At 40.4% G+C, this 487,587-nt stretch overlaps 3 protein-coding genes and 1 long non-coding RNA gene across 17 annotated transcripts; 2 read left to right on the top strand and 2 right to left on the bottom strand.

The window, feature by feature from the left end:
* Nucleotides 1-286: 286 nt before the first annotated feature.
* ITGB6 (integrin subunit beta 6) lies at nucleotides 287-151,067 on the bottom strand. 8 transcript variants are annotated; one of them, XM_027559615.1, is made up of 18 exons: nucleotides 150,797-151,066; nucleotides 94,698-94,749; nucleotides 94,289-94,535; nucleotides 94,106-94,181; nucleotides 93,270-93,349; nucleotides 90,531-90,735; nucleotides 89,524-89,770; nucleotides 78,723-78,888; nucleotides 76,579-76,740; nucleotides 72,511-72,606; nucleotides 42,276-42,365; nucleotides 34,651-34,785; nucleotides 33,787-34,204; nucleotides 25,376-25,598; nucleotides 22,132-22,229; nucleotides 14,716-14,835; nucleotides 9,371-9,537; nucleotides 287-2,448 (listed from the first exon to the last, which is right to left on the bottom strand). In XM_027559615.1, exons 3-18 carry the CDS (start codon nucleotides 94,331-94,333, stop codon nucleotides 2,350-2,352), a joined length of 2,427 nt encoding a protein of 808 aa, XP_027415416.1. In that variant the 5' UTR covers nucleotides 94,334-94,535; nucleotides 94,698-94,749; nucleotides 150,797-151,066; the 3' UTR covers nucleotides 287-2,349. The 8 variants fall into 8 exon arrangements, with proteins under 8 accessions (XP_027415416.1, XP_027415412.1, XP_027415427.1 ...); XM_027559611.1 differs by having other exon boundaries at nucleotides 94,289-94,518; XM_027559626.1 differs by having other exon boundaries at nucleotides 94,361-94,518.
* A 20,530-nt stretch (nucleotides 151,068-171,597) lies between these two features.
* On the bottom strand, nucleotides 171,598-391,817 carry RBMS1 (RNA binding motif single stranded interacting protein 1). Of its 7 annotated transcripts, none has more exons than XM_027559581.1 (15): nucleotides 391,210-391,817; nucleotides 269,069-269,244; nucleotides 215,476-215,534; nucleotides 210,478-210,569; nucleotides 201,090-201,247; nucleotides 199,105-199,184; nucleotides 187,978-188,093; nucleotides 186,850-186,899; nucleotides 186,630-186,723; nucleotides 184,146-184,193; nucleotides 183,217-183,267; nucleotides 177,461-177,571; nucleotides 176,445-176,525; nucleotides 175,050-175,134; nucleotides 171,598-174,215 (listed from the first exon to the last, which is right to left on the bottom strand). In XM_027559581.1, exons 1-14 carry the CDS (start codon nucleotides 391,282-391,284, stop codon nucleotides 175,057-175,059), a joined length of 1,269 nt encoding a protein of 422 aa, XP_027415382.1. In that variant the 5' UTR covers nucleotides 391,285-391,817; the 3' UTR covers nucleotides 171,598-174,215; nucleotides 175,050-175,056. The 7 variants fall into 7 exon arrangements, with proteins under 7 accessions (XP_027415382.1, XP_027415359.1, XP_027415338.1 ...); XM_027559558.1 differs by having other exon boundaries at nucleotides 187,987-188,093; nucleotides 391,210-391,724; XM_027559537.1 differs by having other exon boundaries at nucleotides 269,069-269,241; nucleotides 391,210-391,707.
* On the top strand, nucleotides 219,435-219,893 carry LOC113903457 (dynein light chain 1, cytoplasmic-like). Its single transcript, XM_027559594.1, has one exon. The coding sequence runs from the start codon at nucleotides 219,450-219,452 to the stop codon at nucleotides 219,825-219,827; it is 378 nt and encodes a 125-aa protein (XP_027415395.1). The 5' UTR covers nucleotides 219,435-219,449; the 3' UTR covers nucleotides 219,828-219,893.
* Nucleotides 323,615-329,688, top strand: LOC113903464. The gene is made up of 3 exons (XR_003514122.1): nucleotides 323,615-324,447; nucleotides 326,109-326,206; nucleotides 328,515-329,688. It is a non-coding gene; the product is annotated as an uncharacterized LOC113903464 (long non-coding RNA).
* Nucleotides 391,818-487,587: the final 95,770 nt, after the last annotated feature.

The following is a 487,587-nucleotide window of genomic DNA, read 5'->3' as shown; positions in this document are numbered from 1 at the left end:
GCGAGAATCACAATTCAGCACAAACACTTACCCTAAAGAACTTGATTTTACACAATATGGGGTAATGTCCAGACCTGCTTAAAAACCTCATGATGTCAGTATTGTAAACTTGCAGCAAATTACAGCTGACAACCTGCTGTCTCCTGCCTTCAGTGGCTGCCTTTTTCTACTCTTCTCCTTGGCTGAGACCAAGGACTGCAAAGCAGTCAGAACAGGTCACCCAGGGATACAGAAATCCAAAAAGAGGGTTTTTTTGCCAGGTAAATAAAAGGAATCATCATTCATCTAAGGTTCATTGTTTAAATTATGATGTTTATTTATGTCAATGCAAAATACAATAAAGCAACTTACAAAAAACAACCACTGTATCTTCATGTAACATAACTCTTCAGTGAACAGAAGTACTACTGTTAATGTTTTGACCTTTTCAAGGTCCAGCCTTGGATCAAAACAGGATGCAGAGAAATAGCAGATTTTTTTCTACCTTCCCCAATATACACACAAAGGAAATTTATATATCCTAAAATCCCATTCTAGTAGTAATACAAAAATATCACACGTAGAGATGAATACCGCCATTGTGTCATTGGAATTGCAACTTCCTTATTGCTTGAGATTTCCCACCAACCCTGGGCTTCAGTCAGGAACACATGGGTACATCAGCCCTTCAGGTTTCCCAAATGATTGTTTAGTAATTCTTTTAGTATAACTGCATACTCCCCAAGTGTCTAATTTACCTGAGTTATTTAGAAACCTGAAAAAAATAAGTCTCTAAGGGATCAAATTGTGTACCAAACTCTCTGACAGAATTGAAGAGACTTATCATGGGTTATTCTGTGCCAGTTCAGTGGATAAACACGAAGCCTCCATTACCTAATGAACTACCCACCTAGTAAAAGGCTTCACATTACAATTTTCTCAAAGGTAATAAACATTGCACGAAAGTACAAGACCTCATCTATATTCCAGTAGTTTAAGTGCTATTTGTCTAGCCACTACATTTTCAAACAAATGGCAATTATCACTTAACTAACAAAATCTTTCTATCATTTCACTGATAAGAGTCAGTCTCACACTGCGGAAAGAAGCAGCAGCTTGGAGCTAGAAGATCTCAATTCCAGACCAGTTCCACCTACTCTCTGAGGCTTAGTTTCCTTCCGAGGATCAATGAGATGAAAGTGCTGTGTGAAGCAATATTAACTATAAGGAATAATATTCTACGGAGTTCATCTCTTCAATTAACCTGTGGATCCCTAATTACCCACATGTATTTTGCAAGTAAAATCCAACTTTTTCAAGTAGCATATTCACCATATGCAACTGAAATATGCAAGCCGGGTTATGCAAATGGAAAAAGAATACAGATTTAAGTAAGCCTATTACTCACAGGAGACTTGTGTATTCATGATGCGTTTGGTTTAAAACCATTAAAAATTTTATTCTGTTTAATGCATGGTCCTTTTGTGTTATTGGAGCTCAATTTGAATAAGCTATCTCACTATTTAAAATTTTTGACAAGAAATTAAAACTTTCATATGAAATTTACAGGTTTTACATGACTGTGAAACTGAGTTAAATGGGTTGAGAAATACAGAAGGAGTAATAGTCTGAAAACGCAGGGTCAATCGGGAAACTGAATGTAGAAGTTTATTTTTCAGGTCATTAAACATAACCTAATGATAGGCCTGTTATTTTTGTGTTTTACTGGTGACTTCCTAATCTATAAATTACTTTTTCTTCATCTGTAAAACAAAAAAAAATTGACTTTTAGGGACATTCAAATCTGTAGAAATTATTAATACTTCATTTACATTCTTACATGAGGAGCATCTTTAGGAGAATTACATCCTATAGCTTAAGTAAAAGTCAGTATCTCATTTTTTTCATTGGTTAAGAAAAAAACCTTCCTTTAGGAAAGGGCAGATTTACTAAAAGTTTAGAATTCGTTGGCAAATTTGACTATATAATGTGGCATATGGACTTTGTGACTTTGCTGAGACAGACTTCAGGTAGCTGTATTTCTGTAACAAATGAGATTCTAATTTCAAACATTTTTCAAATGCAAATCAGGCCTTCATGAATCATTTTGATGATTTTTTGAGGCATTAATGTAACAGAGTTAGTATTTTTGAAATGATCCCCAAAGTCACCTCTTTGCTAAGGATATCTCTCTTCTTGAGTATTTCGAAACTGTCAACATTGTCTCTAACCTTCACACAGAAAATGACTGATCTCCAAATGACCTATTATTATCTTAAACCAAACTTAAAACAACAAAGAGAGAAAAATTAAATAGTGCAATAACATTTCATATCAGTGAAACAAAATTTGTCTGTGCATAAAGTAGTTCTATCCATCCGTGGAAAGATCAACCTTTTGTTTTTCCTTGTGTTTATAGGTTACATTTTTAAAGGTACTGGTGGAGCCTCTGTACAGTGGATTGGTTCCCTAAAAAAGAAAAAAAAAAGGTCCAAATGAAAGTATGTATATTTTGTTACTACACAGTTTTAATATATCTAAATAATTTCAGTGTACATTACAGATTGGAAAAAGAAAGTTAGGCTTAATCTTGGAAGATATGTGAATAATTTTGATTAATTTGATATTTCATACTTTTAGCATTTAACAATATATACTTTATTGTTTTTTATTATGAAAAAATAATTTTGTATCCTAAGAATCTTACCCTTTTTGGAAATGCAGTAAATCATGGATTTTTGGAAATGCACATGGAACAAAAAATGGCTGCTTTGTTCGCTGCTGTTTCACCAGAGCTGAAAACAGTTCAACTAGCCCACAGCAGGCACTCAGAATTGATCAAATGAACAGAATGAACCAACAGGTGACCCAAAATAAAATGGGAAAGATGAAGACGGGAAAAGTGAACTGGTAGAAGCATACAAAGATGAATGACAAACACACTGTGTGAAGTCAGAGAAGGAGAAATATCCTATGATGTCCCTTATGTGCTGAATCTAAGAAGAAATGATACAAATGAACTTATTTACAAAACAGAAACAGACTCACAGACTTAGAGAACCAATTTATGGTTACTGGGGGGAGGGTTGGGGTAAGGGATAGTCCGGAGTTAGGGATGGGCACACATACACTGCTATACTTAAAATGGATAACCAACAAGGACCTACTGTATAGCACAGGGAACTCTGTTCAAGGTCATGTAACAGCCTGAATGGGAAGGGGCTTGAGGGAGAATGGATCTATGTATATGCATGGCTGAGTTCCTTTGCTGTGCACCTAAAGCTATCCCAACATTGTTAATCTCCTACAATCCAATACAAAATAAAACGGTAAAAAGAAAGAAAAGTATCCACCTTTAAGAAATGCATTGAGATGGTGAGAAGCATCAAACTAGGGCACAAATAATCTTGCTAAAATGAGACCAAAATTCAGAAGGAGTTACAACTAGCTTCTTGGGACAGCAAACACCTGCTAGTAGATAGTAAAAAGAATTGGGTGGCTTTCCCTTGCTAGAGAATAACAGTGTGGAAAGGAGAGAGTCACAAGAGATGGGTATGTGGGATGCCAGGCTTATGACAGAGTACTGGTCCCCAGGAGGATTGGGCAAAACAGCGTTGCCCCCAGGGCAGTAGAATGGTTGTGTGCAAAGCCTGGATAATTCAATTGCTCTGTCTGGATTGTAGATGTGTTCCCAGGTGCCATCACTGGGACCAGACAGCCCAAAGCTCTCTAGGTGTTTGAATAAATGCTCAACCTGAGCCTCCAATTTCTCTCCTTCAGTTTCATTGTTCCATGCAGGCACGAGATGTCTGGATAAGGAACATTTCCTTCCCTCCCATTCCCCAAGGTTGGGCATGCAGATTTTGGCTTCAGAGAGCCTGGGTTCTAACCCAGCTCTACCATGTAACCTTACTTAAGCATTTCTGAACCTTGGCATTCTCATCCGTAAGAGGGATTACCAAAGTGCCCACCTCGTCCATGAGGACCGTACTTCAGCAGGTACCTGGCACATAGTAAGTGCTCAAAAAACGCTGCTTCTTCTCATCAGTTCAATTCAGTCACTCAGTCATGTCTGACTCTTTGTGACCCCATGGACTGCAGCACACCAGGTTTCCCTGTCCATCACCAACTCCCAGAGTTTGCTCAAACTCATGTTCATTAAGTCGCTGATGCCATCCAACTATCCTCTGTCGTCCCCTTCTCCTCTTGCCTTCAGTCTTTCCCAGCACCAAGGTCTTTTCCAATGAGTCAGTTCTTCCCATCAGGTGGCCAAAGTATTGGAGCTTCAGCTTCAGCATCAGACCTACTTACATATAACTTCTTTGCATTTGGAATTTCCTTTTTTGAAGGTCCTGGATAGGGTGCTAAAGATATGCCCCACTTCTGGGCTTTGGGATTTGGCACAGTATTTCCAAGCCCATTTTTGAGTACGTATGGAGTCTGGGTGCCACCTCTGACCCTCCAAATTATCATACTTTGATCTCCTTATCCCCTGAATTGCAGAGATGGTAGCATTTTATAGGCACAGATTTGAGAAAACAAAACAAAACAAAGTAATTGTATTTGCTTTCTCAGTACATTTCTCTCAGCTCTCAGAAGAACTGAATACAATTGAAAAGCATTCTCTGGCCTCTCCCTCTTGTTTCCCTTGGATGCACTGCAGTATCTTCGTAGTGAAGAGGAGTCACACCTGCACTTGTTTCTGTGTTGCCCAGAGCCAGGGGCCTACCTCTGATTGAGCAACATGTTACGTTTGTCCATGTGCCTCTGCAGAGAGATGCTATCTCAGTGATGAGGGCAAATACAGAAGAGGCTCCCTGGTGGTGGGTGACGAGTGAAGGCCAAGTCACTATATTGCTTCTACTCCTGAGGTCAGCTTGGATAATCATGAGGACTCTCCAGTCCTTAGTCCTACTGCAATAAGAACTCGAGATTTGGAGGGTGTATGGCTGATGGATGTCTTAGATGCAAGCAGAGTCTTGTTCACAAACAAAATTCATGTGTGGAATTCTATTAAATTTAAGAGATTAATTTAATTGCAAACTAGTAAGTCCAGTCCATTCTAAAGGAGATCAGTCCTGGGTGTTCTTTGGAAGGACTGATGCTAAAGCTGAAACTCCAGTACTTTGGCCACCTCATGCGAAGAGTTGACTCATTGGAAAAGACTCTGATGCTGGGAGGAATTGGGGGCAGGAGGAGAAGGGGATGACAGAGGATGAGATGGCTGGATGGCATCACCAACTCGAGGGACATGAGTCTGAGTGAACTCTGGGAGTTGGTGATGGACAGGGAGGCCTAGCGTGCTGCGATTCATGGGGTCGCAAAGAGTCGGACACGACTGAGCGACTGAACTGAATTGAACTGAAGTTTAAGTTGGGTACAGAAGAATAAGGGACTCGACTGAAGAGGAAAGATGGGAAAAAATGAGATGTGAAGGCTGGGAGTAATGGGTGTGGCACTGACCTGGAGGAATTGAGGGACTTAGGAAACCAGACACTGAGTAAGAGGAAACAAGCTGTGAGTAGGGCCACGGGCAGAGCTTTGTAAGACTAGGAGCTCTTTTGTGGATCCCATCCCAGATCAGGTCAGGCATCCCACATCTCACACTAAACACAGCTGATATGCACAACAAAGGAGGTGACTTGGGTTGCAATTGACTGGATACACAATGCTATTTGGCAGATATTTTGTTGAATGTTTCATTTTGATTGTGCAGTTTTCTTTCTGTGTTTTCAAGCAACTTTGTTTATTAAAGCTTACAATATTTGGCAGGCGGGGGGCTGGTTCTTACAAAGGTAGTCATAGGGTCTGGGCATGCTAACAGAGGTGGTGGATGAAGCAGATGCCAACATAGTAGGAAGGTAAGGTAGAAGCTTAAAGCTAGGGTAAAAGCAAGTACATCTAATGCAGGCCAGTAGAGTTTTTCCTGGCCTCAGCTGGTGATCAGAACTCAGAAGAATGAGCTCAAATGAAATGCTGCTGGCAGGAGAAAGTGGGGTGATGTCCAGCACTGCCTCCCTTAGTGCCATGCCAGCGGCAGCCTCTCTGCCTAGGATTTCCAGCTGAGACACACGCTTGTGTCTGGCTCCATTTCGGGTGGATCTGCCCTCCTGCACTGTTTAAACAAGGTCAGGTTTCCTCCAACCGTCTGTTGTCACTAGGCTGACTCTCCCAGGAGTTCTGGGTGGTGCTAATTTAGGCTGTGGATTTTACAAATGCAATGGCACATTTTTTGAGCTTGAAAAAGTGGTAATAAGAAAGCTCTCTGTCATGACCCACAGCTGCCCTAATGACTGCCTAACTGCCAAATGTAGCCCTGATTTGCTTGGCACAGTGCAAAATCAATCCATGACTGTAACGAATGTCAGACTGAACGTTTTTTGCCTTTAGTTAATGACTTGTCATCCTAGGAAAAAATGTCTAATCAAAAATGGATTTAAATATCTTCCCTTTGTGTTTTCATAAAGACTATGGAATGGGGGGGGTGGTATTTCTAAAAGTGTAATAAGAGGTAACCTTTCTTTATAGTTGATGAATGAAATGTTTCCGGAGGCAAGAACAAAGCTCTTTCTTATCCAGAGCTCTATCATCTTTACAGTCTAATGGGGGCCTAGGGGTCGGAAGATCCCACTGTTGTCCCTGGAGATCCCCTGGGTTTGAAGACCAAATTCAGTTCTTCAAGAGGAAAAAGGTTTTAGATAAAAACAAAATCAAATCAAAAAACCCCAAAATGGATGCACTGAGCAGCATTCTTTTTTTTTTCCAATAGGACATATTAGTGAAATTTGAATTGAATAATTTGAATTAAATCTCTTTTGCATCCAAGTGAATAATTATGACCCAGTTATTATCTAGTCAAGAACATCAAACATTTGTTATTCAAAGAAACTCAATTTAACAGGGAATAATATTTTTCATTTATGCTTTTATCTGTTTAATGCATATTTTAATTCTACTTTCGGTGAAGAGACAACAAAAATTCAGCATTTGAATTTCAGTCATGTTCTACATCCTGAGGGAAAACAATTCATGTTTTGGGGGAAATTAACTGTTAATTAAAATGTTATTTTAAAGATATTAATCATTTGTCAGGATTCATGCCTTTGTAGGGGAACATGAAAAAGTGCTGGTTAGTAGATACACATCATATAATTGCCCGAGTGCTTGTTTTCAGAACACCTGCCTATTATTTCTAGGAGGGTCAAGGCTTGCTTGGAAGAAAAGGCTGCAATTAGGATTTCAGCTCCATCATAAAGCAACAATTTGGGAAATCTCTTATCCTTTCTGAGCCTCAATTTTCTTACATTCAAAAATGGGAGACTCAAGACTACTGCTTAGGGCTCGTGGTCTTTCAACTAACTTCTGCTATTGCATTTTGTACTAACTTAATCACATTCTTGTTTGCTTCTTTTCCAAAAATTTTTCCAATTTAGTTTATTATGGAATACTGAATCAAGTTCCCTGTGCTATATGCAGTAGGTCCTTTTTGGTTACCTGTTTTGCAATAGTAGTGTGTATGAACCTATGTTTACCCGGGAAATGGGCTGGGTGGGTAAGGGATGGATTGGGGGTTTGAGATTGACATGAACACACTAATCACATTGTTTAACCTGGTTGCCTTCTGACCCCTTCCAGCCATTTTCTTGACAGTTGGTGAGAGTTAAAAACCCACTCCAGTGTTCTTGCCTGGAGAATCCCAGGGATGATGGAACCTGGTAGGCTGCCGTCTATGGGGTCGCACAGAGTCGGACACGACTGAAGTGACTTGGCAGCAGCAGCAGAGAGTTAAAAGCAACATTTATGGCCAGGGAGACAGGTGAAGGTAATTGCTCCAATACTTTGGCTTCATAGTACTGGGTTCTAAGTCACCAAACTTGTCAGGTTACATTTTTACCTCATTAGAGATAGAAACATTGTATCTTCATGCAAATCCTCACTTTACATTACTAAGGACTTTGTTTAATTAGGAAAAGTCCACACATACACAAAAGAAGAGGAAAGTCATATCGTGAACCTCTGTAGACCCATCACCCAGATTCAGGAGTTATCAAGATTTTGCCACAGTTACTTCAACTATTCCTCTCTCTCTCTTTTGGCTGAATTATTTAAGGGGAAACCCAGTTTTCACTTCCTTTTTACTGTAAACCTTAATTATTTTCTATCAAAGCCTCATGCCATTATCCTACCTAACTGAATTAACCATAATTTCTTGCTATCAGTCTAATGCCCAGGTCTATACTTTTTTCCAGTTGTCAAAAAATATATATTAGTTAGAGTGCTCAAATCAAGATCTAAACAAGATCCATACATTGCATTTGGTTGTTGTATCTAAAGGTATTTTTAATGGGAAGATAAAGTAGATAAAAATTTTCATGGTCTATTGCCCTGCACCATATATTATATTTATTTCAAAATAACTGCATAAGATATAACATCCCTTATTAAGATAAATGTACCTAAAACAGAAAATTCCATTTGCTTTAGGTACGGAAGATATCATTATAGAACTAGAGAAAAAAGTGTTAACATCAATTATTTGGGGAGATGAACCCAAAGGAGCATTGCATTTGCCTGTATTTTCTCCAGTCATATCATGGTTTTAAGAATCAGCAATGTAAGATAATTGCTATCAGATAGCTGGACACACCATTAGAGAGAGAGAGATGAAATTAAAACCATGAAATTGTTTCTATGGGCCTCTAGAAATGTAATTATCTCTCCTGTGGAAAAGAAACACAGAAAATTGGAGTCCTGTTTTGTGTTTGCCCACTGTGAAGAGAAGACACATAAATTATATCTATTGAGTACATATATTTAAAAGTCAATAGTTTGGAGGTTTTTTGTTTTTTTTTTCAGGTAGCTGTTTAAAATGGATGCTATTCAGAAAAGCTAACTGGATGGTATTTTGAAAGTCTTTTTGTCTTACTTTTTTAACCTATTATGAGTAATGAGTATTTCCATGGAAATTGGCATGAACTGTCATACTACTCCTGAACATTATTCCATTAGCTCTAACAGCCGATTTATGGAAATGTTTAGATGTAGCATGTATGCTTGTCAAATGGGGCCTGCAGGAACCTTCTGGTGGTAAAGAATAAAATGTGTTGCCTTGATGTTCCGAAGTAGCTCACAGTATAAGGAGTTTCATGAGACTCTTCAGAGTAGGGGAAGTCTTCATTGCAATGAGAGACAAATGAATGCTATGAGGACTGAGATCCAGATAATGGACAGAGGTCCCTTTGTCCCCAAAGCAGAACAGAAACCAGCTGTTGGGGACTTGGTGAGAGGAGCAGAGAAAGAATGTGACAGTTTAACTCTTAGTGCAGAAGAAATCCAACACCCCTTCTTCTCCTCAGGACAAGGAGCAGCCAGCCCCCAGGTGTGCGCATACCGTTTGCCACTTGGCCTTTGACCTTTCTGCTTCAAACTTGGCAACTTCTTTCCTATCATGAAAAGACACCAGGAGCTTCCAAATGCACAGCAGGACGACTCCAATAAGAAGAATAGCCAGCGAAACCCCCAACATGATCATGGGAATATTTGGAGGTTTTGGACAGTCTGTGGAAACAAAGAAAATTGTATTAAGGAGATTGTTCAATTAACGTTCTGATGTAGAGAAAACATGTCTCATTAAATTTTCAAACCATAATTTTTCTCCAGTAGAGGAAAAATAATAATCTCTTTTGTTTTGCTGAATTTTAAAAAACGAGTTACTTGTTGAAGGATAGCCCTAGTTCTTCAAAGAAAACAGAAGATAAAGTAAGAACTTGATTATTCAAAGCAAATGGATATATACTTGAACAACTGACTCAAAAAGAATTAAAATTCAAAAGAGTGACAATTAATACACATGGAGTATTTAATGGATCAGTGAAAAGACTGTAGTTTACTAAAAATGACCTTTTCTGAATATAAGACAAACTAGAAACGGAATGTGTACACACATATACACTTTTTCCTGGATTTTCTTGAATCGTATAGGAGATTACACTCAAAATTAAATACAACCTACCCACTTGAAGTATACTACTTGTTCTTCCTTTTAAAATATATAGACAGAAAATAATCATGATTTTCAGTTTTATTTTCACTCTAATGCAGTGCCCTGGTGTCTTGGAAAATTCCTGAATTGGGTTCAGGAGAGGTGGGTTCCATTCCTATCTGATGGACAGTAGCTGTCTGAAATCCATTAAGTCTCTCTATCTCTCTGAGCCCCAGTGCCCTCGTCTGTAAAACCAAGGTGTGGGGCTTCAGTGTTCCCTTAACTTCCTGATAAGATTAAGCCCAGGTGCTCATGCTTATTAAACCCACCTCTGAAATTCCTAGACCCATCCCCTGAGATTCTGATTCAGTTGGTTTGGATGCAGCCACAGACTCTTTATTATTAAAATATCCCAAGTGATTCTTATCTCCAGGGAAGTTTGAGAAATCAGGTGTTCTGTATAGTCCTTTCTACTTGAACATTCTAGGAAATGTTATTTTGACTCTATTGATGATATTAATACAATTTTGTAATTATACAGTACCTTCTCTCATTGACAGCAGAATGACTAATAATACTTGCAATATGCCTGGGAGATGATACATTTCTTAATGAAGCATTATAATTAAGCTCTCCCTTTGCTATCATGGGAAAAAAATCCCCCATAAAAATTATCATTAAATATCTGCCTCCCTCTGCAAGAAGTGAGGCAAATTCATGGTATCTCGGGAGGAAATGAACCATGCTTAGTTTATCCTAACTCTTATTGCTTTTAGATATTTAATAAGGAGAGTTATACACACAGGGCGAGTCATGCTGCTTTCAAGGTAAGATCTATAGCTGATCTGAATTTGAGCAGGACTAATGACCCTCTAACAGCATGACGCCTGGCTTTACACAGTTTTGTTCTTTAGCCAAAAAGCCATGTAAGGTGATTAGGCAGAAATAAGTAGAGGAGTTAATGAAATAGCTACTACAGTATGAAGATCTAAAGACGGTTTCTAGAATAGCAAATGAACCATGGCCGCTTCTAATAGGTTAGCAACACTCCTGAAAAGAAAGTGGCAGGCCTGTGTCCATGAGCATATATACTGGCTACATCTTTGACTATGAAATGTCTGGGGTGGGGCATAGAACGTTCTTGCTCGAAGCAAAATGAAGCTCGCTGAGACCCTGCAGCTAGAACATGAATTAGGAGGGCTCTCTGGTAGGCAATAAATATAGGAGGAACGGGCATGGCCTGGTGGAGATAATCATTTTAAGAATTTAGAGTCACTGGAAATTAAACATTTCTCAAGCAAGGATTTTGGCCCAGCCTCCAGAGCAGGTATTACACAGAAGAAATCTCTACGTTCTATACTCTCTTTAGTATCTCTTGAGATGCTCATGCTGAAGACATGTTGTAGGCAGGAGGAAAGGTTTTCTCTATCACTGTGCACCATCCAGCTTGTCTGTTGAGTCCAGGTCAGTGCGGCACCTAATTCTAAGGTGCTGAATTTCTAATGCTGCCAATCTGGTAGCCCAGTCACGTATGGCTATAGCTCAATAGTCACTAGAAATGTGATTTTTCAGAATTAGGCTTTGTGTTAAGTGTGAAATACACAGTGATTTTGGAAACTCGATAAGAAAAAAAAGTACAATATCTCATTACCAATTTTATATTGACTGTACATTGACATAAGATTTTGGGTGTAATGGATTAAATAAAACATACTATTAAAATTAATTTATTGTATACTTTTTATGGGAGGCAGGAGGATGGCTCCAAGAGGGAGGGGATATAGATAAAATTATGGCTGATTCATGTTGTTGTATGGCAGAAAGCAACACAACACTGTAAAGCAACTATCCTCTAGTTAAAAATTACACAAAGGTTAACTAGAAAATTTAACAATACAATGTGTTTGCATATTTCTATGGGAGAGTGCTCTCTAACAGAATCTGGGGATTCAGATTTCATTTTATGCTCACTCAGCCAGTGGGAGGCAGTAGAGCACAGTAGTTAAGAGCTCGGGCGCCCGGCCAGACTGCCAGAGATCCCAACCAGCACTAGGATTTAATTGCTGCAGGACCTAGCAGATTATTAACATCTCAATTTCCTTACCCAAAAGATGGACATAATAGCAATACCTGCTTTATATGGTTGTTGAGAATGTTAAATCAATACATGTAAAACATATAGAATAACACCTGGCAGGTATTAATAAGGGCTCGATATTAATGACAGCTGCCGTTATTGTTAGTCGCAGTAATAGTAGTAGTGTTACAACAAAGGCACCCTTCTCCCTCTCTATCCTCAAGACCTCAAGGCTTGGAATCTCCAAGGTGAAACCTGTGGGTGTCAGATCCACACTCATATCCATGCCAGGAAGCCTCCCCAGCTGCCATTCATTGCCGTTCTCATGGATGCGGCTCTTGTCTGCTGAAAGTTTCTCTGGAAAATAGATGAGTGAAGATCTCCCTACATTCACACACACACTGATGGTGACTCTTCACTTGGCTATCTTTTCCTATTTGGCTGGAGAACCCTGGGACTCCTTAACCTTCACATCCTCCTCTCTCATTTTGCCTCTTTTCTCTGGGTGCCTCCAGCTGGCTCTCTGGTCTTATAGCTGTGAGAGGGGCTCTCTGGTCTTAAAGCTCTCTGGGGCTCTCTGGTCTTAAAGCTGTGAGAGGGGACAACAGACTCCAGGGCCCCCAGAAGCTCTGATCTATCTGGGAACATTTACCAGGAAAGGAGCATCCTTCAAGCTGTCAGGAGACTCCTGTTAAACCTTAGGGAGGTCATTTCCCCCTCACTTTTTCCTGCTACAAAAGCAGAGGGGGAATAAAAAGCCTTAATAAAAAGACATCAGGGCAGCTGAGGGCTTCTCTGAAAGATGGCATGTTGATGTGCCACTCCTATTGTGTGGACAAAAGAAAAAAATCCAACAGTTCAGTAATGAGGAAGCATTTAGCAACCAAAGGCAAGTTTCACAAAAGAAAAGAAAGAAATCAACTAGATACAAAACCTATTAAAGACAGAATCTATTCTGGAAAGTTTCATTTTTGTTTGAAACTTGCTTTTCCAATGGAGTTAACAGTATAAGGAGCGGCTTTGACTTCAGGAGAACTAGTTAAAGCCATTACCATGGTCACAGAGAGCAGGGGTGGAGGTAAAGAATTTGCCTTTAGAAAACAGATAACGAGGAGGCAGGTGTTTGTACTATAAAGTATTTCTTCTTGGTACAGCAGGAATCACCTTAAATTTCCTTAACTAATGGCCTCTACAGTGCCCTTTATGTACGCATTTCAGACGAGATCGGGTGTGTTCAGGGTGGTATGGCTGTAGACAATATGTATGCATTTCAAAGAAGCTGATTCACGGGAGCTATTCAAGAGCAAGTCTCCAGGAGTGCTCTGCCCATCTGAGCGGCAAGGTCACCATCAGACACTTGTATCTTGCATTGTGCTGACCTCTACCTCTCCCTGACCCTTAGCACTGCAATGTGGTACTTTTCTAATCTTGTTTTCTTGGTAAGTTCATAGTGTTTTGAACTTCTTGATAATGGTGTCATTGCTTTTCACACTCTTAAGTGATGGCAATTTGGTACTGTTGGGTTCACATTCAGGACTTAACGCTTTGTCAGCCCATTGATAGACCAGCACACACAACAAAACACCTCGGCCTTCTAGCCTGCCTTGCTGCTATTTTCTGGGCCAGAAGTTGGGCTCCAGGCTTTTGGGGGAAAGCGGAGGAGGCTGATGACAAGAGCCAGAGAGGTCTGAGTTCATGCAGCTGTCGTTTCTACTGCAAAGGTTTCGGGGCACATCATTAACTGAAGACAGAAAAGGTGAGGCACCTGTGCGCAGACAGACAGGCAGGCAGTCAAACAGGCCTGTGAGGGTTAGAGTCACCCGGAAGAGGTCTAGAAGCCAGCTGTATAGAGTCACCTGGAGAAGTGTTAAAATGCAGAGTCCTGGGCCATATCTGGCCTGCTGACTCAGGACACAGGCAGTCTAACAAGCTCCCCAGGTGAAACTCACTAAAACTTAAGAATGTCTCAATAAATGTGCTTTTCTCACTATTTTCTTCTCTCCTGGCTATAAGCTTCTCTCTCTCCCCTTCACTGAAAATGAAGCTGACTCCATGAATTGGTACGGAGGAAAACTCAGAAGAAGCAATAGACTCTGACTTCCTTTAGAGATTACTTCCTTCCTTCTTTGTCTTGCCTTTTCTGACTCAGCTGTCATTTAACGACCCATTGGGTAAGTTATTAACTAGAAATGTTTTACATGCATTTTTTCCACTGAATCCTTGACTCAACCCTTAGAAGAAAGTACTGTTGTTTTTCCCATTTTACAGATGAGGAAATAGAAACATGCAGAGCAAGTATCTTCCAAATCGTCAATGAAGTGGTGGAGCAGGATCTGAGCCCAGGGTTTGCCTGATTCAAAGCTTGTTCTCTTAGACTGTTGTATTCCTCTTCCCTGTTAGTCTTTCCTAAAACCATACCTTTCACTGACATTTAATTGGTCCACCTTTCTACAATTCATCAGCCACCTTTTTGGATTGGAACACTCTTCTTTTGTATTTGGTCTTAATAAGAGACATTGGAACATACCAAACCTTTCAATAGGTATCTTTCAGTCATTGGGAAATCAAAAATTTGGAAATGTCTTTCCTGGCAAGCTACCCAGAGTATCGTTCTGGTTGTTTTCTCCTTTCCCATGTAGTATCTCTTATCACTGACAAGGGAAGGCAAGCCACCCACCTTTCTCATTGATGCTGTGAATGACGGTTTTCCCTTCATTATCTGTAGTAAGTAGGAATGTAATAAGGCATTCATTTTCTCCTTGCAGAGAACAGGAAACAGAGCTATCCTTTGAGAAATCTGTAGATAAAGAAGTCATTCATTAGGTTAAATGAGTTTCCAAAAGATGTTTTTTTTTTAAAGCAAAGTAGTATTGAGTTTTATTATGCAAAATAGGAATTTCCAACATTGCAGAATAGGAATAGAAAAGACAGGATTTTCCTCTACCCACCGAGGGTTTTATTTCTACTCCTGTTCCAGAAGAACAGTTCCAGGTGTGGTCAATCAGGACTGACCATCAAATGCACCCATCAGTCTGATAGGTGCACAATTTCAATGGAGTGCAGTGCTTCAAGGCAGGTACTGTATTGGGAATAGAATGGCTCAGATGATGGCAGTGAGGAAGCCATATGGTTTCTTTGGCTCAGAGTACTGGGAAGAAGCCTAGATTACATTTCAGAGAGAGACTACACAGTTCAGACATAGTGGTATTTCTAAAGGGGCCTTTTCCACAATGTCCTCGTCAGATCGCTGGCCATGTATGCTCACGACAGTAAATGTGAATCAGTACGACTTAACAGAGATTGAAGTGCTATATAGCATGGGGACCAACAGGATAGAGGTAAATCCCAGAATAAAAGGAGACGAGGGTGCCCTGATGGCACTAGTGGTAAAGAACTTGCCTGCCAGTGCAGGAGACTTCAGAAATGTGGGTTTGATCCCTGGTTGGGTTGGGAAGATCCCCTGGAGAAGGATACGGCAACCTACTCCAGTATTCTTGCCTGGAGAATCCCATTGAGAGAGGAGCCTAGCTAGCTACAGTCCATACAGTTGCAAAGAATTGGACACGACTGAAACAATTTAACACAAATACACACACGACGGCCATTGGCCTACCACTCATATAGCCCTTTTCTCAATTAAAAAGATTTCAATTTTCCTCAAATCTTTTTCAAATAAAAGAAAAATTGAGGTTATTCAAGAACCAGAGAATGAATGTCATGACAGAAATTGATAATACAGTAAAATGGTCAATAATGTTAATACTATGTATCAGACATTTTAGTGGTCTGGCACCTATGCCAAAATTATGTAAGGTTTTTCTAATTAAAAAAAAAAAAAACTTACTTAAAGTTCTCCTCTAAGTTAGAGACTTTTTAATGATACTGTTACATCTGTTACATTTTTTTTTTTTTTTTGTAAACCTGTAAATAGAATGACTGCTCTTATCTTTAAATTTTAAGACATATGATCCAAGTGAAAGTCGCTCAGTTGTGTCCAACTCTTTGCAACCCCATAGACTGTACAGTTCATGGAATTCTCGGGGCCAGAGTACTGGAGTGGGTAGCCTTTCTCTTCTCCAGGGGATGTTCCCAACCCAGGTCTACCACATTGCAGGCAGATTCTTTACCAAGTGAGCCACAAGGGAAGCCCAAGAATACTGGAGTGGGTAGCCTATCCCTTCTCCAGTGGATCTTCCCTACCCAGGAATCTAAGGGTCTCCTGCATTGCAGGCAAATTATTTACCAATTGAGCTATCAGGGGAGTCCATATGATCCAAAGCAAGTGTCTTACGATGCAATGGGTCAGAATCTAAAACTGGGATTGTCTCTGATAATCTTGGATGTAGTCTTGTTAGATCTGTAACTTTTCTCATTAGCTTCAACATAAAAATTTTTTCAATAAAACAGAATCTAGCTATGTTCCTCTGACTCTAATGAAGAAAAATTAAACAATAATCTGTTTTTGGTTTCACAATGCCATAGCCATAGAAAGACAGAAATGTGTTTTTTTGCCTTTAATTTATAAAATTAAATACCTCATGCCAAAGTCTTATAAGAAGCATGCCTGTATTATCCATAACAACTGAGACTAGTAAAACATTTGAAAGTGAAAGTTGCTCAGTCACGTCCAACTCTTTGCAACTCCAATGGACTATATAGTCCATGGAATACTCCAGGCCAGAATACTGGAGTGGGTAGCCTTTCCCTTCCTCAGGGTATTTTCCCAACCCAGGGGTCGAACCCAAGTTTCCCACATTACAGGTGGATTCTTTACCAGCTGAGTCACAAGGGAAGCCCAAGAATACTGGAGTGGGTAGCCTATCCCTTCTCCAGAGGATCTTCCCCATCCAGAGGGATCTCCTGCATTGCAGGTGAATTCTTTACCAGCTGAGCTATCAGGGGAGTCTATATGATCCAAAGTGAGTATCTTATGACACAGTGGGTCAGAATCTAAAGCTGGGATTGTCTCTGATAATCTTGGATGTAGTCTTGTTAGATCTGTAACTTTTCTCATTAGCTTCAGCATAAAATTTTTTTCAATAAAACAGAATCTAGCTATGTTCCTCTGATTCTAATGAAGAAAAATTAAACAATAATCTGTTTTTGGTTTCACAATGCCATAGCCATAGAAAGACAGAATTTTTTTTTGCCTTTAATTTATAAAATTAAACACCTCATGCCAAAGTCTTATAAGAAGCATGCCTGTATTATCCATAACAACTGAGACTAGTAAAACATTTGAAAGTGAAAGTTGCTCAGTCATGTCCAACTCTTTGCAACCCCAATGGACTATACAGTTCATGGAATTCTCCAGGCCAGAATACTGGAGTGGGTAGCCTATCCCTTCTCCGGTGGATCTTCCTCACCCAGAAATCAAACCGGGATCTCCTGCATTCCAGGCAGATTCTTTATCAACTGAGCTATCAGGGAAGCCTTTAGCATTATTAATAAGATTTCAGAGGATAAATTTAAGTGAACAAACTGTTTCTGAATCCATTTGTTGCTGTTGTTTAGTCACTAAGTTGTGTCTGTTTTGCAACCCCATGGACTGTAGCCTTCCAGGCTCCTCTGTCCATGGAATTTTCCAGGCAAGAATACTGGAGTGGGTGGCTATTTCCTTCTCTAGGGGATCTTCTCCACCTAGAGGTCAAACCTGCATATCCTGCATTGGCAGGTGGATTCTTTACCACTGAGCCACCTGGGAAGCCCCTTCGAATCCATTACAAGCATCTTATTTACATAGGAATATTAAGAAATCTAATTACAAATTATTCTCATCTGGTCAATCCCAACTGTTTACCATCATCTAAATCACCTGGGAGGTTTCCCAGGCAGTACTAGTGGTAAAGAACCCACCTGCCAAGGCAGGAGACATAGGAGACACAGGTTCAATCCCTGGATCCAGAAGATCTTTTGGAGGAGGGCATGGCAATCCACTCCAGTATTTTTGCCTGGATAATCAGACATGACTCAAGTGACTTGGCACGCCCACATGGAAATCACCTAGGAGTTTTGAAATGATGGATTCTAGGGACTCACCCTGGCTATTCTGATTTGAGAAGTCCGTGGACAGGAGCTTGCATATATGTGAATTGTTAATAGTATCTTTAAAGAGGTGATTCTGATGAAGAGGTTTGGGCACCTCCAGGCAACACTTGATTAGTGAAATCTGTGTTATTTCATGTGTTTGACAGCAACAACACTACATATATAATTCATATTTGGGTCATTTTCAGATGACCTCCACCATTCTCCTACCAAACCGTTCCAGTTAGCTAGGACTCACGGAATCTTATGGAATATGCTTTTTCTTGTTGGAGTGTTTTTTTCCTTCCCTTCCTGCTTTGCCATGACAGTGCACACCCGCCCTGCTCTTCTAAAACTTACTTAATGGAACATTTTATTCTCAGGTAGAAAATATGTGGACAGCTTATAATACTGCTTTCAGTAATATTAATCCTGCTTTTTTATTTCCTCTTAAATAGCTACACCAAAGCACAGGGAGGCTTAATTTACTTGGCCAGGATTTTTAAAGTTTTAATGGAACTGCTAACATGACCTTTGAGTCATGACTCCCTTCTTGCTTTAATTACTTCACCACTCCTTTTCATGACTGTTATGACTCTAGATTTCGCCTGTTTTGTAGTGTTTGGGTATTAAAATGGCATTATTGAATGAAAGGTCCAGCTTGGGCTGGAGATTTGCATAATTAGCTGCTAAGGTTTTCTTTTGTTGTTCATTAGAAATGGGCCTTTCTGTTTTACCCTCTTGTATCAGTGCTAGCAGCACTGGTTTAGAATAATAGAATGAAAATAAGATCTCAGGCAGTCCATGAAATCATACATAGAAAAGGGAGAAATGTGAGAATGGAGGTGAAGAGGCCGGGGTCTGGGAAGGTCTAGGAAGGATGCGGAAAATACAAACTGTCTGTACCATTGACTCAAGATAACCATGTACTTGAGACCTTCCCTTTGGGGGATAGACAGTACTTCTCAGAGAAAACAGTTTCCCAGGAAAGAAAAAAAAAGGGCTCTGGGGTCAAATAAGTTTGGGAGTCCCTCCTTACTCTAATTTTCCCTTTTGCCTCACCTGAAGCTTCACAACGCACATTTAGTTTAATGTACATGAAGTTCTCGGTCTTACAAAGCAAACAAAAGGCTTAACTTCCCGTTTGCAAAATTCATATGACTACTGGTGCTTTTGTCCGTGTGACATTTCCAGAACTAGGGTTCCATGGAACATACTTTGAGTAACAATGCTCTGAGTACATGAATGTTGGGGTAAATTCAAGACTTCTATTTCAGTAAAAAGGAATATAAAAGTTAAGCCACATGGCCTTAGAAATGCTCACACAAGTCATCATAGCACATACGAGGAGTAATTTATTTAGATTATGAAGTTTATGCTTACTTTACTCTTCATGTCCTTGTGAAGGAAAGGATGAGCTGGTAAAAGGTCCCATGGAAGAGCAAATATGCAGTGATAATTTCAAGATGATGTGATCAATAACATGACTGGGTGAGTAATTTGAAACAGGACTTATTTAAAAGGCCCATTAGAAGATACATACGCTTGTGGCACTCGTGGTAAAAGACTCTACCTGCCAATGCAGGAGACACAAGAGACATAGTTTCAATCCCCGGATCAGGAAGATCCTTTGGAGTAGAAAATGGCAACCCACTCCAGTACTCTTGCCTGGAAAATCCCATGGACAGAGGAACCTGGCGGGCTACAGTCCATGGGGCCGCAGAGTTGGATAGGACTTAGCGACTTAATAACAACAAGAACAACACCACCCCTTAGAAGAGTGACTTTTAAATTCTCAGGCTGACAAAGATATTTTTTCTTTCAAATTCATCACAATTACTGCTTTAAATGGTATTATTAAACCAATCACTTTGATTTCTGAATTAGAAATAGTTGTATTCCCCTATTTTGAAGATAATTTAGTCAATTACACCATAAGAATAATGAAACAATTTATAGGCTACTTGAGAATATAATCTTCCTCTCAAATCCAAGCATTTAGGATCATCTATACTCAGAAAGGCATTTCCCTGTTGGCTCAGATGGTAAAGAATTTGCCTATGATGTGGGAGACCCAGGTTTGATCTCTGGGTCACGAAGATTCCCTGGAGAAGGAAATGGCAACCCACTCCAGTATCCTTGCCTGGAAAATCCCATGGACAGAGGAGTTTGGCAGGCTACCATCCATGGGGTCTCAAAGAGTCAGACATGGTTGAGCAACTAACACTAACTCTACTCAGAAAACTGTATGTGTACATTCCCTATTTGTGATTTACGTGTTTCCAAGGTTGATTTCTTCCCCCCTCAGCACATTAGATGTCCCATGCTGTTAGTTAATTTGGTTCCAGTCATTTTCAGGGCATTTTCTGAAATTTTTAGTCATTTCTTGGAAACACATGGTAAGTATACCAACTATTTGCTGTGAAATGAAGCCAGAAGGATATGCTGAGATTGTGGACTTGTTACTAATGCGGACAGGCCACAAACGCCATCTTACTCGGTGCTTTTACCACATCGCATCTTCGGTATTAGTGTAAGGTACATACCATCTTGTCCAATTTATGGCTATTTGGCATATTTATCTTAAGGTACCAGAAACGTACAGGCAAGGGGTTTCATGAGCACTAGTCCCACCGCTCCATATAGGGTTATTTAACTGTGCACAGTCAGAAACCTCAGTTTTAAAACAAATGTTGGTAATTTTCAATAGAAATATCACTAACATATCACTTTGGAAATGGATTAATTTCTGTATTCTAGTTTCATTATTCAATGTGCATATGCTAGATTGTCATAAATTATCATCATGGTTATTTCACTCCACCCAAAATACACTGGAGTTGCACCTCTGAGGTGTGCAGAGCAAGGTTCCTACCTGAGCAGCCGTTCCTACTTCATGGCGGGTTTGTGATGATGGAAAAACAAATCCCCCCAGATAGTCCCTTTAGGAGGGGCAGTCATCAGTTTCGTTTTAAAGATCACAAATTATTTTTTAAATGCTTTCTCAGCTAAAATACAACCTATTTACATATCTGAGATAACCTTTTGCCATTAGAAGGAATCTGATTTTAAGTAAGTCTTCAAAAATGGCAGACAGAAGCAAGAGCAGAGTTTACTTAGCAGTTAAAGGTAACAAGGCTTCCCAGGTGGCACAGTGGTAAAGAATCTGCCTGCCAATGCAGGAGATGCAAGAGATGCAGGTTCAGTTCCTGGGTCGGGAAGTTCCCCGGGAGGAGGAAATGGCAACCCACTCTGGTATTCTCACCTAGGAAATCCCATGGCCAGAGGAGCCTGATGGGCTGCAGTCCATAGGGTCATAAAGAGTGGGACATAACTGAGGTACTAAGCAAGCACCTCCTGAAGGTAACAGGCCTTTGTTGGAGTTTGGGACTGAGGGCACAGGGGATTAATGATGACCATGTGAGGGGGCAGGGTGGGAGGGAGGTCCGTGACATGGGGGGGATATATGTTTACACATGGCTGATTCATTTCATTGTACAGCAGAAAATAACACAATATTGTAGAGCAACTGTACTTCAATTAGAAAAAAAAAGATGACGATGTAATATCCATGTTTGGAAAGTTGGGAGTAAAAACATTGAGGGAAAGGGAGGAAAAATGGCCACTAACTAGAAACTGCTGGATGCCTGAGTGCTGCTGTCAAGAAACCCACTACACCTCACTTCTTCCTATCGTGAAATAAGGCAGGCAGACGACAGAGGATGATTTCAAGTTAGGGGGCTAATATTTTGCTCTTTCTTCAATTTTCCTCTTTTCTAATTCAAAAAAAATTACAGCATTCTGGAATTCTCTCCAGCTGCATGAGTTTAGCAGAGATGAATCTGCCAACAGAGCTAAGTCAAACAGAAAAGCCAGGACTTTAAATTACTTGTATCCCAAAGCATCAAGTCTTTAGCCTTCTGGAACGCATTTACTCTTAAAAATGAATGCGAGTGAACTAACCCCCCAGTACAAATGAGCTTGAGCTACTGAAAAGCCCTCCACAGAGTTTCTGCCTCTCTAAAACTGTGCAAAGGAAAGGAAAGCAATTTAAGACAAGTAGAACCTTCTTCTTCATTGATGGTCGCACCAGCTAGTTTGCATTTGTCAACACATTCTTCTTGGGCCTGGCCATCTGCAGACAGGTAGCATTCAATGCAGCTCCTGTGAACATTATTCAATACAGTTAATCAGTTTTGTGATGGTGTAAAAATGGATATGCAATTGGGATATTGCTTTGATGCTGTTACTGTAATTCCAGCTATAGATATGTCTCAGAGAGGACATTGTGTTTTGTTACTTTCAAAAAGATGGTTGGGTGATATCCAAGAGGAAACTGCTTTAGTCTGAATTCCTCTCAGTAATCAGTGCTCCCTACTCCAGTGTTCTTGCCTGGAGAATCCCAGGGATGGCGGAGGCTGGTGGGCTGCCATCTATGGGGTTGCACAGAGTCGGACATGACTGAAGCGACTTAGCAGCAGCAGCAGCAGCAAGCCAGCCTTGATAATAGCTACTATCCTCATTATCTTTAATGATTGCTTTTGACTGGTTAGATTAAAAAAAAAATGTCCCCAACAAAAAAAATCCCAATTATTTTGGTATTTAATTTAGCTATATTTTCATTAGACATTTTCCTGGGAAGGGTTTATGCTGCTAAAATAAGATTAGAGACTAGATAAAGTGTGAATTTCTTAACAGAAATGGTCTGTATTTTAAGAAGAATTCCAAAAATTCTCATATGTCATGAATGACTATTTCAAAGATTCACTTTTCTGTAACTCTTTTGAATGAGTTCAAACCTTGATAAGAGTATTTTCAAAAGCTGAGGATTACAGCCTGGATCCTCATTAATGCAGATTTTTAAATAAAGGATTGCTACTTATTTAAAAGTGTGTTTCCAAGAACATAACCCAGGAATTAAGCTACTCTAGTGATGGCTATACAGCACAAGTAAAACTTAGATTCTGAATTAATCTTGTGCTGAAAATCACTTTACAAACAGATAGTGTTTGGGGTAATCCAAAGCTGCAAAAGTTTTCTTACTATGGGCATTCACCATAATGCCTCTCTTTTACTCTGGCTCAGGAAAGGTATGCTCTTCTAAGCACTGGAAACACTCCCCATTCCCACTCACGCCTTATCACATCTTAGCTGAAACTGCACTTCCTTAGGCAAGCTTTCCTAGCCCTTATCAGTTCTCTTGCAGTGGAAGCCTCTGAATTCCTCTGCTGGAGGGTCTTAGGAGCAGTACTCTCTGTGGAGTGGGGATAGGAATCTTATCTGGAAGTTGCCTTTGCACAGCAAGCACACTGCACTTATCAAGGTTATATATTTACTTGGGGTGGTTTTGTAGGGGGCTGCTGAAGATTGTGGAAGCCTTAAAACCTCTATCTCTTTGTGTACCCCATTGATGGCTGCCCAAGCTAGCCTGGTAGCTTTATCTCCTGCCAGAGAATTCTATTGTTCCCTCTTTATCCCCTATTATAACTGTCAGCCCAGATAGCATTATAATTACTTTTTAAATGTTCTGTCTTTGCTAGTAGATGCTTAGCACCTGTGACAGCAGGAACTATAGCTGTTTCACTATCACTATATGTCTATGACTTAACATGATTTTGGCCTGTAAGTAGGTATTTAACACCTATTTGATAAATAAGTGCATGAAAGAATAAATAGAAGAATGGATTCACCTCAAAACTAACAAATACCAAGTGGGTCACTCTACTCAGTTCCTCAAATTCAACCTACTTTGACCATTAATTTCATACCTTATAAACCAAATCTAAGATTGAAACATGTCTGATGAAACAAACAAACAAATTTCTGGTTACCAAAGGGGAAAGGGGAGAGGGTGGGGATAAATGGGGAAGTTGAAATTAACATGCACATAGCACTATATATAAAATAAACAAGAATTTACTCTATAGCACATGGAACTATATTCAATATCTTATAATAATCTATAATGGAAGAGACTCTGAAGCTGAACACCTAAAACTAACACAATATTGTAAATCAACTATAGTTAAATAAAATTTTTTTCAAAAGAGATTAAATCAGGTTTACAGAGAAGATAAAATAGAAAAATAATGGAAGAAATACTTTCAAATAACATTTAATATTAAATTGTATTCAAGTAAGCCCAACTTTGGGCTCCCCAGGTAGTGTGCTAGTGGTAAAGAACCCGCCTGCAAATGCAGGTTAGACGTGAGAGACACAGGTTCGATCCCTTGTTTGGGAAGATCCCCTGGAGGAGGGCATGGCAACCCACTCCAGTATTCTTGCCTGGAAAATCCCATGGACAGAGGAGTCTGGCAGGCTGAAGTCCTTAGGGCCTCACAAAGTCGGACACAATCGAAGCAACTTAGCACATACACACACAAGCCTAACTTTGTGCCCAGGCTTCTCTTGGCATCTATTCAGGCACAGTGACAGGGAAATTTTGACACTTGAATAGTGAGTAAACACTGAGTGAATATTGGTAATATTGATTTTCTTTGTTCACATTGGATATGCACATGTCCCCATTGTGGGTACCAAAGTTAATGAAAATATGAACTGCTGAAGGACGTTTGCCGTATAATACATTAAACCTGCAATGTCATAACACAGCCAGTTTGGAGATTTGCTTTTCTTGACCTCAATTTTTCATTAAGAAGTTAGCTGCCAAGCTAAGAAGAATTTTTTTTTTACTGGAAAAAAAAATGATTGCTTTTTGTTGTTGTTTGATGATAAAAAGAAAGTGTAATTCACAATAGCTCTGTAGAATGGCAACCAAAGAAAGTTGCTAAAGAGCATGAGTGGTAAGAAAGAGGGGAGGAATTGAGAGCCAAGATCATCTTTCTGTTTCTTTGCCTTTTTGAGTCTGTAGATAGGAATGAATCAGTAAGATCAGGCTATAAACTCGATAAGAAGCTCCTCTGTTTCCCTGTAAAAAGTACTGAAAGTGAGTGTCAGTCCCCGCCCCCCCCACCACCACCGCCCAGGGCACTCCTGATGTGTGGCTGGTATTGTAAGGGAGAGGCTGTCTGATGTTATCAGTGTGGGACCTCAGCTTAGCTTCCTCCATAGGCTCTCATAGAAATGTGACTTTGTGATCCTGGATAATCAGCATTGGGAGGTAATGGAGAGGCTGATGTTCCAGGCTGATGATCACAGGGGCCCTTTGGGTTTGTGTGTTTTGATGGATGCTTGGGGACCAAAGCCAGCAAGAACAGTCTGAGGTCTGAGTTTATAAAATGTCGTTATAACTTTGATCATCATGAAACCTAGGGACAAAGAGACATTTTTGTAGATGGTAGATACATTACCGTTTAGAGTTGCAGGGATCGCCGCAGGTGGGACAACGTTCACAGGTGGGTCCCGAGGCTCCAGGATTCGTGCAAATGCACTTGCCGCACACACAGTCCCCTCGGCCGCTGCAGAGGATCCCGTCTTCGGAGACACAGGGGTCTGTGCTGGTGGTGCAGTTACAGTACTCTCCTGTCCAGCCGCTCCTGCACACGCACTCGCCACAGTCACAGTCGCCATTATCTGCAAAACAAATTTCCGGGTTTCTTAGGGCTAAAACCACTTCTGGATTTTGTGGACCATCTCTTTTCTTTGCCTTTAAACACCATCAAAAAGACTGAAGGAAAAAAAGGGAAAAAAGTGAGTGCTGTGCAGGGGTGGGAAGGAGCGTAGATAGGATAGTGTAAATAGTGTAGTAGTGTGTTTTGCTAATGGTGTGTATTTATTGACTTGGTCTCTTAACTGAAGATCAACTAGGTTGCCTGATGTTATATCAAATAGAATTTATGGGCTGGCTTCCCAGGTGGCACAGTGGTAAAGAATCTGCCTGCCAATGCAAGAGACTCAGGAGATGAGGATTCAATCCCTGGGTTGGGAAGATCTCCTGGAGAAGAAAACTGCAATCCACTCTAGTATTCTTGCCTGGAGAATCCTATGGACAGAGGAGCCTGGCGGGCTATAGTCCATTGGGTCACAAAGAGTCCAACACAACTGAGCACATATGCATGAAATGAGATAATCTAGAAGCCTATAGTTAGCTACTTGATGTGTGTGTGTGTGCGATTATGTGTATGTATATATACCGTTCGTCCTTCATCAACCCATGGGTTGGGGCACCGCCCCCTACTTTACATCTCCCCTTAGTCCAAAGTCTGAGAATAACTTTTAACTTCCCCCAAACTTAATTACTAACAGCTTCTTGTTGACTGGAAACCTTACTGATAACATAAACAGTTGATCAACACATATTTTGTTTGTTACACAGGGCTTCCCTGGTAGCTCAGCTGGTAGAGAATCCGCCTGCAATACAGGAGACTCTGGTTTGATACTTGGATTGGGAAGATACCCTGGAGAAGGGATCAGCTACCCACTCCAGTATTCTTGGGCTTCCTTAGTAGCTCAGATGGTAAAGAAGACATACAGATGGCTAACAAACACATGAAAAGATGCTCAACATCACTCATTATCAGAGAAATGCAAATCAAAACCACTAAGAGGTACCATTTCACACCAGTCAGAATGGCTGCAATCCAAAAGTCTACAAATAATAAATGCTGGAGAGGGTGTGGAGAAAAGGGAACCCTCTTACACTGTTGGTGGGAATGCAAACTAGTACAGCCACTATGGAGAACAGTGTGGAGATTCCTTAAAAAACTGGAAATAGAACTGCCTTATGATCCAGCAATCCCACTGCTGGGCATACACACTGAGGAAACCAGAATTGAAAGAGACACGTGTACCCCAATGTTCATCGCAGCACTGTTTATAATAGCCAGGACATGGAAGCAACCTAGATGTCCATCAGCAGATGAATGGATAAGAAAGCTGTGGTACATATACACAATGGAGTATTACTCAGCCATTAAAAAGAATACATTTGAATCAGTTCTAATGAGGTGGATGAAACTGGAGCCTATTATACAGAGTGAAGTAAGCCAGAAGGACAAACACCAATACAGTATACTAACACATATATATGGAATTTAGAAAGATGGTAACGATAACCCTGTATACGAGACAGCAAAAGAGACACTGATGTATAGAACAGTCTTATGGACTCTGTGGGAGAGGGAGAGGGTGGGAAGATTTGGGAGAATGGCATTGAAACATGTAAAATATCATGTATGAAATGAGATGCCAGTCCAGGTTCAATGCACGATACTGGATGCTTGGGGCTGGTGCGCTGGGACGACCCAGAGGGATGGTATGGGGAGGGAGGAGGGAGGAGGGTTCAGGATGGGGAACACATGTATACCTGTGGTGGATTCATTTTGATATTTGGCAAAACTAATATAATTATGTAAAGTTTAAAAATAAAATAAAATTAATTTAAAAAAATTAAAAAAAAAAAAAAAAGAATCTTCATGCAATGCAGGAGACTTGGGTTCTATCCCTGGGTTGGGAAGATCCCCTGGAGGAGGGCATGGCAACCCACTCCAGTATTCTTGCCTGGAGAATCCCCATGGACCGAGGAGCCTGGCAGGCTACAGTCCATGGGGTTGCAAAGAGTTGGACACCCCTGAGCGACTAACTGTATTTATCGATACTGTAAGTTTACTAGATGAATCATCTGGCAGTACCTACATCAAAATCATCTTATAACACTACAGATATTAGGCAAATTATTAACACTAGATATCAAAAATGAAAAGATAATGTGAAAAAGAAATTATGTTTATTTACAGATATAGCTATGCATTGATAATGAATAAACAATGATATGATTACTTTATGGCAGCCCAGTGTGATTAGTATCATTGCTTCAGAGTAGCCTAGCCTATACACCAATGAATGAATTGTTAAAATATTAATGGCTATAGTATTATGGACATATTCATATTACAAACATGATTCCCTTTTCTTAAAACCCACTTACCTTTAATAGTAGGCTGATTTGCAGTTTCTCCAATTATGAGAGAGGCATACTAGACAGTAATATAATGCTTTGAAAGCAAAGTTATCAAACAGTAAGAAAAATAACACATTATTAATTTTACATTAAATATCACTTACTTTATGCCTGTGTAAGAATAGAGCAATATCTATATACATTTTATGCATTCACAACATATGTAAATTTTCTTTTTTGGTATCTCTGTCTGGCTACATCTGGAGACTTCTCTGATGGCTCAGAGGGTAAAGTGTCTGTCTGCAATGCAGGAGACCCAGGTTCGATCCCTGGGTTGGGAAGACCCCCTGGAAAAGGAAATGGCAACCCACTCCAGTACTATTGCCTGGAAAATCCCACGGATGGAGGAGCCTAGTAAGCTACAGTCCATGGGGTCACAAAGAGGCTACATAGTTCATCTGTGAATATTTTCAAATTGTTGCAAATCTCTAAAAATATGTCCAATATATTTATTGAAAAAATCTGCATATAAGTGGACTCACGCACTTCAAACCTGTGTTGTTCAAGGATCAACTGTGTGCATGTGTTTATATATTATTTTTCTCCCAGCAATAGAGATAAGAAGCTATGAGTCCTGAGAAGTGTCTGTGAGCTTGGAGAGGAAACGGGATGAAATTCAAGGCATGAGATGCCCAGGGAAGAGGGCGAGGGAGAGAGAGGATAGAATTCTTCAGATGACCAGACTGGGCTACTAGCTGGATGGGGCATCTTTTTACTGCCCTTGAATGGAAGTAACTCTTATGGTGCCTTATCCCCAATGCCTGGCATAGAAAGTTTTTAATTTTTAAGTGAATAGATTGTTCTGAAGGAGAGGGGGAAGAGAAGCTTAGGATAGGGAAGACAATAAGTTCATTTTTGGTTCTGTGGAGTTTAAAAGACCTGTGGGTGGTTGGATACGTATATACAGCCCTGAAGTTTGGGTTTTGTAATCCACCAGGGATAAGTGGCAATTGAAGCTGATGGGAATGAGATTATCTGGGGCAAGCAGATAGAGTGAGTAAGTCCCTGAAGAGTATCAACATTTATAATGTAACCAGAGATCCTCATAGAAGAGCCAGAGAGGTAAGAGGGGCTCCTGAAGAGCTGGCCAGAGGAGTGTATGAACTACTGCTGCTGCTGTTAAGTCACGTCAGTCGTGTCCGACTCTGTGCGACGACCCCATAGATGGCAGCCCACCAAGGCTCCTCCGTCCCTGGGATTCTTCAGGCAAGAATACTGGAGTAGGTTGCCATTTCCTTCTCCAGTGCATGAAAGTGAAAAGTGAAAGTGAAGTCGCTCAGTCGTGTCCGACTCTTCTCAACCCCATGGACTGTAGCCTACCAGGCTCCTCCATCCATGGGATTTCCCAGGCAAGAGTACTGGAGCATGAACTACTACAAAATGGTAAATAAAGTGTTTCAGATAATGGGCCTGTGTGTTCTTGCATAGTATTTTTTGGTTGCGTATCATGCCCAAGATCCTAAACTGGCATTTGATGATCCAAACAAGCAACTCTTACTTGCAAATTCTGTAACATACTTTTCTTCAGAAAAAGAAGTGTGCCCCAGGTATTGCCTCTCAAGTTTTGCTCCTTGGCAACATTCCAAAGACACATGGGCGTGGTGGTGGCGCATGAGTACATAGCGTGTGAGTGCACGGACATCGACGCTGATAGCACAGGTCTGGATCCTGGCTCTGGTACTTCTGGGCTGGGCAAAGTTGGGGAAGTTACTCAACCCCTCTGTGCCTCAGTTTCCTCATTGGTAAGGAGGGATTATTAATAGCACTACTTGATAGGACTGTTATGAAGATCACCTAAGATAATACATAACAGTGTTCAGAACAGTGCCTGGCCCATAAATAAGCAGGGTGCTCTGTGCTGTGCTGTGCTAAGTTGCTTCAGTGGTGTCCGACTCTCTGTGACCCACTGGACTGCAGCCTGGCAGGCTCCTCTGTCCACGGGATTCTCCAGGCAAGAATACTGGAGTGGGTTGCCATGCCCTCCTTCAGGGGATCCTCCCAACCCAGGGATCAAACCCACATCTCTCATGTTTGCTGCACTGGCAGTTGGGTTCTTTACCACTAGTGCCACCTGGGAAACACGAGCAGTGTATAAACGTAAGTTATTATGATTCCTAAATACTATCCAGTACGAAGAATTTGATAGCAAAATTATCCAGCAGTATTAAAACTCCTGTAATTATACTGAAAACCAAACAGATGTGAAAAAAATCCCAAGTGAGGCAGGTTTCCATTTTTTGGAGATCCTGCCATATTCATTGCAAAAAGAAGGATTCTGATTTTTCTCTTGTAAACTGTGGCCCAGTAGGTGGTTACTTTTCTGTCTTCATGACTTGGCCTTAAGAGACATGGAGTAAGTAATCCCAGAACAAATGATAAACCACAAAGATTTTGAAGCTAGATTCTGACTGCTCCTGGTATGTGTGTGTGTGTGTGTGTGTACATATGTAGGGAGAGAGACAAAACATGACATACACTTTTCTAATGAAAGATGAGTTGAAGTTTATCTGGATCCATGACATTAATACTGCATTTCATAACCTATTTAATTCATAATTGAACTAATTAATTTAAAGCTAAGAATAGTTAGTTGATTTAGGCCAAAACCATTCATTTCCTTTTTATATGTAAACTGTCATCTAAACTTCAATGGCTTTTTGTTTATTCCTTATCAAAGGGGGAAACTTACTTTCATGATAGGGAGAGATTTCTATATTACAGTTTATTCTGAAAAATACATATAGTGTATAAATATTGTCAAATGAAATGAGCATTTTGAAAGGCTTTGAGAATGCCCAAGTATATCACTCCATATAAAAATTACTTGGCGGAAATTTTAGAAAACCCTTCTAAGAGCTCCTTGCAGAATTTAGAAACTCTCCTTTCTTTGGGACTTCAGAACCATTAACTGAGTCACAAAAGTTGTTAACTGATATCCACAAACAACTACTTATCTAAGGTACCTGTTTATACAACAATAGCTTTATAATGACTTCATGTAGAAACAAGATGATAATCAAAGATCAAGGAAAAATTATTAGGCTCTTTTGATACAGATAGATCTTTCTGGAATGTCATTGACTGATAACTAAGAGCACAATGGTAGGAAGTTTTTTCTATAATGCTGTTTGTACAATTTCTTAGAATCAAAATTTTAAAGACTAATGGAATTTGGGCAAGGGAAAAAAACAGTGGAGTCCTATATCTTACAGATGGATGGAAGAAGGTGCACGGGAAGAACATCATGATAATAGCCCTTTGGAAAAGCAACATGTTGCAGAGTCTACTTGAGAAGTGGGGGCTTCCCAGCTGGCTCTAGTGGTAAAGAACCCAGCTGCTAATGCAGAAGACTAAGAGATGTAGATCCAATCCCTGGGTTGGGAAGATCCCCTAGAGGAGGAAATGGCAATTCAGTCCAACATTCTTATCTGAAGAATCCCATGGGCAGAGGAGCCTGCTGGGCTACAGTCCATGGGATTGCAAAGAGTCAGACATGACTGAAGCAACTTAGCACGCACATGCACACATGAGAAGCGAGGCTGTAGTATAGTCAGGCTGCTTTGGAAACAACAGCATCAAGAGCATGTGTGTTCACAGGCCAGGGTCAGTTTTACCCCCACACTAAGCACAATGCCAGGCACGCAGTACGTATTCCGTTACTCTTTCTTGAATTTAGAGCTAAGAATAGTTAGGTGATTAAGGCCAAAACTATTCATTTACTTTTGTACCTTTTTGTACTTGATTGTACTTTTAAAAGAGAAAGTTACAGAGTGACATCATTTGAGATGTTACTAAACACAAAATTGCTTTTGAGAAACAGTCATGGTTGAGGATGGGGGAGTACTCCAATAGATGAAGGAAAAGGGCATTGGTAAAGTTTTCTGAGTCCAAGTGCAGAAATAATTGTATTTTCTATATAGAATTTCTGTAGTGATCACTGTATCTGATACAAAAAGAGGCAGTATTGTCCGACTGTCTGAACTACAAATGGACAGATCAAATTGACTCTTTGAATTTATATCTGTCTGCACGCATGACATAAAATGAAATGAAAGACCATCAAACACTGGGACGAACTGTGTTGTTGAACACAATCCAGGATTTCTACAGCCTTAGATCTCTTTGACTTCAGATTTAAAGGGTAAAATATAGGTGGGGTCAGTATTGCTGTTATACTGTATTTGATTACATTTCATATTTTTTTTTAAAGGCAATTTCAAACCTCTTGAGCACATATTTTATTAACGATTTCTATTAGAACTGCAATCTAAGGTTCTGCTGAATAGATTCTCTGAGATGTGGTGATGGTCTCTGGCTTCAGGCTGTGTTCTGTCTGTATCTCGTGAAAAGAGGGCCAGTGTGGGTTTGGAAACACACCCATTAGATAAGGAAAAACACCTTTGAATGAAAGGGGCAAGAAATGTGTCTCAGTCTGGACAGACCCTAAACTTTTCACTCTCCAAGGGGAAAGAAAGAAGGCAGCCTCAGAGGAATCTGTTGCAGTAGCAGAAGCCAAGAAATGAAACGGAGGTGCACTTCTAAGGGTATCAGATGGTTTTCAAACAGCTTGGGATTCTCTGAGGCTTCTTTTCTCGGGCCTTTTCTTCTGAAAATCAGTCTCTTTTATATGTTCCTGACACTGTGGTTGAAAAACATAACTTGCTAGGTTTTCTCTAAAGGTAATGGCTTTCTGTTTTGAAAAGCTATCTGCTCACACACTGTGGAAAAAAAAAAAAAAAAGATGTGAGGGCTTAAATTCAGCAGTCAGTTACTGTTTAAATTGTAACACAAATCTGTATCATTTAAAAGTATATGAACACATTTGTAATTCTTGTCTTACTAGACTGTACTTAACTATATATGTGTGTATCTCTCAATGATTTTATCATAGTCATTTAATAGGTAATATATTCTTAAACTGCAGTGATTTCACATCTAGAAGGGATACTAGAATGTAAATTTTTCTGCTATTTATAGTTTTTCTCAATCTCAAAAAATTCAAGCAATTTTTCATTTTTACCCTTTCCATAGCCTTCTTCACATATGTCCTTATTCATCTTATTATGCATGCCTGCGTGCCAAGCTGCTTCAGTCGTGCCCAACTCTTTGCAACCCTATGGACTGTAGCCCACCAGGCTTCTCTGTTCATGGGATTCTCTAGGCAAGAATACTGGAGTGGATTGCCATGCATTCCTCCAGGGGCTCTTCCTAACCCAGGGATTGAACCTGTGTCTCTTATGTCTCCTGCACTGGCGGGCAGGCTCTTTACCACTAGCACCGCCTGGGAAGCCCCAATGAGCTTATTATACCCCGTGTCTAACCTAGTACATCACGTAACACATGTGTGGTGTGAACAAAGGTCCTGAAAGACCACTTAGTACTTTTGTGTCCCTTGTCCTTGGCTGTGTGTCCCTTAAGCAGCTTGGCTTCTTATCTTCCCAAAGTACTAGGCATTTAAGAGTTGGGTCACATACAAGGAGCCTGAACTAGAATGGCCTGGAAGATAATGGAATTTGATTACATGCAGTTTTGTGGCATCTGAGTAATAACCAAAAAGAACCAATCTTTTATCCCCAGGGAAATAATAATAGAGATGTAAGTTCAGAGATCTCACCCCTAGGGAATGTCAGAGCCAGACAAAAATAAGTGAAGATCAGTCTAAAGGTGAACACATTCAGTTGATCAGCAAACATTCATTGAGCACCTATTATGTCCAGGCGGCTGTGGCAGGGACCAAGGATGCAAAGCTCCTCCTTGACACCTGCACAGCCTCCCAGGAAGGTGCATTTGGACATAGCCTACCTCCGCAGAGCAGCCCCTTGTGTCTCACGCAGGAGAAGTTGTCACACTGGCAGTAAGGCCCGTAAATGTTTCCGTAGGGGGACAAGTGGCAGACACACTGCCCGCAGTAGCAGTCGCCTCTCCCACTGCACGAGGGGCGCCCTGGGGCCTCTTTGCAGGACTCGGTGCTCAGCGTGTCCTCCCCGCACTCGCAGTGGTGACCCATGTGGCCAGGGTGGCAGGCACACACCCCGCACTGGAAGGAACCATTGCCGTTGTTGCACTTGGAGCTGTTCACCTCCACTTCTTTCTGGCAGTCACAGCTGCATTCCGGGCTGACGAGGATTTCCAAAGCGTCCCCCAGCCCCACGGGCTTTAGGATAATGTGCCTGCTCCTTCTCTCACAGTTTGGTAAACTCACAGTCACGTTGAATGAAGCCTGGAAAAGGAAATACTAATTATCTTCTTCTAATCACCAAAATGATCTTCCCTCGTGGCTCAGTGGCAAAGAATCTGCCTGCTAATGCAAGAGATGTGGGCTCAATCCCTGGGTCAGGAAGATCCCCTGGAGAATGAAATGGCAACCCACTCCAGTATTCTTGCCAGGCAACCCCATGGACAGAGGAACCTGGTGGGCTACAGTCCACGGGGTCACAAAAGAGTCACATATGACTTAGTGACTAAACGGCAAGAGCAACAAGCCATCAAAATGCACTGGAGTATACAGAGCCCATGGAGATCAGCTTTCCCGAAAGCATTTATTAGGAAATCTTTGAAAATCGCTTTTGAAATTCTTGAAAGGAAAAGTCCAGCTTTAGTGCACTAAGGTAACTTCTGACAGATCATCTGAATGACTCTTCAGATGATCTATTGATCTCTACTTACTGTGTCTCCCACCTTCATGTGAGAGCATTTCTTTTGGTGTGGAACGGGGATCCCGGTGTTACAGATGGCTGTAAATGAGAGGTTTAGTCCTTCCGTGTCTCCTAACACTTCCAGCTCCACCTCAGACCGCAGTTCCTTTAGATGAGACATAAAGAGTTGAACAAGATCACAACCAAAAAATAGAGCCCGAAGAGAAGAATCTGTGATCATGTTCATTAAACAACAAATGAATAAAATTAAATTTGGTCTAAAAGAAATTTACCAGATCACCAATCAAGCAAGAAAGCAAGTAATACACACACACAAGCATATTTTATCAAATCTAAGATGCCATCTATTACAAGATTCACCATTATTTTATGACTAATAAACTATGACAAAATACTTCGAGATTGTTCAGCACTACATATGAATTAAACCTGTCAGTTCATCATTGATTTAAAAATTATTTTATTCATCTTGAGGGTTTGGCAAATTTCTCTAGTCCTGTATTGCAAGGACTGGATTATAGTCCAGTCCTATGAATTATAGTCCAAACATGGCATATAAAAGGCAAATCTTTTGCTTATATCTCAGTAGCAAAATATAACAATAGCTTCCTTTACTTGTCTCCTAAGTATCATCATTTTTTAGGTCCCATAAAGCAGCTGGTTTTTACTCTGAAAGAAATACAGATCATTCCTCCAACAATGAATACTTGCTTTGCTGATATCAGTATTTGCTCCCCTGTTATTCTGTTTTGGTACATTTCCGCATAGATAATACCTTTTCAATATCAAATCATAGTGAACACTTGGAAGGTATTTTAAAACTGTGATTGTCCTCAACACTTATAGTACCAACAGGGCACATAATGAATTGAAGTGACAACAACACATTCAATTACTGCCAAGTTATACACGTGCAGGCAGTGAACACTACATCGTGACTTTCATTCTACTGAAAGCATCGGTAAGATATGACTAATCAAAATGCATCCTAGTGTTAGAGATGCTAAAATGTGAGAGAAAATGTGCCTTGAAACCAATACGAATTTATAGAGTCCCTTTTGTACATTTAGTATAGAGCCAGGTCTGGGGGAATGAGTATAAGATAGGATTTCTGCCATCAAGATGATCATCTTGCTGAAAAAAATAAGATGCAATCAAGTGAAGCAGTTAGCATACAGTGTCAGTCAGTGTACCATTAAATTAGGACAAAAAAAAAAAGTGTAATACATAAGGGTTTGGAAGACTTCAGAAAAGAGTGTAGTCAGTGAAGGCTGAAGTATTAGAAGACTGGACCTTAATGGCTGTTGGATTTAGATTGCTGGAGGGGATGACAATGGTATTTCAGATGAGGGGGCCAGAAAAGAGAAAACTCTGTGCCAGGAGTGGTTCAGAATGGAGACAAGAGGGGCTCAGCCCAAGCCTGCACCCCAACTGTCTGGGGAGATACCCGACCACAGAAAGCCCTGTAGTTTGGAGAGATGAGTTAAGACCTGTGGGAAGCATTTCCTGAAGCTTTTAAACAGGGGCCTGATTTACTGAAAATACCACTGCAGGGAGGCTGTCTGGAAGGTGTGTGCAGGACAGGCTAGAAGAGAGGATAGGAAAATTTGAGTCAAGGAAGCTGGCATGTGGCTGCATTCACCCCTGCCTGAGGCATGATGAGGAATGGGATTGTTGATACAAAGGTAAAGGAGAGGACTAGATAAAAGTTAAAGGATTCCTCTTTCTTTTGTAAAATAGAAGTCTGTATTTGGGGGACAAAACTAAATTATTTTTTAAAAACAGAATAAAAACAAATTGTAAAATATTATGAATTAAGTCATACCTCCTCTAAAAGGATGAGTTCCTATGCACATTCCATTGATAGAATTTTAAAGGCATATTCAGATTCAAACTTTCCTGAGGTATAATTTGTCAACTGCATGTTAAGAGGACCCCGCCTTCCTTGTAATTCTAAGTTGCTTACTGTAAATTCTAAGTCACTCCTCTTCCCTGCTTTGTTATTTGTTCCACATGATCACTCCTTCCACTGACTGACACAGGCTGACTTTTTTAGAATGTAGTCTTTGTCAGAGATTAAAGTGTCATTTCTCAGCCCTAAAGATTATTCACATCATGTCTTAAGATTTCAAATTCTGCCAATTTAGCATTAAAATGAACCCTGCAAATCTGTTTTATCTTAGCTAGTTACATTTCCAATTTATTCACTCAGAAAATACTAATTGAGTGGCCACTATGTACTGGACACTGTTCTGTAAAACCTCTAAAACAGCTGATCCCTTGTCTGAGTTTATACTCCAGTGTGGGAGGACAGAAAGGAAACCACACAATATATGAGAAAATTATGTAGCACCGGAAGGTAATAAATGCTACAGGAAAAAGTTAGGGTGGGATAATGAAGATTAAGAGAGTGTGGGCAGGGGGCATAGGCTATGATCTTTTAAAAGTGGTCAGGGTGGGATTTGTTAAGAAGGTGATGTTTCAAGAAAGTGAGAGAAAATTAGCCATGTATATTTATGTGAGAAAATGTGTTTCAGGAAGAGGGTGCAGCCAATGTGAAGGCACAAAGACAGGATGATGTCTGGAAGCAGAACAGCAAGGAGGGCAGTTACTGTACTAGAGCAGAGAGTTAGAGGTAACAGAGGTGAGTTCAGAGGTAATGGGTGGAGGGGACCAGACCTGGTAGGGTACTCATGGAATGTTATAAAGACTTCAACTTTTACTCTACGTAAATGAGAAAACAATTGGTGTTACCTATAGAAGGGTGATGATAACCTTCCTGCCAGTGCAGGAGATGTAAGAGAGGCGAGTTTGATCCCTGAGGCAGAAAGATCCCCTGGAGAAGGATGTGGCAACCCACTCCAGTGTTCTTGCCTGGAGAATTCCATGGACAGAGGAGCCTGGTGAGCTATGGTCCATGGGGTCACAAAGAGTCAGACACACAACTGAAGCAACTTGGCACGCATGCAGGCATGCACAGAGAAAAGTGATAGGAGTTAATATTTTTAATGAAAATTCTAGCTGTTTTGTTGAAAGCAGGATGCAGGAAAACAGAAGTGGAAACAGGACATAGCATTTAGGAAATTTTGCAATAATTCAGGTGAATGAGGAGGATGGCTCCAACCAGGATGACAGAGATTGGACCAAATTCTAAATAAATCTGAGGGTAGAGTCCACAAGATTTCCTGATGGATTAAATGTAAAGTGTAAGAGAAAGAGAGGAGTCAGGATCATTTCAAGAATTTTGTCTCTAGCAATGTGAAGAATGGAATTACCATTAGTTGAGGAGGAGAAAACTATTGGTGAAGTGTGTTTGGGAAAGTCCAGCTTATTCTGCTGAATAACCTGGACTAACATATCAACTGACGCCTGACTCTGTGTGACCCCATAGACGGCAGCCCACCAGGCTCCCCCATCCCTGGAATTCTCCAGGCAAGAACACTGGAGTGGGTTGCCATTGCCTCCTCCAATGCATGAAAGTGAAAAGTGAAAGTGAAGTCACTCAGTCGTGTCCGACTCTTAGTGACCCCGTGGACTACAGCCCACAGGTTCCTCGGTCCATGGGACTCTCCAGGCAAGAATACTGGAGTTGGGTGCCATTGCCTTCTCCGAACTGACTCCTAGATATCTCCATTTGGATATTTAATAGAAACATATCCTGGTTTCCAGGCAGCACGGAGGGCCTGCTTGAGGACCGTGATCATGAATTTAAAGTGAGACCAGGTGGCGTGATTGTATGTTTTTCCCACTTCCATTCAGCTGTGCAGAGTGACTGGATTTCACCAGGACTATAGTTGGCCAAAAACCTCAAAGGAGCAATAAGGTTCAGGGAAGTTGAGAGTATATCTAAGGAGTGGCCAGAATGATTGAATTTAAACTGGAGAACCAGGTGAGAGAAGACATCGGGGGATGAGGAACTGTACAGAGGAGATATGGTCAATTAATCAGAGACCCTAGTGGAGCTGGAAAATACATTAGGGGAATTAGCAAGAATAAGGTGAAAAGATTAGAAATGGTGAGTGGACAATTGATTGCACACAATTGATATTCAGTTCAGTTCAGTCGCTCAATCATGTCTGACTCTTTGCAACCCCATGAATCGCAGCACGCCAGGCCTCCCTGTCCATCACCAACTCCTGGAGTTCACTCAAACTCACGTCCATTGAGTCAGTGATGCCATCCAGCCATCTCATCCTCTGTCGTCCCCTTTTCCTCCTGCCCCCAATCCTTCCCAGCATCAGAGTCTTTTCCAATGAGTCAACTCTTCGCATGAGGTAGCCAAAGTACTGGAGTTTCAGCTTTAGCATCATTCCTGCCAAAGAAATCCCAGGGCTGATCTCCTGTAGAATGGACTGGTTGGATCTCCTTGCAGTCCAAGGTACTCTCAAGAGTCTTCTCCAACACCACAGTTCAAAAGCATCAATTCTTCGGCGCTCAGCTTTCTTCACAGTCCAACTCTCACATCCATACATGACCACTGGAAAAACCATAGCCTTGACTAGATAGACGTTTGTTGGCAAAGTAATATCTCTGCTTTTGAACATGCTATCTAGGTTGATCATAACTTTCCTTCCAAGGAGTGTCTTTCAATTTCATGGCTGCAGTCACCATCTGCAGTGATTTTGGAGCCCCCCAAAAATAAAGTCTGACACTGTTTCCACTGTTTCCCCATCTATTTCCCATGAAGTGATGGGACCAGATGCTATGATCTTCGTTTTCTGAATGTTGAGCTTTAAGCCAACTTTTTCACTCTCCACTTTCACTTTCATCAAGAGGCTTTTTAGTTTCTCTTCACTTTCTGCCATAAGGGTGGTGTCATCTGCATATCTGAGGTTATTGATATTTCTCCCAGCAATCTTGATTCCAGCTTGTGCTTCTTCCAGCCCAGTGTTTCTCATGATGTACTCTGCATAGAAGTTAAATAAGCAGGGTGACAATATACAGCCTTGACATACTCCTTTTCCTATTTGGAACCAGTCTGTTGTTCCATGTCCAGTTCTAGGTGTTTATTGGCAAAGGTAAGGTTTAAGGTATGACGAGAGAGTGCAGATTTGAAGAAGTAATTAAGTGGGAAGGGAACAAGGTCATTTCAGAATCAGAGTTCAAGAAACGGGGAGCCCAGGATATGAGAAGGACCATATATATATGGGCTGAGATCATCAAAAGATAAGATAGGAGTAGCACTGGAGATAGAGGCACAGTGGACTAAGTGAGAAATGAGGGATATGCCCTGAAAGTCTGTAGATTACAGCAGTTAGGTAGTGAGTAACATAATCTAGCCAAAATGAAGGAAATCTCAGCATTGATATAATACATCCTATTGCAGATTTCACCAGGAATATTTTAATATGAATTTGCCAAAGTAAGGACATAAATATATGTCTTTAGGTTTCATCTTTTCATTCACTCATTTATTCAGCATCTACTATGAGCTAGACAAAACAAAACAAGTCACTTCTCTTCCAGAACTTAAATGCCAACTGGGGAGCTTACCCCTGGGAGTATTAATATTTCAACAGTTTTATTATGTGATTAGAGAATGAAAGAGAGTAATAAATGATGGCCAGATGAATACACATCTGGTATTTAAGGTGTTGTTTTTTTGTTTTTTTTTTTTAATGTCCGTGTAAAATACTGAGCTGAAGTTTGTAGTCACTAATTATAAACACAAATTGTTTGCCCCTGCCCCACTACAAGTCAGAAGTGTTTTGTGTTTTCTCTCAGTATGGTCTCTTTCCTTCTCTCTCTTTTTCTAGGCTGGGAAGAAATCCAGTCCATGGGTCCCCATGTTTTAAAGTCCTTTTCATTTCAGTTCGGTTCAGTTGCTCAGTCATGTCCTTTTTGGATACGTTTAAAAATTACACAATAGAAAAACAAGTTGGACTAGTGCCAAGATTTGCTGCATGCCTCATAGTGACTCATCGAGTTTCAACCATAACTCCAGACAGAGCAAGAGTGTTTGATTTAAGAATAATAGACACTTCATAATTTTGAGACACTAAAATAAAGACACAAGATTCACTGCAAATGTTTGATGTCTTGATTTCAACTACTCTAAGTTATGTGACTGGGGACATAAAGTGAGACATAAACTCTGCAGAGCAAGCAGGGGCCCGGACAGGGCTGGTCAGACGGGAGGGGAAATATTTTTGACAATTCACTGTTTTATAATTTGCTTACCTCCTGTGAAGATGCTAGTAGCCAGCATTTTTGAGAGTCCTGAATTAAAGAAAATTGAGCATTTTCTAACACAGTGAAGATTTGCCACATGATTTTATTTGAGTCTACACATTAAAACTTTACTGCTTGAGAGGGAGGAAGGTTTTTATAGTATTTTGTTGACAAGCTTTCCTGTCTGGAAGAATTTCAAGCATGAACTAACCTGGTGATTAATTTTTAATGTGAGCTAAGAAAACTGAAGTTTCTGAGGATATGAATTAAAAATACCCTCATCTCATAACTTTAATGAACCATCTGTGTTTTATTCTTTGAGAACATGTCTTTGAGAAAAAATATCTTGCTTTTCCCTGTTAGAGTCTCAAAATTGGTGGGGTGAAGTAAAAAAAAACTGGGGTGGGGAGTTTCTTAAAATATGTTGCTCTTCCTCCCCTTAAAGTTATCCTAAGACATTTGTGAAAGGAATCTAGACACACCTATTTTAAAAAAACCTTCCAGATGATTCTGAAATGTCAGGAACACTGGTTCTGTATATGTTAAGTATTGTTATACAGTGCATATGTATCACTTATTTGTAATTTTGAAACATCAAACATTAGCATTTTATTCATTTGTTATTATGCAACTGACATTTGGAGCAAATACGAGAGCTTTACTGCTTTATAAAATGTTATTTTTTTCATTCCTGTCCTAATGTAGAACTTAATCTTTGTGTGTGTATGTGTGTTTCTTTGTAAGGAAAAGCAAAAGAGGGGCTGATAGTGATATTTAGGAACCAAAATAAAAAGAGTTGGCAACAGGCCACCCACTGTTGATTGGGTTATGAAATGGAGACAAAGAGAGAAAACATAGCAACCCTGTAGGTATGGATCTTGTTTTAAGGGAAGAATTCTGTCCTCAGGCACTAATTTACAAAGACAAGGCAAAAAAAAAGAAAAAAAGGTAAAAATGTATTTATGATATAACACTAATGGAAAATTTCCCTGACTCCTCAAAGCAGGGAATCTACAAAGTGGTGTTCCTGATGTGCTTCGCTGTTTTCCCTTGAGTTATGATGCAGTCTCATTAAGCCTGTGGAGTTAGTTCTCATAGCTGTTATTCATTGGCAATCTAAACAATTTTTTTTTTTAGGCAGAGAAGAGGAAAGCTTAATTGTGTGACTCAAGAAGACTTTTCAGTAGAATTAAAATTCTGTAGGTGACAATGCTGCTGTTGGTTATTACTATAAAAACAACCTTAACTTTATGATCAGGTTTATGAGTTTTCTACCTTCTGCCCCACCTTCTGGGAAAAATATCTGCAAATAAAGTGAACAAAATTTACATTTTGGCTGCATTAAGGCAGAGAGATTTTCTACCAACTATCTCTACCAACAAAGGAGAGTGCATTTAACCGCCTAAAACATAGTTTTTAAACATCAAATAAATGCAAAAAGACCCCAACAGTAAAATTTCATACTTCATAAGCTGAGATGATCAGCTGGAGAATGTTTCCAGAGTCCTTCTGAAGTACCCCTACTGTAGCTCCAGGAATAAGTTTTGCATAATTCTGTAAACAAACAACAAACAAAAAAATAAGTCAGTCTTTGCTCACTGTAACTGAGAAGCGTTAAGTGTGGGGTTCAACCTATGGTTGAGATCACCTCTATTTAACCGGCCGGGAGAAACAGGTTCCTGATAATAAACGGCGTTTGTCCTGAAACTCTAGCTGTGCCTCGTGCTGCTTCCTGAGCTCAAGCAGGAAATGAAATGGCCAGAGTTGCTGCCGGGAAATCTAATGTCTGTGGTGGCCTTAGTCTAGGGCTGTAATTGACATCATAACAGGAGTTAAGTCTCAAATAGAAATAGCATGTATATAACATTTTTGATTTGGGGAACATCCTTTTTCTAAAAAGTTCTGAGCTCGCTACCAGGAACTGTCTTCTTCTTCTTTTTTTGTTTTTCTGTAGCATTGCAGAAACTAAGGTTTGGGTCACTTGAGTCCCTCCCTGCGATCAGGTCACCCCTCAGGTCAATCAGTCCAGAGGTCTTAATTGTCAGTCATTGTCAGTTGCTTGGTAGAGCAAAGGAGTGAATTGTTTGAATGCTTGCTGTTAACTCCTCCTTTCCTAGCAGTAATGAGTACTCTCTTAGGGGTGTCAGCACCGTACTGGAGTTGGTTGGACTCGCTTCTCACTCGTCAGGATGGCGTGAATCAGCACTTAGCTCTAAACCATCTGCATTCTCCATGTACATTGCTTCCCCTGAGATGTCGTTTCCATCAGAGGAGAATTCACTGTATTAGTTCATCCCTTCAGGTATCAAACATGGCTAAGGAATGAAGCATTGCAGAGAAGGCAATTTTCTAGACTGCTGAAAATTATCCCTTCCTTAAGTTTATGCTTTAAAACTATTTTCAAATAAAAATTTTCTTAAAATATATAGGACAGACTTCTGTCTTCTTAAATCAAGACATTCAAGCATACCTTGACATTTTTCTTGACTAACTAGTCATACTTATAATATTAACTATAATTCTATAATCATCAAAGACTTCTAAAATTTAGAGATAGATCACACCCTTACCAAATGGACCCCACTCTCTATGCTTTTGTTTCTTTTATTTGTTTTTAAATAGTTTCTGTCTTCTTGTTAAGCTGTAAGGTATCACTCGCCTACCAAGTCATTCATACATTTACTATTGCATTCAGCAATATCTATTAAGTAGACTTAATATGCTGTGCTACATCAAGAAGAAACAATCACTCATTTTGTCAGCTGTTCTCTTCTATAGTATTTGTGTGCTGTGAAATTAAATGACTGAATTTATTATAATTGTAGGGAAAAAAGAGAAATAAGCTTTGAGTGAAGAATTTAGGGCATTTCCCAAGGTTCAAACATAGTAACACCCTACCTCTTTTAAGTAGTTTAAAAAATGCACCAAACTAAATTAGAACTGGGGCTTCCCCAGTGGCTCAGCAGTAAAGAATCTGGTGCAATGCAGAAGAAACAGAAGACATGGGTTTGATTCCTGGATTAAGAAGATCCCCTGGAGGAGGGCATGGCAACCCATACCAGTATTCTTGCCTGGAAAATCCCACGGATGGAGAAGCCTGGTGGGCTATATAGTCCATAGGGTCGCAAACAGTCAGACACAACTGAAGTAACTGAACACAAATTACATTAATTTTTATTATTAATTATAATCATGATGCTAAATAAATCAATCAAGACAAAAGGAATCAAAGAGAGGAACAAATGAAGCCTAGCTGATGTTGGAACACCAAGGAGTGGTGGGAGGTCCCTCACTAGAGGTGGGCACCCAGGTTAAACCAAACCTTCTACTCCTTGTATACGGGAAAATGTGCTTTGGTTTTAATTTGTGGGTTTTGTTATGTCCTACTTATTTCACTGTTTGTGATTGTGTTTAAGTTTGAAGTGGATGGAAATCTGAACTCTTCAAAGAGTATCAGTGGTCCATCTGCTTTTATCTGCATTTTATTATTGAAGGGGCTGTGGGTAATCATCCAGGTAACATCCCTTGAGTTACTTTGGGTCTCCCATCACTGCTTGTTGAATGGGGCCGTCTTTGGTTTCCCCAAGTCAGGTAGAACTTGTCAAATATGAGGAAGGCACCGGTTCATCGACTTACCTTTTCAAATAAACACATGTCAAAAGGGCCATGAAGCATGAGAACTGTGGTTAGCAGCAAATACCTAAATGGGAACTTGGATTTCACTCAAGTGGAGCTGGAATGTGTGTAAATTTGACTGGTCCAAGAAGGGAAGGTGGAGGGAATCTTTAGAGCTTGACAAAAAAAGGTTTAGAGCCATTTGACAAAGAATTCCAAGGCCTTTAGCTCCCATGAAGCTGTTATCCTTGAAAAATGTCCTGGGATCCCCAAGGCCAATATATAATGAATATTTTCTAGAAGGACTAGTTCAAGTGGCCTCCAGATTTGGAGTTAATTCTTGGTTAACAAAGCCAAATCCATCCACTTCCTAAAGCATAATTATGATCCTGCCTGTGTATGACATTTGACTTTCGGCCGTTAGGACAAGTGGTTTAATGTTAACAGCATTTGCTGATTGCCACTAGAGCGAGGGTGCAAAGGAGTTGGCAGCTAGTAGTACCCAGGGATGACACTGATCATTGTGGAGAGGAAGACTATTAATTAATTTCTGGATGCTGATTCCCTGCAAAAGCAGTACAAACAACTAACTAAGGACTTGGGCAATTTGGCTTCCTGATCTAACACTGTAAAAAAAATTACACTTTAAATCTTGTAGTATTCTGATTACTGTAAATATCATGTGTCAAATGCCTCTCTTTTACTAAAACTCTAAAGTGCTATTATAAATTGTCCTGATTAAACATGTTTAATGTTAGAAAAAGGGTGACTTTGCATGCCTGGATGTGAAAAATTATAGCAGTGTGATTGGGAAAGAGAACTCTTGGATATTAGAAATGGTGAACTCTGAAAACACAAGGTTGTATGAGCTGATTAGATATGCAGACTTCTCTGCTTGGGCTTGAATTTCCTGGGCTTGTGATCCCTGTTATCTGTCCATGGATTTTCCTAATTATGGATTTTCTCCCCTTCCTCACCACCATGCCACCCACGAGTTCCTGAGGTTGCTTTTCTCACTCGTGTTTGCAAGGTTGGCTTTTTCTGCTCACTTTCATTTTCTTGACTTCCTTCATCAAGCCCTATTTTTTTCTTTTTGGCTCACTTTGCCCCCATTTCAGAAAAAGTTTATTTGTCCAACAATTTCCATTTGGTCCCTGGAAATCTCCTGTCTGTCAAGGGTAGAGGATAAGACAAGGACAAAGGGTGATTTAGCCAGCAGGCATCAAAGCCTTCAGAGGACCGTGCCTGAGTTCACATCTGCACGTATCGGGATCCTCTCAGAGAGTTTCTCTAAGTTCAGGGCCTCTGGGTGTCTGACTGCCAGAACTGGCCATCAGGTGTGGTCTCGTGGTTGCCTGAGGGCAGAGGAACCACAGATCCACACACCTGCCACCCCAGGTCACCATGGATAGGCCATTGAGTTGTTATTCTCCTCAGAGACTTGGGCTGAGGACCTTGGCTGCCCCTTGGCTGCTTTTGATGCTCTCTTGCTGTCCTCTCCTTGGGAGAGACAGCTCCCGAAGGGACTGCCGCTACTGCTTTGAAGGCACTTCTTGTTGGGTTAACGCTCATCTTCAGGTTCAGAGCCTGGCTCTCTTCTGTGATATGGTTTATTATTAGCTATATCCTTGCTGGACATCATGATTGGGTTTTTGCCTTTGGTGATGACTCTCCTAGACACTTATATCCTTCTCTTGTGACATTTCTGTTATTGTGTCATGGGTTCCTCACCACCTCAGACTCATCAGGCACGATTTTGTACAGAGCTGACTCATTGGAAAAGACTCTGGTGCTGGGAGGGATTGGGGGCAGGAGGAAAAGGGGACGACAGAGGATGAGATCGCTGGATGGCATCACCGACTCAATGGACGTGAGTTTGAGTGAACTCCGGGAGATGGTGATGGACAGGGAGGCCTGGGGTGCTGCGATTCATGGGGTCGCAAAGAGTCAGACACGACTGAGTGACTGAACTGAACTGAACACTGTAATATTCCTTAGTGGAGGAAGGGGGCTTCCCCACTGGTGCTAGTGAACCCTCCACCAATGTAGGAGGCAGAAGAGATGCAGGTTTGATCCCTGGGTCAGGAAGATCCCCTGGAGGAAGTCATGGCAACCCACTCCAGTATTCTTGCCTGGAGAATCTCATGGACAGAGGAGTCTGGCAGGCTACAGTCCATGGGGTCGCAAAGAGTCAGACACAGCTGAAGTGACTTAGCATGCTTGTAGCAGAGGATGAGAAGCCAGAAGTCAACTTGCCATCTATCTGCTAGTAGCATTTTAAAAAAGAATTTGTAAAACCAAATATTTAGAGCAACCTGCTGCTTCTCTTCAGGCTTGCTTAACTCTTTCTGTGGAGCCTCATTAATACGGAGGGATTTTACACTCAGCCCTGTTTATTTTCAACATTATATGATTAACCAATGCCACTGCTCTTATTCTTTAACTATACCTACTAAATGTTTTCCTGCTAAAATATATTTATTATAAGGTTGGCTTGTAAGATTAAGAATCTATGAGCTTATATATACTGTTTACAAATATTTTCTCTAGTCTTTCACAGTATTTTTTTTTTTTTTTTTTTGGTCATTATCTCAAAATCTCTTTCATTAGTGGCTCCTGTTTGTGCATTTTCTCTCTCCTTCTCTCACAACTTTAGTAGCAGTATAACACATATACACAATGTACAAGGAATAAGTATATAGTTCACTGAATAGTTAAAAAGTGAACAAGCAAGTGTAACTACCAAGATCAAGAAATAGAACACAATCAGCCCCTAGAATCCTCCCTTGTAGTAACTACCTCCCAGTCATTGTGAAAAAAAAAAAAAGAATGCAAAAGTTTTAGTCGATTTTTGCGACCCTATGGACTGTGGCCCACCAGGCTCCTCTCTCCATGGGATTTTCCAGGCAAGAATACTGGAGTAGGTTGCCAATCCTTTCTCTAAGGGATCTTCCTGATCCAGGGATCAAACCCACATCTCTTGCATTGCAGGCAGCTTCTTTGCCATCTGAGCCACCAGGCCATTACTCCTCCTCTAAAAGCCTACCCACTGTTTTGACTTTTCTCACTAGAGATAGAAGTCAGGGGAGATAACTTCATGCCCTACACCAAAGCATGACCTATAAAGGAAAAGATAAATAAATTAAAGAATTTCTGCTCTGAAAAGATGCCTTTAAGGGAATGAGAAGAAACCACTGAGTGGGAGAAAGTATCTATAACACATGAATCTGATTCGGTACCAGAATGTCCAAACAACTCCTATACACCAGCAAGGAGAAGACTTCTTTTAGTTTAAACAAACAAAAAACAACAACAACAACAAATATATATATAAACAATATAATATATATGTGTGTAAGAGGCAAAAGAATATGTGAAAAATGTTCAGCATCATTAATCATTAGATAAATATAAATGGAAGCCACAATGAGATGCCAGGGTACATGCACTACAATGGCTACAATTGAAAAAACTGACGGTGCCCGCAAGTACTTCCCACAGGAGCCTAAATTGGTACCATCACTTTGGAAAACTGGCAGTAGTTACTATGGCTGAACTTGACCTAGCAGTTCTGCTCTTAGGTACATCCACACAGCAGAAACAAACCCACAGTATATGGGTGTTCTGAGATGAGAAAATGCATGGAGGCAAACATTCTGTTGTCAAGACGATGCTTCTCGGTGGTAATCAATGCATGCATGCTAATTCACTTCAGTCTCATCCGACTCTTTGTGACCCTATGAACCATAGCCTGTCAGGCTCCTCTGTCCATGGGATTTCTCACACAAGAACACTGGAGTGGGTTGCCATGCTCCCCTCCAAGTGATCTTCCTGACCCAGGGATCGAATTTGGTATCTTTCATGTCTCCTGCATTGGCAGGCAGGTTCTATACCACTAGCGCCACCTGGGAAGCAAGATGTCACCTAAATTGGAGAAAATGCCAGTAATTCTGAAGTAGTCTCAGATCTTTCAGGTGTTGGCCACAGGGAATAATTAGCTCCTACCAGGATTCCTTCTACCTGGGGAGTGGGCCTAAGGGAGGAGTACACTGGGCAAACTCCTCGGCGTTCATAGAACAGCCTGACTTGCTTGTTAGCCTCACACCATTCACAGGAGTTGGTGTCAGGACGGAGTCCTCCTGAGCTGCAGTTACCAATTCAGGGGGCCTCGTGAAAGGATGGAGAGGTCCTAGCTAGCTTCCTGACATCTCCAAGCACCTCCTGCCTTTTGGCGCCTGCATCCTCAGAAACACAAGACTCCTGGAGAACCTGTTGTTTTGAGGACTCTGGATGGGCCTCGGGGAAGTTGCAGGAGTGCTGAGGAGGGGATCCTATCGTTCTTTGTCTTCTCAGTTCCACGTGGCTCACTGGTCTGGAGTGATGAGCGTACAATGCTAAGGGAGATAAAGGCACCAGAATTTGCCTGATCCACTGAACTACTATGATCTGAGAGAGAATAAGTGACATTGACGTTCCTACCTGACAGTCATCTATTTAGATTTCCACAGAAGCTCTATTACTGTACTTAGGTACCATTATTATCTTAATAATATCCATTATTATACCAAGATAGTGAGGCCCAGAGAGTTGAGTTAACTTGGCCAAGGTCAACCAGCCAGGAAGTAGTCAAGTTAGACCCACCTGTCATGCTCTGCCCTGGAGTTAGCTCTCTTGACCAGACCACTGACAGTATGTGCCTTGAAATGGTTCTCCTGCTGTAGTGACATCATTGGTGAGCCAGAGAGAAGTTAATGAATAAGTCTAAATTAACTGGATGCATTCGCTTCCTAGGGCTGCTGTCACTAAGTAGCACAAACTTGGTGGCTTACAACAAAAAAAATTGTTTCACAGTTCTAGAGGCCAGATGTCTGAGAGTAAGTGTCTCATGCTCCCCCTGTAACCGGTTGGGGAGAATCTTATCCTTGCCTCTTTCTAGCTCCTGGTGGTTATTGATAGTTCATGGCTTTCCTTGACTTGTAGATTGTTACTCCACATCTGCCTCCATTGTCTCTTGGTGCTTGCTCTTCTGCGTCTTTCTAAGACCACCAGTCTTACTGGATCCATCCTGCTCAGGTATAGCCTCATCTTGGAAAACTCAGCAGTGGCCACAGGACTGGAAAAGGTCAGTTTTCATTCCAATCCCAAAGAAAGGCAATCCCAAAGAATGCTCATACTACTGCCCAATTGCACTCATCTCACATGCTAGTAAAGTAATGCTCAAAATTCTCCAAGCCAGGCTTCAGCAATATATGAACCATGAACTTCCAGATGTTCAAGCTGGATTTAGAAAATGCGGAGGAACCAGAGATCAAATTGCCAACATCCGCTGGATCATGGAAAAAGCAAGAGAGTTCCAGAAAAACATCTATTTCTGCTTTATTGACTATGCAAAAGCCTTTGACTGTGTGGATCACAATAAACTATGGAAAATTCTGAAAGAGATGGGAATACCAGACCACCTGACCTGCCTCTTGAGAAATCTGTATGCAGATCAGGAAGCAAGAATTAGAACTGGACATGGAACAACAGACTGGTTCCAAATAGGAAAAGGAGTAGGTCAAGGCTGTATATTGTCACCCTGCTTATTTAACTTCTATGCAGAGTACATCATGAGAAACACTGGGCTGGAAGAAGCACAAGCTGGAATCAAGATTGCCGGGAGAAATATCAATAACCTCAGATATGCAGATGACACCACCCTTATGGCAGAAAGTGAAGAGGAACTCAAAAGCCTCTTGATGAAAGTGAAAGTGGAGAGTGAAAAAGTTGGCTTAAAGCTCAATATTCAGAAAACGAAGATCATGGCATCTGGTCCCATCACTTCATGGGAAATAGATGGGGAAACGGTGGAAACAGTGTCAGACTTTATTTTTGGGGGGCTCCAAAATCACTGCAGATGGTGACTGCAGCCATGAAATTAAAAGACGCTTACTCCTTGGAAGGAAAGTTATGACCAACCTAGATAGCATATTCAAAAGCAGAGACATTACTTTGCCAACAAAGGTCCATCTAGTCAAGGCTATGGTTTCTCCAGTGGTCATGTATGGATGTGAGAGTTGGACTGTGAAGAAAGCTGAGCACCGAAGAATTGATGCATTTGAACTGTGGTGTTGGAGAAGACTCTTGAGAGTCCCTTGGACTTGCAAGGAGATCCAACCAGTCCACTCTAAAGGAGATCAATCCTGGGTGTTCACTGGAAGGACTGATGCTAAAGCTGAAACTCCAATACTTTGGCCACCTCATGCGAAGACTTGACTCATTGGAAAAGACTCTGATGCTGGGAAGGATTGGGGGCAGGAAGAGAAGGGGATGACAGAGGATGAGATGGCTGGATGGCATCACCAACTCGATGGCAGATGAGTTTGAGTGAACTCCAGGAGTTGGTGATAGACAGGGAGGCCTGGTGTGCTGTGATTCATGGGGTCGCAAAGAGTCGGATACGACTGAGCGACTGAACTGAACTGAATTACACCCGCAAGGCCCTATTTCCAAACAAGGTCACATTGAGGTACTAGATATTAGGACTTTAACATATTTTGGGGGTTGGAGGTAGGGCATAATTCAACCTATAACATTCTGCTAGGGCTCTTTTGATTTCTTTAACCTTTAAAGATTTTAAGCCTTCATTTTAGTTGGAGAAGTGAGTACCTTGCCTGGTCACGGAACTAATACATGGTAGAAACAGATCTTGACTTCAAAGCCAGTGCTCGCTTGGCTCCCCTTGCTCACTGTGCAAATGCCAACAGCCATCAAGGGGCAGTCTCATTAGAAAGTTAAGACAATAATGGCTGGTACTTATATATGAAGGGGCTTAGAGATTATAGAATACTCTCCTACTCAAAGTAGAAAGAAAGGAAGAGAAAGGGTTGTGGCTATAATCGCTTTCAAATTGAAGGCTACATCTTGAAAGAAATGTAGGAAGTCATGAAACCATAGAGGCAAAAAACATGTTTTTTCCCTGTAGACTGTATTGTGCTATTTATCTGGTCAAAGGAAAACAGCTCTTTGTGGATAGAGGCTTGCTTTTGTCAGGTAGTGTGCTTCTTCCAGAGCCAGGGGCCAGCTGGTTTGACTGAAATAAGGCCTTCTGGAGGTAATCAGAAGGATTTCTTCCCAAGAGGTCTTGCATTCTTGTGAGATTTTATTCTTCTGTTCATTACGGTAAACGCAGGGCTCCCAGTATTATGCAAAAGTTTACCCCGAGGCCCGACTGTGTTACTAGGACACCCAAGATTCCAAAAAGAATATGTAATTGTTTCTGGCACAAGGTAGCGTGAATGTCTATCTCTGAGTTGCGCAATACCTGTTTTGCCTTCAGGCTTTTAATTGTCAGCTTTCCACAATCTGGCGGGCAGGGATAGGGGTGTGCTAATTAGATCAGGTGCTTGATCTTGAAGTCTGCACCAGCAATGAGTAGGTAGTCGGCTTCGGAACTTTTGAGCGCTCCCACTCTTTCTCCCTGTCTGCCCAGGAATGTAATTATCTTGTCAGCCGAGAAGCTGCAGTGCACAGCTGAACGAGTGCTAGGCAGCAGTCACAGGGCGATAAGGGGAGACGAATGGGCCCACCGTGCATGACTGTTCTGAGACAAACACATGCACAGAGAGCCACTGGAGAACGAGGCAGGGAGAACAAAGGGGTCACACTGAGTGTTTGTTCTTCAGGACACTTCAGACCTTCTCTTAATAAGATTAGCCTGCTTTTTGGAGGGATTGCGATGCAAGTCTCAGAGCTTTGGAAAGCTTCTTTTAAAGCTGGAAGACATGTTGAGCTCAGTAGCTAGCAGCCTATGTGCTTTGCAGACCAAAAAGCAGGTAATAGAACTTGAAGGATGACTGGTAGGAACACAATGAAGGGACCAAAAAATAGAAAACAGGTATCTGGGTAGATGAGGACTGCTAAAGACCCAATGGCCCTCTCTCCTCAAAGAGGGGGCTTTGGGTAGACCAGTAGCATCGGAAGCTTCTGACAGATGCAAAATCTCATTGTTTTTTTTTTTTTTAACATTTTGGCAAACTCCATACTCTTTTCCATAGTGGCTGCACCAGTTTACATTCTCCCCAATGGTGCACAGGGGTTCCCTTTTCTCCATCTCCTCACCAATACTTATTTCTTGTCTTTTTAATGATAGCTATTTCTAACAGGTGTGAGGTAATACCTTATTATTGTTTAGATTTGCATTTTCCTGATAATTTGCATTTCCTGATGTTGAGTATCTTATCATGTGCCTATTGGCTATGTCTTCTTTGGAAATATATCTATTCAAGCCCCCTGTCCATTTTAAAATCTGATTTAAAAAAAAAGTATTGAATTGTATGAGTTTTTAAAATATATTTCAGATATTAGCCCTTTCTCAGGAATATGGTTCGCAAACACTTTTCTTCAGTCCTTTGGTTGCCTGGTCATTTTGCAATGGTTTCCATTGCTATGTAGACGCCTTTTAGTTGGATGTAGTCCCACTCGCTCACTTTTGCTTTTGTCGCCTTTGCTTTTGAAGTCAGGTCCAAATGATTACTTCCAAGACTAATGTCAAGAGTAGCTTACTACCTACGTTTTCTTTTAGGAGTTTTACAGTTTTGGTCTTCACATTCAAATCTTTCATCCGTCTTCAGTTCATTTTTGTGTATAGTAGAAGATAGTGGTCTACTTTAATTCTTTCATATGTGGACATCCTGTTTTCCCAGAACCATTTATTGAAGAGATTGTCCTTTTCCCATTGTATACGCTTGCCTCCTTCATCATAGATTGATTGACCACACATTCACGGAGTTATTTCTACCATATGATCTAGCAATTCCACTTATGGATATTTATCCAAAGAAAATAAAAACATTAATTTTAAAAGATACATGCACCTCATGTTCACTGCAGCATTATTACAATAGTTAAGATATGGAAGTAGCCTAAGTGCCCATCAATGGATGAATGGATAAAGAAGATGTTGTATACATATACAATGGAATATTACTCAGCAATTAAAAAAAAGAATCTTGCCATTTGTTACATGAATGGACCTTGAAGGCATTATGCTAAGTTAAACAAGTCAGAAAAAGACAAATACCATATGATTTCATTTACAAATATGGAACCTTAAACAAACACATAAATCAAATCAAAACAAACAAAAAAGCCAGAGTCATAGATTCAGAGACAGACTGCTGGTTGCCAGAGGAAGAGGGAGGGGGTATGGGTGAAATAGATGAAGGAGTCAAAAGTTAAAAACATTGAGTTATAAAATAAATAAGTCATGGGATGTAAGATACTGTGGTAACTATTGTTAATAATACTGTATTGCATATTTGGGGTTTCCTGATGGCTCAGATGGTAAAGAATCCTGCTGCACTGTGGGAAACCTGGGTTAGATCCCTGGGTTGGGACTATTTCCCTGGAGAAGGGAACGGCTACCCACTTGAGTATTTTGGCCTGGAGAATTCCATGGAGTGTATAGTTAATGGGGTTGCAAAGAGTCAGACATGACTGAATGACTTTCATTTCACATTGCATATGTGAAAGTTGCTAAAAAAGGTATGACCAACCTAGATAGCATATTAAAAAGCAGAGACATTACTTTGCCAACAAAGGTCCGTCTAGTCAAGGTATGATTTTTCCAGTGGTCATGTACGGATGTGACAGTGGACTGTGAAGAAAGCTGAGTACTGAAGAATTGATGCTTTTGAACTGTGGTGTTGGAGAAGACTCTTGAGAGTCCCTTGGACTGCAAGGAGATCCAACCAGTCCATTCTAAAGGAAATCAGTCCTGGGTGTTCATTGGAAGGACTGATGCTAAAGCTGAAACTCCAATACTTTGGCCACCTCATGCGAAGAGTTGACTCATTGGAAAAGACTCTGATGCTGGGAGGGATTGGGGGCAGGAGGAGAAGGGGATGACAGAGGATGAGATGGCTGGATGGCATCACCAACTCAATGGCACATGAGTTTGAGTAAACTCCGGGGGTTGGTGATGGACAGGGAGGCCTGGCATGCTGTGATTCATGGGGTTGCAAAGAGTCGGACACGACTGAGGGACCGAACTAAACTGAAGAAAATAAATCTTAAAAGTTCCTGTCATGGGAATGGAGTTTGGAGAATAGATATGTGTATATGTATGGCTGAGTCCATTTGTGTTCACCTAAAACTATCACAACATTGTTAATTGGCTATCAGTTCAGTTCAGTCACTCAGTCATGTCCAACTCTTTGCGACCCCATGGACTGCAGCACGCCAGGCCTCCCTGTCCATCTCCAACTCCCAGAGTTTACTCAAACTCACATCTATTGAGTTGGTGATGTCATTCAACCATCTCATCCTCTGTCGTCCCCTTGTCCTCGTGCCCTCAATCTTTCCCAGCATCAGGGTCTTTTCAAATAAGTCAGTTCTTCACATCTGGTAGCCAAAGTATTGGAGCTTCAGCCTCAACATCAGTCCTTCCATTGAATATTCAGGACTGATTTCCTTTAGGGTGGACTGGTTGGATCTCCATGCAGTCCAAGGGACTCTCAAGAGTCTTCTCCAACACCACAGTTCAAAAGCATCAGTTCTTCAATGCTCAGCTTTCTTTATAGTCCAACTCTCACATCCATACATGACTACTAGAAAAACCTTGACTTTGACTAGATGGACCTTTGTTGGCAAAGTAATGTCTCTGCTTTTGAATATGCTATCTAGGTTGGTCATAACTTTCCTTCCAAGGAGTAAGCGTCTTTTAATTTCATGGCTGCAATCACCATCTGCAGTGATTTTGGAGCCCCTCAAAAATAAAATCAGCCACTGTTTCCACTGTTTCCCCATCTATTTGCCATGAAGTGATGGGCCCAGATGCCATGATCTTAGTTTTCTGAATGTTGAGTTTTAAGCCAACTTTTTCACTCTCCTCTTTAACTTTCATCAAGAGGCTCTTTAGTGCTTCTTCACTTTCTGCCATAAGGGTGGTGTCATCTGCCTATCTGAGGTTATTGATATTTCTCCCAGAAATCTTGATTCTAGCTTATGCTTCTTCCAGCCCAGTGTTTCTCATGATGTACTCTGCATAGAAGTTAAATAAGCAGGGTGACAATATACAGCCTTGATGTACTCCTTTTTCCTATTTGGAACCAGTCTGTTATTCAATGTCGAGTTCTAACTGTTACTTTCTGATCTGCATACAGGTTTCTCAAGAGGCAGGTCAGGTGATCTGGTATTCCTATCTCTTTCAGAATTTTCCACAGTTTGTGATCCACACAATCAAAGGCTTTGGCATAGTCAATTAAGCAGAAGTAGATGTTTTCCTGGAACTCTCTTGCTTTTTAGATGATCCAATGGATGTTGGCAATTTGATCCCTGGTTCCTCTGCCTTTTCTAAATCCAGCTTGAACATCTGAAGTTCACAGTTCACGTATTGTTGAAGCCTGGCTTGGAGAATTTTGAGCATTACTTTACTAGCATGTGAGATGAGTGCAATTGTTCGGTAGTTTGAGCATTCTTTGGCCTTGCCTTTCTTTGGGATTGGAATGAAAACTGACCTTTTCTAGTCCTGTGGCCACTGCTGAGTTTTCCAAATTTGCTGACATATTAACTGCAGTACTTTCACAGCATCATCTTTTAGGATTTGAAATAGCTCAACTGGAATTCCATCACCTCCACTAGCTTTGTTTGTAGTGATGCTTCCTAAGGCCCACTTAACTTCACATTCCAGGATGTCTGGCTCTAGGTCAGTGATCACACCAGTGTGATTATCTGGATCGTGAAGATCTTTTTTGTATAATTCTTCTGTGTATTCTTGCCACTTCTTCTAAATATCTTCTGCTTATATTAAGTCCATACCATTTCTGTCCTTTATTGAGACCATCCTTGCATGAAATGTTCCCTTGGTATCTCTAATTTCCTTGAAGAGATCTCTAGTCTTTCACATTCTATTGTTTTCCTCTATTTCTTTGCACTGATCAGTGAGGAAGGCTTTCTTATCTCTCCTTGCTATTCTTTGGAACTCTGCATTCAGATGCTTATTTTTCCTTTTCTCCTTTGCTTTTCACTTCTCTTCTTTTCATGGCTATTTGTAAGGCCTCCTCAGACAGCCATTTTGCTTTTTTGCATTTCTTTTTCTTGGGGATGGTCTTGATCCCTGTCTCCTGTACAATGTCATGAACGTTTGTTCATAGTTCATCAGTCACTCTCTCTATCAGATCTAACCCCTTGAATCTATTTCTGACTTCCACTGTATAATCGTAAGGGATTTGATTTAGGTCATACCTGAATGGTCTAGTGGTTTTCCCTACTTTCTTCAATTTAAGTCTGAATTTGGCAATAAGGATTTCATGATCTGAGCCACAGTCAGCTCCCGGTCTTGTTTTTGCTGACTGTATAGAGCTTCTCCACCTTTTGCTGCAAAGAATATAATCAATCTAATTTCAGTGTTGACCATCTGGTGATGTCCATGTGTAGAGTCTTCTCTTGTGTTGTTGGAAGAGAGAGTTTGCTATGATCAATGTGTTCTCTTGGCAAAACTCTATTAGCCATTGCCCTGCTTCATTCTGTACTCCAAGGCCAAATTTTCCTGTTACGCTAGGTGTTTCTTGACTTCCTACTTTTGCATTCCAGTCCCCTACAATAAAAATGACATCTATTTTGGTTAGTTCTAGAAGGTCTTGTAGGTCTTCATAGAACCGTTCAACTTCAGCTTCTTCAGCATTACTGGTTGGGGCATAGACTTGGATTACTGTGATATTGAATGGTTTGCCTTGGAAATGAACAGAGATCTGTCATTTTTGACAGAACTGGCTATACCCCAATACAAAATAAAAAGTTTAAAAAACAAAAAAATTTCCATCATAAGAAAAAAACCTGATAACTATGTATGGTGACAAGCATTAACTACACTTATTGTGGTGAACCGTGTGGGCAGTGTACACAAATACTGAATTATGTCACACATCAGAAACTAATATAATGTTATATGTAAGTTACATGCCAATTTTTTTTAAAGGAAACAAAAGAATGCAAAATCTTAGGTCCCAGTCCAGACTTCCTAAATAAAATTCTATATTTTAACAGACTCTCTAGGTGACTAGGGATACCAAGGGAGACTTTAAAAAATATTGATGCTTGGGTCTCCCAAGATACTGATTTAATTGGATCACAGTGTGGCCCAGACCTTGGGTTTTTGAGAAAGTTTTTAGGTGATTCTATTAAGAGCTATGTGGTCCACTGGAGAAGGGAATGGCAAACCACTTCCGTATTCTTGCCTTGAGAACCCCATGAAGAGTATGAAAAGGCAAAATGATAGGATACTGAAAGAGAAACTCCCCAGGTCAGTAGGTGCTCAATATGCTACTGGAGATCAGTGGAGAAATAACTCCAGAAAGAATGAAGGGACAGAGCCAAAGCAAAAAGTATACCCAGCTGTGGATGTGACTGGTGATAGAAGCAAGGTCCGATGCTGTAAAGAGCAATATTGCATAGGAACCTGGAATGTCAGGTCCATGAATCAAGGCAAATTGGAAGTGGCCAAACAAGAGACGGCAAGAGTGAATGTCGACATTCTAGGAATCAGCGAACTGAAATGGACTGGAATGGGTGAATTTAACTCAGATGACCATTATATCTACTACTGCGGGCAGGAATCCCTCAGAAGAAATGGAGTGGCCATCATGGTCAACAAAAGAGTCCAAAATGCAGTACTTGGATGCAATCTCAAAAACGACAGAAGGATCTCTGTTCGTTTCCAAGGCAAACCATTCAATATCACAGTAATCCAAATCTATGCCCCAAGAAGTAACGCTGAAGAAGCTGAAGTTGAACAGTTCTATGAAGACCTACAAGACCTTTTAGAACTAACACCCAAAAAAGATGTCCTTTTCATTATAGGGGACTGGAATGCAAAAGTAGGAAGTCAAGAAACACCTGGGGTAACAGGAAAATTTGGCCTTGGAATATGGAATGAAGTAGGGCAAAGACTAATAGAGTTTTGCCAAGAAAATGCACTGGTCATAACAAACACCCTCTTCCAACAACACAAGAGAAGACTCTATACATGGACATCACCATATGGTCAACACCGAAATCAGATTGATTATATTCTTTTCAGCCAAAGATGGAGAAGCTCTATACAGTCAGCAAAAACAAGACCAGGAGCTGACTGTGGCTCAGATCATGAACTCCTCATTGCCAAATTCAGACTTAAATTGAAGAAAGTAGGGAAAACCACTAGACCATTCAGGTATGACCTAAATCAAATCCCTTATGATTATACAGTGGAAGTGAGAAATAGATTTAAGGGCCTAGATCTGATAGACAGAGTGCCTGATGAACTATGGAATGAGGTTCGTGACATTGTACAGGAGACAGGGATCAAGACCATCCCCATGGAAAAGAAATGCAAAAAAGCAAAATGGCTGTCTGGGGAGGCCTTACAAATAGCTGTGAAAAGAACAGAAGCAAAAAGCAAAGGAGAAAAGGAAAGATATAAACATCTGAATGCAGAGTTCCAAAGAATAGCAAGAAGAAATAAGAAAGCCTTCTTCAGCGATCAATGCAAAGAAATAGAGGAAAACACAGAATGGGAAAAACCAGGGATCTCTTCAAGAAAATCAGAGGAAAAAAAAAAAAAGAAAGAAAATCAGAGATACCAAAGGAACATTTCATGCAAAGATGGGCTTGATAAAGGACAGAAATGGTATGGACCTAACAGAAGCAGAAAATATTAAGAAGAGATGGCAAGAATACACAGAAGAACTGTACAAAATAGATCTTCATGACCCAGATAATCATGATGGTGTGATCACTGACCTAGAGCCAGACATCCTGGAATGTGAAGTCAAGTGGGCCTTAGAAAGCATCACTACGAACAAAGCTAGTGGAGGTGATGGAATTCCAGTTGAGCTATTCCAAATCCTGAAAGATGATGCTGTGAAAGTCCTGCACTCAATATGCCAGCAAATTTGGAAAACTCAGCAGTGGCCACAGGACTGGAAAAGGTCAGTTTTCATTCTAATCCCAAAGAAAGGCAATGCCAAAGAATGCTCAAACTATCACACAATTGCACTCATCTCACACGCTGGTAAGGTAATGCTCAAAATTCTCCAAGCCAGGCTTCAGCAATATGTGAACCGTGAACTTCCTGATGTTCAAGCTGGTTTAAGAAAAGGCAGAGGAACCAGAGATCAAATTGCCAATATCTGCTGGATCATGGAAAAAGCAAGAGAGTTCCAGAAAAACATCTATTTCTGCTTAATTGACTATGCCAAAGCCTTTGACTGTGTGGATCACAATAAACTGTGGAAAATTCTGAGAGATGGGAATACCAGACCACCTGACCTGCCTCTTGAGAAATCTGTATGCAGGTCAGGAAGCAACAGTTAGAACTGGACATGGAACAACAGACTGGTTCCAAATAGGAAAAGGAGTATGTTAAGGCTGTATATTGTCACCCTGCTTATTTAACTTATATGCAGTGTACATCATGAGAAACTCTGGACTGGAGGAAACACAAGCTAGAATCAAGATTGCCGGGAGAAATATCAATAACCTCAGATATGCAGATGACACCACCCTTATGGCAGAAAGTGAAGAGGAACTAAAAAGCCTCTTGATGAAAGTGCAAGTGGAGAGTGAAAAAGTTGGCTTAAAGCTCAACATTCAGAAATCGAAGATCATGGTATCTGGTCCCATCACTTCATGGGAAGTAGATGGGGAAACAGTGGAAACAGTGTCAGACTTTATTTTTGGGGGGCTCCAAAATCACTGCAGATGGTAACTGCAGCCATGAAATTAAAAGACGCTTACTCCTTGGAAGGAAAGTTATGACCAACCTAGATAGCATATTCAAAAGCAGAGACATTACTTTGCCAACAAAGGTTCGTCTAGTCAAGGCTATGGTTTTTCCTGTGGTCATGTATGGATGTGCGAGTTGGACTGTGAAGAAGGCTGAATGCCAAAGAATTGATGCTTTTGAACGGTGGTGTTGGAGAAGACTCTTGAAAGTCCCTTGGACTGCAAGGAGATCCAACCAGTCCATTCTGAAGGAGATCAGCCCTGGGATTTCTTTGGAAGGAATGATGCTAAAGCTGAAACTCCAGTACTTTGGCCACCTCATGCGAAGAGTTGACTCATTGGAAAAGACTCTGATGCTGGGAGGGATTGGGGGCAAGAGGACAAGGGGATGACAAAGGATGAGATGGCTGGATGGCATCACTGACTCGATGGACGTGAGTCTGAGTGAACTCCGGGAGTTGGTGATGGACAGGGAGGCGTGGCGTGCTGCGATTCATGGGGTGGCAAAGAGTCGGACACGACTGAGCGACTGATCTGATCTGATCTGATCTGATTGAGAGCTAAAGTTTAAGAATGCCTGGTATAGAATGGCCTGTCAACATCATTCTTATTGTCAGGAGGAGGTTCCCAGGAAAAGCTTTGGCAATTTGGAAAATAATGATGCCATGATTTTAAAACTGTACACACATAATCCATATGGGATCCTCAATCTATCATATACCTGTGACATCTGTTTTCTGCTCAACAACAAAAGTGGTGTTTTTGAATGCCTCCTACCCATGGAATAACACTGTGCTTACTTTCCTTGGCTTTCAAGACTGAGGAGTTTGATTTTAGCCTACCTTTCCCACTCCATCCCCTTCTACCCCAGCTAACATCAGGTTGTGAGCTTGTATACACAATCCTTCAGGTTGCTGCTTTATTTATAATCATTTCTTGAAAGGGATATTCCCTGAAGATCCTATAGAAGTAAGGTTCCACACTCTCCTCTTCCATTATTCCCCAATGCTGTACATGATTCTCCATTTTTCTTTTAGTAATTCTTCCAAAAATTTTAGTATGTGGCCCAGATATTGCATGGAACATACTAAAACATAAAAAATTATTTGTTGTTTATTTGAAATTCAAATTTGATTGGACATCCTGTATTTTTATGTGTGAAATTTGGCAACCCTAGAGAAAAAGTATGCCAACCCCTGAATTAGTAAGTAAAATGCATCCAAACTGTTCAAGCTCAACAAAATTTTCTGTTTTAAAAATTTTCTGTTTACATTTTGAAGATTCAAGTCTGTAAGGGCAACAAAATACTGAACTGTGTTGTAACAAATAGTGGCCACTTTGTAGCATAGTTTGGCCTCTTTCGGATAATTAGCCATAGTGTTAAAATATATAATCCTATCAAACTTTTCTTATGCCTGGGAGCTATCAGTTTAATTTGTCCCTTGTGCCTTAAAGTCCTCTATAATTGTGTAAAAGGCTGTATCATGAGAGTATACATGGGTGCAATTAAAATCTGCATGCTGATGCAAGCCAGGGTGAGCTTCCTTTCAGCATAACTATAGTTTGGGCCAGCCCCACAGACACAGGGGCTTCTCCAGTGGCTCAGCAATAAAGAATCCACCTGCAATGCAGGAGATGCAGAAGACATGGGTTTGATCCCTGGGTCGGGAAAACCCCCTGAAGGAGGGCATGGCAACTCACTCCAGTATTCTTGCCTGGAAAATTCCATGGACAGAGGAGCCTGGCGGTCTACAGTCCATAGAGTCACAAAGAGTTGGACACATCTGAAGCAACTGAGCACATGAACACAGACAGGGTGGCCACCTGCAGCTATAGAAAAGGTACAGGAGATAGACAGGTAACTGAGTCCCTGCATGCTGTGGGCCTTCCTAGAAATGGAAGGGTAGTCACACGGCCAAGGGTAGGCACTTGGCAGTCTGGAGATGGGCCTATGAAGAAACTGAGTTCGTTCACAGATGTCCTCATTGATAGGGCACTTTCAGGGATAAGAAAACAGGTACTAGAAATAATTTGATGTTCCTATTAAAGATGTTGCATGAATGTTCAATGAAGTAACCAAGTATCATTTAAGTTCAAAGTAGAAGAGGAGGGCAGAGGATGAGATAGTTAGATAGCATCACAGACTCAATAGACATGAGTTTGAGCAAACTCTGGGAAATGGTGAAGGAAAGGAAAGCCTGGCATGCTGTAGTCCATGAGGTCACAAAGAGTCAGACATGACTTAGCGACTGAACAACAACAATAATCATTTGAATGTGTAAAAACATAATCTGTAGGTAAAAGTGTAGTAACTGTAGATCTTCTGGAGCTGCTAGCGGTGGGGAGCAAGTTTGTTTTTATTTGAAAACATACACCCTTTACATCTGGCAGTCACTGATTCAGAATCTTGTAGAATTACCTTGATTTCATCTGTTATTCTTATTAATAAAAGCAGTTGATATATAACTAAGTGCAATTTAATTTTTATGCCTTTATAAGACTGTAAATATATAAATGCATTCTAAAAATTTGAACATAATATATATATGTATATGTAATATATACAGTCTTATACCAATTATGTTAAAGCATGTAAATGTATGTAAAGACAAAAGAGAGGACTTATTCTAAAATGTCAAGAATGGTTAGCTGTGTCCGAGTGGTGAGTTTATGGGTGATCTTTAGTTTCTTCATTGTGCTTTTCTCTATCCCCTTCTTTTGGGGGCCAGAGTGAGGCACTCCGCCCATGGCAAAGGTCATGAGGAAGGAGGCTCGACATACACAAAGGCGGGATCGAGCCTCAGGAGTCCCCCTGGAAATCCTCGAGCATCTACCCCCATAACCAGAGCCTGCCTACTTTACTACTTTGTGCTCCCACCTACACCTCTGACTTTATGGGGGGCTGTCCCCCACCACCTCTTTCGGAGAAGGAGTTAACCTAGAGCTCCAGTTAATAAAAACTCCTGGGCGTGATAAGAGTGTTTTAACCTACAAACTCCTCTGAAGGTTCTCTAGCCTGCCTGACAGGCTTGTCCGGCCACATGTGATTGCTCACAGCCTCCCAACCGTGAGAGGCATGAGATGCTTTAAACCTTCTAAAAACAGGTTCTTTAGAGAAGTTAGAAAATTATTAGTATAAGTATAGTGGGCTGATTAGAAATTGTATTGGTGAAGGGTTTTTCATTTGTTGAGCCAATGTTTGTTGCTAAGACTCCACATCCCCTGCCCTTACACACATTAATGAATATATAGAAGAAATAAGTATTAACTTTTGATATAAACCACATTAGACCTTAGGCTAAGTAAATTCTTTCCTTAACTAAAACCCACTACATCCTCACCCTATAGGAATGTAACTTTATTTGGGTGGCGTCTGTTTTAAGAATAATCACCCTTGGAGAAAAAAGTGTTCTGGTTGACTGACCACTGTCACAAGGAGAGGGTCATAAATTGTCAGCAGGCCCCCCTGGCCAGAAGATGATGTAACGCCCCTAAGACCTCTGTATACATTTGTATGAAGCACCTGACTTTGATAAAAGTCAGGACTGCTGACCCTGTGTGACTTTTGCATAACATCTCAGTGTGTAAAAACAGAACCTGGAAAATAAAGAATTGGGATCAGTTCCTCGAAATACTGGTCTCCCCATGTCTCTCTCTCTCTCAAACTCTGGCTGAGTCTCCATTTGGAGTGCGGAACCCGCCATGCTTACTAATTATGCCTGGGCTTCTAAGATCCGACCGGGAAGGCCTCAGTGTCTCCTCTCCTTCGGGAGAATGGAAGGACGCCTGCGGCCTACGTAAGTGGTGCAAACTTCTTGTCTTGAAGTTTTATTGGTCTCCCGCATAAACCAAGCTACTCAGCCTCTTTTCTCCACTGAATTTTCCTACTGAGCTATCCTCATTCTATTACTCTTTACATCTCTAATTAATGTCTATTTGAAGCTATTGTATCCTGATCCTCGCCGAAGCCATCTCCCCTTTGAATACCCTGGATCAGCCAGAGCTGGACCCCGGCACCCTTCTTTAAAAAAATAACATACTAATTTTATCATCAAAAAAATTAGTAATTTAATGCGTATTCTTTTTCTTTTTTCTGTTTCTTTTCCCCCTACACTCCCACATTGTTAGGCCTTCCCTGGTGGCTTAGATAGTAAAGAATCTGCCTGCAATGCAGGAGACCCAAGTTCTATCCTTGGATTAGGAAGATCCCCTGGGGAAGGCAATAGCAACCCACTCCAGTATTCTTGCCTAGAGAATCCCATGGACATAGGAGCCTGGTGGGCTATAATCCATGGGGTCACAAAGAGTCAGACATGACTGAGCAACTAACAGTTCTACTTCCCATGTTGTTGGCAAGAGAGTAGCTGATAAACCACTTGGAAAACAACTTGGATACACCAGGAGGGCTGAGGATGCCCCTCCCCTGTAACCCAGAGGCTTCACTTTCACAGGTTCATCCTCAACAGAGAACATGCCCGCAAGGGTGTCTGTGGCTTCAACAAGTGTAACACTGTAAGCTGCAGGACTAGAAACGATCTGAAGCCCTCAGTTGCAAATGAACATATTGCAGTAAATACACATAGTAGAATATGTAAAGCCATAGAACAGAGTAAACAAGAGCTTCTAGTGTCTCCACGAATAAGCCTCAAAACATAACATTGAGCATCACAATGTAAATGTACTTAATGCCATAGAACTATATACTCAATCCGTAAAAAGGTAATTTTTATGTTGTGTATATTTTACCATAATTAAAAAAAAAACCCAAAACATAACACTGAATCAAAAGGCAAACTGTAGAAATAATATATACAGGATGAAATTTAACTTGTGAGCCCAAACTATGTAATTAGTTATGGGTAGACATATGTTTTTCATAGTACTCAAAATTTTAAAATAAACATGGGAATGATAAAGTTCAGGATACTGGTGACTTCTATGGAAGGAAAGAGGGAGGTGGCGTCAGAGTTAGTAATTACACAGCAGGCAACTGGGTCTGGAATGTTTTGTGTGTGTGCGCTCAGGGGCCCAGTCTTGTCTGATTCTTTGCAACCCCATGGACTATAGCCCACTGCTATATCCCAAGGACAGAGGATTTCCCAGGCAAGAATACTGGAGTGGGTTGCTGTTTCCTCCTTTGGGGGATCTTCCTGACCCAGGGATCGAACCTGCATCTCCTGTGTCTCCTACGTTGGCAGGCAGATTCTTTACCACTGTGTAACCTGGGAAGCCCTCTGGAGTGTTTTATTTCTGTAAGATATCTGAAGCAAATAGAGTGGCAAAATGTCAAGACTGAAGAAGGCTGGCCAGTAGGTATGTGGGTGTTCCTTGTGCTACTCTGTATTTCCATGTACTTGAAGGGTATCGTCATAACAGACGTACAACCTGCGTCAGACCACGCGTCTGCTTTCCCCATCAGGCCAGGACCTTGATAGTGGTCACCTTAGAGACTAGGTGTTTTTGGTGGGGTGGCCAATGGCATAAACTCTAGCTGTGGTATCCATTCTTACTGCTCAGAGCTTAAATAACACACAAGGCAGAATCCAAATGTGTCTCTCTTTTCAAGCCCACACGTTTGCAGATTGCTCTGTTTGTCTAAGTTAACAGCAACGGTAAGTAAAATCCAGTGTTCCCTGGCCTGGAAGGTCTCTGCCGTTTGCAGGAAATGCTCTGCCATCTCCTTGTGCTCTGTGCTCTTACAGTTCAGTGACTTTCAAAGTCGTTTACTGTGTGGAACAGCTGCTCCTCTCCTGGCCTGATAGCTAGGAATGGGTGTGCTCTTTCGCTGCAAAAACCCAGGTTCAATTGTGACTTACCTCAGTGGTTGGGGCTGACTCAGATTCTCTGGGTTCAAATCCTGGCTCTCACATGCAGCTTGCTTTTGAATTATTTTGGGTGCTATAGCAATAAAAAGAGATTTCCTAGGTAGCTCAGCTGGTAAAGAATCCGCCTGCAATTCAGGAGACCCCGGTTTGATTCCTGGGTCAAGAAGTTCCCCTGTAGAAGGGATAGGCTACCCACTCTAGTATTCTTGGGTTTCCCTGGTGGCTCAGGCAGTAAAGAATCCACCTGCAATTTGGGAGACCTGGGTTTGATCCCTGGGTTGGGAAGATACCCTGGAGGAGGGATGGCTACCCACTTCTGTATTCTTGCTTGGAGAAACCCCACGGACAGAGGAGCCTGGTGGGCTACAGTCCACGGGGTTGCAAAGAGTCAGATGTGACTGAGTGACAAGGCACAGCACACAGAACATAGCAGTAAAAAGGAGATTAAATAATACAGTGAGTTAAAGTACTTAACCACAGCAGCCACCTAATAAGCCCTCAGCAAACCTTCTCATTTATTCTCATGGTCATAGTTACTGATCCTCTCTGGCCCTCAGTTCCAATGGTACCCTTAGCATCAAAGGTAGTTTTATGATTGCCAATCAATTTGCTGTCCCTCCTAACAAAAATGGTGACTAGGAAAGAGTTAAAAACACTGACTGATGTGAAATTCTGCCCCCTCAGAAAAACTATCCCTTGGGGGTCTCTAAAATGTTGTGTTCTTTAGGTAAATAATTGGCTTATGAGTTTGTTAATGCTCTATGGGGCTTTTTGAGGCAGGCATTGTGTCTTTTTCTTTCTAGTCATCAACCCTGGCTGGGCTCCTGGATGTTTGATGAATGAATGAATGACTATGGTCAATAGCATGTCAGCCCTCTTAATGTTAGACATTCTGGGTATTGTGTACTTTTGATATATTTAGATCTTGTATTGACGAAATCCCTTATTTCTATATGGATGGGCCTAAGAGGGCATCTCATTAAAACCTTGGTTTTCAATCTGTATCTTTTTTTCTGTGTTTTTTTTTTTTTTTTCTTTTCTGGATTATGAGTCTGTGAGTTCTTCAGAAGAAAATTACTCTATGTAATCTAGGGGGTAACTACTGATGATTTTTCATGTTTCTGTCTTATTAATTAATCTGGAAAATACTTCTATCCAATTTACCCTGATAATCCAAGGACATGAGTTTTTATTTCCAAATATTCCCTCTCTGAGGGGGTGTTAATTAATGAGGAAAGTGTGGGCAACTGGCTCTCCTTTGTCTTTATTCCCAGGTACCTTCAAACAAGGGCTAGTGGTGCTAGTGATGAAGAACCCAACTGCTAATGCAGGAGACCTGGGTTAGATCTCTGGGTTGGGAAGATCCCCTAGAGAAGCACATGGTAACCCACTCCAGTATTCTTGCCTGGAGAATCCCATGGACAGAGGAGCCGGGAAGGCTATAGTCCACAGGGTCATAAAGAGTCAGGCACAACTGAAGCGACTGAGCATGCACGCCCGCATCGTTGAACAAAGAGAAATCAAGATCCTTTTCTATTACCCTTGAATTAAGAGCAATTTATCAACTCATAATTCAGAAAGTTATCTTTTTAATTCCTAGATGATTATATTTTTACTAAAAGCATAAAGTTGGAATATCCCATTACAGGATGGGGTTGATAGATAAAGAACAATGTTTTAGACCAGTCACTGAAATTAGCCATGTTACAATTAGCTGTACTTGATCCGTGTGTAAATCATTGGAATTTGTGGTGATCCCCCCACCTGCAGGTACAGAGTCATTGACTGCCAAAGCTGGAGGTCATCTGGTCCAGTGTTTTTATTTAATTAAAAACTGAGGCTAGTGATATAGGGATTCGTTGGAGTAAATTTGTTTTGATCTTTTTCAGCAGAGGATGTTATAAAACCAAACAATGATAGAACAGGCTGCTGCTTCTGCTGCGGCCGCTAAGTCACTTCAGTCGTGTCCGACTCTGTGCGACCCCATAGACGGCAGCCACCAGGCTCTCCCATCCCTGGGATTCTCCAGGCAAGAACACTGGAGTGGGTTGCCATTTCCTTCTCCAGTGCATGAAAGTGAAAAGTAAAAGTGAAGTCGCTCAGTCGTGTCCGAGGCTAACAAATGGCAAAGGGTCAATTTTTGTTTTATCTCCCTCCCTAATTTCTCTGCCTCCTTTAAAGTCCCTTACTGTGGTGAAACACTCAAAAGATGAGGAAAAAGAAGAAAGAAAGAGTGAAATTAAAACTGGGTTTTTGGTTCCTGAAAAACTGAAGCTTGCCAGTCCAGGTTCGATGCACGATACTGGATGCTTGGGGCTAGTGCACTGGGACGACCCAGAGGGATGGTATGGGGAGGGAGGAGGGAGGAGGGTTCAGGATGGGGAACACATGTATACCTGTGGCAGATTCATTTTGATATTTGGCAAAACTAATACAATTATGTAAAGTTTAAAAATTAAATTAAATTAAAAAAAAACCAGAAGCCATACTTCTGAAATATCAGGCTCATAGCATACTGCAGCACCTTTCATCTTGTTTTAAGATTAATGACTATCAAGCGGTTAATCATTCAGGGGGTTTCCTTTCACAGACTAGTAAGAAAGCTGGGGGGATGGGGTGGGGCTTCCCAGGTGGTACTAATGGTAAAGAACCCACCCGCCAATGCAAGAGATTTAAGACACTCGAGTTCAATTCCTGGGTCAGAAAGATCCCCTGGAGAAGAAAATGGCAACCCACTCCACTGTTCTTGCCTGGAGAATCTCATGGACAGAGCAGCCTGGTGGGCTACAGTCCATGGAATCACAAAGAGTCAGACACAACTGAAGTGACTTAGCACACATGCAAGAAGGCTCTGGAGCTTATTCTACAAGGTGGTCCCAAGACTGACAGCAGAGTGTTCCTTCCCCTCTCTGGTACCACCTGGATCCAAAGTGGAAGGATGGAGAAAGAATAGCCAGAGCCACAGATCACCATAGTGATGGGTCAGGCACTCCTACCTGCTCTTGTACATGGGTTCCCTTGACCTTGACAGACATTTGTCACACAAAACGTCACATTCCTATTTAGAAATTTTGACCCTATTTGAGATAAGATGAAGTGCTTGCATTGCAGTTTTTTTTTTTTTGGAAAAAAATTCATTCAACAAATATTTACTGAGAATCTACTTTGTATTGAGAAATTGGCCTAAACAGAAAGATGGGTAAGATCCACTCTGCTCTTTACAGAGTTAATTATAGATGGCTTTTTTACCTGCAGAGGGAAGGGCCTCTTGGTGGTAAAACAACCTGTTTGGGTCCCTGTCCTCCTGCTTTAGACACATCATGTGTGTTTAGTCATTCAGTCGTGTCCAGCTGTTTGCCACCCCATGGTGGCAGGCTCCTCCGTCCATGGGATTCTCTATGCGAGAATACTGCAGTGGGTTGCCATTTCCTCCTCCAGGGAATCTTCCTGACCCAGGGATCAAACCCACATCTCCTGCATTGCAGGTGGATTGCTTACTGCTGAGCCACTGGGGAGACCCTTTAAACACATCACTCTGTCCTAATAACCACAAGGACGTCAATTAGTGGTCTCAGATATTAGTGGGTAAACTGAAAGCTTCTTTTACCAATACATCTTGTTTACTTTCTAAGTGCTTTTTCAACATTACATCATAAATACCAGGTCATATGGTTATATATAATAACAATTAGCACTATAAAACTCATCTTCTCCAGCCAGAGGTAGATGTTTTGAAAGACAATGAGTCTTGCAAATAATTCCACGTGATTAATAACAGGATTTGACAATGTGGTCAAAAATGCTAATTTAATTGCTTTTCTCTCAATATCTCATTAGGAAGGAAAGACTAGTCAAATTAGGTAGTTGGAGTTTAGTAGCCTGATGCTAAATTGATGTAAATTAACAGTAAATATTTGAAAACAACAGAGGTGATAAAAAAAATTTTTTTTAAAGCTTGAGTAATTGAATCCTGATTCAAAATGGTATTTAGCAGTAGAATGTAATATACTACCTACTGCTCAGTCTGTTATCTATCATTATCTTTTGAACCCTGTAATTGGACAAAGAGGAAACTATTCATAATAATAAGTTTGTTCTAAATCATCTGTTTGCTGGAGTCTGGGTGCACACTGCAGTCATACTGATTTGAAGACAAAACTGCTTACTTTACCTTCCCACTGTTTGCTCATCACTGTTCCCACAAAGTGCAGTGGTACTACACACCTGGGCAGTCCAAAGCACCTTACGCAAATCATCGAAAAAACAGCCATTTTTTCCCCTGCGTTCCATGAATAGGCAACACAAATCTTTATTTTCTGCAAGACGGGTGCCACTGAACCTGACCCAGCCCCTTCCTGGGGTGTATGTGCACACAACTATGCTGAACACAACAAGGGCAAACAGATTGCCTCCCAGAATTTTCATTAGATCCAACCACTTAGCTCTTTTATTTATCCTATCTCTGGTTTAATTTTTCCGTGATTCACAGCTATCCAAACATCAGGTCATGCAGGGCTCCTGCACACATAGGGCTCCTTCTAAGAGATTTAAATGGAAAGGCAACCCAAGTCATTATTAGTCTATTTTCAGTATTCATTATCAATAAAACAAGAGATCAGCATTTTCATGCTGTGTGAAGCCTTCAGGGAAGTGCAGGGTTGCTGTCATTATCTTTAGATCAGGCTGCAGCCTACTACCTGAAGAGGAAATGATGAGTCCATCAAAATAAAAACAAAATAATGAAAGGGTTAGAGTCACAGAATGGGCTGCTGACTGTCCCCTGCATGGCTCCCTGAAAATGTCCCTCTGAATTTAGTGGAGCCTAGATGGTAAAAACCACAGATCACAATGGAACATAAATTCACCTCGTAATGAGATTAGTAGGCGGGCAAAATAAACGTCCTGCTGTTATATTAGAGGCAGGCTCTAATCTGGTGTTTTCTTTGGAAATGATCATTTCCTTTGCAACTGGGGAATGGTGGATGCAACCTGTTTAAATCCAACAGATTCTGTTTTGCCACCGTTATTTTTCATCTTGCTGTGTCTTTTTAATGGCAATCTTGAGGAGGCATTTAAATGAGTTCTGAGTCTTAAAGACTATTACCAAAGTGAGTTATGGGGGTCTGTGCTCATGATTATCAATTGTGTTTCCCAGATCCCCCTTTTAAGAACATAGTGCAACTCCCCCTCCTCTTTCTAAACAGAAGCTCAACTTTGGGAAAAGTGTGGTGACCCCCAGAGTCCTCCCACTCTAGCTTTAGGAATCAAAGGTAGAATAGACTCACTATTGTATTTGGAGTTTAAAAAAAAAACAAACTTTTACCGCAACTTTACTACTTAAAACCACTGGAAACAAGTATCGCATACTAAAAAGCCTTAAGAAAATGCCCAGATCAGGTGAACCCACATAGTCTTTGAGTAGAACAAAGCCCTCGAGTATGTAGCTTGATTGCAAGGGACTTCCTTGGTTTTCAGCAGAAGGCAGTCTCACCTGGTGTACAAAGCCCTCCTCTCATTAAAAATGCAAGATAGGATCTCCTCGTGGATCCTTTCTACAGAACCTGGTGGAAGTTGGCTGCATCGTCCTTAGCAGTGAGTGGCATTTAATCAAAGCCTCTGTGAAATAATCTCAGCATTTCCTGAGCTCTGTGAAGTTATCAAGCAAGTTCAGAGGTCCTTTCAAAGGAATGGGAGATCAGACTTTGAATTTAGGAGTATTTGAAGCTTCTGCATAGAAGGTACAAGCAATGTAACGGACACCTATTTTCTCTACTTGTTCTAGGACTCAGACTAAAGATGTTCCTACTTCTCTGTCAAACTGTGCATTAGGAATAAATCATTTGCTAATACCCCAATGCATAGCATTTTGGCATATCGTTTTTCTAAGCCTGGAAAGAGACCACAGAAAACATTTGCATTTTCTAGTATGTGTTTTAGTGAAACAATTCCTTTTCTGCCATTGGTGTTTCCATTCAAAAATTTGAACTGCAAATCCAGATACTTTAAAGGAGAAATTATTTTGGGGCCCAGTTTAACAAGCTTTTTCTTTCGACTTTTCATGTCTCAATAGTTTAACTTATATCTCTCCATTTGTGTATTTTCTATACATTGAATTTGCAAATGTCAGAGAGTTTAAGTCAATTCTCCTCCCATTCTCATAATTTTCCCTGCCTTCTGTTAACTCTTTCCTCATCAGATGAAAAGTTCAAGGAAAGATAGGTTGATTTTCCATTAGATAGGTAATTCTATTTAACTAGGCTAATTCGTACTGTCTTCCAACTTTTCATTTCCTTAACTCTCTCTTCCTCTTCCCATCGTATCTGTCCCCCACTCCTTGCTGTACCTCTGGGTTTATAATTTAAATTGCAAACAGTATCTGAATCCACTTTGCCAGTGTCCAGTATATCTGGTATGTGTTAATAATTATCTAATGGTCTCCCATGTATTAAACTCAGAGTTAAAGTTTCATGTCAAATAATCTCCCTGAAGGAATTTCCCAAATTATGTTTGCTTACCTCATACAAGTGAACTTGTTCTTGGGTTACAGCAAAGATCAGTAACACGTTATTTTGCACCAGTTTATCAATGAGTTGTCCAATTGTTGGATATTCCTAAAATTTAACACATAGATTTTAAGTATCTTCTTAACAAAAGTATATGAAATAAAGGGATATTTCTTTCAGAAGTATCTTACTGAGTTTGGCATTTCAGTTCTCACAGGCATTTTTGTGTTTATCATGCCAAGTAAACAAGTACACAATTAGCATTACTTTCTTAATTGGCTTAGTAATTGTTTCCCAGATCTTGTAAGTCCATTTAATTCCTTAGAGTCAGTGCCTGTCAATGTGGAGTATTATGCTCTGTCACTTCCAAGGAGATCACTAAATTTATTTAAAGACTTTAGTGTGTCATCTTTTCAAGGGTAGAGATGCATGTCTTCTCTAAGTGCCACTTGCCAGCAGGCTCACATTGTTGGGGAGGTTAGAACTGAGGGAGGAGCTGTTAGACTATGATGAATGTGACCAGCGTGACTCCTGCGGCTCTGACTGGAATTGGATGGGGCGGGATGAGGGTTGAGCAAGGGCGAGCCTGCGGAGGAAGGACGCACTGCAATTCCTAAACCCCTCTGACTTGAGATGTTCCTGTGCACTTCTGTGGTTTGTTCTTTTTGATGTCACAGACTGGTTTTATGGGATGCTGCAATTATTTTTACAGGACAATTGAAAGCACATTGTACTCAGTTTACTTCTATTTCGTTGAGGCATTCATTCCTGAGTGATATGAGCGGTTTAAAAAATAAAGTCATTCATTATCATATTGGCAGATGACCTTTACTTTCCAAGACTAGAAAACATGAAGCCCATTTGCCTGGCCTGACTCCAAATGTAGATAATATACAAAAGGGAAACTCACATTAGAGAGTGGTCTGCAAACAAGTCAACTAAGAATACTGTGTCGGTTATGACTGTAGACAGCTCAAGTACAGGAACACTGACAAATAGGCCTTCTTATACGTGAATGTGCTTGCTGCATATATTCTCAGCACTTCAGGAATATTTTTCTAATGTGTTTTTCATTCAAGTTGAGAGAAAAGTATAATTTTGCCTAAGATACTCAGGTCAATTACCTAACTGCAGATCTGGCTGTGTAATGCATACTTTCTATCCCATTTGGATTTTTTTTATTACAGGATATCAGTAGAATCCAGATAGTATAAAGCTTCCTGAGTCTGACATTCTCAGCCTCCTCTGAGTTTCAATTGCCCAAACATTAAGTATCCTTCACCCTTAAGCCTGAATTCTTCTGGTGCTGGTTTCTCCTTATCTCCATATATTCTTCCACCATCCAACCACTGTGCCTGTGTAGCCAGGATGGCACCATGTAGCCCTCCATAGGCAGGTGAATATGATTTTCTATTTGGTCCAGATATGCTGGTTTAACTCCCACAAATACATTGTAAGTTCCTCAAGGCCTGGGATCATGTCTTGTTATTTTGAGGCCCCAGGAGGCTGGCCCAGCGTTGAGTGCATAGGAGGTGCTCCAAGGCCCTGGGGACTATGTTACAGGCAAGGAACTAGCCCACGGCTCTGTGCATTGTAGCAGCTTACTCAGCAAGAATGACTTGAACAAGTATTAGAGGAGAAGGTCATATCAGGTAACAGTCACTATTTGCTTCTGTGATCCTGTGTTTTCTGAGATGTCTATTATGGGGCATTTGAATATTTGCAAGAAAAAAGTAACAAGAAAAATACCCATTTCTCAGTTTCTTCCCCCTCTTTGGCCAAAATACAAAAATGTGGCTACCCTCACTGACCTTATAATATGGAAGGACAACCTATATGATTAAAACATATATAAATTTGACGAATGCTACTGATCAAAATTTGGGCTTCCCTGGTGACTCAGATGGTAAAGAAACTGCCTCAAATGTGGGAGACCTGGGTTCAATCCCTGAGTTGGGAAGTCCCCTGGAGGGAGGGCATAGCAACCCACCCAGTATTCTTGCTTGGAGAATCCCCATGGACAGAGGAGCCTGGTGGGCTACAGTCCATGCTGTCGAAAAGAGTTGGACACGACTGAGACTAAGCACATTGATCAAAAGTTAGGTAGAAACATCCATGTTGAAGTTTAGAGATTTAGGTCAAGAAACGGTAGCAGGTAATTTATGAACCATTCAGTTAAGTTCAGTTCAATCTCTCAGTCATGTCCGACTCTTTGCGACCCCATGAACCGCAGCACACCAGGCCTCCCTGTCCATCACCAACTCCCGGAATTTACACAAACTCATGTCCATTGAGTCGGTGATGCCATCCCACCGTCTCATCCTCTGTCGTCCCCTTCTCCTCCTGCCCTCAATCTTTCCCAGCATCAGGGTCTTTTCCAATGAGTCAGCTCTTCGCATCAGGTGGCCAAAGTACTGGAGTTTCAGCTTCAACATCAGTCCTTCCAATGAACACCCAGAACTGATCTCCTTTAGGATGGACTGGTTGGATCTCCTTGCAGTCCAAGGGACTCTCAAGAGTCTTCTCCAACACCACAGTTCAAAAGCATCAATTCTTCAGTGCTCAGCTTTCTTTATAGTCCAACTCTCACATCCATACATGACTACTGGAAAAACCATAGCCTTGACTAGATAGACCTTTGTTGGCAAAGTAATGTCTCTGCTTTTAAATATGCTCTAGGTTGGTCATAACTTTCCTTCCAAGGAGTAAGCATCTTTTAATTTCATGGCTGAAGTCATGAAATTAATTTCATCCACAGTGATTTTGGAGCCCAAAAAAATAAAGTCAGCCACTGTTTCCACTGTTTCCCCTTTTATTTGCCATGAAGTGATGGGACTGGATGCCATGATCTTCGTTTTCTGAATATTGAGCTTTAAGCCAAATGAACCATCAGATTTTAAAAAACTAATTGCTGATACTATAGTAAGCATTTCTATATGCTATCTCACTAAAAGTTTTTTAGAAAATGGTTTTTCCAACCTGATATTAAAATTCTGCATTCTCTTTCCTTTTTCTTTCTATGTCCTACATACACCTCTGTAGCACTGTCATTTTAAGTAGTCACTTAAATTCTCTGTACCATTTCATACCAAGTATTAAATGGGGATAGTATGACCTTTTCCAGGTTACTACTCCATAATTCAATTGTATTTTAGCATGTTCCAAGCACTGTGCTGTCAGGAAATAGGGATAGTAAACCAGTTTTGGCACTGAGGATGCATGCTAAAGGCAGATACCAGCAAACACATTTCCATCTAGTGATGGCCAAGAAGCCCTCTGTGTACAAGACCTTGGGAGAGATAATTGCTTTGGTGCCCAGCAGAAGTCAAACAAGGACCTCCCCCTTCCCCAGAGAAGTCATGATGGAGCTGGGTTTTAACAGATCAGTAAGAGTTTCTCAGCAGCCTTGGGGGAAAGGGCATTTCAGACAGAGGGAATAACATGTGCAGCAGCATGGCAGCCTCATGGTCTGTTCAAGGGAAGCAATTAGACACACAGGGTTCTGGTGAGGATCAAATCAGATCATATACATCAAAAGAGCTCTGAAATTTTTACCTTGTTTTGCAAAAGTCAAGTTTTTTTTTTAATGTCACCAGCATTTTTTTTAATTATAAAAATAAGCCAAATTTAATAAGTACTGGTCAAGCAGCACCTGATTAGTGATCTCCCAAGGGGCCCAGGGTCCATGAAAACATGGAATTATTGAGGGAACATGACTCTGGGACCATCACTCCTAGGGTTAGGCTGAGTCTTCCTTTCTAGGGCTGTGGTTCAAATAGAATGAACTGACTGTATTGCATTTTGCTGCCCTCTGGCTCTTTGAAAAATTAGGGAGGTTCTGGGATCATTTGTAGTATAGCAAATCTGAACTTATCACATATCCCCACTGCCCTCCTGTGCTCCTATGGGAACCTCTAAAGGCGAGGAGGATTGAGAAAGGCCGATCTGTTAACCTCAAATCAGAAAAGGCACACTTCTTCTACTAAGTGTGGGTTATTCTGCTGTGTGTTACAGCAATTGCTGCTTCATTTGCCTACTTGTAGCCCTGAAAACAGTGTATGTAGAGTGTAGGTTACATACCAAGATTGTTGACATGGAGTATTCATTCTTGCTGTCCAAGTGACAGAGCCCATCGTTAGGAATGACGATGCCTGCCAGTTTGCTGTCCATTCCAAAATGAGAGTCCGCGTCACTCACAAAGACCAGGAGATGGAGGGAATCATTCCGCCAGCCAATTTTTTCCTACAATGATAAAGAAGCATTTGGCTTGTATGGAAAAGAGGCAGGCATTTATTGAGAGTGAATCACTTATGCTTGGACACATTCAGATTATCAAAAAATATATTGCTAGTCAGTCTATTTTAGACTTTTTCATCTATTGTGAGTTGGTAATATTAATGTATTAAAAATGAAATTATGTGACATTTGTTTTATCCTGGATTACATTTTCAGATGATTTATGCTTCAGAAAAAAATGGTTTCACTACAATCAGTATCCAGTTGATCTTGATTTTTACAAAGTTAATTATTTTACTGTCCAGCTTTTAATTTACCAGAAAAATGAGAGAAGGGAGTGAGGGAGGTTGTAGATTATCCAAAATCCAAGCTGAAGCAAAACTAGTTAAGAATGCAATACAGAATGGACTTGAAGTAAGCCTATTTTACTAAGATTTCACCCAACCTGTAGGCACATTTCTCTGAAAAAGAAATATTTCTCTTTCTGAGTAAAAAAGACATATTTCTCTTTTTACTGTTACCATCCAAAAATTATCAGCATAATACAAGGATAAGAATTGCTTATCAAAGTACGACTGCAGAGTACTGCTAACTGCTAATTAAGATGGTCTGTTGTCTGTTTCTTCATATAGCTCTCCCCTTTAATTAAGATTTGTCCAGGAACTAGTCAGCTTCTCTGGTGTCTCAGCAGTAAAGAATCAGCCTGCAATGCAGGAGATGCAGGTTCGATCCCTGGGTCAGGAAGATCCCCCGGAGGAGAAAGTGGCACCCCACTCCAGTGTTCTTGCCTGGAGAATCTCATGGACAGAGGAGCCTGGTGGGCTACAGTCCATGGGGGTCACAAGAGTCAGACACGACTTAGTAACTAAACTACAGCACCACCATTATGCCAGAAACTAGTAGGACAAACTTCATTGCAGTTATCCCCTCGTACCTTATCTTTTTCCTTCCTTCCCTAATTCCTTGGCCCTCCTATGTTCTGGGACCCTCAGTCCTATCTGTTTCCTGATATTTTCCATGAAAGTCATCTGAAAACAGGAGAACTGTTTCCATGGATATGTGTCTGATTGTCAAGGAGGAGAGGTATTCTAGCATTATTGTAGAGACACTGTGGCTTTTGATGTTTATTTTGTTGGTTCAAACCAATAGCTAGCTCATCATATGTAGAAGTTTATTCTGAATCAGAGCTGCTGCTGCCAAGTCGCTTCAGTCACGTCCAACTCTGAGACCCCATAGATGGCAGCCCACCAGGCTCCGCCATCCCTGGGCTTCTCCAGGCAAGAATACTGGAGTGGGTTGCCATTTCCTTCTCCAATGCATGAAAGTGAAAAGTGAAAGTGAAGTCGCTCAGTCATGTCTGACTCTTCGAGACCCCATGGACTGCAGCCCACCAGACTCCTCCATCCATGGGATTCTCCAAGCAAGAGTCTGGAGTGGGGTGCCATTGCCCTCTCTGTGAATCAGAGAATTTTTACTTTTTTCATTAATTGCTACATTTGATTTTTTTTTCACCATGGTTAGTTCAAAAACTAATGAATACAACCTACATCTTTGTAATTTTTCTGGCTGCACCACACAGCACGTGGGATCTTAGTTCCACAACCAGGGATCGAACACACACCCCCTGCAGTGGGAACACAGTCTTAACTAGAATGCTAGGGAAATTCCTGATCTTGATCTTTGAGAATTATAATATTTAATATATAAATTATATAATATAAATATATAATACATATATAAGTATATTAAAATTCTTTTAACCAATTTTTCCCAACAGTATTACAATTTTATTAGATGATTTGAACATGAGGCATAAAAATTATCCTCATTTCAACAAGATGGAATAAATGGTGTGTTTTAAGAAAAGTATCTCTTGTAGAAATATGATGACTAAAGGAAAGATAAAGTTAGCTAAGCTTTTCAATGATTTGTTCACAAGAGATGAAATTTGGGTTAACAGAATGAAACACTGCTCAACCTCAGCATACCTTACACACAGCAGCTTGCATAATTGCATCAAATCCACCTTCTGGGGTGTCAATATTAGCAGAAATTTTCTGATTCTTCACAATTTCGTTGAATCTTTCAGCATCATTTGTCAACGGCAAAATGTGCTTGAATCCAAATGTAGGCAAACAAAAGTATGGAATACTACTGCAAAAGGAAGATGTAAAATATTCTTGAAGAAACGTGATACAACACACAATGAATGGGTGTAATAGCCTAACAGCATTTCCTTCCATGAAGATGCATTTCATAAAGTGCCTGACTCTGTAACTTGGCTCTGAGTCTCACTGTTAAGGTTGTTTTATCATCTCCTACCCACCCCTTCCAAATGGGTCACATTAGCTAACACAAAAAGCTTGTTGTGTGTCTTGCATTGGTTCAGAAAAAACAGATAATCAGGTGATCAGATGCTCCTTGTATGTAGTCACTTCCTTCTATTGTCTCTCAACCAAAGCCCACCATTAAGTTTACATGATGACAACAATTCTTTTGTATTCTGATAGCTTAAATTGTCATCAAGGATGTCATCCTGTAGCAAGACTAAGAGAGGAATCTGTCTTCTTCTTATGCTCAGTCCTGCCTGCCCAGGGCCTGAAAATCAGACTGAGTCTCTCGATTCTAGAGCCCAACTTTGTTGTGATAGAACAGACCATGTGGGCCAACCTGGGGTAAAGCCACTACTAAAGACAGTTAACATTTGGGGAAAATGCCATGTTTGGATGAGATCTGCCCTAAAGACATCACAGTAGAACAGAAATTGCTGACCCAGTAACATTTTATTCTGAAAGCCAGCTAGTAGTTGTACATGAGATTTTGAGCAAGTACTCAATGCTTCTGAGTTTTGGGTTTTCTTTTGTGAAGTGGAGCTAATAATGTACAGCAGTTTCTCAAAGTGTGGTCCTTGGACTTAGCAGCATGAGCGTCACATGGGAACTTGCTATAAATGCAAAATCTGGGGTGTGACTACAGACCTGCTAAGTCAGAACTGGTAGGAGTGGGTTGAGAGACCTGTGTTGAACCAAGTCTTCCTGATGCATTCCAAAGTTTGAGAAACACTGGTGGAGAAGCACAGAGACAAAAAGAAGTAGCCACCAATGAGGTTGCGGGGTGCTGCATGGAAAGAGCTGGTTGACTTACACAAGCAGCTTGGCAAGTTCAAGAGTCTGCCTTGTCAGCATACAAAGAGCTGATGCAGCTTTCAGGATTTGGCTCTTTTTCACCAAATGCATCTGTCTGAGGTATATAGTCAATTCTCATTATTCACAGATTCCATATCTTTGAAAATTCATATTGCTAAAATGTATTTGTGACCCCCAAATCAATCCTTTGGGAACTTCTTCAGTCATTCATGTACATGAATGAGTGTACAAAGAAACGGAGTCCCTTGACCTGCATGTTTCCAGGGGAGGTCAAATAAGACTCTGACTTCTTGCTTCATCACCCACACTGTAGAGAAATATTCTTTTCAGGGTCTATTTGGTGACATGTGTGTTTGCATTTTTGTGCTTTTGGATGGTTTTGTTGTTTAGAGTTGTCCCCCAATGCAGTGCTGAAATGTTCTCTGGTATTGCCAAGTGCAGGAAGACTGTGATGTGTCTTATGGGGAAAATACGTGTGTGAGCTTTGTTCTGACATGAGTTACAGTGCTCTTGGTTGTGATTTCAATGCTAACAAATCAACAACATATATTAAATAAGACATCTTTAAACATGAACATGCAGAAAACAAAAGTTATTGCTCAGTGGTGAAAAAGTGACCAGAGATTCACAGGAACCTAACCCTGTGTTTCCCCTAGGAGCAATACTCAGCATCTTCTAATGCAGGGTGTGAGCAGACTTTATAGAACAAGACTTCCGTAAATGTTGAGAATCAACTAGATATACAAGTCAAAACGATTATGGATTTATTTACACTGAGAAATGGAGCTCTGCCAGAACCAGAACGCTGGTGTCTGCAAGGATAATCACTTACTTTCTGTCAGTAGACTTTCACAAAAAGCAAGCCATAATCTGATGTATTCTCAGGCTTCAGTACAAGGGGAGTTTGAGTTCCTTAGCATCGAATGGTACAGTCTGAGATATCCCATTTCCTTAATGAGGTATTTTTTAAATTTTCTAATGATTTTAAGAACTCTATCTCTCAAAAATATGAAACTTTTTTCTTGGTAGTTTTAAAATTCAGTTTACAATGTTCTTGGATATATATCTTAAAACTTTTTATGTAGTCAAGTTTTTCCCACCTTCAAATATGAAATGTATTTTAAAATGTGAAATGAAGAATTTTTAAAAAGTTAACCTACAAAATGACAATAATTTAGCATTTTTCTTAATTGCCTCTGTAATATTTAAAGTAGCTATAGAGTAGAAGAAAATGCATAGATTTAGAATAAAAAGACTGGATAGTTATCTATCCTTGTGTCCTCATCTATAAAATGAGGGTACTAATAATAGCTACTTCTAAAATTGCTGTGAAAATTACATAAAAAGTATATAACTGTGTTTTGAGGTTTACATTGTCCCTGGAGTCCAACTAGTCTTGAAAGTTTTCGAAAGTGTTAGTTGCTCAGTTCTGTCCTACTCTTTGTGACCCTATGGACTGTAGCCTTCCAGGGTCCTCTGTCCGTGGAATTCTCCAGGCAAGAATACAATAGTGGGTAGCCATTCCCTTCTCCAGGGGATCTTTCCAACCCAGGGATCCAACCCTGGTCTCCTACATTACAAACAGATTCTTTACCGTTTGAGCCACCAGGGAAGCTAGTCTTGGAAATTGTTTAGTATTTTATAGGGGGCTGTTGGTTCATACTGTATCAAAATGGCATTAAAGCCTATTCTGGAGCCAGAGAACTAGAATTCCTATTGTCTGGTCAGAAATTTGTATCTTTGTTGGTTAGAATTATTTGCTATGTAGTTCTTACTAGAACTCTAATCTTTTAGAAAGGAGAATACATTTTTTATTAATTCAATAAACATATTCATGTGCTGGGAGATGAATGTAGCTTAAGCAAAATATAATGTCAGAGCTGGGTCACGTCAAGAAATTTTGAGTGAAAACTGCCCATTTTGGTCAGAGTTCTTCCTATAAAGAATGCTTATATTTAGTTGTTATTTTCTTAGATAGCAATTGAAGGAATTACTTATTGCTGATTATAAAGATATATAACAAAAGGTTAACACCATCGTTTTTAGTGGAATTAGAAATGATTTCCATTTTTTCTTTATGTCTGTATTTTCACATGGTCTTATTACCTTTGAAATTTAAAATTATATACTCATTTTTTTGTGTGTACATATAGGAAATCTAAACATTCATGGTTGAGTTTTCTTCTTTGCAAAACTACTATGAATTTCTCATGGTTCAAGTCTTCAAAAACAAAACGAACACCAAATTGAATGTGAAATGATGTTTAAAAAAATCCCTCAAAATATTTGATGGAGAAAATTTTCTTTGTCTTGTTAAATATTTTTAAGTGTATATTACAATTCATTGCTGCTGCTAAGTCGCGTCAGTCGTGTCCAACTCTGTGTGACCCCATAGACAGCAGCCCACCAGGCTCCCCCGTCCCTGGGATTCTCCAGGCAAGAACACTGGAGTGGGTTGCCATTTCCTTCTCCAAGGCATGAAAGTGAAAAGTGAAAGTGAAGTCACTCAGTCGCGTCCAACTCGTAACGACCCAATGGACTGCAGCCTACCAGGCTCCTCCATCCATGGGATTTTCCAGGCAAGAGTACTGGAGTGGCTTGCTATCATTACAAATATAGAAAATATGATTTGTATTGCTGTGTCTTAGACAATAGCATAAGGGAAACGTCTTTCAAAAATGTAAATCATTCAGGCTTCCTACATGGTGAAATTTTAGTGACCTTCCATCTAATGAAGGTAGAGAAAGCAAGCTACTTCAAGAAGCACTAGAGATTAGATTAAAGGTTTTAAAAGTGTGGTGTGCAGACCCACAGAGGTCCCTGAGACAATTTAAGAGTTTTTCAGGTCACACGTTCTTCATAATAATAAGAGATAATATTTGTCTTTTTCACTGTTGACATTTTCACTGATGATGCAAAGTAAGAGTAAGTAAAACTGCTGGTGCATTAGCACATGTCAAGGCAATTGCTCCAAACTGCCTAGTTCCTTATATTTTTTACCATCAAACATGCATCATAATTAAAAAAAAAAAGTGCTACTTTCACTTGATTGCCCTTTTTTTGGTTTGTTTTCTTTTCTTTTCTTTTTTTAAATATAAATTTATTTATTTTAATTGGAGGCTAATTACTTTACAATATTGTATTGGTTTTGCCATACATCAGCATGAATCCGCCACGGGTGTACACGTGTTCCCCATCCTGAAGCCCCCTCCCAACTCCCTCCCCATACCATCCCTCTGGGTCATCCCAGTGCACCAGCCCTGAGCATCCTGTATCATGCATCGAACCTGGACTGGCAATTCATTTCACATATGATAGTATATATGTCTCAATGCCATTCTCCCAAATCATCCCACCCTCTCCCTCTCCCACAGAGTCCAAAAGACTATTCTATACATCTGTGTCTCTTTTGCTGTCTCGCATACAGGGTTATCATTACCATCTTTCTAAATTCCATATATATGCTTTAGTATACTGTATTGGTGTTTTTCTTTCTGGCTTCCTTCACTCTGTATAATAGGCTCCAGTTTCACCCACCTCATTAGAACTGATTCAAATGTATTCTTTTTAATGGCTGAGTAATACTCCATTGTGCATATGTACCACAACTTTCTTATCCATTCGTCTACTGATGGACATCTAGGTTGCTTCCATGTCCTGGCTATTATAAACAGTGCTGTGATGAACATTGGGGTACCCATGTCTCTTTCAATTCTGGTTTCCTCAGTGTGTATGCCCAGCAGTGGGATTGCTGGGTCATATGGCAGTTCTTGGAGAAGGAAATGGCAACCCACTACAGTATTCTTGCCTGGAGAATCCCAGGGACAGAGGAGCCTGGTGGGCTGCTGTCTGTGGGGTCGCACAGGGTCGGACACAACTGAAGTGACTTAACATGGCAGTTCTATTTCCAGTTTTTTAAGGAATCTCCACACTGTTCTCCATAGTGGCTGTACTAGTTTGCATTCCCACCAACAGTGTAAGAGGGTTCTGTTTTCTCCACACCCTCTCCAGCATCTATTGCTTGTAGACTTTTGGATAGCAGCCATTCTGACTGGCGTGAAATGGTGCCTCATTGTGGTTTTGATTTGCATTTCTCTGATAATGAGTGATGTTGAGCATCTTTTCATACTTTATTGCCCTTGGTGAAGCTGTGTGTGTTAGTCACTTGGTTGTGTCCAACTCTTTATGACCCCATGGACTGCAGCCCACCAGGCTCCTCTTTCCATGGGATTTTCCAGGCAAGAATACTGGAGTGGGTTGCAGTAATTTTAAGCCTATGCCCTTGGATACATGTTTTTTGAAAATTATTCCTGTGTGACCACATAGGAAACGTGCATACAGTGTTCCTGCTGTACACTGAAGTACATGCGTACAGTGGAAAAGCACTTTCATAGTTGTTTCAACTGTTGTTTATGGAACAACCATTTTACCTGAAAAAATGCTTGACAGCCAAACTATCATCTTGATTAAAATGAAGAAAGTAAGTCTGTTACTTTCAGGAAAACAACTATCAGGATTTGTTGCCAATGATGAAATTTGACATAACTAGAAAGTTAGAATTTCACAGAACTTTCATCGGCCATCCATTAACAGCTTCTAAGTACTTCAAGACTTATCTGATGGGATTAATGATAATATTAAAAAATATAATTTTTTAGATATTCTATCATGAAATTTTAAGATCTACATAACTCACTGAAACTTCATTTTCCAAATGACCAAAGCATTATATTACAAAACCACATGCACACACACACCAATAAAAGAGCCATTCAGGCTCTTCCCTAGTGGTCCAGTGGTTAAAGAATCTGCCTGCCACAGCAGGGGACACAGGTTCAAGCCCTGGTCCAGGAAGATCCCATATACTACAGTGCAAATAAGCCTGTGCACCACAGCTACTTGAGTCTTCACACTAGATAGATCCTGTGCTCTACAACAAAGCAAGCCACAGCAACAAATAGCCCACACACCTCAGCTAGAGAGTAACCCCTGCTCTCTGCAACTAGAGAAAGCCTGCGTGCAGCAGCAAAGACCCAACAGAGCCAAAAAAATAATAATAATAATAAATTTTTAAAAGCCAAAGTTCAAAACAGATCAATGATTTTTAGTGTAACAAAATAGGAAGTTCACTGATATGTTTTTCAGATTCCACACTGAAACGTAATTTATCTCTTGTCCAGTTTGAATGTAATATCAAGGAAGAAAGTCTACAGTCATTGGAAAAATCTATTAACTGCTTTCCCCCTTTTCAACTATATATCTAATGAGGTTTGACTTCCTTCATGGAATTCAACCAAAATAAAATATTGCCAGAGATTAAATGAAGAAGCAGATGTGAAAATTCAGTTGGTTTCTTTTAAATTAGATATTTTAAGAGATTTGTAAAAATTAAAATAGTGCCACTTTTCTTGTTAACTGTTGTTCTATTTTGGAAAATGTAGTTATTTCTTCTAAAGGTGTGTTATTATAGTAACATGCAGTGTGTTTTTCATTGTAATTATCAAATAAATTGATTACTAATTATTTTTATATTTTCTTAGTTTCACACTCTAAGACACTGAATATTGATATTTTGAGGATCTTAATTTTTAGGAGTATAAGAAGTCCTGAGATCTAAAAGTTTTAGGAACATTAGATTAAAATAACTAGAGAAAATTAGCATTAATGAGAGGAAGGAAATTAAAACTGGTTTGAATGTCTATTACGTTCCAGCCTACTCAGTTCTCAGGATAGCCCAGGAAGTGAATATTATTATCCCCATTTATAAATGAAGAGACTGGCATTCCAAGGTTATGATTTAAGCCCAGGTCTGGAAAACTCCATGTTTTTCCCTTTTTCTTCTGTTAGTCTTCTTACTAAAGAACATTTTATTTCTTAATTATAGGGTTTAGATTGATCAAAGGATTGACTTTTGTGTTTGGTGTTTGAATTCTTGGTGTGTAAATGTGTGGGGAGTAGAATCTGGACAGAGAAACTTGGAGAATTAAGGACATGATTAAAAAAGAAAAAATTTAATGTTGCAGCAAAAAAATTTCATTATTTATAACTTTAGCTAGTGGTAAATTTTGCCAACAAGAATAAGAGAAACACCTCTAGAAAATAGGAAAACATTGACCTTTCAAGTGCTCAAATATGTGGTCCTCATTAAGGTTCCTATTCACTGTAATTTGTATAGGGCTCTGGCCTCCTAGTAGTCATGTATGGATGTGGGAGTTGGATCATGAAGAAGGCTGAGTGCTGAAGAATTGATGCTTTTGAACTGTGGTGTTGGAGAATACTCTTGAGAGTCCCTTGGACTGAAAGATCAAACCAGTCAATCCTAGAGGAAATCAACCCTGAATATTCATTGGAAGGACTGATGCTGAAGCTGAAACTTCAATACTTTGGCTACCTGATGGAAAGAACTGACTCATTAGAAAAGACCCTGATGCTGGGAAAGATTGAAGGCAGGAGGAGAAGGGGACGACAGAGGATGAGATGGTTGGATGGCATCACCAGCTCAATGGACATGAGTTTGAGCAAGCTCCGGGAGATGGTAAAGAACAGGGAAGCCTGGCATGCTGCAGCCCATGGGGTTGCAAAGAATCGTACACAACTGAGTGACTGAACAACAACAACTAGGCCTTCCTTTACCCCACTCTACTGTTATTGATAGTAGCTACCACCCAGTGAGAGCTTCATGGTCAAGCTCAGTATCAAACATTTCCTTTCATTATCTTACACTCTCCTTACAACCCCCTTTGTGTCATCAGTATTGTCATTCCAAACTAAAGTTTGGAGAAATGAAGTGGTCCCTCTAAGGTGACATTATGAGTGAGTAGATGAGTAGGTACATGGTTACATGAGTATATTTATGGATCAATGGTTTAGAACAGAATGTCCAGAATTAGACACACATACAGTTAATTGCTTTCTAAGAAAAGCATCAAGATATTTCAACGGGGAAAGGAGAAACTTGCTTAACAAATAGTGCTGCAACAATTGGATAGTTGCATGTAAATGAAAGATAAACCTAGACTTTTTCTCATTCCAAACAGAAACACTAATTTGAGATCATAGACCTAAATGCAAGTGCTTCAACCACGAAGCTTCTAGAAGAAAACAGGAATCTTGGAGACATTAGGATAAACAAAGATGTCTTAGGACAAAAAAAATACACTAATCATACAATTAAAAATTGGGCTTCATCAAAATAAAAAAAACCATACAATTTAGCAATTCAAATTCTAGATATCTATCCAAGAGAAATAAAAACATACATCCACACAGAGACTTATATGCAAGTGGTCATAGCAATATTTCTTCATGATGGCCAGAAATTGGGAAACAACCCAAATGTCCATCAATGGACAGATAAAGTATAATAAATTTGTACAAGGGACTATTACTTAGGACAAAAGGGAAGAAACTGCTGATAAACATGAAATCAGGGATGAATCTCAAATACATGATATTGAGCCAAAGAAGCTAGATACAAAAGGTGTATAGCATATTTTCCATTCATGTGAAATCCAAGAGTAGGCAAAACCAATTTAACTTACAGAAATCAGAAAACGGTTGCCTCTGGGAAAGCAGAACTGACTGTGAAGGGGCATAAGGAAACTTTCTGAGGTGACGGAACTGGTGTATGTCATGTTTTAAGTGGTGATCACATCAGTATATTCAACTGTCAAAACTCATGAAATTGAACATTTCTGCTGTCTGTATTTTAGTACATGTCAATTATACCTTGAGAAGTGGGGGACTGGGGACAAATATTATCTCTGATATTTGCAACCGAATGCAATTCCTAGGAGGTGCAATCAGTGATGAATTCTTTTCAAGGTCAAAACACTTCTGGCCATCAGATTCTAGTTTGGAACCACATTGAAATGTCTTAAAATGATACTGCAAAAACTGTTTTAAAGAGATTAATGTGTTGGTGTAAACTAGTGTGAAAAGTCAATATACGTTTGGAAAGCCATTTCTTCTATACTAGATTCAGAGTAGTAAAAGGCTTGGTTTTGGACCAACCCAGATCTTGGTGTATCACTGATTAGTCATGCTGCCACAGGTAAATTACTAACTTCTCACAGCCTTTGTTACTTCCTCTCAGTATAGAGATGATGAAACCTGCTTTGACCTGAAGTTATTATGAAGACTGAATGAGGTCATGTATATAAAACCTTCAGCATAGGGTCTGGCACAGAGCAAATGGAAGTTCTTTTTCAAAAGAAGGATATCAAATACTTTTATTTTGACCATGTCATTGACATGTAGAGGTAAGCTATCAAAAAGCAACTTACCTTTGACCATCACCCAGATAATACATGGTTTTAGTAACTGATTAGAGCATATTATAATGGATCCATTGCCTCATTTCTTACTGAATTTGACAACAGTAAAGGCTACAAAGGCATCTTCCAAGCAATAAGAAAAAGTCACATTTCCCAAAGTACATTAGAAATCACTCCAAAAGCTGTTATTTTGGCAGCAGTCATTGTAATGGAGACAGATACTCTGAGAAAATGTGACTTACTGTCAAGAGCCTCAAAGAGTGGTGGTCACTGAGGATAGAAAGCCTCTGAGGGGCTGAGGATGGGCTCAGGCCAGTGGAACCTACAGTAAAAGATTCTGTCCCTGTGTCTGCAGAATACAAATACAAATTTGTCACAGCCTGCCTTCCAAAGTGGAGAAGGCAATGGCACCCCACTCCAGTACTCTTGCCTGGAAAATCCCATGGATGGAGGAGCCTGGTAAGCTGCAGTCCATGGGGTCTCAAAGAGTCAGATAGGACTGAGCAACTTCACTTTCACTTTCCACTTTCATGCGTTGGAGAAGGAAATGGCAACCCACTCCAGCGTTCTTGCCTGGAGAATCCCAGGGACGGGGGACCCTGGTGGGCTGCCGTCTATGGGGTCGCACAGAGTCGGACACGACTGAAGCGACTTAGCAGCAGCAACAGCAGCCTTCCGAAGGGAGGCAAATATGGCAAATGCTGTGAAGACCCAAGCTAGAACTGGATACAGTAAATCCTGTACATATAAACCTTCAAGTTGTGAACTTTCGAACATGCAAACATGCCCTGTATGCCCGCTTTCTACTGTACTACTGTACTTTTCAAGGTACTTTACTATAAGATTAAAAATGCTTATTTTGTGTGTTTGTTAGTTTTTTATGTGTTATTTGTGTGAAAAGTTGTATATACCTATTACAGTGCAGTACCACATAGCTGATTGTTAGTTGGGTACCTAGACTAACTTTGTTGGATCTACAAAGTGAACTTACGAATGCGCTCTCAAAACAGAACTCGTTTGTTTGTAGGGGACTTATGTATTACAGTGATGTCTGCTTGAGAATGGAAACATGTATATGTATGGTTGAGTCCCTCTGCTTTCCACCTGAAACTGTCACAGCATTGTTAACTGGCTTTACTCCAGTACAAAATAAATGAACTTTTAAGTAAACATAATAGTTTACTTTAAGAAAAAAAGGATGACATCCCTTTAGTTCTGAGTAACCTAGGCAACTGAGAGCTGCTGACATCCAATCAGATGGGAGGGAACTGCCAGGGAATCAGCAAGCTCCTGCCAAGCTCAGCTCAGAGCAAGGCTATCTCTACAGGAAGTCAGTGTTTGAAGATCCCAGAAAATCATTTACTTACCTGCAAGGGTTAGCGATTTCTTCTGGTGTTGTTTTCATAAAAGGGGAGATGGGTTTCTCCACAAAAGAACCGAAGCCCAGTCTAAAGTTGCTGGTTAATTTAGACATCTCCTTGGAGAGCAGGGAGCCCAGCTCTTTGATGGTGTTGAGGTCGTCGTCCATGGAGGCCGAGAGGTCCATGAGGTAATACAAATCCACAGGGTAATCCTCAGTCTGGCGAACTTGAACTTGCAGGGTCTGTTCAAGGCCTGTAACACCCTCGCAAGAAAAGATGATCCATAAAAACCCATGGAGACTTAGTTGTGACTAGACAGTCACCAGCTATTTCATTTCAATAAGAACTTACCAAAGATACTTGCAATTCATACACTATGTGGCAAAGTATATAAAGGAACCAACCCATGAAATCTTTCACCCATGAATTTAGAGCAACCGAAGGAGGTGAAAGTTGGGATATTTTATATCTCCTTGGGAGAACTAGCATCCATTTAGATGGAAGATAAGCTGATTTTTTTTGTATGCGGGTTTAGAAAAGAAGAAAATAAAGAGGCGATTAAAGCTACATTACAACCCTTGAAGAAATGTGAGGTAAGCCTTAACAACATTTGAGTAATTCAAACGGTTACTATTAGATAAGGCTTTTTTTGGTAACACATTTGGAGTACAAAGTGACCAATGTGAATAAAGAAAAGTGTTAGCCTAGCAATTTTCTATTTCCTTAAGAATGGGAAATCTGAGTCATAATAAACAATGACATGTAATATGGTTCAAGGCGTATTAATGGAATAGCTGTATTATTATATGTGGCATTCCTGGAGGAGGGCATGGTGACCCACTCCAATATTCTTGCCTGGAGAATCCCCATGAACAGAGGAGCCTGGCGGGCTGCAGTCCATGGGGCCACAAGGAGCTGGACATGACTGAGTGACTAAGCACATATATATGGCAGCACATGTATGACATTAGATTTATTTACGTAAGCCAATGACTGTGTGAATCATAACATACCTGGTCTCAGTTTAAGAGCCAAGCTTTGAGGTGAAATCTGAACGATGTCGGAGCTATTTTTCTGTCTGCCTATGCTGAGAGGCTTATTTGTAAGTATCTCAACTTGGGAGACAGGGTTTTCGATGAAGGTTAGTTGACATCCTTTAGCTAAAAGATTTGCTGGGGTATCACATCTTTCCCCAACTCCAGATAGGTGCGTAAAATTCTAAAAGAGAAAAAACAATAAAGAGAGAAAGACAACAATAAAGAATAAAAAGAAGACATTTTTTATAAGATTATTTTTTGCTTGTTTGCTAGTTAGGTATCTTGCCTTGATGTATTATATCCCCACATGCCTGACATTGAATGTAGGTCTAAAGTATAGCAAAATAACCATAGAATTCTGCCAGTAAAATTCTGAGTAAGAGTGGAGTTTCCTTTTAATTGTATTCAAGTGAATTCACTTGATTTATTTTTTCCTTTTTTCCCTTTTCTTTCATTTTTCTTTTTAATGCTCACTTTTTAAAAGCTTCTCCTGTGCTGTGACCAGATCTTTGAAATAACTGGGTCACAGAGCTGACATCATCATGTGAATTATCATTGAGGATAACCTGCAGGTATATGTGATCCTGGGACTGTCCAAATTCTCAGTGTGTCTATCGCTAAATCCAGTGACAAAGAGGCTTTTCCGTGGCTTCCCAAAGGTCAAAGGTTGTGATATTGCCCTATCTACTCTCTGTCCTGGTTTAATTTGTGGATGTATTACTCTTATATTACAGTATTACTTCACCAAAGTTGACCTCTTGGGGACGTTATTCTAGTTTAAGATCTTTTAGAAATTTCTCCAACACTGGCATGTGGAGAAGCAAAATGAAAGAGAAATGGTGTAAGAGACTGCTTTCCTGCTTAGGACTCAGGAGTTTGCCAATTCCCCTCTGATCCACTTGAGTTTCCAGAGGCAGGGAGATGGGTGTTCCCAGGCAGAGATGCAGCCATCCAACCCTGGAACACTCAGAACAGAAAGATACAGTCAAGAGATAACACCTATCTTACCCACCAGCCAAGGCTGCTCTTGAGTTGGTGAGGCTCTAGGCAAGGTTGAACTTCAGGCCTGTTGTCTCTCAGGCTTGGAGAGAAACAAACCAAGTTCATACTGTTTTCCTTCATTCACTGGAATTCTAAACCATTCCTGCTGTTTCACCAACTAAGAAAGCTACATTTCTCCCAAAGTTGACTTTTGAGAATATAATTTGTTATCTTTCAGCCAGGCCTGTGTATATTTGAGGCCCTGGTGAGGGGTAACAAATTCTGTAATTTCCCATGATTTATCCAAAGCACAAGGTGGCTTAACAAGCCCTCAGAATCCTTCTTAACACTGTGTCACTGATAGAACCTATAATCACTATGTTTGCCACAAGATCAGAGGTGGCGCTAACCCTGGAACCATTTTTCTGTCTGCTCTAAGCAGAAGCCTAATTTACTTTTGGCTCCAATTGTCTCTGTTGATAATAATACTTCTACTATTAGTTATATCAGTGAGTGATCTCTCAGAATAATCTGGCCTTTTGACTAGATTTGACTACAGAGTATTAGCCACAAGAAAACCTATCAGGTGTAACTTAAGAGGCTCTCTTCAATGGGTGCAAAAAAAATTTTTTTTATATGAAAATTTTAGAGGTGGGCACTTTGTTAGACTGATCTGTTGTTTTATGTCTCTGGCATGAACCTAACATTGTCTTCTTCAGGGAGTCAATGACAAAAAATGTGGGCTTTTCCCTCTTTGTATATTCCCAAAGCTGCTTTGATATATGAGCCCAAAGTCACTGCCCTTCTGCTTGACCCTCTCGGTAGGGGTCAGGGACTGAGTTGGGTTTGTGCTCTGCTCTGTGAGCCCTCCCTCCATGGACACAGGTAACTGAAATGTGGGGTTTTAGCAGCCACAGCCTGGTTTTGAATTGGGCAACCAGGTTCTTTCCCCTTGAACATGCTAGTCAGTTCTTGCTGAATTTGGCAAGAATCTGACAGGTTGATTTGTGTTGAGATTCTCTTTATGAGATTTAGTAAAGAACTGTTTTCAATCCAGAAAGAGCTAATACAGGTCTTTCTTACCAGGAATCATTTACAGATTCCTCTGTAGTGTTGCCGGAAGCCATGATTCAGGATGGCTTGTTATACATCCCCAATTCCCCTGCTACCTTCACATAGTGTTCAGTCTGATCAGATAGGGATGTCTGCTTCAGGTTCTGTCATCATTGTGGTACAGAGTCACCCAGCGGATGTAATTTTTAAAAGAACTGGATAATGTTTGAACAGTAAAGTTGACCCCGAGCCTTCTCTTGGATCCTGTTAGTGATTCAGAAAGGATGCTGGTCCCCAGATGGAATAGAACTATGATACTGAAATTAAACGTATGTTTAACTTGAGAAAAGATCACCTCCATGAGCTCTGGTTGCCCAGAGCCTCAACATTTTACATGTGAGCAGGAAGAAATGGCCTTAAAATAAGAGGAGGCATCAGGTCAAAGAAAGAATCTTGAGCTCACATATTTCAAAATAATTTGACATTCACTCTTTCTCAAATTGCTTTGGAATGTAATCACACGAAGAACACTTGGCATCACTAATGTTTACGTTCTCCCTTCCTGATTTGTGTCACTCCTATAACACCACGGAAAGTGGAACACTGTGAGAACAGTCACAGACGGAATTACCGTAAATGTAAGTGCACTTTTTACAAACACGCTGAGGTCGTTGGTTTTACCTCCTGAGAACACCAGGCACACTGAGGTCCAATGAGTAAGCAGTCCTCACAGGTCTCTGCACCCCCCACAGCACAGCCACCTGTGTTCAAACCCAGCAAGACACAAGGGATTCAGCACACTCTCAGCCACTCCACTCGTGAGACCTACAGCTCTTAAAGCACTTGAACAAAACAGTATCAGAGTTCATTTTTCAGGCTTCAAAGATCAGTCCTCAAAATGTTAGCAAGCCACAGTGAAGTTCGTATTTTACATCTATGGCATTGAAAATATGCATGTCTTAGCAGCCAAAAATAATCAGTCTCTCTCTTGTTTTTTTTTCTTAAAATGTGAAAGTATCTCAGAGTTCACAAATACAGGATCATCATACTTATCACCCTCATTCAGCATCACCCCCCTTCAATTTTTCAAAATTATTCACAGCCACTAAAGAATGTTTCTCTTTCAAATGTACTATAGCTTTATTTTAAAAGATAGATCCCTTTTCTATCTCAAGGTTATCACTCTCAAGTGGAAGGCCTTGTTGTACAATAAGATAGCTAGAAAAGTTACCAAAATGGTTGTCACAAGGGTACTAAGAAATCCTCTTGTGCATAGTGCTGTTTAATTCTCTCATTAAGGTGCCCGTGCAACCTTTGCATTTATTTACCTAAAGCCCGGAGCATTCGCTGTGGGAACAGTCCTGCGTCTGCCTGTAATTTGTTAAAGTGTTCGTTCAATGGCAAAGAGCAATTGAACAGCTCAAGTAAAAAATGACTTCAGATCTAGTTTCTGAGCTGCATGACAGGTTTGTCAAGCGTACCACAAAAGCAATATATCGGAGAAACTAAAGTCTTACCTTGTACGTGATCATTCCTTCCTAGACATAGAAAGAACAGGCAAAGCAGTTCAATCCCCATCCGTTTCAGTTCTCGCTGTGCAGACAGATTAAAAAATGAATTACTTCAACATTACAAGACCAAAGCTGAACACTGTTAAAAGTCTTTCTTTCTTGAAGTGTAAAGTTGTAAATACTACTTACGCTGCTTTGAAAAGAAACTTGAGATGTAAATAAAAAAGTTTTCATTAAGACTGAAATGAAAACAGAAGCTACCTGGACAGGTAAAGAAGAAAAGCTGTGTTTAAGAGCAACTCCAACATGATTTACTTCCTTGTTCTCCTTATAAGGAAGGCAGGTGTACAATCACCAAGAAGGTGGGGAAATTCATTCAGCAGAAATTTTTGTGTAGGTTCTATTAGTCTCTCTGCATCCTAGAGGAAGTTGATACCTTTAGTAAAATAATGACTGGTGAAATGTCAAAAGAATAATTGAAATATGATCTAAAGTTGTTTCTAAAATAGTTATAATTAACAGTAAAGGTGATAAATAAAAGCATGAATATGTCAGTTATGTATCAGGAGGGTTTAAAAAATGAGCTAAAGGCAAATACCTGAGATTTTTATGTTCCATTGTTAAGTCCTTTCAGAGAATTGAGATGAACTCTGAAAAATAAAAATCACTATTTTACAATTTATAATAGAAGGCAGGCTAGGGAAAGCAAAATATTGTGTTCCATTGTTTTTAAAATTGGCTGAAAGATATTTTTCCCCATAAATATCAAATTCCTATTTAAATCCATTATTAGAAAAAAATAATAATTAAAATTAAATTAGAACAAAATTAGTCTCAAACAGCCATGGAAACAGAAAACAGTGGTGCCTGAGCTTTTGAACCCCTCCCTTCCAGACGGTGACCAAGTTCTCTTTCGTGTGTACTGTCCCTGCTTCCAACTTACTGCTTGGCACACAGAAGATGTTTATTTGTTGAACAAAAGAGAGATTTAAAATATATATATTATATCACTAATTTCATGAGTCTGATTATGAATGTTTCCACATGCATTCAAGATAGTGTTAGGGGTGTATAGATATTGCAAACAAATATTCATTTTGTAACTCTCCAAACTGCTTAACCTTAGACAGGCTTCTTTGTGGCCAGAGTTATGTCCCGGGAGACTATCTTTTAAAAGTGTATTTCTAGGCAAGTGTGTGAAAGCTGTGTGAAGAGAGGAAAACTAATTATAGACTGCTCAGGTTCTTCTCAGAAGGCTTTGTTCAATTTTGAACTCTGTTACACACAGGAATCTGGAGAGAACATGGCAAGAAGCCTGTAGAAATAAGCCAGGCTCCTCTGTCTGCCACTATCTCCCAGAGTTTGCTCAAATTCATGTCCATTGAGTGGGTGATGCTGTCTAACCATCTCATCCTCTGCTGCCCCCTTCTTCTTTTGCTCATCAGGGTCTTTTCCAGTGAGTTGGCTCTTGGCATCAGGTACCAAAGTATTGGAGCTTCAGCTTCAGAATCAGTCCTTCCAATGACTATTTGGGGTTGATTTCCTTTAGGATTGACTGGTTTGATCTCTTTGCTGTCCCAGGGACTCTCAAGAATCTTCTCCAGCACCACAATTTGAAACCATCAAATCTTCGGCCCTCAGCCTGCTCTGTGGTCCAACTCTCACATTTGTACATGACTACTGGAAAAACTATAACTTTGATGATATGGATCTTTGTTGGCAAAGTGATGTCTCTGCTTTTTAATCCCCCTATCTCTGGATAATACTTGTATCCTATATTAGTCATCATTCATTGGTTTGTTTATTTATCCATTTATTCAACAAATATTTTTTGAGCATCTGCTTTGTGCTAAACATCGTTCTGAAAGCAGAAGATATGTCAGTGAGCAAAGCCAAGCTCTTGGCCTGTAAGGTGTATATTCCAGGCTGGGGAACAGTGTGGGGAGACAGACTCTTAAAATCAGGCTGTCCTAAGGGGCTATGAAAAATGATAATAAATCTGGGTAGGAGGAAAGAGGAGTAGGAAGGGTGTGTTATTTTACTCTCCTCTGTGCAGACTTCCACCCTGCCCCTAAAGTCCTAATTGCACAGCTTTATTTACTATCTGTCCTCAGTCGCAGCCTCTCTGATCTTCAGTCCTCCCCACCTCCAAGCCTCTGCACAGCCAGTTGTGCTGCCAGGAGGCACGGGCCTCCTCCTCATTCCTCTCATTTGGCTGATTCAGCTCACTGTCCACGTCTCCCACAGACATCAGTGCCCATAGGGAGACGTTTTGAGTCTCACCAGGCCTCCCTTCCTGGGACCTTCCCCAGGATGGCCCTTTCCAATCTGCTTGTAATTGCTGAAATCCTTGCATCTCTCCCCCAATAGACTGTGAAGCTCTTTAAGGCATTGATCTATTCAACAAGTATTTATTGAATTCTTCACTATGCATCAGGCAGTGACTGTGTCTCAGTGATCTTTATATTCCCAGCAAGTAGCATAAAGCCAGATACTTTGTAAATAGTCAATATTTATCAATAAGCGGATAATTTTTAGCTTTTCATTATATAGTATTTTACCTGTGACAAAGCTGGTACTCCACGAATAGTGAGTAAATAAATGAACAAATAGTTTTAGAAGACACAGCACGCCGTTAGAAGTGGGGAAAGACGTTCCCTGCTTGGGCTGTGAAAGGGCTTAAAATACAGGGTGGAGAAAAGGGGCAACATTTAAGAGAAAATATAAAAAACAATGCTACAAGAAAACCTCCATCCACTCTGGATGATTCATCATAGGGAAAATATTCTTGCTTCCTAAAGATCTGGTGCCTGGAAAAGTACCTGACCATGGCTGTGGGGATGGAAGGAGTTCTAGCTGCTCCCTAAACTTGCTTCCCTGGTGGCTCAGCAGTAAAGAATCGGCCTGCCAATGCAGGAGACAGGGGTTTGAACCCTGGATAAGAAAGATCCCCTGCAGAAGGAAATGGCAACTCACTCCAGTATTCTTGCCTAGAAAATTCTGTGGGCAGGGGAGCCTGGAGGGCTACAGTCCATGGGGTCACAAAGAGTCGGACACAACGTAGCAACTAAACAACAACAAAAACTGGTCAGCTCCGAATAAAGTCTCCCAAATGAAGACCGTCCCCTTAGACAAGGCAACCAGATGAATTACCCCTGTTTCTGTATCCATAGAACTTAAACTGGGAAATACAGACTAAAAAAATCAGGGCTTCGATAATGGAAGCTGAAACCGGCAGAGAGAGGACATCAGGTTGCAGGAAAAGATGCTTCAGGAGCGTTGGGAGGAATCGGCAGCTCTGAGGAGACAGATGAGTGAGGCAGATGAGAACTCTAATGAGTCAACAAGAGGACAGGTTGCGAATGTCACTAGTGAAAACAGCTGAGGAGGGGGCCTGAGTCATGTGAATGGAAAACACCAGCGTTAGACCCCCACACTCACTTTGTCAAGGGGAAGGAACATGGCCTAGGCCATGATCCCAAATGCCCTTTCAGATTGGACCTTTCTCAGGCACAGCCCTTCCTGAGTTTCCCCAGGATCTTATCTCTTTTAGCACAATGTGCATCCCTTCAGTAAATTCCCATTGCTTAGAGGTGGTTGAGGTGTCTCCATATCCCTTAAGATCCAGAGATCCTAAGTCACACCATCCAGACTTTTAGACACGCCGCTTGGCCCATAGGATAGAAGCCTACTATCCCAAGTGCTCAGACTCCCAGCCTAGGACTCTGGGGGTCTGACCCTCTTCAAGAGATCTGAGCCCAGGTGTGGGTAGAGTCGCAGAGCATCACACAGCCCAAGGAAGCAATGACCCCTGCACCCCACTCCTTTACTGGCCTTTGCTTCTGAGACTGTCTTCAGTGGAATCCTGACCTCAGGAAGTCACGTGAGCTCATCTGACTCACTCTGTTTGGCTTGGATCTTGCCTGGACCCAGCCCCTCATTCACATCAGACAATAACAATCTGGGGCCGGCTAGACCAGCCCTGGGGCACCTCAAAACACTCCTGGGGGAATAAACACTGAGTAAACCTGGCTGGGAGCCAAATTGAACTCTAGGGACCTAGTAATGACTGCCAGCTCTTGGGATGGGATGGCCTCTCTATGTCACCAGCTGTATTTCAAGGACAAGAGACAGATCTCCCTCCGGTAGTCCTTCTATGAAACTGTTTCATAGTGAACAGCTGAAAGAAGACAGTGGAAGTGGAGACTTTGCTCTTGGGTCTGGCGCTGGTGTAACTGTGTGTGTGATGCACTGCCTGGTGGGCAGAAGGTTGTGACTGACCTGCAGGTGTGTGTAACCTGGGGAGCACAGAATCTGGAAGTGCTGGCGCTCAGTCACTCAGTCATGTCCCACTCTTTGTGACCCCATGGACTGTAACCTGCCAGACTCCTCTGTCCTTGGGATTCTCCAGGCAAGCATACTGGAGTAGGTTGCCATGCTCTCCTCCAGGGGATTTTTCCAATCAGGGATCAAACCTGCGTCTCCTGCACTGGTGGGTGGGTTCTCTACCACTGAGCCACCAGGGAAGCCTGAATTTGGAAGTGGACACCTTCGTTTCAAATTTCAAGAGCTTCAGAAACATTATTTTAAAGGAGGATGTGTAGCAGCTTCCTGTCACCTTTGTGTGCAATGCCCAAAACATGCTAAGTGCTAGAGAAAATTTTGTGACCTAGGTCTTACCTCATAGTCCAGAGTTTCCTTTTTCAATTTGGTAAATGTACATAACATAAAATTTACCATTATACCTGTTTTCAAGTGTGTCATTCATTGGCATCAAGTATATTTACACTGCCATGCAACCTTTACAACTATCCATCTCCAGAAAATTTTCACCATTCCAAACCAAAGCTCTGTACCCATTAAGCAATAATTCAAATTTGCCCCCTCCAGCCCCTAGAGGCTACCATTCCTCTATGAATTTGAGTGTTCTAGGTACCTTGTATAAATGGAATCATACAATACAGCCTTTTGTGTCTGGCTTATTTCACTTAGCAAAGTGTTTTCCAGGTTCATCTACATTATAGTGTGTATCCAAATTCCACTTCTTTGTAAGTCTAAACAATATTCCACTGTGTGCATAGACCACATTTTATGTATCCATTCATCTGTCCCTGGACATTTGGGGTGTTTCCACCTTTTGGCTATCATGGATAATGCTGTTATGAATATTGGTGTAAACAAGTATCTGAATCTCGTCCTACTGTATGTCCTTGGGGACAGCACTTATCTCTCAGGATTTTAGTTTCCAGACTGTGAGATAGTGACAATATCCACTTTTCAAGATTATGGCAAATATTTAATTATATTATTCTGGGATGAATCTAGATTTTGTGGGGCCTGAGGATTATATAATATAGGGGGTACTTTTTAGGAAAAGGAATGTAAATGAGAAATAAATTGGAAGTGAATGTGTATTAATTTAAAAATGAGAAAGAGAGAGAAACATGACGACAAATTACTGAAGCCTTAAAGATTCCAAGCCCTTTCTTCTTGAAATTATATTAGACAATCAACTGGAAATGTTTACCTAGAAATGCTTCCTGATGGTCATCTGGTTTCCCATTCCCCTGGAGTCACCTGCAGCTCTCAGCCGTTCCACCTGGGTGAGCCAGGGGCCGGGCCTGAGGCTTCATCTGTTTATGGTAAATCCCCATCTGACTTCTTTCAGGATTTGTGTTTATTGTAGACAGCTTTATTGGGCACTTCCTATGTGTCACGTACTGTTCAATATTTTATTAGTATTGTCCTATTTCATTCTCACACTTCCCCTTTGAAGTAGGAACTAGTTTATCTCCATTTACCAGATGAGGAAACTGAGGCAGGAGTAGCTATGTAACTTGCCCACTGTTTCAACTCACTCAGGCAGCAAGCCCTGGAGACAGATTTCTTCCCCCAGCCTGAACTCTGCATCACCATGCAAACTGGCTCCTAGTAGATATGAGATGTTCAGAGAATCCTAAAGCAGCTGTTAGCAAGAAATGAAATTCTCCAGGGGACCTTTCAAAAGGTCTGTTTCTCCATCTCTAGACCCCTTGTTCCAGCTCTAGCTCTCTTTCCAGGTATCTCCTTTCTGGTTTGTTTGTTGTTCATCCTGTGGATCATTTGCCACCAAAAATGAGACAGAAAGGTTGTCCTGGATTATACAACCTTTTCTTTATTCCTCCTTAGACTTAAATCCCATACGATCACTTAAAAGCAAAGGAAAGAAAACACATTGCCCTTCAAGGGAAGGTGACAGAGCTGAGCCTGGCACCTGTCCAGGAGAGGGAGGTCACTGGCATTTCCTGTGGGCTGGAGATGACTCAGGATTAATTAACTCCTGGGGCTCTGTCACAGCCGCCCTGAACCTTACCCAGGAGCTCAGGAGTCAGTCCCCTGCTAGTAACAGGAAGACAGTTCTCACTTGGCAAGTCTGATGCCAGTCTTGTATGTTAGACCTGCTTGAGAAAAGCACTTTCCTTGGGTTAGGGAAATTATTTGAAGTCATAAAAGAACTGAGCTCCTTCTGTTTCCTACTTGTAGAATAAATCCAAAGGTGGGATTTTCCATGAAATATCAGTGAATATGAATTTAATCTAATTTGACTCTCATAATGACTCTTATCTTTAAATTAATTTTTTTGATGTGGACCATTTTTTAAAAGTCTTTACATTTGAATTTGTTATAATTTTGTTTCTGTTCTTTTTTTTTTGCCCTGAGACATGTGGGATCTTAGCTCGCTGACCAGGGATGGAACCCACACCCCCTGCATTGAAAGGCAAAGCCTTGACCAGTGGACCACCATGAAATTTCCTCAGAACAACTCTCTCTTCATGCCCCTATTTCCCATCTGTGAAGCAGATGGTAAGCAGGGCAAGAAGTCCACGTGAACAGACAGAAACATTGACTGCAGAGTAATTCACTCATTCGTGTCTTGCAAAACTGCTGAGCATTCTTTTTTTCTTTTTAAACGATAACTCAAGCAGTCTAACCCTAGGTTAGGATTCCTTGGTTTCAAACAATTTTTTTCGTTTTCCCTGATGAGCTCCATCTCTTACTTCTGAGGCTGCAGTGGGCTGGGCATTACTAGTAAAAATAAACTCTGAGTCATTCACTCGCTTATTCAAGGAAGTATCTACTGAGATCCTATGTGCCAGGTACTGTTTTAGAAACACTGTGTTGATTAAAACTAACAAAGTTTCTGCCTCATGGAGCTTGTGTTAATGTGGGAGAGAAAGGCAATAAATACCCAAACAAATAAAGACGTGAGATGGTGATAAATGGTAAGAGGTCAGAGAGTGAGCAGGGTGGGGTGGCCAGGGAAGCCTCTGATCAGGTGACATTAGTCCAGCCCCCTCCCCTGCCGGCAGGAGTGTCTGGGGACAGGCAAGTCAAGACGACTGATGACACTGGAGTGGAGCGTAGGGCAGGGGACGGGAGCACGGGGAGGTACTGGGGGACGCCAGAGAAGCAGGGGGACTGTGGAGAGCTGTCAGGAGAGCCCTGAGAGCCACAGTCAGAACTCTGGGTTTACATTCTGAGTGTGAAGGGAGTTTTTAATGGAGTTCTAGTGGATTATGATGTAGCTTATGTTTTAAAAGCGTCACTCTGAGCAGACTATAAAGGCAGCAAGGAGGAAGCAGGGAGACCAAACAGAGGCCATTTCTGCTTTGGAGGCAAAATGTGAAAGTTTGGGTGAGGAAGATTCTGAGAAGTGGCTGCATTCTGGATATACTTCTAGAGGAAGACAGGGGTTACAAATGGATTGCTTGTAGCAAAGGAGAGAGATCAAGGGCTCCATGATGACTCCAAGAGTAGTGGAGACACCTATGTGGTAACTCCACCATCACCACCAACACGTTTCTCCAGGACGTATTATCTAGCACGCACCCATGGTGAGAGTCACAGCTCTAGGTGACTCTAACCTGGGAAGTCAAAACTGTGCAAAAGGTGCTCTGTGGCTGAGTAGGAAAGGCCAGAACTATGCAGGCGATACTCTGTGGCGAGACCGTCTACGTGCCTGTGCTGTCAGCATTCCTTCGGCACAGTGAAAGTACGATGAGCTGGCATCTTCTGTTTTGGAATTCACCATGACTAGCTTTGGGGGAGCAAACAAAACCCTGCAATATCCCCATGGTTCTGCAGCCGTCTCTAGCAACATGAGGAGACTACTGGGGTCAGCTTCAGTAGCAAAGGACTTCCCTGGTGGCTCAGATGGTAAAGCATCTGCCTACAATGCGGGAGACCCGGGTTCAGTCCCTGAGTCGGGAAGATCTCCTGGAGAAGGAAATGGCAACTCACTCCAGTCTCCTGGAGAAGGAAATGGCAACTCACTCCAGTATCCTTGCCTGGAAAATCCCATGGACGGAAGAGCCTGGTAGGCTACAGTCCATTGGGTCGCGAAGAGTTGGGCACGACTGCGCGACTTCACTTTCATTTCACTTTCAGTAGCAAAAGAGCCTGCTCCAACAGATATTTAAAAAACATATTCTTTATTAGGCCACTATAGGAAGACAGGTGAGATGAACATATTAAAAAAAAAATCTTTCAAAGTACGATTTCAGACTCCTTTTCGTCTTAAAGATGCAATTTATGCAGCTACAACATCAAAGAAGGTGATTATTCTTTAAACAGCTGGGGGAAATGGTGACCAATGATTATGTTTGACAAATATACTTAAGGAGGTCCATGGAGGATTTATTTCAACTGCCACTTTAGGAACCTCCCTGCTGGTCGCTGATGCCCACTCATTGAACCAGGTCAGTATGTTGACACATGCTGCCAGCACCCCTTGGATCATAGAAAAAGCAAGGGAATTCCAGAAAAACATCTACGTCTGTTTCATTGACTACCCTAAGCCTTTGACTGTATGGATCAGAACAAACTGTGGAAAATCCTTAATGAGATGGGAATACCAGACCACCTTACTTATCTCCTGAAAAACCTGTATGCACGTCAAGAAGCTACAGTTAGAAATGGACATGGAACAATGGACTGGTTCAAAATTAGGAAAGGAGTTTGTCAAGGCTGTTTATTGTTACCCTGCTTATTTAAATTCTATGCAGAGTACATCATGCAAAATGCTGGACTGGATGAAGCACAAGCTGGAATCCAGATTCCCAGGAAAAATATCAACAACCTCAGATATACAGACAATACCACCCTAATGGCAAAAAGCAAAGAGGAACTAAAGAGCCTCTTGATGAAGGTGAAAGAGGAGAGTGAAAAAGTTGGCTTAAAGTGCAACATTAAAAAAAAAAAAAAAAAAACACAGCAAATGGCATCATTCAAATGGCATCCAGTCCTACCACTTCATGGCAAATAGATGGGGGAAAATGTGGAAACAGTGGCAGAGTTTATTTTCTTGGGCTCCAAAATCACTGAAGATGGTGACTGTAGCCATGCAATTAAAAGACACTTGCACCTTGAAAGGAAACCTATGACAAACCTAAAGAGTATAGTAAAAAGCAGAGACTTTGCTTTGCTGACAAAGGTCCACATAGTCAAAGCTACGGTTTTTCCAGTAGTCATGTATGGATGTGAGAGTTGGACCATAAAGAAAACTGAGCACTGAAGACCTGATGCTTTGGAACTGTGGTGGAGAAGACTCTTGAGAGTCCATTGGACTGCAAGGAGATCAAACCAGTCAATCCTCAAGGAAATAAACCCTGAATATTTATTGGAAGGACTGATGCTGAAGTTGAAGCTCCAATATTTTGACCACCTGATGCCAAGAGCCTACTCATTGGAAAAGACCCTGACGCTGGGAAAGACTGAGGGCAGCAGGAGAAGGGGACAGGAGAGGATGAGATGGTTGGATGGTGTTACTGACTCGATGGACATGAATTTGAGCAAACTGCAGGAGATAGTAAAGGGCAGGGAAGTCTGGCATGCTGCAGTCCATGGAGTCACAAAGAGTCGGACAGGACTTAATAATTGAACAACAACAACAACATTTACACAAAGTCAAATAGGGAAAAGGACTGAGTGTGATGCAAACAACCTAATCATTGAAAAGACTAAACAATAAATCATTCTAAAAAGCTGTTCAAAATTAACTGGGTGATGTCTCAAGGATTAGAAGAGGAGAAAGAAGAAAAGCCTTTAAAAGCAAACTCTGCTGGTATCTAATTGAAAGTACGTTGGATTTTTAAACAGAAGTGGTGAATCTATATATTATTGGGCCTAATTACTTTCAGACAAAAAGTGGCTTCACTGAGCTGTCAGGTGTGAGAGGTGTGCTTGGTAGCCTCCTGTTTGTCTTGCAACTTGTCTCAGTATCACTCTGGGTGATGCTGCGCTTGCAGAGGCCCCTTCCCAAATCCAGGTAGCTGATGGCAAAGTGACAGGATGTCAGGCCATGCCTGGTACAGTGAGACACTCAAGCAGAGTTTCAACATTTGTTAATAATTTTCTTCATATCAAGTTCAAAATTTTGAAGTTCCAGCCCAAACATATATAGTGAAAAATTTTTGATAGAAGAAAATTGCTGTTAGTAGCAAATATTTTGGGAGGTTTTAAGGGGCAAATATTCCTTACACATGTATGAAACTATGATATCTTGAACATCCATAACTGTGCTGTGCTTAGTCACCCAGTCATGTCTGACTCTCTGTGACTGCTGTGACTGTAGCCCGCCAGATTCCTCTGTCCACAGAGATTCTCTAGGCAAGAATACTGGAGTGGGTTGGCATGCCCTGCTCCAGGTGATCTTTCCAACCCAGGGATTGAACCCAGCTCTCCACTGCAGACGGATTCTTTACTGTCTGAGCCACCAGGGAAGCCTGGACATCAATAGAGTCGTGCCCAATATCATGGAAAATGCAGTTGTCAGCCTTGGTCTCAGTCCAGACCTTAGTGGATTATTGGCCAGTTGTCGCATGGTGTAATCTATTGGAATGGTTTGGAGACTAAACTTTAGGCAATCAAGGGTGAGGAAAACAGGACCAAAATGTTAACTGACAGAATGTTTTGTTTTTATGTATGTCTCCAGAAATAGAACACTGAATAAAGTATGGACAATGTATGTGTGTGTGCTCATTTGTGTCTGACTCATTGAGACCCACGGACTGTAGCCTGCCAGGCTCCTCTGTCCATGGAATTTTCCAGGCAAGAATACTGGAGTGGGTTGCCATTTCCTCCTCCAGTGGGTCTTCCCAGTCCAGGGATCGAATCCACATCTCTTGCATCTCCTGCATTAGCAGATGGATTCTTTACCACTAGCGCCACATGGGAAGCCTTAGAGTATGGACTTTAGATAATAATCATGTATCAATATTATTTCACAAACTGTATTCTGAAGAAAGCTGTCAATCTGTGCCCTGAAAATAAAATGTTCCTAGAGTTCAGTTAATATAGACTATTAAATCTCCCCTATTAGAAATTGCCAATACACGCTACACTATTAAACACCCTAAGAAGCCCCACAGTTAAGAAAATTGCTTACCTTTAAGAATTAAACAAAAAATGTTTGCTTAGAAAAAGCCTTTTTCACCCCCCTCCATGTACTTATTAACATTTCCATCTAATAAGTTTCAGAGGTTCTTGAAGAGAGTACAGATGTAATGAAAGTTTTATGATATTTTACCTCTCCTGCTGTCAAGGAGACCCAGAGGCAAATTTAAAAATGGTTGCCAGATTTCTGAAGAAAACTCTGATGTGAATTCATTTTTTTCCTGCTGCACTTTGAATGCATTATCTAATTCAAAGACTTTTCAAGATGGATTTTCTTGAAGATAATTCTCTTTGCTGAGGGAAGTCTAGAGGTCAGGTCCATTTAGATGATGGTTCAGATAAAGTACTTGGAACAATAAGGACTCATTCCTACACGGAGACCTAGGCCCTGACCTTGGTTACTTAAAATGGCCAAATGTTACAGTCAAGCTAGGCTAGTTTTCCTTGTGAAATGGATTCCAAGCACTGCTGTATGTTGCTGTCTTCTGATGATTCTTGAAACCATATCCTTCAGATTGAGACATGAACCCACAGTCTTTTAACTGAGATCACACGCCTGGTTTCAGGACTTCATGATGCTCAGATTCTTGATGTCTAATTGCAGAAAGAATTAAATGAGAGCAAAGTGATACAAAAGAAGTGGATTTATTGAGAGGGAAACACACTCCACAGGCAGAGTGTGAGCCATCTCAGAAGGTGAAAGAGTGGCCTCGGACTATGGCATGGTTAATTTTAATGGGCTGGGTAATTTCATGGACTAATGTGGGGGAGGATTATTCAAACTATTTGAGGGAAGGGGTGGAGATTTCAAAGCATTGGGCCGCTACCCACGTTTTGCTCTTTGATGGTCAGTCTTGGAGTGGTCACAGAGCCTGTGGGAGTGCCATTTAGCTCACTGATGTGTTCCAATGAGCATATACTGAGAGGTTCAAGGTCTAGTGGAAGTCAGCTCATCCACCAGCTCAGACCCATATGGTTCTAATCAGTTTATGCCGTGAGCTTGGGTTAGGCCATTCTTTCAAAGGTTGTCCCCTGCCCCCTTCCTCCTGTTTCACTCTCACCTGCGCACAGAACTCCCACTGCTGCTTGAGTCTGCCCTGTGCCTGTTTCTTTTTGGTCCAACAGCTCATCTTCAAGCTCTCTGTCTTTCAATCAACCCAACTTGTTTGTAGAAGAGTACTTTCTTTAAGACAACAGCATTCTCTTTTAGGTGGGAAGCATCTCTTTAGGTAGACCCATGGTTTTTCCAGTATTCATGTACAGATGTGAGAGTTGGACCAAAAGGAAGGTGGAGTGCCAAAGAATCGATGCTTTTGAATTGTAGTGTTGAAGGCTTTTGAGAATCCCTTGGACAGCAAGGAGATCAAACCAGTCAATCGTAAAGGAAATCAACCCTGAAACTCATTGGAAGGGCTGATGCTGAAACTGAAGCTCCAATACTTTGGCCACCTGGGGTGAAGAGCTGATTCATTGGAAAGGACCCTGAAGCTGGGAAAGATTGAGGGCAAGAAGAGAAGGAGTTGAAGAGGATGAGATGGTTGGATGCCATCACTGACTCAGTGGACATGAGTTTGAGCAAGCTCTGGGTGACAGTGAAGGGCAGGGAAGCCTGGAGTGCTGCAGTCCGTGGGCTCGCAAACAGTCGGACGCAACCTAGCAACTGAACGACAGATCTCTTTAATTGATAAAATGCAACAGTTTATTATAAATTTGTTTCTGTTTCTGCTTTCTCAAGCCCGTAGGATAGGCTCAAAGAGGGGACAATCCATTGCATCTGGATCTCTGCTCTTGACAGCATCACCCTCCTGAAAATCCTCGCTTCTTACAATGGTTAGCTTTATGTCCTTGTTTAACAGTAAAAGTGTTATTCTTTCACTGAGATGGGAACCTAAGTGAATATATAAGAAACACTTAATTTGTCTGCCTTGTGGGTTGTCAAAAATAGTAGCCATTGTAACTCATTCTGCTTGATTTTCCAAAAAAGAAGATGAAATACAGTGTAGGTGTTTTTAAAACATTGAATCTAGTAGCAGAGTTTGGAAAACCTTACACTAAATATAATAGCATCATCTTACTTAAAAAAAATTATTTAGCTTATTTCATGGAAAGCTTCAAATACTATTGATAATTCCTTGATCTTGATACTAGCCGTAAAATAATAATTGCTCTCACAATGTGGCTCTTATAATGTGCCAGGCACTGTTTCAAATTTTTATCACACTGTGAGATGAGATACTAAAATTTTCCTTGTTTAAAAATATTTAATTTAATATTTTAGAACAGTTTTAGATTAGTACAGAGAGTTCCCATATGTCTCGCACTTAGCCTTGCCTAAGTTTCTCTATTAGTAACATCTTACATTAGTATAGCACATTTCTTACAGTTAATAAACCAATATTGATACATTATTATTATCCGAAGTCTAGACTTTATCCAAATGTCCTTAGCTTTTACTTAATGTCCTTTTTTGATTCAAAAATTCCATCCCGGCATAAACAACAGGGACCTACTGTATTTACTGTATGGCACCAGGAACTGTATTCAGTATCTTGTAATAATCTGTAATGGAAAAGATTCTGAAAAAAAAAAGAATCCCATCCAGGAAACCACAATACATCTGTGGTCACGTCTCCTCAGGCTCCTCTTGAGTTCTGTCCATCACACAAAAGGAAAAAATGTGGCCCAGAGAGAGGCTGAAAAACCTGCCCACAGTCTCATAGTTACTAAGCGGAAAATTGGGCCTCAAATCCAGGCAGTCTGATTCCAGGCATTGGTTAACCTTTGTCTGTTGTTACCCTAGTAGTAGTATTTCAACCTGAATTTCTTAAGTCATTTGTCAGTTCAGGCAGCAGAGAGATGAGCAAAGCTGACCCAAATGACCCGTCAGGGATTAGCCATAGTCAGGTGGACATTTTCAGTAACAGAACCACAGCTCCCCTGATTCTCAGTGCCTTGAGTGGATAGACCTCGGAGGAAGCCAGGTGGCTGAAAACAACTGAAATGGATGCTCTCACAGTTCAAAAGGCCAGCAGTCCAAAGTCAAGGTGTTGGCAGGGTTAGTTTACTCTAGAGGCTCTGACGGAGGAGAACCTATTCCATGCCCCTCTCCTCGCCGCTGGTGGCTGCTGGCAACCCTGGGCATTCCTTGGCTTATAGACTCTGCACTCCAATGCCTTGTCTCCACATGGCCTTCTCCTCTGTGTGTTCTCCTTCTCTGTCTGGGTCTTTTCTCCTTTGATGAAGACACTTGTCATCAGATTTAGATCCCACCCAAATAATCCAAGACAATCTCATCTCAAGATCCTTCACTTAATTACATCTGCAAAGACCTTTTCTGAATAAGGTCACATTCAGATTCTGGGTGCACATGTCTGTTGATGGGACCACCATTCAACCCACTATAGAAGTTCGTAATACACACCAGGTTGTTGTGAGGATGAAATTAGACAAAATTACATTAGGTATACCTGACTAGCTTAGACATGTTTTAAAAAATGACTGCCATTTTTATTATTACTCTTTTGTACAATATGAGGCCCCCAGTACAGAAGTGTTAACTTGGGTAATAAATTCATATATCAATGTCTAGTTTATATGACTATTATTATCCTTATTAATTGCTTCATACTATGGGCTTCTTAATGGGATTCTCTGGTGGCTCACTGGTAAAGAATCCACTTCTTGATGCAGAAGACTCAGATTCAATCCCTGGGTGGGGAAGACCCCCTGGAGAAGGAAATGGCAACCCACTCCAGTATTCTTGCATAGAGAATTCCATGGACAGAGGAGCCTGGTGGGCTACAGTCTGTGAGATCGCAAAAGGGTTGGATATGACTGAACGACTTAACAGCAACAACATCAACAACAATGGTCTTAGTTGGTAGCACATAGTCCTGCCAGGAACATCACAGGGTTGAATTCAGCCTTTCTTATTCCTTTTCTAGGTGTTAAGGGCTGAAGGGAATCCTCAGTCAACACTTTCAGCTATGACACTTGTCAGAAATGCAAAAGGACTTCAACCATATAAATGATCTCCTCTTCGAGAGAGTTATGAGCCAGGCACCGGATGAATGAACTTCCTATCTGTTGCCCAGGCTGATAGACATGCAGCAGAAAAAGCAGCTGGGCAGCCTCAGCTGTTTCTCTGATCTTTGGTTGCCCTCTGTGGTCACTGGATGCAGCAACCCCACTTTCTGATCTTGGCCTTTATCTCTTTGGGGACAGAGTTAAGACTCAGTGCTGAGCTTTCAACCCCCGCCCTACTCCACCCCCGTCTCATTGCATTGCCCCCTCCCCTGCCATCCCCTACGGCACTGTCTCCTGCGGTCACTTCCTGGCAGCCACAGGATTCCAAGAGCTGGCTTCACTGAATTCCTTCTGCATTTGTCAGACAGACATAGAGTCTCAGAATGTTACGGCAGCAGGAAAGGCCTTTAGAGAGCCAAGTCTAACTCACGGCATTGTCTCTCCAACACTTTCTTCAGTCAATCAGTGCATTTGCACTGACATCTACCCTGAGTAAGGCATGATGCTAGGGGTTAGTTACAGAGCAGCTTCCCAGAGTGACAGTGGATCACCTCTACATTCCTGAGTAGGTATCTAAACAATCTCCCATGAGCACTGATAGCTTATGTTTCATGTACTTAGCCGCTCAGTCATGTCCGACTCTCTGCAACCCCATGAACTGTAGCCTGCCAGGCTCCTCTGTCCATGGAGTTCTCCAGGCAAGAATACTGGAGTGGGTAGCCATTCCCTTCTCCAGGGGATCTTCCCAACCCAGGGATTGAACCTGGTCTCCTACATGGCAGATTGTTTACCATCTGAGCTACTTATGTTTTACGCTTTATCAACAGCACCTGTGGGCAGGGAAGGCAGTCCATGCCTTGGAAGGGGAAATAAATTGTATATTCATTTGCACTATCCAAGACTGAAATTAGACATTTCCTTTCATTATAAATGTAGGCAACAAACCAGGACTAACAGTACCTGTAATTCTCACCAAGAGGAATTATACATACACTTTATAGATTTTGCCAAGACCTCAAAATGTTGTCAACACTGACAACTGTGTCCAAATCATAGTAGTCATTAGACCTGCCACTGGGCCTTGACAAAGTGTTAATAAAGAGGTCTGTGCATGTGTGCTCAGTAGCTCAGTCATGTCCAACTCTTCTGTGACCCTATGGACTGTAGCCCACCAGGCTCCTCTGTCTGTGGGATTTCCCAGGCAAGAATACTGGAGTGGGTTGCCCCTTCCTCTCCAGGGGATCTTCCCGACCTAGGGATCAAACCTGCGCCTCCTGCATTGGCAGACAGGTTCTGTACCTCTGAGCCACCAGGGAAGCCCTTACTTCACTCTACATTGTCTTTAAGTAATCTCATTTCCAGTCCTTTTTCCTCCCTTCATATATTATACAACTACCTGAAACACTACATTTATAAGTCAAATATCTTGCTTTCAAAGCCTTCCATAACTTTGCTCCAATCTATTCTTAGAACTTATTGTCCGTGACTCTCCTATGAAAATGATGGTTTCTGCCAAATAGGTTTTCCCCTATTTCTGAGCAAGCCATTTCTACTGATTTCTGCTTAATCCCTTATCCTTTTGTAAATGCCTACACTCATCCACCATATCTGCTTAGATCACATGTATCCTGTACACCCATAATTGCCAAGCTCAAGTGCAATTTCTTTCTTAGTACCTTGGCCACAATGCCTGCTTGACATGAATTTCCATAGTCCTGAATATATTACTCATTTGGGATTTGTTAACCTTAACTATATTGAGATTGTGCAATTTATTTTTTAAGTAAATTGTGTTTCTTTTTTTTTTTTTTTTTTGAAGTGAGAACTGGACAATATGAAGATACTAGAGGGCAGGGAGACCCCAAAAGATCTGTGGGAATACTTTATTTTTATTTTTTAATGTTTTCTTATTGTGTTAAAAGTCACATAATATAAAGCGTGCTGTTTTAACATATTTTAACTGTACAGTTCAGTGGCAATAAGTACATTTACCTTGTTATGCAATGCTCATCTTTATCGACGTCCCAAATTTTTCACCTCCCTAAACTGAAACTCTATCTCTATTAAACGCTAAGTCCCTGTTCTCTCTCCCCAGCACCCACCCACCCCAGTCACTGGCATCTACCAATGTACTTTCTGTCTCTATGAACTTGACTCTTCTCGGTGTCTCTCTCTCTCTCTCTCTCTCTAAGTGGAGTCAAGCAGTGTTTATCCGCACCTACTATATATTGGAATGCATTGCAGAAATGCATTATAGAAACGTAGAAAACGAATGTATGGACGACAGAGGGTGGGTGGGATAAAATGGGAGATTGGGATTGACATATAAGCACTACTATGTGTAAAACAGATAACTAATGAGAACCTACTAAATAGCACAGGGGAAAAAAGAGAAAGAACTACATCTTTGTAGGACATATATTAAGTTAACCTTAAAAAATTCATCCCCTCGGAATAATTCAGGTGTGAAGTGACCGGATCCTTGACTAAGATGGTGGTAGCTTTAAATATATATATGATTATTTATTGATTTTTGGCTGTGCTGGATCGTTGCTGCTTTGAGTACTTCTCTCCAGTTGCGGTGTGCTAGCTTCTCACTGTGGTGGCTTCTCTTGGTGCAGAGCGTAGGCTCTGCGGCCTGTGGGCTTCCGTAGTTGTATAACGAGGGCTCAGTACCTGGGGCTCCGGGGCTCTAAGGAACAGGTTCAACAGTTGTGACCCACAGGCTTTGTTGCTCTGCAGCATGTGCGATCTCCCTGCACCAGGGGTCAAACCCATGTCTACTGCACTGGCGGCAGATCCTTTACCACTGAGCCACCAGGGAAGCCCCAGACTTTTTTAAATAAAAATATCCATTTTATGCATTCATGACCACTGATTCAAGCTTGGCCATGTGCTTTGCAGTGCAACTTATTTAATGAGTGCCATACATCTCTTTGTACTGAACTCAGGAGAAGCCATGTGGCTTTCTTTGGCTAATAAAATATGAGTGGAAGTGATGAATGTTACTTCCAAGCAGAAGCTTTAAGAGCTCAGTATGAGGTCCCACTCGCCTCGCTTTTCCCTGTGCCATGAAACTAGGAACATTCCTCATAGGACCTGCTCCATCGGCCTAGACTGCTGCTGTTACCGCAGCTTATTTTAGCCTCAGCTGAGGATGTAGGAAACAGAGAAGGCTCCATTAAAGAGAACACAGGGAGAAGGGAGTTTTGAGTTTAATGAGGGAGAAGAGAGCAGCCCCTCACAAGCTCTGGGCATTAGGATGTCAGCTCAGCCATGACAAGGAGCTTACTAAAATTGTCCTGCTCTGCCATTCTGAATTAGGGCACCCAGAGGGAGATTCTTCAGGTGTCAGTCCTCACCTGACTCCCTTCCCACTCCTTACTTTTCTAATTTGACCCTGATATGGGGAGGGCAGCGCTAGATCCAATGGAAAACAGCATTTCTGGGGCTCCTACACTGGATTACTGAGTGTGTCGTATGTCAACGCAGGAATCTGGCCTTCCATCTGCAGGCAATGGGACTCTAATGAGGTAATAGCAGTGCAGTAGGAGGGACTACTGGACCCACGCCATGACTGAGGTGGACCTGAGGCGGGAGAAGAGCATTAATGAATCTGGGCAAGAGGCTTAGGAAATATGATGTTGTTCAGAACTGTGAGTGAAGAGGGATGGACATTTTAGAGATCTAAAGATTGAAGTGTAATTTTCAGACTTCCTACTATTTGATATCACTTGTGTCCTTATACTTCACCTGAAATCAGTGAGCCTTTTAAAAAGGAATCCAAAATTACCTCCACTCTCACAATCAACCTCTCACAAGCGTCTGCCTTATCTTCTATCTAATCGCCAAGCCCACTTATCCATCATCACCACAATAATGATAATAGTAGTGATTTAGCATCTACTATGCCTGGTCTTGTGCCAAACATCTTGTGTACATACAGTAGACCTCCTTATCCACAGCGGATATGTTTCAAGACTGCCAGCGGGTGCCTGCAACCACGGACAGTACTGAACCCTATATATACACCTTTTTTTCGTAGACATATGTACCTGTGATACAGTTTAATTTATAAATTAGACACAGTAAGAAATAACAACAATAACTAATAATAATATAGAACAATTATAACAACATATTGTAGTAAAATTGTGTGAATATGGTCTCTCTCTCTCTCAAAATATCTTGTACAAATATAATGCCTTTTCTGACTTGCACTGCAGCCATAACTTTTACAGTTTAAAGTGAGACAATTAAACAAGCATAGTGTTTTTCTTCTTCTTCACAACTTCATGGATAGAAGATTCCTTTTTCATAGATCTTAGCTACCTTGGCCTATGACTGTTTTTATCTCCTTGTTAAGTTGGGAGCTTTCACCTTTTCATTTAAAGGAAACATTTTACAGTTTCTCTCTGGTTTATGTGAATTGCCAGCATCACTACTTCTGAGTTTTGGGGGCCATTAGTAAGTAAAATAAGGGTTACTTGAACACAAGCACTGGGATACCTCAAGAGCTGATCTGGTCTGATAACCAAGGTGACTATGAGAAGACTACCGGCTGGGATGCCTTGGACAAAGGGGTGATTCGCATCCAGATGGGATAGAGTGGAACAGAGTGAGATTCGATCACACTCCTCAGAACAGCACACAATTTAAAACTTAGGAATTGCTTAATTCTGAAATTTTCATTTAATAATTTGTACTGAGGTTGGCAGCAAGTAACTAAAGCTGTGGAAAACAAAACTGAGAATAAGGGGAGATGACTGTACATATTTTAAAATTTAATCCTAACTGTGAATGGGCCATTTGGTAGAATGTCTCTGAGTTCCAGCCTTAGCCCTCTAGACCCTGCTCTGCAGTGCTGAATCCAGGACTCTGCAAACCACAGTTCTGCTTTGCCAGCTGCTTCATGTTAGGCTCTGTCAACAGGGGCCGTGGAGGGAGGCGGCAAGGCAGAGGGAGGGAGAAGGGACCTGCCGGTTCTTGTCCGATTCCTGTTCCAGAGTCTCCCCAGCCGCCCTGACGGTGGAGTTCACTGGAGTCATGGCAGTCTGATCCAGTTTGCTGTTTTTTCCAACACTCACAGAGCCAGCCTCCTCATGCTCACTTAGAGACCCCAGTGCCAACCCGGCAACACCCCTCCTCAGATCTCTGAGTCTTGCCCCTGTGAGAATCCTCCTTAAATTTCTAAATTAATAATTCCAGATCCCGCCCCTTTTTTTCCCAATCCTAAGAGTAGTAGCCACTTCCTGCAGTTGCTTCCTCAGTGACACTGGAGTATCTTTTTACCCTTTCAGATGTCTAGGTAGAAATTTTGTACACAGTCAACAATTTCTTATAGTGAATTCCTTCTGTTGAAATAACTGGTGTAGTTTCTGTCTCCTACTGGGACCCCTTCTGGTACAGTGAGGTGAACAGTCTTCTTTGCATTTCATGAATAAGGTAACTGAGGCTTGGCCAAGAGCCATTAAGGAACTTCCCCAATGTCAAACTGATAATAATTGAATTCATGTAAGGATTCAGACCCCCCTTTTAGCTCCAGAGCCCAGGTCACAACGTGTCCCATCTCTGCTTCATTTTGGGCCTCACTCTCTCACTCACTTTTTGAGCACTTCTCTCCTTTGCATCCCTGTGTGCCATTACTAGGCAGGCTGCTCTTTCCTTACTGCCCGGCCACTCTGGGTACAGGGTGGCAGGCCCGGGGAGTGGGTGGTGCAGCCCAGTCTGGGACCAGAGAGATGGTCCGTCCGGCTGCTGCTGGTGCCCACACCTGCCATGTCGGGGGTTCAGGACCTGGCGTCCCAGGAAGCACTCGGCCACCCTGCCTGAGAGTTCTCTCTGCTCCATGTGAAGAGACGTGGAGCACCAGGGTGTGCTGTCAGGACAGCCGGGAGCCCTGAGGGGAGAGGGGTGGGCACCTAGTGGGGGCGAGCAAGCAGTGGGATCTGCTAGGGGCTCCCCAGTGTTTGGCCTGTGTGTTTGAGAAGGAAGCTGCGACTTTAAATCTCGGTCCTCCATGAACTAAGCCAGCCCAGGCTGATGTGGTTTGGCTTAGTTCCATAGCTGGAATGCCCTTCTTCAAACCAAATGAGCAGAACAATGAGGATAGTCCATCCTCCCAGCTTCCAGCTTCCAGGCCTGGGGTCTGATATAGAGGCCTGTGCTGTGGGTGAGGCTGGGCCCAGCGGGATGGGGAAGGAGGAGAGCCTCGGTCCCGTGGCTCCCTCCCAGAGCCTGGAGGAGAGGGAAGACACCAGTCTTAGCACCTGGCCGAACCCGGCCTACCCTGCACCTGGAGCCTCCACCTTCTACTCCGTGTGTCTGGCCAGGTTAACATCTGGAAGGTAGCTGGAGGTGGTCTGGGAGGCAGGCAGGACTCTCACGCCCCTTGCAATGTCCTTGCTCCCATTTCACAGATGGAGAGAGGGAGGCTGGGAGGATCAGTCGTCTGCAGATGACCGAGAAGTGGGGAAGGGCCAGGTCGTTGCCTGTGCTCCTGGTGTCAATGGACACGACTAATCGCAGACTCCAAAGGTTGCCTACAGCGTTTCAGGCACTGGAGGAAGGTGCCTGCTTAATTCAGATAACCTGAATAGTGGGGCAGTGGGGAAGCACGTTTCAGTGGTTGGCACTGTAGATTTGTCTGTTTAATATGATAATTTTCTAAGAGATAGACATAGTATCTTGAGGAAGGGTTATCTTGTTTTCTAACTTGAATAAAGGCACCACGTGGGTATTACTCGTCTCCTCAGATCACCCCCGTCTTGACACACATGTCCGTCTCTCGATTTCTGTTTGCATCTATTGGTGGCTATAAACAGCAGAGGCACAGACCTCTTTTCTTCCCTCTTGGGGAGGGAAATTGGAGAAGAAGCTACTGGAGGTGGGAAAGGGTTCATTCCTTACCCTCATCCTGATTGGAGGACTCTGAACTCTGGTCCTGGGGCAGATGGCCCAAGTAGATAAAGCCTGCTCAGGAAGCCTTAGGAGGTGAGGTGTGGTCAGTGAACGGCCTCAGGTCCAGTGACAGCAGCTGGGAGAGACCCACTCCTCTTTGCCTGGTGCCTAGGACTCTCCTGGCCCCTGAGGTCTGCAGGCCTCAGGACTGGTAGTGGCTCTACCCTTGACAGGAACCCTGCCCACCCCAGGACAGCTGGTGGCAGAAAGGTTCCCTATAGCTTGTGAGCGAGGAACAATGACAGGGGGAGAGAGGTGCTCTCTTTGTGGCCATACTACACACCTCACAGATTTAGAAGTCACTCCCTGTGGCCATAACCGGGAGACATTTGGGCCAGGCTGAGATGCTGTTTTTCATTCATCAAATATTCAAGGAGTGTTGGGGAAGTTTCCTTGGTTATTTTATCCAGCATGGTCAGGGTAGTCCTCTCTAAGAAAGTGACATTGTATCTTAGTATTTGTTTGTTTATTTTTTTTAATTTTTTGCTGCACACACAGCATGTGGGATCTTAGTTCCCTGACCGGGGATCAAATCTGCACCCCCTTCATTGGAAGCACAGAATCTTAACCACTGGATCACCAGAGAAGTCCTGACATTGTATAGACTTAAATGACTCTAGAGGAGGAGTGTATGGGGGGAAGGGGCATTTCAGGGGGAGAGAACAGGTTCGAAGTTCTTGAGACTGCAGCATGTATGTTGCCTGTGTGCCAGGGCCATAGGGTGGTCTGAGGCCATGGGTTTGGGGAGACTGATGGAGGTGAAGGCAAGGAGCTAGCAAGGAGCTGACCTTGAAGGTTCTAGAGCGCACTTGAGTTTTCCTCTCAATGAGCTGGAAAGCATTAGAGGGTTTTGAGCAGAAGAGTGATGTGTGGTTTGATGTACGCAGATGAGGCTTTTAGATCAGCAGCCCCTTGAGGTTTGCTTACAGAGACTGTTGATGGAAGTATTTGGGGTCTGAATCCAAGCAGAGTGAGCCATGCTTTTCATCACCAATGGCTTCTGCCTCTCCACTGCTGAAAAGCTCGTTAGGCTGCAAGAACCTTCTCCTTCTAGCCTGGTAGTAGATGTGACAGCACCTTCCATGCCTGCCAAGTCCTTTCTGACCTCCCAGGAATTTATTTCACTGCAATCATCCTTCCCACTTATTGGAACGCCCACCTGTCCGCCTTCTCTAAGGGCCGCAAATGCCTCTGGGCTAAGGATCTTATCTCAGTTTATTGCAAGACCCTTTAGGATGCCAGAGATCTAGTCCCATTAAAGCCTGCACATTTAAAACAAGTCCAAATACTGAGGCTTGGGAGATTGCCTGCCTGGTAATACAAATCTATAAATCCCAGTTCCTGCTGCTTCCAGGCTGACTGTAAATACCCTGAAAATTCAGCTTTGGTGGAAATGTTTTGACCATTCTGCTTCTGGCTCAATGGGTTGTAATAAATAAAAATGAAAAGTGGTGGGGGAAACACTGGATTACATTTATTTAAATCTTAACATGGCTCAGCTTGGGGAGAGGGTGGCTAAGGGCGGCAGGCTTGTTCCTGTCGTGACAGACTTGCTCTTCTCGTTTTAAACCCAGGCCCTCAGGGTCTGGACAGCCACCTCCAGCCTCTATAATGATTCACCTTCAGCTCTGAAGGCAATGGAGACCGATGAGTCACCGTTATTTCAGAAAGAACAGTTGATAGAAAGAACCTCTGTTTTCCTCTCTGACTAGGACAATTATACATTCCCGACCCGTGGGAGGCACCAGCATTCACAAGGGCTACCCAGCCTGCAAAGAAGCAGGATATCAGAGGCTGGGGGTATTCTAGGAAACCTGGATGTTTGGCTGAACTATGTCATATGAATTTGAAGTCAGGGTCCGGGGGCAGCCTGAATTCTCTAAAACAGGGGGCTACCCTATAGGACTGATGTATTTCCTAAAGCAAACCTTGCCCTTCTGGTAACAGCAGCTGTAGTGATGCAACAGTAATGGTGTGTGTGTGCTCAGTTGTTCAGCCATGTCCGACTCTTTGCATACCCCAGACTGTAGCCCACCAGGCTCCTCTGCCCATGGAATTCTCCAGGCAAGAATATTGGAACCTGTTGCCATTTTCTCCTCCAGGAGATCTTCCCGACCCAGGGACTGAACCTGTGTCTCTTGCATCTCCTGCATTGGCAGGAGGATTCTTGACCACTGTGCCACCTGGGAAGCCCACAGGAATGGTTGCAGTGCACCAAGCCTTCACCCAACAGTCCCAGGGAGATCCATTTGTGAAGTCAACTCTGACGTAGGCAGAGCACTGATAGTTCCCAGAGCTGGTGGCAACGCTGCCTGGGTTCCATGTGGGGCCGTGTGACCAGCTGGTCTATTGAGCACCCCCAGGGGGGTCCAGCTAAGGAGGGTAAATGAGATGTAGCTGTGAGCTCCTTACTCTGCCGCAGCAGACATCTGCCAACTCTATGACGTGGTCACCCTCTTTGGTCACAGTGACCAGCCCTCCCCTCTACCCCATCCTGACCCAGGGCTTTCTTTTCTGACCATTCAAGTGTCCCTGGGCTACCCAATCACAGTAACAGCCCATTGCTTTTAGGTTAGCTTTTCAAAAAAGGAATCATTTTATTTATTTGTTTATTTTTGGCTGTGCTGGGTCTTCATTCTACGCGGGCTTTTCATTAGCTGTGGTGATCAGAGGCTTCTCTCTAGTTACGGAATGGGCTTCTCATTGTGGTGGCTTCTCTCGTTGCAGACAGAGCATGCCTCTAGGGCACGAGGGCTTTGGTAGTTGCTGCGTGTGGGCTCAGTTATTGCAGCTCGCAGGCTCTAGAGCACAGGCTCAGTCATTGTGGTGCATGGGTTTAGCTGCTCCATGGCATGTGGGGTTTTCCCTGACCAGGAATCAAATCCTGCATTGGCAGGCGGATTCTTTACCACTGAGCCACCAGGGAAGCCCTTAGCCTAGCTTTTAAGTCTCCATTCTGGCCATTGATGGTCTTAGTGGCATTGGCAAGGCTCACCACTGCGGCTGTAGACAGTGTTGACTTCTGGCCTCTGTTAACACACAAACACGCAGATGCGCACACTCCCCACTGACCATATCCACAATGCACGCTCAGAGGTTCCCCATCCATGGTGTGAAACCATAATGTGGGAATCTTTTCTAGAGTGGGGGCGTCTAGATCACCACAAAAGGTAGAGTTCTTGCCCTAACTTCTTGTTTTGCTTACAGTTCAGCTCTGTTTAAGTAGCACTGTTTCCTTTTTCCCAGGGTGTTGATGGGAAAGGACCTAGTTCTGTCTGTGTCATTAGGAACTCGCCTCCTGCATTGGACACTCCAGGGCTTTACCTTCCATCCATTCTTATTGGCATTTGCTGCTTTCAGGTGACAGATGCTCAGATAACTAACAAGGACCTACTGTATAGCACAGGGAATTCTGCTCCACATTCCATAATCAACTAAAAGGAAAAAGAATAAACTAAAAGAAAAAACTGAATCACTTTGCTGCGTACCTGAAACTAACACGTTGCTCATCTATACGTCAATATGAAATTAAAATTTAAATAAATAAAAAGGCACAAGTTCCCGTCTCTGCCCCCAAAGAAGAAAACTGAGTTTCTTTGTTAGTGAGGTGGAAGACAGTCACCTTAGTAGATAACTTCACAGATCCAACCCAAACGGAACTCTTGGACCATCTGGGGCACTTCCTGTGGGAGTCACCCTGCCAGGGTAGGGCAGGAAACTCTTTCCCATACTTTGTAAACTTAGGCAGAATGTGGCCCTAGGGCAGAAGTGATTACAATTAGCTCCTGTTAATTAATTATGCTATTTAGGTGCCGAAGCAGAGCCACCCACGGAGGGCCGGGTGCCACAGCAGGACTGTTGTTCAGCCCATCCTTGCTTCTGGCTCCCCCTTGGCCCTGGTACTTAATTGCCTCCCATCTGAGTAGATCTGAACCTGTTTACTAAGCATCCCTGGCAGGGATGTAACCAAATGTCCTTAGGCCTCATCAACCTGTGGGGGCCAATTAAATCGCATTTTCACTCCAATTTTGCTAGCTGAATGCTCCGCCTCCAGAACACCAGCCCTCCGTGTCTTCCCTTTCTCAAAATCTCTGCTTGTTTGGAGAGAGTCCGCAGGATGTATCAAGTATGCTTAAAAGCAGGTTTCAGCTTGTGGATGGTCCCAGCTCGTTGGTCACCGGAAACTGCCACTCTGCTGCTGCCCTGTGTGCCAAGCCCTCTGCCAGGGGTCCAAGTCTCCCTTCGGCCTCACCCATCCCAGTGGCTGAGTTGCTGGGGCAGGGAGGGCTCCTTGAGCTTTGGGGCCGAGGCTGTGCAAGACCTTATCGGTGTCTTGGGGATGTTTAGTGGACTTGGGACTCTGGTGCTGCTCAGAGCAGAGCGCCAGTGATATTGCCCATGGAGATGCTCCTGGGGTGCTGCCCTCCCCCAGCTGGTCTTTCAGCACCTCAAGGATGCAGCTTGGCCTCTGCCCCACCTGCAAAGCATCCCCGGGTCTGTGTCTCCTGTGAGCCCTCCTCAAGCAATGCCACACTCCTTGCAGAGGTAGGGAAAACAGCCTCACCTCGTCCCATGTGGGTTTTCATATTTTGAGTCCCAGAGCTGCTTTGAGCATCCAAATTGCCTGGCTTTCCTGATGGTTCAGATGGAAAAGGATCCACCTGCAATGCAGACCTGGGTTCCATCCCTGGCTCCGGAAGAACCCCTGGAGAAGGGCATGGCAAACCACTCTAGTATTCTTACCTAGGAAATCCCATGGCCAGAGGAGCCTAGCAGACATCCAAATCTCTTCTGCAAACAGCTCCCAAGCTTCTGGCTCTGGCCTGCCCCTCCCCTGGGGATCAAACCCTGCTAAACCTCCTTCCTTCCCTCCTCTCGCCTCATATTCTCTCCCCCTTCCTCCCACTTCTCCCTCAGCATCCATCCCTCATTCATTAAAATCTTATCTGCTCCCTAAGCTAAAAAAAAACAAGATGATACAGCTCAACCATGCAAATAAAAGCTTGGAGACTGTGTGGGTCCTGGTCTACCTGCCTGACCTCCACTTAGGCTCAGCCAGCCCTGAGGGGCCTCTAACAAGCCAAGCACTGGCGTCTACCATGCCTATGCCTTTTTCCGGGATTAGAAAGCAGCTTATAGCTCCTTGGCACCAAGGTCCTGTGATTCCTTTTCATTAATTTCCTCACAGTTTCCCACAAGGATCGAATGAGATAATGTGGAGAAGTGAAGTGAAAAGTCACTCAGTCGTGTCCGACTCTTTGCGACCCCATGGCCTATACAGTCCATGGAATTCTCCAGGCCAGAACACTAGAGTGGGTAGCCTATCCCTTCTCCAGAGGATCTTCCCAACCCAGGGATCGAACCGGGGTCTCCTGCATTGCAGGCAGAATCTTTACCAACTGAGCTATCAGGGAAGCCAGGCAGTGGAAAAAGTTATCCATAAATTGCAACTGGCCACGTCAGTGTAATTTAAGGTTACAACCTTGCCTGCTGGAGATGCTCAATAGATCCCAGTATGGAGCAGCTACTGGGGCCATGACACTAGCTATTTTTCTAGTCATTCATTCAAAAAAAAAAAAATGTATTTTAAGCACCTGCTCTGTGACAGGCTCTTTTCTAGACACTGGATATCTAAAGGTAAGTAAGAGAAAATATCCTAATGGGGAAAGATAAATAAATAGTAAATAACAGTAAATAAACAATTAACAGTAAACAAATTTAAGATAATAAATAAGAAAATATCCGACTGTGATAAGTGGCCTGCAGAGCACTGCTTTAGGATGAAACGGTGGAGGGTGACTAGGCGTCTCTGTTGGACCAGACCTCCATGAGGAGGCGACAGCAAACTGAGATGAACCATCTGTGTGGAGGTCAATGGAAGGAGGATTCCAGGCAGAGCAGCAGCAAAGGCAAGTGGTGCAGGCGAGCTCACTGGGCTCTGGTTATGGAAAGAATCTAGGGAGTGGACAGTACTGCCAGAAGAGGCTGGTCCTGTGGGCACTAGAGGATCCAGATGGCAGACGGCTCTCAAGGCAGGAGAGACATTCGTATTTTGCTTTAAGCAAAATGGGAACAATTACAGTTCGAAACAGGGGAGCCACATAATCTGATTATTCTAAAGGGATCACGTAGGCTGCTGGGGGAGGAAGTATTTTAGGGGAGCAAGAGGGATCTGATGTGAAGGATAGACAGGATCAGACAGTGATCCAGTGACTGACCCAGAGTCAGAGAGCAGTCACCTTGGGGTCTTTGGAGGCAGAGCTGACGGGACTGGCTGATGGTCTGGATGGAGAGAGGGAGGAAAAGAGGAATACAAGAAGGATCCCTAGACGGACCAGGAAAGCCCCTCACCAGGATGGAATGTGGAGAGATAGGACTAGGGTGGTTGTCAAAGGGTCTGGAGGGTGGCTGGTGCTATTAGAGGACAGAGGGGAACCAGCAAACCCCACCCTCTCTCTCCCACTTTCTCTGACATGCAAAGGTTCTGAAGAAACATGAAGAGAACCTGCTAGAAGAAATCACTTGGTGTTTTGTTTTGTTTTGAAAGCAAACCAAAGCCCCAATTCCACTGGCTAGAAAGTCAAATAACTTTAACACAGGCCAAGGCTGGTAGAGTGCATTCAAGGAGCCAGTGGCTTTGTTTACCTGTTGAAATATCCATGGTGGCAAGAGGGAGAGTTCAGGAACTGGGCTGGACTTAGGGACTGCTGATAAGTCTTAGCATTGGAATTTAATTTGTGTTACTCAAAAGGTAAACCCGAGTGCCTGTTCTCATGAAGGCTGCCAACTCGGTCTATTCTCCAAGGACCTGAAAACCCAGACCCAAAAGGAACTTTCAGCTTTACTCGGCGTGTATTTGCTGACTTCACAACACAGCTCAATGAAAATGTGAAAAGTCCCATAAAAGGGTAAATGAAATAAGGACCTCCTGTATCTCAAGGAACTGACAGATCCCTGAATTTTATCATTGTACTTATTTTTCAATTAAAGACAGAAGTCTTCCTTACAGGCTCTTATTGACAAATAAGAACACTGATGTCACTAAAGCCTCTGATAAAATCCCTTTTCCCAGAACCGGAAGAATCCAGTTATCTAGCTAGTCAGGGGAACTTTGTTTCTTTCCCAAGCTCTGAGACTTTCTCCTGATTCTGTCTTAGTCACACACAGTTACTCATTACCTGGAAAGGCATTAAGAGTTTATCCACGGCCACTGTACATTCTGTGCTGCTTTGTAAAACCAGGGAAAATGCAGACGGTTGAGTCATAGTTTTCAATTAGTTTTTCCACTTCACCTAGAGCAAAGTTTTTCTGTGTCCATACCAATTTTATTGCTTTCCATGTTACTCTGAGCATACACTTCACTAGATAATTCAGATTTCCTGGAGGATATTACTAACACATACTGTAAGTGGGGAGTAGCATTATCAAAGTACTTAAATAGATGTAAAAAATAGAAATACGGCAAGGTTTAGTAACTCACATTCCAGAGATGGGCAGAGGGGGAAGGAGAATGAAACAATTAAGAACCTTGAAATCACGGCAGAGCTTTGCAACCACTGGAAGAACTCATTATTATACGTGGTTTTCAAACCTAAAATTTAGGTAATTCAATAGATCTTACATATCTTTTTATAAACCCAGCACCATTATACAGAATAAGTATATTCAGGGGGTCAGTAAATAAAATATTTCAGGTGCTGCTGAAGTGTAAAACACCATAAATACGAGGGGCCTGTCTTCAAAGAATCTTTATTGCATTGGGTAAAAACATACACACCAACTAGTTCAATGAGAAAGCACAGTGGAGCATGAGATGGGCTAAAATGAGAGGTGCTGATGATCTGTGCTTGGAAGCGAAAGACACAGAAACGATGCAGCCAGAAATCATCAGGTTGCTGACCTCAGCTGAGTGCGCCTTGAAGGACAAACCTGATCTGGATAGGAGAGACCAAAGGACGAGGCACGCCAGGCAGTGGGAGCAGTGTATCCAGGGGGACTGCACTGGGAGGGATTAGCGCGTGGGAGCAGGAGTGGGAGGGCCCACCTGTGAGGAGGTTTGGTGGGGACACAATGAAAAAAAAAGGAAACCAACACCAGTCATGTCCTTTGCTGTGATGAAACCAGTATCATTTTGGAGGTAATAATGCCTCAGTTCACACTGAGTCTGTGCAATTGTGGAGGAAGTGCATCCCAAGTGATCTTTCTTATCAATGTTTGCATGAGTCAGGCTGGAGCTGGAAATGTTGATGATGAATCATTTCATTATAGAAGTGGTAAGTCACCTCCCCGGAAGTAGGAAGGATTGGGATGAATGGATATTGTTGAAGTTACTTGAGCAAAGAAGGGGCAGAATCATCAGAAGGAGATGAATTTACTTGCTGGGCCTGTGCATTCATTTCCTCCAGTGAAGAGGTTCCACCTCAAAGGGTTAGCTCTTCACTTAAACATAATCTCAATAATCAGGAGAGTCCTTTGGCTCAGAGAATTCAATGGACTTAGAAACCAGAATGACGACTCCAGAGATTGTCCAGTTCTAAATTACCAGGGATATTAATTTGCTATGTGTGTCATCTGAATATAAAGTCCCAGTTTCTTCACCTTTAAAACACTTACCAAAGTTCTCAGAAAGTGATAGGAAGATTCATTCTCTCTCTCACCACTCACTCTTTAACTAGACTAAAGCCATGAGTAGTGCACTGGGACGACTCAGAGGGATGGTGTGGAGAGGGAGGAGGGAGGAGGGTTCAGGATGGGGAGCACGTGTATACCTGTGGCGGATTCATTTTGATATTTGGCAAAACTAATACAATTATGTAAAGTTAAAAAAAAAAAAAAAGCCATGAGTATAATCCAGCATATTTTCAAAGTCATGGTTGGTTCTGCCACTCACTGCATGTGTGACTTTGCACAGGCACTTAATTTCTATAAACTTCAGTTTCTTCCTTTTAAACTATGCATAACAATATCATTTGATAAAGGTATTATAAAGATTAAGATGTTGTGCAAAGTATTAGCACAGAGGCTAGCATTCAATAAAATTCAGGTATTTTTCTTATTAAACCTATACACTTTAGTGAAGCATTTTGTGAATTTTTATATAACCTTTTAAGGTAAATACAATTATTACCAACTTTAAAGATGAGAAAACCGAAGCTAAAAAATACTAAGTCTGGGGACATGCAATGGTAGGAGATGTTAGGGTAGATGTTAGGTAGGAGTACCAGTTATGACACCACTTCAATGATATTTGCCCTGGGGTCTGGACTGTAGCCTGCCAGGCTTCTCTGTCCATGGGATTCTCCAGGCAAGAATATTGGAGTGGGTTGTCATTTCCTTCTTCAAGGGATCTTCCCAACCCAGGAATCAAACCCAGGTCTCCTGCATTGCAGGCAGATTCTTTACCAACTGAGCTACAAGGGAAGCCCCCAAATGATATTTGTCCTGGGTCTAGCTACCATTTTTTAGTGAAACAAACAGACCAAAGGAAAGCAAACTGTGTTAGTATTTTTTAAACTGCATAGTGAGCCCTGAATAAATGAGGTTCCTTTTTGAATCGCATTTGGTAGCTAGCAAGAGCGCTGGGCAGCACTGGAAAGGGGGTTCCCTGCTGCAGGGATGTCCCTATGGTGGCCACTCCCACACGTGGCTATAGAGCACTTGGAATGTGGCTAGACTGAACGGAGCAGTGATGCAAGTATACAATATGCACTGGACTTCACAGACTCAGTGTGAAAAATACGTAAAATATCTCATTAATAATTTTAATTGAAGTATAGCTAATTTACAATGTTGCATTTGTTTCAAGTATACAGAAAAGTGATTCAGTTATACGTATATATACACACACATATATATTCTTTTCAAGATTCTTTCCCATATAGGTTATTATAAGATATTGAGTATAGCTCCCTGTGCTATACAGTAAGTTCTTCTCATTAATAATTTTAAAATTGATTACATGATGCAATGGAAATACTTTGGGTATATTCAGTAAAATGTTTCACCTATTTCTTCTTATGTGGCTACTAGAAACTTTTCAGTTCAGTTGAATATCTGTCTTGCATTTGTGGCTTGCATGATACTTCTGTTGTACAGAGCTGCTCTACCTAATGCTCTGCCCTTTCCAGGATTTGCCTCTGACAAAAGATCTTGATGAGCTGAAACACTCTCCCAGGTGTGTAAGTGAGTCTTCGAGCTTTTGCTCAAAGATGCCATACCTATACTGGCTGGCTCGTGTCGCAGTGATGTGCTCTCATAAGTTGTAGCACTTATTCTGCAAGGGCAGGCACTGACCATTTACCCAGAGTGAACTGAAATCCCCAAACAACCCAGTGGAGAAAAATAATCACTATGCTGAATAATCCTGTTATGTATGAGCAAGTATACATTCTAAACACCTGAGTCAGGCCCCAGGAGGGAGAAAGACTCCTTAATCTGCAGTTGACAAAGAAAGATTTCCACCTAGGGCATATTTTACATGCTTGTGCCCTCTTCCCAGTTCTGAAGTGGGAATGGCCCAACCCGATTAGTAGAAAAAATTCAGGTGTGCAATTTAGCATTCATTCAACACAGTATTTATTCTTCCTGGTCTCTCCTTTTGCAAATACATTTTATGGCATTAAGACTTAAACTGCTTGTTTGTGTTATTGATAATGGTTCCAAAACAAAGATCAGATCCTGAGTAATTTCAACCCTTCTTGCTTAAACCTGGGACTTTGCTGCTGCTGCTGCTTCTAAGTCACGTCAGTCGTGTCCAATGCTGTGCAACCCCATAGATGTCAGCCCACCAGGCTTCCCCGTCCCTGGGATTTTCCAGGCAAGAACACTGGGATAGGTTGCCATTTCCTTCTCCAATGCATGAAAGTGAAGTCGCTCAGTCGTGTCTGACTCGTAGTGACCCTGTGGACTGCAGCCTACCAGGCTCCTCCGCCCATGGGATTTTCCAGGCAAGAGTACTGGAGTGGGTTGCTATTGCCTTCTCTGGGGACTTTCCTGGGTGAGGTGAAAAGACAGAGACTTTCCACATTTCCCAGCTTATCCTAACATTGCAGACATGGCCAGAGTTAACTTTTTGATAATTTATAGTGCCATGACTTGTAGGGTTTTTAAGTCTTAAGAGAAATTTCATTTCTACTGGGCTATTTGTTCCTGTTAACAGTCTAATGAGATCAGAAGCACAAATTTACAGTCCACCTTTTAAAGATGAGGAAACGGAGTCCTAGGAAACTGACTCCTAGGAAACTGACTCAATGACTCACCAAGATAAGGACAGGACTAGCTGTCTCCTGGTTCCCACGTAAGTTTCTTTCTATGAGAGCAGAAGCAGTAAGGACCTAAGACATCTTTAGCTTTCCTACCCGAGAAGAGCCATCACAATTAAATACGTTATTATATTGCTTTGGACATTCTGCAGGCAAAATGTAGACCTTCATACTCATATTGATTCTATCCCCTGATCTAAGGCATGAAAATTATTTGTAATGTTGATTAATTAATGTAAAAATTGGTATCAATTTTTCATTGTTTTGAAGTGGATCATTTTTAAAGTCTTTTATTGGATTTGTTACAATACTGCTTCTGGTTTTTTAACTTTTTTGGTGTTTTATTGGCCACGACGCACCTGGGGTTTTATCTCACCAACAGGGATCAAACCTGCACTCTCTGTACTGGAAGGCAAAGTCTTAGCCACTGGACCACCAGGAGAGTCCCCTATAATATTAATTTAAAAAGCAAATCAAAGAAGCAAACAACAACAACAAAAGACTGCCAACGTATTGAATTTGCTACAGTTCTTGAAGAACATGGGACAATTTTGTTTTCTCTCTTTCTCTCTAGGAATTCAGATGAAAGTCCACATCTTTCCAAACAGGTGGTCGTGATAGGCTTTCTTCCTGTGGCCCTTTTTCTATTTCAGGGGGGAAAAAAGGAGGTGATTTTTCAAGGTCATATGCTCAATAAAGTGGGGGGAGAGGCATCAGCCATTAGAGAAGACAGGGTAGATAAAGATGTACCCAACCAGCAGAAGGGAAGGGGAAAGAGAAGACCGAGGACAAGTCGAGAGAAGGGACGAATAGGGTGAGCAGGGGCACTGGCTCAGGATGAGACATTAAATGTGAGGTCACCAAATTACAACCCTGAGTTCAGCTTCCCTTGAGGAAGCCAAAGGCTTTTGTTTTGTTTTTTTTCAACATCTTCAAATGCTTTTCTTAAGTGTGGCCACCTAATATACGTAACAACACACTTTCTAACTCCATTTATAGTTTGTTCTGTTATCCAACAATATTCTTTTCTACAGTTTTTCATCTTGAATTTATGGTTTGTCAAATGCATTATTCTTTTTAAAAAAATTATTTCTTTTTGGCTGCACAGGCCCAGTTACCCCGCAGCCTGTGGGATCCTAGTTCCCCAACCAGGGATTGAACACGAGTCCCCTGCATTGGCAGGCAGATTTTTAACCATTGGACCACCACAGAAGTCCAGCATTATTCTTTAATGTGCTTTGTAGCCCAGCCCAGCCTGAGAAACTCTTTCCATGTTCCCCAGGGAACAGAAGACAGTGTATTCCAAGTTCCATCAGCTGAATTTAAAATGAGTCTTAAGAACACAACCTGTTTGTCAGTTGGAAGCTGTAAGTTCAGTGATTCTGTGGGAGTGAATTGCAGACTTAGGTTATGCATTTTAGAACTGCTTTAAGAAACTGCATTTTTAACCAAATTCACTCATCACTGCACCCCAGTGCCTAGCATGGTACTGCTACTGCTAAGTCATTTCAGTCGTGTCCGACTCTGTGCAACCCCATAGATGGAAGCCCACCAGGCTCCCCCATCTCTGGGATTCTCCAGGCAAGAACACTGGAGTGGGTTGCCATTTAGTACGGTACTGGCCACTGGGAATTTCTGGGGAAGTATTTTTCAAAAGAAGTCTCACATCCTTATGTGGACTAACGTATCCCACCCCTTGTTTAGCATAGATTTCATATTTTTAGCAAATCAGGGAATAAAATAATCATTTTCAGATCACCACATGACTTAAAATGAATGTGCTTTGCTGCTTTAAATAAATATATATTTACACACATATACATGTACACATATTTATATGTAACAAATCCTTTGTACTAAATTACTTAACTGGCCCTAGACCCTGTGACAGTTACTCATACAAGGAAAATATCCTTTGTCCACTCCATAAGTCTCTATGAAACCTCTATTACGCCAAACACCACTGCTGGCCTTGGGGACATGAAATAGGCAGAAGCCTCTGCTCTCATAAAGCTTATATCTAAATAAGAGGAAACAGACAATAACTGATATTGAGAAATTGAAATATAGAGTTCATTAGATAGTAAAAAGTGCAGAGAATAAAACAAAGCAGGAAGGGAGCTGGGAACTGTCAAGGAGGCAGAGTGGACATGAAAGCCCTCATTGAGAGGAGATGTTTGAGTGAAACCCGGAGGCAGTGAAGGCTCAGCCATGCAGATACCTGATGTGGAGCATCCAAGGCAGAAAGAATAGGTACATTTGTCTTATGTGGGGAAAGGGAAGAAGAGTTCATTCCAAACATCTGATAGCATCCTGCCATCAGGTAGAAATTACTCAGAAGTTTTTCTCATCTTATGCAGATCACTTATCCAGAAAAAAACCATCCCTGCTGAATCCTAAAGATGGTCATCTGGGGACTTCCCTGGTGGTCCAGTGGTTAAGAATCTGCCTTCCAATGCAGGAGATGCAGGTTCGATCCCTGGTTGGGGAACTGTTAATGAGATCCCACATACCGTGGAGCGAGTAAGCGGTGTGAGCTAGAGCCTGTATGCCACAGCAATGAGCCTGAGTGCCACCACGAAGACCTGCCACAGCCAACTAAATAAATCAACATTAAAGAAAGATGGCCACCTCTTTGGCAGGTGCGAAAGAGAGGTCTCTCTTGGCACATCTCTGAAATATACTGATTTCTTTCTGGCGCACAGCATACGCAGCTCCTTAGCCTAGAGGGGTAAGCGGAATAGACCAGATTTGCTTCTTCAACTCTGCTCCATTTCCACTCCCCTTTCCCCAGCCTAAGCTCCCAGCCTCTCTCCTCTGAGTTATATGCCTGGTCCAGCCACCTCACTGATGTTGAATCCTGAGGGTCCTTCAGGGTCCCTGAGGAAGGCAAGGGAAGCAACACCCCGAGACAAAGCAGGCTGTAGCTCAGAACAAGTAGAATATAAAAGTAAGGGGGAACAAGAAGGCTATGTTAGCTACCATTTCATTCTTTCTCCTAATCCTGAAGTATATACTGTACCTCACACACACTGTCCTTGACAGGAATGCCCCGCGTGCCCAGGAGGGCAGCACTCACTAATGGGGCCAGCAGGCAGGAAGACAGGGCTCTATGGGAAAAGCAGAGGATGAAGAGCTTCAGGGGCTTGGCAGGGGAACATGCTCCAGGCAGGGGCTGGAGAAAGGCCTCCAAGAGGATGTTCTTTGAGTTGAGTCTTTAAAAATGCTTATTATGTTAGATGGAAATGATTAGAGGGGTGTTTTGGGTATAAGAGGTCCCTTGAGCAAAAAGGAAACAATGTTGGTTAGAGCTGGGGACAGATGAACCGCAAACTTGGTTAAGGTGTATGGGGACAGGGCAGGGACAACCATGAGTCCAGACAAGACTGTGGAGAGCCAAGAAGGCCATGCCTACGTGCGTCATTCTTTCATTCAACGAATCTTTATTGAGCACTGACTATGCACTAGGCATCATGCTAAGTGCTTAGGGATAGGGCAGGGACAGAACAAAGCTCCTGCTCTCATAAAGCTTATAATCCTGGCATAGAGAAAAGCAGTAAACAAATAAATGTATGTCACACTATCAGGTAGCAGTAGGTGCTATAAAGCAAAGTAAAGCAGGGCTGGGAAATAGAGACTGAACGGGGTGCTATTTTAGATGGGGGGGCCAGGGGTGACTACAAAGAGATAACACTTGAACAGAGACCTGACTCAGTTCCTGAATAAATTGAAGCGGTCAGCCAAGCAAACGAGCAGAGAAATTATGTTCCCAGCAGAGGGGACAGTCAGCGTGGAGGTCTGGGGTGGTATGTACGTGGAGGCAAGGGAAGGGCTGGGGCTGTGGACTCCCACGTCCACTTCAGCCAGAGTGTCCCTTGACTTCAGACTGTAGTATGACATCTCTGGGTCAGATTGCTTCTTGCCCCTCAAATTGGAAAACCACTGACCTGACACAACAACTCACATGGTATTGCTCAGTTACCCTTTTGCTCCAAGACCTTCAATACCCCGACTGCCAGCAAAATAAGCCCCCAGATCCCATTACACCTCAGATAAAATGCAGGGTTCTTGCAGAGACCTATCTGGCCTCAGAGACGTCTTTCCCTCCTGTCCCCTCCCACAGCCCAGTCCAGGACTCTCCATGTACATACCACCTCAGACCTCCACGCTGACTGTCCCCTCTGCTGGGAACATAATTTCTCTGCTCGTTTGCTTGGCTGACCGCTTCATTTTACTCAGGAACTGAGTCAGGTCTCTCTGTTCAAGTGTTATCTCTTTTTAGTCACCCCTGGCCCCCCCATCTAAAATAGCACCGCGTTCAGTCTCTATTTCCCAGCCCTGCTTTACTTTGCTTTATAGCACCTACTGCTACCTGATAGTGTGACATACATTTATTTGTTTACTGCTTTTCTCTATGCCAGGATTATAAGCTTTATGAGAGCAGGAGCTTTGTTCTGTCCCTGCCCTATCCCTAAGCACTTAGCATGATGCCTAGTGCATAGTCAGTGCTCAATAAAGATTCGTTGAATGAAAGAATGACGCACGTAGGCATGGCCTTCTTGGCTCTCCACAGTCTTGTCTGGACTCATGGTTGTCCCTGCCCTGTCCCCATACACCTTAACCAAGTTTGTGGTTCATCTGTCCCCAGCTCTAACCAACATTGTTTCCTTTTTGCTCAAGGGACCTCTTATACCCAAAACACCCCTCTAATCATTTCCATCTAACATAATAAGCATTTTTAAAGACTCAACTCAAAGAACATCCTCTTGGAGGCCTTTCTCCAGCCCCTGCCTGGAGCATGTTCCCCTGCCAAGCCTCTGAAGCTCTTCATCCTCTGCTTTTCCCATAGAGCCCTGTCTTCCTGCCTGCTGGCCCCATTAGTGAGTGCTGCCCTCCTGGGCACGCGGGGCATTCCTGTCAAGGACAGTGTGTGTGAGGTATAGTATATACTTCAGGATTAGGAGAAAGAATGAAGTGGTAGCTAACATAGCCTTCTTGTTCCCCCTTACTTTTATATTCTACTTGTTCTGAGCTACAGGCTGCTTTGTCTCGGGGGTGTCGCTAACTCCCAGCAATGTAACTTTCATCCTTCCCAGGCTAGTCCTGCTGTGTTCCTGCCAGCCTGGCTGTTCTTGACTCTTCAACTCTCTGCTATTCTTGCCAGCACTGTTCATATGCTCCTCTCTGCAATTCTGATAGCCAGAGAGGCTTAGTGACTTATTTTTTACCTGATTCTAGGCCAGCACTTCCCAGACCTGGGAGGGACTATAGGGGGAAAATGCTTCTGCCTGCAGTGTGTTCAGCATGTTAAATGTCCTGTGAAATCCTGCAGTAAAAATACCTGTTTAGCATCATTAAGTCAAAGAATCACATATTTCTTTGCTGAACCTTTCTTTCCCCACAAAGCACCTATTAATACTCTGAAAAATTAAATCCTGCAGTGCAGCATTTTATGATGTGACCCTGGATGCGTGCAAGAATATTTGTGAAATAAATTAAGGAATGAACTGCGATGGCATGGCAACTCGCCCACATGCAGAAATGGAATAATCAACAGTAGCATAATAACAGGGCTTCCCAGGTGGCGCTAGGGAAGAACACACTGGCCAGTGCAGGACATGTAAGAGACACGGGTTCGATCCATGTGTTAGGAAGATCTCCTGGAGGAGGAAATGGCAACCCACTCCAGTATTCTTGCCTGGGAAATCCCATGGATGGAGGGCTACAGTCCATGGGGTTGCAAAGAGTCAGACACAACTGAAGCGAGTTAGCATAGGCATAGCATAATAGCATAGCATAATAACCATCAACATTTGTGTGTATACTCCTTCCATACCTGGCACTGCTCTAGGATTCACTTAATCCTCAGAAAAAGTCCTATGAGAAAAGCTTTCTTATCAACAGCCCCATTTCACAGGTAGGGGAACACACAGGTGAAGAGATCTATTGAATCCACACAGCCATGAAGCGGCAGACGAGGGCTTCGAGCCCAGGGTCCTGTTCCCAGGGTCACAAGGGCCTCTCTGTTGCTCACCTTTACATGAAACGTTTCTAAGAGTGAAATCAGCTCATTTTGCACTCACTGTGCACCAAGCACTTCATGTGCTTCATCTCATTAAAAGTTCTCAAGAAACTTTATGAAGCAGGAATTGATTGACATCTCAAATCATCTCCAATCGCCCAGTTAGGGAGCCATTCATTTCCCTGTTGCCTTCCCGTTTGTGAGGATGTTCAAAAATGGTACCAGGACCCGTGAGCGCTGTCCCGGCCACTTGTGGAGGCTTCCATATGGCTTACTCCTTTGCACTGATTCCTTCAGAAGCCTGGAGGGGCAAGGCCCCTCCTGGGAATGAGTTGTAAGCAGAGAAAACAGCCTTGTGTATTTGGAGAGACAAGGCGGCAGCATTTTGCCAAGGGTACACACACGCATCCAGGTAGCTTTCCTTTCCCTTTTCCTTTTTCTCACAAGCCTGTCAGGCCAGGAATAGAAGACAGAAAGTGTCTGTCAGACAGTATGAGGAAGAAGCATGGTAGCCAGAGCCTCAGCAGGAAAGAGGAAAGGATTTGGTGCCTGACCAGCCTGCAGGACCCCAGAAAGGGACCCCTTAACCTGGAGTCAAGTCTTCCTCAAGCTGCGCTAGGCCTCCTCCTCCAGCGCAAACAAGCAAAGTGGGCAACGTACCAGAATGTGGGATCAGAAGCAGTGAGCACCCTGTTTCTCTCTCAAAATGATAGTTAATGGTGACAGAGTCCAGGCTGATCAAGCCAAGGCTGAGTGGAGGGTATCTCTGGGCCTGTGTGCCCTCAGCACTGAGGCCACTGGAGGCCAGAGGAGTCTGAGTGGCCTGTCTATAGCCAGAGCCATGTCAGGAGTGTGACTCACCCACCACTTGCATCCCTGGGATGAAGCCAGGAGAGAGAGTGGAGTGGGGACACCCAGTCTGCCCCTCACCCTTCTAGGCTTCACTCTGGACTGATGTGGTGCCATCAAAATTAGCAGCATCCTTTTCAGCTAAGGAAGTATTAAATTTCTTGAGAGTCTTAGATGAATAACTATGCTGGGAAGATAGAAGAAGCACTTGCAAACAAGAGTCAGATGATTGTGGGAACCTAGAAAATTCTCCCACAAGTTGCCAGGCAGGTAGCTCTGCCAGCTTCAGGAAAAGCCAGGAGGATTAAGTTTTCTTCAGGGAGAGATCTGGGTTCGCAGAGGCCTCTCTGGTAAATTGGGCAAGACCGCAAGGCAGCAGCTCCCTGAGATAAAGGAAACCACAACAGCTTGAGGCTGGAGCTCCCAAGAGGAAGCCCAGATAGTCCCAGGGCCACGAGAAAGGTTGTGTCTTGCAGAACTCCAAGGACGACCTTTCAGTCCTCTTCATCGTGCAGTGCTTAGTCGCTCAGTTGTGTCTGACCCTTTGCGACCCCATGGACTGTAGCCCACCAGCTTCCTCTGTCCATGGGGATTCTCCAGGCAAGAATAGTGGAGTGGGTTGCCATGCTCTCCTCTAGGGGATCTTTCCAACCCAGGGATCGAACCCAGGTCTACGGCATTGCAGGCAAATTCTTTACCGCCTGAGCCACCAGGGGCACCCATAGCTTCATCGTAGAGATGTATATCGATGAAGACCATTTTATGGCAGACAGCAGTCAAGTGTCTTGAGGAAGGTGACATTTTTTTCTCATCTATAAACAATGCTATGCGGACTTACCAGTACTGCCTGAACCCTGAACTGCTCACAGGGGCAGGGACTCCTAATCTGAGGTTTGCCTTCACTTCTTGCTACTACCCTCTAGGAAGAGAAGGAAAATGTGCCATTTTCTCTCTGCAGAGAAAGCCCTGGGGCTGGCAGGGTGTATACCTGGTCAGGGCAGGACCTGGCTTCACAAAATGCTATCATAGACCTTCTCTTTGGAACTTCTGGCTGGTGATCACACTGCCTTCTCCTACATCTTCCCACTGAGATTTACAAACATCAGCATTTTCTCGTCAAGTTCATTGAAATGGTGCCACTCTTGGAGAAACTGCAAAGAGCCAAGGCTCTTCCTGCTCCGTGCCCTGCCCCCACCACCTAGCTGCTTCTCTGGGCCAAAGGTGTGATGACAGAGCCTGAAGCCAGCCCTTCTGGAAGCTTCTGGGCTGATGAGAGTTCCTCAGGGCTCCTGGAGAGGAAGTGAGGTCATGGTGAGGTCATCCTATCCATACCAGGAAAGGAAATTGTTGGCAATTGGTGTCTGCGAGAAGGAAAGTTTTTCCAGCCTCAAGATTGTATGTGACAAGAAAATCCACCCTGAACATCTCTCCATCTCCCAAGCTTGTTGTCTTTTCTTTTTTTCCTTTTTGGCCCTGGGTGCCTGGGAAAACGCGTTTTGTTCCTTCTTGGCTTTGTGCCAGTCCAGGCTGGCCTTGCCCCAGGCCATGGCGGTGGCAGGTGATTCACTGTCTGAGTCTAGTTCCTGCAGATTCTAGACTGGCTGTGTTTCTTTAGGAAACCGGGCCTTGCCTTAAAGGAAGCCATTCTTTGAGATTTAGGGCTAGGACTGAGCACAACCCCTGGTGTGTGGCAGGCACTCAAAAACTATTTGTTGAATGACCCAAATTAAAAAGCAGACAAATAAATAAGTAGATAGAAGAATCAGTAGATAGATAAATGGTGTATTTTACATAAATTTTTGTATATTATGCATATCAGTCAGGGTTCTCTGGAGAAACAGCAGAAGATTTTATTTATTTATATAAAGGTATTCATTTTAAGGAATTGACTCACACAGCTGTTGTTGTTCGGTCGCTCAGTTGTGTCCAACTCTTTGTGACCCCATAGACTGCAGCATAGCAGGCTTCTCTGTCCTTTACTAGCTACTGGAGTTTGCTCAAACTCATGTCCATTGAGTTAATGATGTCATTCAACCATCTCATCCTTTCTTGCCCTCTTCTCCTCCTGCCCTCAGTCCTTTCTGGCATCAGGGTCTTTTCCAATGAGTCAGCTCTTCCCGTCAAGTGGTCAATGTATTGGAGCTTCAGCTTCAGCATCATCCTTCCAATGAATAGTCAGGGTTGATTTCCTTTAAGATTGGTTTGATCTCCTTGCAGTCCAAGGGTCTCTCAAGAGTCTTCTCCAGCACCACACAGTTGTGGAGGCTGTCAAATCCACATGCATCGGGCAGGCTGGCAGCCTGGAAACTCAGGCAGAGCTGGATGCTTGAGTCAGTTTTTCTTCTCCAGAAAATCTCAGTTTTACTCTTAAGACTGGCTGGTCAGGCCTATCCACACTATTGGAAGTAATTTCTTTTATTTAAAATCAACTGGTTGTTTTCCAAATACATGGGGTTTTTTAAGTATCTTTGATATTAATTTCTCATTTTGAAACTAATTTCTCATTTAAATGCTTTCTTCTCTGCAATAGCTCTTTGTCTTTCCTCAGTTTTCTAACTTTATTGAGACTTTCAATGGCTAAGTCAAAGATCTCTCTTAGTAAATGTCATACTGCACTTGAAAATATGTGGGTTATTTTCAAATATCTTTTGATATTGATTTCTAACGTAATTACACAGTGGTAAGAGAACAGACTCTGTATGATTTCAATTTCTTTAGGTCATGACAATTTTGTACCTCGTTTTATGTCCTTGGATATGTTCCAGTAGTCAAGGCTATGGTTTTCCAGAGGTCATGGCTATGGTTTTCCAGCGGTCATGTATGGATGTGAGAGTTGGACTGTGAAGAAAGCTGAATGCCAAAGAATTGATGCTTTTGAACTGTGGTGTTGGAGAAGACTCTTGAGAGTCCCTTGGACTGCAAGAAGATCCAACCAGTCCATCCTAAAGGAGACCAGTCCTAGGTGTTCATTGGAAGGACTGATGTTAAACCTGAAACTCCAGTACTGTGGCCACCTGATGCGAAGAGTTGACTCATTGGAAAAGACCCTGATGCTGGGAGGGATTGGGGGCAGGAGGAGAAGGGGACAAGAGAGGATGAGATGGCTGGATGGCATCACCGATTCGATGGACGTGAGTCTGAGTGAACTCCGAGAGTTGGTGATGGACAGGGAGGCCTGGCGTGCTGCGATTCATGGGGTGGCAAAGAGTCGGACACAACTGAGTGACTGAACTGAACTGAACTGATGTTCCAGTGTCTCCTAGTTTATAGTTTATGAGAACTTGAATAGAATTTGTATCCTGCTGTTGTGTGAAAGTTGTATATATCTTAATTATGTTGAATTGGTTCACAGTGCTTTTCAGGTCTACTATATCCTTCTACTTCTCTGTATATTCATTCCATTAATTTTTGAGAGCTTGATATTGAAACACCAACTAAAAATCTTATCTACTTAAAAATAATTGTAATATATAGCAGAACTATATGTAACTTTTTTCTGTATTTTCCAAGTCTCCCGTAAATGTGTTATCATGTGTGTGTTAGTAGCTCAGTCACGTCCAACTCTTTGCAATCCCATAGACTGTAGCCCACCATGAGTACTTTCATAATTGAAAAAATAAAAAAGAAAGAGAATAAAAAAGTCAACTGGTTGTAAAGGATAATCCCACCTACCAAATATCTTCATAGAAATACTTTGATTAGTGTCTAATTAAACCACTGGGTACTGTAGTGTAGCAAGTTGATCTACAAAACTATCCTGTGTCAAGTTATGTACATTGAAACAAACAACCACAGCCACCACCAAAAAACCTGCCAACAAACAAACAAATACTGTATAATAAAAGCCCAGTAAAACAGGGTTGGCCTGAAACCTGTATCCCATGTCCAGCTAGGAGGTGGCAGCACCAAGATGCTTAAAACACAGTCATTGCCCTAAGGAGGTAACTCTCTAGTGGGGGAGCCAGTCGAGTAGCCAAATAATTACAATGGAGTGTAATAAATGCTGTAATCAAGATGTGGACAAAACTTGCTACTGCTATTTAAAGTTGGGTAACCTCTAAGTGTTCAGAATAACCTTGGTAACCTGAGAGAGGGTCTGATGTCAGCCAGGCTAATATTATAACCTTAACTGTTCTGCAGAGAGAGTTTCAAATACCTTAAATAAATGGACTGTGAAACAGCCAAAGGATCTTAATGCCAGTAAATGTCAAACCACCCAAGGCAAACTGGGTATTTGGGGAAAGGCCTGCCAGACAGCCACTCTCATCTTGCCACTCATGGCACTTCCTGAATGCCAATCAGACACTCAAGGCTCTGTGCAGTTTGAGATCTGAAGTCCTCTGGATAAACCTCCCCAAGAAATTGATGCCTGAAAGGGCAGATTAGAGATGAGGCTCTGCCTTCTGCCTTACTGAGGGAACAGGAGGCCCTGGGCTAACTTTAGCTGCATTTCTATTTCTGGAACAGCAGTACTGCGTCCTATTTCCCCTCCCCCCAGGGCATGGCAACCCACTCCAGTATTCTTACCTGGAGAATCCCATGGACAGAGGAGCCTGGAGGGCTACAGTCCATAGGGTTGCAAAGAGTCAGACACAACTGAAGCGACTTAGCATTCATGCACACACTTCTACATAGCTTGAATTTCATATGAAGGATGTATATTACTTTTGTAAATAAAAAATTAAGAACAAATCAAGTTGTTTTTTAAAAAGAGAACTCAACTCTGGAACAACAATGGTAACAACAGCAACAACCCAAGTGCACCAACTGACCTTGATGCAAATTGCTCTCAACCCACCCCTCCAACATGTCCTTTGTAGGGACCGGTTGAAGGTAACTTCGATCTTATGTTTCTGGATGTGGATTTAAAAGTACTACCTCTCCAGGATAATCCATTTAGAACAGCCTCCTGTGGTCCCTGTGTCAGGAAGTCACATGACCCCATCTAAACCTGAGGAGTGGAGGATGGTAGTGGCCAACAGAGGGTTTATTTACCCACCCAGATTGAGGTTAGGACTGACACGCAGTTTAATTATCATGCAGAGCTGCAGCTGGAGGCGGCTGGAATGAGTTGGCATCTGCTTTTGCAGAGCACAATTTCTGCAAATAATTAACCACCAGAACTCTTGATTCTCTCTAATTAATGAAGAGGAAGCCTAGAATCTTCAAAGTCCACGAATGTCATGCTGCCATTGTGTCAGGATTGATCTCCTTTGTTCTAAACCGAAGAGCATGCCTCTCCTGCCTCTCCTAATTCTTTATAAATTGAATTTTTCTATTACTAGTTGTGACAGCTAAGTAACATGACTTCAGAAATTCACCCGCAGTTCATGCCGGTATTAGAAGCCTGAATAATAATAATTTTTTAAAAAGAGCTATAATGGAACAAGCTTTCTGTCTCTGACCCAGAATTAATCATTGTGAAGAGACACCTCCTGAAAAGAGGGTCGTTAATTAGCTCTAATGGATCTCGCTAGGTGGAGTTGGAATTATTGAGAAGTTGGCAAACAGAAGGGGAAGAGAAGATTCCTCCCTTTCTTTGTCCATCTCCACGTGATGCTGGGATGGAAGAGGCCAAGACTATGCTTCCTGGGGGTGGGCACTCATGATGGAGGATGTGGGAAAGTTCTGTTCAGTAGGGGATGCTGTTGTGTGTCAGTATGGAAATCCACCAACTTGGAACATCTTTGAGGAAAACAAGTAAAAGTGTACAAGGCCCTATCCCTGTGGCCTTAACTAAGCATTTAATGAAGACACCATGCAGCAGCCAGAGTGGGATCTTATCAAAACCCAAGGCAGGCGGTGTTATACCCCTGCTCCAAAAAGCTTGTATATGAGCCTATAGAGTTCCACTTGGGCTTCCCTGGTGGCTGCAATGGTAAAGAGTCCATCTGCCAATGCGGGAGACCCAGATTCGATCCCTGGGTTGGGAAAATCCCTTGGAGAAGGAAATACTTCTCCAAGGCAACCCACCCCCCCCCACCCCCCCCAGTATTCTTGCCCGGGAAATCCCATGAACAGAGGAGCCCAGCAGGCTAGTCCATGAGATCACAAAGAGCTGGACACGAGTGACTAACACACATAGAGCTCCACTTATCTGTCCATTGTTTCCTCTGTGACCTCGTTTCCTCTATTTTATTTCACACCCACTCCGTTCCAGACATAGCAGCTTCTTTAATGTTCCACCAACATTCTAGCTCCTACCTCAGGATCTTTGCACTGGCTGCTCTGTGTAGAGTCCTGTTTTCCAGATAATCCACTTGGCTACATTCTTCTTTTCCTTTAGGTCTCTGTTAAAAGTTTACCCTCTTATTAATGTCAACATTGACTGCCCCATGTGGAATAGGATCCCAACCGTCCCCATTCCTCTTATCCTACTATATTTTTTCCTCACCTCCTAACATACTATATCATTTCCTTATTTATTGTGTTGTTACATGTTTGCCTCCTCTCCAGCATTTATTATTTGTAGACTTTTTGCTAACGGCCATTCTGATCAATGTGAGGTAATACCTCACTGTAGTTTTGATTTGCATTTCTCTAGTCAAGGCTATGGTTTTTCCAGTGGTCATGTATGGATGCGAGAGTTGGACTGTGAAGAAGGCTGATCGCCAAAGAATTGATGCTTTTGAACTGTGGTGTTGGAGAAGACTCTTGAGAGTCCCTTGGACTGCAAAGAGATCCAACCAGTCCATTCTGAAGGAGATCAGCCCTGGGATTTCCTTGGAAGGAATGATGCTAAAGCTGAAACTCCAGTACTTTGGCCACCTCATGCAAAGAGTTGACTCATTGGAAAAGACCCTGATGCTGGGAGGGATTGGGGGCAGGAGGAGAAGAGGACGACAGAGGATGAGATGGCTGGATGGCATCACTGACTCAATGGACATGAGTCTCAGTGAACTCAGGGAGTTGGTGATGGACAGGGAGGCCTGGCGTGCTGCGATTTATGGGGTCTCGAAGAGTCGGACATGACTGAGCGACTGAACTGAACTGAACTGAACTGAATCATTAGCAATGTTGAGAATCTTTTCACCTGCCTATTGGCCACCTGTATGTCTACAAATAATAAATGCTAGAGAGGGTGAAGAGAAAAAACTTACAATCCTACACTGTTGGTGGGAATGTCAGTTGGTGCAGCCAATATGGGAAACAATATGGCAGTTACTTAAGAAAGTGAAAATAGAGCTACCAGCTCTATTTTCATCCAGCAATCCCACTCCCGGGCATATATCCAGAAAAAATAAAAATTCTAATTTGAAAAGACACATGCACCTTAATATTCATACCAACACTATTTATAATAGCCAAGACATGGAAACAACCTAAATGTCCATCAGAAGATGAATGTATAAAGAAGACATGGTATAAATATACAGTGGAATATTTGTTGTTTTTTAGTCATTAAGTCATGTCCAACTCTTTGGGACCCCATGACCACCAGGCTCCACTGTCCATGAGATTTCCCAGGCAAGAATAGTGGAGTGGGTTGCCATTTCCTTCTCCAGGGGATCTTCCCGACATAGGGATTGAACCCATATCTCCTGTGTCTCCTGCACTGGCAGGCAGATTCTTTACTACTGAGCCACCTGGGAAGCCCCCACAATGGAATATTACTCATCCATAAAAAAGAATAAAATAATGCCATTTCCAGCAATGTGGATGGACCTAGAGATTATCACACTAAATGAAGTTAGACAGAGAAAGACATCTATCCTATGATATCAGTTATATGTGGAATCTGACTTAGAAAACAAACTTATGATTACCAAAAGGGAAAGGTAGGGGGTGACGGATTAATTTAGGGTAAGCTCTAATACTTTGGCCACCTGATACAAAGAGCTGACTCACTGGAAAAGACCCTGATACTAGGAAAGGAGGAGAAGGGGATGACAGAGGATGAAATGGTTAGATGGCATCACTGACTCAACGGACATGAGTTTGAGCAAGTTCTAGAAGATGATGAAGGACAGGGAAGCCTGGCATGCTGCAGTCCATGGGGTTGCAAAGAGTTGGACACAAATGAGCAACTGAACAACAACAATGGGATTGAGAGATGGACATTACTGTATATAAAGTAGATAAACAATAAGAATTTATAGCACAAGGAACTATATTCAATATCTTGTAATATCTTGTATATTTTGTAATAATAAAAGAATCTGAAAAGGAATATATGTATGTATACATACACATATATGGGCTTCCCAGTGGCTCAGTGGTAAAGAATCCTCCTGCCAATGCAGAAGACACAGGTTTGGTCCCTGGATTGGCAAGATGCCCTGGAGAAGGAAATGGCAACCCACTCCAGTATTCTTGCCTGGGAAATTTCATGGACAGAGGAGCCTGGCAGGCCACAGTCCATGGGGTTGCAAAGACCCAGACATGACTTAGTGACTAAAGAACAACAATATACATATGTATATATATGTGTGTGTGTGTGTGTGTGTGTGTGTGTGTGTATAAATATATATATGTACATATCACTTCGCTATATACCTGAAACTAATACAATATTGTAAACAACTACAATTTTTTAAAAAATGCCTTCTATACCTCTCACTAGAATATAAGCTCCACAAGAACAGGGATTCTTGTCTGTTTGTTCTCCAGTGTATTCCTAGCACCTGGAAGTATGTGGAGTTCAATAAATATTTGCAGAGTGAATGAACCCATCATCCCACTTTGGAGCATTTGCTGGTATGTGTGAAGGCTGCATGTGCTCATTCAAAGTGATTGCTCAAGCAGCTTATAAAGACCAGGGTATGAGAAGTTCCTTTTTCCTTCTTCAGTGTCTGAATGAAGTGCTATTGTTTGCTTCCTTTGGCTGCCAAATGTTAATAATTAAAACAGTGGGCTCAGAGTTAAGTATTACTTGAGGTGTTCTTACTTTCTCAGTGGTTTCTATAAAAAGCTAGAGAGGGTCTGACCAAGAATGATGCTTTTCTGGGAGGGGGCTGTGTTTTGTCTCCAGGGGTCTCAGTTTTCCTTTTATCTCCACAGAGAGTGGGGGTCTTTAGAGATCCAGTGCAGCAGGGGAGATATGTGTTTTGTGTAATTCAGTAGTGACCCGACTGAGGGGGAGCACTCATAGGCACCCAGGGAAGAGGCAAATCTGCTGAGGATACAGGGCCCCGGCCAGAACAAGAGGTTTAGGCAGAGAGTTGCAATGGAGCCCAAATCTATGGATTGTAGCTCTTTGTATGGATTGTGTCCAAGTCCCCTCCTCACTCATGCTCCCCAACCATGGGGCCGTCATAGATATCCCTGCATTAAACTCTTTCCAGTAAGGAATGCCTGCTGAGTCCTGTGTGTGTCTGTGACTTGCCAGGCGGGGTAGGTAAACCTGGCAGGAGTTGTAGTCTACATGGATGAGGGTCCCCGGAATTGGATAAATCTGATCTTTTATGCTCTACTTAATTTGTGTCTCATATCAATCCTTCCTTAGCTCAGAGGGACTGACTTCAGAGAGAAACATGTCTGCATTCAGTTAACAAACCAGCTGCTGCCAGGCTGAGTTCTGGGTCATGAAATATAGACTCCAGTCTTGATTCTGCAGCTGCTATTGGAGCAATTTGAGCCATTCATCTCCCTGCACTACAGTTTCTAACTCCACTTTCTTAATACTTAAAAAAAAAAAAAGAATCTAGGCTTGCTGGTGGCTCAGTGGCAAAGAATCTACCTGCCAATGCAGGAGATGTGGGTTCAATTCTTAGTTCGGGAAGATCCCACATGTGGAGCAACTAAGCCCGTGTACCCCAACTACTGCGCCTGTGCTCTAGAACCTGGGAGCTACAACCACGGAAGCCCCAGTGTCCTAGATCCCACAGCAAGAGAAGCCACTGCCGTGAGAAGCCCGTGCACTGCAACTAGAGAGAGGCCCCACTCGCTGCAACTGCAGAAAAGCCCACGCAGCAGGGAAGGCCCAGCACGACCAAAAGTGTAAATAAAATTATTTTTTAAAAAATACTTTCTCAATTCTCAGAGTCATTCCTTGAATATTTTTTAAAAAATGCTTTCTCAATTCTCAGAGTCATTCCTTGAATAACTCTGTCTCTTAATTTTAGATATAAAGAAGGAAAGGCCCAGAGAGGTCAAGGTACTTGCCTATAATCACACTGTATTCATAAGTAAGACCAAAAAACTTAAAAATCAAATTACCATACAATTCAGCAATCCCATTTCTGGACATTTATCCAAAGGAAAAGAAAACTGCACATAAAAAAGATATTTGCACGTCCGTGTTCACTTGAGCATTATCCACAATAGCTAGTATGTGGAAACAACCCAAGTGTCTATCAATAGATAAACAGACAAAGAAGATGTGTTCCATGTAAACACTATAATATTATTCAGCCATGAGAAAGGAAGAACCCCTGCCACTGGCCACACCATGGATGGACCTTGAGGGTATTATGCTAAGTGAAATAAGCTAGACAGAAAGACAAGTTCTGCAAGGTATCTCTTATCTATGGAATCGTAAACAAAACAAACAAAACAAAACAAAAACAACTCATAGAAACAGAGAGTAGAAATGTGTCTGCCAGGGGACTTTGGGTGGAGGAGGAGGAAAATAGCTAGAGTCTGGAGAGAGAGGGCCAGGACCTGAAGTCTCCCTACAAATTCAGTTTCTGTTCATAATGCCCTTCAGATCACAAAAACACCCACCCTGTTGTCCTCTTGGAGCTGTGAATAAAACTTGTTCTTATGACTAAAAAGGGACTGCAGCAATGCAAAATGGATTATTATTAAAGTGGCCTCCCAAATTTAGAGGATGGCTCAGAGGTCAGAACTGAGAACCTGAACTAAGTCACGTGGGGGTAAAAGCATGAATTGTTGTGTTTTATTAGATATTCTATATTCAGATTCCAAGCCCGACATTTAGAGCATCCCTTCAAAGCCAAGTTTGGCACAGTGCTCTGATTCTAAATAGCAAAACTGACCTTCCCTCTTAGACTCGTATTCTAAATTATTCTGAAGATTCCTCTCCCTAGACTGCTCACAACAACCAACCTGAAGCAGCCTCCAGGACACTCTGGCTGATTTACAACTGCAATCTTGCTAAAAGGAATGGGAAAAAGCCAAGATGAGTTTCTGTTAGACAGAATTACTGGTATGAAATACTAACATCGCTACAACGTGGCGTAGAACTGACTGGCTGACTGCATGGCTGCCCTCCCTTCCTTATTTCACTGAAATAGGTCATTTGTTATAAAAGGGAAGGAGCCTTGTTCCTCGTTCCCCCCACCCGCAAAGGATGATGGGAGAAGACTGCTTTCAGCGCTCCTCAGTGTGTGCCTGCATGTGGCTCCCCAAAGCCAGCACTGGGCCAGCAAGCCTATTCTTACTAAGTGCCCACGTCAGTGGCCTGTCTTTGACGAGCCTGCTATGTGCAGAGTCCTGCTGTTTCCTGCCTTCAGTGAAAGAATAAAGACTGGGCAGGCCGCAGGCAGTGAGCTCCAGCTGTCCCCTGCTTAAAATACAACGATGAGATAGGAATTGGCCATCAGGGTTTAACAAAAAATTCTCTAAATGAGGAAGGGGGGGACCTTTCCTTCACATTTATTTTTTGTGTAGAAACTTGACCCATCCTGTCAATTAGTCGATCAAATATTTGCTGGCAGCACTCACAAGTCCCCATCTTTTACAAAGGGCGGGGTGCAACAAGAAGTAAAACCCTACAAGCCAAAGACTTAGCTTGGAAGAGTGGAAAATTCAAATGAAAACAGATCCAGGTGGGCAACATGAAAGAATGAATGAACGAAGCTGCATAGTAATAGCATCTTAAGATAAAAATATATGACTATTTTCCTTGTGTATTTAATACACAAAAATATTCTCTCCTCCACAAAGTCAGAGCCTTGTTGGTCTGTCTTCAATTTTCACATTTTTGATTGAGACAGGGGTATCTTTCTCAACCATTCTGTAAGACAGTGGTAGTGGTTTAGTCCCTAAGTCATGTCTGACTCTTGTGACCCCGTAGACTGTAGCCTGCCAGGCTCCTCTGACCATGGGATTTCCCAGGCAAAAATACTGGAGTGGGTTGCCATTTCCTTCCCCAGGCCATCTTCCCAACTCAGGGATTGAACCCATGTCACCTACATTGCAGGCATATTCCTTACCACTGAGCCACCAGGAAGGCCCTCTAAGATGACTATAGGGTAAATGCCAATTTGCATGCTAAAAGGCAGTGTCAGGACTGTGTTCAGTTGGAGCTTGTGGGTTATTACACGGGAGCAGCTGCTTACTAAGGGCTTTGTTGCCTTATTGCTGAGTGAAAATGGGAGCCCAGGATATATCTTTAAATTCTTCTCAAGTGTTGTTCTTCCCTATGCCTGTCATGGAGTATGTTGCCATTTCTCTCCCCTGGATTTCTTTAGACTTGTCTTGTCCTTTCATTTCCCTCAAGCAGATGGGAGTCTCCCCAGTGAAGACTGAGCATTTTCCCTGTCTGCTCACAGGGATGGTCTGAGTTCTCTGCACTAGAGAAACTGCTAGATAATATTAATAAATGTTTGTTGTTTTAAGCCCCTCACTTTGGTATGATTTGCTGTGTGGCAAGAGATAATCAATACATATTGATTCTGTGATTGGATATCACTGTTAACCAGCTTCACTTTGTTCACACAAGGAGTAAGCATGTGCTTTCTATGTATAGCAAAACCTCCAATTGACACAAAATATAGGTATGACAGAGGCCTTGGTGGTACTTCTAGAAGCCTCCTTATGATCAGCATTGGTTTTGTACACAGCATCCTTAGATATGGTCCTTTAACCAATTCATAACCCACTTCCCTGTAAGAGAAAGGCTTGGCAAGAAGACTTGAATGATGCCATGATGAACTGCAAGACTTCCACAAGCCCAGAGGGATGGCAGGTAGGAGCATATTCAATGCAGACAGACAGAGTCCTGTATAAAGGTCAGATTCAAGGGACAATGGAGAGATGGTTGGACTGTGGGCTTTGTGGAGGGAATGATTATGTTTGTCTTGTTCACTGTCTCCACCCCTGGTCTGGCAAATAATGTCTGGGAACACAAAAATCAATAATGTAAGTTTCCTACATTAAAAGCCTCATAGTCTAACTGGAGAGCCCAAAGTGTGTGTGTGTGTGTGTGTGTGTGTGTGTAGTGATACAAGAAGAAAGAGTAAACAATGGCCTGCAGAGAATCAAGGGACTAACTACATATGTTTGTGTGTGTGAGCTGTGCAAGGATTGAAGAGCGTCAGGGGAAGCTCCATCCAAAAGGTGATGGTCAAACTGAATCGTAATGGGAGAAAACTAGAAATTCACTAGGTAGATAAGATCACTAGGCAGCTCTGGAGACATGAAATAGCATGGTGTGCTTAGGGGAGAGTAAGTAATTAATTTGGTCAAAGCATAGATTATATTTATGTGATGAAAGCAAAGATGGAAAGACAGCATAAAGGGAATGATAAGGGATGAGCTGGAAAAGTAGGCAAGACTCTCTGGATCTTGAAGGATGCTGGTGTAGAGGGGTCAAAATTTATCTCATAGGTGATGGAGAAACATGGAAGGATTTTAAACAGAAGAGGTATACATTCTGATTTATAATTTTGAAAGATAGCTTATGGAGAATATTGGTGATTGGAGGCAGGAAGGTTGACTGGGAGGCTACTGCAGAAGTCTAAGCAAACGTGAGTAAACTGTGATGACAGGAAGCATGGAAGGGGAGAGGATCAACAACAGATCTTTGGGAATATGAATGGACTAGGCCTGCAAGTGATGGGAGGTGGTGGATGACTATAGACATGAAAGAGGCGAAATTAGTCTGAAGTTTCTCACTCAGGCACTTGGTTGAAATAATTTTATATGTAGTAGAGCTATATATGTTTCCCCCATGGCTCAGTGGTAAAGAATCTGCCTGCAGTGCAAGAGACATGGGAGACGTTTGATCCCTGGGTCAGGAAGATTCCCCTGGAGGAGGAAATGGCAACTCGCTCCAGTATCCTTCATGGTAAATAAATTCCGTGCACAGAGCAGCCCAGTAGGCTACAGTCCATGGGGTCATAAAGACACACAACTGAGGGACTGGGCACAGCACAGCAGCAGAGCTGTATGTGTGATGAGCTTTGTGCTGTGTAAGCAAAAGATCAGTGTTAATAGTACGATTAGATGTATCTATCAAGCTGCTACACAGGACTCAAAAGAGGGTGTGAAGAAGAGAAGAGATCAGATAACGGTGGAGAATAGTTAAGTATGAAGCTGGATGCTGGTGGCATGAAGGACAGTCCAGGGTCTTCTAGTGGGAAGGCCAACCAAAAATAGCTCTCTGGGCTGTTCTGGCTGAACTGGCGGGCCACATGCTCTGGCGAGCTGTGGGTGCCATCCCTGTGAAGAGGGTGGATCCCCAGATGACCCTGGCCTATAGTTAGCTCACACAATCAGCTGTGGCTGGCTTCCAAAGTAGCAGCGACAGCAGCTGACAGGTTTGGAAATATATTTTCTTCTCTGTCAAGAAAAAGTGCTCATAAGGAATACATTTCCCAAATGGCTACTCTTTCTGGTTTGACCTAAGGGGTTCTATGGCGGAAAATACGCCCATGGTTTCTGTAAAGCCATTTAAAAAATTAATCACTTCTCTCTTGAGTCAAAAATACCCTGAACCTCTTGAGTAACTTAGGAGAATTCATTGTAAGTTCTATCCCTGGAAAATAGGTCAAAGAAATGCTTGCTGGCATGCTTTAGTTCTTACTGAACACCTCCCTGCTCTGCATAGCCCAATAAACGTAAATTAGAATATAAGAATTCTAAGGAAAGGAATCTAAGCTTAATAGAGTAGAAGTCAATGTCCTCTTTTGGGATCTGAAGTTGGATTACAAGAATCTAGCTTTGAGACTCTCAGCTGAAAAAGTTTTGGCAATCACTTAAAGTTCATGTCAAAACATCTGGTGGTAAGTTTGCTTTAGTGTATGCTAACTGGGGATAATATTTCAAGACTGCAATAATGTTTTTTGTTTGTAAATTGAGCTTTAGTTTCTGTACTTCATCCAGGAAACACTAGAGGGTGTACATCAGATAGAGGAAAACGGCTGCCCTGAGAATGAACAGGAATGAAGAGGAGAGATGGCTTGGGAAGGAAGGTATTTCTACACTTCACTGAGGCACAGAATTTTACTTCGGTAGACACTAATCTTTATGCTATCAAAAAGCGACTTGATGTTTGAAACCCAGACTCGAGAACTTTAATGATGATCTGCTGAGCCTGTTCAGAATCCAAACTGTAAGGAACCACCATTACTCTCTGACCAGAATGTATATTCTGTTCATTTTGGACATCTTGAAAGCCAATATGATACAGCTCTATCTGTGAGTCTTTAATTTTAGAGGAAACGCTATTTGGATTTTCACAGATACTGGATTTTTTTTACAGCACTGATACTCATATCCCCAAGTGCTTGAAGTGAATAGTAACGATACAAAAGTGAATAGTAATGACACCAGGCATTTTCAGGCACTTGTGGGAATAAAACGTGCTCTTTGAAGATATGCTAGATTGGAGGCTTTCCCCTCTTCATTTCATCCATAGTTTTCATGAATTAACTCTACATGTAAACACCATTCTACAATGCTGAAACACCAGAGTTAACCGGCCACCACAACGCAGTGCACGTGTCAGTAAGAACTGCTATTTCTCTTGCTTAAATGTCCAGTTCCATAGTTGCTTTGTACCTCTTGCAGATGCCAGAAGAGCTAGTGAGGGCTAGAGTCAAATCACCTATTTTAAAAACAATGTTAACAACTAATTACTCTAATCGGAAACAAATATCTTAAGCTTCTGAAGAAACAAATCAACTGAATGTTATAATATTTTAATGAATGATGAACTGATAATTCTATGAAATCTCGTCCTTAAACCATAGCAGACTCCTGAAGCACAACTGTTGAAAAGCGTGTGTGAATTCCAATATAAGAAACTTCACAATAAAGCATGCTAAGTTAAGAAGGACCTGCCCTTTAACAAACCATGGGGTCAGCCTTACCTGGACGTTAATATCAGGAGAATAGAAATAACATTATGAACTTTCGAAGGCAGCGTCTGCTCGAAACGATCAAGTACACTGACAGGGACAGTTTAGCTCCGGAATTTGGGGTTGGCTTTTGTTAGTCATGCATTATCCTACTTACCTCTGAGGACAGACCTTTAAATTTCAGAAAGTGTTGAGATGCATTACTGTACCCGTAATCAAAAGTCTTTGGCAGAAATATCATTTATCCTTGTGGTAATGAACAGATTTATAACATTCTGGTGTCACCATTCCTGAAAAAGCACTTTGGTTTGAATGCTTCTTCCACAAACATAGTGAATCGTTCACGAAGGCACATGGGTGTAGAACGCTATGGAGAGATATTGCTGGTGAGTGACAGAACGTCTGGTTGATTTACAGGAAACCCCAAGTGCGCGTATGAATAGGTTAGGTTTAGATTGACGAGCAAATGTGTAACCAGACTTCTGGCTGACAAATGGCAGAGCTATGCCAGCACATTAGCCTCTCTGGAGAGAGACCAAAAGTAAGGCAGGAGGATCAAGTTCATTCCATAAAGGATATTCAAACCTCATGGATGGCAGCGTGGCTGAGATATTAAGCACATATAGATTTTAATGCCCCAAAATAGAACCGGGCAAATTTAGAGTTGAACTGGCATCCAAGCTGAAGACCAAACTCCTATCAAATTTCCCTGTATTGACTCACAGACATAGAGACCAGACTTGTGGTTGCTAAGGGGGTAGGCAGATGGAGGAGGAGAGGATTGGAAGTTTGGGGTTAGCAGATACAATCTATTATATATGGAATAGATAAACAATAAGGTTCTACTATATAGCACAGGGAGCTATATTCAATATCCTGTAATAAACCATAATGGAAAATGGAAAAGAATATATAAACCACTTTTCTGTACACCAGAAGATAACACAGCATTGTAAATCCACTATGCTTCAATAAAAAATAAACTAAAAATTTTTTCTATATTGTGTATATTTATATTTACACTCCTTCAGAAAGATGGTGGTATTTTTCAAGATGAGTCATATTTTATTGGCAGGCTTAGTTTAAAGTGGCTAGCCTCTAGAAATGGCTGGTTTGGGTAAACTAGAAAATAGAAACTGATGAATTAGTATCACAAATGGTGCCAAGCACTAAATGGTTTAGATTGGATTTGATTTATTCTGATTGGGCACAAAAGAGTTCAGACATAGCCATACAGCTCTTGTGAAGAAGTATGAAGCATCTGGACCACATTCTTCCTCCATAGCTGAGCTGACTATGCAGGGCTTTGGGTCTGCTTTCAAGAATAGCAGTAAGATTGTAGGGGCAGATCCTGTTCATTGAGTCCCTGTGGCCTGTCCAGCACTTGAGGTCATTATATCATTTAATTCTTCCCACCCCACTGTGGGGCCGGGTTTATGATCTGGCTTTATAGATGAGCCTGACATTCAGAGAGATGACTTGCCCAGGGTCACACACTAGCCAGTGACAGTTCAGATTTAGACTCTGGTCTGACTCCAAAGCACTTGCCATCATGCTACACCACTTCCTGAATGTCTGAAGAACAGTTCTGGTGACGGTCCGGCAGATCACAAGCCCTGTCATATCTGTGTAGAAGCCAGATACAATGGACATGAACTTGAGAAAACTCCGGGAGGTGGTGAGGGACAGGAAAGCCTGGTGTGCTGTAGTCCATGCGGTTGCGAAGAGTTAGACATGACTTGGCAACTGAAGAACAACAGAGCTGCAGAGAGCCAGGGGACTTGGAGCTGAATTCTTGACTCCATCATTTCCTGGCTGTGTGATCTCAAAAAAATTTCTAACCTCTCTAAACTGTCTCCTGTGTGTATCTTGTGGGTGGTGGAATATCAGGACTCTTCATTTCTAACCCTCTGTGATCCCATGAGCCTTCAAGGGGCTTTTCCTTCCCTATAATTGAGGTCAATGTTCATTCTTTTGCTCTTTAGGTAAGCTCAGGTGTGAGGAAACATTTCTATTTGAAATTCAAGGACTGAGTTAATTTCTGCCCTAGAGATGTTATTCCTTCTCTGCAAAAGTCATTTCCTCTGTGGGTTGCCCCAACACAGGCTAGCATCCATTTCCCAAGTGGACAACTCCACTGTATGCTGAGTGTGGTGCTGTTTCCCAGGGAGGCATAGAGAGGCCTGTAGGACATGCTAGAAACCCAAAATGATACTTTATAATGTTATTACAAAGGAAAACCACTAGAGATGTCTCTCATCTGAAGGCAATAAATATGACTCCCTGTGGGTCAGAGAACCAAATACTCATGGAGTTGCCCCTTTTGGATACTTTTCTTCTATTTCTATAAATTAATGAGGTTTTATTTATTGTATCCCCTCCTTATGCTTAACTCACAATGATAATGCTGATGAACTTTCACTGAAATCTGCTGTCTACAATGAAAACGTCCCTGCATACTCCTTGCTGGGCTTTCACCCATTACCCTGTTGATAGAAACATACACACTAGCTCCCCTGCCACGAGCAGCCACCACTCGCTGCTCACTGCTTGGCATTCTTCAGGCTCAAGTGACATAAGCCCGGCTGTATGTGGGGAGCAATGCTGGAAAATTCCTTTGATGTTGTGCCTTGTGACACTCAATGACTAAATCTAAGCTTTTGCTATTTGACCAAATGCCAAATGTGCTAGATCCTGAATGTCTATGATCTTACAGATGGCTGGGTGAAAAAATAAGAATAGACCATCAGAAAAAAGTATTTCAAAACTGTTTTGCAGTGCTAATTAAGGTGAACTTTGATTAATTGGAGAGTTGGTTGAAACAAGTATTCTAGGTAATTAGGAGCTAAGGCATAACGCTTAAGAAATTCACTTACTATATACAGTGTCATATATGTATAAGGTATTAGGAATGCAAAAAGGGGCAAAAGTTCATATAGTGGTTTTATTCAAAGCATCTTCTGGTTTTATTGTACCCATTATTGTTGGAAATCTTGTCCTATTTTTTTCCAGTCCTTTTTAATGCTTATTTTTCTTGGTACAAATGATTCTGCATATAATCACACAAAATGTGTATTTTGAATCCATTTCTATTCGTTTAACACTTTAAGAATTTAAGCATCTTCTAAGCATCTAAATTTCATTATTCACTTAAAATTTAGGTTGTTTCCACTTGCTTTCCATGACAAAAATATACTATGAAAAAAATACCTTTACACATGAAGATTCCCCCGCCCTTTTTTTATATTTTCAATGACAAACTCATATGTGGAATAATTGGATCAAAGAAGATAGCGTTACCTACTCAGTGTCATCAGTATGCATTGCACCTACTTTCCAAAGGAGCTATACCAATCTATGCTTGCATATACCAATCAATGCTTGCATATACCAACCAATGCTTGCATATACCAATCAATGCTTGCATATACCAATCAATGCTTGCATATACCAACCAATGCTTGCATATACCAATCTATGCTTGCATATACCAAGCAATGCTTGCATATACCAATCAATGCTTGCATATACCAATCTATGCTTGCATATACCAACCAATGCTTGCATATACCAATCAATGCTTGCATATACCAATCTATGCTTGCATTGTTTGACTTTAAGTCTCTCCTTACTATCTCCATAGTTATTGGGCTTCTATTTGTTCACATTTTTTGCCTTATAACAGGAAAAATACTTCTGAATAAAAATAAATGTAACACCCATTATGTACTGAATTCACATAATAACCTTGTAAAGTCAACAGCTACAGATGAACAGGCACCAGGAAAGATTAAGTGGCTTGCCAAGTGGGTACAATATTATCAGAGCTGGAACTTGATCTTGCCTCTTTTGAGTATAGACCTATTGTGTGCTTCATTCTACTACAACTGCCCCTTAAACAACCATGTAGGTCTGGGCTAATGCGACCTCCAAGAGAAGCTTGGAGAGGCTCCATGGTTGGTGTGTATAACGATGGAATTGATTCCAAATGGCTTTGTTCCCTAAAAAACAAAACATTATCTGAAACAAAGTGAGGTTTTGATTAATTTCCGCGTGCTGTTTCACCCTCCCACATGCACATTAAAGAGATTAAACAAGAAGAAGAATGTTTTCAATAGTGCCCAAGTGTTGGAGTATTTTAACTAAACTCAGATATACATGAGTAACACAGTGGAAGTTGTTCATGTGTATATGAGACAGAACGTGGCCTTTTGACTTCTGTCTATTAAACACAAGAAAATTTACAGTTAAAATTCCACTCTTAGCTCTCCAGCCAAGATAGGTATGGCCCTGGCCACAAAACATGAAGGACAAGGCTGCCACAAGGCCCAGGAATCTGTTTGCATCATAGAGTAGGGCAGGCAAACCTCAGTAAATCAAGGTCTCACCTTCATTCTTCAAAAAGCCTGCTGGATGAAAGTGTGTGCTTCATCCTTTAACATGAGAAATCTTGTTTTGCTGGAGCATGGTGTGTGGAGAAAATGACAAATGCTTCCTGGTAGGAGGGAGTTTGGATGCCCCAGGTACCCATTGGGAAAGTCATCTGGGAAAAATAATTTGGGATCATGTGACCTTTTTATTCTTTGCAGGAGTGAAAAGAAGGAAAACCTGGTTGGGAGGCCATAGTCATGGAACATGGCAGCGTCTGCCAGCCTTGCTTGGCTCCACCGAGTGTGGCTCTGGGCAGAGTACTTGCGTTTTGATTCAGCCAGAGGTTCCTGGGTTTAGAAGATCCCCTGTGAGTGGAGCAGGAGGCTGAATAGTGAAGTTTAGCAAAACTCAGGAATGAGCTCACCTCATTTAGATTGCAAAATCCCATTAATTTCTACTCAGACCACAACTGAATGGACTTTAAAAACAAAGCTCAGGAACTTCCCCAGTGGTCTAGTGGTTGGAATTTGCTTTCCAATGCAGGGGATGTGGGTTTGACCCTTGGTCAGGGAACTAAGATCCCACATACCAGAGGGCAACAAGAGAAGCCCCCAGGCCACAACGAAGACCCAGCGCAGTAAAAAAAAAAAAATGTTTTTAATAAACTAAAAATTAAAAAATACATTTAAAAGATGACAACAAATTCCCAGTATCTAAGTCACAAAGCTAGCAACTCTGAATGTGGGTAGCAGAAAGAATATCTTGTCACCATCATAGACTCCTTTGGATAATTGCAAAGAAGGATGGCTTCTTCAAGCATTCAGATAATCTCCTCTAGGGGCTTCTCTAGGGAGATGAAGCTGGTTGGTGCATCTTTCAGTGCTGAGAAGGCGATTTAGAATCACAGCTGGTAAAGAATCTGCCTGCAATGCAGGAGACTTCAATTCCTGGGTCAGGAAGATCCCCCAGAGAAGGCAACCAACTACCCACTCCAGTATTCTGGCCTGGAGAATTCCATGGACAGAGGAGCCTGGGGACTACAGTCCTTAAGGTCTCAAAGAGTCAGACACGACTGAGCGACTTGCACTCAGTGTCTTTAAGGAGAAAAGCTGGGAACAGCAGGATGCCTTTGTAGGAATGCAGAGAAATGAACAGCTCTCCGGGTCCCAGGTTCCGTGACCAGATTTTAATTTTAATCAGTGAGGAATCCTGAAAAAAAAACAATAACAGAAAACAGCTGGGAAGCAGCATTGATTTCAAAGTCACGACAGTGACATTCACTCCATCAACGTATTTTCATAGCCCCTGCCTGAAAGACCAGGTAATGAATATGCATATCATCCAGAGCTCTGCCTGGAGCTGGGTTCTTGTTTTGCTGGTGGCATTTAAGAGAAGGCGTGCTGAGCCGAGTGCCAGGGGCATTTTCCTGTAGTCTACTCTAAACGGCTATTTTCTCTGACGTGACTAGGGTGTTTTCTGTCACCTCCAAATATTAAACAGTATGATAGCATTGTTTCCAAGGTTTGTGGCCTCTGTGACAGTCAAGCGTGCAGGAAGATGCAGGCGGGGGTTGGAGGAGAGGATTGACTGCTTCCCCCCGGGGCCAGGCCAGAAGGCGGAACCGGAGAGGAGCCACTCTCCTGTCTCTTGTTTTATTTGGAAGGCTTTCCTCTGCGTTTTTACTACTGGGTGGTCCTTGGGCCTCCCACCACATTCCAAATATTTCCAACCTCTCTGAGAAGTGGCAGCTCTTCCTTAGGAGCTGACCCCCTGGCTCGGGCGGGCGGGCGGCTGGGTGGCACTGGCAGGCCCTCAGGCACAGCATTCCTGTTTTGTGCTCTTCCCCTTGTCTGGTTTTGAAGTCAGTTGGAACAAGAGAGAATTGTGAGCCTGAAGTTCTAAGATTTCGGGTACAGTGGGTTTTTCTTTTGCAGCTCTTTATGCTGGAATGCTCAGTGGTCTCCAACTTTTTGGATGACTCACCTGAATCAGTAAAAGACATTAAGCAGATTCTCCCAATACTGTTTTTTATTTATGGCTAGGCATGTACCATTGAACTAATACCCTGTTTCTTAAAAACACACAGAGAATGCTTCTTAAAGTGAAATAATATTAAATTCTTTGTTTTCTTGATGGCACAAAAATCCTTTTCCCCCTTCCTTTGCTATTAATGGGTTTCTCAAGTGGCACTGGAGAAGGCAATGGCACCCCACTCCAGTACTCTTGCCTGGCAAATCCCATGGACGGAGGAGCCTGGTAGGCTGCAGTCCATGGGGTCGCTAGGAGTTGGACACGACTGAGCGACTTCACTTTCACTTTTCACTTTCCTGCATTGGAGAAGGAAATGGCAACCCACTCCAGCGTTCTTGCCTGGAGAGTCCCAGGGATGGGGGAGCCTGGTGGGCTGCCGTCTCTGGGGTCGCACAGAGTTGGACACGACTGAAGTGACTTAGCAGCAGCAGCAAGTGGCACTAGTGGGAAAGAACACATCTGCCAACACTGGAGAGGTAACATCGGTGGGTTCCATCTCTGGGTTGGGAAGATCTCCTGGAGGAGGGCAAGGCAACCCACTCCAGTACTCTTGCCTGGAGAATCCCATGGACAGAGGAACCTGGCAGGCTACAGTCCACGGGCTCACAAGAGTCCGACATGACTGAAGCGACTTAGCACATATGCATGCTGTTAACATTGTATGCTCATTTTATATTTCTATGCCTCACTTGAAAAGCTTATGTTACCACTTGGTGATTTGAGTCACATCATCTAAGCACAGTTTATTCTGATATTTGGTTAGTGACTATTATATCTAAAAGCAATGCATCAAAGATGTGCAAGAAATGAATTGTCTGTAATGACTCCATCCTGACAGGTTTTGGAGCACATCTACTAACTAGGCCAAGATTCTATTGGAAGTTTATTAAAAATTTTCCATCTTTTTTTTTTGGCTTCAACCAATTGCTCTCATAATCTAGTGAAAAAGTACTCTCCATTGCCCAAACCTAGAGAAAGGGAAGAGGCAAGGAAGCCTTGTTGAAGCACCATTTTGTAGATAGATCGATCAATAGATAGAGATATGTTCAAAGCTGTCTAAAATTATACATTTAAAATGTTTTAAAATGATTTTTTAACTCCCACTTCCAAGTTTTTAAAATGGGTATTTATCAGAATTCTTAACAGAGAAAAAAACATGGTTTTTGGAGATGATTTATACAATGATGGAATATTGTACATATAAATATAAATATTAGTTTCCAGCATGTTCTCTCCAAAGCATGAATTTCTTTTTCTGAGCAGTCACTTTCTCATTCCCTGGTAGGAGGGTGTCAGTGTTTCCTGGGCTCCACAGATTTGGGGTCTTTATTTACGCAGACCTCACCACTAGGCTGCATATTCCAACAGCTTCTTGTCACCAAAGGAAGTTTCAGAAAATGTCTTTCACACAGTAAGATGGCAGGATGAACTGCCCTGGTCTGTGTCTGTTGGGTGACATTGTGTTTTAGAAACAAAGCATGCAAACTGCTGGGAACAAGTGAATCAGTCTGAGCTCCTAGTAGTAACTGCTGGTGCACGTGAATGGAGTAATTGAAGTGAGTTTAATAAAGATAATCTCTTATATTATATTTATTATATTATGTCCCATTATAATCAAAGCAAAAGGAAACCAGCCAGCAACAGCAGGGAGCCCTTTCTCTCTTCCCCTAAGCCTGGAGTCCAGGGAGGAAGCAGTGACACAAGCCAGGGAGAGAACTGTGGCTCAAGCACAGGGAGTGGTGGTCTGCACTGTGATTTTGGTAGACAGACTATATTAGTTTGCCCAGAATGCCCTAACAAAGGAAATACAGTTGAGCAGTTTAAACAATGGAAGTTAATTTTCTCACAATTCTAGAGCCTAGAGATCTGAGATCAAGGTGCTGGCAGGGTTGGCTTCTTCAGAGGCATCTCTCCTTGGTTTATAGATGGCTCTCTTCTCCCCATGTCTTCACATGGTCCTGCCTTTGTGCACGTATCTGTGTGTCCAAATCTCTTCTTCTTATAAGGACATCAGTCATATGTGACTCGGGCCCACCCTATGACATCCCAAGTCGCTTCAGTCATGTCTGACTATTTGTGACCCCATGCACTGTAGCCCACCAGGTTCCTCTGTCCACGGGATTCTCCAGGTAAGAATACTGGAGTGGCTTGTCATTTCCTCCTGCAGGGGATCTTCCTGACCCAGGAATCAAACCCATGTCTCTTGTATTGGCAGGTGGGTTCTTTACCACTAGCGCCACCCTCATTTTAATTTAATTATCTCTCGAGGAGTGATTAGTCACTTGAGTTGTGGTCAGCTCTTTGTGACCCCATGAACTATATAGCCCGTCAGGCCCTTCTGTCCCTAGGATTTTCTAGGCAAGAATACTAGAGTGGCTTGTCATTTCTTTCTCCAGGGGATCTTTCCCATCCAGGGAATGAACCTGGGTCTCCTGCATTGCAGGTGGATTCTTTACCAACGGGGCCTCCAGGGAAGCCCCAGTTACTTCTCTAAAGGCCATATTTGTAAATACTTGCTGAGGTCCTGGGGCTCAGGCCTTCAAGTTTGGATTTAGGTGGGTACATAATTCAACCCCTGCATCAGGATATGGCAACACACTTCAGTATTCTTGCCTGGAGAATCCCATGGACAGAGGAGCCTGGCAGGCTATAGTTCATAGGGTCGCATGGAATCAGACACGACTGAAGCATCTTAGCCTGCACACATGCACAATTCTACCCATAATGCTGACACTGTCAATCTGTGGGCCGCAAGGAAGAAGCATGGGCAACAAAACTTGATCAGTCTTCCCTCCTGCCCACTGGATACAGGTAGCTTACACTGGCCAACCCCAGATAGAAGCCGGAAGCAAGGGAGACTGTGTGATGCCACCCTGAAGGTCAGTCTCATAAATTACGGAGAGTTACAAAGAGTAATCTGGAAGAGCAAACAGTGCTGAACTTAGAACACAGATTTCATTGATCTATAGAGTTATAAATAATTTAACAAAGAAGCTAGACAAACCAGTGTATTTGACTTTGTGGATTGCAAAAGAGATGTTGGTTTCAGAGAACGGCTGTTAGGAGGTTTGGCTTTGTGGCAATAGTTTGAAAATCTTGCATAGCACTAGTCCTCATGAGAATTAGAAAAAGACATCCCTGTGGGCAGACACATTGGAGGAAAAAAGACTTCAACTGGATTGAGCGGTTGTTTTGGTGAGCTTGTCATTTATCCTCCTCAGTCAAACACTCCCTGCACAGCCCTGTGCAGCCACTCTTACCAAGGACTCCGATTCAGAGCCTATGTGCCCTGGGCCCCTCATTCCAGCCCCTCATCATGAAGAACTTGAAGGATGAATTTTGATGTCACCTCTTGCTACACTCTGCAAAATGGCATCCTTCTAGTTCACATGGGAAGAATCATTAAGCTATAGAAAAAATTCAAATCTATCCACTGCCTGTTTTATTAAATCAAGTCCCCTTTGCTGGCAGTTTCTGGCTGACTTGAACTTATTTGGTGGATCTTCCATCTAATGGGAGCCTTTAGTGTCATTTAGATAATTGTTCCTTGTTAGCACACTGGTCACCCCATTTTAAGAGTTTGGGATTACTAATAAACATGAAATTTGCATATAATCATTAATTTTATTACCCATAAGGCAGAATATAGCATACAATGAAAAAGCTGTGCTCTGCACAATTCCAGGGGGTGCCAGTCACATAGTCATTATAGATTTATATAGTTATTTTGACAATTTTCTGGCAGATGATGCTACAGAGTTCTAAGAACTGGGTACCTCCTGCATCTCCAGTTGTTACAGAGTTGATGGTTGGGTAAGAGGCAGATTAGGTAGCTGTAGGGACTTGATTGGGCACTGGAGAGGGGGTGGGGAAAGGGAAGGACCCAGTGAAGACTAAGATGTGGTCCAAACTTCTCCATACAGTGAAGAGGAGGAAACCTGGGCCCCCCTTCAGCCTTGGCTTCAGAATAATGCCCAGACATACCACCTCCACCTGCACCGCTCCCCCTCACCCCCGCTGCCCACTCGCCTCCCTCTCAGGTGCTGCCTGTGACTGAGGAGTGAAAGGTCTGGAAAAAGAGCATGCCACACCCCACGCAGGTGGTGGCACATGAGACTCCTGCAGCTTTTCTTTGTGCTGGAAGGGCTGAGACTCGGAGAAAACTGTGAGAGCCATTGGCCATCCAGGAGAGGAGGAGCATTGTTGAGGCTGAGGAGACGGAGCCAGCGGGAACTGGGGCGGAGGGTGATGAGGGCTGGCCCAGGAGCAGCCTGGTGTGTTCCACAGTTCCCTTGGATGTCTGTGGACACCACAGAAACATCTGAGGCACTGGGATACCCTAAGGAGGAATGACATCCTTGCTTAGTTAAGCCTTGTTCCTTCTTTTCAAGAGAAAGGAAGGGAGCTATTTTTCATTGTTCACAGCTGAGAAGCCACCACAACTCTACATGGGGCGCTATAGTGGTTCTATCTTGACCCTCACCTTCCAAGTCCGGTGAGGGCTAGACCCCTAGGCAATGGGTCCTCATCCTCCCTGACCTTTGCCAGTACTTACCTCTCACCCCCTGGACTCTTACTTGTAGTTCTTGCTTTTTGTCTTGTTTTATTTTAAATCTCAAGTAGAAGTATTCTTTGCATGAAAGACAGCTATTTCATCTACTCTCAGGGTCAGTGATGACCACTTTGAAAACATTTTGGCATTATCGTGTAAGGCTGAAGCTAGGCATAACCCCATGACCCAGCAACTCTACTCCTGGGCATATATGTGTTTAGTAGCTCAGTGTTGTCCGACTCTTTGTGAATGTTTGGACAGTAGCCCGCTAGGCTCTTCTGTCCACGGGATTTTCCAGGCAACAATACTAGATTGGGTTGCCATTTCCTCCTTCAGGGGATCGTCCTGACCCAGGGATCAAACCCGCATCTCCTGTGTCTCCTGCATTGCAGGCAGATTCTTTACCCCCTGAGCCATCAGGGAAGCTGGGCATATACCTTGCAGAAATACAGGCACAGATGCACTTAGCATTTTCATCATAGCATGTTCAGAATACCCAAGAGCTCCCATGTCTATTAAAAATAAAAGACACTCTTTGGTATATTTATACAATGAAATACTATGTAATGATAAAAATAAACAAATTACAGCTAAGCAAAAATGCATGATTAAATCTTCAAGATATAATATTGTGCAAACATGTCAGCTACAACAAAATATTGAATGTACAATTCCATTTATACACAATTCAAATAAAGACAGAACTAAACATTTTAGGTGATATAATCATAAAGAAAACTGAGAACATGAACAATATAGTCTGTGTAGTGTTACCTGGGCTTCCCAGGTGGTTCAGTGGTAAAGAACCCCCTTGCCAATGCAGGAGATGTGGGTTCAATCCCTGGGTTGGGAAGATCCCCTGGAGAAGGAAATAGCAAACCACCCCAGGATTCTTGTCTAGGAAATCCCATGGACAGAGGAGCCTGGTGGGCTACAGTCCATGGGATCCCAGAGTTGGACACAACTTAGCAACTAACCAACAAGTGTTACCTGATGAGCTGAAGGAGGGTTTGATGACGGACAAGGGGCACCATGGTGGGGGGTGGCCAAGGGAAGGGGTTGAGTTCTATTTCTCCAGCCGAGTGGTGGTTGAGGGTACTCATTTTGCTATGAGAGTTAGAGCTGTACATCTATGGCTTTGCACTTTTCTTAGCTTATTTCAGAGTTGTAAAATAGTCCAAAAGAAGGCAGTTATTTATTGCCTAATTATTCTCAGGGAGTTTAGGTACTGAGTTGAATAAAGGCAAAAGAGAAGTTATCCAGGTTGGGGAGGCCATCCTAGAAGTGAGAGGAGAAGGGGTAAAGGTGCAGCGTACAGAAAGCTTCTGAGATTTTAAAGTTCAAGTTGGGAGTGTGGCTGGAGGTGAGACCCCAGAGATGGTGGAAATGAGGTCGTGAGGGAGCCAGGCATTTCGACTTGGTGGGCTGTGGAAGAATCTCAAGCAGAAGAATGAAATTTCAAGAAGAGGAGGCCTGTCAACAGTGCTAAGTGCAGGCAGGATCATTCAGATCAGGATGAAAGTCCTCTGATTCCGGTCTCGCTGGGATGAGAACAGTGCAGTGGAGAACTGGGGCAGACCCCAGGCCACAGTAGGATGAGGTGGGAGCCGAGACCGGAAGTAGAGACATCACCCCGGCCAATGCTGCTGGAAGGGCCAATTGGAGAAAAAGAAATGAGATGGTTTAGGTTGGTGAATTCACGCTTTCTCCATGACCATAAAAGGTGGTAGTTCTTCTTTTCATTTTCAAAAACTCAAAAGTATTTATTTCAGAGGCTTCAGAATTAATTCATGGGTAATGAGATGATTCACCTTTAAGAAATTATTCTGGTGCTTTGTGACACTGGACCGGATTCACTATTGAAGTGCTGGAAAAAGGCCTGGGAAATCAGGGGTTTGCTGTGCTGGAGTTTCTACAGGATGGTGGATTTGGGGCCTCAGAGATGGCAACTCAGTGTGGGCATCTTAGGAATCTCTCTCTCCCCAATGTACTGCACATCGAATTTGGTGGCTGAGAGCTGTTCACCAGGTCCTCAAGGACAGCTTGGAGGTCAGTAATGTCAATCATTGGAATTCATCTTATCTTCCTTTTTTTCTCCTCTGGTCAAACGTTCTAATACTAGTTTTCCTACCTAAGACCCTTCCTTTTTTTTAAAATTGATTTTCTGGTTGGTAGGTAGATTATGATGATTTTTTCTTTATTTTTGATTGGAGGATAATCGCTTTATAACATTGTGTTGGTTCCTGTCATACATTAACGCTAAGTCACGATTTTCTCCTTCCTCTCTTTCTCTTCTTTCTGCCATCCTCTCGTGTCTCTCTGTATGTCTCCTCTGTGGGTTTTCCACTGGTGTGCTGCAGTCCATGGGGTGGCAAAGAGTCAGACACAACTTGGGGACTAAACAACCGCAACAAAAACAACAACTTTCCTGTTCTTCAACTTCCTGATTCAAGCCTTTTACCATGCTCCATCTGACAGCGGGAGGAAAGCAGATGCCACTGGGGCAAATTTAGGGCATCACAGAGGCCCCCTTCCCCTGGAGAGCACTCACCCTCTATGGCAGAATGACCATTCCTGTCCCCCTGATGTTGGTTCTGTCTCCCTCTGTGCAGAGTAGAACCAACTTCCTTCCCACCGCTGACTCCCAGCCTGAGCAGGAGGGCAAGGCTGAGGCACCTGTCTGGCCGAGAGGGTGTCAGAGATGGGAGGCTGGTCACACACTGGGGATCTGATCAGATGAGTATGTGTATCAAGGAGGTAGAAGCCAGGTTCTTTGATGTCAGAAAAGAGACTTGCAAATAAGAAAAAATGAACTCTGTCATGTTCGATTAGACTTGGAGATCTGGATGTACAAACGTATGTTTTTCAATATGTAGAGATCATGGAGTAAATGCAGATGTAAATGTGTGTTGCACACCTACACACACACACACACACACACACACTCTTTAACCCTATTCACTGATGGAGCTGGAGGACACTGACATATCAGTAGCAAAGAGATTATCTAGTACCCAAATCTTACCTTTCAAACACCATTCTCTGCTAAAAGGAACCAGGAGTCCTTGGAGAAATGGCTGAATCCAGGACTGGAACAGGGAGAGTTCAAGGTGAACTTGGCACATCTGTTGGAGCCAGCAAGCAAGAAAAGGCCTGAAGAATCATGGGGACCCATCTTTAAAAACACATAAGCTGGCTTGCAGGAGTTAAGAGTTTCCACTTGCCACGTTAGGGACAATTTGAGCATCAAAACGAGTGATGATTGTAATGGATTAGAACTCATTGAACAAGAAGAAAACCCTGAGTCCATACTTAGAGAAATAAATCAATGAATAAATTCAAGTTTGAGGAAGTTTAGCATATTGATATGTTTCAAAATATCTCCCCACAAACTAATTATTAATTGCAAAGTGGGAAGTAGTAACTTTACAGGGGAGACACCTGGGAGACACCACTTGAACTAAATGACCAAAGGGAACATCATCAATAATGAGACAAATTGAAATCACACACCTCCCAGAGGGATGCAGTGAGGAGAACACAGCTCCATTTTGGTGATATTCCTGCCGAAGGGGGAGAACCACACAGAACGGTCAAACAAACCAATCTGAGGACACTCTGCAAAATAACCTGCCTGGGATCTTCAATTGGGGCCAAATCACAGAAGTCAACTAAAGACTGAGGAGATATTTCAGACTGAAGGAAACTAAAGGAACACAGATGACTAAAGTCAATGCATAATTTCAAACTGGATCTTTGTACTACAAAGGCATTACTGGAATACTTAGTGATGTATCAGCAAGACTTTCCTTATTTTGATGGTTGTATTGTGATCACGCAGGAGAATATCCTTGTGTGTAGAGGGTCATGGAGCATTGGGTTGATAATTTGCTTTTTTAAAAAAATAATGTTTATTTATTTTTGGCTGTACTAGGTCTTTGCTGCTTTGTGTGAGCTTTCTCTAGTTGCAACAAACAGGGGTTACACTCTAGTTGTGGTATGCTGGCTTCTCTTGTTGCAGAGCATGGCTGCTCTAGGGCACATGGGCTCAGTAGGCACATAGGCATAGTTGCTCTGCAGCATGTGGGATCTTCCCGGGTCAGGGATCAAACCTGTGTCTCCTGCATCGGCAGGGGGATTCTTTACCACTGAGCCACCAGAGAAGCCCTGATGATCTGCTTTTGAACATGTCAAGATAAAAGCTTTTTGGTACTATACTTACAATTTTTATGTTTCAAAAAAATTTTTTTTTAAATTAAGAAACAAATTCAATGGCACCACCACTTTGGGGAAAAAGAGACAGATGTTATAAGGTAAACACAAGATTCCCACTGAGAAAACATGAGAGATTTTGTGTTCATGGTGGGCCACACAAGGCTGTACTTCGATGTCCTCGGAGGTCCCTATGCTCCCTCCTCAGCTCTCAAGGGTCCTTTGATGAAAAACTAGAGAAGCAGTATTATTTTGAATCTTTGGAAAGTTTCAGTATTAGGTAATGGAACGTGCCATGATCCTGCTTCCCAGCTCTCAGGTTTTGCCACCAAGGAGCAGTGAATGCCTGCCCAAACCAGCCCACCCAGCCACTACCCACTGGGTGGGTGGGGTGGAGGGTGCTGCTTCTGATTGAAGGAAGAAACAAGGAAGAAATGGGCATAGGGCCTCAGGCATCACAGGGAGTGCTCAGTAAGAGGCAGGATGACTTGGGGCTGGCACCTTTTTTTCCATTGAGGGGCTCAATGTGGAAGAGAAAGGAGCACTTGGAACATTTGTGCTGTTGCAAAGCAGAGATGTGTCTTAAGGAAGCAGAGCAATTGGCTTGGTGAGAGCGGTGAAGTATACTGCATAAGCACATTTGAGAAGAGACCCAGTTGAGAACATTCACTACGAGTCTATAGCCTTCCAGTCCCTTTCATGGACTGGTGCTTTGGGAGGTGGCCTTGGCTTTCACTGAGGGGCCCTACCTGAAACCACCTTGGGAAAGTGGGATTGTGTTGGCACAGAAAGGCAGCGGAAGACTCTGCCCAGTGCTTCCTCCAGGCATCCCTTCTAAATCTAGTAAATACCTTTTCGCAGAGGATCTGGTAGTCTTGTACTCTTTGACTAGATGTGTATACCTTTCTTCCTTTTCACTCTGGCTGCCAGGAAACTCAAAACCATTGACTTTCAACTATAGGGATGACAGAGGCCTTTTGGCTTGCAGAGCTACATCCTATGCTCTCCTTTTCTCTTCATAGTTAACGTCCCAAGCTCTGATTTTTACATTTGTTTTGTTGTGTTTCTGGTAAGTTGTTTCAAACCTTTGTAAAAATAAAGGTTGGTAAAGCAAACAGAGACAGACAGAAGAATCACTGGGAGAGTGAAAGTTGAGAGAAACAAAATCTTCTCTATAAAACTGAGTTAAACATTAGGATGAAAATCATGCATATAGCAAGAAGAGAAGTTCCTTTGGTTATTTCTTAGGCAAGGAGGCTAGGAATAATACACATAATTATTCTGCATATGTCAAAGCAACGTGTAACAAAGTGGATATGATGAGACTGCTGGCTAGATATCCGTGAACAAAGTAAAAAATATGAGTTCTCAAGACAACAATGGACATGGGAGAGATGGCTATACAGATGATTGCAAATCCACAATCTTGTGTGTGCAGAATACTTGACCAAGGCGGGTAAAAGAAGACACTATTAGGAAATATATTACACTTCATTGTTTACCACAAACCAAAACAAGATGATACTTTCTTGTTACACATCCCAAGACTTTCAGAGCAGGAGTGACGAAAAGTCCACTCTTCGGACATCTGCTCCCAGTCTCACTCTGCAAGGCCAGAGCTACAACAGACTTCGTTTGTCTGCCTGACAATTTCATCTGTCAGAAGGCAGAGGAACTAGGGAGGAAATGGCTGCTTTGGAGTAAATTCTTATCAGTGAAAAAGGAACTAACTGGTTGGTGATGTGAAAATGACAAGAATCTCAGGAGAGCACATTTATGTACTCACAGAACTCCCAAAGCTCTTTATTTAGATCACACTTTGGTTACTCCTCCTTGAAACAGTGTCACTTACGTACCGTCTCTCTACAGGAATGTCCCTTGGGGACTGGGACAACATCGTGTCATCTTTGTGTCTTCTGATGTCTGGTGCAGTACTTTTTAATGCAAGAAATTAATCAAATGCACTGAATTGCAATATAATGAACATAGCTATTTGCATAATTTCAGGATAACCTGACAAGATTCTTTTGAAACTTTTCCCCCTGATTATAGAATGTTTTTATTGTAGACAACTAGAATAATTTGGAAAAGTATGAGAAAATACAAACTTTCCCTTATTTTTTCATCCATATGTAAGTACTTGGAAGTACCTTCATCTTTTGTAAATACTGCTTCAAAATTAAGATCATACTGTATCTACAGTTCTATGCCTGAATTCTATTTACCTTATATTCTTTTTAAAAAAAAACCTTTTAAAAAAGTATTATTTTTGACTGTGTTGGCTCTTCATTGCTTTCTTGCTGGCTATCTCTAGTCACAGCGAGCAGGGACTACTCTTCGTTGGAGGGCGTGGGCTTCTCATTATGGTGGCTTCTCTTGTTGCAGAGCATCGGCTCTAGGGTGTGTGGGCTTACGTATGTAGCGCACAGGCTCAGTAGTTGTGATTCATGGGCTTAGTTGCTCCACAGGCATGTGGAATCTTCCTGGAATGGAATCTTCCTGGACCAGGGATTGAACCTGTGTCCCCTGCATTGGCAGGTGGATTTTTATTCACTGCACCCCCAGGGATGCTCTTTATATTCTGCATTTCATGCCGTGAAAATGTTTTCATTTAAAAATGACTATAGCATGTCTTTATTAGAATCAATCGTCGTGACAAAAACAAAACAATACCCACAGGGTTTTTAATTGGCTGTAAGCTTTAAGAAATGAGATGTCAAGAAGGAAATGATTTCATCTGCAACAGAGGGACAGGGTTTTCCTGGGGTTCTGGATTGTATCCCGAGTCACTGTGGTCCATCTGGAGGGTGAGCTGCCGGTGTGGAGTGTGGAGCCAGAGCTAATGAGGGACAGTTAAAGCTGCAAGGAGTGTTTAACCCAGAGATCTGTGGAGCCAGAGTTGTCCATATTTGAGGGATGACTGACTTGTCTCATTTTTTAAGAAGATTTTTAAAGCAAATGCCATACATTAAAATAGACTTTTTTGGGTGTACAGCACTATGAATTTTAGCACACACATAGATTTGGGTAACCACCACCATCAGGACAAAAATAGGTTCTTCCTCCCCCAAACTCTCCTGTGCTATCCCTTCGTGGTCACAGCCTCCTGTGTCCACTAACTCTGGCAATCACTGACACACCCTCTGTCACTATGCTTCTGTTTTTTCAGAAATGGGAATGACGGACTTAACTCTGTGGCATCTCAGTTGGCAGAACTAAGGCTGATTGATAGGTAGAAATTAACAGATGCAAACTTGACTTTTTAAGCAAGTTTGAGAGCTGGTCCAAAAAGATACAGGAAGCCAAGAAAGGTGGGAAGTGCCCCGTACCTGTAAGTATTCAAGCAGAAGTGACTTCAGGAATCCTAGAGGGTAGGAGACACCTGTAGTCTCCTTTATGTATTTTGTGTAAATGAGCAGTGGAATAACCTAGATCAAATCTCAAAACACAATAATAATAATAAAATGGAGCAATAGCATTAGAGCTTGTATTTAATCCAAAGCCACCTGTTTTCAATTCTGAGCAGCCCACAGACCTGCCAGCACTTTCTTGCACTTGGAGTCATAAGGTCTGGCAAGGTTTTTGGCTCCCTCCCTGACTCCAGCTTCCTTGAATCTTAAAAGTCACATAAGTTTACTTGCCAGTCTCAGCAACAATGCTCTCAGAAGGGAGCTGCCAGCATTGGGCAACACTTCTTACCATTAACTCCCAGTTCAAGAACCCTGTAATCCCCAGCGGTGTGCACACCTCAATTTCCACCAGCAGCGCCCTCTCCGATGCCAGGGCCTCCCGCCTTAGGATCTCACATACGCAGATAAAGAGAGACAAAGTCCTCCCTCTAGTGGCTTCAGTGGGAACACTCCCAGGTCCTGTTAAGATCCAGAGCATCAAGATGGGAGACAATCTGGAGCCATTCCACAGGACTCAAATTCCATCGCCTGGCCAGGATCACCCACACGAAGGATGGGCGCACAGCACCACCCCCTAGCTGTGTGCTGGACCCCCTGGGCATTGCCCTGCAGCCTGCCCAGCGTGGGCGCCGGTGTCCCCCTACTCCCTTGCTTATCTCATCACATTGCTATTCAAGGGGAAGAAACTGCTCGGCTTTTCTTTAACTCTGGCTCTGAGTTTTCCTTCTTCACCTACTTGTCATCTTCTGAAGCTTTTCGTGCATTGTGGGAGGAGGGTGGTGGTGACTAGTCTGTGATCTTTATCCAAAGGCCCTGGATCTTCTCCTTTTTGGCTATTTCAGTGGAATGAGGCTATTGTGGTCTCATTTGAACATTTTTCAGCCCCTGCTCAGGCTGGGAGGCATGGCCTTTCCGTGTGACTTTTTAAGCAGCATTTATGAAATTTGAGAAGAGGCAGAATGCAGGCTCCAGGGGATATAGCCTGCCCCACTGCCCTTGAAAGGCATGGGAGAAAACGGGGCTTCCATCCACCACTGCTCTCTCATTTTGGCCCACAGAGAGGGAAGGATGCACACCAGGGAGCCGGTGCCAGCTTCCTCCCTGCCTTCCAAGGCAAGAATTCCACCCCGCTGCTCGGACCCTGGCCCCTGATGATGACCCCAGGAACCTGGGGTGAATCCCCAGGGGTGCTGCAGGTCCTCTCTCTATGTGTGAGCGATAGCTCCTTTTTTATTCATCAGCAATCTGGCTTGCTCAGCCCTGTTGCTCAGATAGAAAAGGTGCTCTGAAAAGGCATTTATCAGTTTCTGTATGAATGACAGCCCCTGGGTGTCCCAGGACTCCAGTGACATGAGCCATCTTAAAAGAACAAAAATGAGGTTAACAAAACCTAAGGAGCCCAGTAGTACTTTTTTCCTGCCTCTGGTCGGTGGTCCTATGAAGGAGCATGGGGACCCCAAGGATGCGACAGAACATGAGATTACGCTGCTTACATTCTTGGCAGCTTGCCTTCATCTCAACGAGGCCACACTTTGCTCCTGCCCCGACATCTTACGCTCTGATGCACTGGTTATCATCAGAGAACTTGGCTTCCTTTACTCAAGGAGCCAGAGAGTACTGGGGCTTTCTCGGCTCTGGCAAGTCAAGTGCTCTAAACCTCTTGTATTTAATTCACATATCACATTGCATGGGAGGCAGACAGAAATGGGAGGCTACGGATATTTTTCTTGCCCATTCCTTTCAACAGGACAGAGTCACTGGGCAGCAGAAAAAGAAACCTTTATAACTACACTAAAATATTTCATTTACCTTGGGTAAAAGTCAAGTTCTTATACTAAGAGTCTCTCATAAAGCATGTCAGTGTGGGAAAGAGTGTTGTGTCTTTCCTCCATGAATGTTGCACCAGAGCCTCCTACTGGGCACAGCCAAATGAGGTCACGAACGGAGGCCCAAGTCATCAAGGCAGGGGTGAGACCATCTTGAAACCCTTACCTGTGAACCTGCTTATGAGACAGTGACAGTTTTTATTCTGTCTCCCTTGCTGGGCAATGACAGTACCACCGTCAAAAGGTAGCAGGAAGGAAGGAGGGAGGAGAGGGATATGGTTCTTTGACCTTTAAGGACAGACCAAAGGTGGAATTTGCCGAGAGGAAACGTGGTGAGCTAATGGTTGTCCTTGCGTCCATGAACTGAAATAGCCAAAAATGAGACGGTGGGATGGTTTTTCCAATTCTTTCAAAGGAAATGTATTTTGAATACATACTGAATCTAAAATAATTTGCAACTCAATTTCCAACCAATTCACTGAACTGAAGGAAGAGATCAGAAATGAAATGAAATTCTGATACACATTTAACCTAAAAAGAAACTGACAGGAAAAAATAAAATTTCAGATGTTTTTTATTCAAAGGTTTTCAAAAGAAATAAAACAGAAAAAAGCTAACAATCTGATCAAATGTACAGTTCAAAAATGTCTTTTGGCGTTTAACAACAAGTCCTAGGAAAGAAAACTACAGAGTTATCTTGAACCGGACAAATAAGTTACCACTGGCAAGTTTGTGGCACTAGTAAAACAAAAATAAAAAATTAACTCTCTTGATCATATAGATATCTCTATGAAAATCTTTTTTTTTTCAATCTGTACAAAAGGTCTTTCTTCATAAATTAATTTTTTTATAATTTAATGGCTGTCTACTATGTGATGTTTAACTGATTTTTTTTTTCTTTTTTTATGTACAGAGGTTATGTTTCCCAAATCTTACCCAGACGAGTATGGCACTTAGTTCAGACATTTCTAGCAGCAGATTTTCCCTCCTCTCTAACTGAGCTATCAAATTTCTGTCTTAACTAATGCAAAAATATCAAGTAGTGAGAGACCCAGGTTTATAACGTACTAGGTACAAAGAGGGCGCTGCGTTCGGTCTGGACTTTCACAAAGCAGTAATATTCCAGGGAGCATAGAACCAATAATACCACAACTTTAAAAAAAGGAAACAAAAACAAAAACAAAAACACATTTCTCTTATGACTATGTAATTTTCACTAGAATCTACACTTCTCAGAGCAGCAAGGACTTTTGAAACTATGAAATGTCACTGACATCTATAATCAAATACAAGCATAAATTTTAAGAACTAAAAAATACTCGAAAGAAATAACTGCTTAGGCCTAGCTCCTGAGCTAGGAAGGATTTGGTCTGTGGAAACAGGGAGGGCCAGCAACCTGTCCCAGCACAAAAGAAAATAGACTCTGAGGTAGATAACTGATCACACACAGTTGACCAGACAAGTACACAGTTTTGGAAGACAACTTAATTTACCATTGCTTTTCAAACATATGCAATTGTCTTAATAAAAGAGCTTTAATAACAGTGAATTATCTTCTAGGTACTAAAGTAGAAATAACTGTGTATTTATGAATCAGGAATTTCATAGTTTCAAAATTGGGTTTTCTTTACACTGAACACTTGTAGTGATGATGTAAAGTGTGGCACTGCTTGGATCCAAATCCTCCTTCATGCTTTTTTGTGTGTGTGTCCATACATCAATTAAAATTAGAAAACCTAAATGCAAAGGTACAAAAAAGGCACATTCTCCTAACCGCAAACTGGTCCGGCAAAAATAAAGAGCACAGAAGATGTGATGCTGAGACTAGTTGGAGCTACTGGTTACTGGCTCTTCGGTCTTTGGTGAAGTTACCTTTAAAAGTGCCAAGTAATTTTTATTTCTCAAATTTACATAATAGAGAGAGCTAGTAGCCAATCATTTTGCTTCTATTCATATCTCAGCTTTATGTTTGAAGATAAATCCTTACTTTTAGCTTTTGCCATTTAGTTGCAATAGCAACATTTTTTTTTCTCGGTTTGCCAGATCTCAGGCGTCATTCTCATTCTAAAGCACTATCATTAGTATAAAGGAAGGACAAAACATTCGGTGACTCCCCTCCCCCACCCCCCACCCCCTGCCCCAACGCTACCTACACTAAATCTAGAACATCAAGTTAGTTTTTTTTTTTTTCCTGAAAAAAGGCAAAAAAGACTTTACATTGCATCATACAGCAGATATCCTAAATCAGTCAAACTATCAGAGGAAACTGTTGGCGTACAGCCTTACAAACAATTCACCCTATTAAAAGTTCCCCAGTCAGAAAATGTGTTTCACACAAAACAGTTTTCCCTTCTTGCATTTCACTACCTTACACATTATGTGAAAAATCATTAAAAACACCTACTACATATTTAAAAAAGCCAAAATTTCAGCAACTTTTATTGACTACCTTTTAAAAGCCCTATGCTGCTGTTTTACAAGGCATAATAGACCAGCCCATTTGGTCAAAGCATTCTACATCATTAGTTTGAACTAACTTTTACTGAAACAGCTACAGCATCAAAAGAGTTAAGGCAAATTGGAATTCATAGAAAAGGATAAGACACTTCACACGACGTGGAAAGGAAAACGGAAAAAGCTAAGAGAGACACTGGCGGTCACACTCTCACTGCAAGCACAGAACACCAGGGGTGAAGTCGGACTATTTAAACGTCAGAAAGCCCATTTCATACAGCGGGAAAAACACAACGAAACACAAGATGAACAAAACCACAAGAATCCGGTCATGCACTTGAGTAAGTCTTCATGGTCTTTGTGCACACCCAGAGAATTGAAGTTTTCTTTTTTTTTTTCCCTTTTTTCTTTTTTTTTTCTTTTTTTTGCATCATAACATTTGATAAAAATCTTTTTTTTTTTTTTTTTTGCTTATTTTTTTGTTTTTTGTTTTTTACTAAAATAAACCTGTTCAGGGGAACAGCTACTAGATGAATTTAAGGGTTTTATGCACCTTATAGAACTTATAGCAAAAATAGTTTTAGTTGATTTCATTATAAATAACGTTTTCAAGAACCTGTGCAAAACTGTCAATAATTTCCTAAAGCACAATTGATCAGAAAAATCCATGATTGTTCAGCCTTCACAACCTTCTTCATGTAAGAACACCCTTCTGTACATCTGGAAGAGAAAAATATAGAAAAACAAATGCTCTTGTAACTGTTGGTGTAACAGACCACAGAGCTTTGTCATTTCTTTCTTGCTTTAAAGACATATATGTTTGAGAAAGGATCTGCTCATCACTGGTGGTAGGTCAGTAAATGCAAGTTCTGGAACTGAGGGTCGCTTTCTATGTCCCGAGTCCACCTTTCAAATCTCAGACCTGCAACATACTTCACCAGGGCAATCTAGAAACCCAAGTGTTCTATGTTCCACACAGTTGTTCAATGTAACCTGCATGGCAGAGTGCAAGTTTTGAGATACGTGGTTCAAGTGAGAGTAAGGAAAGCAATCTATCAATCTAAGGATGCTCACATTTGATTCTGTCAAGATACTGCTAGTCTTGTAATGCTAGACTAAGCAAAATCTCACACTGTTTTTCCTTCAGTCTGTGAGCATTAAAATAATATAAATATAGGATATATATATATATATATATATAGGTATATACTCTCTCACACACACATATCTATCTATCTATATATATAAAAATGTAGGACAAATTTGGTACCTGGTATTCTCTGATTATGTTACTGATTCTGGAGGCAGATAGGGAGGGAGAGACAGCAAACATACATTTGATGTCAATATAAGGCACTGTGTTCTTTTTGGACAGAATACTTAATTTACAAGACCACAAAATCCCTGATTTTAAGATTTCAGCAACACTGGATTCCCTTGCCATGATTGAAGCAGCGTGACCAGACCTGAGTTGTTCTAAGTACCATTCTGAGAAAATCATCACAGCCTTTCCTTGACTTGAGCCCTACAGTGATAGAGATGGTTCCCTCATACCTCACAGTTACTTATTGGGTTGAAAGGTATATGGAGAATGGTCATTAGACGTCTCCACAGTCACCTGCTGCTGACCACTCGCCTCCTACAACAAAGCAGAACAGATGAGACATGTGAGCAATGAAATCCAAACTCTACTACCCAGATTGGACTGAGTCCCACATCGTAAAGACAAGCACTGCTTACAAGTGATTTTCTTAATGTCATATAGAGCCTTCAAGGTTAATTACTTCCCTAAGGAGTTTAAATGTCTGATAGACCCAAAGAACCTCTTCCAACTTGTAGTTGTCATCTCTTCACATCAAACTACAATTCATTAAACAAATTTCTCATCCTTTGGGGCAGATATGACTTGGACCTCAGTAATTTCAGATTTTACAATCTGAAATATACTATGCATATGCTGTGTATCACCGATGATACTCAGTGGGGTCTCAGACTGTACCTTATGATCAAACACATTAACAGGTCTGTGCTGAAAAGTATGAAGATACAGTGTTAATGGGGCAAAGACCTCGTCTTGTGTCAGTTCAGCTGGGCTTCTGCCACAGGTCAGGTTTTTGCTGAAGTAGTTACAAAGAAAATTCTTAAGATTTGTTTGTTTCAGCACTGCAGATACGGATTGTGGGTTCCAGTAACTGTGGTTGCCAATAACTGCACAAATTTAAATCATTTAGAGGCAAATAAAACAAAACAAAACAAAAAACCCTACCTCCCCTGTAATTCAGTCACAATCCTAGGGCTGTTTTTGGAATTGGAACCTATGGGATGTAACTAGCTGATGGGATCGACTGGGTAGATAAATTTGCTTAGAATTTCAAGGATATTTTGCAGGAAAACACTGTTTTCTGCCCAACTTGAATTCAAATGTCAGATTTCTTCCATATTAATATCATACTAGTCTCTTCCGTAACAAGAACTAAGAGTTATTTAGCTCTATTAAGTCTTCTACAAAAACAGGTATGATTTTTTATCCCTGTTAAATTCTGAAATATTTTTTCCAAGTATTTAATTATAACAGATTTTTATAATGATTATTATTGATATAATCTTTGGTACCAGGACCGCAATCTCCAGCTTTACCTTAATTTGCCTGGAAGTATCATTTTATAGGAGACAGGATAGAGACTTGAGGGGGTAATGAAATGTGCTACAAGCTTAGAAAATATTAAAATATTTCAGGGAGCCCTGGGGGTGTGGCTTGGATATTGCTATGTTAAGCTGTATGCAGAGAATTATATTTCATAGTTGAAAACAACTCTAAGCATACACTCCCTCTAAACTCAGTTCTTTATGTACATGTTTCACTTTTGATTTGATTCTTCCTTGAGTTCTGATTTACCCACTTTTGAAACTACTCATTGCCATGATGGCCACTGGATGGTGTGTACCAACCTCCACAGGAACTGCCGCCGTCTGCACGTGTGTGTACTGTGGCAAGTAGGCCCCTTGCATAGCTGACGTGGCAGGCATGTACTGAAAAGAAGAATACGGTCAGGGTGGCCAATGACAAGCCATGGGTGCAGATCATTACAGTTTCTCATCCTCAATAATTCAATATCACTAATGTGCTATTTTAATCTAGAAAAATTTCTCCCTCAAAAAACCTCATTCATTTCCAGCAGCTGCCTGAATTAGAATTGTTCCCATAAGTGGAGACCCAAGAAGTAAATGCCTTAGATCTTCAGCAGGTCACTGAAAAATGGGAAAAAAATGGAAAATGGACCCTTGCTTTCCTGATGCTGAAAATTATCCTTCTCCAAAGGCAGGAGAAATTTCTCATTCGATGTATGTGGCCCTGGTTTAGCCTTGATGAGCTGCTGCTGTTTGCTGTGAACGTAAGCAAAGAAAATACTACCCTTTGTTCTATTAAGTCACCACAGATATGGTCTCAATTAAAAGCCTTTGGTCATCTTACCATCTAAATGCTACACATATCAAACCTGGAAATTAGTCTGATATCAGCTCAACTCCATACCCAAATGCAACCCTGGACTTGGGGAAAAAGTCAATACTACGATTGTGATTCAGTGCCCCTAAAAACCATACAATTGGAAGTAAGTGGGGAAAAATCCCCTGCCTTTATTACCATGTATCACCTTCATCTTTGGCTTTATGAGACCAGGTCTGCCAGTGTGAATGAATGATACCAGTTATTAGGGCTACAAGTGGTCTTGTTTGGATGCTATATTCTGATACAGGAGAGACAGCCAGTCAGAGGACAGACTTTTAGCTCATCAATTAATCAAGAAATCTCTGAGTATTTACTATGTGGAAGGCAATGTGGGAGGTGAGAGGGGATCAGATATAATCTCTGACATTATAGAGCCTATAACTGATAAGGAAAACCGGGCTGCACGAATTTAGCCTCCTCTGTAAGCTAAGACACATGATATTAATTTGCCACCTACTGTTCCGGTGCTGCCAAGTGACAGATGACTCATTTGCTGGGCCAGAGGGCTGATCATAGACGCAGGCTGTAGTGACATGGTGTGCTCCATGGAGGGAGTTAACACAGCACCCTGGGGAGTCAGACAGAGCAAGTGAGACACACTGAGGGAGGAGCGGAATTCTGGAACCACCTTTTCCATAGGAAATGGCTTAGCCTGCTGCAGAACATGAAGCAAAAATAACCTCCCTTCAAACTTGTAAACTGTGTCATCTGCGATTTCTTAAAAATCGTCTAGATTGTGCTAAGACTTGTAAAATCTTTGTTCAGCTGTGAGACCTAGCTCTCTGACCAGGGGTCAAACCCAGGTCCCCTGCACTGGGAGCATGGAGTCTCAGCCACTGGACCACCAGGTAAGTCTCCCTGAGACTTTTCTAAAGAGCACTCACTTCATAGAAATCCCTCTCTATTAAATACCTCTCCCTTCCTCTTCACTTAACTGTAAAGCAAGCTAGTTCACGGGACTATGTGCTGTGACAGGAAACACAAACTACCTTGGGCTGGCAGGGTTACAAAATACTTAATTCATTTTTAAAGTAAATGACAGTTGATGTTTTATGCAGTCACAACACAATATACTATACTGCATATTATAAATACAGCATCTTATTTAAAAATGTTAAAAAAAATAAGTCATTTGATTCAAGGTCAGGCTTTTAGGGTCAAGATCACAGTCTTCATTCACTCAGTGTTTCTCAGAACTTGCAACTGTAATTTGGTGCCAGGGGAGGGAAGCAGATTCAGATATAATTAATAATCTAATTTCAGAATCTTTGACTTCATTGGAAAAAATTCTGGTCTTCAAAAACAAAATTAAACATAGCTGTAAAGCAATTACCTTCCAATTAAAAATAAATAAATTAATTAAATTAAATTAAATATAGTTAAAAACACAGAGGAGGGGTGAAAAAAAATCACTCATATAACCCAGCCTGTCTCTAATACATGGCTGTTAGCAGTGTCTGGGTAGCACTGCATGGATTCTGGTTTCCACATATTTTTACAGAGTTGCAACCAGGTTCATATAAAATACGAAACTACTTCATATTCTGGGTTTTGCTTTTTAACTTAACATTCCATTATTAATATTTACCTAACTTACTGCCTTGCTCTCATTATCATTTTTAATGATTACTTAATGGCACCCTAATTGTATATGATATTCAATTAGTTCTATTTCTGGATTTTTGCATCTTCTCTAATTTATCCTATTGTAATATTCTTACAGATTATCGCATTCCTCTCACTTGTGCAATCATCCAATTACCTGAGGATGCAATTACTCTGATACATCATACAATTATTAATGTTAGGTTTTTGGTATCACTGCGACTGACTCATTATCCCTTAAAAACAGTTATTTATTGATAGTTAGATACACAATTGAGGGTAAAAGCTGATGTGCAGGAACTTTAGTGCTAGTCTCAGGCAGTCTAAATCTGGGTGCAGAAAAGGAACGACTTCTCAGGCGGGTCCTTCTGCACACACTACTGCTGTCTCAGCACACACTACAGCAGTCTCAATGGTGTTCAACTAAGAGATGTGCTACCTGTCTCTAATAGGTAAGCCCTCCTCCCTCCAGGAGAAGATTACCAAAGGATGAAGATTCATGTCAGAGATAGTAGTTGTGTGAAAGTCGTTCAGTCGTGTCCGACTCTTTGTGACCCCAAGGACTACAGTCCATGGAACTCTCCAGGCCAGAAAACGAGTGGGTAGCCTTTCCCTTCTCCAGATCTTCCCAACCCAGGGATCGAACCCAGGTCTCCCGCATTGCAGGCAGATTCTTTACCAGCTGAGCCACATGGGAAGCCCAAGAATACTGGAGTGGGTAGCCTATCCCTTCTCCAGCGGATCCTCCCAACCAAGGAATCAAACCAGAATCTCCTGCATTGTAGGCCAATTCTTTACCAGCTGAGCTACCAGGGAAGCCCATGTCAGAGATCACTTGTTATTAATACATTTCATAAGATTTTTTTCCATTTAAAATTTTTTAATGTGCATCATTCAAAAGTGAGTGGTAACATGTAAATGACTCAGAAGTCTATAAAATTCAGGAGTTTCTTGCTGCTCTTCCTCATTCATCTGTAGGAGTTATTGTCCTAGAAAGCCCCCAAATGAAAAATGAGCCGATTTCTAGCATTCCTGAATAGGACAGCACAGAGTACCTGGGGTGTAGACTGCCATGAGCGTTTGTGTGGCTTAGTGGGTGGATGTGGGTAGATATATGTGTGGGTGTGTAGAAACACATGTGTGCATGTTTATACAGACAATATAACACATATAGATACATCATCAGAGAGCTCCTCTCCTGTGTTATCAACTAAACATGCTTTTTCTCCTTCTTCAAAGTCATCTCAGCAACTTCCTGTTCAGAACATGTCCCTGTTCTGCTGTTTCACATGCCTGGTCTAACACTGTGTAGTGTCCTCTTTCAGAAGCTGTCCTATTCAACACCCATTTATGATAAAAACTCTCCAGAAAGCAGGAATAGAAGGAACATACCTCAACATAATAAAAGCTATATATGACAAACCCACAGCAAACATTATCCTCAATGGTGAAAAATTGAAAGCATTTCCTCTAAAGTCAGGAACAAGACAAGGGTGCCCACTTTCACCATTACTATTCAACATAGTTTTGGAAGTTTTGGCCACAGCAATCAGAGCAGAAAAAGAAATAAAAGGAATCCAAATTGGAAAAGAAGAAGTAAAACTCTCACTATTTGCAGATGACATGATCCTCTACATAGAAAACCCTAAAGACTCCACCAGAAAATTACTAGAACTAATCAATGATTATAGTAAAGTTGCAGGATATAAAATCAACACACAGAAATCCCTTGCATTCCTATACACTAATAATGAGAAAACAGAAAGAGAAATTAAGGAAACAATTCCATTCACCATTGCAACGAAAAGAATAAAATACTTAGGAATATATCTACCTAAAGAAACTAAAGACCTACATATAGAAAACTATAAAACACTGGTGAAAGAAATCAAAGAGGACACTAATAGATGGAGAAATATACCATGTTCATGGATTGGAAGAAACAATATAGTGAAAATGAGTATACTACCCAAAGCAATTTATAGATTCAATGCAATCCCTATCAAGCTACCAACAGTATTCTTCACAGAGCTAGAACAAATAATTTCACAATTTGTATGGAAATACAAAAAACCTCGAATAGCCAAAGCGATCTTGAGAAAGAAAAATGGAACTGGAGGAATCAACCTACCTGACTTCAGGCTCTACTACAAAGCCACAGTTATCAAGACAGTATGCTACTGGCACAAAGACAGAAATACAGATCAATGGAACAAAATAGAAAGCCCAGAGATAAATCCACGCACATATGGACACCTTATCTTTGACAAAGGAGGCAAGAATATACAATGGATTAAAGACAATCTCTTTAACAAGTGGTGCTGGGAAATCTGGTCAACCACTTGTAAAAGAATGAAACTAGAACACTTTCTAACACCATATACAAAAATAAACTCAAAATGGATTAAAGATCTCAACGTAAGACCAGAAACTATAAAACTCCTAGAGGAGAACATAGGCAAAACACTCTCTGACATACATCACAGCAGGATCCTCTATGACCCACCTCCCAGAATATTGGAAATAAAAGCAAAAATAAACAAATGGGACCTAATTAAACTTAAAAGCTTCTGCACATCTAAGGAAACTATTAGCAAGGTGAAAAGACAGCCTTCAGAATGGGAGAAAATAATAGCAAATGAAGCAACCGACAAACAACTAATCTCAAAAATATACAAGCAACTCCTACAGCTCAACTCCAGAAAAATAAATGACCCAATCAAAAAATGGGCCAAAGATCTAAATAGACATTTCTCCAAAGAAGACATACAGATGGCTAACAAACACATGAAAAGATGCTCAACATCACTCATTATCAGAGAAATGCAAATCAAAACCACTATGAGATACCATTTCACACCAGTCAGAATGGCTGCCATCCAAAAGTCTACAAATAATAAATGCTGGAGAGGGTGTGGAGAAAAGGGAACCCTCTTACACTGTTGGTGGGAATGCAAACTAGTACAGCCACTATGGAGAACAGTGTGGAGATGCCTTAAAAAACTGGAAATAGAACTGCCTTATGATCCAGCAATCCCATTGCTGGGCATACACACTGAGGAAACCAGAAGGGAAAGAGACACGTGTACCCCAATGTTCATCGCAGCACTGTTTATAATAGCCAGGACATGGAAGCAACCTAGATGTCCATCAGCAGATGAATGGATAAGAAAGCTGTGGTACATATACACAATGGAGTATTACTCAGCCATTAAAAAGAATACATTTGAATCAGTTCTAATGAGGTGGATGAAACTGGAGCCTATTATACAGAGTGAAGTAAGCCAGAAGGAAAAACACCAATACAGTATACTAACGCATATATATGGAATTTAGAAAGATGGTAATGATAACCCTGTATACGAGACAGCAAAAGAGACACTGATGTATAGAACAGGCTTATGGACTCTGTGGGAGAGGGAGAGGGTGGGAAGATTTGGGAGAATGGCATTGAAACATGTGAAATGTCATGTATGAAACGAGATGCCAGTCCAGGTTCAATGCACGATGCTGGATGCTTGGGGCTGGTGCACTGGGACGACCCAGAGGGATGGTATCGGGAGGGAGGAGGGAGGAGGGTTCAGGATGGGGAACACATGAGAAATAAAAAAAAAAAAAAAAAAAAAAAGAAGTTGTCCTAAAGAAATTCCTGTCTCATTTTAAGGCCAAGAACAATGTGCTTTCTCCTATGCAACGGATCTGTTTTATAAGCACTATGAGCTATACTGCTTATTAAGATTCCCATTTTGCATTGGTTATTAGAAAGCTTAGGCTCACTTTGTGGCTGCTTTGCGGTGAGCATCCAGATTATATTAGGCATCCTTAGTCTTTTTTGTGATTTTTGTTTTTTATCTTTATTTTTCAACATTCTAAACTCATGTTCTAATTCAACAAACTGGATTTTATGTATTTTTGAAAAATACATTCCATATACTACCTAATAAGGTGAAGTGTAACTCATTCAATTTAAAAAATGTAATATATATGTAAGTACAGTACATGCCCGTGTCACTAAAGAAATCACATTTGTTATTTACCCTCAGTGGGCATTACTACTTTAGTATTTAAAATTTCCATGGAGAGGTTAACACTGATGAAAAAACTCTAGGTCAATTTTGAACACTTTATATTTGCATTAAACAGAATGTAGACAAAGAGAGCTATTTCATCACAAGTATGGTTAAAAATTTAGCAATTTAAAAACTTTAAAATTTAAAAATTCAGTGGAATGATCTCCTATATTTAAATTCTCATGGATTGCAAATCTAACTTAATGTCAACTACCAATTTGTTTTAAGAGCTATTTCATCACAAGTATGGTTAAAAATTTAGCAATTTAAAAACTTTAAAATTTAAAAATTCAGTGGAATGATCTCCTATATTTAAATTCTCATGGATTGCAAATCTAACTTAATGTCAACTACCAATTTAAGACGAGTTAAATGTACATTAAATGTATAATGAACTTATACATTCTCAATATCCCATATTTAACATTTCCCAAATACTTATACCACCTTTGCACAAATGATTTAAACCCAGAGAATGGTTTTGAACGTATACATAGCTTACTTGAAAACTACAAAGCCATTAAGATGAGAAACTTACAGGGTGCTGTAGGATATATGGTTGAGGTTGCATCCAGGAAGGACTTTGCACCTGGAAAAGGAAGGATTTTGGAAGAGACATTGATTTCCATAGGAGCGCTACTTATTTCTCTAGAGCTCTTTTAATCATGTTAAAATCTACAGGAGGAAAATAAAGAAACAATACTATCAACTGATTAAAAGGATTTAACTTAAGGCAGTTAAGAGTTCTTGACAAACTGGTCACTCTGAATAGGATGAAATGATTATTTAAAACCAAGTTCCATCTGCCCACTGAAAAAGTATTTGAGTATCAAGCACCAAAGACGTAAAGGCAATAAGACATGGGCCCCACCCTCAAGAAATTTACTATCTAAGCAAGGGAGATAAACAAATAAACAACTCAAAGAAACAGTGAAAAGTGTTACAATCAAGGTAGGAACATAGGTGCTTGAGGAATAGAGAGGAATGAGAATTCATTCCAGCACATCTTACTAGAAACTAACCCTTAAAGTATGTGCTTATTTTAAGAGTAATCAAATTCAACTCCCAGGACATTGTATTTCAGAAATCTTGTCTGGTGGTCAATAATTTCTAGTTAGTGTGAAATATAAAAATCTGAAATTCATATTTAGAAAATTAAACTTTAGTAACTAGATCCTGACATCTACAGTTAAAAGGATATCTGTACAGTAGACCCTCTGGACTGAGAAATGACTGAGAGTCAGATTCTGTGGCATGGAAGAAAGCAGGGAAGTTTCTGCCACTCTAGAGAAAAGACTATTGGCCCATTTCTTGATACCCAAAGCTTTCCTGAGGTTAGATTTCAGAATAAGCTTGTCTCTTAATTCTTGAGAACAAAACCCTCCTGCATCTCATCCTCCACTGTTAAGAGGTTCTACAGAGAGGACACGGGGAAGAGTCATGGGGGAAGAATGGGTTGTGATTTACCTTGACAGCAGAGCCCCGATACTTGTTTTCTCTGGTTTCCTTTGCCACCTAAGGCAGACCAAAGTTAAGTGCTTCTGCCTCGTTAGCATTTCAGTTATCTGGACTGCAGCCTTTCCCCATCGGGATATTGGTGGTTTCTTCCAGATGCCAATTTCTCAAATCCAATTGTATTAATATAAGCATATAGTGGTTTAGTGGAGAAAGGCCCGCTCCAACACGAGCGCCAGGCCTTCACTGAAAACATCACGGGGAGGCGAGCAGCTCCCTGCAGACCCCAATTTGGGCCAGATGCACTCATCCGTGGTATATTTCTGTGGTCCTGATGATCTAATAGCTCATATCATCATGGGGTTAGGGAGCCATGACATCTAATCCAATTTTCTTTCTGAAGCAACAAATCTGCTGCTGTCAATTTCTTTTCCTCAATTTTCCCTAACTATAAAATGGGAATAATAATCTATGTTCTTTATTGATTCTTTATTCTCTTTTGAATCATGAATCCTTTTGAAAACCTGATGAAGGAAACAGACCTTTCCCTCTGCACCTGACTGCATACATACCAGTGACACTTTGCATTTTAGAGAATCACAGATCACTTAAATCCCATTTTCTGACCCCATTGGGCCCCTGAACTTATGGGGTTGAGGATCTAACAAGTAATGCCACTGAGGGCCAGGCAATTGGAACGAAATTCCACACGTATCTTAGGGAAACAGATTGTCCAGGAAAAGAAATCAGGCCTTTGTAATGAAATGCTGTTTCCAGTTAGGTCTATCAAATCTATTAACAACACTGGTCACCTAATTTTCTTCTACTCTATGAAATAATTTTGTGGCCAAAATGGTCATTGCCATTATAGTAAAGACAGAAAAGGAGGTTGTGAGAAGATATTCATAGCTGTAAATGTCTACAGTGCATACACTGAAATTAATATGCACAATCTTTCATTTGCCTGAGAATATGCTTACTTGTCCCTATTAGAGGTTGCAAAGTTCAAATAGTTAAGAAAGAAGACTATCCTTTAAAATCAGATACAGGAATTGTTAATTAGGGAAAATGCACTGCAGCAGATCTCAGTGAATTTCAGATAGGCAAGAAAAGAAACAAATCTTAAGTTCAAAATCATTAGAGAGGGATTAAATGAGTGAGTGCTACACTGAGCAGATGAGCAGATCAAAGTAGCAGCGGAAGAAACTTAACAACCCAGAGATAAAAGACAATGAGTGACGGCTCAGAGAAAGAAGTGAAAAGAACCTAGAAGCTGAGGGAGGCTGTGAATGCTACTTTACAACTTCAGTTTTAGGGCATTTAAACACTTCTCTTTGTTATTCAGAGCTACTTTTATGCTTTTAGACAGAACCACCTTTGCTATATTGCTTATGTTGACCAATCCATTATTTTAAAAAAGCAGAATGGATATACTCTTACCAGCCAGTTAATCCTGGATGTAAAGTGTAAAGGACAATAATGATAATCATAGCTAACATTTATTGAGTGCTAATCATAGGCCAGGTACTGGGTTGAGCTCTTTACACAGATAATCTCCTTTAGTTGTTATCATAAGCCTATGAGATAGAAACTATTATTATCCCCATTTTAAAGATGAGGAAACTGAGGCTTATAGATGTGAAATTACACATGTATTAGATATTACCCCTACCACCAAATCCAGGGTTACAATATGTAATTCAATTGTTTTAAAGACAAGAATACACAAAAGTTTAGTCACACAGGATCTCAACAGTTAACAAAAGTGTATTCCTATGTCTGTAACTGACTCCGTTGGTGTTCTTGTCTGGGCCAAGGTGGTGACCTTGTGAGAGGCACTCCAAAATGGGAGAAGAAATACATGTACAACCAGGATTCATGGAGAACAGGAGCTACCCCTCCAATAAAACCACATCAGTATAACCACAAGGTGCTGAAGGAGATCTTGGTTCTAAGTTGGAAGTGTAAGGTAAAGCCTCTTCAAAAAATAACCTAAATGGGAAGCCGCCTCTCCTTTTTTGGCCTCAAGTCTCATTGCATTGCTCATTTCATGTTACCTGATAGAGACACATCTTCATTTATTAGCATATTTGCTTGCTCTTTTGTTAGTTTCTGCTGACAAATTAACAAAGGAACAGTGCAGATCTATTCTGTATTTTACCTAACGGCAATTCTCTTCCAGTTTCAATGTCTGGGACACATGGTGTCCAGCGGCAGGGCCTGTTGTAAAGGAAGCATCTGAGTTTGTCCCAATTCTAAAATGCTATAATTTCAAAAACTGACAACCATTTCCCTTTGTTGTACATTCTCCTAAACACAAAAATAAATCACTCTGTCAAATCAAAAGCAGCTAATTCTAAATTGGGTATCTGAGCTGCCTAACGTTTGACTTAAAATTTCATTGTAAGTGTTCAAAATTTTAAGATACATAAAAACATAGCAGTGATTCACGGTTGGCAAGCTGTCATACTCTTGATGAATCCTTAAGGTACAAACCTGGTAGGCAGATACAGGAGACGCAATATAGGGTGTAATAGAAGTTTGAGTAATCATTCGGTTTGTAGCAATACTGTATGGTGAAGGATAAAATCTAGAACAAACACAAAAGCCTTTATTAAGTAATCCTTTAAGCACAATCATTCATGGAATAAACGTCTGATATTTTCCACCTTCACATTTTCCCTCTAGCTATTATGTATTTATCTTAATGACATACCCATTCTGTATAGCAGCTGTGGTTGGGTCATAAGTAAGTGTCATTCCAGCCTATGGGAAAGAAAAAGAAACATTCATCTGCAAAGGTACAAATTAAAAATTCCATTTCTCAGACTCATGGCAACAAAAAATGGGGATAGTTTAGTATTTGATAAAATTGAGAGTTTATGTTAGACACACGTAATTATAAACTCAACATGAGAATTAAGCTCTAGATTGGCACTGTACAACATAGCAGCCCTTAGTCAAAGACAGCTATTTAAACTTAAATGAAAAGCTGAGTCCCTCTACCATACCAGCTACATTTCAAAGGCATTACAAGTGACTAGTGGCAACCTCTGGACAGTACAGACTGTAGAACATTCTACTGAATGGCAGTTCCTTAGACATTCTTGAACCAATATGTTACTTAAAAAAACCCAAAACAAAAGAACAATTTATTTATGGTTAGTATGGGGAAATGGAGGGCCAACATTTTTATTAAGAAATTGAGCTTTTTTTCTTTTTCTAAAGAACATTATTGAAAAGAATTAGGTAAAAAATACCTGAATGACAAATATACTATTTATTTTAATAATATTTAAAATAATTTCTAAATAAAACTGTAATTCTAAGAAATCATAACATTTAAGACCACTTGTGTGGTGGGCTGCTGTCCATGGGGTCACATAGAGTCGGACACGACTGACGTGACTTAGCATGCATGCATGCATTGGAGAAGGAAATGGCAACCCACTCTAGCGTTCTTGCCTGGAGAATCCCAGGGACAGGGGAGCCTGGTGGGCTGCCGTCTATGGGGTCGCACAGAGTCGGACACGACTGAAGCAACTTAGCTGTAGCTGTGCATTTCTTACAGCAATTTAAATGCTTTATTTTTTTTTTTTTAAATAAATGCTGCTAACTGGTAAACACGGCTGTTTCCACCACCTATTGTCTGTCGGGAGAACCATCACTCCCTTAGCTGTGTATTCACTGTGAGAAGTCCTCACGTGACACTATCTGAATAATGAAGTTTTAACCCTAGTCCCTATTTTAGAACTTGATAACCGTGTCAAGATGCTGCACATGTAACTACTCTCGTATTTTGCGTGATGACACAGCCCCACAGAAGTTTCAAGAAAGGACTTACAAGTCTCACCTCTCCTTCTCTGTGCCAGGGCCGTCCATTTGGGATGTATTTGTTTGGGTTCTGTCTCTTCTTCTGTCCGCCATCCGCAAATTTACACAATAACGGTTCTGTAGGAGCTGAATAAACAGGGAAAAATAACAGGAAACCAGAATTGTATGTGTCTACAAGTGGCAAAATGTAACTGAATTCTTTTTTTTTTTTTTTAATAGGAGCAGTGTTGGTGCTTGAAGGGAACTAAGAGAAGACTTCAAGGCAAAAGTTTATTCAGACCCTTAGAAGAGGACCCACTGGCGAGAAACAGTGCACAAAATGTTAGCTGTTTACTTCAAACTGGAGTGTAATAAAACATTTAAAGAGCTATTCCGAGGAGGCAAAGGCAGCCTTTGATTCACTCGGGTATTTCTTTAGGTGTGGGCCCTCTTCAACCCCATCCCTGTGAATCTTCAGATGTAACTAGGACGGTCACCCTCCCCTCCTCCACTTAAAAATGCTCCTGTAATTTTCCATTGTAATTCCTCAGAGAGGTCTTCACTTCCTCCAGGAGAAAACAAGTTCCCCTGTATACTGCTCACACTGTACTTTTTTTTTTATAGGCGCTTACTATTTATTCATACGATTTAAAAATTTTTAATTTTTAAAAAATTGGAATGTAACTGCTTTACAATGTTGTGTTACTTTCTGTGTTACAACAACATGAATCAGCCATAGGTACACATACATCCCTTCCCTCTTAAGCCTTCCTCCCACCCTCCCCTTCCTACCCTCTGGGGCATCACAGAGCACCGAGCTGGGCTCCCTGGGCCATAGAGCAGCTTCCCACTAGCTGTCTGTTTCACACATGGTAGTGCAGACACTTCAGTGCTACTCTCTCAGTTCACACGCCCACCCCCACCCCCGCCACATTGCATTTTTATTTGGAGCATTTATAATACTTTGTGAATGTGGCGATCTGTCTGGTGTCTATCTCCCCTCCAGAGTGTAAGCTCCGTGGGGGCAGTGACTTCTGTTCATCCCTGTTACCTCTAGTGCCTAAGTGTCTGGCATACTGCAAGCACTTATTCCCTCTTGGGTGAACCAACGAATGAATACAAACAGGTCTTATTTATTCTGGGGCTGAAGCAGGGAAACAGCTATACCTGCCCACTGTCTTTAAAGGTTTTTTTGGGCCTTTAATCATCCCACTTGGAGTTGCGTTACAATATATCCGCCTCATAAAATGATCCCAAAAAACTGTCGAAGAAAAGCAAAACGTGCCTAAGATGCACAGACTTTTCTCACCAGGGTTACGTCTTCATCAGCCAAAAAAAAAAAGGAAAAAAAAAAAAGGCAACAACACAGTAGGCCACCCATAACTTCTCCTTTTTAAAAATGTTCTTTTTTGTAATGCAAACAGCAGTGTATTCCTAAAAGTTGTGCATGTTTCAGTATGTTTCTAGTTAACATAATAAAGATAAGCACACCTTCGTGTCTGGCTCTTACATTCAGTCCTTTGTCTACCGTGGAATGGTGATTACTACTTTCAAGTTCTGTTTCAAAGTTAAATAACCATGAAGAGAAAAATATTACTTGTGGAAAATTTACTCCTTTCTCCTTTGCCTCTTATTATCCTAATTCATCTCTTATTTTATATCACTATTACCCACCCACTAATGACAGGGTGTGGAAGCAATAGTGTTTCTCAGTACTGCTCTGCCAAAAAAACAAAACATAACCAAAGCCCCACTGCCATTCCTCCTCGCAGGCTGTCCACTGGTACTCCTCTCCCCTCTCCCCGGCTGAGCTGCTCCAGAGGGACGGGCTGGCACGTGAGCTCAGGTCTGAATGGCAGCTGTACTGCTATGGGTGTCTGGAGGTGCAGGCAAAGCTGTCCTGTGTCTGGTGAGACACGTGGGCCCCACCATTCACAAAGGGGCCCTGAGTTTCCCTTCTGACTCCATTACCTCCCCCACCCACTGATTTCCTGAGCAAGGAACTTCCATTCTTCCATTTAAGGCAAGCCGGGTGTGATGGACGATGGACAGGGGCCAAATCCTACATTCCTAAACCACATTCTCTGTCTCTTCAAACAAAAAAAAAGCTACTGACTTTTGGAAATTTCCACCTCCACCAACAATCACTGAAGGTAAAGTAAATGGATGTAGTGAAACCAGAGAGCTTTCTAATCACTGACAGTGCTTTTAATCCTGCAACTGGCCCTTCAGAATCAGATGGAAATGGGACGGAGAAAAAGAGACATTCAAGCAGAAGTGAAGAGAGTGCCTGTCAAGGCCGGCGATGCCTCATCCTTGACTTCTGAGGACAAACTGAGAACTTAGAGAGAAACAAGAGCTCTCTCTCCACTGATCTAGAAAGGTCCTTATAGTAACAAATGTTTCCTCCAATGACATCTGAGGGTTTTAGGATTCTGTCTCCCCATAACCTTGCGGAGCAAGAGAGAGTAAACTTGATGGTGCCGGCACTTTGTGGGGCTTCACTTTGGGGAAGTGCTTTTATCTAGAGGCATTATAAAGATCAGCTCCAAGACTGAAACTTAAATTAAAAAAGAAAAAAAAGTTCCCTTCAAAGGGAACAACGCAAATGCACCATTTTTTCTCCATTAGCAGAGAAAGAAGGTGACCAAGTCAGAATCATTCTGGATGTTCCCCAGGGCTGCCCAGGCAGGCAGATGCGAATGGAGGCAGCTGGGGAGCCATCGCTGGGGAGTGCCAAGGCTGCGCCTTTGCTGAGAGGCCAAACAGGCCTTCCCTATCTGTGGGAAGGTGCTCCCAACACATTTTCATTCATCTCGACTAAGCTCTGTCAACGAAAAAGCAATTTCAGGCAACAATCAAGCCTGCTAAAGACGTGTAATGAGGAGGTAAACATCAAGTGAGCAATGACATGTTTGCAAATATATCATTTAAAATGAAACAAATGGAACAGAATGTAGTTGAATCTTACAAAGTGAATTACATTTGCTACATGATTCTGCACTGTCATTAAGGTATTTTCCTTCCTCTAAAACCAAAAAGGTAAGTCGTTAAAACAGTGTGTCTATTGGCAGGTATCCCATATCTTAGGAAAACAAATTTCTTATTTCAAAGAACTACACCCCAGTCAGAGAAGGCAATGGCAAACCACTCCAGTACTCTTGCCTGGAGACTCGCATGGACGGAGGAGCCTGGTAGGCTACAGTCCATGGGGTCACTAAGAGTCGGATACGACTGAGCGACTTCACTTTCACTTTTCACTTTCATGCATTGGAGAAGGAAACGGCAACCCACTCCAGTGTTCTTGCCTGGAGAATCCCAGGGACAGAGGAGCCTGGTGGGCTGCCATCTATGGGTCACACAGAGTCGGACACGACTGAAGCGACTTAGCAGCAGCAGCAGCATAACCCAGTAGAAATGACAGTTTTCAGACAGTTGTTGGGTCGTTGCTTCAGGGAAAGAAGCAACTAGTATTCTGTGTGAGGCAACATACAATTCTAACTACTTCTTTCCTCTATTATTATGTTCTCTGGTCTGTTTCGCAGTTGAAATTTTCACCAAGTGCCTGATCTCTGGCATCAACAGTCCCTCCTAAGGGGCTGTGAGCCACAGGGGGGATGCCCACGATGGCTTCCTGCACATCTCCACCAAGTTGTGTCCTTACCCATCTTCTGAAGTTTAGACTCTGCAGCGATTTATTTAGGCTCAACTGTCTTTCCTGGACACCTACAGTCAACATCATTTCTAGAATGCTTGCTTTGACTAAGCACTGTAGCACATGATCAGACCTCCCGGACATCCTCCTCACTTATCTAATCCAACTGCTCAGAGGACTCCAAGTTCTCTTCTATTTCTAACAAAGTGGAGTTTTTCCTAACCATGTTCTAACAGCTGGAGAAACGACTACCCCCCAGTACTCATTTTTTTTTCTAGCTATGGAGCATTTTATCCCAAATAACAGTCTCTAAGACATAAACTGCCTTTGATAGAAGCTTTTCTATCAGTTTTGGAAAAGTAGCCCACTCAGCAACTATAGGAGCTTCCCTGGTGGTTCAGATGCTAAAGAATCTGCCTGAAATGTGGGAGACCTGGGTTTGATCCAGGTTTCTCCAGGGTTGGGAAGATCCTCTGGAGAAGGGAATGGCAACCCATTCCATTATTCTTGCCTGGAGAATCCCATGGACAGAGGAGCCTGGTGGGCTACAGTCCATAGGGCTGCACAGAATCGGACATGACTGTGTGACTTTCACTTCACAGCAACTGTAATCAGCTTTCTTAATGATCACTGTCAGCTACTTTCAAAGTTCTTCAACTAACAACATGCAAGAAACTATCCAAGACTCTTAAAAATTTCGATTTAAGGATCCAATAAATACTATCCTTTTTTTGTGTTTCCTGTTTCAGTCCCTTCTTTGTTTATAACCAAACCTTGTGGTCCTCTCTACCATAGGGGGCACAACTCTGGCTTCTCTCTGCAGATGCATACCTCCCACACGGGCTCTGTTAGGGTCTATCTCTGCTTTCCTGACCCTTACAGAGTGGTTCCATATCCCATTCAGCTTTCCATGTCAGTAAAATAATGGTTAACCAACATTCAAGTCAGGTTAAAGAGAAACCAAAAACACAATATTTTCCCATCACTCCAACATAAATATTTTAATATTCTATATTTACTACTTTTCTAAGTCTATATTTATTTTTCATTTTTGCAATGATAGGGGCTTTTATCATTTACATTGTAGCCCTTTATCTTGCTACAGAATCTTTTTTTTCTAATGGTTACATAATGTTCTATTTGAAAAGGGATCATGTATAGTTTCTTTGTTCTTACAACTAACACTGTGTGAACATCTGTGTGTGTTATATATTTTATCTCTTTGGTCCCAGTGCCAATGTGATGCTAGTGGTCAGATTCTACGCTGGTTGGAACAATGGATATAGATTAGTCTTTCTGGGTTTGAATTTTGGCTTTTCCATTTACTAGCTAGTGATTCCAGGCAGGTCTCTGGTTTCATAATATGTGCAATGGAGACCATTAAGAGTGCTTACTTCAAAACATTGTTATAATTACTATATATATAAATATATATAAACACACAGAACAATTAAATAAGTATTAGTTACTATTATTATCATCACTATGACAACAGGAGGAGCTCAAATTCTGAGCTGTGGCTCCTTCTTTGAATTGTTAAATTCTTGGGAGAGGAACTTCTGGTTTAGAAGTTATAAACGTTTTTAGGGACTGGCCTGTTTTCCTTGGGATTTGATTCTGTGAGATTTAAAGAGCTGGCTACGGTTGCTATGTTGGCTTGATGTAATTTAAGTTGTAGTTAGGGATGAAGTTACTGGCAAATGCCTTTTAGAAAACTGTTTCATAGTAACACCTAAATCTTTAACTCAAGATCCTTATGCTTTAATAAAATCTTACTTCACTATTTATGAGCTTCCCAGGTGGCGCTAGTGGTAAAGAACCCACCTACCAACGCAGAAGACATAAGAGACACGGGTTTGATCCCTGGGTCGCAAAGATCCCCTGCAAGAGAGCATGGCAACCCACTCCAGTATTCTTGCCTGGACAAATAGATGGACAGAAGAGTCTGGCAGGCTACAGTCCACAGGGTTGCAAAGAGTCGGGACAGGACTGACGTGACTTAACGCGCACACACCACTATTTACTATTCCTCTCTAGCAGGACCTGACAGTAGAAAGGTGTAAAACTGGCTGGAGTGGGCCTGCTGTGGGCTGGGTGTGATCCACGGAGGTAACAGCTGCCTGAAGGCAGTCTCCTCCTAAACCTGGCACAACACTCAGAGTGTCTTCATCTGAAACATGGGCACATGTCTGGTTGAGATGCCCTGTCACTTTTTAAAAACCAGACTTTCCTTCTGGTAGAGAATAAGTTTTAGTTTGGATCTGCAAGACAGTCGTCACCCCACTGGCCTCCCAGGATGGTTCCTGTCCTTCTGCTTTCTCGGCGATGATTTACTCATGATTTACCTTTGGAGGGAACATCTCAACAGAACGTGCGTTCAGACTCTGCTCTATTGTATGCACTAGGTGAGAGAGACGGGAACCATCACGATCCCAGAGGTCTGATCACATTGTCCTAAAGGTACCAGGACCATCGCACATGTCTTCAAGTATTTCTTTTGTCCTAGAGTTGCCCAAATTTTCTGTTTTTTAACAGAGTAAATGAAGCTTAAGCCAAACATGCAGGAAACGAAATGGGCAGTAAAAGCCCTTGAAAGATGTCCAGCCTTTTTACTAGATTTGTAATTTTTCCTCTAAACATTACCTTTTCTGCCTTCTGGCACTGAACAAGGCCCAAATAATTTTACCTATATATGGAACATTCCAGAACATGGATAAAAGCAGTTTTCAAGCCCTGCCGGGCATATACCCAAACTGAAAAGTCAAGGTAACACAGAAAGCAGATGGAAAACAAGCTGGGGTCTTTGGATGGAGTCGGCCAGCAGTCACATGCACTTCACTGGAGCTCCATCGCCTGCACAGGAGAAGCTTCAGGCAATGCAGAATGAAGAAGCTTCAGCAATGCGGCAGAATGAAGCCAGCGTGAGGCTGGGAATCTAACAAGCAAGCGCATATCCAGTGACTAGGCACTTTTTTCTTAAAAAAAAAAAAAAAAAACTCTCTGCCCTGACCACACTAGGTCGTCTTCACATTCCATTAACGTCATGGAGAGGTCCAGAAGGAGAGACATGATCATACTGCCTTCTGCAGCACTGGATATGCGTGTGGCCTTTGTCCATGGGGTGCGTGTTGTGCGAAGACAGAGGGTGCAGGGCAAGCAGCCCTAGGAGAATTCCAGCTAACATGCCGTATGCATTTGCACTCTCTTCCAGGAAGGTACTGGAAGAACATTTTCCAGACAAATCTCTGAATCATGACCATGAGTGACAGTGTCTTTGCCTTGGGCACATCTCCTAATTTGGACCTCAGTTCTGCCCATCTCTTGTTGCTAACATTCTGTGTGGGAAAGCACCACTGTACTATTTCTCCATAATGGAATTTTTATCAACCCAATAGGACATACTGCTTTTAAATGTCTATGGAATTCACCTAGATTGTCTCACAAAGAAGTCACTGTCTCACAAAGAAGTTCTTTTATCCTCGTGGTCCTTTCAAGTAAATGTGACTAAGTGCAAACCAGCTAGCACTCAAAACCAAGGTAAATCCAAACAAAAGAAAATGCTTCAGCATTTTCAGAGAAAAGTGAGAGCCTGAGTGCGGAGAAGGATAGAAGGCAAGGCATTCTGAGAAATTTCTTTTTCAACATAAATTATAATGAATGCTCAAAGAATCTGCCATAAGATAAAGCCTTTGTGAAAATATGGTAATATCAGACACAAAAGCACAAGATTTTTTAAAAAGCAGTTTCAGAAAGAAGACTGCATAAAATGTTGTGATGTGGTTGAGTGATTTTTATGGAACTCTAAACATGCATTACCAGGCCCCATATAGGGGACCGAGCTTCAACACCCTGGCATGAAGACAGTGCTGGCAGACGGATGGGTGGTATTGGAGAAATGACATAGCTGAGCTCCTCCTGCTTTGCCATCTAGAGACTTTCTTTCTAGTGTCACGCAGTGAGTTAACTGCTCAGTTTGCTAATTCTCAAAAAGTGTCTTTGGGGGACTGTGTCTAATGTGTGTTTCTTTTCTATACTTGGTTCCAATGTCACATGCGAATCGCCAGTCATGCAACAATCGGAGTACTCTGACAGAAACCATCCTGGATAATTCTGCTTATGCCAGCTAAACAACTTGCATCATTAAATAAACCATCCTCTGACTGTATTTGTGAAATGTTATGTCTGCCTAGCAATAAGCCTACATTATTTAAACATGAAAGTGGAGGCCCATTCAATTTACCCTTGTCTGACAATATTTTTTCTTTTTCATCTGGTTCTACTGAAAGTAATCATATGCACTCCATGAAGAAACCCATGTGACAGAGCAGTCAGACAGGTAATTGGAGGGGAGAGAGAGGCATTAATAAACAGACTGTTAGTCAAAGATAATTCTTGTATTTACATGGACAGAAAACAATCCAGAGATGTTGAAAATGGTTTCAATTCTGGTGTGGGTTCTCCAGTCCACTGGAGACTTGTTTTGGGGAAAGGTTGTTTACTGAACAGTGGGTTTCCCAACCTGCATTGCACATTTCAAACTCCTGCCAAAACAGCAGTTCAACCACTTATAGGCAAAATCTATCCCAAAAGATCATCAAAATAGCCAGCCACGAATCTTGTGATAAGCACTCCATCTGAAAAATGCTCTTGAAAACGCTTTGGTAAACCTCTGCTAGTGTAGGGCGATGCACAGGCTTTTGGTGCCTACCGCAAAATTAAAATATAAAACACAGCCCTCACCACTAAAGAACTTGTAGTCTAGTCGGGAACCAATACTGAAACACAGGAGAGATCATCACACATCAGAAAATGGCATAAAGTTAAGTCCTGGTTCGAAGATAGAGAACGGCTTGACCACACAGCTGTCCTCCCTAGGGGATGCTCCTCTTGGAGAAGGAACTGATCTTGCTCTTACATCCCCTCTGACCCTCAGCACTACTTGGAAGAAACTATTCATTATTAGCTGCAAAGGTGCAGAGAATCTTACAATCATTTACATGTGGTTTGGAAATCAGGTCTTTTTTGTTTTTTTCCTAGAATGGGTGTGACCAACAATCTTCAAATCTACTTCAAAGAAAACAGTTAAATGACACAACCATGAAGTCCTTTGGAGAAAAAAGGAAACTGGCCAACCTCAATTTGTGACATGCTGAGATCTATTTTACTCAGGGAACTGGAAGATCTTATCTTAAGCTGATACAACATCAAAATAAAAGGGTGCTGTGGTGTTTTTCCTTCTTGAAATTCCCCTGTTGCATTCAAGAGCAGGCTGACAAATTAAGGAGGTCATAGGTGTGTGGATGAGCAGCCCTTCAAAGGGACTCAGGTAATTCTCTGGGGTCCTGGCTATGCAGAGGACGGCAAGGGGAGGGAGCAGGGCATGGGGGCAGCTTGTGCAGGGGCCTTGCAAGGCCTGCAGGGCAAGGTTGACAGAAGGCTCCCCACGTATGAAATCTTTCCCTTGTCTTTACTTAGTTGGAGGGTAAAAACAATCCCTTCTTATTTTCTTTAATTTCAACTCAAACTGCCTAAGAAAAACAAAAAAGGAAGCTTTTTCACAGGGCTGAGTTCCTTGAAAGAATGTACTACCAGGTCTTGTATTTTATGCTTCAAACTCATGTCAGTAGGCAGTTCAAGCTCACACACAGCCATGCAAACTGTATCCTATCAGGTTTCGGTGTTGAAGGATGCGATTAGTTCATGGTATCGCCGCACATACTTATCAGTTCTCTATGAAGTGGGACTCACCCGGATACCGAAACTAAAGTGGATCCCTAACCACAATCATCAGCCATCCAGTTAAAGATGGAGCCTTAGAGCTACAGGAGAATAAATACTAAACACCAGTTACACATGCACACATAGGAACATCTTCCAGTTTGTGGTTAGCCACTTGCACGCCAGCTTGTAAACAGTGTTGTCTTGGTAATTAGTGTAGTTAAATTTATGCAAAATAACAAACAGTTATTGGTGCTTAGTAAGGTTCAAGTACTGAGATAGGTGTGAAAACCGAAAGATGAGAAAACAGGCTCTGCCTTCAAGGAGCTCAGTTTAGTGCACTGACATGTGTAAACCTGTTAAATTAAATGCTGCCCTACAGGTGGGTGTCCTCAGGGAGCGATGCAGACGGTAACCCAATGGGAGCAGAGAAGGCTGTTGAACTGGGGAGGCAGGCCTTGACCAGAATCTTGAGGGGTGAGAAGGGAACAGCCAAGTTAAAGGGAATGGAAGTGAAGCCATCTCCTTAGGACTGTGGTGTGGGAGCAATTTAGGGAGAGGGCTGTGCAATCTGGTGAAAACTGTGAAGAACTACAGTTTAGGTAAGGGTGAGAGGCTGAGTGAGGCTCAGTGATGCTGAGGGTCTTGTCAGGCTGGAGCTCACTGTCTTTCAGAGCAGGTTTAGTGGGAGTCAGAGGAGGTGTGATGTTGAAATGAAATCTCCTGAGGTGCACTGTTCTCAGTCAAGACAACACAAGTCAGAGCAACGGCAGGAGGAGGCTACAGAGGAGCGGATGGAGGGGCTATCACAGGTCAGTCCAGGCACTGTAAGCAGGGAGGGTGCACACATGTTGAAATCATCTAGAACAAAGGCAGCAGTTGGGGTAGAAAGTACCATTGTCCTCAAAGGATATGATTGACAGAATATTTACTGAATGAGAAGGTGTGTTAGAGGATGCCTTTAGCATCCAGGGAGGAGAGGTTTCCAATCCTCTGCAAGGCATACAGCTCCTTACCAGTATGTCTGCTTCCATTCATATATACATTTTCATTTTATACATACATATTCATTTTATTTTTTGAATTAAAAAAATTCATTAGGGTATAGTGATTTACTATGTTGTGTTAGTTTCTGCTGTATAGCAAAGTGTATCAGTTGTACATATACACATATCCACTCTTTTAGATTCTTTTCCCATACAGATCATCAAAGAGAACTGAGTGGAGTTCCCTGTGATAAACTGCAGCTTCTTATTTGTTGGTGTTTTTCAGGTCTGTCCTGTTCTTTTGCCACCCCATGAACTGTAGCCCACCAGGCTCCTCTGTCCTTGAGATTTCCCAGGCACCAATATGGGGTTGCCATTTCTTTCTCCAGGGGATCTTCCTGACCCAGGGATCGAAACTGTCTCCCGCAGGTCTTTTGCACTGCAGGCAGATTCTTTACTGCTGAGCCACCAGGGAAGCCCAGGTTCCCATAATCATCTATTTCATACACGGTACAGTGGTGTGCATTTGTCAGTCTCAGTCTCCCAGTTCATCCCTCCCCCTACCCCTCACTTTCCTCCCCGGTAACCATGAGTTCGTTTTCTACATCTGTGACTCTATGTTTCCATTCACATTTAAACAGCTGGGAGAAGTGAATTTTGAAGTCTTTTTGGAGATCCAAAGAAATAAATGTTAAAGAGCTAAATGAGGAGTGTTTTGTTCTGGATATAAAAGTCACCACATCCTAAAATTATAAATAACAGAAAAGACTACTAATATAATTTTAGACAAACAACATACCAGAAACTCCGGGTGGTGTCTTAATGAATTTTCCATTAAAATGACCAATAACAGCTTCACACTTTTCTGTTGATTCCATCCTATTTATACATAAAAATAAGACATAAATAATCAAAGATATCTTAATTTTCATTTCGTTCTGTGCACATGAATACAATCTTACAGGTTTATTTGATACAAATGAAACCTAACAAAATGTGAGTGATAAGAAAAACTGCGTTTATTCTCTTTTAGTGTTGTTTGTGTGTTTCCATGGTAAAATGAAAACTTGATGACCAGATACCTTCAGAATCATAAAAGAAATAAATTATACCTTTAATCAAGCACACAAAATGTTTAATTTTTTTCTACTTGTTGAAATGATAATCAATACACAATAGCTTTACTAGTTATGATACTGAATCAAAAACAAAAATACCAGTTTAAACTACTAGTGTATTTAGTGCTGCTAGGACACTGCTCATTTTAGAGATGGTCTTTCCTTTTACTTATTCACAAAACGACAGACTCAAAAGTCATGAAATGAATTGGGGCTGAACAGAGGATGTGTCTTACAAGTTTTTCACTTTAGCTTCAAGTTTAAAATTAGTGAAGTCAATTATGTTCCTTCTTTGCCTTCTTGGCTTTAGAGGAAGAATTAAAGGATGGAGCCTGACAACTTATTCTACATCTGCAGAAACATTTCGGGGGAACTAAATAATTTTGATTTATTTTTCTTTAATGGAGGAAACACTGAATAATCTGTTCAAAATGCACTGTACTCCTGGACTACCCAGAATAGTTGCACTTTGATTTTAATGGGTGGTAATAGTGGTAATTAAAAAGCATTAGAATTTAACTGGGTTCCATCTTTGGATACAGAAACGAAAGTCCTTGATCTGCTTTCAGAAGAACACCCACAGAGGGCCGATTTTCAGATGGTGCTGGGCCTTTCACTGTTTCACCTGATCCTTTTAACCCATGAAGTGTACCATGGGTTCTGGCCTTGGTGACTTTCCACTTGTAGAATATTTTAGTTTTATTATAAAATCATCTGGTCTAACAGAAAGAACAATGGGTTGAAAGCCAGAAGAACCAAGTACTAGACCTTGCTTCATTGCTTGGCAACCCCATCACAATGTCCTTTCTTTAACTCAATTCTTTTTATATGTCAAAGTGTGAACAATGCTTGCTTTGTTGATCTCACAGGCCTGTGGTAGATATGACTGTCATCAAATGGGATAAAGTCAGCAATTTCCTCCCCCAAATCAAAGTCAATACTTTAAAACATGTAGACATTATTGGTTACTGCACAGAATTAATAGGGTGCTAAGCACTGTAAAATCAGTTTTTGTATGTGGGCTTTCAGATTTGAATTATGTCAAAATCAAAGGAAGCAAACTAACCACTGCACTGAAGCACCCTTTCTGGGGAGGAAGGGATAAAAGTAAGATGAAGGAAGGAGGATGCTTTAGATATGTGCAACATTTTACTTTTTAAAAGATAATTGGAAGCAAAAACTGAAAAGTGTTATAATGTGTGTGACAACTGGTGGTTAGGTGTCTGCTGTACTCTTCTCAATGTGTGAAATATTTCATTAAAAATCTAATTTACTGATTTTATTGATGATGAATCAAAGTTCTACCTAATGAGACAAAAATACCGATTTATTTATGAAATTTAGGAGCCTGCGGTTATTTTTTTAAGCAGTTTAGGCAACCTGATCGAATTAGTCAAAATATTAAGGAAACACACTTGCAAAACTATTGCTCATGTGATATCTCCTTACCCTAAGTCTCCAAATATTTAGGGTCCTCAGGTTCAAGAATCCCAGTGAGTTTCCAAAGAGCTGGGGGAGATGCAAATTATTTTTTGTGCATAATTTAAGTTCATGGTACAACTGGCTCCTATAACCCTGGCTTAAATTCTCTCTTCTTGCTCAATTTTTATTCTCCAGGAAATGTAGCAGAGCTATTGTTGACACGAAGATAGGGCAGTATGCTCACCTAGCAAAGCCAACACCACGACTTGTCCCACTGGAATCGCGTAGTATCCTTGTAGAAATCACTTGTCCAAATGGTTTCAGCATATTTTCAAGTTCTTGCTCATCCATGGACAGTGGCAAATTAGAAATATACAAGTTGGTAGGATCTTGTTCCTGTTGCTAAAATGGAACAGAGAATTATCTGTTAATTTCTAATACAAGGTGAGATATTTACATGAACACACTTTTACTTAGCCACTCTCTGAGTTCAGGTCCCTTCAAAGTACTAGCAAGTGAGACCACTTGCTATAGAACACCCAAGTCACCCTGGACACTCAACAACAGTGTCTGAAGCTTGGACAATCTGGGCAGGTCAGTCACGAGCCTACCAAACCATTCTTGGCAGGTTGGAAGTGGAAGTGCTGGCAGGCACTGCTAAGTTGGAGAGGATGCCCTCATGCAAGTACAAGTCTCAGCCATTTGCAGTGTTCTGCAAAATAACTAACCTTGACTCCACTACTATTTTTAGGAGCCCATTTCAGGCACACTATTGCACAGATGGTGGTTACTGCTAATAATTTAATCCAGAGACACATGATGGATTCTGGACTAAGTCATCCAAAATTCAGGGGTGGTTTGCCCAAATTCCCTTCTTTTGCTCTATGGTGGAGTCCTTACTACCTTGATCTGTGATCACCAAAGGAAAATAGAGGGCTCTTAAGTTAACAAAAATAAAAAACCTACAAAGCCATACAAAATGAAAGACTAGAGGCAGAGCAAATTTTAGAATCTGGATAAAGCTAAACTCAAGTGTAGAAGGGGGTAGGGCATTCTGGGAAATCTTTGCTATTCAAAGAGTGATCCAGGAGCCAGCTGTGATGGAATTACCTGCAAGCTTACTAGAAATGTAGGATCCCAGGTCCCATCTCAGACTGATGTTATCAGAAACTGCATTTTAACAAGATCTTCAGGAAGTACAAATGCATATGAAAGTCTAAGAAACAACAATTAGACCATTTCCCACTCACCCTTCCACTGCAGAAGTAAAATCAGCTGAAATCAAAGATAAGAACTGAGTTTTCTGAGAATCAGTAACTGCTACGTATAATTTTGCCTTTTTATACAGTTCATGGGGTTCTCACAGCAAGTATCTTGATTTACGAAGAGTTTGGTGTTAAATCATTAGGAAATAAGCTTACATGACAACTGGAGTATTTTCTGAGCAAATAAAAATTCACCATGGCAATTATGAGATTAGGATGGTCTTAACTTTAAAATAGGCTTTCCTTTGATATTATTAATCAACTGTATCTTTACATATTGAACTATGCAAGTTTATGATTTTAACAAGCACTACTGTGCCGTGCTCAGCCGCTTCAGATGTGTCTGACTCTTTGTGACCTATGGACTGTAGCCGCCAGGTTCCTCTGTCCATGGGATTCTCCAGGCAACATGAAGGTGGGTTGCTGTGCCCTCCTCCAGGGGATCTTCCCAACCCAGGAATTGAACCCATACCTCTGGCATGTTTCTGCACTGCAGGCAGGTTCTTTACCCAATGAGCCACCTGGGAAGCCCAACAAGCACTATTAGCAAAGTCATTAATTGATGTTTTAGTCTTAGGCCTCAGAAAAGTGCACTCGTCATATTTTAGATTTTCAAAATATATGTGAAGTACAGTACTTGAAAAATATATGTGAAGTATACAAATGTTTGGATTTGTACAAAGTTTCTACTATCAAATGTTATTCTGTCATTAATTAAAAATGAAATAAAACTTCTCCTTTTAGATAATCTGCAAGTAAAAGTGAGTACTGATCTTTCACACTATACCTAAGTTGTAAGACTTAAAACAGTAATCTGGTATCCCAGAAAAGGGTAAAACATCCTGGTAGTTCCAAGAATTAAAGTTACCACAGACTGAGAAACTATGGGCAAAAAGTACTCTCTGTGACCTCCTGGTTCTGACAGAAGGCAGCCTGCAACCCCCAGTCCCAAAGGAATGAGCAGAAGCTCCCAGCTTCTCGGAGGTGTGTCAGGCGCAGTTGGGTCCAATAAAAAAAATATCAAAAATTTTCAAATGTTCAATAGTAAGCCAAAAACTTAATCTCCTTAACCCTTGACAGACTAAATAAAAATGGCTACTAACCTTGCTTCTGGCTGAAATTAAAGTCATTGTGAAGTGAAGTGAAGTGAAGTTGCTCAGTCGTATCCGACTCTTTGCGACCCCATGCTGTAGCCTACCAGGCTCCTCCTCCATGAGATTCTCCAGGCAAGAATACTGGAGTGGGTTGCTATTTCCTTCTCCAGGGGATCTTCCCGACCCAGGGATCAAACCCAGGTCTTCTGCATTGGAGGCAGATGCTTTAACCTCTGAGCCAAAGTCATTGTGGTACCACTGATTACCTTACGCAGAGCAAAATCTCCCACTGACAATTACATAAAGTGTATCTTTAATATATAAAAATTGCAGAGTGATTTAATGCATAACAATAGATAAAAGGCTTCAAAATAAGGGGGAAAACAATATGTTCTTATGTATCAAATTTTTCAATTCTTTTGAGGTAGGCTAAGAGGTAAAATCTCCATTCCTTATTTCCACTTCACTCACTACCTCCTCAATTTCGCCCACTTAATTGCACAGCTTCTCAATTAGCTACCGCATGTCAGCTCTAATCTCCTAAGTCCCTGAAGCTTTCATGGAGCGCATAAGACTGTATTTGTTCCTGTGGAAATCTGGTCCTTAGCTGGCAAACACAGATGGGATCCTTTCTTTCTGAAGGTGCGTACTGAGGGGCCCTGTAACCTAACACAGTCCAATAACATTTACAGTGTATCCTGTACATTCCAGACCCTCTTACACAATAATTATGATGCCAGTCCCGTGTTCCAACAGTTTACAGTTGGAGCTGGGGAGATAGAAACACACGAAATGAATGCTGTAATGGAGACGCGTACAAATCCCAATGGGAGAACACACAGGGCAGCTTGTCTTTAGTAGGGAACACTTTTCAGGGAGCATGACATTGAGACCTGAGAAACATGCATAAGGCACGAGGCTGAAAACCAGACTGTAAAAAGCTATCCAAGGAGTTTGACTTTTTTGTCAGTCATTCCTGCTTAAACTTTTCCACTTAAGGAGTGCAGCAGCAAAGAGAATGACTATGTCTCGTGCAGTGTGTGGGCAATGGAGAAAGGAGCCTTGCTAAGGCTGCACAGTTTCCTTGAAGCCTTGTGCTTTATCTGGGGGGGGGGGGGGGTGGAGGAAGGTATGTGAATGTTGCAATCTACTCCCTAATTATCTGAATTTGTTTCAATATAGAACAATATTTCTGACCTAATACTTTGGAGTCATAATGATACTCCAGAGAGATAAGCCATATTTATTCTGTAATTTCAGGTACTCTGGTGGGTGAGGGGGTAGGACTAGGAAGGGGGAACCACAGCTAGAAAGCCATGCCCTAAAAAGTGGGAAGCTTCCTGAGGCACAGACGCAAGGGAGTGATGTGATCAAACCTATCTTATTAGAAAGGTTTCTGAATCATGCTTAGTCAGATTCAGAGAAGCTGGGAACTCCCTAATTAAGGAGCATTAAAACACTCCTGGGACAAAGATATGGCATCAGAAATGTTATGTAAGAAACATGTATCATAAACATCATGAGCTTTCCTTTTGGTTTACAATTATTAAAATCTAAATGATGAACATTTAAGACTGTTTAAGAATGTTCATAGAATTTGTCATCTGTGAAGTATTTTCAAAAGAACTAACAATGTAAGGTAACTAAGTGCTTTCTAAATCTGTGTTTTACTGGCTATGATTAAAATATCAATTATTATTAAATATTAAATATGAATATTTAATATTATTAAATATGATTATTAAATTATTAAAATATTATTCTTTAAAATGCTGATTCAACTTGAAAGTTTACCAATGAGGAAAAAAATAATTAAAAGCGCTAAATCAGAATCCAGAAATTGAGCTCCCAACCCACTCTAAGATAGGTAGATAAGGTAGACTAAATATAGGTAGGTATTTCCTATGATTTTAATGCATTTGTTTTCAATAGCAAAAGGTCAGTCAATTAGCTCTTTTCATTGGAATGACCTCCAGGGCTAATGTTATTTATCTTTCTTTTCAAACGGTCAACTTCTTCTGCATACAGTTTTACTAAAAAAATAAAAAAACAAAAATGAGAAGCAATTCCAACCTGGCAGCAATGGCCACAAAAATATCTAATCACCAAAAAAGGGTCCCTGTGTTCTAATCATGATACATTCATAGTAAACAGAACATACAGTACTTGTAGTAAGGGGAGTGGTTCTTGAATAAGGGCAATATTGCGCCTTTAAATCAGGGACAACTGTAATTCTGTTTTATGACATGCAATGCTATGTCTGAAAAAACAATTACTCTGTAAATTATGGGTGGTCAGACATAAAAATGCGGCCAATAGGCCTCTTTATATCCCAAGGCGTGGAAAGGGTTCAATGGCTTCTCTAACAAGTAGAAAACTAGATCCCACATTGGCCATGAGAGGGATAAATGGCTACTAATGTTCACTTGAGTAGAAAAGTAGGGCTCAGAGGTCCCACGTGGTGTAAAGCACTCAGTCATCATCTGAAAGAAATTAACAAAAACCTCCCTGTGCGTGTGGAATGGTTCCTAAAATGCAAGAAAGGGACTTGGCAGGAAGACCAGACATCTGTTTTCTCTTGTACTGAATAGGTTCACCAACCAGCAGATAGCTGCTTACGGGCATGTGAATGCAAACTGCTTGAAGCATGGTAGACCTCTGTGTGGAAGGGCGATTAAATTCCTGCTTCTTTGACTGCCTATTTACTGAAAAAAATTGCAAGCATACCACTAGGCAAATAACATGGAATGATGTGCTGACCCCCAGCAGGTCGGAAGAGGTACTGCTGAAAGGCCCACAGGAATCACTCTATTAACCAATGTTGATTTGAGTTTCTTATCTTTTTAGCTCGTTGTCTGGGGTTTCTTTCTTCTTTTCATAGATTCTGAGTCTTTTATTTTGAAAAACGCACACATTTGAAACAAATGCCCAGTGTAACATAAGTGGGAATGACCTTGAGCCTTTTGGAAAACCTTCTGGTAAATTTCATCAGGGTACTCAATGGACAGAGCTCAATAAATATAATTTTTAAATGGTCCATTCTTATCGCTCCGTATCTGCCCAAGCTGGGAAGTTTTTCTCATGCTTAATTGGCTTCTTTGGTCATCAACAAAACAAACATTTAATATCTACCATATGCCAAGTACCAAGCAAGGCACTGAAATTAATAAAACAATCACTGTTGTCCAAGGCTCTCCATTTGTAGTTTTATAATTCAGTTTTGAATATTTGTGGAGTCCTTTTTCAACTCAAGTAGCCAAAATGTCAAACAATATTATATCCCCCCTCACCTACTAGAATGTCCCTGAATTTTTTTGATTATGCAAAAGGGCAAGCCTTTAATATGTGGCAATGTGAATTTTCAAAAACTTTACAGTATCCAGATTAATTAAAGGAAGTGGACAGTGACAGGTCTCTTACACCCAAACATAGGAGCCAGGCTTAAACTTCTACAAATTGTCTCCACAAAAAGGTACAAGTCAGATAATCCTGTATCCAGACGGCATAAAGGGGCCAAGTTAACTCCACATACTCACATCCATGGTTCTACGGCATGGAACAATGGACCCTCTACCATTTAAAATACCTTTTGTAACTTTAATGATATAATAAAAAAGAAATCAGGTCCAGGAAACTCAGTCATTCTATAGACCTGAAGAAATTCACGATGTGCAGGATGTTGGCACACTGCCAGTGTCTCTGAACCTCTGCACTGTTCATTCCCCGCAGATGATGGAGGAAGGGATCATTTTTCCTAGCCAATTTACAGTCCCAAGCTGCCTAAGGAGGTCTTTGAACAGTGCTCATTATCAGTCCACGGGAAAGCTGGCATTCAAAGCGCACTGTTGACACGAGACATACAGTGCCAATCTATACCCACTCTGGTTCTGACTAAATGCATTGTAAAAACTCCTTCAAACAGCATATAGTTAATACACTATGCTACTCAGGATCACTGGTACTGAAAAGATGCCTAGGTTCGTGCTCATGAGGCCTCTCTAAATAAGGCCTCTGCATTAGCCCTAGTAGATTGTTAAAATAGGCCTCTTTCTAACTTTGTTTCAGCAGAAGTCACCAAAAAAAAAAAAAAAAACAACCCCAAAAAATGGGTGTCAGGCACACCCACATGCCTGAGTGAGAAACCAGACCTCCTAAACAGAGTCTGCATAGGAACTGGCTGAAGCCTGGTTTTGGATGCTCTGCTGACCACCCACCTCCTGTCTGCTCGGGACAGACTGAGGAGGCTGGGAATGAACACGCAGGTGGAGAGAACCACTGATGTGTTCTATGACGTGTTCCATGCTCCCACCAACTGGGCTTCTTCCTGCACCCTCCCTTCCCCGCCCACCACCAGCCAAGCAAGAAGGGCTTCAAGAGACCCCTCACGAGGCCTGGTCTGTGTGTCCTCTGGAGCTTGGTGGATACAATGGATCAATGTCTGGCTTAAGCCTGAGGAATCTAAAAGGCAAAAGGCTGACTGAAGGGGCCTATAAGTGTGATTGGGAGGTAACTAGTTTCCCACAGACAGCTGGCAGCCAGATCAATGTGGGCCACACAAGACGGAGCTGGCGCAGGGTTGTGTTAGATCCACCCAGGAAGGCTGTCCTGAAGGACAAGAAGTCCAAGAAGAAAAGGATTGAAGGCTGACCCTTAGATTCTCAGGAGCTGAGGACACTTCTTCTCTAGGGTGAAGGAACCACAGGGGAGAGAGCAGAGCATTCTACTAGGGAAAGCATCAGTTTTCTGTCTGCCCAGAGAAATCAACACCACATCACATAACTGTCAGGTCAAGAAGCTTTCCCATCCTTCACCACTGTTCCAACCTGGGACGGGTAAGAAACCACAGCTAGCTATGGAAGAGTGGGAAAAACACACATTTGGAAAATAGGAAAGAACGAACCATGTTCCCATCCCAGGACAAGCTTACTAGTTAGAGCAGACCAGAGCTGGGGGGAAGGCAGAAGTTTTAGTATTATACGGCACACAAAATTTTGCCAAATAAACAGGACTGGACGGGCATCACACACTTAGCGTTTAAATGTGTTGTTGAAAAATCAGACATTCAGTATCAAAATGTTAACCATGTGTTACACATCTGTGTGTTTGTAGACACATAATAATAGATGGTTGTACTGGGATGTATTAATAATATTTCACATTTTTTCAAGTAAGAAAAAAAGCATTAATGCATTATCATTAATCACAGCCTCCAATTTCCTAAAATGTCACTAAATACATGTCTTACAAATCTGTGTGTGTGTATGGGTGTGTTTGGAAACATGTAAAAGATTGTTATTGGGATGTAAACTTACAAAATATCACCTCTTGATCACCAAACTATCAATGTGTGGTTTTCAGCAGACAACTGCTTTGTAAGCTGTGATTTCTTTTAGCACCAGCAACATCCAAGACGCACATCCCTTTTGCTGACTCTCAGAACTGAGTTTTCAAAACCTTTACACAATTCTGAGATTTTATTAACCATATTTGGAATATAACTTGAGACTTCCCCCTTAAACCTCTTATTTAAAATACTATATTGAGGTTGGTGTAAATACATAAAGGAATGGCTGAAAATGTATTTAAAGACAATTATATTCCCTGAAGTTTGTACATGAAAAAAATCAAGGGGCATTCTAAAGAAAAAAATTAACCAAAAAGGCATGAAATGAAAGAAGCAGCTGAAGGGACTTTTCAAAATAATGAGAGTTGCCAGAAAAGTCATGGGATCTGCCCTAGATTTCATCCACGAGAGGAAGAAACAGGAGCTTCACAGAGTAGAGGAAATGGACAGAATAGAGGGAAAAATACAGTTCTTTTCTGATCGTGCCTTCAAAGTCCTGCTTAGAAAACATATGGTTACCCACGGTTTACAGATACATATTAAACATTCTGTAAACCATAAACAACACAAGTATTGCATATTACAGTTAAACATACTAAAGCCTCATAATCACCATCTTTCAACAATACCACAAGAAGGTGCTCTATATTATGGACAAATAATTTAAAAATCAGGGTGCCCTTACTCTAGAGAAGATGTGTTCTTAGTATTTACAGTTTATTTTAGTTTCTTACTCTGGACTTTATCTTACCCTAAAGGTCTAAAAATATTAAAAGTCAAGGATAACTTTAGAAAGGTGATCAAAGTGTTAGTCACTCAGCTGTGTCCGACTCTTTGTGACCCCATGGACTGTAGCCCACCAGCCTCCTCCGTCCATGGGGTTTCCCAGCCAAGAATACTGGAGTGAGTAGCCATTCCCTTCTCCAGGGAATCCTCCTGACCCAGGGATTGAACCTGGGTCTCCCACATTGCCGGCAGATTTTTTACCATCTGAGCCATCAGGGAAGCCCCTTTCATCAACTCCTGAAATCTTTATTCATGTTGATTCTTTTAGTTAAGGGAAATCGCTATTCTGGTAGCTGCGTATTTGTCCTTCAACCGCTTTAAGGGCTTAGCAAGTAACTTATTTCACCCAGGGTTCTTTAACTTTCATAAATCTCCTTCCCTTATGGAAATGTGAATGCTCCTCAGGGAAAGATCACAAGCTACTCTTCAGAAGAAGAAGAGGACAGCACAAAATTACTTTGTACTTCAAGAAACTGGATAATATAAAAGTATTGATCTTTTGAAAAGAGTAAGTACACTAGGTATGATAAAACCCAAGTTTACATTCAGGCAATAAAACCTGGAGCACAAACACCACTTCTATGGTAAGAGTTCATTGAAACTGTAGAATTATTAATTTCATTAATAATCAATGTCTAAAAATGTCTCTTTTATACAGAGGAAATATTATTTGTAGCTGACACTGCATTACAACGACTAGTATATCTGTACAAGTCTACATATGTGATAAAGTATATTATTCTTTCAGAACATGACATTCTGAAGTACTTCTAAAATGTATTAATTCCTTAAACATTGAAAATTTTAAATTATTTTAAAAAATAAAGTACAGAGCTTTAGTCCACAAGTACCCAATTACCTGAGAAAATCTGATGCTATTTCTCCATTTACTTACGGGGTTACATAATCTGCTATGTAAAATTTTATACAGTTGTAAACTTCTTTTTCACACATAAAATTATGAGGAATTGTCTTTGGCAAAATAGCTGCTACTGAGGATGTGAAGGCAAGGGGCAAATGTCCCCAGGTAACTGTGACTCGCTGGGATGGAAGGAGAACTTGCATGGTGACAGGAAAAGCCATGTGCCCAGATTCAGAACCAAAGCCAGAGACCGGAGGAATAAGCACCAGACCTCAACTCACCTTTGCCATTTGAGCTTGAACCCCACTTGCCTTCAGGGCAGACACAGCCTTCTGAGCTGCTGCAGGACTGTCAAAGTCAACAAAACCATAACCTGAAATGCAAAACACAATTAGTATTTAAGCTGTTATTTTATGATTATGTAAAGAGGGAAAGGATGACTCCATTTGGTCTCTGAGGCAGGCAACAAAAATCAAAGCCCTGACGTTCTGACAGTCCCAAGCTTTATAGCTGCACTGCAATGTCCTCCCCAGGCTGTCCGTCCCGCCTCTCTGGGCTCGGTAAGTTTCCCTTCAAAGTTTAAAAAAAAAGGAAAAAAGAGAAACCAGTTTATTTCCTTTTCCAGATCTTTTTCTCAAGTGTCTGTACTTGCTGGAGTGAGGCAGGGGATTGGGGAGGAAGACATCCAAGTTATCAATCAAGATTAAAAAAAAAAATGGGCCGGGGGAATCAACTTCAGGAAAAAAGTAGCATTTTTAATAATTTGGTAAGAAAGATGGAGCTATCCTACAGAGCTTACAAATATTTGTTTATTCTGTAAATTGCATTTTTGAAATAAATTCAGTACAACCATTGGATACTCCAAATATAAAATAATCTACATATTAGAACTTGTTTAAAAATATTACTTATCTAAAATACAGCTCACAATCTCTTCAAAATAAATAAAGGGCAGGGGGGAAATGGCTCCAGAAACCCAAAAGAGCTGTTTTCACGTTCCTGGCCTTAAGTCTAAAAACAAAACATAATAAAACAAACAAATAAACAACATCCTAAGAGAGGCCCTGGTTCAAAGCTTATTTATCCATAGCTTTTCAAACATTTTAAACAAGCTGGTCAGCTATTTTCCCTGGCTATAACAAATCAAAAGCAGGAAATAAGAGGAAAGAGGGGTCAGGTTGAGGGTAGGGCTGCTACAAAGTCATATGGATGGTACCTAGTGAAAACTAACAGCAACCAGTAAAAGAGGAAAACAATACAAAGAGCAGGCGTTACAGAGCGCATGAGCAACAGTTCCATGAACCTCACCAATCCCATAAGCATCACTGTATTAAATCAGGCAATCACTAATGTGCCACTATGATAAGTCTTAAATTACTAAGAAAAGGTTCAACTTATTTAAAAGCACATCAGTGAAATGATCAGGGTTCCAGGCAAAAATATCAACAGAGATCTACTTGGGACTCAAACCTATTATCAAATTAATGTTAAATGAGTAAGAATATTTTGAAAAAGGAAAGTCTTGTCTGGAAGTTACACAGAAGAGGGGCCAGGCCTATCATTTATTTATAGATATTATAAAGCTACAGTAATTTAGACAGGAAGGAACTAGGGTCAAAATATACACATCAACACGACAAAACAGAAACTTCAGAAGTAGTTCAAAGAGTGTGCAGTGTTAGCAACAAAAATATTGGCCTGATAAAAAATTAGTGAACTAGACTATGAATTACAGAAATAGGTATTTTAGAGAGACGAGTATCAAAGCTAAAACAAATAGCAGCTTCTTTCTATTACTTGGAACTGTGATGGAATAAGGCTTGATTTTGACAGTGAGTAGAGAAATACCCAGGTTGGAAGGAAAAGAGGAGGCTGACCCAGGTAAAAACAGAGAATGCTCCTCAACAGCCAGGTTAGAAATTAGGTTAAATATACTTCATATTTTTTTAGAAATCTGTTATTAACGCTAATATGCAACCTATTATGAAGATGCATGTGGGCACACACATTCTCACTCTCTCACGCTCATACATATTTTATTACCAAGCAGAACTTAAGCAGGTCATAAACGGACACCCAACTACATTGAAATGATGTAATATCTGATGGATGTTTAAGAGTCCTTCTTTAATTTTATTGTTATCAATAAATTACAGTAAGATGAAGATCCCAAGTTTGATGTTAATGTAGCTGAAGTTTCTACTCAAGTACTGTGTTAGTATTATTTTATCTGTTATTTCCTTATTAGGAAAAATCCATAATGGCTGCATCTTAGCTAACTGTTTACATTCTTTTCTGGCCTTGCCCAATGCCACTACACAGCTGTTTCATAAATATTTGCTTAAAACAAATATAACATGCTTATGCATGCAACCGTGTGCTCTTTCACTTTCCCTGTTATAATACTTTCAAGTAAATATAAGAGTATATAAATGGGTCTCACAGATTCTCTGGGGTTTCATTATTTAAACATGTGTACAGATATTTTTGAAGGTGGGAGTCACTAAATAACACAGCATCCTCTCACTGGAACCCCAGGAGGATTCTCCCAGGTCTTGGGACCAGGCATAGTTACGGCATTTCTGCTTCTTGGGTTTTCTTCTACACTGAGATTACTGAATCATGGGAGTAGGTACGTTATTTTTGGTTTGGCAACCAGGAAACGCAGGGCCATTTCTGTAGTAATAGGAAGCTTCCTGTTCTTGCCCCTGTTTTTCCTTTGGTCTGATTTGTCCTCACCCATTTTGTGTGCGTTTGTGTTTTCTGGTCTTATATGCAACTCTGTAAACACTGAGCACAATCAATCCTTTGTAAGTTTTTCCTGGTCCTGAACTGGCATGTACACTAGAGCTGAAAAGCATTTAAACACCTTTTGTTGGCTAAAAACTGGCAAAAGTTGAAATGTAGGAGAGCAACTGAATAATAAATTTTTAAATTTAATAACTACAGCAACATGTTATTCAGAGCAATGTTTCCTTCAGCTTAATTTTGTCTTCTGGAGAAAGGCCCCCAAATATGTTTTGTGACCAAAAAATGTACTATGACCTCTAAGGTCTCTAATTTTCAGGTATGAAATTCTTTGATCGTTTCAATCTCTAAAAATTAGTATACAATACAAGCACTTTTCATTTATACTAATCTTTTTTTTTCCATTTATACTAATATTCTTAAGCATTACCTATATTCATCCACCCACCCCACCTTCCCAAGTTATTTATAACATGGCTACTAACATGTTACCAGTCTTTATAGTGAGCTATGCTGTGTTTTTTTTTCTCACTCGTCCCAAAATTACTTTTTTTCAGGAGCTCTTTCATTGCCCGTTCCAGAATTTTATAAATCCATTCCTGCTTACTCTCTCTCCTCACCCACTCATCCACACCCCAGATATCTATCATTTTTCCTTTCTGAGAGGCCTGTGTGACACACAAAAGCCTTATAAGGTTTCTATCACTGCCCCCACATACTAGCCAGGCTCTCCTACGACTCAATTTAGGGGAAATTCTCTAGGAGACATGTATCGAAAACTAGTTCTGATTTATACTTATTTAGAAGCCCCACAAATCTCCCCACTAATCTTTGGACTCTTGTCAAATATCATGGGTTTATATTATTATAAGATGTTAGGTTTAGTATTTTTTTTTTCCCACCAACAGCATTTCTAGATCACGCTAAGCATCTGTGGACTTTTGGTTTCTTGGCAATAGGGTCGTGTTGGAGAAGAGTGTGAAACAGTAGTGTCCGGGGCAGAGGTGTGATAGAGAATTCACTCAGGGAGGCCGCTCGGTCCTCTCTCTCACTTAACTAGGGCAGCTCTGCTTTTTAACACACTGACCTATGTGAAGACTTCTTTTTTGAGGGAGAGGGAATTGGGTGGGGTCAGGAGGAAGAAAGGTAGGTAAGGCTGTAAAACTATTGTCTACTATGATTTCTCTCTTGGTTTGAAACAAATGCTGAGATCAGCTTCCTGGTGTATACCTGCATGAGTCCATCTCTTGGTGATAAAACCAAAAAGTTTTCCCCTGTGTCCCTGCTCATCCAAATCATTTTAAAATATGTGAAACAAGACTAACCTGGTAACTGGGGAAACATTTCAGTCTACAATTAGACTCTCTCCAGTTTAATTCACTTAAAATATTAATTGAGTATCGCTCTACATAAAGCACTGCTCTATTCAGTGTCCTACGGCAAAACTGCCTGAATGTGCCATGCTGATTAAACATGGGCTCAGATATTTGCCACAATAGCTCCTTTAAATTCAGGAGCTTTGAAGAAGAGACAGGAGTACAATGAATCACTTCAAGTCTAGATTAAAGGAAACGGCTGGCTTCTAAGGCGAGGCCCCACCATACCATAGACTTCATTGACGTTCTTTGCCGTGTTCAGATTGTGCTAAGTCACAACCGTCACCCCTACTTGGAAAACTGGGGTCTAATTAATGAGGAGATTTGCCTTCTCTGCCTATTCCTGTCAACCTTATTTCAATTCATGGGGTCAGTTGTTAGACTCAAAGTCAGCTGACTCCATTCTTCCCTTTTCCTAGAAATCACAAGCCTATTGTTAAGATGCTGGATCATTAAAAGTCAGAGCCACAGAGCATCAGTGCTGCCTACTGTAGACGCCTCCTCTTCCAGCTCATGGAGCTGGATGAGCTCATCCTAATTACACAGAAAACTGAAGGTCAGTGCATCAAATTAATGCAGCAGCATATTTCAAAGGGGCGTATGACCTCCCCTCCCGATTACAATTTGGTCAGTGAAAATGGTTCTCCCCTCCCTGCTGCCAATATTGTCAACAGGCATTCAGCAGAGAACAATTGGGAGTATTGAAACACGTAATTAAGTACTGCTTAAAACTACTCTATTCTAATTAATAGAGCCAATTTGCACAATATGTAATCTTTTCAGTTCTTTAGTACAGTCCAATGGTCTTCGGTAAGCAGCTCTAATCTCCTCAGGCTCAGGAAAGAAAAGCTATTTTCTAACTCTACTCCCCCTTTAAAAGCAGGGGATAAATGCCAGCCAGTATTTTGCATGTTAACTCTACTGGCGTCAAATCTGGGATTCTGGCAAGCGGCTAGCTGCTGTTGGGTTTCCAGCCAAAACTCAACCAGGGACCAACGTAAGCAATATGCTGACACCGTGCAAGACAGAAACTGGTTGACATGTAAGATTCGTGTTTTAATAAGTGGAGGTAGTTTTGAAATCAAAGATCAGGTTTAAAATTCCACTCTTTTTTTGAAGCTCTGATTTAGTAAATCATCAGACAAGGAAACATACCTTTGCATTTGTTTGTTGTCTTATCCAAAATTGCCTTTGTGGAAACAATCTTCCCATATCTAAAAAAAGAAAAAACAAGAGGTTATAATTGAGGAACCTTTATTAATATTTAAGTCCGGAGAACACACACACTTATTAAACCTCTGCAAACTTTAAAGTATAAAATGTTCTTTACTAGGGGACAGGAAATAAGAATTCGAAACTCAAGCTAAACTAAAAAGGAGGAATGGCTAGACCCCTCATTTGGCTCTTTGGATTATAGTTTGATACTTAGCTTGGAGAAATCAGGCACTTACCTGGTGATCTTGGGACCAAAGAAATGGAATGTGAGCTTTAGGAAAAATAGTTTCTCTACAAAAAGCAGTTTCTTCTAGTAACACTGTGTGTGTGTGTGTGTGTGCGTGTGTTGTGTGTGCGTCGCTCAGTCATGCCCGACTCTTTGCAACCCCATGGACTGCAGCCCACCAGGCTCCTCTATTCATGAGATTTTCCAGGCAAGGATACTGGAGTGGGTTGCCATTTCCTTCTCCAGGGGATCTTCCCAACCCAGGGATCGAACTCGGGTCTCCTACACTGCAGGCAGATTCTTTACCAACTGAGCTACAAGGGAAGCCCACAGTAACACTATGTCTGTGGTCAAATGCAAAGCCAAAGGCAAGCCTACAGAATTGTTAAGGGAAAGGACTACGATGCATAAAGCCTTTATGAACTAACTGAGGCAAGAAAGCTCCCTGAATCACTCTATTCATTTTGCTTTTGCAGGTGATTCTGTGTGGCTCTAGATCATCACAGAAGGGTGTGTTGGAATATGTATCTTTAACACGCTTGATGGGATATTTAAGCATTTTAAATGTAATATTTAAAACAGGTCTTTTTATCTAAGATTTTGATGACTGTTTATAAATATATTTTTAAGACCTCTTTTAATGCCATAATAATAGTTACACAGTGTACTCACTAATGTACAAGTGGGCATGTGTGTGCAAGAAATAGGCAATAAAAAACAAAAAACAATGAACCAGGAACCAAGCATTAATTTATGAGAGTTGGTATGAAAAATGTGTTCAAATTCCTTCATGTACAATAGAAGTTGGGGAAAGAAGGAAAACAATTCAGAATGTTAAAACTGAGTGCACTGCTATGGAAAACAAAGGGGGGGACTTCCTTGATGGCGGGTGGCTAAGACTCTGGGCTCCCAAAGCAAGAGGCCCAGGTTCAAACCCTGGCCAGGGAACTAGATCCTGCATGTCTCAACTAAGACCTGGTACAAAAAAATAAATAATTAAACAGAATTTAAAAAAAAGAAAACAAAGGGGCAAGAGAGTTTAAATATATGTACTACCCTATATCCTTTCACAGTGACCAGACTACAATGCAAAGCACTGCTATCTATGATAGTCTTCAAAAAACAGAGAAAACCTTTGAAAAATAATTCTTAAAAATTACTGGGTCTACGGGAAAGGCATCTAACATACTTATCTGAGACTATTTCCACATTTATACACGCCAAATCCCCCAATTTTAATTTTCTATATATTTACTTTAAAAATTTCACATTTTCTCTAATATTTTCTTGTGATTGCTGCTGAGGACTAAAAAGACTTAAAAGTTTTAGGAAATGGAAGTATCTGTGCAGTACTTTAAAACATTTTCAATGTTGCAGGTTTCTATTTTATGCATTTGAACAAGCTGAAAGATACTTATCTAGAAAAAACAAATAATTTGGGCCACCACTCTCCCTCAGTTAACTTCACTCTGTGTAATCATGTAATCAAATGATTACTAACTGAGCATAAAAGTAAAGATAACTTAAGGTTTAAATGACAATTACATCCAAGAGGCATAAGGCTGCATAAACACCTTCAATTCCCTGTAAAGACTGAGTATTTGCAACAACCTTAATAGAAGGTCACTAAGCTTACAACAAAAAAATTTGCAAACCAGAAAAAAGTAAGTGATTTAAAGACCACCTTTTAGCAAGTTACCTAAGTTATTGACACGCTTGATATTTATCAGAACTCTCTCCTTTGTACAAGTTTTAGCTGAAAATGCTTTTAGACTGCATCCCTACCTCAGCCCTTTCCAAAAGCAGGGAAGAAAACTGGTATGACTTCAATGTAGGATAAAGGTATTGGGAGTTACAGAGATTAAGGGACTTTGCTTGAGGTCACAGAGTTCAGGGTTTTTTGTAAACCAAATAGAAGGAAATTTAGAGAAGGTCAGGGGCTGGCCTTCTATCTTTCTGGTTCTGCTCTCCACATTAATAATGAGGAAGAAGACGTGGAGAGAGGAAGGAGTGGGAAGCAGGGAAAGAGAAGAGGCTCCTGGTAGCACTGAATCCAGAGACTCCATCCGTGCCATACTTTCGTCTGGTGTGGGTTCTCTTTGATCTTTGCTACATCTGACATTACTCCTCACTTTCACACCTTAGCTTCTAGGACCCTCATTCTGGGGATCCCATCTCACCTTTCTGCTCTCTCTTTCAGTTTTTTTTTTTTTTTCTTCCTCATTCAGTTCCCTCCTCTCTCTCTCCTTAACCAAGTTCTTTCATCACATTTAATAATTAGTCCTCCACCTTCTCTTCCCTAGGAAATATATCCAATGTCATGGATTTAATAAATGAATCTTCTCTGATGAAGCCAATTTCTCCTTCCTGGGTTTTTATTTTAATCTGACCAAAGGTTTAGTTTTTGTCTTCTTCTCTTTACTTAAACATCTTAGTATCTTATTAAAATATAAAATACTTAAATATCTAGTTACATGTTACCTCATGTCCTCTATTTTCTAAGTCATATCTCCCAAGAACCCTAGACAAATCTTTCCTTGTCTCCTCTTCATGTATCTTTTCATTCTATAGCACCATTAGATCCCCTTGTTCCATCAAGTTTGTGGTCTCTGAAGTGAAGTTGCTCAGTTGTGTCTGACTCTTTGCGACCCCATGGACTGTAGCTTACAAGGCTCCTCTGTCCATGGAATTTTCCAGGCAAGAGTACTGGAGTGGGTTGCCATTTCCTTTTCCAGGGTATCTTCCCGACTCAGGGATCGAACCCAGGTCTCTCGCATTGCAGGCAGACACTTTACCATCTGAGCCACCTGGGAAGCTGGTGATGTCCCTGAGACATCATCAACTTGGCCATTCCTGAGTCCAGCTAGTCATTAACTCTTTTAACATGTGTCTAATATTAATTTGCCTTAAACATTACTTTGCCTTAAACTCTCTGGGACTTCCCTGGTGGTCCAGTGGTTAAGACTCTTGTGTTCCCAATGCAGGGGGCATGGGTTCAATCCCTGGTGGGGAACTAGCATAGCAAATAAAAAAAACAGGGGGGGAGAGGTGAGAATTGAACACGGTTCTCTCGTCTCTCCACTGCCCCCTCCTACCAATCTTTGAATTTAAAGAACCTGTTGTTAACACTAGATTTTCCATGAAACCATCCCTAATCTCCTCAACCATTCAGTGGGCGATTTGATAAGAAACCAGAAAGGGAATAACATTTACTTAGTTTCTACTAACGGAGAAGGCAGTGGCAACCCACTCCAGTACTCTTGCCTGGAAAATCCCATGGACGGAGGAGCCTGGTAGGCTGCAGTCCATGGGGTCGCTAAGAGTCGGACATGACTGAGCGACTTCACTTTCATGCATTGGAGAAGGAAATGGCAATCTACGCCACTGTTCTTGCCTGGAGAATCCCAGGGACGGGAGAGCCTGGTGAGCTGCCGTCTAAGGGGTTGCACAGAGTTGGACATGACTGAAGCAACGTAGCAGCAGGAGCAGCAGCAGTTTCTACTAAAGTTCTAGGCATTTTCTGTGTATGATCTTATTTAACTTCACAACAATCTTAAGAGGTAGCTGCTCTTATTCTCACTTTTGCAAATGGGAAAACAAAAGCTCACAGAAATTCTGGGTCTAAGATCTTGCCTAACACATCAAAAATGAAAAATAGTTAAAGTTCTTACTGCAGTTTCTCTATGAAATGAGAAATGCGCCAAGGCTTCAGCTGCGACCCCCTCTCTACACAGGTGTGAGCCTCACCAGCCCCTCCGCCAGGAGACCGTTGCAGTCGGCCAGCCCCTGCTCCTTGGTAACCATGTGTGACCGAAAGGCTGAGATCAAGAACACCGATATGTCTAAGGAGATGCAACAGGACTTGGTGGAGTGTGCTACTCAGGCATTGGAGAGATATAATATAGAGAAGGACATTGTGGCCCATATCAAGAAGGAGTTCGACAAGAAGTACAACCCCACCTGGCACTGCATCGTGGGGAGGAACTTCGGTAGTTATGTGACACGTGAAACCAAACACTTCATCTACTTGGGCCAAGTGGCCATTCTCCTGTTCAAATCTGGTTAAAAGCATGGACTGTGCCACACACCCAGTGATCCATCCAAAAACAAGGACTGCAGCCTAAATTCCAAATACCAGGGACTGAAGCCTTCAGCCTTGCCTAAGGGAACACCTCCACCTTTGAACTTGTCTTGTGTTTTGTAGAGGGCATTCTCTGTACTAGTTTGTGGTTATAAAGCAATTAGCAAAACAGCTTACATTTGTATTTATTTTCTATTCCACACCTCTCTGCCCCATGTTTTTTCTCTTCAAAATCCATTCCTTTAAAGAAATGAATCTGTTGAAGAAGTGTGCGCTAATTACCGTTTGTTCAAATAATCTATTGAAGATGGCTTATTACTTGATCTTGGGTAGGTTGGTGGGGGTGATTCCTTGAAGTTTCTGTGGGATGAAACAGACTAGCCTGCTCAACACATTTGAGTTTCATTCTTGCCCATCCTGTTCCTGTTGTGCATGGAAGAATACTGCTCAGAAGTGCATGTTGAGAAATGCATGGCAGAGAAACTACTGGATTAATTCTTAGTCCTAACCTGATAAATACATTACTTAAGTGCTCCTTTGGGATAACTGCTATAGAGTGTTCTGGGCCTTAGGCCTCAGAGATGATGAAGGTGTAGTAGAACTCCTTTAAGCTTTCTATGGCTGTAAAATGGAAATAAGCTGGTGAGAAAGTTGGGCTAATAAGAAATTTGTTGGGCTCTAGACATTTCCCTTCCCCTGCCTTGGCCAGAGTATACTTTAAAGATTAAAGGTGGTCTTAAGAGGGAAAAAGCTTTTGAGCAGCGGTCTTCCATGTGATTCTAATAAAGTCTGCAGGAATTAAAAAAAAAAAAAAGAAATTATTTTGAGAAACAATTTCCTTTATACACTCAGAGTATGAACAGTGAGGGGAAAAAAATGGAAGATCTCTTCTATTAAGGCATCAGAATAGATTTATTTTTCAAGCCAAAGCAAGTTTTTTGTTTGTTTTAGACACAAGAAATAAACAGGTGGTTCATAGTTGAAGGAGGGATGGGGGTGTGTATAGAAGAAGAGATATGTCTATCATTTATCAGTTTTACTTTCTATTGTGGTTTTCATCATGATTTGTGGGTTAGCACTGAAAGCCCATGACTTCCCAGAAAGTCAAGACAGTTTTCACTCAGCCATGGTACTACTGCATACCAGCCTCTCTCCAATCCAGGGGTTCAGGAGGCTACTTCTATGGAGTTACCACAGGTGGTGGTGGGGGTTGTGGGGGCAGGGGTCTGAAGGGTTTTCCTTTCCTACATCTTTTCTGTTAACTGTTCACTCAGTTATACCGCTCAGAGCACAAGGGGCTCTCACAAAAATACAGATCCCTGGCCTGGAAACAGAAATACTTTTAAACTGCTCAGGCCCTGGTGAAGTCAGTTTCTCAGGGGCTGATGCAGTCATATTGTGGGGATGGAGTACAGAACAAGCTCCTCTGATGACATGAGAAAGGATCTACAATATGGGGAAAAGCCACGTGGCAAATGGCACTTCAATGAGCAGGAGAGGGGGCAGCAGGGTTCAGAGTGGTCACTATCCCTCCCTGCTAGTCTTATCTGTAGTTAAGATTTAATAATGTGAGGCAAGCGATGGAGTGGCTGGGGGAGAACTCATTACAGATGATTAACATTTAGCCTAAGTCTATCGTTGATCAGCAGTGCCTGTAAGAGTAACAGATATCTGGGGGGGAAATTCATAAAGCAACCAGATTTTCACCTCCCCACTCCTATTTGCAACTTAATTTGTAAAACAAAACAGAACAAAAAATCTAGTAACAGGGACATATGATTTATTGGAGAAAACAGGCCTCCTAACTGAGTAGGATTCACACTCTAAGAACACCAAGGAGATGCATGCCCAAGAGAGCAAGCTGCAGAATTTTATTGGGGAAAATATGAAAAAAAGATTCTTTGGGTTTTATCAGCTTCAAAGTAAGAAGACTCAGACTCACAGTTGTAGCTACCCAGAATATAATATTCTGTGCTAAGAGTAGACGATCCACCCCAGAGGAAACTCTGATAGTAAAAGGATAGAGAGTAATTAAGGGACATGACTACAGAGTACTGAAAATCTCAAAGGGAAGGATAAACAAGTAAAAACTCAAATTTAAACCTATTGGCTGAAAAAAGTTTTGCTTAGAATCTACCTAAATTTCTTTCCTTTGCACCACAGCTTTTGTCATATCTCCCCATTTCCATTTCTTCTTTCGTTGGCTGTAATATAAAATCTAAGTATATTTAGTTTGCACTTACAAAAATAAAACTTGATTTTTCTCCTCTGTCTCCCATCATTTAGTCACTCGTAAGTTTTACCTTTTTGATAATTTACCATAATTACAAAAGAAATGCATATTTGTTGTAATTTGAAGACACGGGAAAGTAGATTAAAATACTAAAATCACCTATTGTCCTGGACACAAATGTGAAATGGATTGTTGAATATCTTTACAGACTCGTCCAACGTGCATGTACATGCATGTGCACATGGCATGTGAGTGTACATGCGTGCACACACACACGTACACTGATTCTCTCCCCTTGTAGAGAATTTGGAGCTTTTGAACATTGCTGGTTACAAGCCAAGCCTCTGGAGAATGGAGTTTATTCCACCTACTACCAACAGATGGCGGTAAGGGTTGATGAGTAATTTTAATATTGGTCATCCCAGTTAGCGATTCATTTAAGGCTCTATGGGGTCATTAGCAAGGCTTATGTTAATTTATTTTATAAACATTATCGAACAAACAAAAAAAATAAGTATGTGGAAAAAAAACTACAAAAAAGTGTACACATAATGTAAACAAAAACTGCTTATTTTAAGTGTGAAAAAAGGTGGGATATTCCTCATGCATATAGGACGATCGTTTGTTTGACTTAATAAGTGAACTGCCTCTGAAGGACAAAGAAACTTCCCACCCTGTGAGAGAGATTGTGCCCATGCAAATGACAATAACCAGCAAGAAGGAGGGAGAGGGGGCTGAAATGAGGGAAAAACCAAACTTCTGACCACGTGCTATTGAATTAGGATCCACACTGGAAAGCCTGACCTAGTGAGTCAATTCAGGGGAATAACAGAAGTAACAGCTTACATTAATACAGCTTTTATCTTATGCCAGACACTGTTTAAAGTGATTTAGGTCAAATATTTTTAATCTTCCCAGAAATCTTTTGAGTAGGTGAAGTTTTATTACACTTTGTAGATGTGAAACTGAGGAGTAGAGAGAGTATGGGACCCACTGAAGGTTACACTGGAAAAGGTCAGATTTCATTCCAATCCCAAAGAAAGGCAATGCCAAAGAATGCTCAAACTACCACACAATTGCACTCATCTCACACGCTAGTAAAGTAATGCTCCAAATTCTCCAAGTCAGGCTTCAGAAATATGTGAATCGTGAACTTCCAGATGTTCATGCTGGTTTTAGAAAAGGCAGAGGAACCAGAGACCAAATTGCCAAGATCTGCTGGATCATGGAAAAAGCAAGAGAGTTCCAGAAAAACATCTATTTCTGCTTTATTGACTATGCCAAAGCCTTTGACTGTGTGGATCACAATAAACTGTGGAAAATTCTGAAAGAGATGGGAATACCAGACCACCTGACCTGCCTCTTGAGAAACCTGTATGCAGGTCAGGAAGTAACAGAATTGGACATGGAACAGACTGGTTCCAAATAGGAAAAGGAGTACGTCATGGCTGTATATTGTTACCCTGCTTATTTAACTTATATGCAGAGTACCACCCTTACGGCAGAAAGTGAAGAGGAACTAAAAAGCTTCTTGATAAAAGTGAAGAAGGAGAGTGAAAAAGTTGGCTTAAAGTTCAACATTCAGAAAACTAACATCATGGCATCTGATCCCATCATTTCATGGGAAATAGATGGGGAAACAGTGGAAACAGTGTCAGACTTTATTTTTTGGGGCTCCAAAATCACCACACTTGGTGATTGCAGCCATGAAATTAAAAGACGCTTACTCCTTGGAAGGAAAGTTATGACCAACCGAGACAGCATATTTAAAAGCAGAGACATTACTTTGCCAACAAAGGTCCACCTAGTCAAGGCTACGGTTTTTCCAGTGGTCATGTATGGATGTGAGAGTTGGACTGTGAAGAAAGCTGAGCACCGAAGAATTGATGCTTTTGAACTGTGGTATTGGAGAAGACTCTTGAGAGTCCCTCAGACTGCAAGAAGATCCCACCAGTCCATTCTAAAGGAGATCAGTCCTGGGTGTTCTTTGGAAGGAATGATGCTAAAGCTGAAACTCCAGTACTTTGTCATGTGAAGAGTTGACTCATTGGAAAAGACCCTAATGCAGGGAAGGATTGGGGGCAGGAGGAAAAGGGGACGACAGAGGATGAGATGGTTGGATGGCATCACTGACTCAATGGACATGGGTTTGGGGAGACTCTGGGAGTTGGTGATGGACAGGGAGGCCTGGTGTGCTGCGATTCATGGGGTCACAAAGAGCCAGACATGACTGAGTGACTGAACTGAACTGAAGGTTACACAGCTGTGCTGTGCTGACTCGCTCAGTCATATCCAACTCTTTGCGACCCCATGGACTGTAGCCAGTCAGGTTCCTCTGTCCATGGGGATTCTCCAGGCAAGAATACTGAAGGGGGTTGCCATGTCTTCCTCCAGGCGATCTTCCCGACATAGGGATTGAACCCAGGTCTCCTGCATTGCAGGCGGATTCTTTACCAGCTGAGCTACCAGGGAAGCTGATAAGTAACAAAGAAGAGAGGCAGAAGTTTGCTTTGGTCAACCATGTGGATAACTGCAGATACTTTACTTGCCAACTGCAGAATATTCCAGAGGTTCAAAGCAGTTCCCAGTGTTGAGTCTGCATAGCTCCAAGCAGGAGGCAGAGGGATGAGGGTGGACTCTGGAACTGCTAAGTCTCTGAGACAGATACTGATAACATTCAGAAAGTTGTTACCTGACCTTCTCGGTAGGCAACATTGTTCTATTTGGAATAAGAGACCCAAGACAACAAATGTATCAGGCCGGAGGAGGTATGGCTGGCTTTAAAGCTTCAACAGAGTAACTACATGTATCTGTTTGGTGGGAATGGATTTATGAACAAGAGCCAAAACTTCCTTGTGACTGTGGACTTGTGAGAGAAAAGGGAAAAAAATTCACACACAAATATGCACACACAGGTGATACAGTTCTCTAATTTGCCTTTTTTTTTTTTTTCCTGCTTCTTTATCTTTTCAATGACTTCCCAGGAAAGGGGATTTCCTACAATTTGCTTTAGCTCAAGAAAGTATAAATTATATGCACTCTGCTAACATTAAAGTTTGTTGGACAATGAGGCCTAAAATAGAAAAAAGCAGAAGGAGCTGTTTATCCATGTTATCCTGAATCCTCACTATTTTGAATAGTTCAACTTGTTCTCTTTTCTTTATTTACTTAGTATAAGAAGTGGTAAGCATTTGAAGATAAGGTATATGTGAAATTTTAAAATTAGGCAATCAATATGAGACAGGTATTTTAAAACTTTCAGCTTTTTGGCCTTGAAGATTTTCGCTGTCTGTATAAGACATCTAATATACAACAATGAAAGGTATAGAAAGATATTCCATTTGTAATTCTAGCCATTTTGACTTGACTCCTTAATGTTCGGTCACTGCCCCTTTCACTTGGGTGTGCTTGGTGAATACATGATTCTGTGTATGGGACAGAAGAGGAAGGCGCATCTGATGCGGCTGGAATGGCAGCCAGGGTTTGAAGGTGGAAAATATTTGGCAGGAAAAGTTGCTGCAGTCCTAAAGGTCAAAGGCAAACCTGGTCCCGAAGCTGAATGAACATGTGAAAGACAAGTACAGTCCAGAAGGAGGTCAGACTAAGAAATCAAGCCACACATATTTACAGCATGTCTCCAGTAGGCCCTTCACCATCCAAAGCCTATGAAAAATATGTAAGATGCCATTCCTGCCATCAAGGGGAACCGTTTTGGGGCGAAGGAGTGCAAGGGATTTTTTAATATTAAAAAAATAACTAAGAATGTTGTGATCTTGTATGATGAAAGCTAAATAAAGGAGCATAAACAGGATGAAGGTCAAGTTCAGCAAAAAGGACTTTGGGGAAAACAAATTCAGGTAGGCCATGGAAGACAGTAAACAGAGGAATCTGTCTAATGCAAGCTGTGTGAGGAGTAAGAGAAGCCAAGTCTGGAAAAGGTCCGACAGGGCCTTGGGTTCTAGGAAAAGGAGTCAGGGAACAGAATGTGGCTGGAGGTTTTGCAACTGTGGAATGATATGATGAAAGCAGGATTTTGGTAAGATTAACAAAAATCTTACAGCTAGAATTAGCAGAGAGAAATGTTACATTTTTGTTTTAGTGTTACTCTTTTTTTTTTTTTGGCTCTTTGCACTCAGGCAATAACATTCAAGTTCAAGAAGTTATCATGGAGGGCTCAGGAGAGCTAGGAGATGAATGGCAAGGTTCTAAAGGACAGGAAAGCTTTAAGACAGAGGACTTCTTTTAACTAGCCTTAAATGCTTTAAAATAATATCTGAGAAAAATAGCCTGTGGTATCTGTGTTATAGAAAGCCAATGGTTTGCCTCTGTGAACAAAGAGGAGAGGGAGAAAAGGAATCACCATGGTCTTCTTTTCTGAACTATCCTGGAAAGGACAGTAAATTCTGGCTCCAGTTCCAGACCTGGAGCCTGTAGATTAATGTAGCAGAAGCAAACACCATCCTCGAGTAGTCCAGCCCTCGCTACACGGGCTGCTTTACAACATATGAGCGGATGGGGAATAAACTACAGAAGTTTGGGGACAAAGCAGCACATATTTCAAGAGAAAATATATCTACATATCTAGTTTTTCATAACACTGAAATTTTAAGATGAACACATCCTTTCAGAATACAAATAAAATTACTAATTTACACCCAGATTTGGGATGAATATAACTTATGACTAAATGTAGAACCTCTCCTGTTTCTCTGCCTTCTCAACACTGATGCTGGCACAGCTAAACTATTATACATGCTACACAAAAGCAACAATTGATGCTGTTTATTGCATGTATGGCTCAAACTAAATAATTCATATAGAATGAATATTAAAAACCACCTCATTAGAAATGGTTAAGATGCACTTTTTGCCATATTCTGTGAAAAACTTATACCTCTCTCCTAAATAACGAGCACACTATAAAGCATTTGACTTATTACACAGATTTGCTATTAGAGCTTAGTATCCAGTCTATTATGATCCGCAATCAAGGTAAAGCAGCTTTACACTATTTTATGTTTTTTTAAGAGCACACAGCACACAAAGGGTCACTGACCCTACCTTATGACCATATTTCAGCCAGAAGCCACCGTACTGCAGCACTTAGCATGCAGTCACAGATGGTCAGCCCCAAATTAGTGCACCCAAGTACTAATATGTCAGAGGAAAATAACACTTGCTGCAAATGGAACCCAGAATTTTGCAAGTAAAATGTAGATAGTCTATCATAAAAATGAGTCTCAAAAAGTCTCCACACGCTGATTAATGTCTAACATTTAAAACAAAGGCAATTTAAGTACATAAAATCGTGTTTCATTTCTGAGTTGAATTTATAATCTGACAATGATAGAGCATTTAAGAAATTTTCTCCCTCTCCCGCCAAAATCTGTGATGTGTTTTCTTTGCTCTGACGATCTCACCTTCACGTTGATATAGTACTTCACCGTATGAGAAGGAAGATGACGTTACATTGGAAAGCAGATGGAGCTGCCGAGAGAGAGACCCGTCTTCAAGTGCACCTTCGGCCAATAGCCAGCTCTGTGACTTGGGTCCTTTGGCCAATAGCCAGCTCTGTGACTTGGGTCCTTTGGCCAATAGCCAGCTCTGTGACTTGGGTGTGAGTGTCTGGCCTCATCATCCCCATTTGTACCCTTTCCACCACCAAGGCTGTGGTAACATGTCCTTCACGGCACTGTTACTAGGGGGTCAGCACAGTGCTGGCCCATGACAGATGCTTGGTAACAAATAAATGTTAAGCTTTTCTTCCACTCCTCCTAGAATTATTTGGAATAAGGGCACTTTAATTCTTATCACTGGAGATAACTAAACTTCCCTCCTCACCATCATAATGATGTGGTCCTTAAGACACAAGAATGTTGAGAAATGTAGACTCACCATTTTTTATGGTTATTTTTCAGTTCAGATCTTTGCATAATGAAACCCTCTCAATATATATTGCTTGTATGAATAAAACATAAATATGCAATATACATTTTTTCCCTTAAAGTGTTTGGTATGGGGAATTGAGGGAGACTGGCAGCCAGAGCAGGGAAATACTGGATTCTGCCTTGAACATGGCCTTGTATCTTATCCCAATTTAGCTTATAAAAACAAATGAGGGAAGCAAGGTAATTTAGGAGCTTAATATGGAATTAAAAATTGCTACTAAAAGGAAATCTACAAAGGGTTGGTGGCAGGGGAACACAAAAAACTGAGAAGAGTTTTGGTTCCTAGATTGTTTTGCAAAATCAAAACTAGAAAGCTTTTACACACAACACACACAGAGTACCAGAAGTCTGTAAAACAGAATGCATTAAACTTCAACACTCAAACCATAAATGACTGTTTCATTCAAAACAAGAAGAACGTGACAGAGAGCAAAAGTAAACATGCTCTCTAAAGTAAAACAGAGAGTTATCTGAAACTATTAAAACAGAGTGTGCAAATTACCTAGACATTTCTTTTGATTCTGACACAAACTAAAAAAGGACAGGGTCAAATTGGACATTTCCTAGACTGAGCCCTAATGCTGGCTTTGATCCAGTACACAGCACCAGTGTATTGATTTCCAAATGCCATGAGGCCATCTCTTTTTAAAGTAATAAATCCTGACTGCCCCACAACCTTGAAAAGCCTGTTTGAATAACAGACTGAGAAGGAAAACGGTATCTACTTCACTCACTTCAGTTCTAAGAAATCTGGGGATATAATATAAATGTTATCATTAGTTTAAAAAAAAAAAGATACACTTGAGTTGGATAGGCAAGGGAATAGCCGGCCAGCACAGTTGATGTTTCTAAACTTAGATATTTCGTTCAAGGGTCACTCGTGACAGTGGTCACGTCTCTTAAGAGCATATCTGATGGAAAAGGATAAACAGGGCTCGCACGTGGGTTTCCCACTGGTTTCTTTCTGAAAAAGACTGTCCTTGGACACTGCAGATAAATATAAGCAATCATTCCAAAGACAGAATAGTATGGCTCTAAAACTTAAGAACATCAGAGAGGAATTACCTTTATGCAAAAGAATGGATGACACCACCCTTATGGCAGAAAGTGAAGAAGAACTAAAGAGCCTCTTGATGAAAGTGAAAGAGGAGAGTGAAAAGGTTGGCTTAAAGCTCAACATTCAGAAAACTAACATCATGGCATCTGGTCCCATCACTTCATGGCAAATAGATGGGGAAACAGTGGAAACAGTGTCAGACTTTATTTTTGGGGGCTCCAAAATCACCACCGTTGGTGATTGCAGCCATGAAATTAAAAGATGCTTACTCCTTGGAAGGAAAGTTATCACCAACCTAGACATCATATTAAAAAGCAGAGACATTACTTTATCAACAAAGGTCCGTCTAGTCAAGGCTATGGTTTTTCCAGTGGTCACATATGGATGTGAGAGTTGGACTTTAAAGAAAAATGAGCACCAAAGAATTGATGCTTTTGAACTGTGGTGTTGGAGAAGACTCTTGAGAGTCCCTTGGACTGCAAGGAGATCCAACCAGTCCATCCTAAAGGAGATCAGTCCTGGATGTTCATTGGAAGGACTGATACTAAAGCTGAAACTCCAGTACTTTGGCCACCTCATGCAAAGAGTTGACTCATTGGAAAAGACTCTGATGCTGGGAGGGATTGGGGGCAGGAGGAGAAGGGGACAACAGAGGATGAAATGGCCGGATGGCATCACCGACTCAATGGACATGAGTTTGAGTAAACTCCGGAAGTTGGTGATGGACAGGGAGGCCTGGTGGGCTACAGTCCATGGGGTCGCAAAGAGTCAGACAGGACTGAGTGACTGAACTGAACTGAACTGAAAAGAATGGAACCAAAGAGAGCTAGTGGAATGCTGTTAAGTTACTTTAGTATCAGTTTCACAAAATTACCATGTTTCAAATGAAGGTAATATGCCTCACTCTCAAGAGAGCTTAAATTTACTGCATTTTCCATAAGTAAGGGGGCTGTGAATGAAGTGGTTGGTGGTTTAGTTGCTAAATTGTATCCAACTTTTGGGACCACCATAGACTGCAGCTTGCCAGGCTCCTCTGTCCATGGGATTTCCCAGGCTGGGGCTAAAAGTGCTTCTTGTTTACAGGACACCATCAGCAAAGATTTTCCAATCTTGGTTGTTTTGAGAAAACCTGCATAATAGGAGAGGTGGTAATGGAAAGGAAAAATATTCTGATTCTTTAAAAGAACAGAAAACTAGATTCTAGAAGCAAAAGGCAGGTAAGGCTAATGCTGATCTGAAGAGAAATTGCAGAATGGACTGGTGAACTAGAAGCTTAGCAAGACTGAAGAGAACAGGCATCAGTAAAGTCCTTTAGAGCAACTCAGGAATATTGAAGTTTGCTCTTTCTACTCTGGGGGGTGGGTGAGGAAGGTCAGGGTTGCTTGGAAATGCTACAATGTATATTTTGATTTGAGCTAAATAAAAGTCATTATTTGCTCAGGGATTAGAGGAGTGTATCTGGGAAGAGGAAGTGTGGTTTAGGTGAGTGGGTAACTAGCTGAACAAGTGACTAAGCCAGTCCGAATGGTCAGGGTCACAGCACGGAGGAACCATCTAGTGATGAGCCACACGGCTCTGTTCTTGGCCAGCATGTATATAACATTTAAAATTGCTATAAACCAGGTCACTGATAGTACATTTATTAGATATATAAACATCCCAAAGCTGGGGGTGGTGGTGAAAGTAAGATGTCAGAATTATTTCAACAGGCTAGAATGAATTTTTGGCCAAAGCCAACACTGTAATATTTAATAGGGAAAAGTAAGTATTAACATAAGTTCCAAGGTAGGGGTGGTAGGGTGGTGGAGGTCAACTGTATAAATTTAGGGAAAGCCTTGGCTTACTCATATGAAAATACCTGGATTTTTTGATTAGAAACAAATTCTAGTTCTCTGAATGAGACAGATTTAGGTTGTACTGAGGAAAATATATGATCCTGACCATAGAAAGAAATTATGCTTTTGGGCCTCTTTGCTCAACATTCTCTGACACCCACCACTATGGGTTGAATTGTGTCCCACCCCATCTCCACCGCCCCCCCCCCCCAAAAAAAAGTACATCCAAGTGCTAAGCTCCAGTACCTGTGCACGTGATCTGGAAACAGAATCTTTGTAGATATAATCAAATTAAGATAAGGTCATTAGGGTAGGCCTGCATCCAATGTGACAGGTGTCCTTGTAAGAGGGCAATCTGGACTCAGATAGAGACCCAGGGAGAATGCCATGTGATGATGAGACAGAGCTTGGGGGTGAGGGGGCGGATACAGCTAGAAGCCAGAACACTCAGGACTGCCAGCAAGTCACCATGGGCTGAAGAGGCGGGGAAGGATTCCCCCAAAACTTTCAAAGAGAACATGGTTCTGTTGATGCCTAATTTTGGATTTCTAGCCCTCAGAACTGTGAAATAATGATTTTAAGTTACCCAGTTTATGGTCCCTGTAACAATAGCCTTAGAAATCTCAAACAGCTCCAGATTACCTGTGGATCCTATATAAGCCCTGCACCTGCCCTGCTCCATCTTAACTTCCTGATATTTAAGATGTCACTTCACCTGGAAGATTCAGCATCTTTCTGCAGTCTCGGTGTAAAACTTGTCTCCAGCAGCAGCAAGCCTTCTCTGGCCTCCCCTGACCAAGCTAAGCACTGCCTCTGCCACTGCCTGAGCTAGTGCGTCCCTACCACCTCCCGGGCAGCCTTGCATCGCCTCCACATCTGCATCCCCATTAATGTGTGCCCTTGGATCACTTCCTCTCTGTATACCAGGCCCTAGCACAGTGCCTGACAGTGATCAACAGTCATAACTCAGGAGAAAGGAGTAAAGAAATAAAGGAATAATGACAGTCTGCTTTCAGAGTGCTTTCTACAGGAAACATGTTTGTTCTAACATCTCCTTTTACTTAGTCTGAGCTCTTCTGGGGGAGGGTGGGCATAGTAGACAAAGGTCTAGAAATCATATCCTACTAGGAGGAAATGGCTGACAGCCTTGTAGATGCTCACCCGGAAAAGAAAAAAACTATAAAGAAGTCCTGTCTAAAAACTATCTTAAGAGAGCTTGCCACCACGAGCGGCGTTCAAGTGGGGCTGGGTCAGAGATGCAGCTATAGATGCAGATTTCACAAAAACCAGTCCAGGGCGAGATGATCGCCAAGTGGTAAACAGAAAAACAAGTGCAGGGAATTTTTCGAAGAGTTAAATTTAATGTAAAATTATGGGCTTCTCACACTTTTGGCATTAAACAAGTGTGATTCTTTGTGACCCCATGGACTGCAGCTCGCCAGGCTCCTTTGTCCATGGAATTTTCCAGGCAAGAATTCTGGAGTGGGTTGCCATTCCCTTTTCCAGGGGGTCTTCCTGACTCAGGGATCAAACTCTTGCACTGGCAGGCAGGTTCTTTTCCAGCTGAGCCAACAGGGAAGCCCTATTAAACAAGTACTGGTATTAAAATAACTAAATAAAATACTTTGGGTAATTTTATGAAACAGTGACAAAAGATGGTGGTTGTTTTAGCTTGTGTCTTCCTGACAAAATGAAAATTTAACAAATATTACTAAATATTTATAACCAGTGTCTCCAGCATTGCAGGCAGATTTTTTAATCATCTGAGCCACCAGGAGAAGTTTGTTTAGTGTATTGGTTCTTAAATCCCCAAATCTGGGGAGCCACTAAAATATGGTGGGTTGGTGAGTGGGAAGTTGGCATTCCTGCTTTGAAAAGGAGACTGACCTGGGTGATCAATCAGATTAATGTTGGTAAGGATAATGGTTACATGCACAGAATCATTCAGGTCAGGAATAAAGGCAAATATATCTTTCAAAAAACAATACCACACACAGTTCCATTTATTTTAATTTCAAATTATAAACTGGGACAAAAACGGCTCAATAAAATCCTGTAAAACTGCACATGAATAGATCACACTCCCCCCGAAAAAAATACACATAAGAAAAAAGAACAGGGAGAAGGCTCTGATTAGCTCTCTTCTCTCTGGTTTTCTCTCTTGGATTTGGCTGATGCAGATGTGGTGATGACCATTGCTTACAGCAAAAGTGTAAGTCTCCTGCTGAGGAGAACACAGCCTTCAGCTCCCCTGACTTCCTGCTTCATTTGGGGCTTACTTTAATCAGCCTTGGGCTTCCCTTGTAGCTTAGTGGATAAAGAATCTGCCTGCAGTGCAGGAGACCCGCGTTCGATCCCTGGGTTGGGAAGATCCCCTGGAGAAGGAAATAACAACCCACTCCAGTATCCTTGCCTGGAAAATCTCATGGACAGAGGAGCCTGGTGGGCTGCAGTCCATGAGGTTGCAAAGAGTCGGGCACGACTGAGCGACTAACACTTACTTACTTCGATCAGCCTTGTATGCTTAAATGGTCAAGGTACAATGGGTCCTGAAAGCACAAACGCGGCATTCTACAGATCATTACAAAGATCTCATACAACCTGCGAGGGATCCTCAAAAGGAAGCTGAAATCCCAGTGATACTGGAGAATCACTGAAGACATGGTGTTAAAGGAAGTCACCAGAAAGTTTATCACATAGCACAGTTTTACATATATAAGCAAATACATCATGTGTGTGCACACATCCACATGCACATACACAAGAGTTCTTTCTAGGTTAAGTGTGAAGCTTTTTATATTTTAAAGAGTAAGTGTAACATCTCTGGCATTAATGTGAGATGCAAATATAAGGCCACCCAGATAGAGGTGAACTCACTCTTCCCGGACCCCATTCCAGGCACCCCTGGGCGGTGATGGGGTGGGAAGGCCACGTGGGCTTTCTTTGAGCTTGAGCTGAGAGTGAAACTAGGGAATAAGTGAGACTATGGGAGAGGTTAGGGATATGACATGATCATCTTGCCTGTGCTTATTTGACAAATATACACTGCATATAATCTATATTATGAGCCTAATGATACAAACTCCCACTCACTTACAAGGAACATGGTAGCTGTTTTAAAACATAGATAAAGACAAAGACCAAAGTAAATATTAAGTACCCTTTCCCACTACTTAACTGTTCAAAGCTCAGCTTATCAAAATATTTGTTTTTCTTTCACCTGGGTTGGCCCCTACCAGGCCAGTGCCAGTTCCAAACTGTATCCAGAGGAAGGTGATAATTGCCCCCTTAACACCCAGGCCTACCCTAGGCTCACTAATTGCTCCAAGCTCCTACTTGGGGATCAGAAAGAAAGCAGGGGACGGCTTGAAGCGGCAGCTCTCTTTCTAGAACTGACTCCAGATGCTTCCCAAACCACACACCTCATCTACAAAAGTGATGGGATGCAGAGCATGTGAAGTCAGGGATGGCTGGTGGACAGGAATAAGCACTTTTAGGTCCAGTAAACAAAAAAGTTTCCTTCTAGTGCCTGGACATAAAACACAAAAGATAATCAGAAGAATCGGAGAGAAGATGCAATGGAAATTCAGGACACAATGACAGGCCAGGGTCTTTAAAACTGACAAATGAGACCATGCAACTCAAGCGTGAATCCTGAATGGTGAACCTCAAAGAACAGAGAGAGGCAGAAAGTGTGGTCAGCTGTATAGCACAGGGACAGCTCAGTGCTCTGGGATGACCTGGAAGGGTGGGACGGAAGCTCAAGATGGGCGGGATGTATGTATACTTATAGCTGATTCACGCTGTTATACAGCAGAAACCAACACAACATTGTAAGGCAATTATCCTACAGTTAAAAAGTTACCATATAAAAAAAGTGTCGTCATTTTAAGCAGATGAAAACTTGAGGGGTTGGTACCATGTGTAATGAGATGCCCACATTTGTAAATTCATTTTGGCAATGATGATCATTTTGTAGGCTTACTTCTAAAAATATTTTTATCCTGTCCAATGAGGAATCCTCCATTACTACTCACAAGCATTTATCTACAGTACCTAAAGATTTCCACTTCTCTGATACATTACACAAGGAGATTTTGCAGAAAAGATGTACAAAGGTACTTCAGGTCCTCAAAAACATATTTTTGAGTAAACAATGAGATAATGAATGGCTTTATAATATTGTGTTAGTTTCTGCCATACATCAACATGAATCAGCCATAGGAATTTGTATTTCTGACGAGTGGGGAGGCAGTTAAGAAAAGAACCAGGAGAGAAGCTATGACAAGTGCCTGATTTCCAGGATTTCCTTGATTTTAAACTTTTTAAAGAATTGTCACATTTGACATTTTCTAAGGGCTTTCACCCAAGCCTCATGACAACCCAGCAAGGGAGATCAGTCCTGTACTGCAGAGGAAGGAAACTGAGACTGAGGGGAAAGTGACTCATCTTTCCAGGGCACGCCTATACAAAAGAATCAGAAAAGGAAACCAGGCTCTTTGGTAGATACTTGGTTAAAATGAATCTGAGTCAGGCTCCTGCAGCTCACTGAGTAGCCACTTCCAGTGAAAGAAGTGTGTTAAGGAAACTTGTTGGCTAAAATGGGAAGAGATCATTGCTAAAGAAAGCCAAGACTGGACCTGAGCCATGAAGAGTGTGTTGGGTCAGGGAAATAACAGCATAATCTTTTATTTAAATCCAAAATTCATCTTTTTTAGTCACCTTTCCAGGCTAAGTTTAAGGCACAAGTTAAAAATTTAGGCAAATAAAAGCAGAGACTGGAGACAGATGGTTTGGGAGAAAAACAACTTCAAAAATTATAGTCTTTCAACCAAATGACATAGCTGTAATGTATATCGAAAACAAAAAAGATATTATCTCAGAAAAAAAGGCCAAATCCCTTCAGCTAATCAGGTAACAAAAGGCAAAGTAATGAAGACTAAATTCTATCTTAATTCCCCATGCAGGAGAGAGAGGAAGAAATGTCTCAAACTTAAAGAATATGACTTACACACCTAAGCTCAGCAAAGAAAAATAAATGCTTTCTGGAGAAATGGCATGTGACCTATCCATCACCCACAGAGGGGAGGTGAGAATGTGTAGGATGTTATTTGGGGGGGAGGGGGCGTGAAATATTTTTTTCATTTGATATTTTATTATCAAACTAATCAACCAAATGAAAAAACAAAACAAACAAAGGCACATAAGGATGTGCAGTCCTGTCAAGCCCTACACAGAATACAAAGTAGCGGGGAGAAAGAAGGCAGCCCAGATGTCTAGAAGCATCCCATTCATCAAGTGGCTGAGGCTCTCTTCCTGTTACAGCCACGTAGCAAACGTGAGACGTGACAATTATAGGACAGCAACCTTCTATGGAACCGTTCCAACTGTTGTGTGTGAAAAATGGTAACGTGCCGGAGACAATAGCGACGATCAATTTCTAGACGTAAACCAGTTCTACACAGTTGGCAAATGAAAAGAAGGAAAGCGAAAGTTGTGTGTGTTCAGGGTTCCTTTTCATTTGTTCTCCTCAAGTACATAAGGCACAGGATGGATTTTCGTAAACTCCTGGCTAATTGCACTTGCAATCCTGATGCAACCGTATCCCAGGCAGCCAGGCCAATTAGAAACTTCCCAGGCAAGGACACTTTCCCCAGGATCTTCATTACGAACTTGGACAGCTACATGGGATGCTAACTGTTCTTGGCATCCTTTCATTTCCAGGGCACGTCAGTGGGCTGACTCATCCTGCCAGGCAGTCCATGCCAGGTTAAGTTATTTATTTCTTAGGGTCTTCATGCTGGCATAAAATCTGAAAAGTATAATTTGCAATGGTCACCCAGTCTGATATATTTCTGCAGAGACTACAAATTAATTCAAAACTTTATCTAAAGCGGTTAGGATATGTTGTTCTTTCTAATTCTTTATATTACTTTACACTGAGCAGCTCATATCAGAGTGTAAAATTCAGTTGTTTTCCCTTTTCTAATAGAGATGACACACACTCCCCATCACAACAACAACAAAAATCCCCAGGATGGAGAGAAAATTGGCAAAAGAGGCATCTACTCTGCTAAGAGCAAACAGGTCATGTTGGGAGGGCAATGTGAAGCAAAGGCTGCAAACCATTTCTCCTGAGGAAACTATTAAGATCATGTACAAAATTCTGTGACGAAGAGTCTGCAGAATGACTGTAAATAATCTAAATACTAAGTAAACTGAAGAACAGCCATGGGATGAAAAATATGATATTTTATGTCCTTGTTATAGAGACAGTTCCTGCCTGTGGGACAGAGGCAACAAAATCTGTTATTTTGTGGACTACAGACAGTGAAGAAACCACAGACACATCCCCCCACCTTTTCTCCTGAAATACCTAGACCAGCACTGTCCAATATAAATATGTGGAATGCAGACCACAAATGTGACCCATATATTTCATTTTAAATTTGTAGTAACCACATTAAAAGGTAAAAAGAAACATGAAATTAATTTTAATATTTTCTTTGATTCCATATGTCCAAAATATCATCAATCCAGCACATAATCAATATATTTTTTCTAAGTCGTATCTGAAATCCCACATGCATTTTATACCCTAGCACATTTCAATGTGGATTGGGCATGTTTCAAGCACTCAAGAGCCACATTTGGTTGTTTCGTGTTGTTTGTGCAGACCTAGATGTTCAAGGGCTGCCGTGTGTTCTACAGTTTACGATTTTCCTTGCCATGGGAAATAGTATCCTGGCATCATTTAAATCATGGCGACAGCAGTTGGCAGCTACTAGTTTAGACTGCTTGTGGAAATTGCTTTAGAGTGAGCACAAAAGAGAGCAATCACCCAACTTTTGCACTTCTGACATGATTTTTCTAATCCTGGCTATATGGGAGATAATAAGTATTTACCTTTTGGGGCAACTACCAATGGGAACTTCCCTGGTGGCTCAGACGGTAAAGCTGCTGCTACTACTGCTAAGTCACTTCAGTCGTGTCCGACTCTGTGCGACCCCACAGACGGCAGCCCGCCAGGCTCCCCCGTCCCTGGGATTCTCCAGGCAAGAGTACTGGAGTGGGGTGCCATAAAGCATTTGCCTGCAATACGGGAGACCTGGGTTCAATCCCTGGGTCAGGAAGATCCCCTGGAGAAGGAAATGGCACCCCACTCCAGTATTCTTGTCTGGAAAATCCCATGGATGGAGGAGCCTGATAGGCTACAGTCCACGGGGTCGCAAAGGGTCAGACACGACTGAGCAACTTCACTTCACCTTTTGGAGTTAACCTTTGAGAATATCTGAACAGCAAGGTATACTTGAAAGGTCCTGACAGTACTGTCTTTTTGACTTAAATAGTAAGATTTTGTGGTTTCTCTCACCGTATGAATTAAGTCCTGTGGCACACATACAGCAGAACGTTCTACAACTATTCCTTTACCACCCCCAATTCCTGGGGGCTTTAATCGTGTACTCTGAGTGGAATGGATAACATATGACAAGACCACGTGTCAGAATGGTTCGTTTGTTTGATGAGCCTCTTTTTAAGAAAAAAATCTGTGAGGGCAACGACATATTTATTGACTGTTTGAAAACAAGGAACTGCCTAACTGCAGTCAGTCTGCTGTACTTGTCTCAGGTTCACATTTAGCCACTTGCTACTTATAAGGTTAGGGGAGCCACCAGGGCAACCGCCAGCCTTTAAGACAACTTTCTTGCAAAATGAAAAAAGGTTCCTCCGTGGTAGGAAGAAATCCCTCAGGCACAGGATGTGTGTCTGACTTTGAGAGGGAATTCAGTCCCATACCCGTGCTAAGCAGGCATTTCTTATGCAGGTGTCCCCAATTTTATGGGGGTCCTGGGAACAATTTCCCAGCTGGCACACAATAGCAGACATGGGTAGCAAGCCCTGGAGACAGCAATGAGCTCAATGTACAGGCTATATATTCCTTTCAGGAGCATCAGTACCAAAAACGCCATGCTTCTTAAATGCTGAAGAATGGTGACAGTCCTCCTTACAGACAGGTGAGGCAGAAAATACAGAGAAATCCAGGTTTTCAAAAATTGAAACTGTTATTATACATATAAAACTTGGAAATTAAAGTTTTCAACATAAAGTTCTTAACATGAAGAAATACATGGTAACTTTAATATTTTCCATAAATCTTTATAATACATAATAAACAATTCTGTTTATTACATAATACATAATAATAATGTTTTATTGTGTATATATATGTATTATATAATACATATATATGTATATATATGTTTATTATATAATACATAATAAACAATTCTGTTTATTTATAAGGCACAGATAATAGGGTGAGTACAAAAGAATATCCAATAACCACTCCATACTTAGAAAACGGAAGGCAAGGGAAAGAGCCAAAGAAACCATATTTTTTCCATACCCTGCTTGTGCCAAGCCCTGGGGGAGGAACTTTCGGATGCTGTCTTACTTAATTCCCGGTCTCTATGCCTGAGACACTGAGGCCAAAGTGAAGACCAATTTGCAGAGGATCATCCAGCTATTACACAGGAAACCAGGACTGAACTAGGTCTGCCTGTGCCCTGGGCGCAAGGGGAGGACCTGTTACAGAAAATAGAGAGAGGCCAGCGTACAGACTCGGGAGGAAAACCCTGTGTTCCATTATCCACGTGGGCAGCTGTCTTTCTCCTTTTTCCTTTACCGGTTACCCATCTCACTGTAGTCTACTGAAATAAGTTTATTTTCATTATGAGTAACATTACAATCTGAGTATAAATTCTAAATTGATAACCAAGTTATCTTAGTAATACTCAACATAAAATTCCAGGAAGGCAAATTATTTTGAGCTTCTGAAGTTTATGGTAACAATGATTTTGTTACCCATTGTTTTTATGTGTTTCTGATGTAGTTGGAAACAAACAGATGTCAAAGCTATGCTGATGCTCTAAAATTATTTGTGGTGATTTAGAAGTTCTGGGAACAGTATCTGTAAATTAATTTTCCCCACAGTGCCAAGAAATGAAACACAAGGGTGTTTTATTACATACTGTGGACTGTCCTAAAATAAAGTTCTTAGTAAAGTGTCCAAAATAGCAAAATGAATATATGCATGTGGTCAGTGTGTGCACGTATCTTTATACATAGGTGTGTGTCTGTGTGTGATGCAATTTTTAAAATGTGTTTGGGTGTTTCTGTGTGTGTAAAATAGCCTTTGTGACTAAAGTAAACTGTAATAAGGAATACTTTGAAAAAGTTAGATTAGTTCTTGCTGTGTGTGTGCTAAGTCACTTCAGTCATGTTTGACTCTTTGCGACCCTATGGACCTTTACCTACCTGGCTTCTCTGTCCATGGGTTTTTCCAGGCAAGAATACTGGAGTGGGTTGCGGTGCCCTCCTCCAGGGGATCTTCCCAACCCAGGCATCAAACCCGAGTCTCTTATATCAACCTGCATTGGCAGGTGGGTTGGGTTCTTTACCACTAGCGCCATGTGGGAAGCCCAGGTTAGTTTTTAGTTCATAGCTATTTTCTTACAACACAGGAATATATTTAAAGGTATTTGTCTTATCCTTAGATGGGTGATGTTTGGACCATTAGCGCTCATATACTGTTCACAACACTATTCAGGGTGCCTACCTCACCTGCTGTCCTTCAGAAGAGTCATGTCTCAATCAGTCATCTCCCTTGTTCTCTCTCTCATGCAAATTTGTGCTCTATTGTGCAGACCTTAATGAACCAATTTAGGTTAACTACATGGACATATTTTAAGTATCAACCGAAACACTGTGGAGACGGGTTTTTTAGCAGTGAAATTACATCTGATTCTTAATTTCTTCTCTAGACTTTTGTATACTTTTTCATTTCTTCACGAGCTATATAATTTTTTAAGAAAATACTAAATATGCTACTTCCTTTGCTGTGATTTATTAATGGATCAACACTATTTAAAGAATGTTAGACAAAATAGTAAAATAGCCATATGAGGCAACCATCAGAAAAGATGTCTAATTCTGCTGAATCCCACTGACAGCTTTAAAAAGGGATATCTTTGGGGTATGTTGCTATAGTGGATATGAGATTCTGCCAGACACTGCAAGGAAGAATTTCTCATAATATACTCCCCTGAGGCCCAACACCGACTTCTGGCTCCTAAAGGAGTAATCTAGTCAGAGCAGAAATACACCAGCTGACCTCAGGGTACATAAGGGAAAAGGAAGAAAGAAAGATCTCTAAGGAAACGACGACAGAAATTAAAGGAGGCCTGAGAGTGTGAGGAATCAACAACTCGTGGAAAAGATCTGAAGCAGGTGCAAATTCAACAATGAAGATGTGGAGAGAACCAGAATTTTCTGACACAAGTTACAAAAACAGGCAACCTGTTACCACCATGCAGAAAACAAAACAATAAACCTAAGTCAGAGCTAATGAAATTAGTTGTACATGTTCATCCCTTGAAGAAAACATGAAATATGCACTTGAATCTTTTAGAATACTAGGATCTTCACAGGTACGTCAGAAAATATGCAAAAAATTTAAGACTTGCTATTTTAAAACATATGTATGTTAGATGAGTGATTACATACCCAACTACCCAATTATCATCAGAGAAGATACTCTGAATGGTGAGTTTTAATTCAATGATTAGGAACATTTTCATAGTCTACTCTCATTTTTGTCATTTCTCTCCTGTGAAATGTTCACCCCTCTGTTTTTGCTTATAAAACTGGCAGGCGCTCTTATAAAATTAGGAATACTATTAATTGTCTTAAAAGAGTTAAAAAAAAATGTATGTGAGTGGCTGGATGGACAACTAAAATTTTTTAACAAAATTGAGACAATGTTGAATATATAAGTATTAATTTTTTTTCATTTAATATATTGAGAATTTTGAGCATTTCACAAAATATTCTTTAAAAACAAGATCTATTAATATGATTATAACATGTTTTGATGGGTACACTATAAATTATTTCAGAATATTCAGGTTGTGTCTAAATTTTTATTATTACAAATGGCACCATGATAAATATCCTTTCACTAAGACTGTCTTCAGGGCCATAAATTACCTTCCCTCTGCTCAGCACTGAATTCTGAGTCCCAGTGCTCTGATGCCAAAGCTGGAAACCTTGTACCACTGTCAGGACCAGAAAGTTTCTCTCTTGACACCACAGAGGGAAAGGAGAACCCCATATTTACTATGAAGTAGGGAGTGTTAAGGGTGGAAAAATAAACCAGAAAAAAACAACCTACAAACCATAAGTCTATTTACAGTACCATGAGAAGAGATATATAAGATAGTGAAAAGTGTGAAAGTGTTAGTTGCTCAGTCATGTCTGACTCTTTGCAACCCTATAGACTGCATCCTGCCAGGCTCCTCTGTCCATGGAATTCTCCAGGCAAGAATACTGGAGAGGGTAGCCATTCTCTGCTCCAGGGGATCTTCCCAACCCAGGGATCGAACTTGGGTTTCCCACATTGCAGGCAGATTCTTTACCACCCGAGCCACAGACAGTACCCAGGAACATTTTCCCTGTTCTCAGGGATACCTAGAAAAAAGTATCTCTAAGTGGAGAGGGGATAGGAAAGTTGAGTTACACTACCATCTGTTTTCTGTTTTAAATTAAACCAGTAAGGTATACTAAAATGTCCAAATAATTTTACCTCCCATTTCAATTTCCCTTCCATTACAAATCTCATGGTAAGTATTTCAGAGGACAGATGAATCTGAGCAAGATCTAAAGTTGAACTTTTACCTTCAATATAGTTACATGTTTTCAAACATTTACAACTAAATTAAAATACTTAACAAAGTCTACGAATACTATTGAGAAAATGCAAAAAGAAAAACCCAAAAAAACAAAAAACCTTCCTCTCCAAAAGCAAAGCTCAGTAAACCTGGTTAAATTGCTCTTAAACCATTTGTTTTATCTAGCAATAATAAATAAGTTCCACTTTACAGTCTTTATGTTTGATCTTGAACCTGGTAAAACTGTCTCTGAAATCAAGTGACAGAAACAAACTGTTCTAAGGCCTAATTAAGATACCCTGCGTTCTTGGGACTTCCCTGGCAATCCAGTGGTTAGGATGTCATGTTTCCCCTGCAGGGGGCATGGGTTTGATCCCTGGTCGGGCTGGGGAACTAAGATTCCACATGCCACATGCCAAAAAAAGGATGCCCTGAGTTCTGAGCAGCTATTTTATTACTGTCATTTATAGAAATTTGTCTTAAATATCTGACCATTTCTCCTTGAAGAAAACGACTTCTATTAATGCTTGGCATAGTATCATGGAATGTTGGGAGTCAAAATCTTCTTCTGAAAGTGGTTAAAAGGTACAAACTTCCAGTTATGAGATAAATAAGTCCTGGGGATGTAATATGCAGATAGCATGGTGATTACAGTTAACAACATTGAAAGTTACTAAGAGAGTAGATCATCAAAGTTCTCAGTCACAGGAAAAAAAAAAAAACTAACTATGCGTGGTGATGAATGTTTTTATTGTGATAATCATTTTGCAATATATATACATATATATATATCAAATTCTTATATTGTATACTTCAATGTAATAAATAAGACATTTGTATCTCAATTTTCAAAAGTCATCTGGAAACTATGTTCCTATACATGTTTTCAACATATAAATAGACATCCCTTATAGTTACTGAAAGATACAAAATGTATAAGGTAAAAAAATCCAACCAAAGAGATTATTTTTTAAACCCATCACATTCATAGTCAACAGTGCCAGCTGCCTATTTACTTCAATGCTCACACAATGCTTCCTCTTAAGATTGTGAAATCAGTATTAGAGCAGAAATGGAGCATATTCTTAGGTGTCAGACACTTCCCCCACCTGGAAGCATCTGCACCATTTGTTCACACTGGAGTCCTTAGTGGGCACACACCAAGTTATCACTGCAGAGGGAACCTTTAAGGAAAAATTTTATGTTCTTACGACCCTATTACAATCCAAACTGGAGATTTTCAGTTGATATATTAAAATATGATTATCTCCTAAGAACTTGAGTAAGGGATCTAGGAAGCCATCCTGGCACCAAACACATCTCATGGAAACTTACTGACCGAACCAAACTAAGATCCCTGGAGATTTTGTCATTACACACCACACAGTCTATTATTGTCTAGATTAAAAATGCTCACTTCAATCAAATGCTATATTCGAGGAGCGACAAAACACAGCTCTTATTTATGCTGCTTGCTGCTACTGTTGAGTCGTGTCCCACTCTTTTGCAACCCCATGGACTATAGCCCGCCAGGCTCCTCTGTATATGGGATTTCCCAGGCAAGAATATTGGAGTGGGATTTCTAGAGGCAAGAATTTCTTTCTCCCGGGGATCTCCCCTACCCAAGGATTGAACCCGTGTCTCCTGCATTGGCAGGCAGATTCTTTACCCCTAACCCTTTTCCTACTAGGGTTAGGAATTTCTCTTTTTGTGGAATTTTAGGCAAGACAGATCCTTATTTCCACTGAATAGTCTTAAAAAAGTACAATCAAGGGTTTTCATTAAAAAAACTTGTTGCTGCTGCTGCTAAGTCGTTTCAGTCGTGTCGGACTCTGTGCAACCCCATAGACAGCAGCCCACCAGGCTGCCCTGTCCCTGGGATTCTCCAGGCAAGAACACTGGAGTGGGTTGCCATTTCCTTCTCCAATGCGTGAAAGTGAAAAGTGAAAGTGAAGTTGCTCAGTCGGGTCAAACTTGTTACCTTCAAAGAAATGGCTGTTTAGCACTTCAGAAACTGTATCTTTGAAAAAACAGCTTGCACCTTGGAAAAAATGGCTTGTACCTTCAAAAAAATGACTGTTCAGCACTTAAGAAATTCTCCTTGAATGTCATATATTTAAAATAAAAAAGTAAAATCCACATTAAAATAACAAACTGACTTTAATTAGCATTAGGCCACATTTTACTGGCTTATTATAGCCAAATCCTAGCAGTAGTTCCATCCTAGGTCTGCATATGGAAATAGAACAAGTTCAGTGGGGCCTCCGGCTTCGTTAGGAAGCCTATCAGATTACTGGTTCTAATTAAGGGTTGTGTTACTGGCTACCACACAGCTATTAATGTGCATTATTGTCATTATAGGAAGTTCTGACCTCTGCTGTGCGTCACCTGGACTAAAATTTAATTATCAACCAGAGACTATACGAGTAAGAATGATATAAAATGGCTCCTTGTGAGGCATCTGTGGTTGTTAAAAACAATCTTACAATTTTTGATTTGACATTAGGAAAATGATTACAACTAAACCTCTTACTAAAATCTGAAAATAATTCACCCAGAGTGTAAGACCACAGTATATCTATTCTGATTTTCCTGTGTGTTATTAATTTAGCAAATTCTTTATATATTTTTCAGTGTACAAGAACATGAGTTACAAGAACCTGGATTTACTGACTGAAATTAGGCTGACATTTAAAACAATGTTAGAGGACTTGCATGTTCTAAAACTACGTATCTATTTCCTATCTATCCTTCACTGGCCAAAAGCTCTGAACCTGAACAACTTTAGAATTAAGGAAACAGTTGTTACCTTTTGCGTACACATTTTCTTTTTTTGATAACCTTATATTTTATAAAAGTCAATGAAATCAGTGAAATTGGTCTATTTCTGATATTTTAATTACTAACGATCTCATACAGTTCTCACGATAACCAATAAAGTAGGTAAAATAGGGAACTTACAAGCAGCAATAGTGGGTGGGGCAGCAAGTATTACTAAAACGGCAACTAGTTTGTTTCTTTAGAAATTTTAACTTCAGATCAACACCTTTCTGAGATACTTTCAAGGCAGCCTCAGTCAAAGACAGAACAGAGGGAGATAGGTTTTCATATTCCTTTCCATATCTATGATGTTTTGCTTGACTTGATGAGAACTTCATGACTCGTAACACTAAATGGAAACATTGATGGGTCTTACAAGGAAGATGCAACATAAGCTATTCAAAAGGAAGAGGTCAGGTTTTAATTTTTCCATCTGCAAGTAGTATATGGGAATGGCAAAATATTTCACAACTATGACATTTCACAACTATTTACTGAGCGTCTACTATCAGATGTTAAACTACAAAGGACAGAAAAGAAAACCCAGTATACTAATAATACATGCGGGTACGTGTTGGGTGCAGTGGGCTACAGGTGTCTCTGCTTGTTCAGCTTAGTATCATCTTTGCTTCCTGTAATTCAGCATAGTGTCTGACACATAGCAGATGCTCAAATAAAAGTTTATTAAACTGAACCTAGTACGCAAAGATTCCTTGGACTGGGTTATTGATGCATCATTAATTCTTGCCTTACAGTATGATGACAATGTTAATATGAATAGAAACTTCCTCTTGGGACTGTACATGGGTTAGATATTCTATATAACAGCTCAGGTATATCTCTAAGTCTCCTAAAAAACAAGCTTAGAATGTTAGTATTTCTACTCCTATTTAAAAAAGAAAAAAAGGACACTAAGTTTCAAATTCACCCAAGATTACACAGTAATTTCAGAACTGAACTTTCCCTTCCCATTGTAAAACCTGCAATGCTAAGTTGAGTAACCTGGAGGACATTCAGGTCTTACAGGCTAGTAAACAGAAATGTAACACAGCAAGTTGCTCAGAAAGAGGGCTACACTGGAAATAATCAGTTTATAGAGAGAGCAGATAAAAATATGAAAGAGTGAAGGAGAGTTAGTTGTCAACATGTGAAGGCAGGAAGAGTAGCCCATATGGAAAAGCTAGTCCTGTTTTAGAAGACACAGTGACGATTTCTTAAGGGAGACCTGAAATTGCTCATTCCTGTGGGAAGTTAGGAAACTTGGGGTAAGGGTTAGAAATTCACATTCCATATGACATCATTTCCACTTTAAAGGTGAAGAAACTGAAACTCAAATATTTAATGGATTCCTAAGGGTTGACTTATAAGCAACCCTTGTTAGAAAAGGGTAAGACCAGGGCCTGAAATCAGGTCTTCAGTCTTGTATTAATACTTATTCTTTGAGAATACAGCCCACACATATTATATGCTTAAAATCCCCTTAGAAAATTAGAGAATCTCCCCATGAGTGGGCAGAACATACATAAACCAGCTTGCCGGTGCTTATTCTGATTACTTAGAGTCTGCTCTAATTGACTCTCACTCACACCTTTACAGATGAAGGTGGTGGGTGGCAGGAACAATCTTCCTTCATAATGCCATTAAAACTTTAAGGATGTACACCACTTTCACAGTCCAGGCTATGTCACACATGGTGCCATAATTAGCATCCTAAGCAGACAGTGACTGTTCAGAGTGAAGGACTGTGTTATTAACTTTACCTTGGAGCTCCCAGAACCTAGCATGGTAAGCACTCTCAGCAGATATTGGCTGAATTACTTGATAAATACATTTCCCCAAATCTGGGAAGCCTTCTTCAGTCTTTTCAATAATGAAATATCTCCTATGCTTGCCTCTGTCAGGGTGGGTCTTTACACTTCTTATCAGAGGTGAGCTACAGCATTGTTCACCATCAGAATGTAGTCTCTAACTCAGATGCCAGCACAGATGTGATGCCAAAAATATTTCACTCTTAATATGACACAGGCACTGACCAACCAGAAAGGGCAGCTTCCCCAGTGGGCCCTTCTGGTGCTAAGTGCCGCCCTGACCATTCCTGCAACATAGTGACCCACTTAGGAAAGGTTTTCCTAAGATGAAAATTTTGTCAAAATTTTATAAAATGAAAATCAGATCATGTCCTTAAAATATACACAAATCACAGAAAACGTCCAAATTTTATTTATATCTATTTCCAAATTTCACCTAAGTTGACCTGTTGTAGAAAGCTGCCATGTTGTAAAACTGGTTTGAGCTTCCATTCTCTGCCCCTTCCTCCTAAAGATATATTAACCAATACAGGAATGGGGTTAGGGTGGAAGCAGCTAGCGGGCAAGAGACAGTACACATTAATTGTCTTCACGATAAGTGCCATGACTGAACATTCCTTTGTTTTAAGCCATTCTTAAAAGTGAAGATTTTAAAGGCAATACAATGAGAAGGAAGGACCAACGAACAGAAGTTAACGGTTTTGTGTCCAATAACAAACTCCTCTATAAACACTACAGAGTTCTGAACAAAATTTTTTAAAGTTACCTTCAAAAAATACTGGAGAATTCTAATTTTTCATTTAGGTCCCTCAATTCAAACCAAATGTAATTATTATGGAGAAGTTCTTTTTTGGGAAAAAAAAAGAAAGAAAGAAAACAACTTTGCAAAAGAACTGGTTACAAAAGGAAATTCATTGCTTCTTTTTCTAGAAAGAAAGAAAGTGAAGTTGCTCAGTCGTGTCCTACTCTTTGGGATCCCATGGACTGCAGCCTACCAGGTTCCTCCATCCATGGGATTTTCCAGGCAAGAATACTGGAGTGGGTTGCCATTTCCTTCTCCAGGAGATCTTCCCGACCCAGGGATTGAACCCAGATCTCCCGCATTGTAGGCAGACGCTTTACCGTCTGAGCCACTCTGTTGGGGCCTCTTTTTCTAGAAGTACTATGAAAAAGAGATCTTTTCTTATCATCAGGGAAAAAATAAAAGCAAAACTACTGTTAGAAAATGCCTGAGCTTCAACTTAAATATAAGATGTACCAGAGAAAAAAAATGAATGACTTTGAATGAGGAATGAAACTACTTTTAATATTAATGCAGAGGTAGAACCATAGTTGTCTTTTCCTAAGTCCCAGCAGTTAATTGTTCAGAATACTCAAGCAATATTCTACTACCTCAGTGGCTGTAATAATTCACATGGTTTGAAAATTCAATGAAAAACCCAGCATAATGCTCACAGAGTATTTCAAACCATCAAACCACCAAAATGAACATAACACTGCAAAAATGTAAGGTTCTTGAACAATTTTAACATAATAGTTATAACACCGTGCAGTGCTTATTTATTTAAACATCATTAAAAATATACATATTTTTTTCCTTGGCCGCACCGTGCAGTGTGTGGGATCTTAGTTCCCCAACCAGAGATCAAATCCGTGCCCTTTACATTGGAAATGCGGAGTCTCAACCATTAGACTGTCAGAGAAATCCTGTAAACACCATTTTTAAAAAACTTTTTACTCTGTACTGGGGTATAGAGTAAAAAATTTTTGTAAAAAAATGTACTGGGGTACTGGGGTATAGCCAATCAACAAACAATGTTGTGACAGTTTCAGGTGAACAGTGAAGGGATTCAGCCACACACACACACACACACACATGTATCCATTCTCTCCAAACTAACCTCCCATCCAGGCTGCCACGTAACATTGATCAGAGTTCCATATACTATACTGTAGGTCCAGTTTTACATATAGCAGTGTGTACATGTCAGTCCCAAGCTTTTAATCTATCCCTCCTCCCTAACCTTCTCCCCTGGTAACCATAAATTCATTCTCTAAATCTGTGAGTCTGTTTTGTAAATAAATTCATTTGTATCATTTCTTTTTAGATTCCACACACAAGGGATGTCATATGTTATTTTTCCTTTTCTTTCTGACTTACTTTACTCAGTATGACAATTTCTGGGTCCATCCATGTTGCTGCAAATGGCATTATTTTGTTCTTTTTAAAGGCTGAGTATTATTTCATTGCATATATATAAACACCATTTTTAAACCTTATTTTTATCCTTACTTTTAGCATCCATGTGCTACCCAGTGACAGAAGAGGGCAGTCACAATAATGGAATTCATTGATGCAAGAGACCAAGTTAGACTGAGGAACTGGGGAATTATTTGGACTAGAACAGTGGTGAATCCAAGACAGCAGGAGGACTAATCCATTTCCTCACGGGAGGTCATCAAGTCACGGCATAAATAACCAACCCTGACACTAATGGGTGAAACCACCTCAGAGCTTGTCCACTAATTTTGTACACAGAATGCACGATTTTGAGAGGAACATTTTTATTGATCTTCAAGCACTGTCACCTACATTATCACATGAATCATAGCATTTCTAAAGAATTTTGCTGTGTTTTATGGCAATGTCTCAAATTAGCCCAAGAGCACACCAGCAGAGGTCCTGATAACCCTGATCTTCTGTGTGAACAGATTGTTTTATACTTTACAAAGTGCTTTCACATTCATTATCTTAATTTAGAGTTCATCACTGGGAAAGGAAGCTAAAATAAATGATAACAAATTAGACACTGCCAGTTGCATGGAGAATGGTCGGGGGCAGTATTCCTGATCATTCTAGAAGAGAACAATGGCCCGCACAGTCATTATCGCTAATTTTATTACCTTTAACAAGTTTTTCTAATTGTGATCCAATTAAAGAATACCATCTACTGCACTGAAAACAGAATATGAAAGGAAACCATTATATAAATCTACTCAAAATCAATTTGAGGTATTTTTTTTCTTTAAAATACGGTATATATGCATTTGACACTCCAAATATTTCCCATAAGACATTTCAAAAGGTAACTCACCTCAAAATATCCTCTTTACCAGAGGAATGAAAAGATTTCTAGTTGATGTTTTTCATTATTTTCCTCACAAGAGTAAAAGTGACATTTATTCATCTATTTATGCATTCAAACACGTAAGATGCTTGTGTGCATATGTATATACATACATATATAAACATATACATCTACATGTATGTATATGTGTATATGTGCATTGTCTGTCCTGTTCCTGAAAGCACTTCAGGAAGTTGACGAAAAGACATATCCTACCAGATAAAATAAAGGCAAAAATCAATGGTAAGGAACATGAGACAAAGGGAAAATGAGGCAGGAGCGAAATGGCTTACTGAGAGAGGCCAATTGTTTCAAGTGCCTGACTTCTCATCGGCGGGTAAGTCTGAAGAGCTTGTCTAATGACTATCAACCAGTGCTGATCAAACACAGTGAATGACCTGGAGATCAAGCACCTGATTGACAAGAAATCTATCATAAGCATCTCTTCAGCACAAGCATACTTCAGGAATAATTGGTCCTAATGATAACTCTGCAATGCAAGTGTTAAGTGTAACCTGCATCATGATAAGAAAATGTCTTTTTCCTTGCATCCTGCTGCTTTGAAAATTGACAATTCATATAGAATATATTCTATTTATAATCATAAAATTAATATAACCTATTTCCTGACTAAACTGGAAGACAGCTCAGTTATTGACGACTTGGAGATACAAGCCCCTGCCTTATTAATATGTTTTGTGCAGGGATATTAAATACCCCAAAAAACAGAAACAAGCAAGGTTCAAGGTCCCTAGAAAGGCAAAGAGTAACCCTTTATCTCTCCCTTTCTTAGACCACAGAGCCGGAAGGAATCTGTCAAGGGTTTCAAATAGCTTTCCTCTCACATGCCATCATCCCTGAAGAGTCAGTAGGCTTGTGTTGTGTAGGGAAGGATTCTGAGGACCAGCCAGGCTCAGCAGGAAAGAGTGTTCCCGTCTTTGTATTAGAAATGCTGCCGGGGAAGAGGAAATGAGGCGGTGCGCGGCTGCTTGCTTGCTCTATTCCTCATCTCAGTTTAATCCGCTGATGTGGTCCAAGGAGGAACTGGAGTCTTAAAGTGCTGGGCTACTTATTTACCATTTCTCTTTACATTTATTTTAGCTTGCCTTACTATAGAAACTATTTGGCATGTCTCAGAAATACACACAGAAACAATAAAGAGATGTGCCAAAACAGGATGAAAGATAAAATATATACATTATGAGGAGGATAAAGTTTGTCCTTGTGGCCAGTTCTGAAGCCTTCATTTCACCATGGCCTTTCCCAGTGCTGGAGAATACAGATTCACTCCTCATCTAGTTGCTGAGTATGAATGTGTATGTGAGTGTGAGTGTGAGTGTGTGTGTGACAAATATGCACCTCAGGAGCAGCTCCTAAGCTTGGCTGTCAAGAAAACAAGGCCTCAAGAAGCACTGCCCATTTACTTTGCTACTGTACTTTGAATTACTGGCAATAATACATTTCAAAAGGGTATTTTTAATGAATACAGGTACAGGAAAAGTTATTAATTCTGTCAGGGCTATCTGGAAGAAATAAATATTTCTCTTTAAAAATAAAAAAACAGTGGTCAAATTAAAAGAGAAGAAAAGAAAACAAAGCCTCTGCAGTTAAGAGAGCTGGACTCATACCTCAGCCTTCTTCTGTGCCATAAAGAACCATTTTAGTCATTCAAAAATGTTAACTGGTATTTGCATGTAAAAATTAAACAAAAATAAGCAAATTACACAGTATGGTAGAGGGTGGTATTACAACAATTAGAAAGTACAAGGAAAGGGGGACTGAGATATACAATGCCAAGATGACACAGAGGCAGATTATAATTTTTAAAAAGGTGGCCGTGGCAGGCTTGTTGAGGTGACATCTGAGCAGTCTTGAAGGAGGTGAGGGAGTGAGTCAGGATGACCTGGGGAGGAGCAAGGCAGTTACGTGAGGAGGAAAAACCACTGCAGGACTGGAAGGCAGAAGCAGCCCTGGCAGGTTTTAGAGAAACACCAAGGAGTCCACCATGGCTGGAGTAAAGCGCTAGAGGAGAATAAGGGAAGACGAGGTCAGAAAAATAACGTGTGTGTGGAGGGGCAGGTAATATAGGGTCTTGGAGCCATCCTAAGACTTGTAAATGATGAGTCAAGGGAGAAAGTCACTAGGGGCCAGCCAGCCAGGACGGCTGAGTTCCCTGACTCTGGAGACAGGGCTGACCTGTACGTCTTGTGCAGTTGTGGGAGTGGCAGGGCACAGATTTGAGGAACATGCCCAGAGATATTTATCTTCATGGCTCACATCAGTCCATGATGTGAGACACATCCTGGCAGCTGTGTCCGTGTGATAGCAGCGCTCCTAAGGCCGTATTCTGAGAAGATTTAGAGAACAAGAGCAAGACAAGTGGAGAGTGAAGGACTGTCCCATCTGCTGTATTGAGATCACTTATGAAGCATCACCTCATCATTTCTCTTCAACAGGGTATTAAGATTCTTCTTCCTGGATGTTTCCTAGTAGTGGACCCACGGAGGAAACCGTGGTCTGGCAAGTACTGGAGGTCAGAAAACCACTATTCATGAATATAGACAGTCCTCATACTTGACAATGGTGCTATGTGCATTCAGCAGAAACTGTATTGTGAAAGATGATTTTTCATCTCTTTCAGGGCTAGCGATGTGTGGGCGGATCCTGTCTCGTGATAGGGGACAGCAGCTGAAGCCCCAGGTCAGCCACACAATCGCAAGGATGAACATCCAATACACTTACAACCATTCTGTTTTCCACTTTAAGTGCAATGTTGCGACCCCACTGACTGTAGCCCACCAGGCTTTTCTTGTCCTGGGATTTCCCAGGCAAGAATACTGGAATAGGGTGTCATTTCCTACTCCATTACATGAGATATTCAATACTTTATTATAAAATAGGCTTTGTGTTAAATGATTTTGCCCACCTGTAGGTTAACATTAAGTGTTCTGAGCACATTTAAGGTAAACTGGGCTCAGCTATGACGCTAGGGAGGTTAGGTGTGTCAAATGCATTTTTGACTTAGGTTATTTTCAACTCTGTTGTTGTTGTTCAGTCGCTCAGTCATGTCCGACTCTTTGTGACCCCATGGACTGCAGCATGCCAGGCTTCCCCGTACTTCACCATTTCCTGGAGCTTGCTCAATCTGATGTCCATTGAGTCGGTGATGCCATCCAATCATCTCATCCTCTGTCGTCCCCTTCTCTTCCTGCCTCCAATCTTTCCCAGCATCAGGGTCTTTTCCAATGAGTCAGCTCTTTGCATCTTGTGGCCAAAGTACTGGAGTTTCAGCATTGGTCCTTTCAATGAACATTCAGGATTGACTTCCTTTAGGATTGACTGATTCGATTTGCTTGTAGTCCAAGGGACTCTCAAGAGTCTTCTTCAACATGACAGTTGAAAAGCATCAATTCTTCGACATTCAGCCTTCTTTATGGTCCAACTCACACCTGTACAAGACTACTGCAAAAACCATAGCTTTGACTATACGGACCTTTGTTAGCAAAGTGATGTCTCTGCTTTTTAATATGCTGTCTAGGTTTGTCATAGTTTTTCTTCCAAGGAGCACGTGTCTTTTAATTTCATGGCTGCAGTCACCATCTGCAGTGGTTTTGGAGCCCATTATCAGGATATATCCCCACACTGCAAGTTGAGGAAGATCTGTTTTAAGACTGGGATATAAATGAACCAAAAAGAAAACCAGTCCTGAAAAACTCAGAACCTATACATCATTACTGTCTACACATGCCCAGTTAAGGCTGGTGCTATCAGAACAGACATCCAAAGAGAGAAGAAAGCAGGGGAGAGGGAGACAGGAAACTGACTGTGTTATGATGACCTACTTCTGAAAGAAGAATGTTCCTTCAAGCTCAAGAGCAGGAATTTATCAGGAACTTGTAGTAGATAGAGAATTGAAGCAGCTGTTGTAGCCCATAGGAGGTTTAGAAGTCAGAAATGAGTATTTTAAACTGTGATTTATGAAGCCACCAAAACACAGGTGAAATAAACGTCTACAGGTAAAACACATATCTAAGCAAGTTGCTGAATGTTTTCTGTCTTCAAACATTAAAAAGAGGGACAATTAATTCAAGACCAAAGGGAATTCCAAGTGAGAATGGGTATAAGAAAAGTAGTTTAAAAAAGCCTTCCTTTTCCTTAAAGATGTCAATCAGATGAGGAGTTGTTGGGAATCAGGATTTTGAGTATTTGATGATTGTAATGTTTACTGACATCCAGGGAACAGTTGTGCACCCACTTATGCCTTTATAGGGCCAGAAAGAAGTTTTCCTTTCCAATGGAAATGCCACTGAATATTCAAAAATACCGAGCTTCCCAGGTGGCTCAGTGGTAAAGATCTTCCTGCCATTGCAAGAAACATGAGTTTAATCCCTGGAGGAGGAAATGGCAACCCATTCCAATATTTTTGCCTGAAAAACCCCATGGACAGAGGAGCCTGGCAGGCTGCAGTCCATGGGGTTGCAAAGAGCTGGACACAACTGAGCGACTGAGCATGCATGCATGTATTCAAAAATACCAGCATTCCCCAGACAGCCACTTTTGATAAGAACGATGTGGTACAGACTGACAAAAGAAGACGACCCAGTAAAGTTCTATCTACTGTGAGGTTAAAAGGGGTAGTCAAATAGAGAGCATGAGAAACATTTATTTATATTTCTTTCCATAAAAGCTTGAGACTGCTGGCAGAAATGTAACCAACACCACAAGATAGAAATAGATACGTAGTTCAAGGTGAAGGGAAAATAAACCCAGGAGTAGAGTTATTACGCAGACATGCAAACCAGAAAATGAAGTCCCACAGAGCTGCCAAAAGCGGATGCAAATTTGGCCTAGAACTTCCTAGCAGTCAAAATAAGAAGGAAATATAACAATTATGAACCTAGTGTTCATTAGAGTAAAAGCAAGTCTAGGGCTCAGGAGAAGTTCTTTTTGTTCCAGCTCTGAAGCCAGAAGGAGCTTATTCCTGTGGGTCTTCCTGAGGCCACAAGTTAGGTGCAAAGCCAGATCGGGTGACCTCATGCCTGGTGGAATTGTGCCTTGCGGTGCCACAAGCACCCTGGTGCCTTGTGGAATTCTACAAGGGCAAAGGCTTCTGTGGTTACTATAGCATACTCTCTGCTGACTTTGTAGCATCCAGGGATAAAATCCACACTCCCTGGAACAGTGGTTATCAAGTTGGGTTCTAAAGACGTACTTTCAGAGTTCTACCAATTTTCTCTTGGAGTTCAATTCCCTAGTCTTCAAATACAAACAAAACAACAACCTTCCCCACCCCACCCCCAGAAAAACCCAAACAGGAAACGCAAGCAAATACATAGCACAGCACACTTTAACAGTGGTAACCATCCTCATATTAAGTCTCTTTAAGGGCAGATGCTGGGTCAACGTGCGTCCTGCCATCTCTTCTCGGACATTTGAACTTCTTAAAAATGAGTCACTGATTAGCAAAGTTATAATTCTGTGTTGGTATTCTGGAAATTCAAGCCTGCGCATGTCCATTCATATAAAATTATACAAACAACCTACACATACATCACCTTCAAACAAATGACAGGCCAGGAGCAGGTACAACAAGTTGGTGTACGCCCTCATCATGACCTAATAGCCAGCTGTACATTAATAAGCTGCCTACCACGCTCACTGAATCACAAGGTAGTATCACTAAGACTGGTCCTAACTGTTGTCCCTGTTCTGACTTTTAGACCTACCATGAGGCATACTGATAGTTGTATTAGGATTCAATGTCAAAACAAAAAACTTTTTGGTTCTTTCTAGCTTTTTGGATCAGATTAATTCAAGATGATACTAAGAAGATAATATGAGAGCTTAGAAGACAGGTATCTCTGTAACTACTTATGGATTTAAGTATTTTCCCTAATACTATACTACTGAACTGGAAAACAGAAATAATCTAGACATTAAGTCGTTAATATTGTTCTGCAACTGTCAGAAGTCTCCATCTCAAATTTTTGAGTTCATCAAAACTGCCTCATGTCGCTTCCTAATGAACATCATAAATGCTACAAATTTGCATTTATAAAATATGCACTAAAAAGACTAGTGTGAAATATTTGTATCGGTAGTTCTGTTTCATATTTCATTTGACTGAAGAACTTTTCTACTAAAAAATTTCAAAATGACCTCTGGCTAGGGTAGTCCTATGACAGACAGGGAGATACTGATCCCATCCCCCCTCCTCCCAAGACTGGGTGGGGCCCCTCACTTTAAGCACTGAGCAGTCTTTAAATCTAATGACCTACCAGTCTAATCTAATCTGATACCAATATAATCTAACACAAACACCATCCTCTTCTATGAGTGGTATGACAAGGTTGGGAAGCTCTCTGAAGAACAAAGGAATTACAAATCGTGCTGGCAATTTTTCATAAATCTGATTTCTCCCAACAGCTTTTGACAAGAGCTGCAGTGGAAAGAACAAAGTTAAGTTCTTTGGCAAGAAATCGAAGAGCAGATATTTCATACTCATGATAAGGGCAGAGATGAGGTTAGAGTTTCATTCACTCATGAAAAGTAAAGAGAGAAATCAAGATAGGTGGGTGACTGGGGAGACAATGGGATGTATTCCCAGGCCTGCCACTTCCTTATTTTGATTCCAGAATGGTTACTTAACCTTCTCTGAACCTCAGCATTCTCAATTGTAATAGGAAGGGACTAAATCAGTAGCTTTTAACAGGGACTGAACATCAGAACCTCCTGAGAGCTTTACAAAATACATCATGTTAGCAATGATATTCATACATGCCAGGAAATGCGAGCATTCTATGTGTATTAACCCATTTAGTTCCCATAAGAACTCTGTTACAGGTACCATTACCCTGATTTTACAGGGGAGGAAACTGGCACCGAGAGGTTGAGAAATCTGCCCAGTCAAGTGGCAGAGATGGGTGGAAGGACCCCAAGCCAGTGCTCTTTAGTACAATTCCATGTTACACTGCCTCTCTCCATGTGTATCTCCGAATCTTCTGACTCAGACTCTACTGAAGGGCCTGCACATGCAAATTTTAATTCTGATGAGTTTCCTTGTTCACAGTCACTTGAACTAGAAGAGATGTAAAGTTCCGTGATTCAGCTTAGAGATGAAAAAGGTGACATAAACTTTTTAATTAAATAAATATTCAAATTCTTTGGCCTCAAAAATCTCAAAATTAAATGGGTTTGGCTTTCAACAGCTACACTGTATGGTATCAAACAATAACAACAAAGATAATGAATAAAGAAATAATAGGGGAAATTTAGGAAACAAAATGTTATCTAGCCAGTTGACAGATTGCACCAGGTTACTTAAGTTGATTGAGTAATGAAGCAAAACTCAAGGCTATATACATGGGCAGTAACAATATTTTCATAATTTTTGGCTTAGATTTGGGGGTGAAGATGAAACATTTTGGAAAAACCCTTGGAAAGGATCAGTGCTTCTATCCAAATGGGCCAGGGTTCTCTTTGTTTCTAGGATCACAAATAACCACTTCTTTGTTCCATGTTTAAATAAACAATCCTTATGCTACCAGAAAAGAGGCATCTTTGGAAAAGATGGAACTCTGCATGTAAATGCTGATCCTTTAAATAATGTTGGTTTTTTTCATACAGGTTCCCTCACTGACAGCTGAGTAATAGAATCAGAAAGATGGTATGGCATAAAGAGAAAATGAGAAAGTCAAGTGATCCTGGTCCAAAAAGCCAGTTGAGCCTAGGACGTAGGTTTAAGCCAGGTCACTGAGGGTACAGATGGCGTCCCCTGGCACAGCCCTGAACTTGGTCAGGTTTGTTTGTGTTATGAATGTACTTCCTCTCTAATTCTAGATATCCCATTTAGGGAAACTTGTCCTCCTCTCCTCCCACTCAATCCCATGGCTCTCTTACAAAATCTCTTCTCAAAAGTCTCCAGTCTGAAGCCAAATGATCCTATCAAGGGAGTTGCATAGCTTGTTATTAAACAAAAAGCAACTTAAAAAAAAAAAATTAAGTTCCTAAGACTGAACTATAAAAATTTACAAAAATAATGACGTTAGAGGAATATATATATCAATGGTGGCTATATAGATGGAAAGTTTCTAATATACAGTATTCCAGCTGACAAACAGGTATAATTACTAGTCACTCTTCTGCACTAAAGTTTCTTCAGTCTGGAATTGACGTATTATTTCTTTCCACTTAATAGCCACACCAAAAGCACACAAACTCATAAAGCAAACAGGTACTCAATTTGAAATTTCCTGAACGTAGATGAGAATTTGCAGGCAAGAATAAAAGTAAGTTCTTCCCCTTGATCCTTATATCTGTTAATGGCACCAAACTCCCAGTTTCCTAGACTCAAAATCTGACCTTCATCTGGAATCATCTTCCTCCTTGGATTTAGCCTCTTTTACACGACGTCAAGGGACAATCCTGAAGGTATCACCTACCTTCTCAGTGAAGTACAGGCCTTCTTTTGGGATTGAAGCCCTCCCATGACATGGTCCTGATGAAGACCAGACAAGGCAGAAGCCAGGCTTCAAACCTGGGCTTAAGCTGCTCACCCAGACCGAAGACTTAATCAAATGCCAAGCTTTTTTTGATGCCTCTGTGCTAAGTCACTTCAATCATGTCCGACTCTTTGCAACCCCATGGACTGTAGCTTGACAGGCTCCTCTGTCCATGGGATTTTCCAGGCAAGAATACTGGAGTGGGCTGCCATACCCTCCTCCATGGGATCTTTCCCACCCGGGTTATCAAACCCACATCTCTTATGTCTCCTGCATTGACAGGTGGGTTCTTTACCACTAGCACCATCCAAGGACACGCAATCACGCCCTAGCTTGTAAGCTCTGAGTACTTTCTCTCTCTCACCTGATACACCACATTCTGGTCTATGGCTATGAGTGAAGTTTATTTTCTATGCAAGACAAGAACCTCCCTGAGGGTGGGAAATGTGTCTTATGCAGTGCGGGATCTGGCAAAATCAAAAAGCATGATGCTTAATAAATAATGGAATTCTCCACCCAATTCTACTTGTTTAATTTCTCCCCAGAAGAGGTTCGGTTTGTATTTTAATCCAGTTGATACTTGTAGTAAAGTTATAGTGCTATGTTTTGCCATTTTCTAAAGCACTGTTGTTTAGATTTGCTAGATGGGGATCCGTAAAAGAATGCTCTCTTCATATGCACTATGCCCCTCAGGCACCAAGCGAAAGACAAACTGCATACCTTCTCTGTGCTGTGTCATCTTGGGCAGTTGCACACTATACAGCTAACTGGGGGCAGAGTTCTGTATAACTGGCTGCATTAAAAGGGATTACTGTGTGAGATGTCAGGAAAGATGAGTTCCTTCTCTATCCTCTCACCTTTGCCTTGAGCTTTTGATTCTACTAACCAGTCAACTGGACTTAAGGGAAGCTGATTTTTCTAACAAAATCTTGTTACATCTATCATGACTGAATTTCTCTTTCTGGATCTTTAGGAAATGAGTCTCTCTATAGTCTGTGGTAAACAGAGGACTGTGGGCACTGATGAGGGGAGGATGAAGACGATGAACTGGCATTCAGAGGACATTTGGGGAAGTAGAAAGCACAGTGGTTCTGAGTATGGGCTCTGGGGTCAGACTGTCCAGGCCCACATCCCGGCTCCACCATCATCAGATGAATTATCCTTAGCAGTAAGAGAAGGAAATCTCTCTCAACTCCATCTTTATAATGAGGATGACAGTCAGATAGAGAAAGACAAATATCAGATGATCACTTATAAGTGGAATCTAAAAAAAAAAAATGATATAAAAGAATGTATTTACAAAACAGAAACAGACCCACAGACATAGAAAACAAGCTTATGGTTACCAAAGGGGAAAGTGAGGGCGAGGGATAAACTTGGGAATTTAGAATTGACAAGTACATCCTAACACATATAAAATGGATAAGCAAGGTCTTACTGCATTGTACAGGGAACTATTTCAGTATCTTGTAATAACCTATAATGGAAAAGAATCTGAAAAAATATGATACACATTTAAATTTAAAATAATTTAAATATTAAAGTTTTATAAATGAAGAATTAATTTTAATCCATTAAAATTAATTTGTTAAAAATTAGTTGATAAAATAGGGACAACAGTACCGCTCATAATGTTGCTCTTAGGATTAAATAATGGAACACCTGGGGTGCTTACTGGCACAAAGGACATATCTGAAAAGGTTAGCTGTTGCGATTATTGAGGTGTTCACATATTACACAGAAATTGTTCACATATATTTATTATAAAATGCCGATGAGGAAAGATGAGGGAGAGGTAATAAATTTCTTATATTCATGGTAACCCAATAAGGAAATTCTAAGTCAAACTAAGCATAACGGCCAAATAAAGACTTAATGCTTTTATTCTTGATGACACTACCTTCACCTTTATATAATAATTAAACACTGCCGAGCTGCTGCCAGAGAAGATGCCACAGAAATGCAAGGTTCATACAGAGCAACAGGGAATGCGCAAACATACAGTAAACTCCATCTGCTCTTACAGAGAAGGAGAGGATGCTCTGGTAAAAATTCATGTGGCACGGCCTTCATCTTCAGGGCTGGTTTGCCAATTAACCTCTACTAAGGCTAACATTGAAACTGACTTGCCATTGGCATGTGCAGTATCTGGGTAATACAAGGGAGAAGGCTCTTAATTATGCCCAGGAACAATAAAAAGAAATCCTTAAGAAAAAGGCCATCTGACAATAAGGAGGGTTGGCTAGATCTCTACATATCCATGCCAACCAGCAGATATCACACAGAGGATAAATTAGAAAACAGACATAATTGAGATTTTTCTGCCAAAGTATCAAATGCACGTATATGTCAGGTATAGGACAATACCTAATGCTTGAGGTTTCAACTGCTTGTGGTGACACTGAAGGTCACTGACCTGTCGTAATTTTCAATTTTGCTGTGCTATGTATTTGAATCCTGGGCACTCCTAGACAGAGGGAAGCAAGTCATGTTGCCAGTGAAGAAGCATAGCCCATGACCCAGGGTCCATATTTCAAGAGGGTTTTGCTCTAATTGTGGAGCAGCAACTCTCAAGAAGGGATTCAATATTGTGTTCACTTTTGAAAACTGCCCATTCCCTTTAAAAAAGCCAACTGACATTTCTAATGATAAAAGGGAAGAAAAGAGAGCTGTAGGAAAGAGATGGTTCTCTAATGGAAAGCAGGTATTTGTGGGGGATTTTTTTTTTTGATGCTGAAATTATGTCTGTGAAATTCTGGGATTTCCAAAAGTCTTCAGATTATATCTTAGCGTATCAAAGATCTATTGTACATAAAGTATTTCTTAAAGTGCCAGAATTCTTTCATACCAAGAAGGAAAATGAAGCAATTAACATGAACAAGAAAAAAATTCTATATGCTTATCCAAGAGATGAATAGGAGATTTAGTTAAATACACACTGTTCCTCCTAAACTCTGAAATTGGCTGTGACTTCCATTTTTAGAAGAAAAGATCACAAGATGATATATATCTTGCTCAGTGTCTAAGGCATCGTGTTTTTCTCTTTGACTACACATACCCTTACTAGAATATGATCCATGAAGAAAGAGTTAAATTACAATTAGTGACTCAATATTTTGATGCAATAGATTGGCATGCCTTTTTAAAAGGGTGACATAAAGTCTGAAAAACACATCTTAGATCACATTTTTCAGAAAATGCTCAATTTTCTTGGTTTAAGTCCTCACTGAGTTATTATGTGTCATCCTCTTATGCTAGGAATAATAAAAGAAACCAAGTCCCAGAAAGTATTGCTGTTAGTATTTTGTTTTGAGAATCTTCTAGATCGATGAAGAATCATTGAAAGGATAAAAATCACCTGCGTAAAGAGCAAAAACAATTGGAACTTAAAAGAAACCCTATTATTTATTATATAAATAAAACCTGTATATGGGCAAGGAGCTACACAATAGCAACAGACAGAAAAAATGGCCTGTATTTTCTATGATTAACTGTGGCAAACATTATCTTAACTTGACTTTTGGGGAGAATTTTTTTTAAGTATGCCAGTCAATAACACTTTTTTTTAAGGCACACACTTAATGAGAGAAGAACTACTTTTTTTTTTTAATTACTCTATGTTCCTGTTAACTTTTCTTTTTCCGGCTGTCTTTCAAAGGAAAAGAAATAAAAAATTGCTAGACATAGTTTCAGTATCTTTGTAAAATACAATTTAAAAAAAAACCTAAAAATTCAAATGGCTTTGGACTACAATACAACTTCAATATTGAAATAAATTTCAATTATCCAAGATGCAGTCAATGCCAAAGAAAAAAATGACCTATGGGTCTTTTACTGTTGAGGCCTGTGAGTTAAATACACTATCACCACCACCAATACCACCACCACTGCCACGAAGTAGCTGACACTACTTCAACTTCCTAGAAACATCACTTGAAGGGTAAACTATGCTTCAAAGAGAGAGAGCAGCTTCTCACTTAACCCTGCTTCCAAAGCTCTGGGTTTGTAAGACTCACAAGGCTGACTTGAGAATGATACTGAATGTAGGCAATACAATCTTTTGGTCCATATCTTTGATGTCTGTACAGTTATCTGAATACTCCAGCATAAATCCATGTGAGGTGTGTGTGTTTCTTCTCTAAAGTAACTGTACTAATAGCTCAGGGTATGTTCAGGCTTCTTGGACTGAGTCATTTGGGGATGCCTGCATGGCCTTGGATCACCTGGCTTTAAATTTTCTCATCGATTTGAAAGTGAGTGAGAATCAGATCACTTTTGAGTGATTTTTCCTACTTCATCAGAGGATGTTTGTTTTGTTTCAATTTAAGGTCTTCCCATTTCACAGAGTAAATTTCAAAGGACTTCATATATACCTGGGGTTTCCTAATAGTGGGTCTGGTAGACCTATTGTTACTTTCAGAGTTTGACTTCATATTAGGGTTAAAAGTGGATCATTTAAGCATAAAAAACTAAACTTACCTTACTAGAAAACCTTCACTTCCAAACTTACCCTAAAAATAGCCTAATGATTTTGAAATAAAAGGGATGATCATTTTATTCTTGGATAGAGAAAAAAGAACATTTAGCTGATAGACTGTTTAAGAAATTTTAGTTACAGAAATAGATGGAAATGTATAAAGAATTGTTCCTTATTATTTCAAGTTCTCCATTTACCTAATAGTTGCCCTGACTTTTTCAGTCAGAACTTAAAATATTCTTTTAACATCAGTGTTCAACAAAAAAAAATTAGTGGTTTCAGGAGAGTAGTTTAGTGGGGGCTGTTTGTAGGTTGCATGAATGAATAAAAGTGTGGCCACATCTGGGAACACAGGGAGAGGCTGGAGTTTAGGGTGTGAGAGAGAATCAATGAGTGTTTATGCCCTTCATGTCTTCTCTCTCAGTTAAGTGCAACTCACATTTTCATTTTATTCAGAGCTAAAACCTTACAGTCATTTTAAATCCTGCTTCAGTCCCTGGGTTTCTATCTCTAGGGTGCCCCTCCCCTCCATCTTTCATTACAGCCCCAGATAAGGGTCGTGTTAACTTGACTTATGAGAGCCCCCTTCTCCAAGCCAACCTGTTGACTTTTGGCATAATTACCATTTTGAGAGAGAGAGAAAAAGGAAATACAGAATTGTGTTTCTCTTTCACTCCAAGAGCCAGTTTCTCCTCTGTAACTAAAGAATAAACTCCAAAAGTTTTAGCTTATTATTCAGTGCTAACAATATGCTACCAACCTGCTTCTCTTTGCTCTACACCCACTCTCCCCACTCCGGACACCAGAAGCCCTGGTAACAAACAACTGCCACATGACAGTTATGCACCAAGAAGTGCTCTTTGTGCTTTCTTCAACATCCAAGCATGCTCACATCTCCTGGGTCCTCTCAGAGGCCTGGAGGACACTATTATTTCCATCCTGCATGAAATCTTCCTTCTTTCTGGTTTAGCATCATCTCCTCCCTGGAAGCAACCCCAATTCCCTGGCACTGGGGTTAATGAAACCATCTTCTGACTCCTCCCAGAACACTGCACTGATTATAACATTTACTTTATTCTGTCTCAAATTAGGGCTGGCTGTTTATGTCTGCCTCTGTTGATGTGTCCTGCTTTTTCCGCTTTGCCTTTTTAAGAGTTGTATTGTATTCAAAAGAATAAGGAAAATTTGCAGAGAAGAGAAAACAAAGGGCTAGGAAATGAAAATATACTGGGTATTACAACCAGGGAATCACACTTCAAAAATATTTCCTTTTAATTAGTACTAGACTATAATGTTATAAGCTAAATTTAATTTCCCATTTATATAAAAATCATGCTTTATTTCACTGTGAAATGAATTAGATATCTGTTGAATGAAAGGGGGGAAAAAAACACAACTGGTTGACCAAGGACTGGTTTGGGAATGAGAGCAAGGTTATAGAAGGTAGGAAGAGTAGAAACATCTCATTTTGTTTTAATACCAGTACACTGTTTTTCCTTTGGCTCAGCTGGGAAAGAATCTGCCTGCAGTACAGGAGACCTCGGTTCAATCCCTGGGTCAGGAAAATTCCCTGGAGAAGGAAATGGCAACCCACTCCAGTAGCCTGGGAAATCCCATAGACAAAGAAGCCTGGTGGGCTATAGCCCGTGGGGTCACAAGAGTCAGACACGACTCAGCAACTAAACCACTACCTCCATGAAGCTGTTGATACACTGAGTTATGCAGACCCTTCCATGTGATGTCAATACCACAGTAATGTCTAGCCTCAGCCAACAGAGACCCACATATCTGCCCCCACTGCAAACCAGGAAGAACTATGTACCAAACCTTGTACCAAATATTGTTTCTAAATCTTCAGAAAAAAATAGTTTGGACACAATAAAGGACTTCACATCATTATGACAAGGAATAAATCACCGATGAGTGGCAGAGAATGAAACTAGTGTTTAGTGTTTACTTTCCCCTCCCCCGGCTCCCCCAAAAAGCTCCAGGGAGAGAAGGCTGGTGGTTTTTGTCAATGCAGCCTATGGGCATTTTCTCAAATGCCCTGGCTTTCTCAGCCTTCAGGATCAGAATCTGGTATTTTCTTCTTACTTTAAGATGTAGAACTATATGTAATTAAAATGTATTCCAGCAGTTGGGATTGTGAGGAGCAAAGGCTCTGTCATGGGGAGACAAATATTTGTTCAATTACAAATGAGTTTTGATGGTCCTAGAATGTGGACCAGTTCCTTTGCTTATATTACTCGATCTAGTTCTAATCACCACCTCATATTATATAAGCATCATTTGACCCATTATACAGGCTACTGACAGAATGAGGTACTTGCTTAGTTAGCACTGTAGTAGGGACTCTGGGGTACCAAAAATTTGCCACCTCGACTACCATGATTTTATACTGTAGGTAAGAAAGTCATGAAGATGATATGCTGTCAGCTAGGGCTGCTGAGCTGCCTTCATCAAATGCTCTTAGAAAATGGACCTACTCTTACTCTGAGTCACCTGACCACCATCGCCACTGTCACATCCCTGCCTGGTCCTTGAGGCCAGTCTCCTTCAAGGAACCTAAACTGGTGGCCCTCCAGCATGAGCCCCCTTCCTCTTAGCCATGCAGACCTTCTCTTTACGTTGTCCTGAGTCCCTCTGTAACTTGGAAAGAGGCTGCTTTTCCACTGTCATCTTTGTGTTGACATCTACTTTTTCACCATCATTTTTTCTAACATTATAGCATCTGTATATTCTACTCCAAACACAGCATTTTAAAAATACTTTTGGTTTCTCTCTCTAGTTTTCACAACCCTCATGTCATTCTTGCCTTTAGGTTCCATGCATTGTTTGTACATTATTGAGTCCCTATTACAAATGTTCTTAGGCATCTTTTTCATTTATCTGTTAGATAATCCTCTAAAACGTACAAGTCCTCTAGAGATTCAAATTATTTGTTTCTATTGTTGCCCCTCCTACAATTCAGCTCATCAGGTCAATTTGTAAATTACAGTGCTAAATTTTTATTTCTTATTTTTTCTTTTTTAGAGCTATGAGATAATGTAGCTATGAGATAGGTAGCTAAAAGAGCTATGAGATATCTTATAGCTCATATCTTGTATCTCAAAATGAGCTATGAGATAGGTAGCTAAAAGATAGCTATCTATCTTTTCTGAGAAGCTCCTGAAACTTTTCTAAAAACTCTCTAATTACATCCACTGGGTTTTTTAAGCTCTAGGATGAGTCACTTTCCCATAAGAGTTCTTGTCACTTCCATGTCGCCAACTAGCTATTCTTTATTGGAAACAATCAACTCCAGAACAGGAATGCCCTTTTTTGCTCTCTCTCTACATTCTGAGACACAAAATTGTCAACAAGACAAATCTGGTACTTATTAGATGCTCTGTGTTAAATGGAATGAAGCTCTCAACAGATATTGACATAAGACTTCTCTATTACTGTGTGTCTTGCCTCTGTATAATACATAAAGAAAACTATCACTGGAGCTAACTATCAAACTTGGGGTTTTGCAAATGATAGGAGAAAGTAAGTGGCAAACTGTTATTGCTGCTATCAATAACAGCAAAGAGACTGATGTGTACACATGCTGAGAAAATCCACATTCGTCAAAGAGGATGAATTATCTAGGACAGATGATCAAATGCTCTTCTGCTGCATCTGGGACATGATTTAACTCAGTTAAAAAAACAAACAAAAAAAACAACCAAAAAACTTCCAGTTTAATTTTTTGAATACAGATTTACTGTACATAAAACATGGTATTACTCTATTATGGCTGTTCAATTCTATCTTCTTTGTGTTAAAACTCACCTTACGTGCTTCCAAACTAGCTGAAGGAAAAATTTGTCTTCTGAAATCTTTCCCCCTTCTCTTAGACCTCAAACATGTGAGGCTTATCTTCATTCTACTGTTCCCTATGAAGTTGTATTTTTAGCTCCTTAGACCTTATGGTGCTCTGCTGCTGCTAAGTTGCTTCAGTCGTGTCCGACTCTGTGCGATCGCATAGACGGCAGCCCACGAGGCTCCCCCGTCCCTGGGATTCTCCAGGCAAGAACACTGGAGTGGGCTGCCATCTCCTTCTCCAATGCATGAAAGTGAAAAGTGAAAGTGAAGTCGCTCAGTCGTGTCCGACTCTGCGATCCCATGGACTGCAGCCCACTAGGTTCCTCCATCCATGGGATTTTCCAGGCAAAAGTACTGGAGTGGGGTGCCATCGCCTTCTCCTTATGGTGCTCTATCTACCTGTAATTATGCTGCAAAATCATAGGAAGATGCTGGTAAAGGCCAGCAGCAGACAAGATAGCAAAAGGCCTATTTGTGGTCTTGAACAGCTGCAAAAGGGCAGGGTGCGCCTGGCAGAGTTCCTTCTGACTCTGGTCAGCAGGACAAACCCCAAGAGCTGGACTTGCTTTCAAAGTCATCCTGAGCACAGGACATTATTTCACTGCCCTGGAAGCAAAGGCTGCAGTCCAAGTCCAAAGGAGCTGATGAGAACAGTAACATGGGAAAGGCCCAGGGAGGGTGCTGAGGGCGACGGCCGTCAAAAGGCTCTCTGGATCCTGACAGGTCATCTCTCACCGTCCCACACCTTGTCTAGAAACACCACAGAGCAAAACCACCACTCTTGATGGAAAGCCAGATGTTACTTTTAGTTCCGGTTTGGAAACGCTGCCCAAGTAAGTTTTAAGATTTTTTTTTTTTTTCTTAAAGCAAGAAGTAATAAATTTATATTTTACCCAGGGTAACGGAAATCAGATGCTGTTAATCAAATGTTTAGAAATGGAAATACTTTTCAGGGAACAGGAAACATTCTTTAGTGGATATCCTTTTCCACAGTTACATAAAATTCCATTTGTGAAGGACCACGATCGTCTTTGGGTAAATAAAAGATGCTGCTGCATGTGTAGGATTTTCTAGCTTAAAGTGATTAGCGGATTTTAGTCTTTACACAGTGATCCTTCCAATGTACAGGGCTTCTGGCTCCTTGGTTTAAATTAGGGCTTTCTTACTTAGTGAGTTAATGCAACTGCAGCCAAGTAGCGTACTTCTATTCCTTTCCTCGACAGCATTAGCATAGAATGCACGTTTCCTTTGGAACAAAGTGATACACACGTGTACATCTCTTCCCAGGACACAACAAGGGTGGCAGCAAGAAGAGGAATAGGAACCTGAGGAATAAGAACGTTCAGAGCCGAGGGTGAGCAACTCGAACCACAAAACTACAGGTGTGAGTGAAGGCAGATCGCCGCTGCCCCACTGGAAGGAAGTTTATACACATTTAGAGTTAGGTTAGATGGGAACTACCTTTCTGACAAACAGTAACAACGGAAGTTTCTCTTAAGGATGAGACCTATTGGCCCCCAGACGAGCTTCCACAAAAACAAAAGCACTCCTCAAAAGGAACCAGCCGTGTTTTTACATAATTCATATTCTCCTTCTCATGTGCCAACAAAGGCAAATTCTACTGAGAAAATGCTCCAATTTATTTTGTTATATAGGCACCCTGTTGATGTTAATGCTGACTGAGAAAGTGTCCAAGGACTCAAAACTTAGAAACCCTGTCAACTGTGACCATAATGAGGAGTCACAGATTTGTACTAAACCTCTCTTAAAACACAATTTATATCACTCAGTAATATGATCAAGGAGGTATTGAGGAGCTAAAAACAAGAACCTCTACTTACGGCTGACACAGCTTCACCAGGTCCTGGTCTGTGGTGTTGGGAGGCAGTCCCCGGATATAGAGGTTCGTTTTGCTCAGCTGATCCCATCCTGAGTTGCTACTGCTACTGCTGTTGTTATTACTGCTGGTGGTGCTGGGGCTGGGAGGGGCCATAGGATGGGCTGGGACCAGAGACTGCTGGAAAACAAAGACCACAGCGTTAGAATGCTCCATGGAACCTGTATTCAGCACCATTCAGAGGTTGCATGATCTGCAAACCAAGATAAATATACAGATTATCTTCAGCTACTTTACTACATACATTTTAATTTACATCTTAAAAAAGATCTGTTCATTCTGCAAAAGTATTCTCTCCTTCAATATGAAATTAATAACAGGACAACTCAGTAAACTATTCTCTACATGCCCTTGAAATAAGACTAAAATTTTGTAAGATTTTCTTTACATATTTTAAGGAATACATTCAAGACTCAAAGTGAACTTGCATAAAGTTATGCAATAATATTTTAATATACAGTCATTCAGAAAACACTGGACTTTTGAAAAGGTTTTCAAATGCTGAAAAACACTTGATTGAAAGTTGCTGACAATTTTATTGAGATGATTCCTAGCGATTAAAAAAGAAAAAAAGATTACTCTTCAAGTGTCAGAAAGTTAAAGAGTTCAGTCAAGATGCTCAAAGAACGAAGACTTCACCTCGTTCTAAGACAGGCCCATGGCTTCTTTGAGACATCTGGATAAGATTCACAGGTCAGCTGCCTTTCACTCTGGCTAACCTTGTGAAATTTAACCCCTGTGAGAATGGTGCAGAAGCTGGAAACATTCCCAGGCCTGGCAGCAACCAACGTAACTTCTGTAAAGCCTGCAAGCCAGGGCTCAGTGTGGTTTTAGCCACCTAGGAAGACTGTCTGAAAATGTACTCACACCAGATAATTGTTAACCAATTGAAAGAAACCACAGTTCTCCGTCCCTGTGCCACACACATGACCTCTGAGGAAGTGAAATGGTTCAGCGTGAGATGCAAGTGAGCACACCCTAAAGTGTTCTCACAGCAAATGTTCTGCAATTTTGCACCAGGACAGGAATTTTTTTCACTTCACAACTTCTAAATAATAAATAAGACTAACCAACACGGTCCTAATAAAGGACATCACTGATACTGAACAACAGTTTGAAGATGTAAAATTAGTCACTAGACATGGATCAAAAATGTCAAACCTTAGGACTTTTACTACCACAAACAAGAAAATAAAGCATATCTAAGACACAATTCAATTCCACTTTATAGAGTTCAAAAAGCAGACCTCTGGCAATACATACAACCCCTCTCACCCTGTTGGCCATCTCAACACCCCAGGATAGAATGTCCAGCTTTGCACCACGTTTCTACCTTGGCCATCCTAACTCCACAGTATCCTGGGGCATGGGGATCCTCGTGGATCTAGACATGAAACGTATACTATGCAGATTTTTCTTCTCACTCCCCAGGGTCCTTGCTAAAATCACAGCCCAGATACCACTTTATCTCAAAGGATTGTTTTTCAAAGAGGAGTGTTGCCAGAGGGTTAACAATAGTCAATGTATTAATGAACGCTGAACTTGAACCAGGAACATCAGCGATGCTTAACCCCAATGAAACCTGCCTGAGATCATATCCTATCAAATCTATTTGATTTATGCCCTTAATAAGCAGGTGAACTCAAACCCTTTCCCGTCATCCCTTGTGTTTCTCTAAGAGGTAAAACCTGCTTTCCAGGTATAAACTAAGCCTTGTCTCTTGCACTGTCACTGATGGTACTGCAGACCCCCATCCGGGCCACAAAGAGGTCTGTGTTCCTTCCCCAAGGTCATTCAATATAACTGCTGGCTGATACCTGCAATCAGCCAGGTGCCTCTTCTTTCTTTCAGTGAAGAGCAGAGGGGCTGGGACGTAACCCAAACATCTGCCTCCCTGTCCCTAGCTTTCGACTTACACAAAGAACTGACAGCCGTAGATGATTAGGCAAGACTGAAATTTTTCTTAAATCACTTCTGATTAACATCCAAGAACCTGGTCCTTGCCACAAACACACTGTTTTTCCCAGTAAGACTTGGTGTGTTCAGTGCAGCAGTCGGGGAAGGCAATGTGCTCACCTGGGTAAGCTTTGCAGGGGTCTGACAGAAGCTGTGGATTTCGGGTCAATGCCCACCTCTCAGGGGGATGCCATGCAAAGCCAGTGAACCGCTGGTGTTTGAAAGACTGCATTCCAAGTTGGCGTTAGCTCTTACCTCTGCTATTCTCTGGGGTGGAAAGTGGAGTGCCAGGCATGGACTTTCTGTCGTTAAAAGAAACACCTGGGGGCATGATTTATCAGGAGATTTTTTTGGACATGAAGGAGTAGGCTTTTATTCACGTATTTGGCAGAAGTAGAACTGTGATTTACATAGCTGATCTAATATATCTTTGACAGGCCTCCCTATTTATGACAGTAATATTTTCCTAGTCTGGGAAGTAGGTGGGGAGCAAATACCCTCTGTCCCTCCCCACTTACTCTTCAACTTACTCTCTGGGGGTAAGAAATCTCCTAATATTCCTATCTCAGGTGGGAGAAGGGGGTTCCTGAATGCATCTCAAGGAGGATGACTGGTCTCTGGTGAATCCTGGCGACCAAGTTTAAATTTAAATGTATCCTAATAGCAACTGTCACAAATGGCTGATGACTAAAGAGAAGAAGCATTAAGTTAGTCCAGGTTGTCAATTTTCTAAAACTTTAGACCAAAGACTGAGTTTTTCGAACTCATCGAAATTAAAAAGTTAAATCCTAATAAAGACTGGACACGTATTCAAAGAAGAAAATTCAAACACAATAAAGGAGTTTATTCCAAAATATTCAGAATTGGTTAACCATAACTAGAAGAGCAGGGTAAAAATTACTATCATATATTGCATGTTTCATATGCGCCAGACACTGTGCCACGTGCTGTGTATGCATTATCTCACTTAACCCAGATGAGACAGATGCATTCTTGTTTTTGCATTTTGAAGATCAGAAAATTGAGTCTCAGGAGACATTAAGTAATGTGTCATGGTTACACTTTTAGTAGGTGGCAGGACTGGAATTTGAACTCAGGACTGCTGGACAAAAAAGTCAAAGCCCTTAATCTGTGCCCTAAATGGCATCCGAAACACTGTCCATATCCTAAATGTGCTATTTGTATTACTTCATTTTTCTGTGCTCATCCTTCCTGCAAGTTAAATGACTAAATTCCAGTTTCTCTGAAATATGATACTTAATACCATCGGTGGCTGCACTTTTAAAAAAATGTCAAAGGTGCCTTTAAGTTAATTTAATGATCACAGAACTCAGCTTGTGTGTGTGTGTGTGTGTTTTTAAGGAAATCTTTTAAAAGGTCAGTTTTAAAAATTCTATCTTATAGATCTTTTCACTAAAAGAATTCTGCAAACAACTTTGGAAAATTACAGCATGTTACAGATGAACATCAGAGTCATCATTTTAGGAAGGCTCCACTCAACAAAAGAATGAAACCCTCACTCCCAGACTGAAATACAAACCCTGACAAGTCTTTACCTTAGTTAGGACCCTGCTGATCAACTCAAAGCAATTACATTTTACAGTCACATGCCTCAACAGCATGAACAGCAAACTTAGGGAGAGAAAAAAAGCTTGTAAGTAGATGATACTTGACCAAACTTCGTTTTCATTACTGGCTGTCCTTTTACATTTTGCCTCTCAAGATCCCTAAGCTGCCCCCAAATTTGAAAAGACACCCCCCTTCCCCGCCACCAACCTTTCACCCACTGGATGAAGCGTGTAGACAATTTTCACAAATTCAACCTATTTACTTAAGGAACTGGATGGCTGAATGACCACCACTAAGTGATGGCTCATCCTACAAGAGCTAAGAAGTCTATTCCAATCTTCTCTGGCCTAATCTCACTGCTTTAGTTCAGGCAAACAATATACCTAGCAAATTGTCATCCAAGGGGAAAAACAAGCTAATTCAGTTTTCACAATAACATTTATTAGTAACTGGGCTAAATTCTCATTCAGAGTTGATGGTGAATAATTGGGTTGCTGTTAGCAGAGCTTCTCTGCATTCTCTGTAGGAGTGGATGTGGCATCAGCAGGAGGAGTGCTTGTCAGCACTCAGGGAGGACTTCCTGTGTGGACCACAATCAGGGAGGACTTCCTGTGTGGACCACAATCAGGGAGGACTTCCTGTGTGGACAGCTCTGTTGCCTCCATCAAAGCAGGAAGGCCTACTCACCTCCTACACTAAAAGACGCCTGGCACACAGAAACTATATGTACGGTAAATCTATTTCACTCTCATCACATCACCCCTATTCCAATGCACACTAAGAAGCCTCTTCTGTATAAATGCATCAAAAAGCATTTTTTAAAGGGATTAGCTGTGTGTGAACTAAAAATATATTAGTAATCATGTACATTGTTGCAGATTTCTATTCAGCAAAGACAATTAAAGACTGGTCACTATAAATTCTATTGTCTTATTTCCTTCCTATTTCTAATAGGCTAAAGAATAGTGCTCTGACCAATTTTACAGTTGAAGTGGTTCTTCCCCCACCCCCACCTCCCCATTTAGTAACTTCCCTAAGAATATATTTTGAAGGGAAAGGAAATCTAGTACCTGGCTTTTAATTACCCTCAAGTCTTCTTTAAGGCTGTCATCCTTATAGTTTAAGATTATGGTCCATAATCCCTGTCTCCACCCTGCCACCCCTATACACACACACACACACACACACACACACACAGAGGGACAGATAGACACCCACTATCAAACAGCAGGGAGGTCTACCACCTCAACTATTTCTTTATCCAATAATCACCACAGTCATTCCTGAGAGCAGACTGGAGTCTGGAGTCATAGACATTATCATTTCTCCAGGAAACAGTATATCAAGCCTGGCATGAGCGGAGTACTATACAAAGGCACTGTCTACCAGACTAGTTCCATACACTGGTTCTTCTCTCTAAACTTCCAATATGTAAAGGGAATTTAATAATTTAAGGGAACTATGGAACGGGACGGGGTGGGGTATGGGGAGCATGTGAATGGGCCCATTTTCACCACCGTCAGGGCATTTTTGTTGGTTTGTTTTCTTTTAGACATCTGAGTGGCTCCAAAAGGGCTAGGAATAATGGCTGAGAAAGAAAGTTTCTGGCACAGGCAGCTGGGAAAGTACACAGCTGAGAAGTGGGAGGTGAGTTACTGAGAGATGAGAAGCTGGTCAGGAAGCAGATGTTCTTCCGGGTGGGCCCGGAGGCGAAAGGACGGCACCAGCAGTAACCAAGAACAATGGTGCCCCTTCACACATGCAAGGTCTTACTCACCATCCATCACGTGGGAAGGAGGACAAATGGGCAGTTATCAGTTAATCCCACTGGATGCCAGGATATCAAAGCTTAAGATCACAAAGCTAATTAGCTAATGAACTGGCTCTTATACTGTCACTGTCCCTTGTTTGGAAATAAACTTTGTAGCCTCCAACTATGAAACTGAGCAATAGATTATTCAGTATTTTTTGCTGGATTATGTCTGTTGAAGCAAAGAGGTTCACGTTATTATGTGAGCTAAAAGTAAAAATTTCTAAGACTTCATAATTAATATTCTCTAAGATACCTATCAAATCGGATCCTTAAGTGTAAAGTTGCAATCTCTACCCATAAATCTCTTGAGTCCTAAATATCTTTACCTAAGCATCATTCTCTTAAGCTTTGGGTAAAAGAAAAATAAATTTAAGATGTGCACTGAAATTTTAAAATGTACCGTTCTGATGATTGCTGTGGACAATGGAGGAAGTGAATGCACGTGTGGCAGCCAGGGCAGGTGGGAAATCTCTGAATCTCCCTCTCAGTTTTGTTGTAAACCTAAAACTACTTTTAAAAAAAGTCTTTAAAAAGCACAAAAATCAACATTAAGATATCAAACTGAAGGTATTAAATATAAGTTATTCACCAAAAAACTGTGAGGGGCCTACAGCAATGGGCTCAAAACTTCCTTACCAGAAAGCACATTCATTAGGAGGGAAAAGCTTTTAGCAGTGGGCTCCTGGCCTTATCTGCCCTTAACTGCATCACGTTTAATGGTGTGGCATGGTATGGTTTCTAAAAATAGTTATAGTTCAACCAAGGCAAGATCAGGGGTGAAAGGGCCTGGGGCAGAAAGGTTGAAGAAGGCTTCACCAAAGGGGTAGATGGCTAAGTGAGCTGAATATTAATGGCAAGTCATTAAAAACAGAGGAAGCGCAGTGCTGAAAGGCATGGGTGTGCGGGGAGAGAAGTGCCAACAAAGGTACAGAAAGGATGCAGCATTCTTCATGAAAGCCAGGGAGAAGACCAACCTTGGTTGGCTCAAGGGTATGCCAGAACAGGGTGATGTCTGCGGAGGAGAAGGGACAGTGGGATGACACTAGAAAGGCAGCAAGATTACCTAGAAATCAATACAGAATATGGATATAGTGCCACACATGACTGTTCAGGCTCACAGGGAGAATAGAAAATTCAAATGGTAAATGAAGTGCATAGCTTGTGGAAAACATAAAACAAAGCAAAGTCTTCCCCCTCTTCCCTACAAAAAGGTATACAGGCACGAAAAATGACTGAATGGGAGAATATCTGGATTCCAATCTTGTCTTGGCCAGTAACGGGAATGTCATCTCTGGACCTCACAGTTCCTCACCTGGGAAATGAGCAGATTGGACTGGGTGATTTCTAAGCTCCCCTCCACTTCCAGATTTTAAGAGGCTAGCTAATGCTTCTTGCTGTATCCAGCTAAGGTATATCATGACCAAACTCAGCCTGGTTCCTGGTACTCTTACTGACCTGTGCCACTAGCTGAAAAATGGAGTAAGAGGTTGAATCAGCAGACCTGAGAAGCTACAGGCACAGCTAAAAGACAGACAGGAGTCACACTGTGGTCTCAACTCCCTACATCACTCAGGCCAAGCACAGAGTCCTATCAGTCACAGATGTTTATGAGGAAAGACTATAAACATGGACGCTATACTGAAATTAAAACTAAAGTTTAAAGAAACAAATTCTAAAAGTTTTTTAAATATAATATTCAGAGTTCTTGGAGCCAGGGTGGTCTTACGGTAAAAATATTATAGCTGAAGTTGCCTTAATAATGTTGACCTACCGAGACTTTATGTTGGTTAACAGCCTCATATCTCTTTGTTTCAATAGGTAACCAGCAAAAAGCTGCATTTCACATTCTATTTAATCTCACATAAAACAAGGACCATGTGATAGCTCCAAAATCACCCTAAAAGAACGTTCCTAACAACCAGCTATGTTCCACACGGTAAACAAAAAATCCTGCCAAACTGCAGGTACAAAACGGATTACTCTTCTGGATTCTGAAAGCAGGTGCATGGAGTATTTTTATTCTCATTCTGGGTCTCAAATGAAGAATTTTCAAATCCACACCCGTTATATTCCTCGACACAGTCCTGTGAAGGGACAAGAACAGACTCTTCCTTTTTACTCAAAATAAACTGAAAAAAAGGAAACTTCCTAAGGGAAGTGCAGGGTTACCTTTATCATGACAGCTCAGAACATCTCTGCAAAGCCTGAATTTCCTGCTTCACCCCAATGAAGTGAGCATGCCGGCATGGACAACTTCCTTCCATCTGTTTTTAAAAGTCTATGTACAGTACAGTTTGTATCTTCTAGCATTTCTTGTAAGTAAAGAATTATTGCTGAGATTGCAAAGTCCTCAGGGTGGAAACTACCTATTTAAAAATATACTTTCTTCACACTATACAATACTTACTGAAAGTACTGTAAAGTGATTAACTAAACGTAAAGTTAAAAAAGTGATTATGAAACAGTTTACCCCCCCAAAAAAACCCCAAATGAATTTATTCAAGGTATTCTTTTTTTTCAATATGCAAAGGGACATGTGAATAAGCTGGGAGCATTATGGGTTTCACAAATTAGCCCCTGGAGAAAAAAGCATTCTCTCTACTTTCAGGAAACCGAATAAATATCTGAAATCTTCCCATAATAATCATTAAAAAAAAAAAAAAAAGAAATCTTATCTGACAGTGTTGTGATTTGTATACAGTCAAAGTAAAACATCAACAGGAAAAAAAATTGAGTTAATACAACTCAAAAAAATTAACAGTCACATTTCTTTTTCATGGCACAATTCAGCAGTTTACATCTGACGCAATACAGATAATCAGTGTTAAGGACAGCTCTTTATTCTGCATCTCTGTGTATGTATCTTGACCTGTCTGTGAGCAAACAGAGGACTGTCTCTGAGATACACTGTCTTCAGACACAAAGCTCAGTGGCTTCCCCCTACCCCTCTTTTGCCTGAGATCCACCTAAAAATTAATTAACTTTTGGCCTGAGATTGAAACTCTGTATACACATACAGACACATTTAAAACTGAAGCAAAAATTTTGTGAAATAGTTATTGTCCTTTACCACAGACAATGTGCCATTATACTATCTTTTCTTGTCTATTTCCTTGAATAAGAAATGCTGGCGGCAACCTACTAAATTGAGTTCAGACCCCACTAATATTGCCGCTTGTGGGTTACAAAACAGTGCTCTGCAGCGTTTCTCAAACTCTGTTGTGCACAGGAATCATCTGCATTGTTAAAATGCAGATTTTGACTCAGCCATTTGGGTAGAGCCAAGATTCTGCAGTTATAGCAAGCTTCTTTCTGGGTGTTGGCCATGCACAAGGCAGGACTCAAGGCAATGTGTACTCCTGGCGAGAAAGAATGCATTTTGGAAAGGCCCCTTGCCAGCTTTAAGAAGGAGTAAGGCTTACCTATCCACAAAATAAGATGAAAAGCTCTGTTCTTCTGCTTTCCAGAGCTGAGAGAGGGATCAGAGATCATGCAGTCCAGTAATTCTCAACCGGAAGTATAATGGAAACTTAAAAGATGGGTCAGGAGTGGAGACAGGACAGTGTTCTTATTTTTATCCTGACTGTTAATGTGTTGATAAACATTGATCTAATTCAATGTTACTTTTCAGGAAACCCCTCTGAGGCCCAGAGATGTCAAAGCATATGTATGTCCAATGACATACAGCTAATTCAAGGCAGAACTAAGTCTCTCTTCCCACCACTGCTGTCAACAGGCACCAGCCTTATTTGCCATAAGTACTGCAGCAATTATGACAGTACATGCCAAGTTTTCTCAATGAGTCTTGTAAAGGAAAATTGATATGCTAGCCCTATTAAGGCATCATAGAAAAAAGTGTATATTTTGTACTGCCTCTGATACATCTCATATTTTAAATGGCTTACCTAGCTGTCCATGTGTATGCTAGACATCCAGTTTCCTACTTACCATCCCCCCACCCAAAAAAAAATCTCACATTATCTATTAAACTTATCATTCAAAAATCCCTAAAAAAATTCTGTGAAGGCTACCATTTTTATTTTCATGTCTATATTAAAAATTTGTGACTAACACAATCAGTATCTGTACCATCTACAAGGAGATAAACAAATCAAACAGATGAATTATAGCAGTTTGCTGCCTTGCTGTCAGAGAAGTACATTCAGGGTCAACTGGCAATTTAATAAGCTTAGATTAAAACCCTCTGAAAAATCACTAGAATTGTCTGCCCACTGTCTAGTCCCCCTGTGTATGTCACAAACTCACTCACTTAAAGCAAACAACTTCAACCTTCAGTTTTCTTACAAAGAAAACAGAGATTTGTGAGATTCTCCTTTCATGTGTTTCAGTGTTTGGTTTTATGCCAAAGCTTCACAATGGTTATACTCATATAATTCTCTAAGATGAGTAGGTTTTCCTTTAGAAGCCCCAAAAGTTAGGATAAACCTGCTCTCAGCAGCTCACCAGTATACTTAAAAGAACTGTATCTCTTTCGACCTGGTAGGCATTTCTCTACTTTTTTGCAGGGACAACTTTCTTCCACATTGTATTTCTCTTGTATATTTGAATATCTATTGGGCTTCCCCGGTGGCTCAGGTGGTTTAAGAATCCGCCTGCAATGCAGGAGACCCAGGTTCGATGGCTGGGTGGAAGAGATCTCCTGGAGAAGGAAGTGGCGACCTACTCCAATATTCTTGCCTGGAAAAACCCATGGACAGAGAAGCTTGGCAGGCTACAGTCCACAGGGTCACAAAGAGTTGGACAACTTAGCCACTAAACCATCACTGCTTCCAGCAGCCTGGAGACTCTCCTCTGTCTTGTGGAGCCAACCCGTGCACCACTGCTGTCTCATCACTTCAGGACTGATGGTATCAGCCCTGGGGTACTTGGGGGCCTTGGTAGGAAACCAACCCAAATTCTGGCAAGGTTCACACCTCTCTTCATCATTTCTGAAGTGGATAAACTAATCCACATCTTAATTCTGTAGTAAGTGGAATGTGGGAAATGGTTTCAGTATTTATGCAAACCAGACATGACTCCTTTTCCAAAAGAAAAATTATTTCATAATACTCTTTGTTTAAAGTAGGGAGTTGTTGCTCAAGAAGAAAAAAAGTTAACCTATTAATCTTCCTAAAGATCTTTTTATTTTCTGTTGCTCAAGTTAATCACAAAGCATCCACTCTTCTGAAGCATCTCCTTCTGAAATTGACTGAAAACTGAAAACTTCAGAAGGAGGTTCTTTTCCAAAAAACCTTGGACGGTAGGAATCAAGTTCTAACTCTTGGTAGAAAGGAGACCTGGAACCTCTGTGAGTTTGAGGGGCCAGGTGTGGGGGTCACATCTCCAACAGCACAGGTCTTACTCATTCCATTGCGTCTTCCCATTCCCCTTTCCTTTTCGTTTAGTTTCACTATACTAGCATATACTCTTTACCTCTGCAACATAAAATCAAACATGCAATCTTTCATTCTCAATCATAACCCCAGATTAGTCTAACTTATTAGTGACAAGTACCCAAAGTGGGCTATATAAATCTCTGCCCTTCTAAATGCACAAGAAAATGACACCATTTCTTCCCACTCATCAACAAAGTATTATTATAAAAAAATTTATGAAGACAATTGTACCTAAATGGCGGAGAAGGCAATGGCACCCTACTCCAGTACTCTTGCCTGGAAAATCCCATGGATGGAGGAGCCTGGTAGGCTGCAGTCCATGGGGTCGCTAAAAGTCTGACACGATTGAGCGACTTCACTTTCACTTTTCACTTTCCTGCATTGGAGAAGGAAATGGCAACCCACTCCAGTGTTCTTGCCTGGAGAATCCCAGGGATGGGGGAACCTGGTGGGCTGCCATCTATGGGGTCGCACAGAGTCAGATACGACTGAAGTAACAGCAGTAGCAGTACCTAAATGGAAATTGGCTTCAGGAGACTCCACACTCAATGACCAGGAAGGAGGGACCAGCTTTCTGCATCCACCCCATCTAATTCAAAGCAGCCAATGAGCACTGCCAGCATAGGAAAGGGAAGGTGAACCCCTGCCCTGACAGAGCAGACGGGAATGGTTCAGGTGCGACCTGCAGCCACCTGGGATCTCCTAGGCTCTCGGAACTGTGTGAACACAAAGCAGCAGCAGAGGAACCTCAGAGAACCTGTGCATTACCAAACCATTCTGTTGAAACAGAAAAAAAAAAAAAAAAAAAAATGCAGGAGGGGAACACCAACAGCTTTAAAACTTCTATTTCTCCCTATAGACAACATCACAAATCCTTTAATTCAAGTCTTTGGATACTTCCTTTACATTCTAGATTTAATCCCCAAACGGTACTCTCTGCCCAATTTAAAAATCAGGGCATAGAACAAAGGAATGAACTAAAAAGAATGGTAGATTTTTTTTTCTTTTTTTTAAAGATCAGAACCAGGCATTATAACTTCTAGTATGGGGGGAAAAAAAAAGGAATGAGTGGGCAAGCTGCCTTCTCTACACTCCCGCCAGGGAAAGCAGAGGGGGCTGTCCTAACCTCATGGCACAGAGGGTGCCAGTCAACTGCTGCTCTGCTCATCTCTGCAACCCAGTAGCTGCTCCCAGTTATGTAAGAATTGTTCAAGTTAAAATATCACCCTAGTTTTAGGAGAACTTCCATTACCAAGCAAATTAGGAGGAGATACAGATCTAAAAAGTCATTTAATCCTGCCTGGATACATTTTTCAAAAGGTAATATATAAATTATAAATACTGAAGCCAGAACTTATCCATTAAAATCTTAGACAGGTTATCTCACTCTGCTGTCCCCAGAAATACACATGGAAACTCTGCCTGCATTGGAGACTCTAACTTCATCTTTATTCTTCTTACAAAATTCAAGCATGTCTTGCAATAATAGCTGATATGCAAAAGCTCATTAGCATTTATCTTTCTTGAAAAAGACAGAATGCCAAGAACAATATTTTTCTCTTAATTGAGGGGAGGAGGCTTAGCCATTTGTTTACCTGTTTTAGTTGGGGCTATAATATTTTATCGTTTTACTGTCAAATTTATCTAGACAATCTTTTAAAACAGCAAAACAAGCAGAAACTAAAGGGAAAACACCATTTTAAACCATGACAACTTATTGCAAACATTTTTTTCTAGAAAACTGAGTGTTATTCACTGTACTGATTCCTAACATTGTTGAGCGTTTATTGTGTTTTTTTTGGTACCAAGCTAGATGCTTTGTATGTATTTTTTCATTAAATCACAATTAAGGAGGTATGATTTTCACCATGTTACAGCTGAGAAAACAGAAGTTAAGAGATTTTTCCCAGCATCATGGAGGAGGTAGCAGTCTGGATGTGAAATATGGTCTGCCTGACAACCTCCTTAGGAGCTAAGCAGAGAGAAAATGCAGGTAAGGGAGGGTGTATCCTTGAGTTTCACTGAGTTGGGAGCCTTAAGAAAATGACGTCTGCTGGAATAGTTTGCCTATGTCATGATTATTAAAAATCTTCCTAACGTCCATCAATAAAAGATTAACTGAAGGTTTCTGGCTCAAGAAAGTGGTTACAGGAATGGTGAAACTTAGTGATATGTCCTCTCTTACCGCCATCCCAACAGTACAGCATGACTCTGAAAGAATATCTCTACAAAACACTCAGGCCACATGCTTTCCTTTAGGTCTTCTCAATACACAGTTACCTTAATTTTAACAAACGTTTAACACTTTCTATTTTTAAATATTAAAAAGTATTTAAAGATATTTCTACCTTTGAATTAAAGAATAAATCTCCTCCCTTGGCCTGTAAGCCCCTTGAGGACATATAACCACATCCTGCCTGATTATCCCATCCTGCACAGCACAGAGCCTGGACCAAGCGCTTTTTGTGGGTGGAAAGGGAAGAAATATAGGCGGACACATGTTAGAAACCATGGAACTGTAGCAGGACTTTAAATGGGACACGCTGAACATCTCTGGGGTGTAAAGAGGCGAGAGGAGCTGGCCAGGGCTAGATGACGGGTAGAGCTTAAGTGTCTGAGAAAGGAGTCTGACATCTGGGACAGAAGGCATCCATCATAGCCTTTTTGTAGCAGAAACAAGATCTCTATTTTCACTGAAATCCAGACTTGAAGCATCTCTGGGACAATTTCCCAACTCTGACAGGTGGACTTTTAAAATTCCTAGTTTCGACTTCAAAAACACCAGGGAGGCTAGACAAATTATGATTGATAGTAAGAATTACAATTTGGCAAAAAAGATGAGTCCTAATAATCTTAATCTTATTTCCTTTGGATACAGGAGATATGTGGGTATCTGTCTTTTCAAAACAGATTAATCAGAATTACTATAAACCTTCAAGAAGATGTAATCACTCTGGGATCCTCCTGCCTTTGGTAATGGCCACATCTGGTCAGGCAGTTGTTATTCATTCTTGCCAGGATTTGCTTTATTAGACTCTCAATTGAAAAATGACACCTTCACTCCAATCCTTTTAATTGATTTTTAACATTAGAGAAGTATAAGACAGAGAGTTACTTAGAGGACTAACTTCTTAATGGAATCATCTGAGTAGTCTGATAAAATTCTCTCAGATGAATTCCAAACCGTGCCTGCCATCCCTTCAACTGCAGCGTGGCTTTCAAAAAATTAGACAAAGAAAAAGCTACTCCTTGAAATGAACCTCAATTCTTTAAAAAAGTTAATTAAATAATAAGTATCACCATCTTAAAACAATTTAAGTGTGATTAGTTTCTGTCAGGAAATTAAAAACTTACATTTGTATAGTAACTAAAGCATTACATATGTACATTAAGCCATATCAAAGCTAAAGGTGAAGTATAAATGAAGAGACAGTGGGAAATGGCTGTATTAGTTTCCCAGAGCTTCTATAACAAATTACCACAAACCTAGTAGCTTACATGGCTTCCCTGGTGGCTCAGTGGTGAAGGAATCTGTCTGCCCAGGAGACACAGGAGGAGACATAGGAGATGTGGGTTCGACATCTGGGTAGGGAAGAGCCCTTGGAGAAAGGGAATGGCCACCCACTCCAGTACTCTAGCCTGGAAAATGCCATGGACAGAGGAGCCTGGTGGGCTACAGTCCATGGGGTCACAAACGAGTCGGACACAACAGAGCAACTGAACAACAACAACAAATGGCTTATAACAACAGATATTTATTCTCTCACAGTTCAGGAGGCCACAAGTGAGAAATCAAGGGTTAGCAGGGCAGCGCTCCCTCTGGAGGCTCTAAGGCAGACTCCCTCCCTGTCTCTTCTAATTTTGGGAGGCTCCTATACTTTCACGCATTGGAGAAGGAAATGGCAACCCACTCGTGTTCTTGCCTGGAGAATCCCAGGGACGGGGGAGCCTGGTGGACTGCCGTCTATGGGGTCGCACAGAGTCAGACACGCCTGAAGTGACTCAGCAGGAGCAACCATTCTTTTTCTCAAGGTAGCATAATTCCAACCTGACTTCACCTTTACACAGCCACCTCTCTATGTCTCTCTGGGTCCTCTCCTCTTCTTATAAGGACACTGGTCATTGGATTTCAGGCTCACTCTAATTCTATTAATACTTTTTAATCTCAAGATCCTTAACTAATTATATCTGCAAAAGACTGTATTTCCAAATTAAGTCACATTTTGGATTTCTGGTTAGACACACGTTTTGGGAACCACTATTCAACCCACTGAAGTGACTTTCTCTAAAGGCTGATCTTGACTCTCCTAATCAGACTTCTAAACGTACTTATATAATCAAAACATGTATAGAAAGGTATGTCAGTACCACTATATTGAGGCTTCCTTGGTGGTTCAGTGGTAAAGAATCCGCCTGTCAATGTAGCAGACATAGGTTTGATCCCTGGGTGGGGAAGATCCCTTGGAGAAGGAAATGGCAACTGAATCTCATCTCTTTATCTATAAATAAGGATGATACTGGGAATTCGCTGGCAGGGGTTAGGACTTGGCACTTTCACTGCTGAGGGCCTGGGTTCAATCCCTGGGTGGGGAACTAAGATCCTGCAAACCATACCATGTGGCCAAGAAAAAATTAAGGATTCTACTGTGATACTGTCTATTCTGGCTCACAGAGTAGTTATGAAGACTCACACTAATCACTGCTGGGCCTCCAGTAAAACGCCAAGCTTGGAAGAAGCGCTTAATGACTTCCAGCTACATTTGAGTTCATCTTTCTCGGTGTCTCTCTCTCATCTTGGTACCCAGAGGGTTCTGCCAAGTATAGACACCACCAGTCCTAAGCTTGCAACTGACTTATAGAGGAAAGCAGCTCCTCAATCCCCTCCCCTCCTACTCTGAGGCTCCTTTGCAAAGCTACAGTAAAGAGAATGGAGAAAACTGAAAATGTAAACTACCCTGTGCATTCAAAAGTGGAAGAAGCTGCAAAAGGAAAGGGAAACTGCGGGAGCTGATCACCCAGGAAAGGCTCCCTGGGAAGGCTGGCCTAACCAAAACTTTCCTACTCCCTGAGCTTTTCCATTTGGATTAGTTTTAGCACTTAAAATTCCAACTAGAGATGCATTTGGGTTGGGGCTTCTCTTTTAAAATCCCCAAACTTCCTGAATCTGATGTGCTAAAATAGTCATCACCTAAAACAGTTGAGATGAGCATCAGCAAGGGAACTTAAAGACATACATTTGTTCCATTAGAGGTGCCTAACTTTTGTCATGTTGAACCTTCAGAGAGGTAGGAGAGAGAGTGCAATAGGCCACCCAATTTACATTTTTCACTATGATTATTAGAAGTGAGAAAGGTATTTTCTTCCTCTACTGAAGGTATCATATGACAAGCCTCTGCTCACTGGAGACTCAGAACTGAAGCTGGCACCACCACCGGTTCTCAAATTCCATTAGAAGACTTCGGGCTTTGGGGCTAACCTGGGAATCTAGCTATTGCTAATAACATTTTGACTGGCAAATCTAGGAACCAACTTACCGAATACAATGTTCCTTTGGGAAAAAAAAAGTGTTCTGATTTTTAAAATTTCAAGTTACAGATGAACTTCTGGATGAGAACTTTCAATATCCATGCAATAGGATGATTTCATTTCTCAATTTAAATATTCAAATTTTATTAATTGTAGGTAAAACAACCCTAGTGCTCTAAGCAGTTAAATCAGTTGGCTAATACTCATGTATGGTCAAACCAACCATACAGGTCTTTTCACATACCAAGTTGTATTCAATTTCCCTCAGTATTTTCTTTTTTTCCCACTGAACTGCACAATTTTATGATTACTTATTCCCATCTACGCTCTTTCTGTTAACAGGTACCTATCTTCCAGTGGGCTGGTACTTTTTGCTAATTGATATTCTCTGTAGTGCACCACTCTTCCCAGCTGGATGTCCTCTGAAGAATTGAGAAGCATATTTTCTACACGGTGTACAAGTTGCTGTTTTCAACAAGTTCATCTCAGGATATTTTCTGTCTGGTTTATCAAATCCTAAGACTAACCCCACCTCTTGTCTTCCCTGACTGCTTTTTCTCTCTTAGGAAGAGATAGAGCTATCGGTGACTGTCAATATAGAAGTTAAAAATATCAAAATACTGCCAGCAGCAGCAGTAAATGGGGCTGAGGAGGTGGTCATGATGGGGAAAACACTGAGGCAAGTGAGATGACAATAACCATTCGTTTTATCTTAATGGTTCTTTTCGCCCTATTCCCTAAGGAGTAGACTGAATACGAATTGGGTAAATCTCTAAATTTTATTAGGAAGAGGTTTTAATAACCAAATGTTGTTTACTAAAATTAACAGTAACTGCCAAGTTTTGTGGACTGTGGCTTAGCAAGAAGAAAAGATGCACTTGGGTGATACTGTCTGATGGGCCGACCGGTCCTGTACTTGCTCCTGATTGGACAGCTGTCCAGCTGGTGGGGGGAGGCTTAGCAATGGTGTGAGTCCTGGGACCTTTCCCGTCCCTGCTGCCAATGGCAGTCTTGTCCACTCTGTATGCAGAGCAGAGATGTTGAGGAAAAGAGTCAACAAAACAGAGAAATGGAAGCTCACTCTTATCACACACACATACAGCTATGTGGGCTCTGAGATGCTCAGCAATTTCCTCTCCCCAACAAGTACACACAGCTAGCAGTATACATACCTCCTCCACCCCCTCAATATGCATACACACCCTAGGCAGCTACTTAAAAAAACATGCGTGGCAAAAACTCGACTAGGGGATAAAAAAAGAAAAAGCTTTCTGTATTCTAGATTTTAAAGATTTTCATCTGGTCCCTGAGGTTTATGCCTGGCCCTGGCATCTTGGCTGGCTCAGCACTTCTACAGACTGAACTCTGAAACTATTTCCAGTTTCCTACAGAAACACAGAATGGCTCAAATGCACCAGTCCAGCTGGTCCAGTGCTCTGGACAACCAAGGTTCCAAGGGACAAATGCAGTTAGATTCTGATGTCGGCCTTGAAAGCTACACCTCAATTTTTCTTTGGACCCGATTTTGACTTGTTGCTCATATATATGTCATTCTCTTACTTGGCACCCATCTACTACTGCCTGCATCACTCCTGGACTTAAAAGATCACTGCTTTATAAGCAAGCTCATTCTTTTAAGTCACCTCAGCTCAGTTCAGTTCAGTTCGGTCACTCAGTCGTGTCGGAGTCTTTGTGACCCCATGAACTGCAGCACGCCAGGCCTCCCTGTCCAGCACCAACTCCCAAAGTTCACTCAAACTCACGTCCATTAAGTCGGTGATGCCATTCCCTTCTCTTCCTGCCCGCAATCCCTCCCAGCATCAGAGTCTTTTCCAATGAATCAACTCTTCACATGAGGTGGCCAAAGTACTGGAGTTTCAGCTTTAGCATCATTCCTTCCAAAGAACACTCAGGACTGATCTCCTTTAGAATGGACTGGTTGGATCTCCTTGCAGTCCAAGGGACTCTCAAGAGTCTTCTCCAACACCACAGTTCAAAAGCATCAATTCTTCGGCACTCAGCTTTCTTCACAGTCCAACTCCCACATCCATACGTGACCACTGGAAAAACCATAGCCTTGACTAGACGGACCTTTGTTGGCAAAGTAATGTCTCTGCTTTTGAATATGCTATCTAGGTTGGTCATAACTTTTCTTCCAAGGAGTAAGCATCTTTTACTTTCAAGGCTGCAATCACCATCTGCAGTGATTTTGGAGCCCAGAAAAATAAAGTCTGACACTGTTTCCACTGTTTCCCCATCTATTTGCCATGAAGTGATGGGACCAAGAGCCCTTAAAATGTCCCTGCAGCATTTGAGAAAGTGAGGTAGTGGGACCCAGTGATTTATCTTTTTAATAAGCACCCCAGGAAACTGATGCATGTGGTCCAATGCCTATGTAATGCATAGAACCAAGAGAACACACTTTTGAAATTCAAAGACCCTGGTGTTCGTCCTACTCTGGAAGGTCAACCCTCTGGTCTCTACAGCTGATCTGAGCATTCAGGGCACTGAGGCCCTCACCCACTTAAGCCCCAGCACCCTGGCTGTGACTACCTTACTCACAAAGCAGCTGCCATCTTGTTCCCTTGCTCCCCACCAGGTCTCTTTAAACTCTTCCAAATGACACTTGATCCTTTGACTTGCCGGCAGGAAAAGGCGTCTCCCCTTTCTAAAACTGCACACTCTCTGGTCACACCCTCTAGATCCTCTTTTGCATCAGCTGATTCAAGCAATTTCTGGTTCCCTGATCTGACACTTGTTACTAACCCTCCCTCAGATGTGAGAGGTTTTTGTGGCTCCTCCTGGACAGACACGGAGGGAGTTGAATGTCCAGCTCTACATATACTTCACTGGGTACAAAGAAACATCAACTCGCCTGCTGGGAGCCACGCTCTGGGACAAGGCGCTCCACAGGGCACCTCCTGCGCAGTTTCAAGACATCTTGCTCTTCCCATTCAGAGTCAGGGAGTGAAGTCCACATCTGTTCATCTTACAAACAAACTGTCTCAATTCTTACCTAAGTTTGTGTGACTATATGTGGTAAAACAAACAAACTTCAGAAAGTGGCAGCTTTTATAAACTCAACGACTTCATACTGGGCAGAAATGTACCTTCCCTGACATAGAGAAGTGCCAGTCACTGATAAATTCTTGCCTAAATAATGACTGGTAAGTATGTCTACTTCACACACTGAGGTAGTTTGCAGTAAGGAAATAAAATGTTTAAAGAAAACCTGACAATGAAATCAGCAAATATTGTGGCCCAAATAATGCATGCAAAAATGCTATGCTCTGTAAACACTATGCTGCAAAGAAATACAGTTTCCATGTACACAGAGATCTTAAACAATCTAGTGGGTAACGAGAAACACATCCAAACAAAAAGTTAGAGAACTCAGAAATTAAGCAACAATTATATATACAATGAGGAATCCTCTGATAAAGAGAAATGATTAATTTAGCCTTTTTTTAAATGGGTGCCATTAAGATACACCCTTAGTATCTGTCAAAAAAAAAAAAAAAAGGAGTGGAGTGGTCCTGGAAGAAAGAAAGAAAAGGTAAAAGAAAGAATAACAAAAGCAAGGAACCTCTAATGGAATGGATGAACACCTTTAAATCTTTGTATAAGACTCAAGAAGTTCTGATATGACTCCACATTCTTACAGAACTACAGCTCTATAACAGCTTTGAAAACAAACTTACAAATGGCAAGAATCTCCCTGTTCTGAAGGATTTACCTAATAACTATAGGAACTCACTCCCATTCCAAGTCCCTAGGGGTAACCTAATACCTTAATGGGTAACGGTGCAATTCATCCCTTTCTGAATATAAACGGCATTACCGCTTCTCCACACCACACACACACATCCAAGATGAGATGTGGGCGATGGAAAACTATCACATCAGAATTCTGCTCTCATGTAACAGCAGGAACTGCAGGAAAAAAGAGATCACAGGGATCATCATCCTGGAGGAGGCAGAACTTGAACTTCAACTTCCAAAAGACAGGGAAGTGAGCTTGAAAAGGAGAGGACAGAGTTCCATAGCCATATGTGACAGCTTAACAAAAGTGTGGAGGAGAAGAAGGAAAAACACACTTCAGAAAGCACGGGAAGTATTAATAACTTTGACTGGAATGGCAGGTATGAACTTGAGCAAAGCAGACTGGGGACACAGCAGTTAGTTCCTCAAGGTCCTGGAAGACTTGGGCTGGAAATGGACACATCCCTAGCCATGTGCATGTTTAAACTATTTCTGTCAAGAAGTATCTTTTATCTTACAGGTTAAACACAACAGAACAAAAATCATCTATATATTATATACAAGAGGGCCACCAGGATAACTAACGTTTGTGTTATGAAAGCCAAGGTGACCACGAGTGAGTCACAAAGCAATTTACCTTTATTTTGGGTCCACCAGGGAACCCAACAGATGAATGCAATTCCAGGTGAATGCAAGTCTGGTATCAGATTGTTGTGCGTTGAATTTTGTCCTCCCACCAAAAAAAAAAAAACCTTATACATTGCAGTTCTAACCCCCAGTATCTTAGAATGTGACCTTACTTGAGACAGAGCCTTTACAAAGGTAACTGAGTTAAGATGAGGTCATTAGGGTGGATTCTAATATGGCTAGTGTCCTTATTAAAAGGCAAAATCTAGACAAAGAGATAGACATCCACACAGGGAGAATGTTATGTGAAGACGGGAGTTAGGAACGAGGCCTGAAAAGATTCTTCTCTAACACGTCAGAGGAAATGTGGCCCTGCCAACACCTCGATCTTGGCTGTCTATCTTCCAGACTGTGGGAAAAGAAACTTCTACTGTTTAATAGCTCAGCCGGTGGAACTTTGTTATGGCAGCTATAGGAAATTAAGGCAAAAAATATTTTTAAGGGAAAAAAATTAATATTTTACTCCTAGGATGTTATTTCTATTTTATCACAGCTTTCTGTCTCACCATTTCAGAATGATGACTAAGATTTAGGGATTCTCAAAAAAAAAAGACCAAGGTAGTATTGATTATACAGATACACGAAAGAAGCCTCCCCAAATGGAACCAAACGAAATATCTAGTCAAGATTGAGTCTTTAATCTAAAACCTTTTGATCAAAGCTAAGACTCAAACCTATACTCACTTGGTTTTTATTCTCTATTTTGATGGTGCTAATAAGTATCATTACTTCTGGTTTGAATGTCATTTTCTTTCAATTCTTTCTGTGCACCTTTTGGTAAAAGAGTCAATGAATAAAGGATTCTATAAATCAGGGGTCTGCAAACTACTGTCCAGAGGCCTAATCTCATTTGCTACTTGCTTTTGTAAATAAAGTTTTATTGGAACACAGCCCATTTGAAAGCATTCTCTATGGCGTTCTGGAAGCCACAGGCAGTGCTAAGTAATTGTAACAGAGCCCTTACAGCCTGCAAAGCCTAAAATACTTACTGTTAGGCCCTTCACAGAAAACTATGTGCTGACCCCGGCCATAGATACTCTATAAAATGTATGAGCCACTTTTATGTAAACTTTTATTTATTATTTCCTTGACTGTCAACAATCCTAGCTCTACAAATACTATATTTTCCAATTCTTCAAACATTCAGCTAGTGAATAATGAAAAGAAGAGCCTTTTAGAAACTGAATTAGTACTACTTTTGCCTGAATTTCTCTTTGTGCTCTCTACCTTTCCCACTCCTCTTTTAGAGAACTAAAACAAATTTGGCAATGAATTAATGTCAAGAATATGAAAGATATACTTTTGTGTCTTTTCTACTCTACTTTACACCCTAATAAACTGTGTGTGTTTGTGTGTCTGTGTGTGTGTGTGTGTTCGTCGCTCAGTCATGTCCGACTTTTTGTGACCCCATGGACTGTAGCCCTCCACGCTCCTCTGTCCATGGAATTCTCCAGCCAAGAACAATGGAGTAAGTAGTCATTCCTTTCTCCAGGGGATCTTCCCAAATTCAGGGATTGAACCTGGATCTCCTGCATTGCAGGTAGATTCTTTACCATCTGAGCCACCAGGGAAGCCCAGTAAGCAGCTTATTACAGTCAGTTAAAGGGTACAGTAACTCTAACATGACAACCAACACAATGACAAAATGGGCCAACTGAGAATCTTGTTTCTATCCCAGAACCAAGTCAAATGCACCTAAATGTCAAATAGTCTAAATTCAGGTCAATTAGAGTAATATATGCCAGCAAATTTGTAAAACTCAGCAGTGGCCACAGGACTGGAAAAGGTCAGTTTTCATTCCAATCCCAAAGAAAGGCAATGCCAAAGAATGCTCAAACTACCGCACAATTGCACTCATCTCACATGCTAGTAAAGTGATGCTCAAAATTCTCCAAGCCAGGCTTCAGCAATACGTGAACCGTGAACTTCCAGATGTTCAAGCTGGTTTTAGAAAAAGCAGAGGAACCAGAGATCAAATTGCCAACATCCACTGGATCATGGAAAAAGCAAGAGAGTTCCAGAAAAACATCTATTTCTGCTTTATTGACTATGCCAAAGCCTTTGACTGTGTGGATCACAATAAACTGTGGAAAATTCTGAAAGAGATGGGAATACCAGACTACCTGACCTGCCTCTTGAGAAACCTATATGCAGGTCAGCAAGCAACAGTTAGAATTGGACATGGAACAACAGACTGGTTCCAAATAGGAAAAGGAGTACGTCAAGGCTGTATATTGTCACCCTGCTTATTTAACTTCTATGCAGAGTACATCATGAGAAACGCTGGGCTGGAAGAAGCACAAGATGGAATCAAGATTGCCAGGAGAAATATCAATAACCTCAGATATGCAGATGACACCATCCTTATGGCAGAAAGTGAAGAGGAACTCAAAAGCCTCTTGATGAAAGTGAAAGTGGAGAGTGAAAAAGTTGGCTTAAAGCTCAACGTTCAGAAAACGAAGATCATGGCATCTGGTCCCATCACTTCATGGGAAATAGATGGGGAACAGTGGAAACAGTGTCAGACTTTATTTTTCAGGGCTCCAAAATCACTGCAGATGGTGACTGCAGCCATGAAAGTATAAGATGCTTACTCCTTGGAAGAAAAGTTATGACCAACCTAGATAGTATATTCAAAAGCAGAGACATTACTTTGCCAACAAAGGTCTGTCTAGTCAAGGCTGTGGTTTTTCCAGTGGTCACATATGGATGTGAGAGTTGGATTGTGAAGAAAGCTGAGCGCTAAAGAATTGATGCTTTTGAACTGTGGTGTTGGAGAAGACTCTCCAGAGTCCCTTGGACTGCAAGGAGATCCAACCAGTCCATTCTAAAGGAGACCAGTCCTGGGTGTTCATTGGAAGGACTGATGCTGAGGCTGAAACTCCAATACTTTGGCCACCTCATGCGAAGAGTTGACTCATTGGAAAAGACCCTGATGCTGGGAGGGATTGGGGGCAGGAGGAGAAGGGGATGAAAGAGGATGAGATGGCTGGATGGCATCACCGACTCGATGCACATGAGTTTGGGTGAACTCTGGGAGTTGGTGACGGACAGGGAGGCCTGGCGTGCTGCGATTCATGGGGTCACAAAGAGTCGGACACAACTGAGCCACTGAAGTGAACTGAGAGCAAGATAGCTAGGTTACACATGTTCTTACACCGTGCACTTCTTAAATAGCTACACCTCTTATGTTACTGATTCATTTCTACCTTATCTAGTTATTTATACCTGCTCCATAGCTCCCATTTCACTATGATGTTGAGAAGTAAAACCATTAATTTCTTATTCCCTTCAGAACTAACACTGCACTTGGCCCATAAAATACTGATTGAATGAATGATAATCCAAGATGAATTTGTTTGCAAAGGTTCAAACTGCACTGTAGTCAGGATATACGAGTTCTACTCCTGGCTTTGTTACAGATAAGCTGAGTGATGTTGAAATATCCTCACCTCTAAGGTCCTTTACTAATATTCTGTGCTCCTTTTGTGATACATATGATATTACAGACATTATTTCATATCACTTCATCCAGAACACTAGTATCACATTACAGGATTCATTTAGAATAAATTTTCATGTTGCAGACACCAGAAAAAATTAGTGCAGGTTTCTGACAGGGACCCACCCATTTTTCTTTAAACTACGCAACTACAAACCTTAAGATACATAAAAAGAGAAACTCTCCAAGTGAACTATTAGCACCTAAAAGATCATAATGGTAACAGAGGGCAACAAACTGGTCATTTAGATTTTTAAAGAGCATATTTTACTGTGTCCTAGATGGGCCTTTAGCACACAGCAGCACTGTAAAGTCTAAACTGTGGTTTCTTCTATACAGGAACTTAACCTAGAAACCACAGAGCAAATTTTGCATGCTGTAATAAGTCAGGCAGGAAGGGGCTAAAAATATGTAAATTTGTCTACCCACAGCCAATTAGGTGAAAAAGACAAATCAAAATTAGAGGGCAAAAGAATGTTCATTAATAATTAGAACCTGTGGGTTTTCTAGATCACTGATATTTAAAACTAGATTGATTTCCCAAGTCAGTAATCTAGATTTCGTAAATGCTGCAAGAAATAATAAAATAGGTGGGAAAACTAAACTTAAAAGAGGAGCAATTAAAAACAAAACAGATAACAGATGGCAGATACTAATTTACTTTGTCTGAAAGTAACACATAGCATACCATCCCTAAGGACTTACTTGTTCACAGAATAAAAAAACATCATATGAAAACAATTCTGAAAACACTGGTGCAAGGTGTGCCACAGAATCTTGGAAAAGTCAAGATTCTGAAGGCAGGATGATGGAGCACTCAGGGTCAAAAGATCTAGGCCTTAGAACTGAGATTTTGAACAAACCATTCAGCGTCTCTGGATTCTAATTTCCTTAGTAAATTACATGGGTTGGACTAAACCATCTTTAAAGTCCCTTCCAACTCTAACAGGCCAAAGGGTTCCTTTAAAAAAGTGTTTCCCAAATTGTTCCACAGAATGTCTAGTAAATATTCTAGGTACCACGATCAAATAGTTTTGGAAACAATGAGAAACAAAATTTGGACAAAAGTCTTTACTGTAGGACTTCTCAGACTTTTTAATGCTGATTTCCACTATTACTCTCTAAGACAGTAACACTATATAGCATGTAGTGTTTCCCAAGTTTCTTTGAACACTAAATATTTTAATTCCAGAACACTTTTAACATTTAAAAGAACTCCAGAATCTTAGAGGACACAATTTGGGAAAAGCAGCTTTGAACGATAAGACTTTATAAACTTAGAATCACATGCTGAAGGAAACAAAATACTCATGTAATAGTTGGAAAGGGCACCCATTTCAGAAGCCATAACAATATCTCTGTAGTGTTTCTCTGTCATAAAGTCTGTCATTAATCCCTTGACCTTTTACTCTAGGAAGTAAAGGACAATGTAAGAATCATTTCCATTTATCAATGACAACTGAGTTATCCTTCTAGATCTTTCTCCTCAAAAAGTATTTTCTACTAATGAATAGAATGATCACAATCTTCCACTAATATTATCACTTTGTGATCCATCCACTGAGATCCTCTTGCGTAAAGTAACTTGTTAGGCGATATCCTAAGGAAGAAGTGAAGACAGAGCACCTGTGCCAGATAATGGGTCAAGTGCTGTCATGCCTATGACTTCATTGAATCATCTCAATTACATTAAGTAACTATTTTACTTCGTTTTGCCACTGAGGAAATCAAGACCCAGGAAGTTTAAGAAATGAGTTCACAGCAATAGAATAAATGATGAAGTTGGGATCCACACCCATGTCCACCTTTTTTTCCTTAAAAGCAACTTAAAATGTTTTGAAATAGTTTGATGGTATGTTTTAAAACTTAATTTCAGCTTGTGGTTCAGTTGAAAACATGAATTATTTTGGTTTGTGGTTCATGATTGAAGTCTGTTTGATATATGCTTTGATTTACACAAATATCTGAACAGTGGTTTTAGGGAGGTAAAAACTATACAAGAGCCACATCTTAATGATTAGAACCATCTGAGCATTTCTGGTATTCCAGGCAGACACACTGGTATCACCTTATTTAATTCTCCCAATAACTCTACAAGATTAAGATCTTGGGACTACTACTTCTTCAAGATCACTCCCCTTCCCTGACTCTCAGGGGCTTACCTTTTTATCTTACCAGGATCCCCAGGATATTCCCTGTTCTCCAAATTCAGTGTCTCTTTTGATCTCACCTGTCTCCTTTAACCTTCATAAAAATACTCTCAATTTCCACACCTAATCCCTTTTGTTGTTGTTATTCAGTCCCTCAGTTGTATCTGACCCTTTGTGACCCCATGGACTGCAGCACGCCAGGCTTCCCTGTTCCCTACCATCTCCCAGAGTCTGCTCGAACTCACGTCCATTGAGTCGGCAATGCCATCCAGTCATCTTGTTCTCTGTCATCCCCTCTCCTTCTGCCTTCAGTCTTTCCCAGCACCAAGGTCTTTTCTAACAAGTAGGCTCTTAGGTGGTATCAGGTGGCCAAAGAACTGGAGCTTCAGCATCAGTCCTTCCAATGAATATCCAGGATTGATTTCCTTTAGGATTGACTGGTTGATCTCCTTGCATTCTCATTACCCAGATGCTTTCCGTCATTTCTTGCTGGAGAAGGATCAAAACACCCTGCCAACTCAGACCCCTGCTTTCCCAGGGGCCCTCACTATAGCTCAGTCATCCTTTTACCCATCTCTATTTGAACACTCACCAAATTCTCAAGAGCGACTATTCTAAATCTTCTGTTACACTCCTTAGGCCTACAATCTCTCTCTTTTTTTTTTCTTTCAATCATAACAGATGACCTAGCCTCTTTACTGAGATGCAAGCTTTTGAAAGGTTGTGCTTCACTGGCCTCCTTACTCCTCCTAACATCTCTAGCATAACCAATCTCCTCTTTCCTGTATCATGGTCAGGCAATTCTCTCAGATCCCTTTCCTATAAGACTAACCTCAATCTTTCTTAAAAAATAACAAAGAAAATAAGACCTAGTTCCAGCTATTCTGTGCTTTCTATTACCTTGCTCTACTTACAACCAGTCAGATACTAAGATAATCTTGCGTCAATATTGTCTAAAGGGACTCTGCCTTTGGACATCCAATTTTTCTAAAGACACACCCTCTTCACTTACGCATTCCTTACACTCTTTGGCATGTGCTTCTTCCGTGCTCACCCCTGATCCCCTTCCCTGTCTACCACACACAAACTACTGAAACTTCCATCTTGAGTGCTTTCAAAAACCTTCCAATGGACATTCCCAACGCCCTCTACTACATCATTGTCTTCTAGGCAACACAAAGAGAGCTGACCAGCTATTCTAGAGACTCCGCTCTTCTTAGGCTTCTGTGATAATCTCTTGATTCTCCCAATATTTTGCCGTTTCTTTCCCCCGCTTTGCCTAATGCTCATCCTTCTTCCCACAGGTTCTCAAACCTGTGCTCCCCTAGGTCTGTCCAGATCCTTCTGGACACCCTCTCTTCCTGAACTGCTTTAACCTGTTCCAATGTGCCTTCTATTAAGTTTCAGGAGGTTCTGAGCTTCCTGCCTAGTTCTGTATTTCTTGTTGGAAATTTCTGCCTACAGTTGGCAGGTGGGAAGGGTGGTAATGTGTGATTTGTGTGGCCAAATTAAAATGGCCAAACCAAGCTTACGGTCTTTCCTCAGAAACTAATTTATTGTGGCAGGGTGACTTCTCTAACCCCTTTGCCACCCAACCTGCCATCTTCCATACTTCTGTATGGGTGGGAATATTTAGTATAACCAAATGCACTTGTTATACTACAGATGTTATAAATGACATGTACTATCAACAAACAACCTGCTGGATAAGTACTCCAAAGAATGCGAGGATCCAGGCCAAACATGAAATGAGCACACCCATGTGACAAAGTCTCTACACTAACTTTAAGACAATCTCAGGGAACCAGTAAAAATATTTACAACCATCTCTTGGATCCAAAATGAGTTCTTGAAGAGGTTTGCACAAGGTGCCACTAGCCTTTTCGCCTGGATGATTCTTCCTTAAGAGACTGACATGGACACTGAAGGACCCTTTGCATCTCTGGTGTCTGGACTTTGAATGTCACTAGAATTTAGAACCTAACACCCTTCTCCAATTAATTTTTGTGCCTTAAAAAATGTAGACAATCCTTGTAAGAGAATGGCTGAATTCTATCTTATCACTGAGCCCAGAGCAAGTAATGGAGCAGAAACTTCACTTCCCCATTCATTCAAGACAAGATTCTTTTTTCACCAATGCCACCTCCAACCAGTCACCAGCTAAATCCTGTCAATTCTCTCTGTGCAATAAATTGAATCCACTCCATCTATTACGTTCACACAGCTATTACTCCATTTTACAGCTTTGTCTCAACTGTCGCCAATACTTTTGAGCTAGGGCTCTCCTCTCATCTGGGCTTCCCAGGTGGCAAAGTGGTAAAGAATCTGCCTGCCAATGCAGGAAAGACAAGAGACACAGCTTCGATGCTTGGATCGGGAAGATCCCCTGGAGGAGGAAAGGCAACCCACTCCAGTATTCTTGCCTGGAAAATCCCACGGACAGAGGAGCCTGGCGGGCTACGTTGGACACAACTGAGCACAGCCCAGCAGCTCCTCTCATACACCTTAGCAAGCTTGACTCTATCCCTGCTCTGCCCCCCAAGCTCTACTCCGCAGTCCAGCTCACCTAGATTACTCACTCTTTCCCTAAAAGAGCTCAGGTATTTGACCAAACAACAAAACGAGGCAATGCTGCTTTCCTTCTATTTCTCCCTCATACCCAACACCTCTTCCTTCCATCTGCCAGGGCTCTCTCCTTTCTCTCTGAAGTCCTGTAGCCTCTATCGAGTTCACCTCAAATATCCTGATAAACTGAAAATCCCCCTGGATTACAAAGTAACAGCTTTAATGATTCTTACAGAAACCCTCACTGCCCCATTATATATTACAGCTATCTGTGAGGAAGCCACTTCTCCAGCCCCACTGCCCTTTCAAAAAGCTATACTGAAAAGAAAGTGTGTGATGAAGATAACCATAAGTATTTATGATAAAAAAAATCCAAAGGATTATGACATGAGTAGTAGAGCAGTCTTGGTTCATGTTTAGTACAGAAATTAAATGTTAGGGAATTTGTCCACAAAACAGCTGTACTGAAATGCAGTTATAAGTCAAATAACAACAAGAGAAAACAGAGGTAATTCCTCAATATTTTGAATAGCTCCTTTCCTGAAAAGTGATCTAGCAAATGAAATTCCATACATATAGCAATATTTTCTCCTTGCTGACTCATATAAAGTGGTGTCCTAAAAATGCTTTTTAAAAAGTACAGAAGTCTTGTTGAGCATGTATAAAACAGGAAAATATTGAGTTCATAAATATAAAAACTATGTGTCAGAAATAGGTGATTTCCAGAAACGTGATACAGGAATTCGCAGTAAAAATAAGAATGCATAGACACTTGTAAAGAATAGGAAAGGACCACATCTCAAAGGTCAGACATAGAAACAAGTAGTACCTACACGCTAGGCTGAAATTCTCATTGACTTGAAAACTCAACTTTCACTGCAATTTTTAAACCTTAAAAATAGTATAATTTTCTAGATTTTTCTTTTCACTTTATCTTTTTCTTGATAACCAAAGGACTGTATGTTCATGTGGAGACCAAGGGGGACTGGAAGGTTGAAAAACAAATGTAAAGAGAATCATGAAAAGTAAATCATTCATGGTTCCATCTACCAACAGAGGAAAACACTTGTTAATATTTTTGGCATATTTCCTTTCAGCCTCTTTTTTTAAAATGCATTTTTGAAGCTGTACTGTATGCACAATTAACAAGTGTAAATACGATTTCCCCAGTTTACATTACATTGCTTTGTATATCCATATACTTAATAAAGTGGAGCCAAGATATATTTCTATTTATTAGAGCACTACTATATTTACAAGTTTTGTTGTAGCTGCTATTTAATAAGTGTTAAAAAACAATAGTTACATTGATTCATTATTTCAATACAGAATTTAGTTTGCTCCATTTAATGTTTCCACCTTGTCCTAACTTCAGGAAAAGCTTATTACTTCCTTCCTCATGCTATGTCTATCTTATTTTAAAATTTACCAAGCTTTTAGAATGTATTAAGCAAAGCATTCTCTACAGACTGGAGTTTAAAAACAAACACCCACTGAACACCTACAGATGTCTAAGGAGAAAAAAAATGTTTATTTTTCTGAGAAAGGCAAAGATGGCACCTTTGAAAACCAAATATACAAACAAGACAAAGGAAAGAATTCAGGAAATCATCATGCATATACTAATAATCAAATCTGTCTGCTTTTGAGCAAATTAAAAGGCAGCATTTTTCATTAACAACAGTCACTAATGCTCTTTTTTCCCCATTCTCCAGTCATATATTTGCATAAAATAAAGAACAGAGAGTTGAAAGGCTTTCTTTCCCCAAAGACATGGCAAATTCTGCAAACAAGAGCATAATACAGGACCGCTGTCTTAAAATATGGTGGGATGTTCTTTTCTACATCTTTTCTGGATTTTTTTTTTTTAATGTGGTTGAGTCTTGTTTTCAAGCTCCAGATCCTTACCCTTTGGGAGGTTGCCCCCACTTTCTAAACAAAGTCCATTCTTAGAGGCTGTGTCAAGGTCCCCCAGGATCACACAGTGCCTCCCAGGACCACCCGCTGGTGCTTGCTTGGTAGGGACATTAATAATAATAACACCTTAGAAGGATTAACAACAACAACCCTGTGGAGTGTGCACTATTATCTTTATTTAACAGAAACTGAGGCTTTGTGAGGTTAACTGAAAAAGCAGGCAAGTGACAGAGCCAGAACTTAAGCTGGGGGGTCTTTCAGTGAGGTTGAGTGATGGTTAATGAAGTTAAGATGTGAAATCTGCATTACCGGGGCTCAAGGAATATCCTAAGAGGCAAGATTTTAGGAGGAAAACATGGAAATAATTTTGTTTACGATTATCATCTCTTTTATAACTTGTTTTAAAAAGTGAGTTGGGTTCCCCAGAAATAGATAGGATTATTGGATTTGGCAAATAAAAACACACAGTACTGTGCAATATTCAAGATGTACTTACACTAAAATATTATTCATTGTTTATCTGAAATTCCAGTTTAACTTGGTGTCCTGTATGTTATCTGACAACCCTAGAGCAAAGGCCTTCATGAAACAAACAAAAAACACTAATAAATTACAGAGCTAGAATTCCCAAAGCCGAAATCTGGGGTGCTCTGTGCGCCACATGTCTTTGGGAGGCCAAGGAAAGGGAAGTGTCGAGAGGGCTACAGCTGTTCTTGACTGAGCTTCCTTCTTTTTCCTGGTAGCAGACAGAGCTTTTGACTCCAGAGACCAAGCTTTCACCAGCCAGGCCGTTTAAATTCACTGCCTCAAAATTCCTGACCTTTTCCTACTTTACACGGCCGTTGTGAAGATTAAATATAGCTGAGGTTGGGAGGGGATATCATATATATCTTTAAATATTTATTGGCAGAGTGCTTTGGAAATACATTCTCAGAAACTTGGACGAGACAGTCTCCCCGCCACTCCTCCAAGAAAGGGCTTGCAAAGTATTACCAATATATGGTGAGCCCAGTTAACAGTAGACTCTAAAAGGAAGGAAAGAGCAAAAACAAGAAACATGTTTAAAACCTGACGTGAACTATGGAAAATGTGGTGAGATGCCAAAAGGGATACCTAGAGAAAAAATTGGATATCACTAATGATGAATTCCATACTTTCCAAATGGCTATGGATTCTTATTTCAAACATTACCTCGACGCATAAGGACTACTGAATCACAAACACATTGGAACAGCCTAGTAGAGAACCAGGAATTGGTATCTTCTGGATACCAATTTAACTATCTGCTAACTTCTTCTAAAAAAAACCTCCAATATCAGTGGCTTGAGGTTTACTTTCTTTAAAACAGACAAACAAAAAACACAATAAATTGGAACTGGCTCATTCAGTGTTCATTTAAACATTTCTCTGAACAACTTTAATCTTCAAACTTTAACAAAAACCCAATCTACTACACATAAATTGCTGTGAACAGAAACTGCTTGAAGAGGATTAATCACCAGCTTTGTATGTCATCCTCTAACACGGCCAAATACTGAATCACTGTTGAATTCTTCACGTGCAGCTACACCCAGTTAATCTTCAAGAAAGCAGCAAACTGTGTAAATCTATTTAAACTGAGGAGACAAGTACTTCACTCATCAAAAGTTAGCAACTCTTATCAAGTACAGCTATTGGTTGGCAAGATCATTTGGAAAGAAAAGAAACACACACACGCAAATTCTTATATTCACTCCTCTACCCCAAAGGACCCAACTGCAAACCACCGGGCAAAAAAAGAAGACTTTCTCAAAACCCTAAAGAAGGACATGCCTCAATTTGTAAAAAACCAAGCATATGACATAACTGAGTCAACTACCTCAAGAAAGCAGTTCCATAATGGAAGTAAGGAAACACCAAGGGGGAAGTACTTAATAAAACAGTTGAAAATAAAATGGAAATATTTATTTTCTCTAATTAAGGCCTTTTCAGCACAAAGCACTTTTTCGACGGAAACATACTAAAATATTTTCACAATTACAGAAGTGGTTTTCATTTTGGTTGTGGGGTGTTCTCATATAATCAGACTAGGTTTGCTTAATATCCTATATCTGAAAGTCACAGTTAACAATAATTGGCCACACAGGCTTTTCCACTGAGACTAGAGCCAGCAATCTTTGCCTAGATACTGCCTCCTGGGTTATCACTCCACTCAAAGCATCTTACTCTGACCCGAGCCGAGCAGGTGTATTTCTAACAAGCTCGTAGGCCTGTGATACAGGAAAATCCTGTTTATTCTGGATGATGCCAGAGATCAGTGCTCCTTGAGGCCCTCCACACACAACATGGAGTAGGAGGAGAATGAGCATCACCCACTTCTGCTTTAACTGAAACTGGCTGACTCCAATATTTGTAAAGTTCTAAGAAGAAATCATAAAATCACTCCAAAAAGCAATCTTTTGACATTGATGGCAATCCCCAATATTCTGAACTCACTATCCAAGTCATCCACGTCATCATTCTTCACCTTCAACTCCCTTACCATCCCTCCACCCTGTACCCCAGCCCACAGTCCAGAAAGGTGGGAGGAATCCCTAAACCAGACTTTCTGAGACTAGAAGGGTGATGGGCAGTGATGTGGAGAAGCTCTGAGTTTTCATTGAAATGTGCACGTGATACGCAGGCTGCCGAGGTGTGGTAGTTTAAAGAGCTTGACTGCCAGGGTCCAAATCCTGGCTCTGCGCTTTGGGTCATACAGACTGAGCACGGAACTTAAACTATGTCTCAGTTTCCTCAACTGTAAAAATAAAGATATTATTACCTGCCCTGTAAGACTGTCAAGATGACTAAATGAGTTAATCCACCCAAAGCACTGAGAACAGCAATCCACAGGCTGTAAGATGCTCAATGATGGTTTGCCACTAATATATATGTATAATACAAATGTGACTCTGGCTTATTTTTTTCCAAAGGTGATTTTCAAGTATTCCTCACATTCAGTGTTTTCCTCAGGCAAGTTATCTTGAATCAGCTCTAACAGCTGATTATATATTTCTACATTAAACTCAAACTGCACTATACACCTAAAACGTACCTATTCTTTCATCTAAATGAACAGAGTAATGTGAACTGAAAGGTGCAAGCTTGATACCACAAAATCTTCTAAGAAGCATTAATTAGACTTCCCATTTAGACTATGCCAGGATGAGATCACAAAGTCACTCATGGTAACCAGGTCCCCGCGCTGGAAGTGTGTTTTCCCAGTGAATGGCTAAATACTAACAAAAGAAACCTTTGACTCAAAATACCACTGGTACCCAGGGTCTTGTGTCTGTATAATGCCTACACATTCATTTCTTTCTTCGCCTATAGAAAAAAAGAGTCTGTTTGTTTTTCTGATTCAGTCAGCCCTTTTAGTCTCTGAATCTAAGGAGAGCTCAGTGAAAAGAAGAGCATCTTATCAGCGTGCTCCAGACCAGCAGGCTGTCCCCCTCCACACACAAAACCTCCAGCCCCTCACAGCAAAAGGCCTCGCCCTCAGAGCTTTTTCCCCATTTCAGAGCTAACACCCCGCCGGGTTTTGACAACAAATAAATGAATACACAAGGCCCTTACATAATTAGCCATCTTTTCAGGTAGAGGGAGGTGGGTGGGGGAGGAGGGTTCAGGAGAATATTCATTGTAAATTGGCTTCGTTTATGAAGTTGATGTAAGTGTACTGGATCTCAGGTATTTCTTTTAAATGAGGCCACAGGAAGAGTTCAGAGATGCCGGTTTCTGAATCTTGACAATTTTAGTCTATACTTCAACCAAGACACAAATGCAGTTTTTTGTTTTTTTTTTTTAATTAAAAGGAGGGACTTTTCTTAAGCCAGGTAAAAGTTCCATTTACTTGGGCAGGAAGGGAACACAGACTAGGTGTGTTTACTGTCTTTTTAAGGGGAAGCTAACAAGTGAAAGATACAAGGGCCAGAAAACAATACTTTTGGACACTGTCACTCTGTTCAGAAAATTAGGACCACTTTCAGACATACTTATGCTAAGACATGCCTTCCCTCCCCCAAAATGAGTCTGAGAACAAAAAGGACTAAACATAATCAATAACCCTGTGAACGCCTTTAGGAAAGCCACCAGGCATCGCTGTCATCTGTCATGATCTTAACAGAGCCATGGTCTGCATGGAAGGATACAGTTTGATTGAATCATTATGGGGGTAATAACTTAATTGATTTGTCTCAGTGGCTAAGGATGTAGACAAGAGATACATTATGGAAGAAAAATATCTGCAATCGTGTTTTTGTTTTCTCAACAAGCATCTTGCCACTGACCTCTAAATCAGTTTAACCTTTTCTAAACAGACCTGCACATTTTTTACATAATTTAAGGCTACGTTTTGTTTTTGCTGCTGCTGAAAGGCTCTGTGAGATTTATCACAACATGGCTTCAGTAACCTTCTTTTAAAAACAAAGATGAAAAACAAAACAAAAGGCTATGAATATAAGCTTCCAGCTCCACTCATTTTCCCGGCAGGGGATTTTGATCTAACCACTAAAGTGCCTTTGGAGTTCAATCTGTTAAAAAATGTATGAAACGGTATTAAAATAGGAAAAGGCATGTGTATGACTCAGGCTTATCCAAGTATCTCTGCAACTAGATGTCACAGGATTCCCCTTTGCTGCTGGAAACTGAAAACCTTGAGAAAGTGACAGTAGAAGTTCCTGTTTCTTTTTCTTTCTTTTTTTAATATATAAATGGGAGGGGGAGCGCGCGCGAACACACACACACACACACACACACACACACACACACATATTGGTCTTCCGGGTTTAGTACGAATCGGGTAGGTTCTTTGAGGTTCCAAGTGAAGACTGTTGTAGCCCAATGTTACGACTTATTATCTTACTCTTACACACACAAAGGTTTCCAGAAAAAAACCCAAACTTGTTGCAGAGCTAGGCGAAGCCCCCAGCCCGGAGCGCTCCTGCTCTCGCCGCGCCGCCGCCCCTTCCCCTTCCTCCGCGTCCTGCCCGGCCCGGCCGGCGGGAGCGAGGGCATCTCCCCAGCTAAGGTCAACGGCCCGAGCCGTCCCCGCGGGCCGCCTCCTGCGAAACAAGGTCACCGCCCAGCCCGGTCCCTCCGAGGAGGACAGCGGAGTCTGGCCGGGCGCTGCCGCCTTTTGTAGATCGGGGTGGCCGGCCTCCGCGCGGCATCCCCGCCGCCGCCTCACCTGCTTGCGATAGGGTGTCCTGCAGCTGCTGCTGCCCCCGGGGTTGCCGCTGCTGCTGGGGAAGATCATCGCGGCGGGCGCGGGCGGCGGGCGCGGGGCAGCCTCGCCGCGAGGGGGAGGGCGCAGGGAGGGGGCCGGCCGGGGCCGCTGCCGCTCCGGGAACTCCCTCTCGCCGCGCGGCGGCGGCCGGCGGGGGCTGCAGCTCCGGGCTGACTTCTCCTCCGCCCTCGACCTCCCGAGTCGCCTAAAAGTGCGGCGCGGCGGCGGCGGGCAGGACTCGGGCAGCTCGGGCGGCCGCCGCCCTGCGTGCCATGGACGGGAGTTCGCGCGCGGAGCTGGCGGCGCCGCGGACTCTCCCGGCGGCAGCGGAGGAGCAGCGCCGCCGCGTCCCCACCTACCGCGGCCTCAACCACCGCCCCGAGAGCGCGCCCGCCGGGGGCGGGGAGGCGGCCGCGCACCGCCTCGCGCCGCGCCCAGGCCCACCCGCGCCTCCCCGCCCTCTCGCCCGGCGCCGCGCCCGCCGCCCCGCCGGCCCGCCGGCCGGCCCCCAGGCGCTCCCTCCCGGGCTCGGGGCCGGGGCGGGGGCCACGCGGCCGGGGAAGCCGCCGGCGCCCCCGCTCCGGTGCAATGGTTGGGTCTGGCTCCCCGCATGCCGCACATTCCTTGGAGTAGCCACCCCCCTCCTCTTTTCTTTTTTTTTCTCCTAGATTCTTGGCCTCAGCACCCGCTGCAGCTTTGCACCCCGGCTCGAAGCCCCTTTTCGGGGCACCGCGTCGGGGATCACGCTAACACCTGGGTAGGAAGCCAGCTGGTCCCAGTTCTATCTTTTCTTTCATCCTTCCAAACTACCCCCCCCATCCCCCCTACCGTCCACCCTCCCAGAAAAGGTGCGGGCGATCACACCTACTTCAGTGAACACACCAGCCTTCCATCAAACCTCTGCAAATCCCCGTTCCCCCAATTCGCACGCGAAAATTTTAGCAGAGAAAATAAGTCTCCACTCCCCACCCCCTCACCGCAAACACGCACAGTAAAGTTCGTGCTTCATTCCTATGCCAGAGTTTGGCAAGCTTACCTTCGAGATGCCAAAATCAAACAGCGAAAATCATTTCAAGCCATCGGTTTAGCAAGCCTTCTCGAAAACTGGAAGAGTACGATCCTTCTATATTTAATTATTAGATACGACACAAATGTGTTCCACTGAAGGGACACAGAAACTGCAAAACAGGGACAAAGGGAGGAGGTAGTTTCCTTTGTTTTTTCAACTGAAATTATTTAAGGCGATTCAAGATGCCCCCACTTTTTTTTTTTTTTTTTTTCTGATCAGCTTTGCATTCGTTAGCATATCAAGCCCAGATAGAACCTGAGCAATGCAGATGGCCTCTAGAGCAAGTTCCACAGGCAGTGTGTGGATGGGCCACTGGGACAGTTGGCCTGTTCAGCAGAGACTATCAGGGATAATATTACCACACTAAGCAGTCAATATTACAGCGTTCTTCCTTGGCCTCTGGCCTCTAACGCCTCCCTGGAAAGGGCCATCTGCCATGATAATGAAAAATCCTAACTCGGCTAAGAAGTGAAGGCACTCAACTTCTGGCTGCCCTAAGGAAAACAAAGTGGCCCCTATGGAAATCGAATCTTCTAGCAAAGCTGTGACCATTCAAGGGTGTTACCAGCAGCAAGGAGCTGAAAAATATCCAACCTAGATAGCCTTCCCACTGCTGACCTCGGGAACCACCTCGGTATACAGAGGGGCTCCGAACATTTTCTGACAAAAGTGATGAGAACTATCAAGTCTCACCTACTTAAAAACTATATACACAAACTATACATATAATTTCTAATTCTTCTCGTTAAAAAAAGAAAAAGCAGCAGCAGTAACCTTACTCTAAGCGCAGCACTAGGTGCACAGTTTGGCAAGTAAGAACTTGCTAAATAACATTCAGAGAAACGTATGTTATTTTAAATGATTGAATAAAAACAATGCAACTAACATTCAGTTCTGTGTTAATATATATACTATTTAGGACTACTCCATGCCATTTTGGCTGCTCCTTTGCTGTCTCCAGGCACTAGGTCCTTTTACCACAAGTCATCAAACACAGGTATAAAATAGAAGGCTTTAGGTAGAACTGTTCCAGTCATAGATGCCTTTTGCTGAGAACTTAATGCCCAAGACCCTAGCAGTTCAAACCTGTCATCTATGGAAAAAATTCCATGTACAACCTCAGTTGTCATGACTGGTCTCTTAGGAAACCACAGTCTAAACCACAAAAGAACAGCATAGATTAATTTTTCTATGGTTCTGCTCTAAGGTCATGATGCTTTGGATATTGTGCTCTTCTAGAACGGGAAGACTTGATTTGATACCCTGCAGTTGTTTTACAGGGTTAAGACAAGATTTTAAATGATAATACAATTTAAATTGGACTACAAGAGCAATTCTAATAACTAGGTAACTAAAATATACTAAGAACATTAAAAATATTTCAAGGACTATTTTTAAGAATAAAAATGATATCTAAATAGCAACAAAACAAAATGTTCTATATGGTGGATGGCATAAAAGGAAACAAGGAAAGGTATATATTTATACAAGGTCTACAAGCCAGGGTTCAAAAGTTCCAGACGCAGGAAGGTACTACACACTTAACTAAGCACTGCAAAGAAAGGAGAAGATTGATTTTCCACCCTCAATGACTATAAAATGTAAAATATAACAAAGTCACTAAAACCCAAATAATTTCAACCTAAGAGAAATAACAAATATTAAACCATATATATATAATATATACATATATAATCAATTATAAATACTCACAAGTGATTATTTATAAATGGCTACAAGAAGAGACACTAGTGAGATTCATCTAGGAAAGTATATTTGACCTTTGAAAAAAATATATTTTAGGACAAAGCAAGGAAGCATTCCAGAGAAACTCTTAAGTTATCGTGGTCAAAATTAGAGCTTTGGAATCTGCCCGGTAGATGCTCATCTTTCTGAAAGGGAAACTGAGACTTTGTTGAGTGGGCAGACAATATCCTCCACAGCCCGGCTCAGCTGGTGGGTAAAGCTGTGGGAATCTGACCCAAGAGCAGTCAATCCAGAGATAGGCCAGTGACCTATGACATGGCTGGGACTGAAAAAATGAGCAGAGCCAATCAGATCCTCACCCCTGGGAATCTGATTCAGAAAACTGAACCAGTTAGGGAAGGGGCAGAAACTGCAAGAGTGCCAGGGGTAGAGTTGAGGCCACAAAAAGCCAAAACCATGCGCAAGCCAAGGTTATGAGGAAGCAGAAACTATGAGTAACAGGAAGCTGACTGGCAGCAAACGGAGAGGCAAGCAGATGCCAGGAGCGGGTGAGCACTTGGCGGGGACATGATGAAGTCCCTGAAGCTGCTCTGGCTCTTCAGACTGACAACAGCCCCTCTGTGTGTATGGGTAACCAGCCCCACCCCTCGTTCTTCAGATAGCTTAAGTGAATCTGAACTTTGCAATCCAAGGGACAAAATTAAACAGCCAAACCCATCTGGCTCCACATTTCAGCTTTCCAGTGACTAGCCACATGGCTTTGGGCAAGCCAGTTAACCTCTCTGAGTCTCAGACTCCTCGCTGACTGTCCTAAGTGTATCTATGGTACTCCAACCAAAGTGCCCCACTCAATAAATGGCAGCTATTATTATTGTTTTCTCAGGTTTTATAGTGGTGTTTGTAGACTTAAGTGGGTATACTGTGTAAATAACTGCTATTAGTAAGGCTGGCTGATCATCAAAGAGCAGGAGCAAGGGAGCAGGTTGAATGGACAAGTTAAAAAAACCAAATTTAGGTAAGGAGAGCCTGTGTCTTTGAGAACTGTTTGCTGAATGGCTGAATGAAGATGCTTTCCAAGGCTTAATCCTAAGAGGTTAAAAAAGTTGTCTGACAGAAGGTCTGTTTCAAGAGCCTAGGTGAACTCAAGGTTTTCTCCCACGTTTGTTTTTGTCCTGTTTCCTTTAAAGAGGTTGTATGTTGGACCAGGGCCATTTCTGTATGAATGGGAAGACTGTGCGTGCTATCAGAGATCACACTGTGAGGCAGGAGGAGGCTATGAATGAGGCTAATAAGGACAGAGCCATCAGTACATGCAGGAGCCTGCAGCCTCCTAGAGGAGATGAGATTTCGTGATTCCCAAGTGTTTGTAAAACCACAATTTGAGAATCTGAATTGAGAAGACATTTGTCCCATAGAAATATTTTGAAAATGAGACTTTCATTTATAAATTTCACATCTCATTTCACTTTCACAACAACCCTATGAAGTTGGAAGGGTTATTAGGCTTCATTTACCAATGAGAGGAAAACAAGTGAAGACTCACTGACTTAACCATAGAGTTAGGAAGAAGCAAGCAAATGTTCAAACCCTGACCGAGTAAGGCTTAAAAGATCCTGTCCTGTGCTCCTTCAACACTATAAAGCTGGGACTCAAAAAAGCCTTATAAATAATGCTCCAATTCCCAGGTGAGTACTTGTAACCCCTACAGCACTGAGTTGCTGGACACGAATAATGCAAGGCATTAAGTGATAAGTGCCAGCCAAGTGGTACAGACAATTACGCACTGTGCAAGTCCACTGCAGGGTGAGATCAATACAGGATATAACAAGGGCGTGGGGAGCTCAGCTGTATAAATGTTTTTGTTTGAGGGACATTCAGAAAGAAGCATTCTGCAGATGAGAAAAACAAAAATGTGTGAGTGTGTGTGTCCGTATAAGAGAGAGAGAGGGGTGGTATGAGAGAGAATGTAGACATGGGGTGACTGCTGTTGAAATCATCACTTACTGATAAACTCCTTAAGGCAGAAGGAAAATCAAAAGGTAGGGGAGCCCCCATTCCAACACATGTTACTGAGCCTCATATAGGAAAGAAAGAAGCCTTTGAATAAAATAACTCAAAGAAAGTGTGGTGGGAGAGCTAAACTTTGAAAGAAGGGGGGAAAACAGGGTGGGGGGAGGCGTGTAGAGAAGATGTCCAATGAGATAATAGAATACCTCTGTCAACAAAAGAGCAGACCTGTGGTAGGTTCTAATCCTCGATTGGTGCTAAGGCATTTCAAGCACCCTTTTTTATCCGAGTCACATTAAAAACAGAAAATAAGAGGGGGAAAAAGTTATCCAACATTACTTTACATTACAATATTTAAGGAATAAAATATAACCACATAGTAGGTGTTAGTGTAAGCAGCTCAAACTTTAAAAAATGTGTTTACAAAAGCCTCTAGCTTCCAGCAAAGCAGGAAAAAAAGAAAAAAGAAAAATATGAGGTCAGCAGATTCTTCAAATTTCTGTTCTTTCCTGATACAAAATAGAGTTGATAAAGTATCCTATTTCTAAAGGAGCAGCAATATTTTCTATTACTTACTATTTTGCTTTTTAAAAAATTCTACAATCTTATTCTAGACCTAAAGTCTCCCTAGACACATATAAAATCACTTGTGTATAAAAATGAAACTACTATAATAAAATAAAACTCTAGCTCTATAGCTATAATCCTGGAAGACATATAGAAGAACAGAAACATGGCCAAATTCTGATGAGTCTTATCAAAAGCAATGTTCTAATGATTCTTAAATTTGTCCTGGTGAACAAAACAGAAGAAATGGGCTTTGCCCTACTGCAGCTTCTCTGTATGGACTAAAAAATGTCATTTATTGAGTAACTACTATATTCTAGGCATTTTCTCAGCAAGTTCCTCTCTCCCGCCCTCATTCTCTCTCTCCTCTCTCTCTCTCTCTCACACACACACACACACCATGAGAGAATAATAATTAGCCCATTTTACTAAAGGGAAAAGTGAGGCTCACTGTTGGGCTTCCCTGATGGTTCAGGCTTAAATAACCTTTCCAAGGCCACAGATCCAATATATGATGGAGCTGAGGTTTGAACTTAGGTCTTTCTGACTCCAAATTGCCTACCCCCAATGATACTCCTGATGACTGTTATTACTATGATCTACAGTTCAAATCCAAACCCTGTGGGGGAAAACCTAAGAGCCCAAGCCTGGGTGTGCATCTCAGCTTTACCGATTACCAACTACATGACTTGGGCAAATCACTTTTTAAAAGATAAGAAATTACACTGAATTTCCATTCAGTTTCTTATGAGGACAAAGTTTTCAATATTAGATTATGCACTTAATAGTACAAATACATATTCTGACCCAACCTAGCTCCTAAATCTTATTCAATTAATGGTTGCTAAGATATAACTCCTCTTACAACCACTAGTCTTACTCTCGGGGATAGTTGGTAGAATGGAGTTGGGAGAGAAGCAGAAAAGAACCTGGGTTGGTGATTATATAAAAGGTTTTTCCAAAATCCTGAACTGAAACTGAGAATAGAATTTCCCTCGCAATATAGTGGGAGACCATATTCGAGATTAGCTTCATTATGGGACTCATAAATGCTTATCACACAACTAACATCCTAATCATCATTTAGGATATTTATTTCTGTGGCACAACATCCTCTAAATTTCAAACAAATAATTTACACTTAAAAAAATTTTAGGTATAGCCTATCATAAATTAGTTACTTCCTTGCTCTTGCAGATTAGTTAATAAAATCAAAGCTCACTCAAATTCCTGGCATAGGTTCTCTGTAAGTTAAATTTCTTTCCTATGTTTTTCTATAAAAATAGGAAAAAATAGTCTGTAGTAATCAGACTATGTGTAAAGGATAAGCTGAAGTGAGGCAGGGAGGGGGTGATGTGCTGTGGAAACAGCTAATTATATTCACCTCTTCCTACATGACTTGGGAAGAGACAGAAAGTACTTAGGAAGTCTACAGAATTTGTGAAAAACTAGAGCCAAAAAAAAAAAAATCTCTAAATCATGAAAAACAAAACTCAAATCTGGAGTAACCATCACCTTTCCATAGGTAAAAATCAACTGTTTGAATGCAAATTTGGAGAGGCTGAACAACTACCTTGGACAAACAAAACCCTCATATAAGCCAAGAACGACAAACGGCATAAGACATTCCTAAATGCTGGGAGACATAAACAATGTCTATGCAAAACCTGGGATCCACAGCACAAATTAGGGTTTAAAGCATTCAAAATACAGAAGAAAAAAACAATAAAACAGTTTCCTTTCTCTTTAGTTGCTAACAGGAGCATTAAGTTAATTTTACCTGAAGAGGAGGATAACAGAATAATAAGTGAGAATGCTAAAAAGCTTTCTATTCTCCACTAAATTATAAATGTTAAGGTTCACATAAGAAAATATGAAATTAGAATAAATTTCTATTCAGATGGGGTAGATGAAGGCAAACTTTCCAGTAACAGCATATTTAGTTAAGAGTACTGCAAAGGGCTACATAAGGAGCTTATAAAAATTCCCTACCCTGAGTGTCTGGTTATCTAATACACTTAACATACGGGACAAACCAATGACAGACCTGTGGCAAATTGATACTCCCCAAGCGAAGAAAAGGCAAAGGAGGAAATTCTGATATTGTCATGGCAATATGACTGATCATGACATCAGCAGTTCCTAATTCCAAACTATAAAGAACACTCCCAGAATGCTGACAGCATACTAAAAAGATCCTCCCAGAACCACCCTTCCTTCACCTCCCAATCTAATATTTAATCTACTGGCAGACGTGCTGAAGTTTCAACTAAAGGATTATTCAATGTTAAAATCCTGTGAAAAATTCTTCTAAATTGGAGGAAGCACTAGGAGGAAGAAGTAGGTAATTTCTGAGGACATTTTTCAGACCTGTATGTTATACTGGGCTTCCCCAGTGGTTTAGCAGTAAATGACCCACCTGCAACGCAGGAGCCTCAGGAGATGAGTTAAGACCCCCTGGAGGAGGGCACGGAAACTCACTCCAACATTCTTGCCTGGAGAATCTCATGGACAGAGGAGATGTCCATGCTACAGCCCACAGAAGTCAGACGTGACTGAAGCGACTTGGCAGGCAAGCAGGCATATATTATATTACATTATTTTGTTGTATTTTATTATATTATAAAAATATTATAATTTACAAAATGCTTTATTGTACATCTCATTAAAGTCTCAGGGAAGGTAGCAGGCTGGCATGATCCACTTGTTTTGAACAGCAGAGTGAGCCTCAGGTAGGTTAAACAATTTGACTTAGGTCATGAAGCAGGACCTCAAGGTTGGAAAGAATGATTAAATGCTAGTTCCCGTGCCTGACATATAATAATCACTCAAGAAATAACTCAATATAGAATGAATGTAACTGTCTCTCCTTGGACACCATGAAAGTGAAAGTGAAAGTTACTCAGTTGTGTCCAACTCTTTAGGACCCCATGGACTATACAGTTTATGGAAGTCTCCAGGCCACAATACTGGAGTGGGTAGCCTTTCCCTTCTCCAGGAGACCTTCCCAACCCAGGGATTGAACTCAGGTCTTCCACATTGCAGGCAGAGCCACTGGGGAAGCCCAAGAATACTGGAGTGAGTAGCCTGTCCCTTCTCTAGCAGATCTTCCTGATCCAGGAATCGAACTGCGGTCTCCTGCATTGCAGAAGGATTCTTTACCAACTGAGCTATCAGGGAAGCCCTTGGACACCATGACTGATAATAAATTAAATCTATCCGTATTTAGCCATTTCTTTAGAAGGTTCTTTGTTAAACAGCCTCCAATTCTGAACCTATTCATTATATTCCTACCCCAGGACTTGTATCTGTGTCTTCTGTAGATTGTATATAGCTTTTTTCTATATTCTACACTGCCTGACCCATAAAAGTGAGGGTGGAGTCATCTTACTTTGAGTCTTAACAATCTTGTAAGATTGCTTAAATAGTCTGTAAATCTCTAATGAGTTCCTTAGCCCACTGTCCTACACATAGTAGGTTCTGCTGGAGGTGTGAATGAATGAGGAACGATAGCTTTCTTACACACTCACACACAGGGAGAGACACAGACACACACACACATGACAAATGATGATTTGCATCCTCTTTTGAAAATGATCATGAGGTGAAACTAGAAAGAGCTGAATGTGAGAAATGGAGGGATCAAAGCTTAAAGAATACATTTTACAGCTTATATTAAGCATGATAAATTTGCATCCTAATCTTTCGATCACTTGGGATCCTAAGAGAGGTTGTAATGAATGTTGCATTTTGCATTTGTATGTTACTTATAATAAAGGAAATGGTTTCTCTCTTGACCTCAACTATTACTGTCAGAATAAATCTTCTTGCTTTACTTTTGAAGGGAAAGTGAAATGGCCTACAAATCTCTGAGATCAGTTTCCTATAAATATTTGGATATAAATATAAGATGCCACTGATTATAATATGCTTAACGATTACAGAGATGTTAACATTTAAAAAAAAAATGGACAATAGCAATTACAGAACATCATAAATTGTAAGATGCATCCTGATTTCAGCAATGCTGAAATGTGAAAAAAGTGAGCACTAGAATCTGTTCAGAATGGCACACAGGTGTGTGAAGACAGTGCATGGATACCGTGCACACACATGTTCATCTTACAGCTTAGGCTCCAGAAACACATTTTTGCAAACACTCATTTTTAACCTTCACAAGAACCAAGAGCTACTAGGTGACTGCAAGCAAATGACTCACACCGTCAGTTTTTCCAAGATCTGACTGTGTCTTACTAGTGAGCACAGTCTCCACGAGTCAGAATGAGAAACTTTACCCTAATCTCACAAAGGAACAAACAGAGCTGTCAGCTTCCCTCTCAGCCACCCCACCTCCTAACAATCACCTCAACTTCTACCCCTAGTGCTTTAGATACAGAGCACATTTATATAAGAAAAGTGGAAAGGAGATGAGCGTAAATCTGTAGACATTTATCAGACTTCTCCACTCCACGTCTTGTTATCAGTGCTCTAAAGCTGTCAGTTACAAACAAAACTTAAGAACATTCATCCCAGATGTTACTTCTTTACCAAGTTTAAGTCACACAAATGCATGCAAGTGGGCACACGCACACTCAAAAGGTTGTTCAGGGCTGTTCTGGCACTTAGCATCAATTCCAACCTAAAAGTCTACCTTTTAGCAAAGCCTGGAGTAGTAATTCTCAGTCATCCAGCACTTCCATTTGGAAAAGTAATTTTTATGTGAATCAGGTAACTCGGATAGAAAGACATATCTAAAATGGTTATCACAACTCTTAAAATTGATATGAAATTACAAAGTGAATCAAAACAATAACTTAGCAGGTGAGATGACTCAGTTATAGAAAAAGATATAAATGGTTCACACTTAGAGCAACGACTGTTAGTAGCTGTTGGAATCCGAGGGCTCATATTTGTTCAGGAATCAACCAAGTCCCATTTCCTCCTCCTTCCTCATGCACCTTTCCTTTTAGTCATTTCATTGCTGATGTGAAGATAAAACCCATAGGAAAAAGTGAAACAAACTGGTCAACTTATTAATTCACTTGAGGTTGGTCAAAATGTTGGTTGGAGGTTATCTATGAATTTCATTTATCTGTAACTTTTCCCTTGTTATAAGAGAAAATTATAATTGATTTCACACTGAATATTACCTTATAGAAATTATTAACACATCCAACCACCAATATATTCTAAGTCCCTAACTCAGGACCTGGCACACACTAGGCATTCAAATATTGGTTTAATGAATAAATAAGCAATATGTTTAAAGTGCATGAGAGTCCTTTTGAAACACATATTATTATGTCCTAAAGTACAACCAGCTTATGATTTTAAGATATGCTAATTCAATGACAGATTATAAATTTGAATTTACTAGCCAAACTTCTTCAGTATTAAAGAATATCATTCCAGCTTCTGTAATTCATGATTTCTTGAGTGATTTGAAAATATATTCTATTTAGGGGCTCTTTTAAGAAGTTTTAGACTTCATTTAAGCTATTTACCAGGGACATCATTTAAGTAAATCAGGGTACAAAATATTGCAAATCATGGTAGAGACTTTTTCCCATTTCTATACCCTGTCTCCTTTCTTTTTAAAAAAAACATAATTTAAGTTTTGATAATTACCAAATTTTTAAAAAGTAGATATACAAACTCTTATAATTGAAAATCATGTAGATTGGTTCATTTTATCACATGACAAATTCTATCAGTAAATAAGAATAGGCAAATTGTTCATAATTGTTGAAGATATTCCCTCTGCTGCTGCTACTGCTAAGTCGCTTCAGTTGTGTCTGGACTCTGTGCAACCCCATAGATGGCAACCCACCAGGCTCCCCTGTCCCTGGGATTCTCCAGGCAAGGACACTGGAGTGGGTTGCCATTTCCTTCTCCAACGCATGAAAGTGAAAAGTGAAAGTGAAGTCGCTTAGTCGTGTCCGACTCTTCGCGACCCCATGGACTGCAGCCTAGCAGTCTCCTCCGTCCATGGGATTTTCCAGGCAAGAGTACTGGAGTGGGGTGCCATTGCCTTCTCCAAGATATTCCCTCTACTTTAGCATATATTTGAAATTTTTCAGAATTGAAGTATTTTGAGATGATCCAGTGTACTAAATGCCTCGTGAGGTTGGTTTTCAGAGGACTGCAGAAACCAAGGCAAATTGATTCTTGGTGCTCCAACAGCTAGGAAGTTTTCTTTGAAATAACTACTCTATCTGTCCACTTTGCTCTTTTCTCCTAAAAAGAGAAAAACATTTAAAAAAGTTGATATATGAGACTACAGTCTGAATAGTACAAGAGTGACAGCAAATCTGTTGGAAAATGCTATCTAATTCCAAGTGATGAAACATATCAGGATTCAGTCAGTTTCTACAGTCGACAGTGAAAATGCCCATCTTCTAAATCAGCAGTGCCTCTATGGTCCTTACTGATTCTCTTTTCATTTTCATCCTTACTGATTCTCTTTTCATTTTCGATATCTTATATCCATTAGTTTCCTCAGACTAGAACTGCTGGAATCTCTTCTGTTTCTTCTTCTAACCAGTCCTTATTTGTTCCAAATTGATGTCTGCATTGCTTCTAAAATACTTTTGTTATGACCTCTTTGGCCACATCCCTGTACTTCCTAACACGCCCACATCAAGTGCAATTTCTGATCATCCCCGGTAAAGCACTCTTTCTAACTCCTTTCCTCCTTTACCTCTCTTCCGGCTACTATTTGTGTTTTGGCTGCAGATGAACTCACTCTTTTCTGGCTCTGAGTTTTGCCAGGAAACAGCCTCTGTTTTTCCATCAGCCAAACCACATTCATCCCTCCCTCTGTTTGCTCTGTTGAAATCACAGCTCATGGTCCACCCCCTCTGAGTTTTTCCTACTTTCATCTATTTTCCAAGACCTCTTGCTATATTTTCTAAGGACTGTATTAAATGCCTAAGTTAGGTCAATCTAATGTCTTTACACTGTAAACTCCTCTACTGATGAAACCATGACCAAGATTTACCAGGTACTCTCCAGTATTTACTATGTTAAAAGGCATCCTGTGAGCACTCAGCAAGTACTTATTGGCCTGGCTTCACCATAAATCAGTTGTTCTTAGTCTCTTTTCCAGTCCAGCACACCTGAGGAATACTGGACTGGATATTCCCATCAGTCACTGTGGCTTACTTCTATATGATTCTGTGTCAAAAAGGATGAAGACACACACTCCCATCCTTATCTGAAAAACACTGTTACAAATAATGAACCAGAGGGTAAGTTATAAGAACCCAGAAAAAACAAGCATTTAATTTCAGCTCTACTTATATAGACAGAGATAAAAGAGATGGGCTTCCCTGGTGACTCAACAGTAAAGAATTCTGCAATGCAGGAGTTGCAGGAGACACGGGTTTGATCCATGGTTTGGGACGATTCTCTGGAGAAGGGCATGGCAACCCACTCCAGTATTCTTGCCTGAAAAATCCCATGGACAGAGGAGCCTGGAAGGCTGGTCCATAGGGTCGCAGAGAGTCAGACACAACTGAAGCAACTTAGCATGCATGCAGACATAAGAGAGATGTCTATAACTTGTATGTTACAGAATATAATGTTTTGTTCTTTTTCGTGAAAAAAAAAAAGAAGTGCATAAAAATTATAGCCTCTTGACATAAGAGGCTTTGGTACTGATGAAATGTTTTCACAGGTAAGGATTTATTTTATTATAACCCAAGATGGTACCAAAATGTATTTCAGAATGACTAAAGCAGCTGAGAATTACTTTCTCCTCATGACACAATTTTCCTTGAAATTCCAGTGGTTAATTCTGTCTTCCCCACACCAAGAGGCATCTGCCTTTTCCATGTTCCTCTTCAATGCAAAACAGCACAGCCCTTGAAACGCACTCTGTCTCATATCACCTCCAGATCGTCACTGCTGTTTATAGCGTGGAGTAATGTGCAAGGCATGGGCTTTCAATAAAAACTGCCAGGTTCAAAAGAAAATTCTAACACTTGATAACTTAGGAATCTTCACCTAAATCTGTTTAACTGTAAAACGGGAAAAAACAACAACACCTCTGTTACGGGGTTTGGGGAAGAAAGAAGCAAATAAGACAGTTCAGTTTGTTAAATTACAAGTCATCTTCATATATTCACCTTCAACATAATTTTGCGCATAGCTAAGAGCTTTTCCTGCAAGGAGATCCAACCAGTCCATTCTGAAGGAGATCAGCCCTGGGATTTCTTTGGAAGGAATGATGCTAAAGCTGAAACTCCAGTACTTTGGCCACCTCATGCAAAGAGTTGACTCATTGGAAAAGACTCTGATGCTGGGAGGGACTGGGGGCAGGAGGAGAAGGGGACGACAGAGGATGAGATGGCTGGATGGCATCACTGACTCGATGCACGTGAGTCTGAGTGAACTCCGGGAGTTGGTGATGGACAGGGAGGCCTGGCGTGCTGCGATTCATGGGTTTGCAAAGAGTCGTACATGACTGAGCGACTGAACTGAACTGAACTGAAGAGCTTTTCCTAGGTAATATCATGTCAACTAAAATCCCAACTTTACAGGTTGGTGCTTGAACTCCACTTTAAGAAAACTTGCATACTTGCTTGACTTCAATGACTAACACTGTTGCATGCCATCGAGTCCTGAAATGCCCATTTTTCTATCTTTTCTGTGCTCTTATTAATAAAGATAATAGTTTGAGATAACATTTTTCAGTGCATAATATGTGCCAGACATTGTTGTTAAGTACTTTATAGGCATTGCTTCATTAATCTGACACCACCATTATTCTTCCCATCCCAGATGTAGAAATGTAAGCTTCCCCTTCATTCTCTGTATCCTTTCATTCTTCTGCTCCATCTGGTCATACTGCCACCACCATTACCAACAGCACCCCCACCATACACACACGTTTCACTTTCTAATGAATCTAAAGCCCCAAATCAGGGACACCAAGTTTGTTCTTTCCAGTGCTCAGCATCCACAGCCATTTCATCCTGTCTTACACACAAGCAGTTCTGACCATCAGATTTTTCCATTCCTCCTCCTGCATTGCTGACAATGGCAAGTCATAATCATGCTCACTGGCTTCATGAAAAATTCACTTAAGCATAACGCTCACTTTACTCATTTCCAAGTGACTTCCTATCTCATCCCCCACAGAATTCCAAACCTTTAATTTTTTTCCCCTAAAACTGGAAATCTCACTCTTCATTGAAAAATGATAACATAGAGATCAACGGACATTATTTATGTGATGATCAAATATATATTTTTTCTTGGCATTCTTCACTACTAAGTAGTAGAGACGTTCCCTGTTCTTCTCGAGATGTAAATTTCCATCTGAATCCTTGATTTCAAATGAATTTCCCTATTACTTCCTCTCCCATCCCCCACACATATCTCCCCAACCCAACTTCTATATCTTCCTTTTTTCTTCCTTTTTTTTCTATGAAAGTAATACATGAATATATTTTCCTTTTAGAAATAACAGAAGATGCAATGGCTTTTTCTTCCTGTAAACTAACTTGTTTAAATCTTTTCTATCCTAAGAGAAGGAAAATCGCTTCTTTGCTTCTTAAGCTATTTTATTCTTTCTCTTATTAATTGGCAAAGTTCTTAAAAGACCACCCATCAGTGGATGTTTATACCTTCTCTTTCCCTTCTAGCTACAGACCACTGTGATCTAGCTTCCGCCCCTACCGCTTACCCGCAGCTGCCTCTTGGCCCTCATTCAACATGATTTAGTTCTGTAACTCACCTTCATGGAATTCTTCATAAATGTCTATTCTTTCAGTCGTCCTCCTTTGCATTCATTTTCTTCTCTGCTCTAGATTCTACTCTATATATGAGTTCACCCATGACTAGCACTTCAGTAATCACCCTAAATAAAGGAGTCCACATTTAGAGAGCCAATCCTGGCTTTTCTCTAGGGGTCCAGTCCCATGGTCCTAGCTGCCTTGAGCCTCTGTTTCCCTGCTCAGCCTTCACTGTGTTATCTGTCTCTCTCTCTCATCACCACTGAAATCTATTTGCTCCCTATCATGGCCATTTGTAGTGTACTTTGCTTATATCCAACTGTGCATTTCACTGGAATTCATAGGCTTGTTAAGAGCTAGGGGTCTAGCTCAATGGCTTGCACACAGTTGCAACTCTACAAACAAAAGTTATTTTAAATGTATTGGTATATGAGTCCAAGGGGAAAAAATCTACCATTTTCATAAAATTAAAGAGAAAAATTTTCTCATGCTCATGTAGCACTTTTATTATCTATTTTCTTTTTGTTTTCACACAGAAAGTCCTCAGAATTGGAAAAGCACTTTTCCTCTAATGAGGGAAAACACTCTCAAATGCCTTTGGGAACGCTGATCATTTCCAAAGTACCAGAAGAATGAAAGCCCCATTAACTGCCAACTTTGGATAGTCATGCTCTAACAGGGAAATCTGAGCAACTGAATCTTTTTTTTTTTTTTTTAATGTATTTTATTGAATATTGAACTGCTCTTCAGGTTCTTCTTCAACCCAAGTTTTGGATGAAAACTTTTAAATGAAAAACATAATTGCCCATTTGGATCTAATCATGCCTACTATCTCCTCATAAACTATTATACAAGTTGCAGAATCTGGGAAAGATTTTTACAAAATAAACTTTAGAACCTCCCTTTCACCTTTATTTAAAAAAAAAAAAAAGTGAAGGACAAGGAATAAAGAATTGAGAACTCTGACCTGGTGTTAACTTTTATATCCCAAGCAACCAAAAGCTAAAAGATTAGCAGCTATTGGAAGGTAGAGGACTTACAAAACAAGCATAAAAGGGGATGGTCGCCTTAAGACAATGAGGAATTGATCATCTCTTCATTGTTGTTTAGTTACTAAGTCATGTCTGACTCTTTGAAGGTCAACCTCACAGACTGTAGCCCTCCAGGCTCCTCTGTCCATGGGATTCTCCAAGCAAAAATCCTGGAGTGGGTTGCCATTTCCTACTCCAGGGGATCTTCCTGACACACCTATCAAACCCACGTCTCCTGTGCCTCCTGCATTGCAGGCAGATTATATCTTACTAGCTCCTTAAAAATTTGATTGAAAGAGAAGATAAAGTAATACCCTAACAACATTCCTCATCTATTCATTCAACCAATATTTGCAGGGAGTTTACTGTAGTCAAACCTTTGGGAGCTGTGCACAGAGAGGGAAGCCGTGAGGCAGTTGAGGGGCCATGACTAAGCTGAAGCTGGGAGGAAACAGAAACAATGAGACAGAGGAATCATCACTTGTAATAGTGACTCACAGGGCAAGGATTTCCAACAACACTGAGACTCAGAGGAATGGAGGAATGAGCTTCCAAGAGACAGCAAGAAGCAAAGTAGCCAGACACAGAAAGCAGCTAAAAAATGAGCAACTGGGGGACAGAAATGAAGGACACTCAAGAAGGAAAACTTAAAACTCCTGTTCTTTGATTGGTGCCTTGAACTGAGACCAGTCATCCAGTTGGTTTAACAAGGCCCACAGCCACTATGGTTCCTGCCAATCCCAAGGCCTGGTAAGGCAGTCTTCATGGGTTCCCTTGAGGTCTGGTCTCATAAGAGACTCATGATTCCTATTCATACATTCTTAGAACAACCCCACCTCCATTAATTAACAATCAGTAGAGGGTCTCTATTACTTGCGATTAAAAGCATCTTGCTAAACAATACTAACACAGTTATATAAGAAACTGCTTCTTGAAAGTTAGAACTTAGCAACAGCAAGTCATTTCAAGAGGGAAATAATTTGATGTCAGGCAGAACCACCTGCTTATTAAGTTACTAAATTATCTCCATTTCTTTCAAATCTTTATTATTAACAAAATTGCCCTAATTGCACCTACATGATCAGCTGGTATCTTATCATCCCAATTAAAGTGTTGCTATTTTCTGTATATGAGAAAACCAAGGTTCTTACATACAATCTGAGCTGTCTCAAATTCTTTAAAAGGAATGCCAAGATATAGGTTTCTCTCCCCACAAAAACAACAACAAAAACCAAAATGAAACTCCAAATATGTCATTAATGCTTATGTGTTTCAATGTCTCTAAAATGACCATTTAATATACCATTTAATATATGAGATGATGTTATGTTTCAAATTCTTCTAAAAAGTGTACATATGCCGGATTGTCTAAATAAGTTTTAGAGATTCTATTTTGGGTTTAAGTGTATATCTTCTAAATCAAAGGAAGCACTTTTTTTTTTTTTTTGCTATTAGAAGCCAATAGATTTTTGATAAGATGGTCTTAAGGGCTGTGTTATATTTTAGGAATGAGCACTTCCTGTCCAGATTTGCCCTGCTGCCTCATTCCTGGTGACTTTTAAACCATCTCGGGTCACAGTGGCCTCTCTTTAATTAGTATCTCACTGGAGGGAGGGGAGCATGTCAAAAAGAAAAGAATGCATGAAGACATTATAAACAAAGGTCTTCAAGGCAACTTGGGAGATTTCGTCAAGGAGTGAAGAAAGCCTCGCTCCCTCCTTTGTTACCAAAGTAAGCAGGAAATGGTTTTGATTTCGACAAATTGAGAAGGCTGGAATTTTTATATATGTTTGTTAATTCTGGCTTAACATGTCAGACTTTCTCTTTGTTTCAGTTTGATGGTTTGATTGAAAACCATGTAATCACTATTGAGTCATCAGAAGAGTGATATATAAATGAAACAACTGATTCAGTAAAAACTTTTCCACCTAAAGCATGATTCCATTAACAATGTCCAAATTATACTGATACACATTTGTTTCTTTAAAATAAATAAGTACAATATTTAGGACAGTAAAAGTTAGTAATATCTATCTAAAAGATATTTTTAAAATAGATATTAAGTGGCTAAAACTGTACTTCTCATATCTCTACGTGTAATCAATTAACCTTATGAGGCCAGGAACAAAAACTCTATTTAAACTAGGTTCATTATAGTGAATGAATTAAAAAAAATCAAAAACAAACTTGCCTGAAACTAAGAATGACAATTTAAAAAATCTGAGAAGCTTAAATATATATAAACATATGCACATATATATGTATATCTATCTATCTATATATATGAGTGTGTGTAGATAAAGATACAGATTCCATACAAATATAATTCCAGAAGGGAATTATATTTTCAAAATACCAAAGAGGAAAATTCTTGCAAATTAAGATGGTTTTGTGTATGAAGAAGCAATGCTTTTAGATGATTAAATCCTCAGTTCAAAGCACTGGCACCGATTAACGGTTTCTGTTGGGTACTATTTACAAGAAACCACCTCAGCAGGGTGCCCATGCCCAGTTTCATAATCACATAGTACACCCGCCCCACAGGATTACGTTCCGGGCAAGTTTGAATGTTAAGTTGAATTTCATTCTCTTCAGGAAGTGACTTTTACTCAAGATTGAATACAGCTGTTAGTACAGACCACTGTTCCAAAAACACTTCTATGAGAACTGGAAGAAAACACCATTTTAAGAATTGCAAATTCACTTTCATTATTCCAGATCCGTACAACTACAAAGGAGGGGCTTCTTTGGTCCCTGATGGTTGAATTAAATTTTTATATATATTCAAAAGAAAACATACTGCATGGTTAAAAGATGGCTATAAGACTTTCCAAGTACTTTTGTAGCCTATATATTTTTCATAATCGAAGGATCAGTTTGTAACAGATTTAGTGCTGGTTTTTTATTTCAAAAATCAATGTTATCCTAACACTTGATTTTTTTTCTTAAATTCCACTGTCTCATACAACTTGGTTTTCTCTTTATATTCACAGAAATGAAGTCTGGCAAATCAAGTGGGGCCTCAACAGAGGAAATGCTGCCAGCTAAAAACACCGGATGTAATCGAGACCACAAGAGACGCATACTTGGTTATACACGTCGAACTGAAAAGAGGTATTGGAAAGAAAAACTCAATTTTCATTGGATGGTTTAATTAATTTCGTGAAATCTTACTAGTTCATAGTTTACTCCCAAACAAAAAATATCCTGACATTATTTGGATAATCCTAGGTTCTACTTTCTGGAAATTTTAAAAAGCAAAAAAGAAAAAAAAAATCTCTGAATTTTCATCTACCACCCCTGGTCATCCTGCTATCTCTGTGGGAAAGAGAAGAGAGGGATGAGGACCTCAGCCTGCCAGAAAAGACAATGCAGGATAAGTAACTTGGATCAGCTTCAGGAAAGAGTTGAGAAAACAGCATTTGTAAGAATGTTTTTTTCTGATAGCATTATAGAAAATGTCCTTTCTTAAAGAATTAGAATAGATCTGCCTGTAAATGAACAGACAACAGGACTAAGTTAACTCTATTTGGTGGTGGGGTGGAGATAGGAAAGCTTCCTTTACACATTCTATTGTCCCTGTTTTTCTATTCCCACCCTTTGACGTGGTGCTTCCTTTTGTACAATGATGGCGATGGCTATGAGGAATATTGTTTCTCCACTGGCTAAGAAAATCTGAACTCGAACTTTTTTTAGAGGAAAGCAGAAGGTTTGGGTACCTCTATTTTTATTTTGTATTTATTTATTTTTGTTTTGGCGATTAGTGTTTCCCAAGTTTCACATTTCAGTAACTATCTATTGCTCTCTTTCTAAATATTTTTGCAGTCAAATACATTTATCTGCTCCAAAAATAATTCTTCAGACAAAAACTAAAAATTCAATTTATTTTTCAGTGAAGGATCAATCTATTTTAATTGTCCAAATATAATCATTTTCACTTAAGACCTTGATTGATGGGTCTTAAGTTTTTATACTTAAAAACAAAATCTCTTTTTAATTTTTTTCATATAATATGATCATTGTTTCTTAGGAAGGTGAACATTTCTCATAAGAGATGAAAGAATCTACCATAACTCACACAGGAGAAAGCACCCATCTCAGTGAGAACCAGTGATTTTTGAAACTACGTTCTGTTACATATGTCAGCCATCTTAGTATTTCAAGCAAGCTCTTTGAAAAAAGAAAAGAAAACCTACTGCCACTAGAGGGAGATCCAAATTCCCTTTGTATCAATAAACGTGTAGAGTGCACTTAATTTCTGAAACAATAAAAAGTATGATTACTGTACATTTTGTTATTAAATAATAAAACTAAATCAGGAATTAGGCTTTTAGGGGACAACATTTTCCCCTTCAACTAGCATAACTACTAAGAATATATTTGATGGTTATTATGCAAAGATAGAAATTAAAAATGATGCATATTAAAAATGACAAACCTTTTTAATTTCTAGAAGTAGTATAGGTTGAGTTTATTTCTAACTGATTATTCATTGAGAGTGGAATCTCTTATCTATCAAGCTTTACTTAATAACTGTCCATACAATGTTTCAAAGATGGCTGCCACAATCCCTCCCAGTCTGCATACACTTTCCCAATGCGCGTTTGCTCTCCTCAGTCAAGACTTGCAATCTATTTTTCCACCTGCTGTATGTGGGATGGTCTTGTGATGGATCAGAAGTATATAAACATATTGTTGAGTAACCTGCTGGTCTAGGTCTTAAAAAGCCTTCAGTCAAATGTCACATAAAGAAGCCTGGGCTCCTCTGTATCCAGGTAGAGAGCCCACATGGAGAGAGAGGTCCTACAGAATGGGAAGCCAGGTGGAGGGGAACAGAGGCACTCCAGCCAAGAGCCACACACCTGTGAGGCACGTAAGTACACTTATTTTAAGACATTCTATCCATAGCTCTGCTCCCAACTGCATGCAGCTACATGAGTGACCTAAAGTCACACTGGAGCCGTCCAGCAGATCCCAGTTAACTCAGGGTATTGTGCAAAATAATAAATCATTGGTTTAAATTTGAGATGGTTTATTCCTCAGTATGATCTTCCCTGGTGGCTTAGATGGTAAAGCGTCTGCCTACCTACCAGGTCTCTGCAGGAGACCTGGGTTCAGTCCCTGGGTGGGGAAGATCTCCTGGAGAAGGAAATGGCAACCTACTCCAGTATTCTTGCCTGGAAAATCCCATGGATGGAGGAACCTGGTTACAGTCCATGGGGTCGCAAAGAGTCGGAGACGACTGAGTGACTTCACTCATTCCTCAGTAATAGATAACTGCAACAATAATACCAGTAAATACATCTGTTTTTAAAAACAGATGTTTTTAAAAACAGTAGTTTTTAAAAACCCTTTCACATCCACAAGCTCCTATAGCCCTACCATGCAGTAGGAAACTGGCTCAGAGGCAAAATACCTTATCCAAGAGTTGAGAATGCTTAAAAGCAAATGCAAAGTTAACATATAAGAGAGATATGTTTCTCCTAAGAAAATACTGCATCTCTATTTTTTTCTATTTTGTACCCAGTATAGTTGTTGCTATTGTTCAGTCGCTCAGTCATGTAAAATTCGACAACAACAACTATAGTAAGGATCACCAAATAATCATGCAATTGACTAAAAATTACTCTTTCTTGTGCTTTTTTTAAAAAATAAGAACTGGTTAAACAATTTTTTTTTCATTTCTACTAGTCTTAAGGATTCAAAAAGTAATAAGCAACTTTTTGAACCTATGATTATTTATGCACACTTCTAGTTTTGTTTTGATATTTAAGAACTGTTGATCATCTAAAATTTCTATGCACAAAGCACTGGCATCTTCAAGCAATTTAAAATTTGAGAATATCCATCAAAAATTCTTACCTTCTGGAGATGACTTTGTCACATATAGTTATTGAATAAGCATGTTGTGCACCTGGAACCAACATAGTGCTGTAGGTCAATTATACTTTCAAAAAAAAAAAAGTTCTTGCCTTCCTTATTCTCAATGCATCCACAAATTTTGCAACCTCCTATCTTTCTGAGCCCCAGTTCACCAAAGTAATGATTGGACGCCTAGTCCCAGGCCCTTTGCATTTTGATGCCCCTTCCCCTCCTTTCCTTCCTTCAAGCTTTCCATGAGACTGCTTATAATTGAAATGGACACACAACTCCAGCTAGAGAAAAATCACTGGGGTTCTTCCCTTTAATGGCTAAGTTTTCCTGAGGGGTGGCAGGGTGAATGGTCTCAGAACTCAAGAATGGTCACTGAGACAATAGAACCAGAATAAATTGGGAGGAAGATGACCAGGTTATCAGAATAAACCAAGCGGTCCACATCTAATACTAAAATTCAAAAGCCTTAGATCCAGACTGGTAGTTCTTTCTCTTCTGAGGAGGCATCTTATTATCAACAAACTTTGGTAAAGTATATTCCAATTACCTGTATAAGTTATACTACTTCTTTTCCCTGGACTAAAACGTACAAATGAGCACGATGAGTGCAAGTGTAAATTCCAGAAGCTGGAGGCTGTTTAATTAAATAAATATGTAGATTAAGCATCTTCTGCTGTATACCTTGTGGTAGTGATTTCTTGATTTTAGGGTAAAGAACCAAATCTTCCACACATGACCCACAAATCCTTGCAAGAGTTGATGCCTGTCTACCCCTCCAGCACCATTCTCTTCCCACTCACTGTGTTTCAAGTACACTGGTCTTTCAACACTTCGTATCTTCAAGGTAACCAATCCAGCAACATGCTTTTTTACACACTGTTCCCTCTGAGTACAATGCTTTTCCCCTTCCTCTGCCTGGTTAACTCCTACTTATCCTCCAAGTTTCAGCTGACACCACAGACAGCATTTCTACCAGAAAATCATCTCTCCCATCCCCTACAGGAGGCAAGGTCCTCCTCTTGTATCATTTCACATACAGCACTCAGCATGTCTCCTTTTCTAGACTCATCAGGCTGCAGTTTAAATTACTGTTTAATGTCCATCCTCTGACGAAAGCTCCTTGAAAGAAAGGGTCATACCTGTTTTGTTCTTTGTTTTGTCACTAGTGTCTCATACAATATAGAGTAAGCACTCAATACTTTATATTGAATATGAATCTGTTATATTTAAGGAACTTAATATATATCTATATTTAAATGTGTTATTTTATGTTGTATATTATCATATCATATCATATTGTATTATAGGTGCTTCTGAAGATACAAAGAACAATCTAACCATTTCAATAAGAGACAGGCACAAATGACCAAGTGACAAAGCAGAACCTGAACAGTAGTAATATGATGGAGATCTAAATAATACACAGTAGGAGAACGGGGAGAAGGAGACTGACCCAAATGGTAACTACAGATAACTTTGTGGAAAATATTCTGAAAGGGCTTGCAAGAAAGGGCAAGGCTGACACAAATACATTTCTCTGGCCCACAAGAAACAGTCAAGTTCACAAGTGTTCATCAAACCAACGCTCTTCTTTCTTCACCGTTCCTTTACACCTGGTGTCTCAAATCCTTTCCCAATTCTAGGAAATAAAAGAAATGGTGGTTTCATAGGACACTGGCAATGATTGTCACTCAAAGAAATGTCATTTAAATGATAAACTGTTAGACTTATGTGTAGAGACTGACTTAACCCCTTGTGGCAACAACTTGGCATCTGTGAAGGAATTCAGACTAGGACCTGAAAACCAAGCCTGGCCAAGAAAAGACTTCAGCTAAATCCAGACATAAAGACTGTAAAATGCTTGGGAGTGGGGAGAGAATGGGCAGACCATGCTGGTAGCCTGGTGGCAATGTGTCTAAGGAACCAGAGCTTTGAGGAAAGCTAGGCTTGCTGCAACACTGCGGGGAAATGTTTGTGACACGTTGACGTGTCATGACAGAGCGATTGGGAAACAAGCATCTCATTTAATGATTTGGAATTCTGGACAGATATGCTAAGTATCCTGCCCGACTGCCTAAAACAAAGCCGATTCACACATGGTATATCACCCTTCTTACCCAATCCTCAAGCAGTTCATACCATGTAAGTCCAACGAGAGGAGCTATGAACTATCGTCTCTTCTGAGGTTCATGCTCCTAGTGAACTGGCTGAATCTCCTGGGAAAGAACCTATTCTCACTGGCTTGGATATAAAGTTAAGAAAGTAAAACAAGTCTGGTTACAGAATTCAAGTTTTCGGCAGCAAACATTATTTTTAGCTTCACAATTAAAAAATGACTGAAATTTGGTCCATGTAGCAAACATTAAGTGACATGAAGATATAATTTTGTTGCCTGGCTTTGCATAAATAGCATCAATGTTAAGGTGAAAAATGGGCTTCCATTACTGGAAATTCATTTGGTAAATATACTGCTTACACAAATTTTTCTGGTTCTGATCCAAAGAAATGTGAGTTGGTTTTGAAGACTTCTTTTTTTACACCATGTCTCCACAGTGCTATCTTACAGCTTTTTAAACAACTATTCATCAAAAGTGAATTTTAATTCCCAAGTATATTTTAATATCAATCTCTCAACACACAGCACTATAATTTAGAAGCAATCTAGAATATCCAGAAACATGCCTGTACAACAGAGAGGCACCACTTAAGTACGGAATTGTGCAATCTGCGTTTACTTTGGGTTATGTGATAAGGACTCAACTCCTAATCATTTTAATCACATATTTTTTATGACCTCTTTGTTTAAAGTCAATATTTTAATTGGCATATATCAAGATCCAAACACATCTTGGATCAGAAATTTGTTTAAACTGAGAAAAAGCCTAGAGCATGGTGGCCTAATTTTCACTTACTAAAGGAGTTTGTAATAAACAAAATTTTTAGAGATAATGAAACAATACTCAATAGGAGAAGTGTAATCACTAGCTCAAGAGATGTGTTTAACGAAGAAGACGTGAGTCTAGTCCATTTAAAAACTAAACACAGCCACCTCTACACCACTATTTTGGGTGATACATATAAATTAAATTCAAAGATATTTCCGAAATCTTATTCTAGTCAATAGTTACAGCCCATCCAGTAACCAACTCTTTCATCAGCACTACTAAAACACAGAAACACTGGACATGAGTTTGATCTCTTTTTTCCCACTGTGTACCCGAAACAAACAAGCATGGAAGAGGAAGCCTTTGAGGGAGATAGATAGCAGGAAAAAAAACAGCAGCAAATGGGTTAGAAAATAGTCTGTAATAGTGCCATCCATTAGAATCTTCTGTAATGATGAAAATGTTCCACATGTTTACTGTCCAAAATGGCACCTGGTGAGCTCTTGAAATATAGCTGAGGGTTGACTGAGGAACTGAAGTTTTTATTTTAACTAACTTAAATTTAAATTGAAACAATCACAGGCAGTTAGCGGCTACCCATATTTGATAGCACAGGCCTATTATTTAGTGGATCCCTGACAACTGAAGAAATAAACTATTATACATGCTTGGAGACACTTGGAGAAGAAACAAACTTGGAGACACTGCAGATTTGGCTCCAGACCACCACAATAAAATGAATATTCATTTTATTCATTTATTTATTCATTTATATAATGAATATATATAAAGGTTATATTTATACTATACAGTAGTCTATGAAATGTGTGATATGTCTAAAAAAACCAATGTTACATACCTTATTTTAAAAACACTTCATTGCTAAAAAAATGCTAACCATTATCTAAGCCTTCAGTGAGTCATAATCTTTTTGCTGGTAGAGGGTCTTCCTCAATGTTATTGGCTGCAGAATGATCAGGGTGGTGGATGCTGAAGGTTGGGATGGCTATGGCAATTTTCTAGATGAAGACAGCGATGAAGTCTGCCACATCAATTGGCTCTTCCTTTCATAAATGATTTTTCTCTAGTATGCAGTGCTGTTTGATAGCATTCTGCCCACAGTAGAATTTCTTTCAAAATGGAGTTAACCCTTCCAAACTTTGCTGTTGCTTTATCAGCTATTAATATTCTAAATTCTTTGTTGTCATTTCAACAATCTTTATAGCATCTTCATCTAGAGTAGATTTCATCTCCAAAACCACTCTCTTTGCTCATCCGTAAGAAACAACTCCTTGGCAATTAAAATGTTATCGTGAAATTGCAGCAGAGCAGACACATCTTCAGGCTCCACTTCTTCTTCTGGTTTTCTGGCTATTTCTACCACATCTGCAGTTACTTCCTCCACTGAGGTCTTGAACTTCTCCAAGTCATCCATGAGAGCTGGAGTCAACTTCTTCCAACATCCTGTTAAATGTTGATATTTTGACCTTTTCCAATGAATCACAAATGTTCTTAATGGTAGCTAGAATGATGAGTCCTTTCCAGAAGATTTTCATTTGACTTTGCTCAGATCTACCAGAGGAATCAGTACGGCAACTACAGTTTTACAAAATGTATTTCTTAAGTAATAAGGCTCAAAAATCAAAATTACTCCTTGATGCATGGGCTGCAGAATGAATGTTGTGCTGGCAGGCATGAAAACATTAACTTCATTTTACATCTCCATCAGAGCTCTTGGGTGACAGAGACACTGCCAACAGGTAGTACTATTTTGAAGGAGTCTTTTTTCTGAGTAGTAGATCTCAACAGTTGGAGAAGGAAATGGCAACCCACTCTAGTATTCTTGCCTGGAGAATCCCATGGACGGAGGAGCCTGGTGGGCTGCCGTCTATGCGATCACACAGAGCCGGACACAATTGAAGCGACTTAGTAGCAGCAGCAGCAGATCTCAACAGTGGGCTTAAAATATTCAGTAGATCATGTTGTAAACAGATGTGCTGTCATTCAGGCTTTGTTATTCCATTTATAGAGCACATGAACAGCAAATTTAACATAATTTTTATGCTAGGATTTTCAAAATGGTAAATGAGCACTGGCGTCAATTTAAAATCACCAGCTGCATTAGCTCCTAACAAGAGTCAGTCCATCTTTTGAAGCTTTGAAGCCAGGCATTGACTTCTCTTCTCTAGCTATGAAGTCCTAGATGGCATCTTCTTCCAATAAAAGGCTGTTTTGTGTACACTGAAAAATCTGTTTAGTGTAGCCATCTTCATTAATTATCTTAGCCAGATCTTCTGGGTAGCTTGCTACAACATTAGCACTTTCTGCTTCACCTTGCACTTTGATGTTATCAAGATGGCTTCAACTTCTTTCCTTCAACCTCATGAACCAACCTCTGCTAGCTTTGAACTGTTCTCCAGCAGCTTTCTCACCTCTCTCAGCCTTCACAGAATTGAAGACAGTTAGCCTTGCTCTGCATTAGTCTTTAGCTTAAGGGAATATCGTTGCTGGTCTGATCTTCTATCCAGACCACTAAAATTTTCACTATTATTAGCAATAAGGATGCTTGCTTTCTTATCATCTATGTGTTCACTGGGGTGTGCTTTTAATTTCCTTCAAGAACTTTTCATTTACACTCAAAACTTGGCTAACTGTTTGGCCCAAGGAGGCAACTTTCACCCTCTCTTGGCTTATGACATGCCTTCTTCACTAAGCTTAATCATTTCTAGTTTCTGACTTAATATAAGAGATGTGTGACACTTTCCTTCACTTGAACACTCTGAGGTCACTGTAGGTTTATTAATTGGCTTAATTTCAAAATTGTTTTATCTAACAGGGAGGCCTGAGGAGCGGGAGGGAGCCAGGGAAGAGCATGTTGGTGGAGCAGTCAGATCACACACGATTAAGTTCGTCATCTTACATGGGCAAAACAATTACAACAGTAACATCAAAGATCGCACATCACAGATCACCATAACAAACATAATAATAATAAAAAGTTTGAAATATTGCAAGAATTACCAAAATGTGACAAAGAGACATGAAATAAGCAAAATGCTGTGGGGAAAATGACTTGCTCAGTGCCAGTTACCTTCAATTGGTAAAAAGCACAATATCTGCATAGTGCAATAGAGCCAAGTGCAACAAAACGAAGCATGTCTGCATACAGTTAAATGTGTCAACTATTCTATGGTCAGCAGGTATCTAGAATTATTTTTATCTGATAATTATCTGATGATGTTTTAAAATCCTTATTAAATTGACCATGAAAAGGATCTTCAACCATAGACAAGTACTGTCAAGGAAGGACAGAAATGATAGAATGTCAGGGCAGAAAGGACAAGCCCAATCCTGATTCCTATAGTTAAGCATTCTGCCACGTTACCCAGTTTTTACAAGAAATTAAACATTTAAAGGGGCTGGTATTTTGGCTAAGGCAGTTCAGCCTGACCCAAACTGTCTACATAACTGGGAGAGACATGCAGAATGACAACAACAAAAAGTCTTACTAACTCTCTCTGGAAATCGTTGGGATTATCTTAAACTATTTCTATGCTTTAACTAGATACTCTACTGAAAATACTCTCTAAGGAGACTTGAGCCCCTTTGGCGGAATACACACACACACACGTATGTATTTTCTAAATTCAGTTCTTTCTCATTTTTTGTATCCCAACATTTTTCTTATCACCAGTTATCATATCTTCTATGTGGTCCTGAATACTTTTATTTATTTAAATCTCACACTCTCTGAGGAAGGAAGAGTAGGAATTATTCTCCTCAATTTATACATTATGAAAAAGCCTTATATATCTGAAGAAAACTCTAATTCAAAAAGATATTCACTCCAATGTTCACTGCAGCACTATTTACAATAGCTAAGACATGGAAGCGATATAAATGTTCACTGACAGAGAAATGGATAAAGTAGATGTGGTACATACATACAGTGGAATATTATTTAGCCCATAAAAAGTGAAATAATGCCATTTGCAACAACATGGATAGACCTAGAGATTAGCATCCTAAGTGAAGTAAATTGGACAGAGAAAGCCAAATACATGTGATATCACTTATATGTAGATCTTTAAAAAAAAAACAGATATAAATGAACTTATTTACAAAACAGAAAGACTCACAGACATAAAAAACAAACTGATGGTTACCAAAGAGTATAGTGGGGATGGGGCCAGGCAGAGATGAATTATGAGTTTGGGATTAACAACTACATACTGCTGTATATAAAACAGATGAAGTATACAGCACAGGGAACTGTATTCAATATATTATAATAGATGGAAAAGAATCTGAAAAAGAATATACACCTGAAACTAACACAATATTGTATACTAACTATACCTTAATTTTTTTAATGGTTTTTTTAAAAAAGAAAAAAAAAGAGAGAAAGAACTAGGATAAAAAGACAAAAAGAGAAAGCCTTCAAGTTAAGTGACTTGCCAAAGGCAACCAGAACATCAATCTTCTTATTCCTATTCCAAGGCTCTTTCTTCAGAATACTTAGTACACAATAATCATGCAATATATTTTATTATCTAATAATTAGAATGCAACAGGAATAGATTTTTATATTCACCAAGCCATAGACTAGTCTTCATATTTGGGAGGATTTTTACATTAGTATTGCAGGTTTTAGTTTTTCTTTTACAAAAAGCACTTATTTTTAAGATCACCTCTGGCTGTGAGAAAATGGACATATACATCTCCCTCCAAGAAGTAAGAGGAAAAACAAGAAGTATTGTCCATTGAAGTACAATAATGGGAAATCTAAATCTGGAATTATTTTCAGATGCAAACTAAATTGAACTTCTTCGTCCAAATTTCCTAAGAACCAAGAATGCATTCATTACAGCATTCTGAGGTTTAGTTATAGTATGAAAATAAATGTTCCATCACATAGTCAAGTTATGACTTAATTAAGCATTGATAAATTGAGAAGGAAATGAAGTGGTGAAGGAGTTCTGATCAACATTATTGGATTTATAAAGTCATCTCTATGAAACAACCCATCAAGAAAGGTTTCATAACCTTCATCGCAGCAGTCCACCCTACTGAACAAATAAAATTGTCAATTTTTCTAAAACTGTCCCTTCTATTTAATTTACATCACTAAATAACTTGGCCAATAATCTCCAAACAGCCACCATCAATCCCTCGCCTTCCTGTCCTCGTGTCACTCCTCCCATCAAGAGGTGCAATCTCTCTCAATTCACCTGGAATGTGGGCTGACATGTAACTTGCTTTGACTAATAAAATGTGGTGGAAGTGATGCTGTTTTTGGCAGTTTCCACCTTTCCTTCTGGAAGACAGCCGCCATGTAAGATAAGTACAACTATCTTGAGAATACTGTCCCATGAGAAAGGGCAAGCTACTCAGGCAGAGAAGAAAGAATAAGAGCAAAGCAAGAAGCACTAGCTCTTAGAAAGTGAAGCCTTCACAACTTTCCAGTCCACTGAAGCCACCAGCCCAATGCCCCACCTCAGCTGATAGCACCTGGAGTTACCAACCCTGTCTAAATTCCCATGTCACAGAATCATGAGGGAAAATACATCACTGTTGTCTTAAGCAATGCATTTTTGGGTTGATTTATGATGTTCTCTCTTCCATAGTTTACTACCAAATTTGCTTCCTTACTTTTTATTCTGAACAAAGGAAATAACTTGCAAGTATAGTTGACCATTTTCACCCAAGCTCAAATATGACTGAATGACAGTGTCTCTGAAGGTATTACTACCATGGAAAAGGCTCACCCAAACAGAAGCTCATCCCCGAGGTTTCCTGATACACTGGTCTCATGATTATTACCACCACTGAACAAAAAGAAAGTAAAAGAAAGGAGCTAACAGAGTAATGGGTTCCTGGAAAACTATAGCATACATTTTTATACTGATCTGAGAGAATGAGTTTAGCAAAAGAATTCTCAGCTGAAGCCTTTCAACTGAAAAGGATAATGAAGAAAAGTAGCCAGACTAACTGAAATTAAGCAGCCGGGTTGTCTGTCTTTGAAGTACATCCTAGAATCTCACCCCTCCTCCCACTCTATTTCTTGTCTTTCCTTTTTTACCATGAATATTTAATTCGACAATGAGATAAGAACTTTAAATCATTACAAAACATAAGTAGATAAGTGCTAAGTTTGCACACTAATCTTGTTCGATTGTAGAAGACTGCTTCGTTTCCCTGGAATGAAACGATGCTGGGAAATATTTTTAATAGGTAAAATAAATATGAATGACATGAAAAAAAACCTGGGTAGCTAGAGAAGTCTAAAATGTTAAAGGGGACACTTTCCAAGGTAAAACCTGCTTTAGCTTTCTCAATCCACTTTAGACTGAACCCTGAGTGATATTAAAGGTGAAAAAAAAAATTACATAAAACTACAACAGCATACTGGCAACCAATATCCTAAAGGCCATCAATTCGACCTTCATGGTTACCCTTAGTGACACTGATCAGCTCCACCACTGCCACCGTAGTTTTCTGTCTAGTTTGTGGCTCCCATCTGAGCCCTCTTAAAGGTCCTCTGAGGGAGGGAGAGGTGCAAAGCATGAACTGTTCTCATTTCTCTTGCAATTGCTCTCAGTATGGCACAATTAGCAAAATAGTATACAATCTATAATTCAAAGTCTACCCAATGCCTCAGTCAATCTGAAAAATTGCCAGTTCTGTCAGAAATGCCAACATTCCAATTCAGTACTCACTACACAGAATCTTCATCTCCTGTATGCACAGGAGTTACAGATGTTGAAACATGGCCAATTTTATGGCCAACAAATGAATCTTGAAATGTCTATAACCATAAGAACACAGGCAGTCTATGAATATGATGCTTCCTTCTCAGTCAACCTCCCAAGTGCTTGATGGATGTTGGCTTGTGACACTTTTTAATCTTTAAAGCATGTAACATCAGAAGTATTCAAACTCTGAGAAGTACAGGTACGAAGGAACAGTCTGCATAAGATGCAATATGTATTTCTGTCATTCAGGAAAAATCAGAGGCACTGATTATTAAGGCACTGAAGTCATACTTACCAGTTTTTTCTAAAACAAATTTCCAATTATAGCCATATTCTACACTTCTCCATATAAGGGGTTAATGATAAATTTCTCTAAACCAGTTTTCAAGAGCCTGACTCCAAAAGTGCAGGAGAATCACCCTGCTCATACCACTTTTCCTCCTGTGATCAGCTGAGATTTTTGACAGGACCTGGACAAGAAATAAGAAATGCCTTAGGGCCCTGCTGTTCCTACCATTGCAGGAAGAGAAGAAGTGACTTTGATGCTGATGTCCATTCTGACTCCCCAGCAAGTCCTTTTTGCTTTTCAGCAGCATTCAAAGCGTTCATAAGTCAGGAATACTCTTTGAGATCATTTGAAGGGACTCCATAGGGGAATCAAGTTATATAAAACCTATTGTTTATGCAGACAAAAGGCAATCTTTGGAGGATCAATGCTTTCCAGTAACTGGGAACTTAAAGGAATTCTCCTTCTCCATCACGAAAATTGGCCAAATGGATCCAGCTGCCTCCCTGAGATGGGACCCAATAGGCCTGGCCTCAGAAACCATGTCTAGGTACAATTCTGACACCTAAACTAATCCAGCATCCCTGACTTTAGGGTGCTTCCACCTTAGCTCCATCTTCAACATACACTGACTGACTGGTCTTTCGGTCAGTTGATTCCCAAGCCAAGGACCATCAGAAGTATCCTTGGAAGGATCTCCACTTACCACCTTCTCCTCTAGGGGAAGCATGAGAGTTGGCACCTTTACTGCTGGCAAAACCCCCTACACCCCACCCCTACCCACCTCACCAAAATGTGTTCACTCTCAAATGGCCTTTTTAGTGATGTCCCTAGCATCTGCTGGTACTGAAGCTGTGCTTTCCATTACCTCAGTAGGTTGCTGACTCCAAGACCTCCTAACATTCTTTTGAGGGGTTCAGATAGCACAGACATATTTGTACACATGCGAGGCAGCCAATTTCTTCTTCTTCCAAGAAATCTCACATATAACATTTTCTCACATTCTCTAGGATCCCATCTTGGATTATTCATCAGTATGCAAACGTTTTGACAGAGGAAGACAGATTCTTGTTGTTGTTGTTTTTTAAACAAGATTGAGATATAATACACAGATCTTAAATGTTTAGTCCATGAACTCTGACAACTGTATATGGTTGTGTAACCACCATTCAAAACACGACTTAGGTCATTTCCATCTCTCAGAAGTTCCACCATGCCCCTCTCCTTTAACCTCCCTCTCCATCCACTTTCTGAAGTCTATCAACATAAGTTAGATTTACCTTGGATTTCATGTAAATGAAATCATAGAAAAAAGGCTTTTTTTTTTTTTTTGCATCAGGCTTCTTTCATTCAAACTGTTTGAGATTCATCAGTGTGGTTGCTTAAATTGGTAGTTTGTTCTTTTTTACTGATGAGTAGTACCCCATTATAAAGGAATTTGTTTATCCATTTTCCATGGACATTTGGATTGTTTCTAGTGTCTGGCTTTATGAATATGACTGCTATAAAGATTCTCATGCAATTCTTTCTGTAGGAATATATTTTTATTTCTCATTGGTAAATACCTAGGAGTGGAACTGCTACATCATATGATGTCTGTTTAGCATTTTAAGAAACCATCCAACAGTTCTCCAATGTGGTTAGACCATTTCATACTCCCACTATTGACTGAGATTTGCAGGTGCTCCACGTCTTCCCCAACATTTGTCATTGGTAGTCTCTTATATTTCAGCTATTCTAGTGGATGTGAAATGGCATCTCACTGTGGCTATAATTTGCATTTCCCTGATGTCTAATAATGTTGATCATCTTTTCTGAGCATGTTGGCCATCCATATATCTTAATTTGTGCAGTACCTGTTCAGTCTTTGAGTTGGCATTTTCTTATGGATTTGTAAAAATTCTCTATGTATTTTGGACTTAAGTCCTTTGTCAGATACATGTGTTGTGACTATTTTACCAGGTGGTACCTGTCTATTCATTTTCTTCAAGGTATATTTTGGCAAACAAAAATGCTTAATTTTGATAATGTCTAATTAATCAGTTTTTAAAGCTGACGATGTGCTTTTTGTGTGGTATCCAAGAAATATTTGTCTACTTTGAGGTCATAGAGATATCCTCCCATGTCTTCCAGAAGATTTATGGTTCTGAGTTTACATATGGGTCTGCAATCCATCCAAATTAATTCTATAGAACAGAGACGGGTGTGAAAGCTCACTTTTTTTCCCCAAAGGGTCTGTTTCTTGATAATATATTTGCCCACAGTTTGTGAAATAATTGCATCCCAATACAAATGAAAAATAATTTATAAATGCCTTAATTTGCATGTGAATGGTACATGCCCACACCATGCTGATTTTATTTCCTACTGGATTCAATATTCTAGTAGGACTGGCCATCTTAACACTGAAAAGTATTACAAGGACAGATTACTTAAACTGCGCATCCTACAGCAGCTACAAATTGCACTACATAAATATTTCACTTTTATTTTTTTTGAAGAGCTCAGATATAAAAAGACTCTGAGGTTTCCTAATTTTAGTGAAAGTCTTATAACTTGACTCATAAGTACAACTGTTTAGAATGAAACGTTTATAAGTATAAAGTATCTGTGACTTGTTCATGTACTCAAAACAGGAAGAGGGAGGGGAGCCATAGGTCCAACGCCTACAACGCAGACTCAGAAGGCAGGAGAAGTGAATGGCTAGGGAGGAAGGGGCCAAAGAGAATTCATGGGCACGGTCTGTCTTGCTTCTTCTCCTTCTTTTGTTTAAGCCTGCCTGCCAAATAGGAATGACTGATGCTGACAGAAAACACAGCTCCAGAAAGAGCCAGGAAGGATTGTAGACTGTCTGATGGCATGTGTTGCAAATCTTGAAAAATAATTTATTATTTGAGCATCAGTTAAGTGCACTTTCTCTACCCTTTTAATTCAATTCAAATTCCAGCCAGTGTTCAGTCTAACACAGGAAATGGATATTAGCCAACGAATCAGGCAACCGTATCTTACCTATAGAGCTACTGGTAAGTTGTCATTTGTCTTCTACTTAGCTTTCCAAGACAATAACTAAATGAGGATGCTTTTACCCCAAACTCCCTTTGGGTAGTCCAAAGATTATTGAATTTCTTGTTATGGATAAAGCATCTTGATTTCCACAGCAATAAGGTATGCAACCATATGCTCTGCTTTTTAACTGTACAAGTAGGAAAGTGAATGTGTGTGTGTGTGTGTGCGCGCGCGCGCACGTGCGCGTGTGCGAGTATGTGTAAAAGGGTTAAGTGGAAAAATAGGAAAAGGAGAGAATTCCTCTTTCGGTCACCAGGAAAGTTACTCTGCCCTTGCTATTTGTGTACAATGTCATCCTGAAAACTTTAGGTTATAGACAGAGAAGGTCCAGAGTCTGTCTGGAGAGCATTCTCTAGCTCTGGAAGACAGGATAAGATAGGGAGAAGGAGGGTGACTAGATCAACACTGATGAGAACAATTTCTTTATAAGTACTTTATAAAATAAGATATACTTTATCTTCTTACAATTAAGTACCCACCAAATTTCAGAAAGAAAATTTTTTAGGCATGCTCTGAATTTCCAGTGCTAGTTCCTGGAAAATCCCATGGACGGAGGAGCCTGGTGGGCTGCAGTCCATGGGGTTGCGAAGAGTCAGACGTGACTGAGCGACTTCACTTTCACTTTTCACTTTCATGCATTGGAGAAGGAAATGGCAACCCACTTCAGTGTTCTTGCCTGGAGAATCCCAGGGATAGGGGACCCTGGTGGGCTGCCATCTATGGGGCCGCACAGAGTCGGACACGACTAAAGTGACTTAGCAGCAGCAGCAGCAGCAGTAATCATTTGATATATAAACACAAATACTTGGAGAATACATATATAAAATCACAAAAGTCTTATTAGCTAAGACATAAATACATAGTTATTCAACAATAGTAACTAACATTTATTGAATATTTCATATATGCCATACACTAAGTACTTTGCATGTTTTAACCCATTTATTCAACATGATAAAGCCTTGAAAACATTACTGTTTATTCTCAGTTTTTACAAAACTGAGAAACAGGCAAGAGTAAGTGCGTTGCTCCAGGTCACATTTAAACACAAGCAGTCTGACTCCAGAGTTCACTGCCAATGTGGTGTGGAGTGAATTTTGTCCTCCTAAATTCTTATACTGAAGTCCTAACTTCCAGTGTAGCTGTATTTGGAGATAGAGCTTTTAGGAAGAAATTAAGATTAAATGAGGTTATAAAGGTAGAATCTTAATCCAATAGAACTGGTGGCTTTATTCTCCATGCCTTGTGAGCACCAAGGATTGACCATGAGAGCACACAGCAAGGAGGCAGTCGTCTGCAAATCAAAAGAACTCTAACTATTCACAATAACCACGACATGGAAACAACCTAAATGTCCACTGACAGATAAACAGATAAAGAAGACGTGGTACATATATAAGATGGAATATTACTCTACCATAAAAAAGAATGAAATAACACCATTTGCAGTAACATGAATTAATCTAGAGATTAACATACTAAACAAGCCAGAAGGAGAAAGACAAATACCATACAATATCACTTCTATGTGTATTCTAAAAACATGACACAGATGACCTTATCTACAAAACAGAAATAAACTTTCAGACATAGAGAGCAGGTCTGCGGTTGCCATGGGGAAGGAGGTTGGGGAGGGATGAATTGGGAGTTTGTGATTAACAGGTGCAAACTATCATATAGAAAGTTGATAAACAACAAAGTCCTACTGTATAATACAGGGAACTATCTTCAGTATCCTACAATAAACCATAATGGAAAAGAATATGAAAAAATATACATATAAAACTCAATCACTTTGCTGCACACTAGAGACTAACACAACGTTGTAAGTCATCTATCCTTCAATAAAATAAATTTTAAAAAGAAAAGAGGCCTTGCCAGAACACAACCATGTTAGCACCCTGACCTCTGACTCACAGCCTCCAAGAGCTGTGAGAAAATAAAGTTCTGGTTTGTAAGCTACGCAGTCTATAGTATTTTGTTATGGCAGTCCACACAGACTAAAACACTACGGAAATCATCTTCCCAGAAACTTCCAAGTAAGGGGACAATTAAACAAAAGATCTCATTTTGGCTTCACCTATAATTTCTTCTCATACTAGTTAATTTGCCCCTCTTTCATAGGGTACTAAAAGCATCTGAGAAGCTACAATCTTACTGGATTTTATCACAATAAATATTCATAGATTTTAAAATACATGCATCAATACAGGCAGGTTAAGACGTTAATATATTGATCTTTACAAAAGAAACATAAAGGCTTCTGATCAATATAAATATAAAAGTTTTGGGTCAGATTTTTAGCATAACTAGATTTTTAGGCAATGACTCTGGGAACCAAATGGAATAAGAATGAAGACCTTAAATGGCTGCTATTACAATATTCCTTGATTTATTAAAAATAAACACAGACCATTATTAGTAATGCCAAATCTCTAGCATTCCGATCTAGTGAAAGGAATTATCAGTGTCTAAAAGATCTTTGTCAACCCTAACATCTATAAACATTTAAGTGGTATTGAGCAGATTCCAGAATCTGATCTGCTCTTAACTGTGGAAATCAATGCAGTTATTAAAGAGCTGTTTGAATAATTCATGTTGTAAGAGAAGGCCTTCAGAGTAGCTATAAAGTGTTTGCATCTTAATGGTATTTTAAATAAAGTTGTGTCTTGCTACAATGCACATGTGGTAAGCAAGATCCATCAATCCCCATCCATCAGTTCAGAGGCAGCAATGAGAGAAAGCCTGACAGGTTCAGAGGAACAGCTGAGCTATCTGGCTTTGATAAATAAAGGAGTTAAGGGAAACTTTCTCCCCCAATATCTCAGAGGAAGATAGTATCTGCCTTTTCCTTCATCCCACTGCCTTGTTGTTGGGGACTGACATTCTAAGGGAGATACCATTCAGTGATATCTAGGCAAGGTCATTTAGCCATGTGAAGCAGACAAAATGCCTATTCATCAGCCCCAACAAAAAGTATGTATTAACTGCCAAATTGTTAGCTCTGGGTAAAGACATTTGTGCACGTAGAGTTTTCTCTCTCTCTCTTTGGAAGTTTTTTAAAACCTTATATCATACATTTCCTCAACCTTAAAATCAGGGCAAATGTAAGTAGTTAGCTTTCATAAAATTTTAAATTTCAGATCAATATCACAGAATATGAGACTATGCAAAGACTTCAAAAAGGTATCTCATCCCAGTCTTATCCAACAGTTGAACGACCTGCACGGTAAACATCCAAGCTGTGAAACCAGTTTATTCCAATCCTTTCTGTTCATAAGACTTACTGCCGTCTTCTCCAGAACTGAATGACTCATTTTCAGGCAATTATAGCAAAAAGTTCTTCCTTGTACTGATCCTAAATCTGTCTCCATACTCATCCACTATTTGTCTTAAGTAGACTTTGGGGCTACTCAGTCAAGTATAACCATCTTCCACCTGCTGAAGGCAATGATTATGGTCTCTCCAAGTTCTCTCTCCTTCAGGCTAAACATCCCCAGTTCTGTCACTTGGACATCTATCGATGTCCATGCTCCCATTAGCATTAGTGGAGGGGTCTATAATTACAGACTTTTAGAGACCGTGTTCCTTGGAAGGAAAGGTATGACAAACCTAGGCAGTATTAAAAAGCAAAGACATCACTTTGCTAACAAAAGTTCATTTAGTCAAAGCTATGGTTTTTCCAGTAATCATATATGGATGTGAGAGCTGGACCATAAAGAAGGCTGAACACCAAAGAATTGATGCTTTTCAATCAATTCTTGGAGGGTCCCTTGAACTGTAAGGAGATCCAACCAGTCAATCCTAAAGGAAATCAACCCTGAATATTCATTGGAAGGACTGATGCTGAAGCTGAAGCTCCAATACTCTGGCCACCTGATGCAAAGAGTCGACTCATTTGAAAAGGCCCTGATGTTGGGAAACACTGAAGGCCAAAGGCAAAGAGGACAGCAGAGGATGAGATGGTTAGATAGCATCACCGACTCAATGCACATGAGTTTGAGCAAACTCTGGGAGATAGTAGAGGACAGGGAAGCCTGGTGTGCTGCAGTCCAAGGGGTCACAAAGAGTCAAGAGATGACTTAGCAATTGAACAACATGTGGGAAAACCCACTAAGCATGACCATGACTAAAAATTATCTCTATTGTGAGAAACTGTTTCTATTATTAAACCATTTTCCAAATCTAGGTTAGCTCCTTTTTACTGCCTGAACACCCCATTCCATACTCTATCCCTGAGGCTGCTTTCGCTCAGGTCTCAGTAGTTCTCCTCCCTTAGCTTGGCCCACAAAGTTTTCCAAGATCAGTCCTTGACTTTCCTCTCCAGTCCCATCCATAAACTCCACTTCCACTACACCCCTGACCACACCAAACTACTTACTGTTTCCTGAAAGTTCCAAGCTTTCTTCCTTCCCCTGCCATGCTCCTCCTGAGACACTCTTCCTCCCCTTCCTCACTAACACTTACTAGGGGGAGGTATCCTGACTGTGGACAGAGAGTACATTAATCAGTATAGATAAACTACTATAAAAAATAACCTTCAAACTTTAGGGATTTAACACAATGAAAATCTATTTTTCATTTATATTACAGTCCAGTATTATTTGGGAGGGGCATTGTTTACCTCCAGATTCTTTCTGTCTGCCATCATCTACTCCTGGTCTCCAAGGTCATCTCAGAAAGAGAAGGAAGAGTATAAGGATTTTATAACCAGGCCAAGATGTGGTATATATCACTTCTGCTTACCACGATTTAGTCATAGGGCTCCATCCCTACTACAAAAGAAGCTGAGAGATGTAGCTGCTAGATGACTCTACTGTTATATCCACGTAAGTCTATGGTTATTGATCCCATCACACTGGGTTTGTGTTGACTTTGCATGTTGACTTGTTCATTTCCCCAGCTGTGTCACAAGCTCCTTGAGGTCAGCAATGTGCTTTCCGTTTTTATAGCGCTAGCACATAGCACAGGACATTCCTGCCACAAACAACCACTTATGCTTGGGAGTGAATGAATTAATGAAGGAGCTTTGGCCCACTCTTCCCATTACTGCTTAGCTTGCTAAATGGTACTCGAAGACTCCAAAAATCCACATATACTGGAGCCTGGCTCTTTTGAGCACTCTGGGGTCAAGAGATGCCACAGTGGCTTTGACAATGGTTGGAATGATGCCCTTGATAACTATGGAGAAGATTAAACCATCTCCTTCCCCCCAGACTATGAGTTCTGCAAAAGCAAGAGCTAGGTATTACTTATCTCTGAATTCTTAATATTCAGCACTCTTAGAAATTGTCTGCTGAATGAATGAATGTAAAATATTTTTTAAAAAGGGTAATCAGAACACAGGCTCTATTAAGTTTAGTTTCATGCCAAAAGTAACAAAATTTCATATCACAATCAGTTGTGAAATGTCAACAAAGTTAGTTTTACTACAGCTTACTATCTTTATCTCCTTTTACAATATTGTCAATTCTTATATTTTTTAATACCAGCTTTAATATATCTTAGGGGTAAGAATTTTTTTTAGAAAGTTGTGTTAACTTTTAAATAAAGTAAAAAGGTGGAAATTGCTAAACCACTTGAATTTGAAAGCCCCGACTCCAGCTTTTCACAGAGCTGGTTTCTTCTGTAGATGCAGAAAGAATGCCCTCTTCCTCTGGATTAATTCAGTACAAACTGAGATATCATCATTAGGAAACTGAAAAAGCAGGAAAGGCTGTCTTCCTTTTCCAGTCTATAAATAAACAGGAAGACAAAGATAAAGACTGAAGTAGTTCCCAGGACAATATTTTGAAATTCAAGTTGAGCTGCCTTAATGCCTTACTGTGACCAATTTTTGTTAAAGGAGGGGGGGTAAAAAAAACGAAACAAAAAGAACTCAACTAAATGTGTAAAACTCGGGGAAAAATTCATAATGTGTGCTTCTTTTCTTGACACTGAATGAACTGCTAAAGAAGTAGCTGGGATCTTTAAATTTATTTATGTCAAAACTGATTTAATTGTTTGCCCTGTGGATGTTGGTTTCTGTGCTCAAAATACCTGAGAGATTAACTTCCTGAGACTATTCAACTTCTAGTGTCTTCACAGTTCTTATCGCTTGATAAATAGAATAAAGAGCAGGAGGTCCAAAATTCATCCAAAAACGATTTTCTTTAACATGTACAGTGCTACCAACATTTGAATTAAAATGTAAAAAATCAATAATTTATCTTCTTTGTACTAAATAAACCTCAGTTTCTTTAGTGGTGAGTTTCACATCTATTTAAATTCAACCCATCAAACAAAATAGGAAAATGAAACTTTTAATGCAACATTATCTTGAAAAATCATCTTTCCATAATTTCCACCTAATTTATTATTTTTTAATTATAAAAAAGTATGAAAAGTGCAGGGAGGCTCACATGCATAAACCTGAATAAAAGCAAATTTGAATATTAATGCATATAAATGGAATCTGGAAAAATGGTGCTGATGAACCTACTGCAGGGAACGAATGGAGATGCAGATGAGAGAACAGACTTGTAGACACCGTGGGGGAAGGAGGGGGTGGGATGAGAAAGAACATTTTCCCTTGACTCTGCTTTCCCTTCCTTAAGCATATTATAATCTTTGCTTTCTTTTTTTATAACTTTCTGCATTTTCCAAATTCTATTAAGCATGAGATACTTTCATAATTTTTTTAAGAGAAAGACTTTTAAAAGAGACCCCATCATTATTTTCCCTCCCCTTATAACCTAGCTTCTGCAAACCTGGTTATTCCTCATCGTCCGCTTCTGTTCCTCCCCACCCACTCAGCTTTGCACTGTCATCACTCTACTGCAACAACCCTCTTGAAAAGGTCTTCAGAAAGAAGCATTATGTTTCTAAAGTACAGATCTGCTCTCTCACTCACCTGCTGTAAACATTTTATAGCCCCGTATGGCCTACAGAATAATATCCAAACCTCTAGCAAAATCACCCCAATGATCCAGGACCGATGCCCAATCTATCCTTCCAGCCTCATTTCCTGCCACTTTCCTCCAATACTCACCCTTCTCCACACAGAACCTCTCACAGCATGGACTCTGATGCTCTCTGCCTTAGCCCATTTTAGTTTTCCCATCAAGAAGAGCCTTTCAACATTCTCCATCTATAAACATTCTACTACTTCTTCCAAACTCAGTGAGCTTCAATGTCACCTCCTTTATAAAAGTCTTTTCCATCCTCTCCACAATTCCCCAAAACACAAACCCTTGGGAACCCTCCCTATATTGCTGACCAAAAAGCTAGATAAATGCTTACCTCTCTGCTTATATTATGAATTTCGTTAACATAGAAGCTACATCTAATTTACCTTTGTGTGTGGAAGCACCCAGCCTGTAACTCAATAAACATTTGCGTCATTGCTACTCAAATTAAAATAATTTTATAATGGTTTCTTTAAGAGAATCTCATGAGAGGTAGAATGTTTACAGCAAGCAAAGATGACCCATGCAAACCATTTCAATGATCTATCCTTTTCTTGCAGTCCTACATATTTATCAATTCAGCTCACAGTTATCCAGGGCTCACTATCTGCCAGATACTGGGGTAGGTACCATGTACTGTGAAGAAAACAGAATTCTTGTCTTCATGAGGTTTGCAATCTAATTGTGAGATGGATGGTAAAGAAACACACAAATAAATATACAATTACACTGTGGTATGTGCCATAAGGGGAAAGAACAGGAAGCCATGGAAGATGGCAACTTTGAGGCTCTAATTTAAATCAGGGAACCAGGGAAGCCGGCTCTCAGAAAGCAACTGTTACAATGAGAAGTAAAGGCAGAGAAAGAATCAACCCTGTAAAGAATGGAGGAGAGAGAATTCCAAAAGGGGAAGAGTCCTGGAAGGTTCTGAGGCAGGAGGGAGTGTGGAGCATTTGCAAAAGTGAAGAGCATTGTCAGGAAGCTGGTGAAACAGGAACTCAGTGGGCCAGCTCCTCTAAGCTGTGCTGGTTCCACCAAACAGAGTGGACTGTCTTCTAAGGGCATCCAAAGCCACTGAGGACTTTAGGCAGTGTTGGGAGGAGAGTGGTGGTGATGGATCAGATTTACATTTTAAAAATAACACTCAGAAATGAGGAATTAAAATTCCTTTGGGGAGAATTACTCATGAGATGGAAAAGTTCTCGTTTATTTAATTTTCTAGTACATTTAGGATAATAGTTATTTGAATATCCATCAGTCAAATATTATATTCATCAGTCAAATATTCGTCTTTGATCATCCTCAGCAGTTAAACCCCAGCCACCCCCTGTAGCTCTTGTTTCTCTGAAAATACACTTCAGGTATACAAAGCTACAGCACAGATTGCGGATCCTGGAATGTCACTCTTTATGTGCCAACAAATATTCAATCAGAGTTATCTTTCCAAAGTATTCAAAGCCTCTTGTCAAGATAAAGACTAGTATCTGATGTTGACTGAAACTTAAACTTTTCATTTTAACTTCAATTAAAGACTTGGCCTTTTCCACTGAAGCTTCTGCTTTATGTATGGCATATATGTGTGCATGCTCAGTTGTGTCAGACTTTTTGCAACCCTTTGGACTGTGGCCCACCAGGCTCCTCTGTGCATGGAATTTTGGGAGGCAAAATACTGGAGTGGGTTGCCATTTCCTCCTCCAGGGGAAACTTCCCGGATCTTCAGGGATCTCCTGCACTGCAGGTGGATTCTTCAACTTCAGAGCCATTGGGGAAGCCCAAGAATGGCATATAAGAAACAGTAAAGGCTGTTACTTTTGTTTGTTTAGAAATATCATAAGCCTTCTCTCTGTTGTAAACAAATTCACTCAAGTTACAGTTATGTTGCAAAAGGTAGATAAAGCACAATATCATGTTTAGAATGTTCTTGTGACAGTCTGTTAAACCAAAAGAAATATTATAACCAGAAGGAGGAAGACAAAGGAAGAAGAGAATACAGTTGCAGGACGAACAGAGACTAACCGGAACACACTTTAGTATATGGATTTTGGCTGACAAAGTGCAGTGTCATATAGGTACTACTTAAGCTTGGAAAGGAAAATTATGAACATGCCTGGAGAGGACACCAAAGAAATATCCAACATCCAGCCAAGACAAGAAAAGAAAGAAAGCAGAAGGAAAATTATAACCAGCACACACAGTGTAATATAAGCTCTTTTCCCAAGCTTTTAATGGTATTGATTTATCCAGTATCGATACAATGTTTGGAAAAATCAATGAAAGAAAAGGAAATCCAGATCAAGCAAGGGAGTACAAAGCACAGAATTCCAGCTAATGTAAAAGAAGTGAGTCTTAGTAGTTTCAAGAAATAGAATCTTGAAATAGTAAAACAGTGATCGTAACATTTGTAGTAAGAACACCAATCATAAAAGCTAACCTCTGTTCAGCACAGACTTTGTGTTAGGTACTGCGCTAAGTGCTTTCCAAGGGTTATCTGATTTTAAACCTCTTACCAGCTCTAAGCGGGCAGTAATTTTACTTCCATTTGAAAGATGAGGAAATTGTTGCTAAATTCAGTATCACAAAGCTAAAATGTGAATGAAAGGTCATCTCCATCTGACTGGAGGTTTTTGTAAATGCATTCCCGGTAAATTCTGTTGCTCTTTTCAATCTAGACAATTTAGACTTTAAATAAGATACACTATAGAGTTTAATTGGAGAAGGCAATGGCACCCCACTCCAGTACTCTTGCCTGGAAAATCCTATGGACAGAGGAGCCTGGTAGGCTGCAGTCCATGGGGTCACTAAGAGTCAGACACAACTGAGCGACTTCACTTTGACTTTTCACTTTCATGCATTGGAGAAGGAAATGGCAACCCACTCCAGTGTTCTTGCCTGGAGAATCCCAGGGACAGGGGAGCCTGGTGGGCTGCCGTCTATGGGGTCACACAGAGTCGGACACGACTGAAGCGACTTAGCAGCAGCAGCAGCATAGAGTTTAATTGGAGAAGGAAATGGCAACCCACTCCAGTGTTCTTGCCTGGAGAATCCCAGGGATGGGGAAGCCTGGTGGGCTGCTGTCCACGGGGTCACACAGAGTCGGACACGACTGAAGCGACTTAGCAACAGTAGCAGCATAGAGTTTAATATTGACTCTTTTAATGAAAATTTTTCTAGGTCATATTTTAGATTTTCTGAATTTTCTTAAATACAATATCCTGCACATAATTTAAAATTCTCTTAATAATTCACAATATATTGAGCATAATTTGAACATTAGCTATCATGTTCTGTCTTAATAGCAGACCTCAGGAGATACTAAACAGTAGGACTGTTTGTTTCTACACCAAACGGGAGCTGAAGTTGCTTTGATTTGTTTCTGCTTTTTCTACTCTGATTGTCTGGCCCCTCCCTGCCAAGTTATCAACTCTAACTTTTAGATGCTGTGAAGATACCAAGCTGTAGCAGGAATCTGCCTCCTGTACTCCCTCTCTACCAACTTGGCTGCTTCTTGCTTCTCCAACCTCCTTTTGAGTCTCCACTTGGCCTCCATGGGTTATTTCCTCAACAATAATGGAGATACTGGGCCAAACCAAGACAAATTCACTTCCTTTCCAGCTCCCCTCAGCTGTCCAGTTCCAAGGGAACTTTGTGTAACTCAACAGAGGCTGAGAAGAGTAGACCCATTTTACAGGGAGGTCAACTGAGGCTAAGAAATATTATATGTTTATAGTAGAAATATTAGGCTTTCACAGCAAATAAGTAACAGAGCTTTGATATTAACATGGTCTTATTCCTAAGCTTCACTGTCACAAACAGGAAGGAAAAAACACAACATTTCCTGCAGTACTAATGGCCACAAGAAATAGCCACAATTGGTTTTATGCCTTTAGGTATGCTAAATATTGAGTAATATCAAAAATACACATTGAAATCGTAAGACATGATTCAGAGCACAAACCAGAGATTACTAAATAGTAACACGCAACAGTTGATCAGCTAGCTGGGCAGTGCTGCCTACGCATTAATCGGTGCTGGCCTGAATGTCACGCTCTCACACATCATGTGACTTCCTCAGTGATTTCCTGGCACTTCTGGGTGCAACACACCACTTTTGAGCAATTTACTGCATAAGAATAAAACAACTATGTGGCTTCCTAGGTGGCTCTGAGGCAAAGAATCTACCTGCCAATACAGGAGATGCAAAAGATGCGAGTTTGATATCTGAGTCAGAAGGTCCCTGGAGGAGGAAAACAGCAACTCATTCCAGTATTCTTGCCTGGAAAATACCATGGAAAGAGGAGCCTGGCAAGCTACAGTTCTTGGGGTCACAAAGAGTCAGACACAACTGAGCCACTTAACACACACCAACACACACACATACGAAACAACTATGCAAAGAAATATAGGTTTATCTATTACACATTAAACATCTTTTAGAATAAAAACATAGCATCAATTTTTGAATATCATCCCACTAAAGCATTATTGAACTGAACTAAACTGAAAGCATTATTGATGACCTTATTCAGACCCCTTATTTGGATGCTACACATGGCACTTATCTCTCCTATTTAGAACTAATTCTGGTTGTCTGAATTCATTTATTTCTTTAACCAATATTTATTAAATAGATACTCTGCTTCAGAGACTCTGTGCTACATATTACTAGATGGCAGGGTAGAGGTGCCTCTTTTTATAGTACATAACCCTGGACATTTACTTAGGTACAGTGATTGTCACTGGATTAACATGTACCTTCATTTATTCACCATTAAAATCATCAGTATTTTAAAAGTGGATGAAGAAACTTTTCATTGAACTTGTTTCACACATGAAATTACACTGAAGAATACACCGATTCACTAACATTTAAAGTTACCAGAACCTTTACACAGAGTGGAGAGGTCTTCACATGGCCACAACATCTCAAGAGCTTCCTTAGAAGCGAGGATGAAAGAACTGTTGGCCACATCTTGTGGTCCTGGATCTCAGAACACACACAGAGAAAGAAATCTGCAGAGAAATGTTTTAAGCACAAGGCAATGAGAGATACTACATGCACAGAGTTATGGAGAAACAGCTTCCTGGCTGGGACAGATCCTTGAGCTTCATTTACTTTAGACTTACCCAGCCTTTATGTGCTGCTGTGAGCCTTTTCTAACCACCAGTCAGAGGCACCACGTAGTTCCTTAGCAATTCAGGCAGCACCTTTAAGAGGCTGTATCAGGGGTAAGACCTAATGCCCACCATGTCCAGTTGCTTTACGATGCAATTACATTTTGAGATTGTTTTGGCTTACAGTTGGTCTGCATTCATGATCCAAACGATCCTATTAACAGAGTGTCTATGGCACTTTAGACAGTTTCCATTCATGTAGATTCGAGCTTTCTTGGTCTTTCTAATTGGTATATTTATTTCAACTTACCATAAGTATCCAGCCTCCTATAGGGTTACGAAGTTGTTGTCTCCCTAAGAAAAAAATGGTAGTGGGCTCCCCAAATACATGACATTTAATTTCATCTTAGAAAAATATATAGTACAATACTCAAAGTGCTGCCATCCTTCCTTCTTATAAGATTTCCATTTAACATGCTTTCACTTGATCCTCCACGGTTTTTGTAATAGCACAAATGCTTAAAAGATTAAATGCATTTATGGGAAACCTTAAATCCATAATTCTTAATGGCATATTTCAAATAATTGAAAATGATATATTTGCAGATTTTAAAATTTTCAAACAAAAGTACGACCCAACATAAGCATTACATTTCTGACCTATTTTACAACATTCTCCTCTTTCTTCTACTCATTAATCATTATTAACTGTGAACCAACTTGTATATTATTTCACATGTTATACTGTTATATAGTTAACCTTATTGCTTCATGAGTGTGCGTGCTAGGTCGCTTCAGTTGTGTCTGACTCCTTTCAACCCTATGGACTGTAGCCCACCAGGCTCCTCTGCTCATGGGAGTCTCCAGGGAAGAATACTGAAGTGGGTTGCCATTTCTTCCTCCAGGGGATCTTCCCAACCCAGGAACTGAACCCACATCTCTTACATCTCCTGCGTTGGCAGGCAGGTTCTTTACTACTAACGCCACCTGGGAAGCCCAAGAAATCAGGGCATTTCATGACCAAAGTTCTCAATAAATAATGTATTCCACTTTTCCATTACTTTAAAAGTAAAGTTTCAGAAGAGTGCCTGATACTAACTTGGAGTCACTGACTCACCGGATAGAGATGATAAAGTCTAAAGCACTTATCTTCTTTCTAAGAGACTAGTTCGTCAATACTGATTGAACTCAATGTGCACAAAAGCATATATTAGGAGAAGGGAACTTGCCCCAAAACACTATTTTATTTCAAGCCTAAGTTTGCTGAGCCATGGGAGAATTTATGGCTTCTCCTACACCAGCATCATTAATTGGGACGAATCCTTAATTACAATCTAACACACAATTAAATCCATTAACCTTGTAGATAAGTTAAAACAAATATCTGGACCCAAAGAAGGCAGAATCTCCCTGAAGCAGTTGATGACCCTGACCTGCCCCAACTGTTCCATCCTTGAACTGAGGCAAGGCAACCAAAGCGAATGTCCTGCTTCCAATCATCACTTTGAGGACGCATTAGCTTTTCTGTGCAGAAAGAAGTTGAAGCCACTTAATGACTCCAAGAGGCAGAAAATGAGAGGGCTAGGAGGAGAAATTGGTGACCAGAGATGGGGCCCTTCATCACTCAGCATATCACCAGGATATAAGGTGATCAACAGCCAAGGCTCCATAAAGGACAACTCATTGATAAAGATACTGCAGTTCACAGAGCCTGAGTCTGGGTTAAGGTCACTGGGGTTTGGCCACAGGTCACAGGCTGGCGAGATACCAGGAGAAGGGGGTCCGAGGGCTGCTGCTGCAAGAGGGCTCATTCCCCTTTCTAACACAGGGCATCAGACAACCTGATACTTTATATATATTTTTTTCTTTGGCTATTTTGCTCCATGAAACTCCCTGAAGCTCCAATACCATTTTGCTACTTTTGCTCCAATACTTTGGCCACCTGATGTGAAGAGTTGACTCATTGGAAAAGATCTTGATGCTGAGAAAGACTGAAAGCAAAAGGAGAAGCGGGTGGCAGAGGATGAAATGGTTAGATAGCATCACTGACAAAGTGGACATGAGTTTGAGCAAACTCTGGGAGATAGTGAAAGACAGGGAAGCTGGCGTGCTACAGTCCATGGGGTCACAAAGAGTCGGCCGTGAATTAGCGACTGAAAAGCAACAACTATTTTGCTGCTTGAAGGCTGCCCTTGTAGGTCAAGCTTATTCTCATTTTACTAACATGACAACCACATTGATGGGAGAGGAAGGAGGTACGTTTTCTCTCTGATTTCTAAGCTCCCTGAAGAATGGCCATCCCCATCCCCTTCTCATGACCTTGATGGAACTTGTCTATAGACATGTAGCATCCTCTTGTTTTTTGCACTTCATCCAGTCTGCTACAGTCAGAGTGAGATGAACAATGAAGGTTCACATTATCTCTTTTAGAAAATGTGCTTTTTCTGAATCAAAGACAATGTTTTGATGGAAGGAATAAAGTGTAAATGATGGCATTAGGCGTGTGTGCTCAGTCGCTTAATCACATCCACCTCTGCCACCCTTCGGACTGTAGCCCTTCAGGCTCCTCTGCCCATGGAATGGTCCAGGCAAGAATACTAGACTGGATTGCCATTTCCTACTCCAGGGGATCTTCCAGACCCAGGGACCAAACCCTCGTCTCTTGCATCTCCTGCACTGACAGGTGGATTTTTTTTACCACTGGGCCACCTGGGGTTCCGAATAGTAGCATTACAAACATTAGAGGGAAGCAGAGTGGCCTGTGACCTTATCTGCAGTTCTAGAACTTACTTCATTCCAATTCAAGCGAGTGTTGGGTAGGGTGTGACTTCCTGTCCCTTTCCTTTTACTTCTGTAAAGTCAGCACATTGGTCACCGAAGGGCCAGAGACTGCACCTCCACTGCCTCTGCAAGGAGAGCCCCTGTGGCTGGTGTTGCTTCGTGAGAGCTTTGGGGCTGTGACAAGTGCCTCGAAGACACTCTGCCCTAGTTCACATCCATCACACCACTGTCCGCCTTCCTCCCTGAGTGATAACTCCGTTTTTACTGCTCTATATACTCCATTAGGTCCACACAAGTATTTGCCTACAGCAAATGACTCAGAAATCCTTCACAGATACACATTTCCCATAGAATATAATAGAAAGGGAGTTGGCGAAAGGAGAGAGTTTAATTTCCCTTGGACCTACTGCTTATTTTCTTAGAGGCATTAGCCACATAGCTATTTGCTTAGCTGTGAAAGTATCCCTCAGGTTTATAGGCAGCTGAATGGAATCACCATTGTCGTCTTCTTGATTTAATAAATTCAATCAATTTTCAGTCTTCTGTGACAATGAAAGGCAAGGGGCAGGGCAGATGACCCTGAACAACAGACAATACCAGTTAGTACTATTGTTTCATCTATTTTTATTGTTCTTTGTGCTCCACCCCAACCGATTCCTTCCCCATCTCTCTTCTGCTTAGCCCAAAGGGATGCAAACTTGGATGTACACCAAATCCATTTGGGGGCAGTATTCAAGTGGCCTGAAAGCATACTGTGTGGTGAGAAAAACCAATCTGTTCTGTGCCATTTGTTACAGATAACTGGTAAGTAGACACTAAAGCATTTGTGCTTCAGACTTTCTAACTTCACAACAAGCCAAGTCCTACAGAGGAATAGCTAGCGCATGACTCCTGTCCCCTACTCTTTCTCATGTCTTTTGTCCAGGCATCTCAAGGTAGCAGCCTTAAAGAGATCTTTTTTAACCTATAATTTAACATTTCACACCAATCAGATTGGGATAGGAAGTATTAGTCACTCAGTTGTGGCCAACTCTTTGCAACCCCATGGACTGAAGACTGCTAGGCTCCTCTGTCCGTGGAATTTTCCAGGCAAGAAGACTAGAGTGGGTTGCCATTCCCTTCTCCAGGGGATCTTCCTGACTCAGGAATCAAACCCAGGTCTCCTGCATTGCAGGCAGATTCTTTACTGTCTAAGCAACCAGGGAAGCCATGAGACAGGAAAGGAACAAATGACCAAATGCTGATTTTCTGATGGCAAGGGCACTGAGTGGTACCCAGTGGTACTTCATAATCAGGAGATTTTGGAGACTCTGGAGCTGGGTAAGTAGAAACACACTCTCAACAATAAAAATATTTGGCAAGAGAAATGGAGAATTTGGGCAAAAGATAAAGATCATATTAGCCACGGTCATTTGCCAGATTGAGCAGGTCGTTTCAGTTGAAGAATGAGAACCTGAGACGAATGGAAGAGATTTGAGGTAAAGCCCGTCTAACACTTGCTATTTATACATGAAAGGCAAAGACCATGGCAAGGAAACGCGCTCCTCCCTCAGAAATGAGAAGAAAACAGGACCCACTGTCAAGAGCTAAGAGAAAGAAACCTGATCCATAAAATTAGTTATAAAGCTTTTTTTTTTTTCTTTCTGACAAAACCAGAGTTTCATTTCTGCTAATAGTAGTTTCCACATAAAAGAGATGATATCTTTTTTAGAAAAAAAGAGGTTCTAAAAGATGTTCAGATTGGTCAGGATGGTTAATCCAATAACTGTAAAAGCTGATTCTTACTCACTTAAGCTATTTAATCCAGAACTTCTCATTAGATATTGACTTGCATTTTATAACAGGCCTCTCAAAAGCATCAGTTCAGGCTGCTACAAGACCAAGTATTTAGGACTGAGAAATGATTATTATGGAGTCTATTCAGCCAGGACTGTCGTGGGAGGCTGGGAGGGGATTAGTCACCACCCATTTGATAATGAGACACACTTCAGTGTGGTTCCAAAGAAACTCTCAGTGGAGGGCAACCAAAGGATTTTTAACTTAATGGTTCCTATTTTATTCCATGGCTATTCCATCTTTTCATTCACAAGTGTTTTGTTCACTATGCTGTTTTCCCTTCCCCAAACTTTAAGATTATGAAAAAGAATTTGAATTTTGCAGAATTCAGTAACAGTTAAGCCATCTACTATGAACTTTAAAATCTATTTTGCATATTTTACTAATTAAATACTAAAGCCTGTTTGAAAGAATATGGAGGAAAGGTACTCTCCTGTACTGGTGTCAGAATAAATTAAGATTGCCCTTGCAGAGAGCACAGGATACCCCAGGACCTTCCACTCACTGCCAGGAACAGGCCTCAGAGAAGCTCCCACACATGCACACAAAGGGACCCTAGACATTTTCATGGAGACATTTCCAGAACAGTGAACAAACCTGCAACAATCTGTGTGTCAAAAAATGGGTAGACAAAATTACAGTATAAGACAGAAGACTACTAAACAATAAAATGAATAAAATTCATCTGTATGTAACCAGGGCTTCCCTGGGGGCTCAGATGGTAAAGAACCCGCTTGCAGTGTGGGAGACCTGGGTTGGGAAGATCCCCTGGAGGAGAGCATGGCAACCTACTTTAGTATTCTTGCCTGGAGAATCCCCATGGACAGAGGAGCTTGGTGGGCCACAATCCATGGGGTCGCAAAGGGTCAGAAACGACTGAGTGACTAAGCACAGAACATATATAATCAACATGGATAGTTCTCATAAATGTACCTTGTAATTTGTGAACAAAATTGCAGAATGAGACACTATCATACACATACCATGATATAAATGTAAATGTAGAAACACAAAATAATCTTCTACTATATATTGCTTTATTGATACACATAAATGTAGTAGAAGTATAGAATATGAACATAAGAAATAGTCTCAAAATTTACGATGAGAGGTGCCTCTAAGGAAGGAGTGAAGATAAACTATTTTATTTTGATTAAAAATAAAAAAGGAGATAAACCATATGTGACAAAGTTTAATAACTATTAATATTTTAAGGTAGATATATGGACTTATGTTATTCTCTGCAGCTTTTTGGATGTTGATATTTTTAAATAGTGTATCTTTGAAGACCTTTTATTTAAAAGTCATATATGTTCTCTAAAATCATTCAATTGCCCATTTACTCGTGTATTCAACAAATATTTGTTGAATGTGTCATTAATCCTGGAATATGAAGAACAAGAAAAGATCCTTGCTCCTGTAAGGCTCACACGAATGAACTAATCCTATTTGATAGGAACAGTGTCACATTCAACCATGTGGGTTTCTATATACAATAAGGAAGGATTTCCATCAGGTTTGAACTTTCCCAAGAGTAACTGCAATGTACTTATTTATAGAATAGCATAGTACTACAGTTGAAATTGTCATAGTACAACAAATATAATTGTCAATATTTATCTTTAATTATCTTCTTGCCAAGAGTTTTTTAAAGGGCATTGAAGCAAATAAGTTTTGAAGATGTTCCAAAGTTATTATTAGACAGACAATCATAATGACAAAAAGACAAATTAGTTAATCTTTCTTTGAAAGTTTTCCAAAGAGACTGATTAATTGGTTAACCTGTCACTAACAAGGACAACAGTATGTGATACAGCAAAACTTGAATTTGGCATAGTCACGGCAACACTACAATAGCACTTCCAACATCTTATGACTCAATTCTATAGAGATTCAAAACTCAAAGTCTTGTCTCTTCTATTTTCTCCAAAGTAACTATGTAATCTCTGTATAACAAACATACATCACCACCTACACTGAAAAAAATCAGGCCCAAATATTGTTGAGTAACTCCAATATTATTACTCTTGTCAAACTCAATAGTACATTTCTCATTCCACTTTTTCACTTGATAAAGATGAGAAAGGTGCCACTTCTTCCATCATCACCTGTCAGCCCTCATGCCTGTAGTCAGGAACCAGATCTAAGGGTGGGAAAAAGTCAGATACTGACCAATCACAGTCAGGATCAGGAATAAGGAATCCCAGCCTGAAACCATGAAAGCAGGCATGACTCAGGAACCAAGTGTGAGGACTGTGGGACAGAATTCTCTTCTCTCCAGTGTCTTCTGAGACTGCTCATCTATCATGAGGGTTCACGGTAGAACCCATCAGATCGGATGCCTAGTTCAGATTACCCAAGTTATGCTTAGGTCTGATCAAGCACCAGAAAACAAGAGGACAGATAAGTAAATTAGGCCTTGGTGGAGCTACAGGTATGTGTATACACACACACACACACACACACACACACACTCTTGAATTTCAATCTTTACCTAGCAATTATGAATGTCATCTAGCTAACATAAAGCCTCCCTCTCAGGGTAATTTTGACAATTATCAGGAAAGTTTGTGTTAGCTCAAAACATATTCATATATTATTATCATATGGTACATACATACCCTAAGTGTTTTGATTATAATCTTATTGTAATTTATTGTCATTCCCAGGGAGTTACATTATGTCTGTCAATCATACCTTTAAAAACAAAAGTTCCTAGAAAAAAAAAAGTATAAAAATAAAAGTTTCTAATCATTTTCTTTTATAAACTAAATTCACTCAAATTATATAGTAGTACGTTCTAGGGAGTCTGAGAATATAACTTAATGTAAACAAAAAATACTACTTATTTGCAATCAATGCTTTGCCAAATCTGCATTAAGGAGGAAAAGTTCTAAACAAGTTATCTATGTGAAAAATGAGATACTGAAGCAGATATCAGACTAATTTTAAGATTTTTAAATTTGCTAATTGGATTAGTGAGGCCTCGGCTTTTGTTTTTATCTGATTTCTCAAATGTTAACACAGTAGCCAAAAGTGCAAATTTCAAATGTCAGGGCCTACACCTATGATAAAATCAGATGCAGCATCTGCTTTAGTCAAATTCTATGTATGTGCTGAATCTCTAATGTGAATGAATCACTTACATAAGCCTAAGAAAACTTTAAAAAAACCTATATGAAGCTCTGCCCTCAAGTGAAATGATGAACATACCCTGGCTTTGAAGTCTGACATAGGTTTCAAATTCTGGCTCACCTCCTTACCTACAGTATGGCCTTGGGCAGATGCTTCACCTCCGTGAACCTCAGTCTTCTCTTATGTAAAATGGGATAATACTAATTATCTGCTACAAGCTGTTGTCAGGATTAAATAAAATAATTTCATAGCATACCTGATAACAATAGGCAATCAATAAATATTAACTCTCCTCCTCCTGTCTCTTTTCCCAAAGAGGAAGAGAATCACCCAAGAGAAAAGCATTAAGAAAGAGCTGGCAACACTCATGAAGGATAAAATGAATAGTATGCTAACAAGTGGAGATTACAATTTGGGAGGATGTTCTAGTATGCATACATGATAGCAAAGAGGCAAGAATCAATTGTTAGAGAAATACAAAACAGATGCAACAGACCAGTAAGTTTGTAAAGCAGAAACTTAGCCATAAATCTAAAGAAAGAGTAGGCAGTGAGAACTAATGAGAAACATGAAGACTTTTGATTAAAATACTTCTTGAATTCTAGACTGGAACACGTAAGTGCCATCTCATAGTGAACCTTAAGCACAGCAAGGAGCCATGAGGCAGTCACTACAGTGAGACTTGGTTTCCCAAACCCCAAACAGGCTTAGCAGAATTAACACCATTACTTGTCATCCACCATTAGCTCATACCGTGAGATCTACGAAAGTTTCATAACCATCCTCTACACAAAATCAGGTTTCTGGTCCCACTGGCAGCCAATCAGGAGAGCCTCTGTCTGGGCTTTCAAGTGCCCTGGATCAGCTGGCTAACTGCAACCTGAACGATATTGTATTTCATCACATCTAAGATACCATCCACAACAGGATACACCACTATTCTATGTACCACTTGGAAATACAAAATGAGGGATCTGATAGAAGAACTCTAGAGAAAATAGGGAGAGCAAGGGGCTCCACTATTTGGAAAAGAGCAAACAAGAAGCAAACTGACTGCAATAAAACACACAGCAAGGAAATGTGTGTGTTTGTGACTGGGTGAAGAAAAGAAAAAAATCTCCGCCGAGAATGTGAACTACCAGCTGGCACTAGATCTGTATAACCAGTGTGGCATGACAAAACTTCAAGCAGATTTCATTTCAAGTGGGTTCAGACTGGTAGTGTCCCCAGGTGACTATTACAAGTAAACAAAAATCCACAAATCCCCTCCAGAAGAACTGGACTTTGAAGCAGGCTGACAGTCCCTTAAATATGCCACCAACCAGGCGATGCACTCTGATTTCAGGGAAGGTAAAGTATGGGGGCGGGGGATAGGAATTTGTGCACTCAGAATAGGAAATGCAGTGGTTGTTTTCTTAAAAAGAATGGGATGACATTATGTATGGATCTAGGTCACTCGACAAGTATTTATTCGTATGTATCCACTATGTGCATAATAGAGGTTTCAAAGCAATTTGAAGGCACGATCCTTGCTTGCAAACGTCTTTCTAACAGTCTCTCTGGGAACACAGATTCATGTTCCTATCTGATTTACTTTTGGACTATTTTGCCAACATGGTTATAGTGCTGTCACAAAATGATTAGAGGCGTAAATGCACAGCCTCCCCCCACCCCCACCGCCCACAACTTGGGTTGGCTTTTTTATGGTCTAGCGTTGAAAGGTTGGTTGTCTTCAGTCCGCATTTTTGCCATATACCTAAAACACTGTAAATCAATTATACTTCAATAAAAAATAGCTTTAAAAGAAGTAAACTTATTTTCATTTCTGCAATTTCAACCAAAAACATATAAGCTACTTTCTGATCACTTTGATTAGCTTTCATTTGAAGTAACAGTATTATATACAGCATGTGGGACATGCAATTTTGATCATCTGGTTAAAATTTATAGCATAAATTTTAAGTAAGTAAATACAATTAACTTCTATCTTAGGCCGTAAAGTTGGAGAGAACTTTATCCTTACGGCTTCTAAAAAAAAACTGTAAGAAATCATTCAAGCAACTTTTATTCATTAATTCAGCTTTAAAAAGTGAACACCTAAAGTATCTGTCACAAGAAATTCAAACTCTTTTAAGAAAAGAGGTAGCAGGGCTAGCTTAGTAACAACTCACTGAAAAAATTATTTGTTAGCATTGATTCTGCCCTTACCCAGGACAGAGTCAGTATTTACCAGCATTGGGTTTATTATATGTATACCTGCCGAAATGCAGACCCAGGGGACTCTTAAACAAATGGCCTCTGTTTGATGCCACTTCTCGGGAAATGTTCTGTCACCATCATCCCAAGGAACACAAGTTTCTCTTAAGACAGAGCCACTTGCTTTCATGCCTTTATACTCTTCTTAAAATGCCCTCAGTCCCCACTCTGAAGTATTGCATGTTCAGAAAGTCATTTAAAATAGACAAAATGATTGGCTTGGTAACTGTTTACAAGCAAATAGTAAAGGAATTTCAGGGAATAAACTACATACAAATTAGTCATAGATACATCTCTCAAGTGCCACGTGGTCTGGCTCGTGTTTACACATTAAAACATTCTTTTATTTTAATTGAAATACAGTCAATTTACAATGTTTTAGGTATATAGTAAAGTGAATCAGTTATTCATATAAATAAACATATTCTTTTCAAATTCTTTTTTCACTATAGGTTATTACAAGACACCGAATATAGTTCTCCATGCTATATAGTAAGGTCCTAGTCTTTTATCTAGTTATCTATAGTAGTGTGAATCTATTGATCCTGAACCCCTAATCTATCTCCCTCCAAGCACCCTACTTTCCACTGATAACCATAATTTTGTTTTCTATGTCTGTCAAGTATATTTCAGTTTTGTAAATAAGCTCCTTTGTATCATTTTTTAAACATTCCACACATAAATGATATCTACAGAGATATTAATCATTCTTCCATTGCATTCTCTCTTTCCCAAATTTACCCTCATTCTCAACCTTAATCCAAACCAGAGTCTCCTCTATCTCCCTGGACATGAAAGAACCAGAGGCTCTTGCCTGGTCTGGTTCTCATCTCCTGGGTCCTTGCTGCCACCACAGCCCTGACTCCAGGCTTCCTTGGACTCTGCCCATTCAAGTTATGTGGCTCCAGACGGCTGCTCAGGGCTGCGGGGCCCCAAGAACTTTCAGCACTTCCTAAACTTGTCACTTCTCTAGTAGGGTCCAGCTTCTTTGAGGTTGGACAACCATCCACCAGAATCACCATCCACGGTTTTCTAACTGTCCTCATTGGTACCCACCTCGGCACAGAGCATTTTCCTTCAGGGAGTCACTATCTCAGCAGTTACACCTGGTCCTTCTGTTTTCTCTCAGGACCTTACTGATACCCCTATGACTAACTCTCATCGAGTTACAGGATTATGCAAACAACCCGGAAATTATTCTTGGGAAGCATCATGAGAGTTGTCACAAGATATATAATTATAGGAGATACACATTCTGTAATGTAACTCCACAAGTGAGTGAAAGAGAGATTTCAAAAAACAGAATAAAGTTAAGGAGACAAAAAGTTGACCTCATAGTGAATAGATAAAACAATGAAGGGTGCGGGGCTATACATTTCTGAAAGGTGGAATCAGAAAGAAGATTTTTCATGAAAGATGCTCAGGCTGCATCGGCATCGGAAGCCTAATGCAGATAATGCAGATTCTCACTGAGTGCAGCACTCCAGAGCCAAGACGATAAAACTGCACAGATATATTTTTAAATCCATGCGGCTGTTGTGCGGGTGTAGATGTAAAAGAAAAACAAATCCAAGCTGTTGTTCTGCTTGGAATAGCTCCACAACACACTCCCCAAATATTATTCTGTATACCCAATTTATTTTTACTTTCTAGCATATGTTAATTAACTATATAATAGACTATTTCAAATGTCAGTATAAAACAGTGACATCATTCATTTCCCACAGGGCCTAGGACATAGGTGCTTTCTCAATTTTATGAAAAAAGACAACATTTATAGATTAAATTTGTTCTATCTATCAAGCATGTTGATTTGTTGTTCTCCTCCCACTTTTCTACTGTCTACTCTAACATGAGATCCATTCATACTTAGCTATATATTTTAACAACAGTGATTTGCATACACATGAACTTCTTGGAAGAGTGCCTGGCAGATAGTAAACATTCAATAAATGTTAGCTGTAATCATTATCGTTATTATTTTTATTATTGTTGTTCAAAACAATTCACCTTACTACGGTGAATTCTTTCATAGCCTATACCTGCAGCTGTGCAGGACAAATTTACATAGTACTTTAGTCTTATAAAGTGGGATTCCAAATTCAAATAATTAAGGAAAAAACACAGAATCACTGCGCCTAGATGTCTTTTCTACATATTACAAGCACATTTGATTTTGTACTTAAATATTTTTGTGGTCAGTAGTGGAAAGAGCTGTTTAACACTAACTGAAAGAATATTTGAAAGAATATAGACAGTGCCCTGGGGCTTCCCTGGTAGCTCGGACAGTAAAGAATCTGCCTGCAATGCACAAGACCCCAGTTCCATCCCTGGGTCAGGTAGATCCTCTGGAGAAGGAAATAGCAACCCACTCCAGTATTCTTGCCTGGAAAATCCCATGGACAGAGGAGCCTGGTGGGCTACAGTCCATGGGATCACAAAGAGTCAAACATGACTGAACGATTAACACTTTCACTTTCAGACAGTACCTCAGTTAGGAGTTTTCAAGAAATTTCTGACACAGTTCCCACAGAGAATCCACTTTAAAATACATACAGAAGAAGACATATTATGCTTAGACTTCCTCTTGCCTCCAACCCATTTACCGTGCATCTGTTGGATTAACCTCCCTGAAATGCTGTCATTCCTCAGCTTAAAACCTTTAATGGCTCCCCACCGCCCAAAAGAAAAAGCAAGAACTTTTCATTTGCCTTGCATGGACCCCAAACTATCTACACTGCTCTTCTTGTCCCCTTAAACACACTAGCGTTATTCTGTCACCAACACCACACATAATCATCGTCTTTCAAAGCTGAGCACAGGTGCTGCCCCATCCACCAAGCTCTCCTGATTTATCCTGAGGATAAATCAAGTCCATTTCTCCATTCCCTTCACACCAGCCACAGCCCTCATCTCAGGCTGTTAGGGGATATTCATTACACACTACATATGAGGTTTCTAAACTACAGATTTCAGAGTATAACGCATACCTAGCGGTGTTACACTCTCTCCAAGAGCGCGTCTGTGTCTTGTGACCTCTGAATCCTCCATATGCCTAGGTAAGTGCGATGAACACTAGAATGGAAGGGAATGTCACAAGAAACCAACAAGAGAATCAAGACATCATTCTTTTAAATTCCAAGAATGAACTTTCTCGGATTGGTGCCTGGCCTAACTTAACATTTGTATATAAAATTTAAAGAAGCGGAACACACTGAAATGCCATGTCTGCATATATCACTCTAGCCTTTCATCACAACACATACTGTTCTGATGAGGCTGACAAATGGGAAAGTAGGTCAAAGGTGACAGACGGTCTTCAGTATCCACGAGTAGGACTAACACCACCACTAAACTGCAGCTACAACTGCAGCAGTGTTTGGGAGTCACTTTGGATCACTTGAAAGGCAGCAGCTCAACGTGAGCCATAACCCCGGAGAGCAATTAACACTCGGCATGGCAAGTTATTTAATGGAAATAAAATCGAAAATCTACTAATATGTTGCAACACTATGCAAAAAACTCAAGTGCATCAAGGTCATTCTGGGAAGCTGTAATTATTGTCCTCCCAAACAAATAAACTGACTTATCAACTAAAATCATTCAAAGAAAAGAGACGTAAAATTAGGATTGCCCATTCTGGAAAAATATTAAGTTGAAAGAAATACTTTCAAAGTTTATAATCACAACCAAACTTAGTTCTCAAATTATTAAAAGTAAAGAACAGAGGAAACATTTGAAATACATATTTTCCTGAAAAAAGGAATCCAGTAGTACTTCATAAGTGTATGTGGATACCATTGCGCTCAATGTCTTTAAACACATAAATGGGTCCAAGAACCGTCTAGTCCTATGATTGATTCATTGGTTATTTAAGGGATTCTTGGGGCATTCAGTTCACCTTGTCCAAATAGGGTCAAAATCATGTTTGGGAAATCCTTAGTCTAACTCAATATAACCTTTCATTTATTCTGATTATAAGTGGAGGCCTGCCGGGTATTTTGGGAAGTCGGGAGAAGGATTTATACTACAAGAAAAAATAAAGGACAAAAAGTTGTCTATACTGAGAGCTCTAAACTACAGATTTCAGGCCAAGATTAGGGAGAGGCAAACATTTCATTTTTTGTTGAAAAAACCGTATCTCAGATAACCTTTTAATGTTGAGGTGCTCTAATACTCAGTCATTAAAATATCCTGCAAACTTTTCATATATCAAGTTGACACTCCTTTTTTTGGCCACATAACAGATCAACTTTCTATCAAGCAATTCAAATCTCTCTGTAAACATGCTTAACAAATTCCCAAATTTTAGACAACAGACTGGAAAACAGAGACAAAAACAGCTGGACTGGCTCCAGTGACCTAAAACTGAGATCAAATCTTCCTGTCAGTATCGGGTTGTGTGATTATAGCTCTGCTTTATTTTGGTCTCAACATAAACTAATTTTTGGAATTATAATGCCAAACATTCTAGGGAAAACTACAGGGTAAAAATACTACTGGAAAATCCAATGCACATATTAAAATATATATTACTAAAGGAAAGAACTATAAATCCATGTCTTATATATTCCACTTCCCCAAAACAAGAAATGGCTTTGATTGTATACCTTTTGCTCTTATGCTTCCTATAGCACTGAAGGAGCAACCCTTCTGGTCCAGCTGTAACTATTAAATTGACCTAATCTAACTTCAAGGAAACAAGATGTGGATTAAACACTTAGACTACGTGTGGTTTCATTTTAATCTATGAAACTCTGTGGCATCTTTACATTTGTTATTTTTGATAAATGTCTGAGAAAGGGAACCAGGAAGTGCGTTTTGTATTAATTTCTAGTGTAAAGATATCTTCAAACAAAATTCACTCTGTAATAAATTTAAACACAATATCCCTTGTTTATAGAAGCTTACATCAAAGTCCAAAGACCTGAGTACATGGGCTCAGTTACAAACAAAAGTATGACATTCTTTGACAGTTAAAGGAATAATTCTCATTCGATGATCCCTTTATTATTGCTATCTTTAGTTACCATGGGGGCTTATGTGAATAAAATAAAATCCTGCGTGCACTAGGATAGAATTACAAATGAATGTTCTCTATTCCTGTTTATGTTAAGAGTTCCAAGAATGACTATCATGTGAGTATAATGGCGGTCTTTTAGCAGTGCTGACATAAAAGGGCCGTTCCACTGTGTTGTTTAATTGTATATATTCCAATGCTAGGCAACTCTCCAAACCTTATTGTAAACATTGTATAAGGTCTGTAAGTTCACCAAAATAATGGAGTTCAGGCTTTTTCAGTTAATTCCAAGTGACAGTTGACTTCTCTTTAGGATTTGATATATTGTTTGCCATGATTAGTGTAGATTGCTTTGTCACATAAAACAAGCTGACATTTGGAAACTCAGCCTAACGTTATGCTCTAAGGGTGTCATTTTTCTCCCCATGAAACTGACTTGGGGCAGTGTTTTGTTCTCCAGGTCTAGAGAAAAAGGTAATCTATTATAGTTTGTTGGGTTAAGGTTGGAGATACAGAAATATATAATCAACAGCTATACTAAACAGGTATTACTGTTTATTGTATTACAGCAACAGAGAGATTTTTATTAGTTTGATAGAAATTATACTTTGAAAGAATTTCTAGTGAAAATTCCCGTTTTTGTACACTCACAATAGACACGAGTTTCTGTGCAATGATTAAGAAGGAAGGAAAGGCAAAGAATCATAGAATAAAAGGTAGTACATTCTTACCCTTGAGTTTTATAAGAATGAGGCTCATTTACTGTTCAAAGGACATTGTTTATACATTCCAGACTTCCATCTTATAATTGCGCCAGGATTTGTAAAAAAGGAAATCTCAGCAGGGCAGCAAAATTTATTCAAAGCAATAGCTGCACATAATTGGTATAAAATACCAGAAACAGTCTGCTCTGAAAACTCTTTTCTCAGCAGTACAGATTCCTACCCCTTCAACTCTCTTTCTATATTCAAATAAAGTTTGACTTCTCTTCCATTACGTAAATCTTTCCTTCCCCTATCCAGACGACATATTTGTTAAAAGGTACTATGAAGCATTTTCAATGCAAATGATGTGAGAAACTTTTTTGATGCCTATTTAGTTTTATTAGTTAGTGTTTACCTGGTTACTATGGCAATAGATAAGCAAGCAGAACCAATGTTGTAGAAGAAAGCTGATTTTATCTTTTATAATTTCCCAAAATATTATGAGTTAATTACGCATTTTATCACACATAAAAGTGAGTTAAAATTTCACTGTTGTGTTAGTATCGTCTCAAGAACTCAATTAAATGAATAAAAGAAAGGAGGCTTAAGTATGGACATTATTATACAAATTTGAAAAACACATTAAAGGAAGGTGAGTCACCACGTATGATATATTCCATACATGAAACCACACCTTTCTTCAGCACATACCATATCATTAGTGTATACTGTTTACTGGGTTTCTGACAAAATTACTTCAGAAACGAAACGCAAAGAGGCAAAATAACTGCATCTTTCTATTTAAAGAGCCATTTCATTCTAAAAGTTACTTCAACATTCTTGAGTTTGTAGAGCAAGATCATTTAAAAATTTTTTCATAATCACCTTAGACCTTATCTTGTTCATTTCAAAAAGCACAGTCTCATATATAATTATTATGGCCTATTAAAGGCCAATGAAATAAAAGCATAACAAGGAAAAGGTCAGACTGAGTAGAAGAATAATAATCAGAAAACAAACATCCGTGAACTTAATGCTCTGGAAAGTATTTTCAGTTGCATTACAGGTAATATGTCATATCCGTGATGTAATCATCTGTTTTTCCTTATGGAATAACTATGAATTTCAAGTGAATGTTTTTTCAGATTCTGGACTTAGTGTAAGGTCTAAAGACGGGCTAAAAAGAAGAAAACTTTATGTAAAATGCCAAGAGAACTCTCAGATTTCACCGTAAAGCTGAATATATATGTTACGTATATATTATATATAATATACACAATAAAAACAAGGAAATAACCAAAAAATGAATGAAGACATTAAATATCAAGACCTTAAGGAGAAAATACTATACACCTTTAATATATCATCATTAGTCATATTTTCTTCTAGCTGAGTACATACTAGAATTCTTAACTTCCTTCTTTGAATATCTTTGTAATCAATTGCCTAAGCATGGAAGCAACTATTAATAAGTTAGTACAAAATATCTCTTTTGCTTTTCGCTTCTCTTCTTTTCACAGCTATTTGTAAGGCCTCCTCAGATAGCCATTTTGCTTTTTTGCATTTCTTTCTCTTGGGGATGGTCTTAATCCCTGTCTCCTGTACAATGTCACAAACCTCTGTCCATAGTTCTTCAGACACTCTATCAGATCTAATCCCTTGAATCTATTTCTCATTTCCACTGTATAATTGTAAGGGATTTGATTTAGGTCATACCTGAAAAGAAGAGAAGTGAAAAGCAAAGGAGAAAAGGAAAAATATACCCATTTGAATGCAGAGTTCCAAAGAATAGCAAGGACAGATAAAAAAGCCTTCCTCAGTGCTCAGTGTGAAGAAATAGAGGAAAACAATAGAATGGGAAAGATTAGAGATCTCTTCAAGAAAATCAGAGATACCAAGGGAATATTTCACGCAAATATGGACACAATAAAGGACAGAAATGGTATGGACCTAACAGAAGCAGAAGATATTAAGAAGAGGTGGCAAGAATACACAGAAGAACTACACAAAAAAGATCTTCACGACCCAGACAATCACTATGGTATGATCACTCACCTAGAGCCAGACATCCTGGAATGTGAAGTCAAGTGGGCCTTAGAAAGCATCACTATGAACAAAGCTAGTGGAAGTGATGGAATTCCAGTTGAGCTATTTCAAATCCTAAAACATGATGCTGTGAAAGTGCTGCACTCAATATGCCAGCAAATTTGGAAAACTCGACAGTGGCCACAGGACAGGAAAAGGTCAGCTTTCATTCCAATCCCAAAGAAAGGCAATGCCAAAGAATGCTCAAACTACCGCACAATTGCATCCATCTCACATGCTAGAAAAGTAATGCTCAAAATTCTCCAAGCCAGGCTTCAACAGTACATGAACCATGAACTTCCAGATGTTCAAGCTGGATTTAGAAAAGGCAGAGGAACCAGAGATCAAATTGCCAACATTCATTGGATCATTAAAAAAGCAAGAGAGTTTCAGAAAAACATCTATTTCTGCTTTATTGACTATGCCAAAACCTTTGACTGTGTGGATCATGACAAACTGTGGAAAATTCTGAAAGAGATGGGAATACCAGACCACCTGATCTACCTCTTGAGAAATCTGTATGCAGGTCAGGAAGCAACAGTTAGAATGGACATGGAACAACAGACTGGTTCCAAATTAGGAAAGGAGTACGTCAAGGCTGTATACTGTAACCTGCTTATTTAACTTATATGCAGAGTACATCATGAGAAACGCCAGGCTGGATGAAGCCCAAGTTGGAATCAAGATTGCTGGGAGAAATATCAATAACCTCAGATATGCAGATGACACCACCCTTATGGCAGAAAGTGAAGAAGAGCTAAAGAGCCTCTTGACAAAAATGAAAGAGGACAGTGAAAAAGTTGGCTTAATACTCAACATTCAGAAAACTAAGATCATGGGATCTGGTCCTATTACTTCGTGGCAAATAGATGGGGAAACAGTGGAAACAGTGAGAGACTTTATTTTGGGGACTCAAAAATCACTGCAGATGGTGACTGTAGCCATGAAATTAAAAGACGCTTACTCCTTGGAAGAAAAGTTATGACCAACCTAGACAGTATATTAAAAAGCAGAGACATTACTTTGCCAACAAAGGTCCGTCTAGTCAAGGCTATGGTTTTTCCAATAGTCATGTATGGATGTGAGAGCTGGACTATAAAGAAAACTGAGATCCGAAGAATTGATGCTTTTGAACTGTGGTGTTGGAGAAGACTCTTGAGAGTCCCTTGGACTGCAAGGAGACCCAACCAGTTCATCCTAAAGGAAATTAGTCCTGAATATTCATTGGTAGGACTGATTTTGAAGCGGAAACTCCAATACTTTGGCCAGCTGAGGCAAAGAACTGACTCATTTGAAAAGACCCTAATGCTGGGAAAGATTGAAGGTGGGAGGAAAAGGGAACGACAGAGGATGAGATGGTTGGATGGCATCACCGACTCGATGGACATGAATTTGAGTAAACTCCAGGAGTTGGTGATGGACAGGGAGGCCTGGTGTGCTGCGGTCCATAGGGTTGCAAAGAGCCAGACGCGACTGAGCGACTGAACTGAACAGAATATCTACATCATAAAAATACATGTATTGTTTTTTTAATTGAAGTAGAGTTTTTAATGATGAGAAAGCCAGGCACAATGATCTATTTTTAAATATAACTCAGTCTAAATAAAGATAACCTACCTTTGGAAAACATATACTATATAACATAAGAGCGTTCTTGTATCTTTTGCTTTGCATTTACTAGCCAAAAACTATAGGACCCACTCCATCTTGGGTGCATTTAACTTCTTCTCCCTTTATATTCTGGTCACCAGTATTTGCAGTGTTCCTATATGTGGAGGCTGGCAATCTTAAAAAAAAAAAAAACCCTACAGATGCAAGATTCAACTTCTTACTTTAAAACAGATTTCTCACAAAAATTAAATCAGGTAACCTATATTTCTTTAACAGTTTACTAGAGCTTCTTGCCCAATATGACAGTCACTAGCCACCTGTGGCTAAAATTTTCAATTCAGTGTCTCAAGTCACATAAGCCAAATTTCAGGTGCTCAGTAGCCTCCATGGGGCCAGTGGCCACTGCTTCAGAGAGTGCCAATATAGAAGATTCCTGTAGTTGTGGGAAGTCCTACTGGACCGAGGGACACCAAAGGACTGCTTTAAGGACCGAGCGTCCCAAATTTATCTTGAAATGAGATGCTTTTGATTACTTTGTAATGTCGTTTCAAAGTATTTAATTATTGTGTAAAGCAAGGTCCAACTCCACCAGTAGTGAATTTTCTTAGAAAGTTATCCGCTATTGATAGCAACAGTCCTGGCAAAACGTTTTGTACATAGTAGAGTGAGTGAGTGAAGTCGCTCAGTCGTGTCCGACTCTTTGCGACCCCATGGACTGTAGCCTATCAGGCTCCTCCGTCCATGGGATTTTCCAGGCAAGCGTGCTGGAGTGGATTGCCATTTCCTTCTCCAGGGGATCTTCCCGACCCAGGAATCAAACCCGGGTCTCCTACATCACAGGCAGACGCTTTACCATCTGAGCCACCAGGGAAGCCCTGTACATAGTAGGCACTCTACTAAATATGGCTTATCTTATTCAAGGAAAAACAAAGATTTTTTAAGAAGGCAATAAGTAGCGCTGCTAACTGAAAGAAAAAAGAAAACTATTCATTAAGAAAAGTAGTAAGCAGCCATGTATTTATTTGACAAATATTTACTGCTCCCCATTCTTCAGGCTGCCTTGCCACCTTCTCCATCCTACTCTGCACCCTAGAGGTGGATCCATAATGCCTTGCATCGGAGGGATTCTCCTGCCTCTGGCGTCTTGTGGATTCCAACTGGAGAGACTCATGGGAGATCTGAAAGTGGGAGGAAAGTGAGACATGTCTGCCTAACGTGGGTGGGCCTTGGTCCTCAGCCAAAGGTCACTGCTCCTCTCAGGAAGTCCTCTTTGCAGGATACCCTTCTGGGAACTGCTCCCTCCTCTAGCCCTTCAGACCCTGTGGAGTAAAAATACCCATCTTTTGCTGGCCTCGGAACATGTCATTATCCCTTTTTGGTTTCCCTAAGTCCTGGCAACACATTGGTAAATAACCTTGTTTATTAAACATCCCTTAAATACCAACTTTAAGTATGCCATATGTTTCCTGTCAAAACCCTGACAACTATAATCACAAATCTGTCCAGACACAGTCCTAGCCCTTAGAGACCTCCAGCTAATCCTAGGTAGGACATACAGTTCTTAGAAAGGTAGCCCTTTTAAAATATTTAATTGCTTTTCAGTAATAATGCCCCATCCATATGTTATTCAAAAGTTACAAGTAAAATTTTCATTTTAATGGGCCTCTCATTTCTACATATATTTGTTATATTTAACTTGAATATTTTGTTTCTGTACTTCATGAACTGCTTATATGACAGTGACAAACTAGCTTAATAGTAGTGATGGCCTTCTAGGCATGAACAAGGAGTCTAGTGGTAAAGCAACAGACTGGGAAAATTATGTGGGTGATTTAGACTAAAAGCCCCCTTTTATCCTAATCGTGTATTTGAAACAAGAGCATTTCATCCCTAAAGAATTCTGGCTGTGTTTCATACTTCTCTTTATCATATTAGAAAACAAAAGACATGTATTCAATTTAATATGCATTTATTTAACTACTTACTATGTGCAAAACATTGCAGTAGACACAAAAAAGAACAAGATATATTTCCTGATTCTTAATGTATTAACACATTCGTATAAAGGTGATCACATACAAATTACTGTTAGCAAAATGCTACATTAAACTGTTACTAAATGCAGTTTAAATAATTTCAGACTATGCTTTTTCTTTCCTGATAAACTCTGACTTTTTCCATATTTTCCTCTAACATGTAAACTGTATTATATTATACTGTTAATTTACTATATATTATTCTCACCTTATATAATTTTCACTAAATTCCACTCAGTGAAAGTTAACATGTAATAAGGAATGAGGAAAGATAAGATTAGTAAACTCTTATGTTCCCGTATTTTAAACATCCCAAACATAAGATTTTATCAGCTGCCCAGCAATGAGCATATAACCAATGCAGGACTGGATATATCTGCCTTAATATGCCTGTACATTCTTTAAAATGTGAGTAATCTTTGCTCTAAAGCTACATTTTGGAAAAGTTAGATGAAAGGTACTAAAATCAGAAACATTTAGTTTAGGAAATAAACTTGGATCAGAAAAGAAATTCCATCTTTCTAAGGATAATAATTATTCCTGTGCTTATAGGAACCCTGACTTTCCTCTAAGTTACTCTGATGGAATATATATGTTTTTAACTTAAATAATGCACAAGATTTCTAAAATGTCAAGCAGGCCTATCTCTCTTGCAATGATTAAATAAGTAAAGGAAAGTAAAATCCAAAGTTACCACTTTGTTTTGGAAGCGACTCAGCAATTTACACATACCCATTTGTTGTTTAGTCCTTAAGTCGTGTTCCACTCTTTGGCAGCCCATAGACTTGTAGCCCGCCAGGCTCCTCTGTCCATGGGACTTCCCAGGCAAGAATACTTGGAGTGGGTTGCCGTTCCTCCCAGGGGATTTTCCTGAATCAGGGATTGAACCTGCATCTCCTACATTGGCAGGCGGGTTCTTTACCACTGAGCCACCAGGGAAGCCCACACACACATTTTTATTATCAGCCAAATACATTGGGACAACATTTTTGTTTTTTTTTTTTGTTTTTGGCTACATATTGCTTAACTTGATTCACTCAACCCACCTGTGAGAACTTTCTAGCCCAAGAAGTCAACTGCCCTGTAAACAGCACCCTGAGATGTTTTTAAAAGGCACATCTCTCCTCAATCTTTAAACACCCCCACCTCCTGGAAACTTCCTTGACTGTGACGCTTATCAACAAATAATGGTTCACACACAACTTGTTTTCCTTGCAGACAATGTAGAGGCCCTAACACGATGATTTTAAATTACCCACAGGCCTTTCGGTCATTTCCTTCTGTGCATGCCATGGCTTCCAGAGTTCACCCGTCATGATTACACACACTTGGAGGAAGAAAACCAAAAGCTTTAAACCAATCAGCACTGACACAGTGAGAACAAAACAAAACAAACACCAAAAGCTACTACCTTTGCTCAGTCGTGCATTCCTCAGAAGTCAGCTGTAAATCTAATATGACAGAATAAACTCGTCCTTTCCAACTGACCTAAGAAATTACTTCACAAACTGTTTTTCTTAACATCTAATTACTCTTTTTAGTACACACCCTTTCTCCTGATGGCTCAACTTTAAATTATACTTTCTGTCAAAGACTTAGAAATATGTAAATGAACTTAGGAGGCATTTTCACTGACGAACATTTTATAAATTGTGGGAAAATCATTCTCTTTTTTCCTTAATATATCCCAATTTCTCTGGTATTTGACCTCCCTAAAGTGAGGTGTATAGCCAGGCATGATCTTTTCAGCTAATGTATTTAAATGAATATACGATCCAAACAGCATGAGGGCAATGCTGTGTCCAAGGAGCACACGGGCTGGTGGATGCCTCCTACTGCGTGTTTTCTTTCTCCGAGGTTTTCCACATAATTGACTAAAACGGAGCTCCTGAAACCTGACCTCGTATAAATGCAGAAGGCTGTCAACTATGTTCAAACAGCTCATGAAATAAAAAAAAAAAAATAAAAGAAATACTAAAGCCCAAAGTGGAGTGCTCAGCATTGAGAAGAAAGTGGTCCCATCAGAGTGGTGAATGAGGGGGTTTGGCTTTAACAAATACAGGGGGTGCTTAATCAGAGCCTCCCTGGGTTGTGTTGCTGTTTGGTGACCAAACAGGTTACAGCAGGTACAGCAGGTAGTGATGGCAGGACAGAGAAAGTTTAGTAAGAATCAAGTAGTCTGGAGTGTATCCTGCTAGTGTGGGAAAGCTTCAGGCGTACTAAAAAAGGGAGAGGGTTTTGGCCCCAGACCCATGACTGTAAAAACAAAGACTCTTAGGAATGTGGTAAAGGAAGAATCCAGAAGGAGAACAAGGCTGTGAAGAGGCCAGAAGCCATGGAGGATAAGCAGGGCCCAGTTATGGGAGCGGTACCCAGAGCATCTTTATGGTTAGAAACAGGACGACAAAGCAGAATCAGATTTGGACACCGTTCTGGCAAACCAGCAGAAGCGGCCGTGCCCGGGGAAGGCAGTGCATAAGCCTGGCCAGCCCCACCTGCTGGGGTGACCTCTGACAGGGTGACCGCTACTAGTTTCCAACCCAAAACCAGCTGGTGACTCCGGCCCCAGTACAGCCCAGTCCAACCTCTGATAGGTTTCCTGGAATAATTAATTGCTAAGGCTGTGTGTGGCCTGCCTTCTTCTTTCCTTCCGTCCTTTAGGTCACAGCACGAACCAGTCATGTGAGGTCTGGCCCTCCTGCCACTCCAACCCCCCCATCCCTCTACCCCACTTCCCCCAGCTCTGGAACTCTACTCCTGTCTCTTCACTTTGGGTAGATTTCCTCATTGGTAAAGTGAGTGGCTTGGACCAGATTATCTTAAAGTTCCTTCCAGTTCTAAGACTGTGTGATTCTTGGATGTTATAAATTCCCAGAATCATAAAATTTAGAGTTGAAAGGGACTTCAGAAGTCGTCTATTCAACCTCCTACTCAACCCAAGCTAACCTAGCCAGAACTAATAAGCTCTGAAAGTTCTATGTAGTTGTTTTTGGCTGGCTGAAGATGGCAGTAATCAAAGCTTAAAAACCTTAAATATAAAGCATGAAAAAAATACATATGAGATTTTCAGAACATCTAAGAAAGAGTTCGAAGGAGCAGAGGCCCATAGAGCAGCATATCCTATTGCTCAGAAGTTAGTATCTAAGCAGAGCTATTTCCAGCCTTTGTTTTCACAATATCCAGGTAATATTAAAAAAATAAAATCACAGGGGATGTCAAAAAATTCTCCAAACACAACTAATTTTCAAATGATACTCATGCTTATATAAGACAAGGTGACTGGATGACATGTCATCAAATAAACGAAGCCTAGAAAGGAAACTAAAGACTATAAAGGAAAAAAAAAAAGACTATAAAGGAGAAACAGTAGTACTTTGGGATGCATTCAAGAGAAATCAAAAAGAACATCCCATATGTTTTTAAGGGAAAAGCTTCATTTATAAACTACTTTTCAAAGTTAATTTTTATCTGATAGTGAATATTCTCTTTCCCCCTTGAAAAGAATTATTTTCTTAGGATCTATGCCAACTTTCCTACTACAGATTTTGAAGGAATCATTGACTATATTTAAGAAATAAGCATCTAAAACAGTAAGTTTCCATTGTTTTATTATCAATTACTTAAAAGTGGTAAGTTCATAAATAAACGAGAAGAGATATCCTTAAAGTTTGGAAACTATCAGTTCTTCCAATACAGATGTGTAGTCTTAAAGTCAGTCCAATAAATATTCTATCAGATTTCTTTTTTTAATAAAAATAACTTCTAAAATTTATTTTAAAAGGTAGAAGATCTAGAATACTTAAATCCACCTTGAGGAACATACCAATAATATATTGCTTTGGCAATTAAGACCATGTAGTACTGACAGAGGAATACATATGAAGCCGAACAAAGAGTCCAGAAAAAGAAACACATAAATGTGGTCCTCTGATTTACAACCAAAATGGCACTAAAATTCAAAGGAGAAAATGAAAATGTCTTTTCAATAAATCTGCTGGATCAATAAGATATTCATATGCGGGGGGCTTCCCTGGTGGCCCAGACTGTAAAGAATCTGCCTGCATGCAGGAGACCTGAGTTCGATCCCTGGGTTGGGAAGATCCCCTGCTGAAAGAAATAACTACCCACTCCAGTATTCTTGTCTGGAGAATTCCATGGACAGAGAAGCCTGGCGGGCTACAGTCATGGGATCACAAAGAGTCGGACACGACCGAGCAACTAACACACACATACCGGGGGAAAATGAATCTCGACCTCATCCACATACACAAACATTAATTAGAAATAGATTGCAGACCTAATGTGAAAGATAAAATACAGCTCCTGGAAGAAAATATAGGAATATATCTTCATGACCTTAAAGTAAGCAAAGATTTCTTAAACAAAAAAGCAATGATCATAAATCATAAATGGAACTTAAAATTAAAACTTCTATTTATTAAAAGATAGTAATCAGATAATGAAAGAGAAAACTGAAAATTGGGAGCAGATACTTTAAAAACACACACATATGTGTGTTTTTATATATATACACACAAATCATTCGTCAGATGTATATCTGACGAATGATTTGTATCCAGACTTTATTAAAAAACCTAAAACTAATAAAAAGGACAACCCAATATAAAAAAGTGAGGAAAAAGGTTGAGTTTTATGTTATGTGAATTATATTTAATAAAGCTGTTATGTTTAAGAAGTGAGCAAAATACTTGAAAGCCACTTCACAAAAGAGGATATCCAACTGACCGATAAAGACATGAAAAAGTGCTCAACATCATTAATCATCACGGAAATGCAAATTAAAACCATACTGAGATACCACCCACCAGAAGGGCTAAAATTAAAAAGACGGACAATACCAAGTGTTACTGACATGTAGAATAGCTTTCTCACACTTTGCCAACAGGAACAGAAAATGGTAGCATCGACCATTTTAGGTGAACACACATACATTCTATGACCCACCAGTTCCTCTCTTATGAGTAAATGGGTATGTTGACCAAATGGTATGAACAAGAATAATTACAGCAATTTTATTCATAATAGCTCCACAGTGAAATAATCTAAATGCCCATTAATAGTAGAACAGATAAAAATTGTGATATATTCTGTGATACAATACTGCCAAGTCGCTTCAGTCGTGTCCAACTCTGTGCGACCCCATGGACTGCAGCCTACCAGGCTTCTCTGTCCATGGGATTCTCCAGGCAAGAACACTGGAGTGGGTTGCCATTTTCTTCTCCAGATACAATACTACACAGCATTAAAAAAAAGAACCGACGGTTATACTTAACAACATGGATGAATGAAATCAAAGCAATGATGAGCTAAAGAGACCAGACACAAAAGGATACATCCCTTTGTAGCCTATAGGATTTCATTTGTATGACATACAAGAATGCGCTTAGTCGCTCAGTCGTGTCCGACTCTTTGCGGCCCCACGAACTGTAGCCCACCAGGCTGCTCTGTCCATGGGCTTTCTCCAGGCAGGAATACTGGAGTGGGTTGCCATGTCTCCCTCCAGGGGATCATCCCAAACCAGGGATCAAACCCAGGTCTCCCACATTGCAGGTGGATTCTTTACCATCTGAGCCACCAGGAATTCATTTTTATGACATACAAGAATAGGCAAAACCGATCTACAAGGATAGAAATAAGGCTAGCAGAAACCTCTGGGGAGGACACACTGAGAAGGGCATGAAGGTGCCTTGTGGGTGCTGGAAGTGTCAGACAATGACCTGGGTAGCTGTTACATGAGCATATTATATTTAAAATGTGTGTGCTATATTTTTTACGTGTGTGTGTGTGTTCTACCTCAAATAAAAATTTTAAATAAACAGGAAAGTAAATAAAATGATCTCATTGTGCTCCATGACGGCAGGAATCATGCCTTATTTACATATTTGCACCTTCCAGGGCCTAATACAATGCCTGCTCAGTGTTTGTTGAATTTAATTAAATTGCCCACCAGGCAGCTCCAACTCTATGATCTTCGCTAGATGATTTTTGTCCATGTCTGAGTGGTCAAGAGAAGAACTAGAGTTGTGTGCTTGCTTCCTGCAGACTCTTTTTAAATTCCCAATGCGTTCATGTTTAAAATATCTGGCGCTTTTTTTTTTCTTTTCCAAAAAGGGAAATAGGAGTATTTGCATATTGAAAAACAACCCCATTTGCAGGGTTTAACTAGATTCAAATCAAAAAGGCAAAGGAAGAGGAAACAAAGAAAGGTACTCCTGTGGCGCCCTAGAAAGCAGATGTTCATTAGGGCCCAGACACACGGATGATGATCACCATGTGCTTATCTGAACGAGCTATCTTCAGAACACACAGTCAAATCAAATTTTGAAGGCTCAAAGGATATTCACTGAAGAATATCCCGAATTGCTGGGACATGAATTTGAATTTGGTGACAGAAACAGAGGGGTAGAAAAGAGCACCAGATATCACTCTCTGTCATTTGAAATCCTATTTGTATGCTAAGATATAATCTATTCTTTTAAAAAATAAGCAGTTGAAGTCAACATTTAAGATTTCTGCTATTAAAATTAAAATCTGAGAAACTATTACCAAGTAAGAAACACACATTTATGCCAATCAAAAAAAAAAAAAAACTTTTGTGATTATTTTTAGATAAATAATAATTTAGTGAAATATTCAAGAAACTGAAAAAATGGTCATATATGATTTTTAAATTTATGAGTGAACAAAACAAGTATGCAGCTTACCATTTCACTATGTCATATTTAAGTTCCAATCTTCTTTGGAGTACACATTTGGCATCAAAACACTTTTTATTCTGCTAATTATGTTCTCTTTTGCTCAAAGTCTTACATCATGTCTGTGCTTCTATAACACTTGTTGTTATTTAGCCAGTAAGTCGAGTTTGACTCTTTGCGACCCCATGAACTGTAGCTCACCAGGCTCCTCTGCCCATGAGCTTTCCCAGGCAAGAATACTTGAGTGAGTTGCCATTCCCTTCTCCAGGGGATTTTCCCAACCTAGGGATTGAACCCTGCTTGGCAGAATTCTTTACCATCAAGTCACCACCAAATACAATTTTATTTAAATTTTCCCTATAAAATTGGATAAGGAATCAGAAATAAAAATCTGATTCAAAGAGGGAACTGAAGTTAGCAAATTCTTAATCATAATCTATAAAGCAAAGATTTCTTTTTTTTACCCAAATTAAGTCAGACCCACTTGGTCCCTTATTTGGGCAGATGCAGTGGGAGTAGCTTGGAAGCAGCCATCACCCTGGCAGATCCACCAGGAGCACACGAACCCCTGGCTGCTCAGAATTCAGTGCACAGTGGGACTGCTGTCACTGTGCAGGAAGAAGAGGTAAAAGTAGAAATGGAGGAAAAAGGAAGGACGGAGGGTGGGAAAAGGAGATGAGAGAGAAGAAGCGCACTTGGGAGATCGCCCAAACCCATGGACTTCATCCCTCCTTTGCAGGCTCTTGGACCATGTCGAGCTCTTCACCTCAGAGTCAAGCCACAATCCACAAACAAATACCAAAGGATCCATGGTCTGAGTTGTCTTCTTAAGCACAGACTGGTTCCATTTTTGTCCTCTTTTCAGGGTAGGATTCTTAACCAGTGCTCCATAGGTTGAGTCTCAGTAAAAATCTGAGGTTAATGGGACTGTGCCATCATCAGATGCTCAAGGTTTGGTCCATCTTAGTCAAAGCTACGGTTTTTCCAGTAGTCATGTATGAATGTGAGAGTTGGACTATAAAGAAAGCTGAGCGCCAAAGAATTGATGCTTTTGAACTGTGGTGTTGGAGAAGACTCTTGAGAGTCGCTTGGACTGCAAGAAGATGCAACCAGTCCATTCTAAGGGAGATCAGTCCTGAATATTCATTGGAAGGACTGATGCTGAAGCTGAAACTCCAATACTTTGGCCACCTGATGTGAAAAACTGACTCATTTGAAAAGACCCTGATGCTGGGAAAGACTGAAGGTAGGAGGAGAAGAGGATGACAGAGGATGAGATGGTTGGATGGCATCACTGACTCAATGGACATGAGTTTGAGTAAGCTCTGGGATTTGGTGATGGACAGGGAGGCCTGGTGTGCTACAGTCTATGGGGTTGCAAAGAGTCCGACACGACTGAGCGACTGAACTGAACTGAAGAGTTATGAAGCACTGTCGGACCAGGACTTGCTGGAAATAGAAGTGATGGCACTGGATGATGATTTCTTTGTCTTTTGGTTTCTTTCTTGTTACCAGCCTCAAGAGCTGTTTGCCTGATTCAGTGCTACAGAAGAGGAGAGAAGTTGGCAAGGCTATAGTAATCTAGCCTGTGATGAGCTAGGGATGCAAAACCCTACTTCTTAGAATCTAGCCTTGAACTACTTTATAAAATTGAGGGTGGGCTAGGAGGAAGGAGAACAAGAGATTATCTGTGAGGCCAGCACAGGAAAAGAAAACAAGTATGTGGGGAGCTAGTCTCAGGAGTGAGGAGTGAGCAGGGCCCCCAAGGCTTAACCCAGCGAGAAGCTCTAACGCCCACAAGTCCCACTTCCACAAATCCCTGCCCCTTGTGACTTTACAAGCCATACCTCCCTCCTCTTCTTAAAACCAGTCCCCAGTCCAGTAAGCTCAAAAGCCCTGTTGAGGGACTACGGGGAGCTCCAGTCTTCCCACTGCCCCTCAGGTGAATTAAGAAAAACTTCTCACTACCCGCAAAAGGGGGCAAAGGGGGGGGGGGTACTCGGAGTTCCAACCCTGAATACTTACCCTCCTCCTCCAGGAAACATTGTTCCTTATGATGATTTGGTTCTATGCATGAGTGCATGCATGCTAAAGTTGCTTCAGTTGGCGTCAGACTCTGTGCAACCCTATGGGTTGCATTCTGCCAGGCTATCTGTCCATGGGATTCTCCAGGAAAGAACACTGGAGTGAGTTGCCATGTCCTTCCCAGGGAAGCTTGGCAGGTGGGTTCTTGACCACTAGCACCACCTGGGAAGCACATGTGGTAGGACCAATAATAACAACTATATGTGAACTATAAAGTGGGCTACTTTCACAGGCCCATATGGGTTGGCTGGGAACCCTTTAATGAAAGATAACAATTTATATATGAAATATACTAGATGAATTTCAAGTACTAAGTGATATGTGAACTTTTTGGAACAAAACTTATTGGAAACACAATTCATTTTTAAGATAAGCTATACCCAATCACAGAAAAATCACATAGCATTCTAAAAAATACCATTTGCCTAGCAATAGAATTTCTGTTAGAGAAGTTTCTCTTCTAGCCAGTTCTTTTTGTGTGTTGCTGTTGTTGTTAATAAAAGTATGCAAATAATCATGTAGAATAAAGCCCAAGAACTGATTGAGACAAGGAACTTTTTTTCTTAAGGCTTCCATTTTTTAAACAATGAAATTAATCAAAGTTGTGCTCTGTAGGTGGCAGAGGGGACTTTGGGAGTATTTCAGTTAAAGACCTGAAAATAAATACTGGCAAATTTTCCTTTCTATAAATGTCTGCATTTGTCAAAAGCCTGTTTGGTACTGAATCTAAATTACTGCTGAGAAGACAAAGGTAAAGTTGGTGGTATTACAAATTTCTGATATGATGTACTTCTCCTTGTAACCAAATATTTTATGAGACTTTATTTCAAACTGTGAAAATATTTCACTGTTATTCCACATACGAAGAAGGCTTTAGAGGTTTTTCAGCACAAATATTCTCTTAATTACAACTCTCAAAATTACCATGTTTAAAAAGTGTTAAATAGGGGGAATAGTATATTGTCATTTAAGGAGCTTAAGTACAATAGAAATGTAGGTTTATGATCTAAAATTCTTTTTTGGCAATTTTGATTTCCCTCCCAAAAAACTCAAGTTCAGAAAAAGCATAGAATTCTATGATGTATCCATCGAACTATGTCCATTCCAATTAGTAATTTTCAACTTATAAAAAACAAAATCAGTATCATATAAAGTGGATCTACCCACTTGGGAGAGCTGGGAAGATGATGTATTTTTTTCTTCAAGATTGGTAAAAATTATTCATGATATTTATGAAATAATCTTGTTTTGTTGCACAAAAACTCTTCCTGAAATCATCTTTTTTTTTTTTTCCTCGACCCAGTAGCCCAATAGCACGTGTTGTTCAAAGGGTAGTCCGAAGGGTGGGCTCAGTGTCCCACACTGAGGCCAGAGGATAATATGACTCCTGAAGGACTCAGACCCACTGCAAAGCTCATTTAAAAAATTAAAGCTAGAAAATGATGAAATAAAGAGAATAAAAAAACTATAATCTTAAAAGATCAGGAATAATTTAAAAATCTGTTATTTTCTGAAGAAATGTCAACTCACACTAAACACATTATCACCATGTAGATTGCAGGCACACAATGACGCCTAACAACTCCAAACAACACTAACAAATTAGAAGAAATAAACATCACTTCAAATGATAAAAGTAAAAGAATAAAAGTAAAATTTCCATATCACAATTATGTCATCATTTAAGGATTACATTTCCAGCCTGTCTCAACCCTAATAGGTGGGCTTAATAGTATATTCGTAAGCATAAAACTGGAAACATAATAATGTAAAATAAGGTAATTGAATATGAAACTTTGAGGAGAAGGAGTTAAGATAAAGTATGAAAAAGTGATATTCTTTAAAACTCTAAGTAGTCATAAGAGGATTACAGAGCAGAAAATAGAAAAAAAAAAATGGTGATTATCAATTTAAGAAATTTTCATTCATTAATCTAAAGCCCATTTCGCTATAAAATTCCCAGGTTTGTTGTAGCTTTTTTAACCACTTTACCTTTTCTCACAATACACATGACAGTTTTTAATCCCACATGTGGATCAGAGAGCCTTCCTGTCACTCAGACCCTTGGTTGGTATGCTGTCTTCCCAGGTGAACTATTTTGAAAATATTCTTTGCTTATGTCTTAAATGTGTCTATTCTGTCTTTGCTGGCAGCTGGACAGCAGGGACCAGATATGATACTCCCTTACCTTTCCCAGTACCCAAAGCAGACAATGGTGCTCTAGGGTGACTAAGGAAATACAATCACTTCGTTAGTATTATAACCCTTCAAGAGCCTAAGCAATTTCCCACAAACACCAGCTTCAAATTTAGCCTAATTCCAGAATAGAGCCATTGCAGGCAATCATCCACAAGACGTTGATTTTGTGTGTTTACAGTGAAAATGTTAGTCGATCAGTCATGTCCGACTCTTTGCAACCCCATGGACTATAGTCCACCAGGTTCCTCTACCCATGGCATTCTCCAGGCAAGCATACAGAAGTGGGTAGTCATTCCCTTCTCCAGAGGATCTTCCCAATCCAGGGACTGAACCCGAGTCTCCCACATTGTAGGCAGATTCTTTACCATCTGAGCCACCTGGAAAGCCACAGTACCAGATTTACAGGCAAGTTAATTGTTCATATTAGCATCTAATCTCTCTTTTAGAATCTAGCATTTCACATACATCATCCAGAAGACTGTTCTCCCTCCTCTAAAATGGCAAATGCATGCATTTAAGAATTAGCTAGAAGACAATATACGGAGAACAAGAATGTTCAGTTTTAGACTGAACAGTTTCTCCTCTTGGAGGTCTAGATGTTGATTTTTGTCCCCCTTTTCTTTCTCCCATCTTTGATACACTTTTTTTCCAATGCTTGTTTGAAAATGTTAAATATTCATATAATTATGTTAAGGAGACTAGGTACATTAAGCAAAAAGAAGGAATTCAATTATGTAAGATACATGTTTAGCTTGCTAGCTTGGCTGTCAGCATTCTCTCTCTTTACACCTTCCCCCACATATCTACCTGATTAAGAAATGACTTAGTTTCTGTTCTCAAATCTGTGTGTGTGTGCTCAAATCTGCATGTGTGTTTGACACATACACTCTATAAGAAGGCATTTTGCTGTGTATCATCGGACCAAACTCTGGGTGGTAAATGTTTGTATCATCCAACTGCTGCTTCTCCCAAGGCACAAGGTTTTACCACTTACTTGTTAAAACGATACAGCAGAGAAATCAGGACATTTACATTCATTCCACATAAAATCCCCAAGCCCAATGCTCAATTTTGAATATGCAGCATAATTGTGTACCAAATATTATGGCACTGAATTTAAATCACTGACATATCATTACTACATTTTCTTTAAGTAATGTTACATTGAATAAAACACCTCCACTTAAGAACAACTGAGTATGTTCCTGTTTATTCCTATAATATCCCAATGAATGTAATAAAAAACTAGGTAGCTAAATGTCATATTTAGGGTAATACACTTAGTAACACAGATAATTATAATTCTGAACAACTTGAGGCTAGTTTATATTTTAGTTATTATTCATTAAATGAATAAATGTTTTTACCACATCTGAAATATACTGGGGAAAAAAAAGGATTTTCTTGAAAATTAAGCAGAAAAAGTTTGAATTGTGTTGGTAGGGGCCAGTTGTAAGAGGCAAATACATGCTGAGTAACCAATTCATCACATGTAACATTTCCCTCTTTGATATAACACAATGAGGTCTTTTTTTCTGGTGCCATAGTCTTTAATAAAGACTGTAAAAAAAAAAAAAGGTACTTTGATTTCATAAATTAAGCATGGACGAATTGATATGTAATTCATCTTAGTGATCTTCATAAAATGAAAGTTTTCATTACAGGAACAAGATAAATTAAAATTCAAATCAAACTATATTGAGATTTCATTAGAAAATTAGGCTGGGTTATTATATTTGTAAATTTTGGTCTATAATTTTTTTCTGATCTAAGAAAATTTTGCATGTACTTATTCAGAATATAATAGTAACATGCATTTACTTAGCACCTAGTGTTCTGCAAATCAAATAAGAAATACGGACAGCTGATAGCCTTTGAAAAGAGATTCAACGTAGGATAAGGAGACCACGCTAGGGGAAAATAAACTTTAGGGGACTGAGAATCCAATAAAAAGCAAACTAGACAAGAAATCCCTCATTTTTAAAAAAATGAATGATATTTAGGTGTCCATATCATTTTAACTTCCATTCTAGATCTTCCTCACATAGTTTTTATTGGTTAAGAAGATATAGGGGAAAAAAGGAATTTTCATTTCTGGAAAACCCTTCTTTAGTAAAAAGAAAGGGGAAAAGGTCCTGCTGTCTAGCGTAAAGACCTAGAACTTAAAATTTCAGTCTTCATTAAGTAAGCTGGGGTAATTAATAGTTCCAAGAAACTATTAAGCAAAACACAAAGACTAAGCAACATATCAAAAAGCTTAAAACTTTTTGTCATGAAAGTGTATTACATGGGAATTGCCATATTTTAATTTAAATCTGAAGCCAAGATCACCATATATGTAAAGTATATCTGGTTATACTGATACTAAATAATTGATTGCTTTCCTCCTTTTCTTCACTTATCTTTTCCCTGTTCCATTCTAACAGTGTAAGATTTGGCTTCCAACATATAAAAAATAATAGATATTATGGCAATTTAAAAGAAATGGCTATCCAAGGGGAAGGATCCTATAATATTACGTTATAATGCATCTTCATTTTAGCATTTCCATGACCCTGAGTCTTCCAACACTACTTTCAGATAGCCACAATATCTCAGCCACTTATGAAAAGAAAGTATATTCTTCATATAAAATATTGTATTAATGTGTTGATGCATTTAAACAAACTTTATTCATTCCCCAAACACAGTTACTTCTCAGGACACAAAGCACCCCAAGTCTTAATATCATGCCACTGTACCTCCAATCCACCTTAATATACTCAGTAGTTCCATGTATCAAATCATGACCCCTAATTCCTAAAGAAACAGACTGATACAATATTCATGTGGTTACAACTAAGGAAAAATTAAAGAATTCAACAAAGCATTAATGTACCCAAAAATTCAATTCAGAAAAAGCTTTTTTCCTAGTAGTTTCATTAATAGAATACCAAATTATGTTGCTCAATATTTTTCAGATTTTTAGGCTAGGTTCAGGTATCTTCTCTGGCATACACCTACACAAAAATAGTTTTAAAACAAACATTTGTTTTAGAAAAAAACATTTTTCTAGTGTAGATCATCTCTTACACAAAACAATCTATGAATAAAGATCACAAATGAGTCAAATTGCTTGTAGATGGTACAAAATATCAACTAACCATTAAAGAACGTTTTGTACTTCCCTTTCTTCAAAAGAACTAGAATAAGTATTTCAATTCCCATAAATATTTGTATACATATATTGGTAGTAATATACATCATGGTATTTTTGAAACAAACAGAATTCAAGGGTTTCCTTTACGATAAGTGAAAATGTCTACATACAAAATTTTAATTAAAATATATCAAATTGTCAGAATGTTTCCTGTGTATCTGAAAAGTAGATACCAAATTTAACTTTCAATAATACACAATATCTCTTAATAATTTAGAAAATCCTTCAAAACAATACGTGCTTATACTTATGAAGCTACATCAACCTATATCTTAGAATGGATGTGTCAAGTGATAAAGAGACTCCTGCTGTGATAAGACCATCCTTACAGAGAAATACAAAAAACTCAACAAGCGTGTAAAATCAGGTTACTTGCAATCTCTGTTACTCTGCACTAAGGTATTATAAAAATTTTGGAGTCCTTCATTTCCACCCCGTGTCCAACCCTTCCATAATATCCTCTATTTTACTTTATGTTTATTGCATCTGTATTACTATTCTTTTTCTGTCAAAGCATAACGCACACAAATATGGTCACATGCTGTAACACAGCTCCATAATTTTTTGGTTACTAATTGTTAATAGAATGCAGAAGTAACTAATACGTTTCTATAGAGAAACATTACTAAATAAATTTTTCAAAACAGACTGATTGGATGATTAACATAAGAAAAATTATTTGACATATGATAACTTTTTAAAGTATGGTAACAAAACTGATTTTCAAGTGCCATTTTCATTGGTATCTATTCCTTTTGAGGAAAAGAAATCCCATCCATTTATTCTTTCTCGATTCAAAACAATCACATCCATCTCTTGATCACAAGGCTAAGTCAAATATCACTTGGTAAACGACCACACCATTCTTCAGTTTTTGATATAGCTTCCAAACAGAAGTTTCAAAACAACTCTGTCTAGCAAACACATCACTGTACTTTAAACGGTGATGCTACCTATCCCATATTTCAAGAGGGTTAGAACACAAACACACACAGAGGCAAGGATCATCACTGTAGACCACGGATACTACGTCAGTTTATTAACTCTTCAGGTAGAATAGGTTAACACTTGTTTTTAAACTAACTACAGATCAAATCAGGTCTCTATTTTTTTTAATGATTCACAATACCATGTTACCAAGAAATAGATTAGAAAAGGGAGGGGAAAAAAGGCTATGTGTACTGAATTATGCTTATCTAAAATCTGCATCTAGTCCTTTACATTTTAGGAGATGCCTCTTCTTGAGATAATCAAGATTCTTTACAACAGGGAATTTAGATTTAATTATCAAACTTTAATACCATGTTATATAGGTCAAGTGAGTATGTCTGTCTTTCTCCGGAAACAAAGAGATTCAGAGTAATAGGATTTCAGATTTCAGAGTAGAAACAGCAAGATATGTTTTGAGACTGTCATTTACTGTAACACAAATCAATATTAAATGCTTTATGCAGGAAGCACACTTTCAGAAAATGGGCCCTAAAGCTTTCTGGGATCCGACCCTAATTACTAGAGCAGGCTCTTGCCGTTTGTCTCTCTCTTCAATTATTTACGGGGCAAAAAAGAGCCAAATGGCATTGCATTAGCTATATTAAATACTATGTACTTGGTTTCTAACTTACTAATGGTACATAAAAATTACTAAGGTGAATGTGCCTGTAGAAACACAGTCTTTTTTTCTTCACCTGAGTGTATGGTATTTATTATTCATAAAGTTAAGTGTTGAACAGGCTGTCCTTTAGGTACCCAATGCTGCATAATTTAAACAAATGCATTAAACATATATGATATCTAAAAGGTAGTGCATTGATTACACCTCAAAATTTCTCCGAACAACTTATATGTACAATGTAGTTCACCAAAATATGGGTACCGCCCTCCAGTCCCTGAAAACAAATACAGAGGCTACCACACAAAAATGAGTAATGGGTATCCTTACTGCTACCATCTTGCTGCTTTCTGGCGATTATTGGGGAGGGGGTGAAAATGAGGTCCTTGAGGGCTAAAAAATTTCAGGTCTCTATGCGGAAGAGTGTCATTTTACCTACAGGGACACATGCAGAACGATGATGTAGGTACATAACATGGACCACACACACTGTAAGAAAGAAAGGCTTATCGAAGTTGAGTCAGAGATTCTCTGCACCAGGCCTGAATTGCCCTCTGCCAGCAAGCAGGGCATGATAACAACCTTCCAGAGAAAGTTCAGAGGCTGTACCCACACTTGATTCTTTTGTAATCTGGAAGGGCACCAGGAGTCCAGATAGGAGATGCTAACAGCTGACGACATTTTTTGCATCCAACTTTCGCCCTCCCAAACTGGAAAAAAGCTTCCAAAGCAGCGAAACCCTCACTTTTCATGGACCCAGTAATTTTTTAAAATGAGTTCAGAAGGCATCAAATTCTTATAGTAAAAATAAGATAGTTCCACTAACAACGTACCCAGGGTCCCTAGAAAGCCAGGCGCAATTTGTATGACTACATGTCATCTGCTGTGTTACTTAAGTATGTACCAAAGCCACTTCTGAGAAAGCACCACTGAAAATCGATCTGTAGGTAAACATATAAGGTAGCATTTTTCAAAACTAAATACGAAGTCACTTCTTTCTCTGCATCGAAATCTGCCCATTGTCCCTCCTTTGCAGAAGCTACAGGGAAGATTAAAAGGGACATCAATGAACGCTGAGTGAACTTTGGCCACTTTCCTACCCAAAACACCAGCGTAAAAGTAGAAATCAGTAACCAGGTGAAGTGCCACAGCGCACAAAGATCAAGGCGAGGGGCGGGCGCGCAGGGCCGGAGGCGGGGAGGGAAAAGTCCCGTCCCCCGCTGGAGCCCCAGTCATCGCGCGCGCGGGAGACTGAGGGGCGTCCCCGGGGGGCGGGAGGTTCGGCGCCACTCCGAGGGAAGCCGAGAGTTACCGCTCGCCGGGCGAGGCCCAGGAGAAGGGGTCGAAGATCTGCGCCGCCAGCGGGACCCGCGGCCGAGCAGCCTACGCTCGGCGAGGGGCGCCGCTCGGCCCGCGACCCTCCCCGCCTCCCGGGCCAGGAAGGGGCCGGCGGCTCTTTCCTGTCTAGTCTTTCCCCCCGAGGCTTTCTGTAACCCGATCCCCGCACTCAGTTCCGCGGGCAGCAGCCGCCCAGCGCGCCGCCCGGCTGCGCCCAGGCCAGCGCTATAGTTAGCAACCTTCCATCAACTCCACCGGGGGCGGCGGGAGCTCGCCGCTCGCCCCTCCCGGACCCGAGCAGCGTGCGCCCCGGGCGCCCCCCATCCCCGGCGCCCCTTTACCTTCGCTTGAAGATACTGGGGGTAGTAGTAGGTGGCGTACTGAGGGTACATCTGCTGTTTCCACACTTTGCCCATGAAGCTGGAAGGGAGCCTGCCGTGCAGGGTCGCGGGCACTTTGGGGTTTCCAAGTCTCGATCTCTCCTGCCTCTCCCTTTCCGGCGGCGGCGGCGGCGGCTGCCGCTGCTCCACCTCCCAGCCCGGACCAGACGTCCTCCTCCTCCTTCTCCTCCTCCTCCTCCTTCTTCTCCTCCCAGACACAGAGAAAGAGACTGCAGAGCGCAGAGGGCACCCCGGACAGGGCGCTCCCAAGGAGTTGCCTCCCGGAGCCCGACTGCTCCGGGGCTGCCAAGGGCTGGCGCGCTGGCCGCGCTCCGCTCTGGCGAGCAGGCTGAGCGGGGCCGGGAGGTGATCAATACAAGTGGAAAGTGCTGCGGCGGCGGCGGCAGCGGCGGCAGCGCTCGGTGCCAGGCGGCATCTGGGGTGGGTGCGCCCGATTGGGAGAGGGGAGAGGGGCTGGCGTGCCGAGGCCGTGGGGGAAGGGCGGCGGGGGCGGGGCTTGGGCGCCGCGGATCCGGGACCCGCTGGAGGTGAGGGCTGAGTTTTAACCACTCCTCACCTCCCGGGCTCCGCGTAGGACGGACCGAAACCTTAGGAGCCTGGATCGCTTTGTGTTGGGGGTGGAGTGTGGGGGTAGACTGGAGGGACCCAGCTTAAGAACTGCGGAGTGGACACCTTGTTTGCTTTCATGAGTTTTATCTCCTTTAGGAGAGGGGAGGGGAGGAAAGGGGAGAAAGAGGAAGAAATCTGATTAATCTCTCACTTACCCCCACCCAGTGATTTTTTTTCCCCACAAGAGAAGAAAAATGATTTAGTGCCCAACCACAAAGCTGCAGTGAGGACACCTGGGTTCGGTTCCCCCATCCCTCCTCCCAGGCCTAATTTTCTAGTTGACCTTGGGAGGGTTAGTGTCCTTCGGTTTGGTTTTCCCAGATGTGAGAGGTGAAACCCTGCCCTCTGCACAGGAGGAGGCAAAACGCGCGGGGGGTTGGGGGGCGGGGGGTTCGCGCGCGCGAGTACACACACACACACACATACACACACACACACCGTCACACCAATATACGGATCCTTCTGAGGGGGAGATGTCGCAAAGAGGCAGAATGTTATTATTAGAGGACACAATATAGACATCAGCTTTTCTCTGCCTGTTTCTAATGCTGCCAGACAGTCTGTCAACTCCCACTCAGGAGCAAGGAAACTCCCTGAGTTTGGAATATTTTAAGGCCATTTTGAAAGTCACGCTGGCATATTGTTGCAGTGTGCTTCGGTGACATATTAAAATCAATCTCTCCTTTTCTGCCTCTCCATCTCCTGATTGTCACAGCTCCAAACAGCCCCAGACAGCTGTGGTTCAGTGCACTACGTAACTGGATACAATTTAATGGAGTTAATTGGTCCCTGAAGCTCCCTGTAGAAGACTTTTTACATTCTAGCTCAACAAGAGATAATACCAAAATGTACAAATAGGATAAGTAAGAAATCACGTTCAAGTTGAAGTTGTTGCTCATCTAATAAAGGGTAATGAAAAATTAATTTGCTATTAAATAGACCTTGATTACTCTGTTTTGTCATTCTGGATTTCCAAGAGTCTGTTTTCATAATAGCCCAAAGGTAAATCAAGCTGAAATGAAATGCTTGATTTTGTCAAAGTTACATTTTTGTCTGATTACATTTCAAACAGTTTAGTAAGATACTTTAAAAACAATGCAATAGTGAAGTGAAGCCTTTATTATCTTTATAATATCTTTATTATCTTTATATTGTGATTTAGACAAATGTCTACGTTAAACATTTTGAAAAAACAATATAAGTTCATATGAGAATATTTTGGATATGCCAGGAGGCAAATCACACTCTCATAAAAAAATAATAATAATAACAGTTAACCCATGTGAAACCCTATAGGGAAACTAGTATTTACTGAGCTTCCGCTGTATGGTGGATCCTGTTGAAGTTAATAACAGTCTGAAGAGTGGGGTAGTTCATTGTCTAGCTAGGGGTTAAAAATAGTTCTTTATACTGTTTCACTGTGGGACCTTTTAATGTATTTGATAAGAGAATGGACATGAACTAACCAGCATTAAGAGCCTAGCAGGACTAGGAATGGTTTAGAGGAGTGACTGAAGGAAGAGAACAGATTAAGAACAGTTTCAGGGGTGCTAGGCATCAGTTGATAAACGAAATGACCAAACTTAGACTGCTCTACTTTTTTCTGGATGATGAAAATTCGGTCTGTTTTACAGATCCCAGCAGTACACCCACAATTATGTAGACACTTGATTTATGACTGTGTTAGTATTGCAGTGCAGTGGAGAAAGAATGAGCTTTTCAATAAATGGTTTTGGGTCAATTGGCTGTCCATATGGAAAAATGAAATTGGAGTCCTGTTTCACAAAAGGAGAAGAAAGAAGTTTAAATGAATTAAAGGCCTAGATGTAAAAAAAAAAAACACTGTAAAGCTGTTAGAAGACAATATAGAAAATATCTGTATCACATTGAAGTAGGGAATATTTCTTTAATAAGGTAACCAAGACTGCAAAATTGATCAGTTTGACTATATTGATTAAAATTCAAAAATGATTAAATTTGATTCATCAAAGGATTCTATAAAGAAAGTGAAAATGCAAGCCACAAAGTTATTTGCAATCCATATGAACTATAAAAGGCTAACAGGATATATAAAGAACTTTCTGAAATCAGTTTTAAAAAGAGAAACGTTAAAATGTGAGCAAAAGAATTGAGCAAAAGAATGAATGTGTCTATTTCATAGAGGAGGAAGCACAAATATCACTATAACACTTGAAGAGATAGTCACGCATGTATGCATGCTAAATCAATTCAACCGTGTCTGACTCTTTAAGACCCTATGGACTATAGCCCGAAGGCTTCTCTGTCCATGGGATTCTCCAGGCAAGAATAGTGGAATGAATTGCTTACGTCCTCCAGGGTATAATCCCAATCCAGGGATAGAAACCATGTCTCCTGCGGCTCCTGCATTGTAGGTGGATTCTTTACCCCTGAGCCACTGGGTAAGCCAAGTAATAAAGGAAATGCAAATTTAAATAATAAGATACCATTTCACAATCACCAGATTGGCAAAAATTTAAGAACTCTGAAAATATTAAGAGTAGGTAAAGATGTATAAAAGGGGAATATCTCAAGAACAATGCTTACTGGAAGAAATGTAAACTGGTACATCTGCTGCTTTAGAAACCATTTTGACATTTCCCAATTTATTTGCATGTATCATGGATGTGAGAGTTGGACTGTGAAGAAGGCTGAGCGCCGAAGAATTGATGCTTTTGAACTGTGGTGTTGGAGAAGACTCTTGAGAGTCCCTTGGACTGCAAGGAGATCCAACCAGTCCATTCTGAAGATCAGCCCTGGGATTTCTTTGGAAGGAATGATGCTAAAGCTGAAACTCCAGTACTTTGGCCACCTCATGCCAAGAGTTGACTCATTGGAAAAGACTCTGATGCTGGGAGGGATTGGGGGCAGGAGGAAAAGGGGACAGCAGAGGATGAGATGACTGGATGGCATCACTGACTCGATGGACGTGAGTCTGAGTGAACTCTGGGAGTTGGTGATGGACAGGGAGGCCTGGCGTGCTGCGATTCATGGGGTCGCAAAGAGTCGGACACAACTGAGCAACTGATCTGATCTGATGACACAGTAATTTTATTTGTGAGTGTCCATCACTTTGTCTATCTGTGTACCAAGAGAAATGTACAGGAATGTTCATCATATACTGAATAAGTCAAATATACAAAATAAGTCAAATGTCTACCACCTGTAGAATGGATAAAAATGGCTGTGGTACATGCCTACAATGGAAAACTTTGCAGCACTGAAAATTAATAAACTACAGTTAAAAACAGCAACACAGATCATTTCAAAATTGATGTTGCAAGAAGTTAGTCAACATAAAGCATGATTCCATTTGTATGAAGTTGAAAAACAGAAAAAATAAATGAATAGTATGTTGTGTAAGAGTAAGTACAAGAGTAGTGTTTTTAAAACTATAAAGAAAAACAAGGGGATTATAACATAAAATTCATAACTATGGTTTTCTCTGAGGGAGAAGAGTGTAATGTTCAGGGATGGACAGAAGTGGACTTGCAGAGATGGCAATTGTTCGTGTTTTGCACTGTGTTGTGGACATGTAACAATATATTTCAATACTTTTCTTTAAGTGGTTCCTAGACACTTTTGTGGGGAGGGCAATGGCAACCCACTCCAGTATTCTTGCCTGGAAAATCCCATGGACAGAGGAGCCTGGTAGGCGGCAGTCCATGGGGTCGCTAGGAGTCGGACATGACTGAGCGACTTCACTTTCACTTTTCACTTTCATGCATTGGAGGAGGAAATGGCAACCCACTCCAGTGTTCTTGCCTGGAGAGTCCCAGGGACGGGGGAGCCTGGTGGGCTGCCGTCTCTGGGGTCGCACAGAGTCGGACACGACTGAAGTGACTTAGCAGCAGCAGCAGCAGCAGCCACGTTTGTATGTTTACTGTATTTCATACTAAAACATTTTAAAAACAAAATTCAACATTTAATTTTGTTTATGATCTTTTTCAAACATGTACAGAAAGAATAGACCAATGATCCCTTTGTTCCTAACACTCTGCTCCAACATTTATCAACATTTTGTCATTCTTGTTTCTCTCTCTCCCTCCCTCAAACCCTCTCTCTCACACACATACACACAGCCTTTTTAATTTTTCTGCAGTGTTTTAAAGCAAAACCCAAACATTGTATCACTTCACCTGCAACACTTTGGGTGTCTACCTCTAACAAATAGGAACTTTTAAAAACACAATATCAGATCCCCTCTAACAAAGTTGATAACAGACACTTTGTTAAGATCATCTACTACTCAGTTTCTGCTCATTTCTCTCCAGTTATCTAAAAATCACTTTTTGTAGTTCATTTGCTTGTCATTGTTCAGTATCTAAGTTGTGTCCTTGGGAACCCCATAAACAGTTTAAAAAAGTTCATTGGCTTAAATCAGAATGAAACAATGCCTGTATGTTACATTTGGTTGATGTGTCTCTTAAGCTTCCTTTACTATATAAAAGTTCACCCCTACTCATTTTCTAAATTGATGTATATTTGTTAAAGAAATCGAGTCATTTGTCCCATAGAATTTCCTACATGGCTTATTGCAACCTCATGGTGTCATTTACAGAGAAGGCAATGGCACCCCACTCCAGTACTCTTGCCTGGAAAATCCCATGGACAGAGGAGCCTGGTAGGCGGGAGTCCATGGGGTCGCCAAGAGCTGGACTCGACTGAACGACTTCACTTTCACTTTTCACTTTCATGCATTGGAGAAGGAAATGGCAACCCACTCCAGTGTTCTTGCTTGGAGAATCCCAGGGACTGGGGAGCCTGGTGGGCTGCCATCTATGGGGTCGCACACAGACGAAGCGATTGATTATATTCTTTGCAGCCAAAGATGGAGAAGCTCTATACAGTCAACAAAAACAAGACCAGGAGCTGACTGTGGCTCAGATCATGAACTCCTTATTGCCAAATTCAGACTTAAGTTGAAGAAAGTAGGGGAAACCACTAGACCATTCAGGTATGAACTAAATCAAATTCCTTATGAGTATACAGTGGAAGTGAGAAATAGATTTAAGGGCCTAGATCTGATAGAGTGCCTGATGAACTATGGAATGAGGTTCGTGACATTGTACAGGAGACAGGGATCAAGACCATCCCCATGGAAAAGAAATGCAAAAAAGCAAAATGGCTGTCTGGGGAGGCCTTACAAATAGCTGTGAAAAGAAGAGAAGCGAAAAGCAAAGTAGAAAAGGAAAGATTTAAACATCTGAATGCTGAGTTCCAAAGAATAGCAAGAAGAGATAAGAAAGCCTTCCTCAGTGATCAATGAAAAGAAATAGAGGAAAACAACAGAATGGGAAAGACTAGAGATCTCTTCAAGAAAATTAGGGATACTGAGGGAACATTTCAGGCAAAGATGGGCTCGATAAAGGACAGAAATGGTATGGACCCAACAGAAGCAGAAGATATTAAGAAGAGGTGGCAAGAATACACAGAAGAACTGTACAAAAAAGATCTTCACGACCCAGATAATCACGATGGTGTGATCACTGACCTGGAGCCAGACATCCTGGAATGTGAAGTCAAGTGGGCCTTAGAAAGCATCACTACGAACAAAGCTAGTGGAGGTGATGGAATTCCAGTTGAGCTATTTCAAATCCTGAAAGATGATGCTGTGAAAGTGCTTCACTCAATATGCCAGCAAATTTGGAAAACTCAGCAGTGGCCACAGGACTGGAAAAGGTCAGTTTTCATTCCAATCCCAAAGAAAGGCAATGCCAAAGAATGCTCAAACTACCGCACAATTGCACTCATCTCACACGCTAGTAAAGGAATGCTCAAAATTCTCCAAGCCAGGCTTCAGCAATACGTGAACCGTGAACTTCCTGATGTTCAAGCTGGTTTTAGAAAAGGCAGAGGAACCAGAGATCAAATTGCCAACATCTGCTGGATCATGGAAAAAGCAAGAGAGTTCCAGAAAAACATCTACTTTTGCTTTATTGACTATGCCAAAGCCTCTGACTGTGTGGATCACAATAAACTGTGGGAAATTCTGAAAGAGATGGGAATACCAGACCACCTGACCTGCCTCTTGAGAAATTTGTATGCAGGTCAGGAAGCAACAGTTAGAACGGACGTGGAACAACAGACTGGTTCCAAATAGGAAAAGGAGTACATCAAGGCTGTATATTGTCACCCTGCTTATTTAACTTCTATGCAGAGTACATCATGAGAAACGCTGGGCTGGAAGAAGCACAAGCTGGAATCAAGTTTGCCGGGAGAAATATCAATAACCTCAGATATGCAGATGACACCACCCTTATGGCAGAAAGTGAAGAGGAACTCAAAAGCCTCTTGATGAAAGTGAAAGAGGAGAGTGAAAAAGTTGGCTTAAAGCTCAACATTCAGAAAACGAAGATCATGGCATCCAGCCCCATCACTTCATGGGAAATAGGTGGAGAAACAGTGGAAACAGTGTCAGACTATATTTTTCTGGGCTCCAAAATCACTGCAGATGGTGACTGCAGCCATGAAATTAAAAGATGCTTACTCCTTGGAAGGAAAGTTATGACCAACCTAGATAGCATATTCAAAAGCAGAGACATTACTTTGCCAACAAAGGTTCGTCTAGTCAAGTCTATGGTTTTTCCTGTGGTCATGTATGGGTGTGAGAGTTGGACTGTGAAGAAGGCTGAGCGCCGAAGAATTGATGCTTTTGAACTGTGGTGTTGGAGAAGACTCTAGAGAGTCCCTTGGACTGCAAGGAGATCCAACCAGTCCATTCTGAAGGAGATCAGCCCTGGGATTTCTTTGGAAGGATGATGCTAAAGCTGAATCTCCAGTACTTTGGCCACCTCATGTGAAGAGTTGATTCACTGGAAAAGACTCTGATGCTGGGAGGGATTGGGGGCAGGAGGAAAAGGGGACGGCAGAGGATGAGATGACTGGATGGCATCACTGACTCAATGGACGTGAGTCTGAGTGAACTCCGGGAGTTGGTGATGGACAGGGAGGCCTGGCGCGCTGCGGTTCATGGGGTCGCAAAGGGTCGGACACGACTGAACGACTGAACTGAACTGAACTGAACTGAAGCGACTTAGCAGTAGCAGGTGTCATTTAAGGTTGAAAGTTAGTTACAGAGGTTTAATTACATGCAGGTTCACTTTTTTGGAGGGCAAAGAGCAATTCATAGCTGGTGCTAAACACACATAGGTGGTGTGATGTCTATCACATCAACAGAGACATATACAGTCTGGCTGTCTCACTTTTAGTGATAAGATCAATCAGAAGTTCAGGTATTATCAGTTTTATTTTTCCATTAAAAAGTTCCATGGTTTTAGAAGGCATTCATGAGTGTTACCTCAATTCGTTATTTCAGTAGGAGTTATAGAACTGTGGGTTTTATAGTTTTTCCATTCCTTCTGTACTTATTAGTTGGAAATTGTCTATGGAGGAGAATTTTCTCTCTTCAATTCTTTGGTTAACTTGAAATACAATTAGCACAGGAAGAGTGCTATAAGGGTAAATTTCCCCTTATTCACCAAGTTTCAGAATAATAAGTTGATGTTGTAAGAAACTCCAGAGCTTACCAGTTTTAAGTAACAACATTCTGAACTTATGGATTTTTATATGTTTGATTTGTTTCAATCCATCACAGTCATTATTCTTGTTATGCTCAAACTGTCCCATTTTTCAGCCAATGGGAAACCCTGGCTTGGTGTTTGTTTTTTTTTTTTTTTACCAGATCGCAATAGTCTTTGACATGGGTTCAGAGAATGAGATGGTTGCATGGCATCATTGACTCAATGCACATGAGTTTGAGCAAACTCTGGCAGACAGTGAACACCAGGAAAGCTTGGCATGCTACAACCCATGGAGTCACAAAGAATCAGACACAACTGAATGAGTGAATAACAACAAATAGTCTTTGATAGATTTTTTTTGCTTTCCAGCATAAGATTGTCCTAGGTTCTTGTACAGCTCATGCCTAAACCTGGATCAGCTATTTCTCTTTAAAAAAAAAAAAAAAGAGCCCACATCAGCTTGCTCTTAATAATTTTTTTATTATGAAAAATTTTTTGAATGTGTTTTATCCTTATTACATTTGGGGGCAGGAGCTCATGAGCTATTCTTTATGAAATTTGTGCCAAGATGATCCTTAGGAGAACATGAGCTATTGAGTGATTTTCCTCAAGAGAAGTTATATATTTATACCTTCACCAACATTTAAGAAGCATCCTTTATGAACAGGACACTGGGGATACAGTGTTCACTTGCATGGAGTGTATGGCCCAGTGAGACAGACAGAGATAAAACAATAATAAATTGTGATAAAGTCTGTGAAGAAACCAACAAGCTAATGGGAGCAGAGTAACTTTGTGGGAGTTGGGTTAGGAATTTTAAGTAGTCAGGGAGAACCACTTAGAGGAGACATGATGAATGAGAGTGGGTCAGCCATAAGAAACTTGTAGGAGGTGAAAGGTGAGGGTGAAGTCCTTGTAGAAACAACCCCAAGTTAAAGATTTTGAGGCATGCATTGTCCCATCCAAGCTCTCCAATCTGGTTTCACTTATAACCAAAGGTAAACTTTTTCTTTTTTAAACAGTTAATCAGAAGTGAACCAAATAAATGAGCACTGATGAATGCCTTTGTTCTAATGCTGTTTGTCAGAGAGTATCGAAACAATTGTTGGACAAAATTGGAAATTTTGTTACAAAAAGTCCCTATGCTAGAGCATCGGTAAATTGGAAATGGGTTTTAGATTCATTAGAAGGACTTCATGGAGAACTTGGAGAATTTTCTTCCACACTAGGTGACTAGGTGATGTCTGTAACACATTTACTGAACACTTAAGACAGAAAGGTCATATAGCTTTTGCAAGGTGAAAGTGTAACTGACATACATGTTAGAGTTCTTAGAGGGTTAAACAAACAGGAGAGTAGATAAAAGGGAACCAGTGGTAATAATGTACAATGGAGTTTTGTCTTGAATAGGGAATTGTTTTACAGTCTTCAGGGAAGGTATGTATAAATCATTGTCTAGCCTGATGTTTCTCAGGTATTTATCCAAATACTTTATTTTGTGGAGTCCTGTCTTAAGAAACTAAAGTTTTGCTAGTTTTTAAAGTAGGAATATACTTTAACATTTCTTCCATCAAAGTGAAACACAAATTTAAAATTTCACAGAATGCATCCCTTATACTCCATCAGAGTTTGAGAAGCATTGCTTAGTTCACAGTTTTCTTTTTTTAATCACAGCTCAAAATTCCCTCCCTGACTAGACCTTCCCATTTTCCCAGATTCATTTCCCTCTACTACATTGCCTTGTGGCTTGTAGTTCTTTCCTCGCCTCCATGCCTGCGCCTTCTAAACTCACCAAATTGTTGTACATCTCCAAACTTTTTCTGATCCATCTGCCTGGAGGGTCTTTTACCTTTCTTCATGTGGTCTACTCTTACCCTTTAAGACAGCTCCATCATGACTTCCTTCAACCACCAGGTTGGACTGAATGCCTCTCCCATGGTACCCAGTCTGAACCTCCTTCTGAACAGCAATTATCCAATTAACATGCACATTCATTGGAGGCAATTTCCAGAACTTGTGATAAGAAAAGTTCTTTAAATACTCAAAGGTCCCTTCCAATTTAGAAATTCAGTGATTTTGTGATTTGCAAGAGTGGCTGTGTACACAGTCACTTCCTGATATGTTACAACCCACGCATCCCTTCCTTGCCCCAGTGTATTTTAGACCAATGAAAGGAACACAAATATTTCCAACAGTAGGACAAAACTTCAGGAAGACCTTCCTTCAAGAATTGAAATAGACAAAAAGTATATATGAATTAAAAATAATATTTGATAAATTTATTAATAAGGGCTAAAATTGGGCTCAACTGAGGGACTCAGTTATAGTAAATATTGAATAATGTTGATGATGGCAAACTACTAATTTTAAATTTAGCAATAATACATGTAATTGGATGCTGCTATCCAAGAATATGGTAGAACTAAGGACTTAGTGGATCATCAGGGACATACATTCCCCCAATCAGCCCTGCTGAGTGGTCTATAAACAAGTGTTCGCCTCTTTATTACCATAACCCAGATAATCATCTCCACAAAAAGGTGAATGAAAGAATTTATAGTGAATTCATTCATTAAGTAAGCAGTTAGTGAGCACCATTAGCATGCAATGGTTGGCCTCTAGAGGCAAGTCAAGACTTAGACCCCGTCCTTGAAGATCAAGATTTCATAATTTGCATTCCCTAGCTGATCCCATGAATGTGTTTGTAAACAGGTTGCTGATAAGCATTACTATAACCTTTGGTGATACTAAAGTCCCAAATAAGTAGACATTTTCAAAAGTTCAAGGAGTAAGCCAGCTGAATGGGAAGGGGAAATTTTTAAATTCACGTTATGGTCTGTTTTCTTTCTGGATAAGCTAGCAGTCCTCAAGCTGCTATTGGTTAGAAATTTGGATTTTTGTGGAGGCCAATATTTCCTAAAGATAGGTTTTTATATTTATGCCTTGCTTTCCGGATTTTTTAAATGCTTTAGATAAAAGTCATTTAGTGACATGATTTTTAAAAAATGTTTTACAAGGACCAACAAAATCATGTTATTAAGTATGTGTCAACTGAGGGTTATTTTTTTCAACTGTAGTTTCACTTTTTTAAATAGCCTGACCCTTGCAGCAATATGTTTAGATGCCTGTGTGAGGCAGGCTGTGGTTTCATGATTTCATCATCAGAAGAGGTCAAGAAAGAGCGGCTGTGCTCCTAATATTTTAAGGCTCTCTTTTCAAGTGTTTTAATAGGAGAACTTCTGAGGAGGTATCAGGAAAGAGTGAGAAGAGAATTTTTACCTTTCCCTAATTCTTTCTTCCTTTCTCCCTCCCTCCCTCCCTCTCTCCTCTTGTTCTATCTCCACTATTTAGTAGTTTCAAATCTTGTCTTTGAGATTTTTTTTAAAGCATTTTGAAATGAGAGGGTATGATGTCCTAAAAGTTGAGATGTAACCAGTGTATATGTATATATACATTATGTATGTATATGTACATATGTATACACACATGTACACTTTTCAATGCAGTTCTGGAAATATATAGCATGTGTTTCAATACTACATGGAAGTATTTGATAAAAATAGATGCCTAAGACTATAAATTCTATCACTATTTATCTCCAGAGTATGGGCTCTCTGAGTATAGCTATCAGTGAGGCAAGGTGGAAGGCACTGCTGCTTCTGTTTTCTTGATGGCGCCGTGGAATTAGAAAACTGGGGAAGAAAGAACTCATAGCGGAAGCACCATCTTTAGCTTCTTTGTGTGTTAGTAGCTCAGGCGTGTCCAACTCTTTGTGACCCCACGGACTGTAGCTGGCCATGGAATTCTGGCCATGGAATTCTCCAGGCAGAAATGCTGGAGTGGGTAACCATTTCTTTTTCCAGGAGATCTCCCTGACCCAGGGATCTCAAACCTGGGTCTCCCACGTTGCAGGCAGGTTCTTCACCATCTGAGCCACTAAGGAAGCCCTTAACTTCGTTAACACTTGTAAATTTTCCAAATCTAAATTATAGTTGAATTCTCAGCAATACTTTGTTTTCTTTCTTTAAGACTTGTTATCTCGATTTTATCACCATCATTGCTGTCACACTTATTTTGGAATTATTTTAACATTATATTTACTTTTAGATTTACTTTTGGCTGCACCATGTGGCTTGTGAGATCTTCGTTCCCCAACCAGAGATTGAACTTGGGCCTTTGGCAGTAAAAGTGCAGAGTCCTAACCACTGGACCAGCATGGACTTCCCATAATTATTTTTTAATTTACAAAACCCCCACACATTAGTTACCTCATTTGATCCTCACTGAAATCCGTCCAGGTAGACATTGTTATTAAAGAGCACAGTCTTCAGAGTCAGACTGCCCAGATTTAAAGCTGACTGTTCCCCTCCCTGGCTTGTGAAAGGAGGTTGTTGAGAGGATTAAGTGAGTTGATATTCATAAAGCAGTTAGACTAGTGCCTGGTAAAAAGTAAGCACTATAAAAGTATTCATTACTATTAGTTCTTTTATATATTAAAAAAAAGCTCAGAGGTATTAAATAATTGTCCTAAGGTAGTTATTTATGGTAAGTTAAAAATCTAGGGCAAAATCCCAGATTTTTAAAGTATTGTTAAAAGCCCTACTTTTAAGTATTGTTCAGTACTAGCTTGTTACTTAGATCACTTTTCCTTTAAGATTTCTTTCCTCCTTCCCCTCTTTCTCTTTTCCATCCCATTCTTCCTCTCATCTTTTTCTTCCCCCTCATCTTCTCCTTTCTCTCTGTTTTCTCTTCCTTCTCCTAGTCCTACCATTACCCTAATCACCTCTTCCACCACTGGTGCTACCAGCGTTATCACCAGAAACACTAGCGTGATGAACTAGACTGACAATGAATTTGAAAGGAACGCATGCTGATAAATTTATTTTTAATGGGCTGATGGAGAATGAAAAAAGGAAAGAGGGAAGAAAGGAAGGAAGAAAAATGTGATTTTAGTTGATAATCATACTATGCTATATATTTAACTTGTAGTTATGGTCTCTGAAAGTGAAAAGTGAAAGTGAAGTCGCTCAGTCGTGTCCGACTCTTTGAGACCCCATGGACTGTAGCCTATCAGGCTCCTCCGTCCATGGGATTTTCCAGGCAAGAGTGCTGGAGTGGATTGCCATTTTCTTCTCCAGGGGATCTTCCCAACCCAGGAATCGAACCCAGGTCTCCCGCATTGCAGGCAGACGCTTTGCCATCTGAGCCACCAGGGAAGCTATGGATTCTACTGCTGCTAAGTCACTTTAGTCGTGTCCGACCCTGTGCGACCCCATAGACGGTAGCCCACCAGGCTTCCCCATCCCTGGGATTCTCCAGGCAAGAACACTAGAGTGGGTTGCCATTTCCTTCTCCAATGCATGAAAGTGAAAAGTGAAAGTGAAGTCACTCAGTCGTGTCCGACTCTTTGCGACCCCATGGACTGCAGCCTACCAGGCTCCTCCGTCCATGGGATGTTCTAGGCAAAAGTACTTAGAGTGGGGTGCCATTTCTACTTCTTTATAAAAAACAATGCCTGAGGTGAAACACATTCTTGAAAAGATAACAGCAGTTTAGACACTGAAGAAGAAAAGATTAGTGAACTTGAACAGTTAATAATAGAAGCTATCCAAAATGAAAAATATTAATAAATGCAGGGCACTAAACTGTGCTAATGCTAAGAATATAAATGGATAATTTATATAAAATTGTTATCTAGAAAAATATGGAAATGCTTGTGTAAAAATTATACTAGTGTGTGAGTCAGGGTTTTGCAATAGGGGGTAGTTTTTGCTGCTGCTGTTGCTTTAATTTTCAATGTTTGTTCATTCCATTATTTATCACATGCCTATAGGGTGGCCTGACACTGTGTGAATCAACAGGGAATTAAAGGAAAATTACAATAAATATAGTTCCTGTCCTTGAGAGATTCTCAGTCTAGTAGTAAAAACAAACATGTAAACATATTTGCTATCGAGTGTGGTGAGCTGGTTAAGGAGGAAGCACTTTATTTGGACTGAGGATGTCTAATGAAGCTTCTTTAAGAAGAGATATTTTTAGCTATAGTTTATAGGGAGAAAAAAAAAAAGAATTCACGAAGTAAGTAAGGATACAACTAGAATGTAGTAGGAGTAGAGTTAAAGGAGAATTGGAAAATTCTACACAAAAGGTAAGTTTATGCAAAAGTGTCGGAGAACTACAAATCTTTCATCATGACTTAAGTTCCAAGTGCATGCAGAGGAGAGATTTGACGTTGAAAAGGCTAAGTAGGGGCTGCTGCTGCTGCTGCTGCTAAGTCGCTGCAGTCGTGTCCAACTCTGTGCTATCCCACAGACGGCAGCCTGCCAGGCTCCCCCGTCCCTGGGATTCTCCAGGCAAGAACAGTGGAGTCAGTTGCCATTTCCTTCTCCAATGCTTGAAAGTGAAAAGTGAAGTCGCTCAGTCGTGTCCGACTCTTCGAGACCCCATGGACTGCAGCCCACAAGGCTCCTCTGTCCATGGAATTTTCCAGGCAAGAGTACTGGAGTGGGTTGCCATTGCCTTCTCTGAAGTAATGGATAGATCATGACAATCTCATTAGAATACTACTGTGCAATAAGTGGAAATTTCCAATATTTCCTGCATAGACAACATGAATTTGTGAATCACTTGGGGTTTATTCTCTAGGTATAATGGAGTTATTAGGGGTTTTATACAGTCTGTATTGCAGTCTGAGTTACAAGTTCAGATTTAAGATTAAAAAGATTACACTGTCATCACTATGGTAGATAGATTCATTGGCAATGGGGAGATTAGAATCAGAAACTTCAGTTATTTCAGGGAATAGATGACAATGGCTTAATCTAGAGTCAGGATACATATAAGCAATGGGAGCTGTCCATTCTGGGTGTAGGCAGTAAGAGAGTGTGATGATAATGATGAAACACTCCCTCCTGAAAAAAATCTTTCATTGGTCTAAGTTCTAAATAATTGCCATGGTTATTGCTGAGTTTTCAATTCAGTTCAGTTGCTCAGTTGTATCTGACTCTTTGCAAACCCATGGACTGCAGTATGCCAGGCCTCCCTGTCCATCACCAACTTCCGGAGTTTACTCAAACTCATGTCCAGTGAATCGGTGATGCCATAAAACTATCTCATCCTCTGTCGTCCCCTTCTCCTCCCACCTTCAATCTTTCCCAGCATCAGGATCTTTTCCAATGAGTCAGTGCTTTGCATCAGGTAGCCAAAGTTTTGGAGTTTCAGCTTCAACATCAGTCCTTCCAATGAATATTCCATACTAATTTCCTTTAGGATTGACTGGTTGGATCTCCTAGCGGTCCAAGGGACTCTCAAGAGTCTTCTCCAACACCACGGTTCAAAAGTGTCAATTCTTCGGTGCTCAGCTTTCTTTCTAGTGCAACTCTCATATCCATACATGCCTACTAGAAAAACCATAGCCTTGACTAGATGGACCTTTGTTGGCAAAGTAATGTCTCTGCTTTTTAATATGCTGTCTGGGTTGGTCATAACTTTTCTTCCAAGGAGTAAGCGTCTTTTAATTTCATGGCTGCAGTCACCATCTGCAGTGATTTTGAGCCACCAAAAATAAAGTCTCTCACTATTTCCATTGTTTCCCCATCTATTTGCTGAGAAGTGATGGGACCAGATGCTATGATCTTAGTTTTCTGAATGTTGAGCTTTAAGCCAACTTTTTCACTCTCCTCTTTCACTTTCATCAAGAAGCTCTTTAGCTCTTTGCTTTCTGCCATAAGAGTGGTATCATTAGAGTATTTGAGGTTATCGATATTTTGCCCAGCAATCTTGTTTCCAGTTTGTGCTTCATCCAGCCCAGCATTTCTCATGATGTACTCTGTATATAAGTTAAATAAGCAGGGTGACAATATACAGCTTTGACGTACTCCCTTCCTGATTTGGAACCAGTGTGTTGTTCCATGTCCAGTTCTAACTGTTGCTTCCTGACCTGCATACAGATTTCTCAAGAGGCAGATTATGTGGTCTGGTATTCCCATCTCTTTCAGAATTTTCCACAGTTTGTCATGATCCACACAGTCAAAGGCTTTGGCATAGTCAATAAAGCAGAAATAGATGTTTTTTCCTGGAACTCCCTTGCTTTTTTGATGATCCAATGGATGTTGGCAATTTGATCTCTGGTTCCTCTGCCTTTTCTAAAACCAGCTTGAACATCTGGAAGCTCACGGTTCATGTATTGTTGAAGGCTGGCTTGGAGAATTTTGAGCATTACTTTACCAGCATGCGAGATGAGTGCAACTGTGCAGAAGTTTGAGCATTCTTTGGCATTGCCTTTCTTTGGGATTGAATGAAAACTGACCTCCTGTCTTGTGGCCACTGTTGAGTTTTCCAAATTTGCTGGCATATTGAGTTCAGCTCTTTCACAGCATCATCTTTCAGGATTTGAAATAGCTCAACTGGAATTCCATCACCTCCACTAGCTTTGTTTCTAGTGATGCTTCCTAAGGCCCACTTGACTTCACATTCCAGGATGTCTGGCTCTGGGTGAGTGATCATACCATCATGATTATCTGGGTCGTGAAGATCTTTTTTGTACAGTTCTTCTGTGTATTTTTGCCACCTCTTCTTAATATCTTCTGCTTCTGTTAGGTCCATACCATTTCTGTCCTTTATTGAGCCCATCTGCATGAAATATTCCCTTGGTTTCTCTCATTTTCTTGAAGAGATCTCTAGTCTTCCCCATTCTGTTATTTTCCTCTATTTCTTCGCACTGATCACTGAGGTAGACTTTCTTATCTCTCTTTGCTATTCTTTGGAACTCTGCATTCAAATGGGTATATTTTTGCTTTTCTCCTTTACTTTTCACTTCTCTTCTTTTCACAGCTATCTGTAAGGCCTCCCCAGACAGCCATTTTGCTTTTTTTGCATTTCTTTTCTATGGGGATGGTCTTGAACCCTGTCTCCTGTACAATGTCATGAACTTCTGTCCATAGTTCATCAGGCACTCTATCTATCAGATCTAATCCCTTGAATCTATTTGTCACCTCCTCTGTATAATCCTAAGGAAGTTGATTTAGGTCATACCTGAATGGTCTAGTGGTCTTCCCTACTTTGTTCAATTTAAGTCTGAATTTGGCAATAAGGAGTTCATGGTCTGAGCCACAGTCAGCTCCCGGTCTTGTTTTTGCTGACTGTATAGAGCTTCTCCATCTTTGGCTGCAAAGAATATAATCAATCTGATTTTGGTGTTGACCATCTGGTGATGTCCATGTGTAGAGACTTCTCTTGTGTTGTTGGAACAGGGTGTTTGCTATGACCAGTGCGTTATCTTGGCAAAACTATATTAGCCTTTGCCTTGCTTCATTCTGTACTCCAAGGTCAAATTGGTTACTCCAGGTGTTTACTGACTTCCTACTTTTGCATTCCAGTCCCCTATAATGAAAAGGGCATCTTTTTTGGGTATTAGTTCTAAAAGGTCTTGTAGGTCTTTACAGAACCATTCAACTTCAGCTTTTTCAGCATTGCTGGTTGGAGCATAGACTTGGATTACCATGATATTGAATGGTTTGCCTTGGAAACGAATAGAGATCATTCTGTCATTTTTGAGATTGCCTCCAAGTATTGCATTTCAGACTCTTTTGTTGACTGATGGCTACTCCATTTCTTCTAAGGGATTCTTCCTCACAGTAGTAGATATAATGGTCATCTGAGTTAAATTCACCCATTCCAGTCCATTTTAGTTTGCTGATTCCTAAAATGTCAGTGTTCACTCTTCCCATGTCCTGTTTGACGACTTCCAATTTGCCTTGATTCATGGACCTAACATTCCAGGTTCCTATGCAATATTGCTCTTTACGGCATCAGACTTTGTTGAGTTTTAATCATTGTATTTGTTACATATTGCTGCTTAACAAAGTACCCCAACTTTAGCAATTTAAACAACATACAGTCATTATTTCACATGATTTCTGATGGTCAAGAATTTGGGAGGGGCTTATCAGTTCTTCCCACTTCCATAGTAGCTCAGACGGTAAAGCGTCTGTCTGCAATGTGGGAGACCTGGATTCGATTCCTGGGTCAGGAAGATCCGCTGGAGAAGGAAATGGCAACCCACTCCAGTACTCTTGCCTGAAAAATTCCATGGATGAAGGAGCCTGGTAGGCTACAATCCATGGGGTCGCAAAGAGTCGGACATGACTGAGTGACTTCACTTTCTCTTTTTTTTTATCAGTATATTTAAATTTGTGGTCCATTGTAATCTCAAGCCCCTTTATTAATGGTTTATCTGGATTATTTCTCCTGTTACACCAGCAGAGTATTTCAGTTTCAGGGCATGTGTTAATTAATGTTACTTTGTACTTTTCTCAGAATTTTTTGTTTATACATATCTCTAATTTACAAAGAACACTTTCAATTTTCTTCCTGTATTTTATGTGTGTGCGTGTACGTGTGTGTGTGTGTGTTAATCTTGTCATATTCGCAACCACACCAAAACTGAGAATTTTCTCAATTCCATTTTGTTACTGATAAGGAATGTTGACAACAGTGGGAAGCTAAAATTCACCCCAGTGTGATGGTTTCCTATTAGACTGACACTAAGTTGATCACCTGCACTTTGGTGGGTTGGGGTAGGGGGTGGGGGGGCAATACTCCCTATCAAATTACATTTCTAGGATGGTATGAACCTTTTTATGTTTGCAGCTTTCCCACTTAATGGATAGTAGAGCAAAGGCAAGACTTGTCTAGTAGACTAAATCTCAGTTCAGGGCAACCTTAGTAATTTGCATTTCCTGCAGGTACAGTGCAGAATGCAGTGATTGTAAGCCATCCAGTCTTTGTCAAGCCTTTCTGTGTTTCGTATATATTGTGACTGACACAGCAACAATAATGAAATGTGAGTAATCCTGTGCTGTCAAGATACTTTAGATGAATTTTCCTGTATTTGTGAGATGTCTGGCCTAGTAAGAGGAGGAAATCTAATCTACCATTCAGCAGGACTATACCTGCACCCTAAGGTCTAGAAGGAAGTAGGTTAGACTTCTGGGTAATGCAATTACGTGGGAATGGTGTTTACTTCTGTGGAATCATTAGAATATTCCAACTCTTTGAAAGATATGTCTCTCATGTACTTGAAGGGTAGTTAACACTCTTTAATGAATGCCGTGCAAGGAGTCAAGATTATGTGTGTGTTCAGTCGCTCAGTCACGTCCTACTCTTTGCGAGGCTCCCCTGCCAAGGAATTTTCCAGGCGATAATACTGGAATGGGTTGCCATTTCCTACTCCAGGGATCTTCCTGACCCACGAATCGAACCTGAGTCTCTTGTGTCTCCCGCATTGGCAGCCAAATTCTTTGCAACTGCGCCACCAGGGAAGCCCAGGGTCAAGATTACTTGGTGGGTTTTGGCATGGATGGGGAATGGGCAAAGTGTAGTTCGATCAGGGCATCCCTGACTCACCAGGATCCAGCCTGAAAAATAGCCATTTTCTATGACTTCCTGAAGGTCCAGCTTGCATTTAACTTTCATGGATCTTTCACACTTCATAGCTCTTGTAACAATGTCAGATCAGATCAGATCAGATCAGTCGCTCAGTTGTGTCCGACTCTTTGCCACCCCATGAATCGCAGCATGCCAGGCCTCCCTGTCCATCACCAACTCCCAGAGTTCACTCAGACTCACGTCCATCGAGTCAGTGATGCCATCCAGCCATCTCATCCTCTGTTGTCCCCTTCTCCTCCTGCCCCCAATCCCTCCCAGCATCAGAGTCTTTTCCAATGAGTCAACTCTTTGCGTGAGGTGGCCAAAGTACTGGAGTTTCAGCTTTAGCATCATTCCTTCAAAAGAAATCCCAGGGCTGATCTCCTTCAGAATGGACTGGTTGGATCTCCTTACAGTCCAAGGGACTCTCAAGAGTCTTCTCCAACACCACAGTTCAAAAGCATCAATTCTTCGGCACTCAGCCTTCTTCACAGTCCAACTCTCACACCCATACATGACCACAGGAAAAACCATAGCCTTGACTAGATGAACCTTTGTTGGCAAAGTAATATCTCTGCTTTTGAATATGCTATCTAGGTTGGTCATAACTTTCCTTCCAAGGAGTAAGCATCTTTTAATTTCATGGCTGCAGTCACCATCTGCAGTGATTTTGGAGCCCCCAAAAATAAAGTCTGACACTGTTTCCCCATCTTTTTCCCATGAAGTGATGGGACCAGATGCCATGATCTTCATTTTCTGAATGTTGAGCTTTAAGCCAACTTTTTCATTCTCCTCTTTCACTTTCATCAAGAGGCTTTTGAGTTCCTCTTCACTTTCTGCCATAAGGATGGTGTCATCTGCATATCTGAGGTTATTGATATTTCTCCCGGCAATCTTGATTCCAGCTGTGCTTCTTCCAGTCCAGCGTTTCTCATGATGTACTCTGCATAGAAGTTAAATAAGCAGGGTGACAATATACAGCCTTGATGTACTCCTTTTCCTATTTGGAACCAGTCTGTTGTTCCGTGTCCAGTTCTAACTGTTGCTTCCTGACCTGCATACAGATTTCTCAAGAGGCAGATCAGGTGGTCTGGAAATCCCATCTCTTTCAGAATTTTCCACAGTTTCTTGTGATCCACACAGTCAAAGGCTTTGGCATAGTCAGTAAAGCAGAAATAGTTGTTTTTCTGGAATTCTCTTGCTTTTTCCATGATCCAGCAGATGTTGGCAATTTGATCTCTGGTTCCTCTGCCTTTTCTAAAACCAGTTTGAACATCAGAAAGTTCATGGCTCAGGTATTGCTGAAGCCTGGCTTAGAGAATTTTAAGCATTACTTTACTAGCATGTGAGATGAGTGCAATTGTGTGGTACTTTGAGCTTTCTTTGGCATTGCCTTTCTTTGGGATTGGAATGAAAACTGACCTTTTCCAGTCCTGTGGCCACTGCTGAGTTTTCCAAATTTGCTGGCATATTGAGTGAAGCACTTTCACAGCATCATCTTTCAGGATTTGGAATAGCTCAACTGGAATTCTATCACCTCCACTAGCTTTGTTCGTAGTGATGCTTTCCAAGGACCCCTTACTAAATGTTTCCTTACCTAATCCTCTCTCAATCACCCGCTTTGTAGGTTACTATCTTTGCATTCAGATGAGAAGCCAAAGACTGTGTGAGGTTGCCTCTTGCCCAAAGTTTCAGAATGGAGGAATTGGGATTTGAACTGAGTTTCTACTCAATGCATTATGCGTCAATATTTCACTTTAAGCAAACAGCCAATGGAACATATAAATGATTCAGTTAATTTTATAGTTAATCTTGAAATTAATGAGCATGTTTATGTAAGTTTTCTGTAACATTGTCTTATCAGCTATTACCTTTTAAAAAAGTTAAAAAAATTTTTTTGCCCATGCCATGGGGCATGTGCAGGATCTTGGTTCCCTGACAAGTGATTGAACCCAATGCTCCCTGTATAGGGAGCATGAAGTCTTAACCACTGGATCGCAGGAAAGTTCCTCAAGCCTAAACTTATAAAAGTTTATTCTGGTCTTAATTCAGATATACTTATAATTTTTATATAGTAGTAGAATCTTTGGCAAATGCACAATTTCCAGTTCTACTTTTCTCATATAACTTTGCATTTACATTTCCCCAAGTTGTATAGTTTTTACAGTTATAATTTTAGTAGTTACACAATGATACAGTTAATAAATACTGAAACATTTAAAAAAAATTTTAATGTAGTAGTTAAAATTAAGACAATATCACACAAATACACTTCATTTTGGGCTTGGCTGGTATCTCAGACGGTGAGGAATTCGCCTGCAATGTAGGAGACCTGGGTTCGATCACTGGGTTGGGAAGATTCTCCTGGAGAAAGGCATGGCTACCCACTCCCAGTATTCTTGCCTGGAGAATCCATGGACAGAGGAGCCCAGTGGGCTACAGTCCATGGGGTCATAAAGAGTTGGACATGACTGAGTGACTGACGCTCACTCGTACACCTCCTTTTGGGAAAACCAGAATTCTGGACAAACGAAAAAAGCAAAACAGAGGGTGAGTATTTTCGTAAGGAAAGGACTCAATATAGAATTCCTTTAAATAGTAATGCTCCCCTGGATCCCCAGGAGATTTGGTTTCCTAAAATTAAGAGTTACACACTTTTGTGAAGGGCTACCTAAGACTGGATAATTTCTGAGATCGTTTCTAGCACATGATGACTAAAGCATTGATTGAGTAAAACGAGGCCACCCATTTATTCTAGGGGTTTTCAGTTGCAGAAAGCTACAGGAACGAAGGATGTGTTTACTTCTCAGGCTCTGGTGGGTCAATAAAAACTCGGAAGGGTTTTTCTCTCATTTACTCCCACAATGCCGAATCCCAGGGCTTCTTGGCTCCTAGCGTCCTCAGTATGTCAGGGACGGTGTGCGGTCGTCTATTCTCGTCCATTCTCCTGCCTCCAGTCGGACCACACCCAAACCCGCCCAGACAGAGACGAGCCTGCCCTATTTTTAACAAGACCCAGACACTGGGAGCATTTCTCCTTCCTCAATAACCCCATTTCAAATCCAGTCCACACTTCCAGTATACTTTTAGCAATTAACAGAGGGCCTTCATACACTTCTTACACATTTCCATCTAATACAAGAGATAGTTTCCAAAAATTTAAAATTAAGGAAATAATAAATATGGATCAAGTAGAAAACAAGGTGTATTTTAGACTGTCTGTGACTTTAAATATGCTAGTATAATGTCATATTGATTGGATGTGTGTGTGTGTGTGTGCATGTGTGCTCAGTGGCGTCTGACTCTTTGTGACCCTGTTGACTGTAGCCTACAAGGCTCTTCTGTCCATGGAATTTTCCAAGCAAGAATACTGGAATGGGTTGCTGTTTCCTTCTCCAGGCATCTTCCCAACCCAGGGATTGAGCCCACATCTCCTGCGCCTCCTGCACTGGCAGGCAGATTCTTTACCACTGTGCCCCCTGATTAGGATATGCAATAGCGGATATGTTTTCCTGAAATCCTGAATTCTGTAGGTGTAAATACATACCTTAAAAATCTTAAGACATTTGACTGGGAATATATAACTATATCTATGAGAGAAGATGCTATACCTTTCGCCTAAAACCTCCCCCCCCACCAAAGATTTCATTTTTTGCTTAGTGAGATTCGATTATATTAAAATAAGATTTATTTGAACAAGGTTATATTTAAGATACATAATAATGAGAACCACTCTACCCTCTTCTACACGCAAACTATCTTTGTTCAATGAGGTCCCATTGCTTTGGGGGAATAATCACTATTAACCGCTCTGCTGGTGCTTTGTTAATTGTCTCCCATCAGATTTTATTTAATTTTATTTTATTAGGAAGCTGAAAATTTTGAGGAGATGTAAAAAGACAAAGAGTAGTCAAGGATAGAAGCGACCACTTTAACTCATACCTGATCAACATCCATTTTTTGAAATGTTTTCCATCCAGCCTCCTCCCCAAATCAAATGCTTGTTTGATATTGCAGGGAATCTTTCTTTATAGGTGAGGACATACTTTCCTAAGGCTTCCTGCATTATTGCTGTAGTTTCAGCTAATTTATTTTATAAATTTATTCTATCAAATTTGATCTGTTGTCTTCCTTTGATATCAACATTCTGACAGGCCTGGTTTCCTCATTTTATTTTTCTTAGATAATTTCTATTTTGAAGAATGTAAACAAGACCAAATACTTTTCCTCGATCCTATCTGCTTTTGTCTGTATTCTTTTTTCCTTTGGACTGGGGCTAATATGTGGCCACATGTGCTAGATAAGAATTTTTATCAGATTCAGCCATTCCTCACTTGATTAATTTTGCTATGGGTAAAACAGAATATGATTTCTAGGTTCCTCTGGCAGTCACAGTATAAAGCTTCTCCTGCCCTTGCTGCTGCTGCTGCTGTTAAATCACTTCAGTCGTGTCCGACTCTGTGACCCTGTAGATGGCCTCCTACCAGGCTCCTCTGTCCCTGGGGTTCTCCAGGCAAGAACATTGGAATGGGTTGCCATTGCCTTCTCCAATGCATGAAAGTGAAAAGTGAAAGTGAAGTCGCTCAGTCGTGTCTGACTCTTAGCGACCCCACGGACTGCAGCCTATCAGGCTCCTCCATCCATGGGATTTTCCAGGCAAGAGTACTGGAGAGGGATGTCATTGCCTTCTCCGTCTCCTGCCCTTAAATAACCTTTATTTGTGTATGGTAACGTGGAGTATGTCCTGGTTGAAATTCTTTTCTTTTTTTTTTTTAAACCATTCGTGCTACAGCGTTTCCTGTCTTTTTAGGGTCGTATCTTCATAATTGGGCTCCTCCAGTGACTCAGTGTTAAAGAACCTGCCTGCAATGCAGGAATCACAGGAGCCACGGGTTTGATCCCTGGGTCAGGAAGATCCCCTCGAGGAGGGAATGGTTATCCACTCCAGTGTTCTTGCCTGGAGAATCCCATGGACAGAGGAGCCTGGCGAGCTACCATCCATAGGGTCACAAAGAATTGGAAACAATTGAAGTGATTTAGCACACATACACTTCATATTTATGAAAAATGGTTAATATCACTTTGGCAGACTGTCTTTTCCCATGAATTGTATCAATAAAACCCTCACGACAAAGGCACAATTTTATTTTTCATGTTATAGCAATTTTGATCCAAATTCCATTAGTGAGAAAAAGGAGGAAATAGTCTGAATCAGATAGAATTTTTTTTTAAAGTGGAAAATAAGATATCTTTCTTATCAGGTGCTGCTATGAAATTTTGTATTTTATCAGCACTCAGTAGGTCTATGACCAACAAATATTACTGAGTGGTTAATATGTATTCCGACTGAGAAAATTTACTCAAAAATATATTTGCTGATCATTTCAAACTACAGTGAAGTCTCTTTACATTGTATATGCAGATGGCTTGCTGGGTGGGAGTTAGGAAATAGATTTGGACCCTTGTTTTTTTATTTATTTGCTATGTGACCCTTGGCAAAATACTTGACCTCTGTGTGCCTCAGTTTTCTCATTACAAAATGAGGGAAGATAAAATTATTATGCTGTACACCTTAAACTTATACAGTGGTATGTGTCAATTATATCTCAATGAAACTAGAAAAATGAGGCTAATACATTCCTCCTTAAAAGTTGTGATATTGATGAATTTAAATAAATATATATATCATTCATATCATATGAGCATTATAATATCACTTATTTCATAAGTCTATATCACTGAGTATTATTTGCTGCTGCTGTTAAGTTGCGTCAGTCGTGTCCGACTCTGTGCGATCCCATAGAAGGTAAATAATAAATATATTAGCTATTATTACTAATTTTAAAATGTAAGATTTCATTGCTGCAATTATTATACTGATCTTGGACATAGACAAAAATTACAGTGTTTGGAAGAGATTGCCCAGAGAATAGGAGTTCTTCATAGAAATTCCAAACAGCACAGAAACTCTAGAAGATGTGCAAATACAAAGAAAAGAATTTATGCTTTACTGAGCAGAGTTAACACTATTTTGTAATTAAGTGAATCTTAAGTTAACTCTTACAGAGAGTCACAGAACAAACTCTGACTTTTTTGAGATGTCCAGAGTTGGCGTGACCTCACCAATCAGCAGAAGTCAGGATGGATGGGGATTCATATTCCAAACTCACTTTAATTTAAGGGGTCCTGAAAACTGCCTTAAAAACCACACATCATCTTCTCTACTTGCTCCATGCTGCTGCTGCTGCCAAGTTGCTTCAGTCATGTCTGACTCTGCGTGACCCCATAGATGGCAGCCCACCAGGCTCCTCTGTCCCTGGGATTCTCCAGGCAAGAATACTGGAGTGGGTTGCCATTTCCTTCTCCACTTGCTCATGGTGCATCTTCAAATTCTATTGTGACCTCCACAATTGAATTGTTGTAAGACTGAAAACCAAAGAAATTTACTGACATTTTAACTAGGGTCAAGAAAATGTTAAACCCATCCTGGCTAGTGTTTTATTATAAAGAAATATGTCAATAATTATTTACAAGATACATATACACTTGTATATAAAAATTATGTAAAATCACTGCAGATGGTGATTGCAGCCATGAAATTAAAAGACGCTTACTCCTTGGAAGGAAAGTTATGACCAACCTAGACAGCATATTCAAAAGCAGAGACATTATTTTGCCAACAAAGGTCCATCTAGTCAAGGCTATGGTTTTTCCTGTGGTCATGTATGGATGTGAGAGTTGGACTGTGAAGAAGGCTGAGCGCCGAAGAATTGATGCTTTTGAACTGTGGTGTTGGAGAAGACTCTTGTGAGTCCCTTGGACTGCAAGGAGATCCAACCAGTCCATCCTAAAGGAGATCAGTCCTGGGTGTTCTTTGGAAGGAAATGATGCTAAAGCTGAAACTCCAGTACTTTGGCCACCTCATGTGAAGAGTTGACTCATTGGAAAAGACTCTGATGCTGGGAGGGATTGGGGGCCGGAGGAGAAGGGGATGACAGAGGACGAGATGGCTGGATGGCATCACCGACTCGAAGGGCGTGAGTTTGAGTGAACTCTGGGAGTTGGTGATGGACAGGGAGGCCTGGCGTGCTGTGATTCATGGGGTCGCAGAGTCGGACACGACTGAGGAACTGAACTGAATTGAATTGAATAATATATTATTATGCATATGTATATAATGTTGTCTTTAAACAGAAACACACATAAAACAAGAATATGAATTGATTTTGTTTGCTCATAGGAATCTGAGCCAATCTGGGACATTTTGGAATGTGTGGAGCTGTTTTGATGGTCTTGAATTTGGTGAAGAGTGGGCTGTGAGGGGGGGTGTATATGGCATATACCCCCAAGACTACTAGCTTTGGTTAAATAACTAGGATGCTCTTATACTTCCTAGCATACACAGGACAGTTCCTCACAACAAAGAATTATCTGGTCAAAAATGTCAGTGCCAAAGCTGAGAAACCGTGCCCTATATTGAGTCTTCAAACTACCTCTGTAAGGACTGGATAGTTACTATCTTCCTCTTTGTGAGCCATGTGGTCTCCATTACAACTACTTGCCTTTGCCTGTGTAGCGTGAAAGCAGCTGCTGACAATATACCGGCTGACAATGGGTGCATCTGTTTCATGATAACCTTTATTTACAAAAACAGTCAGCCTGCTGGATGCTGGCCTGGGCTGTCGTTTGTGGACTCCTCCATAACAATAATTCTCAATCTCAGATGCTCATTAGAAGAAACCGGAGCTTTTAAACATGGTATTACCTGGACTTCCCTTCCCCCAATTCTTATTTGATTGGTCTGGGAAAGGCCTCCCGTGTTGGTGTTAGTTAAAAACATCCCATGGATGAGAATGTACAGCCAGTGTTGAGAGCCATCTCTCTGAGATAGTTGCTGTTTGTGTGTTTGAAAGTTGACCCAGCCCAGGAGACCCTTATCAGCAGTCAGCAGAGCCTTCTCTTGCAATCTGGCTTTTGTCCCAGGGACTCTCCTGAAAGTTCACAAATTAATGGGCTTTTATTAGTGTCTGTTCCTCTGAATCCCTGAGACTGAGATTTAGAAACACTCCATGATTTCAGGTACCTTGAAACTCCTCACCCTCCAAGTTTTCCCCCTATGCTTCTAACTACCCTTCTGCCTCTTCTTCAACCTTTTGCACATTAAATATAGATGCTCCCCAAAGAGCTGTCCTCAGGGTTCTTCTCTGATTAATTTTTCCTGGCCTGTGTCATGGTCTTACTTCTCTATAAACAACATTCATATAACTAACTTTTGTCCTAATCTCTCCCACAGGGGTTGTTTTAGTAAGTTACCGGGTGACTCTGTTCTTGATCATGGTTTTGGAAATTAGATATGAAAAGTCATAGTCATAAAACTAAGTTACAGTCTTTTATTCCAGATATCAACTCCCACAGCATGGGACATTCCACAGAACATTTTGAAAACTACCATCCTTACCATGCAACTTTCTTACAGGAGAAACCCCACAAGAAAGTCATTTGGGGACTTCGTAACATACCTTTTGCATCGAGGTATACCTCATGCTGTATAGAAAGTTACCGGTGTGTATAAGGTTAAATACTATTTAATAGAAATAAGTAATTTAAATAACAGTTTTGCTTTTATGTCACCAGAGCACTCCTATAGTTCAGAGATAAAACAATGAGACAGTCATTCATTGCCAGTTATATCCAGCAGCTCGTCAGGAGATAAGTGAGACATGCAAACTGGGTAATTGGCGAGAGTTTTCAGGGAGTCGTTTTACAAAGGTATGGGCAGGTGTATTTGTTTCCAAGGTCTACCATAACAAATTACCACTAACCTGGTGGCTTAAAACAACAGAAGTTTATTCTCTCATCATTCTGGAGGTCAGAAGTCCACAGTCAAGATGTTGGCCAGGTTACACTACTTCCAGAGGTTCTAGAGGAGAACCTGTTCCTTGTCTCTTCCAGTCTCTGTTCGCTATTGGCATTCCTTGGCTTCTTCGACTGCAGCCAGTTCAGTTCAGTTCATTTGCTCAGTTACGTCTGACTCTTTGCGACCCCATGGACTGCAGCACGCTAGGAATTCCCTGTCCATCACCAACTTACAAATCTTGCTCAAACTCATGTTCTTCAAATCTGTGATGCCATCCAACCATCTCATCCTCTGTCATCCCCTTCTCCTCCTTCCTTCAATCCTTCTCAGCATCAGGGTCTTTTCAAATGAGTCAGTTCTTTGTATCAGGTGGCCAAAGTATTGGAGTTTCAGCTTCAGCATTAGCCCTTCCAATGAATATTTAGGACTGATTTCCTTTAGGATGGACTGGTTTGATCTCCTTATAGTCTATGGGATTCTCAAGAGTCTTCTCCAACACCACAGTTCAAAAACATCAATTCTTTGGTGCTCAGCTTTCTTTATGGTCCAACTCTCATATCCATACGTGACTACTGGAAAAACCATAGCTTTGACTAAATGGACCTTTGTCCGACTACAGCCACGTCACTCCAATCTCTGCCTCCGTTTTTGCGTTGCCTTCTCCTCTTCTCCTTTTCATATTGCCTTCTTCTCTTCTGTCTGTGTCATATTTCTTTTTGTCTTTCTTTCCTAAGGACAGTCATTGGATTTGGGGCCCACCCAAATAGTCAAGGATGATCTCCTAATTTCGAGATCCTTAACTTAATTACATCTGCAAAGATCAGTTTTCCAAATAAGAGGTTAAGAAGTGGACATCTCTTAGTTTCTTTTGTGGGGGCCAGTATTCAACCCATTATAGCAGGGCTGGGAGAAACCAACAAGGGACTGTGAAGCCCTCTCGGGCTTATTTACTAGGGCTGCAGGAGACAGGAAGGAAGTACACTGTGGAATCTAGAACCAGTAGCTGTAGGTGGGGAGTAGGTGGGGAGGGAGGCACCCATGAGGCCTTTGAAAGAGAATTTCACTTGCCTTAAAGAAAGTTAGAGGAGTAAATACCCAACTTTATTCCCTTTCCACTCCCCTACTGGTACCTCTCTTTGGCCAAATCAAAATGGATGCCAGAGGAAAAGATGACCAATGATGCAGTCTCTAAAGGGGAAGGGAAGGTGGATCTGGAGAGGCAAACAGAATATATCCCACACAGCAGGACATTATCATTCCTGAGTAGGAGTGGAAACTTTCTCAAGTTAGAGGTTCAGATGAGACTGCTTTCAGATGCACAGCAATAAGTTTAGCTTTTTATATATGTAAGGAACAAATGAGAGCATATTTCATTTTCCCCCTGTAATTTCAGACCATTACACACTGCCCTGGGAAATACTAATTGCCTACTTCTGTGTTTTGAGAAAAGAAGTATCAGCAGAGTACATACAACCACAGTCCTTTACATATGTAGGAATAATCCTGTTATCATAAGCATCATCATTTTTATTACAATTCTATTTCCTTTATTTATACTCCTTTTCTGTCTCATAAGGAATTTAGGTGGTTCATGAAGAAGAAGAAAGGTATTATAAGGATGATGAAGTTAAAATAGAAAGTCAAGACCATGGAAAGAAAGAGAAAGCTAATATGTCAACCTCAAGGGCTAATAGAGTTGCTGTGATTGAGCATCATATCGGACTCTACCTTCCTGGCAGCCGTCATTATGATAACATAGTTATGTCCACATCTTACTCTAACAGCACTTTGCTTATTTAGTCAAGAGAATCTCTGCAGCACATGATTCCATAAAGGCTGTCTTCTTCTCCTACTCATGTAATAATCACTTTCTAGGATTAAAAATCACCATATAATTCACTAATCACTGGTCGTAGAAATAAAATCTTGAGAAATGAAAAAAAGACTATAGAAGAATACAGAGGGACCAGAAGGAAAGAAACAATGAAGGTAAGAAGAGGGAACATTTTAAGGTTCATGTAACCCTTCTAATTGCTAATTATTTTCAAATTTTCTCACCCCTTCTTTTATATTTTTTATTTGTTTTATTGAGACATAGCTTTAAATGTAACACTTAAATGTTCATTTTACTATTGTTTGATTACATGTTATTATATAATAATATACATGTATTATAAATTCACCAACTTGGCATGAATTTTCCATGATTTTTGATGTCTTTAACCTGTTAAACTACTACCACAATCACATTTTCATCACTGCCCCAAATCTTCATCCTCAAGAACTGACTTGTTGGAAAAGACCCTGATGCTGGGAAAGATTGAAGGCAGGAGGAGAAGGGGACAACAGAGGATGAGATGGTTGGATGGCATCACTGACTTGATGAACATGACTTTGACCAAGCTCCAGGAGTTGATGATGGACGGGAAAGTCTGGTGTGCTGCAGTCCATGGAATCACAAAGAGTCAGACATGACTGAGGGACTGAACTGAACTGATTGAACTGTCACCAACTTGATATGAATTTTCCATGATTTTTGATGTCTTTATAGCTATCAAACTGCTACCATGATCACATTTTCTTCACTGCCCCAAATCCCCTTCATGCTCAATCTCCTCTTCCCACCACTGGCTTTTAGAAACAAATTATCTGCTTCTTATAAATACAGTTGTGGTTTTTCTTTTTTTGTATAATGATTTAAAGTTGTGCTAGTTTCTGGGATACAGCAAAGTGATTCAGTTATACACACATAAATGCATATTCTTTTTCATTATGGGTTATTACAAGATATTGAATATAGTTACCTGTGCTGTACAATAGGACCTTGCTGTGTATCTATTTTATATGTAGTAGTTTGTATCTGCTAATCCCAGCTCCTAATTGATCTCTCCCTCACCTATCCCATTTGGTAATCATGCTTGTTTTCAATGTCAGTGAATCTGTTTCTGTTTTGTAAATAAGTCCGTTTGTACCATCGTTTAGATATCACATATAAGTGATATCATGTGATATTTATCTTCCTCTGTCTGATTTACTTCACTGAGTATGACAATCTCTAGGTCCATCTATGTTACTGCAAATGGCATTATTTTATTCTTTTTTATGGCTGAATAGTATTCTGTTATATATGTCACATCTTCTTTATCCATTCACCTATCCATGGACATTTAGGTAGCTTCCATGTCTTGGCTATGATAAATAGTGCTGCTATGAACATTGAGATATATGTATCTTTTTGAATTTAGAGTTTTCTTTGGATTCCAGGATTGCTGGATCATATGGTAACTCTATTTTTAGGTTTTCAAGGACCCTCTATATTGTTTTCCATAGTGGTAGCACCGATTAACATTCTCACTAATAGTGTAGGAAAGTTCCCTTCACTCCCCATGTCTTCAGCATTTGTTGTTTGATTTGGCTTTTCTAGAATTTCATGTATCTCTAGTCTTTTGTGACCAACTTCTTTCATTTAGAATAACACCTTTGAGGTATCATAGCTCATTCCTGTTTATTGCTGAGTAGTTTTGTTTTTTAATATACCACAATTTATTTATGTATTCAAAAAGTCAGTGGACATTTGAATTATTTCCATTTTTTGGCAATTATGAATAAAATTATTATGAACATATGTGTACAAGTTGTGTGAATATACATCTTCATTTTCCTTGGTAAATACCTTATGTGGGGTTAACAGGGTGTATGTTTAATTTTGAAAAAAACTGCCAGACTGTTTTGAAAGTGACTGTATCATTTTACATTCCCACCAGCAATGTATGTATTATTTCACATGTTTGTTAACACTTAGTATTATCAACCTTCTTGATTTTGGCTGTTCAACTGTGTGTGGAATATTTTTAATTTGTGTTTTCTTAATGATTAATAATGTTAAGCATGTTTTTTATTATTTATGGACCACTCTTTGGTGTGTCTGTTCAAATCTCTTGCTCATTTAAGTTATTGGGAGAGGTTTGTCTTATTATTGAGTTTTAGGAGGATCTTTTTCTTTTAAAATAAGTTCTGATTTAAACAATCTTCTAGTAAATGTACTTTGCAAATATTTTTCTTCAGCGTGATAAAGAACTACTACTTATACCATAGAGCTACAGTAAGAATTATACTAGAGTAGATAATGTTCAAAGGTTCGGATACCTCATAGCCACTTAGTTAATACGAGTTCTTTTCCCTTGCCCTTTGGCCATATCATATCCTCCAAAGAAGTTGAGAAATGATTCAAGGAAGGAAAAAAAAGTCTTTCAATGAGGGCATCTTGGAGAGAGTATTTTCAGGATACTAGTGGGGTCATAGGGAAATTGCAACAGATTAAAGAGTGAATAATGATAATTTAAATAAGGGTTCAGTTCAGTTCAGTTCAGACGCTCAGTCATGTCCGACTCTTTGCGACCCCATGAATCACAGCATGCCAGGCCTCCCTGTCCAACTCCCAGAGTTCACTCAGACTCACATCCACCGAGTCAGTGATGCCATCCAGTCATCTTATCCTCTGTCATCCCCTTCTCCTCCTGCCCCCAATCCCTTCCAGCATCAGAGTCTTTTCCAATGAGTCAACTCTTCGCATGAGGTGGCCAAAGGATTGGAGTTTCAGCTTTAGCATCATTCCCTCCAAAGAAATCCCAGGGCTGATCTCCTTCAGAATGGACTGGTTGGATCTCCTTACAGTCCAAGGGACTCTCAAGAGTCTTCTCCAACACCACAGTTCAAAAGCATCAATTCTTTGGCACTCAGCCTTCTCCACTGTCCAACTCTCACATCCATACATAACCACAGGAAAAACCATAGCCTTGACTAGATGAACCTTTGTTGGCAAAGTAATGTCTCTGCTTTTGAACATACTCTCTAGGTTGGTCATAAATTTCCTTCCAAGGAGTAAGCGTCTTTTAATTTCATGGCTGCAGTCACCATCTGCAGTGATTTTGGAGCCCAAAAAAATAAAGTCTGACACTGTTTCCACTGTTTCCCCATCTATTTCCCATGAAGTGATGGGACCAGATGCCATGATCTTTGTTTTCTGAATGTTCAACTTTAAGCCAACTTTTTCACTCTCCACTTTCACTTTCATCAAGAGGCTTTTGAGTTCCTCTTCACTTTCTGCCATAAGGGTGGTGTCATCTGCATATCTGAGGTGATTGATATTTCTCCCGGCAATCTTGATTCCAGCTTGTGTTTCTTCCAGTCCAGCGTTTCTCATGATGTACTCTGCATATAAGTTAAATAAGCAGGGTGACAATATACAGCCTTGATGTACTCCTTTTCCTATTTGGAACCAGTCTGTTGTTCCGTGTCCAGTTCTAACTGTTGCTTCCTGACCTGCATACAGATTTCTCAAGAGGCAGGTCAGGTGGTCTGGTAATCCCATCTCTTTCAGAATTTTCCACAGTTTATTGTGATCCACACAGTCAGAGGATTTTGCATAGTCAATAAAGCAGAAATAGATGTTTTTCTGGAACTCTATTGCTTTTTCCATGATCCAGGGGATGTTGGCAATTTGATCTCTGGTTCCTCTGCCTTTTCTAAAACCAGCTTGAACATCGGAAGTTCACAGTTCACGTATTGCTGAAGCCTGGCTTGAAGAATTTTGAGCATTACTTTACTAGCATGTGAGATGAGTGCAATTGTGCGGTAGTCTGAGCTTTCTTTGGCATTGCCTTTCTTTGGGATTGGAATGAAAACTGACCTTTTCCAGTCCTGTGGCCACTGCTGAGTTTTCCAAATTTGCTGGCATATTGAGTTCAACACTTTCACAGCATCATCTTTCAGGATTTGAAATAGCTCAGCTGGAATTCCATCACCTCCACTAGCTTTGTTCATAGTGATGCTTTCTAAGGCCCACTTGACTTCACATTAAAGGTTATTCTTTCTGAAACTTGGGAGATTAAGAAAGAAGACAGTAGCATAAGTTAGAGGCAGGATTGCATTGTGGTGAGCACAAAAGAGTCTGCAGTCAGGTTGCTTGGAGTTGAAGTCCAGCTCTATGCCTTACAAGCTATGTGAGGATTGGTGAGTTATGTAACATGTGGATGATCAGGTAAGAGAGGAAGGCAAGGTCTCAAAGGAAGTTTCGAGGTATGCTCCAAGATTAGCATTGCTAAGGAATACAGGCCACTGCTGAGTTTTCCAAATTTGCTGGCATATTGAGTGAAGCACTTTCACAGCATCATCTTTCAGGATTTGAAATAGCTCAATTGGAATTCCATCACCTCCACTAGCTTTGTTCGTAGTGATGCTTTCTAAGGCCCACTTGACTTTACATTCCAGGATGTCTGGCTCTAGGTCACTGATCACACCATCGTCATTATCTGGGTCATGAAGATCTTTTTTGTATAGTTCTTCTGTGTATTCTTGCCACCTCTTCTTAATATCTTCTGCTTCTGTTAGGTCCATACCATTTCTGTCCTTTATCGAGCCCATCTTTGCATGAAATGTTCCCTTGGTATCTCTAATTTTCTTGAAGAGATCTCTAGTCTTTCCCATTCTGTTGTTTTCCTCTATTTCTTTGCATTGATTGCTGAAGAAACCTTTCTTATCTCTTCTTGCTATTCTTTGGAACTCTGCATTCAGATGTTTATATCTTTCCTTTTCTCCTTTGCTTTTCACTTCTCTTTTTTTTCACAGCTATTTGTAAGGCCTCCCCAGAGAGCAATTTTTTTTTTTTTTTGCACTTCTTTTCCATGGGGATGGTCTTGATCCCTGTCTCCTGTACAATGTCATGAACCTCCATCCATAGTTCATCAGGCACTCTATCAGATCTAATCCCTTAAATCTATTTCTCACTTCCACTGTATAATCATAAGGGATTTGATTTAGGTCATACCTGAATGGTCTAGTGGTTTTCCCTACTTTCTTCAATTTAAGTCTGAATTTGGCAATAAGGAGTCATGGTCTGAGCCACAGTCAGCTCCCAGTCTTGTTTTTGCTGACTGTATAGAGCTTCTCCATCTTTGGCTGCAAAGAATATAATCAATCTGATTTTGGTGTTGACCATCTGGTGATGTCCATGTGTAGAGTCTTCTCTTGTGCTGTTGGAAGAGGGTGTTTGCTATGACCAGTGCGTTCTCTTGGCAAAACTCTATTAGCCTTTGCCCTTCTTCATTCCGTATTCCAAGGCCAAATTTGCCTGTTACTCCAGGTGTTTCTTGACTTCCTACTTTTGCATTCCAGTCCCCTATAATGAAAAGGACATCTTTTTTTGGGTGTTAGTTCTAAAAGGTCTTGTAGGTCTTCATAGAACCGTTCAACTTCAGCTTCTTCAGCGTTACTGGTTGGGGCATAGACTTGGATTACTGTGATATTGAATGGTTTGCCTTGGAAACCAACAGGGATCATTCTGTCATTTTTGAGATTGCATCCAAGTACTGCATTTCGGACTCTTTCGTTTTCATTCCAATCCCAAAGAAAGGCAATGCCGAAGAATGCTCAAACTACTGCACAGTTGCACTCATCTCACACGCTAGTAAAGGAATGCTCAAAATTCTCCAAGCCAGGCTTCAGCAATACGTGAACTGTGAACTTCCAGATGTTCAAGCTGGTTTTAGAAAAGGCAGAGGAACCAGAGATCAAATTGCCAACATCTGCTGGATCATCGAAAAAGCAAGAGAGTTACAGAAAAACATACACTTCTGCTTTATTGACTATGCCAAAACCTTTGACTGTGTGGATCACAATAAACTGTGGAAAATTCTGAAAGAGATGGGAATACCAGACCACCTGACCTGCCTCTTGAGAAACCTATATGCAGGTCAGGAAACAACAGTTAGAACTGGACATGGAACAACAGATTGGTTCCAAATAGGAAAAGGACTACGTCAAGGCTGTATATTGTCACCCTGCTTATTTAACTTATATGCAGAGTACATCATGAGAAACGCTGAGCTGGAAGAAGCAAAAACTGGAATCAAGTTTGCTGGGAGAAATATCAATAACTTCAGATATGCAGATGACACCACCCTTATGGCAGAAAGTGAAGAGGAACTCAAACGCCTCTTGATGAAAGTGAAAGTGGATAGTAAAAAAGTTGGCTTAAAGCTCAACATTCAGAAAACAAAGATCATGGCATCTGGTCCCATCACTTCATGGGAAATAGATGGAGAAACAGTGGAAACAGTGTCAGACTTCATTTTCTTTGGCTCCAAAATTACTGCAGATGGTGACTGCGGCCATGAAATTAAAAGACGCTTACTCCTTGGAAGGAAAGTTATCACCAACCTAGATAACATATTGAAAAGCAGAGACATTACTTTGCCAACAAAGGTTCATCTAGTCAAGGCTATGGTTTTTTCTGTGGTCATGTATGGATGTGAGAGTTGGACTGTGAAGAAAGCTGAGCACTGAAGAATTGATGCTTTTGAACTGTGATGTTGGAGAAGAGTCTTGAGAGTCCCTTGGACTGCAAGGAGATCCAACCAGTCCATTCTGAAGGAGATCAGTCCTGGGTTTTATTTGGAAGGAATGATGCTGAAGCTGAAACTCCAGTCCTTTGGCCACCTCATGCGAAGAGTTGACTCATTGGAAAAGGCTCTGATGCTGGAAGGGATTGGGGGCAGGAGGAGAAAGGGACGACAGAGGATGAGATGGCTGGATGGCATCACTGACTCGATGGATGTGAATTTGAGTTAACTCCAGGAGTTGGTGATGGACAGGGAGGCCTGGTGTGCTGCGATTCATGTGGTCACAAAGAGTCGGATACTACTGAGCAACTGAACTGGACTGAAGGAAAAAGGAGCAGACACCATGAGGAATTCTGAGAGATACATCAAATCAGATGATCTTTATTATTTTTTAAAATTATTTATTTTTTATTGAAGGATAATTACATTACAGTATTTTGTTGTTTTCTGTCAAACCTCAACATAAATCAGCCATAGGTGTACATATATCCCCTCCCTTTTGAACCTCCCTCCTATCACCCTCCCCATCCTATCCTTCTAGGTTGATCCAGAACCCCTGTTTGAATTTCCTGAGCTATTCAGAAAATTCCTGTTGGCTATCTATTTTACATATGGTAATGTAAGTTTCCGTGTTACTCTTTCCATACATCTCACCCTCTCCTCCCCTCTCTCCATGTCCATAAGTCTATTCTTTATATCTGTTTCTCCATTACTGTCCTGTAAATAAATTCTTCAGTATCATTTTTCTACCTTCTGTATATATGCATTAGAATATGATATTTATCTTTCACTTTCTGATTTACTTCACTCTGTATAATAGGTTCTAGGTTCATCCACCTCATTAGAATTGATTCAACTGCATTCCTTTTTATGGCTGAGTAATATTCCATTGTGTATATGTACCACAACTTCTTTATCCATTCATCTGTTGATGGCATCTAGGTTGCTTCCATGTTCTAGCTATTGTAAATAGTGCTGCAGTGAACAATGGGATACATGTGTCCTTTTCAATTTTTGTTTCCTCAGGGTATATGCCTAGGAGTGGGATTGCTGGGTCATCAGATCAGATCAGATCAGTCGCTCAGTTGTGTCCGACTCTTTGCGACACCATGAATCGCAGCACGCCAGGCCTTCCTGTCCATCACCAACTCCAATATGATGGTTTTATTCCTTGTTTTTTAAGGAATCTCCCATACTGTCTTCCATAGTGGCTGTATCAATTTCCATTTCCACCAACAGTGCAAGACCATTCTCTTTTCTCCACACCCTCTCCAGCATTTATTGTTTGTAGACTTATTGATGAGGGCCATTCTTACTGGTGTGAGGTAATATCTCATTATAGTTTTGATTTGCATTTTTCTAATAATGAGTGATGTTGAGCATCTTTTCATGTGTTTGTTAGCCATCTGCATGTCTTTTTTGGAGAAATGTCTGTTTAGGTCTTTTCCCACTTTTTGATTAGGCTGTTTGTTTTTCTGGTATTCAGTTGTATGAGCTGCTTGTATATTTTGGAAATTAATCCTTTGTTAGTTGTTTCATTTACTATTATTTTCTCCCATTCTGAGGGTTGTCTTTTCACCTTGCTTATAGTTTCCTTTGCTGTTCTAAAGCTTTTAAGTTTAATCAGGTCCCACTTGTTTACTTTTGTTTTTATTTCCATTAGTCTAGAAGGTGGGTCATAGAGGATCTTTATCTTTTTTAATAAAGTGCAAAGTTAAATCATCTATCCAGAAAGTGAAAAATCAAGAGGAAACCTGGGAGTCAAGGAAAGTGAAGAAGGTGAGGAACAGTTGTTGACATGCAAATCCTAATTTGACGAGACAGTCATTAACAGATAGCCAAAAATCAGGAATGATCCAGGTGAACTTGGAGATCATAAATTTAGACATGGGTTCTATCAACAGTTTCTTGTGAGCTGCTATAATGATATTTATTAACCTAGAAGCAGGAAAGAGAGAAAAAGGACACCAGCTACTGAAGAAAGAAAGTGGTTGGTGAAATAGCAAATAAGGGATTCCGGATGAACAATGAACAATGCTGAAATGGTCAGTGTTTTATAGATATAACCATACTATGGGATAATGTGCACCTGAAGAAGGAGGTGTTCATTAGCATGTTTTATTTCTATAAGTGGAAAAAAGAAAGATTCTTTTTTAAGTGGCAGATTTTAAATGGCTGCCCAGATGGACTAGACAGAGTAAGGTGGAAGGAGAAGCTGAAAATGTGGTGGGTCAGATACTTCAGATTCGGTGATAACCAAATGCAGATGAAATTGAACTGATGGATGGGGAGATGTCAAATGAGAGGTTCTCAGGTCATGGGAAATTTCATCTATTTATTTTTTGTTTTTTAATTTTTATAATGTGTTGCTTTCTGCCATCAGTTCAGTTCAGTTCAGCTCAGTCGCTCAGTCATGTCTGACTCTTTTGCAACCCCATGAATCTCAGCACTCGAGGCCCCCCTGTCCATCAACTCCCGGAGTTCACTCAAACTCACATCCGTCGAGTCAGTGATGCCATCCAGCCATCTCATCCTCTGTCGTCCCCTTCTCCTCCTGCCCCCAATCCCTTCCAGCATCAGAGTCTTTTCCAATGAGTCAACTCTTCGCATGAGGTGGCCAAAGTATTTGAGTTTCAGCCTTAGCATCATTCCTTCCAAAGAAATCCCAGGGCTGATCTCCTTACAACAACTCAAATCTGTTATAATTATACATATATGTCCCCTCTCCCCAAAACCTTCCTTTCCCTATCATACCCTTCTAGGTCATCACAGAGCACCAGACTGGATCCCTATGTTATATACCAAATTCTCAGCAGCTATCCATTTTACACATAATAGTATATATATGTTGATGCTAGTTCATTTCTCCTTCCCCTACTTTGTCTACAAGTCCATTCTCTACATCTGAGTCTCCATTCCTTCCCTGCAAATAGATTCATCAATACCATTTTTTTCTGAATTCCATATATACATGGGGAATTTTAGATTGGGGTTTTTGAGAGAGGGAACTTTGGAAGTTAAGGTATAGAGTCTCATCAGTATCACAGTTAGAATTGCTATGGGAGATACAGCAAATTTGCTGATTAAGGGACTGTGGGGTCAGTATTGGAGAAGGCAATGGCAACCCACTCCAGTACTCTTGCCTGGAAAATCCCATGGACAGAGGAGCCTGGTAGGCTGCAGTCCATGGGGTCGCTAAGAGTCGGACACGACTGAGCGACTTCACTTTCACTTTTCACTTTCCTGCGTTGGAGAAGGAAATGGCAACCCACTCCAGTGTTCTTGCCTGGAGAATCCCAGGGACAGAGGAGCCCGGTGGGCTGCCGTCTATGGGTCGCACAGAGTCGGACACGACTGAAGCAACTTAGCAACAGCAGCAGCAGCAGCAGTAGGATCAGTATTAGGGAGGGTTATGTGAGGGGTGCTAATTGAAGATGCTCACCCACACTGAGGAAGACTGAAGTCCCCATGAAACAGGGAAGAGTGCTTTAGAGATCAGTACATTATTGCAGAGATTGTTCAACTATTAATACATTATTTTGGCAATTAGTCTTAAAAACAGGTGGTAGATCTGTAATCAAGTGAATATTTGCTTGGCCTTATCTTATAACTAATGCTAAGTGAGTTTTTGCGTTTATCTTTTACAGTTGACGTCATCTCAATATTCGCAGCACATGACACCATGTTCCAGAAAATAAGAAGCTATCAAAACCCAGCTCTCAACTGCTTCCTCCTTATTCTCCAAAATAACCTGTCAGCTGAGTTAACTCTGTGAGCTGCCTTTGCCTGGGACTGCGAAGGAGGGCTGCAGAGAGTGGAAACCAAAGTGTTCTTCCCTTCGGCTTCCTGAGGGGTAACTGTAAGGGGGCAGAAGAGTGGGAGGGAGAGCTTCTCCATATTTCAGTGCTGGTTAAAAAACATACCTTGGTTTTTGATTCAAGGTGCTAATTTATGTATTTCATACATTTGTAATCTGCACCCCAAGGTTCTTAACTACAAGTTACATGCAAGTTATCTTTTAAGGTAAGTCTCTGAAATCTCTAGAGGACTCTATTCTCCTTTTTATCCACTTCTAGGCAAAGCTGTATTTGAAGGAGCCTACAATTTTCATAATTCAGATAGAGCTTATGATCCATAATTTACTACATTGAAAAAAATCAAACTTTCCAATGTCTACCTCAAAAGGCCTGGAAATTTATTTAAACAGGGTTAATTTCTCCTTTTATTATGAAAATAGGCAAAATATCACCATTTAATATCCCCGTCCTGAGCAATTTGCAGCACATACACAAATAACTGAGAGGTTGAGGTGCCTATATTGATAATTCAAGTTTCAAAAAAGGATTCTGAGAAAATATTTTATTGCTTACATGGTCCAGACTGACTGTCTCCATTAAATACATTCATTGGATAATTGCTTAACTTTCCACTTTCCTTTTCTGGGGAAGTCGCATATAATATGTTCAAAATGACTAGAAGGAATCATGGGGTTTATGCATATAAATACAGCAATGCTTTTCAAAAAGGACAGAATATATTCAAGAACTATTTATATTCTGGGTAAGCTTTGAATTATATATTTTACATGCACAAAAAATAATTCATTATGAGCATATCTCATTTTGTACGCCAAACTAAACGACTCTTTGATACTGATGTCATGCCCATTCATATTAGTAGGAGTTATAGATACCAAGAAGACCAATAGCTAATGCCAAGAATGCACGGAATGGTTTCCATGGAGCATAATGGCATAATTGTCAGATGGAACAAAATTGAAAAGAACTGGAGGACGGGAAGAGGGTGTGGTGTCTGCAAAAATGAAAAACTTATTCATGGATTCAAATTTATGCTTCAAATGAATTGGATGTGATATATCATTCTTAGTTTTCAGGAAAAAGCTAGAAACTAGTTAAACAGTGATGGAACATTCAGAGTAACCTGGCAAATTCTCTTGGAACTTTCTTTTCCTCCACCTCAAATATACTAATTATCACCTGTTCTATCTTCCCAGAAGGATGACAAAATGCCCTTCTTTTTTAAAAAGCCGAAGCTTTTGTAAAGTCCTTCCATATACTTCTTAGGATTTCATGCCACCAGTTGTCATATTGCCTTGTAAACTTACCATTTCGTCCCACACATCTGGATGATCCAGTATCATAAAAACCCCAACCTGACTGAGAGACAGTTGGGAAAAAGTGCTTGTCCAAGAGAAAATCCAAAACATTTCTTTTGTCTTTTCATCAGACTGTTTATTTTTGTTATCTTCTATAACCATAATTAAACCTTCCTTAATTTTATGAACATTGAAAACCAATAAGCAGTTTTAACATTATCTTGAGTGTGTAAAGAGTGGTCACTTAAAAGTGTCCCAATGGTACATTTCATGACTTTGATGCCATTCCAAGGACAAGTTCTTGTGTCAAGTTCAGATAAAGCTGCTTGACTTTATTTGGTGCCTTCCCCACTTGTATCCAGTCTGTATCCAGACTGTTTTCTTATGGTGCCTTCCCCACTGAACTGTATTTGTCAAGTTCAGATAAAGGTGCTTGACTTCTGCCACCAATTACTTAAAATTATTCTACAGTTTAGTCTGCTCCATTACGTGTCATCCAGACTGTTTTCTTATGATGCCTTCCCCACCAAAGAAGTCTCTCTTGTTAAAAATTACTTGGAGTCAATTTCATTCTTCTTTAAGGCTACTGACTTTTTGTTTTAATTTGACTAGTTTCTTCATTTGTGGACCATGCTTTCATACTTAACTCCACTTTCAACAGTTACCATAAAGCTCGCTCTTGGGATCCTTTTATCTTAACACTCTTAAAATATGGACTGGTTGCTTTCTGGAGTGAACCCATTCTGTAGACTTGTTTATTGGGCTCCTGAAATGGATAGATCCATTGATTTTGGATCCTCCATCTTCCCTTTGTTTACTTCACTTCTTTGTTTCACTATAGTACATTTCTAAGCACCTGCCTATGAAAAGATGAATGCATGCAAGTATTCTGAGAATACACAAGTTTGAAAATGTCTTTTATTCTGCTCTCACCTCTGACTGAGAGCTTGGCTGAGTATTCACTTCTAGGTTGCAAAAAGTTTTTCTTAGAACTTTTATAATACGATAAAAGAAATTTATAAAAACTCACAGCTAACTTCTATCAATGGTGAAAGACTGAAAGCCTTCTCCCTAAGACCAGGAATAAAACAAGCCTACCTGCTTTTGCTACTTCTATTCAACTTTGTACTGGAAGTTTTAACTGTAGTAATTAGGTGAGAAGATGAAAAAAGGCATGTAGATGGCAAAGAAGTAAAATTATCCATTCACAGATGACATAGTCTTATACATAAAAAAATCCTTAAAAATTCCTCTAAACTATTAGCAACAATAAATAAATTCAGCAAATTTGCAAGATATAAGATTAACACACACAATTCAGTGGTATTTCTATACACTAGAAATGAACATTGAAAAAACAAATTAGGAATACAATTCCATTTACAGTAGCATTCAAAAGAGCAAAATACTTAGGAATAAATTTAACCAAGGAGGTGAAAGATTTATACACTGAAAACTACAAAGTATTGCTGAAAAAAATTAAATAAGACATAAATAGAGTAGACATAACGTGTTCATGGATTGGAAGATTTAATAGTGTTAAAATGGCAATACTACTCAAAGTAATCTATAAATTCAATGCAATACCTACTAAAATTCCAATAGCATTTTTCCAGAAATGGAAAAGCCAACCCTCAAATTCATATGGAATTCAAGGAGCTCTAACTAGTTAAAACAATACTGAAAAAGAGCAAAACTGAATAACTCACATTTCCTGATTTTAAACTTACTACAAAGCTATAGTAATCAAAAGACTGTGATACTGGTATAGGGATAGACGTATAGATTAATGAAATAGAATTATCAGTCTAGAGACAAACCCATAGATCTATGGCCAGTTGATATTTGCAAGTGAGTCAATCATTCAATAAAAATAGTTTCTTCCACAGATGATGCTGGGACAACTGGATATTCACATGCAAAAAATAAAGCTGGACCCTTACCTCACTCCATATATAAAAATTAATTCAAAGTGGAGTACAGATGTAAATATAAGAGCTAAAATTATAAAAATCTTAGAAGAAAACATGGGAGTAAGTCTTCATGACCTTAGACTTGGCAATGGTCTTAAATACGACACCAAAGGCACAAGAAACAAACAAACAAAAAGATGATTTTTATTCCTTTGAAATTAATAACTTTTATGCATCAGAAATCATCAAGAGAGGGAAAAGACAACCCACAGAATTGGCAAAAAAAAAAAATTTCAATCCATTTATCTGATAAAGATTTAGTATCCAGAGTATGTAGAGAACTTATTCAGTTCAGTCCAGTTCAGTCACTCAGTCGTGTCTGACTCTTTGTGACCCCATGGACTGCAGTACCCCAGGCCTCCATGTCCATCACCAACTCCCAGAGTTTACCCAAACTCATGTCCATTGAGTTGCTGATGCCATCCAACCATCTCATCCTCTGTCATCCCCTTCTCCTCCTACCTTCAGTCTTTCCCAGCATCAGGGTCTTTTCAAATGAGTCAGTTCTTTACATCAGGTGGCCAAAGTACTGGAGTTTCAGCCTCAGCATCAGTCTTTCCAATGAATATTCAGGACTGATTTCCTTTAGGATGGACAGGTTGGATCTCCTTGTAGTCCAAGGGACTCTCAAGAGTCTTTTCCAACACCACAGTTCGAAAGCATCAATTCTTTGGTTCTCAGTTTTCTTTATAGTCCAACTCTCACATCCATACATGACTACTGAAAAACCATAGCTTTGACCAGATGGACCTTTGTTGGCAAAGTAATGTCTCTGCTTTTTAGTATGCTGTCTAACAAACCCAATAGGTCAATGGAAAAATCAAAGAGGAAATAGAAAAGACCTTAACACAAATGAAAATAAAAATGCAACTTCCCAAAATCTGTGGGATACAGCAAAAGCAGTTCTAAGAGAGAACTTTACAGCGATACAGGCCTACCTCAAGAAACAAGAAAAATTTCAAATAAACAACATAATCTATTATCTAGAGGAGTTAAAAAAGAACAAACAAAGCTCAAAGCCAACAGAAAGAAGGAGATAATAAAGATCAGAAAAGAAATAAATAAAACAGAGACCAAAAAAGAAAGAAAAAAAAGAAAAACATCGATGAAACCAAGAACTGTTTCTTTTTAAAAGATAAAATTGATATGTCTTCAGCAAAACTCATTGAGAAAAAAGAAAGGAGATACAAATAAACAAAATAAGAAATGAAAATGGAGAAATTACAACCAATATCTCAGAGATAACAAAAAAAGAATCATTAGAGAATACTAGGAACAGTTATATGTCAATGCGTTGGACAGCCTAAGAGAAATGGATAAATTCCTAGAAACATACAACTTTCCAAAACTGAATCAGGAAGAAATAGATAATCTGAATAGATCAATAACAGTGAAATTGAATCTATTAAAAAAAAAAAAAAGTCAAACCTCCCAGTAAACAGAAGTCCAGGATTAGACAGCATCATGGGGTAAATTTATCAAACAAATAAAGAAGAGCTAATACCTATCCTTCTGTAACTATTCCAAAAAATGGAAGAGGAGGGAATACTCCCATATTCATTATATGAGCCCGTGATTACTCTGATATCAAAACCAGACAAAGATACTACGAAAAAACAAACCAAACAAAGACAAAAGAAGAACATTTCAAGTTAATATCTCTGATAAATATAGAGGTAAAAATTTTCAATAAAATATTAGCATACTGAATTCAACAATACAGAGAAAGGATTGATCCCAGAAATCTTTCATCCCAACCATGATCAAGTGGGATTTATTCGAGAGATGCAAGCATGGCTCAATATCTGCAAATCAATCAATATGATGTACCACATTAAAAAAACAAAGGATAAAAATCACATGATCATCTCAATAGATGCAGAAAAATATTTGACAATATTTAACATCCATTAGTGAGGGGAGGAGAGTGAGGAGAAACAGGAAGAGGAAGGAGAGGGGAAGGGAAGCGGGGAAGGTTGGAAAAATATCAAGGGGCAGAGAAATAAAGAGAAGCTTGAGAACAAGGCTTGGAAAGTGGGCAAGATCTGAAAGCTAGGGAACAGAAGCTGCAATGAAGATCACACTGTGGGAATGATCTGGCTCATGCACTTCTGCTCTTGAGATAATCTTGAACTCTCTCAAAATAATTTTATTCCTGGCTTGTCATTCAAAGTCCAGGGAGAGGCTAATCATGTGCCGGTACCCTGGCTGTGATAGAAAGAGGGATGGAGGATCTTAGACATTTAGCTTCTGAAATACAAGGTGTCCTCTGAAAAACTAGGAAGATAGGAAGGAAAGGTGGATGCTAAACAGACAGAGATGACCAATGTCCACTGTAGATACTATCTGTAATGGCATCTTAAAGTTTAACACACACTATTATATACATGTTTATTATACTACATGATGGACTTAAAGGGTGATGGGGTTAAGTGACTTCTCCTAATTATGTAATTATTTGCTCATTCATTTATTGATGTCTCCTGTGTGTGCCTGCAATTGAACAAGAAGCATTGCTTAAGTAATTCAGGAAGTATTCCCTAGATTTCATTTCTGTCAACCCAGTATATTAGTGTTCAAGTAAAGCAAATATACACGAGGCAAGAAGTTCTGAATTTTATGAATCAGATTCACATCTAAATATGCTATCATCAGCCTTTTCCAAGAAACAATATTGTCAGAGGTTGCTGATAACTTTCACAAATGGATTTGTTCTCAGTTATCAGGATCCTAAGCCCACATTGAAAATCAATGTTAATTTCAGAATTCTCAGCTCAAAATGCAGCTTGTTCTGAGCTCTAGGAATTGTGCAAAAGAAAAAAGAATGATTTGTGATGCAAGGAATATGCTTTGACAGCCCAAACCCAAAACACATTCAAAAATTTCCACAGGGATTTTAATGGTGACCTTGATGAGGAAGAGAAAGCAATCTTTACCTGCTAGAGATATGAGAAACACTGCTTAGAAAGATACACAGACTAAATTTGATATGAAAAGAAATCTGGATTTTACCAGAGTGCTTTGGGCTCTAGGAAATAATTTGAAATGCTGGCATCTCAGCAATAAATACTGGAGAATCTGGGAACTATCAGACAGTGATACCTGCCAATAAACCTCCATGAACAATGAAGAGATTCAGCTATTGTTGAAGGGAGCATGGGTTCCCACTGCCCTGACATTGAAATGACTCTCCAATAGCCTCCTTGGAAGCTGGTTTTGGAACTGGTCCACAAGATATAATTATGAGATTCTTAAGCTTCTATGCTTAGCTACAAATAAAGTTCATCTGACTTACACTTCAGCTAGAAGTCTCTGTCCTGAGTTATGTGTAAAGAAATAGGAGTAGAGGAGGCCTTTTACTTAAATTTGCAAACTTTTTCCTTGAAAAGAAGCAATGGTAGAAATCATTCTACTTCTTCTCCAAAGCTTAATGGGAACAGAAATAAAAAACAAACAAACAAAAAACCCTTCAAGGTTATATTTCAAATAGAACATATAGGCTGTAAACTATAGTTACAGTAAACAGTGTTGCCCATTTTTTAAATATAACTTTAAAAATACTAGCTTCTCATCATTAACTTAGCAGAATTATAGCACAGAATGGGACAAAAGTACTGCTGGAATTAGTTAGATATTTTTCAAGGCTTGTTTCATTTTCAAAATGAGAGATTGCTTTCCTACTTTTTGAAAGAAAGTAATAGATTGAACATATGAAGAGACTCATCTTGGGAATACTTCTAACTTTAAAAAATCAAAATCCACTCTCTCAGAATTGATGTGTTTCAAGGATCATTTCTTGTTCAAGGACTCTTAACATACTTTGGGCCTATTAGAAACACTTCAAATGATTAAAAATGAATGTCTATTTGGGGCATTCCATGTATATCGCATTGTTTTTAACCACTAAATTGGAAGATGTGACCCTTGGCCTATTTATAAATTAGACAATTATAAAATAGACTACAGAAAACTCGGCTTCAGTGGTGGAAGATGAAGAGTTCCAAGCCAAGAGGCTGAGGTCCTGGCTCTACCAACAGTTCATTCGAACTTTGCTGAAGTTACTGTTTTGTGTCTCTATTTCCTCGTCCTTTAGGTGTAAGTTAATATCTGTCCTCCTCATCTCATGAGTTCCTGTGTGGAGAACAGTAGATAAGGCTATAAACATTCCCCAAAATTCTAATGCATTATTGCTATCTATAATAGGTGTAAAAGTGCTGTGAAGGGGTGCATATTTCCTTTTAAATAGCTTTACAAAGCATCTGAACATTTGTACAACCCTGAAAATCTCTTTTCAGCCCCACATTGCAGAGTAGTTTAGCTACAACTTGGGTTGTGGTTGCAGAGGGAGATGTACTATACTCCCCTCTTACCAGAAGCAGCATGTTGATATTTTGAAGAACTTTTTTAATGGACAAAGAAATATGAAAAGAAGCCAACTACAAGAGGAAGATGATATCTGAGTCCCAAAATATGAAAAAATTTGGCTTAGGGCATTTTGGGGTAATTGACAAAGTGCCAGGATTAACCTACTTTATTAAACCTTTGAAATACTTAGAATAAAAAATTTTAAGGCTACAATAACACTTGAATAAAATACTTGAAATTTATATAAGATATTGTTGACTTGTAGAAAAAAAAATGTTGGGAGTTGAATAGATAAAGGCAGAAGATACTGGTTTCAATTCTAGGTTCATTTATGATAAAGTGAAACCTCAACCTGAGTAAAACACTTGATTCTTGATTTCTACAAGGGGTGAAGATATTGTGTACCCCTGACTCTTGTCATCTTACTGCACACGAGCATGTCTCTGAGTCTTTGCTTCTATGATCAACTCTATTTCCAAGTATTTCACATTTAAATTTCCCAGGAGAAGATTGGGTTCACCAGCCTGTTCAGTATTCAGTGCTCCTCTAGGTCTCAAAACAGACCACTCCAGAGGTCACAGATTAGCCAACTGCTGTTCCAATTAGTGTTGGGGTCAAATGATGCAAAGCATGCCTGGAAGATTCCTGTGCACAGTTTCTGTGGTAAATGCAAGAAACACTAGTTGAGGTCTGGGGAACTGGGACAGAGAGGTGGGGAAAGACATCCAGGAAAGAGTGCAACGTCAAGCACTGTGAGTGACTAGAGTTTAATCCTGAGGGGAAATCTGGGTACATAAAACACATATCCTAGGGTTTTCCCAGGGAAGTATTATCTCAGTTTTGGTTGAAGGCTGCTGGAAGGGAAGCTGAGGAGGGGTGTTCACTTTTCTATTCCCTAATGTTTGCAGCCTCAGGCCAAGAGATGCAGTTGAACCCAGCAGTTGAAAGCGCTGCACTCACTGAAGTGGTGAGGCCTGAATGATGTGTGTGGTGCACAATAGCATTCACTCTACTGGGTATGTATGTGTAAGAAATCACTGAGTCACTGTCCATGAGAAAGGCTTTTTATGTGAAAGGCTTCATGGCTTGTCCAGTGCCATTTTTATTAGAGCAGCCAATTTAAATTATAAATTAAATTAAATATAGGTAGTATTAGATTTTTGAGTTTGATGTTTTTGAACAATATTTATATATATACATGTTTAAATGCCTGAAACCATTCTTTATACTGAATTTAAAGTTTTATACATTAGCTAATAAACATTAAGCTTTTCTGTGGGTATGCTGGGAGCTATCAATAATTCAGTTTTGGCAGCTTTGACATTTTTGAAAATTAGTTGAACTGGGCAGTTATTTGACTATTTTATTTTGATTTTTGCCCCAATTTTAATGAAACATAGAAGTGCTAGTATTAATCATAGGAACTTTCATATGTTAAACAAAATAGAGATAAAGATGTAAGCCAAAAAGCATGTCCTGAAATGGAAATCTTTGGTCATACTTGAACTCCAACTTTATTTTAAATTTCAAGAACAAAATTAACAGCAAAAACAAAGCCATGATTATGAGCATATGATTCTCATTATGATCATGAGATTAGGGTTTTGGTAGTTCTTAACTTCTGAGAACCAGAACCTTTTAAAAAATAGGTCTATAGTTTGACTTTTTTCAACTTTTGTGCATATTGTTTCAAGACTGCACAGAAACAGATATTGGAGATTGCATAGTAAAACTGCTTCATGAAAAAGAAATAGTCGAAAATGTCATCTTATTGAAAGTAAGATTGAGCCCCGGTAGAGATGGAATGTTTGACCAAGAGACCATGCATTTGAACCTGCCCCTCAGGATCTGAGTTCTGTCAGTCATAAGATCAGGAAGATTCTGGAGCCAGCAACATGAGATGACATGGGAATGAGCACAAGCAGGACCAGAGCACACAAGTAGGCTGTGTAAGCAAAAGCCCAGAGTCTATGTCTGGAGAAGCACCTAGCTGGTGTGTATGGTCATATGGGAATCCATTACAACCAGCTGCTGCTGCTGCTGCTGCTAAGTCATTTCAGTTGTGTCCAACTCTGTGTGACAAAACAACATGAACTTGACTTACAGGTGTTTCTACCTGATTTGTGGGTACAGATCAAGAACTCTGGAGTGAATTTGAAAGACTCATCCCTCCAGTAAGCCAGCTGCTGTGGGTGTTGTAGGATATGATATAAACAGTGGATCTCATAGCCTTAGAAGACGGGCAAATTCTCTGCTGTGAAGTGGACCCCTGGTCTGTGTGGAACCCTCTGCTGGTGGACCAAACACTCGATCAACCTACAGATGGTGTTTCTGGTTGGGGTCCTGTAGGCAGGAAAGGCAAACCCATTTCTGGAGTATGTGTCTGTTGGTGGTAGGACATATCTCTGGTCCTTCAGGGATGAGAGGACTGTGTAGTCAATGGCCAACATCAGCAGTCCAAATCATTTTGTCTACTTGGTTAGTTAGCAGCTTCTCTGGTGGGTGCTGACATGTGATACAGAGATCTACATACTTTGTGCCCACTCCCACATGCCTCTACCTTAGACTTCATTGTACTTAATATTTCAGTTTTTGGTTTCCCAGGTTCCATTTGGTCAGTTTTTGGCCTCTGGCCAAAAAAACCAGGCCATTTGTTACTGTCTCTCAATCATATATAGTCTAATCTTGGGTCACTTCTTCTTCTACCCAAAGCAGATAATAACCAAGTGCTGGAAGCATTTATGTATGTTTACATGCCTATGTTTTCATTTTTCATGAGTAAATATTTAGAAGTTGAATTCTGGGGTCATATGGGTAAGTGTAGGTTTCATTCTGTAAGAAACTGCCAGAAGGTTTGAAAAGTGGCTGTAACATTTTGCATTCCCACCAGCAAAGTATGAGAATTACATGTTGATGCTTAGCCTTTTCAGTCCTTAATTTTAGTCATTTTCATTTAGATGTGTCATAGCATCTCACTGCGTTCTAATTTGCATTTCCCTTGGAACTAACAATGTTGACTGTTCATGAGCTTGATGGTCATTTATATATCTGCTTTTGTGATGTGACTATTCAAATCTTCTGTTCTTTTTTAAAAAGTGGATTACCTTTAAAATTATTATTGAGAAATAAGATTTCTCTATATATTTTAGATTTGGGAAATATTTTCTCCCAGTCTGTAACTTGCCTTTTCATTGCTTATTGTAATCTCTTAAAGAGTAAAAGTTCTAATATAATAAGGGTCAGTTTATTAAAGTTTTCTTTTATTTCTCATTATTTTTGTGTCCTATCCAGGAAATGTTTGCCTACCACAACACTACAAAGATGCTCTTCTGTGTTTTCATCTAAAAATTTCATGATTTTAGCTTTTATTTTTAAGGCTATGGTTCACTTAGAGATTTTTGCTTGTGTACATATATTGTGAAGGAAAAGTTATGATTGAATTTTGTTTACATGCATATCCAGTTGATCCAGCACCTTTTTAAAAAAGACTATGCTCTCCATATTGGGTAACCCTTGGCATCTTTGACAAAAATCAGTTTACCATACAGGTGTGGATCTATTTCTAGACTCTCTGTTCTTTTTTTTTAATACCTTTCTTCCTATGCCAGTACCACTCTGTCTTTTGCTTTATGCATGCCTGCATGCTAAGTTGCTTCAATCGTGTCCAATTCCGTGCAAGCCTATAGACTGTAACCCACCAGGCACCTCTGTCTATGGGATTTCCAAGGTAAGAATATTGGAGTGGGTTGCCATGCCCTCCTCCAAGGGATCTTCCTGACCCAGGGATTGAACCTGGGTCTCCTTATGTCTCCCACTTTGGCAGGCAGCTTCTTTACCACTAGTGCCACCTGCAAAGCCCCCTTTTCTTTATAGTAAGTCTTAATTTACTTTAACTTTATGAAAATTATTGAGATCAGATATAGAAGTTCTCCAACTCTGTTCTATTTCAAAATTGTCCTGTTTATTCTGTCTTTGCAGTTTCTACACAGAACATGCTGTGTTTTGATTGGCATTGTGCTGAATCTATAGATCAATTTGAGCAGAAATGACATCCTAAGTATACTGAGTCTTCCAATCTAGAAAAATAGCATATCTCTCCATTTCTTTAGATATCTTTATTTTTTCATTTTTCAGTGCACAGATATTACACATATTTTTATTTAGTGTATTTCTAGGTGACTCATTTTAAATGGATGCTATTTTCTTTTAATTTTCTAATTGCTTATTGATTATGTGTTGAAATGCAGTTGATCTTTTTACATATTTGTTTTGCATTTAGCAATCTTGCTAGATTGACTTATTTGTTTTAGCCTCTACTTTGTAGACTGTCATTTTATTTCCTCCCTTTCAATCTTTATTTATTTGTGGTTGTGCTGGGTCTTTGTTGCTGTGGCTTTTCTCTAGTTGTGGAGAGCAGGGGCCACACTCTAGTTGTGGTGTGCAGGCTTCTCCCTGAGATGGCTTCTTTTGTCGCAGAGCACAGGCTCTAGATGCGTGAGCTCCAGTAGCTATAGCTCGCGGGCTCTAGAGCACAGGCTCAGTATTTGCAGCACACAGGCTTAGTTGCTCCATGGCATATGGAATCTTCCCAGACCAGGGACTGGACCTGTGTCTCCTGCATTGGCAGGTGGGTTCTTATCCACTGTATCACCAGGGAAGTCCCCCTTTCAATCTTTATCTATCTACCTACCTATCTCTCTATCATTTAACATCTATTTGTTTGTCTTATGGCACTGGCTAGGATGTCTACTTAATGTTGAAAAGAAGTATTTTGAGCAAACATTCTTTTTTGATTCCTGATCACAAAAGAAAAGCAATTACTATATTTAATATGGTGTTATCTGATGCTCTTGTAGATATCCTTTATCAGATTAAGGAACTTTCCTTTTATTGACAAAATCTTTATTGAGATATAATTTGTATACAATAAAATTAATAAGGTGCAACTCTTACCACAGTGTAAGCTTAGAATATTTTCATTATCCCCAGAGAAATCCTGTGCTCATTAGCAGTCCCTGCCCATTCTTCCATTTCCCCAACCTTTCCAAAGGCAACTGCTAACCTACTTTTTATCTGTAAATTAACCTGTCCTGGACATTTCACATATATGCAAGCATGCAATATGTGTGGTCTTTTGTAATTGCTCTTTCATTTAGCATAATGTTCATCTAAATTGTAGCTATAAAAGTACATCCTCCTTTTTATTGCTAAGAAATGATAATAATAATAATATTACCTTATGATACACTTTATTCACTCTTTAGTGGGTTGTTTTCACTTTTTGGTTATTATGAACATACAAGTTTTTATGTAGACATGTCTTCATGTTTTCTTGGGTATACACCTAGGAGTAGAAGTCCTGGGTCATATAACAAACTACCTTCAAATATTTGAAGAATTGTAGACTGTTTTCCAAAGAGTCTGAACACTTTAAATTTCTACCAGCAATGAAAAAGGATTACAATTTCTTTATTCCCTGGCCAACTCTTATTATTTTGTTTAAAAAAATTTTTTTTCTGTTTTTTTTTTATTATAACTATTCTAATAGGTATGAAGTGTTATCTCATTGCAGTTTTGATTTGCATTTTCCTCATAACATTTGTGCATTACTTTGCACAATTCTCCAAGCCAGGCTTCAAAAGTACATGAACCGTGAGCTCGAAGATGTTCAAGCTGGATTTAGACAGGGCAGAGGAACCAGAGATCAAATTGCCAACATCCGTTGGATCGTAGAAAAAGCAAGAGAATTGCAGAAAAACATCAACTTCTACTTTATTGACTATGTCAAAGCCTTTGACTGTGTGGATCACAACAAACCATGGGAAATTCTTAGAGATGGGAATACCAGACCACCTGATCTGCAGCCTGAGAAACCTGTAAGCAAGTAAAGAAGCAACAGTTAAGAATTGGACATGGAACAATGGACTGGTTCCAAATCAGGAAGGGAGTACGTCAAAGCTGTATATTGTCACCCTGCTTATTTAACTTATATGCAGAGTACATCATGCGAAATTCTGGGCTGGATGCAACACAAGCTGGAATCATGATTGCCAGGAGAAATATCAATAACCTCAGATATGCAGATGACACCACCCTTATGGCAGAAAGAAAAGAACTAAAGAGCCTCTTGATGAAAGTGAAAGAGAAATGTGAAAGAGTTGGCTTAAAACTCAACATTTAAAAAACTAAGATCGTGGCATCCAGTCCCATCACTTCATGGCAAATAGGTAGGGAAACAATGGAAACAGTGAGAGACTTTATTTTGGGGGGCTCCAAAATCACTTCAGATGGTACCTGCAGCCATGAAATTAAAAGACACTTGCTCCTTGGAAGAAAAGCTATGACCAACCTAGACTGCATATTAAAAAGAAGAGACATTGCTTTACCAACAAAGGCCTGTCTAGTCAAAGCTATGGTTTTTCCAGTAGTCAAGTATGGATGTGAGAAAGAAACCTCAGTCGCATCCGACTCTTTGTGACCCCATGAACTATAGCCTACCAGTCTCCTCAGTCCATGGAATTTTCCAGGCAAGTGTACTGGACTGGGTTGCCATTTTCTCCTCCAGGGAATCTTCCTGACCCAGGGATCAAACCCAGGTCTCCTGCATTGCAGGTAGACGCTTTACTGTCTGAGCCACCAGGGAAGCCCTATGGATATGAGAGTTGGAGTATAAAGAAAGCTGAACGCCAAACAATTGATGCTTTTGAACTGTGATGTTGGAGAAGACTCTTGGGAGATCCAACCAGTCAATCCTAAAGGAAATCAGTCCTGAACATTCATTGGAAAGACTGACGCTGAAATTGAAACTGAAATATTTTGGCCACCTGATGCAAAGACCTGACTCCTTGGAAAAGACCCTGATGCTGGGAAAAATTGAAAGCAGGAGGAGACGGGGACGACAGAGGATGAGATGTTTGGTTAGCATCACCCACTTGATGGACATGAATTTAAGCAAACTCCGGGAGCTGGTGATGGACAGGGAAGCCTGGCATGTTGCAGTCCATGGAGTTGCAAAGAGTCAGATACGGCTGAGCGACTGAATTGAACTGATGACATTTGTAGTGTGATAGTCTAAAGACAACTAGAACTGCAAAGAAAATGTAAATTTAAGCCAGTGGTTTTACTGTTAATGGTAATATTGTTATTATAACTTTGGAACTTTTTATATACAGTAGGGTAAAGCAAATAAGACAATTTGTTAATGTTTTTAGGAAGCAATATTTTTAAATGTAAACAAGAGGATATAGAAGTAGAAAATTAAAGCAGTTAAGGGAAACAAAGCTCTGACATTTAGATCTGAATTGGACACATAAAACTCCTGATATTATATTAAACTTTACCCATTAAAATTGTCTAGAACCACTGACACCCCAGTAGTAACAGTTATACTTAACACCTTCATCTCGATTTCTAAATACCTTGGAGATTAAAGAAATCATCATCTCCTTGGAGAAATAGCTGATTCTTAGTCATGTGACATTCAGAGTATAAAGTGAGCCTAGGATGTCTTGTAGTTATTGAAAGCCAGGAGGAAATGTTCAAAGAACAATGGGTTTTTATAAGGGCCAGATTGAAGAGACTCCCATTGGCCAAATATGGGACAATTCTAGCATTAAAAAGAGTATCAACTGTAACTGATTATAAATTAAAGTGAGAGAGAGGAGAGAGCACATACATCATTTGTCACGTTGAAGGTGACTTTTACATTAAATTTTTACTCTGAAAACTTGAACTTAAAGGGAAAGAATGATCACTGAGCATATTTTGTTAAAAGATAATAAGGGGAAGAGTGTTAGCTAATAAACGTAGAAGGAATGAAAGAATTAGAGTTACTGCTGATTGCTAAGGGAAAAATAGACTGCTTTTGCAATACAGGAATCTAATTGTTAACCCTTAACCAAATCAAGTTGTGGGTGGCTGCGACCGGTGCACTTAACCGCCGAAGAGAGGAGCTACCCCATGTCCGAGGTCAGGGGCAGAAGCTGGGAGGACCCCATGCCCGAATGGCGGCGGCCAAGAGGAATTACCCCACATCTGAGGTCAGGGGCAGAGGCCGAGAGTGCCAGGCTGCAACGGTGCAGGAACGGCCGAGAAGAACTACCCAAGTCCAGGGTCAGGGGCGGTGGCCGAGAGGAGCTACCCAAGTCCGAAGTCAGGGGCTGCGGCTGGGAGGACCAACCCTACGTTCAAGGAGTGGTGGCTACGCGGGCGCAGAAGGGCCTAGAGGAGCTATCCCACGTTGAAGGTCAGGAGGGGCAGCGGTGAGGAGATACCCCTCGTCCAAGGTGAGGAGCAGCGGCTGCACTTTGCTGGAGCAGCCTGAAGAGATACCCCACGCCCAAGTTAAGAGAAACTCAAGTAAGATGGTAGGTGTTGCAAGAGGGCATCAGAGGGCAGACACACTGAAACCATACTCACAGGAAACTAGTCAATCTAATCACACTAGGACCACAGCCTTGTCTAACTCAATGAACTAAGCCATGCCCGTGGGGCAACCCAAGTCGGGCGGGTCATGGTGGAGAGATCTGACAGAATGTGGTCCACTGGAGAAGGGAATGGCAAACCACTTCAATATTCTTGCCTTGAGAACCCCATGAACAGTACGAAAAGGCAAAATGATAGGATACTGAAAAAGGAACTCCCCATGTCAGTAGGTGCCCAATATGCTACTGGAGATCAGTGGAGAAATAACTCCAGAAAGAATGAAGGGATGGAGCCAAAGCAAAAACAATACCCAGCTGTGGATGTGACTGGTGATAGAAGCAAGGTCCAATGCTGTAAAGAGTAATATTGCATAGGAACCTGGAAAGTCAGGTCCATGAATCAAGGCAAATAGGGAGATGGCAAGATTGAATGTCGACATTCTAGGAATCAGCGAACTCAAATGGACTGGAATGGGTGAATTTAACTCAGATGACCACTATATCTACTACTACGGGCAGGAATCCCTTAGAAGAAATGCAGTAGCCATCATGGTCAACAAAAGAGTCAGTAATGCAGTACTTGGATGCAATCTCAAAAACGACAGAATGATCTCTGTTCGGTTCCAAGGCAAACCATTCAATATCACAGTAATCCAAGTCTATGCCCCAACCAGTAACTCTGAAGAAGCTGAAGTTGAATGGTTCTATGATGACCTACAAGAACTTTTAGAACTAACACCCAAAAAAGATGTCCTTTTCATTATAGGGGACTGGAATGCAAAAGTAGGAAGTCAATAAACACCTGGAGTAATAGGCAAATTTGGCCTTGGAATACGGAATGAAGCAGGGCAAAGACTAATACAGTTTTGCCAAGAAAATGCACTGGTCATAACAAACACCCTCTTCCAAGACTCTACACATGGATATCACCAGATGGTAAACACTGAAATCAGATTGATTATGTTCTTTGCAGCCAAATATGGAGAAGCTCTACACAGTCAACAAAAACAAGACCAGGAGCTGACTGTGGCTCAGATCACGAACTCCTTATTACCAAAATCAGACTGAAATTGAAGAAAGTAGGGAAAACCACTAGACCATTCAGGTATGACCTAAATCAAATCCCTTATGATTATACAGTGGAAGTGAGAAATAGATTTAAGGGCCTAGATCTGAAAGATAGAGTACCTGATGAACTATGGAATGAGGTTTGTGACACTGTATAGGAAACAGAGATCAAGACCATCCCCATGGAAAAGAAATGCAAAAAAGCAAAATGGCTGTCTGGGGAGGCCTTACAAATAGCTGTGAAAAGAAGAGAAGCGAAAAGCAAAGGAGAAAAGGAAAGATATAAGCATCTGAATCCAGAGTTCCAAAGAATAGCAAGGAGAGAAAAGAAAGCCTTCCTCAGCAATCAATGCAAAGAAATAGAGGAAGACAAAAGAATGGGAAAGACTAGAGATCCCTTCAAGAAAATTAGAGATACCAAGGGAACATTTCATGCAAAGATGGGCTCAATAAAGGACAGAAATGGTATGGACCTAACAGAAGCAGAAGATATTAAGAAGAGATGGCAAGAATACACAGAAGAACTGTACAAAAAAGATCTTCACAACCCAGATAATCACGATGGTGTGATCACTGACCTAGAGCCAGACATCCTGGAATGTGAAGTCAAGTGGGCCTTAGAAAGCATCACTACGAACAAAGCTAGTAGAGGTGATGGAATTCCAGTTGAGCTATTTCAAATCCTGAAAGATGATGCTGTGAAAGTGCTGAACTCAATATGCCAGCAAATTTGGAAAACTCAGCAGTGGCCACAGGACTGGAAAAGGTCAGTTTTCATTCCAATCCCAAAGAAAGGCAATGCCAAAGAATGCTCAAACTACCGCACAATTGCACTCATCTTACACGCTAGTAAAGGAATGCTCAAAATTCTCCAAGCCAGGTTCAGCAATACATGAACTGTGAACTTCCTGATGTTCAAGCTGGTTTTAGAAAAGGCAGAGGAACCAGAGATCAAATTGCCAACATCCGCTGGATCATGGAAAAAGCAAGAGAGTTCCAGAAAAGCATCTATTTCTGCTTTATTGACTATGCCAAAACCTTTGACTGTGTGGATCACAATAAACTGTGGAAACTCCTGCAAGAGATGGGAATACCAGACCATCTGACCTGCCTCTTGAGAAATCTGTATGCAGGTCAGGAAGCAATAGTTAGAACTGGACATGGAACAACAGACTAGTTCCAAATAGGAAAAAGAGTACGTCAAGGCTGTATATTGTCACCCTGCTTATTTAACTTCTATGCAGAGTACATCATGAGAAACGCTGGACTGGAAGAAGCACAAGCTGGAATCAAGATTGCCGGGAGAAATATCAATAACCTCAGATATGCAGATGACACCACCCTTATGGCAGAAAGTGAAAAGGAACTAAAAAGCCTCTTGATAAAAGTGAAAGTGGAGGTGAAAAAGTTGGGTTAAAACTCAACATTCAGAAAATGAAGATCATGGCATCTGGTCCCATCACTTCATGGCAAATAGATGGGGAAACAGTGGAAACAGTGTCAGACTTTATTTTTTTGGGCTCCAAAATCACTGCAGATGGTGACTGCAGCCATGAAATTAAAAGACGCTTACTTCTTGGAAGGAAAGTTATGACCAACCTAGAGAGCATATTCAAAAGCAGAGACATTACTTTGCCAACAAAGGTTCGTCTAGTCAAGGCTATGGTATTTCCTGTGGTCATGTATGGATGTGAGAGTTGGACTGTGAAGAAGACTGAGCGCTGAAGAATTGATGCTTTTGAACTGTGGTGTTGGAGAAGACTCTTGAGAGTCCCTTGGACTGCAAGGAGATCCAACCAGTCCATCCTAAAGGAGATCAGTCCTGGGGTTTCTTTGGAAGGAATGATGGTAAAGCTGAAACTCCAGTACTTTGGCCACCTCATGCGAAGAGTTGACTCATCGGAAAAGACCCTGATGCCTGGAGGGATTGGGGGCAGAAGGAGAAGGGGATACCAGAGGATGGGATGGCTGGATGGCATCACTGACTCAATGGACCTGAGTCTGAGTGAACTCCGGGAGTTGGTGATGGACAGGGAGGCCTGGCATGCTACGATTCATGGGGTTGCAAAGAGTCGGACACGACTGAGTGACTGAACTGAACTGAACCAAATCAATTTATCAAGATTGCTGTCCTTTCCAGAAATAGGGTCCATTCCAGGATAACATGTTACATACTTGTCATGTCTATCTAGTCTCTTTTAACTTGTCTATCCTTAAGTTCCATGTCCTTGCCATTTATGAAGCATTTGTTTTTAGAACGTGACTTTAATGTGAGTTTGTCCAGGGTGTTTTCTAAGACCCAGGTTATGCATCACAGAAGAGGTGCAGTGTTCCCATAGCATGCACTCAGCTGATACACCAAGTCCATTTGTACCATTACTCATGATCTTGCCTGGAGTTTCCTAGATGTCTCTATTATTAAGTTTCTTTCTTTCCTTTGTAATTAGGAAATATATTAGAGGAGACAGTTTTGAGAGCAAGTAAATATTCCATTTTTCATTCTATTTTCACCTACCGGTTTTAGCGCTCATTGATCTTTCTTATCTGAATTATTTCTCTGTTGACTGCCAAATGATTTTTTAATTTCATCATTTCTTTTATTTTTTGACTTTCTAGAGCAAGAAAATGGAGAAGGCAATGGCACCCCACTCCAGTACTCTTGCCTGGAAAGTCTCATGGACGGAGGAGCCTGGTAGGCTGCAGTCCATGGGGTGGCGAAGAGTTGGACACGACTGAGTGACTTCACTTTCACTTTTCACTTTCATGCATTGGAGAAGGAAATGGCAACCCACTCCAGTGTTCTTGCCCAGAGAATCCCAGGGACAGGGGAGCCTGGTGGGCTGCCATCTATGGGGTCGCACAGAGTTGGACACGACTGAAGTGACTTAGCAGCAGAGTAAGAAAGTGTTTTCTCTTCTCCCTATTTATTTATTGATTTGTTTATATCAGTGTGGATCAAGGACTCATTCTGTAAGAGTAATCAATCTCTATCTTAACCTATTTTGATACTCACATTGTCCAAATTTGGTTATTAGAAGCTCCTTTAAGCTGTCTTCTATGTCCTTTTGACATGTTTCATTGAATATTTTCTTACTTTTTTGGCACAGCATGATACCTAGGTTTACCTTGCACCTTTCCTGCCCTTCCCTGAAATTAGCCATTTCTCCAAGTCCTGCTTCCTGTTAGTGGAAAGTGTGATTTGCAAATCAGGATTTGGGTACCAAGTGTGTTCGTAGTTATTGAAATATTACTTCTCCCAGACCTTTTCAAAGGAAACAGCAGGAGATCAAGGGACAAATCTTTATATATTGATATGTCCCTGAGTTCACATAGCTCCGATTTTAATTTAGTTCCACAGGATCCATTCTACTTTCATCTTTTCCATATTTGTATTCTCTGTGCCCATCAGTGAGAACCCTATCTTCCATTATCCTTAGGATATTTATTTATTTATTCAGTCACTTGTAAGTAGTTAATTTCTTGATCCTGCCAGACTGCTGCCCCATTACAACCTTGTCCTGGAGAGGGACACAAGTACTGCCTGACACTGAAATGTTCTCCCTCCTGTTCTGATACTGTTCTCATCACTACCATCTGCCACTGGGCTTCCCCTGGTGTCTCACTCCAGCCCTGTGCTCATACAGACTGTCATTACCCATCCTGTTTCTTATGGTAATGGAAATAAATATAATGATCTTTATTATGTAAGATGTTAGATTTTGGTTATATATATGCACATATACATATATGTGAATATACAAGTTTAAAAATATATATATAAGAATAAAATGATATATGTATAATCATAATCACTTATACATAATACATCTACAATCATATATACCTTCATATATAATATGATCATGTTATATATAATATTTGTGTATATTCACATAATATACTCATATATATATATATATATGTGTATATATACACACAATTTTTAAAACAGGAAGGATGTTCAAACAGGAAGGTATTTGCAAAATACCTTCTCACTATTTATTGAGATGATGAAATAAATTTTTCCTTTAACCCGTTAATCTATTAATGTGATAATGATAGCTTAATAGATATCCCAGTTTTGTACTATTCCTTCACCCAAAGAAGAAACCCTGTTTGATCATTGTGTATTAAATTTCTTGGTGTTTTATAGAATTACCTCACAATATATAAATTATGTATTGTTCTGTAGTTTCTGTTCTTGCACTTTATTTGTCAGATTCAGTGTCAGTGTCATTCTTTACCTCCCTCTCCATGTTCAGAGGCCACTTAGGATTGAAATACATCTAATGTTTTGAATGCAGTCATTAGTGAGATTGATGGAGCCTGGTGCTTTTGTGAGGGGTTAATCTTTGATAACCTTCTCAATTTCTTTACTGGCAATTGGCCTGCTTGTTTAAAAAAAAATATTTTATTGGGTCAGTTTGGTAATTTATATTTCTTTAGAGACCAACTTATTTAATCTAGGTTTTCATGTATATTGCATACTTTCATGCAAAATATTTTCTAATAATTATTTTGGTTTTCTTTTAACTCATAACTACAAATTTTATGTGTTTTTGCTTTCCTTACACATCCTTTAAAAAATGAGGTAAGCTACCATTTTGTCGATTTTGTTGATATTTTTCAAGTGACCAATTCTTATGCTTATTATTTTGATATGTTTGTTTCAATATTATTCATATATGATTTTGCCTGATTTCTTTTTTTCTGCTTTCTTTTCATTTATTTTCTTATTCCTTTTTCTTACCTCTTCCTCTAAATATGAACTCTTTTCTTTTTTTTTTTTTTGATATTTTGGTTAAGACTGAATTTTTCCTCAAAGTATTGCTTTTAGACATAACACGTGGATTCTGATGCATCTTGTCTACATTATTTTCTAAATATCCTTCAATTTCATTTTTTATTAACTTTAAGTCAACTTTTAAAACAGTTTTAATTTTTAAGCAGTTGGGGATTTTATTTTCTATACTGAAATTTAATTCTACATTCTTTGTATTGTAATTTGAGAATATAATCTGTACTATTTTTAGTTGTTTTAATATTTTGAGAGTATTTTGTGGTCCAACATTAAATGTTTCTGAACGTACTCTGAGTACTTAAAGATGGTGTACTCTTTGTTTTCAAGGTGAAGAGTGTAATACATTAATACTTTACAGAGTTTAAAGTTTTAGAGAGACGATAAATTATGGAATTTGATTCTATACCTTTATATTTTACTGTTTCCTTGATTTGTCATGGGTCAAGAGAATGAGTGAATTTTCTTGTTACTTCTGTATTCTCTCTCTATTTCTTCTTATATCTTCTGCTGTTTTTGCTTTAAGAATTTTTCATGCTAGGATATTTGGCATTAATGATTTACAATAGATCTTCATTTAGATTGCCTCTTTAAAGTGAACTTATTTGTCTTATTTAATGCTTTTTGCAGTGAATTCAGTACTTTGATATTAATAATGTAATTACTGCTTTAGTAATTGCCTGCTATATGTGTCCAATACTTAGTCTTAAGTGTATCTCTTGCATGCAACAAATAGTTGTTTGATTTTCTAATCTACCTGAGAATTTTTTTCTTTTGATATGTGACTTTATCCTATTTACATATATCATTATGCAGGTATTTTTGGTCTTTGTCCTCATCTTTTGTAATTTCTGCTGTTATTACTTTATTCTATAGTTTTCCAAATATCTGTGGTTTTAAAATTAAATAAGTATGTCTATTTTCCTTCATAGTTCAGCAGATTTATAATGTGTTTTAAGCCCTTTAGTGGTGACTTTACAGCTTTTAATAACATACTAAAGCTTATTTTTTTTTGATTTCTTGACTTTTGACACTACTCATTGCCTCCCTACTGTAAGAAAACTAGTTTATGTTCCCTTCCACACATCTCTCATCCAATTCCTAATTTAAATTAATTATATGATTTTCTTTAATTTTTCTTTATATCTGCAATTTACATGATTGTATAAATTGATTTGTTTCTGAACATCAGATTTATTGAGGTATAATTTACATACAGCAAAATTGACCCTTTTTAGATATAGAGTTCTGAGTTTCAACAAATGTATGCAGTAGTGTGAACCACCACCACAATCGATACCTAGCAGAATATTTCCATCACATCATATTTCTATGACATTATAAAGTCCCCCTGTAGGCCTTTGTAATACATTCCCTACTCCATCTGCAGGGTCTGGCAGCCACTGATCACATTTTTATCCCCATGGTTTTGCTTTTCAGGAATGTCACATAAATTGAGGAATCCATTGTGTAATCTTTAGTGTCTGCCTTCTTTCAGTTAGCACGATAATACTGAGATTCATCCACATTGTTGCACGTGTTAGTGGTCTCTTCTTTTGTGTTGTTAAGTATGGACACGTCACAATTTGTTTATCCATTCCCAGGTCAATTGACATTTGGGTTGTTTCTAGTTTTTAGGGATTATGAATAAAGCTGCTTTAAACATTTGCACACAGGCATTTGTGTGGACATGTGTTTTCATTTCTCTTGGATAAATATCTAGTAGTGAATTGGTGAGTATATGTTTAGCCTTACAAAAAGCTGTCAAACTGTTGTCTGAAGTGACTATCATTTTACATTTCCAAAAGAAACATATAAGGATCCAATTACTTTGCTTCATTGCCAGTACTTGGCGTTGTCACTTTTTAAAAATTTAGCTATTCTAATTGGTGTGTAATGATGTATTATTAAGCATCTAATTTGAATTTTCCTAATGGCTATTAATGTTGAACATACGCTCCCATATTTGTCTGCCATTTGAATCTTTTTTTGGTAGTCTTTGCTAAAATTTTCTCTTAAAAAAGAGTTCTGTTGTTTTTCTTATTATAGTATTTTAAGAGTCATTGTATATCTGGGTTCTAGTCTGTATCATTTTTTTTTATGGCTTGACTTTCGGTATCTTGTTTGAGAAATCATTGCTAGCCTGATGTCATAAAGATTTTTTTTCCTTTAAAGTTTTATAGTGTTAAAGAAAAATTGTAGCTGGATAGTAGTTAAAAAAATAAAAACAGATTTTGTTCAGGACTATTGCAAGAGGGGAAAAGAGACCTCAGAATGGAACTGGGCTCAGTTCTGAAATGCAGCATGGCAATCGGGAATTATAGTCAAAGAGCAAGAGTGGGGTTAGTGGGTAGAAAATCACTAAGCAGAAATGTCAGAGGTAAGGGAGAGTCTGGTAAAACTGACCTAACAGAATTCTTGCCAAAGACAAGTAGGATGATCATACATCACTCCAGGGATCCTGGAATATGAGGAACTTGATCAGACATGGAAGGTAATCAGATATTGAGAGTGGGGGGTTGTGGTTAAGCCAGTAGAGATTACTAAATCAGAATTTTATAAGGAATGAACAAATGAATCCGGGATAAGGTGCCTGACTAAAGTTTCATCAAGCAAATTATCTTTGTCAATAGTTTTAGGTTTACATTTAGGTCACAGTTTCATTTCACATTAGTTTTGTACATAGTATGAGATATGGGTTCAACTTACCAAATTTTTTCTTTTATGGTTTGGGCCTTTTGTATGCTAAGAAATATTTGTTAGCACAAGATTCCCAAGATTTTCTCACAGTTTCTTCTAGAAGCTTTATAGCTTTAAGTTTTACATTTAGGTCTGTGATTCATTTTGAATTAATTTTGGTTTATGATTGGAGATACGGGTCAGGTCCCTCATAGCTCAGTCAGTAAAGAATCTGCCTGCAATGCTGGAGACCTGGGTTCGATTCCTAGGTCGGAAAGATCCCCTGGAGAAGGAAATGGAAACCCACTCCAGTATTCTTGCCTGGAAAATCCCATGGACAGAGGAGCCTGGCGGGCTACAGTCCATGGGGCCGCAAGGGTCGGACATGACTTAGCGACTAAACCACCACCATGGGTCAGGTCTCTTTTTAAAAAATATACAAATCCCCAATTGTCCAGAATCATTTGTTGAAAAGTCTATTCTTTCTCTGCTGAATTACCTTGGCACATTTGCCAAAATTTCACCATAGATACATGGGTATAATTTTGGACTTTCAATTCTGTTCTAATATCTGTGTGTCTATCCTTTTGCCAATATAAAACTTTCTGGATTATAATAACATCATAAGAAGTCTTGAAATCAGATAGTATGAGTCCTTCAACTTTGCTTCTCTTTTTTGAAATCATTTTGACTATTCTAGGACCTTTGGTTTTTCTTATAAATTTTAGAATCAACCAATTGATTTCTAAAAAAAATGTCTCCTGGGGTTTTCATTGGGAATTGCATTGAGTCTATAGATAAATTTGAGTAAAATGTATTGAACTGTGTATTGAATCTGCTGACCCATGAATACAGAATATATAATCATTTATTATGTCTTCCAGAGGAGGAAATGGCAACCCACTCCAGTATTCTTGCCTAGAGAATCCTGTGGACAGAGGAGCCTGGTGGGCTGCTATCTCTGGGGTCGCACAGAGTTGGACACAACTGAAGCGACTTAGCATGCACATGCATTGGAGAAGGAAATGGCAACCCACTCCAGTATTCTTGCTTGGAGAATCCCAGGGACAGAGGAGCCTGGTGGGCTGCCGTCTATGGGATCGCACAGAGTCGGACATGACTAAAGCGACTTAGCAGCAGCAGCAGCAGCAGCAGAAGCATTATGTCTTCAAATTCCCTCATCAGTGTTCTGTAGTTTTTAGGTTTTTTTTGGCTAGTTTTGAGGAGGCGGTTTTATAGACTGGGAGTAGATGGGGAAACGGTGGAAACAGTGACTGACTTTATTTGGGGGGCCTCCAAATGACTGCAGATGGTGACTGCAGCCATGAAATCAAAAGACACTTACTCCTTGGAAGGAAAGTTATGACCAACCTAGATAGCATATTACTAGATAGCATAGTACATAGCCAGTACTTTCATAACATTTTCTCTATTTATCTCTTGGTTAGTGAAGTTCTTATTGAAATTTTATTTAAAAAGATTCAGATGAACTATATTCTTAAATCCTTTCACATTGGAAATAGCTGCTGTTTTTATTTCTGAATGAAGGTTTGCTTGGTTATTTTGCTAGGGTCTTTGTAACTATTCCTCTTCTGGATTTGAGCATTGCTGTAGAGAAATCCAAAGTGAAGTGAAGTTGTTCAGTCATGTCTGACTCTTTGCAACCCTATGGACTGTAGCCTACCAGGCTCCTCTGTCCATGGGATTTTCCAGGCAAGAGTACTGGAGTGGGTTACCATTTCCTTCTCCAGGGGATCTTCCTGACCCAGGGATCGAACCCAGGTCTCCTGCATTGTAGACAGATGCTTTACCATCTGAGTCACCAGGGAAGACTGGAGAAATCCAACCTTTAAAAAAATTTTAACCTTCCTAGGTGATTTTGTTGTTATTATTACTACTACTGCCTGGGCTTTCACAAGAATATCTTTTAATCATTTAAGTATAAATTGCTTGCTTAGTGCCTTTAATTGTTTGGTAAATATTAGCTCTCTGCTCTGACTTATTGTTGCATGAAGACCATTGTTTTCTTCTAAGTTCATTTATTTAATGGAGAACTCTTTCACTCATTCTATAGTGAAATTTTGTATGTGTTCTTCATTGACTTTTTGTGAACTGCTTTATCTGCATAGATTCTAAGCTGATTCTGTTTTTCAAAATTACTGATTCCTAACAGTTGACTCATTGGAAAAGACTCTGTTGCTGGGAGGGATTGGGGGCAGGAGGAGAAGGGGACGACAGAGGATGAGATGGCTGGATGGCATCACTGACTCGATGGATGTGAGTTTGAGTGAACTCCGGGAGTTGGTGATGGATAGGGAGGCCTGGCGTGCTGCGATTCATGGGTCGCAAAGAGTCGGACACGACTGAACGACTGAACTGAACAGTTGTCTTTGTTTTGTTCCTTTCCCCTTCGTTAGTTACACAGTTCTGTTTCTGATTACCACTCATCTCTGAAGGAGGATAGTCTGGTCATAACTAGCTATGGCTTCAGTAATTTGGAGAGGAAGGACCCAGAGGGTGAGCAGGAGCAGCAGGCAGTTTCAACCTAGGGTACTAAGTTGAGGAAACAGTTTATTGAGAAATCTTAGAGTCAATGAAACCTCTGAGAGCCTTAGAAAACTTTCTAGTGCTTTCTGTGAAGGGCTCTGCCTGTGAACATGTCTCTTCCTAGTGTTTTCGTCATCCTGTGGACACTCCTTCCATGAACAGGATGCCTTTCTTCTTATAACAACAAAGGATTTTGTGTGTGGCGATGTCTCCTTCCTCCCACCCTCCTTCCTTCTTCCCAACCATCCTTCCTTCATATCTGTCTGCAAAGAGACACCATAACACAGTGTTTTAGCATGAATTCCGGAGGCATTCTGCTTTGATTTGAATTCAGCTTCTGCCACTTACAAGTTGCTGTCCTGGGCAAGTCACTTACCCTCTGGGTGCCTCAGAGTCCTCACTTGTAACATGGGGATGATGATAATAATAGTACCTACCTCATAGCCTACCAGGATTATGTGGTTTAAAATTTGTAAGATATCTTAATTCTCATCAGAGTATAAGAGCTAAGTGTTTATAAAAATAAGTGAAACTGTGTGTGACCACCAGCTACAAAATCCTATTGGTTATAATCATTATTCTCCATCCAGTTACACAGGCAGACTTCTTGTATAAATGTCACGTGTGTTACACAGGCAGACTTCTTGTATAAATGTCACGTGTTGGTGTTTCCCACTCAGCTCCACAGCCCCTACTGCTGGCGTGTCAGCAACATTTCTGGGCAAACGCCAAGAATTTGTGGTGCTATCCGAAGCATCACTGACGGAGGCCTTCAGGGACACAGGGTGCTTGGGGGCACTTGGTCTACTGCATGAGATCTGTCAGTTTGGTGTCTTCCCTCCCCGCCCCTTTCAACTCAGTCCAGAGTCTGCTGTCATTTGGCAGCTGGTTTTCATAGTCTGTGGTCTGAGACTGTGATTCTTTTCCAGCTTCACTGAAAATGAAGTTTTGGTCCCTGTTTTTATCATTCTTCTTATTGTTTAGGTTGGTTTCAGGGAGCAAAGCAGGGGTAAAAATGTCTTTACTAGCTCATTTAGAATTAGCAGTTGAGTCAGTTGGACTTAAATTGATTTTATTGAATCAAAATTTAAATCGCTATTCAGAAATTACAAAGCTGCGTATTTATTTTCTGTAAATCAAGCACTCATTCATGACAAATTACAGAGACATGTTTCATTTTGTTGTTGTTTAGTTGCTAAGTCGTGTCCAGGTCTTTGAGACCCTATGAACTGTAGCCTGCCAGTCTCCTCTGCCCATGGGATTTCCCAGGCAAGAACACTGCGGTGCCTTGCCATTTCCTTCTTTAGGGGATCTTCCCGACCCAGGGATTGAACCTGCATCTCCTGCAGGCGGATTCTTTATCGCTTAGCCACCAGGAAGTCCATGTTTCATTTTAAACCTATATATTTTAGGCGAGCAATTAAAAGCCTTCTATTAAATTAACATAATCACCTATTTATAAATCAAGTAATACAGAAATGCCTAAATAAAAATCCCTTTGCCCCTTCCCCAAGTCTTCACTCCCACTTCCCAAGAGCAATCATTTTAACTGTTTCTTTTTTGAGTTCTTTTGGCAGTTAGCTTGGTACATTTAAATCATCAGCAGTGTATTTATATATACATATATATGCATATTTTTCTAGTTATATATTGCACTACATAAAAAAAGCAAATAACAAATTGGCGTGTTAGGACGTGTGTTCCATAGACGGCTGTCACTATTCCTCTGATAAAATTACACTGTCTGAATGTTACATGCAACTTCATTAACCTAGTTTCAAGTACAGACTCTTTACGGTTTGCTGTCAGAGTAGATTTTCACTTTCACCATAGAACTGATTCATCTGCTCTCAGATAAATGGAGATAATATTTTCCTGAAGACTACCAGAGGAATCTGTTTGAAAGCTTTCTCTTTCTTTTTTGGTAATTTCTCTTTATGTTCAAGTCAGATAGTACTTCCCTACCCAGATTTACTCAGCATTTTCCTGAAAACACTTTAATTCATCCTTAGTTTCTTTTTTTTTTTTCTAATTGGTCTTTTGATTAGTCGTTTGGTAGTTTTGCCTAATACCAGGTCAGAATAGTTTGCACACAGTTCAGTTCAGTCGTTAAGTTGTGTTCTACTCTTTGCAACCCCATGAATCGCAGCACACCAGGCCTCCCTGTCCATCACCAACTCCTGGAGTTCACTCAGACTCACGTCCATTGAGTCAGTGATGCCACCCAGCCATCTCATCCTCTGTCGTCCCCTTCTCCTCCTGCCCCCAATCCCTCCCAGCATCAGAGTCTTTTCCAATGAGTCAACTCTTCGCATCAGGTGGCCAAAATACTGGAGTTTCAGCTTTAGCATCATTCCTTCCAAAGAAATCCCAGGGCTGATCTCCTTCAGAATGGACTGGTTGGATCTCCTTGCAGTCCAAGGGACTCTCAAGAGTCTTCTCCAACACCACAGTTCAAAAGCATCAATTCTTCGGCGCTCAGCCTTCTTCACAGTCCAACTCTCACATCCATACATGACCACAGGAAAAACCACAGCCTTGATTAGACGAACCTTTGTTGGCAAAGTAATGTCTCTGCTTTTGAATATGCTATCTAGGTTGGTCATAACTTTCCTTCCAAGGAGTAAGCGTCTTTTACTTTCATGGCTGCAGTCACCATCTGCAGTGATTTTGGAGCCCAGAAAAATAAAGTCTGACACTGTTTCCACTGTTTCCCCATCTATTTCCCATGAAGTGATGGGACTGGATGCCATGATCTTCGTTTTCTGAATGTTGAGCTTTAAGTCAACTTTTTCATTCTCCACCCTCACTTTCATCAAGAGTCTTTTGAGTTCCTCTTCACTTTCTGCCATAAGGGTGGTGTCATCTGCATATCTGTGGTTATTGATATTTCTCCCGGCAATCTTGATTCCAGCTTGTGTTTCTTCCAGTCCAGCATTTCTCATGATGTACTCTGCATAGAAGTTAAATAAGCAGGGTGACAATAATACAGCCTTGACGTACTCCTTTTCCTATTTGGAACCAGTCTGTTGTTCCATGTCCAGTTCTAACTATTGCTTCCTGACCTGCATACAGATTTCTCAAGAGACAGGTCAGGTGGTCTGGTATTCCCATCTCTTTCAGAATTTTCCACAGTTTCTTGTGATCCACACAGTCAAAGGCTTTGGCATAGTCAATAAAGCAGAAATAGATGTTTTTCTGGAACTCTATTGCTTTGTCCATGATCCAGTGGATGTTGGCAATTTGATCTCTGGTTCCTCTGCCTTTTCTAAAACCAGCTTGAACATCAGGAAGTTCACGGTTCACGTATTGCTGAAGCCTGGCTTGGAGAATTTTGAGCATTACTTTACTAGCATGTGAGATGAGTGCAATTGTGCGGTAGTCTGAGCATTCTTTGGCATTGCCTTTCTTTGGGATTGGAATGAAAACTGACCTTTTCCAGTCCTGTGGCCACTGCTGAGTTTTCCAAATTTGCTGGCATATTGAGTGAAGCACTTTCACAGCATCATCTTTCAGGATTTGAAATAGCTTAACTGGAGTTTCATCACCTCCACTAGCTTTGTTCGTAGTGATGCTTTCTAAGGCCCACTTGACTTCACATTCCAGGATGTCTGGCTCTAGGTCAGTGATCACACCATTGTGATTATCTGGGTCATGAAGATCTTTTTTGTACAGTTCTTCTGTGTATTCTTGCCACCTCTTCTTAATATCTTCTGCTTCTGTTAGGTCCGTACCATTTCTGTCCTTTATCGAGCCCATCTTTGCATGAAATGTTCCCTTGGTATCTCTAATTTTCTTGAAGAGATCTCTAGTCTTTCCCATTCTGTTGTTTTCCTCTATTTCTTTGCATTGATCGCTGAGGAAGGCTTTCTTATCTCTTCTTGCTATTCTTTGGAACTCTACATTCAGATGCTTAGTTAAAAAGTTCTGAAAAGCATAAGGTGTTGCTGATGATGCTGTTTCTTTGTAACTCATTTGGTTGCAAAACCTGACCTAAAATGATTTAAGGAATTATTTATTCCCTCAAGTGTTTAGTTAGGAGGGAATCCCATACTCCATTGGAGTTATTATACAATTTAACATGTATATATTATTACTTTTCTAAAATCTGGAATATTCTGAATTCTGAAACATTTTTGGTCTTGAAAACTTTGAATAAGGACGTTTGACCTGTATTATAATAGTTGAGTAATACTAGTATTGGAATTTTCAGCTTAATTAAATAAATTCATCCTGTTTGCTAAATACCACCTTAAACCATCAGTGCTGTCTATATTTGTATTCCTTAATGTTTAGTCAGGTAAAGAAAATATGCTAGTTATTTTAACAAAGAGAATTTAATCTAAGACCTTAGCTGAATGATTGCTAGAGAGTCAAAAAGCAAATAGAAGACAGTGCATTGAAACAGAGGTAGTAATGGTGGGAAGAGCTAACACTCTGGGGCTGGAAGAACACAGGCAAGAATGTGGAATTATTAGAACACTGAAAGTTGGATAGAGACCCAAGGGGTGAAATTCAAGCCTAAAGAAGTGGTGCTACTTGTCTGATTTGAGTAGGTGTAATGAAGTTGGTTCTGGAAGTGCCAGAAAATGACAGCTAGAACCACTTGCTGTTGACAGGAGGGAGGGCAAGTGTTGGAGCAACGGGGAGGGGCAGGGCAAGCAAACAGGGGGAAGGCCTTTCTTCCTCCTCTTGCCTTCCTGACTCCCTCTAGTGCCCTCTATTAGTAGAATCTATCAAAGAGCCAGCTGGCAAAGGAGAATACAGTTGCATATTTTTATTGACAGGATTCCAAAGCAGAGTATAGAATGGTAGGTTTGGAACTGAGAGGTAATAGCTGAAAAATGGGCACAGTTCGAATTTCAGGCTATTCAGCATCCATAGAAAAGCAACTAGACATATTTGAATTTCCATAGAGGAACAATAACAAATATATTCAACCACTCCTTATACAAAAGAAGTTGTCTTAGTTTCACAAGGCTGTATTGGTATTATAACTTCTTTTTCCTACTAAATATTTCATATTTTCTTTCCCTCAGATAGTACTTCAACTTTCCCAAGTCCTTTACTTGGTGGTATGATCAAATCTGCATTCTTAAAGTATCTGAGTCTTTAATGGTCAACTTTTCTTAGTTGTGATAGTTTTGCAAAAACTTTTGCTATTGCAAATGAAAATACCAGGAGGCACCTGAGAGAATACTGGGGTTCCGTGTGCATTGTCCTCACTGCCTCGCTGTGTAGCAGCAACGTGACTGCCCCTTGGTAATCAGGACCAATCGCTCTGTCAATAAGTGACATTTTTCTTTGGCTGCTGATACAGCAGCATGAGGAACTCAACATGGACATGCGGTATTCTCAAACTTCCAACTCAGTGGAATCATTGTTGTGTCCCTAGGTGGAAGCATTCCTTTCTGTCCTTCACACCTACAGAATTCAAAATTGTGAGAATAGGAATCAAATAACCTCTGAGTAGTTATAATATTGAAAGAAGTCACTTCTATCCCTTGACGATTCTTGGACGCATCTGGCTCTAGGAGAGACAGCATCACAGTGGACACGGAAGCAAAGCTTATACTGTAGCCTGTAAAGGAGAAATGAAACATTTCAGGAACTGATGTTGTAACTAAATCTTCAGCAGGTCATTCTACTGTTCTTTCAGACCAGCCATTTCTGGGTGATGTGTTTATACCCCACTAGATCACCAGAAACACAAAGTTATATTTATTAGCTTATTGCTACAAGGGTGAATGCACACATTGGGAACCATGGGATGGGTCAGGATTAGTCAATCAAGGAAATTTTATAGGGTCTATGGAACTGTAGTTAGCCATAGAGTGGTCTTGTCAGGGATTGGTTAGAATTTATAAAACAGCGAAGTTGCAGGGACGTCAGTGGTCATGTCTTTAACATAAGAGTCCATACGGTTACCATGGTATCAGTTCATCAGTGGTCTTGGATCATAGGAATCTAAATGAGCTGCATTAAAACAGTGTGAGTTTAGATTGCTTGTTTCAGATGTTATGGTTTAGAGTAGTTTATCTGTTTTGTGAGTCCTGGTGCATTTTTTCAAGTCAGGGTCTCTGCTTTGATTTTCAGAAACTTCCTCACAGCTACCATCTGTTTTTTTTTTAACTCAGTTTCATCAGACTCTGTCTCTGAAAGATGGACTGTTATCTTATGGGGATATGATTAATCCAGGTCTGCACTGTTCCTTGCGAGGTTATTGTCGTATACTGAGTTTTCAGTGGTAGTTGTTTTCATCTCTTTAGTCATCAGGCCTTGTTCTCATTGCTGGATGAGCACTTGTTGAATTGCATGGCATGACAGCAGCTGTACAGCGACAGTTAAGAACCTGGAGATCATATCTCTGGCTTCCACAACACAGTTGCTGTTGTTGTTGTTTTGTTGTTTCAGTCATTAAATCATGTCCAACTCTTTCGTGACCCCATGGACTGTAGCCCTCTAGGCTCCTCCGCAGGGTTTCCCAGGCAAGAATACTGGAGCAGGTTGCTGTTTCCTTCTCCAGGGGATCTTCCCAACCCAAGGATCAAACTCGAGTCTCCTGCCTGCATTGGCAGGTAGATTCTTTATCACTGAGCCATTAGGGAAGCCCCAATAAGTAGGTATTTCTGTCTGCAACACAAACATTTAAAAAAAGGATTATTATTAAAGTTTGATGCTACTTCAAAAGCAAAATACAAATCTTCCAAATATGGACCACAAAGGTTTGTCTCATAAACTATTCAGATCTTCCTTAAATAATCAAATGATGTTTCCCTTTAATTAAGATATGAATCATTCAACTTGGCCAGTGTCTGAATAATCAGTCCCGAATCTGACCATTATGGGTGAGAACCTTAGAAGTACTGTGACTGAAGGCCAGGGATGCCTATGACCTATCTGGAAACTTAAACCAACTAAGAAGAAAGAAAATAGTCAAGAGTTAAAGTAAAAAATATGCAAAGGAATGAAAGTCTACTAGAGATTTTCAGCATCTGGTTCAGCATTTTGTTCTGATGGTGTTGTGTGAAGTGAGTTTATTAGTCTTTTCCTCTAAAGTCCAAGAACCAGAGCAGTTTACACTACAAACTGGACTTGTTGCAGAGACTTTTCTTACCCTGAACCCATTCAAAAATTGCAGCCATACAAGTTATTTGCTAAGTGGATCAGAGAAGCACCCACAAATGTGGTATATATTTTCCTCTGAATCCAGAGATTTATCAGCTTTGGAACTGAGAGACAAAAGCTTAAAAACCAGGACAGTATTTAATCTTCTTGAACTTTACTGAGTGAGAAGAAAGTTGAACTTAAAAAAAAATATCAAGATGATTAAGTCTGTTGTCTTTCATTTCCATTATAATAGGAATGTTAAAAGTAATTGCCCATGGCACATGCTGACTATATGAAGTCCTTTAATATGCAACATGTCATTTAATGCTGACCAGATTATCAGGAAGCAAAATTAGGAAAATTTTCATGTTTATCCTAAAGATCCTTGACTGTCTTTGGCGACATAGATCCATAATTTACAAGCACAAACTAGCATCTTCTTTGAAACTCAATGAGAGCTTTGAGATTTCCTCAAAACTGGTCTGAAACTACTTATATCAGAATCACCTCAAGAGCTTAATGAAGATGTAGACTTCTAGATTTCAGGCCCAAACTTTCCAAATGATATTTTTAAGACTGGGACCCTGAATGTTCAATTCACCAAACTTCCTAGATGAGTCTTAGGCTCATTAAAATTTGAGGGCAAGTGTTCTACCTACATACCTTAATTTCAGATTTCCATTGGTTATATTAAATTTGTTAAAAAGAATTTCCCTAAATTATCTAGTGCAGTGCTTAAGGAATTCTCTAATATAAAGTTATTAATAAAATCTTTGACCTTTTGCACTCATTAATGGCATCTTAATAAAATAGCTGTATGAGTAGATATATAATATTCTATATGATAATCCACCTGTTTTATGCAGCTTAGGTTCCTAAAAAATGTCTTGGAAGGAAAATTCATGGGTAAGACATTTTAGAACTTAAAGGAATAAAGAGGTTGGAGAATTCAAGTCCTATATGAAATTATTGTTTTACACATTTCCTTCTGTGAATGCAAAATTAAAAGGGTAAAGACATCTGATTAAAGAGTCTATCATTGGGCACTTTATTGTTGTTTAGTCACTAAGTCATGTCTGACTTTTTTTTGACCCCATGGACTGTGGCCCACCAGGCTCCACTGTCCATGAGATTATCTCAGCAAGAATACAGGTGTGGGTTGCCATTTCCTCCTTCAGGAGGTCTTCCCTACTCAGGAATCGAAGCTGTGTCTCCTGCATTGGCAGGCAGATTCTTTACTAATGAGCCACCAGGAAAGCCCATTATTGGACACTTTACATGTCTTATATTAGTGTTCTAGTTTGAATTTCATCTACTATAAGCGGCAGAAGGCCAAATCAAACTGCTGCTGCTGCTGCTAAGTTGTTTCAGTCGGGTCCGACTCTGTGCGACCCCATAGACGGCAGCCCACCAGGCTCCCCCGTCCTTGGGATTCTCCAGGCAAGAACACTGGAGTGGGTTGCCATTTCCTTCCTCAATGCATGAAAGTGAAAAGTGAAAGTGAAATCGCCCAGTCGTGTCCGACTCTTAGTGACCCCATGGACTGCAGCCTACCAGGCTCCTCCATCCATTGGATTTTCCAGGCAAGAGTACTGGAGTGGGGTGCCATTGCCTTCTCTGAAATCAAACTGACGTAATTTAAAAACATTTTATGAATGGCCTACATAATTGAAAAGTAAGATTGGGAGTTTTCACTGGGTCTGGTGCACAGATGAGACCTTCAGGAATCTGTGTCCCTTTCCATTTTTCTTCCCGCCTGGTCCCTGCATTGTCTTCATTGACAGGAAGGCCTTGCCAGTAGTGCAGTGAGATGGCCACCACCAAGTCCAGGGCACATCCACTGGCAACCCCTAGGGAGAATCCTTCCCTTTCCCATAATAATGAAAATCCCAAGGCTGAAAACTCCCAATACACACTGATCAGAGGGATGAAGAACATTTAGCTGCCAGATATGGGTCATGGGTCCCTGCTGGGTGTGGAGTCAGTTGCACCAGAATTTGCCCTGAGAGTGGAGGAGGATGATTTCTCAAAGGAAATGAAGGAGGTTCTTTTCAGAAGAGAAGTATGGATCATGGGCAGATGAAAATAACAGCTACAGGGTGTAAACTGAGTAGTGTGAAATTGATTTCCATTTGCTGCCTTAAGCTATTTTAGGGAAATCTTTAGAATCTTCCTCCTTTAATGTTGCAATTAGATGCTTATTAAATTTATTTGTCTTTGATGTTAACAACCTTTATACAAAGAGGCATCGTCTCTTCCTTTTCTTTTTCTTTCTTTTCCTCATCTTTCTTTCAAATAATCACTTTCTAATTTTTTACTCAGTTTTGATTTTCTCCTCATTCTGGGCCCAGAGATAACGAATAACTAGAAATGCTGGGATGTAAAAACCTTTACTTACCTTTAATTTAACCTTTTTGACATATCCAACTGAGTCTATTTCATGCCCTGCCCCAGTACAGGGAATTATATAGATTTAGCCACGAGGACAGTGTCATATGGTGTTTAAGCCTATAGTCCCTGGAGTCAGACCCTGGCTTCAAATCCTGTGTTTGCCATTTGCTAGCTGTGACATCATTGCCTTTTAAACCTTTCTATGATGACTCAGCATCTTCACTCTAGAATGAGGTTAAGCAGTGCCTCTTCAATAGCATTGCCTAGAAGATGGATTAAATGATCTGATCTGTGTGGTGGATGATAAGGTCCAGTGAGTGTTGACAAGAGTCTTTATTCATGTCCAAGCTCATGAAGACTGCTGTTGCCTTTACAAGTATCTCATTTTTGCTTTCCTTTCAGACACCTATATGCAACTCCAAACATGAAATCTACTTTCTCTCAACACTCTTTTCTTCTTCTCAGCAAAAAACTTCATTGCAAAACTCTCTACTCCAGTTCTGCCGTGCACTTTACCTTCCTCTTCTATTTCTAGCTCTCAGATTCTGCTTTTCTCAGTACTGCCAAGAAGACTGACTCAGCATTCTCCTCTATGGAACTGAAAGTCTTGAAGTTGTTGAAAAGGTGTATAAACGTAAATTCACATGAACAGCTCACATGAGTTAGTGAGGTCAACTCAAGGAGGGGGAGAATTTGTTCTATTATGTATTGATTCTTTCGTACATTTCACAAACAAATCTCTACTGCCAAGACCTGTGGCTACAAGAGAGTTTGTAACATGCAGCTGGATGGAAAAAGCTAAATGCTGTGTAGACTCTGACCTTAAGGACAGGAAAATTTTATATCCCTTTTCCATTATTATGCACTTGACTTTAACGCAAATTAAACTCATTTTTACAAAATATCTGATTTAAAATATCTTCTTTCTTTACATCTAATGTATCTGCTGAAGATAATTATCAAAATTTTAACTAATAGGTATTAAGTGCTGACTGTATGCTAGGCCCATTGCTAACTGGTTTATGAATAAGAATCACTTTTTTCTCAGCGTTACTGCCTTAAGATTTAAGCAAAATCTTCCAGAGGTGGTAAGAATTTTCAAGATGGCCTCTAAAATTTTTCATGTTATTATATATACTTGATAAAAATAGTTTAGATGAATTTCTTTATTGCTGTTCACTAATCTGTTTTCAAAATTTTTCCTATTAAAAATAATGCCATAGAAAAATTATTTGCTGTAATAGATCGTGGCAAATACTTACCTCTTAGGATTGTGTATGACATTATTCAGGAAAAAAAAAAAAATTCTAAAAAACAGATCTACTTGGTGATATAAAGTATCTTATTTCTGTTAATATTGTTAGTATTCTTATTTTTTACTGTTTCCACCTCATCTTTGATGGAATTCCTAGTGAAACAAAACAAAACAAAACATCTAATGTCCTGAGTATGCTAGTAGAGGGAGTATTTCTCAGTTCTTATAAAGGCATCTTTGGAGAAGGCAATGGCACCCCACTCCAGTACTCTTGCCTGGAAAATCCCCATGGATGGAGGAGCCTGGTGGGCTGCAGTCCATGGGGTCGCTAAGAGTCAGACACGACTGAGCGACTTCACTTTCATTTTTCACTTTCATGCATTGAGGAAGGAAATGGCAACCCACTCCAGTGTTCTTGCCTGGAGAATCCCAGGGACAGGGGAGCCTGGTGGGCTGCTGTCTATGGGGTCACACAGAGTCGGACACGACTGAAGCGACTTAGCAGTAGCAGTAGCATAAAGGCATCTAGATCTAGGGGCATAGATACTTTCTAATAGGAACCTGAGATATCTGGTCTGGGATGTGATGAACTAAAACATTTTGGATCTAGGGTGAGAAATGTGAGCCCTGGATCCAGATTCTCACAGAACATCGTATTTTAAACTGCTACAAGACAAAAATCTTGCCGACTGTCAATTTAATTTATTACTAGTTTCTGGAAGCTGTGCTAATCTTTTTGGTAAAATTTGGAAGGAACAGTCTGATTAAACTTCAAGATTAAAAAAAAAAATCTCTCCTGCCTTCAGGATAATCCTTTAAAATATACATATTTAAGCTATTTTTCTCTGTGAGTAAAACATAATACCTAACCCAGGGTAAATATATAACATATTCAACTGAGAATTCGTGCTTCCATCTTTATCTTTGATTGGAGGTCAGTGACTCTGAACCTAGTTTTTGGTCATTTAGTAAGACCTGTAAGCCTAGGTGTAGTTAAAGAGGACCAGCTTGAAAAACTCGTACTGTTTGGTGTAAACCTCTCAACTCCACTGTCAGAGTTGGAATACATTCCCTTGGTTAAGCAGCAGAGCCAGTTATTGAGAAAGAAATGAGGCCCTACTCCACATAATGTGTGAACGCTACTTTTCAGGCTTCAAAAGATGCTTTTTGATCGAAAACCGAGGCCATGCAGGGTTTGAGCAATTAGCTTGTTCATATAAAGGTGCCAGAACTAGTAGGATTTTTCTTCTTTTTCCCACCCCACCTCTCCCATTAAGTATTAATGGAGCCAGCTATGGTGAGTAATTTGGACATCTTAAGGTTTAAATTTCTAAATTTCTCTAGAGGACCTAGCACAGAAAACTTTGGTTCTCTATCTAGGTGCTATTGGCTTTTAGCTCAACATATTTATGCCTTAAATAAGCAAAGCATCTTAAAGATTTCTTCAAGATTTTGAGGACAGGAAAGACAAAGTACCTTTTAGCATTAAAGGTATCTGTGAGTTTCTCATTTCCTGTCCCTGTTGTATTCACCATCAATATTTCTTTCCTATCAACAGATTTCTAAACAGCTCTCCAATAGCATTCCATTTGAAAAGGAAAAGGAATTGATTCTGTCTTGAGGTAGCTAACATTAGGAGCTAAGTGCATATTTCCTGTTTAATCATTTCAACTTCATTTCCTAAAAATGACCACACTGAATATTTAACCTATTTGGTGGTGGTGGGGTGGGGAGTAGAAAGTACAGACCTTTGGCCTACTGCCTAAAAAAACCCAATAAGAGCTTAAGAGGCAGCAGCTTGGGAAGCAGTTAAGTACGTAATTAAAAACAAACCTAGAATCCTCAGATAGCATTGGATAAAAATCTCAGGATTTCTGGGGTTCATTCTCACAAAGCACCTAATCCAATCACCTATCTGGGGTCTGAATCCCATTATACCCTGTCAAGTGGTCACCCTGATGTATAATGCCTTATCATTGCAGGGACAGGGATTTTAACATACCACAAAGCAGCCCCCTGCAAGTCTGATCACTAGAAAGATTTTCATTATGTGGACTCAGAATCTGTGTCAGGGTAATTTTAATCGCTGGTTCTAGAGAAATCAACGGAGACACACAAAACAAGCTCAAAATTCTATTCCACAGCTCATTAAATTTCTAAAGACAGATTGACATCTCCAATTCTGTCAACAGTTCCTGTGTTCCAGCTCTGTGTTGAGCAGACACCAATTTGTTTATGGTTTTGTGGCCCTGGCACCTGATCTCAACCCCTTATTCCGGTAGCTCTCTGAGGAGTGCAGAGTCAATCAGGACTTTCATCAACTTCATTTCAGGCAGTGGGATTCTAATTAAATAAAACCTTAAATTACATAGACAACTTTGGCAATTCTGTCCCACAACTGCAATCTATTGGATGTAATATCAATTACTAAGTCATTTTCATAGCTATTTAGTAGGTAATATTGCTACCAGCACTCACACACACACACACATCACTAATAACCACTAATATCATTTCTGTTACTCTGTGTCAGGGAGTATTCAAATGCTTTATATACATTGATTCACATAAGCTACTATGAGTTGGTTATTACTCTTCCCACTTACTGATGTAGAAACTGAGGCAGTTCAGGCGAGAGGAAGTAACTTGCTCAAATTTATGCAGGACATGAGTTGATAGCAACAGAGAATGAACACAAACTCTCCAATTATATACAGAAAGCATCTCACAATCAGTTATCTATTCTGGCTTCCAGTAAAAGGTTGGTCACATAATTCTATTAGGTGTCAATTTATATTGGTTCAACATTCTGATCACTTCTTTCTGGATTATGAGCTCTCACCCAAGGTTTTATGTCATCAACAATTAAAATCTGCTTGTTTTCTAATTCTTATCCAAGATACTGATAAAAATGTAAAACTGGACAGGGTCAAACAAGGACAGACCCTATGGAGTTTTACCCAGGCTGACAACTATCCATTAACCAACAACTTTGGATAGAAATGTTCAACCACATATGTGGCTTTATAATTATGCCACTCTTCTAACTGAAAGTTTCTTAACACTAATGTCACAATACACTTGTATGTTGCAATCGTCTGTGAGATTTTCATAACCAAATTATTTCTTTAAAAAACAGCAGATTAAAGATTATCATCAAATTAAACTCACTCTCAGTTCATTTTATCAAACTTTCTTGAGTATGATAAATAAAGTCAGTCAGTCAGTTCAGTCGCTCAGTCGTGTCTGACTCTTCGCGACTCCATGAATCGCAGCACGCCAGGCTTCCCTGTCCATCACCAACTCCCGGAGTTCACTCAGACTCACGTCCATCAAGTCAGTGATGCCATCCAGCCATCTCATCCTTTGTCGTCCCCTTCTCCTCCTGCCCCCAATCCCTCCCAGCATCAAAGTCTTTTCCAGTGAGTCAACTCTTCGTATGAGGTGGCCAAAGTACTGGAGTTTCAGCTTCAGCATCATTCCCTCCAAAGAAAGTTATAACTGGCATGGGAATAATAGTGGATATGTCCTTGGGAGAGCTTCCCTGGTGGCTCAGATGGTAAAGAATCCACCTGCAATGTGGGAGACTTGGATCCCTGGATTGATCCCTGGATTGGGAAGATTCCCTGGAGGAGGGATGGCAACCCACTCCAGTATTCTTGCCTGGAGAATCCCCATGGACAGAGGAGCCTGGCGGGCTACAGTCCATGGCGTTGCAAAGATTCAGACATGACTGAATGACTTTCACATTCACGTGTCCTTGGGAGAGTGGCAAGTAGAAAATTCAAGTCTCAAATGTGTAATGGTGGAAAAAAGGATAAACATTGCTCTGGCTCACGTTTTTCCATATATGAGTTACAAGGATTTACTGAGAAACTTTGTCAAATCCATTTTGAGTATTTCTTCTCTCCTTTCCCATATCCATGACTCTGTATTTCTTTCAGAGTATTAGAATGGATTTTTCACCAGCTTATTCTGAAAAATTTCAAAAATACAGGAAAAATTTGAAAGAATAGTATAATGAACACCCATATATCACCTAGATTCAACACTTTATTATATTTGCTTTATTTGTATTTATAAAGAAAATTTATATTTATATATGATGTTTTATGAACTATTTGAAAATAAGTAGCAATTATCAAGACAATTTTCTCCTGGGCCAGTCATTTGTCTATTTCATCTATTTCTTGCTCTTCCTCTGCACTGCTCTGTATCACAGGGAGCTGGTACTTGCAAACTACATTTCCCAGACTCCCTTGCAACCAGGTTCTATTTAGGTTTGAGCCAATGAGAAACACTGGCTAGAGACTGGTCCTGAGAAGTGAGTTGAAGACAGGATTATTTCTACCATACTCCCTGCACTTTGGGTAGTGTGTTTGGCAATGTCTTTATTTTTGTCAAACAGCTCCTCTCTCCATAGTCCAGGCTTACACTGGGGACCCCCTGACAATTTCCACTGGAACAGACCCTGGCTCCTAGGCTCTGGTAACACCACCTTTGAATTGGCAGTGGCTTCTTTTGTGACTCTGAGTTGACCCCTTGTCTTTTTGCCCTTTAAACTCTTCCCAACACCTTTTAAACAAGTTCCCTGTATTGAATGCTTTCTTTTGAACTCCTTTTCTTATGAGTTTCCTGATTCTGAAGAACAAAGGCTTTAAATTCTTTGATACACTTCTTCTAAAAATAAGGATAAAAAAATAAATAAAAATAAGGATATTTTCCTATCAACCTCAACACCATTATCACTTAAGAAACTTACTAAAAATGTCTCTAATATCATCTATTAGAAAAATATCAATAACATCAGATATGCAGATGATACTGCCCTTAAGGCAGAAAGTGAAGAGGAAAGAGTCTTTCGATGAAAGTGAAAGAGGAAAGTGAAAGAGCTGGCTTAAAACTCAACATTCAAAAAACAAAGATCATAGCATCCGGTCCCATCACTTCATGGCAAATAGATGGGGAAACAACAGAAACAGTGAGAGACTTTATTTTTTTGGGCTCCCAAATCACTGCAGATGATGCCTGCAGCCATGAAATCGAAAGGCTCTTGCTCCTTGGAAGAAAAGTTATGACCAATCTAGACAGCATATTAAAAAGCAGAGAGATTATTTGGCAGATAAAGGTCCATCTAGTCAAAGCTACAGTTTTTCCAGTAATCATGTATGGATGTGAGAGTTGGACTATAAAGAAAGCTGAGCGCCAAAGAATTGATGCTTTTAAACTGTCGTGTTGGAGAAGACTCTTGAGAGTCCCTTGGACTGCAAGGAGATCAAACCAGACAATCCTAAAGGAAATCATTCAATGAATGTTCACTGGAAGGACTGATGCTGAAGCTGAAGCTCCAATACTTTGGCCACCTGATGCAAATAACTGACTCATTGGAAAAGACCTGATGCTGAGAAAGATTGAAGTTAGGAGGAGAAGGGGATGACAGAGGATGAGATGGTTGGATGGCATCACTGACTCAATGGCCATGAGTTTGAGTAAGATCTGGGGGTTGGTGATAGACAGGGAAACCTGGAGTGCTGCAGTCCATGGGGTCCCTAAGAGTCAGATACGACTGATGGAATGAACTGAACTGAACTGAATATTATCTAATACTCCAGTCTATATTAATATTTCCCTGCTGCTGCTAATGCTAAGTAACGTCAGTCGTGTCTGGCTCTGTGTGACCCCATAGAGGGCAGCCCACCAGGCTCCCCCGTCCCTGGGATTCTCCAGGCAAGAACACTGGAGTGGGTTGGCAAATATTTCCCTGATCATTTCCAAAATGGTCTTTACAGTGATTTCTTCAAATTAAATCCAATCCAATTCACTCCTTACATTTGATTATCATGTCATTTTCAGTTCAGTTCACTTTAGTCACTCAGTCATATCCACCTATCTGTGACCCAGTGGATTGCAGCACCCCAGGCTTCCCTGTCCATCACCAACTGCTGGAGCTTACTCAAACCTGCCTTCAATCTTTCCCAGCATCAGAGTCTTTTCCAATGAGTCAGTTCTTCCCATCAGGTGGCCAAAGTATTGGAGCTTCAGCTTCAGCATCAGTCCTTCCAATGAACACCCAGGACTGATTTCCTTTAGGATTGACTGGTTGGATCTCCTTGCAATAAAAAGTACTCTCAAGAGTCTTCTCCAACACCACAGTTCAAAAGCATCAATTCTTCAGTGCTCAGCTTTTTTTATAGTCCAACTCTCACATCCATACATGATTACTGAAAAAACCATAGCTTTGACTAGATGGACCTTTGTTGGTAAAGTAATGTTTCAGCTTTTTAATATGCTGTCTAGGTTGGTCATTGCTTCTCTTCCAAGGAGCAAGCATCTTTTAATTTCATGATGGCAGTCACCATCTGCAGTGATTTGGAGCCCAAAGAAATAAAGTCTCTCACTATTTTCATTGTTTCTCCATCTATCTGCCATGAAGTGATGGGACTAGATATGGTGAAATTAGTTTTCTGAATGTTGAGCTTTAAGCCAACTTTTTCACTCTCCTCTTTCACTTTCATCAAGAGGCTCTTTAGTTCTTCTTCACTTTCTGCTATAAGGGTGGTATCATCTGCGTATCTGAGGTTATTAATATTTCTCCTAGCAATCTTTATTCCAGTTTGTGCTTCATCCAGCCCAGTGTTTCTCATGATGTACTCTGCATATAAGTTAAATAAGCAGGGTGACAATATACAGCCTTGACGTACTCCCTTCCAGATTTGGAACCAGTCTGTTGTACCATGTCCAGTTCTAACTGTTGCTTCCTGACCTGCATACATATTTCTCAGGAGCCAGTTTTTCTCAGATTTTCAGGATGTGGTGTGGTATTCCCATCTCTTTAAGAATTTTCCACAGTTTGTTGTGATCCACAGTCAAAGGCTTTGGCATAGTCAATAAAGCAAAAGTAGATGTTTTTCTGGAACTCTCTTGCTTTTTCGATGATCCAGTGGATGTTGGCAATTTGATCTCTGGTTCCTCTGTCTTTTCTAAATCCAGCTTGAACATCTGGAAGTTCACAGTTCACGTACTGTTAAAGCCTGCTTGGAGAATTTTCAGCATTACTTTGCTAGCGTGTGAGATGAGTGCAATTGTGGAGAAGTTTGAACATTCTTTAGCATTGCCTTTCTTTGGGATTGGAATGAAAACTGACCTTTTCCAGTCCTGTGGCCACTGTCGAGTTTTCCAAATTTGCTGACATATTGAGTGCAGCTCTTTCACAGCATCACCTTTAAGGATTGGAAATAGCTCAACTGGAATTCCATCACCTCCACTAGCTTTGTTCTTAGTGATGCTTTCTAAGGCCCATTTGACTTCACATTCCAGAATGTCATTTTAGTTTCTCTTAAATCTGGAAAAATTCCACAATCTCCATTCATCCCCTTTGAAGGATACCAGATCAGTTGTCTTTTTTTTTTTTTCTCCAGGGGTGATTATTCTTTTATTTTATTTTATTTTTAAACTTTACATAATTGTATTAGTTTTGCCAATGTTCTAGATTCTTCTAATATTTTTATTTTTGGTGCTGCTAAACATCTTTTTTTTTTTGCTGCACCACATGGAGTGCATGTGGGATCTTAGTTCTCAACCAGGGATGGAACCCCCACCCCCTGGAGCGGAAGCCCAGAGTCTTACTATACCAACTGGGAAGTCTCATCTAAACTTATTGACTTTATAATCTGCAAGTTAGGTATAAAGTCTTGATTAAATTCAAGTTTTGTTTTGGTAAGAATGATTCATAGATTTATTTCATGTTATGTCATACCAGGAAACAACATGACAGGATGTGATGAAATGTTTAATCACTTAGGTAAGATTATGACTATTAGATCTTATAAGTGATCAATGATAAGGGTTTTTTTTTTTGTCATTTTTTTGTAGCCCATATGATATCTGATTGAATATTAGTGTTGTATTGAATTGAATATTAGCATTGTATTTCTATTAATGTAAATACAATATGAATATTCAATCAGCCATCCTATGGACTACAAAAAAATGGCAAAAACAAAATGCAAATGTTGGAAAATACCCTTATGGATAAGCTTATGTTAAAATGCAAAAGAAATACAGTACTAATATTCAATACATATATATAATATATATCATAGTGGTCTTTATAATTTCTATAGACTACTACCTTGGGGACTGCACACATTCTACAAATGAATGGGCAGTCATGAATTATATAGTCGTGTGATTGCTTTTCTCATATCCTAGTTTCTCTTTCACTGATCTCTTTCATTTTTTGCTAATCTCCTTTTCTTTTAACTTTTACATTTAGTAAGGAAGTGATGACATAGAAGCGGATTGAAACTAAAGTTAACTTGCTTTCTGCCCATTCAAATCAATTGACTCAATGTGTCAGAAAATGAACTCATTATCTTTCTTACCAAACTTGCTCTTCTCCTTGTATTGCTTAACTTAGTGATTAACCTCATTCAACAGCCCCAGCCACCAACAGAGAACTCATTTTTAAACCATCACTGTCACTCACACCTCTCATCCAATTATTCCCCAAGGTGTGTCTAATCTGACTTCCTGGGTGTGTCTTCCGCAATAACTTGAATCTTATTACTATTACACAAGTTAGTATTTCACCAACTCTCATGTAAGCTACTTCAAAAAAACTGGCCTCCTTGCTTCCATGTTCTTGCCTTCAAATCTTTCTTCCGCATTCCTTTCAGGAAGTTGTTCTAATGTGCAGTTTCTCATCTCAATATGCTGCTTAAAATCTTTTCATTGTTTTTGTCACCTGCAGGAGGCAAAGCCCTCCATATCAAGATACTGTTTAGGTCTTCAGTCCCACACGTCAAAGCCTTGCCTCTTGCTCTCTCTACAAGAGCCCCATATGTTACAGTTACACAACAGGCTGTGCTATGCTGCCTCATCTGCACCCTGTGCCCATGATGTGGAATGTCCCTCCACATCATACTCACCTGGTTACCGCTACTCATGCCTCACTTCCCTGCTAAAGGACTGTCTTTCTGTGAGTCCTTCCCTGACTCTCTCAGACAATGTATCATTGAATCTGAATACCTAGCAGAGGGCTGACACAGGTAGGTGATCAGTATATGTCCCCCTACCCTACTGAAGTGGGTACCCAGCCACACTTTACCCGACAATCTTAAAAGACTTTTCCTGATCTTTTCCATCTGAATCAGCCCCACCCCCATGAATCTCTCTTTTAACAAAATTTTCTTTTACTGCCTGAACTTGTGATGGCTAGATATAAATACAAATATATTAAAAATATAAAAATATGTCTCCCAAATGGACACTTGAGGCTTAAAGATCCTCAGACCAGCATCAGGGCCCCTGCCTAGGCCTGTAGAGAAAGACAGAAGTCTAATGAGGTCACAGAAACCATCAGGAGAGAGGCTGTCACTGCCAAGAGGCAAGGGCCTAAACTCAAATCAGGGTTTGGGAGCCATGGTAAGGCTAAAAGCCTAGAAGAAATAGCCTTCAGAATTCCACTGTATCCTTCCTTCCATGTCATCTTTGGGGCTACACAAGGCAATGATGAATCTAGAAGTTTATAGTTTGTATCAGCTCTATGAAATCACACAATAGGACTGAAAATAGTTGTATAAAAAGGAAGACTGAGGATTGGTCTTAAATTGCAGTACATTAAATAACCTTTTTTTTTTTTTTCCTTGAATGAATCTCTGTTTTTTTGCCTCTTTTAGAGCATAGCAAATGAAAGCCAGGGACCTAGAAAAGAATAAAAATAAACCAATGATGAATTTTAACAAGGCCAATTCAGAAGAATGCAAATACGATTGCATGAATCTGGATAGGAGAAGGAAAAATGTTCAAAGAAAAATGATTATACAAAGAATGATAAAAATAGCAGCACAAAGTATGGGAAAGTTTAACACATGAAAAAGAAGAAATTTCTATTTTCTAACTTCTTTGTGTGCTTAATATCTGGTAATCATGTCACTCTCCCTAAAATCTTCCAATGCCTCCCTAATGTATTTAAAATAAAACCCCACATCCTCAGCATGGTCTGCAGAATCTTGGGATTTATCCTCTGTCCAGATTTCTAGCTACATCTCATACCTCTCCCCCTCTCCCTCACCAGGTTCCAACCACAGTGGCCTTCCTTCTGGTTTTCATATAAACCAAGCTCCTTCTTGCCTCAAGGATTTTGCAGATATTCATCCCTCTTCCTGAAATAGTCCCAATCCCAGGCTAACCAGTTCTGTGTCAGCCTCCCCCAGCTGTACTTCTCCCTAAAAATGCTTTGCCTGATCCCTCTTTCCATATAAACACCCATCTCCATTCGTCTCTTAGCAAAATTTTCCTTGATTGTACTAATCAAAAGTTGTAATCATATATTCCTCTAGGTGGTTATTCATTTAATGTTTGAAAGCTTTATGAATGTAGGAATCATGCCTGTCTTGCTTACTGTTAGACAGTAGGAACTCAAAAGTTAAGTTTTGATTGAGTAAGGACTGCAAAGGAGGATGAAAAATAGACTCGTGTTTATCTTTGCAGTAGAGGCTGCTATTACCCTTCAATCTCTCTCAATATTATCTTTTCTTCATTAGTAATAGAACCTCAATTTTGACCCAAACACATGACTTACCAGAAAAATGTGCATTTTCCAAGAATCCCTTGTATAGCTTGGTGACTAAATTCTGGTGAATGGGATGTAAGAGGAAGTATCATTTGCACTCATGAGAAAGATCTTCACAAGAAGATGTGTGTCATTCCTTGATCTCTCACTCTTCCTACTGGCTGGAGTAGAGACATAATGGCTGGAAGAAGCCGACTTGACTTGAGGTGGTGTGTGAAGTGTGGCAGTGCCACACAGAGGGACCTGGATCCCCGGTGACTTTGTGGAGCCGAGTTGCCCTTCTAGGTCAGGACTATAGAACTGCGACTCAAGCTGTACCTAATCCCTATAAGTAAGCATAGATAAGATGCTGTGGGACAGGGCTTGGGGCTTCAGGAAATCTGAGTCTTGAGAATGCTGGAGTTAAATGGAGCAAGGACATTCCTGGGAGAGCAAACTTCATACACACACACACACACACACACTATGTAATTCAGGATTCCCTGGTGGCTCATTTGGTAAAGAATCCGTCTGCCAATGCAGGAGACCGCTTACAATACAGGAGACCCAGCTTCGATCCCTGGGTCAGGAAGATCCCCTGGAGAAGGAAATGGCAACCCACTCCAGCATTCTTGCCTGGAAAATCCCATGGACAGAGGAGCTGGTGGGCTACAGTCCATGGGATCACAATGAGTCAGAAACAACTGAACTTCCACCACCACACTGTGTAAGGAAGTAGCATAGCATATTTAGGCAAGGACAGTTAAAACTCTAGAGTCAGCAAGAGATAGAGCAAAAGCAGATTACTAATAAACAGTTTATAAGAGCAGGTTATAGACACATAAAAGATTGCAATTATGGCAGAAACGACTTCCTGCCCCAGCATCTGCTCTCTTCTTCCCTCTTAATTGTGGCAAGTCTTCGGTCATATTTACTAGGCATTCTGTTTCTCTTCCTTTTGATAAATGGTAAGATTCCACCTCCTTGCTCCCTTGTAGTTAGACATGACCATGTGACTTGCTTTGGCCAATAAAATACGAACTTTAAACCCAGAGTGAAATTCATGTTTTCTCCCTCCCTCTCTTCCTCCTTTCCTCCCTCCCTATTCTTCTCTCTCTTATGATGACTATCAGTGTTTCTGACCATGGTTCTGGATTTCAGAGTGAAGATATCATGGATCAGAGCCCTAGCAATCCAGGATGGTCATGTAACAGGAGAGGAAAGTAAGTCTTCAGTGTGTTAAGCCTCTATGATTTTGAGATTGTTAGGTCCTGCAGCATAACCTGGCTTATTCTGACAGGACCATAATTTTATTTAGAGCGGCAATACACTCAGTGAAAGTGAAGTCGCTCAGTCGTGTCCGACTCTAGCGACCCCATGGACTGCAGCCTACCAGGCTCCTCCGTCCATGGGATTTTCCAGGCAAAAGTACTGGAGTGGGTTGCCATTGCCTTACACTCAGAGGCGAAAATATTTCCCAGATTCTTTTGCAGGTATGTATCATCAGATAAGGGATTCCCAGGTAGCACTGGAGGTAAAGAACCCACCTGCCAATGCAGAAGACCTAAGAGATGCTGATTTGATCCCTGGGTCAGGCAGGTCCGCTGGAGGAGGGCATGGAAATCCACTCCGGTTATTCTTGCCTGGAGAATCCCATGGAAGACAGAGGAGCCAGAGTGGCTGCAGTCCATAGAGTTGCAAAGAGTCAGACATGACTGAAGTGACTTAGCATGCACGCATGCATTGTCTAATAACTAAAGGCTTGATAGAAGACATAGTGGGAGTGTTGTCTATAACTTCTGGAAAGATGCATAAAGAAAAGTGACATAACTGGAGAGGACCCTTTTTTTGGCCTCTTGTCCTTCCTCCTTTTTGTCATCTGAAATTCAGGCAGTGATCACCAAGAGCTATCTTGGACCATGAAGCTATGTAATTCTTATAAAATTGAACATGCAACTCCCATACAACCCAGTAATTGTACTCTTGTACATTTATCCCAGAGAAATGAAAACTTAAGCTCACACAAATACCTGTCCAAGAATGTTCATAGCTATTTTATTCATAATAATCCCAAATTGCCAAACAACCTAGAATTTCTTCTAGAAGTGAATTGCTAAATGAACTGTGATATACCAATAATATGGAATACTACTCAGCAATAAAAAAGAAGCAAACTCTTAGTATACAACACACATAACAACATTGACGAATCTTCAGAGAATTGTTCTGAGTGATAAATCCAAATGTTACATACAATATGATTTCATTTATATTCTTGAAATGATAACACTATATAAACAGAGAACAAATTACTGATTATAACTTGTCCTGATGAAAGTGTTCTGTATCTTGACTGTTACCATTATCAATATCCTGATGTGATACTGTGCTATAGTTTTGCAAGAGGTTACCATTGGGGAGAACTGGGAAAAGACACATAATATCTCTCTGTATTATTTCTTACAATTGCATGTGAATCCATAATGATTTCAAAACAAAATAAAACCTGCCTCCCTAAGGGAAAAAACTCACAAAAACCTGAGATTTACCCCAGGCCCTTGTAGGAAAAGGTCTCTAGTATCTGGATCCAGAGACATATGACATTTTAAAAATAGTGTTCCAGATGAATCTAATATTCAGCTAGATTTGAACTCTCTAGAGAGCTGGTTAAAAAAAAGCTACCATTTGCTGTCCCATGGCTTATCTAAGACCATATAAACAGCCTTATCCCCACACCCAAACCAAGTCATATACGGATCTTCCTCAAATTACAATGGGGTTACATCCCAATCAACCCATCATAAGTTGAAAATATCATATGTTGAAAGGCATTTAATAATCCAACTTACTGAATATCTTTGCTTAGTCTAGTTAGCATCACCTGGGAGCTTTAACAAATACTAGTACCCAAACTCACCCCCAGATACCTCACCTCAGGTCTGTCTGACTCTAAAACCCATGGGACATTACCTTCCAAAAACATAGCACTGGGCATCTTCCTCACGGAGCTCCTCTTCGTTTGGGGTGCCAGTCACCCATCAAAAGTGGGCCAGAACGCAAGACTCTTAGTCACTAGTTCCTATAACTACTCTGTGCTGATATAATCATAAGACAGCACAGACAGAGGCAAGCTGGGAGATTGCAAAGTAAATTGAAGAGAGTGCTCGGAAAACATGACAAATGAAAGCCGTACAGTGGGAGGATGGAAGGATCGCCCAGAGGCTTGTAGCTCCTATTTTACATGTGCACAAGGAATGAGTTATTAGTGCAAGGGACAATAGGGCTTTCTCAGAGATGGAATATGCCTTTTACTAAAGGAGAAAGTAAACATTACTTAGAGCAAATCTCATATCATACCTTAATGTTTACAAAGGAGACAGAGGGAGAGAGGCCAGGAAAGAACAGATTTCCCAGGGGAGGAAATTGCAATGAGAACAAGTAATCTGGATCAAGCCAGAGCATGTTTGAACAAAACGAATACCCAAGGATAGAGGAAACTCAAAGGATAACACAGGATTTTACACAGTAGGAACCTCTACCAGATTGATTTTGGATGGTTTTAAAGTGGTAAATGTAGTGGAATGCCAGGGCAAGAAGTTCTATGAATGAATGCTATTTTCTACAGATTTTGATGCTTGAAGCCCTCTCCCAAGTTCAGAATCAATATTTAAAAGTTAATTTTAAAATTTAAGCTTTAGCTTTCAGCAATAGGGGAGTGGCTAAACGAATCATAGCACAAGCTGTGAAATAGAATAGTCTGTAGTCTTTAAAAATGATGCAGAGGATAGTATGCAAATGACATAAACCCAGGATAACTCTGATGAATTAGGTGAGAAAAAAAGATACAAAATATATGTACTTACAAGTATGTGAAAAATATGTATTTTCTTTTATACTTTCTTTGCTCATTTCTAAATTTTCTTCAATGAGTATGTATTATTTTAATTGCACTCATCTCACACGCTAGTAAAGTAATGCTCAAAATTCTCCAAGCCAGGCTTCAGCAATATATGAACTGTGAACTTCCTGATGTTCAAGCTGGTTTTAGGAAAGGCAGAGGAACCAGAGATCAAATCGCCAACATCCGGTGGATCATCGAAAAAGCAAGAGAGTTCCAGAAAAACATCTATTTCTGCTTTATTGACTATGCCAAAGCCTTTGACTGTGTGGATCACAATAAACTGTGGAAAATTCTGAAAGAGATGGGAATACCAGACCACCTGATCTGCCTCTTGAGAAATTTGTACGCAGGTCAGGAAGCAACAGTTAAAACTGGACATGGAACAACAGACTGGTTCCAAATAGGAAAAGGGGTACGTCAAGGCTGCATATTGTCACCCTGCTTATTTAACTTATATGCAGAGTACATCATGAGAAACGCTGGGCTGGAAGTAGCACAAGCTGGAATCAAGATTGCCGGGAGAAATATCAATAACCTCAGATATGCAGATGACACCACCCTTATGGCAGAAAGTGAAGAGGAACTAAAAAGCCTCTTGATGAAAGTGAAGGAGAGTGAAAAAGTTGACTTAAAGCTCAACATTCAGAAAACGAAGATCATGGCATCCAGTCCCATCACTTCCTGGGAAATAGATGGGGAAACAGTGGAAACAGTGTCAGACTTTATTTTTGGGGGGCTCCAAAATCACTGCAGATGGTGACTGCAGCCATGAAATTAAAAGACGCTTACTCCTTGGAAGGAAAGTTATGACCAACCTAGATAGCATATTCAAAAGCAGAGACATTATTTTGCCAACAAAGGTTCATCTAGTCAAGGCTATGGTATTTCCTGTGGTCATGTATGGATGTGAGAGTTGGACTGTGAAGAAGGCTGAGCGCTGAAGAATTGATGCTTTTGAACTGTGGTGTTGGAGAAGACTCTTGAGAGTCCCTTGGACTGCAAGGAGATCCAACCAGTCCATTCTGAAGGAGATCAGCCCTGGGATTTCTTTGGAAGGAATGATGCTAAAGCTAAAACTCCAGTACTTTGGCCATCTCATGAGAAGAGTTGACTCATTGGAAAAGACTCTGATGCTAAGAGGGATTGGGGGCAGGAGGAGAAGGGGATGACAGAGAATGAGATGGCTGGATGGCATCACTGACTCAATGGGCATGAGTCTGAGTGAACTCTGGGAGTTGTTGATGGACTGGGAGGCCTGGCATGCTGGGATACATGGGGTCGCAAAGAGTCGGACACGACTGAGCGACTGATCTGATCTGATGTATTATTTTAATAGACAAAATAAGAATATAAATGTTATTTATAAACTTGTAGTCCTCTTTCATGTTATATATCCTTTTTTCCTCCTGGGTACTCACAGAAGGTATTTTTGACACCTCTGTTAGTTTCCTAGCTTTTTATCTCTTTCCTGGGCTGTAAGCACTGCTTTTTTTCCCCTCAGTCTTTCTTCTCCCAGTTCTGGCTTTGCTAAGATTTTGGTTTCTCCTTTCCTCAGGAAAGTCTCCTAGAATACCCTGACTACCGGGTGGACATACTCTAATATTTAGCACATGCTGTCTTCTATAGAGATTGTATTGGTTTGCTATTGCTGCATAACAAATGAACATAAACCTGACTTAGAATAAATTCATTTATTATCTCACAGTGGTTCAGGAATCTAGGAATGGGTTAATTGGGTCCTTTGCTCATCTGAAGGCTGAAATCAAGGTGTTGGCTGGGACTGTGATCTCATCTGAGGCTCAGAGCTCTCTTCCAAGTTCCATGTGTGGTTTTCCTTTTTACTAAAATTCAGTCTTTCTGTGGTTTTAGGTCTGACATCCCCATTTTCTTGCTGTCTCTTGGCGGAAGTCACTCTCAGCTTCTGGAGGACACCCTCAGGTCTTAGCCATGTAGCTCTCTCACAACATGTCAGCTTACTTTTTCAAGGCCAGTGGAGAGTTGCTTCTATGAGTTTCTTTCAGGAGCTCAGGTCCACCCAAGGTAACTTCTTTTCAATTAACTCCTTGTCAACTGAATAGGATCTTTATTTATAAAGAAAAAAAAATCCCTTTGACCATAATTTAACCTAATTATAAGAGTTCTATTCCATAGTAGTCACAAGTCCTGCCCACTCTCAGTGGAAGGAGATTACATTACACAGCGTGTACAACAGGGAATGCAAATCATGGGAGCTATGTTAGAATTTTGCCTACTATAAGATTACATAGGTAAATTAAGGGAACTGCAAACATTGGATTAGAATTTACTTAAAATATGTTTTAACTGAAATTCATAATAAAAAATACTTTCTCAAGTACAAACCATTTTTGTGCAGATTTCAGCATAAAACTTCTTCTACCATTTCTATTTATTTGAAGAATTGCCCAAGAATGCAAGGTAAGCTACTTAAAAAAAAAAAAAAAAAAAAGTACCATTTGCAACAGTTATCCCTGGTAATCTGGTTTTTCTTGATTTTTATAAAACCAATGAGTGAATAAAATATTCAGTCAACCAACCAAACACAGCCTGGAAATGAATGCTGAGGAAAATAAAAGGATGATTATTGTCATTTTTTTATACTGGAGGGAAATTGCATTTCAGATTTTCTTTAAAACAAAGAAGTCCTGCTATTAAAAACTTGAAACTCTTTTCAGAAATATCCACTTGGGGTAGGGTAGGGCTATGTGATGAGTATTAAGGCGGGGTCGGGGTAGAGCAGGGTAATGAAAAGATATGCCTGATCTTTCCTAGTTCTGTTTGGGATTCAACTGTTCTCCTTATAGCTTGTGCTGTAATAAGCTGCTTCTGGGAAAGAATTTTAAAATCTTGCCTGTTCTCTTCACAGCCAGGTCACACCCCAATATTTCCAATCCAGCTGGTATGATAGCAATTAATGGCTGGCACTATTATAGCACTCACTATGTCTCAGGTGTTTCTCAAAGCCCCTTTTACATAGTAACTCATAGTCTTTCCAATAACTCTTGTGAGGTATGTGTACTATGACTATTATTATTACAAATTAAACCCACAGCTGGTTTTAGCTTCATTTTTCAGCTTGGCTTCTCTATCCTTACTTTTCAGAACTCTATCTCCTGCCTCTCATTCTGGTTTTCCTTTTTTTTGTATCGGCCATTTTGTTCAGTCACTGGTCTTGGGATTAACTCCTTCACCTGGAAGCTTTGAACACTTTGGAAACAAACATGTTTATGTCTCCACTAGTATTCAACCTATTCCATGCTTGCCTTAATTAGATGAGAGCTGTGCT

The sequence above is a fragment of the Bos indicus x Bos taurus genome, chromosome 2 (genome assembly GCF_003369695.1).
Source record: "Bos indicus x Bos taurus breed Angus x Brahman F1 hybrid chromosome 2, Bos_hybrid_MaternalHap_v2.0, whole genome shotgun sequence".
NCBI lineage: Eukaryota > Metazoa > Chordata > Mammalia > Artiodactyla > Bovidae > Bos > Bos indicus x Bos taurus.
Note: the sequence above shows the minus strand (reverse complement) of the source record. Positions and strands in the feature narration are given on the sequence as shown.

What these genes read in the sequence shown, in the direction of transcription:
- ITGB6 (XM_027559615.1), bottom strand. Translation starts at nt 94,333, where the DNA reads ATGAAAACTTTTTTATTTACATCTCAAGTTTCTTTTCAAAGCAGC. An exon ending in ACATGAAGGTGGGAGACACA is followed by an intron (nt 34,205 to 34,650) that starts GTAAGTAGAGAT and finishes TTCCTTTTCCAG; the next exon opens with GCTTCATTCAACGTGACTGT. An exon ending in CAAGGGGCTGCTCTGCGGAG is followed by an intron (nt 25,599 to 33,786) that starts GTAGGCTATGTC and finishes TTTGTTTTGCAG; the next exon opens with ATAATGGCGACTGTGACTGT.
- LOC113903457 (XM_027559594.1), top strand. Translation starts at nt 219,450, where the DNA reads ATGAGAAATGCGCCAAGGCTTCAGCTGCGACCCCCTCTCTACACAGGT.
- RBMS1 (XM_027559581.1), bottom strand. Translation starts at nt 391,284, where the DNA reads ATGGGCAAAGTGTGGAAACAGCAGATGTACCCTCAGTACGCCACCTAC. An exon ending in CCCAGTATCTTCAAGCGAAG is followed by an intron (nt 269,245 to 391,209) that starts GTAAAGGGGCGC and finishes TTTGTTTTCCAG; the next exon opens with CAGTCTCTGGTCCCAGCCCA. An exon ending in CTCCTGTATCTGCCTACCAG is followed by an intron (nt 184,194 to 186,629) that starts GTTTGTACCTTA and finishes GGTCTGCCTTAG; the next exon opens with GTGGCAAAGGAAACCAGAGA.